Here is a 487,587-nt window from a genome sequence, read left to right on the forward strand (position 1 = left end):
ACAGTGAGAACAAGTCTAATCACAATTAGCTGAAGTGTAAATGAGAAATGAGAAAAGGACGAAATCAGGCATATAACTTTCTTCAAAGAAGGGTAAGTAATTACAAGGTACTCTAGGGTTTAGTTTGAGAGAGAGACAGAGTTGGCAGGAGTTGAGGCCAACTATGTAGGTTAGGGGGACCAGTCCCCACAGGTTGCCATCCTTGCTTCTGATACCAAGTACGAGTAAGGGGGATTCCCAAACTGCCCTTAGTTTTGATAACTCACTAAAATGACTCTCAGAGCCCACTGAAAGCTGTTATATTCAGGGCTACAGCTTATTGTAATGAAAGGATACACAATAAAATCAGCCAAGGAAAGAGGTCCAGACACTGAGTTTCCAGCTGTCCTCCCCTTGTGGAGACATGAACAGTATGATCTTCTCCCAGAGTTGATGTGTGACAATATGCAGAGTACCGCCAACCAGAGAAGCTTGCCCAGCCACTGATGTCCAGAGTTTTGCTGGGGATCCTTCACACTGCCCATGTGGCTGACCTTCAGTCCAGCCCTTTTCAGAAGTCAAGCTATTGCCTTTAGTCCCCAGTCCCTGTTGGAGACAAAACATACATCGTGGCCCAAAGCCACCATCATAAATCACATTGTTAGACTGTCTGGTGGCTAAAGCCCCCAGGCAAACAAAGATACTCCCATCAGGCAGAATATTCTGAAGGTCTAAAGATCACAGCCAAGTACTTGAGGGCAAAGGCCAGACCCCTCTTTGGGTAAAGTTAATTCTTCACTACACCCAAGGTACTATGTTGATAAAGAAGAAGGATAGAAAGCTTGAAAGGAATACAGTTTTAAATAGTAGTATATAGGAAGCAAAAAGGTGGTCAATGACAAAGAGCACTGCATAATAATGGAAGGTGGCCAGTTGAGATGATTTGCCTTGGTCAAGAAAGAGTACTGATATGACTGCTGTTCAGACTAGGTGCTTCTCATAACACAGCCAAAAAGCTGTGCATTGCATTTTCATAGACCATGAAATAAATGACTTTTTCTGGAGTAGTACCACACAGCATTGCTGGTGCCTTAGGTGGCTCCCACAACAGAATACTACCTATTTCATGAGTATGCCTGCTCCCTAAGTACAACTAATCATAGGAAGCATGATTTACGTTTGCCTACTGTAAATGTCAAGTTTGGCCAGTTCGGATGGACTCTCCTAAATCATACCAACAGAGGCTGAGTCAAATCAATAAACATTTCTTAAGAACCTACCAAGAGTAATCCATTATGCTAGGCTCTGATTACAAAGGTGAAAATTATAGAATAGCTACCCTCAACTAGTTCACTAGTGAGGAAGATAGCACATGAACAACTTGGGATTTTATAAAGAAAGCACAACATTTAACTTCTTTTAAAAAACTTACTATGGAATGAGGCATAGGTGATGAGATTCAGGAAGACATTTCAAAGATTTATTCACCACCATAGACCCAGCTCCCAGCAACAACTGGCACATTCCAGGCACAAAATAATTTAAATATATACACATATCCAAAATACAAGTAAAATGGTCTTTATTTATATATAACATGATTGTGTACCTAGACAACCCAAAATAATCAAAACTGAACTAATAAGGGAATTTAGCAAAGTCACAGGATGTAGGGCCAATATTTTAAAGTCTACTGAATTTTGCTCTGGTGCAGTAGCTCACACCTGTAATTCCAGCACTTTGGGAAGCTGGGACAGACTTGAGCCCAGGAGTTTGAGATCAGCCTGGGAAACATAATGAGATCCTGTCTCTATTTATTTTTTAAAAATCTATTGCACTTCTATATACTTTTCACAATAATTTGAAAATTATGTAGAAATATATTTGAGACCAGGCACAGTGGCTCATGTCTGTAATCCCAGCACTTTGGGAGGCCGAGGTGGATGGATCACTAGGTCAGGAGTTCAAGACCAGCCTGGCCAATATGATGACACCCCATCTCTACTAAAATTACAAAAATTAGCCGGATGTGGTGGCACGCTCCTGTAGTCCCAGCTGCTCGGGAGGCTGAGGCAGAAGAATCGCTTGAACCCAGGAGGCAGAGGTTGCAGTCAGCTGAGATTGTGTCACTGCACTCCAGCCTGGGCGGCAGTGGGAGACTCTGTCTCAGAAAAAAAAAAAAAAGAAAGAAAGATATATATTTAAGAGAACATAAATTGTAAAATGCTTAGGAATAAATTGTTTAAGCAATATGCAAAATTGTTTACATTGAAAACATTGCCAAGAGATATACCATATTCATGGACTGGAAACTCAATATTGTTAAGATACCAACCATCAGGTCTGGTAGCTCATGCCTGTAATCCCAGCAGTTTAGCAGGCCAAGGCAGGAAAATCACTTGAGGCAAGGAGTTCAAGACCTGCCTAGGCAACAGAGCAAGACCCCACCTCTATAAAACAACAAAAACAACAGCAACAAAAACACCCAAAATGCTAGAATTATAGGTGTGAGCCACTGCACCTGCAAAAAAAATTTTCAAATAAAAAATTTAAAAAGATACCTACTCTGTACAAACTGATTTATGGACTCAACAAAATCTCCATCAAAACACTGGTAGGCTTTTTTGTATTAATTGATAAGCTGACTCTAAAATTTGTATGGCAATGGAAAGCCAAAACCTAGAATAGCCAAAACCATTTTAAAGAAGGACAAAATCGGAGTAGTTCAAGAGTTACTCTAAAGCCCCAGTAACTCAACAGTTTAATATTGGAGTACAGAGAAATCAATCAATCAATGAAACCGAAAAGAAAGTTCAGAAATAGATTGTCACTTGATACTTGACAAAGGTGTCAATACAAAGCAATAGGTTAAGGAAGGAGTTTTCAGTGAATGGAATGGGAGCAACTGAATATCTATAAGAAAAATAAATGAACCTTTGATGCCTACCTGCCATTACACACAAAAATTGAATTGAGATGGATCATAGACCTAAAGTTGAAAGGTAAAACTCTAAAGTTTCCAGAGCAAAGCATAGGAGACTATCTACACAACTCTGGGGCAGACAAAGATAACTTGGACAAGACACAAAGGCATTGCCATATAAGCAAAAACTGTATATTGGATTTCATAAAAATTAAAAATCTCTCATCAAAAGACACCATTAAGAAAATGAAATGGCAAGCCACATAGATTGTTATGGCCTGAATGTTTGCGTCCCTCCAAATGTATATGTTGAAGCCTCAACCTCTAATGTGATGGTTGGTTTGGAGTTGGGGCCTCTGAGAAATAATTAAATTTTAGATGAGGTCATGAGGGTCATGCCCTGATAATGGGATTAGTACCCTAGGAAGAAGAGGAAGAGTAGGCACAGTGGTTTGCTCTTGTAATCTCAGCTACTTGGGAGGCTGACACAGAGGATCACATGAGGCCAAAAGTTTGAGACCAGCTTGGGCAACTGAGCAAGACCCCATCTCTAAAGAAATATAAACAATTACCTAGGCATGGGGGCACAGAGCTGTAGTCTTAGCTACTCAGGAGTTTGAGGCAGAGGATCACTTGAGCCCAGGAGTTTGATCATGCCACTGCACTCCAGCCTGGGTGACAGAGTGAGATCCTATCTCTAAAAAAAAAAAAAAAAGAAGAGATATGAGTGCTCTCTTGCTCTCTCCCTCTCTCTCTTTCTCTCTCTCTCCAAGTACAGACACAAAGAAAAGGCCATGTGAGCACACAATGAGAAAGTAGCTGTCTATAAGCCAGGAAATAGGCCTGTACCAGGCGCTGAATCTTCTGGCACCTTGATCTTAGACTTCTCAGCCCCCAGCCCAGGCTATGGTATCTTGTTATAGCAACCTGAGCTAAGACAGGGCAAAATTGTTTGCAATATAAATATCTAAAAATGAATTCATATTCAGAATATATAAAGAACTCCTACAAGTCAATGAAAAGAAACCAACAAATCAATAAAATAATGTGCAAAAGTCTAGGCCACACACTGGCTATATATATATCTGAATGGCCAATAAGCATCGGAAAAGGTGTTCAATAAACTTAATCAACAGGGAAATGCACATTAAGGCCACCATAAGATACCAGTCAGTATACACTCACCAGAAAGGCTGAAATGTAAAAGATTGAGAATGCCAAGGGTTGGCAAGAATGTGGAGGAACTGGAATTGTCACACATTGTTGATGGGACTGTAAAATATTTTAAACACTTTGGAAAATGGATAGTTTCTAATAAAGTTAAATATCCACTGACCTCTCTCATGGGCTTATTGGGAAAGCTAAATGCAATAATGGTTCATACTGTAGTACATTTTCAATAAACATTTATAATAGTAGTAGTACTGGTATCTTGTGCTTGTAAACACCTCCTCCAATGACAACTGAAACTTAAATGACTGCCTGGTGTTGCTGTTTAACCATGTCATGACAAGTACTGATAGGTTGTACCTGCAGAGTGGGAAATGTGAGGTACTAAGTCAGTCTGAGCTTGGGAAGGCCATTAGGGAAACTGGAACATCTACATAAATAGAATGGGTAATATGCCTAGAGTTAATCAGTCAATTCACATATAAAGAATACATGTTCTTCTGTTGATCTTGATGAGGTGTTTTGATGGATATCAAGCATTTAAGTTTTAGAGTATTTTTACTTATCAAGAGTTGTGCATAACAGATACTTGCTCCCTAGGGAATGAAGCAAGGCTTGAAAATGGGATGAGGGAGTAAAAGCTAGTAATGTTTGGTTTATGTATTAGTCAAGAAAAGAGTCACTGCCAAATTTTGATACATTCAGATGTTCTCCGTTTGAAAATGTCTGCATCAAAGTGTCCTGCTTCCATTCCTCACCACCTACTCTTTGAGGTATCCTAATACGCACTTGTGGAGTCTACAAAGATGAGCAAGCTTTGTCCTTGCCACAAGGGGGCTTTAAAGTACAGTAAGAAAGGATAGGAAACCATGTGATTAACTACTCCCCTGGAGAATGAAATGAATGTGCAAAGGACCAACATCACATGTGTTACCAACAGCTCCATCAGCTCAATAAATCAAGAGTTCACCAAAGACACATACAAGTTTCCCAGGGCTTTTGTGAAGGGGAATGTCATATACATCTTGTCTTGTCTCAGAAATCTTTGAGGTCACCAACAAGGCTAAGATTTTAATTTTAAGGACTCTAAAAAGTTCCAGAGGCTTCAAGGGGTCCATGAATCCCCTGAAACTATATGGAAAAGAGTCACTTTTGAATCTTTATGTGCATTTTTCTAGAAAGAAGATCCATCACTCTCAGTAAGCTCTCATATGGCTCTGTAAGTCAAAAAAGATTTCTCCTAAATTTGTTCTAATTGTAATTTGAGTTTATCTATGACCTGCCATTACTCACTTGAGAGTTTCCTATCACTTCAATCACAAAAATTGTTATCACAAAGGTGAGCAAAAGGCATTAATCAGATAACTTGATTCTATTTCTTGCAGGCTATGGCTTCAGTGTTCTTAGAAGTCTCTGAGTACTTCCACGTGGTTCTGATGGGTCACTTTGAAATTGAGCTAGAAATATAAAATTAAATTAACTTTACTCCTAATTGAGCATCTTAACAGTCATAATTAGATTTCATTTTATTTTGTAAATGACCTAAGCCATTTATTAACCATATGCCTTGAGCTATTTACTTAAACTCTGTGCCTCAATTTCCTCATCTACAAAATGAGAATAATAGTAAAATTCACCACAGAGTTATGATGATTAAAAGGGTTAATATTTGCAAAACACTTAGATTAGTACCTGGTACAAAGTAAATGACACAGACGTGATAAATGAATACCTTTGGATTTATCGTCAAAGCCTATGGATTTACCCCTGTCTGTATTGTGGAATACGTGCAATTGAAGTTCTTGACAAACTCTCGGTGACTCATTTCTTATTAAAACCTTAGATGTAAGATTTAGTGTTCAAGGAAGCTTATCTAAAGCATGAACTGTCCATCCATTTTTAAGATATTCTAACTTATGTCTCTGAGTCAAAATAAGTCTTCCCTGAGACTTATACTTTGCCACATTGTCTTGGCACTTAATAGAATTGCTTTTGGTGAGTTGTGTTGGTCCCATGCTCCTGCCTTGCCTAGAAAGACCCTTCAATAAGCTGTTATTCTCCCTGTGCATTTGTCGAGGATATCAATGGGATGTTGTTCACTCTAGAAGACACTAGTGGTACCCTACCCACAACCCTTTACCATGCTAATGCACCCACCACTTCTGCCCATCCATAGCATCCACGCACATCAACTTGTAACAGCTCAAAGCTATAACTCTTCTCCAGAAAACTGTTCTCAACTATCAGGAGCCTTGTCATCTGGAGATGTCTGGGAAATTATATACCAGACCCCACTCCAGTGTATAAAGGCACAAAAGCCCAGGCTTCTTGCCTCAAGACAGGACAACTTCATGGTGCCTTTCAGACTTCAGAGCCGTCCTCATGAGACCAGGTTGTCGTCAGCTGAAACCACATCTTTGCTGGGATTCTTCCTCTGCTTCATCCTTCTTTCCTCACTTCCTTCCAGGTTTCTCCTGAGAACTCTCCCTCAATTATTTGTGCAAGAAACCCTATTTTAGACTTCACTTCCAGGAAATCCAACCTAAGACATCCATTATATCATATAGTAATATGATATGCTAAGCATGAGGGTGGGTTTTTTTTCTCCCAGGCTTCAGTGCCAAAAAGCATTGTGTTCCTTAGTCTCTCATTCCCCTTCCCTTCTTTCTCTTCCCTTCCTCATCCACCTCTTCCTCTTCATCTCCCCTTGCCTCCTATTCCTCCTCTTTCCCTCTCCTCCTCTTCTTTCTCCTTACCTCCTCTCCTTCTCCTTTCTTCTTGCTCCTCTCTCCTCCCCCTCCCCTCTTCCTCCTCCCTTCCTCTCTTCTTGTCTCTTTATTTCTCCTTGCCTCCTATTCCTCCTCCTCCTCTTCTCTCCTCCTTCCTCCCCTCCTCTCCTCCTCTTCACCTTCTCTCTATTCCTGCTTTCTCCTCCTCTTTCTCTTCCTCCTTCCCTCCTCCCTTCTTTGCTTCCTTATCCACTCCTCCTGTCTTCCTCCTCCTTTCTCCTCCTCCCCTCTCCTCCCCTTCTTCACCTCCTCTTCTTCCTTCTTACCTTCTCATCCCCTCTTCCTCATCCTCCTCCCTTTCCTCCCCCATCTCTCCTCGTCTTTGAAAAAGAAAGAAGAAAAAAAGATTGTGCTCTTCCAAAGTAAGTTCTTCATTTTTATCTTAGCCCTAGGACTAAGTTTTCATTTTTATCTTATTTTATTTTATCTAGTTTTCATTTTTATCTTAGCCCTAGGACTCTTTTAACTGAAGGTGCTTTCCTCTTTACTTTGCTTGCCATGAATCTCAGAACCAAATTTCAACCCATTTCTGTTGTATTTCTGAGTAGCAACTTTACCCTTAGCTTTATTCTATGTTTCACCTTTTTTTCCTCTTTCCCAAAACCAATCAATCAATATATGTTTTGTACTAGGTGGAATAAAAATAGGCTTTATTAACACAAATAAGCTTTAAAAGGAGTCATGACGGCTGGGCACAGTGGCTCATGCCTATAATCCCAGCACTTTGGGAGGCTGAAGAGACAGGATCACTTGAGCTCCAGAGATCATGGCTGCAGTAAGCTATAATTGTGTCACTGCACTCCATCCTGGGTGATGGAGTAAGACCTTGTTCTCCCCAAAATTTTAAAAATTAAAAAAAAATAAAAAGTCAAGATTCACTTTCCTAATTCTTATTTTGCAATCTATATTGAACATCATTGTTTGAGGTCTGCCCAGTTCTCAATCCCCTTCTTCCAGTTGTAGCACTCCCAACTGTCCTTTGGGAATTACAATATCTGAATTCAGTTCATGTGGTTTAGGTGTGCTGACTCCGTCCTCCTATTTCAGGAGAGGGGCTAACCTGGACCACACAGAATCAGAGCATCATAGTCCCCTGTTACTAAATGGGTTTGAGACAGGAAGGGATAGAGTACAACTAAAGCCGTGAAGTTCAATTCTGAGACTTCGATTGGATTAATGAGGAGAAAACATCTTTCCTTCCCTTGAACCACTTCATAGGATTGCTGAAAATACAAAATAAGCTTGAAGTGAAGTGATTATGAGCCATTCATCTCACCCCTACAAGGGTGAGGCTGTCTGAGATGGAGACAATGCTGAGAAAAGCAGAGATGAGGGATGCAGAGAGACTACGTGTTCAACATCTCGGTTGAGCTCCCCTTTTTCAGTTACCTCCTTCTTTTCCTAAATCTAATTTGAGTTTGATTTCTGTTCCTTGCAACCAAGATTCCTGACTAATAACAAAGACAAAAATATATGGTTATTTTAACAGTGAATATCTATAAGGGGCTGGGCACAGTGGCTTACGCCTGTAATCACAACACTCTGGGAGGCCAGTGCAGAAGAATCACTTGAACCCAGGAGTTCCAGTCTAGCCTGGGCAACATGGTGAGACTGTGTCTCTACAGAAAATTTTGTAAACATTAGCCGGGCATGGTGGTGCCTGTCTGTGGTCTCAGCTACTTGGGAGGCTGAGGTGGGGGGATCGCTTGAGCCTAGGAGGTCGAGGTTTCAGAGAGCCACGATTGCACCATTGCACTCCAGCCTGGGTGACAGAGCGAGACCCTGTCTCAAAAAAAAAAAAATCTGTTAAGAGACAGTAGTTTTTTGTGTGCAACTTGTTCTAACATCCAGAAAATCCAGGGATAAAAAATGTTTAAACCTAAGCTTTAATGCTACATATGCGTTTCTCTTCCTTGTTACACAAATTTGAGAGGCTGTACTATACATCTTGAAAAAATAGAATTATTTTACAGCAGTCCAGTTGGAATTGATTATATAGCATTTAAACTTTAACAATAGTTTTCTAGGAATGACCTTGGGGCCAGAAGCGGTGGCTCACGCCTGTAATCCCAGCACTTTGGGAGGCTGAGGCAGGTGGATCACTTGAGGTCAGGAGTTTGAGACCAGCCTGTCCAAAATGATGAAACCCGATCTCTGTGAAAAATATTAAAAATATTTTTAAAAAATTAACCAGGTGTGGTGCCATGTACCTGTAATCCCAGCTACTGGGGAGGCTGAAGCAAGAGAATCCCCTGAACCTGGGAGGCAGAGGTTGCAGTGAGCTGAGATCGTGCCACTGCACTCTAGCCTGGGCAACAGAGTGAGACTCCATCTCAAAAAAAAAGAGTGACCTTGAGTGACCTTGGGCAGAGTAGAGAATGGAGTTGAGAATTTAAACTAATTGGCAAAAAGGAAGGGCAAATCTTGGTAAAGATAGTTGCATGTGAAGGAGGACACAGAGACTGCATTAAGCTCAATTTTCAAGAAGGATAACTTCTTTGTGTTTTACTATCATGTTACCCATCTTCGTGGTTGTTTGAATGGTACAAGAAGCTATGAAATTTATATATTTTGTATTCTCTGCTGTTTAGGGAAGAACTCTCTCAAACCACGTTTTTCCTCTGCTTTCAAAGCACAACAGTCATCAACACAGCAGAAGACTTCTGTAACCAAATGAGTGAGGAGTTTTTCCCACGACCAAGCAGTGGATATCAGCTGGGTGTCCCCCAATTCAATTCCTGGAGGTAGTGTCAGATCCCACAGGTTTAGGGCTCGGTTCTCGAGACTGCACCAAGAAGTGTCTCTGGAACTTCTGATCAACCCACTTCAAGTTGGGGGTCCCATGACCCCCTCTTTGGGTTCTATTAATTTGCTGGAGCAGCTCACAGACCTCAGGCAAACACATTTACCAGTTTACTATGAAGGATACAGATGAAGAGATGCATAGTGTGAGGTATGGGGGAAGGGGTGCAGAGCTTCCATGCCCTCCCTAGACACACCACCATCCAGGGACCTCCGTGAGATCCACCATGGAGTTACTTGCTGAACCCAGTCCTGTTGGGTTTTTATGGAAGCTTCATGATGTCAGCATTCCTTCCCCCAGGGCATGGGGGTGGGGTGTCTTATGACCCACAATCAGAAAGGCAGGGAATGATTAGAATCTTGCCTGGGAGCAGATGAAAAGGAGACAGGGAGAAGGTTGGAGAGATCCTGTTTCCTTAGTCCTAACACACCCATAATAAAAGACTGAAATGGCCAGCCTTGGTGGCTCACCCCTATAACCCCAGCACTTTTGGAGGCTAAGGCTGGAGGATTGCCTGGAGACCAGCCTGGATGATATAGCAAGACTCCATCTCTAGAAAATATTTTATTTTATTTATTTTTACTTAATTATTTATTTATTTTGAGATGGGGTGTCACTCTGTTACCCAGGCTAGAGTGCAGTGGCATGATCTTGACAAACTGCAGCTTCAACTTCCCAGACTCAAGTGTTCCTCCCACCTCAGCTTCCTGAGTAGCTGCAACTACAGGCATGAGGCATCATGCCTGGCAAATTTTTGTATTTTTTGTAGAGATGGGGTTTTGCCAAGTTGCCCAGGTTGATCTTGAACTCCTGGGCTCAAGTGATCCATCCACCTCAGCTTCCCAAAGTGCTAAGATTACAGGTGTGAACCACTGCACCCCACTGCTTTCTTCCATCTTTAGTGTCAGGCAGGCTTTCCTTGAACCACCCAGCAACTCCAGGCTCACCTCCTCCAGCATGGTGTGAACACGTGAGTCATCTTCCACACTGAAAGCAAAGTCCTGGAATTGAGTCGCATTAGGCCACCTTGGCTCTCATGTCCATTCCAGAGTCAATCACTGTGGCCAGAGAAAGTGGATAGATGCTCTACACAGAGCCCTGGGTGACATGCCCATCCCTGGAGCCTGGGGTAAAATCAACCCATCTAGAGCACATGCATGGGAAGGGCAGTGGGTGATTCCCTAAAGAATACATGGGTTTTGTTACCAGAAGAAGGGAGTGATTGCTGGGCAGTTAAAGCCACCCATGTCATTTCATCACTGGTGTACATTTTTCCTGATTCTAATCACTGGACTGATAGTCTGCTTGGCTTCATTCAGCAGTGCTACTCTCTCATGTATGAGGGAAGAGCTTGGTGCTTGGGGGCTGTTGTAACTGGGTTGTTTGGATGTTTATTAATGAGTGTCTTAGAGATCATGGAAGCAGGATGAAGCAAAGGAAGAAGTCAGGTTGCAATGCCCTCCCACTGGCATCCTCAGTTGACACCCACCACCACAACCACGGGAGCTCTAGAGCTACGGGAGACCTTCAAAGTAGTCCCAAGTTGGAGCAAGAGAGGAGGCCTTTATACCCTGGGGTCCATTAGTCAGATGTGCACCTTGTTAGGATGGGAGCACCGTCCCGGGCAACACAGCTTTCCTCAGCTGAGGTTGCTCTGAAGGGACTGACAGCAGAGGGCTACCGAAGACAGCACTTCTGGGGTGTGGGGGTAACCAATCCTGGTTCCTAAAGGAGACTGAAGCTGCATATCAGAGACCAGCACAGGGACACCCAGTACTGGTGGGGTGCAAAAACTTTGTCCCAGGCCCCCAAAAGGTAGCAACCACACCACCTTAAATAGTGATTTTATAAATGTCAGCACTTAATCAGTAAGAATGATTACTTAAAATTATAAAGTCTATTTTTATTTTTAATTATATTTTAAATATATAGACAGAGACACAGTCTCACTATGTTGCCCAGTCTGGTCACAAACTCCTGGGCTCAAGGAGTTTTCCTGCCTTGGCCTCCCAAAGTGGTGGGATGACAGGCATGAGCTACTGTGCCCAGCCTAAAATTACAAAACTAACTTCAGGAAGGTTTTGTACTTTTTGCCCCAAGTGCCACAACTGTTGGCTATGGCTCTGCCTAAGGGCAAATTTTGTGATTGGATCCTGTGAGAATTCTGAGTCAGTCATGAATGGCAGCAGGTATCTGGAACCAGGATACCAATTTCAAGGAGACAAAGATGAGTCGGGAGTGTCAGCAACCTGGAGGTATTTATGATTCCCAAGACTGGAAGTAATAGCTGGCTCCATGGGCTTATGGGTACCAACATGTCCTTCTGGCTGAATTGTCTCTCCCTTGATTAATAAGATGTTTAGGTAGAGAATGAGCTTAATCTTTCCCACTGGCATCTAATGCCCATAACTCAGCAGATTTTATTATTTCAACCAAAAAATCAGGTATTCTCACAGCAAGGGGGTGTAGGTGCGAGGGCTGACCCCAAATCAGTGTTGGAACAACCATACCAGGGTAAAAACAAGAACATCTTTCCTTCACCTTCCAGGCTTATCATTACCCATGATTTACACACATTGGCAGTGAAGGATCATTAAACATGAGAAAAGGACAAAACAAACAAACAAAAAACCCAAGGCATTTGGTAGGAGACAGAGCTTAGAAGAAATGAACTTGTAGAAGTAGGAGGATAAACAACCTCACTGGAAATTTAACACATTTGAAGCAGTGGTTGGTCAGAACCATTGCTAGGAAAAATATGCATCTGATCAGCCAGTGAAACATATAGTAAATAATTTTTAAGACTTTCAAAGCTCATGCTTTAATCTCTAACTGATAAGGAATTTAGGAATGGATTGCACACTGGAGGTAAAAAATGATTCGCCAGATGACTCACACATCTGAGAACCTTCAGCTCCAGCAATATGTGGAATGTAGTTCTGCTTAGGACAAAAACCAACCTGAGAGGCTTTTTGGTTTTGGTTTTGGTTTTTGTTTTTGAGACAGAGTCTTGCTCTGTCGCCCAGGCTGGAGTGCAGTGGCACAATCTTGGCTCACTGCAACCTCCGCCTCCTGGGTTCAAGCGATTCTCCTGCCTCAACCTCCTGAATAGCTGGGATTACAGGTGCCCACCACCAAGCCCAGATAGTTTTTGTATTTTTAGTACAGATGGGGTTTCGCCATGTTGGCCAGGCTGGTCTCAAACTCCTGACCTCAGGTGATCCACCCACCTCGGCCTCCCAAAGTCCTGGGATTACAGGCATGAGCCACTGTGCCTGACCCCTGAGAGGTTTTTGTCTGTGGATTGGATTGGCTGGCTGAATTTTTTCTTTTTTTCTTTTTTTTCTTTTTTTTAGACAGGGTCTTGCTATGTCACTCAGGCTGAAGTACAATGGCATGATCACTGCTTACTGCAGCCTGAAACCTCCTGGGCTAAGCGATCCTCTCACGAATGGCTGAGACTACAGGAGCACACCACCAGGCCCAGCTAATTTTTAAATTATTTATAGAGATAAGGTCTCACTATGGTGCCCAGGGTGGTCTCGAACCCCTGAGCTCAAGTGATCTGCCTGCCTTGGCCTCCCACAGTGCTGAGATTATAGGCGTGAGCCACCATGCCTGATGAATATTTTTTTAGTTAGAAAAATCCAAGGACATATTTTTTCAAGTTGTGATACATTTTTTTTATCATTGTACATCACTGTGCTCATAAATTTGTTCAGTCAACTCAAATATTTGAAGAAATGTAAAATCATCAATATCAATCTTAGAGTATATGCTATAGAATCATCAGAGTTCAGGAGAAATAGAGAAGACTAGGTAGTTTAGAGGAGTTAAGAGTCAGACACGCCTGGGTTCATTTTACACCTCTGTCACTTACTAGTTGTATGGCTTTGGTAAATTTCCTCATCTCTCTGCATTGGTTATTCATCTGTAAAGTGGATATATAAAAATATCTATCACATAGTGGCATTGCCTGAGGTAATGCAGGCAAAATGATTAACCCAGTGCCCGGAAAACACAGTCCACTAAAACAGTGACTGCTGCTTCTGTTGTGCTTTTGCCACCATCGTCACTGGGATGGTTGTTATAGAATATCTAAGCCTGAAGTATAAGACCCCTGGAAGAAAGGAGGATATTCTGACCTATGCTTCAAGAAGGTGTCTAATCTTTCAAGAAAATTGTGGCACCAAGAAAAAGGAATGAAAACAAAGATTAGTTGAGAATCCTGCCTTTTGTTTTCACTTGTTTTCCTCCAATGGTTGGGTGAAAGCAAGCTTGAATGCAAGGTTTTTTCTTTTCTTTTCTTTTTTTCTTTCTTTTTTTTTTTTTTTTTTTTTTTGAGACAAGGTCTCATTCTATCACCCAGGCTGGAGTGTAGAGGCACAGTCACAGCTCACTACAGCCTCAATCTCCCAGGCTCAAGCGATTCTCCCACCTCAGCCTCCCAAGTAGCTGGGACTACAGGCACACACCACCATGCCTGGTTAATTTTTAAATATTTTTGTAGAAATGGGTCTCACTATGTTTCCCAGACTGGTCTCAAACTCCTGGGCTCCAGTGATCTTCCTGACTCGGCCTCCCAAAATGCTGGGATTAGAGGTGTGAGCCACTATGCCCAGCTGCAAGTTTTTTCTTAAACAACACATTTACCTGAAAGCCTAGAATGGATTCAGGAAACCCAAGAGCTACCCAGGGTTTCTGGATAATTCTCAATGCTGGGGCTTTACCATGCACCATGTGTGGAGGAACAAGGCAATCCTTTGCCTCCCCAGGTATGTGAGAGGCAAGGGGAAGTTCCTTCTCAGCCCTATAGCAGTTTCCAGATTGTGTAATTTAGAAGCTAACATCAGTTCCACCACCACAGGGTGCCACTCCCTGACTTTTTTTCCCCCCTGAGACAGGGTCTCATTCTGTCACCCAGGCTGGAGTGCAGTCGTGCAATCAGGCTCACTGTAGCCTCCACCTCCCAGGCTCAAGCGATCCTCCTACCTCAGCCTGCCAAATAGCTGGGACCACAGGTACATGCCACCATGCCCAGCTAATTTTTAAACTGTTTTGTAGAGATGGGGTCTCATTATGTTGCCCAGACTGGTCTTGAACTCCTGGGCTCAAGTGATCCTGCGGACTCAACCTCCCAAAGTTCTGGGATTGTTAGGTAGCTAGGCAGAGATGAGCAGGACATGAGAGCCCCCAAGTCCCCAGGTATATCAGGTGACCACCAGGTGATGTTCAGGCAGTTGTTAAACTGCCTCTCTGAAATAATAATTAGTTGCAGCTGGTGCCAGGGAAGGGCAGTCTCCCAACAGATAGAAACACCTGAAGCTGGTGATCAGCAGCTTCCCAATAAGATCTCAGGAGCTGGGCAAGTGGGCTCAAGCATGCATGCCAAGAAGCAAAATGGAGGAATCTAATTGGTATGTGATGTTCTTCTAAAAACATTCGACTGGTAAGGGGAAAACGCCGCGAATGAACATGCACACAACTTCAGTAAACACACTGAGCATGTGACCCCTCTCAACCGCTGGCAGGCCACTGCACATGCAGACAGCTCACCCCAAGGAAAAATCAAGGGAGGAGAGACAAAGCCCCAGAACCATGACCATGCAAATGTTTACAACCCCAAGTCAAGGGTCCAGACGAGGCACTTGGATCTCTCAGGTTGCCCACTTGGCCCTCTTCCAAGAGTAGTTCACTTCCTTTTGTTCCTGCTCTAAAACTTTTTATTACACTTTCACTCCTGCTCTAAAGCTTGCCTCAGTTTCTCCCTCTGCCTTATGTCCCTTGGTTGAATTCTTTCCTCCTAGGAGACAAGAATCAAGTTGCTGCAGACCCATAGAGATTTGCCACTGCTAACAGGATTACAGGCATGAGCCACTGTGTCCAGCCTCCCTGACTTCTGTTTATACAGTTTCTGCTTTCAGGCTCTCCAGATCAGTAGCAGGAAGATATGTATTACTTTTGCAGCATGAATTACTCTTAGCCTCAGCTCTTTTAGGAGTCCAAATCTTTTGACATCAACAACATGGATTATTGTCATAAGATCAATATTGGTAACACAATTTTTAGAGACCTACATGACAGTCACAATACATTCTGTCCACGTGACAGTCACAAATTCTGTCACTTGCTCATGTTTTTACCAGCTCCTTTCCAGTGAATCCCAAGACTACCTATAGAGCAAGTAAATTAATAAGTAATAGGTTGATCTAGGAGTGGACTTGTGTAACTGAATTCCTAGAACAATGCTGTTTCCACAATAATTAATTCATTTGCTTATTCATCAGGCACAAATATACATCTGTATTGAGTCAGACTCTGTGCTGGATACTCAGGATATAAAAGTGAAAAATTAACTCCCAGTCTAATCAGGAATTATTTGCTATTTATTTAGATGCCACACATGTAAATAAATAAGTGCAATAAAGTGTCTCAGATGCTATGTTCAAAGTGAGTCTGGTTGCTGGGCTTGGTGGCTCACGACTATAATCCCAGCACTTTGGGAGGCCAAGGAAGGAGAATTGCTGAGGTCAGGAGTTCAAGACCAGCCTAGCAACATAGTGAAACCCTGTCTCTATAAAAAATTTAAAGAAATTATACTACCACACTGGTCTTTTTAAAAAATAAAAACAATTTAAAAATTAGCCAGGTGTAGTGGCATGCCTGTAGTCCTAGCTACTTAGGAGGCTGAGGTAGGAGGATCACTAGAGCCCAGAAATACAAAGCTTCAGTGAGCTATGATTGTGCTACTGCCCTCCAGCCTGGGTGACACAGTAAAACCCTGTCTCCAAAAAAATAAATAAACAAACAAAAAAGTGAGTATGAGAAATACTGATTTTACCTGGGAAGGTCAGAAAAGGCTTGGTACCACAGCTGACTTCTGAGTCTTGAAAGATGAGTAAATGGTCACTGGACAGATATTTTGGGTGAAGATGGCAGAGAACACATTCAGTTTATTTTTTTAACAATTTTAATTCAAAAATTTATAAAATATGGAATGCTTCATGAACTTGTGTGTCATCCTTGCACAGGGGCCATGACATTCAGTTTAACAGTATCATCAATATCCAAAAAATAGCCTGATGTGCAGCTTGGGATGGCCACAGCCTGTATAGGGGAAGGCAGGCATTACCTCAAAGTAGAGCAGCGACATAGACTAGTCAAATTGATACATAAAATTAGACAGCACAGGTAGGTAGGTAGGAAGGGAAGGAAAAGGAAAAAAGAGTCCAGGAAGAACCCTGAGATTATGGTTCTTAGGGTGGGGCAAAGCAAGAGAGGGCCAGGGCAGCAGGGCAAGGAGGGTGACCCCAGAGACCCCAGGAGAACCACAGACATCGTACCTGCTCTTTCCCCCAAAATGCTGCAATGGTCAACAATATTAAATGACACAGAAATTAGAAGATGAAAAGTGAAAAGAACTCACTGGATTTGGTCTTTGGTCTTTGGTCTTTGGTAATGTACCAAGCAGTCTGAGTGACGTAATGGAGGTAGAAACTTGAGTGAAGTCAAAGGGAGATGGAATTATTAGAAAACAAAAGCAAAGATTAAAGTCTGAATTGGTGAGAGTGAAAAGGATGCTCATATACTGTTAGAAGAAGTGTAAATAATATGAATTTTTGTGTCAAGTTTTTAATAGGATCATACCATTTGACCCAGCTATTCTACTACTAGAAAATTATCTCAAGGAAGTGAATATATATCTATGCCAAGATTTAGTTATAAGCTATTCATCTGAATGTGGGTTTTAATGGTAAACAAATAAAAAGATAAATTTAAAAAGTTTAAAAAAAAGAGAAAAAAAGAAACAACTTCAATGTACAATAATAGGGTATTAGGTATACCAATTATGTTCTAGCCAGAGCAGATTTACCATGAAGCTAATAAAAATTAAGCTTTGGGCTCCTTACTTGCATGGACCCCTTCAATACACTGGGAGAGAGCCAGACATGGTGGCTCATGTCTGTAATCTCAGTTACTTGGGAAATTCAGATGGCAGGATCCCTTCGGCCTAGGAGTTCAAGTCCATTCTAGGCAATATAGTAATACCAGATCTCTAAAACAAAACAAAACAAAACAAAACAAATACATACCAAGAAAGAGGGCCTTAAAATTTTATACAAATAATTCTATAATCTTTTCCTTAAAGAGAGCTCTCCTAATTGTATAAATGTTATGGTCTCCAAATCTAGATTACCATTGAGTCTGTTTATATAATTATAAAAATAAGGTTGTATTCAATAATAAGACAAATAACTCCCCTCCCCCCAAAAAAGATGGCAAAAGATTTGAACAGGCATTTTTATCACAGAAGAGATGTTAATGGCATAAGGAAATGCAAATTACAACCACCATGAGATACTACTTCTCATGTACTAGAATGGCTAATTTTTTTCTTTTTTAGATGGAGTCTTGCTCTGTTGCCCAGGCTGGAGTGCAATGGCATGATCTCAGCTCACTGCAACCTCCGTCTCCCAGGTTCAAGTGATTCTCCTGCCTCAGCCTCCTGAGAAGCTGGGATTACAGGCATGCACCACCACCCCCAGCTAGTTTTTGTATTTTTAGTAGAGATGGGGTTCACCACGTTGACAAGACTAGTCTTGAACTCCTGACCTCAAGTGATCCACCTGCCTCGGCCTCCGAAAGTGCTGGGATTACAGACGTGAGCCACTGCCCCCAGCCTAGAATGGCTAATTTTGTTAAATGCTGGTGAAGATGTAGAGCAACTAGAGCTCTCCTACATTACTGGTAGGAACACAAAATGGTAGCAGCACTTTGGAAAACAGTTTGTGTGCAGAACAAAGCAACTCCATCTTGAAAGTTAATCCGCCACGTTGGCTTCTGATTAAACCCCGTTCTGGAAAGGCCACTAAGATTGCCAGCTTATCTATTGTTCTTTGTGTCAGAGCAGGTACTTACTGTAAATCCTGCCCTTAGGTCAAACAACCTTGATGTTATCATACTTTATTTGTCCTACACATCCCTTCTGAAACACCCTCTTCTATGGTACATATAAGCCCTGGGTCTTGGGTGTAATGGTGCTGGGATCCACCTTCTTTTCTTGCTGCCGCCCCAGGCACAGGCATGGCTTCTGCTTGTAAGTCCCTATTAAATGTTTCCTTCTAAGAAACTGCGTTTATCAGCCTCTTTTTTTCCGTCTCTTAGCCTCCTTGGACTTTGGGGTACATTTGCATAGATCTGCCCACCCCAGAACAGTTTGGCAGCTTTTTACAGAGCTAAACATGTACTTACCATAGGACCCAGCAACCTCACTCCTAGGAATTTATCCAAAATAAATGAAAATGTAGGTCCACACAAAAACCTGCACACAAATGTTTATAGCAGCTTCACTAATGATTGCCAAAATCTAGAAGCAACTCAAATGTTCATCTACTGGTGAATGGATAAACCACCTGTGGCACATCTGCACAATGGAACAACACTCAGCAGTGAGTAGAAATGAACTACTAGTACATTCAACAACATTAATGTATCTCAAAAGCCTAATTTGAAGTGAAAAAGAGCCAGACACACACACACACACACACACACACACACACACACACAGCTGCATACTGTATGATTCCATTTCTATGACATTCTGGGAAAGATAAAACTAGCAAAGAAAATTAGATCCATAGTTGCCAGGGGCTGGGAAGGACAAGGGAATTTGGGGATGACAGAAATGTCCTGTAACTTGGTTTCTGTGGTGCTCACATGACTGTATGTATTTGTCAAAATCACCAAACTGAGCACTTTAAAACAGTTTTAATGTATGTAAATTATACCTTAATAAATCTGACCTGTAAAAAATTCAAATTATCCTGGCATGGTGGCTCATGCCTCTCTAGTCATAGCTACTTGGGAGGCTGAAGCAGGATTGCTTGAGCCCAGGAGTTCAAGGCTATAGTGCATTATGATCATGTCTTTGAATAGCCATTGCAGTCTAGCTTGGGCAACATGGCAAGACCCCATTCCTCAAAAAAAAAAAAAAAATTGAAGGGCTGGGCATGATGGCTCATGCCTGTAATCCCAGCACTTTGGAAGGCCAAGGTGGGCGGATCACTTGAGCCCAGGGGTTTGAGACCAGCCTGGCTAACATGGTGAAACTCCATCTCTACTAAAAATACAAGAAGTAGCCAGGCATGGTGGTGCACACCAGTGATCCCAGCTACTTGGGGGGCTGAGGCACAAGAATCACTTGAGCCCGGGAGGCAGAGGTTGCAGTGGGCAGAGATCACACCACTGCACTCCAGCCTGGGTGACAGAGCAAGACTCTGTCTCAAAAACAAACAAACAAACAAACAAACAAAAAAAAAACTGAAGTTGTAGAAAATATTTAAATACATAGAATAGTAGTCATATAGTATTGATAAGTAAAGCAAGTCATATAGTATCGATCAGTATTCATTTTCATAAGTCCAGCTTTGTATGCTCAGATAGACAATACATGAATACATTTACAGAGGATAGAACATAAAAACAACAAATTTCACCTATAATTACTTTTGAGGCATTGGATGACACATGAATTTTAACATTATACTTTTGCCCATGTGTATTTTTAAAATTTTCTTTATTAAATATGTATCTCATGTAATTCTTTTTTTTTTTTTGAGACAGAGTCTCGCTCTGTCGCCAGGCTAGAGTGCAGTGGTGTGATCTTGGCTCACTGCAACCTCTGCCTCTCAGGTTCAAGCAATTCTCCTGCCTCAGCCTCCCGAGTAGCTGGGACTATGGGTGCACACCACCATGTCCGGCTAATTTTCGTATTTTTAGTAGAGACAGGGTTTCACTATGTTGGCTAGGATGGTTTCTATTTCTTGACCTCGTGGATCTGCCTGCCTCGGCCTCCCAAAGTGCTGGAATTACAGGCGTGAGCCACTGCACTTGGCCATAATTTTTTTTAAGTAGGTTTTGTTGATTGAGGTGGAGTTGAGGGATTTTAAAGAATGAATTATAGATGGAGAAATTAGAGACAGGGATTCTAACCTCTTCTTATTGGCTTGCCAATTTAGGGAAAAACTTACTAGAAGGGGATTCAGTCAAAGATGGATTTTTTGTTTGTTTTTTATTTTAAAGGGAGAGTGAGACAAGACACCCATGCAATCAAGAGCTCAAGATATGGTACTCCATGAGAGATACAGTCATCGAACAGCACTGGGAGCAAGTTCCAATTATGCTCCAAAGCCTGGATGACTCATCTGTCTCTGAAAGAAGCTTTCCATGATCCCAGCCCACCCTTTTGTTCAGTTTTCTCCTTGGTAGTCACCCATATATACTCTGAGATCAAGCCAAGGGTTCACTCCTTATTCCCAACCACAGCCTGAGCTCTCCTGCTCCATGCCTCCTTCACTCTGTTCCTCTGCCAGCCTGGAATGTTCTCCCCATCTCTCCCTCTTTTCAAACGAGAAGCAGCAGTCAATTCACCTGCACTCTACAACACTGCCTATACCTCCTTGGCACTCACTCCTAGCTTCAGTCTTATAGTTACCTGTGACTCCTCTCCCTTCCATTAACCTGAACCCCTTAGGCATCTTTCTGTCCTCCACAGCACTGAGCATAAAGCCTTATCAATGTTTGTTGAATTTCACTGAAGATGGCATCAGACTTGGGGTGCCAAATTATGATACATCCATAAACTCAAATACTTGTAGAATAGACTGATTATGAGATTAGTCCCAAATTCAACATAATTCTAGGAAAGAAACTACATTGATGCTCCATTCCAGAACATAAGTCCTTGTACCTTGGAAATAACCAGTGATATGACTTAAACAATGTTCATAGTTTTATTAGTCCATTCTTACAGTGCTATAAAGAACTACCTGATACTGGGTAATTTATAAAGAAAAGAGGTTTAATTGACTCACAGTTCCACAGGCTGTACAGGAAGCATGGCTGGGGAGGCCTCAGGAAACTTACAATAATGGTGGAAGGTGAAAAGGAAGCAGGCACATCTTCATATGATGGCAGGAAAAAGAGAGCTAAGGGAGAAGTGCTACACACTTTTAAACAACCAGATCTCATGAGAACTCACTCACTATCACTAGAACAGCAAGGGGGAAATCTGCCTCATGATCCAATCACCTCCCACCAGGTTCCCTCCCCAACACTGGGAATTACAATTCGACAAGAGATTTGTGTGGGGACATACAGCCAAACCATATCAATAGTCTATTTCTTTTTTTTTTAACTGAGTCTTTCAAATTTATATCCCTTTTTAAGTATGTTTTCAGGAACAACTACCAGCTTGTTTTTACTATTGAATGTCATGTCTGCATACTTTGTGAGAAAGGATCCAGCTGTGCTTTTTTAAAATAGGAATGAGTGCTGTGGATCATAAATTGGCTGATAGAGATGTTCATTTCTGAACTACAAAAGTCCAATTATGATAAGGCATAATTATGACAAAGTACAATTAATAGAAACATGCCACCCATGTGTGTGCTTCTTATAGCTGAGTGACCTGGAAATCACTAAATGCAGGTCACATAGTAAGTATTTTTTAAATGTTCACATAAATCATTCTTGTTCACATAGCCAATCAGCCTTCCCACAGCTCTTGAATAGAATTTTTGGGTTATATGACCTAGGTCATCTTGTAAATGTGCAGGTTGCCATGAATGTGGGCACAGTTGGATGGAAGCAGGTCACTCCTAGGACAATACAAGGAAGATCCTGCCACCTTCAAGTTGTGTCTCTAAAGGACACAAAGCCTGCTCAGATGCTGTCAACAGATATTGTAAAGGTCCTTCACTATGTGAGTCAGAAGACCAGAGAAACTATCTTTAGAGATCTGGGAGATCATCAGCCTAAAGGTACTGATTGGTGTCATAAGAGTGGTTATGGTATTGAGCGTAAATGAGTAATAAGAGAGAAAAGGGAAGGGGATGTTTAAGTAATGAGGGAAATCACAGAATTGAAGATCAATGAAGAATAGTCTGAGATAAAAGAAAAACCAGGCCACATGAAGTCATTATCATTTGTGGTGAACACTGTCAAATGCCAAAAGAACATGAAGCAGATTAAATGTGACCACAAATTATCTGATATTCCTTCCATCAAGAAGTGGGGCTCTATGTCCCCTCTCAAGTCTGGGTGGGTTTTGTGACTGTTTTGCCCAATAGCCTGACAGGAAGTGAAGCTATGTTCATTTTCAGGACTGGTTCTCAAGAGACTGGCAGCTTCCATTTCCTGTCTCTTGGAATATTCAATCTCAGAGAAGTCAGCCACCATATAAGAAGTCTGACTGCACTAAGATCACACTGCTGTCAGAAAGGCCAGGTTAACTATGAAGAGAGAGAGATGCCCAGCCAACCCAGGCTGCTCCAGCCAACCCAGCCCAGGCACTGTCTGCCCAGGCTTCAGCTGCTATCTCACCACACCTGCATAGCAGAGCTCAAAGTGAGGACAAATCACCTGAGCCCAAGGAACCTACAGAACTGTGAGAAATCAATTTTGTGTTTATTTGTTTTTGTTTGTTTGTCTTTTGAGATGGAGTCTCACTCTGTTGCTCAGGCTGGAGTGCAGTGGCATGACCTTGGCACACTGTAACCTCCACCTCCTGGGTTCAAGCAATTCTCCAACCTCAGCCTCCCGAGTAGCTGGGACTACAAGCATGCACCAAAATGCCTGGCTAATTTTTGTATTTTTAGTAGAGACGAGGTTTCACCATGTTGGCTAGGCTGGTCTTGAACTCTTGACCTCAAGTGAGCTGCCTGCCTTGGCCTCCCAAAGTGCTGGGATTACAGGTGTGAGCCACTGTACCCAGCCCAATTTTTAAATTATTTTAAACAAACAACTATTTGGCTGGCTAATTACACAGTGTTTCATTTCAATCCCAACTGGGGCAACACCAAATGCACTGCAATTCATTTCAGACACTAACCATCCAGAGTTGGCACAGATCCCACAGGTTAAGGTCAAAGTCCTCCACAAGATAGCTCTCACCAGCTGTAAGTTTCAGGGGATCCCAGGCCACTCATACTCTGACTGGCTGTGAATTTGAGGGTTCCTACGATCATCTCAGGCTTGATAATTCACCAGAATGACTCACAGAACTCAGAAACATGCTACATATGAAATAATAGTTTTATTGTGAAGAATACATATAGGTACCAAGATATGAAAAAAACGGGAAATTTTTAAAAATAAAATAAAAGACTACATAGGGCAAGGTCTGAGAGGGAACACACAGCTTCAGTGCCTCTCCCCTGGGGGAGTCAGGGAGCATCACCCTCCTAGCACATCACTGTATTCACCAACCAGGAAGCTCCTCCAAGCCTAGGTGTCCAGAGTTTTTATTGGGGTCTCATTATGAAGGCATGATTGATTAAATCCTTGGTCATATGACTGAACCCAATCTCTGGCTCTTCTCCCTGGATGGTGCACTCAAATCCAAGGGCCATATGTTAAGTTCTCCAAGTCATTTTTGAAATCTACTTACTTGACTTGAGGTGACAGAGACGTACCTCAGTCCCCTCTCCCATGCTGGGAGAGAAAACACAACATACTTGCAACTCTCTCCAAAATAGTATGAATCTGCCAACACAGGCCAGACCAGTTTTGAACAATTCCTATTGCAAGCCTTGCATGATGGTGTCTATTGTTAGTTTCTCAGCCACTTGGACATCTTCAGAACTTTTTTTTTTTTTTTTGAGATGGAGTTTCGCTCTTGTTGGCCAGGCTGGAGTGCAATGGCACAATCTCAGCTCACCACAACCTCCGCCTCCCTGGTTCAAGTGGTTCCTCTGCCTCAGCCTCCCAAGTAGCTGGGATTACAGGCATGTGCCACCTTTCCCAGCTAATTTTGTATTTTTAATAGAGAGGGGATTTCTCCTTGTTGGTCAGGCTGGTCTCAAACTCCCAACCTCAGGTGATCTGCCCACCTTGGCATCCCAAAGTGCTGGGATTACAGACATGAGCCACCATGACCAGCCTTCAGAACTTTTAAATTGCATTTTAGGTTCCATTCTACAATGGTTAACAAAATTTTTAAAAAAGATCTCTGTTTTCATGGATTTTAGTATCTATTGAGAGATAGATAGTAAATAACACAAACAAATATATAATTGCAAACAATGTTGAGTGCTATAAAGGAAAGATTCACTAGATGTGGTAGACTTTGGTGGCCTCAGTGAATCATGCCTTCTGGTATTTTGCCCCTGAGTAATCCCCTTCCATGTTGACACTGGGTTTGGCCAACGATTAACTTGCACCACTGGGACATTACAAATATAGTGTAAGCAAAGTCTGATGAACTTGTGTTGGTAGAAGAGCTGAGGCAGGACTGGCTTGTCTGTCATAATATAAAAGAGTCTTGGAAGATGTCCGGGGTCCAGGGTCTAAAACCCCTCGTGGCCTTTGGAACACCAAGCTCTGTGCCAAAGTGTGGAAAGCTGCCCTGCCACACCACAAATCTAAGCCCAGGGCATAAAACTCCTCGTGGCTTGGATGGAATCCAGGGCTCAGGGCATAAAACCCCCCATGGCCTCTGGAATGTGCACAGACTTGGTCGCTCTCCCAGGCTCATAAACATGTTCTCCATTATCTCAAGCAGCAGAGCATATTCTATATGCGTCAAAGAAAATGCTAAACCGTCAGAGCTACGCTTGATGCACCACTACCTTTCTACCCCCACATCCTCATGCCCTCACCTGTTTATCCCCACATCCACATGTCCTCACCACCTGCTTCTTTGTCTGATCACCAATAAATAGTGTGGGATCCCAGAGCTCGGGGCCTTCACAGCCTCCATACCAGTGTTGGCCCTGTGGACCCACCTTATGTACTCTTAACTTGTCTTTTCTCATTCCTTTGACTCCTCCGGACTTCGTAGCCCCCACGGCCTGGTGTTGGGTCTGATCACCCCAACATTTCTGGCGCCCAACATGGGGCTATGAAGACCCCGGTGAAGGAATGCTAGAGCATGTGGAAGCAGAAGATGCATTGTCAGAGGACACCGAGGATGACTGAAAGAAGCTCGGCGGGTAAGCTGGGCACTCAGAAGAACCAGGGTAACAATGGGACAGAATGAAATTAAACATTCTGCTTATTTAAATTGCTTAAGGCATTTATTACAGAGAGGGGGAGTGAAAGTTAGTACTCAGAATTTATTAACACTCTTTAATACAGTAGAGCAGTTTTGCCCATGGTTCCCAGAACAAGGGACAATGGAGTTGGATGAATGGGAAAGAATTGGCAGAGATTTTAAAAAGGTGCATAAAGAAGGAGCCAAAATTCCATTTTCTGTTTGGTCAGCGTGGGTGTTGATAAAGGCAGCTCTTGAGCCATTTGAAACAGATGATGAGGCAGATTCATATGAGGAAGAGGCAGGTGACTATAAAAAAACTAACTTCAGATTCTGAATGTGAGGGACAGGACCCGGAGGAAATTAAAGAAAAGAAAGGGAAGCTGAAAAAGGTGTATTTTACTAGCCAGTCGGTTCCACCTGCTGAATTAAGTGAATGGCCACCTCCTCCCTCTCCTCCTAATGGGTGAGAAAACGAATTAGCTGAAAAACTTACTGCTCTTGTAGTTGCAACATTAAAACCTGGAGCGACTGGTGGTGCTATACAAAATTCTATTCAAAACGCTAGAGCCGAGAGAGACCTTGAAGCATGGCAATTTCCAATTACTATAACCCAACGACAGAATATAGCTAATTGGGCCACTTTTCTTTTTAAGTAGTTAAAGGAATTTAAGCAAGCCGTTAGTCAATATGTGCCAAATTCTCCTTTTGTACAAACTTTACCAAAAAATGTGGCTCTTGATAATAGATTAATACCATATGACTGGGATACTTTAACAAAATCTGTTCTCACTCCATCTCAGTACTTACAGTTTAAAACCTGGTGGGCTGATGAAGCTCAAACTCAGGTAAGAGAAAACACACAAGCACAGCCACCTGTGCCTGTTTCTTTTGAACAGCTAATGGGAGTTGGCCCTAATTGGGGTTGATTAGAAAATTAAGCAGTAATGAAGAATGTTGCCATTGTTCAGCTGTGCACTGTGTGCTTACAGGCATGGAAAAGAATAAATGTTACAGGGGAAAAATATCCTTCTTTCAGTTGTTTGACTAACTGCCAAACCAGTTTGGGTGGAGCAATGGCCACTAAAACAGGAAAAACTAGAGGCTTTAAAAAAATTGGTGCAGGAACAATTGCGAAAGGGACACATAGAGCCTACTTTCTCTCCTTGGAATTCTCCTGTGCTTGTTATTAAGAAAAAAATCAGGGAAGTGGAGAATGTTAACAGATTTAAGGGCTGTTAATGCTGTAATTCAACTCATGGGCGTGCTGCAACCAGGGCTGCCCTCTCCAACCATGATTCCAAAATACTGGCCTCTAATAGTAATAGATTTAAAAGATTGCATCTTTACCCTTAGCTACCCAAGATTATGAAAAGTTTGCTTTTACTGTTCCAGCTATAAATAACAAAGAACCAGTGGACAGATACCTTTGGAAAGTATTACCACAAGGCATGTTAAATAGCCCAACTATTTGTCAAATTTATGTTGGAAAAGCTATCTAGCCAGTTAGAGAACAATTCAAAAAATGTTATATTATCCATTACATGGATGATAATTTATACGCAGCTGAAACTAGGGAGGAAGTAATACTATGCTACAAACAGTTAGAAAAGGCTGTAACTGCAGCAGGATTAATCATAGCCCCCAATAAAATCCAAACTTCTACTCCCTTTCAATATTTAGAAATGAAAATAGAACAAAATACTATTAAGCCTCAAAAGGTTCAAATTAGAAGAGATAATTTTAAAACTCTACATGATTTTCAAAAATTATTAGGAGACATTAATTGGATTCGTCCAACTTTAGGCATTCCTACTTATGCTATGTCTCATCTGTTTTCTGCCTTACAAGGTGATTCTGATCTTTTTTTTTTTTTTTTGAGATGGAGTTTCCCTTTGTTACCCAGGCTGGAGTGCAGTGGCGCCACCTCGGCTCACTGCAAGCTCCACCTCCCAGGTTCATGCCATTCTCCTGCCTCAGCCTCCCAAGTAGCTGGGACTACAGGCACCCGCCACCATGCCCGGCTAATTTTTTGTATTTTCAGTAGAGATGGGGTTTCACTGTTTTAGCCAGGATGGTCTCAATCTCCTGACCTCATGATCTGCCACCTCAGCCTCCCAAAGTGCTGGGATTACAGGTGTGAGCCACTGCGCCCAGCCAAGGTGATTCTGATCTTAACGGTAAATGCTCTTTATCCAAAGAAGCATTAGAAGAACTTCAATTAATTGAAGAAAAAATTCAACAGGCACAAGTGACTCGAATTGACTCTATGCAGCCATTACAGTTTTTTTAGTTTTTCCTACTAAACATTCACCTACAGGAGTTACTGTTCAATAGAATGATCTTGATCTGGTTGAGTGGCTTTTTCTACCTCACAATACGACTAAAACGCTCACTCTGTACTTAGATCAAATTGCTGTACTAGTAGGACAAGCAAGGCTGCACACAACAAAGTTAATGGGATATGATCCAAATCAAACTATAGTTCCATTAAACAAACAACAAATTCAACAAGCTGATATTAATTATCAGGAATGGCAAGTTAATTTGGCAGGTTTTATTGGCATTCTTGATAATCATTATCCTAAATCCCAAATATTCCAATTTCTTAAATTAACATCATGAATATTGCCTTCCATTACTCAAAAAATCCCTATTGAACGGGCCATTACTGTTTTTACTGATGGATCTAGTAATGGAAGGCCTCATTTGTGGGACCTCAACAACAAATTTTTCAAACTGACTTTGCTTCTGCTCAAAGGGCTGAATTTATGGCTGTGATAACAGTGTTAAAATCTTTTAAACAGCCAGTAAACATTGTTTCTGATTCAGCCTCTTTAGTGCAAGCCAGACAAAATATTGAATGTGTCTTAATTCAAAATGTGACTAATGACCAACTTAATCTTTTATTTCATTCTTTATAGCAAGCAGTACAACAAAGGCATTCCCCTTTCTATATCACTCATATGAGAGCACATACTAACCTCCCTGGCCCTTTAACTAAACTTAATCAAAGGATGGATAATTATATGGGGAAGAGGATTTGCTTGGGTCTCTCCAGGTAACAATCAGGTGCCTGTATGGGTGCCCACCAAACATCTGAAGATCTATCATGAGCTACAGCAGGAAGAGAAGACTCTGGGAAGAGCCAAAACTCCTGATACGAGTGATTCCGCAAACAAACATCTCAGAGACAAAGGAGAAAACCGAGAATAGTCGTCAGGCAAATTCTCCAACATGGGGACAAATCAAGAAGCTGGTGCAGATGGCAAAGGACAACTTGAAAGCACAGAACAAACTAAAAACAACTAGTAACCTGATGGTGGCCATGCTGGCAGTACTCACCATGGCGGCAAGCCTCCTTACTATAGGAGCAACTCAGAATTTCACTTATTGGGCATATGTCTCATTTCCTCCTTTAATTAGGTCTGTGAGTTGGATGGACCCTGTTATTAAGGTGTACACCAACGTCAGTACCTGGATGCCAGCACCCATAGATAACTGAGGGCCAATGCATCCTAATTAGGAAGGGATAAAAATAAATATATCCATAAAATATAAATATCCCCCAATATGCCTGGGACCTGCTGTTGGATGTTTACAGATTGACTCACAGGCCTGGTTGGCAGTAGTCCCCAAAAAATTAAATCATGGGCTGCTTTGCATATGATTTCGGGGCATAGTTTAAAATATAATCATTCCCATCCTAAAACCCTGCAGTTCCATCTGAATAAGTTCAAATATAAACAAAATAGAGTTTAAAGGTGTGGATTCTTGAACTTGGGAAGATTGTATGGCAAGTAAGGCTGAGGTGCTACAAAATAATTCCTATGGAGTCATCATTAATTAGCCTCCTAATGGGATCTTTTAAAAAAAATTGCACCAGAAGGCCTTCTTGTAGAACAAATATAATAAACCGATGTAACCACTGGCAATTAAATCATACACAATATATTCGGACAAAAGCTGAGGTACCTATCATATGGAGTCCTACTGGCATTGTCACCCCTAGTCCAAAAATAATATCTCCTGCCATAGAACAGGAATGTTCTGAATTAAGGAAATTAGCTATGGCTCAAAGTTCAATCAAAATTTGATAGGGTAAATATAACAACTATAAAGAGGAAGGAGGTAAAAATAAATATGCTCTTTCTTTTCTTTTCAACAGGACTTTTTGGATTCAAAGTTGTGTCCAGCCACCTTTTGTGCTAGCAATAGGAAATATTACTCTTGATATAAATACACACTTTATTTCATGCCTCAAATGTCATTTTTTACCTGCATTAATTCAACTTTTAATAAAAATCAGACTATCCTAATAATTAAAGCCAGGGAAGGAGTCTGAATCCCTATGTCTTTAAATAGACTGTAGGAGGCATCTCCATCCATTCATATAGTAACAAATTCTCAAAAAACTTTTATCCTGTTCAAAAAGATTTATAGTTGCTCTCATAGTTGCTACAATTGGCCTCATTGCTGTTACTACTACTACTGCAGTAGCTGGTGTGGCTCTACAGTCATCTGTACAAACTGTTAAATTTGTCAATAAGTGACAAAAGAATTCCACAAAATCATGGAACTCTCAAACTCAAGTAAACCAAAAAATAGTTAACCAAATAATGATCTCCGTCAGACAGTGATTTGAATGAGAGATCATATCGTAAGTTTAAAAAGTAAAATTCAAATGTAATGTGATTGAAATACCTCTGAGTTTTACATTACTCCTCATCTGTATAATAAAAGAGAGGATGAGTGTGAAAAAGTTAAGAGACATTTAAAAGGTCATACTGGAAATTTATCTTTGGATATTGCAAAACTGAAGGAACAAGTATTTCAAGCCTCTCAGGCACATCTGACACTAATGCCAGGAACTGAAGTATTTGAAGGAGCTGCAGACAGATTAGCAGCTATTAACCCGCTAAAATGGATCAAGACACTTGGAGGCTCTGTGATTTCAATAATGATTGTGCTTTTAATCTGTGTTGTCTTTATATACTCTGCAGATGCGGAAGCCGCCTCTGGAGAGAAAGCCACCTCCAAGAATAAGCAAAGATAGCTGTGGTGGTTTTGCAAAAAAGAAAAGGAAGACATGTTGTTAGAAGAGCTGAGGCAGGACTGGCTTGTCTGTCATAATATAAAAGAGTCTTGGAAGATGTCCGGGGTCCAGGGTCTAAAACCCCTCGTGGCCTTTGGAACACCAAGCTCTGTGCTAAAGGGTGAAAGGCTGCCCTGTTGCACTACAAATCTAAGCCCAGGGCATAAAACCCCTCGTGGCTTGGATGGAATCCAGGGCTCAGGGCATAAAACCCCCCATGGCCTCTGGAATGTGCACAGACTTGTTGGTTGCTCTCCCAGGCTCGTAAACATGTTCTCTATTATCTCAAGGCAGCAGAGCATATTCTGTGTCATCAAAGAAAATGCTAAACTGTCACAGCTATGCTTGATGCACTGCTACCTTTCTATCCCAAAGCCTTCACGCCCTCACCTGTTTACCCCCACATCCACACATCCTCACCACCTGCTTCTTTGTTTGATCATCAATAAATAGTTTGGGCTCCCAGAGCTCAGGGCCTTTGCAGCCTCCATACCACCGTTGGCCCCCTGGACCCACCTTATGTACTCTTAATCTGTCTTTTCTCATTCCTTTGACTCCGCTGGACTTTGTAGCCCTGACGTCCTGGTATTGGGCCATTTACATTAACTTTCACCATACAATTAACTTTCACCATTGGGACATTACAAACATAGTGTAAGCAGAAGTTTGATGAACTTGCACATAGGATTAGGCCTCTTTGAGTGCACTTTCTTAAAATCCAGTTGCCAGTCTGTGAGGAAGCCAAGCAGCCACATAAAGATGTCCATGTAAGAGTTAACCAAGGAGCCTGGCCAAAAACCCCCCACTGAGCTCCCAGTAGGTGGCCAGCACGATATACCAGCCTTGTGACCTTGCAACTATCTCAGCACTCCAGCTGACACAACACCCCATGAAGCAGAATCACCTAATCAACTGATATGGTTTGATGCTGTGTCCCCACCCAAATCTCTCAATCTGAGATCCCCAATGTTGGGGAAGAGACCTGGTGGGGTATGACTGGATCATGGGGGCGAATTTCCCCCTTGCTGTTCTCGTGAGAGTGAGTGAGTTCTCACAAGATCTGGTTGTTTAATGGTGTGGAGCACCTCCCCCTTCACTTTGTCTATCCTGCTTCACAATGTGAAGATTGTTCCTGCTTCCCCTTCACCTCTGTCATGATTGTAAGTTTCCTGAGGCCTCCCCAGCCATGCTTCCTGTACAGCTTGTGGAACTACGAGCCAATTAAACCTCTTTTCTTTATGAATTACCCAGTATCAGGTAGTTTTTCATAGCAGTGTGAGAACAGACTAATATATCAACCAAAAGAATTATGAGAAATGATATCCTGTTAGTATTTAAACCACAGGATTTTGGAGTGATTTGTAAAGTAGCAATAAACAACAGAAACGCAAGACTATAAGAACAAAAACAAAAGACCTATCTAATGTGGAAAATCAAGGAGGCTTTTCCAGAGGAATCAATAATTTACATAGAATATGGAAGAAAAAAAAGTATGAGTTAACTTCCAAACAGAGAACACAGTCCATAATGGCCTGTGTTTGAAGGGAAGCAGATGCACTAAAAAACAGAATGGAGATTATTATTTTATTTTCTCTTTTTTTTTTTTTTTTTTGAGACAGAGTCTTGCTCTTTCATCCAGGCTGGAGTGCAGTGGTATGATCTTGACTCACTGCAACCTCCGCCTCCCAGGTTCAAGCGATTCTCCTGCCTCAGCCTCCTGAGTAGCTGGGATTACAGGCACCCACCACCACGCCCAGCTAATTTTTGTACTTTTAGTAGAGACAAGGTTTCACCATGTTGGTCAGGCTGGTCTTGAACTCCTGACCTCAAGCAATCCACCCACCTCAGCCTCCCAAAGTGCTGGGATTACAGATGTGAGCCACCACACCCAGCCTAAAAAACAGAATGGAGATCATTTTCTTATGCATTTTTGCCTAATTATAAAACAGGCCAGACATGGTAGCTTATACCTGTAAGCACTTTAGGAAGGAGGCCAAGGCGGGAGGATCATCTGAGCCCAGGAGTTTGAGACCAGCCTGGGCAACATAATGAGTCTCCGTCTATATAAGGAAAACAAATATATATATATATAAACAAACATATATATATATATATGGGGAGGCTATATATATGTGTGTGTGTGTATATATATGTGTGTGTGTGTATATATATAGAGAGAGAGAAGCAAACATGTGCATACATTGACTTTATACAATAGTATACTTAAGAAGGAAACAAAAACCCAGACCTAAAACTGATATGTCTAGTCTTGCTTATTAATACAGACTAGCTATTATGAGCCATCTGTGACATATACACATTGTGCTGGGACCATCTGCAATGTTCCTAATCTAATGGTTTAAATGATGGCTCACACCCTCATTAGACGATATCAGCACCTCAAAACACATTTGTTGGAAATAGCAAGGTACTGATCCCTTCAGATGCTATCAAGTGGCTACACTGTAAACTAATGCACATCCTAGCAAGAACAAAGGGAACACAGACATTGAGTCCCTTCTGTGGACCAGGACATTTGACAGACTCATACATTCTTTCATTAATCTTAGCAATCTCAAGAGCAGGTATTATTTTTCATTTTTTACTTATTAAAGAAAGTAAGGTTTTTAAAGTTTCATTAGCTTGATCACATGGCTCGAAAGTAGTAGAGCAAAGTTTTAAATCCCAGGCTGTCTGCCTCCAAAATCTGCATCTATAATAGCTGTTGTTGGTTGCCTTCTCTGCTCCCTTTTCCCCCTTTCTTCCAGATGTTTTTCAACACCCATATCCTCCCATGCAGCCAGTGAGCTTCAAGGGTCAGTCTCTTGCCTACAGCAGTCTTTTTTTTTTTTTTTTTGAGACAGTCTCTCTCTGTTGCCCAGGCTGGAGTGCAGTGGCACGATCTCAGCCTCCCAGGCTCAAGCAATTCTCGTGCTTCAGCCTCCCAAATAGCTGAGACTAGAGGCGTGTGCCACCATGCCCGGCTAACTTTTGAATTTTTTTGTAGAGACGAGGTTTCACCATGTTGCCCGGGCTGGTCTCAAACTCCTGAGCTTGAGCAATCTGCCCGCCTTGGCCTCCCAAAGTGCCAGGATTACAGGCATGAGCCACGATGCCTGGCCCTCCAGTAGTACTTCTTAGCAGCAGGTGCAACTGGCACTTGGGGCTGACCAGTTATTTGCTCTGCAGGGCTCTCAGGTGCATCTTAGGATGTTTAGCATCCCTGACCTCCACTTGCCATCACTCTAACAACTCAAAATGCCCAGCATACACTTGCATGGAAGTGCTCAGCCTGAGAATGGCCAGTTCACACAGAATACCGTGCCTCCTGCCAATGATGGGTTCAGGAACTTACCCAGCAATTGGTGAGCTGCCCCTTGAAGGGGATTTCCCTGCCACATGGAATGATCCATGTGCTTCCCACAACCTCGGCACTGCACAGTAATCCTATCACTTTGATATTCTTTTTCCCATTTTACAGATTAAGAAACTGAAATACAGATGGAATCAATGGCATGGCCAGGTCATATGGTCAGTAACTAATGAAGCTGGAGGCTTAATATACTGCCAAATAAAATTATGGGAGTGACCTGAAGATCCAGATTGGATCCCAGGGCCAGAACTGGATGGTAATTTGATTGAATTTGTTAAAGTATCTAAAATGACTGTTATCACAAGTGGGGTTAGTCAGCCTTAAACCCTCAAAAAAGGAAGGTCTCAGAGATAAAAAGCAGTATTCTCTATTAAAACATGATTCATGGTTTAGATCTCAAGAACTTCAACCACAAAAAAAAACTTGTTTTAAACATGATTCATGGGAGTTTTTCATTCATCAAAATATTTGATACTTGGGCAAAGCCATTAGGCCAGGATTATAAATGCTGCAGAGGCCAAAGAGATAAATGGCGCTGTTCAGAGGGAGATAACAGGGTGTGGTTAGGGCTGATGAAGTAAGTGAGCGAATGAGCTGATTAAAGGTATTGGGATTAATGTTTTTCTCATCCCAAAAGTGAGATGGGTGACTCATGTTCTCTTAGCTTAAGGTCATTAAATATTCCATAGACATTATTCTTTGTCCAGGATAACAAAAAGCTAGTTGCACAAATTTAAAATATCCCTGTCTCTGGGACAATGATTTCTCATTGCAATTTGACCTTCTGCTTTTAAAAATCAGACTCATAAACTAGGTTAATGTAAGTCCATTCCTGAAAGATGAATTCACTCTTGATATACAGAGAAATCAGGTTTCTAAGCCTGATTTACTATACATACCAGCCTGTGAGCCCCCTTGGGAGACACAATATAGCCTTGCTTTGTGAACATAAAGCATACATCATTTCCTTGTGGACGACAAATATGTTTTTCTTATTTGTTATATGCTGATGATTTTTAAATTTGTCTGTGGAGGTCACAACTCTCATTAGTCAAAAATTTAAAAAGCTGTACCAGGCTTGCTGTAAAAATTAGATGATTTAAGGTAGTTTGTTAAACATTTTTTATTGCATTAAACTTTTAGGAAATTTTAAGAATAACTGTGAGAGATTCAATAGATACATAGGTAAAGGACACAAGCATGTTATCTACAATAGAGGAACTACAAATGTCTAGCACATAGTTGAAAAAAACATTTGGCCCCCACAATTATGCCAGCTATGTAGTATTTCTATCTCAAGCTCAGGCCACTCCCCCAAGCTCCAGATTCAAATGTCCAATCGCTCATGTGAGATCACTTAGAAGTCTACTGGCATCTCAATTCAACATGTCCAAAACAGAATCTTTGATTCACTCTCCTTTTTCCCACATACCTGGTCTCCTACCTCAATTAATTGCATTACTTTGTTCATCAGGCAAAATAAACAGGAATCATGCTTACTTTTTTCTCCTTCCCAGTTCTTCCATACAAAGTCTGTCATTGAGCTGGACCTGGTGAGGTCCTGGACTCTTGGGTGCTGCCTGGACCCACCCAAATGCCAGAATGGGAGTGACTTGATTAAGTTCCTCAGGGAGCTAGGTTAAGCAGATAACCTTTCTCTTGTTTCACACACACACAAAAATCTTGCCCTCCTAGAAATTCACCTCTCAAAACAATACCAGCCAAGTAGAAGAGGAAAAGAAGAGCAAGTGTCTAGAGGCCCTGATTTGCCTGGACACCCATCTGGGTGATTTGGGGTGGCCAACTTGAAAGAGCTTTTTTTTCCCCCAAGCCATTCTCTCCTGTTCTCAGCCAGCTTCCTGCAACCATGAGGTCAGAAACAAAAACAAGTATGTTTGTGCTTTTACATTTGTGATGGGCAAGGTACTCTAAAACGCAGGGTTCAGGGCAGGGGCCCCTTTCTTCTGAGTTCAAGAAAGCCACTGAGTCTTTTTTTTTTAGACAAGGTCTTGCTCTGTCACCCAGGCTAAAGTGAAGTGGCAGGAACATGGCTCACTGCAGCCAGTCTCATTCTCCTGGGCTCAAGCAATCCTCTCACCACAGCTCCCCAAGTTGCTGGGACTACAAGCACATGCCATAGTGGCCTGCTAACTTTTTTATTATTATTATTGTAGAGACAAGGTCTCACTTTGTTGCCCATGCTGATTTCAAATTCCTGGGCTCAAGCAATCCTCCCATCTCAGCTTCCCTAAGTGCTGGGATTACAGGCAAGATACACCACTGTACCTAGCTTTTATTCATTTTATTATTCATCTTTATTGCTTTCATTGCACATGCTGTTAACTTCTTATGAACTCTTTGTTCTAATAAATAAGCATATCCAGGTTTTTCATAAATAAATGAGGAGTCTATAAATTCTTACTAGTTTTAATAGAAACATTGCCACTAAAATGGTGTATTCTAGCTGTGTGAGCTTTTGGAAAATGTTTTCATTTCCTTTATGTTTGAATGTTCCTTCCAGGTCTTTGAAAATATACATTCTGAGTTGAAAAGCTTTATAATAGGTAAAACTCATTAACCCATATACTTTCCATGCTGGGCACAGCAGGTGTGGTAGGTAGAAATATAAGATGACTCCCAAGATTTTTGCACCCTGGCATACACATATGCTTTTCCAGTTGTTGAAACACTAATTTAGGTGCTGCTGTGAAGGGATTTTGTAGATGTGAATAATGTTCCAAATCAGTTGGCCTTAAGATAGAAAGATGATCCTGGATGGGCCAGATCTTATCAGTTGAGTCCTTAAAGGGAACAGCACCCTTCCTGACAAAGAGATTCAAAGCATGAAGGATTAAAAATGAGAGAGATTCTCTATTGCCAGCTCTGGAAATAGAGTAGGTCACGTGGTAAGTCGTTCAAGTGGCCTCTAGTTGCTGAGAGCAGCTCCCAGGTAAGAGCCAACAAGGAAATAATGACTACAAGGAGATGAATCTGGCCACACTATGTAAGCTTGGAAAGGAACTCTGAATGCCAGATGAGGATGCAACCAAGCCAACACCTTGAGTTTAGCCTTATGAGATCCTGAGTCGAGAATCCAGTGAGACGATGCCCAGATTTACCACAACCCTAGAGGCTAAAGACAATACCCCCTAATTATCTCACAATGCTGTATTGTCTTTAGTCTCTAAGGTTATTTAGTAATTTAGTAATAAAAAGCAAATCCAGTAGGACCATGCTAAATTAAGATACAACCTCTATATCATATGATGCAGTGTGAATCAGCACAGTAGAGATTGCAGTGTCTCTGGAAGCCATTTCTATACTGGACAATTCTTTGCAATAATTCAACTACACGTGCAAGTGATCAAATTAATATATCTTACAAAACTAAGTGTATCTTCAACAATACTCTTCCTTAACCAGTACCAAAAAAAAAGATCTGTGAATATTCTCTAACACCTCTCAACACAAGGGCAAGTGTCACAGATGGAAGTGAAGACTAAAGAGAGACAATAGAATTCACTGATTAAGGTTTAAATATCTTACTTTAGCAACTTTTTATTTGCAAAAATAGAAAACTGATCATGTGAACACATTTGCATTAAAAGATGTTTCTGCAAATTAGGGGCCCTGAAATTAAGCTTCATTAGGTTCATGGTAAGTCTACCTCTCTCTTTATCTATAGCACTTGGCAAAGGGCCTGGCATCTGAATGACAGGTCTCAAATGTTCTTTTTCATATGATTACATTAAATAAATCATTAAATTGTTATTTACTTAAATAACTTTAAAATTTTCTTGAGTGAATTAACACTACTTGAAGGATCCCTGTAAACTGAGTCCACTTTCAATTTCCTATCTACTGGGTCACTTATAACAAACCATGTTACACGTATACTTCCTCATCTCTGCTTGTTTCCAAGAAAGGAAAGGTAAGTAATTTAGTTTTTGTATTTCAATTAGTAATTCAATAACCTGTCTGTTTTTTGTTTTTTTAAAGCAAAATAGCTTATCTCAGAGTTCAGATCAGACAATCTCACCACTGGTGTTTGGATTCAGTGTCTTTTGAGGTAAAGTGAAAGAAGAACCTTTCAGAAATGCATGCAGTTAATTCAAGGAGAGGAAGAAGGATCTAGTTCTAAAGAGGTTTTTGTCTATAATTGATTTTTCTAAAGGAAAAATCAACAAAAAGTATAGTGTGTCAATGCTGAATACTCTGCTCTTTCAAACGGACACTTTCGTATTATAATTTGTATCAGATACAGTATCAAGAAAATTAAAATACCCATATACTAAGAGCAAAAAATGTTCTTCAGTAAGTCTGGTAATGAAAACTTCAAGATAAGATTTCAAAATTACATAAGGCTGCAGTTCTTCTAATAAAGATTACTAAACTGTAGTATCAGAAAAGGTACTTTTGGGGAATCAAATGATAGTGAAGCTTCCCTCCTGGTTTGTACCTTAAACTTGCTTGGCTAATGGCAGTACTTTCACCACCCCCATTTAGTGTAACTTTTGTTAAACTTAACTTAAAATGCAAAATGATGCATAATATACAATGTTATTCATAATGATAATAGCTGCTGTAGTATTTGGATATAAGAGTTTTCACAGGCAGGAAAACATTCAGTTTCTAAAAAATGATTCAAAGTTCATGAAAAAGTATAAATAAACGGTTTACTCTGTTGTTCACGTAAATCCCTAAGGACGTGGAATGGAAACAAACAGCAAGTATTCTTAAAAAAAAAAAAATCCTTTTTAGGATCTACTTTGTCATTGTATTCTAGCCTTAAAACAATTGCTTTGCATATAACTTTTTTTAAAACTGAAAAAATATGCTTGATCTTCCTTTTCTGACTACACAATTATTTTTTTCTTTTTTTAATCAAAAACTCACTGCTTGCTAATGACCATACAATTATTGTTGTTGTTGTTGTTTAGAGACAGGGTCTCACTCTGTCACCCCAGCTACAATGCAGTGACACAATCATAGCTCACTGTAGCCTCAAACCCCTGGGCTCAAGTGATCCTTCCAAGTAGCTAAGGCTGCATGCCACCATGCCTGGCTAATTTATTTTTATTTTTTTTATAGATGGGGTCTTGCTATGTTGCTCAGGCTGGTCTGGGATTCCTGGCCTCCAGCAGTCCTCCTGTGTAGCTGGGATTACAGACTTGAGCCACAGCACTGGCCTAAAATAATTATTTGTCAGTTCCTTATTTAAAATATTCTTAGCAGGCCGGGCACAGTGGCTCACACCTGTAATCCCAGCACTTTGGGAGTCTGAGGCAGGCAGACCACTTGAGGTCAGGAGTTTGAGACCAGCCTGGCCAACATGGTGACAACCCACCTCTACTAAAAAGACAAAAAGATTAGCCAGGCGTAGTGGCACTTGCCTGTAATTCCAGCTACTCGGGAGGCTGAGGCAGAATCGCTTGAACCTGGGAGGCAGAGGTTACAGTGAGCCAAGATTGCACCACTGCACTCCAGACTGAGTGACAGAGTGAGACTCCATCTCAAAAATAAAATAAAATAAAATAAAATATTTCTAGCAGTATATAAAACCAAAACCACAACAAACTTCTTTATAGGCTAATCCATTTATAACAAAATTGTATGCAGATAGATCACATGAACATGATTTGACTCAAAATGGATCTGACTTCAGATGATATTTATTAGATGTCTGTTTTTATTTCTTTATCTATTCAGGTTTGTGGCAGCCAGCTACCAAGGTGGCTCCCAATGACCTTTGCCTCTGGCATAAATGCCCATGTGTAGTCCCTTCCTACATTTTATCATGGCTGGTCTGTGGGACTAACAGAATACACCAGAAGTGATGATATGCAACTTCTGAGGCTAGGTCATACAAAGACATTGAGGTTTTTGCCTTGTTCTATGTCAGATCACCCTCTCTGGAAGGAATCAACTGCCTTGTCATGAGGATACTCACACAGTCTTACGGAGAAGTCAAAGAACCGAGGTCTCCTGCCAACAGCTGGGTGAGTGAGCCATCTTGGATGAAAATCCTCCAGCCCCAGTCAAGCCTTCAAATGACTGCAGCCCTGGCTGAAAAATTAAATGCAACATATGAGAGACCCTAAGGCAGAATCACCCAGGTAAGCTGCTCGTAGATTTCTGATGCACAAAAATTGTGTGAGAGATCAAATGTTTATTGTTGTTTCAAGGCTGTGCAGTATTTTCTCATAATCTGAACATTTGTAGAGGTTTCTGAGAATTGATCTCCAGATTCCATACATTGGGAAATTTAAAACAGCAGTGGAAGTACAGCAATTTTTCTTGCCACAAACCTGAATTAACCTTACAGATTTTTTAATAGGAGCCCTGAGATATAATTTTACTTTTTGGAGAATATACTTACCCTTTTAATAGCTTAACTTTTCTTTTTTAGAATAAAAATGTTTGGAAAACTAGACTCCTGTTTCTCCAGATTAGAAATGAAATTTGATCCTGTGGTGGCAGTTTTTCTCTCTCTCATCATTACATATGTTAGAAATTCTGATAAGGAGATTGTTAGAAGCAGAGATAAAGATTATATAAAAGAGAGAGGAGACAGAAAAGGAGGTGAAATGTAATCTCACAATTCCCTGCACCACTTATTTATTTCCTAAAATCTTGTCTCACACAAAAGACATCAGAGACAGAAAGTTTTCTCTGTCCACATCTCCCATAGGGACAAAGATAGCTTACCATTTCTTGGAAAATAAAGAAAAAATGAATTTTTCTTTACCAAAATTTAAACACCATTAGGGATAGAGGTTAAAATTAATTGAGACATCTGTAAGAGTAACAAGTACCGCTACTCTGGGTACATTGCCCATGGGGTAGCCCTGCTCCACAAGAAGCAGTAAAGCTAAAACAAACAAACAAACAAAAAATAAAAAAAGAGTAACAAGTAGTTCTCTCTTTAGCACCATGTGAAGTATATTTTCATGATCCCATTCCCATTCCAATCCCAAATTTTCCAAAGCAAGGAACACCTACTATTTAACATAAAACATAGGACATATTAAAGACAAATGAAGAGTAGGGTTTGAAACCGTTGCAAGATCTGGTCTCCACTGACAAAAAAAAAAAAAAAAAAAATTCAACAATGTAGATGATAAACTACTACCGACTTTACCTGGTTGTGTAGGAATTGTTCCCTTAATATACTTGGATACATTTGTAGAAAATAAGCCACCTGCAACTTGGTATATATATACTCTCCTAGCAATAATGTACTTTTCAGAGTGTCTTCACATCTATCGCTAGAAATGCTATTATGTAAGTAACCAGAATTATTATCTCTTTTGAACAGATGATGAAAGTTTGAAGTGGACTTTCTCAAGGACAGCTAGTTAGTGGCAAGGAAGAGACTGTAATTCAGACTTTCTGGAATCCAAAATGGAGCCTTTCTCCTGACCATTGTCTCTGTTGAATGCACTAAGCAAATCTCTAGGACTTAGAAAAAATAATTAATTTAAGAGTATTATTCTTGTTTTTAATTCACTTTTAAGTTCTATATGAATTATTAATTCAATATCTATTATATAGTGGTTTTTTTTTAAGATAGGGTCTCACTCTGTTGCCCAGGCTGGAGTGCAGCAGGAATGCAGTGGCACAATCATTGCTTACTGCAGCCTCAAACTCCTGGGCTCAAGGGATCCTCCCACCTTAGCCTCCCTAGTAGCTGGGAATGCAGGTATGAGCCACTGTGCCCAGCTTATATAGTAATTTTTTTAAATAGTTAAAAATAATTTTTAAGGCCAGGCAGAGTGGCTTACATCTGTAATCCCAGCACTTTGGGAGGCCAAGGTCGGAGGATCACTTGAGTTCAGGAGTTTGAGACTAGCCTGAGCAACATAGCAAAACCCCATCTCTACAAATAATTATTATTTTTGAGACAGAGCCTTGCCCTGTCACTGAGGCTGGAGTGCAGTGGTGCCATCTCGACTCACTGCAACCTCCATCTCCTGATTCAAGCGATTCTCCTGCCTCAGCCTCCCAAGTAGCTGGGATTACAGGCACATGCCATCACACCCAGCTAATTTTTGCATTTTTAGTAGAGATGGGGTTTCAACATGTTGGCTAGGCTGGTCTTGAACTCCTGATCTCAAGTGATCCACCCTCCTCGGCCTCCCAAAGTGCTGCTATAACAGGCGTGAGCCACTGTGCCCGGCTATACAAATAATATTTTTAAAGTTAGCCAGGTGTGGTGGTGTGTGCCTATTGTCCCACGTACTTAGGAGGCTGAGGTGGGAGGATCACTTGAGCCCAGGAGGCTGAGGTTGCAGTGAGCATGATTGCACCACTGCACTTCAGCCTGAGCAACAGAAACCTCATCCCCCCCAAAAATAAACTTTTTTTATGCAGACAAGGTCTCACTATTTTGCCCAGGCTGGTCTTGAATTCCTGGACTTAAGTGATTCTCTCACCTCAGCCTCCCAAAGTGCTGGGTTTACAGGTGTGAGACAGCATGCCTGACCAAATAGTTATATTTTTAATGCAGTATTTTATAAAATTGGCTTATTGTTATCCCAATATTCATTGTTTCTGTTCCATACACTTATATGAGTACTTTCTATTACTAATGACCAGTCCATTGGTATAAAGAATAGCCTACATATAAAAGAAACTTTTTTCTCCCACCTACACACACTTTGACTGAGGATGTGAATTTGCTGTCACTAATTTTTGACTCTTCAAGTAGCTTTCTGAAGGATGAGCAGAACGGAATGGAAAAGAGAAAACAGTCACTTCTGGCTTCAACATGGAACCAGATTATTGAACCAGAAACAATGAATATTTGGATAATAATAAGCTAACCAGAAATAGGTCATGAGTGGAAAAGCAAAACAAGAAATATTACTAAGAATGTTATCCAACTAGACTAGAAATGGCATATCAAGTAGATGAGAAAAACCAAGTACAATAAGGAGGGTTGTTGAAGCACCTGGAATGACTACGCTAAGACAATAGCTATAAAAGATAATGCCCTTGAAGACCCAGCTTAAAAGACTCTCCCTCTGCAAAACCTACCCTCATTTCACCCCCAAAAAATTGTACTCTCTAAAATAATAGAGCTCCTCTCCTGTAGCCTTCATCAGGCCAAAGTTATTTATGACTTAGCACAAGACAACTCTCCTTTAAGGCAGGGTCCTTGTTGGGCTCATTTAACTCCTATGGTTTTTTTTGTTTGTTTGTTTTTAGAGACTGAGTCTCATTCTGTCGCCCAGGCTGGAGTGCAGTGGCACAATCTCAGCTCACTGCAACTACCCCCGAGTTCAGGTGATTCTTCTGCCTCAGCCTCCCAAGTAGCTGGGACTACAGGTGCGTGCCACCATGCCCAGCTAATTCTTGTATTTTTAGTAGAGATGGGATTTTGACATGTTGACTAGGCTGGTCTCAAACTCCTGACCTCAGGTGATCCACCTGCCCCGACCTCCCAAGGTGCTGGGATTACAGACATGAGCCACTGCGCCCAGCCTCCTGTGGTTTTTTGTTTTTTGTTATTGCCAGTTGTGAGAGTTGGGGCAGAGGGAGAGATATATTTCCTTTGCAGCTACAGTTCTTATTAACAGGTTGAAGGTGGAGGAGGACAAGGAGGAGAGGAAAGGAAGGGGGAAACAACCTCAATGTTTAAGAAGTGTCCTCTGTGTGCTTGACATAGTGCTAGACATTTTATATATGTCATCTCAGAGGGGAAACTAAGGCTTAGAGCATTTAGTAATCTATCAAAGATCACTCAACTGATGTTGAGTGGTAAAGTCAGGATTTGAATCTAATTATTTCTTCTTCCAAAACTGGTACTGAGTTCCGGTGTGGTGGTTCACACCTGTAATCCCAGCACTTTGGGAGGCCAAGGCAGGTGGATCACTTGAGGCCAGGAGTTTGAGACCAGCCTGGTCAACATGGCAAAACCCCATCTCTACTAAAAATACAAAAATTAGTCGGGTATGGTGGTGTGCACCTACAGTCCCAGCTACTTGGGAGGCTGAGGCATGAGAATCGCTTGAACTCAGGAGGTGGAGCTTGCAGTGAGCTGAAATCGCACCACTGCACTCTAGCCTGGGTGACAGAGAGAGACTTTTTCTAAAAAACAAACAAACAAACAAACTGGTACTGAGTTTAAGTATTTGCTGGAAAATTAGTTCTGTTATGGTACTTGGAGATGGCTGAAGGAAGGCATTTCACAATTGTTCTTAATTATTTCTGGGTCATGGAAGAATCTCTCCCATAAAAGTGTACATGTGCAAATATATACATCATTATCAGTTTTGCATACCATTTCAGAAGGAGTGGCTAAGGAACCATGGAAACCAAGGCAAAAACCTCAAGATTACAGTATTCCCAACCACCTTCTCCCATTCCACTCCACCCTATCCCTCTTCCCAAAGCCTGAGAGTAATTAAAACCAAAGAAAATATAAACATGAAAGTTTAGTTGGGAGAAGCAAATGCAAACTTCTAATATAGTATTGTACTCAAAAATGTCATGGAGAACTTGATTAGGAGACACTGAAGAATGTAGTGCTACAATCTTGAAATTTCACAGTTATGACCTTCAGACCATATATGATGTAAGGCTGAGAGACAGAGTTACCACAACACATCCTAAGAGACTGAAAATAGCCGAAAATCAAACTGAATGGAAAATTCCAGGAAGTATACTATATTTAATGGAAGAGAGGTTTATTTCTGTTATTTTGTCTGGGGGACTTTTCTTGAAAAATATGTTTGGATTTTTATGGGCTAAAGAAAATGTTTTAAATGAGGTTTATGTGATTTTTATTTATACCCTGTATTTTTTCGAAGATTTAAGAGATTATAGGTTTATAGAAAATATAACAAAATATTATGAATCATACATAGGAAAAAAGGTAGAGACATAAAATAGAGCCAGGAACAAACTTAATTTTAAACCATGAATTTATATAGTGATTAGGCCTTTAGTTCCTCAAGTTAATTTCTTTTTTTTCTTTTTAATTTTCTGTAGAGACAGGATCTCACCATGTAACCCATGCTGATCTTCTTGAACTCCAAGGCTCAAGGGATCCTCCAGACTTTGCCTCCCAAAGTGTTGGAATTACATGCATGAGCCACCGCACTCAGCCCCTCAAGTAATTTCCAAAAATTATGCAGTGCAAAGAGTTTTATGTATTAGGTATACATTTTTCATAATTTACACAGTATTTTCACATACATTATCTCATTTGATCCTAAATGGACTTTGTTAAGCAGTTATTATCCACATATTCCAAATAAGGAAACTGAAGCCCAGAGAAGAACTTGAAAATCCTGTTCTTCAAGGTGGGAGAATTGCTTGAGGCCAGTAGTTCAAGACCAGCCTGAGTAACAGAGGGAGTCTCCATCTCTCCAAATAATAATAATAATAATAAATGATATAGGCGTGGTGGCATGTGCCTGTGATCCCAGCTACTCAGGAGGCTGAGGCAGGACAATCACCTGAGCCCAGGAAGTCAAGACAGCAGTAAGCCATGACTGGGTCACTGTACTCCAGCCTAGATGACAGAGCAAGACCTCCTCTCAATCAATCAATCAATCAATCAGAACAATATGCATTTGACATCTATGGCCCCTGCATTTTCACGAGAGGATTACTACCTTCTTTACAGATGGCTTTAGATTTGGAGGCTGGCTAAGCATAAAATTAAAAGACGTCATGCTTGGAATAGCCCTTTTAAGAAACACTTAACTCCTTTACTTAATAGACAAGTGCACTGAACCACTCATAATTTTTTAAATTATTTTTATTTTAATAATTATTTTATTTATTAAGACACAAGGTCTCAATCTATAGCCCAAGCTGGAGTGCAGTCGCACCATCCTAGCTCACTGCTGCCTCAAACTGCTTGGCTCAAGCTATCCTCCCTCTTCAGCCTCCCAAGTAGCTGGGACCGCAGGCACAAGCCATCGCAACCTGTGCTCTGAAGCTTTAAGAGGCCAAACGATTCCTCACATTCATCCGATCAGTTACAGGTAGAGCCAAGACCAGAAGCCAGGTATCCTATTTTCCTTATAACACATTGCCTCTATAGCTTTATATCCATTTCTATGATTTTTGTTACATACCCAGTTCTGACCATTTCCTGTCACAATTTCCTTTGTCTACTAAGTAAAGTTCTAAATGCATGGTGACATAACATACAAGGCCCTACATAACCTGGCACAAGAGACCTCTCCAGGTACTCTCCTCCTCTAACAGTGTAGGAATACTCCTGACTCCTAGGATGCCAGGCATTTGTATAACATCCTAATAGAGTTGTGCTGGTGAAGGAAGGCCACATCCCTCTATCTTGTGAGAGTGAAGACTTGAGTTTCTCCATCACCAAGGAAGACTTGGGTGAAGGCACTCAAGTGGGAGGGACAAAATGACATCTGAAAACTGGAGGCCTTGGGCAGGGACCTCCCCTTCCTCAAACTAAAGGTGAATGAACCAAATTTTGCGATTCCAGGTAGCTTTTCATGTCAAATTTTCATGTCAAATTCTTCCGTGCCATCTCTGACCCTTTAGTAAAATCCCCTCCAAATATTCCAGAAAAACCTTGTGAGTTCATATTTGGCAAGGCCATCCAAAGCATGTTAGCAACCCAGCATGATGGTGTCAGTACTAATTACATAATGAGAGGCCCCAAAGAGAAGAGTATTAGGCAACAGGAACGAGGGCCACTAAATCCCAATCGCTTTTCCCCAGCAATGATTCTCCTTCAATATGAGGTTATGGGTTATGAGGATATGAGTTAGTCAATTAGCTTCCTTATGCAACTTCAAATTCCCTGAACAGATCCAGGAATTTTGCACATTCTGTTCCTTGTCCATAAACTTTGGTTCCCCTCCCCAAACTGTTGTTCTTTCGACAAACTCTATACATAATTCATATTCCTGGCTCAGAAATCATAATCTCTAAGTAACCTTTCCTGACACCCTATTCTCCACCTCCTCTTCCATAACCTGTGGTCTTTTTGAACAGAGTGGTGACATTTTGGGCTGGATGACTGAAAAAGCAAAGTAGAAAAACAGAACATAGAACATACAGGGCCTCCAGTTGCTGTGCCTGGCGGTACATGAAACATAGTATTCAATAACTATTCTTTGAATGCACAGTCATTTTGTTTTTTCCTTTAACAGTATTTCCTAATAGGTAACTCATGAACACTGCAAAAAATGTCAAACTGCACAAAAAAATTCAGGGAAAAGTACATTTTCCCCCCAATCCCATTCCCTCCTTTCTCTTAATACCAGTTAGCTTTCCTTTCAGATTGATTATGCATATATGGGTATGTAAATGTTTTCCCACTATTTGTTACACATAAAAATTATATACAATTCATATATTACATATGGTGCATGTTATATACACACACATAAACAGATCATCTCGGTTTTGCTTAACCTAAGTCAGGCTTTTTTTTTTTTTTTTTTTTTAGAGCAGCCCTCAGAACCAGGACAGGTTCAGAGACTTTATTTATTTTTTATTTACTATTATTATTTTGAGACGGAGTCCCGCTCTGTCGCCCAGTCTGGAGTGCCGTGGTTCAATCTCGGCTCACTACAACCTCCACCTCCCAGGTTCAAGTGATTCTCCTGCCTTAGACTCCGAGTAGCTGGGATTACAGGCGAGCACCACCACGCCCGGCTAATGTATTTTTAGTAGAGACGCGGTTTCGCCATGTTGGCCAGGCTGGTCTCGAACTCCTGACCTCAGGTGAGAGCAACGTAGTACTCCACTGTGCGTGCATACCATGATTTACTTTGCAGTCCCAGATTTACGGTTTCCAATTTATAAATACTGCCATTTTCACCTTCAAGCCCCGATGCCAAACACAGAAATACCAGGCCACCCCCACCCCCTCGCCGTGTGCCTCCCACATTTTCACACACATTTTCAGGAGCCCAGGGCGCAGCCTCACACCGAACGCCGCCTCTGCCGTCCCCTCACTTGCCCCGTGCCCCCACCGCAGGGCTGAAGGCGACGGAACCGAGCCTTTGTACCCCCACCAGCCCCGTTCCCTGGCGTCTCCCGGCCGCCGGGCTCGCCCGCTCAAACGTGGCGGAACAACCGGAGCCGGGCCCCGCCCTGCTGGAAGACAGGGCGGACCGGGCAAGGCAGGCGCGGGGCGGGGCGGGGCGGGGCTCCGGCTGGCGGGGCGCGGCCAGCGTGCAGGGCTGGGCCAGCGTGCGGGGCTCCTCCCCTTTCCTCCGGCGGCGCCGGCGGCCGCAGAACTTCCGGGTCGGCGCGGAGGCGGGGCGGAGGCGCCGCGGCGGCTGTTATTGTTCGGCTGGGCTCGGTCGGGCGCTGTCTCCCTCGGCTCTGCGGGTGTCAGTTCGTCCGGCTTCCTCACAGCCCCTCACTCCCGGCGGCTGACAGCAGCAGCGGCGGCGGCGGGCGGCGCCTGGCGTTTCGAGGCTGAGCGGCACCGGGGTTGGGGCGCGGAGGAGGAGCAGCAGCGGGAGGAGGAGCCGTGTGCCCTGGCACTGAGCGGCCGCGGCCATGGCGTACGCCTATCTCTTCAAGTACATCATAATCGGCGACACAGGTGAGGGCCCCGGGCGCGGCCGGGCGGGTGTCGGCGGCCTCCGGACCCGGGCTGAGGGGCAAACGGCGTCTGGCGGTGGCGGGGACGCGGACTCCACCCGGCGCCTCCCTCCTGGCCGCGCCGCTCCATTTCCGCAGTGCTGGAGCTGGTGACGTGGGCACTGCGAGCGGCCGCGGCCTGGCCAGGCCCGGTCTGCGGCCCCCGACCCGGCCAGTCTTGCAGCTGAGGGCCGTGGCAGCCGTTTGCGACGCCCGATTCAGGAAGTGTGTGACAGGAGGGGAGGCCTAGCGCAGGGCCGCCGGGGCCCGACTCACATGACTGCACCCCACCCCCAGGGCCCCTTGCGTTAGGTCTCTTCGCGGCCCCAGGAAAAAGAAGGAGGGAAACCTAGGGGAGCAGAAGGTGTTGGGGCCCGGGTCTTGGTTCCTGACCAGTCCAACCTTCCTCCACCAGCACGCATCTATCAAGGCCTGGGCAAGGCGCTTTTTGGCGTGGGACAGGCAGCCGAGAAAGAGAAAAGGAAACCTTTAAAATATGTATTTTATATATATACATATATATAAAATATGCTTTTTTAACACCTTCAACTCTCACGTCAGAATAAGTCACATCTCATTACTTGACGGCTGGAGAATCCCTTTCGGGGTTAGGAAAGCATGAACGAGTTCTGTGGACTTTTGCCACGTGTGAACTGGGGTTATATAGTAATGTAAAGTCGTTCAGTGCTCTGGGTGTGTACTTAGGTATGTGTATGTTGAGGACGCTGATGTTTTAGATATGTCAAGTCCGGTGTCACAACTGCTAATTTTCAGGTGAGCTCATGTCCATGAGCTGAAAGAAATTCAGTTATTCTCACTTAAAATGACGTCCTAGTATATTTCACAGAAAAGTAAACAGACTCTTCGTAGATATTTTTAATACCTGTGATTTGGCATTACTTTGAATCTAATAATAAACATAAAGATTGTTTAGATGTTGCAACTATTAATATACCAGAGTCTGATTTCAGTGGTTACTCTTGCACAACTTTGGACCCTTTGCACAACTTCGGTCATGTAAGCAGCAGTTTGTAGTTGAACTAATGATGTGGCAGGTTCTATAAGTAACTAAAGAAGCATGTTGGCCGGACGCGGTGGCTCACACCTGTAATCCCAGCACTTTCGGAGGCCGAGGTGGGGGATCACCTGAGATCAGGAGTTCGAGACCTGCTTGGCCAACGTGGTGAAACCCCGTCTCTACTAAAAGTACAAAAGTTAGCCGGGCGTCGTGGCAGGCGCCTGTAATCCCAGCCACTTGGGAGGCTGAGGCGGGAGGATCACTTGAGCCCGGAAGGTGGAGTTTGCAAAAAAAAAAAAAAAAAAAAAAAAAAAGCATATTTATTGCTGCCTGAAAGAAAAAATTTCTGCTAGATACATGAGTTTTCAGCAAGGTTTTCTGATGCGTGCGTGCGTGTGTGTGTGTGTGGAAATTGGATTTGTAAACTTTAAAAGAAAAATGCTGTGGTGTATTTGGAAGAAGGAGAATTCTAAAGTCTTCTGGCAAAATTTCATTTAGGCTGTAAAAACAAGATTGGAGAGGAATGCCACATTAACTGTAATATGAGTGGGTTTGAGAAATAGAAGCTTGTGACTGTGGCATTTGGCTATCTCATTAGTGGTGAAAATTCAAATCAGACTTTGCTGGTTGCCTTTTTTCAGTTTTTTATTTGAGGCTGTACTGTGGATAAATAAAGTATTGTGCATGGAGTAGTGGGGCTACAAATCCTAACAAGTTAATGCTCTGTTCTCTTGGAATTTGCTCTTATCCAAAAGCAGTCCCCACGCAATTCAAAGGGAAGACACTTCTTTCTTGTCATTGCTGCTGATACGACCTAGTTCAGGAACAGAATTCTTGACACTGTTATAGTCTGCAGCAGTACTTCTCCCTACTCCAGTTCAGCCAGTGTAGTTTACTGTCAGTTTAGTCATCCTGAAGCATGAATGTCAAAAGGCTACTCCTGTTTGCTCACAATTTTTAGTTTGACCTTCAGTGAACTCTATATTTTAGCCCCTATCTACATTTCTCGCCTTCTTTCCCGCTATTCCCCACCTTGCTTCTGCCATTGAGTCCCAGTGACTGATTTTGGTGTTTTTTTCCTGGGCACTGCTAGTCTCTATTCTTAGAGTGCTTTCCGGCACAATCTCTCCCTGTGGAAGATCCATCAGTCCTTCAAAGTCTTATCTGAGTTTTCCGTAATGCCTTCACAGTCAACATATATTAAGCTCTTATTGTGTGAAGATTTTCACAGTATCCTGGCTGAAAGTGACTACTCCGTTTCTGAATTTATGTTTCTCACTTTGTGTCATTCTTCTGATATTGATCCCAGACTTTTCTGTTGTATAGATACTTGTATAGGCACCTCTATTATGTAGGTACCTATTATATACTTCTTGAAGTCAGAAAAGATGTTTTGTATGGCTCTGTATTTCTTTCAGGAAGAGCGTAGTAGAAGGTAGGCCCTGTATATTTAACTAATAAGAGAGGAGCCAAACAGGCTACTATATTCCTGTTTGTATATATTAATAACTTAACAGAAGTGGTGTCGTTGTTGTTGTTGTTGTTGCCCAGTTCTGCCACCTTCTTGCTTACTAATTTGGGCAAAATCCTTTACCATATTTCTTTAATGCAGAGTGTACCCATAGTTGTAAGATACACTCAGTGTGGCCCTCCCCTAGAAAAGATGACTTTAAAATCAGTAATGTGAGATCCACTTTGATTTTTTAAAAAGTCAGGGTCAAAAACATGCATCTTAGAATGAAGGAAATCACCTAATTTTTCTGTTTCCCTGTTTCCGTAACCTATAACCTTCTCTCAGTATGTGGGATAAAATGAGGATAAATGTGAAAGTACTTTGATTTCTCAAAGGAAAGGAACAATGCACATTTTTCCTTTTCAGAATTCCCTCTTTAATAGAAGAGGTTTTAAAAACTTTTACATGATCATGATGATACTATTGAGCTGTTTTCTTACTGTAAGACTAAATGCAGTTAAAATGTAGCTTTAAATTTTTTCCTTGTTCCTGTCTTGTTTCTGAATCATTTAGTAAAATGTGTCATTTAAATCTAGATGTAAAGTGGAAAGTGGTTTTTAATAAGCAGTTAATTATCAAGCATGGAGAGAAAAAATACGAATCTATAGTAATTTTTCTTCTGAAATTCTAGCATCTGCCAACCATTTTAACCTTATCACTAACCCTCCCTGCTGCTCAACGCTCAGCAAGGTAAACAAAGGCACAGGTTTGGTTGTGTTCTTATTTCTGCTAATATCTGAAGCACTCCTTCTTGTTCTTCCCTATCAAAAAAAGTTATGTCAAAAATTTTTGTCACCTGGCCAACTCCTTTTTATCCATTCTTTTGAGAGTTTAACAAATCCTACCACTCCCTGTTGCATTTTATGCTGGTCCCCTCCTCTCTTCCCTCATTCTGTTTCCCTTCTCTTCAGTCCCAGTCCCACTTACATTTTATTTTTTATTTTTCACTCTTATGTATATACCCACCACTTCCATTTTATTTTATTTTACTTATATTATTTATCTATCTATTGAGACATGATCTCTGTTGCCCAGGCAGGAGTGCAGTGGCACTATCACGGCTCACTCACTACAGCTTCAGTCTCCTGGGCCTAAGCAATCCTCCCACCTAAGTCTTCCAAGTAGCTGGGAACACAGGCACATGCCACCATGCCTGGCTAATTTTTAAATTTTTGTAGAGATGGGCTCTCACTGTGTTGCTCAGGCTGGTCTCAAACTCCTGGGCTTAAGCCATCCTCCCACTTCAGCCTCCCAAAGTGCCAGATTACAAGCACAAGCCACAGCTCTCAGCCCCACTTGCATTTTAAATTATCTTTTTAGTTAGGAAGGTCTTTGCCTTTGTCTTAGATGCCAGGGTACACCATTGAGTGTCAGATTTATTTAATAGTTAAGTGGATGGATCCTTGAGGGGAGGCACTAGGTGATGTTTCAGCTGAAATTAGAATGATGAGTAGGCACCGCCAGAGTGGGCATGGGGGAATGTCTGGTATGTAGTTGAAAGTTTATTTCTGGCTCAGGAGAGAGTAATCTGGGATAGAGACTTGGGAGCTAATAACATAAAATGGAGTCCCTATTACCTGAGAGTTCATTTTCTGAGCTTTTGAAATTACAAGGTTATGTAGGGAAGAAAAATTCTCATGATATGAAAATAATTATTAATAAGTTATCACCTTAAAAAATTAACTACTCAAGCTTACTTCTAATTCCCATCCTCCTGATTGGCGTAGGGGCTTGCTGATCATAATATAGTTCAAATTAGTTGCAAAGTGAAATTATGTATCATGCTAAAATTGCAAGCATTTGTTTCTTTTTTTTGAGATGGAGTTTTGCTCTTGTCACCCAGGCTGGAGTGCAGTGGCGCCATCTGGGTTCACTGCAACCTCCACCTCTTAGGTTCAAGCGATTCTCCTGCCTCAGCCTCCCCAGTAGCTGGGATTACAGGCGTCTGCCCCCACGCCCAGCTGATTTTTGTATTTTTAGTAGAGATGGAGTTTTGCCATGTTGGTCTGACTGGGTCTCGAACTCCTGACCTCAGGTGGTCCACTCACCTCGGCCTCCTTAAGTGCTGGGATTACAGGTGTGAGCCACCGCGGCAAGGCAGCATTTGTTTCTTTGATGCAAGTGATTTGGAGCATTGGTTCACATGCAAAACCATTGACAAATGGGGATCTGACAAAGTTGTCCTCCTGGAATGAAGTAGGTGGTGATTGTTCATTGAATGAATTGACAGATGAAAGCTTGGATGTAATGGTGGGAAATACTAGTGTTCATGGGGCACATGGGGAAAGTTATCAGCATAGTAGGCTAACAAGGAATAATCAAAAGAGCAAGAGAGACCTGGGCAGTACAGTGTCATGGAATCTGCAGAGAAGGCAGATCCCAGAGAGGGAGTGGTTACCAGTGTCATGTGCAGTAGAGGTCAGGGACTATTGGTTGAAATGGTAGGAAGACATTAGTGCTTTGACACAGTGTTTGATTCAGATGTCAGTGAGGGGGAGAACTAAGGTGTATTTTCATTTATGTTGTTAAAAAACTGTGGATTTTTATATATGTGTAAATAAAAAAAGTCCCAAGACTACACACTTAACCGTTACTTCTGGGGAGGAGAGTAGAATTATATGCTTATATTGATTACACTGAAAGAGTTGGTGTTGGTGAAATGGGGCTTTTTATATTGTAGGGTCCTCCTACTTTCTTTTTTAAAAAAAAATTTAAACAATATCACACATAGTATTGGTGGTTTTACAAAAAGAGTTATTGGGAAGTTACAAGTAGAACCATGCATGGGTTATTTTATTGAAGAATAAATGTGAGTGTGTGTTTGTATTTTAAGATAGGAGAGACTTGAGGTTGAAAGGTTAAATACAAGAGAAGGGGAGGTAAGGAGCAAAGTTGTAGAGGATTTGGGGAAGGATTGGGGAAGGAAGGGGATTAGATTCTCAATAGCTCTAGAGAAAAACAGAAGGAAGACCTCTTCCTGTGGGAGACTCAAATTTGAGTTTCTTTAGATTCTTGTGAATCACTGGAGTGTTTGTTTAAAAAAAAAAATATTCAGCAGCCCAACCCCTAGAGATTTTGATTGACTAGATTTGAGGTGGAGCTGAATGTTGCAAAACCTGCGGCCAGAAGTACTAGTCATTTTATTTTATTATATAAGCAGATTTGTTAGAATTACCTTCAAAAAACAACCTGGGAAGTTCAGAGGTAGAAAAATTCTATTAAAGCTTTTTTATTGAGATGTAGCATGCATATAAAAGAATATATAAAATACATATACACAGTTTAATAGTTTTAAAGAATAATGATAAACACCCATGCAAAAGGACTCCACATTCTTTTTCTTTTTTTTTTTTTCTTGAGACAGTCTCGCTGTCACCCAGGCTGGAGTGCAGTGGCGCAATCTCAGCTCACTGCAACTTCTGCCTCCTGGATTCACGCCATTCTCCTGCCTCAGCCTCCCGAATAGCTGGGACTACAGGCGCCCGCCACCACGCCCGGCTAATTTTTTGTATTTTTAGTGAAGACGGGCTTTCACTGTGTTAGCCAGGATTGTCTTGATCTCCTGACCTCGTGATCCGCCCGCCTCTGCCTCCCAAAATGCTGGGATTACAGGCATGAGCCACCACGCCCGGCCAAGGACTCCACATTCTTACATATGTCTCTTTCTCAACCAGTTTTCCACTGGCCTGAATTTTATATTAATCCTCCCCTGCTTTTCTTCATAGTTGTATCACTTATGGATTCCTAAACTGTATTATTTAGTTTTGCCCATTTTTAGATGTGCTTAGCTGTTTCATTTATCAAATGAGAGCTGAAACATATCTTTTAACATCATTTACAATTTAGATGATATACTTTTGTTAACCTTCATTTTTTTTTTTTTTTTTGAGACAAGTCTCGCTTTGTCGCCCAGGCTAGAGTGCAGTGGCGCGATCTCGGCTCACTGCAAGCTCCGTCTCCCGGGTTCACACCATTCTCCTGCCTCAGCCTCCCAAGTAGCTGGGACTACAGGCGCCCATGACCATGCCTGGCTAATTTTTTGTGTTTTTAGTAGAGACGGGGTTTCACCATGTTAGCCAGGATAGTCTCGATCTCCTGACCTCGTGATCCGCCTGCCTCGGCCTCCAAATTTTTGCTTTATATATATTATTGGTAGTCTTTCAGGATTTTTGACTAGCTCTTTTCTGTCTGTTTTCTAACCCAGTTTATTTACTACTTCCTCCCCCTAATATTTATACCGTGCCTGAGACTTTATAGTGAATCATAGAGGCTATTGTCCCTGTTGTTCTCATTCCTTTTTACCTTTCTTAAACTCCTCTGGTGACTCTCCCTACTCATCTTCTCAATTGGTGTTCTGTCCTTTCTGTCCCATGCCATTCCTGTCCAGCATGAAAGTTTCTCTTTTATCTCCCCAACTGCTTCCCTCCTTCATTTTAATTCTTCAGCTCTCCTCCTCTTGCAGTAGCCAGTCAGTTTGATGTTTTATTTGAGCAGACCCTAATTTTGCCATCTCAGCTGTTTTTCCCTTTCCTTCTGGCCCAGCTGTGCTTACTTCATTTGTTATTCTCTGCTCACTTTAGTCTATGAGGCTGTGTCCTTTGCTACAAAAGATGCAGCCATATGCAGACCTCTCTTGTCCCTCTCCTAACTTTACATTTTCTAAAAGAAACTGTCCCATTTGATTTCATTAGCCTTGATTATTTGCAAGTTTTAAAATACTCTAGTTTTAGCTGTTACTTTTCACTTGTAAGTAAGAGATCCCTGGCAAAAAGGTTCTAGATTCTCTCTCCTGTAATGCACACATAGTAGCCCCCTTTTAATTTCTGCAGTGTTTCTTAACTCAAACTATTAATATTTGGTTCTCATCCATGGAAATGCTGTTTTAGTCACTCTCCGGGGAGTCCCAGACATCAGTATTTTTAAAAAGTATTGTTTGTATTGATGGTAGTACTGTAACATTCCACTGCTGGTAAGCCATGGGCCTTTTTTGCTTATTTTTCTAAAATTGATTCTTCTTTTTCTGCTGCCAAGTTTTCTGCTTTGGGGGATTTTATTTAATCCCTAAGGTGTAGCCAGACTGAATTTGTATGGAATTCTCCATCACATTAGCTTTTGGCATTGTGGTCTGTATAGCAGATTCTCATGAGTAATCCTCCACACTTTTTATAGTTCCTACACCATATCAAAAGCTTATTATCTGTTAATTCTTCAACAGATACATGAGATTACTGTTTTACAGATGGAGAAACTGAGTTGTGTCATTTGGGGCAAATTATCTTAGTAGATGGTTGATCTGGTTTGGCTCTGTGTCCCACTCGAATCTCATCTCAAATTTTAATTTCTGTAGTCCCCACGTGTTGAGGGAGGGATCCCATGGAAGGTGATTGGATCATGGGGTCAGTTTCCCCCATGCTGATCTGGTGATAGTGAGTGCTCATGAGATCTGATGGTTTTATAAGTGTTTGACAGTTCCTCATTCATACTCTGTTTTTCTCCTGCCGCCACGTAATATGTGCCTGCTTCCCCTTCTGCCATGATTATAAGTTTTCTGAGGCCTCCCCAGCCATGCAGAACTGTGAGTCAATTAAGCCTCTTTATAAATTACCCAGTCTCGGGTAGTATCTTTATAGCAGTGTGAAAACGAACGAATACAGTGGTAGAACAAAGATCTAGGGGTGTCTGACTCCACGGGCCATTCTCTTGATTACAGGGTGGTCTGGCTCCATTCCCCTTTGCTCTTTCTTTCCCCATATCTTCTGAGTTTTTACTTTTCATAGCCATAATGTAGCTTTAGGTTTCTCCCAGTTCTCACTTTAAAATATTCTCATTTTCAGGTATAGCTGAGAGTCACTGTGTTTTTAGCCAAATCTAAGGGAGAAAATGAATATTGATAGCAGCATGCTGTAGCCAGCTCCTTAAAGGAAGGATGGTGCCTGGTACAGAGTTAGAGTTAGTGCTTCAGTAAATAATGAATGTGTGCTAGGTAGGTTCTGCTGGGTAGGCTGCATGCATTGACCAATTTATTCCTCCTTGTTTCAAAACAGGATTTAAGGGCACTTATATATATATATTTTTTAGTTTTTTTAATGTAAATGAGAGAATAAAGATATATATATATGTCTATATATGTATATATGTATATATATGTCTATATGTCTATATGTATATATGTCTATATGTATATATGTGTGTGTGTACATATATATATATATATATATATATATATATATATATAAGTTTTCTGTTGCTAGCATAACAAACTACCAGAAACTTAGCAACTGAAACAACATGAATTTATCTTACGGTTCTATAGTTCAGAAGTCTAACGTGTCACTGGGATGAAATCCAGGTTTCAACAGGACTGGGTTCCCTTCTAGCTCATTCAGCTACCTGGCTCATTCAGGTTGTTGGCAGAATATACTTCCATGAAACTGTAGGGCTGAGACCCCGTTTCCTTCCTGGCTATCATCTGAGAGCTTTTCCCGACTTCTAGAGTCCACCCACCTACCCACATCCCTTGGCCCATGGCCCCCTTCCTCCATCTTCACAACCAACAACAGTGGGTCACGTCCTTCTTGTGTCTCATCTTTCTTGTTGGGCCATCCCAAGTCTCTCTGTTTTAGGAAAGGTTTTCCACTTTTAAGGACTCATGTGATTAGATTGGGCTTACCTGGATAATACATGCTAATCTCCCCATCTCAAGGTCTAATCTTAATCAAATCTACAAAATCCCCTTTGCCATGCTAGGGTAAAATATTCACAGGTTCTGGGGATTAGGATGTTAATATCTTTTGGAGGGCATTTTTCCGCTTACCATAAAGGCCTGCATTAGTCCATTCTCACACTGCTATAAAGAACTACCTGAGGCCAGGCATGATGGTTCACGCCTGTAATCCTAGCACTTTGGAGGCTGAGGCGGGTGGATTGCTTGCGCTGAGGAGTTCGAGACCAGCCTGGGCAACACGGTGAAACCCCATCTCTACTAAAATACAAAAAATTAGCCAGGCGTGGCGGCATGCGCCTGTAATCCCAGCTACTTGGGAGGCTGAGATGAGAGCATCATTTGAACCCGGGAGGGAGAGGTTGCAGTGAGCTGAGATGGCACCATTGCACTCCAGCCTGGGCGACAGTGCGAGACTCCATCTCAAAAAAAAAAAAAAAAAAAGAAGTACTTGGGACTGGGGAATTTATGAAGAAAAAGAGGTTTAATTAACTCACAATTCCACAGGCTGTAAAGGAAGCATGGCTGGGAGGCCTTAGGAAACTTATAATCATGGCAGAAGGTGAAGGGGAAGCAAGCACATCTAGCCATGTCAGACCAGGAAAGAGAGAGTGAAGGGGGAAGTGCTACACACTTTTAAGCAACCAGATCTCGTGAGAACTCACTGTCACTGAGAACAGCAAGGGGAGGAATCCACCTCTGTGACCCAATCAGCTCCCACCAGGCCCCTCCCCCAACATTGGAAATTACAATTTGATGTGAGATTTGGGTGGAGACACAGAGCCAGACAATTTCAAGGGCTAAGGAGCAAATGGTAGAAACAGTAAAATAAGATCAGAAGAGGTTTAATTGACTCACAGTTCTGGAGAGCTGGAGAGGCCTCAGGAAAATTACAATCATGGCAGAAGGCAAAGGGGAAGCAGGCACCTTCTTCACAAGGCGGCAGGAGAGGGACAATGGAGGAAGGGCCATGCCTTATTAAACAACCAGATTGGCCACTCCCCTAGCATGTGGGGATTACAATTCCAGATGAGATTTTCATGGGGACACAGAGCCAAACCATATCAGGACATTTATACTCAAAGTCTATGATATGAGGTGGTGTAGACTTCTTTGAAGTGGTCACTGAATTTAGCACTAACCAGTGCAAAAAGACAACCCTGCTCATTTACCCTAATCATAGTATCCATTATTTTTTTTTTGAAGTATGTTCATGTATATACTTAGTAACTGCTGACATTGAGAATCTTGAAAGAAGCTTTGCTTCTGATTCCTCTTAAAAATAATACAGTATAGCGAGTGTAAATATACAACTGCTTTTATAGGGCATTTTCTCTAGAGGCATAACTCATTGAATCTATGAGGAAGACACCATTTTATAGGTGAGGAAAGGGACACTGGTTATCACATACAGTCTTTTTGTATACAGCTAGTAACTGACCAATATGGAACATGAACCCAGGTTTTTCGGACTCCAAAGTTCATGCTCTCTTCCCCATATTACAGTTCCTGATTCCCATAAATTTCACATCAGACCTCTTCTGTTGGCTTACTGTTTGGTCTGTTAAGTTTCTGTGAGAGTACATAGCCTTCAATTCCCTTAAATAGGTAGGACCTCCATTCATGCATAATAGTGCAGAACTATCCTATATAAAAGTAGGATAAAGTACTTTCTCTGCTATTTACCAGCCATGTGACTATGGGCAACCCATTTGATCTTTCTGAGTCTTTGTGTCGTTATCTATAAAATGGGAATGAATAAATGATATCATATGTGTAACAGTGACTTGAATAACAAATGATTATATCTTTTTTATCCTGCTTCTTTGAATGTTACAATAATTTCCCCATATGCATTTGAAAAATTCACCCAAATCTGACCAGTGCTGTATAGTGTCTAATGCTAATAATAGCAAAAACATAATTTTTTTTGCCCTCTGTGTGTTCTAATATGTTGATCGTCCCACTGTCCCCCACTTAGCTTGCTTGTTTTTGACCAGCTGCTACAAGAATAACAAGCATGTTATCCTTGATTCTAATTGTTTTTTTTCCTACCCTGTGTTGGCGTTTTTATTTGTTTGCATCAAGTTGTTTTATGGCAAGTTTCTTATGTTATCAAGATTCCTTTTATTTCAGATATCTATATTTTTGGCAGCTTTGCTTAATTTAGAGTGATTGGCCATCCAAGTCCACTTATGATTTATCTTGTTTAAGAGATGAGGTCTCACTATGTTGCCTAGGCTGGTCTGTCAAACTCCTGGCCTCAAGTGATCCTCCCGCCTCAGCCCCCCGAAAGTGCTGGGATTACAGGTGTGAGTTACTGTGCTTGGCTCCTGGTAATGATTTAAAAGACTCGGTAGGATTTTGTTCTGTGAAGGAACAGAAACGCACTCCAGCTAGCTCAAGAAAAGAGATTTATGATAAGAATTTAAAGAGGGCTTATAGTAATCCAAGTAAAACAGTGTAACAGATCTTGGGCAATTGGCTACTCTGAAGTTTTTGTTTTCTTCTCATGGCTTCTCTCTTGACCCATTAAGCATGTTTCTTTTTTTTTTCTTTGTCTTTTTCTTCTTTTTTAAAAAATCTTTTCATTATTGATTTCTGACTTTATTACACTTAGAGACTGTAGGCTATATGTACTGATTCTTCAGTGTGTGAGACTAATTTTGTAGCCGAGTACTTGATTGGTTTTTGTACATGTTCCATATGTGCTTGAAAATATTCTTGTGTGTGTAGTGAGTTCAGGTTTCCGTACATGTCTGTTAGATCAGACTTGATATTAGCGTGGATTATATCTTCTATATAGTCTTTTGTCTACTTCTTTTTTGACCTTTGGGGAGAGATGTTAAAATCTCATATTGTGACAATGGATTTTTCTTGTTCTTCTGTCAGATTATTTCTCCCCTCCCCGCGTGAATTTGGGGGCTAATTTGTAAGGTATTTATGACCCATACATCTTACGGAGGAGTTACTCCGTTGTCATTAGGTTTCCCTTCATTTGTTTCTTAGTATGGTTTTTTGAATTCAGGTATTTGATATTAATTTTGCATATTTGGTTCATACTTGCTTTGTTTAGGAAGTAAACATTACACTTGACTCTGAAACTTTTTTGCTCATTACTTTGGGGGTTTATCTATATTAATACATTTCATTCTATTTTATTGATATTAATTGCTTGATTATGTTCTGTTGTTTGACTATACTGCAGTTTTCTCCATTCTTTCACTTATGGACATCTTAAAGTTGTTTATTTTGTTGTAAAAGATGATACTCCATAGATTATTCTTGTGCCTGCCTCCTTGAGCTGGGTGCTAGAGTTTTAGAAATAAATCTTGCAGCGGATTTGTGGGTGGAAGGTGTATACATCTTTGGCTTTACCAGCATATCTAAATCTCTCTCCAAAGTAATCAGTTGACTCATTCTGGTTCTGTGTCACCTTTTTTTTGAGACAGGGTCTTGCTCTGTCACCCAGGCTGGAGTGCAATAGCATTATCATGACTTGCAGCCTCTGCCTCCTGGGCTCAAGGGATCCTCCCAGCGTAGGCTCCCAAGTAGCTGAGGTCACAGGCACATGCCACCACACCTGGCTAATTTTTTTTTCTTTTTTTTTTTTTTTTTTGAGAGAGAGAGAGTCTCGCTCTGTCACCCAGGCTGGAGTGCAGTGACACAGTCTTGGCTCACTGCAACCTCTGCCTCCTGGTTTCAAGCCGTTCTGCCTCAGCCTCTCAAGTAGCTGGGATTACAGGCACACACCAACACACCTGGCTACTTTTTGTGTTTTTAGCAGAGACAGGGTTTCAGCGCGTTGGCCAGGCTAGTTTCAAACTCCTGACCTCATGTGATCTGCCCACCTCAACCTCTCAAAGTGCTGGGATTACTAATGTGAGCCCCCATGCCTGGCTGCTCCTGGCTGATTTTTAAATTTTCTGCAGAAATGGGTCTTGCCATGTTTCCCAGGCTGGTCTCCAACTCCTGGGCTCAGGTGATCCTCCCACCTCGGCCTTCCAAAGTGTTGGATTACAATATGAACCACCATGCCCAGCCCTTTATCACCTTTTTTTTAAAAAAGGCCTATTTTTTAATGTAGCCCATTTCTATATTTTTAAAAATTTCAATCTAGGAGTCTGTATTTTAACAGGAGAATTTAATGTTTTTATATGTATTGTAATCACTGATGGATTTGGGTTTATTTCTACTATCAAGTACCACCCTGGTTCAGTCATATAGACAAAGATCAAGGTGTAGATCACAGGCATGCCCACTTGTCATGGGCTTTTGGGTTTAGACGGGCACATGTCTTGGCACAGGAAACAATGTGGTAGATTTTCCAAGCATGTATAGGTCACCTATTCCTTGCAGGCCAGTAGAGAGATTACTGAAGAGAAGATACCTGCCACTAACTTACTAGTGCACATGAACAATTAATTTAAATTCTGAAATTTTCTGTTTCTAAAACAGGTATAGTACCTGCCTAGTGCACCCTATAGGGTTATTCACCAAGACTCAGGGTTTTGTTTTGTTTTTTTCCCCTAGCTTTACAGCTGTCTTTAAAATTTAAGTGTCAGTCATGTGTTTCCTTCATTTATTTACAGTTGATATATCAGTGTCAGTGGTGTATTCATGCTTGCTCTGCTGCCCCAGCATTATTAAAATTGATGGATGACCCTTTTGCATTTGTCCTTCTTTAGAAATAGCTACTATGTAGTCCTCGCTGGTTATTTTAGCTTAGACACCACTCTTGAAAATTTTCCGAGAGCCTGGTATTTGTAATTAGCATATCTCGATTAATGTGGTGTCTGTACTGTTTACTTGTGACCTCAGTAAAGTTCATACCTCTTCAGTTTTAGTTTTCTCATCTGGAAAAACCAATAGCAATGCCTGGATTATCTATACCTCACAGGATTTTTGTGAGCTTAAAGTAAATAATATGTGAAGGTAAGGTGCCTTGTAAGCTGCAAAGTGCTTTATTAATAGTAATACCTTAGAGATAATGTTTCCTATCTGTTGAGCATCCTAAAATTTAGTGGGGTTGGTCTTGCCTATAGAAAAAAGCTGTTCACTGTGCTGATCATGTGTTAACCACAAAATGGCTCTCCTTGATTCTATTGTCCTCCATGACTCAATAAAAGAAAGTTCTTTTCCATCTCAGATGTCTTCATAGTCCACTTGAGATTGAGAAGAATATCAAGGAGGTACTGTTTTTCACTAGTCTTCAGGGAAGAGAAGGGAAGGCCAGTAGTCATCTTCTACCTTGATTTTTTTTTTTTTTTTTTTTTAACACGGATTTTCGCTCTTGTTGCCCAGGCTATACTACAATGGCGTGATCTTGGCTCACTGCAACCTCTGCCTCCTGGGTTCAAGCGATTCTCCTGCCACACCCTCCCGAGTAGCTGGGATTACAGGCGCGCACTGCCACGCCCAACTAATTTTTTTGTATTTTTAGTAGAGACAGGGTTTCACCATGTTGGTCAAGCTGGCTTCGAACTCCTGACCTCAGGTGATCCACTCGCCTTGGCCTCCCAAAGTGCTGGGATTACAGGCATGAGCCACCGTGCCCAGCCTACCTTGATTTCTTCTACACTCACTCTTAGTATTTTGTGGTACCACTTGAATGATTTCAGTCAATTTTGAACCCCTTTGGAAAGAGGTGGTTTTGTAGCTCTATAGAAGTCTTTGATATAAATAAATCTGTTAGTCAGTGGTTATCTTCTTTCTTTGGATAAAGTATTGTTAGTTCAGTTTTAACTGTGTCAAAGGGAAAGTAAAAGTATATGTGTCCCAAATTATTTATGCTCAAGGCTTTACTTGACACAAAAATTAATAAATAGCTAAAAAGTAATAAATTAAAGCAATAATAATGTATGCCCGATGAATTGAGTCACCAGTCCTCTATGTAAAGGTATTTGTTATACTTGCTCAGGATAAACTTGGGTGTGTGTTGAAGAAATTCTACTGGTTTCATAGCTACGTGGATTTTTTTTTTCCAAGATGAAGTCTTGCTCTGTTCCCCAGGGTGGAGTGCAGTGGCATAGTCTCAGCTCACTGCAACCTCTGTCTCCCGGGCTCAAGTGATCCTCCCACCTCAGCCTCCTGAGTAGCTGGGACTACAAGTGCATGCCAGCACAGCCGGCTATTTTTGTATTTTTTGTAGAGACAAGGTTTCACTTTGTTGCCTAGGCTGGTCTCAAATTCCCGGGCTCAAGCAATCTGTCCATCTTGGCCTCCCCAAGTGCTGGGATTACATACATGAGCCACTGCACTCAGCCAGCTACATGAATTTTCAACCGGTTTAAGAACTGTATCCATAAAGGACTGCCATGTAGGCAAGCGGGAAGGAGCATGCTGCTATGTGCAGTCCTGGATTTTTGACTTCTGATATTAGCAACAACTTGGACACAGTCCAATTTGGTTGAAAGAGCTAATATGTAATTTGGATTTTAACTGACAGAATCCAAAATGACCTTGGTAGGCAGAATGATTGGCCAAATTTTAGCAAAATTGTATTACATAAAAATGAAGTTAAAACCCAGTATTTGCTTGTAAAATAACCGTACAAATACTAAATGGAGGTCAGCTGGTTCAATATCCACACATGTCTAAAAACTTAGTTTTACATTACTTGATTCATATGAGTCAGATAAGTAATAAAGCGAACAAAAGAATAAATGTGATGCTAGATTAGTGAAAGTATAGTGTATGGATAAGGCAGGTTCTACCCTGTCAGACCTCAACTGCAATTCAGTTCTGAAACTCTTGTTTTAAAGGAATATCTACAAACAGGAGCCCGTGCTCAGGAGACCAGTAATGCTGATATGAAGGCTATAACATTCATGACATTTTAGGAATGGTTGAGTATCTGAACCATTTTAACCTAAAAAAGAAGACTTAAAGGAGAATATAATAATGACTTTCAGATACTTAGGTGACTGACATATGAAAGAGGGACTCATACCAGGACCGTGAGTAGAAGACATACAGTTGGACTCTTCATAAAATGGAAAGAGCTTGTTCACTGGTAAGTTAATTTGTGCTGGAGTAGGAATTTGATTGACACATATGAAGGCTTGGAAGATGGAGTTTATGCAAAGGATAGAGATTTGCAGTTGATTTTTTTTCTTCCTAAAGAAATATAAGATACTATTGTGGGCCAGGCATGGTGGCTTACATCTGTAATCCCAGCATTTTAGGAGGCCAAGGTGGGTGGATAGCTTGAGATCAGGAGTTCAAGACCAGCCTGGCCAACATGGCGAAATTCCATCTCTACTAAAATACAAAAATTAGCTGGGCGTGGTGGTGGGTGCCTGTAATCCCAGCTACCCGGGAGACTGAGGCAGGAGAATCGCTTGAAGGCGGAGGTTGCAGTGAGCTGGGATCGCACCACTATACTCCAGCCTGGGCGACAGAGCAAGACTCTGTCTCAAAAACAAAACAAAACAATAGCAACAACAACAACAACAAAAAGATACTATTGTGGGCAGTCCCTGTGCTGGAGTTCGAAAAATGAAGACTGTCCCACCCTACAGAGAAGACCAATTTGCCACAATAACTATAAGAAAATGTAATAAAAATATGTACGAAGTTCTAAAGGTGTGTGGACAGGGTACTTTCTAACTGGAGTGAATGGCTTATAACAGATTTCAGATTGTCAGTAAACCTTTATTGAGCACCTGCTTACTGTATGCCAGTACTATGTTGTGACATTCATATATGTTCTCGCGGTAATCTTAGTAGGTAGCTGCTAACCCCGTTTTCCAAATGAAAAATCAGTAACCAGATGTGGTGGAATGTGCCTGTAGTCCTAGCTACTAGGAAGGCTGAGGTAGGAGGATTGCTTGAGGCTAGGAATTCAGGGCTGCAGTGTACCATGATCACTGATGCCTGTGAATAGCCACTGCCCTCCAGCCTGGGCAGTGTAGTAAAATTCTGTCTCTTTAAAATAAAACATAAATAACAAATGAAAAATCAGGTGATAGGTACAGACTTGGTATAACTTATTTGAATAATTGTCCACCTAATCAGTAGAATCAGTTTCTGCTTTTGCCCCATCTTTATATTATGTGAGAAATACTGAGTTGGGCTGCTAACACTTATTTTGCCAAGAAGGTTTGATGACTTTATACCAGGAGTGATGTACAAAATGTGGCAGTAAAGGGTTTTCATCAGAACTGGGGGAAAGGGAGATGATGATTAACACTAAGGAATCTTGGGACCACACTGTGAAGACCATTGTGTGACATAGTTTAAGGGATTGCTTAACCCTCTGGATATCTGCATTAAGGAGCCTTATTCCCTTCCCCATTCTCTAAGTGGGGCAGATTTCTACCCTTAACTCAGATATTTGTACAATAATAAGCCTCATTCACCATTTAACCTTTTTTTTTTTCTTGCTTGGCCTTTCCCCCTATCCTTTCTGGCTTAAAGTTTCATTTCTTGGAGAATTTGTAGGAGAAATAGAAAAATCATGTTGGACTTAAGTGTCACTATGTGAATTTTCAGCCGTAGCCATGAATAAATCTTATTAAAAAGTACTACTGAGTAGTATTCTTAAGAGATTTTTAGACACAGGTAGGAGAAAGAAATCAAAATTGTCTGTTTCACAGTGCATTATTTTACTTGCAGGCTTTCTTGTAATTTTCTTATCAGATTGACATTTAAAGTAGCTATATTTGGTCACAGTAGAAGTTTTGCTGGTTATTTAAGTGCAGTGTCACTATGGAGGTAGTTGAATGAAGTCAATAAAAGTACTGCTTACATAGCATTGATGAAAGTTCCTCTTTACACTTTACATATGTAAGCAAGCATGGTAAACAGTGGCTTACGTATCCTTCCAGAAATTTTCTGTACCTCTATAAGCCTGTGTGTGTGTACATGTGTCCCAATTCTACCAGTAGGATTATACAATCACTACTGTTCTACAACTTTATTTTTTTCATTTGAGGGTAAATCTTGAGTGTCTTTCTGTATCACCACATATAAATCTCTCATTTTTTAAAAACTCTCATAACTGAACTACCATTTGTCAGCTTCTGATTCTGTTAGTTGAGGTCTGTGGTAGCAAATAACAGAAACCAACTCTGGTTAATGTAAACAGAAGATTTGATTGGAAATATTGGATGGTTCACAGACAGGAAAGCAGTAAAATCAAGTTTGAAAATGGGCAAAATGAAGGAAGGCAAGGCACAGCCAAATTGCTGTTATCAATACGGCCTGCTTGAGAAGATGCTGGATGCATACCACTGGCCTCTACTGCTCTCTCATCTCCACTGTAGCCACCATGTATTGTCTCTTGATGGTCCTTGATATTGCAGCACTTTTTCAAGATTCTAAGTTCTAGATAGGAGTATCTGATTGGCTCAGTCTAGGACACCTGTCTCCCTGCCCTAGCTGCTAGGGAGCTCAAAGAAGAGTGCTCTGATGCTAGGTAGCCAGAAACAGCAAATGTCCACCTACTCCTGCTTTGATGAATATCGTTATAGATAATATTGCTGTTAGCCTTCTTGTGCGTTTGTGCAAGAAGTAAAATTCCTGGGTCAACTGGTATTTACATTTTGCATTTTGATAGGTACTGCCAAATTACCATCCATTAAAAGTATGAATTTAGAAAGAATATTTAATTTTGACTTTGGTATATATTTCAGGTACTTACAATTCAACAGGCTAACCAACATTAATTGTGTATATTAACTGATGCCTAGTCTATGGGAATTTAGCAGTTTGATTTTGTTACTGTTAATACATTATTTCTTTGGCTCTTGTTAATTTAATCTGTCAATTGCACAAGAGTTTTTCTGCTTACAGCCTTTGATTTTGATACAAACCATTTGTATTATAATATACGACTTAGAGATCATGTACAGTAAATTTATTAGATAATTATATTTTACATTTACATCCAGTTTGATATATACTATCATGAAAAAGTTTTCTCTTCAAGCAACTTTATTGAAATATATTTCTGAAATACTGCAGTTCTTATTTGGAATTTTTAGTTATGAAAGGATTAGTAAAATGGTCAGATTAAAGTGTGTTAAGATACATGACTTATCTATGTGACCTACTTGGAACACTATTATTTGGGATAAACTCAGCATAGTGCAAATAGTATTCTTTTAAAAACATTTCTCTTTATTAGATTTCTGCAGTGTCAGGATCATTTCACTTATAGAATGTTCCTTTCATCCCTAGAATTGCTAGTTGGAAAGTGAGGTAACATTCTTTTTGGTTAGCAAATGTATTGATTACAAATGGCAGTATGTATCTGAGAAAGAACAAATTCAGGAGGTTGAGTGGCGCAGTGGGGGAAGAAAATATGATTCAGAATCAAAAAACTTGATTTTGAGTTTCTGCCTCTTATTATTTATGTTAAAGTGCCAACAAATGATTCAGTCAGATTTTTCCTTTCATCTCTGTCCTCGTAAATATCAATTAAAAGAGAATAGAAGTGTTCCAGATTCTTCCCAGTTTATTTATTTTACCATCATTACTAGCAAAAATGTAGATGAGATCTTTTGTTGTATATGAGTTGGATTAGACACTACACAGTAATTTCTAGGTTTTTTATAAGCCACAGTATAAGGTATATTTTACATTGCAATCTAGGATTCATGTGTGTAAATGCATATATATCTCTAAAACAAAAATTTCTAAGTGTTCTTATTCTAATCGTATAAATATTTTGTTATAATTTTTTTTTTGGAAACAGAGTTTTGCTCTTGTTGCCTGGGCTGGAGTCTAATGGCGTGCTCTCAGCTCACTGCAACCTCTGCCTCCCGGGTTCAAGTGATTCTCGTGCCCCAGCCTCCCAAGTAGCTGGGATTAGAGGCATGTGCTACCACGCCCAGCTAATTTTGTGTTTTTAGTAGAGATGGGGTTTTTCACCATGTTGGTCAGGCTGGTCTCAAACTTGTAACCTCAGGTAATCCACCCGCCTCGACCTTCCAAAGTGCAGGGATTACAGGCGTGAGCCACCACACCTCACCCATCTAATTCTTTTGTAATGCTAGTTCCAATCCACTAAATTGGTTTCATGACCTAACTAGTTATGGCTTACTGTCTAAAAAACATCACACCAGAGGACCTCTCTAGTTCCAACAAAACCGACATCCTACAATTCTAAGAGGTATTTATAACTGTTTTCTTTTTTATTTTATTTTATTTTATTTATTTTCAGGTAGAGTCTCACTCTGTTGCCCAGTGGGAGTGCAGTGGCTCACTGCAGCCTTGACCTCCCTGGCTCAAGCAATCCTCCTGCCTCAGCCTCCTGAGTAGTTGGGACTGCAGGTGCACACAACCATGGCTGGCTAATTTTTGATTTTTTGTAGAGACAGGATCTCACTAGGTGGCCCCAACTGGTGTCAAACTCCTGGCCTCAAGCAGTCCTCCCACCTCAGCCTCCCAGTGCTGGGATTACAAGCATGAGCTACCATGCCTGGCCGTATAGCCCAGTTTTATTCTTCCTGATTTTTCTTAAACATTCTAGCCGTTTTCCACTATTAAGATAAACTAGTGAGGAAAGTTCCATGAGTTGGGAGGAAGAAAGGAATAGGGATGCCATTTTTGCCGCATTCTTACTTGCTATTAGATTTAATACCTCTGTAACTTATTCCCTAATAAAATTATCAAATGCTGTATTTTCCAACTTTTTAAGATTTAAATCATATCTAGCTTTGTATTTGCAAAAATACTGCACTTGAAGACAAACTATGTCTTTCCTAAGAAAATTTAAATTCTACCTATATTCAAATACCCTCAACTTTACCAAATTAAATTTGGCTTATCTAATGAAGGATACGTTATTCATGCTAGTTGTATCATTGGGAGTTCAATTAGGAAACATAAACTACACAGGAATTTGAACAGAGAAAGTCTAATGTAAACAGTCCTTAACTGTAACGTAGAATTAGAGTAATGGGAGAATTGGCTAAGAGGTAGAAAGAACTCTGAAGACTGTGGTAACAGCAGATAGGGTAGTAGTCACTACCTCTAAGGCTATGCAGAGCATGGAAGGAAGGACAGATCTGACATTCAAACCTCATTGGAGGGGCATGGCTGAGGCCTACTGGATGTCAGAGACATTAACTAAGGGGCTGAAATGGGCTGGACAGCTGCCCTCTTTGTGCTCAGCTTCTATGGTGTGTGTGTGGCCTGAGAACTCCATGAAAAGCAACCTGAAGGAGTGCTGGGGGCAGATGGCCATAGAGGGGTGCTGAGTGCTGATGAAGCTGTCATGCCCTGTGCCCTACCAAGGTAGAAAGGTTTCAGTCTCACTTGAAGGACAGTGAAGGGTGGATTTGGAGCAAGAAGGCAGTCAATTGAAAACTGGCACATGAGAGTACTCACTACCTTTTGAAAGGAAAATAACACTTAAGTTTGGGGCAGATAATGATACAGATACAATTCTAATTTAATGCAGTCATATTTTCATTCTCTAGCGTCATTTCCCCATCTGAAAAATCCACTGTTGAATAAAATTTTGTTTTAGAAATTGATAGTTTTTTTTTCTTGAGATGTAGGCTAGAGTTGTTTGATAGAATAGTCTATTACTTTGTGATCTTTCCAGTGAGCATGAGATGCATTAATTCATTCCCTGAGCATCTGCTTTTAAGCCAGTCCACTGTGCAAGGTCGTTTTCAAAATACAGAAAGGCAAATGTTACTGCTCCTGAGGAGTAAAGCTAGATATATAAACTGATAATAAAAGTACCATGTGATAAGTGCTTAATCAAGTATGTACGTATAGAGTAATTTGGCCTTAGCAGATAAAGTGAGCTTGTCTTCAGGTACTGGGAAAGGAAAAAGAAGTGATTTTTCCTAGATGCATTATCTCTTTTATTACATATTATCTCTTTTATTTCTCACAATAGCCAATGAATAAGGTGGTATAATTACCATTACACAAATAAGCAAACAAGGCCTAGAAACCTGAAGCAACTTTTTCAATCAGCATCATACACAGGATTCAAATCTAGCCCAGTAAATATTTGTTATCTCTTAAACTGGTCGTGTACTTTGAAATGAAGAAGGCATAAGTTCACCAAATATAAAACGTAGGACTAAATGCAATTGTGAAGGATTTAAAAAGTAGATTTGATGCATCCTTGCCCTTATGAGGTTTATAGTCTAGCTGTGCTTGTAGAATATAATAAGGGCTCTGACTGAGGAACTGGAAGAAAGTATGGCATTTTGTAAGAGGGGGAATGCGTTTTTCCTCCTTCTTGGAAAATCATAGGGTACAATAACATTTGAACTGGTTCTGACAAGTAGAAATGGTAAAAAATCAAAATATAAAAATAGGAGTAAACAGGAAGGTAGTTGTCTGCTAAGTTCCACACCTTGTACTGTCCTTGATATGAACGGTCCAGTTTAACTTTAGTATGGACCCTGTGTCAGGCTGTTATGAGAAATAAGGCTGGAAAGATAAATCCATTAAACATGGTGGACCTAGGGAGGTACATGTGACAGGTTAAGGTAGAGTTTGAACTCTATTTTGTAGACAGTGGAATGCATTGAAGTTTTTGAAAGAAAGAGTATACAACTAGAATTATAATTAACTTTAAAACCAAATACAGTATATATTCATATTTTAATATAGTAGCGTAGACATACTAGATGTTAAATGTAATCCTTTTCTTCTGTCTCATCCATTCTCTTTTTGTCTTTTTCTCATCCATTCCTGGTGCAGTCATACGTAGAATAGATTAGAAGGGTACGGGTATATAGTTAGATGGTAATTAAAATGTTCCAGAGAAGAGGTTCCTAGAGGCCTTGTCTAAGGCAGTGGTAATGAAAATAAAAGGAGGTTACAGATGAGAGCTGGAATTATCAGGGTTTAGTGAAGGATATCATAGGGAGTGAAAAGTGTTAAAAATGAAGATCATTTTCAGACACTTTTCCATTTCTGAAAAGTGTATACTTCAAATACTGCCTGCCTGCCTCCCTCCCTCCCTTTCTTCTTTTTGAGACAGTCTCTCTCCGTCGCTCAGGCTGAAGTGCAATGGCGCAATCTTGGCTCACTGCAACTTCTGCCTCACAGGTTTAAGCGATTCCCGTGCCTCAGCCTCTCAAGTAGCTGGGATTACAGGCATGTGCCACCACGCCTGGCTAATTTTGTTACATTTTTAGTAGAGTTGGGCTTTCCCCATGTTGGCCAGGCTGGCCTGGAACTTCTGACCTCAAGTGATCTGCCCACCTTGGCCTTCCAAAGTGCTGGGATTACAAGTGTGAGCCACCGTGCCCAGCCCATTTTTTTTATATAAGAGTAATGCCTACACATGGTAATGTTAAAACAATATGGAAGGGCAGAAGATTGGATATGGTGATGAGAGATGACATTATATAAGACACAATGGGTAAAAAGCTTTTCCTTATGTGAAAACTCTGGGGCAGAAGTCAACTCTTCTAGTGTGGGCTGTGCATAGTAATTTCCTTCCCAAGAATACAGTATGGAAAAGAGGGGGAAAGTTCCTTTCCATTGGAGAAGCCTGACAGACTACCTTAGCCAGGTTATGAAGGTTAAAGTCAACAGTGATCAGTCACATTGATAGTATGTACCCTTGATATGATGTGATGAAAATGGTATTCTTTCTCTGTCATCTTCCTTCCAAACACTTATAATCCCAGTCTAATCATGAAAAAATTAGACAAATTTCAACACAGGGCATGTTACAAAATACCTAATCAGTACTCAAAACTGTCAAGAACATCAAAAAAGGAAAGCATGAGAAACTGTTACAACCAAGAGGAACCTTAAAGAAGGCCTGACAATTAAATGTAATATGGTTTCTTAGATGTGATCCTGAGACAACAAAAGGACATGAGGTAAAAACTAAGGGAAAAAATTAGAACTTTAAGGGAGTTAAAGGTAAAGAGATTTTATAAAGAGTGCAGGATAAAGAATAATCCCAGCACTTTGGGAGGCAGTCAGATCACCTGAAGTCAGGAGTTCCAGATCAGCCTGGCCAACATGATGAAACCCCATCTCTACTAAAAATACAAAAATTAGCCAGGCGTGGTGGCAGGCACCTGTAATCCCAGCTACTCAGCAGGCTGAGGCAGGAGAAGTGCTTGAACCCAGGAGGCAGAGGTTGCAGTGAGCTAAGATCACACTATTGCACTCCAGACTGGGCGACGAGCACAACTCCATTAACCATTGTGTAACCAGTTAAGGTGCTTAGTAAGTAGTTGCTGAATATATCATATTATTACAGTTCTTCATAAGTCTATTTTTAAGGTCTAGGCCTTCAGTGAGGCCTACTTCATCTAGTGGTTGAAACACAGGTCTAGATTTGGTTTCCTGGAGTCCACGTCACACCCAAGCTGAGCGAGATAATCACAGAAACTTGTCAGTGTTCTTTCTCTTCTAGCATTGACAACAGAGGCTATTGTGTTTTTCCCCTGAAACCAGACAGTTAAATAAATTATTTTATACATTCACAGGCAGAAAATGTTCATCTTTGAAAAAATCAAATGTGGCCTGGAGCAGCACCCTCCCCTACCTCACCAAAAATAAAAATCAGGAAAAAATTTTTAATAAAAATCAGGAGAATACAAAGGAAGATACTTCTACCTTTGTAAAGAGAGGTGTGTCTTATGGAAAGCTTCCTAGAGGATATGACACTTGAGTTAAGTCTTAAAGATGAGTAGCTGAGTAGACAAAAGAAGTCGCTGGTTATTAGAGAAAGAACACTGAATAGGCTGGGTGCAGTGGCTCATGCCTGTAATCCCAGCACTTTGGGAGACCAAGTCAGGCAGATCACGAGGTCAGGAGATCGAGACCATTGTGGCTAACACGGTGAAACCCCATCTCTACTAAAAATACAAAAAATTAGCCAGGCGTGGTGGCATGTGCCTGTAGTCCCAGCTACTTGGGAGCTGAGGCAGGAGAATCGCTTGAACCTGGGAGGCAGAGGTTGCAGTGAGTGTCGAGATCGCGCCACTGTACTCCTGCCTGACGACAGAGTGAGAATCCGTCAAAAAAAAAAGAAAGAACACTTAATAAATGTATGCAGAGGCCCAATGTGTAAGAGATACTGACATATAGGAACATAGGCTTTCAGCTGAGTTTATATCTCATTTACTCATTTTTGTGATTTTGGTCTCATCCCAGAAGTGTTTTAATATTGGGGGTACTTTAATATTGTAAAAGAAAGAAACAGAAATAGTAGTAGATGATTGCATCAAGGGAAAGAGGGTAGAGGGTTAGTTCTTCATATTGTCCATTTCTTTTTTTAATTGATTCTTTAGCAACTCTCAGCTTTGTTAGCGTACTTTTTTCTGCACTTTGCAGTTTCCAGGAGAAAGATCTTTTACATTCTGAAAGCCACATCCTCTTGGGAACTTTATTTTTATTACCAAACTTGATGCCTGGAATATAGTAGGCATGCATTCAATTAATATTCTTTGAATAACTATCTCTTCTCTTCCCTCCTAGCTTTCACTGGGCAGCCTTCTCAAATAAATGCTCTGTATTCCCAATTTTCTTTTCCCACACCACTCAATATTTCTTGTGTTTGAGTAACTTACTGATTGCACTAGGAATTATTATAGACAGAATCAACAAGACTGGGAAACTAACAACGTAAGAGTCTTAAGAGGAATGAAAGATGACTCTTGATTAGTGTATTAGGTTTTTAGGGCCACTGTGACAGCTTACGAGCTTGGTGGCTTAAAATCACAGAAAGTTGTTCTGTCACATTTCTGGAGGCCAGAAGCCTGATATTAGGTGTGTTCTCTCAGAAGGCTCCAGGGAGAATCCTGCCTTACCTCTTCCAGCTTGTGGTGGCTCCAAGCGTTCATTGGCTTCTGGCAGCAGAACTGTACTCTCTATCCCTGTCTTCATTCACTTAACTGTACTCTCTATCCCTGTCTTCATTCACTTAACTGTACTCTCTATCCCTGTCTTCATTCACTTTGCTTTCTCCCCTGTGTCTTTGTCTCCTTCTGCCTTTCTCCTAGGACACTTGTCATTGGATTTAGGCCCCACCCTAAATCCAGGATCCTTAATTACATCTGCAAAGATCCTTTTTCCAAATAAAGTCACATTCATGGTTCTAGGGTCAGGACTTGGACATATCTTTTGGGGGGCCATTATCTATTCAATTTACTACAGTAAACCGCCAGAGAGTATGTAGCTGATGAAATGGAGGTTATTCTCTTGGATGCAAGGGGATAATGTACGGCGAACCAACAGCATGAAAACAATTCCGAAATCGTTCTATTTAGAAAGAGAGTGATAGCTGGGCACAGTGGCTCATGCCTGTAATCCCAGCACTTTGGGAGGCTAAGGCAGGTGGATCACCTGAGGTCAGGAGTTCGGTTCAAGACCAGCTTGGCCAGTATGGTGAAACCCCGTCTCTACTAAAAATACGAAAATTAGCCAGTCATGTTGGCGGGTGCCTGTAATCCCAGCTACTCAGGAGGCTGAAGCAGGAGAATCACTTGAACTCGGTGGGTGGAGGTTGCAGTGAGCCGAGATTGCGCCACTGCACTCCAGCCTGGGTGACAGAGTGAGACTCCGTCTCAAAAAAAAAAAAAAAAAAAAGTGATAAATTGCAGATATTTTCAATTCTTTTTTTTTTTTTCTCACTGTTGCCCAGGCTGAAGTGTAGTGGCGTGATCTCGGCTTACTGCAGCCTCCGCCTCCTGGATTCAAGCTATTTCGGCTAATTTTTATATTTTTAGTAGAGACAGGGTTTCACCATATTGGCCAGGCTGGTCTCGAACTCCGGACCTCAAGTGATCTGCCCACCTCAGCCTCCCAAAGTGCTAGGATTACAGGCGTGAGCCACCACGCCCCAGCCCAATTCATTTTTTAAAATATATATTTAAGTTTTTTAACTTGGTCAGGTGAGTTTAGTTGGAGATAATGCTCTCTTAGCTGTATTCATCTTGAAGAATCCTCAGTTTAACGTTTGTATTAAAACTTTAAATTTGCAAAATGCTACTACATTTTATCATTTGAGCCTCATGACATTCCTCTGAAGTAGGAATGCTATTTTTTTTCCCTAGTGCCTTTTTTTTTTTTTTTTTTTTAAAATAGAGATGGGGTCTCAGTATGTTGCCCAGGCTGGTCTTTAAACTCCTTGCCTCAAGTGATTCTCCCACCTCCACCTCCCAAAGTGCTGGGATTATAGGTGTGAGCCCCTGGCCTGTATTTTCATTTTGCAATTTTATACATGTGGAAGTGGAGCTCAGTCTCCATAACTAACTTGCTTGAGGTCACAGGTTATGAAATTATCCAGATGGATTTGAACACTGGTGTTAAAACTGTAAAGCCTGTTGTTTATTAATTTTCTGTTTGAAAAGGGCAGACTTTATTTTTTCATGTTTCACGGTTTTTCAGTTTGTAATGTAATTACAAAATGGCTAGTTTTTTTGTATTTTTGGTAGAGACAGGGTTTCACCATATTGCCCAGGCTGGTTTTGAACTCCTGAGCTCAAGCAGTCCGCCTGCCACGGCCTCCCAAGGTACTGGGATTACAGGCGTGAGCCACCATGCCTGACTTGCGTTTTCACATATTTTAAATTAAAGCTGTTTGGCTTGTGGTTGTAAAAATAGAATCATCACTAATATTGACGAATCCTGCAATTAGTGGGAAGTTGGTTTAGGACAAGGAAAATGAACTCCAGTAGAATACCCAGCACCTACTCGTATTTCTTGTGAAGGACTCTTTGCCTTAAAATGCAAGAGGACTTAATTAGATTCTTGGGCCCCACGAAAGACGTGCTAAGTCTCTGGGATGGGGCTTCAGGAATCTGCCTTTTTTTTAATTTTTATTTTTGGAGATAAGGTTTCACACTGTCACCCAGGCTGTAGTGCAGTGGGACGATAACATCTCAGCCTCCTGAACTCAGGTGATCCTCCCTCCTCATCTTCCAAGTAGCTGAGACTACTGCCATGCACCACCATACCCAGCTTATTTTTTGTAGAGGTGCCATGTTGCCCAGGCTGGTCACGAACTCCTGGGCTCAAGCAGTCACTCCTCCTGCCTTGGCTTCCCGAAGCACTGGGTTATAGGTGTGAGCCATCACACCCGGCAAGGAATCTGCATTTTTAATGGGTACTACTTATAATTGTTACCTCATTGACTTGGTATTTAAATATTCAGCTCTCACAATGGTGTCCTACTGAGGGACAGTGACTCCGACCCTGAGTAAAGGAAGAAGGTAAGGTATTGGTAGCAACTCTAATAGCAGCATTAATAAGTGTAGTGATTTGTATTAATTACAGAGTGGTAATGATCTGTGTATATCCAAGATATCCACACCAGGCCTTAAAAAACAATGTTTTGCACATCATTAAACAAATATTCATTAAACAAATTCATTATTCATTAAACAAATATTCATTATTCATTAAATTATTAAATTATTCATTTTTCATTAAATATTTCATGAATACTAGCTCAACAGATCATTCTAGGTGCTTTGGAGGATGAAAAGATGAATAGGAATACAGATCTTGCCCTGAAAGAACTTTGTTTATAAATGTTGTAAAAACAGGCATTTAAATAACTGTAGTGTAAGATAAAAGTTAGTACATAGTAATTGTCATTTCAGAGATAACATATTCTGAAGTCCATTAAGGGAAAGATCACATCCAGAGAAATACTAGAAGAGGTGGAGGGTGTGCATGGCTTTCTGTTTGTTTAGGAAAACAAGTAAATAACTCTCCAAAGTCTCAGGGTAATTCTTTGTGTTGGACTTTTTCTTTTTTCTTAAGCCTTCTCAAACCTATCAGGTTTAAGATTCTAGTTAGTGATATTTCCTACTTGCGATAGCTGAGAAAATTTGAGGTGCAAGACTTGACCAACCTTCTCTTGAGTGTGTTCGAGGATGGGAGACTTGAATGCATGTGTCAAAAGATGTCCATGGAGAAGCAGGTAATAAAGATGCAAGAAAAACGAGTTGCTAGATCTCCAAACAGGGAGAGAGGGCTGAGATCTAGTTTTGGTTGGTAAAGGAATATAGTACTTCTCTAGCATTAAAGAAAGGATAAACTACATGGACATCTAGAGGAAACTTCAAGTGAAGAAGTGATCCATGTTGGATTTTTGTCTTTGTTTGTTTAATTAAATAATAATACTGTTAAGTTTTTACATAGTGCTTCCTACATGTTTTCAGTGCTTTATATAGGTTAACTGGTTTAATTCTCACAACTCTTGTTGTGAAGTATGTATTGTTCTTATCCTCATTTTGAAAATGATTGCGTGCAAAGGCCAAGTAGTTTTTCCAAAATCACCCAGGTAGTGCTTTTAACCACTACACAATGCTGACAGTTCAATCAGCATCTCTGGAGGTGTGAGGCCTGAGCATCAGTTTGGGTTGCTTTTTGTTTTTGTTTTTTGGGTCTTTTTTTTTTTTTTTTTTTTTTTTATTGATCATTCTTGGGTGTTTCTCGCAGAGGGGGATTTGGCAGGGTCACAGGACAATAGTGGAGGGAAGGTCAGCAGATAAACAAGTGAACAAAGGTCTCTGGTTTTCCTAGGCAGAGGACCCTGCGGCCTTCCGCAGTGTTTGTGTCCCTGGGTACTTGAGATTAGGGAGTGGTGATGACTCTTAAGGAGCATGCTGCCTTCAAGCATCTGTTTAACAAAGCACATCTTGCACCGCCCTTAATCCATTCAACCCTGAGTGGATACAGCACATGTTTCAGAGAACACAGGGTTGGGGGTAAGGTCACCGATCAACAGGATCCCAAGGCAGAAGAATTTTTCTTAGTACAGAACAAAAGGAAAAGTCTCCCCTGTCTACCTCTTTCTACACAGACATGGCAACCATCCGATTTCTCAATCTTTTCCCCACCTTTCCCCCCTTTCTATTCCACAAAACCGCCATTGTCATCATGGCCCGTTCTCAATGAGCTGTTGGCTATACCTCCCAGACGGGGTGGTGGCCGGGCAGAGGGGCTCCTCACTTCCCAGTAGGCGCGGCCGGGCAGAGGCGCCCCTCACCTCCCGGACAGGGCAGCTGGCCGGACGGGGGGCTGACTCCCCCCACCTCCCTCCTGGATGGGGCGGCTGGCTGGGCAGAGGGGCTCCTCACTTCCCAGTAGGGGCGGCCGGGCAGAGGCGCCCCTCACCTCCCGGACGGGGCGGCTGGCCAGGCGGGGGGCTGACCCCCCCACCTCCCTCCCGGACGGGGCGGCTGGCCGGGCGGGGGGGCTGACCCCCCCACCTCCCTCCCGGACGGGGCGGCTGGCCAGGCAGAGTGGCTCCTCACTTCCCAGCAGGGGCGGCCGGGCAGAGGCGCCCCTCACTTCCCGGATGGGGCGGCTGGCCGGGCGGGGGGCTGACCCCCCCACCTCCCTCCTGGACGGGGCGGCTGGCCGGGCGGGGGGCTGACCCCCCTACCTCCCTCCCGGACGGGGCGGCTGGCCGGGCAGAGTGGCTCCTCACTTCCCAGTAGGGGCGGCCGGGCAGAGGCGCCCCTCACTTCCCGGACGGGGCGGCTGGCCGGGCGGGGGGCTGACCCCCCCACCTCCCTCCCGGACGGGGCGGCTGGCCGGGCAGAGTGGCTCCTCACTTCCCAGCAGGGGCGGCCGGGCAGAGGCGCCCCTCACTTCCCGGATGGGGCGGCTGGCCGGGCGGGGGGCTGATCCCCCCACCTCCCTCCCGGACGGGGCGGCTGGCCAGGCAGAGTGGCTCCTCACTTCCCAGTAGGGGCGGCCGGGCAGAGGCGCCCCTCACTTCCCGGACGGGGCGGCTGGCCGGGCGGGGGGCTGACCCCCCCACCTCCCTCCCGGACGGGGCGGCTGGCCGGGCAGAGTGGCTCCTCACTTCCCAGCAGGGGCGGCCGGGCAGAGGCGCCCCTCACTTCCCGGATGGGGCGGCTGGCCGGGCGGGGGGCTGATCCCCCCACCTCCCTCCCGGACGGGGCGGCTGGCCGGGCAGAGTGGCTCCTCACTTCCCAGTAGGGGCGGCCGGGCAGAGGCGCCCCTCACTTCCCGGACGGGGCGGCTGGCCGGGCGGGGGGCTGACCCCCCCACCTCCCTCCCGGACGGGGCGGCTGGCCGGGCAGAGGGGATCCTCACTTCCCAGCAGGGGCGGCCAGGCAGAGGCGCCCCTCACTTCCCGGATGGGGCGGCTGGCCGAGCGGGGGGCTGACCCCCCCACCTCCCTCCCGGACGGAGTGGCTGGCCGGGCAGAGGGGCTCCTCACTTCCCAGTAGGGGCAGCCGGGCAGAGGCACCCCTCACCTGCCGGATGGGGCGGCTGGCCGGGCGGGGGGCTGATCCCCCCACCTCCCTCCCAGACGGGGCGGCTGGCCGGGCGGGGGGCTGACCCCCCCACCTCCCTCCCGGACGAGGTGGCTGCCGGGCAGAGACGCTCCTCACTTCTCAGACAGGGTGGCTGCCGGGCAGAGGGGCTCCTCACTTCTCAGACAGGGCAGTTGCCAGGCAGAGGGTCTCCTCACTTCTCAGACGGGGCGGCAGGGCAGAGACGCTCCTCACATCCCGGACGGGGCGGCAGGGCAGAGGTGCTCCCCACATCTCAGACGATGGGCGGCCGGGCAGAGACGCTCCTCACTTCCCAGATGTGATGGCGGCCGGGAAGAGGCGCTCCTCACTTCCTAGATGGGATGGCGGCCGGGCAGAGACGCTCCTCACTTTCCAGACTGGGCAGCCAGGCAGAGGGGCTCCTCACATCCCAGACGATGGGCGGCCAGGCGGAGACGCTCCTCACTTCCCAGACGGGGTGGCGGCCGGGCAGAGGCTGCAATCTTGGCACTTTGGGAGGCCAAGGCAGGCTGCTGGGAGGTGGAGGTTGTAGCGAGCCGAGATCACGCCACTGCACTCCAGCCTGGGCACCATTGAGCACTGAGTGAACGAGACTCCGTCTGCAATCCCAGCACCTCGGGAGGCCGAGGCTGGCGGATCACTCGCGGTTAGGAGCTGGAGACCAGCCCGGCCAACACAGCGAAACCCCGTCTCCACCAACCTTTTTTTTTTTTTTTTTGGTGTGGATTGAAAACTACTAATGGATAGAAAATGATTGGGGATTGGAGCTACTTCACATGGAATGGCAAAGGACGGCATCTGTAATGTGGAGTGTCTGTCTACGTGGAGAGAAAGGGGGAGGATGTGCACAGGCCTTGTTCTTGGTGCAGAATGAAAGCCATTGGCAGGAGATAGTTTTTTCCCCCCATTTCAAATTGGGTTTTTATCAGAGATCCCAGCATAAATTTTTTTAAAAGAGTAGATAGTTGCTTTTTCTTTAATTTTCCATTTCTGTTGGAAAAGTAGCAACAATAACAAAAATAACTGTTTATAGGGGATTCCTTTCTAGAAGTTGTTTTTTGGTAAAGATTTAAATCCAGGCTTTCTATTCGTCCTCCTTTTGAAAAAAAAAAAAAGTTTTGGAATTTGCCAGCCTTTACTCAAAAGCCATTTTTGTTTGTTCTCATTCTGTTTAATTCTGTGATTAAATAACAAACATGGGCTATGTCTCAGTCTTTTTTTTGCTGATTCCTCTTTACATGTGGCTTATCTTCATCCTGAATGTCTTTCTTGAAATCTGTACTCACATATTCACTTGTCTACTCAGCTTTGTCTCTTGGGTGACTAATAGACATCTCAACTCAAAATAACCAAACTGGAACTGATGATCTGTCCACTCTCAATCTGCTCTACCTACATCTCCCATCTCACTGAACTTTCTGTTTGATCAGGCAAAACATTGGATCATTCTTAACACACTTCTCTTTCTCAAAAAATTCACACTGTCAACACATTCTCTTGGCTCTGCCTCACAAATTCAATTTGAACTACCCCCAATGCAACCACCCTGGTCCAAGTCACCATTTCTAGCCTTATTGAGAAAGCTCCTTACTGGTTCACGGTTTTTTTTGTCTTTTTTTTTTTTGAGGCAGGGTCTCACTCCATCATCCAGGCTGAAGTGCAGTGGTGTGATCTCGGCTCGCTGCAACCTCCACCTCCCAGGTTCAAGCGATCCTCCCACCTCAGCCCCCATGTAACTGGGACTAAGGTGTGCACCACCATGCCTGGCTAAGTTTTTTGTATTTTTTTTGTAGAGACAGGGTTTCACCATGTAGTCCAGGCTGGTCTTGAACTCCTGGGCTCAAGTAGTCCACCTACCTTGGCCTCCCAAAGTGCTAGGGAAGGCATGAGCCACCACACCTGCCTTCTTTGCTTCTACTCTCATCTGCTTCTACTTGTAAGTTCTCATTGTAGCAGCCAGTAGGCCTTTTGGAATTTAAGTAAAATTATATTACTTCTCTGCTGAAAACTCTCCAGTGAATCCCCTATTTTATCTCAATAAACTTACAGAGTTCTTTAGGTTCTGTGTGATTAGGCCCCTGTCATTCCTATATCCTAGTTCCTAGGGGCATGACTCTCCCTGCCTCCTGTGCTTTAGCCACATTGGCCTCATTGCAGTTTCTCTAAAATGTGCCACCTTAGAACTTTTCTTCTTAACTGTTTCCTTGGTGTGGAATAATACTCTTCTCTCAGTGATCCACTGGCCTATTTCCTCACCTCCTTTAAACCTTCATTTAAATCTCACCTTCTCCATGAGGGACTACCTGGTTAAATAACACATCTTCCTCCTTCCCTCCACCCCAGCGTTTCAGGTCCTACATCCTTGCCCTGCTCTGCTTTTTCTTTTTACCATAGCATTTAACACCCTGCAACTGATTCTATTTCTCTCCCTCTTCTGTATACATGTACACATTTGTGCACACATGTTGGGAAAAAACAAGTTTATAGTCTTTCATCCCATTCCACAAGTTTGTGAGCCTTTGTCTTTGCACTGGAGATACATGTGGCTAATGCTGAAAATGAATGGATCATGGTTCATGCTTTTAGGGAGCTTAAAGTGTAAACAGACATAGTAATAGTGTTTTACTATTGATGGTAGCAACAAACATTTGTTGAATTCTTTTTTGAAACTTTACTATGTGCCAGACACTGTTTTAAGACTTACAGTGGATTAACTTATTTAATGTTCTCAAGTATCCTATTAGATAGGTGTTATTAACCTACTTCTTACAGGTTAGGAAACTGAGGCACTAAAAAGATAACTACAGATGGTCTCTGTCTTTTGATGGTTTGACTTAGCAATTTTTCAACTTTACAGTGGTGCAAAAGTGACATTCAGTAGAAACTGTATTTCAGATTTTGATCTTTTATTTTTACTATTTTTATTTTATTTTAGAGACAGGGTCTTGCTTGTCACTCAGGCTCGAATACAATGGCTCAGTCATAGCTCACTGCAACCTCAAACTCCTAGGTTCAAGCAATCCTCTGTCCTTAGCCTCTTGAGTAGCTAGGACTACAAGATGTGCTACCATGCCTTGATTTTTTTTTTTTTTTTTTTTTTTTGGAGACAGAGCCTTGCTGTGTCGCCCAGACTGGAGTTCAGTGGCACGATCTCGGCTCACTGCAGCTTCCACTTCTCGGGTTTAAGCAATTCTCATGCCTCAGCCTCTTGAGTAGCTGGGAGTTTTTTTTTTTTTTTTTTTAAGATGGAGTTTCGCTTTTGTTGCCCAGGCTGGCACGCAGTGGCGCAATTTCGGCTCACTGCAACCTCCGCCTACTGGGTTCAAGCGATTCTCCTGCCTCAGCCTCCTAGTAACTGGGATTACAGGTGCCTGCCACCACATCCAGCTACTTTCTGTATTTTTAGTAGAGATAGGGTTTCACCATGTTGGCCAGGCTGGTCTTGAACTCCTGACCTCGTGATCCACCCGCCTCGGCCTCTCAAAGTGCTGGGATTACAGGTATGAGCCACCACGCCCGGCCTAATTTTTAAATTTTTTTATACCTATGGGGTCTCACTATGTTACCCAGGCTGGTCTAGAACTCCTGGCCTCAAGTGATCCTCCTGCCTCAGCCTCCTAAAGTGCTGGGATTACAGGTGTGAGCCACCATGCTCAGTGACCTATCACTTTTATAAGTTATAGGGAAAAAAATTCTCTATATTTTCTTCGTATTACTATACTTTGTGATATGATGGATTCATTGTTTTACATTTCTAAACAGATACTCAGATGTTAAATTTATCCATGAAAAGAAAACGTTATTAAAATTTTAAAGCTCTAAATAATAAATCATCAAGGCCAATTAGTAGAGTTAGAAAGAAACTTGATGATTGTCTGGCTCAATTCTCTGATTCTCTGTACATATAGTAAAATTATGTCCAAAAAGATGAAATAATATATGGAAAGTTACACAGTTGGTTAAACCCCTCCCATCTTCTAAAGGTAGTGAGGAAAATTCAGAATTAGCTGTATATGCAAATTTTCTCTCTCTTATCAGTCAACAATTTAGACAAGTTTTCTAGTAAGAAGGGTATGAGGACAGACAGAGGCTTGCTTTGTACCTGCTGTGTGCTAGGGACACACTCTTGCAAGTGATTTCTGTCCTAATAGAGCTGGGGGTCACGTTCTGTTATGGGAGAGCCTATAAAGCATGATACAATTAATAAAAATAATAGCTTTATTTGAGGGCCTTCCTGTTCTACACACTGTGCTTTTTGAGAGGTGATGGTTGTTTGTGAGATTCAGTATCTGGGATAATAAGATAGGCGTTGAAAAAAGAAAAAGGGAAAAAAGTCAGCATCCAACTGGAGAAGCAGAACCAGCAGGATATATGTGTGCATGTGATTAGATAGATAGAGATGGGAGTTGAAATTGAAATTGATTGTTTATTTGGTTTATGTGATTTTGGGGGCTGGACAAGCAAGTCTGAAATCCTCAGGACAGGCTGTAACCCACAGGTATGGCTAAAGTTGCTGTCCACAGGTGGAATTATTTCTTCTCTCTAGGAAGCCCCTGTCGCACTTAAAGTCAGCTGATTATGGATTTTTATTACTTGTATGATGCCTTCACAGCAACGCCTAGATTAGTGTTTGATTGCATAACTAGGGTAGGGCCTAGCCAAACTGATGCATCAAAAAGACCGTCATTTTGTTTTCATTTTTATTGAAGTATATTATGCACACAGAAAAATGCATATATACTAAGTGTATAGCTCAAATAATTGTTATAAACTGGACACACTCAGGTAACCAGTACTGTACAGGGTCCCTTTTGTATCTATATATTTAATTTGCTTCTTATAACAGTTCATTGAGGTGTAGAGATTTCCTCCATTTTATAGATAAGGATTCTAAGGCTCAGAAAGGTCAAGTACCCTGTGTTACAGCTAATAAGTGACAGAGCTGGGATTCTAATCAGGGTTTTGAGGCATATATAAAGTATTATGGGAGCCCAAGGCTGAAATTGATTCATTCATTGGCGTATATGATTGTGGGGGCTAAACCATTAGTTTTGCTTGGGGATTGGTAGAATCTTTGGAACAGGAATGTTCTACCAAAGAGGGTATATGAAGCTTTGAGTTGTCTTAAAGCATGAATTTAAATTTGCCAGGGAGTGAAAAGTTCCTTTATAAAAGGTACCAGCAAAAAGATATGATATCATTTCAGGGGACAATGGTTTGTTGTTGCTAACTATAGAGTCTTTACACTGTATTGTCATAGTATTAATCTCTTAGAGTAATAATTTTCAGCTCAAAAAGAACCTTGTGTACTGTTTTGAAGAGCTTGAATTTTTATATTTTAGTCAGTGTGACATGAGAGTGAGTTAATTGTATCTGCATTTTAGCAAACATTTTCACAGTGGTTTACAAAATAGGTTAGAAAGGCTGAAGGCAGAAAGATCTGGTTCTTAGTGAGAACCAGAACTAGAGCACTGATGATTCAGAGGAGGGTAGAGCATGGAATTTATGAAGACTTGCAGAGAGAATTGATGAGATTGGTGAACCATTAGAGCTGGATGATGAAAGAAGTGGAGTAATTAAGGATGATTCCAGGTTTCTTTTAAGTATGATCTATTGGGAAACAATTCCAGAGATTAGGAAATACTGAAGGAGAAGCTGTGTTTTGTTCTTTTCTATCATGGGTAGGGTGAATCACAGGTTGATTGGGAGGATGATGAACAAGAGAATGAAAAAGAATGAATTCGGTTCCGTAAGTTTGAGTTTTGGAGCTGAAGGTATTGAAGTGTAAATGTTTAGTAGGCAGTTGGAAATAATTGGAGTGAAGTTAAGGTGGTGGATTTGATAATCACTGACTAATTTATAGAAGTAGGTTGAGGACCAGCCTGGCAACATGGTGAAACCCCATTTCTACTAAAATACAAAAAATTAGCTGGGCTTGGTGGTATACGCTGGTAGTCCCAGCTACTCAGGAGGCTGAGGCAGGAGAATTGCTTGAACCCGGAAGGCGGAGGTTGCAGTGAGCCGAGATTGCGCCACTGCACTCCAGCCTGGGCGACAGAGCGAGACTCCGTCTCAAAAAAAAAAAGAAAGAAAAAAGAAATAGGTTGAGGCCACGGGACTGGATTCGTCCTCTCAAATGAAAAGTAATGAAAGGCAGAGTGGAGAGTGTTGAGGAAGACCTCCAGTATTTTCAGGGTTATATGGAAGAAGAGGAGTTGGTTGTCATAGAATTAAGACATCAAGGAGATAATTGTAGCCTGACAAAGCCAGAAGAGATTATTTTCAAGGAGGTTGTAGGCAGATACATTATATAGATACAGTTTATGGACACAAATATATTTGTCTTCAATAAATTGTGCTGGGAAAACTGGATAGCCATGTGCAGGAATAAATTAGACCTCTGTCTCTCACCATATAGAAAAATCAGCTCAAAGTGGATGAAAGACTTTGGTCTTTCAAAACTAGACCCAAAACTGTAAAACTACTAGAAGAAAATATTGGGAAAATGCTTCAGGACATTGGTCAAGGCAAAGATATTATGGATAAGTCTTCAAAAGCACAAAAAGCAAACAAAAAGGCAACAAAAGCAAAATAGACAAATGGGATTATATCAAACTAAAATCCTTCACAGCAAAGGAAACAATCAATAGAGTGAAAACACAACTTTTAGAATGGGATAAAATATTTGCAAACTATTTATCTTACAAGGGATTCATATACAAGGAACTCAACAATAAAAAAAAAATCTGATTTAAAAATGAGGGAAGGATCTGAATGGACATTTCTCTAAAGAAGATACACAAATGGCCATCAAGTATATGAAAAAATGCTCAGCATCAGTAATCATCAGGGAAATGCAAGCCAGTACCGCAGTGAGATAACATCTCATCTTAGTTAGAATGGCTATTATCAAAAAGACAAAAAAGAACATGCTGGTGAGGATTCAGAGAAAAGAGAATTCTTATACACTGTTGATGGGAATTTAAATTATAGTCACTAAGAGAAACAATATCAAGATTCCTCCAAGAACTAAAAACAAAACTACCATATGATCCAGCAGTCCCACTACTGGGTATTTATCCAAAGGAAAATAAATCATTATATCAAAGTAGTGTTAATATCTGCACTCCCATGTTTGTTGCAGCACTATTCACAGTAGCCAAGATATAGAATCAACCTAAGTGTCCAGCAGTAGATGAATGGATAATGAAAATGTGGTAAATATACACAATGGAATACTATTCAGCCATAAAAAAGGATGAAATCCTGTCATTTGTGGCAACATGGGTGAGACTGCAGGACGTTATGTAAAGTGAAATAAGTCAGGTACAGAAAAGTAAATACTGCATGTTCTCGTATCCACAATAAGTAGTAGCTTAAAAAGTTGAGCTCATAAAGGCAGAAAGTAGAATTGTGGGTATTAGAGGCCGGGAAGGGTAGGGGAAAGGTGAGGATAGGGAGTGGTTGGGTAATAGGTACAAAATTACAGCAGGAATAAGTTCTCCTGTTCTATAGTACTATAGGGTGACTATGATTAATAATTTCTTGTATATTTTCAAATAGCTACAAGAGAGGATTTTTGAATGTTACCAACATAACAAAAAATGATAAATGTTTGAGGTGAACAGATATGCTGATTACCCTGATTGATTTACACATTGTATACATGTATATCACTCTTATAAATAAGTACAATTATATGTCAATTAAAATTTAAAAAAAAATTTTAAGAACACGGAAACTAGGTGTAGTGGCACATGCCTGTAGTCCCAGCTACCTGAGAGGCTAAGGTGGTAGGATCTCTTGAGCTCAAGAGTTTTTGGCCAGCCTGGGCAACATAGTGAGACCCTACCTCTTTTTAATAAAAAAAAAAAAAAAAAAAAAGAGGAAGAAGAAGAATATGGAATCCTGAAAATGAGGAACCAAAGAAATAAGCATTTTCTGTATTTAACCAACACTTAGTCAGAATGAGATTAGTATTACTAGAGTGATATATATTCTCTCTTGTGAAGTGGGAAAGGGTTTTCTGGTTCTTCTATCACTTAAATGATTACCAAACTCTTAGATGATTCTTGAAGTCTCTCAAGAAAACATGTGATTTCTAACTATATATATTTTTTCTATACCATATGAAAAAATTGGGGATGTTAAATAATTGCTCACCTATTTTGAACTTTCACACCTTTTAAAAGATCATTTTTCTTTCATGCTAGGTTTTGGACATAGAGCAAATTCCTTTGGTATGCTTGATAACTAACTCTTTTAACTTAGAAAAACTGTTCTTTTGTCTTCTGTCCTACACCTGAAAGTCTGTTCAAAAGAGTTAAAAATTGGGTAAAATGAGTTTGACTTTGGGCCTTTTGTAATAGAACAAAGAAGAAAACTGTAAGATCACATGTTTTGAAATTCCAGTTTCTTTTCACTGTCATTTCTTCAGAAAGATTTTCTCCATCCCAGCCGGGCATGGTAGCTCATGCCTATAATCCCAGCATTTTGGGACGCCGAGGGGGATGGATCACCTGAGGTCAGGAGTTTGAGACCAGCCTGGCCAACATAGCAACACCCTGTCTCTACTAAAGATACAAAAATTAATCGGGCATGGTGGTGTGCGCCTGTTATGCCAACTACTTGGGAGGCTGAGGCAGGAGAATTGCTTGAACCTGGGAGACGGAGTTTGCAGTGAGCTGAGATCAAGCCACTGCACTCCAGCCTGGGTGACAGAGCAAAACTTCATCTCAAAAAAACAAACAAACAAACAAAAAAAGATTTTCTTCATTCCTTTTGTCTAAATTAAGTATCATTTGTTTGTTTTTTGAGAGAGTCTCATTCTGTTACCTACCCTGGAGGTCAGTGGTGTGATCATAGCAGCCTTGAACTCCTGGGTTCAGACTATCCTCCCACCTCAGTCTCTCAAGTAACTGGAACTACAGATGCGCACCACCACACCCATCTTTTTTTTTTTGTCTTTTTTTGTTTTAAAAGACTGTCTCCCTATGTTGCCCAGGCTGGTCTTGAACTCCTGGGCTCAAGGCCTACCTTGGCCTCCCAAAGTGCTCGGATTACAGGCTTGAGCCACAGCACCAAGTTTGTTACCCTTTCTCATAGCATTCTATTTTCTTTCAAATCAGTCATTATAATTATTTCAAATTATTCATATACAGTATATTATTTCAGTATTCAGTTTGTTTAATTTCTCTACCTGAACTAGACTGTAAGCTCTGTACACAGGAACCATGTTGGTTTTCCACACTACTGTATTTTCAAGTCCTAGTGCAGTGATACTTAGCATTCAATAAAGACTTTGAGTAAGTGAGTGAATGAATGAATGAATGGTGACTGCTTTTAGTATTTTTAGAAGTGCAGGATGCTATCAATTAAGCAGCCTTTGTCTAGTGTGAGGATGAGGAAATGTTTCTTAGAGGACTTGAAAATGAGTAAGAAGGGGGTATGGTATTCAGTATCCAATTTTCCTTAGAGGGCAAGTAGGATGAATATAGAAAATTTTCCTTTGAATTTAGAAATGTGGGAGTCATTCATGACCGTAACGGGGTCAATTTTAATAGAGTGAAGGAATGCAATTCAGATTCCATTTGCTTGTGAAATGAATTAGCGAGAAAACAGAGCAAGGAGCTTTTCCCAGAAAAGTAGATCTCAGACACTTATTGCTGGCTTATTTGTTTGTTCATAGGGGAGTATGATAAAATGAACTATTAACTATGCTTTAAATATTTTCACTGTAACACAAAAAACAAAAGTGCACAAAAACAGTACTGTAGTAGAGGCTACCAGAAGGACCTGGTTAGTTGTCATCTGTGAGTTTAGCTGCCATATTTATCTTTCACATTGAAATATTAAATGTGTAAGAAAGGGTGAAAATGTACTTTAGATTGGTTTACAGCTTCCACCTAAATCATCAGTCCTCTTATTTTGCAAGAAATTAGAGTACTGAGGAAATCATGGTAGATTATTCACAGTGCACCAGAAACCCTGGCTGCCTCTTTTCCATGTCCTTTTTGTAAAGCATCTTAATTTCTGTGAATTTTGTCTCTTATTTATTTTTTTTTAACTTTCAGGTGTTGGTAAATCATGCTTATTGCTACAGTTTACAGACAAGAGGTTTCAGCCAGTGCATGACCTTACTATTGGTAAGTTTTATAAAAGGGATGAGAAGCACTAAAAGTTTTGGATAGTTTAAATGGAAAATGCTAGAAGGTCCATTCTACTAGTGATGATGCTAAAATCAGTGAAACTGGATTTGTTGTTACGCTGTTTAATCTCTGTCACTTTTTTAAAAATATGTGTAGTAAAAATAAATATTACCTAACTTTGTAGAAGTGGTTAAAGAAGCTACTGCTGAAAGACAGTAGTTTTTAAGATTTCAATTGTAATTAGCGATGAAACAATTTAAGAGACAGTATCCAAGCATGGTAAGAGCAGAAACTTTGACTCAGCTTGCTGGAAGTTAAATCAAGTCTCTGCTACTAACTTGCTGTGCAAGCCATTTCCCCGTTTCATGTCTCAGTTTCTCTTTCTGTTCAATGAGAGTAGTAGTACCAATCACATGAAGTTACTGTGAGCAGTGAGTTAGTAAATGTAAACCATTCAAGTGCCTGGCAATGTGGAAAGTGCTCTAGACTTTCTCATAATTATTAACTGAGAAAAAATACCACTGGGCATTTTGTATTTTCCTCAGTTGTAAAGAGTAAATGAAATAGTTACTGGTAAGAAATAGTCAACAAATATTAGCTGTTATTATTTAAAATAGTGATTTTCCATTGTATTAATATGCAAAGGAAAAAATTAAGATGAGTGAAAAGCTAAAAACTTTAGGTAATCTTACTGTTTCGGGTTTTTATTTGTTTAAAAATTATATTCTGAAAGCTGAAGAATCTAGCTGGATTATTCTTCTGTGGCTGTAGCCCATTAACAACTAGAAATTAGTCAAATATGAAGACGAGATAATTGGAAATCTAGTCATTCTTTACAACGAATTGCTTAATGAATCTTTTTAGCCACTGACTGCTCATTTTCTGCTGACATTATTAATTTACTATTTATAGCATGTTGATCCTTATGTTCTGTGTGTTTTTAAAATACCAAATCAGAGATAGAGCTCATGAATCACATTATTAATTAATAGTTTTCAACCAAGCTACAGGTATAGTACTTTGTGGATATATTGAAATCTTTTGTTAGCAACTACTGTCATTAAGACTATCCGTATTCTATTTTACTTTTGATAGTTTTAAGTGTATACAATAATGATGGGTAAAACAGGTAACTCATGCTGGTCCTGATAACTTTGTTTTAACATTTTGTTTTGTTTTTTGAGAAAGAGTCTCGTTTTGTAGACTAGAGTGAGGTGCGGTGGTGCAATCACAGCTCACTGCAGCCCCCAAATCCCTGGCTCATTATCTTCCCATCTCAGCTTCCCAGGTAGCTAGGACTACAGGCGTGCACTACCATGCCTGGCTAATTTTTTGTGTTTTTGGTAGAGACAGTGTTTTGCCTTGTTGCCCAAGCTGGTTTCGCACTCCTGGGCTCAGGCGATCTGCCGGCCTTGGCCTCCCAAAGTGCTGGGATTACAGGTGTGAGCCACCGCACTGGCCTGTTTAATGAGCTCTCTTCGCTGCCCTCTCTATAGGATTTGCTCTTTGCTTAATAGGTTTGAAACTAGCCAACTTTAGGCATGACTCATTTCTAAGACAACTGGCAAAACAGTTGTATTTAGTATAGGATACTAAACAACAGTGTTCTTCCTTTTCTTAGAATCTTATGTATAAATTTCTAAGTTGGTATGGCACACCGAGTGGAGAGGATGGACCTGAGCCTGCTGTCAGAAGTTGACTTAAGCCCAGCGTGTCCAACCCACAACCTGCATGCAGCCCAGGACAGTTTTGAATGAGGCCCAACACAAATTCATATATTTTCTTGAAACACTATGAGATTTTTTTTGTTTTTTGTTTTTTGTTTTTTTTTTTTAGCTCATCACCTGTCAGTGTTAGTGTATTTTATGTGTGGCCCAAGACAGTTATTCTTCCAGTGTTGCCCAGAGAAGCCAAAAGATCAGACACCTCTGCCATAGGCTATACTTGCGGGGAAAGAGAAAGGAGTAGACCCAAGAATTGTTTGGAAAACTGTAACTCATATAAACTGCCAGCTGGCGTCACACTATGTTTGCTAATGGCAGGCACTGGGAAATAAGAGTCTGAAAGAAAAGAAAAACCAAGGATCTTTTTCTCCTTGGGTTGACTGTGTGTTCTCCATTCCTCTGGCTCCAGCCCCTGCCTGGCAGGCCCAAATGGTCTGGTTCTTGAGCTCTGATAATCTTTTTCCGTGTCATCTTTCCAGCCTAGGGGTGGTAGCAGCTTCCTGCTGTTTGTAATCTCTGGGTTTATACCCCATCTCTTCTTTGGGTTTTTGGGGGCTTGCTCTTTACTGTAACCAAGTCCCTACATTAAATTCCCTATGCCCTATGTACTTAAGTGTAGTTTCTGTTTTTCTGGTTGCACTGACTGGCATACCGTTTTTTTTCTTTCTAACTTTTACAGTTGGTTGTAAATGACAAAAATTTACCTAGATGGTTTTAAACAAAAGGACAATTTATTATTTTAATATTTAGGTGTGTCTCAACGTGAGGGCAGGGAGCTAGCTGGGTCAGCCTGGAACCAGAGCTCAGAGCTCTTAAGGAGGGAACCCGGGAAATCCTGTTTCTCATTCTCCCATCCTTCCCTCATTGTCTCCCATTCTCTTCTCATGCCTATTTCATTTTTCTCTCTCCCTGTTGACCATTGTTTTTGATTTTCCTGTCTCCATGTTGGGAAATGGCCATTGTCAATAACTCCAAAGTTCATATACCATTCAGGAGAGCAGAGATTCTCTTTAACTCAATTTGAAGTTTCCTAGGGACGAGAGTTCATTGGCTCAATTTGGTTCAGGCTCACTTATCTCTTGTTCTGTCCACTCTTTTCATGGGCCCAGAATCACTTTTGTACAACATGGTTTCCAAATTGGTAGTCGTAGGAGCAATCTGGGTGAGTAGTCATACATAGCCACTACCAGAATTCCCTCACACCTAGCTATTCTATTTAGTCATCATGTCCTTATCTTTTGTCCCCTGTAATGATCAGTTCTCTACTCTGTTTATAAACCATTGACTCCTGAGCTCATGATTCTTCTCAGTCTGCCTCTCTTGCTTTCTCTCTTACTTTTCCCTAACACGTATAGACACTATGTGCCGTCAAGTCTTTGCTGCTTGCTACTCCCTGAATACTTAGTACTTTTTCATACCCTCAATCTTTCTCTTCTCAGAGGATGCCATTGCTTGACATCTCTGCTTATTACAGTTCTTTTCTGAACAACTGTCCATATCCCAAACCATAGCTCCCATTTAAAGGAGGTAAGATTTGTATACCCACGCCTGTGGAGAAATATTGTTAACAGGAAAGGAACAAGTACTGTATAGGCACACAGTTTCAATATAATGCTCCACACCAATAGGGATTCTTAGTAGCTCATGCATTAGAAATCCATTGTTCATAATCAGGATTAGTCCTCCTAAAAAGGCAAAGCAAATTTTATGGAAGATGAATGTAGGAAGTCCCATCTTTTTACCTGCTGTGTGTTAAGGGAAACTACACCCAGTACACATTCATAAAATGGATTGTTTTTTGTTGGGGTCATAGTCCAGCCATGGCTTTAGCAACAGTCTGTTATTAAAGAACAAAGATGGTAGCTAACATGAACTATTTTTTTAAATTGAAATTTTATTTTAGATCCTATAAAGTGAATGTAAATGTGCTCTATACATTCACTATGCAGAGTCTCAATATTTAAGATGTTTCAGGATATTTGAGGTAATGATACTTAAAAAAATTATCTGAAGCAAACAGAATATTTAGGATCATAAAACTGTTCTGAGCATACTGATAGGTGCTTAATGTTCATTGTCGATAATGATAATTACATTGTTTTTACTGAAAACCATTTTTTAAAGTGAAAGCCGACCCAGTTGCTCTTCCTCTGGAAGAGGAAGAGTAAAGGGGTGCTTCTTGCCACTACCACTTATGTAGAGTTGCATATATACATTGAAAGGGTATTCAGTACCACCATTCATTCAGTCAAGCTAAATACAGGCCAGTAGAAGCAGTATTGTTAATGCATGTTTTTGCCTTCATTGGCCCAAGGCCTACTTAACATTTTTGACACCCATCACAGCAATTTATCTTTCAGAGATAAAAAAAAAATAGCAGATTATTATCACATATTTTTAAAAAGAACATTAGAATTTTTGGTAAAATAAGTAGTAAGACAGTATCTTGACTCTGCTGCATACTTGCTTTTGCTGGATGACTAAATGAGGGTGAAAAATTTAAGGTTGGTTTATGACTAAGAAGGTATTAAATGATAGAAAAGAGAAAATAAAAGACCGTAAAAGTTTTTAAAAGCCTCTATACAAATATTCTTTAACCTTTGACTATCTTTGAGTCATAGAAACAGTTTATAAATAGCTTCATGGACACAATTCAGAAGGTACAGACTAGAGCCTTGCTCCTCAAAAGATGGTTCATGTGCTGTTGTGCTGGACCAGCAGCAGCATCAGTATCACGTGGGAGCTTGTTAAAGAACCTACTGAATCATAATTTGCATTTTAACAGGATCGCCAAGTGATTCATATGGGCACTGAAGGTTAAAAAGCACTGGAGGTAATGGCTTTTAAATATTGATTACCCAGCTGGAAATACACTTTATGTGCTTTGCCTTGTGCACACATCCTGGCCTCTCAGTGGCTTTACTTCTCCCCGCCGTGTGATCTTGGTTCCACCCTGCTTCAGCTACTCCCTCCCATAGTTTCTCTCAGAACTCATCATTACCAATATCTGGAACCATTTCAGAATTTAGTTTCATGCATTTGACTATTTGACTTTGTATCCCATCCTTCCTGCTCACTTTCTTTAGTCCCTAATTACTAACAATTTTTTTACCTCATCAGAATTATGCCATTGATTCTAGTATCTTTTCACTCTCATCTCTCTTGTGTTGCTACTTTCCTCCTTACCCAGATTCAACTTTAATAGCTGTGCCCTTATAATCATTCCTGCATGCACCCACAGTTTTCTTGTCCCTCTCATGCTGTATCATAGTCTCGTGGCTAAACCATAGGTTAAATCTAGCCATCTATTCCTGACATTTACAGCTAGACAGGTCTGGAGAAAAGCACAGAGCCATGCTAACTAGTCTCATTTTAATTTCTTGGACACTCACATCAAGTAAATCCTTAGTACTACCTGACAATTGTACTTTTATTTCCATTATATTCACCCTTTAGTTTCCTGTAGAACGATATCATACTTTCTTGCTCTTTAAGCAGACATCTTTGCTATCTTTACTCTCAGCTGATAACCTTGGTTTTGGTTTCACTCAGAAAATAGAGGCAAGTAGAAGAGGATTTTCACAGGTTTCCACCACTGCATTGACCCACCTACCTGCATTGTGCCCTATAAACTAAGCCTTTCCCTTGGTGCTGTGGGTAAACTTAAGTTCTTAGCCAGGGCCTACTGAAGGACACTGCTTTAGTAGTTCTTTTTGCTTTCAGGCATCATTACTTTTTCCTTTTTTGATGGTTATTTTTAATGTCTCTATTTTCTTTTCCAGCTTTTAATCCTTTTCTCTCATATTAGCAAAATTCCACAGAATGAATTGTTCATATTTTCTGTCTACAGTTTCCACCTATTTTATGAACCCATTCCACTTATCCCTCCTCCCCCATGTACAGATCTAGCTACTTACTCAACATCTCCTTCTCTTAGATGTCTAATAGACATCTTAAACTGAACATGTCCCAAATAGTTTCTGATTTTTCCTTCTCAAGTCTTAAGATGAGTGTATATGTACATACCCATATTCATACCCATACCGCATTCATACCCATCCTCCCACCTAGATTTACTGTTCTTAACATTTTAAACAAGTAAATATAAGTAAATAGATTTTCCCCCACCAATAAAAAGTAAGGTCCATGACAGCAGATGGTTCTCTGTTTTGTTTATTGCTGTATCTGCACCTGGTACATACTAGGGACTTTAAAAATATTTGCTAAATATACTACCTACTTAGTGGAGGAAAACTTCATAAAGCTGTACTTGCCATTGCAGGGCTTAATGCTTGCATTCCTATATGTTATACTATTCAGTTATGTTGTTTACAAATAAGGCACAGCCCACTAATTCCCACTACATTTATTTCACTACCTACAAATGGACAGTTTGACCAATGTTAGTCTAGCGGCTAGGCCATCTATATGTTGATTTCACCTTCTTACCTATCTCTCCCACTTCCTTAAACCAGTCAGCCTATAAGAAATGATTGCTGGGCTCATGCCTATAATCCCAACACTTTGGGAGGCAGAGGCAAGAGGATCGCTTGATGCCACATGTTTGAGACCAGCCAGGGCAACAAAGCAAGATCCCATCTCTACAAAAAGTTTAAAAACTAGTCAGGCATGGTGGCACACACCTGTAGCCCCAGCTACTTGGTAGACTGAGGCGGGAGGATTGCTTGAGCTCAAGAGTTTAAGGCTGCAGTGAGCCATGATAGCACCACTGCACTCCAGCCTGGGCAACAGAGCAAGACCTGCCTCAAAAAAAAAAAAAAAAAGAAAGAAGTAAATGATTGGTGGAAATGAAAGTATACTTTTAGGACAAAGTAATAGAATTGAAGCATCATTTCTTCCATCAGGCTCACCACAGGAAATCAGTTTTAAAATATACCTCATTTATTTGGGATTCAGTTTTCTAGTAACTTGAGTTGCCTAGAACAACATTGCCAAGAAGTTAGAATAATAGTTTAAAAGACCTCTCGAACTTCTCATTAAGCTCTGAAAAAGTCTCTGTAGCTGATTTTTTTTTTTTTTTTTTTTTTTTTTTTTTTTTTTTTTTTTTTTTTTTTTTTGAGACCAAGTCTCGCTCTGTCACCCAGGTTGGAGTACAGTGGTGCCATCTTGGCTCACTGCAACCTCCACATCCCAGGTTCAAGCGATTCTCCTGCCTCAGCCTCCTGAGTAGCTGAGACTACAGGCACGTGCCACCACACCCGGATAATTTTTTGTGTTTCTTTCAGTAGAGATGGGGTTTCACTATGTTAGCCAGGATGGTCTCGATCTCCTGACCTCGTGATCCACCCGCCTCGGCCTCCCAAAGTGCTGGGATTACAGGCGTGAGCCACCATGCCTGGCCCTCTGTAGCTGATTTTTAAAATGTGAAAGTATTTTCCTCTCAGAATATGATCATTGTGAAAATGTTGTAAAAATCTGGAGAAAGTTAAATTCCCTATATAACTTTGGCCCTCCAGCAACCACTGAGTGGTGTATGTTTGGTGTGTGTTAGTGCCTTCTAAAGCTTTTAAATGTATTCCTAAACACACACACAAAGCTGTTCTAATTTGCACTTTCCCCACTGATGTATCAAAGTGCGCATTCCTCCTCATCCTTGCTTCTACTGCAGCTCATTCAGTTTTTAATGTTTGTAAATTAGAGTCAAAAAAATTTTTACTTTTTCGTTCTTTTTTAGTGAGGCTGAGCATTTTTCGTATGTTTAAGAACTATTTATCTTCTCTTTGATTTTACTTGTTATATATCTTTGTCTTTTTTTTGTTTGCTACTTTGAATTATTAAGGGATAACTAGTTTTTTTGTTTTTTTGTTTTTTAACTCAAATCTACTGTGGCTTCCTAGCCTTGCTGTATGCAAAAATTACATACAATGTCCTAAATATTCTTCTGTAACTATAAATTTGCATTCTATTTGGTATGTGGTCATGTATATCATTTTCTTTTTTTAAATTTTATTTTAGATATGGGGGTACATGTGCATGTTTGTTACATGAGTATATTGTGTACTGGTGGACATTGGGCTTCTAGCATACCCGTTAACCCAAATAGTGAACGTGGTTCTCAATAGGTAACTTTTCATCCCTTACCCCCTTCCCAAACTCCACTTTTTTGGAGTTCCCAGTATCTGTTATTTCCATCTTTATGTCTGTCTGTACCCATTGTTTAGCTCCTACTTTATAAGCAAGAACACGCAGTATTTGATTTTTTGAGTTAGTTCACTGAGGATAATGGCCTTCAGCTCCATCCCTGCTGCTGCAAAAGACACGATTTCATTCTTTTTTATGGCTGCTATGTCTTTCTTTAATCCCTATATAGCTTGTGGCCTCACACCATTAATTAAATAAGCCATTCATTCTTGTCCTAATACCTTTGTAATATGTTAGACCCCTGTATGTAAGCAAGCAAGCCTGTTTGAGGGTGCCAAAATATGTTTTGTTCATCTTTCTTTTTTTCTTTTTTTTTTTTTTTGAGACAGAGTCTCATTCAGTTGCCAGGCTGGAGTGCAGTGGTGCAGTCTCTTCTCACTGCAACCTCCACCTCTTGGGTTCAAGTAATTCTTGCGCCTCAGCCTCCCGAGTAGCTGGAATTAGAGGCACGTACCACCAGACCCAACTAATTTTTGTAATTTTAGTAGAGACAGGGTTTTACCATGTTGACCAGGATGGTCTCGATCTCCTGACCTTGTGATCCACCTGCCTTGGCCTCTCACATCTTTTTTTCTATTTCATGAGGCAATATCATACTGTGGTAGTTATTGCAACTTTGTAGTGTACTTCATACCAATTGGTGTTCTTTCTTTCCTAAGTTTTCTTGATCATCCTTGTGCATTTGTTCTTCCAGATGGAACTTTGCCAAGTTGCAAGATTTTTAGTGAGGCTTTTAAATTTGAAAATAGTTTTATTCAATACATGGGCTAATTTGGAGATAATTTATGTTTTTACAGCATTGATTACCTGTTTATACACATAATATATGTTTTCACTTATTCAGACTTTCTTAAATGCTGTTCAGTAAAATTTTATGGTTTTGTTCATATAGGCCTTATGCTTTTTTAAGTTTGGAGATTGTATAGATTTTGTTGTTATTGTAAGTAAATTTTTTTCATCATTGTTAAATTATTTTGCATGTTCTAGGTAGACTTTTTAGTCCTATCTGTAAGTTACAATTTTTTCCTAAGCCAAAATCTGTTTCTCTTAATTTTATTACTCTAATTTTTGACCAAAGTCTCTAGAATAATTTCCAAATTGAAAATATTATAATATTTTTCTCAGTATAATTTGAATTATTCTAGTGTTTTACCATTAAGTATGGTGTTTGCTGTTTTGTTTTACATAGAAAATTGAGGACATTACTTTTTGTATCTAGTTTTCCTTTATTTCTAGAATTAGGAAAAATCAGGCCACCTTCCCTCAAGTCTCCATTTTGAACTTCTGCAGTGTCTAGGTTTCAGGAACAGGAATGGGGGATAGGAGTCCATATGTTACCATGCTGGTAAGGAAGGCTGTTTGCTCTACACCTAGCTGTGCTCTCTGCTTAGCACCCCACCTAGTACCTCAGCAGCCTAGAAGTTCTAGCCTTGACATTACAAGGAGGCCTGAATGGGCATGCCCCAGCCTTACCTAGGTAAGGAGCCACATTCTGCCTCTGCACATATCTGTACCAGTGATTACCTGGCTCTGACAGATGGCTCTTTCTCACAGGGTCTCTCATCATTAGTCATGCGGATGGTAGTTTAGACATTCTAGTGCATAATATGGAATAATAATAATTATACCTAACATATTAAATACTATGTGCCAGGCATTGTTCTATTTTATATGTAATCATCCTTTTAATCTTAAAAAAAAATCTCATGAGATAGGTATTATGAATACCATTTTACAGATGAGAAAACTAAGACAAAGAAGGGGCTTAATAACTTGCACAGGGTCACACAACCAAGTAGATATTGATTATGAATGCTCAGTAAATGATGCAAGGATGATAACGATTGGAGACAATTAGAAAGTGTACCTATTCAGAGTATTTGATTGTGGAAGGTTGGAAGTGAATAACATATCTGAGAAAATAAGCATCACTCCCCGACAATGTCAGGTAAATGAGGTCTTGACTTTGACTCCACAGAAATTTATCTAGCAGCCAAATTGGCTGTTAATTGAAAATGGATCTGGGAAGAGGGCGTCAAAGGCATAGAGAATAACAATTTATCACATAAAAAAAAAGGAGAAGGAAACCTTTCTAAATGGGATTCTCAAGCATGTATACATCTAAGGAAAATGATTTTAAAATGTTAATATTCCAGAGAAGAAATCAAGTTTTTGGTTTCTATATTTGTTTCTGAGGCTTCCAAGAGACTAGGATTCAGTATTTTCATTTGCCACATAGAATTAAAGGGGAATTGGACCCAGTTATGGGAAGGTAAATGGGAAAGAGTTATATTTCTGAAGCTGAAATTAAAGTGTGTTTGTTTTCGCTTTGATAGGAAAACAGAAATCATAGTTTTTCAGTAATCAGCACTTGTCAATTTTTCCTTTTGAGATGTGTATTTTTTTCCCACCACCATTTTTTAATCTCATGACTAAATATAATACAATAGCCTTTTAACTGGTCTCTTTGCTTCTTGTTTCTGTTTGTTTGTTTGTTTGTTTGTTTTTAAATTATCCATCCTGACCTGGTTGATAAGTGAAGTTAAGATGTCTATTGTATTATGACATATTCCTGGTTTAGAAACATTCTTGATGTTTACTTAACAGGTTTATTTAAAATTGGATGTATTTTTAGAGGCAAAATCTTTGTTTAAAGATTTTAAGCTTCATAACTTCTGTCTGCTTACTTTATTAATTGTTTTTATTTTTGTTTTTTGAGACAAGGTCTCACTCTGTCACCCAGGCTGGAAAGCAGTGGCACGATCATGGCTCACTGCAGCCTGGAGTTCCCAGGCTCAAGTGATCCTTCCGCACTTCAGCCTCCCAAGTAGCTGGGACCACAGGCACCTGCCACCATACCTAGCTAATTTTTTAATTTTTCATGGAGACTGGGTCTCCCTACGTTGTCCAGGCTAGTTTCAAATTCCTAGGCTCAAGCAATCCTCCCGTCTCAGCCTCTCGAATTGTGGGATTACCGGCCACACTGAGCCTCTGGGCCCAGCTGATCTGCTTAATTTGAATAAAGAGACGAACATACTAAAACCCAATTCTAGCTAAGGTAAGCAAAGAGAATATTCTAGAATGTCTGTAGTTATGTATGGAACCTACAGTAAGTTGGAAACTTGGTCTTGGAATTGGGCAGGAACAAAGCATCTTGGAGCCCAGGAAGCAGAAACTGTTAAGAGCTATCCTGCAGCAGGAGCAGTTGTGTTAGCTTCTCATCTGCTCGGATGGAATGGTCACAGGTCAGTTTCCGTATCTTTAGCCCTCTGCTCAAGATATCAATTCCAGAGAGGGAGCATCTGCTTGCTGTTGCTAGCCTTGCCTTCCTTACCTGCTCACCCTTGGTATCAGCAGCATTGATGGGTCTGTTTCTAGTTTGTAGTTGTTTTTTGTTAAATTTGACGTTATGAGCAATATAGATAGTTTTGGATTGTGCTTAAAAGCCAACCCATCCCTGACAATGGAAGGAAAAATAAAATTTTTCTCTCTCTTTCTCATTTGTAGGTAGAAACAATAAATTCATGAAAAAGCCTCTACTCTGTCTGATACCTCGCTGACATGTAGAATTTTGTGCTTCAGTATACTCCTTTTCAGTACTGAGTATTTCAAAGAACATCTGTATCTTACTTAGCAGCTGGTTTCTTCCCTCAACTAATTTCATTTTTCATGTCATTAATGGGTTTTGTGTATGTCCCCACCCTGTGGCACAGAACAGATATGAATATATATATTCATATAGATACATTATGAATCTATATGCATATGTAGATGCATATATATGTAAACACTGTAATGGTTTTATGTGGCATAATTTTTCAATTTTTCATTTTTCAGTCTGATACATCATGACTCCTGGATCTCTTTTCTCTAGCTTTCCTGTATTTCTGAGCCTAAGAAACATAAACATCATCTTAGTTTCTTGGTATTCATTAGGCCTGTGGGATGGAAGAAGTATTATAATGTAGAGTAAAAGCTCATCGTTTTATGTCATGGGACAAATTACCTTTGTTTCTCACCCTTCTAATCACAGTTGGGGAGTTATGGGAGATGCTGAACTGGAATTCTGATATTGGGCAGTGTGCTCTTCTCTGGGAAACTAGAAGTTGTTTTTCTGACAGGATGACATTTGGTTTCTGGGGACCATGTGTGTCTTCCCTTCACCCTGACTCTGATCTAAATACTGATTGAACATACTCTAGGCAGTAATGACTTGATATAAGAGATATACTACTTTCAGAGTTGTCTTCACAACTGTTTGCCCTTCTAAAATTATCTCCTATTTTTCTACTCCTATTTTGATGATTGAATGAGTGCTTTCCAAAGATGATAAATACAAGTTAAAAGCCAAAGTAGTAAACTTGTAAGTGTGAAGTCTGTGTTCCCTTTGTCCTGTAATCCTATTTCTTATAATTTGCCTAAAATTATAGTAAGTTGAAAAATGTATGCAGAAAGTTCATTTCAGCATTCACTATTTAGTGAAAATAGGAGAACAACCTAAATCTGTAGCAATAAAGTACCAAATTAGCAAATTATCTGTACACAAAAGAATATTATGCAGACATCAAAAATAATGCCATAGTTTTATGTTTATTGATTTGCCAGGATGTTTGTGATACAGAATAATGTCTGTGATGTATTATTAAATAAAAAGCAAATTGCAGAGCAGCATTTATATGTTCCCATTTGTGCAGGATTGTATACTTATTTCTGCATGTGTATTCATGGAGCACTGTCTGGGAAGTATGTTAAAACATTGATTATAGCTAGTGGCAGATTTGGAGATTTCTTTCCTTGCTAATTATTCATGCTTGGAACCAATACTATGATATTGAAATATATCTATCCCTTTTAGTGTTTTTTATACCATATTAATGTAATTTTTAAGAAATTTTAATATTTAACATTTGTGTTTAATAATTATGGCTCTTGGATCTCTTTTTTTAATTTTTATGTTACTGAGCCTGCAAAACATGAAGACCACAGTTGGTTTCTAATATTGACTCTGCCACATTTCAGTATCTTAGTATTTTAATTATGTCCTTAGCTTATGTCTTATTAGCACCTCTTCCTTAGCTTATGTATTTTCTAAGTATAGGAACTGCATTTGTTAAAGTTGATCTGTATATTACCTAGCATAGCATGTCTTGGAAGTAAACATTCTGTTTTTAATCCTTGAAAGTGAGATATATTCCCACTAATTTTGTAACAAATCATTTCCTACTCTATTTAGGTGTAGAGTTCGGTGCTCGAATGATAACTATTGATGGGAAACAGATAAAACTTCAGATATGGGATACGGTAAGTATAGGAAAAGTGCACTGTATGATCTCAGTAAAGTTACTTTATGAAAGTACATCGTATATTTGTTTTAATGTTATTATATGCCTGTTATGGTTTGTTAGACACTGACTTCCTGCAGCCATGAGATGAAATGTGGTGCTGGAGTAGACTGGTTTTTCTTATGCACTGTTTTCAATAGATGGGCCCTGGGTGTTGGTGTTAGTGAGCATATCTGAGTGAATGTTCACGTTATGTGGTCTAAATTGAAATGCTCTAGAAACTGTATTTTTAAGAAAAACAATCAGCATGTCTCAAGTACACATAGGAAGTAAAATAAGAATATCAATATTATACAATAACTTATTCTTCAGGCTTATTATTTTAAATGTTTTAGTCCTAACAACTTGAAGTCACGTTGCTCTTAATTCAGTATCCTAATTCTGTCATACCCTTGTTCATTGAGTACCTATTACATGTCATACAATATTGTTTTTAATGGTGATTCCTCATCTGAACCACAATATACAGAAAATGATTTGAGTGACTGTTTTCTCTATTCTCCCATCTTAGATGCATAAAAGTGAAGTTACTGTATTATATACATTGGGTGCCTTAAGGTAGCAATTTTCAAACCATTTTGTTTCAGAACTACTTTATACATTTAAAAATTAATGAAGACCCCCAAAGAGCTTTAGCTTATATGGCTTAAAGGTATTAATATTTACCATATTAGAAATTAAAAATGAGAAACTTACCAAATATTCAATCATTAATTCATTTTAAATTAATAAATTACTTGTTAGGGTAGATAATATAATTGTAATGGACACTGTATTTTTCCAAAACAAACAACTACATTTTTCTAGTGAGACTAGTGATATCTGTCTGCTTAATAGAAGACACTGGATTCTCATACCTGCTTCTGCACTGAGCCTTACGTATGTTGTTTAATTGAAGTATATTAAGAAAATCCAGCCTCACACAAATAGTTGGGAAATGGAGGACCACATGGACCCTTAAAGTCTGAGGAATTCCCAGGATTCTGGGATCACACTTTGAGAACCACTGCTTTAGGGCATTAGGAGATAATTCTTCACAGAACCCCAGTTGAGAAAACCTGAAAGGTCTCCTGTTGTGTCAAAGAACATATTCTCTAAACCAGCAAATGAGATAGAAAAGATGGGATTTAATCATCATATACCCGTGGCCTATTTTTCTCCAGTCACTCAGTCTTAGTTTCTCACTTGTCATGTGTAGTAGCCATTGAAAGAAGGAACCTTAGAGAACATCCGGTCTCACAGACTGGATTCCCTAGACCAAGCAAGTTGCTGAAGGCTGCTGTGGGACCTGGGTTTCCTGATACTTCCTATGTGTCACAGTTTTCCCTTAAATGATAACCGTACATCTCTGTCTTGCCTTGTCCTTGAATTGTCCACTCGACTCTGGGTTCTTGTGTTTTTTTGCCTCTTCTTCCTCAGTGAAGAGTCATACTTTTACTATTTCTCAAGGATTTCCCACATGAGCCTAAAGCATCTCAAAACATTTGATTTACATTCTCTCAGGCAGCATCTCAAAACTGCATGGAAAAGAGGAAAATAAAATACACAAAGTCCCTTTTTTCCTAGAGATTTAAAATTAATAATCTCCAACCAAAAAGAAACATTTTCTACTTCTGTATTAAAAGAGGTTCTCTCTTCTTGTTTTGGAGACAGGGTCTCACTCTGTCACCCAGGCTGTAGTGCAGTGGCACAATCATAGCTCGCTGCAGCCTCGAGCTCCTGGGCTCAAGCAGTCCTCCCACTTCAGTCTCCTGAATAGCTAGGACTACAGGCGTGCACCACCACACCCGGCTGAGTTACTGTCTCTTATTCAGAACTGATTTACGTAAACTAAGTTACTCTTTTTAGCTTATAACCTTGTGTAACACACATCTTTGCATTGTGTAGTGTGAACCAGACTACTGTTATTCTTCAATAAACATATTTTTCATTCCTTATACTTTTGCATAAATACTTGTATTGCTTGAAGTGCCGTTTTTTGTTTTCTTTTCCATTTAAGGCAACTAAGATGTCAGCTCTTTGGTGAAGCCTTTTTGACCCCCATCGGAATAACTTATTCTTCCTGTAATATTTTGTGCATATGTCTCCTGTAGTTCTGATCCCACTGTCATAGCTTTTTGTTTACATTATCTACCCTTCTCAGAATAAGCATTATGAGGGAAGGATCCACCTATATCTTATGCAGCTTTGTATCCTGCATTCTTAGCTTGGTGACTGATAATACAGTGTTTGGTAAATTTTACTGAATGAATGAATAGAGAATCTCATTCTGTCTAAGCAACTTGTAGGGTCACTGGATGTGTTCAGGAGATATCTACTAAAGTACATCGTTTTGAAAAGGAAAGGTTAATATAGTAATGATAATTATGTGATATTTTAGGCATAAACCACTTCATTGTCTGTAGGTTATTTTAGTTTATTCACTTGTTCTTCTATTCTTAAAGTAGTCCCTTAAATAATCTTTGTTTTTTGAAACTTGAGTAAGCCATTCATTTCCTAGTTGTCTGTTTTGTAGATTAACTCGTCATACATCATTTTGATAGAAGCCTGGTTTTTTGTGGGTTTTCTTGTTTTTGTTTTTGCTTGAGTTGATTTCTTTGCACAACAATAAACTTGCAAAAGAAATCTAAAATAATTTCTTATGCTGGACAGTATGAGAAAGGAAGAGAAGAAAAACCCTTGTTTGTGTTCCTCTAGGAGGGTAGAGGGCTCGTTTTCTTTCCTCTATTTCTGAGAGAGATGGTGGTCCGTTTAAAGACATCATAACATCCCAGAAAGAATTCGACCACTTCCAGCTTCTACATGGAGAGCTCCCAGACCCAATGGCCTGTTCCAGATTTAAAGGACTGTTTAAAATAGTTTAACTTATTTCTTTTGGAGGTTGTTTCTTGAGTCTTTGTCTTACAGGTTTTCCTCTTTTGTTTTTGTTTTTTTGGGGGTTTTTTTTTTTTTTTTTGGTTTTGAGACAGCGTCTTACTCTGTCGCCCAGGCTTGAGTGTAGTGGCATGATCACAGCTCACTGCAGCCTCAAACGCCTGGCCTCAAGCAATCCTCCCACGTCAGCCTCTTGAGTAGCTGGGACTACACATGCATGCCACCACATGCAGCTAATTTTCAAAATTTTTTGTAGAGATGGAGTCTTGTTATGTTTCCCAGGCTGGTCAGGCTTTTCTCTTATTTTCATTGACTTTCTTCTTACTTTCATACCCAACTTCCAAAACTTTTTAATAAATGTAACCTAATACACATTAAGATTGGTCTCACACTTAGTTTATATCTGAGTGAAACGGGATTTTCCATAGCATTAATGTTTTACAGTGTGTCTGTACATTTGGATAGCCGGTTGCATTTTTGGTAGCAAGGGTTATGTCTATTCATGACCCAAGATGTTTACAAAACCATCCTAGAGTCCTTCAAGGGAAAATTAGCCAAATGTTATTATTTGTTTTATCAGCCTTATAGAAATGAAGAGTTTTCTTAGTATCTTAGGATATTTGTCTTTTTTTTTTTTTTTTTTTTTGAGACGGTGTTTCACTCTTGCTGCCCAGGCTGTAGTGCAATGGTGCAATCTCAGCTCACCGCAACCTCCGCCTCCCGGGTTCAAGCGATTCTCTTGCCTCAGCCTCCCAAGTAGCTGGAATTACAGGCATGCACCACCACGCCCGGCTAATTTTGTATTTTTAGTAGAGACGGGGTTTCTCCATGTTGGTCAGGCTGGTCCCGAACTCCCGACCTCAGGTGATCCACGCCTCAGCCTCCCAAAGTGCTGGGATTATAGGTGTGAGCCACTGCACCTGGCCTACAGGATGTTTGTCATTTTTATCTTCAAAAAATTTAAGGAGTTTTCCTTGCAAGATTTTCACATCCACCACCTTTGCTTTCTTTTGCCAGTAGTGAGAATAGCTGCTAGCAGATACTCCTTGGAGGCATGAAGGCCATCAATCAGTTTCACAGCTGGAAACAGTGATAAGAGTCTATCAGTGCCTCCCTTTAAGCACTGACACTTGGCCCTTTACTGAGTTACTTTTCTTTCATTTATTAAAAGCCAAAGCCAAACTGTAAATATTCTTTTCTGCCAGGGGAAGTCAAAGAAGAAACATACGTTGCCCCTGGTTTCTGTTCATTGGCAGAAAAAAGGCAGAGGTATGTTCTCACTGTTAGACCCTGGCCAGCCATTACTGCCTTGTTCTGCTCTTGTTCTTTTTCTCTTACTTTTTCTCTTGCCTTCTATTCCTCTTTCAGTTGCCTTCCAGCATATCCAAATACATTTGATTTCCCAGCCCCTCCAAAAAAAATTGTAATATGGATGTTTTAGTTAAGTTCATTTATCCACTCAGCTTCCCTAGAAATATTCCTATTTTACATGTCTTATATCAAGTAAGTCAGTGAAACTTTTGACCAAATTGTGTGAAAACTAACATGCTAAAAGTTTCTTCTCAGCAAATCACAGGCATTTTTTTTCTCCTTTGAAAAACATGTTACTTTATACTCTTGACGTATTATTTCTAAAAATTGAATATTATTTTGTTTCAATGCATCAGTAAGGATGGATGACCAGATGCAGTGAGCCAGGGAGAGGACCTGGAACCCTGAGGGCTGAAAACAATACTGCCTCCCCACTTCTGCCTTTCCTCTCTGCTCCCATTACTGTCACTTCCTCCCTCTCCCCCACCATCCCTTAAGCTGGGAGTTGAGGGGCTTAGAGCTCCAACTGTTCTTCCTCCTTAGGCAGCAATTCATCAACATTTTTTTGAACAACTACAGGGACAGGAAACTGTCTTAGACATTTCATTGTACTTTAGTGATTACCTCCCACCTGTGGTCTCCAGTTTTTCTTACGTGGCAGCACTAAAAGAATCTGACATCGGTGATCATATCCTATTTTATCTTTTTTTTTTTCTTGTTTTTTGAGGCAGGATCTTGCCCTGTTGCCCAGGCTGGAGTGCAGTGGTGTGATCACAGCTCACCACAGCCTCCACCTCCCAGGCTCAAGTGATCCTCTCACCTCAGCTTCCCCAGTACCTGGGACTACAGGCACTCGCCACCACTCCCAGCTAATTTTTTTTTTTAATTTTGTAGAGATGGGATTTTGCCATGTTCCCAAGGCTGGTCAGAAACTCCTGGGCTCAAGCAATCTGCCCACCTTGGCCTCCCAAAGTGCTGGGATTACAGCGTGAGCCACTGCGCCCAGCTAAGCCTTTTTTCCAAAGTAAATATCCTCAAATTTTTTAAAGCATTCAACTTGTGCTGTTTTTTCTAGGTATTTCCACCCATTGTTACTTTTCTCAGGATCCCACAACTAACTAGTGCAGGTTGACTTTTTCACCACCCTTGCTGTGTACACTAAGACAGCCTAAAAATCACTTTGATTCTTACTGATCTTACTGTCACCTGGAATAGAAGTTTTGTACATGCATGTAGATTTCAAAATATTTCCTCTCAATTATAGCAGTTCCTTGATAGAGGTCTAAATTTTTTTTTTTTTTTGAGACGGAGTCTCGCTCTGTCGCCCAGGCTGGAGTGCAGTGGCGTGATCTCGGCTCACTGCAAGCTTCGCCTGCCGGGTTCACGCCACTTTCTCCTGCCTCAACCTCCTGAGTAGCTGGGACTACAGGTGCCCGCCACCACGCCCGGCTAATTTTTTTTTTTTTTTTTTTTTTTGGATTTTTAGTGGAGACGAGGTTTCACCAAGTTAGCCAGGATGATCTTGATCTCCTGACCTCGTGATCCACCCGCCTCAGCTTCCCAAAGTGCTGGGATTATAGGCGTGAGCCACCACACCCGGCCAAGGTCTAAATTTTTAAGTTGAGTCTTTTAAGTAAAGTACCTGAGATTTAATGCTTGGGCAAGGGACAGTTTATTTGGCTGTTTAGAAATCCTTCTTTCCTTCTTTTGGTTCTCATCTGTCTTCTACATAGCTGGAGCTGTTTGATAAATAACTAGCAATGCAAGTAAGAGAAGTATTACTGTAATACTGATTCTCACAAATCTTAATTTTCTCACTTTATTGGCTCTTTGGGATCAATCCAGGTAACATATTTGAGTGCCTACTATAAATATACTCTAGTACTCTGAGTTAAGCTATTCCTCAAGGATAACTGAAGAGGAAAAAAGATAAGCATTTGAGTAGTGTGTTCATTGTATCTAATCAATAGTATTAAAACCAAATGACCACATGAAAGTGCTTTTGGATTTGTGAGGAGAAAAGGATAACTATGGGCTGTGGTAGACAAGCTTTCCCAGCTTTGTGAAAGAATTAGGGGCTTGAGCTGGTCCTCAAAGGAAATGGAAATTGGATAGGTGGAGAGAGAAGAAAATAGTGTTTCAGGCAAGGAGTTAAGCAGAGGCACAAAAGCAGGAATTTTCAGACTATAGACAAGATATCAGTAGAAAAAAATGGACTTGTATGAGCAAGATTTTGAATAAGAAAAAATTCTTGTGAGACAAGTAGAGGTCTGATTCTCAAGAGCTTAGGACTTTAATTCAGGATATTTAGAGATTTTTGAACTACAGCTTAATATGTATAAAGTTATATTTTGTGGGAGTAGAAGAGGAAGAAGAGGTGAAGATTACTACTAGTTGCCAGCCTGGTTACTACAAATATTGCTATTCACCAAAAGACTCAGATGCATGGGAAAGCCAGTTTAAGGGATTCTTTATCTGGCAGTTACAAATAAGCTTTAAAATTATGGTGCAAAGGATCAATTTTGATTTAGCAATCCTCACATGAAAGATGAAGGTGTAAGACTTCTTTTGCACAAATGTTCCGTGACTTTAATATTAAGCATCACTAAAAATGAGCATGTTTTTATCTCTTAGGCAGACTTGTTCTGCTCTACTTTTTTGCATCTCTGAGTATTTTGTGAATGTTTTTTTGTTGTTTTGTTTTGTTTTTGTTTTGTTTTTGAGACAGAGTCCAGCTCTGTCACCCAGGCTAGAGTGCAGTGGCGCAATCTCAGCTCACTGCAGCCTCCGCCTCCTGGGTTCAAGTGATTCTCCTGCCTCAGCCTCCAGAATACCTGGGATTACAGGCACGTGCCACCACACCTGGCTAATTTTTGTATTTTTTGTAGAGACGGGGTTTCACCATGTTGGCCAGGCTGGTCTGGAACTCCTGACCTCAGGTGATCCATCCGCCTTGGCCTCCCAAAGTGCTGGGATTACAGGCGTGAGCCACCACACCCAGCTAATCCTGTGGATTTTTAAATTAATCCAACAGTTATATTGTGAGCCAAGAGAACTTACTGTCCACTCTGGCCACTCCACCCCAAGTTTGTTTTGTGGTGCTGTTCACTTAGGCAATCATTCCTGTTTGACTAAATGTGTTTTTCTTTACACTCTAAGCTAATATTAGGAATCTCTTACTATTAAATACAAAGAATTTTGTATCCTGTTTGGTTTCAAGCTTCCAAAATCCCTTTTAACCAACAGTTTATAGTGAAGAGGATCAAACACAACATTTATAATTCCTAAGTTAACTTTTTTTTTTTTGAGATGGAGTCTCACTCTGTCACCCAGGCTGGAGTGCGGTGGCGCAGTCTTGGCTCACTGCAAGCTCCTCCTCCCAGGTTCACGCCATTCTCCTGCCTCAGCTTCCCGAGTAGCTGGGACTACAGGTGCCCGCCACCAAGCCCGGCTAATTTTTTGCATTTTTAGTAGAGACAGGGTTTCACTGTGTTAGCCAGGATGGTCTCGATCTCTTGACTTCGTAATATGCCTGCCTTGGCCTCCCAAAGTGCTGGGATTACAGGCGTGAGCCACCGCGCCTGGCCCTAGGTTAACATTTTTGTTTCACTTAAAACAATATAGGTCAATCCGAGTTTGGATAGGTATATATTAAAGCACCTTTTTTTTTTTTTTTTGAGACAGTCTCACTCTGTTGCCCAGGCTGGAGTGCAATGGCATGATCTCGGCTCATTGTAACCTCCGCCTCCTGGCTTCAAGTGATTCTCCTGCCCCAGCCTCCCAAGTAGCTGAGATTACAGGTGTGCGCCACCACACCCGGCTAATTTTTGTATTTTTTAGTAGAGATGGGGTTTCACCAGTTGGTCAGGCTGGTCTCAAACGCCTGACCTCGTGATCTGCCTGTCTCGGCCTCCCAAAGTGCTGAGATTACAGGCGTGAGCCACTGCGACCAGCCTAAAGTGCTTTTTAAAAATCAAATTACTTTGCTTTAATATGTCAAGGTAGTTAACCTTTGGGCTAACTTTATGCAGTTAGTTGTTATATAACAGTTTATTTATAGTTAGAGAAGCCATAATAAAAAAAAAAACTTCACTGGGCAAGATTTATTTCAAGGCTACCAATACCATTATCAAAGAGAATAGGCCAGAGTTGTGATAGTTTTCAGATAAGTAAGGTCTCAAGAATTTGTAAACTATTCTGAACACTCATCTTTATTTATTATAAAGTAATCATAGATCTTAAGATGCATAGCTACAGTCATAGTCTTCAGTGGGAATTGTGTTTTTTTATTTGCTCGAGCTTTTGTTTAATTTTGTAGTGGGCAGAAGTCTAGATTCAAATGTATTGTGTAAGTTATTTCCATATTGGAACGTGTTTTGTTCTTTGCAAAACAGTTCAGAAGGAATGAGAATGGTTATAAAAGTTTGCTTTTCTCCTTTTCCTAAATTTATTTTGTCTTTTACTCTTTACTATCTCTTATCTAGGCTCTAAACTGGAAGTTGTGGATCTTATAGTAGTACTTTTCTAGCAATGTGTTCATTTTAATTCATCCCACAGAATGTCCCTGGAGAGATTGGTTTAAAGGACTTTTACCTTTGCTTGATGATCAGCCATGGGCAATATTAGAGCTATAAACCTGATTTTTATTTTGAACTAATAAAATATGTATCTTTTTTGTATTACAGTAGCTCTTCCTTATCCATGAGGAATAGATGCTAACACCCTCAGTAGATGCCTGAAATTGCAGATAGTGCTGAACTCTATATATACTAGTTTTTCGATCCCATAACAGAGACGGCTGCAGTTTAAGCATCCCTAATTTGAAAATCCCAAACTTTTTGAGCTTTCACATGACACTCAGAGGAGATGCTTTTTGGTGCATTTTGGATTTTAGTTTTCAGATTAGGGATGCTCAACTGATAAGTATAATGCAAATATTCTAAAATCAGAAACACTTCTGGTTCAAAGCATTTCAGAGAAGAAGTGCTCAACCTGTACTAAGTGACTACCAGGCAGGTAGTGTAGTGTATACAGTGAAGATAGGCTGGACAAAGGGATGATTCACATCCCCAGCAGGACGGAGCAGCAGGATAGTGGGAGACTTTTATCACACTACTCAGAATAGTGTACAATTTAAAACTTAGGAATTATTATTTCTGGACTTTTCCATTTAATATTTTCAGACTGCAGTTGACCACCAATAACTGAAACCTTAGAAAGCAAAACCTCAAATAAGGGGGAACTACTGTACCTAACACAGAATCCTTTCTTGGTACATAGGATTTACAGTGAAATTAATCCCTAAAGATCTAGTCCTTAGTTTTTCTGTGCTAAGCAGTTAAAGAAGATATTTCCTGCCATTGTGCCTTCAGAACAGTGAATTTGGCTGGGAACAGTGGCCCACACCTGTAACCCCAGCACTTTTACGAGACCGAGACAGGTTGATTGCTTAAAGCTCAGTAGTTTGAGACCACCCTGGGCAACATGGTGAAACCTGGTCTCTATAAAAAAATAAAAAATAATAAATTTTAAAAAACAATCAATTTAAAATAAAAACAAGGTATCTTCTAGTTTTTTGTTGTTTTTTGTTGTTGTTGTTTTTCTTTCTTTTTTTTTTTTTTTAAAGACACAGGGCCTCATCTGTTGCCCAGGCTGGAGTGCAGTGGTGTGATTGTAGCTCACTGTAGCCTTGAACTCCTGGGCTCAAGTGATCCTCCTGCTTCAGCCTCCCAAGTAGCTAGGACTGCACGGGTAAGCCACAACACCCAGCTAATTTTTAAAATTTTTTTTGTAGAGATGGGGTCTCGCCATGTTAGCCAGGCTGGTTTTGAACTCCTGGCCTCAAGCAATACTCCTGCCTCAGCCTCCCAAAGTGGCATGAGCCATTATACCCGGCTGTCTTCAGTTTAACCTAAGCTATGTAAAATGATTTGGCTATTTTTATAGCCCTTTTGTGTGATGGCTTTCTCACTGTCTAATTTAGCATGACATTATTCTAACTGCCAAAATTGCCTACCCAAGAGAGGGTCTAATTGTTATTTTCCACATAGGAGAAGTTATTTTCATTGAATCTCAGCACGTTAGGATTTACAGATGTCCACTCAGCTATGTGGGATGGAGTACTGATTATTTTACGCATATAACTAAGACATTAGGATTTCTTGTTTCACTTTTTTGTTGTTTTTTTGTTTTTGTTTTTGGAGACAAGGTGTTGCTCTGTTAGCAAGACTGAAGTACAGTGGTGCAATTACATCTCCCTGCAGCCTCCTCACCTGGGCTCAGATGATCCTCCTACCTCAGCCTCCCAAGTAGCTGGGGGCGTGCCACCACACTTGGCTAATTTTTATATTTTTGGTAGAGACGGGGTTTTGCCATGTTGCCCAGGCTGGTCTTAACCCATTTATGCAGGAAGTTGCAAATTTTTTGTGTGAAAAATCAGACCTTGGCAGTGACCTTGAGCAGTAGGATATAAATAACTCCCACAAGCTTAGCATTCCAATAATGGAACACTAGGCATAAATGGGTTAAAAACTCCCAGGCTCAAGCGATCCACCAGTCATGGCCTCCCAAAGTGCTGGGATTGCATGCGTGAGCCACCATGCCCAGCCTATTTTTCCACTTTTTCACTCAACAGGCTTTCTCTGAATGCCTGCTATATGCCGGACCCAGTGCCTAGCACACACTTAGTCACATGCAGGGGGTGGGGGATGGGGGAGGGAGGGAGTATAGAGGAAGGGTCAACAAGAGCAAGGTATTGTAGAGTGTTGAGTGTTAAACAGGGTAGAATATGAGCCGTCCATGCGCATTCTGAGGGTGGGAAGGGCTAAATATTTACATTGCAAGATCAGAACTCAGAATGTGTAAACATCAATATTTTTCAAGTTAGGGGATTTTGAATATAAAAATCGTTAAAATTGGCTTTACGTTTACTTAATTAAAATGCTTATGTTTTTGCAAAAGTAGGAAAAGAAGGGATTAAAAATGAAAAATAACTTCTTATAAGAGCTGTCTCGGTTTTAAACTCAGACAGAACAGTCACATTCCTCCCCAGCAATTCTTAAAAAAACAGAAATTAGTACCATGAGTAAAAGAGAAATTACCTAGCTTTGCATAATCTCTTGTGTCTGTTTCACAAGTGGATATAAAGATGACTTTTACATCCTGTTGCCTTTTGACAAGCATTATATATCAAATACAGAGAAAATTGATTAAGTGTGGAGAAAAAAACTTATATAAATTAAATTCAGAACCATTTTGCTTTTCATAATAAAATGATTGCTCAAAGAATTCCATTTGATGACTGTTGAAAGCTCACTGCAGTTTATGATATAACTGATAAAATCTGCATCCTTGGCCTTCCAACAACCTTTACACCAGCAGATGGTGGGCGTAAAGATGTCATTCATCATTTATTTACAATGGGTTTTATTTATTCTAGTGTCAACAGCTGCCCCAGGGAGTGGGTTATTGAATTCAAATGTGAGGCTCTGGGTTATTTGCTTCCTTTCAAATTTGTCTTCAGAGCTTAGTTGCTAGGAGTCCATTCTGTCCTTTAATAATGATTCGTGTATTGTGAAGCCATTCAGTAAATTGGGTTGTCAGGGATTGCCAAAAAGGGTTTAGAGGTCTTGCGGGCTGGGGAGGTTGCAGGAGCGACTACATGTGCACTACATGTGCGTCTCGTTGACTTGAGCAATCTTGAGCAATAGCGGTGTTTTGTAACTTTTTCCTAAGACTGGTGAAGTTAAGTTTTCTTGTCTCTCTTTATGCACTCCTTCCCTACCTGCTCTTATTCTGTATATGAATAATATGAAAATGTAGAGGACATTGTATTAAAGGAAACTCTCCAACCTTTTTTTTCGTTACAGGCAGGGCAAGAATCCTTTCGTTCCATCACAAGGTCGTATTACAGAGGTGCAGCAGGAGCTTTACTAGTTTACGATATTACACGGTGAGAACTTGAAAACTTTGCAATTCAGTAGTTGATACAGAGAATTTTTCTAAATAGATGTGGTTAACAGTAATGAAAGAATAGCTTAGCCTTTCTGCCCCGGCTACTCACCTTTAAAACTGCATCTTGAGTCCAATTTAAATTTACTACAGAAACCTGCAACTGAATTGTTTTTCTTATTTGAATTAGCACCTTCAAATTGAAATCGGCCATATTATTTATTCATTGGAATTTTCTAAAGTGTGATTACATTTAATTTATAAACTGAAATACAATCAGTGAACTCTAAACCCAGATATGGTGCTTAAAACTACTTCTCGTTACATAAGTGGATATGGCTAAAAGTGGTTCTCTTTAAAAATATGTATATTGTTCGTTGTATACTGAGGGAAATGCTTTGAACATAGTAATTAAATTATTATTTATGTTTAGGAGAGATACATTCAACCACTTGACAACCTGGTTAGAAGATGCCCGCCAGCATTCCAATTCCAACATGGTCATTATGCTTATTGGAAATAAAAGGTAAAAAGGCTAATTTAGAGCTTACATTGCATTAGTGATGAAGACTGTACTGTTTATTTGACTACTTTCCTTAACATTTGTTCAAATGTGAGTTACCAGCCTCTTAAATTATAAAATTTCGGAAATTCTAAGGTGTTTCTTTTGATTTTTAAAATGATGTTAATAAGCTTTGTTGGAAATTATTACTGTTATTATTAGAAATAGTTTTTGTGTAAAGAAATACTTTAAAAAGTAATCTGAAGGAGTTTTATCAGATTACTGATGTAAAGTAAAGCCTACTGATTTATTTGGGGAGTTGGATTGAACATCTTTGTGCTGTCAATTTAAAATGCTATTATATGGGAAAACCTTCTTGCTTGACCAGTTTCCATAAACTTCTAAGAGTGTGGGAAAGTTTTCACTAATTTTTGTAGAAACTTACAGTGGTAAGAAAATATTAGTATTTTCAAAATGCTAGGCACCATTCTTTTTGTTTTGTTTTGTTTTGTTTTGTTTTGTTTTGTTTTGTTTTGTTTGAGACAGGGACTCACTCTGTTACCCAGGCTAGAGTGCAGTGGTGTGATCATAGCTCACTGCAGCTTGGCCTCCCGGGCTCAAGGGAATCCTCCTGCCTCAGCCTCCAAAGTGGCTGAGACTGTAGGCATGCACAACCACAGCTAGTTTATCTTTTTATTTCTTATAAAGAAAGGGTCTCACTTTGTTGCCCAGGCTGGTCTCAGGCTCCTAACCTCAAGTGATTCTCCCACCTGGGCCTCCAAAAGTACTGGGATTATAGGCATAAGCCACCACACCCGGCCCATTCATTCTTTAGGGTTATATTAATAAAATACTCTGAAGAGATGCTGTTTTTAGATAGGTAAAATCATGACTTATATGATAATGAAGACATCTCAAAACTTTTATCTCATTAATTAACAAGATAAGGAAACTGGTAAGATATTTCAGCCAGTTCAAAAGGGAACTCAAATTACTATACATTGATAATCAAATAAAGAAACTGAAATGAATTTACAAGATGGATGCAAAACTGAACAGTATTCACAGGGTATTAATTGTATTCCACAGGACACAGTCTGCATTTCCATGGACAGGAATTATTTGCGTTTATTCCCACAAGTTAACTTCTCTCTCTGCAGTCTTTGAAAATGTGTGAGATGCAGTTAAAATAGTACTATCAAGAAAATTTTTAAATGAACAGCCTAGGGCCAGGTACAGTGGCTCACACCTGTGATCCCAACACTTTGGGAGGCCCAGGTGGAGGATTGCTTGATCCCAGGAGTTCAAGATCAGCCCGGGCAACACAGGGAGACTCCATCTCTACAACAAATTTTAAAATTTAGCTAGACATGATGGTGCATTCCTGTGATTCCAGCTACTCAGGAGGCTGAGGTGGGAGAATCACTTGAGCCCAGTTGAGGCTGCAGTGAACTGTGTTCATGCCACTGTACTCCAGCCTGAGCAACAAAGCAAGACCTTGTCTCAAAAAAAAAAAGAAAATAGCCTAATTTTTTTGCCTTAAGAAACTAGAATAAGAGCAAATCAAAGTTAAGGAAAGCCTCCTGCCCGTTAAAAAAAAAAGAGAGAGAGAAAACCAATGAAACCAAAAGCTAATTCTTCAGAAGATAAAATAAAATAGATACTGATCAGGAAAAAGACAAACATTAGCAATATCAGGAAAGAAAGGTTGACATCACTATAGATAAAAAAAAGAGAGAGAATATTGTAAACAGACTAAATAAATGAAGAGATATAACCATGTTCATGGATTGTAAAACTAAATATAAGATGTCTTCTCAAATTTATCTAAAAATTCATTGAAGGCCAGGTACAATGGCTCACATCTGTAATCCCAGCACTTTGGGAGGCCAAGGCAGGAGCATCACATGAGGCAAGGAGTTCAAGACCAGCCTGAGAATGTAGCAAGACCCTATCTCTACAAAAAATAAAATAATAATTAAAAAAAACTAGCTAGGCATGCTGGCACACGCCTTTAGCTCTACTTACTCAGGAAGCAGAGGTGAGAGGATCACTTGAATCCAGGAGCTCAAGGTTGCAGTGAGCTATGATTGTGCCACCTGCACTCCAGCCTGGGCAAAAGAGCAAGACTCTGTCTCCAAGAAAAAAAAAAAAAAAAAAAGATTTATTGTAACCCTAATCAAACTATCAAACATTGGCAGACTTTTTTGGGAGGGTAGATATTGACAAGCTGACTTTAAAGTTTATGTGCAAAGGCCACGGAATAGCCAAATCAACTTTGACAAAGAGGCACAATATTGGAGAGAATTTACTATTCTACAAATTTTAAGATTTATTATACTATAGTCAATTTACTATTGTTTGGCATAAGCAGACATAGATCAGTAGAGCCGAATAAGAAGTTCCAGAAGTAGATTCATATATATATGATATATTAATTTTTTGACAGAGATGCTAATTTAGTTGAAGAAGGGGTAATCTTTTTCATCAAATGGTGCTGAAACAGTTAATAGTCATATGTAAAAATATGAACCTCAACTGTTACATTATACCATTTACAAAAATTAACTGGAAGTGGATCATAGACCTAAGTGTGAGAGCTAAAACTACTTAAAATTTCTAAAAGAAAACAAATTGTAGTGACCCTGTTTTGGCAAACATTTCTTAAATGGGACAGAGAAAAGCATGAACTTATAGTTCAGAAAAAAAATCAATAAATTGTTCTTTAACTGAATTTAAAACTTTTGTTCTTCAAAAGACGGTTACACTATTATACAACATCGTGACATGGTTAATGATGATATAGTGCATTCTGGAAAAATGCTGAAAGAGTGGATGTTAAGTGTTCTCACCACAAAAAACGATAACTGTGAGATAATGCAAATTAGCTAGATTAACCATTCCACAGTGTATATATACTTTAAAACAATATGTTGTACATGATAAATATATGCAATTTTACCTATCAATTTAAATAAATAAATTTGAAGAAAAACGGTTACAAAAATGAAAAGACAAGCTACAGACTAGCAGAAAATATTTGTGAAAAATGTATCTGACAAAGGATTTATATCTAGAATATATGAAGAATGCTTATAATTCATTAATAAGAAGACATCCACTTTTTAAAAATGATCTAAAGATTTGAACCAGCAATTACTACAGAAGATATACTACTGATGGGAACGTAAAATGATACAATCACTTTGGAAAACAATTTGGTAGTTTCTTTAGAAATTAAAAGGCCGAGGCGGGAGGATTGCTTCAGCCTAGGAGTTTGAGACCAGCCTGGGCAATGTAGGGAGACTTCTTCTATACAAAAATAAGAAATTTTTTAAAAAAGTAGCTGAACATGGTGGTACATACTTGTAGTCCCAGCTACTCCAGAGGCTGAGGTGGTAGGATCACTTAAGCCTGAGAGGTCAAGGCTGCAGTGAGCCATGATCATGCCACTGTATTCCAGCCTAGGCCACAGAGCAAGACCCTGTCTCAAAAAAAAGAAATAAAGCACACATCTATATTTCCTAGCCACTTTACTCCCAGATGTTTACCCAACATAAATATGTCTTCATGTGTCCACAGAATTATGTACAAATATTCATACCAGCTTTATTTCTAATAGCCCCAAACTGGAAACAACCCAAATATCAATTAACAGATGAATCGAAAAATAGTGATACAGCATTACAACAGACTACAACTCAGCTATAAAGAGGAATGAACTATTGATACATGCAGCAAAATGGATGATTCTCAAAATAATTACAGAGTGAAAAAACTCAGACCAAAAATACCATGTGATTACATTTATATAAAAATCCTAGTAAATGTGTACTAATCTGTAGTGGCAGAAAGCAGATCATCAGCTGCCTAGGGTGCAGGGGCAAGAAGGGATGGATTACAATGGAGTATGAGGAAACTTTTGGGAGACTGATGGCTTCACGGGCTTACATATCTTAAAACTCAACAAATTTTGCATTTAAGTACAACTTCTTTTATGTCTGTTACACCTCAAAAAAGCTATAATGTAAAACATCGTTATACTGTATAGATTTTAGAGTGTTGTTTTAATAGAAATTGAGATTTGCTATTAAGAGAAAATATTACCTAAGTGATATTTACATTATAAAAAGCTAAACATTGTTTACTTCTTTGTGTAGAGAAGAAACTATTATCATATTCTCTGAAGGCCTTTCTTGGGTATTCTTTTCCACATTTAAATCATCTCACTAAACCTTTTTAAGGTTATAAAGCTATTGGAGGGAAGTTTTAGTCTTTCTATGATGGAAATAGTTATTCTGTCATTCAAGGTATGAAATAATAAGAGGAGAATACTTGGAAAATAAAGAGAATTTTTATCCTTTTATTTTACCAATTTTTTCCTTGTGGCTGAAACATGATGAGTGACAGCTTACTGGTGGCTTAAATTTGGTCACCGACCACTAGGAGCTGATAGTTCAAATGTGAGAAGAAATAAACAAAGCATAGTATGTAAACGAGATGTTTCTGATGATCGTAGGTGGGTGACCTTTAAAATCAGGAGTATAACGAACAAGAAAGAACAGAGAGAAATAAATGAGATGATTATTTTTAGATGAATTGAACTGTGGATAGACATCAAAACAGGGAATAAGCAATTTTTGAATTAGACGCATTAAGCAGTAGGGAGCCAGTGAAGGGCAGTGACCTAGTCAGAGCAACAGATGACACAAATTTTTCTTACTATGGCATTTTATTAATAAATTGGTTATATAAGAAATAGGAAGCAGAGATTTAAAAAATGAAAGTTTTTTAATAGTGTAAGGGTTGTAATGCAAACCCTAAACAAAAAGGGGCCATAAATTAAAAGAAAGATACTTAAGTAACCTAAGCAACTTAAGTGGGATTCAGAGGGAGTGAACTAAGACAACAATATGATGTAATGCCTGGAAAACTGAGGTATTTTTAAAACTTTGCACTAAGTATATCGTCAAGTACTATGGCTTTTGAGTTTTTTGATTTGACCTATAGTAAGAAATGTATTTTACATCATGACCTAGTAAATAAATTGTGTATACACCTACACATATAACAAAATATTCGTAAATTATACCTTTATACGTAAGTTCCATGAAACAGTAGATGGAACTTATGTATATAGGTGATAGACTCTGATATTTTATATTGTTTCTTTTTTTTTTCCCTTCCCAAGATGGAGTCTCACTCTGTCGCCCAGGCTGGAGTGCAGTGGCGCGATCTCTGCTCACTGCAACCTCCGCCTCCCAGGTTCAAGCAATTCTCCCGCCTCAGTCTCCTGAGTAGCTGGGATTACAGGCACCCACCATCATACCCAGCTAATTTTTGTATTTTTGTAGAGACGGGGTTTCACCATGTTGGCCAGGCTGGTCTTGAACTCCTAACCTGAGGTGATCCACCCGCCTTGCCTCCCAAAGTGCCGTAATTACAGGTGTGAGCCACCGCACCCGGCCTATTGTTTCTTTTTTTAAAAAAAAATTCTGATTATTTCCTACTGAGTGATTTTTACAATTCATTGAGTCATGACACAGTTTGAAAAATCCTACCCAGGCTTAACGCAGTGTCTCAGTCCTGTAGTCCTAGCAATTGGGAAGGCCAAAGTGGGAGGATCACTTGAGTCCTGGAGTTCAAGACCAGCGTGAGCAACATAGTGAGACTTTGTCTCTGAAAAAATTAAAAAAAAAAAACTGCCCTGGAAAAGCCTTGGCACGTGTATACACAAATATATATATATATTTTATATATATATGTAAAATACATATATTTTAATATATGTATTTTATATATATATAATACATATATATATAATGCTTATTGTAACATTGTTTGTAATAATGAAAAATTATAAATAACTTTGCCTTATAGAGAATTTAAGTTGTATTGCATTCATTCAGTAGACTGTAATTCACCAGTTTAAAAACAAACTAGATCTGCATGTATTATATGGATAAATTTGAAAAACATAGTGTTGACCAAAGTTAACAAGTTGTAAAACAGTAGCTACATCTGAATTTTTAAAGACATGAAAAAGAAATACTATTTATGGTTATAAACATGAGGATAAATGCAAAAACATGCATGAGAATGAAAACACCAAATTTAGGTAGTGGTTACCTTTAGGGTAAGAGGGAGGAGAGTGGGATCAGAGACACACAGGTGGTGATTCTGCTGTTGCTGATTTTATTTCTTAAAGGGAAAGAAACCTGAAATCTGGCAAATAATATGTCAAGGCTAGCTGGAAGTATGTGGACATTATATTATACATCTTTTTTCATGTATAAACATGTAATAATAAATAATATATAAAAAGTAATAAATATAATAATAAAGTTTTTTAACTTTAAAAATAAAACACGCTTTAAAAGCAACTGCTACCTCCCCTCCCCCCCACTAATAAAATTCTAGTATGATAAAAATGAATACCCTGCTTTCATTGGAAATTTCTAGCTTACACTTTCTCTCTCACTCCGTTTCTCCTTTTCTGTCTCTCTCTACTCCTTCTCCCTCCCTCCCTCCCTCTCTCTCTCTGTCTATATCAATTTTGCTTTAAGAGGAAACTGGGAATTAAACAAACTGGGATCAATGATGTAATGTATCTTTAGTACTTTGGATTTTCTAAACAATTTCCTGTAGTTTCTGAGAGTTGTATTTTAATCACATTCATAGAAACTCAGTCAGTCTGGCCAATGGAGGAGAATAGTATAGTCCTGCTCTTTCAAATTATGTTAAGCAAAATGGCTTTCTTCTCTGGGAATGCACTGTACTCAAAGATATAAGGTATTAGACTAGAGGCTCCCTTAAGTTACGGCTAGTTCTAACGTTCTAAAGCTCTAACACAGAATCTTTCTTCTGTTGGATTGTTAGTTCTTTGAAACTAGACAGTGTGTTCTAAATACTAACCCTCATAATACCCTGAATAATACAGTTAGTATGTTAAAAATTAATTAAAAGAATGGTCATCACAACTTTGAATTCCATGGTACACTTTCCACAAATGCTTCTGTTTGTACCATGTTGATTAGTAATGTGACCCTTTCTTTCCCATGTTTAGTGATTTAGAATCTAGAAGAGAAGTAAAAAAAGAAGAAGGTGAAGCTTTTGCACGAGAACATGGACTCATCTTCATGGAAACGTCTGCTAAGACTGCTTCCAATGTAGAAGAGGTAAATAAGAGGCCCTTTAAAATCTTCATCTTTATACTTAATAGAAATGTTTTATATATCTTCATTTTACTTATTATTTAAGTTTTTAGTCGGATGGTCTTTGAACATCATAAAGTAGGAAAGTTTCTTCCCTTTGAAATCCCTTGTAACATTCACCTTCTGTCAGACTCTTAAATCATATTGAGCCTTCTAAAGCCTGAATGTTTTCTTACATTTTTGTACGTATTTTCACTCCCTCCCTTTTTCTAAACAATTTCCTATAGTTTCTGAGAGTTATATTTTAATCACATTCATAGAAAGTCAGTCTGGCCAATGGAGGAGAATAGTGTAGTCCTATTCTTTCAAATTATGTTGAGCAAAATGGCTTCTCTGGGAACCCACTGTACTCAAAGATATAAGGTATTGGACTTCTTCGTGTTGCATGGTAGGGAAATCTTTTTTGTGTTGCATGGGAGGGAAACAAGGAACCACACTAATGAAATTTGGAAATGTTTCAAGACAGCAGAACGTTTGTAGCTATTTATATCCACTTCTGCTTATTTTTTTAATTTTATTTATTTTTTTAACTGTCAATATATTACCACATCACCACTTCTGCTTAAAGTATTCTATTATTGCTGTGTAACATTTTACAAAGCATGAGAATTCTGTTTCATCTATTGATGAAATTTGTATTATTTCAGTTATTTCCATTGATGAACCTGAACTATTGGAACTTTTCTGAACACAGTGTATTCTTTTATGCTCTATGTGTTTGTGTTTGGAGGTAGTATGTATATACATATTATAAATAGATGATTACGTAGTTGATCCTTTCTAAGGTAAATGTATTACTATACTGTTATTTTATAAAAAGAGGTAATGAAGCTAAGAAAAGTAGTAGTTTATCCAAAGTAATACTTAGTTCCCGATTTCTAGATAAGAACAGCTTATAAGAGCAACTACAGAAAGTAGTTCTAAAAAACAAATGAGTTAAGAATCACTGCCGTAAGGATAACAGAGGTCAGGGTCCTGGGCAACAGCTAGCATGTGCCTTCAATGTAGTAAGCAGTCAGTAAATATTTATTAAGAATGATACTTGGAGCTCTTCTGATTAACCCTTGAACCTAAAAATTGACTACAGTAATTCTACAGCATTGGTATTTTCACCGAAGAATTCTTTCTTAGGTAAAATATTATACAGTCATGTGTTGCTTGACAAAGGAGATACATTCTGAGAAATATGTCACCAGGTGATTTCATCGTCACGTGACCATCATAGAGTGTACTTACATAAGCCTAGATGGCATAGCCTACTACTGCACCTACTACACACTTCCCTTAGTAGACCTTGGTGCCAGAGGAATGACACAGTGATGATTTCCCTTGGTTTTCTTTTTGCCACATACCCGAGACTGGGTGCTAGAGAAACAGGCAACCTAGAAAGGTCAACAGGCACAGAAAAAGAAAGTCTTCTAGCCAGAGAACCAGGAAATAGGCAGGTCAGAACAGTGTTCGCAAGCCAGAACACTCTTAGAAAGTAACCATTCTACTGTAGCCAAACATCACAGAAAAAATTGTGGCTCTGCTTCCACAATCCCCAGGCAGTAATGAAGTAGCACCCTACCACCACCATTTCCCTTGTTGGAGTGGAGTGAGAGGAAGCCAACTAAACAGTGGTTTAAATAAGACCCAGAGTCTCATAACATAGTATCTAAAATACCCATGTTTCAATAGAAAATCATTCATCATACCTAGAACCAGGAAGATCTTAAATTGAATGAAAAAAAGATAATAGGTGCCAACAGTGAAATGACAGTGGTGTTTGAATTATCTTACAAAGATTTTAATGCAGCAATCATTAAAATGCCTCAACAAACAAGGAACATGCTTGAAACAGAAGAGTCTTAGCAAACAAACAATCTGAGCAAAAGAAATGCAAGATAAAAAAAAGAACCAAATAGGAATTTTAAAATAAAAAAAAATACAATAATTGAAATTTTAAAACTCTTTCAAAGCTCTTTGTACACTAGAAAAAAAAACTTAGTGAATGGACTCAACAGCAGAATGGAGATAAAGGAAAGAAATAGTGAACTGGATGATAGAACAATAGTAACTACTTAGTCTAAACTGCAGAGAGAAAATTGAGGAAACAAATGAACACTACCTCAGGGACTTATAGGACTGTAACAAAAGCTGACGTTATATGATGCATCATAAGTCCTAGAAGGAGAGGAAAAAGGAATGGCTCTGAAAAATACTCAAAGAAATAATGGCTGAAAACTTCTTAAATGTGGCAAAAAGTATATAAACCTACAGATTGAAGACAGCCCCAAAGAGGTTAAACCCAGACAAATCCACATGATGACGAACCTCTGTATGGTCAAATTTCTGAACGTGAAAGACAGAAAAAAAAATCTTGAAAGCAGCAAAAAATAGCACCCTACGTATAGGGGAAAAACAGTTCTAATGATAGCAGATTTCTCATCAGAAACCATGGAGGACAGAGAAAATAGCACAGTGATTTTTGTTTGTTTGTTTGTTTTTATTATACTTTAAGTTCTAGGTTACATGTGCACAACGAGCAGGTTTGTTACCTAGGTATATATGTGCCATGTTGGTTTGCTGCACCCACCAAGTAATCATTTACATTGGGTATTTCTCCTAATGCTATCCCTCCCCCAGCCCTTCAACCCCCAACAGGCCCCGGTGTGTGATGTTCCCTGCCCTGTGTCCAAGTGTTCTCATTGTTCAGTTCCCACCTATGAGTGAGAACATGCGGTGTTTGGTTTTCTGTCCTTGTGATAGTTTGCTGAGAATTATGGTTTCCAGCTTCATCCATGTCTCTGCAAAGGACATGAACTCAACTTTTTTATGGCTGCATAGTATTCCATGGTGTATATGTGCCACATTTTCTTAATCCAGTCTACCATTGATGGACATTTGGGTTGGTTCCAAGTCTTTGCTATTGTGAATACTGCCACAATAAACATACGTAGCACAGTGTTTTGCAAGAGCAGAAAGAAAAGAACTATCAGCCCAGAATTCTTTACCCAGCAAAGAAAAAAAAGAATTAGCAATGAAGGTGCAATCAAGACATTCTTAGAGAAGGAAAAACCAAGAATTTATTAGTAGCAGATTTGCATAAAAGAATGGCTAAAGGAAGTTTTCTAATAGAAGTGAAATGATTGAAGAAAGAATCTTAGAACACCATAAAGGAAGAAAAAAACATAAGAAACAAAAATATGGATAAATATGATAGACTTTTTTCTTCAAGTCTTGCAAATTATGTTTGATGTTTGAAGTATAAACAAGTAACCACTGTCTGATGTGATTATCAGTGTATTCCACAATATTATAAGCCATGGGGAATAAAGGGATTTGATTAGCCCACAGGAAGGCAGGAGAAGGAAAATAGAAAACAAAGTAAAATGTCAGATGTAAGCCCTCATATATCAATAACTAAATGTTGGTGGTCAAAATACACAAATCAAAAGGGATTAGCAGAGAGAATTTTAAAAACAATGACTTAGCTATATGGTATTTATAAGAAACTCACTCCAAATACAACAGTACAGTTAGGTTGAAAATAAAATGATAGGAAAAGTTATACAAATATTAATCAAAGGAAAACAGGAGTAGCTATATTAATATCACATAAACTTAAGGGCAGAAAAAAATTATCAGAGTGGGACATTATATAATGATAAAAGAATCAGCCCTCCAGAAAGATGTGACAGTGCTAAACATGCGTGTACCAGATATGTGAAGCAAAAACTGATAGACTGCGAGGAGAAATAGAGAAATTCACAATTACGGTTGGAGACTTCAGCATCCCTTAGGTGCTCACAGAATATATACCAAGATAGACCGTGTCCTGGGCCATAAAATAAACCTCAATAGATTTTAAAGTATTGAAATCATACGGAATGTATTCTCCAAACAAAATGGAATTAAACTAGAAATCAGTTTAACAGAAAATAGGAAAATCTACAAATACTTGGAAACTAAACAGTACGCTTCTGTGTGTCAGTGAGCAAGTCTTGAATTACAAAAAACACATTGAACTGAATGAAAATACAACATACCAATTTGTGGAAAATAGCTAAAACAGTGTTACGAGAGGGAAATGTATATCATTAAATGCACACAATAGAAAAGAAGAAGTCTCTTCCTTATACGTTATACAAAAATTAACTCAAGATGGATTAGAGATTTAAACATAAGACCTAAAACCATAAAAACCCTGGAAGAAAACCTAGACAATACCATTCAGGACATAGGCATGGGCAAAGACTTCATGACTAAAACACCAAAAGCAATGGTAACAAAAGCCAAAATTGACAAATGGGATCTAATTAAACTGAAGAACTTCTGCACACCAAAAGAAACTATCATCAGAGTGAACAGGCAACCTACAGAATGGGAGAAAAATTTTGCAATCTATCCATCTGACAAAAGGGCTAATATCCAGAATCTACAAAGAACTTAAACAAATTTACAAGAAAAAAACAACCCCATCAAAAAGTGGGCGAAGGATATGAACAGACACTTTTCAAAAGAAGACATTTATGCGGCCAACAAACATATGAAAACTCATTATTACTGGTCATTAGAGAAATGCAAATCAAAACCACAATGAGATACCATCTCATGCCAGTTAGAATGGCAATCATTAAAAAGTGAGGAAACGGCCGGGCGCGGTGGCTCATGCCTGTAATCCCAGCACTTTGGGAGGCTGAGGTGGGCGGATCACAAGGTCAGGAGATGAGACCATCCTGGCTAACAGGGTGAAACCCCATCTGTATTAAAAATATAAAAAATTAGCCAGGCGTGGTGGCAGGCGCCTGTAGTCCCAGCTACTTGGGAGGCTGAGGCAGGAGAATGGCATGAACCCAGGAGGCGGAGCTTGCAGTGAGCCAAGATCACACCATTGCACTCCAGCCTCGGCGACAGAGTGAGACTCTGTCTCAAAAAAAATAAAAGTGAGGAAACAACAGATGGTGGAGAGGATGTAGAGAAATAGGAACACTTTTACATTGTTGGCGGGAGGGTAATTCAGTTCAACCATTGTGGAAGACAGTGTGGCAATTCCTCAAGGATCTAGAACCAGAATTACCATTTGACCCTGCAATCCCATTACTGAGTATATACCAAAAGTATTATAAATCATTCTATAAAGATACATGCACAGGTATGTTTATTGCAGCACTGTTCACAATAGCAAAGACTTGGAACCAACCCAAATGCCCATCAGTGATAGACTGGATAAAGAAAATGTGGCACATATACACCATGGAATACTATGCAGCCATAAAAAGGGATGAGTTCATGTCCTTTGCAGGGGACTTGGGTGAAGCTGGAAACCATCATTCTCAGCAAACTAACACAGAAATAGAAAACCAAACACCGCATGTTCTCACTCATAAGTGGGAGTTGAATAATGAGAACACATGGACACAGGGCGGGTAACATCACACACCAGGGCCTGTTGGGGGGTGGGGGCCTAGGGGAAGGATAGCATTAGGAGAAATACCTAATGTGGATGATGGATTGATGGGTGCAGCAAACCACCATGGCACGTATATACCTATGTAACAAATCTGCACATGTATCCCAGAACTTAAAGTATAATTTAAAAAAACAAAAGAAAAGAAGTCTCAAAATAATTTTAACTCCTACTTCAAGAACCCAAAGCAAAATAAACCATAAAAAAGAAAAACCCAAAATAAATAGAAAGGAGGGAATATTAAAGATAAGAGCAGAGATTAATTAAGTTGAAAACAAAAATCAGTGAAACAAAGAGCTGGATTTTTTAAAAACTTCAGTAAAATTGGCAGACCTCTAGCAAAACTGACAGAAAAGGTGCAAGTTACCAATTATCAGTAACAAAACAGAAGCTATCACTACAGATTCTCCAGACATAAAAGAGGTAATTAGGGAATGCTGTGAATAGCTTTACCCACATAAATGTGACAACTTAGATGACTAATAGACCAGTTTATCCAAAAACACAAATTGCTACACCCAGCCAGTATGAAAAAGTTAATTTGAGCCTGGGCAACATGGTGAAACCCTGTCTCTACTGAAAATACAAAAAGTAGCTGGGCGTGGTAGCAGGAGCCTGTAATCCCGGCTACTCGGGAGGCTAAGGCAGGAAAATCGCTTGAACCCAGGAGGCAGAGGTTGCAGTGAGCCGAGAGGCACCATTGCACTCCAGCCTGGGCAACAAGAGTGAAACTACGTCTCACAAAAAAGAAAAAAATTGAATAGCCCTATAAACTACAACGGAAATTGAATTCATAGTTTTAAAACTCCCCAAAAACGAAACCTCTAGGTCCAAATGGTTTCACTGCGGAATTCTACCAGACGTTTAAAAAAGGAATGAACACCAATTCTAGACCATCTTTTGCAGAAAATAGATGTAACACTTCCCTATTTATTTTATAAAACTGATTTTACTCTGACACTAAAACCAAAGACAATACAAAAAAAGGAAAAGTACAAACCAATAGCCTTTATAAATATATAAGCAAAACTCCTCAACAAAATACCAGAAAATAGAATTTCAACAATATACGAAATTGTGTATGTGTACGTTTATAAAGTATATATACATCATGGCCACATGGGGTTTATTCCAGGGATGCAAGGCTTGCTCTGTATTCAAAAACAAATCAGTGTACTCCACCATTTAATAGGGTAAAGAAGAGAAACCACGTGATTATAGCAGTTGATGCAGAAAAACCATTTGACAGAATTCAACACCCATACATATTTAAAAACTCTCAGAAAAATAGGAATTGAGGAGGACTTCCTCAACTTGTTAAAGAGCACGTGAACACACACCAAAAAAAAACCCACAACTAATGTTATACTTAAGGGCAAAAGGTCGAAGGCCTTGTTCCTTAGATTAGGAACAAAGCAGTAATGTCTCTTCTCAACATTAATCAACATATTGATGGAAGTTCTAGCCAGTGCAGTAAAGCAAAAAAAAAAAAAAAAAAAAAAAAAAAAAGAAAAGGCATACAACTAAGAAAGGAAGAAATAAAAAGTGTTCTATTTGTGGATGATGTAATTGTCTCAGTAGGAAATCTCAAGGGATTTGCAACAAAAAAAAGTGAGTTCAGCAAGGTTGCAGGATACAAGGTAGACATAAAAATCAATCGTATTTCTATGTTTTAGCCATGAAAACATGAACACCAAAACTCAAAATATATCATTTTTAAGCACACAAAAAATAAAATGAAATACTTAGGGGTGAATCTAAAAACAGCATGTGCAGGCCATGTATTCTGAAAACTACAAAACTACTTACAGTGGTGAAAGAAGTAAAAGAAAATCTAAATAAATAGAGAGGCATACTATGCCTACTGTTTGGAATATTCAACCTTGTAAAATGTCACTTATTCACAAATTGATATAAATGTTTAACACAATTCATATCAAACTTCCAGTACAATGTTTTGTAGATATAGACAATATTATTATAAAATATATATGGAAAGGCAGAAGAACTAAAGTAGCTGACACAGCTTAGCAAAGGAGAATACAATGGGATGAATCCACCCATTGATTTCAAGTTTTGCTTAGCCAGTCATCAGGACTGCGTGATACTGGTAAAGGGATAGACACATAGATCAATGGAACAGAATAAGTAACCTGGAAACACGCGTACAAATATGCACAACTAATTTTTAACAAAGGTGCAAAAGTAGTTAAATGGAAGAAGATAGCCTTTTCAACAAATGGAACTCTAGCAGTTAGAAATCCAAAATAAATGAACTTCCTCCTAAGTCTCACACCTTAAAAAAACTAACACAAAATCCTGGAGTTAAATGTAAAATATGAACATATTTATCTTTTAGGGGAAAAAAAAAGAAAAAGAAAAATTTCAGTATCTGAGCCTTAGCGTATGTGTCACCAAAAGGATGATTCATAAAAGGAAAAAGTGATAAATTAGCTTTCAAAAACTTTAGCCTTGTGAAAGACTGTTTAAGTAGATGAAAAGACACATCTTCAGAGTGGGAGAAAATATTTACATACCAGGTATCCAACAAAAGACTAGTGGCTAGAAATAAAAATTCTCAAAAGTGTTGAGTAATTTTACTCGGTAGTAAAAAAAAAAAAAACAATGCAATTACAAAATGGGCAAGAGAGATATGAGCAGATATTTCATTGAAGAGGATCTACAAATGGCAAATAAGCACTAAAAAAGATCTTTGACATCAGTAGCCATTAGGGAAGTAGAAATTAAAACTTCAGTAAGCCAGGCCTGGTTGGTGTAAGCTGCTACTGGGGAGGCTGAGGCAGCAGGAGGATCACTTGTGCCCAGGAATTTGAGACTGGACTGGGCAACACAGACCCTGTCTCAAAAAAGAAAGAAAAACACCCAATGAGCTGTCACTACATACCTGTCAGAATGTCAGAAAGGCTAAGATGAAAAATACTGAGAACACCAAATGCTGAAGAGAATGTGGAGAAACCAGATCACTCTTACGTTGCATGTGGGAATGTAAAATAACACAGCCACTCTGGAAAAATGGCAGTTTCTTTAAACACTAAACATGCAGCTACCATACATCCTAGCTGTTGCACCCCTGGACATTTATCCCAGATAAATGAAGAGTTAGGTTGACTCAAAAACCTATACACAGATGTTCATAGTAGTTTTATTCAGAATGGCCAAAAACTGGAAACAGGCTAGAGACATTGGGTTGAAGGACACTTTAGTGGCTGCATGGTTACAGTGTGGTCCATCTATACCATGGAATACTACTCAACAATAAGAAGGGGGAAACTACAGATACTATACAGCAATCTGGATAAATCTGGAGAGAACTATGCTTAGTGAATCAAGCCATTCTCAAAAGGTTGATCCTGTATTATCCCATCTGTGTAACTTTCTTGAAATGATAAAAATTTTTGTAACAATGTACTAATAATGTAGTTTTGTATGAAGTCACTACTGGGGGGAAACTACATAAATGTTACACGGGATTCTTCTGTATTATTTCTTACACCTGCATGTGAATCTGTAATTATCTTAAAACAAAAAGTTTAATCAAAAAATAACTGTGTACATCCAACTTAAACTGATTGAGTCCTTTAACACCATGATGACAGTTTTAAAAATGAGAATTCATCAGGAAGAAGCCTCCTAACCACAATAAAATACTAATGTTAGAATATGGAATATGGCTATAGAAGCTTGTTGGTATTTTATGAATTCTTGAAGAATACAGATTTTCAAATTACTAGATTTTTGCTCTGTATGTTGCGTTTCTGCACAGGGCAAACTTTTATACAAATAGTTCCCTCCATATATGTTTAGCATATGCCTAGCAAATAATAATTAATGTTGAGATTTTTATTATGCATAGACTTTATTTTCTTTCTTTTTTTTTTTGAGATGGAGTGTCGCTCTCACCCAGTTGGGAATGCATTGGCACAATCTCAACTCGCTGCAACCTTCACCTCCCAGGTTCAGGCACTTCTCCCACCTCAGCCTCCTGAGTAGATGGGACTACAGGCATGTGCCACCACGCCTGGCTAATTTTTGTACTTCTAGTAGAAACAAGGTTTCACTATGTTGCCCAGGCTAGTCTCAAACTCCTAAGCTCAAATGATCCGCCTGCTGTGGCCTCCCAAAGTGCTGGGATTATAGGCATGAGCTGCCATGCCCAGCATATTATGCATAGACTCTCTTAATTACATTTCTCAGAAGCAGCTAAAGATGAAATTGTACTAATATGGAATAAGAAAGTCCTGGTTAGAAGAAAAACCGCATTCATTCACAATGTCCACATGACAGATTTTTAAGTAAAAGGCATTTTTAGGACAATACACTTTTATTCATTAGCTTATTTTTCTACATCATGTATATCAAAGCATTTTGGTAGGCTCACAATGAAGTTGATAGAGCTGGTGTTAAGCCTCATTTTATTTTGTTTTTTTGAGACAGGGTCTCACTCTGTCACCCAGGCTGGGGTACTGTGGTTTGAACTGTAGCCTCAACCTCTTGGGCTCAAGTGATCCTCCTGCTTAAGCCTCCCAAGTAGCTGGAATGACAGGTGTGTGCCACCATGCCCAGCTAATTTTTTTTTTTTTGTAGAGGCAAAGTCTTGCCATGTTGCCCAGGCTGGTCTCAGACTCCTGGGTTCAAGATATCCTCCCACCTTAGCCTCCCAACGTGCTGGGATTACAGGCTCAAGCCACTGTGCCTGGGCAGCCTGCTCTTAAAAATTAACTTAATCGGTACTATCACTTAAAAAAGTAAACCCTTATAGACATCATCTAGTTTTAGAAGTTACCACCGTGTAGACATTTTGAGTCTTATATCCCATTTGTTGAGCAAATGCCAGAAATATTTTTACCTATAAATATTTCGATATAAGTAATTTTAAAAAATATAACACAATACCATTATCATATATAACTTAACAGCAATTCCTTAATATCTAATATAAAGTCTTAATGTCATCCCTTTTATTTCATTCAACAAGTAATATTGGAAAACAAGTATTTAGTTTATTTGGGATCAAGGAAGACTAACAAAAGGGTTTCTTCCTCCTTAGAGAAGTAGGAAGGAGGAGAACTAAACCAGCACTTATTTGGTATCTGCCTTTTGATAGGCATTCACCATCAGTTCCTATGGCAGGAGAGCCAAGACCAAACTATGCTGCTGACAAATTACAATATACTGTCTCAGAGATTTAAGCAAGAATTATCCTGCAGAATTAGATCCAAGGAGGTAAATGTTAGGCATGCATGGCCCATTGATTCTTGATCAGGTTGACCCTTGGACTTAGAAAGAAACAGCAATTACAGTAATTATGGGGAAGTTTGTTCTAAGTGCTATGCCTTATGTTTTTGCTTTTCAAGGGCTCAGATTTGCCTAACTATGCCATCCTTTTGTTCCTTAGGAGAATAAGCAGAGCTCTATGGGAGAGGCGGTTTAGCACAGTGGGTAGAAACTGACCGTGGGCTCAGACAGGATCTATCCTCAGCTTGCTCTCTGGAGGACTCTCTTCTATGAGAGCTGATCATGTGATGGGTTAAGAATAAGGCAGGTATTCTAATGACACATCCCACTTGTCTAGTGACAGTGGTGGTTGGTGTTGGGACATTTCAGAGAAGGTCATCATCCTGTTTTTTATAATCTGTTGAGAATTATTCACAACCCAGCTGATCCTTGGCACCTATGTGTAGAGAAATTTTAATGCACAGGGAACCCTCTTAAAAGATTTTTTAGACTATTATTATTTGTTAAGATTAAATATAAATGGCACATTGATGATGTTTAGAATTGGACCTGTTTCCTTTTGATGTTGTGCTGTAGTCTATTTATACATGTTCACCAAGACCCAGTTACTGTAATACAAGTGGACACCATGAAGTTTAACTGTTACAGTTCCCTGTAAGGGATTGGATAATTTACAGCATAAGATAACAACAGCTTTGTTCCAGCACTAGCTGTGTTGTTGCTGGAAATAAGTTTACTATTAGTCTATAGATTTCCTATTAATCAGCTTTATGATTTCATCCAAGAAGGATCTGTTGAGGGGGAAAAGAGGCAACGTGGTAAATGAATGCAAAGGATATCTCCTCATAACACAGAATTATCTCGTCCAAAATGTCAGCAGTATTGAGATTGAGAAACACTGAATTAGAATAATAAAACACAGTTCAACTCAAGGAAATGAAGCACCCACTCAGCATAATATATGAATCCCCTTTATTCACTTAGTAATAGGAGGGATGGTGCTATGATATTATTATTAAAAATGAGTGCAAATGTCATAGCTTATGCCTGTAATCCTGGTATTTTGGGAGGCTGAAGCAGGAAGATTACTTGACGCCAGGAGTTCAAGACCAGCCTAGCCAACATAGCAAGACCCTGTCTCTATTTAAAAAGACAGAAAGAGAGGGAGAGGGAGGAGAAGAAAGAAAAGAAAAGAAGAAAGAAAATAGATGCTTGATTGATAGACAGACAGATAGGGTTTGGATCTGTGTCCCTGCCCAAATCTCATATTGAATTCTAATCCCCATTGTTGGAGGTGGGGCCTGGTGGGAGGTGATTAGATCACGGGAGCAGTTTCTTATGAGTGGTTTAACACCATACCGCTTGGTGCAGTTCTTGTGATAGTTCTAATGAGATCTGATTGTTTAAAAGCATGTAGTACCTCCCACCTCTTTCTCTTTCTCCTGCTGTGGTCACGTGAAGTGCCTCGCTCCCCCTTTGCCTTGTGCCATGATTGTAAGTTTCCTGAGGCCTCCCCAGAAGCTGAGCAGATACCACTATCATGCTTCCTGTACAGCCTGCAGAACCATGATACAATTAAACTTCTTTTCTTTATAAATTACCCAGTCTCAGGTATTTCTTTATAACAGCGGGAGAAAGGACTGATACAGAAAATTGGTACTGAGGAGTGGGGCTTTGTTATAAAGATACCTCAAAATGTGGAAACAACTTTGGAACTGGGTAATGAGCAGAGGTTGGAAGAGTGTGGAGGGCTCAGAAGATGAGGAAAAATTTGGAACTTCTTAGAGACTGCTTGAATTGTGACCAAAATGCTGATAATGATGTGGACAATGAAACCCAGGCTGAGGAGGTCTCAGATGGAGATTAGAAAATTATTGGGGACTGGAGCAAAGGTCACTTTTGTTATGCTTTAGCAAGGAAGCTGGCTGCGTTGTGCCCCTGCCCTAGGGACCTGTGGAACTTGGAACTTGAATGGTGATGATTTAAGATATCTGGCGGAAAAATTATCTAAGCGACAAAGCATTGAAGATGTGGCCTGGTTGCCTCTAATAGCCTATCTCATATGTGTGAGCAGAGAAGTGACCTGAAACTGGAACTTAGACTTAAATGGGAAGCAGAGCATAAAGGTGAAAAATTTGTAGCCTGGCCATGTGGTAGAAAAGAAAAGTCCATTTCAGGAGAGGAATTCAGACAGGCTGCAGAAATTTGCATAAGTAAAAAGGAACCAAATGCTAATAGCCATGACAATGGGGAGAAGGCCTGGAAGGCATTTCAGAGACTTCACAGGAGCCCCTCCCTCACAGGCTCAGAGGCCTAGGAAGGAAGAATGGTTTTGTAGGTCAGGGCCAGGGTCAGGGCCCCACCACCCTGCACAGCCTCAGGACACTACTCCCTGCATCCCAGCCACTTTAGTTCCAGCTGTAGCTCAAAGGGGCCCAGGAAGAGCTCGGGACACTGTTTCAGAGGGTGCTAGCCACAAGCCTTGGTAGCTTCCATGTGGTGGTAAGCCTGTGGGTGCACAGAGTCCAAGAGTTGAGGCTTGGAAACCTCTGCCTAGATTTCAGAGAATGTATGGAAAACTTTGGATGTTCAGGCAGAAGCCTACTGCAGGGGTGGAGCCCTCACAGAGCACCTCTTCTAGGGCAGTGCAGAGGGAAAATGTAGGCTTGGTGCTCCACATAGAGTCCCCACTGGGGCACCACCTAGTGCAGCTGTGAGAAGATGACCACGTCCTCCAGACCCCAGAATGGTAGATACACCAACAGTTTGCACCCATCACTTGGAAAAGCCACAGGCACTCAGTGCCAGCCAGTGAGAGCAGTGGTGGGGTCTGAACCCTGCAAAGCCACAGTGGTGGAGCTGCCCAAGGCCTTGGGAGCACACCCATCACACCCCTGTGCCCTGGACGTGGGACATGGAGTCAAAAGATTATTTTGGAGCTTTAAGATTTGATGACTGCCCTGCTGGGTTTTGAACTTGTATGGCACCTATAGCCCCTTTCTTTTGGCCAATTTTTCGTTTTTGGAATGGGAGTATTTACCCAATGCCTGTGTCCCCATTGTATCTTGAAAGTAGCTAACTATTTATTTTACAGGCTCATAGGCAAAAGGGACTAATACATATATACATATATATATATAATGCTTCATTTCAAGCTGGGGGTGGTGGCTCACGCCTATAATCCCAGCACTTTGGGAGGCCAAGACGGGCAGATCACCTGAGGTCAGGAGTTCGAGACCAGCTTGACCAATATGGTGAAACCTCATCTGTACTAAAAATACAAAAATTAGCCGGGCGTGGTGGCTTGCGCCTGTAGTCCCAGCTACTCAGGAGGCTGAGACAGGAGAATTACTTGAATCAGGGAGGCGGAAGTTGCAGTGAGCTCAAATTGCACCACTGCACTCCAGCCTGGGTGACAGAGTGAGACTCCGTCTTAGAAAACAAACAAACAAACAAAAATGCTTCATTTCAGTGACACCCTGAGCTGGGAGGGAGTAAAGACTCATAGGCAAAAGGGACTAATACATGTATATAAAATGCTTCATTTCAGTGATACCCTGAGCAAGGAGGGAGTAAAGACTAGGAAGTACTGTTAGGAAGTGACACCACTTTTATTTTTGGAGCTGTCTCTGACCTGTGAATCCTACAGTGAATACTCTTAAATATTTTAGTATCTGTCCAGATGATATTGGTACCCAGATCCTTTAACTATACCTCTGATATTCCAACTGTTTTGCTCTTACCTGAATTTATGCTGCCTATCTTGAACTAGGATCTTAAATTTAAAATGGCACCCAAGACAACACTTTGAAGTTTATTTCCAAAGAGCATAAGAATAAAATGCCCTAGTCTTCCTAAACTAGGTGTTACTTAGCGGGAAGAATTTCTCAAGACAGGATCATAGAGAGAGAGAGTACTATCATATACTACATTAATAACACTAATATACAACCACATAGATATTTATTGTATACACAAGTAATACTTGGAAAATCTGGATTAAGTAAAAGTCGACAAATTTTTCTAACAGTTGCCCAAGCTATACCTGGGCCTTTTTGAGCTGCAGCTAGAGCTGGAGTGGCTGAGATACACAAGCAGTGTCCTGAGGCAACACAGGTGGTGGGGCCGTGGCCTGACCTACAAAACTGTTCTTCCCTCTTAGGGCCTCCAGGCCTGTGATGGGTTGGGCTCCTGGAAAGTCTCTGAAATGCCTAAAATTGGAATTGGCGGGGGATGCGTAACATCTCTTAACATACCATGGACTGATGTCTGTGTTATTTTGCTTACTCTCTTATTTCATGGTCACTATTATATGTTGTGGTGGGTGCATGGAGACTGCTTTTTCTTTTTTAAGCTAAACTAAGAATGCCTCATAAGACTTTTCTTTTTTTCGGGTCAATTGTCTTTTTTTTTTTTTTTTTTAAGATTTTTTTGGGCCGGGCACAGTGGCTCACACCTGTAATCCCAGCACTTTGGGAGGCCGAGGCGGGCAGATCACAAGGTCAGGAGATCGAGACCATCCTGGCTAACATGGTGAAACCCTGTCTCTACTAAAAATACAAAAAATTAGCCGGGCGTGGTGGCAGGCACCTGTAGTGCCAGTTACTCAGGAGGCTGAGGCAGGAGAATGGCATGAACCCGGGAGGTGGAGCTTGCAGTGAGCCGAGATCGCGCCACTGCACTCCAGCCTGGGCGACAGAGCGAGACTCCATCTCAAAAAAAAAAAAAAAAAAAAAGGTTTTTGTAGAGACAGTGTCTCTCTTATGTTGCCGAGGCTTGTCTCAAACTCTTCGGCTCAAGCAGTTCTCCCACCTCGGCCTCCCGAAGTGCTGGGATTATGTCATGAGCCACCATGCCCAGCCTACCTAAGTCAGTTGTCTTTTTGACCAGAGCTTCCCAAATACTAATGTACACTTAAGAATTCTGTTAAAATGCAGATTCTGATTCAGTAGATCTGTGGTGTGGCCTGGGAGCTTGCATTTGTAACCAGTCCTCAACTAATGTAGATACTGCTGATCCAGGGGTCACACTCTGAAGAGATAGAGAGGCTGTAGAGGAGTCCAGTCTGTTCTATCACAGGACAATCAGGCAGAGTGCTGTCTCCTCCCATTTCCTCAGAGATGTTATTGCTTCAAACCATCTCATTATATTCACCCTTTCCTTCTCTATTGATTCTTGGCTCCCAGCATGTAATTAAGTTTCAACCATCTTATAAAATCCTTTCACTCCATTTCTCCTGGATGTTTTTCCTTCTGGCTTCTATTAAGAGCTGTCTCCATTTCCTTGTTCTTTTTCTCACCTGTCTTCATAGTCTGACTTCTTCCACCACGGCCAAGGTCATCCTGGTCTTCCTAAAAGCCACAACTAACAAATACTTTTCTGGGTTTTTGTTTGTTTGTTTGTTTTGGTATTTATTTTTACTTTTAGAAAAAGTTTATTATAAAAAAGTAATTGCATGAAAGAAAGCTTGCAAAATAGAGAATAAGTAAAAGAATAATAAAAACATATCATGCATAATATGTAAAGGCTAGAAGAAAATACACCAAAATGTTAACAGTAATGATGACTGTATAGGCGCCCAAAAAGCAAGAATTATACCTTTTTTTTTCTGCTTTTCTGTTCTTAGCTTAAACAGTCCTTTGGGAATATTTGATACTTTTGACTACTCTTCAGTAAACTTCTTTCTTAGCTCCATGACACCGTTTTCTTTCTTTTTCTCTTTCTCTCTCTCTCTCTGTGTCTCCCCGCCCCCGGTCCTGCTCCCTCTCCCTCTTCCTCTCCTTCTTCCTCTCCTTCTTCCTCTCCTTCTTCCTCTCCTTCTCCTCCTTCTCTCTCTCCTCTCTCTCCTTCTCCTTCTCCTTCTCCTCCTCTCCCTCCCTCCCTCCCTCTTCCTTTACCCCCACCCCACCTCACTGGCCTTCCCCAGATTTTTTTTACCAGTTCTTTGTTCCACTTTGAGATATCACCTAAGTCTGTTACTTCAGGTACCATTTTAGGCTGTATGTTCAGCTCCACCCTGACAGCTGCTGCCTAGACAGTTGTGCTGAGTGATCTTCACACCCTTCCGATTTAACACATCCAGCTGAACTGATAGCCCTTCTCTATTCTAGTCTACAGATCCTCTATTCTATAGTGTTCTTTCTCTTACCCCTTGACATTGATTTATTCAGTTAATACGTATCACTTTTCACCTGTTATTGTTTCTGCCTATTAAATATCTCTCCAAATTGTCTTCTGTCATAATTGTATCCTAATTGGACTTCCTGTCTTCATTTTTCAGTCCCTTACACTGTGACCTCTGGGATCTTTCTAAAAATGAAGGTTGAATGTCTCTCTCCAGTTTTATTAACCATGCAGTGGTTCCCCACAGCTTCAGCATCAAACTCCTTAGCTTGGCATGCAGGATGCTTTGATTGCCAACCCCTCACACCATATGCTCTCCATAGTAAACTAGGAGTCGATCAGCTTTACAGTGTTCTCTCCCCTTCTCCACAAAAAAGTATTCTCTGCACTTGAAATGCCCTTCCTTCCGACTTGATCCTCCAAGGGTATGGTTAAGTCTGATCCCTCCTCTGGAATGTGTTCCATGACACCAGCATGTCTTCCTTCTGCCACCAGCCACCACACACAACATCTGAATTGATAGACTTCTTCTTCTCCTTATTCCTGTGTTGTCCTGGGCATGAATTCACCTTAGTATGATATCATTGCACTTGTTTGTCATGTCGGCCCACCAAAAGGATTGAGTTCTTTAAAGACACAGACTCTTTTCATTTCTGCAACCCCCACATGGTAGATAACAAAAGTTTGGATGAGTAAGTATGTATTTGCTTCAACCATGTTCTTCTTCCTTCAGTCTTTCATTCTGGTTATGCTTTGGTCCCATTTGTTACATGTAGGTAGAATTCTGTCCTAAACCTTATCTTTGCCCAAGCATTTTAAAACATGAGATTTTAGAAAATCCAGGTGAGGCTGGGTATGGTAGCTCACACCTATACTCCCAACACTTAGGGAGGCCAAGGTGGGCAGATCACTTGAGGCCAGGAGTTTGAGACCAGCCTGGCCCGCATGGCAAAACCTCATCTCTACAAAAAAATAAAAAATTAGCCAGGCATGGTGGGACACGCCTGCTGTACTCCCAGCTATGAGGTAGGAGGATCACTTGAGCTCAGGAGGGCAAGGCTTCAGTGAGCTGAGATCATGCCACTGCACTCCAGCCGGGGCAACAAAGGGAGACCCTGTGTCTCAAAAAAAAAAAAAAAAAAAAAAAATCCAGACAAGCAAATTGGCCTCTCATCAGGTGCTTCTTCCTTCAGTAGCTGCCTGGAATCTTTGTGGTTTGAAAAGGCCTTTTTAGGTGGAGAGATGTTCATGTCATAATGGCAGGCTAGGTAAACCCCCACCCTTCCCAGAAGCCTTATGCTTATGCTGCTGAAGTATTTATGCTACTGAAGTACTAGATACCACCAAGACTATAGCTGAAAATACAACCAGCTAACCCTAAGACAGATTGCAGTAACCCACCAAGCCACCTAAACTGACAGGATAGATGAATTTCTATGTCCAGAGAGAACACATGACTTACTAAGACATTAGTAACTAGGAAGACTACCAGTTTCAAGTCCCCTTGCTAATACCTGCATTCTGTCTCAGTACTTGAAAGTCTGTAGACTTTATTTGCATTGAGGGACCATCTTGTCTTGGGCTTTGTTGTAACTGGTGGAATGAGTATTTTTATGTAGCTGTAATGAGGTTGTAAACTGAAGGCTTTGTTTCCCCCTTAAATCTATTCTGAGTGTTAAGCCCATGGATGCATACCACAAGACTTCAGTGGAAATCTGACCTGGCCTTCCTCAGCAGTTTTCCAGTATCCCTTGAGGATAGCTTAGTTTAATAAATATTTACCACTCTCCTCCACATTTTGGTAGACTTGGCTGACTAGCATCAGCTTCTTCACCTCTAATTTGGCCATCATCCCCGGAACTTCATAGATGATCCAAACTCTGACTTTGAAAGTTGCATCCATTTTCTGTACTTCTAAACCAGGGTGGCTAAACATTACCCAAGAAAATTATGCTAATAAATGCATGTCATATACTTACACACTCACATTTATCTGTAGCTTATATTCCCATATAAGTGCACAATTATATAGATCGCCATCTACCAAGAGTTTCCCACTTGTACGATGTATTAGAATTCCACGTGTCTAAAAGAAATTTTTCATTCCTTCCTTGAAAACTGATTTTCTTCCTTTTTAATTTATCTCAATTCATGGTATACCCTTTTATCTCATCACTTAAACCAAAAGCGGAGTCATCCATAAACATATCACCATTTTACTCTGTCACTTAAAGTCCTGTTAATTTCTTCACAACAGATATTAGGTTTGAGCTTTGCCATTCATTCTCGTTGCCACCATCTGACCTTTCTTTCTTGGGTCATTGCTCTGGACTCCTCAGTCTCCCTGTGGCCAGTATCGCCCCCTTGTGATTCATTCTCTAAACTCTCCTCTGATTTTGTCCCTCCCCTGCTTCCTACCTTTTCAGGGTTCCTCTGCCTATAGGGCCACATCTCTAACTTTATCTCACGTTCCTGGCCGTCCTCAGCTTCCAACAGAATTGAACTTAAAATCTGCTCCTCTGTCCAGAATGCCCTTCTTCCCCTCAGTTTTCCTAATATATGAGTGGGAGCTTACCTGTCTTTCAGGCCTTCACTTGCAGGGCTTTTCTCTCTCAGAAGTGGTCATGCTACCTTATTCATCTAAGCAACTGAAGGTTTTTCTTCTATGTTCGCATATTGGATGCATATCTATCCTATATACCACATCCTTGAGATGTAAGGTATTCATATTTATCTGAGTGTCCTCAGTGCCTGGTACAAATCAAGCACTCAGGAAATGCTTATTAAATGGAAGAACTAAATTGCTAAGGAATTAAACATTTTTGTGTTACCTCTGACAGAAAGTAGGAACAGGAAATTCTTTTTTTAATTGAAAACATTTTAATATTTACTTTTGAATATAAATAAGCATTCTAAGAATAACTTGGAGTAAAATTTTTCTTTATGAGCTAAGTTTAAATCCACTTGAATTACAAAACGTCAGTCATTGGTTCAGTATACTCAGTACTGAAGAGTAAAATGCTGCAATATTTATGATTTTTAAAACTATTAAGTTTACATAGAAAACCAATTATTAATCTGCATTGCGCAGCTGTTGCTATGTTATGCTGCAGCAACAAACCCTAAAATAAACAACTATTTTTTTTTAAGTTCTGGGATACATGTGCTGAACATACAGGTTTGTTCCATAGGTATACATGTGCCATAGTGGTTTGCTGCACCTATCAACCTGTCATCTAGGTTTTAAGCCCCACATGCATTAGGTATTTGTCCTAATGCTCTCCCTCCCCTTTTCCCCAACCTCCCTACAGGTCCCAGTGTGTGATGTTCCCCTCCCTGTGTCCATGTGTTCTTATTGTTCAACTCCCACTTATGAGTGAGAATATGCAGTGTTTGGTTTTCTAGGAACAGGAAATTCTTAAATGCCATATTCCCCAAACCTTTCTAATCAAATAGTTCTAGTTTCTTCCCCTCTTCAGTTTCCTGCTAAAATTAAGATGTGTTTAGGCTCCCTACTTTCCTTTAATTAGCATTGATACTGGTGATACTAATTTTTGTAAAGGGTAGGAAAGAGACAAAAGATGTAAATAATACAAATTTTATATACTTCCAAAAATAATCCTAGAAATCCAATATAATTTCTAGCTAAAAGGGTTTTAAAGGATGTAGGAAGTATATGCTTTTTATGTTCATTTTTAACTGCAACATAAAACAAATGAAAATTCCTTTGACTTGTATTAAAGATAGCTGATCCTAATAAAGGAAAGATATATGTAGTGAGAAGACTATTAGATTCTAATCCTGCGTCTGCTGTAATTATGTGTGGTCTTGGGCAAGTCGTTTCTCCTTTTGCAGCTCAGTCATATCTACAAAATGAGAAAATTATAGATTGTAGATTTAGCAATGGCCCTTTTCCTTCTAGTGAAACACAGAGAAACTGTATGAGAGAAGTAACACCACAACAGCTCTACTTTGGAACTGGTGATGCTATAGAAAGAGGCGGGGAAGAGGCAGAGGTTCTCCCTCCACAGGGCTGTCCCTACTCCATCTCATTCCAAAAGGTGGCCCCTGCAGAATTGCCTTGAAATACAGTTTAAAAGCCACTATTGGATGATATACGAGTTTTTCTTCACTGACCCGAAATCAGATAGAATCACAGAATTTGAAGAAGTTTCTTAAACTCCCTAATATGAAATTCTAGTCTGCTGTGCTTTTCACAGGACTCTCCTATCTTTGCCCAATATCTAAGTCTTATTAAATATATTTTATTTTGGGGGGCTCATTGTGCACATTATATGTTGCCAATTCACTTTTTTAAGGTTTAGCTCTATTTAATCAAGATATATGAATTGACTATAGAGCATTGATCACCATTTCTCTCCTTGACTTTGGAGTGTCTGCAGGGCACATACACATTTAGCACCAGTACTCCCTTCTCCTGTTGTTCCCCATGTGTCTTTGCATCCAGACGTTCATGCCAACAGCTGACACACCTATTGGGTGCTTACTACATGTCAAGCACGGTTTTCAGTGCTTTACATTAACCTTCCTAGCAATCCTATGAAGTGGGCTACATTTATCTTTCCTTTATTAGGATCATTTATCTTTAATACAAGTCAAAGGAATTTTCATTTGTTTTGTATGTTGCAGTTATAATTGAACATTAAAAAAGCACATATTTCCCACGTTATCATCCTCATTTTACAGAGAGGCTAAGCACTGGTTCCAGAGCAACACAGCTGGTAAGAAGTGGTACTGGGGTTTGATCCTGGAGAGCCTGGTTCTAGAGCCCTCAGTAATTCTGTTCATTTTAAAGGTCTAACTTCATCCCACAAATACAGATTTTCTTGAAAGCAAAATAAAGTTAACATTAATTTTCTTATTTGTTTACATACTTAGAATTTCTTTTAAGAAATAGTGAAAACCTTTGTAAATCAGTATAGTGACTGTCCCATAGTAAATACTTAGTATATATTGATTATTATTAACTTAGGCAAATGGATAACTGTAATGTTCATAGCATTGACTTTTAGCAGTTGAGAAGAAAAGCCACATTTTAGCTACCTCATATTTCTCAGTTCTAAGAGAAAACTAAAAGTCGCTTGTTTACAAGATACCCTGCTCTGTAGCATCTGTTCAAGATATTTAAACTGTCCAAAATACTGGTCTTACCTAATTTTTATCATGCCACCAGGTGGCAGCATGTTATGTAAGGAAGTAATTTAAATATTCTATTGAAGATCATTTATTTTCAATATTTTGCCTTAAAAACTGCCCAACCATAATAAAAAATAAAATAGTATCTCATGTTTCCCTTTGCCTGCATTCTCTCCAGTCTATTTTAAAGACCCTGTTAGCACAATATCCGTGAGACCTGCCTTAATCCAGCCCTGCATTCTTCTATCGGTTAGTGCAGAAAGTTTTTTTCTTCCATCTTTATGGAGATTTGAGCCATTGGGCTTAGATTCTGCCAACTAAATGATTTTATTCCTACCTAAATAGTTCCTATTGTTCAGCAACAATAGTCCTCCTCATCTTTGTGTCTTCCATGGTACCTACAGAAGTTCTGAATATGTGGCAACGATTTTTTTCTTAATAGAGACAGGGGTCTTACTACATTGCCCAGGCTGGTCTCAAACTCCTGACCTCAAGCAGTCTTCCTGCCTACGCCTCTTTCAGAGTGCTGGGATTACAGGTGCGAGCCTGGCCAGTGACAATAGTTTTAACAGGTGCCCTTGGGTAAATGTCAGTGATATGTAAGATCCACATTAGCGTGTGTATTTACTGAATGTTTATTTGAATTAGAACATATTTATAGTCTTTTGTGGTTACGGTTGTTTCAACTGTGCAATCGAAGTCCCTGAAATTTTGCCTTAAGTTTAGGTATTATCAGTATCATTCAGATTAACTGCTGCCAAACACTGAAAGATTAGTGTTTGAGGTGGAAAGCAAGAGAATGAATGGCTAAGGAAGAAAAGGAAGGTAAAGGACTGAATGTGGCAGTTAAAGTCTGGGGGAAAGGAAAGGCTAGTGGTAAAATGAGAGAGGCAGGCTTCTTTTACTGCAACAGAGCACCGGCCACATGGGGAAGCAGGAGGACCACCAAATTCAGTTGGCTGCAGAGAAATCTGTTTATACTTCATAATCGTGGATCTGCCTAGACATTGCTTGTTTCATGGTGCAAACAGTGAAATCATTGAAACAAATGAAATCATTTGACATCAGTTTGTTAACAAATATTTTTTCCTATTCTAAAACCTATTAGTTTTGCCTACTGCTTGTCCCTTAATGAAGTCTTAAAAGAGCTTGCCCCTAAAGAGATGTACATAAGCAAAAAGAAACCAGCAATTTCATGTAAGCCCACCTTACCCTGTAGGTATTTCCTTGCTAAGGGTAATTGAGTTTAACAAAGGCGGTTTAAGTACCTATGCTATTTTAGGTATTGTGCTAGAGATTCAAAACTACAATATGTTTAACATCTATAGATAAGGTATTTTTAAGAGAATAGCTTAACCATTCAAATTAAACTAATTCTGTGAAGAACATTAGTACTGCCTTGAGATATTTACCAACCAATACTTAAAATGTATTTTTGTACATTATATATATATGGAATGCAGTGGTCTAAAGATGGATTAGAAACATCTATACCTTAAAAAGTTTATATATGGGATTGATATTTAATGAATAGAGTGAAATGATCAATTTTTTAAAATCCCAGCCAATGTGTTATATACATACATATTTCTCATCTTTTTGGAAATGTTTTGCATCTTAAGTGGAGGAGATTTTATCTGTGACACCCAAGGCTCTTACCTTAGAACTTTTATTTGACCTCTCATAAGCCTTACTAGTATTTGGTTAATGTTCATTATATTTAGGAACTCAGCAATTTCAAAGTCCATGGCCACATATTTTATTGTTTGTGTGTGTGTGCAAAGCCTAGTGTTATTGCAAATAGCCACATACTTTTAAAACAAGTATATTAATGTCTACATTTGTCATGCTGGGTTTCAAACGCAAAGGACTCATTAAAATTAGTCATTAATCACTTAGTAATATATATTAAATATTAATGTTTGTCATGAAGTATGTAAAACAACCCGTTTGTATTGTATCCTCTATAATATGCTCAGGGGGTAGAAAATACTTGATTTTATTGTCTGTAATGTGTAATCAGAGATTGAACGACCAAGTAATGTAGCATTATCCAAAGATTATTTGTTATATTTCAGTTGTAATGGAGTTAATTGCATGCCTTTCAGATAAAAAAATACTGTATGTACATCCTTAATTCATCTGGTACAACTATGTTTAAAAGTGCTTAATAAAGTATTCAGTACTATTTAGGTAATAAAATTAGTAGTGACTTACTTAATTTTATGTAGCATCACTTTCTTAAGCCTGTTTTTAAAGTGATTTATTACCAGACGGGCAAAAAGGCAATTTTTATGCAAATTGACACATTTAATAATAACTTTTGTAGTATAAAAGTGCTTGTTTGTATGAAGTTATAACTCACTTATGGGGCCTTGTAGTTCTATGTAACATTCTAGTGAAATGTGCACATGTGGATGCTCTTGGAAGCACTTCCAGCCCTGTGAATTTATGTATCTGTTGACTTCAATATTAGGTAGCTTGATTTCTAAAGCCATCACAGTAATTGACATGTTATTGGAAATAAAGTTAAGTTTTTCCTTATTTATAGGGATAACCTCAATTTTGAAGAATGTGAATCAATTCATACTTGGCTGAAAGCCAGTTCCCTCTTCAGTTTAGCTCTAGCACATACATGAAAAGCGCACTCGCGTCCTAAGTGCCTTGTGAATCTGCAGTGATTAATTCTTCTCATTATTTTGCTGCAAATTCTCATGACCCTCTGTGATGATTCGATCAGCCACTTAGAGTTTATGCATATTCATATCTCTGTGCTCCTGCCGCAGACGTTCAGATCTCCTTCACTGACTGGTGTGTGCTTGGTGCAGTAATTGAGCTGCAGTAGATTGATTACTCTGGGGAGCTGTAAGGCCTTTAAAGGTGAAAACATATCAGTCCTGTTAATTAGGAAACAAAAGCTCTGATGGCAAGTTCAGCAGTCAAATGTTTCCAGTGTAGAAAAGATAAAAGGTATGATTTGTTCCTCTCCATGAATGCTGTTTACTTTTTAAACTTTAAATTAGGTCTGTATCAGTGGTAATGGAGTATAGCTTTCTTTTATGAATTTTTATAGAATGCTAATTGAAGAGGACTTTATTGATTGGTACTGTTATCTGTGATCTGTCAAATCTGATAGTTTAGAACCTATTCAGAGTTTGTATATGCCTTCTATAGCATTCGTAATATTTATATATAATTTCTAAATATTTTACATAGAGAATGCTTGTGTATAAATTTTGGTATTTATAGGCTTCATTTGGTCTACAGTATTTCAACAGTAGTTTTTTATTTTGACAATTTAATGGCAAAGAAGTTGAGCCGTCTTTTCTCTCTTTATCGTAAGCGTCCTTTGATTTTGCTTTCTTAAACTATATACTAAATAATACATTATCATGGCAAAAAAGGCCCTGAGTGGAACTGTATTATCCAGAAGTAAGCTAGTTTTTACATGGAGGATTATGCAGTTTACATAATTGAAATGTGTTTTTCTCTGTGTGCTGTTCTCATATTCCAATATTCTTTTTTCCTCTCATGGTCATGATGTTTTCTTTTGAGATATAATTCACATACCATAAAATTGATGCTTTTAAACTATACAATTCGTTAGCTGGGTGTGGCAGCACACACCTGTAGTCCCAGCTACTCAGGAGGCTGAAGTGAGAGGATCACTTGAACTGGGAGGCAGAGGTTGCAGTGAACCGAGATTGCGCCGCTGCACTCCATCCTAGGCGACAGGGTGAGCCCCTGTCTCAAAAATAAATAAATAAACAATTCAGTGGTTTTTAGTCTATTCACAAAGTTACACAACCATCACCACTATCTAATTCCAGAACATTTTAGTTACCCCAAAAAGAAACCTCATACTCATTAGCATTCTCTCCCCTTTTTCTCTTCCATCTAGCTTCTGGCAACCAGTAATCTACTTTCTGTCTCCATGGATTTGCCTATTCTAGACATTTCGTACAAATGGAGTTGTAGTATTGTGGCGTTTTGTGTCTGCCTTCTTTCATTTAGCACAGTGTTTTCAAGGTTCATCCACATTGTAGCATGAATCAGTACTTCATTCCTTTTTATGGCCAAATAATATTCTACTAATTGAATATCTCAAATTTTGTTTTTTATTGACTGAACATTTCTGTAGTTTGCACTTGTTGGCTGTTGTGAATAATGCTGTTTGTAATGCTAATTAGCATGTGCGTACATCCTTTGTTCTTAATCTTAGGGGAAAGGCTTTCAGCCTTCATCTTCGAATATGATGTTAGATGTAGTTTTTCTTAGATGCCATTCTTTAGATCAGGTTGAGGAGTTCCCTTCTATTTCGACTTGAGTGTTTTTATCATGAAATGTTGGATTTTGTCAAATGCTTTTTCTATGTCTATTGATGATCATGAGGGCTTGTTTATTAATATAATGTATTACATCGATTGTTCTTTATTAATATGTTATTAATATCTTTGTTCTTTATTAATATGTATTACGTCGATTGACTTTCATATGTTGAATGTTATGATATTCTATAGAGCATATATAATGTTATTTTACTGCTTTGGTTTTATATAATATGAACCAATTTCTCTATATTTCAGGCATTTATTAATACAGCAAAAGAAATTTATGAAAAAATTCAAGAAGGAGTCTTTGACATTAATAATGAGGTATATACATATAAATATTGTTGGTCAATATTAATTTAGAGTTCACTTTTGATTACTATTTTATATTTTTTATTTTATAATTCATTATTTTATAATTTTTTTAATTCCTAAAATCAATCATGATAATCAGTTAACACCATTAGTTTACAGTCATCCAACTGAAAAATTGGTATATGTGGTATAGTAGTTAAATATTTATGTTCTAGTAGAGCAACACTTTGTCTATGGAAATGGATTAAAGTAAGTGGCCCTATCCATTCATTGCAAGCAATGCAAAATAATATAAATCCCCCAAAGAGAAAAGAAAATCCACTTTTATCCACATGACCATATGGTGTCATCTGCTTTGGGAATAATGTTCTGGTATATAAATGCATGTACTATGTACTAATGCAAGATGCTCTCTCTGTTATCTGGCAGGAAAGAGGGAAATACCAAATTTGGAAATTACTCCCAATATAGCATAGCATGTTTTCAGGAGACTAAATTCATATATATATATATAAAATTGGCATTTGGCATAGGGTTTTTTGTAATGTTATTTTGATCCTGTTTTGGTCAACATGATTAGGATAAAATGTAAAGCTTTGAAGCATCTAATTCAGAGTGTTCACCAAAGATCATCACTTGACCCACATCCCCACTCTGCATTTATCTGTATTTATTTCAAAATGTTTATGTGGATGTAGCCTACTTATTCTTACATAAATATTTTTGCCATTCTGTATTAAGATTTCTGGCTTCTGAAAGAAAAGCCCTGGTTTCTCCCCAGTTGCAGTTAGAAAAGCATTGTGTTAGGAAGCCATTATGTATGTCTCTCTCATCCTATACATAAATGAGGCTCTCTATTACTTCAGTAGTCTCTGCTCAGACAAACAGCAGTTTACCTAAGGTTTCCAAAAAGTACATGATTTTTTCATTGTTTAATTTGGAGTAATATAGTTTCTAAATCCTATCTTCTAGGCTTATATGACGGTACTTCTTGAGTTAGTTTAAAGGTGACACCATTCAGAGACTAATGCCATATAAATTGAACAGTAATTGGGCCTCTATCTAAAAGGGCACATTCATTGTTTCTGTCTGGTTTCATATAGTAGCTGACTGCTTTACTGTGCCTTATGCAGCTTTGATTGTAATGTGCTGTTGGGAGCCAACAGGCCGTGCTATTTATTTGGCCTAATGCCAAGTCTGACTCCTTGACTCCTCAAGAAGTTGCTACCAGCCCAGAGGGGGCAAAATCAATGAGCCATAGGGCATGCTTTTTATTAAAGAGGAGTCAAAAGAGCGAAAAGAAACCACATCAGCTGCTGTCAATACTGAGCTAGTGCCAGAAACCCCAAGGCTACTACTGTTGCAGAACAACTGCCAAGCACTATAAATCTGAGATTTACTGTGACGTAAAGTTTCCTTAAGAGCTTAATTTCTGAAGCTACTGTATTACTTTTCTCAAAGTGTTGTATTTTTAGGTAAAATCCACTTGAGGGAGTGAGGGTTAAGACATAAGTGTGAGTTTGATGAATGAAAGAACTACTCTGTGTGTGGGTTCTTGGCAAGCTGCCATGTCTTTGGGGATCATAGAAATTATTGATGACACAGAACACTCATATGCCCTTAGCCTGTACAGCTGATTCAACATGGAACAGAAACACTGTCTAGAGAAAAGATTTTACGTTGTATTAAAGCAGCATGGGCTTTGGGTATTTTTATGCTTTAAAGATTACTTGCAATAATTATTTTAAATGATTTCTGCATTATGAGAATTTCCTGAAAAGCAGCATTATCCAATAACTGTTTACCCCGTACCTGGTATGATAAAGAATTATTTTCAGAAACATTTCCACAGTGTTTTTAAAAGGAAGGAACATCCCTTAGGAGATATTGTTTTAATTGTTGCTAAAATCTACTTGCTGTATTTTTCTCAGTTGTTTGATAAAATTGTATCATAAAGAATTAAATGAGTTTTTTAAGAATTAGTTAAACTATATTGTCTGGTCATATTTATTGTTCTGTTCTCTTTTATTTCAGGCAAATGGCATTAAAATTGGCCCTCAGCATGCTGCTACCAATGCAACACATGCAGGCAATCAGGGAGGACAGCAGGCTGGGGGCGGCTGCTGTTGAGTCTGTTTTTACTGTCTAGCTGCCCAACGGGGCCTACTCACTTATTCTTTCACCCCCTCTCCTCCTGCTCAGCTGAGACATGAAACTATTTGAAATGGCTTTATGTCACAGAAGACTTTAATCCGTCAAATTCTTGTATAACTTTGAATAAATGGTTAATGTTCACTTAAAAGACAGATTTTGGAGATTGTATTCATATCTATTTGCATTTGATTTCTAGGTCAATTGATGTGATTATTTTTGTTAAATGTTGTCTTGTGCCCTTAACTACGAACTGAATTGTATTAAACACTACAAAGTCATCTTGAGTATTTTAAATCGGTTTGTGTAGTTAGGTTTCCCAACATCTGTGGTTACCTAATGTTTAATATTATAGAACTGTCCTCAGAAACTTTGTCAATTTTCACGGCTATAAGGAAACAGAAGGACTCTTTTAATTCTGTATTTATCATTTACTTTCTGTATATATAGTTTAATAACCTGCTTGGGTGTAATTTGCCAAGCTTGAATTCTTTAATGCATTTGCATAAATTCTATACTGTTTAGAGCTTAAAGCTACAGAAGCATTGTTAGGAATTGCTTGGACACTGAATTTTAAACTTTTTGACATTGTTAACAAGCATGTTCATCTTTTCTTGTCACTAGTCCAAGAAAAATATGCTTAATGTATATTACAAAGGCTTTGTATATGTTAACCTGTTTTAATGCCAAAAGTTTGCTTTGTCCACAATTTCCTTAAGACCTCTTCAGAAAGGGATTTGTTTGCCTTAATGAATACTGTTGGGAAAAAACACAGTATAATGAGTGAAAAGGGCAGAAGCAAGAAATTTCTACATCTTAGCGACTCCAAGAAGAATGAGTATCCACATTTAGATGGCACATTATGAGGACTTTAATCTTTCCTTAAACACAATAATGTTTTCTTTTTTCTTTTATTCACATGATTTCTAAGTATATTTTTCATGCAGGACAGTTTTTCAACCTTGATGTACAGTGACTGTGTAAAATTTTTCTTTCAGTGGCAACCTCTATAATCTTTAAAATATGGTGAGCATCTTGTCTGTTTTGAAGGGGATATGACAATAAATCTATCAGATGGAAAATCCTGTTACAAAGTAGAAAAGCTTTAGTAATTTACTCAGTGTGGTGGTTTTATCCTTTTTTTCTTTTTCTCCCTTGGTCTATAATGAAATTGTTACAGCAGTGCAAAATAAAATCCTATGTATAAAAGTGTTCTTTTTTTTTATTATGACCACCTCTTTTTTAATGTATTTTTAGTCCACTTACAGCTTTTACATGGGTTTAAGCATGTTTTTTAAAAGGGTCAGAATGGTTAACACTCAACCCTTTTTAAAAATTTTGCTAAAATGCGACAAATCTCACCATACTGAAATTATTTTTGTTGATGGTGTAAGCAGTGTAAGCAAGTGTTTTCTCCTGAACTAGCACAAAAGCACTTATGCCTGAAAGAAAGCATAAAGAAGTTCTAACTCTGAAACTAACTACTTTCATTTCGCTCATGGCCTTCAACTTTCTACAGGTCTTCCCTGAAGATTCAGCAGTACTCTCTCAAAGGTTTGACAGTACTCTTGTGGGAAATCACCAAATGCTGTCATAGTTTTGTTTTAACTGTCTCCTTGAGGGCAGAGGGAAGGGTGAGAGAAAATCTGTTTTCATGGGTATTTGTAGTACAGCCTTTTTTTCTTTCAAGTGGCTGTATCAAATTCACTGGTCTTACTAATCACTGTCTTTACCAGTGAGTACAAAAAGTTAAGGCAACTAGGACAGGTACTGCTCTATACCAAGAAGAGAATGATTCTTTGGAAATTGTTATTTTTAAGCTTCTGTTAATTTTTCCAGAAGTTTAGTGCGTTTCTTTTCCATACTTTCTCCCCTAATTCTTTTATTTGAAGAAGAGAACTTAATGGCAAATAAACAACAAACCAGGACATGCATTTTAATACCCTAAGGAAAAATGGAACCCTCAAATATAACTCCTCCCACAACCACCCTAATGTGCCTCAGTCTGGGGCAGCAGGTGGACTTCTCAATAGTTCTTTTCCACATTCTCTACAAATCACATCTACCGTTAAGGAATATGTTATGAATCCTTTCTGTTAATTGAGAAAGCAATGTTATTGTCTGTGATTTCCAGTCTTTGCTCATTTTATTATCCCTGTCAAATAATGTAATATTGGTACCTGCAGTTGAATTTGTAATATTGTAATTGAATTTTTAGTTGATCTTCGATCAGTTTTTATAGCATCTATGGACATAGAAAATCAGTCACTGAAAAAAATAAACACAGCTTTCAATGTCTCACTCAACATGTAACATTCAAAATTGTGATCTTCATAAAGACATTGTTACCATTCGTCTTGCAAATTTAAGACAACTGAATGAAAAGCCAATTTTTTGAAAGAATGTGGCATATAATTAGATATACAACTGAAACAGGATATACAACTGCATACAATTTGTTTTTAATGATATTTTAAAATAGCCTGTTAGCAGGAAAATAGTCCCTATTTATCTGCTAATGGTCAAAAAGAGTTAGGATATAAATCGTACCAAAATGTTTCCAATCACTCAGAAAAACTGATTCATGTCTGGCTTTGCAACACCTTAAACATTTATTCTGTCATAGATAGTAAAGCCCCATCTCAGTTTATTTAGTCCTGAGGTTGGCAGCATGGGGTTTGACTATATGAGCTAAAAGATACACAAAGAGATAACGCTGTTTCATAATAAACAGGAATTGACTATACAAATAGGTAAACCAGCATATCTACCTGTATTTCTCAGAGTTTAGATGTGTGCTTTATGTTTACATTAAAATAAAGCCTAACGCCACAGTAGATCATCTCATACTGCATTCGGATGTACTAGGTATTATTATTTTTTGGTTGAAGTCACGACAGAGAACTTCATTTTATTTATTTTGTTTATTTTGGGAGACAGGTCTCACTCTAATCCCCCAGGCTGGAGTGCAGTGGCGCCGTCTTGGCTCACTGTGACCTCCACCTCCCCAGGTTCAAGTGATTCTCATGCCTCAGCCTCCCAAGTAGCTGGGATTAGAGGTCCCTGCCACCACGCCCGGCTACTTTGTATTTTTAGTAGAGACGGGGTTTTGCCATGTTGGCCAGGCTGGTCTCAGACTCCTGACCTTAGGTCATCTGCCCACCTCAGCCTCCCAAAGTGCTGGGGTTACAGGTGTGAGCCACCATGCCTGGCCAAAAACTAAGTGCCAGTCTATATATTAGTATTAATTAGTTTTACAAAATTATGAGGCCAATTCTTAAACATTGAAGGACAAAGCACCAAACTCCTGATAGAAAAATGGAGGAAAATGAGCAATTTACAAAAAACATACAAAGTGTCCCTAAAATGCATTTTTAATTCAAATGTGAGTGATGGATACATTAATTTGCTTCACTCTAGTAACCTTCTATTTATGTGTATCCCATAACAGGTATACTTTTAAACACAATAAAATTTATTTTTAAAAATTCAAACAAATGCAAATTAAAGCTCAGATGCCATTTCTCACCTATGAGACTGGAAGAAATGTAAAATACAACGCCACATTGTATTGGTGAGGCACCTTTGTGTGGTGTTGGTAGAAGTGCAAACTGGAACTACCTTTCTGGAGGGGAACTTGGCAATACCTAATAAAATTACATGTACACTTGCTGTTGGCCCAGAAATCCCACTTGTAGGAATCCGCCCAAATGATAATTCTCCAATAAAGCAAAAGCTCCATATGCACAAGGTTACTTTCTGCAGCATTGGTTGTAATTAGAAATTATTGGAAATGACTTATATGTCATTTCCACTTATAGTGATTCAATAAACTATAGTGATTCACTAAACTGTGTCCATCCACACAGTGGAGTCCTACACAGCTATAAAGAAGGGTGAGGAAGAAGATCTCCAGAATACACCAGAAACTAGTTACAAACACTGGGTGGGTACAGGATGGAAAGTAAGAAGACTGGGAATAGGATAGTTGGGACAAGAGGAGAATGTTGCTGCTTTCAGTATACATTTTTTGTATAGCTCTGACTCAACTATGGTTATGTTTCACATAACCCAAACATAATTAAAGTCAACCATGAAAGTGTGGGAACTCAGTGAAATACAAACTATTAATGAACTTATTATTACAAATGAGTAACACCACACTGAAGGGGATAGGGAAGAAAACCAACATATATAACTTTGGAAAATAGTATTATCACTGTATACTGTAAGACTGAAGACAAAATGATCACAAAGGCTGTAGCTAGTAAAGGGGATGGGTTAGCAATGCAAAGCTACCTTTCACATACACTAAGACTGAGCAAATAAGTAAATACGTTGTGGATAATGAGAGCAAAAGTTCCTCATCAAAAATGCATTGCAAATAAGTTGAGAAAGGCTAGAGTGAACCTTGTGGTGGTAGGTTGGAATTGAGGAGATTATGAACTCATGGATTTTGTATGTACAGATGCACTGTGAGTAAACATGTTTTTCATCTTTGCTGAGAGGGCCCAGCAGCAATGAGCATACCTACTGCCCATTACTGGTTTCTAAATAGCATTCTCTAATAAAGGGAACTAGGGTTCATTAGAAAAATGATTGATTTCCTGAGTTGGGGCAGGGAAATTAGAAAATGAGCCTGGAATATCCTGTGATACCAGAGGAAAGTAAGGAATTGTTCGTAAAATGATGGGGCAGAGGGGAGTCAGGCCAAAGGACACTAACAAGCATTCTAGTAATGGATCGTAAACCGGGGAGTGAGATAAATATCCATGAGTTTATATTAATATGAATGATTAAGTAGATGGGAAAGATGCAGCTCTTCCTTACATTAGCGACCAGTTAGTAAAGATAAAAGGGATGATGTAAACAGAAAATCTACAACATAGTCATTGTTAAAGGCAGGAATCAATACTAAAATTCATGGGCAAAAGCCTGAGAAAGGCTATGTGTACAATCTGAGTATCTCCTCACGAGATATTGCAAAAGAAGAAATACAACAGTGGAGAGATCTGGCAGACACCATGGCTTATCAAGTGATCAGGAAGATGTGAGGATGCCACATACTTCCCAATAGGATGCACTGAGAAAAACACTATTCCATGGCATTGGGAAAAATGGGTCACCTCAACCCAGTCATGAGGAAACCTCTAACCCAAATTTAGCAACATTCTACAAAGTAGCCAACACTTCACAACTGGACATCATGAAAGTTAAAGAAAGAATGAGGAACTGTCAGAGACTAGAGGAGATAGGGAGCCATGGCAACTAAATGCAGTGTGGGATGCTGGACCCAGGAAAGGGCATTAGTGGGGAAACCGGTGAAATAGGAATAGGGTCTGCCGATTAGTTAGCAGCATTTTGATCAGTGTTAATTTCCTGGTTCTGATCATTGTTCCTATGGTTATGTATGAGGCTAATGTTGGCCAGGTGCAGTGGGTCACACCTGTAATCCCAGCACTTTGGGAGGCTGAGGCTGGCAGATCGCGAGGTCAAGAGATTGAGACCATCCTAGCCAACATGGTTGAAACCCTGTCTCTACTAAAAATACAAAAATTAGCTGGGTGTGGTGGCATGCGCCTGTAGTCCCAGCTATTTGGGAGGCTGAGGCAGGATAATTGCTTGAACCCAGGAGGCAGAAGTTGCAATGAGCCAAGATTGTGCCACTACTGCACTCCAGCCTGGCGACAGAGTGAGACTCCATCTAAAAACAAAAAAGCTAATATTAGGGGGAGGTGGGTGACAAGTATATGGAAACTGCTTTTAAGACTTTTCTGTAGGTCTAAGATTATTTAGAATAAGTTAAAAAATCATGAGGCCTACGAAATTCAGTGTAGACCAACAAGATTGCAGTGGCCTTATTTTTCCTTCTACTAATGCTGATTTCTTGCCTCACACAATTGTCCCTGTCTCCAAATATTGCCGTCAAAATTAGCTAAAAGAATACACTCTCAAAGCAAATATTCTTTTCAAATTATTTGTCAAAAGTACTAGAACCAAAATACCTGCCCTCCTTGAGCTGGTAAGCCAACATTTATTCTCATGGATAAGACATATGAAGTCTCTGAGGAATTGTATTAATGCCCCATTTTAAGAGTACAGTGCAGATTGAAAATATTTCTTAAAAACTGGATGCTTGTGTCTGTACTGAACATGTAAGATATTTTTCTTGTCACTATTCCCTAAACAATACGGTGTAACAGCTGTCTACATACCAAGTGCATTGTGTTAGGTATAAGTAATCTAGAGGTGATTTAAAGTATACAGCAGGATGTGGGTAGGTTGTATGCAAATACCACTTTATATCAGGGACTTGATATCCATGGAGTTTGGTCTCCTCAAGCATCCTGTAACAATCCTCCAGCACATACCAAGGAACAACTGGCTATTAGTAATAAGAATCTCACAGATTTATTTTATCCAGTGTATTCATTTTCTATTGCTGCTGTTATAAATTATAAGTGTGACTTAAAACAACACAAATGTATTCTATTACAGTCCTAGAGGTCAGAATTCTCACTAAAATCAAGGTGGTGGCAGGGCTGTATTACTTTCTGGAGATTCTAGGGTATAATCCATTTTCTTGCCTTTCCCAGCTTTTGAAGGTGGTCCACACTCTGTGGCTTGCAGCTTCTTCCTCCATCTTTAAACTATAGAATGGCCACTTGAGTTCTTTTTACATCACATGAAGTCACTCTGACCAGTCTCTTCACCCTCCCTCCTTCCCCACCCAGATAATCTAGGATAATCTCATCTCAGTGTTGGCTGATAAGCAAGCATAATTCTTTCTACAACCTTATTTATTTATCCAGCTAACAGTCTTACTAGAGTTTCTACAACTTTACTTCTCCCTTGCCAAGTAAAATATTTACAATTTCCTGAACACGGACATCTTTGGGAGCCATTAATGCATGTTTAAAGCTCACAATGAAGCTGGGTGTGGTGGCTCATGCATGTAATCCCAGCACTTTGAGAGGCGGAGGTGGGAGGATTGCTTGAGCCTAGGAGTTTGAGAACAGCCTGGGCAACACAGGGAGACCCCATCTCTGCAAACAAAAAATTAGCCCGTGTGGTGGTGTGCACTTGTGGTCCCAGCTACTCAGGAGGCTGAGATGGGAGGATTGCTTGAGCCTGGGAGGTTGAGGCTGCAGTGAGCCGTGATCACAGCATTGCACTCCAGCCTTGGTGACAGAACAAGACACCATCTCAATAATTTAAAAACATGTTTATATATTTTTTAAATATATATAATTTTTTAAAAGCTCACAGTGAAAGAGTTATAATCCATGGGTTGGCAAAATGTGAAAGTCTGACATCAAATGTTTGGATGTTGGCAAGGTTGTAAAGCAAAAGAAATGCTCATATATACTACTGGAAGGAGAGCAAATGGGTGCAACCACTTTGGAAAACAGCCTGCAATCCCTTCTCTCAGAACATGCCCTAGAGAAATTCATCCACGGGTGCACCAGGATCCTTCTGCCAGAATATTCAGTTTCATATGTAATAGCCCCTGGGAACAACCTTGATGTGCATCAAGAGAAGGGTTGAACCATGGTATATTCATATAGTGGGATAACATACAGCAATGAAGATGAGTTGAACTGCAGCCATTTAGCAACATGGATGATATTTTTAAATTAACCCTTATTTTACTTAAATGAATGAATTTTGCTGGTGAAAAAAATATACAGAAAAGAATACATATAGCATCATTTCATTAACTCTAAAGTTAAGCAAGGAAATTATTATCACAAAAGTCAGGATATTGGTTACCTCTAGCAGGATAGGAGGGGCACAGGGAGATTCTCTGGGACTAGCAATGTTCTGTTTCACGACCTGAATGAGACTTACATAGATATTTGCTTTATATGTCTATAAACTATGCCTCTGTGTTTTATGCACTTCCCTATAAATAAGATTTTGTGTCCATTCAACAAACAAAAATGCTGCCTTATAAGTTGCCCTCAAAACTAAAAAGCATGAAGTTTGCAGTGCCCCTTGTTATGGGTTGCATTGTGTCTACCCTAAAAAGATAGGTTGAAATCCTGACTTGGCTCATGCCTGTAATCCCAGCACTCTGGGAGGCTGAGGCAGGAGGATCTCTTGAGGCCAGGAGTTTGAGACCAGCCCTAATAACATAGCAAGACCCTGTCTCTATAAATGACAACAACAACAAAAAAGAAAAGAAATGAAATCTAACCACCTAGTATTTCAGAATCTGACCGTATTTGGAAATAGGAACATGGCAGATGCAATTAATGAAAATGAAGTCCTACTGGAGTAGGGTGGGCCCCCAATCCAACATAACTGTGTCCTTATGAGAAGATGGCCCTGTGAAAACAAACACACAAGGAGAACGCCATATGAGGCCAACACAGAGAATGCAGTTAATGCAGCTGCAAGCCAAGGAACGCTGAAGATTGCTGGCTGCCAGCCACACGTTAGAATGAGGCAAGGAAGGATTTCCCCAGGTTTCACAGGGAGCATGGCCCTGCAGGTATCTTGACTTCTGGCCTCCAAAATGGTGAAAGAATAAATTTCTGTTGGTTTAAGCCAAAGAGTCTCTTTGTTATGGCAGCCATAGAAACGAATACACCCCTTATACCCTGTGAACAAAGACATTTGTTCTGCTCAGCTGTCTCTGTACCTGCAGTGAAAGGGCACATCACAGCCAGGGGCTATGGGAGGGTAAAGCTGCTGCACTGACTGGCATGTGTAGAACTCAACTTGGCAGAAGCGAAGTGAATATCTAGGAGTATTATTTTTACATCTTCCAACCTTGCAATAATTTAATCTGTATACCAAGAGGCTATTCAGAATATCAAATATCAGTACATAAGAGATTCCAGAAAAAATCATATGTACCACATAGGACTTTATTGCTATAATATTAGAGACACATTTTTTAATGTGACTTATGCCCAGAATTCAGTCTAAAATTGAAGCAAGTGGCAAATGTACACAAGTGTCATCTTATGATGATTATGATGATGACAATGACAATGCAGAAATAACACACATTCCAGAAATGATTCCCTTCCTGTTGTAGAAATAAGTGAGTAAGAACAAATTCTAGAATGGGTGTGAGCTGACCAGGAGGTGTTGCGTTTTGTGTGTGAGATCCTGAAGTCATTTGTGATCATTTGAATATTGCTAACAAGGTAGGGAGCATCGATGACAAGAGTGAAGATGACTTGCTGGAGGGTGAGGTAATCACTCGGGAGAAGGCCGCTGCAGTCTTATATTTGACAATTAATTTTGCATTAAAATGGCCACATTACAGTCCCCAGGAGATGCTGCTGCCGCACAGAATTCACATTTACGGAACGTGGTAAATGACCAGCCAGCCCTGTGCTGCCTCTTTGCCTGTGTGTGTGTGCTGTGTTGGGAGCTGCCCAGGTGTGAGTTATCCATGCTTCATGTCATACCTTTTCCTCATGCAGGTGGTGATTTCTGTTAAAGCATTGATACTCAACATCCTCTTTGCAGTTGGTAGTATAAAAGCAATTATTAACGACTGTAATCATAGATGATTCTGTTAGAGGCTGTAGCCAAAAAATTATTTATCCCTAGGATCTATCCTATAAAAAATTTATTATCTAAAATGGTCATGAGTTTATTTCACAAGATCACCCAATACAAGATGAGCGAGGTATTTGTACAGGTTATATGCATTTGAAGGTTGAAGAGCAGGGATTATTATACAGTGTAGTATTGCTTGGCTAGGGCAGCCATGACAAAGTACAACAGACTGGGGGAGTTAAACAGCAGAAATGTATTGTTTCACAGTTCTGGAGGCTGCAAGTCCAAGATCAAGGTGTTGGAGGATTGGTTCCCTCTAAGGCCTCTCTCCTTATGGAGATGGCCATTTTGTCTCTGTCTTGTTAAATCATCTTCCCTTTGTGTGGGTCTCTATGTCCAAATATCCCCTTCTTATAAGGACACCAGTCATACTGCACTAGGGCCCACCCTGGTCACCTAATTTTAACTTGACTGCACTGTAGAGACCTCATCTCCAAATACTGTCACATTTTCTGGTACTGGGGTTTAGAAGTTTAACATATGAATTGGACTGGAGCACAATTCTGCTCATAAAAAAATGTGATTATAGATTATGAGCTTTAGAGAGTTAAAAAGGGAAGCCCTCAGCTCCTTCCTCAGCCCAGGAAGTCTTTATGATGAAGCTGGGATTTGGGGAACACTGTGTGTGACACAAACAGTCAAGGTATCAAGAGATTCTGAAGAATGCTTCCTTTATGTTCCTTATTTTCATCTGTGTCTGCTGAATCTAAAGAAAAGCTCAGCACGTGGAATAATCAATACCCTTCCTATTGTGGGTGTCTTACCACCTGATCAACACTCATTAGGCATGTGAACACTTTGCCCCTTGAACCTCCATGATTTCACGAGGCTGGCATGCGCATCTCCACTGTGTCGCCTGGTCCGAGGGCCATATGTCATCCTGCGAGGCGGAATCACTGGTCTGCACGGTGACATTCTTGAAAACATGGCAAGTGCAGTAGTGTCCAGCATTCCTAATTCTTCTTGCCTTCCCACTTAGTCGTTTTTCTTTCTTTCTTTTCTTTCTTTCTTTCTTTCTTTCTCTTTCTTTCTTTCTTTCTTTCTTTCTTTCTTTCTTTCTTTCTTTTTCTTTCTTTCTTTCTTTCTTTTTCTTTCTTTCTTTCTTTCCTTTTTTCTTTCTTTCTTTCTCTTTCTCTTTTTCTTTCTTTTCTTTTCTTTTCTTTTCTTTTCTTTTCTTTCTTTCTTTCTTTCTCTTTCTTTCTTTCCTCTTTTTGACAGGTTCTCACTCTGTCATCCAGGCTGGAGTGCAGTGGCACAATCTCAGCTCACTGCAGCCTCAACCTCATGGGCTCAATCAGTCCTCCTCCCTCAGCCTTCTGAGTAGCTGGGACTACAGGCACACCCCATCACGTGCAACTAATTTTCGTATTTTTTGTAAGGATGGGGTTTTGCCATGTTGCCCAGGCTGGTCTCAAATGCTGTGCTCAAGCGATCTTCCCGCCTCAGCCTCCAAAGTGCCGGGATTACAGGCATGAGCTACTGCGCATAGTCCTTTATTAGTCTTGAATGCTTTTTTTTTCTTCTTTCTTTTTAAGCTGAGGTGAAAGTCACATAATGTAAAATTAGCCATTTTAAAGTGGACAATTCAGTGGCATTTAGTACATGTACAATGTGTGCAACCACCACCTCTATCTAGTTTCAAAATTTTTTCATCACCCCAAAGGGGATCCCATTCCAGAAGTGACCCAACAGTACCCCTCCACCCAGCCCCAGGCAACCACTATCTGCATTCTGTCTCTATGGAGCTACCTGTTCCGGATATTTCATATATATAAAATCTTATGATAGGTGACATTTTGTGCCTGGCTTCTTTCATTTTGCATAATATTTTCAAGCTTCATCCACATTGTAGCTATATGAGTACTTCATTCCTTTATAATTCAGTTGTAAAACAACTGAATTTTATACTACAAGTTACTTATGCATTTTTTCACCAATGGGCATTTGGGCAGTTTCCACCTTTTGGCTGTTGTGACCAGTGCTGCCATAGACATTGTGCATGTGTGTCCATCTGAGGATTAAATAGCACTGGTCTGATTTTTCTAAATTGAAATAAAAACATTCCTTCAGTATTTTATTTTAAAATTGATTAACATTATACAAGCACATACTTTTTTTTAGAAGCCAGATAGTATTACAAGGCTTATAATAAGAAAGCAGCCCCCCCTCATTTTGTACCCACCTCGCAATTCCCTCCCCAGAGCTCTCAGCCCTGTTTCTTACCCACTCCTTCCTTGGCGCTGGGCATCCCTTGTCTGAAGCCAATAGCCCCTGAACTCAACCTCTATCTCCCGTGTGAGGAGGGGTGGAGGCTGAATCTCTGGCTGCGTGGTGTTTGGAGGAGACACAGAGGCAGCCCCACACCTTGGCTCACCTTCCCTCATGACTGCAACTCTGTTCACCGACATTTTGCTCTGCTAAGTCAAATATTTGTTGGCATTTCGTGTACACTGGTATCTCTTCTCCTATTCTCTTTGCCCTGTGTATTTGTACATTTTATTGCCTTGATGGCATTTTTTGCAGTCTTGTGAAGGAGATAAATGCATGGTTCAATCCACCTTGTTTAACTAGAAACCCAGTAAATTCCTTTTTAACAATAACTTAGTCTTCCTTTTAACTTGTTAAAATGCAACATGTTTGCTGAAGAAAAAAAAAATGAAGAAAGGAGAACATTTAAAAACTACTCACCAAGTCTGGATTCTCCGCAAAGCCAACGCTGACATGATTTGGTTGCCAATACGTTTGCTGGGAGGTGATCCCAGGAAGCATGGCGAAAGAAAGCAGAAATGAGATGGGAGAGGAAGAGAAAAAGCTCACGAAGGTGTTGGCACTGCTATAAACGTTACTGCTATGGGTCCCTGGTGCTCCTTCTCCTGGGGACCCTCTGAGACAGTGGGAAGGACACAGCCGCAAAGGGTACCTTCTGTCATCTGTGAGGGGTACTCCTGGGACATCAGCTCCTCAGCAGTCTGGTCTGCCCTGTACACTGGCCAGACTTTCACTTTCTGCCCTTGGGCAGAAAGACCAGGAAACTCCTACCCTGTAATAAGGTAACTTGAGGTGGTGACACGAGGGTGGGCCAGGGTACCAACAGCATCTGCTCAAAAGACTGAGAATCCCACCACCCACAGAAAATACTCAGCATCTTTCTGGATTTCTTTCTGGTTTCCTTCTATGATTATGTATACATGCCTTCTTTTACCAAAATGGGGTCACACTGAGGACACTGCCTTCTTCCCCACTTATGTTGCATAAAATCTTCCAATATTGTTACATAGTTGTAATGATTAGGAGTGTTCAAATACGGGCTCTACCACTTACTAGCAAGGAGTTGCACCCTCTCAGTGGCTTCCTCAGCTATAACATGCAAGTAATCATCGCCCTGCCTCATACAGATGTGTTGGGAGGCTGAAACACGTTGCTGCACGTCAAGTTCTTAGAAATCTGCTTGGCACATGCCAAGCACTGGACAGATGTTAGCTCACTGTCATGCCACATAATTTTGATGGCTGCACAGTATTTCATTGTGAGCGTGTTCTATAATTTATTTAATCATACCTTCCTATTGACTATTTAGATTTATAAATAATTTAGGCAAAACCATCAACACTCAGTTATTATCTTCAGAGATAAATCTTTGGACACATCAACAACTCTTTCACTTGAGCCCAGGAGTTCCAGACTGTAGTGAGCTATGATCGTGCCACTGTACTCCAGTTTGGGTGACAGAGTGAGACCCCGTCTCTAAAAATTAAAAATAAAATAAAATACAAAGATTTCTTTAGAAAACATTCTTAGAAACGGAATTACTGGCTCATAAAATATAGACATTGTTGAAGATTTTATATCTGTGTAATTTCCCTCCAGAAATGTGCCGATTTATACTCCAATCAGACCACGAGAATGTTCTGTTTCCTGAACTCTATTACCAATAGTGGAAATTTTTATTTGAAAAATATATTTTTGGCAACTTGATGAGCTCACGTTTTGTTTTAATATCATTTATTAAGCAGTTAATCCTTTCCTCAGTACATTTAAATGCTTTAATTTCAGGCCACTTTTTAATGCATATTTGAACCTGTTTCTCAAGTTTTTATTGTGTCATAGATTCTGTATTTCTATGCTAGTGCCGCCACTTGAGACTCTCATGGTTCTCTTGGGATTTTAGAAAATTGAGGTAAATGTATGGTTTAATTCGGGGAAAATTGATATTGTTATAATAGCAAGTGTTCTCATCCAGGAACACGATATGCTTCCATGCAACAAGGACTTTTAAAAGATATTTAGAGATAATGACATTTATTCCAGAAACATTCCTGTTTTAAGGATCTCTGTTTTCAAAATCTAAAATTTGTTTTGCTTCTACATTTTCAAAATTTAGTTCATTTTAGGAAGGAAATTCCTGCCTGTTTTTATTTTTGTTTGACCAAATCTAAGATGTTCCATAATTTCTACTAACTCTCGTTTTCATCAGTTCTTATCTAATTTTATTTTCAACTACTTGCTTTCTATACATCTCTTAGTTTATTATCTTAAAAAATAGTCTTTCTTGGCCAGGCACAGTGGCTCACGCCTGTAATCCCAGCACTTTGGGAGGCCGAGGTGGGCGGATCACGAGGTCAAGAGATCGAGATCATCCTGGCCAACATGGGGAAACCCCATCTCTACTAAAAATACAAAAATTAGCCAGGCATGGTGGCGGGCACCTGTAGTCCCAGCTACTCGGGAGGCTGAGGCAGGAGAATTGCTTGAACCCAGGAGGTAGAGGTTGCAATGAGCCGAGTTCGCACCACTGCACTCCAGCCTGGGCAACAGAGTGAGCCTCTGTCTCAAAAAACAAACAAAAATTAGCTGGGCATGGTAGTGTGCACCTGTAATTCCAGCTACTTGGGAGGCTGAGGCAGAAGAATCGCTTGAACCCAGGAGGCAGACGTTGCAGTGAGCTGAGATTGCACCACTGCACTCCAGCCTGAGTGACAGAGTGAGACTGTCTCTAAAAAAAGTAAAAATATATAAAAATAAAAATAGTCTTTCTCTTATTTTAGCTATATAATGCCATCCAGGAAGAAACAGCAAATATTCACTCTGTATGCATTTGAATCAATTCAATATAAATGAAAATTCTCAAATGCTAAGTAACTATAGCAAATTTGCCAGGTAAACATATCAAATCATATTAATGTGCTATTTGATAATGTAATATAATATTCTTTCATACATATCATCCAAATCATTGAGAAATAATGACTGTTAGGATCCTTGGTTGTGGCTCAATAAGCAACTTTTCCACATTGAAACCCTGCCCAGCAAGCTGGCCCTTATTGACTTACTTTAACCTTTTCTGTTCTCAAGATAAATTGTCCTTGATTGGCTCCATGGTCTGTTCTTTCTGCTCGTGGATGCTGTGAGAATGTGTTCTTTCTGCAGGCCACCTGCATACCACACTTCAGAAAGAAGGCTTTCAGCCCTTCTTTCTTCTGCCTGTGTTGGTGCTTCTGACCTTCTCAGTCCCCCTGGACCTGACTCCCTGCTCCTCTCCAGGCTGCTTGCTGGGTACCTGGGATATGCACTGCAGCACCATGGGAAACCTCAGGAAACTAGAAAGAGCATGAACTTATCAATAAGGGAATTTTAAAGTAAAATTTCAATCGATTCTGCAGCTAACTAGCATGTGATTTTGAGCAAGTTACTTAAACTTTTCATACCTCAGTTTTCTTAATCAAATGAATACCTGTTCTATGGGATGGTTATAATGATTAAATGGGCTAATACTTATAAAGCACTACAAGAATGCCTTATCCACCAAGCAACATATATGTGTTGGTTAAAAAGAAAGGAAACAAAACGGAGAGAAATCTAATGATGTTCTGTTCAGTTCTGGCTATTATAACAAAAATATATCTTCAACAACAAACATTTATTTCTCACAATTCTGCAAGCCGAGAAGTCCAAAATCAAGGTATTGGCATATCTGGCGTCTGGAGACAGCTTCGTTTTCACTGTACCTTCAGATGGCCAAGAACTCAAGCTGTAGCTTCTTTGTTTTCTTAAAAGGACGTTAATCCCATCATGGGAGCTCCACCCTCATGACTCCATCCAAACCTAATTTCTCAAAGACCCCATCCCCTAATACCATCTCACTTCAGTGTAGGGTTTCAACATATGAATTTGGGGGTGGGGCACAAACATTCAGTCCATGCCACATGGAATACTAAAGGATGGTTTAAAAATCAGGGTTCTCCAAAGCCGGGCGTGGTGGCTCACACCTGTAATCCCAGCACTTTGGGATGCTGAGGTGGCAGATCATCTGAGGTCAGGAATTCGAGGCCAGCCTGGCCAACATGGTGAAACTCCGTCTCTACTAAAAACAAAAATTAGCCAGGTGTGGTCGTGGGCGCCTGTAATCCCAGCTACTCAGGAGGCTGAGGCAAGAGAATCGCTCGAACCCTGGGGGAGGAGGTTGCAGTGAGCCGAGATGGCACCATTGCACTCCAGCCTGGGCAACAGAGCAAGACTCCATCTTAAAAAATAAACAAATAAAATAAAATAAAATAAAATAAAATAAAATAAAATAAAATAAAATAAAATAAAATAAAAAAATCTCGGTCAGGTGCAGTGGCTCATGCCTGTAATCCCAGCACTTTGGGAGGCTGAGGTGAGCAGATCACCTCAGGTCAGCAGTTTGAGACCAGCCTGGCCAACATGGTGAAACCCAATCTTTACTAAAAATACAAAAAAAAAAAAATTAGCTGGTGTGGTGGTGGGTGCCTGTAATCCCAGCTACTCGGGAGGCTGAGGCAGGAGGCTTGAACCCAGGAGGTGGAGGTTGCAGTGAGCAGAGATTGCTTCACTGCACTCCAGCCTGGGTGACACAGCTAGACTCTGTCTCAAAAATCAATCAATAAAAATAAATCAGAGTTCTCTATATATGACATATTGTTAAGTAAAACAATTTATATATAAATCTATTAAGTTCAAAAAGCATGATGCAGGATAATAGATTTTTATGAACATAGTTACACACATACACACGTGTGTATACATGTATGTATGTATCACATATGCAGAAAAAACTTTATAGGGGAATACATCCCAAATTTTGACTAGAGTAGCTGATTTCCGAAGACAGAATTTTTACATTTTAATTCTATACACTTCTGTACTGTTCAAATCTTTTTTTTTAATTTCTTATTTTTTAAGAGACAGTGTCTCCCTCTGTCACCCAGGCTAGAGTGCAGTGGCACGATCATAACTCACTGTAACCTCAACTCCTAGGCTCAGGCAATCCTCGCACCTTCGCCTCCTGAGTAGCTGGGACTATGGGCATGCACCACCACACGCACCTAATTTTTTATTTTTTATTTTTATACAGATGAGGTCTCACAATGTTGCCCAGTCTGGTCTCCAACTCCTGATGTTAAGTGATGCTTCCACCTTAGCCTCCCAGCGCGCTGGGATCACAGACATGATCCACTGCACCTGGCCCTGTTTGAAATTTTATAAGGACATTACATTAATATATTGCTTGTATTATATGAATTATTGTATATTATTTATAAAAATTATTTTAAAAGAAAAATAAGTGAAGAGCATGAACAAATTTCAGAAGAAATTCAAATGGTTTCCAAGCATATGAAAAGATGTTCAAGATCAGTAAACTATAACTTGAAATAATGAGATACCAATTTTTGCCTTTGAAGGTGGCAAAAAATACCATCCAGCATGTAGAGATTTACTTATGTTGCTGGAATTTACAGAGAACCATTTAAGTCTGTGAGGGTGTGTGTGCATGTGTGTGTGTGTATATGAAATGAGCCAATGATCCCAATTCTATACTTCTGCCTCATCTTACAGAAATTTGAGCACAAATGCATAAAGATGTGTGTATAGAATGTTTACTTAAGCATGATTTGGAATAACAAAATTACTTATATTTCTATCATAGGGTAATGGACTGTGGAATATTATGCAATCATTAAAAGACTTAATTTTTTATGCACTCAGCTGGAAAGTTCATACAGACAGTTCCCAACTTACAATAGTTTGACCTAATGATTTTTTTACTGTGCGATGGTGTCAAAAGCAACATGCATTTAGTAGAAACCATACTTCAAGTACCCAGGCCATCATTCTGTTTTTTATTTTCAATATAGAATTCAGTAAATTACATGAGACATTCAACACTTTATTATAAAATAGGCTGTGTTTGATAATTTTGCTCAACTGTAGGCTGATGTAAGTGTTCTGAGCACATTTAAGGTAGGGTAGGCTAAGCTATGATGCTTGGTAGGCTTAGGCGTATTACGTGAATTTTTAACTTATGATATTTTCAACTTATAATGACTTTTTTATTTTATTTTATTTTTTGAGGTCCTAACAATTATTGGGTGGCTTATGATGAGTTTATCAGGACACAATTCCATCATAAATTAAAAAGCATCTGTACTGTATTTAAAGAAAAACAATTTTGCAGAACAATATTTATGGTAGAATCCCATTTTTGTAAAAACAATAACACAAATGAAACTACTGGTGAACTGAGAAAAAAAATAACAAAAAACCCCTTAACTTCGCTTTTGAAGCACAGAAAAGTGATGTCTGCAAGTTTACACATTGTATTGAGTGGTGACCAGGGCAAGAGGGGTGGGGGTGAGGAAGAAGGAGAAATTATATTTTTGTTTGTTTGTTTTTGAGACAAAGTCAGTCTCTGTCGCCCGGGCTGGAGTGCAGTGGAGCAGTCTAGGCTCAGCACAACCTCCACCTCCCGGGCTCAAGTGATTCTCCCACCTCAGCCTCCTGAGTAGATGGGACTGCAGGTGCACGCCACCATGTCTGGCTAATTTTTGTAATTTTTGTAGAGATGGGGTTTTACCACATTGCCCAGGCTGGTCTCAAACTCCTAGCCTCAAAGTGATCTGCCTGCCTCAGCCTCCCAAAGTGCTGGGATTACAGGCGTGAACCACCATGCCCGGCCAGAAGTGATAATATTTACATTAGTCAGGTCTGCATTGCTTGTATTTGTTTCTGTGTGCTTTTATTGCCATTGAAATTTAAAAGTTCTGAAGTTTTGCTTTTTTTAAAGTCAACATTTTCATGAGCAAACCCACATGCAACTATATTTTCATAAATGATAGACTGTAAAAATGTAGGTGCTAGGCCAGATGCTGTGGCTTATGCCTCTAATCCCAGCAGTTTGGGAGGCTGAGGTGGATGGATCACTTGAGGTCAGGAGTTCAAGTCCAGCTTGGCCAACATGGTGAAACCCCGTCTTTACTAAAAATACAAAAGCTAGCCGGGTGTGGTGGCAGGAACCTGTAATCCCATCTAGTAGGGAGGCTGAGGCAGGATAATCACTTGAACCCAGGAGACAGAGGTTGCAGTGAGCTGAGATCGAGCCACTGCACTCCAGCCTAGACAACAGTGACACTCTGTCTCAAAAAAAAAAAAAAAAAAAAAAAAAAAAAGGTGCTAGAGGCATATGGGCAATCTCTGTACTTTATGCTCAATTTTGCTATGAAACTAAAATTTCTCTCAAAAATAAAGTCTATTTTTAAAAAACCAAATGCCCCAAATGTTGTTTTGGACATTAAAGCGTTTAGCTTTGTGGCAAATTCCTAAACTGGCAAACTCATGTCAAAAAAGAAATTGCATGCAACATATTGTTTTAAAATAAAATGTTATGCTACATTTTTCTGCATTAAACACTTTACATAAAAGGGAAGAGTTTGTTTGAAAAATCAAGCATAAAGGTTAAAAATAGTCCTATCAAATGATCCTGCAATAACGTTTCTTGGTATTTACCCATATGAGTTGAAAACTTATGTTCACACAAAAGCCTGCACATGAATGTCTATAGCAGCTTTATTCATAATTACCAAAACTTGGAAGCAATCAAAATGTCCTTCAATAGGTAAATGGATAAAAAACAGTGGTACATCCCTACTATGGAAGGTTATTCAGCAATAAAAAGAAATGAGCTATTGGGCACAAAATGAAACAAAGGGATCTTAAACACATATTGCTAGGTGAAAGACGCCAATCTGAAAGGCTCTCCACTGTATGATTCCAACTATATGACATTCTGGAAAAGGCAAAACTATAAAGACAGTAAAAAAAAGCAATGATTGCTAGGGCTTTTGGGGAGATGAGAAGAGATGAATAGGTAGAACACAGAGGATTTTTAGGGCAGTGAAACTATTCTGTTTGATACTGCAGTGATGGATACATGTCATTTTGCATTTATCAAAACCCATAAAGGGGCATGGCAAGGTAGCTCACACCTGTAATCCCAGCACTTTTGGAGGCCGAGGCAGGTGGATCGCCCGAGCAATGATGCGATCTCCACTAACTGCAACCTCTGCCTCCCAGGTTCAAGCAATTCTCCTGCCTCAGCCTCCTGAGTAGCTGGGACTACAGGCACCCACCACTATGCCTAGCTAATTTTTGTATTTTTAGTAGAGATTTGGTGTTGCCATGTTGCCCAGGCTGGTCTTGAACTCCTGAGCTCAAGAGATCCGCCCGTCTTGGCCTCCCAAAGTGCTGGGAGTATAGGCGTGAGCTTAAAACTACTTATTTCAGTTAGTAATAATGTATCAATACACATTCACCAATTATAACAAATTATCACATGAATGCAAGATGTTAATAATAGGGGAAATGAGGGTGGGAGAGGAGGTACGTGGAAACTTTCCTATAAACCTACAACTGCAAACAAAACAAAATAAAACAAAACAAAAGTAATCTAGGCCAGGCGCAGTGGCTCACGCCTGTAATCTTAACACTTTGGGAGGCTAAGGCGAGTGGATCACTTGAGGTCAGGAGTTCAAAACCAGCCTAGCCAACGTGGTGAAACCCCATCTCTACTAAAAATACAAAAATTAGCTGGCCGTGGTGACACATGTCTGTAATCCTAGCTACTTAGGAGGCTGAGGCAAGAGAGTTGCTTGAACCCAGGAAGTGGAGGTTGCAGTGAACTGAGATGGTGCCACTGCACTCCAGCCTGGGCAACAGAGCAAGACTCCAAATCAAAAAAGAAAAAAAAGTAATCATTCAAAAAATAATCAAAAGAATACTCTATTCGTTTGTTTAAAGGCATAAAGTCTGTGGTTCACCCTACGCAACAGATCTCCAGATGGGAGAGCCATGGGCAGAGCTGTAACTCAGTGCAGTTCAACTGCCGCTTCGAATCAGAGGCAAGGCCAGATGCTCGAAAGATCAACAGAGAAGCAGGCAAAAGGCAGGCAGATTCAGCTGCTTTCTTTGCATAAATAGAAACCCCCTCATCAAAAAAATAAAAATGACTGTCCTTTCAGTGCTTCAATATTCCCTCCTCACCTTGCATTCATACTCAAGCAAAGAGCAAACCTTATTGTCAGACTCTGTTTCCTGAGTCCAGTTCAGACCCACACAAGAAGGCCTTTGACTAGTCCTACTGGCCCTGTCTGACCAGTCTTGGACAAGGCAGGTGGGCAATTTCTTTTTCTTTTTTTTTTTTTTAAATTGAGATGGAGTCTCGCTTGTCGCCCACGCTGGAGTGCAGTGGCGTGATCTCGGCTTACTGCGAGCTCCACCTCCGGGGTTCACGCCATTCTCCTGCCTCAGCCTCCCAAGTAGCTGGGGCCACAGGCGCCCGCCACCATGCCCGGCTAATTTTTTGTATTTTTAGTAGAGCCGGGTTTCACCGTGTTAGCCAGGATGGTCTGGATCTCCTGACCTCGTGATCCGCCCACCTCGGCCTCCTAAAGTGCTAGGATTACAGGCGTGAGCCACTGCGCCCGGCTTTTTTTTTAGACAAAGTCTCCCTCTTGTCCCCCAGGTTGGAGTGCAATGGCGAGATCTTGGCTCACTGCAACCTCCGCCTCCCGGGTTCAAGCGATTCTCCTGCCTCAGCCTCCCGAGTAGCTGGGATTACAGGCGCCCGCCACCAAGCCTGGCTGATTTTTGTATTTTTAGTAGAGACAGGGTTTCACCATGTTGGCCAGGCTGGTCTCGAACCTGACCTCAGGTGATCCGCCTGCCTCAGCCTCTCAAAGTGCTGGGATTACAGGCGTGAGCCACCGCGCCCGGCCATGCAGGTGGTCAATTTCTCAACGTGTGCTCATTTTTGTATCTAAGTGCCTGGAATAAAGCCAGCTCACTCTTGGCCCACATAGATGTTCTCTTTCTTGGCTTCTGGTGGGGTTCCCCATTTGCTCACATGTGCCTCCACGAGGGGTCTCAGTTTCTGATCCAACTCCCACAAGAACGTCAACTCCAAGAAGGCAGGCTATCGGATTTTCACTGCTTTGTTCTCTGGTGTATTTCCTGCACCTGAAATCACACCTCATTCATAGGGGTATAAAAAAATCATTGGTAAATGAATAAGTGAATGAATAAAGAAAGGAAAAATATATAAGCATAGTTTTCCCAACTGTTCTTTTTGTGGAAAAAACTCTTTTTCTCTAAGATTATGTTTTTCCAAGTTGTTTATATTAAAATGGCTTTTTTTTTTTCTAGTATAATAATAGAGGTTGCCTCTGTGCAAGGGACATTTAATTTCCACCATCATCCTTTGTACCTTAGTGAAGCGAAACTATTCTGTATGAAACTGTAGTGGTCGATACATGCCATTTTGCAGGTATCAAAACCCATAGAATGTACACAAAGAATGATACCTTATGCAAATTCCTAACTTTAGTTAGTAATAATGTATCCATAGGCATTCACCAATTATAACAAATTATCACACTAACACAAGATATTAATAATAGGTGGGTAAGGGGGTACATGGAAACTTTTCTATAAACCTAAAGCTGCTAAAAAAAAAACATAGCTTGTTAATTTAAAAAATAAAAAATACTCTATTAATTTGTTTAATAGACTTTTTTTTTTTAAGGCAGAGTTGCAGTCTGTCACCCAGGCTGGAGTGCAGTGGCTCAATCTCAGCTCACTGCAACCTCCATCTCCTGGGTTCAAGTGATTCTCCTGCCTCAGCCTTCTGAATAGCTGGGACTACAGGTGCACGCCTCCATGTCTGGCTGATTTTGTGTCTTTAGTAGAAACGGGGTTTTGCCATGTTGGCCAGGCTGGTCTTGAACTCCTAACCTCAAGTGGTCCACCCACCTTGGCCTCCCAAAGTGCTGTGATAACAGGCGTGAGCCACCACACCCAGCCTGTTTAATAGACTTCTGAATACTAACCTACTTAAAAATAAATTAATACAAATTAAAAATAAAATAACAATAAAAGTCTTTTATGATGGCACTTCAAAAAATTCTCCATAATTGGCATAATAAAAATTTTAAATGTGCAATTCTATATTAATCTCCTAAATTTATGTAATTTGCTTAAAAAAGAACTATGCCAAATTCTCAAACCCCAAAGCACTGAACATAGCACCTTGCATGTATTTGGCACTCAAATATTTGATAAGTGAATGAACCATCCTAGTTCATACGGCTTGGGGTTAGTGTGCGGACTTCACAACAATAAAAGTGTTCGTGACACTGTTGAGGTCCTTTGTCACCTGTCACTGTACTCACAGCAAACTCCTAATTGCTTTCCCTGGGACTGGGCTCCTCCAGCTTGGATCCATTATTCTCACACTTCCCCCAATTGTTCGTCTACGTGCACACTTGGGGTGCACTCCGGGCAGGGCGTGCGTGTGGGCTGCAGAGCGTTGGGGAGACCTCACCAGTATCCTGATGCCATGGGGTGGGTTGCAAGTGAGGCTGTCTCCCTGCATCAGAGTCACTTGGGGCTTGTTACAAACACAGCCTTCAGGACGCAGAGTCCGAAGGGAGTCGCCTAAAGTCTGGTTATAAAGTCGCTCCAAGAGACATTCCCAAGCTTCTGTGTCCCTCTCTGTTCTGTGCCCTCTTCCCCTGTAGCTGCAAGCCAAAGAATGCCAATTGCAGGAAACCTGGAAGCTAGGCTGGGCCAGGAAGGTTTCTACCCAGCAGCTCAGAAGGAGCATAGCCCTGCCTGTAGCTGGATTTCCCACTCTTGTCTAGAACTGTGAGAGAATACAGTTCCGTTGCTTCACGCCACCCAGTCCCTGGTACTTTCACAGCAGCCTTAAGAAACAAACACATTTTAAATGTAATGCTTACACACTGAATGACAATCCTCCACCACTGTTTGTTTTTTTGGTTTTACCTTGGTGATGATATAATTTGAATTTGAACCACAGGATGTTTTTGGGTTTTTTTTTTTTTGGTTTGTTTGTTTTTGTTGTTTTGAGATGGAGTCTCACTCTGTCACCTAGTCTGGAGTGCCGTGGCTCGATCTCGGCTCACAGTAACCTCCGCCTCCTGAGTTCAAGTGATTCTCGTGCCTCAGCCTCCCGAGTAGCTGGGATTACAGGCACGTGATTACAGGCACGTGCCACCATGCCCGGCTTTTTTTTTTTTTTTTTGAGACGGAGTCTCGCTCTGTCGTCCAGGCTGGAGTGCAGTGGCATGATCTCGGCTCACTGCAAGCTCCGCCTCCTGGGTTCACGCCATTCTCCTGCCTCAGCCTCCTGAGTAGCTGGGACCACAGGTGCCCGCCACTACGGCCGGCTAATTTTTTGTATTTTTAGTAGAGACGGGGTTTCACTGTGTTAGCCGGGATGGTCTTGATCTCCTGACCTCGTGATCTGCCCGCCTCAGCCTCCCAAAGTGCTGGGATTACAGGCATGAGCCACCGCGCCCGGCCTTTTTTTTTTTTTTTTTTTTTTTTTGTACTTTTAGTAGAGATGAAGTTTCGCCATGTCTTTCGGGCTAGTCTCGAGCTTCTGGCCTCAAACCATCTGCCCGTCTCAGCCTTTCAAAGTGCTGGGATTACAGGCATGAGCCACTGCACCTGGCCAGAACCGCAGTATTGATGGAGCTCCGTGAGGTGCATACTCCTTCTCATTCTACTGAATCCTTCCACTTTCTGGAAACCTGCAAAATGGCGTACAGAATACACAACGGGGTTCCCACTGTGAGAGCTATGGGGGGTTCTGGTTGGCCTCAGTTTGGGGTGTGCTCTCAGCCCGGCTTCTCCTGTGGTGGGGTGCATGTGAGTCCCCTGAAGATGTCTTTAGACTCTGGGTCAGACGATCCAGGTACAGCCATGAGGATGCTGCTGGCGTTCAAACCACACTTGTGACAAGGCTTTCTGTTCACAACCCATCCAGGTCCAGGGAAAACTGGGCTCATTTAGAAGAGTGCAAGGGACAGATTTAGGGAAAGGACGAAAGTTTCCCAAACATGGTGTGAATCCTGCTGGCTCTGGGATACATGCTGTAACAGCAACACAGAGGACCACATTTCACCAGAATTATTGCTTTTATTGCCAAGGTCTTAGGTCTTTTGGACTCCAAGTTACTGATGAAAAAACAGTTAAAATGCCTTGCATGAAATCAAAGAGATTTTGTTATCAGCTCCCCAGTTACCTGCTTGGCAGTTGCCTCTTATCTCTCTCTGGGATTTTAAAGCTCTTCCTAAGTCCAGATGCCCTGAACACTTAAAGATGCTCTAATAATAATAATAATGTTAAATTAATTAATAATTGTAAAGGAAGTCCAATTATTTTCATTCAAACATCTAATTATTAAAGCAAAGAAATTTATTGTTGGGACACATTAATCACTGTATTAGGGGTGATGGTGGGGTGGGATGAAATATAAGTAGGTGTTGCTTTTTTATGTTAATATTTGACAATGTGAGGAATGATTTCAGCAGATTAAGAGCAGCATTAATGATACATCAGAAGCATCAGCTCTCATTCGTCCTAGGCTACAGCATTACAAGCAACCATAACCATCCACTTAACATCACTAGAGAGAAGCGCTAGACATTGAGATGGCCACACTGTACCAGGAGTGCCTTCAACATGGTCCTGTGACTGCCTCTGGGCTGACAACTCCTCCCGCTGCACGAGTCATCGATAGCATTTCTTCACTGGGCTTTATTACTGTGAAGAAAACCTTTTTATTTCTTTCATGTGATTTGACACTAGGAATTATTAAAAAGAACTTAAAACCAAAGCCATGACAAAAAATAAAAAACACCAATATGCTGTGAATGTATCATTTTTATTCCTGGGACTGGTTTTATTATTTTTGGAACTATTACAAGACTTCTGTTAAACATGTTGAATGTTAAGAGGAAACAGACTCTCAGCAAATGTTGAAAACCAATTACAGAAACGTCCCTGCTAGAACTAGAGAAACACAGGAGGGACCGAGAAGAAGTTTGCCCTCCCCCTTCTCCCACTGCCCAAAACACACAGATGGTGGAATTCCCGTGAAGAAAAATACGATGATTACATTGTGGTCCTTATTCTTCTGTTCACAAGCAAAAAAACACTAAAATGATACTTCTGAGTCAAACCTATTTATAATGAGTTCAACATAGGATTATTTAAGGCAAATCTGATACAGGAAAAACTCATATAACTTACAGAATGATTCTTTACTATACACAAAAAAAGCTTCACCACTAATCAAGAAATCAAATTACATTACATTTAAAAACACCTAAATTTCAAATATTAATTTATGGAACTTTCAGGAGCACATCGCTGTAAACAGTACTGTAAAAGCATGCTATCATGTACACATTGATTAAAGTACATAATTTTATCTACATGAATACTGACAAGATTGAAATTTTTTAAAATTCAATTTTGAAACCCTAGAAAGCTGATTTAGGAAAAGAATCAACAGAAGAAAGAAACTTATTTTCAGTTATTATTCAGCTATTACTTTCCCATGTGCTACCATAAGTGAGGCTTTGTGCTAAGCACCAAAAAGGTACAGATGAGTAAGACACCCTCTTTGACCTCAAGGAACTTCCAGTTTTGGAAACGCAAGGCAGTAGTTAAAATTCAATATGGTAGCCAGGCATTTGCAGTCCCAGCTACTGGGGAGGCTTAAGTGAGAGGATCACTTGAGCCCAAGAGTTTGAGGTTGCCGTGAGCTATGATTGTGCCACTGCACTCCTGCATCAGTGACAAAGCAAGACACCATCTCTTAAAAAATAAAAATTAAAGACATGTAAAAATAATTAAAAAATGCAATGTGGTAACTGCAATAATAGAGGCAGCCCACGTGGAAGGGGCTCTAGGAAGTCTTCGTATTCTTGGCAGAAAGAACAGCATATGCAAGGTTGAGAGTGGTGGGTGGGTTAGGGCAGCAGTCTGATGCGTCAGAAGCAAGGATGTAGAAAACAAAGACAGCAGTGTAGACTGTAGGTAAAGGAGGGGCTGGATCATGATGGGTGTCTGAATCAGGCACCATCTGAGGTGGTCATCAAAGGCATATTCCTTAGGGGTTTTTGTAAAGACTTTTAAGAAGTGTGGGCAGAGTTAAGGGAATCAACAACGGTGAGGCTCCCAGGGCCCAGCAGCAGTGGGAAGCCAGGCCCTCCCCTAGCCTGAGAGGAGAAGATGGCACAGCCAGAGTCGGGCCATGCACTAGAGGCAAGGAAGAGTGGCCACCTGTTGAGCCCTAAGAAACACTAGAAAAAAGATCCGGAAAACTATGTGCTTGTTATCAGATTTAAAATATTTTTAAATATTTGTACTATGTTTTAATATCTGGGTTAGAGAAATATCACATGGTAAACGCTTAATTATGGAACTCTGAAAAAAAAAAGACACATCCATTAGCTAATAAGAGGCCAGGTGGTTCTCTTTAGTAGGGCCTGAAGAGGTGTCTCCACTGCCCCTGGGGCACCTCGGATGTTAAGACACTGGGCACAGCCATGCCTGTTACCCCGATGGCAGAGTGACTCGATAGGTCGGGCTTGCCAGCTGCTGTCCCTTCCTCCATGCTGTTCCCTAGATGTCACTTCACTGTACAGGAGCTAGAGAACCAGTTGTTGGCCAAAGATAAAGAGAACTAAGTGCTAAGTGGGAGGATGTGTGCATACAATCTTTTTCTGCCTCTCAGCCCAAACATCAAATCCTCACACTGATCCTTAATCACAAAAGTTAAACAGACTTAGCCAACTCAATTTTCAGTGATAATGAGCATCGAAAATCACATGGATTAATAAGTCACAAATCATCCCCTTCAGAATAATTTTATTTCTAACTTCTTAACCCTCCTTATATAGGCACTGTAAACAAGCAACAACTGGGATTGATCTGAGACTGACTACACTCTTTTTTCTCCTGTCTTCGGCAGAGCTACAGATGAGCGCTCTAATGGCCACAAACTACAGAACCAGTGCCTAAAGAGAGAGACCACAGGAACTGTAAGGGGTAGTGACCCGTTAGCCTTGATTGCCATTAGCGATGTGCCAGCTCTCAGCCAAAGGTATAGACTGAAGAAGAGAGGCAAAAGAAAATTTTAAAAACACAGTCCTTCATCTCAGCCACGCTAATGAACCTCCAACATTCCTGTCTTGCCCTCTTGGTTCCTCCTCCCTTCTCCATCTTCTGAAGGTTTGGGTGATTTGTAGGCATTCAGCCAACAATTGAGTGACTGAGTATGCTAACACATCTTCGGGGACTAACACATTAGATGCCGTAAACACAGCCAGTAGGTATAGAGTTCTATGGAGCAATAGGTCTGAAGGAAGAAAAAGAGGGGGAAAGGTAACAGAGAGACAGGAAGTGGAAAGACTTACCCATGCACCCACTATCCATGCCAAGGGTCTGTTCAAAAGAGCACAGAAGGCTGGGTGTGGTTGCTCATGCCGGTAATCCCAACACGTTGGGAGGCCAAGGCGGGAGGATCACTTGAGCCCAGGAGTTCCACACTTAGCCTGGGTAATATGGCAAGGCGCTATCTTTAAAAAAAGTAAATAAATTAGGCCGGGTGCGGTGGCTCACGCCTGTAATCTCAGCACTTTGGGAGGCCAAGGTGGGGGGGGGGCATGGAACACAAGGCCAGGAGTTGAAGACCAGCCTGGCCAATATGGTGAAACCCCGTTTCTACTAAAAATACAAAAATTAGCCAGGCGTGGTGATGTGTGCCTGTAATCTCAGCCACTTGGGAGGCTGAGACAGGAGAATCGCTGAACCCAGGAGGCAGAGGTTGTGGTGAGCCAAAATCGTGCCACTGCACTCCAGCCTGGGTGACCGAGTGAGACTCTTTCTCAAAAAAAAAAAAAAAAGTAAATAAATTAGCTGGGTGTAGTGGTGTGTGCCTGTAGTCCCAGCTACAGGAGGCTGATGCAGGAGGATCAACTGAGCCTGGGAGGTCCAGGCTGCAATGAGCTGTGATCACGACACTGCACTCTAGCCTGGGATGACAGAGCAAGACCCTGTCTCAATCCATCAATCAATAAAAGAGGACAGAAGAAGAAAATTTGAAGGGATAATTCCGTTAAAAATTATACGGGTGCTTGACTTAACAGATGGCCATCTTATACTCACATAGCCACCTGAAATATAAATGAATGAAAAGGCTAATGCAAAAATGTCTAAATTAGTAAACTGTCCAAGAGGTCTGATAAAAATGAATTAATAATCTCTAAGTTGAAAAATGAATATTCATATATATAGCTATAAGTCTGTTTAGTGAGTGATTGAAAATACGTAGCCACAGGGCTTTGAGCAATCAGGCTGGAATCCCAGTTCTATACCCACCGACCGTCAGGCCTTGGGCAAGTTACTTAACCTCTAGAGCATGTTTCCAAATCTTTAAAATGGGATAATAACTGTACCTGCCTCCTAAAATCTTTGTGAAGATTAAATAAAATACTTAGAATGGTGTTTGACATATACCAAGTGTTCTATAAATATTATCACTCTATATAAAGTTACATATTTAATGCCAAAGCAAAAATCCTAAGGAAAACACATGCTGGAAAAGTCTCAAACTTATTTTTTGAGGCATTTTATACCTTATAGCCTACATCATATTGCCTAATGTTTGGGTTTATTATAAACAACTTTTTATTTCACTCAGCTTAATCTCTAAATTTTAATCACTCAATAACTTTTAAGTAAAACCAGTTTAATTATAAAAATTAAGAATTTAAGCGCTAGGAGTTTAAATAAAACTAAATCTGCTTCACTCACACAACTATTTATGGTTCACTTCTAGGGACAGCTATCAGAAATCATGCTAGTTATTTCTGCTTTTTTTATTCCTGTATTATGATGGATGAGGGTGAGGCGTCTAGAAAACTGTCATATGAGGAAGCGGCAACGTCTTACAATTTTCCTTATATCTTTTCTCTTTTCCTTACCAAAAAAAAAAAAGACATATTGCATTAGTATAAATTTGAGGAAAGTCTGTAAATTTAATTAACATCAAATCTGGTTTAGTGGAAATCATTCTAATAAGAAATGAGGTCATGTCTCTTGCAATGAATCATGTCATTAAATTTATCTTCTTTCTGAAGTCTTTCCTTCATTTGTTTGTCATTTCCAAGTCCTTAATTGTTGTTGATTACTCAAATAAAATCAGGTTTTTTAGTTTTGAAAAGATATGAAACTGATGCTAAAAAAATCTCTATCTCTACACGTCTGCTTTTAACTTTACAATATTTTTTCTACCCAGTTTTTTTAAAGCAAATACCAAGTTTATTTTATTCAAAATCTTCATTTATCATGTGTATCTCTTATTTCACGGGTGTCTTCACATATTCCTCTATTGTTTTAATTTTCTTTTTCTTTTTTTTTTTTTTTTAAAGAGACAGGGGTTTAACTATGTTGCCCAGGCTGGACTCAAACTCCAGGGCTCAAGTGAACCTCCCAAGTAGTTGGGACTACAGCATTGCGCCCAGCCTAATTTTCATTTACTCCACAATTACACTCTACGAGATTACAACCTCACTTAAATAACACCCACGTATTTTCAAAGATAATCTTGGGAGAATTATCATCTTCTCAAGGGCTCTTTCAAAGGTCTCATCTACTCCAAGGCCTTGAGATACGATTCAATCCATAGGACACATCAAGATTTCAACTCTAGTCAGAATCAGTATTTTAACAATGGAAGCAAACTGGGAAAGCTAAGCAGTCTCGCGTCTTTACACACATGGAAACTATGACCATATATATTATACTTTTCCTTAACATTTTACAAAGGACATTCAGATGACTTATCACAGGTCCTAATTAAAAGAATCCTGAAGACAAAGCCAAGTCATTTTCATAACACTTGACCCTTTTCAACTACCTTAATATTTTTCATCTTAAAGGAAAGCTTTATGTCAAATCCAAGTATTTTATCTCCTTGTTAAAGCTGAGCTTGTATTTTAAATCAGCACCTTTATGCCAGTCTCAGAATCTCAAAACAGTTACATTTTCCCCTACGGTGTTCCCACCACTGAAAGGCCCCCAGGCGGGGCTGTCCAGGACCCTCGCTCCGCACCCATTTTGATCCCAGGAAGGGCGGTCGGGCAGGGACGGAGACGGCCGCGACCAGACAATGTCCTGCATTCACCGCGGCCTCGGCCAATCACAGGCCGGCGCCTCCCGGCCCCGTGCGGCGCCACCGGCCACTGCTCCGGCCGGAGGAAAACCTGGCTCTAGTCGGCCATCTGCGGCTAATCCAGTCAGAGCGCGCGGCGCTCCCACGGCGCCCGGCCCGGGGAAGGGGTCTGGGCAGCAGGCGCCGCGGCGTACCCCGGGGGCAGGGTCGCGAACTGAGGGCAGGACGCGCCGCCCCCTCCGCCCGAACGCGGCGCTGTCCCTTTAAGATGATCCTCCTCCCGGGGCCAAGCAGCGCGTTGGCGGCCCCGCCGCAGGGGGCAGCGACATCCGGGCTACCGGACTGGCGACGGCGGCGGCCCCTCGGGCAGCTACCAGTCCCCGCGGGATGCCCGGCTCACCGCCGCCGGAGAAGAGGAGCCCTCCAGGCCAAAAAAATCCCCCCAAGCCCAGGGTCGCACCGCGGCGGCCGCGGCATGTGCCGCCACCCGCCTCCGCCTCGCAGACTCCGGGGCCGGGACGCCGGGGCCAGCACGCGGGTCACGAACGCTCAGCCTGCGGGGCCGCGCGGCGCGCGCCCGCCTCAGGACCGCCCCACCTCCTGCGCGTGCCCAGGGGGCGGGGCGCTGCTGATCAGCCAATCAGCGCCAGACTCCAGGGACCGCCCCTGAAGTCTTCTTAGGGGGCGGCTCTGGAGGGGGAACTTCGTCGGGGGGGAGCGGCGGCTGGCTGTGGGTGTGGAAAAGCGGGCGCGCCAGAGGGGCTGGGAAGGTGGGAGCAGAGGGGCTGGGAAGGTGGGAGCGGAGGCGCTGGCCCCGACTCCTAAGCTGTGCGGAAGTGAAAGGGGCGGGAGCGGCGGGGAAGGGCGCTGGCCGCGCGTGAGAACCGGCGCGGGCGAGCCGGGGGCGGGGAGGCGCCGGGAGCAGGTGGTGCAGCCCGAGGTGTGCGGGAGGGGCTGGCATGTCCTGGAGATGGGAAAAGCGGGGATGGATGTGCTGAGCTAATAAGCGTACTGCCAGAGCTGTCAAGGTTTATTTATGCAGGACAGAGAACTTAGAGAAGTTATTCACTGACTGGTGGACACACGTTCTAAGATTTTCCTCCGTTCGGTTTAAGAGAAAAGTGCTTACATGTTTCTGATGCCTGGTGATATTTATTAAAATTGAAAGTTGGTCACTTGATATTTTATCATAGGGTTGGGAGAAAGAGGAACAAAAGGCATTTATAAAGCAAAAGCCATTTCTGCAATGCACTCTATTAAAAATTTGAGAACGAATGTGTTTCAACAATCGGATGCATTGAATTAATTTGTAGGAGGGTAGAGTGAGGCTTGTATTGGCTGGGAGATTCACTGCCAGGTGGTCATGCATAAGCCCCTACCCCAAGCTCTCATTTTCCCTACCTGCAGAATTAGACCAATGAATACCCCACCTGTCTCACCGCATGTTTTGAGATTCCGCGTGTGTGAGGGAGGGAGGGCTGGAGCGCAGGCCGGTGCCGTCTGGGCCGCCCTCTCTCCCGGGCGTGCTCTGGACCGTCTCGTCCCCTCCGGGCGCGTCATCCTGCTTTCGGAACCCCCGTGTCCTGAAGTCCAGGCATATTTAACTTGGGTGCCACAGAAATCTCAAAATCTAGGTGTTCTCAGCGGAGCTGGGCACCTTCCCTACAAGCCTCGCGTGTTTCCTGTCTCAGCAAAGACAACACTACAATCTGGTCATTATCCCCCTACCCCAATTCACCTAGCCCCGGGATCCGTTTTGCGTCTGCACTTCAGGCCGCCTGGTTGTCGCTGCTGCAGCTCTCATACCTCGGTGCGGGGCGCGGCGTCTCCCACCTGGACCTCCGGCGACCGCTCACCGCTCTCTCCGCCTCCGCCCTTGCCCCTCCCCTGTCTCGACAGCACAGCCAGTCAGATGCTTTATTTTAATGTAAATCTGTTCGTGTCACTCCTGTTTACGATCTTTTATGGGCTCTCTGTTGCTCTCGGGATAAAGTCCTATCTCCTTAAATTCGCTTAATAGGGCCCTCCTAATCCAGTTACCGCTTTCGTCTGCGGCTGGATCTTTTACCTTGGGCCGCTCCTCCAGCCCTTCTTCGCGTTCCGCCTAACCTGGACTGCTTTCACTTCTCTCAACTTGCCGACTCAAGCTGCTGCAGCACTTCTCCGTCTCCTCCCTGCTTCTTTCGTTTCCTGCACCTCCTTCCCCAGCGTGAGCGTTAAGGGCGCCCGTGGAACCCCTTCCTTTGCCGCGCACCGGTAGCCTTGCACTGCCGTGGGCTGCGGTCCGACCTGGGGCGCGTCCCACGCCAGCCCTTTGGAGCATGGGCTGCATTGTTCCGGTTTCCTAGGACGGTCCTGACAATACTGGCAGAGCCCAATAACCCTTTTAGGATACACAGTGATGGGCGCAGAAAACCAAACAAGTAGCCTGAGATCTTTGCTGATTGATTCATTTTATATTGCTGTATTTTTCAGTTTTAAAATTTTCCACTTTATAAGAATAGCATTTTTTTAAATTATATAAATTTAAAACTGATAATGACGTTTTACACCACAAACAATTACAAATCTCTTTTAGCAGAAAGTGTGTGTGGTTTGTGAAATGAAATCAGGAACAGTGGCTCGATGTTCAATGCACATGGGCAGAAATGTTCACTTTAAACTCAGATGCTGAAACTTTAAAACAGCTGAAACTCATGCCCCAATAATCATTAAAGGAAGGACCAGAAGAAAAGAGCAGTAAGCTGGGCTTATTATTAATTTGTAGGCTAGTAATTATCGATAGGTTAAGAAATTGCTTTGTTACTGGCTTTTTTAAAAAAATCCTGGTACTGTTAATATTTCTATTGTTTATATGAGACGTCAGTGTAACAAATTGGAATTCTCATTTTCCCAGTGCTCCCTCCTAGCTAGCAATGATAACATATGTGCCTTTGGATCTGTAGTATTTCTAAACATGGTTCTGCTACACACTTTCCAATAAAGTTAAACAAGAATTCTTTGTTGAGCTATGTAATATTTAGAGGGGAGGATAGGGGAATAAATCTTAACTACTGCGAATTGTTTCCCTTCAGCCTAACTCTGAAGGAGATCCTTGTTGGTTTTTTCATTACTGTACTACTAGGCTGTTTACTTTGTTACACTTTTGTGGAAGGGAGCAGAACTTAGTAAATAATAAAAAATAAAAAATAAGTGGGGAGAGTTTAATAAAATAAGCAAAAAATAAATGAAATATAGAAGTAAAGTAATAATGCACTTTTAGTTAGAAAAATTTGTTTCTATGCTCTGTGCTATAATTAACATAAGCTCTTATGCCGCTCAATTTATCTAATGAAAACAATATTTCAAGCAGAAGAAATAGGCATTATAGTTATTTACTGTTTCTACAGAAAAATATTATTCAAACATGAATCTTATCTGTTTATAGGACCTGTCAAATAGCTATTATAAACAAATGATAAGAGAATAATAAATGCTGGAGAAATGGCTTTTCTTTTGGAGGTAGGCTTGAATAATTTTGAGTTTAGAAAACATTTTAGACACTCTAATTTGGTAAAAGTCCTAAAATTACACTTCACTTACATTCTAGCTAACTGCATTTTTCACTTTTTAAACCTGTTGAAAAATCTTATTTCCAAACTTGATGGAATGGTAAAGGATTTTTTTAAAGTGTTTATAATGAAACATTTTTAATAGCTAGTTTTAAGAGTATATCTATAATGGAAATACAGTACATTTCAGGCTTATTTATAAGCATGCCAAACCTGATTAGGTGACTACTTGAAATAAACATATTTAAAATGAGATCTAAGAGTGCTGTTTGCTGCATTTGTTGGTTTAGCAGAAATTTCCAGTTAATTGGGCATTGAAAAGACACTGCCAGCCTAGTAGAGATAAGCAGATATGATGACTAGAGAAAGGGAGAGTGGAAAGAGGGTGAGATGTGGGACTAAAAGACTGAGGACTAAGTCAGCGAGCTTTATACCTTCTTCGAGTTATGTCTGAGACTTAGTTTCTACATTTACAAATTGGGCAACTATTTGCCATCTTGACCACCTCGCAGTACTGATACAAGTATCAAATGAGAATAATGTGTGCCGTAAACCTTAAGACACTGGTCAAATAGTAGTTACGGATACTGTTGTACACATTCTACTGTGGACTTGGAGACATTTGGTTTTCATGGAAATCACCATAATAACCATATATATCTCTCATATATAATACAAGAAGTATAAAGAAATCTAAAAAGGAAATAAATTACCTTTTCACAACTCTGATTCTCTAAGGGGGATTCATATGTACTTGCATTTGCTCATGGGTAATAGATGATTACTAGAGACAAAACAGAGCTGATTATTAGAGACAAAAAATAATTGTAATAAGTTTGCAGAGGAATCTGGTACAGTCTAGATTTTGTTATGCTTTAAGTATTATAAAAGCGAGGTAACATTTGTATATAAGGAAGAAACTAAAAAAATAGATAAAAATAGGGCAAGTATTTAATGAAGGATATCATGTTCAATACTGTCAAAGATTGAGAAAGAAGAAAAATAGTCTTCATTGGTGATATTTATGTGTTATTATTGACCCATGATAAATCTGAGGAATCAAATAGCAATGAAAGCAATTCTTCTATATTATCCTGACATCTTCATCCAAGTTTGATATATTTGGCCAGCAGTTAGTCATCCTAATAGGTTTGACTGATAACTTACAATGTGCAGAGTGCTTTAGTGCACACTGCATGAATGGTAAAATAAATATAAGATGCATTTTTTTCCTCAAGGGGGCTAAAATTGGCTTCTGAAAAGTCAAACAAAACCAAGCCCTAGCCCATTTTTGAGTGAGCCTCCATTCTTTGCAAGGGAAGGAGAGCTGGGTGGGTAGTTTCATCTTTGCACCCTTCTAACATGCTCTTCCAACAAGCAGTGGAGGAGGACTCAGGCCTGAATCCATCACCCTCATGCTCCTCCATTGTACCATTATAGGCTGATTCTTTTGGATCCTGAAGTTTTTGATTTTCTAAAGTTTCCCCTTAAAATATGAATCTCTCTAGGAGGGGTATAGATGGTACTTTGATACCTAGATAATCTTTTACCTGCTCAGCAGAGATTGTTCTTATCCTGCAGAGAGCAAGAAAAGGAACAAGATGGAAATGTCAGAAAAGGGAAAGTAAGCGGCAAAGGCAGAGATGCAGAAAGGATCAATGACCACGTGAAGCGAGCTCAAAGAAGCTTTGATGGCTTTGCCTTGGAATAATGTCTCTCTAGCTCTGTTTCTGAGCTGCTCTGGCATCATGACCTGGGGTTCCAGCCTCTGCTCTTAGGGTTCTGGGGTCTGCTTCTCTGGCTCTACCCATAATCCTTGCCTGTCATGGAGTTCCGCTGAGTTCCAACCAGTTTGATGGTAAACTAGAAGGAAAAGCAGTCCTAAGGTTGGAAGACGAGTTCTCTGTGACTTTGAGTCATTCAGGCTTTTACCAACTTCCATTTCCACATTTGTACAAAGAGACGGTGGATGACTTCCCTCTTTTGCTCTGGATTTCTCCCTTTCTCTGTGAAATTTCCTTTTCCCCTCAGTCCTTTCACTGCAATTAAGCCTGTACCACAGGTGGTCAAAATCCTAGCTGCCCCCAGGCCAGGCGCGGTGACTCACGCTTGTAATCCCAGCACTTTGGGAGGCCGAGGCGGGCAGATCACGAGGTCAGGAGATCAAGACCATCCTGGCTAACACGGTGAAACCCCGTCTCTACTAAAAATACAAAAAATTAGCCGGGTGTGGTGGCGGGCACTTGTAGGCCCAACTACTCGGGAGGCTGAGGCAGAATGGCATGAACCCGGGAGGCGGAGCTTGCAGTGATCAGAGATCGCACCACTGCCACTGCACTCCAGCCTGGGCGACATAGCGAGACTCAAAAATAAATAAATAAATAAATAAATAAATCCTAGCTGCCCCCAAAATGTGGAAACAACCTGAACGTCCATTGATGGATGAATGAATAAACAAAATGTGGTATAGACATACAGTAAAATATTATTCAGCCTTAAAAGGAAGGAAATTCTGACACATGCTACACGATAGATGAACTTTGAGGATATTATGCTAAGTGAAATAAGCCAGATGCAAAAGTCATACAAATATTTTATGACTTCACTCATATGAGGTACTCAGAATAGGCAAAATTCATAGAAACAGAAAGTAGAATAAAGGTTACCAGGGGTGCCAGGCGCGGTGGCTCACGCCTGTAATCCCAGCACTTTGGGAGGCCGAGGCGGGCGGATCACAAGGTCAGGAGATCAAGACCATCCTGGCTAACGCGGTGAAACTCTGTCTCTACTAAAAATAGAGACAAAAAAAAAAAAATAGCCGGGCGTGATGGCGGGTACCTATAGTCCCAGCTACTTGGGAGGCTGAGGTAGGAGAATGGCGTGAACCCGGGAGGCGGAGCTTGCAGTGAGCCTAGATTGTGCCACTGCACTGCAGCCTGGGCGACAGAGCGAGACTCCATCTCAAAATAAATAAATAAATAAATAAATAAATAAATAAATAAATAAATAAATAAAAGGTTACCGGGGGTGGGGGAGAGGCGAGAGTGGGGAGTTAGTGTGTAATGGGTACAAAGTTTCAGTTTGGAATGATGGATAAGTTCTGGAAAAGGATAGTGGTGATAGTTGCACAACAGTGGGAATATAATTAATGCCACTGAACTATACAATTTAAAAGGATAAATGTTATGTATATTTTACCACAGTAAAAAGATATATTAAACCAAACAAACCTGGAAGCCCATGGTGGGAACCCTGGCTGAAGACATATTTTGAGTGATTTGCCTAATGCTTTGCACCTGACTTTTCTGTGTAGCTGTTTGAGTTGTGACCCAGCCTCAGTCTCTCCCTGAAAGACAGGACCCCCTCTGTACTCTTCTCCAGGCAAGTGGAGGACTCCTCTCCAGGCAATGCTCCCCATTCTCCCTCAAATACACACTCCTGGACCTGGCCTAGTATCCATAGTCCCCTAGCTCTCACCTAGCAAAACTCTGCTATGGCTTCCTCCCACCACCCTCAAGCTGCCATCCCATCCCCAAATCTCAGTCTCCCATGTTCATTGAGGACATCACCTGGAACTGCTCCATTTCTGAAGTACATCCATGTGCTGCCTATAACCATAGCTTCCCATCCTTCCTGCCTGACTGATTTTATTTCACCTGCTTGAACCTCATGGAGGCCCCCATTCTTTCAGCTTCTCCCCAAGTACCTGCCCCATCCTGATGCCTCACTGTGTACTCCTCCCCTCTTCATCTATCCTGTCTTCTGCATGAGCTCCTGAATGCTGCTGGGGGGTTACCCAGTTGTGTGTACTGGGACCCCTGCCTATTGCTTTATTGTCTGCAACCCAAAGTGAGGTTTAGCAGTCCTTTTCTACAAGTCCATTGGTGACTTCTTCTAACCTTTAAAACTTCACTCTCTAAGCTTCATTCCACAACACTTTAATTGGCTACTAATGCTGTGTAGGAGAGCACTGTTTTGTCATGCTTTGTTCTGCATGAACAAAAGTGCTATGCTCCCTCTGTCCCAAGTGTCTGCTCCAACAGATCCCACTGCCTAGAATACTGCTTCTCTTAATTATTGAGATTCTTAAATATCAAGTCATTACCTTTTGCATTATCTTTTTCTTCCCATTGACTAGTTTATTTTAATACTTAGTATGTCAATTAGAATTAGGTTTGAAAGTACAGAAAATTGCCAAATAACATTAGCATAAACAAAATAGAAATTTTAGGTTGGGTGCGGTGGCTCATGCCTGTAATCCCAGTACTCTGGGAGACTGAGGTGGGAGGATAACTTGAGGCAGGAGTTTCAGACCAGCTTGGGTAACATAGTGAAACCCCACCTCTACATAAACATTTAAAAATGAGCAGGAGTGGTGGTGTGCATCTGTAATCCTAGATAATCAGGAGGCTGAAGCAGGAGGATTGCTTGAGCCCAGGAGTTTGAGGCTGCAGTGAGCTATCATCATACCACTGAACTCCAGCCTGACAACAGAGTGAGACCCTGTCTCTATAAAAAAAGAAAAAAAAAATGGAAGTTTTATCCTAATCCTGTACAACTTCAAGGGCAGACAGTGAAGGTCTGATATGTGTTTACTGCAAGTCTTAAGGATCAATTCTCTTTCAGCTTTGCTTCCTCATCCTGAGGCTGTGCCACTGTCTTTGTGGTCCAAGATGGGGACTAGACTCAAATTCCAGGCAGCAGGGTAGAGGAAGGAATAAAAAAAGGGTAGAAGGCTCACACTGACTGTCTTTCTAGGAAGCTCCCCAGGAGCTTACTACCAATATTTTGTTTATATCCTGTCAGGTCAACTTCATCACACCTAGCTGCAAGGGAAGCTGAGATACACAGTCTTTCTTAAGGGAAGCTGAGATACACAGTCTTTCTTTTGGGAAACTGTGTTTCCAGCTAAAAATTCTATTAGTGTGAGAGAAGAGGAGCAGTGAATATTGGAGGACAAGAAGAGGGTTAGGCCATATGTATCTACATTTAAAAAGATACCTAAATATGACATCATAATCCAGATGAATCTAGATTTCAAAGGTATTCCTACCCAATCTTAATCTCCTTTGTTGGAAAGTCTGACATTTAGACTCAGTAGTTCTTACTCCAAGCAAGTCACTACATTTCCAGGGGTTTTTCTCTTATTAGGTAGTACAAGAATCCAGCGCTGTGACCTTCTTGGGATGAGGCATAGATGTAAGCTGAAAGGGAGTGGAGATAAAGGTATAAGTAGAGTGAAAGGCTCAGTAATTATATACAAATAAAGGATTTTACATGTTGACACTTTTGATCATGACCCCTGAGCCTCACTGGCTGGATTTGCTTTCTACTGTGTTTTTCCCTGGACTTTCTGGGGAGGGTGCTCTGCTCTCTACCAGGCACCTGCAGTTCCACCCCGGGCAGCTGGAGGGCTCTGTTCCACCACGGGCCACTGTGAACGCACATTTATTACCCGGTGTCAGTTGACGCCCTTCTCCAATCGCCCAAGAGAAGATGGCTTCAAAGGCCACAAACAATCTCCACGGCAGGACAGAGTGCTGGCTGCCGCTGCTTGGGAGCCAGGCCTGCACCCCATAGAGTCAGCTCTGGTTTAGAGCCAGCCCTTCCACCCTTGCCACCTTCAGCCGCTAGCCCAAATCTCAACGCTCTTCTCGCCCATTCCCAAACATCTCTGCGCTTCTCCCTTCCCCATCCGATCATTTCTGTTTCCATTATTTTTCTTTCTTCGCAGTTCCTTCCACGGTGTCTTTGGAAATGCTGATTCCTCTCTTGGCTTTGTGCTGTTTTTATTCGCCAAACCTATTCCGTTGTAAACCGACTTCTCTGAATCTCCAACCTCACCACAGGACCAGCCCTCCTTCCCTCTTCCTTGGCTGAGGGTGCACCGCTCCTGCCTCAGCATCTCCTTGGGCTCTGTAAGTTGCTTTCTTTCTTCCTGCAGACTTGCAAGAGCTCCCCTACTTTGAAAGGAGTCTTTGATGCTCTGTTCCTTTCTCTGCTTTCATCACCAAATAAGGAAATTCATAGTACCCTCTGCTCCCATGGCTTCCCACCACTCCTAGCTTAATTTTTTGTCATCTAGTTGTACTCGACACATCTCTATGAAATGAACACCATGATATCATCAGTGAACTTTGAATTATCTAATTCTCTATTTTACCTAATCTGGTAAAGGCATCAGACTCCTTGATTGTAACATGGCACCATTGCCATTGCCCATTCATCAAAATTTTATCTTGTGGCTGTCCCACTGGCTCACGCCTGTAATCCCAGCACTTTGGGAGGCTGAGGCAGGCAGATCACTTGAGCCCAGGAGTTCGAGACCAGCCTGGGCAACATGGGGAGACCCTATCACTACAAAAATACAAAAATTAGCCAGGTGTGGTGGCGCACGCCTGTAGTCCCAGTTACTCATGAGACTGAGGTGGGAGGATTGCTTGAACCCAGGAGGTTGAGGCTGCAGTGAGCCATCATTGCACCACTGCACTCCAGCCTGGGTGACAGAGCATGACCCTGTCTCAAAACATTTTTTTAAATTTTGCTTTCTGTCAAACTACATATTATGGTGTTTCCTTACCTTTTATGATATTGTATTCAGTAATAAAATAATAATATAGCAAACATTTAATGAGCACTTATTTTGTGACAGGCAGACTATAAGGTGCTGTATACACATGTTTCATTTAACCTTCAAAATAACTCTATGAGGTAGAGGAAATTATTATCCCTACTTTTACAGATAAGAAAACTGAGACTTGGTGGCTTACAGAAGTTAAGTGATGTGCGTAAGATGACAGATCTAGTAAGAGTGAGAGGTGGAATCAAACCCAGGCTTACTGAATTCCAAAGCACTGATTTTTTGCCAGCAGAGTGCATTGTTACTATTCTGGAAATCTGTAGTTCCTCTTTTCCTAATTACACTTTCAATATGAAACTTTCCCAGGACTCAGTTTGGGATACCTGCTCACCTGTCTATAGACATTCACTTTCACAGGGAAGTGTTGACTTTCGTGGGGTGAACTCTCTCCTTTACTTACTTTAAAAACCTGTCACTATGGAAAAAATTTAAACATACACAAAAATAGGAAGAACTGTATAACCACAACCCCCTCCCCAGGTACTATCACCCAAGTCCAACAATCATCAATTTCTGGCCACTCTTGTTTCCTCTGTACCCAACTGTCCCCATTTCCCACCCTCATTGGGTTTTTTATTTATTTACTTTTGAGACAGGGTCTTGCTCTGTTTCACAGGCTAGAGTGCAGTGGTGCGATCACAGCTTACCGCAGCCCTGACCTGGAGGTTGAGGGGCTCAAGTCATTCTCCTACCTCAGGCTCCCAAGTAGCTGGGACTACAGTTGCATGCCACCACACCTGATTAATTTTTGTATTTTTCGTAGAGACAGGGTTTTGCCATGTTGCCCAGACCGGTCTCAAACTGCTGGGCTCAAGGGATCCACCTGCCTTGGCCTCCTAAAGTGCTGGGATTACAGGCATGAGCAAACGCGCCTGGCCTATCCCACTGGATTATTTAAGGCAAATGCCAGAAATCATATCAGTTCATCTGTAAAGATTTCAGTGTATATCTCACACATATAAGGACTCATTAAAAAACCCCAACCACAATAACAAAAATATATCTAAAAATTAAAAAGAATTTCTTAATGTCAGTGAATATTCAGTGACATCAAATTTCCTCAATTGTGTAGTACTTTTTTTTTTTCTAAGAGCTGTTTTATTAGATCAGGACTCAAATAAGGCCAATAAGTCACACTTGGTCGATGTGGCTCTTTAAGTGCCTTTTAATCTTTAGATTCTCCTTCCCTCTTTTTTACTTTTTTCTTGAGATTTATTTGTTGAAAACGTTGGTTCAGTAGTCCTGTGTAATATCCCACATTCTGGGTTTTGTTGATTGAATCCCCATTTTGTTAACACGTTTGTCTCACCCAAATTTCCAGTGAATTGGTAATCAGATTTAGAGGCTTGATCTGATTCAAGTTCATTTTTTGGCAAGATTTCATGGGTTATACTAGGTACTGCCATTAGAAATCCTGTTTACCAGCCAGGAGCAGTGGCTCATGCCTGTAATCCCAGCACTTTGGGAGGCCGAGACAGGTAAATCACCTGAGGTCTGGAGTTCAAAACTAGCCTGGCCAACAAGGTGAAACCGCGTCTATTAAAAATACAAAAATTGGCCAGGCGTGGTGGCTCATGTCTGTAATCCCAGCACTTTGGGAGGCAGAGGTGGGCGGATCACCTGAAGTCAGTAGTTTGAGACCAGCCTGGCCAACATAGTGAAACCCCATCTCTACAAAAATACAAAAATTAGCTGGGCATGGTGGCGCTTGCCTGTAATCCCAGCTACTTGGGAGGCTGAGGCAGGAGAATCACTTGAACTTGGGAGGCAGAGGTTGCAGTGAGCCGAGATCATGCCATTGCACTCCAGCCTGGGTGACAGAACAAGACTCTGTCTAGAAAAAAAAATCCCATTTACCAAGTCAGACACAGAAAGATAAATATTGCATGTTCTCACTCATAAGTGGGAGCTAAATAATGTGTACATATGGGCATAGAGTGTGGAAGTATAGACACTGGAGACTCGGTATAGACACTGGAGACTCGGAAGGGAGAGGTGGGTGGATGATGAGAAATCACTTAATAGGTACAATGTATGCTATTCAGGTGATGGATACACCCTGATTTCACCACTAGGGAATCTATGCATGTTACAAAATTGCACTTGTACCCCATAAATTTATACAAAAAAATAAGAAATCACATTTGCTTAGTTGGTATTCAGGTTGATCCTTTTACCTTCAGCTAACTGCTACATCATTTCACTTGGATATTCTGCCATCTCTCAAAATTAACATGTGTAAAAGCAAATTTATCTTCCCTCCATACAAGCTTTCCCTCCTGACACCTTCTCTGTTTCTGCTATCATTTCTATTGTTCTTTTAAATCACTTGCGGTCCAGATCTCAGTCATCTTGCCCTTTTCCTCAGCTCCCACATTCAGTCATAAAGACCTGCCAGTTCTCCTTCTAGAGTATTCAAACCCTCTCCCTTTGATTCTACCACCCACTACCCTAATACAGGCTCTAAATGTATTACAACTGGCTGTGGCTTATGCCTGCAATCTCAGCACTTTGGGAGGCTGAGGTGGAAGAATCACTTGAGCTCAGGAGTTCAAGACCAGCGTGGGCAACAAAGCAAGACCCTGTCTCTACAAAATTAAATTAAATTAAAAAGTATTACATTTACCTCCCACTGGTCTCTTTTTCCTCAGTTCCATCCCATATACTGCCACTTGACAAATCACCCATCGCATCAGCGGCATCTTTTTCTGTGCTTCCTTATTCACAAACCTTCAATAGTGACCCATTACCCGTTAAATAAAGTGTAAACTACTGAGAGTAGTTCAACATAGCCTAGTCCTAATCTACATTTCCAGCCTACCACACAATTCATATTGCTTAACATTAGATACTTATTCCACAGCCGCGGAAATCGGCAGACTTGAACATGCTTAGGTCAATGTCATATCTGACATTCTCTCTTAGCGTTGAATACTGGAGACTCAACAGTGACACAAGTGCTGGAATAAGACAAAGCTCTCTGAGGATAATGCTGGATGTGTCTTGGGAGACACCAGGGGAAGGGAAAGTTGTCTGTCACCCTGGCAAAACGCTGGTTGCTGCTTTCTTTTCTTATTATTCTTTCATAATAAGATGTGTACACTTCTACCTGTTTGTTTGATTCTTAAAACATGGGACTTGCCGTGGACCCGCAATGCAGAATGCCAGCCACCTAGGCTCTGCCCTCGTATCACCTGCTGTCTGTCTCTCATTACAAACCCAACACACAAACACGCAACAACACAAAGAATTCTCAGCTACTCTTCCAAGAACTCTGTTAAAGTAGACCAGTGGACACCTGCATCCCGAAAGGCCTTCAGCCAAGACACTCCTGAGCATTCTCCTGGATCACATTGATCCCGCCTAGTGCCACAACGTACTGTCCCGTATGTGAATTTCCATGAGACATTTATAAAATTTGGTGACAGAAAGAACTAGTATTGAAAGAGCTGGTACACCATCTTTCTGTCCATAGTAAAAGTTATCTTATAAGCTTTTTTTTTTTCCTGTTTTTAGGGTCTCACTCTTGCCCAGGTTGGAGTGCAGTGGTGTGATGATGGCTTACTGTAGTCTTGAACTCCTGAGCTCAGGTGATACTCCTGCCTCAGCCTCCCAAGTAGCTATGACTACAGCACCCACCACCACACACAGCTAATGTTTTAAGATTCTTTTTGTAGAGATAAGGTCTCACTATGTTAGCAAGCTAGTCTCAAATTCCTGGCCTCAAATGATCCTCCCGCATCTGTCTCCCAAAGATGTTGGATTACAGGCATGAGCCACCTCGCCAGCCACTTTATAAGCTTCTTAATATGTATTTGGGAATGAGCTGGTGTATACATTAAATGAATAAAATACCACCACTTTCCTTTGCCTCAGGCAAAGGTCAATTTTTCACCTAAGACTAAGTTTGCATATTTTGTGTCTTCTAATTGGACTGGTGTCTCACCCTGCTCTCCTACAACTCTTCCCTGTCCCTAAATTCTAGCCATCCTGTAGAGCTCATTTGAAGACCCCCTCCTCCTCCATGAACTGCCTGCCTGCCCTAGCCAATAGCAAGCCTTCCTTCCTCTGAGAGCCTCTCATGTTGTCTTATGCTATTCATTTGCCACTTACCACACAGTCTTTTATCGTTAGTTTTATAAACTTTGTTTAAATTTGAAAGTAATATGTGCACACAGAAAATTTAAACTATACAAAAGAGGAGCCCAGGAAAAAAGTCTTTTTGCATCCACAATTCTTCACCCTAGAGGCAACCACTATTGCTAGTTCTCTGTGTATAATTTTAGATACAGCCTATGCATTTGCAAACATATACACACAAATACACATATATGTACATATGTACAAATATATGTGTATATGTATGTACATTTGTAAATCCTTTCTTTTTTCCCCATGGTTATGATCAAACCATATACACTCTTCTGAGCCTAGAATTTTTGTCGTTTTTTGTGCAATAGCATAGCTTGAAGATTACAGCACATCGGCACATAAATATCTACCTCATCCTTTCTAATGCCTGCATAGTTCCTATCATAAAGATAAACCATAGTTTATTTGATTAGGTATGTCATCATGGTTTGTATCTCTGATTCAGTGTACTTTTTCTGAGGGCAGTGGAGAAAATATGTGTATGTTTCGTGTATTCGTCCATGAATCCAGTACAGTACCTTCCACATAGGAAAAACTCAATAAATAAATACTTGTCAATTTTCATTAGTGAATAGTCAAGTAACAAGTCATTATAACTTATAATAATATTTAGAAATAACTTGAGAGGCTGGGTGCAGTGGCTCACGCCTGTAATCCCAGCATTTTGGAAGGCCAAGGGTGGAGGATTGCTGGAGCCCAGAAGTTGAGACCAGCCTGGGCAACATAGTGAGACTCCATTTCTACAAAAAATTTTAAAAATTAGCTGTACATGGTGGCATGCACCTGTAGTTCCAGCTACTCAGGAGGCTGAGGTGGGAGGAATGCTTGAGCCTGGGAGGAAAAGGCTGCAGTGGGCCAAGACTGTGCCACTGTACTCTAGCCTGGGAGATAGAGCAGGACTCTGTCTCAAAAAAATAAATAACTTGAGAAAGTCTTATAGCATTATTCAATCACCACATGTGTCCTTCATTGATATTTTCTATGGGCCTTTGTTATTATCTACAGCACTGTTTGGAAAGGCTTGACCCTGAGGTATACTAAGTTTCAGCACCTCAGCTCATGAAGAGCAAGGGCTAGGCTGAGGGGATCTGACGCCACTGCAGTGGCTCCAGCCTTAGATCCCATGCCCAAAGACAAGAGCAGGGAATCTGCAGGTCCAAGAGGGCCACTCCAAGGACATAGCACAGTAGCTTACTAGAAAGCCAGCCTCAGTTCCCCTCCCAAGAGGAAAGACCTTCACCAGGGAGTGGGCAAAGAGATGAGGGGATCTGGCATGAACTGGTCTGGGGAAAGGAGGAGTTACAAAATAGCAGGATCTTGGCCGGGCATGGTGGCTTACGCCTGTAATCCCAGCACTTTGGGAGGCCAAGGTGGGCAGATCACCTGAGTCTGGGAGTTTGAGACCTGACGTGGAGAAACCCCATCTCTACTAAAAATACAAAATTAGCTGGGTGTGGTGGCACACGCCTGTAATCCCAGCTACTTGGGAGGCTGAGGCAGGAGAATTGCTTGAACCTGGGAGGCGGAGGTTGTGGTGAGCTGGAGATGGTGCCATTGCACTCCATCCTGGGCGACAAGAATGAAACTCTGTCTCAAACAAACAAACAAACAAACAAACAAAAACCCAAAGTAGTAGGATCTCACTTGGACAGGTCCCAGTCTTAAAAAGGCACGAGGCTACACCTGTGTTCATAGCAGCATTCCTCACAATAGCTAAAAGGTGGAGGCAGGCCAGTGTCTGCGGACATATGAATGGATAAACAAAATGTACCATATATACCCAACAGACTATTACTCATCCTTAATAAGCAAGGACATTCTGACACATGCCACAACATGGATGAACATTCAAAACATTATGATAAGTGAATAAGCTAAGGACAAAAGGTCACATACTGTGTGATTCCATTGATATGAGGTACCTAAAGCAGGCAAATTCATAGAGACAAGAAGTAGAATGGTGGCTGCCAATGGCTGGGAAGTGGGGAAATTGAGTTATTTTTCATGGGTACACAGTGTCTGTTGGGGAAGATGAAAAGGTTCTGGAGATGGGCGGTAACGATGGTAGCACAATGATATGAATGTACTTAACGCCACTGATGTGCACACTTAAAAATGGTTGAAACGTAATATACTTTATGTTATGTATATTTTACCACAAAAAAAAGGCATGAGGGAGGAAACATACAATTAGAATATGGTATTATTTATCAAAATTCAGTCATTTTTATTCTACTGCCTTGATTTTTGCCATCTCTGAATCCACTGTTTTACCCTCTGTGAGTAGGGCCTCACAATATTACATTTTCTTTTCCTGAGAGAGGTAATAAACGAATAGGCTGTCAGGGAAACATGTGAAGCAGTACTTAATCGACTTTAGGCCCAGGTGACTTATAAGTGGCCCAAGGGCAATGGCTTTTGAGGGCCCCACAACAGCAGCTGTGGGAAAAGGAACGGGCTAAAAAGGGTGGAGGGTTTGCAGTTCTGCAGCCAGGTCAGCTTCTGTCTTTTTGACCTCATGGGGCTCTAGCATATGAACTGAGGGCAGCAGCATGCATGGCATACCTGGAGAGTCTCCAGAGGGGAGCTTAGAAAATGGCCTAGTAAGAATTCTTGCTAGGTTTCTAGATGAAAAGCCTCAGTATAGCAGCTCAATCATGTAAACACATTATAAACATGTTAAAAAGTAATTACTCTGGAGGAAGTTAACTATGTTAAAATACAAATTAAGATAAAATTAAGAATGTTTCTGCTTTCAGAGTCAAGTACACAGAATATTTTTTAAAATGATGTTTGCCTTTCTGTATCCAGTCATCCCAAGGCCTTCATGCCACATTTACTGGTATTTGTGCAGTGTCACCTGTGTGTCAGACTCTGTGCTAGGTGTTGGCTGAACTAACTTCTTACAAATCTGAGAAATGTGTTGAGCATGTGGGTACCCATGACTGCTGTATTTCAGTGTGGAGCAGTTAGCCAGAGAAAAGTCAGTGTTTCTACCCAAGAGAAGGAATTAATCACAGTTGGATGCATAATTCTCAAGTCAGTCTTATCTAGAGTTGCAGTGTATGGTAACATCTTGTGGGAATCACAGTGCAGACTTGCCCATCACATGTGACTTTTCCCCTTTCACAACAGAGGAAAGTATAAACAATTGGAAGTAAAGGAGCTCAGCTCAAAGTGGATCACCAGAAAGGCAAGCCATCTTCTGGCAGTTATTAGATTTCCATTTGGGGAAAAGCATTGATCAGGGGGTTAGAAGATCTGGGTTTGGATCCCATCCTTGTCTTTCACAGCAGGGTGACCTTGGGCAACCTCTCTGAGCCTCACATTCCTCTCCTGTAAAATGACAGTTGTATGTACATGATCTGCAAAGACCAAGTTCAATATTCTATCTACCATGCATATTTTGACCAAGGGGGAAGAAGAGAAAGAGGACTGGAGTACCATGTGTGAGGAAAAGTTATTGGAAAATATTTAACCAGTTAAATGAGGAGTATTCTGAGGTCTGACACACAAGACAGGATATTAGGCAACTTTAAATTATGACCTATTCTCACTTTACGTATTAAAGTACAACTTTAAGTTTGGCATAGGTTGGTCTACAATTATCCAAAAACTTGCAGTGATAATATTAATGTCCCACTATATGATATTGGCACTACCGAGATCATCAGAGCAAAAACAGTTGTTGGCCTGATTAACACCAGCCATCCGGGGACTTAATGGAATAGAAGAAAGAGGAGACATGCTTAGTTATTTGTTGTTGCTAACACATTTATTTCCAAAAAAAGGATTTGAGATGACCAGGAATCCCTACCTATCTTATGTATATTCATATACAACTCATGTTCTATATTTTAACAAAGGACCATGATAATGGCAGCTTCATAGCTCCAAGTAACAATTCAAGCTGATCTTGCCTGGTCCCTGGAGACTCTACCCTGGCATTGGCTATGTGGCCAACCATCCCTCTGGGTCTCTCTCTGAAGAAGGGAATGACTCCCTGGGTGAATCTGGTAATTCACTGTGTATACTCCTCCCCCCAAGGGGTGAACCACACCTAAGAAAGTTGCATAACAACTTGTTGCCATTACAGTCTCAGCTCAGGACTCAAGAAGAGTCTTTTTACTTTCTTCCTATAGCTTCTTTCTTCCCTGTAGTGGCTACTGCAAGACTTGAACACTCTCCTAGGGTCTCTTGACCACCTGTGAACATGACAATCTCAGCAGGTGATTAACCACTGAATTGGTAAGAAAAATAGAAGATATTATAAATGAATTTGCTAAGCATTCTTCCACCTCTCTGCACTCCAACCTACAAACTTACTGCCATTTTAACCAATCTTTCTTTGATTTCAGAAAAACAGGTATAACTGCTCCCATCAACCCTGAACTTGATCTCCTCTCCCTGCCCCCAAAACCTTACTCTCCTATGTAGTTGTTTCCTTCCTACCCCTGGCTCCTGTATTTTAGTCTAGAAGAATGTCTATCACTTTGATATTAAAACAGCAACAAAACAAAAACAAAAAACTACTAGCCTCTCTTTAATGTAAGTTCTTTCTAGATACTACCCCAGGTCTCTTCATTTTATAACCAAGCTTCTAATAAAAGAGCTGTCTATATGTCCTCAACTCCCACTAACTTCTCACCCCTTTGCAATCTACCTTCTACTCTCAACACTTGAAACTGAAAAGGTTAACAATAACCAAATCCAATGGAGGCTTTTCATTCGTTTCCTACTTGATCTCTCTGTGACCTTTGACACAATTGCTCCTTCCCTTCTAGAAACACTTTTACCTCGAGGTCTCATTTTTCCTTTCAGACTGATCTCTGTTAATTTTTCTTCATTGGCTTATCTTTTAATATCTTCTTTTACTGGGTTTTCTGCCCATCTCTCAGCATATGTTTTACATGAATAAGCAGTGTTCCCCAGTGAATCTCACCTCTAGGGGTTTCCTATTCCACTCCACATTGATTCTGGGCTTGACCATGGGATTGCTTTGGCCAGTAGAACATCAGCAAACCCGAAGCAGGCAGAGGACTGGTAAGTGCTTGTGTATTGGGGCTTGCCTTATTGGAAGAGAGACTGCCATGTCATCAGGATGACCAAGATGAAAAAGCAAGTGGAGAGAGACAGAGATAGAGATAGGTAGAGAGAGAGAGAGGCTCAACTACCCCAGCTTTTTCAATTGAGTTCAACCCCCAGGTAACCCACCAGATGGATCATAATTTGTTTTAAGCCGCTAAATTTTGGAGTGGTTCTATATACAGTAATAGATAAATAAAAACGATCCCTGTCATCAGCCTGATTTCCTCACCTGTCACATGTGTTCCCATGCAATCCCATCCATTTCAGTGGACTTAAGTACTGTTCATACCTCATAATTCTTACCCCTATATCTCTAGGCCAGATAAACCTTCTAAGTTCCCGTTTCTTACTTAACAGACATCCCCATTTCAATATTCACAAACCACCTCTAAAGGAATTCCCACACCAAAGCCCTGTGTTTTTCCACAAGCTGCTCTCGCCTCCATTTCTTATCTTGGTTAGTGATGCAAGGCAGGTGGAAACCTAAAAGGGAATCTTCACCCTTCCCTTTCATTCACTTCCCAACATCAGTCATTCATCAAATCTTACCAAACATGTCACCTAAGCATCTCTCACATCTATTCCTTGATCTCTCCCACCTCAAATGCTGCCCTGGTCCAGGACCCCATCACATGCTGGGCCTGTCACTGATGTTTACTCACCCTCAGCCTACCCTGTGGTTTGGTTCTCTGTCCCCATCGTTTTCCTGCTCACTATCTTTTTGTGCCTCCTTATGACCTAGAGGATAAGGTAAACATTTCTTCATATGCTACAAAACCCTTTCTCACTTGGCCCTTCCATCCTCACTTTTTCCCCCTGTGTGTGCTGTGCTCTAACTGAGCCAAATTACTTGCAGTGCTGACACTAGCCTGGTGCTGTCCCATCTGTCCCATGCATGTCTCTGCCGGCTTTCCTGCCTGGTGGGCCTCCCCACACTCTGCCATCTGCAGAGTCCAGCCAGGCTCGGCTCAGTTTAAATGTCATCTCCTCTGTTGAAGCCTCTCCTGCTCAGACTTAGTCATCCCATCTTCTGAGCTATCACTGTACCCAACAATACCACAATTACACACATTTTAGTTGTAAAGACATGCTTAAATGCCTGCCCTCCCCCCAATAGATGCACAGAGCCCCCTCCAGGGTGGGGTTTGCTTCATTATTGTGTTTACAGCACCCAGCACAGTGTACAATGCACAGCAAGTGCCAATAACCATTGGTGAATCATATGCTATACTTTTTCAGTTTAAATGCTTTGTAAAATTATTTTATAATTAGTTAAGTTAGCACTACAAACGTCCACTTATTAGACTAGAAATGGAGACAATGAGTGGCCCAATATTACTTAGATTAAGGTGGGTAACAGCAAGTCATGGAACATTGGAGCTGGTAACTGAAGAGAGAAGAGCCAAAGGGGCACAGTCCAGGTGGGAGGCAGCGCCACTTTAGAACTGTTGCCCCCAGAGCTCCCTATCACTGCTCCTTCTAGACAGAGCACTGCCGTCCTCTACCACAGGGCGGAGTGGGCCTTTGCTTCTGTTTTCTCTTCCCCCATCAGAAGTCAGCCCACATGACAAGCACTTAGTAACAATCTTGAGTCTAGACAGTGCAAAGAAATAGGTGGTAGCTTTTATGTCTTCCCTTTTCTTGTCTTAGGAGGTCTTCCTCACTTTTCTCCCTGCTTCCAGTCTAGTTTTCCACATTCTTCACCCTACCAAAGAGATATTTCGAAGTACAGATCTGACTTGTTACTCTCTCACATGAAGACTCTCCAATGGCTGTCCATAACCTTTGGGGAGAAATCTAGAGCTCTCCTTGGACCTTTCTACTTATCTAGTCTAATCTACTACCTCCTTACCCCTGCCACTTAAACAAATGTGTAAACATTTATTGAGTTCTTTCTACATGGAAGGCTCTATGGGACCTGGGGGTACTAAAAGACAAGGCACAGTCATTGTTCCCCAGAAGCTTACAGACCAATGATAAGACAGAACAAGAATTAATTATAGTTCAACATAAGTGTGTATTGATGGAGACGGGCATCCTTGGGAGAACAAAGGAAGAACAGCCAACCCATCCTGGGAGGATCAGAGAACACTGTGGAGGAAGACTGGCTCAACCTCCATGTTCCACTCCTAATAGATCCACTTGCAGTGGCCTGGACTCACTGGGCTATGAAACCACTGTTGTCTTCTTGGGAATCCCTCCTCCCCTGCTTGTTCTGATGAATCTCCCTATTCTGATGAATTACTGTGCCTACTCAAGACACAGTGCAAGGCTCTCATCTTCTAGGAAGGCTTCCCTGATATCCCAGGTAGCAAAAATCACTCCCTGCTTTTTTTTTTTTTTTCTGATGCAGGAGATGAACCTGGAATCTCGTAAAAATGAGTATTATTATTATTTTTTAGAGACTCACAGGCTGGCCTCAAACTCCTGCACTCAGGAGTGCAGGTCCTCCCACCTCAGCCTTCCAGTAGCTGGGACTACAGGCACATGCCACCACCATGCCCAGCCTCACTTATTACTTTATGCTGCCACACAGCATGAGCTCCTTGAGGACAGGACCTTACCATGTCTCCAGTGCTATTTTAGAGTCTGGCACACTGTAAGCATTCAACAAATGTTTGCTGAAACAATGGCTCAAACTCAGCTGAACATGTTGTCTTTAGGAGCCAACAATGGCCTAATTCTAGCCCATAGTGGTTTTCTTTTCATCTGATATGTTGACCTTACCAACCTTGACCATTGCCAGCAAAAGCTCCTAGCAGTGTTCTGGGCTAATAGAGATAAAATGGGAATTGGAGCTAATGGTTTTTCAACCAATATACTATCTGCTTAATTAAAAGATACTATACTATGGGCTGATTACTACAAAGTTTTACAACATATATACCCAATAAATGAAATAGTCCGGAAGGTACTACAAGTATAGTATATGAAAATATTTTGAAAAATAATGGAATCAATTCATACTCATATACTCTCTATGTGGAAAACGCGGGAGCATAAATCTAACAAATAATTTTTTTTTTCTTTTTTTGCAGAGGAACCAAAGCCAGGTACTCTTCAATTAGCATAAGAGGAAATAAATAGTAACTTTAAAGCAGTACAACTAATAAGGAAAAAGGCAACATCACACAGGCAACTATAATTTTAGACTATATGAAATGATAGATTTTTTTTTTTTTTTTAAGATGGGGTCTTGCTCTGTCACCCAGGCTGGAGTGCAGTAGTGTGATCTTGACTCACTGCAGTCTCAACCTCCTGGGCTCAAGTGATCCTCCTGCCTTAGCCTCCCAGGTAGCTGGGACTACACCTGGAATGGGCCACCACACCTGGCTAATTTTTATTTTTACTTTTTATAGAGGCAAGGTCTCACTATGTTGCCCAGGCTGGTCTCAAACTCCTGAGCTCAAGCGACTCTTCTGCCTCGGCCTCCCAAAGTGCTGGGATTACAGGTGCGAGCCACTGTGTCTGGCCTCATAATAGAACTTTTTAATGAAAAGGCAAGTGACCAATTTTCTAACAAATACAGCAGCACTTACATAGCCAACTGGTTTCTTATTTATTTTTATTTATTATTACTACTTTTTGAGACAGAGTTTCACTTTTGTTGCCCAGGCTGGAGTGCAATGGTGTGATCTTGGCTCATTGCAACCTCTACCTCCCGGTTCAAGTGACTCTCCTGCCTCAGTCTCCCGAGTAGCTCGGATTACAGGCAACTGCCATCACACTCGGTTAATTTCTTTGTGTTTTTAGTGAGATGGGTTTTCACCATGTTGGCCAGGCTGGTCTCAAACTCCTGACCTCAGGTGATCCACCCAGTTCAGCTCCCAAAGTGCTGGGATTACAGGCATGAGCCACCGTGCCTGGCCGGCTTTCTTTTATGAAAAAATTACAGGCCGGGCGCGGTGCTCACGCCTGTAATCCCAGCACTTTGGGAGGCCGAGATGGGCGGATCATGAGGTCAGGAGATCGAGACCATCCTGTCTAATGCGGTGAAACCCTGTCTCTATTAAAAATACAAAAAAAAAAAAAAAAAAAAAAATTAGCCGGGCGTGGTGGCAGGTGCCTGTAGTCCCAGCTACTCGGGAGGCTGAGGCAGAAGAATGGTGTGAACCAGGGAGGTGGAACTTGCAGTGAGCTGAGACTTCGCCGCTGCCCCCTCCAGCCTGGGTGACAGAGTGAGACTCCGTCTCAAAAAAAAAAAAAAAAAAAAAAGAAAAAATTACAGAGGAGGATTATGCCATTATCCCAGTGAAGCAGAAAAAGTTTTTTAGACTTTTCTTTTTGCTGCTTTCTTCAGCATTTATACCCCTCTATATATTTATATTTTAATTATTTATGTATCTTCAATGGCAGTAAACCTTCATCATTTAGAGGCAAAATATATTGTTTGGAGCTAGCCAAAGTCATTTGGATGTAAATTTGGTGAATGAAGAAAAATAACAGTTTTTAGTGGGGGAAAAATATGTGGCGCTAAAGAGAGTTATTTTCCAGTACTTGCAAATTGGTTCTGAACACAATTTCAAAAGATGAGTTCCAAAAATATACTGAAGGATGCCCTCAACACTGGAATTAGTGTAATTTACATAATATTTTAAAGTTGGAAACATTTAATATAGATAGGACTTGATTTTTAAGTGTTTGAGAGTTAGAGTGTTTTTTCAGTTATTTTAGATGTGCACATTACCCCCTCACCACAGGTATTATAGGTTGATACATTCTGGGCTATTTTTCCAGAGATATTTATTTGTCTGTGGAATTCAGCATTAAGTCTGAGCTCTTCAAATAGACTGTATCTATTCATGACCTAGGGCCTAGACAACCTTTTTGTAGTGGGTCATATTTTCTTTGGTGTTTTTCTCAACTGCTTTCTGCTTGGCCCGCTCCATTCTTCAATGCCCTCCTTCCCAGGTCCTTAGTACCTTTCCACTGTCCTCTGGCTACACGGAACTCAGGTCTGTCCTATTCCTCCAGGGCTCAGACTCCAAAATTAACATTCTCCCTTATCACCAGATCAAAACTACCAATCCACTAGATTGTAAACTCCATGAGGGCAGGACGTTTTGTCTGTTTTGTTCACTACTATATCTCCAGTACCTAGAACCAATCCTGGAAACTCTTAGGCACTCGAAGTTGAATGAATGGCTAAGTCTCTAAATTTGTTACTCTGGCTAGCTGTTGGGAGGAAAGCAACCCATTGAACCAATTTACACTCATCTGTGAAAGACCAGTAGCCCCTTATCTCACCCTAAGGTATTTGCATACTTAAAGAGAAAGCTTGTGAATTCAAATTACTCTCATTGGGAAAACTTCAATAGTGAAGCAAATGGAGAAAAAACATTTCAGGCTAAAGGGGAGTGTTGGGGGATGGTGGTGGTGTGGTGAGAGCTATGACTCAGGTAGGCCAGATCTGCCTAGGAGTTTGCCCCTGAGGGCCTCTACTTTTTAAGGCCCCTTACGTTCCACACCACCACAACATCTAAAAGCTTAGAGACTTCTTCATGATGGCTCAGGGCAGTGATCAGGATAAGGAGACTATAAGTCAGAGGACTTATATTCTGTAGGACTGTTTTTACATTGGGTACTGGTATATATCAAAAGGAAGTTTCCTAGCTTTCGAGTTAAATGTACAAGAGCACAGGGAATCTCCTCATAGTCATATTTGTTGATAACAAGTTAATTGCAATATTGTAATTTCACTATATGTAGATGTCATTTTTTTTCTCCTGTGAATTGCCTTGAAATAGATGCACATCTGATATCGAGCTGTGGCACACTGTAAAAGATAAGACATAATTTTTTATGGCACATTATTTTAAAAATGTGTTCTAATATAGTCAGGTACTAGCGATTTTTTTTCTAGACATTGTGTCCTGTTTTTGACCCCCCCGCCCCACACACCCCTAAAGCACCTTTCATATACTTTCATTGGGAAATATAAACTTAATGGAAACAGTAGCCTAACCTCAGAGTTGTGATTCTTGGTTTGTGATACCGGGTTTAAAACAGATGGAAGTTGATTTTAGTGGTTTCAACTTTTTAAATGCCAGAATTCTTTCTGTACTGTCTTCTATGTTCTTTTTGATGATCTGTAAGCTCCTTAAACATTAAAACATTTATTTCTTTTAGAACAAAACTCAAATACATGATGAAAGCAAGCTAAAAGCAGTGCATTTAACAAACCACAATATAATGTGATATATTTATAGAATTATTACTAAAATCAGAAAATCAATGTCTTAGTGATTAAGTCTAGGATAATCAAACTTATTGAATAGTTGCAGTAGTTACTTAATGAGATAGTTTTGATTAATCTTTTGTCCAAATAACAATATTGTGATTACAGGCTTAGCACTACAGGTAGTGTAACCATCAGTGAGTGAGATTAGTACATTTTACATAGTTTTGCTATTTTCTCAGTTTATTTTGGAGTCCAGTAATAACCAGTCAGTCTGTACCTGCCATAGGGCAATCTTTGGTTGATATGAGTTCCTTTCCTGATTTTAAAATAAGTGCAATCTTTAACCTAATAAAATTATCTTAAAGTTTACAATTGATGGTTTAAACACATTATAATTGCTCCGTATTTTGCAGATAGAAGAGGCTTAATCCATGTTTGTAGATCTATTTCCTAAAATAAAAATTAGTAAAAAAAAGTTTTTTTTCTTCAGGTTTAACATTCATTTTGTACCGGGAAGAGAAATGGAATAAGAGGCTCGGATTTTTAAGACTATGCAATCAGATACAAGTGCCATTTTGGCCAAAGAATGAGTAAAACATTCTAGTCCCGACACGTTTAATAATGGGCATACATCCTATTTCTTTGTTTCATAATCATTGAGCTCTCTGCCTTCTCTCTCTTTTTTGGTATGGTAACAAATTCGACAAAATCAATGCCATCTAGTTAAACTTTTTGATTAAGTAGTGGATCCGGTGTCCTATCCACGAAGAGGTGGGAAAAGCGATGTGGAGAAGCAGGCACGAACCCATCTGGAATGGAACATGTCCCTTCCGAATAATTTCATGTGGGAAAATAATTTCAAGTTGAAGGATAATTACTGCAGAGACTGCCAGTCACCCCCGGCCGCCGCCGGCCGCGCAGCGTCGGAAACCCTTCGCGGCAGCCAGGAGGGTCGCAGCCCTCCCGGAGCCCCGCTTCCTGCCCCGGGGCGGCGCACCCGGCTCCGGGAAGGTGCCGCGCGGGAGACGTGGCAGCAGCCCCTCCAGTCCGCGCCCGGGCGCAGCGGCCGAGCGCTCCGTGCAGCCGGGCAAGGAAGACTCCGCGGCAGCAGCGCACCGGCCGGCGGGGAGACCCGCCTGAAGCGCCGGCGCCCGCCAGGGGACGGGAAGTGGCGCCCGGCCCGCCCTTGCGGCCCGCGGCCCGCGGCCCAGCAGCTCCGCGCCGCCCCTTTTCTCTCGGCCTCTCCCTCGGCCTCCGCCACCCCGGCCGAATTCTTGCATAAATTATGCCAGGCGCGCCTGACGTCAGGTGGCGGCGCGCGGGCGCGGGCGCGGGCGCGGCGCGGCCCGGAGGGAGCTGGCGGCGGGCGCGCGCGGCCCCGCGGCTTCGGGTGCGCGCGGCGTGCCGGACGCGCGCAGGCGCTGGCGTGCTGGGGCCGCGGCGGCGGCGGCGGCGGCGGCGGCAGCGGCGGCGGCGGCGGCGGCGCGGGGGTTGAGTCGTGGTGGTGCGGACGCGCTCGTGCTCGGGAACTATCGGATTAAACTTGAATCGAGTGAAATTACACAAAGGAGCGCCGCGGAGGAGGCGGCCCGGGGACCCGGACACCCTGAAACTCACCAGAGACCCGTTCGCCCCCGGCCAACTCCGTGCCCGTGGATTCAGCCCCCTGGCCGCAGCTGCCGAGCCAACTCCGGAGCCCGCTCTGCGTTTTGTTTTCCCCTCGGCACTAGGCAGCGGAGGAGCCCGACCGACCCGGTGAGCGCGAGAGTTCGCCCGGCGCCCCCGGGAGGGGCGGCGGCGGCGGCGGCGGCAGGAAATCGCTCCGGGCCGGGGCCGGGGCCGCGCTAGGAGTTGGGAGCGAGGAGTTGGGCGTGTGCGGGGCGAGGGGCGAGGGGCGAGGGCGGGAGGGGGCCGGGGCCAGCGCAGGAGCGCAGCGCCGCCCGCGTAGTGTCGCCGGCGTCGCCGCCCGCGGGGCCCGAACCCGCGCCCCGAGCGCCGCCCGGCGCCCCAACTTTTGCCTGCGTCCGCCGGGCCGGCGGCGGCGGGGGCGCGCGGTGCGGCCGAGGGTCACTTCCTCGCATGTAAATGGCTTTTTGTTGTGCTGCCGGCGTGGGGGGGGGGTACGGGGGACAGGAGGGAGCGTGTCTGCGCGCGGGGGAGCGCGAGCGCGTTTCCTCCCGCCGGCGCCGAGCACGAGTTGCCGGCTCCATTCGAGAGAAAAAGGAAGGAGGAAAAGTTGGGCTCCAACTCAAGTGCGAGCGGGCGATGGGCGCGCGGGCGCGGGGCGGCTGAGCAGCGGCGGCGGCGGCTCGGGGACGGCGGCGACCCCCGCCTCCCGCCCCCGCCCCCCGCTCCGGACCGACCACGCCGCGCTCGCCGGGAGCTGCGGCCGCACCGGCGCGAACAAAGTGCGTTCCTCCCGGCGCGGCGGCGCCAGCCCGCGCGGGGACCGCCACCGAGCGAGGTGGGTCGGCGGCGGGGAAAGTGCGCGGGGCGCCGCGTGGGGCGGGGGCAGCGCGAACACGCGGCGCGGGAGGCGTCCCGAGCTCAGCCAGTGCCGGTCGCGGGCGCGGAGTTGCGAGCCCGGAGTTGGGGGCTCCTGGGGCTCCCCGGCGGCTCCCAAGTGCGCTAGGAGGAGAAGAAAGGGAGCGGGGCCGGGGCGAGCGCCGGGAGGCGCGGCGAGGAGGGGACCCCACCTTGTCGAGCTGGCCGGGCCGCCGGCGGCGGCAGCTGCATAATAGCGACTTTAACCTTCCAACGCAACTCGGCTCCCCCGCCCCCCAACCCGCCGGGGGTCAGCGCCGGTGGGGGGTGGTCACCAGGTGGCCCCCGAGGTGACCCGGGTGCGCTCTGCCCTCGCAGAGAGCCGCGGCTTGGAGCGTGAACGGCCGAGGTGGCTGGAGGCCAAGCGGTCAGCGGGGAGAGGAAAGGAGGGCGGTGGGGGACGCGTTGTTTGTTTGGTTCGCACCGGGGATTGGGCTCGCTGGGGGCGCGGGGCTCGGGCGGGGGCGCGGGCACCGGCTGGGCTGCGGTGCGGGGCGGGCGCGGCGGCGCGGGGCTGTCGAGGTCGCGGGGGGGGGGGGCGGGGGCGGCGGCGGCGGCGGCTCCCGGGCGGGGGTGGGGGCGCTGGTCGGGAGGCTCTGGGGAAGGAGCCGCCGGCCCCGAGCAGCCATCATTACCGAGCCGCCTTTCTCCGGATGGCTCTGCCTCGAGGAGCCCGGAGCCGTGGGAGCGCACCCCAAACTCCCGGCCGGCCGCCCGCTTTGTGAGCGCCCCCGTGAAGCGAGCGGCGCGGAGAGTGCTCCTGCTATGGGTCGGACTCTTTTCCTGGAGGTCACTTTTAGAGACTGCTCACGCCTTGGTTTAAACTAGTTTTTTTCCCCCTCTTCTGAACAGACAATGGACAAAAGAAAAGTAGCAACCCACATGGAGAGAGTTTCCTTTTGAATTGCTAGAATTAGATACACTATCCAGCGCTCCACTTGCTAAGTATACTTTTTAGTTTCCCATTGTATATTATCTAGCAATCGATTTAAATAACTTATCTTAAAAAGTGTCCCTTTTGGGGGCTTAATTTCTGGAATACATTACATGTCTTAATTTATTTTTAAAGGATTTTGTGAGGCCCTGATTTTTTATTTTCTAAAAATTTTAATTTAAGCCGTCTTTGCAGTGGGCGATACCTTTCTAAGGGGTTAAGTGTTATTTCACCCCAGTTCTCTCTCGGTAAGGGAGGGAGTACTCAGTATACGTAGTAATCGAAGAGGAAACAAAATACGTGTCTTTATTTCTTCACTGATCTTGTCTGACGATGACAAAAAATATCTTAGTGACTGTGACCTTAGCAGCATGGCTACCTGATTTATCCCAGTTATAATTATATTTAGATTGCAGTAATGTCTAAGTACAAGGTAATTCCTATTTCAGAAATAACTTGAGCAGTGATTTTACGAAGTTGAATCCTTCTCCCAGCCCCCAGAGTACATCTGTCGCGCAGTGTTTTTGTCTTGCTGTTGCACAACAGAAGCCCTCCAGTCTTTACCCTAAAATGGCAGCTTTCATTTGACTGAGGCCCATTCATTGACAATGATAATAAAGAGGCTGAAAGCTAGATGCTTGGGGCATGGAGTAGGACTTGGTTTGCCTTTCTAGGTGATAAGTAGGAGACATTTTATGTCTTCCAGTTTGCTCAGGAAAAGTTTATTTTCCCTGAAAAATCTGTCTTGTAGAAAAAAGTTATAGTAAAATAATTTGGAAATGGGTAAAGGCTTGAGCAGCAAATTTTAGAAGCTAAATTTTCTTATTTTGCCCAATAGTGGAAATATGGCATTCTCTTTTTTGGTAATCTGCTGATAAAAGGACATAATGGATTTTTGTCAGGCTTGTAACAGGTGAATTTCCTCATGCTGGTACTCAAGAATTGGGATTGTTTTCTAGCACTGTGGGTTTTTTTCTCTTTATATTTTCTAATTTTTTCTCCTGTTCGAGTCACTAAATTGAACCATGATGAATTGTATCCTGGGTCTATGCTTTCGCGATTGAAATGAGTTTTCAGATAAGAAATGAATTATAATTTTAAAAGACTGGTATATGAATTTTAAATTATTATATTCATTTAATCAATGGCCTTATTTTTAAATTAGTTTTTTTAAAAAGTTACTTTCTTTTATATGTCTTAACATGGAAGGCACAATACAGGAATGGTAGAGTGGTTGTACCGGTGATGTTTAAAAACCCAAATATTATTTTCCTCTTTCAAGGAAAGAAATAACTTTTTTTCCCAAGTTGAAAATATGGAAGTCAAATTTATAACAACGTATTCAGTAACTTAGTTTTAAAATAGTACTTTTATAGATTCACCAGTATTTGGTCTAGTTTTTAATCAGTTCAACTTACAGGAACATTTCCTAAACTTTTTTCATAATGAGCCTTCTTTCTAGGTTAGCCTTACTTTTATTGAGTTAAAATGAATACCATGAAGAGTACCTTTATAATACAGTAACATCAAGGAAATGTTACAACCGTTTTTCATACAGATGCGAAGTCAATAATATGTTATAGTTTTTAAGCAGTTAGGTCAAAATAACAGAAATATTTTGTTATGAGAAAATACACTGTAAATGCTTCTGTGTGCCTGCTGTGTAACCCATAAAAGCCATGTAAGTGCCAAGTTAGTGTAGTTCTTTCAAACCTAAGATTACAGCATTGTATTCCATATGCTTGAAAAAGTTTGCTTGCCACACAGTCACCATGCCTTTAGTTAACTTTGATTCAGCAAACCTTGGCAAGCCTTCCATGGTTAAAACAATAAAAGGCAGTACTTTCCTTTAGGGAGTGTACCATCTAATAGAGAGCAGTTCTATAGGTAAGCAAATATTCACATTTGACTTTTAAGATAAACTTATAAGTAATAGTTATCTTTCATCTTTCATTAACTAAATACAACCTTTTGGGTTTGATAGCAGACACCATGGCCATCTTAGAAACATCGAATATAAATGTGGCATTGCAAGAATAAAAATGTTTAGTCAGGTCTGAGCAAATGGCTCTTAAAACTTCAACTTTGTAAGACAGTGATTCTTTTTCAGTAAATGATTTCTACATGTAAAAAGTAAGCACATAGTCACATAGCTAAAATCACCAAAAAGGATGGAGAAGGAACATCTTAGGTGATATTAAGATGATGTCAGCAATATATTGGCTCTGTGGGACCCTTTCAATTGTCTTGTTCACTCATGTGGGCATATTTGTGTATCTTAAAAAAATCTGTTCTTTTCATGCGATTGGAAATTCAGAATTTAGCATTTTTCTAGACAGGTTTCCAAAACCATTATGGTTTCATTAGTTCAGGAGATACTATTTTCCCCTTTCTCTATAAAACTTTATTATTTAGTCTTTAAAAAAATTGTTGACATTCAAAGGTGACTAATGTTAAAATATAAAAGAAATTGAGATCAATAATCGCTTGGTTTTTCTACAAAAAATACAAAGATGGAATGATTTATTTCAATTTGGGTATCACTCAGGTTGCAGTGATGGCAGAGGTCCATAGCTGATTATGGTGGTTGTTAAGAGCTAGGAAGGTAATTTAAAACATCATGACTATGTGTCCATATTTTACTTTTGTCAATAGATTAAAAATTGTAAATGAAATCACATCTGCATGATAAAAAGAAGAAATAGAAACAGGAAGTTGTAATGATGTTGTCAAATAAAAATTCATTTTATCCTTATTAGAGAATGATTGGATATTTAGAGTGTGAGGACCTTAGAGAGCTAGTTGAACTTTCTCATTTTACAGATTAAGAAACTAAAGTCCAGAGAGATTAATTAAATGAACTGCCTCTGACTGGCCACCCACTGTTGCAGAGCTTATCTCAGTTACAGTTGTGTTCCTGGTGCCTAGCATCGTGCCAGTGCAGGAGGGGTGCTGGTCTTGTCTTTGTTGGCTCTGGAAGAGTACAGCTCTTGCTCATGTTCTGACTCAAAGGTACCTTTAGGCTTTAGAATCCTACAGCATAGGACAACATAACTCTTAAAGATGTTCCTAAACCAACAATAATTTGCTTCTGTTTTTGGAGGTTTTTTTTTTTTAACTATGATTATCCATTTAGGAAAAATGCAGAGATAATTATTTCAAGATTTGACAACTGTTTTCACTTTAGATGCATGTATTGATCACCATAGCTAGATTCCTGTTGCATTTTAACTAATGTTAGGTGACTGACTGCAAACATGATTGTTTTTTCAGAGAAGGATTTTTTTGGGGTTTCTGTTCTGCTTTTACTTTGAAAATTAGAAATGTCTTTTTAAAAGTAAAAAATAACGTAGGTATTTATGAAGAAACTTAACTTGTCAGTAAAGGCTGGTTCACTCTCAGGCTTGTTTACCTATGCTAATGTGGAATCTAAGGCACTTTTTAAAGTGACCCTTTGAGCCTTGCTTCCTCTGTGCATGTCAGGATTGGCTTTCACGGCCACAGAATCTGGACTGTGATTAGTCTTCCTGTTTCATCTGTGGTTTTGCTCATTGATTCGGCTGTTTGTTGGGTACCTGCTACCTGAAAGATGCAATGCTATGAATTGTCAATATAGTGATGACATGAGAAGACATGGTAAACTCACACAAAAACTAGAGCTACTGTAAGGTCATAGGTGTGATGCAGTCGGTGCCAGGAGGAGTGAGAGCTTAGGACTTGGGGATTCCGTCAGTTGGGTGGGGTATTACCCCTTAGGAAGTGGCTTTAGCATTACCATCTGAATGATGGTAGAAGAAGGGGTGAGGGCACTTCAGGCAGTGCCCCTCACCTGCAGGGAGGCTGTGTGTTTGAGGCATTCAACTGCAAGATGAGACTCGAGGCAGGCAGTATCCAACTTGGTCAGGGCTTTCAGGATATCAAATTTGGGATTTTTGAAAAAAGCAGTAGGAACCACTGATGAGTGTTAAGCAGCCTTTGACACGAGCAGAGTAGTGTTTTGAAGAAGATTGAATTGGTGGGTGCAGAGAGGACAATAGGTTGTAGACAATATCCTGCCTGCTTTTGTTGTGGTCTGTGGGATGGGGAAATCACAATGATTTGGACTAGATTGGTGGTGGCCATGGGGATGGAGAGAAATGGACAGATTTGAGAGATATTTAACAGTTTCAACGAATAGGACTTGGGGATAGATGCGCTCTCAAGAGGGAGATCTCAGGGCATATAGGTTTCTAGCATGTTCCCTGCTTGGCTGGTTGGCTACTGATCCTATTCACAGAGGCAAGAATCAGATCTGCTGAAGATTTGAGAAGGAAGCTCATGAGTTCTTGTAGCATATGACTGAGGTAGCTGATAATGGACCATGATGACATTGTTTTATCCTTTGCATTGCTAGTGGCATTCCAGAACTTTAAAAAAAGTAATCTGCTAGCTTTAACCAAAAGATATTGGACGTGGGGAGTTCATCAAGGAATGTGAATGGGTTCAGTGAAATGGGAGAGGGGAGGGAAGCCTTACTTGCTGAATACATAGCACTTTGCTTGTTACTTGCCTGATACATAGCACTTTGTAGGAGTTTGCTCATTCCAGGTTGAGCGTAGAATCCTGTGGTAACCAGACCTTGGCACATTTTGTTCTTCTGTATGTCCCCTTACGGAGGCTGCTTTCTGTTGCTAGTCACATATTAGGGCAAGGTCTTTGGGTTCCCGGCACGTGGGTGGCAGGTCCCCCATGTTCTCGGGGCTGCAGTCTCCCTCGGAGAGAGTTGTATTTTAGAAGTTGGTTGTAGTCATACAGAAGCAAGGAAGGAGTGAATACATTATTTAAATAAATGTGGAGAAGAATACCAATGTTTATCAGAATACTTACCTGGTTTTTAGTGGAGTATGTATAAACCAGTTTAATAAGTAAATTACCTTCAAAGTTACTTTGTTCAGTTATTATGAAAAGTAGATTGTAAAGCATGGTTGCCGGTGGCAGATGAGCGATGCTGTTACACCCAGAAAAGCTTCTGAATTGCTGACTTTAATATTATATAAGAAAAATTATGAAAATACAGGACAGTAATTTTGGAGCTTTTTTAGGGAAGTGTTTGTATTTTTGTGTTTGCCAGCTAATATGGGTGATTGCCAGCCAATATGGGTGATAGAACTTTTTGTTATAGATCAAATTTTGTTCTTGTGTGCATAAAGATAACCTTCCTGGGACTCAGTGTCTTTAATTAGGGGTCTGTTTCAAAGATACTTTTATTGTCATTGTGTGTTCCTCATGGGCCTTTCTGGTGGCCATTGTGACTCAGTCAAGTCTTCTGGGTTCCTTCCTGTCTTGTGTTGTTTGTAGGGACATGCTTCATGTGAAAGTTTACCTTCACCTGCAATAGTTTTGAGTGATTATTTGAATAAGCTTAAATTCAGGAGAAGTAATGTTTCCACGTGTGGAATGGCAGGAAAACTTGGTGCACTAACTTCAGCTTCAGATGGGCTTGTGCCAACTACTCTGTGGCAATTTATATCTAATACTATTTCTTCAACTTGCCAGTTTTTCTTAAAAAAAAAAAAAAAAAACTCTTTAAAATACATTCTGTCATTAGGTCCAGCCAGCAGTGTATTCTTAGGGTGTAAGAGATCATTTCTAAGAGGTGTAGACATCGAATGGAAAGGCGCATGCAGGCCCCTGTGGATGTGGCTTTAATGGAAGAATAGAGGGGATGCTTCTTTGGGGCCTGCCTTCTCTCCTGGCATCTGCAGTGGCTGAGGAGGCAGCAGAGGTCATGTGGTGGATTTGAGTTTTCCACCATGTATTTCATCAGGATGAGGTTGGGCAAATAGCCATCTGCTGCTGAGCAGGGACCGCGTGCGACCTGGGTTTCCACACCCACCCTTTGTGTAGGGAAAGGTGTGCAATTAGACACATGTGTTAGGTTGGACACATCACCTCCTTTCCCTAGTATCCTCAGTGTAAAACAGTCAGATTTCTATACCATATTTGCAGTATGTCTAAAAAAGGGTACATGGCACCTTACTAGTTAATTTTCTTTCTAGTTCTGCAGCAAGTTTGGGGAACTACTTTAACTTTTTAGAGGCCACTGTGTCCTCTTTTCATCATTTTGAAAGAAACCACAAACATTTTATTTGTTATCCATTTTTGTTTTGTTTCGTTTTCGAGATGGGGTCTCACAATACTGTCCAGGCTGGATTCTAATTCCTGAGCTCAAAGGCTTTTCCTGCCTCAGCCTCCCAAGTAGCTGGGATTACTGGCATGCACCACTGTGCCCTGTTATATCAACATTTTAGAAATCTGTCTGTTGATATTTAAAACATAATTAGCAAATGTGCATATTATTTCAACACACCTAAAAACTATTAAACATCTTTAACATAATACTAAGCAGTCATAGTGAGAAGTCCCTCGAAGAATTATAAGCATGCCTTTAGTTTCCAAGGCAGTGCTTGCTAGCATACTAAGTGAATAATAAAATCAGTTTGAGCACAGGAATATGATAAAAAAAAAATACCCCAGTTGGTGAAGTATTTTGAAGTGTATGAGCCTAGCAATTATTTATGGTTAGAACTGGCACTATATTGAAATTGTTGAGCCCATATCCTTAAATAATTTTTTAAAAGTCTCTGTTAAAGTGTTTTATGTTCTTGTATACTTGGCCTTGTTTGTGCTTGAAATTTTGCTTTCATTAATCTCAAGTGTACCGATCTTGCAAGAAAAATCATACATATTCATCTTGAGAATTTCAAAATCTTGATTAACAGTGTACCCCACCCTGAAGTATATGTTGGGCCAATCAAGTAAAATAGTGCAGAAATAATAAAACAATATTAAAAATAACAGTAATAACCATAATGACCGGCTGTTATTTCCAGTTGGGTAGTTACTCAGCTGAGTGTTGTCATGGATCATTTCATTTCCTCATCAGAGCAACTCTAGGTAATAGGTAGAACTATTATCCCCATTTTACAGATGAGGAGACTAAAAGGGATGAGAAGTTAAATTACCCAGGGCCATACATTTCTAGCACGTGGTGGAGGAGGAATTTGAATCCAGATGAGCTAGACTCCACAATCTGTGTACATAAGCATGGTGCTGCTGTTGCCACGTAGACCAGCTCTGGAGCTTGCATTGTTGCCGTCTTAATAGACAAAGGTGTGTTAAAAATACCCATGCCATGCTGTGATGCTACCTATTGCTGTGTCTTACCAGCCCAGGCTATTTTTTTCTGTACTTCCTCTGTTGGTGCCTGCTGTAGTTGTGGGGCCATATGTCATGGGATGTCTTCGTACCTAAAACGACCAGGTCCTTGCCTTTCACACTTAAGGCCCTTCTGCTCACATGGAGATGAGGAGAAGAGTTGTTCTTGTGGAGGTTGCCTTCTGAGGCGGCTGAGAATTTGAGTTTTGATGTCGGACAGATACGGGTGTGAATCATAAAAATGGACATAATACATTCTCCTAACTGCCCAGGGTTATGGTGAAGGTTAAGTGAGGCACTCCAGCTAACATACTTGGTATAGCATATGGCATATTCATTGAGTGGTTACTATTTTTATTAGTTCAGTTTAATCATGGAACTTATCAAATCATATGTATTGCTTTTACTTTTGTTTTAAAAAGTCCCTCAAACCATAATCCTACAGATGACTGGACAAGAATGAGTGGCCTAAAATGGTGACTGGCTACACAATTTTCATTTTTCTTCAGGAGAAGACATTTGAAAATAACATCTTTATGTCCTTTGTCCATCAGTGCAACCAGATGTTATTTGCCTAATTCTCTTGTTGATTATATAGAGTTGATTCAGATATCCCAGGTACTAAAAGTGACAGGTTTGAGGGAGTGCTTATCTCTTGTCCTGAAGATGTTCATCTCCTACCAGAGTTATGGCTGTCCTTCTAGTGAAACAGTCATTTCTTCTTTGTCCCAAATCTGCAATTCTCCAAACATGGTGGGTGATGTTATCCTAGATGATCAGTGGTGTAGGCATGTTTGATCAGCTCTGGGATATTACGGTTTTCTGATTTAGACCAGAGGTCACAGGGTGTTCTCAAAATCTATAGGAGCTCCAGATCCTCAAATCTCAGAAGCTTTGATTCCTCAGTCCCTTCCTCCCAAGTTCTCTTTACCATGTAAAGAGGAGACAAGATGGTATCTGAAATGGGAGTAGGCTTGGGTTGGGGTCAGGGATGTGAGTAGCAACTAGAACATAAGAAGGTTCTTAGGAGAGGGAAGGCTCTGGGGTAGCCTACTTAGAATCTCACTGCTACCCAGATTGGCAGGGAAATGGAAGAGATGGAGTATAGACAATTTTCATTTTATTCTATTCTATTTCTTTACTTGAAAATGACTTGGAATAACAAAATAAGTGAGTCAAAAAGTAAATAACTGGTAACGTGTGGATTTATGGGAGATCCTTGTACTATTCTAACTTTACTGCAAGTTTGCAAATGTATCAATATCAAAAGTTTTAAAAGAACAGTAGCTCCAAGGGGTTGATGTCAGTAGCTAACATTTATGGAGCATAAAGTTTGTGTCAGTTAGCATTTTGCTAAGCTATTTACATGAACTATTTCTGCTGAATCCTAAAGTAGGATTAGTCAAAATGCTGAGGTAGGAATAATAATTGCTATTTTACAGGTGAAGAGGTTGTTTAATAAATTTGTCTAAGATCATAGTTTTTAATGAGTAGTGTTGGGACTCAAAGCAGGACAGGCTCATTTAACAGCCTGTAGCATTAACTGCTCTGCAGAAATTGCTTTGGATAGTCCCATCAAAATAACCTAGGTCTTAGAAGGATAGGAACAACAAACATCATGATCTTACACACCTGCACTTTCTAGCACCAGCTCCTGGAGAAAAATCGAGAGGCTGAATGGTGTCTGTTAACAGATTATAGTCAGTGAGGCCTCTTTCCTCAGATGTTGTATCTTATCAATGGCAGACATTTTCAACCTGAAAGACACATGCTCATTACAAGACTTAGTAGTGCTCTAACCCTGTTTTCACTTATCAGTCCAAGACGTAGCCGACATCAAAGTATTCAGCTTATTACAGAATTGACTTCCTCAAAGTTTCTCTCAGTGTTTATCCAAGATGTAATTCACTTAGCATCTTTATCTCGCTGCACAGGACTAGAGTTGCCTTCGAAAAAACTCAGGATACCACTTGGCTATAGATCACAGTACTTGTTCCTCGTATTTGCGTTAACTTGTGTGAATATGCAGCCTCCGTGAGATATTTGCATACTGCTTCTGTGAACACACAGGACAACAGACTGTCTTCCGCAGTCATACACTCAGTCATATTCTCAAATAGGTATACAGTTCAAATGTATAAATCAGTAGTCTTACATGTTACAGAGTGGGTGGATGTTCCTTTGCCAGGGGATTAAAAAAAAAAAAATCCCAAGTCTTAATACTGCTTTCTCCCACACGAATAGTCTATGATGGTGTATTTTTGGATTTTGTACATGTTTATAGTTTTTTTCTTTTCACAATTTTGAATAAACTGTTGACTAGCTTGAGTATGGTAAGCCTCTACTTAAAATGTAAATTTTGCTATTTTTGGTGCATTTAATATTTTAATATTTGTCTTGATTGTGTTAATTTTCAGAGCTGTGTTTATCACCAGATTTAGTATGTTAACTTTTCAATGTTCCCACTTATTAAAAAAAATAAAAAAAATAAACATCTGGGCTGGTGTATGAAGCAAACCTCCAGTTTTATAGGGAACTTTGTGGCTACTCTGGGGTGCTGAGAGCCTTCCATTTAGCTGCTAAAGGCCAGCAGGATAAGGAAAACTGTCTTATATGCTGTCAAATACATTAATAAGGACACAATTCAAGGACATAAGTAATTTCCCCACACTGTGGAGCACACAGGTGGTGATACTGCTGTAGCTGAATTGCTGGCTGGCAGTCAGTGCCACTGCCATAGCACCACAATTTTCATTTTTGTTGTTGTTTTACTGTTGTCTCGGTATGGTGAATGGTTGGGCTATGGGAGTGGCACAGAAACCCAGGCCGTACCTAGCAGAATGGTTGACAGTCGCCGACTCCCTGTCATTTTCTGCAGCTCAGTATTTTCAGGTCAGGGAGCTGCCCATGTCATTTGCATCTTTCTTTCTTTCTTTCTTTTTGACGGAGTCCTGCTCTGTCTCACAGGCTGGAGTGCAGTGGCGTGATCTCGGCTCACTGCCCACCTCCACCTCCTGGGTTCAAGCAATTCTTGTGCCTCAGCCTCCTGAGTAGCTGGGATTACAGGTGTGTGCCACCACTCCTGGCTAATTTTTATATTTTTAGTAGAGATGGGGTTTCGCCATGTTGGCCAGGCTGGTCTCGAACTCCTCACCTCAGCTGATCCACCTCGGCCTCCCACAGTGCTGGGATTACAGGTGTCTGTGCCCAGCTGACATTATTCTTTATGGATCACTACCATAATAATATCAACAATAATAGTGTCTTTATTTGGCAAACCTGTAACATGACTCTTTACTTCTTTATAACACTGCTTCAGCCTGCTATTGATCTAGTGAGTGATTTGACTTGTTTCACCTAATACTAGGCGAGAGGTAAGAAAAACGAGTCTTTTTATTCAAGGCATTAAAGCATTAATTCATATATTTATACAGTTTACTTGTGCATCTTTTACTCTCCTGATACACTACTTCGTGTAAGGAACCCCCATCCTCCTTTTCTCACTGTTTTGAGACAGGTGCTTAGAAGGTGCTTGTCCATTATCCTCCAGGCAGAAAAAGTAAAGTCGTAGTTGGTACTTGAGTTGCATGGGGAGGAGGAAATGATTGTCTCTGAGCCTGGGCTTCTGCCTCAGTCCTGCAGCTAATGTTCTTACCCACTCCTCCCTTCCACCTCACCAGGATTAAGAAGGTACAGAGTTGTTTTGCGGAAATAATGCATCCATTGGTCTTTAAGGAAGATTAGAATAGTGAGCTGGACCGAGGTAACTTTCTTACCTGTTTTCTCCAAGAAACTCGTAAAGTGTGTTTGTTTTAGATTATTTTAAAGACCCTGTGGAATTTGTAAAAAGTTTATCTGGTAAGCTTAGAATGCCTGAAAAAATAGATATTTATTGGGAGTTAGAATTAGACAGTCGCTTAGGGTGCTTGTTAAAAATGCAGATTCCTCAACTCCACACGAGATTTATTGAATTAAATCTCCCTGGGTCATCTAGAATCTGAATTTTTATCAAGGTGCTTCTGATGTACTCTGAAACTTACGAAGCAATGTGGTTAGACCAATATGTTATGCAATGAATGTACTTTGGAAATACGAAAAATTTAGAAAATGGCAAGGAATATGCTTGTCCATCATTCATATTATAAGAATTGCAAAAATTCTTACAGTGTATTTTGGAATATTGCAAGTTATGTTATTCTCTTGCATGTAACTGAATGAATGTGGCTGCTGTTTGACACACTAATTACTATAAAGGTGAAGATGGATGACTGATTAAGCGTTTGAAACCATAGTCTTTAAAGGTGGTGCTAAAAGGGTAGAAGATAGATTGCTTTGTATTTATTTGTTAAATTTTATTTTCATTTCTACCACTGAGTAATTAAAAGCTTGTTTTGTATATAGTTCTGGTTTAAATGGTACATGTCTGCCAAACTAATACATTTGTTAAGCTACAGTAACTATTTTGGGGCAACCATTTCAAGCCAGTGTTATTTCCACGGGCATATAATACATTTAAAATGAGAATCATCTTAAAAGGTAATTTAGTGAGTGGGTTAGTGCTTTCTTGGAGGACTTGTTAGCATAATTTCGTGTAAGACAGGATGCTTATATGAAAGGCATAAAGGAAGCACATAAGGCAGCTTTTTTCCTGGCCCTTCCCCCATTCCCCTCCCTTTTGGATAGAGGCCATACTGACCACCCCTCTTCCTGACACTTCAGGTTATCCTGGACCTTGGCCGAAGGCGTCATTAGGGTCCTGAGCTTTCCCTTCCATGCTGCCTCAGTTGCTTATTCTTTTTCTTCCTACCCCCTCAATATAGCCTGTTCTCAGGGGTTTGATCCTGGCATCCTCTGGGTCTAGTTCAGGCCCACAGCAACCTTATTTGCTACTAACTCCTACGTCTGTATTCTTATTTCTCGTATCTCCCCCAAACTCCTATCCTTAATGTTCCCAATCTGTTTAAACCGAAGTCATCATAACAACTCCTTCTTCCTGCAAAAGCATGAAACAAAAGTGTGAAACTTCAAGCCCAGCCCTTTCTCTTGAACTTAGGCTCTGCACTGCAAGTCTGCGCTGGTGGTGTCAGGTCCTGGCAACCCAGCTGATGGGCTGCTCCAGACTCCACTTCCTGTGTCCTGGCCTGTTGGCATCTTTGTTCCCTCCACTATGTTGTGCCCTCCGCGACACCCCCTTGGCGGTCAGAGCGCAGTCCCAGGCCTGCTAGGTCATTATGGTCACTGTCAACTTGCACGGTTGGGGAGAGTACAGCAAAGACCCATGTTAGGGGGACCCTTTCCTTGCTTCCTTCCTGCTCCCCTGTGGAACAAGTCCCTGTCTGTCTGCTGCACCCTTTAGACCTTGCCACCCCATTGCTCCTGCCGCTCAGCCTTCCTTGGGGCACCTGCAGAGAGAGGGTCCCCCCTCCAGCTCTGCTCCTCTGGCAGGGCTTGTGGGGTGCCTTCCACAGGCAAGACCTCTGTTGCTGCTGAGCCCCAACAGTTTAGTGTCCAGGCTCCCTGTCTTGGGCAGGGCAAGGTTGCCCTGTGCCTGTGGCCTGTCCTTCCCTGGCCTCCTCAGCTATCGAGCCCCTGCTCAGCCCTCTCCCAGCTGGATTAGAATGTGGGTGGGAAGAGGAGGTGAGTTATTCTGGCCTCCCCAAACCCATTACCACATTCCTGACATCTGATTGGAACACATTTTCCCATGGTAGCTTTATTATGGTTAGGCACTGGCGGGACACCGTGGGTTAGCCTAGTGCTTTTGTAGGTTAACACAACAATGTCAATAGTATAATGTTATATCCGAGGGAAAGTGATCCAACTAGCAGCTGAAGGCCTTTTGGGGAGGAGCTGCTTTCTCCTGTGAGCCCCCATGGGGAACTGTCCTGTAGAGTGTCATGCCAGCACCATGGAACCATTTGGTGGCACAAGCATCAGAGCAGTCACCTGCCTTGCCAGTGGGCCCTCAGGTGGGTTTCAGAAAGCTGGGTCTATCCAGACTCATAAGCGTGAACTTTTACATAAAGAACCATGACTGTGGCAATTCTAAGAAGGACTTTAATGAATGCAAAGGCATGGCCACTAAAGACAAGGAAGGAATTCAATAATGTTTTCAGATTGACATCTCTAAAGAGCGAATGGCAATTTCGGTGTGAGGCTTATAACAGAATCTTTTTGGCTTTTGGAAATGTAGATGTGCCTGGTGAAAAATGTTATTAACTTTTTTCAAAGATAAATAAGAACCATGAGCAGGCAGATCTTTAGTCTGTTGCTACTAACTTGTCGGTATAACTTTAATGTTTGTGAAGGTGTGCAGATGTGAGATTATGGCTTTGCTAAGCTCTGTGGGAGATACTAAAAATGTTACTTCTAGCTAGGTAGAGCAGGTTAACACACTTATGACCCTGTGGAACAGGATAGCACAGTCTGTAATTAAGTGCTAAGAAGGCGTGATGTGTTGTAGTCATTGTATAGTGGAGAAAGAAATCAGAAAGCGTGACTTGCCCTCTCCTTTGATAAGTTAGAGGAACTGAGTGATAATGTGAAAAAAATCACGGAGAGGCTGTCAGCCAAGGGTCCTGGCAGGGAGCAGGTGGCCAGCCCAGAACATCCTGCAAGGACCAGGGCAAGAGCCCTTTGTCTCTGGTGTCCTCCTGGGAGGGCAGCTTTGCAGGAGCTATGGCCCCCAGGGAGAGCAACACAGCCACTGCCACCCCCTGTTGCCCTCCCCACCTCAACCTTCAATTCAAGGACCAGTCTTCTGGGACTCAGGGAAGATCAGTTAGCCTGCCCTGAGGGAGAGGGGCAGCAGGTTGGATAGATAGGGAGAGGTTGAGCAGTGGTGAAATTGGAAGCTTAGACTGAGTGAGATTCTGACTTATATTACGTGATGGAAATGGAGTTGAAAGGTTAGTTTGGCAGCATGTGATGGATTGCGGTTGAAGAGAGACTAGAGGCAAAAAGTCAGAGGCTGTTGAAATAGCCCAACCAGGAGGTGGTAGAGCTTTGGCTAGGCGGGGAAAATGGACTGAGAGAGGAAAAGACACAGCCATGGACATTCAGGGTGGGGGGAAGAGGGACTAGGAGCCTGGCATGGAGCGGAGAATAGCTTAGAAAGCCTCCTTTCGAGAGAAGTAAGGTTGACATTTGGAACTTAGATTTGATCCAAAATAGAAAACATTTGAGCAGGGAGAGGTGTAAAAAGATCACCTTAGAAAGGTTTAGAAATAAAGCTACTCCATTGATAAAGGTCTGCAACTTACAGTTCAAGAAAATAGGTATCTAACATTTAAAAACAAGTTTTAAAATAAACTTCTTATAAAAATGATTTTGGAACATATAATTTGACATTGTTTTTATAAATATCCTTATAACATTGGGTACAGTCAGAATAATAGGACAGAATTTGATATTAGTATTATACTTTCAGAATCAAAATAGCACAGTGATAATAGCACAAGAGGGCTACAGAAATGCAGGTACTAGAAATTGAAGTTTATCATCTTAGCATACTTGACCTTTCTTTTGGAGGTGTGTGTTGTAGCGTTGGGAAGCATTGTCTCATGTTTGATGCTTTAGCAACTCTAATACTTGTGTATGGGTCTACTAAAAAGGCGCATCAGCATGTTCTGTGAGAGAATACAACAGAGAAGCAATTGCAGTCTGAAAGAAAAGCAGTCAAGGATATAAGCAGGTAATGTGTGGAAAGCAAACTTAATTGTCAATAAACACAAAAATTTCCAAATTATGGAATAATTTAAAAATGCAAATTAAATTAAAATGATATACTTCTCCTCATTAAATTAGCCAAGACTTAAAAATATTCTTTATGCTGCTAGAATATGGTGAGACCTGCACACTCACTGTTGCCTGAAGTTTCATAAGTATAAACTTCTTTTTTTGTGAAGAAAGTAGAGACTGTGTGTATAAAGATCTTTACAAATGGCCATTCCTGTGGTATCAGTCATCTATCCCAAGGAAAAATCTAAAATCCAGTCAACTGTTATAAGCCACAGCATTTCTTTTTGACATTGAAAAATTGAGAATGGTGAAATTTATGCTGTAGTCATGTTAGAATATCATGCAGGCACTGAAAATCATGTTTTTGAAAAATGTGAAGCTTGAAAGAGTACAAAAGAACATACTAACTGTATCATGATTAGTTTTATACAAATTAAATTTTTACTTTTTAATTTTTTAAATATTTCTATGACCAGGTGTCTACAACAATACAAATTAAATTATAAACATAAGAAAAGACTAGGGGAAATACATCAATTTAAAAAATTATTAGTTTCAGGGATTGGCAGTTTCACTTAATTAAAAGCTACAATTCCACAGTTAAACAGATGTGGTTTGAATCTGCCTGACCGCTTAACTGTGTGACCTTGGATAGTGACTTACTAGTTCTATGTGACTTACTAACTCCATGACCACAGGCCAATTACTTAATTGATCTAAGACGCAGTTTCTTCAGCTGTGACATGGGAGCAGTAACAGTACTTACTAGTTCACAGGCTTATGTGGATTAATGCAACAGTGCATCTAAAATGCTCCAGCAGTGCTTGTTGCATCATTAGCACACAACTAATGTTAATTATTTGGATTGCAGGTAGTTTTTTTTTTTTTAATTCAGTCTTTCTACTTTTTAAATATTCTAAATTTTATACTGCAAGGATTGTAAAACTCAAGAAACTCTCTGATACTGTATATGGAAGGAAGGACTCTGACAGTTTTTCAGTAATTTTGTGGTATAGACAGGAAAATCTTTTTTTAGGTACCATAATTTTCCATAATTTTAACCAGCGATATATCTGAAACAATACTTTCAAATTTTGCATGTTTTTTTTTTTTCTTTTCTAGATTGCTTGGCAGTTTTGGCTTTTTTTAATCTCAAAGAAATTTTGTTTTACAGTAAGTTACGTTTAATTGGAACCTCCCCCACTTTTTTTTTAAAGTTTCCTGAAATCAAGGAACATAAGAATAATTTTTAAAAATTTTCTGTAGGTGAGATCTGAATTTGATTAATATTAACTGCACATTTAGCTCTCAGATTTCAGACCGATTTAGTGTTAGCTTCTGTGCATCTCACCTAATTGTTAAAATATGTGAGCATGATTTTGATATTTGGGAGGTGGAAGAGAAGCCTCTTGAGACTTTTGAACTAAAGTTAAACAGTTTATTCTGTCTTGGAGTTAGTTGGTGTAGGTTAGTAGGAAGACTTTAACATCTGGAGCTCTTTCACCTTGGAATTGTATCTTTCTCATGGAAGAAACACATTTGAGCTGCAGACAGCCTGGAAAAGCTTTCAGGCTATATTTTCTTCACAGGAGGGCAATAGCTTTGCACTTATAATAAAATAGCTTCAAAGTTTTTGTCTCCTTGACATTATGTTACCTTTAATTTACCCTCAAACATTATTATATCTTCTATAGCAAACAGAGGAGGATAAGAAAAGGAAAAACAGAGACAAATTGTTAACATTATCCCCAAAATAATAAATGGGTTGTTGGTAACATAAGACTTGAAAACCATAGAATCCAGAATATATGCAACTTCATTTTATTACTGTATTGCATTAAATTTAAGATGGTGTCAGTTGTAAGATGTATTCTATTTCTGATACATTGAAATGCCAAAAAAAAGTCGTGGAATTGATGAAATCTAGTAGTTAAATAAAAAACCACAAAAACCTCAGTTTGCAGTCACCTGTATTTTTCAATTTGGTGTATGGAACAAAAAGGACACTCACCTGAATGCATCTGAAATTGGAACTTAAATCTCTAATCTTTAGCAAAAATATGTCCCAGCTATGTATATCACTTTAATCACACGTGGTGCCACCTCTGATCTTGCTCCTTATGTTGTGCACAGCACGTAGAGTACAGCATAGGTGGACTCATGAGTTAGGTGTTTGAACATGACCCTCCTCAGCTACTGGACCAAATGTAAACAGTGGTCAACTTTTTATAGTGTTAATCTGTCAGACTGCTGTCAACACACTGGGTACCATAAAACAGTGTCACCAAGACTGTTCCACAGGAGTGATGCCAAAAATCTATTAAAACTCACAGTAAAACAAGAAATGTACTGCTAACCACTTACAGCCTGACTTGACAATTATCAAGTATTTGAGTATACATTCTAAGCTTCACTAGGCCAGTGCTTACCTTGTACATAAGCAAAAGTAGGAAAATGAATGGTTCCTGTTTGTCAGAAGTTTAAAATCAAATTACTCAGCAATACAAAGCAGGGAAGGACCCCCTTTACCTTTCTGTATCGAGGATAATTTGAGAGGATTTTTGCGTCAGTTAGGGTGAGGCCAATACAGGAAGAATATAGGGTAGGTGGACCAATTATAATGATGTCAGAGAATCCTCCTCCACCAGCCATAGGAAAGAATAATTTCATATAAAATGATAGCAATTTAAAGATTTCTCAAATATATAATTAGAGGTTGGAGGAGGTAATATGGCATAAAGGTTAGAGGCAAGGGCTCTAGAGTTAGACTGCCTGGGTTCAAAGCTTAGTTGCAGTACTCTCTGCCTTTGGGATCTTGGGCAGATAACCTGTTCCTGTTTTCTTGCTTATAAATAAGGTAGCTGATAGTCCCTTCCTCAATGCCTGGCATATTTTATACCAAACATTCATTGAATTGAACTATAGTTAATATTGTTAAGGCTTGCTTTGTTTCTTAGTAAAGAGAACATGGAAATGAGCAGTGTAAAGATTTGCAGAGCCTTGATGTCTAGTGGTATGACTTGACTTTTCTTCTCTTCTCTTTCTCTTTTTCTTTTCTTTTTGAGGTAGGGTCTTGGTCTGTCACCCAGGCTGGAGTGCAGTGGCACAGTCACAGTTCACTGCAACCTCTGCCTCCTGGGCTCAAGTCATCCTCCCACCTCAGCCTCCAGAGTAGCTGGGACTACAGGCACATACCACCATGCCTGGCTAGTTTGTATATTTGGAGAGATGGGGTTTCACCATGTGGCTCAGGTGATCCTCCCAAAGAGGTGGGACTACAGGTGTGGGCCACTGCCCTGGCTGACTCTGGAGCTTTCAAATAAACATGGTACATAACACATTTCTTGGTGTTATAGTGAACAGTATGCAACTTGAGAGCAATTAGATATTAGCATATTTAAATAAAAGATTGTGAAAGTATGATTGTGGCAACTACCTATAGAACATTTTGCTGGTGGTATCTTGGTCAGAGTTTTCTAGATTTTCCCATGTGTCATGTGGTTAAATATGTAGTGGTTTTAACATGGCAGTGTGGATTTAAGATGAAGTGTAGGAGCTGTGCTTTGTATGAGATGACAAGGGCATATCTATTTTGTTCCATAGATTTATTTGTCTGAGGTGATATAACCCAATATCTTAATGTCACCAACAAATTATGTGATCATCCAGAAGAACTGAAATGATTTCAAACATTGATGATTTAACTGTTTTGTTTCTAATCACCTAGAGGGAGCCAGCGTAATGTGATAGGTCTTATTTTATTACATTTCACTTAAAAAAAAATTTTTTTTTTTTTAAAGCCTGGGGTAGCCTGTTCTGGAGCCAGCTCTGTCTGTCCCATTGCTATGGAATATACTGTAGCTCCTCTATTTCCTTCCCTAGAGCCTCTCAGTACTCTTGGATGAGGTGGGAGAAGCTGTAGAAAATTATAATAAATAGGGCAAGACCTTAAGGAGTTTCTAGTCCATCTCCATTTCTACCCCATGCTCCCAGACTTCACGTGTCATCCGTCACATTCTGCTCTCACCTGCATAACAGGTTAGATGGCATTGTTTTTTCTTGTTTATTGTTTGATAACTTGATATTATTTCTTTTTTTTTTTTCTTTTTCGAGATAGAGTTTTGCTTTTGTTGCCCAGGCTGGTGTGCAATGGCGTGATTTCAGCTCACCACAACCCTCCCTGGTTCAAGCAATTCTCCTGCCTCAGCCTCCCGAGTAGCTGGGATTACAGGCATGCACCACCATGCCTGGCTAATTTTGTATTTTTAGTAGGGAGGGGGTTTCTCCATGTTGGTTTGGCTGCTAGGCTGCTCTCGAACTCCCGACCTCAGGTGATCTGCCCTCCTCGGCCTCCCAAAGTGCTGGGATTATAGGTGTGAGCCACCGTGCCTGGCAACTTGAGATTCTTTCTATGGAAATATTTTAAATTCCAAACAACCAAATTTTAGAAGATCATTATGAATGAAACTAGATACTAAATTAGTACTTGGTGATTGCTTGCCTTAGGCTCTTTCTAACCATATTGGCTGCTTTTCACCTTCACAAAATGTTAGAAGCTTACCATCTTAGAGTAATTATAACTGCTGATGATTGTTCTGGAGTAGGTGTATGTTACTTAACAGGTTGTGGAGCTTGCCAGTTGATGCTATGTTGAGAGTGTGCTGACCTCACAAGAACTAAGATTTCATATATATCTCAGTCCAAACTAGAAGATAAAGACAATATTAAGCCCCAAGGCATCAGCACCACGGAAGATTACTACATTTGGCCTAACACAATGAGACGATGCCATGATGTTAGGTGACTGAATAGTTGGTAGCAACTATTACGTTGCTCATTTTAGGCAGCAACCTAAAAGTCCTGCCTGGTTGGGTGCCGGCTGGTGCCCATTTAGCCAGTCACATGGTCTGTCAACATGCAGCTTTCTAATGCCAGGTCTGCTGTTGGCAGCCATTGGAGGCAGTATAACCTAACAGTTAAGAGTGGGTCCTGCAGTTAGAACCTGGTTCTAATTTAGACTCCTCACTGTACCATAGTATTTTGGGAAAGCGACTTAAGTTCTGAAGAGGGCCCAGTGCCGGACACACACACTGTAAGTGCAATGAGGACGATGATGGCAGTGAGACGTCAGGGGTACAGCTTTGGCAGGTTGTCACTGCCTCAGAGCACGGTGCTTCTCACAAGTGGCACGCTGCTCACAGAGCACAGGCTGCTCATTTGAATTCTGTCTCAGGTTTTGAGCTGAGTGAGGTTGTGATAACGTTATGTTTGAGTTGGAAAGTGAATACAAGATACATGCTGACTTATACTTGATGCAATTCAGAATCTGTTATGTGAAAGTAACAGGTAGCAACAATCTGACCAACTCAGCAGACTGTAGGTACAATTTTTAAAAAAAGATTCACAACTGATACATCTTCGTGAGCAGCAGCAACAGTTTAGTCACTGTTTCCAAGAGAGAGCTGTGTGTAAAATGTTCACAGGTTATGTAGTACTGAGTGTGCAGTAAATGGTCATCATGGTAGAAGAGATCCCGGCTCAGATCACCAGTCTTTTCAGTCACATGGATTCATTCATTTGTGGAAAGTCTTATAATCAGTATCTTTATTTGCGGACTGTCCCTTTTGTTTCCCAAAATAAGTGTAAGTCCTTAAGGTTAGGTGGATTATTTTTGCCTCTGTTTTTCTAGCTAGTTATACTTGGATGGTTGGTTAGGACAGATGGGATCTGCTAGTTTTAATGGAAAGGGGATTCCTTACCTGAAGATTAATTGTGGCCTCTCCACTTACACAGTCATTAGAGTGTGGATTACTTTATTGTATCATAGTTCTTTCTTTTATGTAACTGTCTACCTTATATAATGGGAATATTTCCTGATATTCTTTTCTTGGACACCTTTTTATCAGACAATTACAATTTTTAAAGAGTGAATTTTATTTGGAAAGGTAGGTTTGGGTAAGGAAAAAACACTGTTGGTTTGAAAGGTATCTGGTTTAGTAACAGTTCCATGTGAACTTATGAAATATTTTTAACCTTCCTGGAGATCTTGAAAAGTTTATCCTGCACTTTTTTTGGGGAGAGGCAGCCATCATCATTTTGGCTTGTTTAATTTTTCTGTAGGGCACATGTGTCTTGATGTAGGGTTGTTTTCTGCACCCAGTGCCAATCCTTAAGTTCTGGTGTTGTGCTCTGCAGAGTCATGAGGAGTGGAGGCTGTGCCTCCCTGCAGTGGTGTTTTCTGGAGGTATTATAGAACAAAATAGAGAAAAAACATGGACTTTAAAAGTAGTGGGACCTATAATCAAATACCAGCTCCTCCACTCACTAGCTTTGTGATTTGGGAAGACTCACTTAATTGCTTTCAGTTTCCTCATTTACAAAATATAGGCAGATAATATTCAGGCATAGTTGTGAGGATTATATGGGGGCAGGTGGTGTGTGGGTGGGTGAGAGGGTGTATGATGCAAAGCCCCTAGCGCAGTGCTCTTTCCACAGGGAGCACTTACTAAATGTTAATTACTTTTTCTTCTACTTTAATACTAATTTTCTAAATGTGGTGGGTATATAATCTGGAAAATATAGGATATTCTTATTTTAGATGTTCTTTCTTGTTAGACTAGGTATCCCCCCTACTTTTTACTTTGGTGTAAATATAGTTATTGTATTCATATCACATGTTGTGTCTTATAGCTCTTGTTTTGGTTTTCTCTGACTGTCCTTTCCGACTTTACAGAACAACTGGAATCTATGTAGTCCCTTAAGTAAATAAAGCTTTTAATGCTAAGACTGTCAAGCAATAAGCCTGTGAGAAGGTGGAGACTGTGATCTTGGTTGTAAACTTAAAAACGAAATCTCTTACACCAGTCTTTTCCCTGTTACAGCTTTCTAGTTGCTGGTGAATAAAATGCAAAAGTGACAAAGAATTTGCATATATTCTTAGGGACCAATAGCTTCGTTTTCATAGTGAATCTTATTATCTTTTGCTGTGTAACAAACTACACTGAAACTTGGTGGCTTAAAAGAGAAGCCATCTATTTAGCACATACTTTTGTGGGTTGGCAGTTTGGATTGGTTTCAGCTGGACTCACCCCTGCATCTCTGGTCAGCTGGTGGCTGATAGTTAGCTGGGGCCATATGTTTGCATGTGAGAGAGAGTGAGCGAGAGAGCGCCACATATTCCAGCAGATTGGCCCAGGCTTGTTGACATGGTGGCAGAAAAGAAGGCCGCTCTGGTGCTCAAGCACTTTTCATATCTGTTTGCCTGAAGTTTGCTATTGTCTCTCTGGCCAAAGCAAGTTACATGGCCAGGCAGTGTAGAAGGGAATACTTCAGGGAGGCCCAACATATTTGGCCACCACTGCGACCATCTTCTACAGAGAATGTACGTCACTCTCTCTTTCTCCTCCTCCTTCCTTTTTCTTATTGTGGTAAAATACACATCTTAACTATTTTTAAGTGTACAGTTCAGTGATACTAAATGCATATTCATAATGTTACGCATCCATCACCAGCATCCATCTCCATAACTCTTGTAAAACTGAAATTTTATACACATTTCACTTCCCCACATGTGCATATCTCTTAATTCTTCTGTAGAATGCCTTTGACCAGTGATTGGTCATATAGCACCAGAATGAAAGGCCTGGGGAAGAACATGTTAAAATTCATCGCTTTCTCTTCCTCTTATTGGTCAAGGTAGGGTTATGGATAGGAAATGAGAGAAGAAAACAAAACAAAAACAGAAGACTACTTGTGCTTTCATTTTCCACTCTCCCCCCACCACCCAACTGAAAAACCAAATTCGTGATACTTCAGTAACTGGAACCATGAAACGCTCCCATTTTGTTTAGCCACATTATAAAATTAATGTTACATTTCTGTCTGTGAGTACAAGCTGATCCATGATCTTGTCCCACCCCTTTATGGAAGGACTGTCCCGCCAACAAACAGCCCTCCCATCCTGGGATCATGTTGGCAGCTGCTTTGGATTTTAATTGACTAAACTGGCCACCTTCCCTCTATTGAGCCAGCTACCAAGCCTGGTCTGTTATTCTGCTGCATCTCTGAAACAGCTCATAAACTCCTACCTCTCCCTGAGCGAAGTCAGATATAACTTCACTCTGCCAAGTGAATCTTGATTTAACCATGCCTCAGTTCCTGGATCCACAATGTAAAACTTTCTCTTAATCTTTCAAGGCCCTCTGCTTGCACCCCCTCTTTCATCCAGTTCTTTTGTTCCTCTCCAGTGTTGCCCAGCTCCACTTGTGCCATTCTCTGACTTATGCCATCTTAGGGCTTTTTTCCCCTGATGCTTCCCCTGCCCCTTTAAAAAAACACTCCTGTTGTTAAACCTACTCATAGAAAAATTTCTCCCTTGTTTGAGTTTCCTCAGTACTCATGTCATATATTTTGTCTTACTCTTCCCAAGTTATTGGCTATAGAATTTATCGTTTTGTGTTTATTAATCCAAAAAAGTATTCATGTATATCTGTGGGCTGGGCACCATGATGAGTGTTGGGGATGCAGGGGCGAACACAGTTATACCATGTGCCCAAGGCTGGTGGACAGTGGGCCAAATGACCACACAAACCTGTGTAAGTACAACTGTAATAATTGCTTGAAAAAAAGGAGCAGTGATGTCATGGAGTGGGTAACAGAGGCATTTAACTTAGTTCAGAAGATGTAGAAAGACTCACCTGAGGAAGGCAAGCTTGGGCTGGGGTCTTCTTGCCCAAAGGTTCTGCGGCTACACTGGGAGAGCTTGGTCTGTACCCCAAGAGCAATGGGAAGGAGTTACTCTGGTTGCACCATGTGCATAGATTGGAAGGCCTGGAAGGGGAAGACCATTGCATAGTCCAGGTGAGAGGTGGTAGTGATTTGATCTAGTGTGGTGTGGTCCGGCTGTAAGCAGAAGTGGGTGGGTCTGAGAAAGATTTAGCAGGTAAAATAAAAAAGATTTGATGATGAGTTGGGTGTGGGAAACCACAGGGGCAGAATGTGTCCTAGGTGACACATGGATTACTGCTTTGCCTAAATGGCTGATATTCATGGGGCCACCCCTAACCCATATGGTGCCTTTGCAACTTAACAAGAGGTACCCTTTCTCTTGAGCACATGGCTTGGCTGGTGGAATACTGGCTGGAATTTTACACTCACTTGCTTCCTCTAGTCCCTTGTGTAGTGAAGGGACTGTTCAATCACATGCCTTACTCCGGCAGCCCCTGGCCAGTCACCAACATGTAGGCTTTCTAGCTTTCTTTCTCACCTGGTTAGGATAGGAATCTCATCTGCATAGGAGCTCTGAATGTGATATAAAATCTGATCCAATTGAGAGGTGAGCTATAAAGGAATATATAGGAAGGAGAGAGTAAAGGGTAGTTGATGGTATAAGAGTCCTGAAAGGTAGATAAGTGTGGAGTCTAAAAGTGAGGGAATAGGTCTCGGCCTGGAAGAGCATAGTTGTCCTGGAAACAAGGAGGCAGGAGGAATGGATGGGTACAGATGTTAGTGAACTTGCGCGTTTGGCTTTAGGAACTCCCACAGTTAGCTATCAGAGGGGCTCCTATTTTCTCTGCAAAGTAGGAAATGAAATTACTTGTTTATGTCTTGCTTCTTTAACCAAAGTATAAATTCACTGAGGACAAAAAGGTATGAATGCATAAACATGCTTATTTGTTCTTTCACAGTACTCGTTTGATACTTAATGTTGGATTTCATTGAAAATTGGACTCATTGAAAAATCAGACTTGTTACTTAGGGTTAAATAAGACATTGCATCTAAAAAATGACTCACCCAGTTTGTAAAAATATTAAACACTGTAAATAGGTGCCATATTAAATTATTGCTAACTACTTCCTGAATGTTACCAGTTTAATTTATGATTAGATATCCATAAATAAATCTTATTGAGTAAAAATGGCAGAATTTGTGCTAACAGTTTGGTGCCTGGGCTTTAGAGAAATGCACACCACCTGTACTTTGAGATTTAAAAATAAAGTATAAAGATAATGGTGATGCATGTAGAAGAGAAACAGGGAGAAAAGTGAACTACTTGGAATAATAGATTTTTATATCAACTCCTATGAATTGATTAACATTATATAATAGAATAAGTCACATTTATACTGTGTTTTATTGCTTACCAGGCATTTTAATACATGCTGGCACAAATAATCCATATAGAAAAGGTGGCATTTTATAAAAGAAGAAACTTTGGATTTCCCCAAGCACATGCATATAGTAGATGGATGAAACATCCTTGATTCTAGGTCTTAGGACCTCAAAGGAAAGTCAAGAGCCTTTCACCCTGGGCATTCTAAAAGGATACATTTTTTTTTTTTAATGGTCCTGAGCTATGCAGTTCCAAAGGACATGGAGAATCTAATGGAAACACACAGACCCTTTTACACCATGGTGATTACATTCATTGGATCTGATTGCTGTTGAGTGATGTAGCAAGCTTGCTGATTCATATTTTTTTTGTGTGAAATTATTTAAAGTTTGAATTTGGGTTAGGTAGTTGAACGATTATGAATTGCTTAAGTTGATAATGTTCAGGAAGTAGTTAGGAATAATTTCATATGGCACATCTTGGTAGTATTTAGCATTTTTACACAGTTGATAAAATAGCGAGTTTTATGATACCATGAAATATTTTTGTGCTTGACTAGAATTTTGCATATAGTTTAATAAAAATAATTTAAACAATATCCTGGAACAATGTCTGAACAGTGTAGGTGATGAAAGAACAAGGGGTAATACTAGACTACTTGTTATATAATTACGTATTATGAAACTTCTTTTTAATAGAGGATTTTGCTCTAATTATTGAATACTCAGAAGTAGGAATTAGAGCTGTAGCATATAAAAAGACAAATTTGAGATTATCACATTTATCTTCAAATTATAAGGACAAAACTATAGTAATTTATGATTTGGTGATTTAAGAAGTTTGAAACCCCTCAGTGGAAATATTTTGCTATTTAAAAAAGTTGACATGCTGGAAGTTAGTTTTCATATATGAAAAAAGGAAGTTATTTTAACATTGCTTAGTAATCTACAAAGATCTTTTTAAAATATATATATATTTATTATACTTTAAGTTCTAGGATACATGTGCACAACATGCAGGTTTGTTACATATGTATACATGTGCCATGTTGGTGTGCCGCACCCATTAACTCGTCATTTACATTAGGTATATCTCCTAATGCTATTCCTCCCTGCTCCCCCCACCCCACGACAGGCCCCGGTGTGTGATGTTCCCCTTCCTGTGTCCAAGTGTTCCCATTGTTCATTTCCCACCTATGAGTGAGAACATGCAGTAATCTACAAAGATCTTTTAAAATAACATATTAAGTTAACATAAAATGACACTATTAAGATTCTGTGTAGAAGCTCTGAATATGATATAAAATCTGATAAATATTAGTAAGAAACACCTTTTGATGCTGTCTGGTATGGTCTTGGAACTTGCTTATTCATGCATCCACAGAGGCTGAAATATGCAAATATTGACAAAACTAGATTTATTGATAGTGATTTCAATTACAGTAGTGTGATCCTCTACATCCAGCAGTCTCCCTTGACTGGCAGCTCTTCTGTGGAAAGGAATTTGCTTGCTTTCCCTGAGTGCTCTTCTGTGGTCCTGCTAGATTTGGAGATTGTCATTTACTGTCTGACCTAGTTCACACACGTGTTCCCTGTGAACCAACTTAGATGTCTGTCTTAATGTAACTGATAGCTCATTTACTTACTAATGGATTGGATAAATAAAAAGTTTACAAGTTACCCTTGTATAAGAACCTACTTTGAGGGATTTTAATAGTAACTGGGAAGAATTGATGACCAGAATTGGGTAACTATTAATAGATGACCAGCACTTGTTTACTTTTAATTTATAGCATCAAGTCCAATCTGACACATCCTATGTACATTTAAGTTTTTAAATAGAAATTTAAACTGTATTTGAGGGTAAAAGAAATCTTTAGTTATAATTTATTCATATCTCAAAAAAAGGGAAACTATTTGAGATGACTGAGATTTTAATTTGCTGGACTATATGGTAGCCATTTCACTATAAGTATATGGAAGCATCACGTTGTACCTTAAATACAATTTTCAAAACCCAGTTTTATGGCAAAGCAGGATGCCAGGTACATGCAAGTTTGAATAAAATGCCGTGTATGTCTGTCAAAGCATTAAGACCTCAAGTGTTTATTGTATGTGGCCAGTTAAAGTGTGGGTGAGGGTTCCTGGAGGAATTAGCTTTTGTGCAGGATTTAAAGAATCTACTATAACCAGAGAGAGCGGTGATAAAGGTCGAAGGGTGGTGCGTAAAGCAGCCAAGTTTTGTATTTAGGAACCAGGAAGAATTTGGTCTAGGAGAAATAGAGAAGACATGAAGATGCCCAAGGAGGGCTTTTTGAATGAATCTGGGATTATTTTTACACTGGGAATGGTGACAGCTGAGCTGTGCTTTAAGTATGAGGTATTCGAAATCACACCTGGCTTTCTCCCCAACCATTCTGCAAGTCACCCAGGAATACAATCGCCATTTCATCTCTGACTTTCTCTCCTGTTGCAATCCTCTGTATCCAGAATGTTGGCAAAGTCTGTAGATTTTATCTCCCCTCATTGCCTCTCACATCCTGCCTGCATTTCAGTGTCTACTGCCTTCTCTTCTGGACTCCTGCAGAGACTTCTCAGTCTCTCTGGTGCCTGCATCTTATCGGCTCACACTTCTGGACAACCAGCTTTGCATTTAACCCTTGAAAACAGATTGCTTCCCTTCACCTGGGATGCAGGCCTCCCCTACTGCCTGCCTACATTTCTAACTGTAGGATCTGCTCTTCTTTAAATATAGTCCACAACAGGCCTACCTGGATTATTCGTGATCCCTAAACACTCAGTCGTTTCCCTCTTCCATGCCTCTTGCTTTTGCTTCGCCCTATTTCAAGTACGATTTTGTCCACTCAAACTCAGCTTTGCCTGTCGAAATTCTGCTTGTTTTCAGGTTCTGTTTCAAATACTACCTCTTCTGTAAAGCCATTTCTGACTCTTTTCAACCGAATGCAACTTCCTTACCTTATATTGTCCTTTCATTCTAGTTATATGGGGGCACATGTCCCTATGTACATAGGCTGTGCAGCCAGTAAACACACAAGTGAGGTGCAGAGGTAAATAAGGCAGCATCTTACGATGCCCTAGTGGCTCGCCTGTCTCTGTGGAGACGTTGCTGGCCCTTCCTTTCCTGGGGTGACTCATTGCTCTGTTTCTCCTCTCTCTGACTGAGGCTCTTTCCTTTTGCGGAATTCCTAAGATTTTATTGCACTTCATTATCTACGTTCCTGTTTTCTTCTTTTACATTATAAGCTCTTTGAAGGCAGCCTAGGGCTATTTTAGTATTTTCCTATTAAAGGGTTAAGGTCTGATTTCTAAAATAGGTAGCTTCATTGTAATGTTACCTAAGCAATAACCCAGGTGCATTTGTGTAGCTTGTAATATTTTGATAACTTGATAAAATGGTGGATTCCCTTAAAAAGGGAATCTTGTGTATGCTTGACTGGAACTCAGCTAAGTTAGAGGAAGGTGGAGATGATAAACAGTGTAAAAATCACCAACGTTTATTCACTTTATTTTTGTATTCCTGTAGCAGCCAGCAAACAGCTTAGAATAGTAGGTTTACAGGTTTTGGTTGAATTGAAAATTAATAAAAACTCTTAGGTAAAAGTTACTTGCAACTAAAGTATGCTGAATGAGTGTCATTGTTGCTTTCTTTTTTGCTTTTCTGACTAGATTGAGTTCATGAAGAATTTCTTGTTTACTTTTAATTTATAGCATCAAGTCCAATCTGACACATCCTATGTACATTTAAGTTTTTAAATAGAAATTTAAACTGTATTTGAGGGTAAAATAAATCTTTAGTTATAATTTATTCATATCTCAAAAAAGGGAAACTATTTGAGATGATTGATATTTTAATTTGCTGGACTATATAGTAGCCATTTCACTATAACTATATGGAAGCATCATGTTGTACTTTAAATACAATTTTCAAAACCCAATTTAATCTTCAATAGCAATGGTAATAGAAAATGCCATTTAAAGATAGCTATTCTCCTACAGAGTTTAAAATGTGTCTTATAGTAATAATTTGTATAAATTTATGTATACCTGATTTGTTAGTAATGGAGTATTTAAGATTAGAGATCATAAATATGGGTTGCTGGGAATACTTTTATTTTTTTAAATTTCAGATTTTTATTCCCTTAGTATTGCTTATAATACAAAAATCCACTCCATTTTGGGGGAGAGAATTCTCCCAATGTCACTTTTTTTTTTTTACACCTTGTTTAGATGAAATGTTCTCTTCTGTTCACAACAGTGGGAGGAGGCAGTGGGGAAGAGGGTATTCAAGAAAGACATTTTAGATTTCAAAATACACGCTCTTAGTTGATCATAATTCTTGTGCAAACTTTGAAATGAAAACTTTTTTTTTTTTTTTTGGTCATACTCATGGTGATAGTCCAAGTAGCTGTATTCGGTTTGGCAACACAGAAGGCACTCATCCTGGAAGCACTAGCCAGCCCATAGAGGGCAGATGCCATGCCTGCAATGCACACAGTTATGTACGGTGTCGATTCACTCAAGACACCCCATTTAGCTTTGTCTCTGACTGTGGAAGATGGACATCTTTCCTTCTTCACTGTACCATCTGTATCAAAGTTGGTAAATTGCCTTTCTAACGTGCAATTGATTTCAGGATTCAAAAACTCAGTGTCTTTTCTGTTGTTAAGAACCCAGATTCATTTTTATCTGCTTTCCACTGCCCCTTGACATTGTTTTCCATACCCAAATCCTTAATCTTGAGGTATTTTAAATGCAAATATTTGTCATGGATGACTAGCCTGAAACCTGTTGGATTTAAAAATGGTGCATTTTAAAAGAAGAGAATACAATGTGTACCTCAGAGAGCAGTGTGATTGTTTAAGAGGGCAACACCAAGACTTCACTTAGGAGCAGCTCCAGCTGCAATGGCGATGCATGGCTGTGATGGCCAGCTCCTAGTGTCCTGCGTAAAAAAGAGCTGGAAAATGCATACTATGTGCAGACACCTATCTGCACAAGATCACCTAGGCAGGAAGGGATGCACAGGAAACTATTGAGTTTGTTAGCTTTGGAAAGTTACACTAGGCGATGAAAGAGGGTAATAAAACATATTTTTTTAAATTCCTAGTCTTCTTTACTGTTTGTTTTTGTCCTTTTTTATATCATAAGTTACTTTTACACTAAGTAAAATAGACCAGTTGACATTTGGTGAGCGTGAGGCTGTGATAACCTGTGTTCCCTACATTTCTGCTCCATGTACAAGTACCTCTAAGATCTTGTGGACAAGGAGGGCTATTAAAAGGCTGTGACTGTCCAGCTTTAAAGTGTAAACATTGAATAACTTTATTTTGTACTTAAGGACTTTTAGTAGTAGGCTTAATTATAGTCCCACATCACAATTTTAAAGGAAAAAGTGATAACTCCTGGGGAAAGCATCTCTATGGCCTGCAGAATTCCATTTCTTGTGGAGGAGATGAGGTTATAATGGAGTCCAGAGTTTCAAACCAAACTGTAGCAGCCTCATCAGATACAGCTTGGCGGCCTACTGACTTATAATGAGGGTGGCATGTAATTAGAAATTGTCCCTGTCTTTTCTGAGTACTGATGAAAACCATGGCTCAGAGGTTAATTCAAATAATAATTAATATTGGTCTCTGTCAGTACAGGGTGGTAATGAAATCTTTCGTTATTTGATGACTTTGACTTTAGATGTTGAGCGAGGAATAGAAATGGTGTTATTCCTCTTGCTAATTGTGGGGCAGCTCCAACAACTGAACACTGTGGTAAAGCATACGATTTGGAAGATGTCAAGTACAAAATTTCTTTGTAGCCTATAATTGTCTACCATAGAAGTTATAACATGACACAGACATATTAGTGTTATTTTATTTTCTAGAGTGATAATTATTTAGAGTGAGGTATTAGGAAGGCAATTGATCCTGCCATTGTAGATTGAGACGCTTTTGTTGGTCTCCCATTTTTCCTACTGTATGTGATACATAGTAGCCAGAACAAAATTACCCATTCAACCTTAACAGATTGCATGTGCACATTAATCTGAAAACAAAACCACCAAATGGCTGGTTGATTATAGAGAGCCTTGACTATCCTTTTCAACCTTGAAAGTCATTGATTCTGTAAGTTGGTGCACCACATTTGATGAACATCTTCCATATGCAGAGGTGGGTGTTCCAAATGATGTAGAAGATACATAGTTGGTTTAAGAAGGTTATTTGGAAATACATAGGTATCTGTTAACACAGATTAACTGTAGCTTTTAAAGCTGCAAATGGCAACTACAGTTGTTTCATTAAAATAATTTTGGTGGAAGGGAGATGTTTAGGCAGGACAGTTTTTAAAAAATAATTACAGATGCTTCATTACATAACTTGCTTTAAAATTATTATTATTATTTTTTGAAATGTTTGTTGACTGAACTTCTACAGCTTAATCACGGAGGGTGGTGTTTGGTATCATTCTAAGCAACATCATATTTTATAGGGAAAAATAATAGGAAAAAAGAAGAATTTTTACAATGTTTGAGGACTCTGAGATGCTTCAGATACCCAAACAGCAGAACCTTTCTAACATGTAAAAGTAGACACGAGCAGAATCGGCCCTCCTGCATCGGATGCCTCATCAGGTCCATTAACTCAGGCCTGCCTTGTTTATTCACATTCTCACTGGTGTTTCCCATGTCCTGTATTATTTAGCAGCAAATCCCAGGTAGTATAGTATTTTATTTTAAAATACTTCAAGTAGTATCACTAAAAGGGAAGCTGGCCGGGTGCAGTGGCTCATGCCTGTAATGCCAGCACTTTGGGAGGCTGAGGCGGGCAGATCACTTGAGGTCAGGAGTTCGAGACCAGCCTGGCCAACATGGTGAAACCCCATCTCTACTAAAAATATAAAAATGGCTGGGTGCAGTGGCTCACCCCTGTATCCCAGCACTTTGGGAGGCTGAGTGGGGAGGATCACCCGAGGTCAGGAGTTCGAGACCAGCCTGGCTAATATGGTGAAACTCCTTCTCCACTAAAAATACAAAAAAGTAGCTGGGTGTGGTGGTGTGTGGCTGTAATCCCAGCTACCTGGGGGGCTGAGACAGGAGAATCGCTTGAACCCTGGAGGGGGAGTTACGCTGAGCCGAGATTGCGCCACTGCACTCCAGCCTGGGCAACAGAGTGAAACTCTGTCTCAAAAAAAAAAAAAAAAAAGAATTCTTTCCAGATTAAATTGCTATAGAGATTTTTGTGGACATTTTGTTTTTTGTTGTTGTTGGGACAGAGTCTCACTCTGTCGCCCAGGCTGGACTCAGTGGCGCCATCTCCACTCACTGCAACCTCTGCCTCCTGGGTTCAAGCGATTCTCCTGCTTCAGCCTCACTAGTAGCTGGGATTACAGGCGTGCGCCACCACGCTTGGCTAATTTTTGTATTTTTTAGTAGAGACGGGGTTTCGCCATATTGGCCAGGCTGTTCTCGACTCCTTACCTCGTGACCCGCCTGCGTTGGCCTCCCAAAGTGCTGGGATTACAGGCGTGAGCCACTGCGCCCGGCCAGAAATTTTTTTTTTTAATTGAAAGGCAGTACTATATTTGAGAAGGGATTCGTAAGCATGCTTTCTTAGCTAGAATATAGAGGGTGATAGGCAATTGTTGGACAGTTAGGATCAGTATTTGATTTCAATACTGATTTTAATTTGATTTTAGCAGCAATCCTAGAATTCTGAAATGAGAATGACAGGGTCAAAACATTATTTTATTCACAAAAGCAACGTTCTCTCTAGGGTGTCAGTGTTAAGATTGTTTGGAGGCCAGAGGTTTGGAGGAGGTGGTGGGCGTTCACGAGGAGCTCTTCTAGAGCTGTTGCTGCCTGGGGTAAACCAGCACAGATTCCAGGAGAAGCCAGGGAAAACGCATCCCACTGGGATCTAAGTGACCTTTCCCACAAGACCAGGTCTTGTCACTTCTCAGCTTAACATCTTAGATCGGCTTCTCATTGCCTGCCTGAATATGAGCCAGGAATTTCGATGTGATTTTTTTCCTTCTTTTTCTTATTTTGCTTCTCCTCCCGCTCCCACTCCCAATCCCCGTTTTCTTTCTTTGTAGAAAGATAGCAGACATAAATAATCTTCAATAAAAAGGCAGTTAAGAAAAAAGGCATGCCTTCATTCCAAAACCCCAGATTCAGACTCCCAGGGCTGCTTAGGGGGAGCGCTGGGGCAGAGCCAGGCCTCGGCGGGCGGGGTGGGCCGGGCTGGGCCGCGCTTCCGGGATGGGTCAGCGCCCGGAGCCCGCGCGAGGACATGAGGACGGCGAGCGGGCCCCCCGGGGGGCGGGGCATCCCCTGGGCCAGACGCAGGGCGGAGCGGGGTCATCGCTGGCACGCGGAAGGCCCTCATAAGGCCCTCGCTGCCGGCACCGTGGCCTCCCACCCACTCGGGGCGCTCGCTTCACCTCATGCCCGCCTCAGTGGCTCGGGGCCGGAGCTGCGGCCACTTCCTGACCGGAAGGCCGAGCCCCACCTGGCCTGACAACATGGCGGCCGGGAGAAGGCCCCCCCCCCCCCCCCCCCCCGCCCCGCACACCGCCAGGCCTCTGGACGCTGAGACTGGGAGCGAAGTGGGCAGGAGTCAGCGAGGCCATCTCGCGCCCGTGCGCACCGCTGTAGGGTCATCTCCAGCGCTGGCACCTGGCTCAGCCCTCAGCCCTCCTGGCCCCTGGGCTTCTCGAAATGGCCACACTGCCCCCCACTTCGCGGCCTGGTTCCGCCCTTTCTTGGCCTCAGGTGCTGCACAGGCCACGCCCTCTGTTCCGAGCCCTTCTTGCCACCTGCCCTCCCTCATGGCTCCCGCTCCTCCTCACTCTGGTCGTCTCGGGAGGCCTTCTCTGGATGGAGACCTGGCTAGGTCCCCGTAACTTGACCTCAGCAGCCTGTTTTGCCTTCGTAGCCCACAGCCCACTTGTAATTCTGTGTTCCAGGTCTGCCCAGGGGAAAAGGGGATGGTAATGCCTGTTGCTGACATAGCTCTATCAGAAAGGTGCTCAGCGGCTGAATGAATGAATGAATGCGGTGGAGCATGAGGGCGCAGGCGCCATAGTGGGGAGGGGCAGGAGGGAATATTCTGCCGGCAGCCACAAGAATAGGAAAGAGAAATACTCTGTCCGAATGGTTTGTTTTTTTGTGTTGGTGGGATTGCTCAATGCATGGCTCTTCTTGATCAGTGAGAAATGTGATTGGAGAAAGACATTAGAGTTTTATAGCTGATGTTAAAAAATGAGAGCCGCCACATTGACACTATTTGCTTCCGGAGACCGATGAGAGTGAAGAACTAACAGCTTTGGGCTAAACTTTGGAGTGCATTTTTATTAATAAGGCTAGATGAACCATCGCTGGCTTTCCAGTTGTATGTATCCCTCATAGAATCAGACACCAACTCAGGGAGGGGCCTTTCCAGCACACAGAGGGCTCTGCCTTTTTTTTTTTTTTTTTTTGGGAGTCTTGCTTTGTCGCCCAGGCTGGAGTGCAGTGGCCGATCTCACCTCACTGCAAACTCCGCCTGCTGGGTTCAAGGAATTCTGCATCAGCCTCCGGAGTAGCTGGGATTACAGGCACCTGCCACCACGCCCAGCTAATTTTTGTGTTTTAGTAGAGACAGATTTTCACCATGTTGGCCAGGCTGGTCTCAAACTCCTGATCTCAGGGGATCCGCCTGCCTTGGCCTCCTAAAATGCTGGGATTACAGGCGTGAGCCACCGCGCCCAGCCCCTTCCTCTTTTTGGCTTCCACTTGGCCAAAGGAGCTTCCCTTTGGGGCCGCGTCTGAGTCATGTTAGCCGCTGGTTCAAGGGAGCCATCTGAAACTCCTTGGAGCAGGGTTTCTCCTGTATATGGCAATACTCTACCTTAGAAAAACAAAACAAAACAAAACAAAACGTCAAGTTACATGGTATAATGGAAAAAAACCCTAAACTTGGGCTAGAAAATATAGGCCACTATTTTGTTTCTAATACCACTATGTATATGGACAGAACAGTTAACTGTCCACGCCCTGTGTCTTCCTTCGTGAAAGGTGGTGACACTGTACCTTCACAGCCTACTTCATAGGACTTTGGTGTAAAATGAGACAGCAGATGTTAAAGTACCTTCCGAGACCATTGTTTCCAGAACCTTCATCACATTGTGGTATTAGAAACCTTGGAGTCCTCCTTGACTCTTTCACAAGCTACATTGAATTTGTTCTCAAAGCCTCTGGCTCTGCCTTTAAAGTATATGCAGAGTCTGATACCTTTTCTCTCCACTTCTACCACCCGGGTCCAAGTGGCCTTTTTTCCTTGCCGGTGTTACTGCAGTAGCTCCCCTACTGCTCTCCCTGCTGTTGCCTGTGTTGCCTGCAGTCTTTCCAATGTTAGCAGTCAAAGTCATCTCTCAGAGCCAGAGCTGGATCATGTCCCTCCTCTGCTGAAAGCAGTTCGTGATTCATCCTCTTGAGGCAAAACCTCAGCCCTCACAGAAGTACCCTCTGCTCCAGCCTCCCCCATCCAGAATCTCATGGGACACCACACTTTGTCCTTGCTGTCCTTTAGATGCTCAGGTGCCAGTTCCCCTCTCAGTCTTCCACAGTTGCTCTGATCTCCTCAGACACTGTCAGGGCCTCGTAGGGCCTGCTGGGCTGACTCCTCAGTTCCTTCCCGATCATACATAACTATCTTCCCTGTGAGGCAGTCCCTTACCACCCAATTTAAAATTGCACCTCCTTCCTCCAACCGGTCCCTCTGCTGTGATTTGGTTTTTCTCTCTTACTTTCCTTTTAGTTATTTACTTATTTATTTTGTTTGACTCTCTCCACAAACAAAGCTTAATTAAGCTGCATGAAGGAATCGTTGTCCATAATGTTTACTGATGCATCTCCAGTGCCTAGGACAGTGTTTGACAGATGATAGGTGCACAATACATATTTGTTGCTTAAAATTATATGGGAGCTAATCATTGGAGGGAAAAATGTCTTCGGTTCTCTGTAGCACACTTTTTGGCATAGTATAGCCGATGAAACTTTGTAAGCAAGATAGCAAATATTGTTACACTATAGTGGCTTTCAGAAATTGAAGACAGTGTTTCTCTTTGAGACAGTCCTGATTAGCAAATTACACATTTTTCCCCTCTTGTTACATCTACCTTAAGCCTTTTTTTTTTTTTTTTTCCTGGAGTAATGCATGAATGGTGGTATGTCTTCCCTCAGGTCATTGCATCTGGGTACGTAATGTTCATTTGTCCCGTTTACTGGTGATACGTACTTTGATCACTTGGTAAAGGTGAGTTATTCCATTTGAAAAGAAAATTATTAGAATAACATTAGTTTACTGTCAAGTTGGAATTATAGTGATTTGCTTCCTTGTAAATGAAAGATAGTGTATCATTGTGGTGTTTTCCATTTAGTTATACTTGTTGGCTGCAGAGTAAACACTTTGGTTATTAGACTTAGCAATAACTTTGTGTAGAACTTTTCTGAGGGCACAAAGTTATTTCACATTTTTCATTTCAGAGTATTTCTAGCACTATGTATTTTGTTTATCTAGAGAGAAAGTAACTGTGTTCTTGATATAGGTCAGGCCTTGCAGTGGCACAGTATGTGACCCTAGTTTCTTTACTGTTACTTTCCTTTTGGTCATGCTACAACTCAGGTGGTTATGTAGTTAAACCTTATGGGTGTAGGGGAAGGGCAGGTGGCATGAGCTGAAAAGTGTAAGGTAACTACCCCTGAAAGTTGATTGATTGAAGGTTCATTATACAGTCATGTGCCATATAATGATGTTTTGGTCAGCGATGGGCCACATATACAACAGTGGTCTCATGAGATTATAATGGAGCTGAAAAATTCCATTGTCCACTGACAATTGTAGTCATCATAATGTAGAGCAACACATTACCCATGGGTTTGTGGTGATGGTGGTATAAACAAACCTACTGTATTGCTGGTCTTATAAAAGTACACCATGTAAAATTATGCACAATACATAATATTTGATAATGACAGTAAACTGTGTTACTGGTTCTTGTATTTGCTATACTATACTTTTTATTGTTATTTTGGAGTATACCCCTTCTACCATTTTTTTTTAAATTTAACTGTAAAACATCTTCAGGCAGGTCCTTCAGGGGATATTCCAGAAGGCATTGTTATCATAGGAGATGACAGTTCCATGCCTGTGATGGCCTCCGAAGACCTTCCAGTCTTCAGAGTGGCACAGAATGTGGAGATGGAAGACAGTGATATTGATGATCCCAACCTGTGTAGGTCTAGGCTAATGTGTATGTCTGTCTTAGTTTTTAACAAGAAAGTTTGAAGTTGGTCGCGGTAGCTCACACCTGTAATCCCAGCACTTTGGGAGGCTAAGGTGGGTGGATCACCTGAGGTCAGGAGTTGGAGACCAGCCTGGCCAACATGGCAAAACCCCATCTCTACTAAAAAATACAAAAATTAGCTGGGTGTGGTGGCAGGCGCTAATCTCAGATACTCGGGAGGCTGAGGCAGGAGAATCTCTTGAACCCGGTAGGTGGAGGTTGCAGTGAGCCAAGATTGTGCCATTGCACTCCAGCATGGGAGACAGAGTGAGACTCCATCTCAAAAGAAAAAAAAAAAGAAAGTTTGAAAAGTAAAAAACTAAACTAAATTAAACATTTAAAAATATGAAAAAGCTTTTGGAATAAAGATATAAAGAAAGAAAATACTTTTGTATGGCTGTACAATGTGTTCGTCTTTTAAGTTGTAAAAGTCAAAAGGTTAAAGTCTATAAAATAAAAAAGTTACAGTAAACAGATAAATTTATTGAAGAAAGAAAAATTAATTTTCATAAATTCATTATAGCCTAGGTGTACAATGTTTATAAAGTCTACAGCAGTGTGCAGTAACATCCTAGGCCTTCATATTCATTCACCACTCACTCACTCACTCACTCACCCAGAGCAACTTCTAGTTTACAAGCTCCATTCATGGTAAGTGCCCTATGCAAGTGTATCATTTTTAATCTTTTATATTGTATTTTTGCTGTACCTTTTCTATGCTTAGATACCATTGTGTTGCAGTTGCCTACAGTATTCTGTAACATGCTGCACAGGTTTGCAGCCTAGGAGCAATAGGCTGTATCATGTTGCCTAGGTGTGTAGGAGGCTGTACCATCTTGGTTTGTGTAAGTGCACTCTGTGATGTTTGCACAAAGATAAAATCACTTAGCGACACATTTCTCAGACTGTGTCCTCATCATTAGGTGACACATGACTATGTTTACAGGTAGCCTCTTGCCTTCTAAACTGACACTTGAGTGATGCATGACACTATTTGGATATGGGAAAGGATTTGTCACCCACAGGGTAGGAAACTTTGGAGATTGGCAGACTTCCTTTTTTGATTCAAGTAAGTCTAAATTATGATTTCAGATGAGTAGGCTGAAAATATTTTGTAAAGTTCCAGAGCAGGAATATGAAAAATTTGGACACTTTTCATTTTGAAGTTCCACAATTGTTAGATTTAGATAGATAGATTGATTTTATGTCTTTAAAATATTTGAAACGTGTGGGGGCTCAAAGGTTTATAAACTTTTTTTTCAGAATTTTCTTGAAATGGATATCAGTCTCAGACTGACACATTCTTACATTATTATTATTGATTAAATATGTTAGGGGCTAGTTTGTCTTGCCATGAATTATTAATTGGTCAAACCTTTGTACTGGGCACTCTGGGAGCCCTGGGGTAATAAATAAAGCCCTGGGGTAATAAAAGTGTACAAAGCACATTCTGCACCTGCCCTCAGGGAGCTCCAGCACTGGGGGACCCTCCTCATTCGGCAGGCAGTGAAGCTCAGCTCCAGTGAGCGCTGTGAAGGAGCAGAGAGTCCATTGTGAGATGAGAAAATCCGGCAACCAACTTCTCATCCCCACAGGTCTTCCTGCTTACCTGAAAGGAAACTGAGGCCTTGTGAGGGTTATCAGCTAGCAGAACTTGGATGGACACCAGATCTGTTTGACAAAGGCAAAAAAATCATAATAAATTATTTTTCTAACATCTGGCTGATTGTAAGTATGCTTATTCCAAAATATTCAAGCCATAAAACATGCATGAAGTAGGAAGTGAAAGCCCCCACCCCTGATAAATTCAGGTACATTAATTAATCTTCTAGGTTTTTAATGGGAGAAAGGTTGCAGAGTGTGAGCATATTATAGATACACAACTCCTTTTTTCCTGAAATACTGTGGCTCATCTTTTCATACCAACACACAGAGCTCTGATTTTTTTCAGCGAGGTCAAATGACTGTGTCCTGTTCCATATAACTTCACTTATCTGTCCTCTTTCAATGGCCGGTTGGGTCATTTCAGTGTTTCACTATTGAAAATGGCACGGCTGTAAAGATCATCAGCCTTTTATGTACCTCTCTTTGCACATTGGGATAAATTCCTAGACAGGGGTATTACAGGGTCACAGACTATGTTCATTTTAAATATGGTAAATGTTCCTGGATTGGCCCCAGAAAGGCTGTATCAGTTCACATTCCTTTCAGTGGTGTATGAGTTACTTTTTTTTGTGCACTCACCAACTGTGGACCTTACTGTCTTTTGCCAATTTGATAGGTGCCTTTCTTTTATTACCAGTGAAGTCAAGTATCATTCCATGTGTGTTTTTGGCCTTCTTCGTTTCCTTAAAGCCTGTCCTCTGCACCATTGTGCTGTTGAGCCTCCAGCTTCTGTGATCGCCTTCTGTGACTGAATATCATCTCCGTGAGCCTGTGCACCCTTCTCCGTTCTGGTAGAGAGAGAGTAAAGGCTAAGACGGCTGTCTCTGAAAGCAGTCTCAGGGATTATTCCCATTGCTGCCGCTTACCAGCAGTGGCTCCTTGGCAGGCTACTTAACCTTTGAGCCTTCAGTTTCCTTTCCTCTAATGGGGGTAACAAGGATTAAATGAACGAGTGCATCTGAAGCCTTAGCACAGGGCCTGGCATGTGAGTAAATGTCCAGGAAATGCTTGCCACCATCAGCAGCAGCACCTGTGTGGGAAATTACTTTCCCTTCTCCCTTTTCTATGGGAGTCCCTTAGAGCCCTGCTCAGCAGCCTGGATCCTCATCAGTTCTGGGATTCCGTTGGCGGCTGCTGCTTTTCCAAGTGGACACTTTTCTCTTTGTCATTCCATGTCAAGGGCTGTGAAGTGAGGTCCCGGACCAGCAACATCAACTTAGGCATGGAGCCTGGGCATTTTCCTTCTGGTTGGTCTTATGGATTGAATTGTGTCACTCTCTCCCACCCAAACTCATATGTTGAAGCCCCTAATCCCCAAGGCAATTGTATTTGGAGATAGGGCCTTTAGGGAGGTAATTAAGATTACATGAGGTTATAAAGTGGTCATAAGGTAGGATCCTGATCTGACAGGACTAGTGGTCTTAATACGAAGAGGAAAAGAGAGAGCTGGCTCTCCCAGTTGACAAAAAAGAGGCCATGTGTGCACACAGTGAGATGGTGGCTGCCTATAAGCCAAGAGAAGAGGCCTCAGAATGAATCCTGCCTTGCCAGCACCTTCGTCTTGGACTTCCAGTCTCCAGAACTGTGAAAAATAAGTTTCCGTTTAAGCCACCCAGGCTGTAGAGTTTGTTATGGAACTCTGGCAGACTGAGATTGTTGGAGAACCACAGTCCTGGTGGTTGAGTGCCTGCCTCAGGCATTATTGTTTTTAGGCCAGTGGTTTGTGCATCAAAATGCTTGGTAAAGCAGACTGCCAGGGCTTACTCCAAGAATTTCAGATTTAGGATTGACATGAGAAGTCACATTTCTAACCAGTTCCCCAGCGGTGCTGATGCTGCCGATGCTGCCAATGCTGCCAATGCTGGTCCATGTTCGGAGAACCACTGGTTTAGATGGTGTGTCGGAGAGGCTTCAGGCAAGCGCTGGGAGACTTGAGGTAGGGATAGTGGCTCTCCCGCCCAACTAGGAAGTTGTTTAAACTCAGAGCCTCAGTTGCATTATCTGTATAAGGGTGATAATATTTATTCTGCTTATTTCATGGGATTATTGAAGTCAGATGCATGAATGAAACTTTTTAGGTCCTCCTGCTCTTCATACAAAGTAGTTGGGTTGGGGTCGGGGATGTTGCATTCTTTTTGCAAAAAGAGAAGGACAAATGAAATGCTGAAGTATTCTAATAGTAAATTATAAAGCAAAAGTAAGGTATTTCCTTCCTTTTCTTCACCAGATACGGCCTGGTCATCTGATTTGCTGGCTGCTTGGACATTGGTCTTTACCCACTTCTTTTCTCTGCAATCCCCACAGCAACTTCTCTTAAAAGCCAGGCAGTTTAGCTAAGAAGCCTTTATTACAGTATCTGTGGCTCCTTTTTCTGGCCCTGCCCTGTCAAGGATGCCTGTGGCTTTTTTGGTGATTGAGACAGTGGAAATTACTGAGTTTCTAGTTCTACTCCATGGGTACGATTGTGGTCATGCTTTTCATATCCAGGGTATTGTAGTTGAAAGGTCTTTTTTTGGATTTCTTTTGCCATGCTTAAAATGTTTTGTGTTGTACAAGTTTTAAATATATAATTACTGGCATATTGTATTTTCAACAATGTTATCAACCAGTAATAAGGTTGCAAATCATTTAGAGCTATGGTTTTCACATGAGAACCCCAAAGAGCTTTGGTTTATGTTGGTTAGATCTATGGATAATTACTACATTTGAAATTAAATCTAAGAAGTATAAAAATACTTAGTTTATTTAATATCAACATAAATCCAGTACAAGTTAATATAAATAGCGTAACTTTTGTTTTTTAAAACAAAAGTTGTTGACAATGAGTGAGATTCCTTCCTATTTTTATAAATCTCTTTAATGCCTGGTTTGAGAAAACAGCTAGATTCTCATAGCTACTTCTGCATTCAGTCTGTTACAATATGTTATTTCAGTTGAAGAACATGAAGAAAATCTGGTCTCATGTGGACATGTATTAAAAAGAGAGGAATTTTTGCATAGCCTTCTCAGATAATTTGATATTACATCAAAACTCTACAAGGGGTAGCTTCTTAAAGGTTAGTTTCAATGTGGAATCTGAAATTGTATGATTGAAATTTTTGTGCTTGAGTTCATTAAACTCTATTGGTCTATCTTGCACTTTGAATGGATCTTTTCACCATTCATGGTTTTATAACATTGTTCATTGGTAGTTTGGAAAATATTGGTTTAATGAGTTACATAAATCTTTCAAATGCTGGCATATTTTATTTTTTTTAAATTTGTATTTGTTAATATTACCACCTATCTAATCAGAAAGCCTTTAAGTATCAGAAAACTGTCAAATTCTTGGTGGTAGTTACAGGTTTTCCAAAATTCCTATTTTATTCGAATACTTATTTTATTTTATCATTGGCAACAAAACTGTCAATTGTTTTCTTGGAAGTAACAGGCTTATTTTGTTCATTTTTGAAATGTTTGCCAAATACTCAAGTCTGTATAACCGTAGTTTTTCAGTTGTTTTTTTCTCCCCTAGGTAAAACTGGTGGTCTTTGAAAAAAGCCTGCACCTCAGTTATACCTCAGTTATGCAATCTGCTTCTCCTCTACCTCGAATGGAATGGTTACTGACATTTAACCACTATCTAGAAGGAATGTAGGAATGATGGCATAGAGAACACATCTCTGTATAGACGGGCTACTCAGAGCCATTTGGGGGAAGCAAGTACTCTGCTGGTTAAATGCAAAAAACCTAATATAGTTGACAATATGCCAGAAATTATGTAAATGAATGTTGTTTCCTTCAACATAGTGACCTTGGAGACAGGACACCACATTCAGTGATAACGCGAATGGTTAGAACGTTTTTAGAATGCCACCTTATTTGGAGTTGCTTCAAGTTATGACTTTAAGTTTACTCCATAGATTGTGTTTGGATGTACTGTTTTAAAGTTGTAAGGCCTCAAATGCTTGTTAAGTTTTCCCAATTATATCTAAATATAGTTGACTAGTCTGCGAAGACCCTGTTGCATAGTGGAGAAATTGTGGACACATTTTTTAGCAATTTAGGATATTTATCACACAGGACCCAGCACCATGCAGAGCAAGCATAATTCTCAGAGTCAGACCTGGGTCCTCACCTCCGCTCTGCCACTGACTGGCTGGGTGGCCTTGAACAAAGCATTTGCCTTTTCACTATTTCTCTGTGAGGTTAAGTAGTTGGCTTAGGTCTCAAGTCTTTTAGCCCTCATGTTCAATGATTCAGAGATTCTAGAGGCATGACAGCAGGATTCCCTTCATTATCTGGGGAGGTAGTTCGTCGGGGGTTTGCTCCACAGCCTTCCTGTCCCTTTCAGCCAGCCTGTTTCTGGCCTAGGAAGACAGCAGACTTCGTGTGGTTGTGATTTTTTAAAGGCAGTGTTTAATTCTTATTACAGCACAAGAGTTCAGAACTTGGGTAACAGCATTTGAGTATTGTAGATCATCAGCTCCTACAGAGATACCCTGTATGTTTGAGGTTAAACTGGGAGCAAGGAAAGTTGGGTGACTAGATTAAGGTTGGTGCAGGATAGCAGGGAGAACAACTGACATTTGCTGACTGCTGCATGCAAGGCATTTTGTTAAAAGCCACTTGTGACAGTTGAATGAATCGCTTCCAAGTAGCCTTGTGAGGGAGGTGGTGGAGGTGATGGAATGCAAATTTTCATAGATGAGGAAGCTGAAGTTTAGAGAACTGCTTTAATTTGCCTGATGTAAAGAGAGTGTTTGAGCCAGATCTAGTTGGCTTTTTACAACTGGTTTCCCCCAAATTTCTCCTTTTTTCTGCATGCCTTCCCAGCCATTATATTCCATTTTTCATTTTTCTCTATGACTTAAGCTGTTCTAAAGTGTTGGAGAGATGTCACAATTGGACATCAATAATCTTTGAGAAGTGCTGATTTTATAAACTTTAACATTTATAAACTTAATTTTTAATAAAGGCCAATAAAAACTTAAAGAAGAGAAAATGCTGATGTTAAGTCATAGGCCTGTGTTGAAATAGATGGCCCAGGGCTATTAGATATATGAAATTGAGGGCAGATAAGCTTTGGGACAAGCAAGGACAGAATGTGCAAATCTGGCATTGAGGTGTTTACAATTTGCCTTTCCATATTGAGAACAGAAATTCAAATTTTGGTGGATTATTTGTTTAAAAGAACTGTTATCTTTTACTCCTTCAACAAGTGCATTCATGTACCTCCTTTATCCTAGTCACAGCGATAAGCCCTGGGGATAAAGAGGGGCGGGAACACCTAGCCCAGGGCCTCTCAGAGCCACAGGGCTCCCAGCTAGCAGCTTGAGTTCCTAAACTCTGGATTTCAGATGTGTGGAAATGCACTGATGGCAGGTTGTTAGGGATGGAGATGTCTTAAAGGAATGTTCGGTTATCTCTCCTGAAGGGTTTTAAAAATTGTGGAAGTCAAGATCAAGGATGAAGATGAAATTTCTTGTGGTTTCTTCATGAGAGATCTCTTCTATCTGTATAGTCCGGAATTCTGAGTAGTATCCCAAAGTGTACCATCAAGACAGATGATAGCAGAGAGTTGAATTTTTATATATATTTTATATTGCTAAGCATATTTTTTGTTAGGGATTTGAAGTAGTTAAGTCATCCTCACAGCATCCCTGGGAATGACAGTTGACATTAAGCTATTTTATTGTTGGAAAAGGAAATTATGGAGGTTACTTCTCACTCATATTTTTTCAGCAAGGAATTGGGAAATGGAAAGAATATATTAAGCATCTGCATTATAGGATGCCCTTGCAGTTACATTCTGAACCCTTGAATTGTTATTTTGATGGAAGGGTTACAGTTGTGTGGCAGAGAGCTTATATTGTTGGTGATTAGGGAGAGATTGTGTGCTGCCAGACCTGTTTAGGAGTAAAGGGTAGTGAGAGATTTCACTCTTCTGAGAAATTTGCTTCAGCTGACTCGCTTGTTTTAGGACCAACACACTCCAGGCTTATGGGACTGGATCTGGGAGGTACCTGAGCCGTTTTCCTGGAGGTGGTGCTGGCAGGCATCCCAGTGCCAACTTCACTTCCTTTAGGTGGGGAGCAGGGGGATTTCCTCCAATGAGAACAAGCAAATGTGTTCTGAGAAGTGATGGTTTACAACAGTTGGCATCAGAAGTACACAAGTTTACTACCAAAACCAGGGAGGAGCAGTTACTTTCCGATTACTAATAGTTTCCTGGTAAATATCCCATAAAATGTAATTTTGCATTTAAAACTGAAACTTCACTGAATCATTTACATAACATATATGTATTCGATTTATTTATATAATTATGTTTTATCACTTATCTGTGCTTCTTGAAATTTGGAATATTTTTCTTTCACCAGAAGTGTGGATTTCAGAAGAAGACAGCTATACTTAGCATATTTCCAATTGTGAAGCTAGTAAAGTTAGCCTCTTAGAGTGAAGGGACTTTTGCCATTCTCTTCAGCTCCCTTTCCACTTCCCCATTCTGGAGATAAACCAAGAATCAGAGAGGTTAAGTAACTGGATCAAGGCCACGTAGCCTAGTTTAATATTTTGTGTATTTAAAATTTTCATAAAATATGAAAAAATGAAAAAGAATGCTTTCGAAATTAAGATAACAAAGTTTATTTTAACTTTTAGGTTTGGGGGTACAGGTTAAAACAGGAAATGTGTGATCGTCTGCACTGAGTGCTAATTATCTACAAAGTACTGCGTTAAGTGCATTATATCACACAATCTAATTTGGCCTGATGAATTAAAGGTAGGTGGTATCGTATGTATTTGACAAATGAGAAAAGAAATTTCTTTGTAGTGCAGGTTCAGTTATAGTTCAGAATCAGTCTCAGACCTTCAGTGGGCCCAGAGTGTTTTGTTGGTTCTTTTTTTAACACAAGCACCTCATGACCACCACCCCCTGCATAACTCGTTGAGCCAGTTGTAGCCATCAGAGTGGAAGCACATCCACTGCTGATTTCCTTCAGCCATCTGCACCCACCTTCCTGTGTGTCCCAGGGGGTTCTGCCTCTCCTATCTCATCTCTTCAGAGAGATTTCCTTAATTTCCCTCTTTGTATCTTTGCCCCTTCTTACTTGTCTCTGTCCCTCTGTGCCTACTTCTATTAGTGTTTAATTGTATATTTTATGTAGCAAATGCTTACATAGTGCTTTCTAAGTGGCAGACGTTGTAAATGCTTTACAAATACTAATGTACTTATGCTCCTAATAGCTCTCTGAAATAAATACTATTATTATCCCCATTTTATTTTATTATTTATTTATTTATTTTGAGACAGGGTCTTTCTCTGTTGCCCAGGCTGTGGTGCAGTGGTATGATCATGGCTCATTGCAGCCTCGACCTCCAAGGCTCAAGGGATCCTCCCACCTCAGCCTCCCCAGTAGCTGGGACTACAGGCATTTGCCACCCCTGCCCGGCTAATTTTTGTATTTTTAGTAGAGACGGGGTTTCCCCATGTTGACCAGGCTGGTCTTGAACTCCTGATCTCAAGTGATCCCCCCCACCTTGGCCTCCCAAAGTGTTGAGATTACAGGCATGAGCCACTGCACCTGGCCCATAGTAACTACTCTTAACAGAGTTAATAACAGAGTTAGTCTTAAGAGAGTTAATATCCAACTTGTTGAATCTGATGGGCACTTGTCTTACCTTCCCTCTTTCTCTGTAGCATTTGAACTGGTTGGTTGGTCACTTCCTTCTTCTCTTGGTGTTTGCCCCTACCTTGTTGGCTGACTCCTCTGCCTGCCCTCTGAGTGTTGATATTCTTCAGGATTCTGTCCTTGCTCTTTTCTCTTGTCATTCTAAATATGCTTTTGGGTTGACCTCATCTGCTGCAACTTTGTCTTCCTTCTGTTTGTCAATGACTTAAACGGCCATATCTCAGCTCAGCATTCTCTCTTGAGCTCTCTGCTTTCATATTGTACTGTCTCCTGGAGAGCTCTGTGTGAATTTTTTTCTACACCTCTCTTCCATACCAAATAAATAAATCCTGCTTCTCTTCTGTTCCCCACATTTCAGTGAGTGGTTTTTACCATCTGCTCAGTTACCCAAGCCACAGGCCTCGTTGTCATCCCAGACTCTCCATCCAGAAACAAGTCTCTCTCTTGAGTATGTCTGTCTCCTTCTTTGTAGCACCATTGTCTCTTACCTGAACTCCTGTGTGAGCTCTTGAACTGGTCTTCCAGGCTCCAGTCTTGTACCTTTCTCTTCCAGTCTGTGCTCCACAGTTTAGTAAAATGCACAACTCTCTTAAAAAGCGTAGCTTAAAAACTGTGGATTATTTGACTCTGTTGATGGGAAATTTGCCAGGCCATGTTACCTTGGAGGGTCTACTCTGAAAGCTGGAACAGATCATTACACAAACAAGGAATTGTAAAGCTGAAAAGGTGTCATCAGTGTGCAGTTCTTTTGAATGGTATAGTATTAGCGGAGAGATGGAAGATGCTTTAATTCCCTACCCCAACCCAAAACCCACCCCTCACTTATGTGAATAAAGTCTTAAGGAGCCTATACAATCATTGACTCTTCCATGTTTTTGTGGCAGGAGGAAGGAGTGTTAGTGATATACTGAGATGTTAGGTAATGGCTAATTCCACACCTATTTTAAGGCACCGTGTCTGGCATTGGGGGTACAAGTGAGAGACATAAAAGGCAAGGTCTTTCTTTCTTTTTTTTGAGACAGTCTCGCTCTGTCGCCCAGGCTGGAGAGCAATGGCGCGATCTCGGCTCACTGCAACGAGCAAGGTCTTTCTTGATGTGCCCGCCTAGCTGGGGACACTGTGCACATTTATAGAGTTATAATGGGGACATTGAAATGGTTTATGATGAAAGAAATATTGAAATATAGTCTATATTTACAGGTTGACCTTTAAACAGGATATCATTTTTTCAAAGAAAAATATGAAGAAATGAAAAAGAATTCTTTCAAAATTAAGATAACAAAGTTTATTTATTTTAACTTGTAGGTTTGGGGGTACATGTGAAGGTTTGTTACATAGGTAAACTTATGTTATAGGGGTTTGTTGTACAGATTATTTCATCACCCAGGAATTAAGCCCAGTACCCAATAGTTATCTTTTCTGTTCCTCTCCCTCCTCCCACCCTCCACCCTCAAGTAGACCCCAGTGTCAATAACAGAAAAATTAGATTTATTCTACAAGTGTTATACATGATTCTGAAAGGTTAAAAGCTACTAAATAACCAGTTTGTATGTAGCCAATAAAAGTTATTTGGATATGGTGATCTAAGCAATTTTGAGTACAAAGTGGTATTTAAGAACTTTTGCCATAAGTTATTTCACTGTCTTAGGATGGCAGGATTTTGGGGCTGAGGAAATTTGGCATTTGAATGTGTAGAGCTCCAGACAGGTGCCCAGCCAAAGCACAGAGTGCTTGTGACTGTGCTTTTGAAGTAGAAGAGTGAGATATGTGGTCTGTCAGAACATTTTTTGCCAAACCTTTATTTATATTCTTTAGGTTTGTTTAATAGGATAGTGATTTTTTCAAATGATTTCTGAGTAATTGGCATAAAGTAGGGAATTTGCTATGTTTAGAGATGCAGCAGATATGGGGGAGGAAACTTGAAAATGTGGGTAGGTATAGTATGATGCAAGTATTATCCCTGATGAAACCTAATTATTTAGATTTCCTTATCTGGATCATAATTTTATTATCAGCTGATTTATAGTAGTTAAACTCATTAAGACCATATAGATGGGTGGGTGCAGCAGTCTTAGGCCTTAGTAAACACTGTATTTTGAAACTGAGTAGGTGCCTGGTTCTGTTTGTAATCTTTGATTAAACCAAGCACAAAATTCGAAGCTTCATAGGTAAACTTAAATTATTTTCATCATTCTCATTATGCAAAACAAATGTCATGTCTGGTAGTAGCTTGTCTTCTCACTGCACTTACTTTTTCTTATATTACAGTCTCTTTGCTAACTTGACATGTACTTATTGATCTGTGATCAAAATGGACACAATGTAGAAATTTATGACTACTTAAAGTGTGATCTTTTTTCAAACTGAAATATGAAGTTTACTTACAAGTTAGATTGCTGTCCTAATATCAAGAGTCTTGTACACTCATATGTATGAAGTACTTAAAATTAGAATTGGTTAGTCAAATGATTTTTAGGGAAAATATGTGAGCCAGAAGCATGTCATTACAGTCAATGCTCAATGATGTAGAATAGCATGGTGGTGCAAAAAAAGTAATAAAAGAATTTGTTACAAAATGCTTTGTATTGTAGTTTTAAAAAAAGCAAATGTAACTTGTAAGTTAATTACTGATAGTATTATAAAAGATGTTTCTTGAAGTTAGTTTTCCCCCAGTACATGACTCTCTGGAGGAAGGAAACCCAGATGACTGCTGGGGAATAAGGAGAGAGGCCAGTTTGGGGTTGAACCTTTGTTGAAGATGTAGGAAGATGTTAAGTTAAATATACAGAGTTTGTGGATAAAACTTTGTCTTTTATCATATGCTAATATGAATGAAGACATTTAATTTGGCTAAAAGATGGCATGTTTCGCTGTGTGATATTTATAGTTTTGATTATGGTGGCATTGTAGAACCTACTTGCATTAATGATAAATGTAGGTACAGTAGACCCCCTGCCCCACCCCAGTCCAAGTTTTTGCTTTCCAAGGTTTCAGTTTCAGTGGTTTCAGTTACCTGCGGTCAACTTTGGTATAGAAATATTAAATGGAGGCCGGGCGTGGTGGCTCACGCCTGTAATCCCAGTACTTTGGGAGGCCGAGGCGGGTGGATCACGAGGTCAGGAGATCAAGACCATCCTGGCTAACATGGTGAAACCCTGTCTCTACTAAAAATACAAAAAATTAGCCGGTCATAGTGGCGGGCGCCTGTAATCCCAGCTACTTGGGAGGCTGAGGCAGGAGAATGGCGTGAACCCGGGAGGTGGAGCTTTCAGTTAGCTGAGATCGCGCCACTGCACTCCAGCCTGGGCGACAGAGCGAGACTCTGTCTCAAAAAAAAAAAAGGAAATATTAAATGGAAAATTCCAGAAATAACTCCTAAGTTTTTAATTGTGTACCCTTCTGAGTAGCATGATGAAGTATTGCATTGACCTGCACTGTCCCATCCAGGACATAAATTATTCCTCTGTCCAGCATACCCACACTGTAGATGCTACCTGCCCATTCAGTCACTTTGTAGCCATCTTGTGGTTATCAGGTCAACTGTGGCAGTGTCAACGTGCTTGTGTTCCAGTCACCCTTATTTTACTTCAGAATGGCCCCAGAGTGCAAGAGTAGTGATGCTGGTGATTTGGATATGCCAAAGATAAGCAGGAAAATGCTTCCTTTAAATGAAAAGGTAAAAGCTCATAAAGAAAAAAGTTTGTGTATTGAGATATACATCTTATAAATAAATCATAAGTATTATTTATGGTAAGAATGAATCTTCTATCAGTTAAATTGTGGGGAAGGAAAAACAAATTTGTGCTAATTTTGCTGTTGTATCTCAAACTGCAAAAGTTACAGTCACAGTGCCTGATAAATGCTTAGTTAAGATGGAAAATACATTAAATTTGTGGGTGGAAGACATGGATAGAAATGTGTTCCAACTGACGGCAATGGGGTTTGGTACTGTGCATGGTTTTGAGTGTCCACTAGAGGTCTTGGTACGTATCCCCAGGATGAAGGGGGACTACTGCATAGAAAAAATGTTTCCCAAATTTGTTATAAGTTGAAATGACTGTGAAATATTGGATATGCAACTGTTAACTCTGTATTTCAGCCTTAATTCCATCTCCTTTGTCAAATATAACTTGATTTGAAACCAAAATTTAGTGTCATAGTCACTGAATAAGTTACATTTGTTTTCTTCATTTTTTTTCTTCCTGTAGGTTTACCTTTTTGAGATTGGGTGCAGTTTTCCAAAATACTTTTTCTAATACTCTTCCAAAGATCTCAACCTTCCTTTACAGTTTGAACTCCTGTTTGTATTGCTTGCTTCCCTAATGGAAATCTGAATTTTTATAATTCCTGTGTATTTCTTTTTTGCATTGCCTTAACAGGCATGGGTCTTCGAAAGCCCTGGAGCTCCCTGTGTGGCCCCTGCCATTGGTATGCTGTGATGCTTTGCCTGTCCTGTGCTCAGGTTTATTCATGATGGATAAGACTCCCTTCCTATCACATGTGCACTGTTCTAGCAAAGAGAATAGACAAATTCTTTTCAGTTGTGATGTTGCCCAGGGTTTTGTTTTGTTTTTTTCCCTTTAAGGAAAAGAATGTCAGTGGTGTATATCAGAAAAGACTGTTTACACCCTTTCTATCCCTTGCCTTTCAAACCAGGCAGGATTCAGTACACTTTTAAACTCCCCCAGAATATGAAAAAAGATCCCTTTTCAGCTTTCCAGAAATTTTTTAAAATGTAGAAGAATGTAGGAAATTGCCAAATCAGTTAGTTAATCAGTGACAACTGCAGTCAGTACACGAAGAGCACGCTTCTTACAAGAGCAGCTAGCTGTTTGCTGCTTTCTCAGCCCCTCTGCATGCTTGCCCTTGCCTCACCTCTGCATCCTCCTCCAGAGGTTCAGTGTCAGCCTTATAGGAGCTGGTGATTGCCACGGGGTCCCCAGACAGAGCATGGCCACAGGGCAGCTCCTTCCTTCCCTTCCTTCTGTTCCACCCTCACTTTTTGTAGGCTTGACATCACCTGGAGCTTCTGTGTGTCAAGTCAGTAGCTTGAAATAAGTCTAGAATAAGTGGGAAAATCTTTCCTAATGGTGATTTTTTTAAAATCAGGCTAATAAACATGGTGTTACTAGCCTTTATACACCACCCTGGGCTTTACAAAACCCAGGATATTTTATAATATTAAGCAAGATACATACTAGCAATCAGCAAATTTTGTAAAATATACATTACTCTTCCATAAGTCTGCACTGTAAGCATTCTTGCCAGGTGGGTTGAAATACATTTCTGAAATTTAATTTTTTTCCTATCCAAAATAAATTACTTAAAAAGTTTTCATTTACTTATTTCTAGACCTGTCTCTTCATTTGATTTTCTTCTCTACCATATTACAATTAATTAGGATAACATTCAAAAGATATGAGACCTGGTGCAGTGGCTCATACCTGTAACCCCAGCACTTTAAGAGGCTGAGGCAGGAGGATTCCCTGAGCCTAGGAGTTCAAGACCAGTTTGGGCAACATAGTGAGACTTTGTTTCCCAGGAAAAAAAAAAAATTAGCTGGGTGTGGTGGTACACAACTATAGTCCCAACTACTTGGGAGCCCGCACTGGGAGGATTACTTGAGCCCAGGAGTTGGGAGACTGCAGTGAGCTATGATTGTGCCACTGCACTCCAGCTTGGGTGACAGAGCGAGACCCTGTCTCTTAAAAAAAAAAAAAAGATATGGGATAGATACACATATTTTATGTAGCTACATATGTGATCTACACCTAGGTATGGTATATATAGATACATGTTTGTCTTCATTTCTCTTTTGCCATACAATGTTGAGTACTTCAGGTGCTATTAGAATGTGTGCCCATCTGTTCCTAGGACATGTTGTGTACATGGAATGAAGACCCTGCTGGACATATTTTCTTAGTGTCTGCACTGCGGCAGCAGGTCAGCTGTCTCCACGTTAGGGTCAAGGTGCTGGCCACCTTCTCAGTGGGCTTAGCCTTTAGGAGTTAGCTTCAGAGAGGTATTTGAATTTTGAATTGCAGGGTGTAAAGGACACAAATTTTCATGATCCTTGTGCTTTTGTGGCATAATTTATGTATGGGGTAATATACTCCTTTTGACCACTTTGGAAAAAGCTAGTGCTGTGGGCATGCACTTAGTATAAGCTGTTAGCCAAGTGCTATTTCATTAGTTGCCTTGAAAGGAAACGTTAGCCTCAATACTGCATGAAGGAACAAAAGAACAGCTTTTTTTTTTTATCATAAAGGCTACTCAGAATATCCAGAGTCTTCAAAGTTATGTAGAAATAACTGAAAGATTTCTGCAAGAAACCTGTGAAATAGTATGTTATGTAACATAGCATTAGATATTAATGTTAACTGCATTTTTTTGACTTGCACAAATGATTGGCAAACAGATGGGCATATCTTTAAAATTAAACCATCTTTAGATACCCACTCCTTGTAAACTGTTACAGATTAAATTTGTCACTAAGGGCTGTTCATAATTCTTTGAATGAAGTCAGTATTGTTTATTTGTCAGACACAAATGTCAAGACTACTTTCTTTAAGTGACATATCTTTGTATTGCTTTATAATATTCTTTGTAACATGTGCCATTTGTTGTTGATCCATTATATTAACTGAGTGGTCAGTGTGCTATCCTGTAGGAGGAGCTCAGAGTCTGAGGGCAGGACTTCCCAAACTTTCACATGCACAGGAATCACTTGGGGCCTTTGTTAATAAAGGCAGATTCTGGTGCAGGAGGTCTGAGGTGAGCCTGAGAGTCTGCGTCTCTTACCAGCTCCCGGGGGTGCCAGGGGTCCTGTCTCTCAGGATTCCACTTCACATGGCAAGGCTCCAGTCGCCAGAAAGAGAGGGAGGTGAACACATAAGAATAGTAGCGTGCTTGGCACTTTTGTAGCTTCTGCCCATGTTGATGTGGTGGTACTGCTAGCAAGGGCTTTGAAATCAGCCTGAAGAGGGAGGGTTGAGGGTCAGGAAGCTTCCGAAGATGGGTGATAACAAAGGAACTGAGATGAAAAAGAGGCCAGCCTCTACAGTGAGGGGATAAGGAGGCCAGGGAAGAGACCATGGGTGTGAAGGCGAGGAAGGTATGAGATAGCTGATGGATGGTTGGTAAACTTTGAGTAGTTTGATATACCTAATGGGGGTGTTTGTGAGTGCTTCAGGGGATAGAGGGAAGGGAGTTAAGGGAGTTGAGAATGGACAGGTCAATAAGGATTTGATTATTAGTGCCTTCAAGCATGCTGGAGCATTTGGACTGGAACCTGAAAGCTATGGGAGGTCCTTTAAGGATTTTAATCAGGGAGAGGTATGATGTAATCTGTGTTTTATAAGATCATTCAATCAGTAGTGTGAAAGCGTTGAGACCAGAATTAGGAGAACTGATTAGATTTCTAATTTTTTGTGGTTCACTAAACCATGAAGGTCTGATTACTTCAGAGCTAGTGTAAACAGGGAGGAGGAGTTAGACCCATAAATATCTGGGAGAGAGCATTAGCAGGTTGGGAAATGCACTGAATATGTGGGATGTACTGGGGCGTTTATTCAAACTGCAAGCTGCACGAGGACAGGGCCACATCTGCTTCGTTCAACACTGTATACACAGTGTCTGTTAACCTTGAATATTTTTTAAATGAATGATGACAGGAAGGATCTAGGCTTATTTCCCATTGTTTGGCTAGGTTGAAGAGGTGGATGGAGATGGTGTTACTGTCATAGCGAATGCTAACATAAGGCGTAGCGTTGCCCTATACGATGTCAGTGGTTTTCCTTATTAAAAATGTGTCTCTTCTGTTAATATCAGCAAAATGGGAGGTAACCTAGTAATATGAATGGAGGTTACCAGTACAATCCTTATTACTATTTATGGTTTTATTTTTAATATGATGCTTGGGGACAAACAGACCTTAGAAGGACTTCACATACTTCTTTTTTTTCTAAATCTTTTTCTGAATTGTGTATAGTTGAGAATTATTCCTAACATACTGAAAATTATTTATGAAGAAATAAGAATATATGTTGGGAGATAATACAGAAAGGAGACATAGGTTGTAAGTATAGTTAACATAAAATATGATATATGGAAAAAATAACATATATTTCATCCCAAAGGGTAGATATGGACCTTTAAAAGAATACTAATCTCTGAAAGAGGAGAAAATATTTTTTATGAAAGAGGATTGCTGCTATTTAATATGGTCTTTGTTTAAACATGTTACCTCTAAGAAGAAATACATAGGAGTGCTTTCCATGTAATTTTCTGCAGTGATGGAAATGTTCATTATAGGCACTGTCGAGTAGGTAGCCACCAACCACATGTGGCTTTTGAGCACTTGAATGTGGCTTGTGCGACTAAGGAACTGAATTTTAAGTTTTATTTAGTTTAAGTAGTTTAAATAACAACATGTGGCTGGTGGCTTCTGGATTACACAGCACCGTCATAGAGTATTGGCAATGCCCTAGCATACTAATGAGGAAGAAAATGTGGTCTTGGCCAGGAAGAAAATGTGGTCTTGGCCCCCTTGGCCAACCCAGGGGGTTCAGGAAGGGCATCATTTGACCCATGAAGCAAATACGGAAAATACTTTGTGGTGAACTGATAAGCTGGTGTTGGTGACTTGGGGGGCACTTCCTGATTCTTTATCCAGGTTCTTGTCAGTTGGATAGATGTCTCCTTCATCAGCAAGCATTGGTCCTGCTAGATGTTCCCAAGTGGCTGTTGGGGGCTGGGTTGTGGGTGGGGCAGTGGGAGGAGATTCCTGTTAACCGGATTCAGGATCTAGCTGAAAGGACTTTCACTTTGAGTGGAAGCTCAGCAGTGTGAGCCCTTTGTCTTCGGTCTGTCCACCTACCAGTGTGTGGATTCTTTGCCTCTCTTGATATGTTTTGCAGCCTTGATGATTGAGAGGTGTCTCCATGGGTTATGATGAGGGTGGTGATGTGCTGTTTTTTTAGCTGCAAAATGCTTCCTTGGAAATTCTGATTCATGCTCCACCCTCATCCCCAGAATCATTATCACAGTGATGTTCTATACCTCACGCTCTTTGGAGGTGGAAGAGAGAAATTTAAATAGAACAACTCAAAATCAAACCATAAGCAGCAAAATAGTCTTCAGTATCCAATAGGCAAATGTCCTATGATTTCACTCTTGCCCACGTGTTGGCTGTTTATCAAAAAAGTTTCCCTTGGATGACATTTTACTTACACAATAGGACAAATAGTGTTTGAGCTATAGGAGATACTTTGCATGTGAAAGGTGTTACGTATTCACCTATCTCCTTGCTAGGTTTCTAGTCCACACCTGTGACGCTAAAAGGTTCTGCGTCACTACAAAATTAAAACTCAGCTATACAAATGCCATTCTACTTTGAGAAGAGTGTAGTAAATAATTGTTTATATTGTTTTGGAAGGTCAGAAAATCACTATATATAAAATAAATTTAATAAGTAAAAATTTAACATGTGTTATAATTAAGAAATTTTATATATACATATATTTTTCAAAATATTAATATTTTCAGTGACATTTCTTTCATCTTGGTTTCTTGCGCACCCGTTGCTTTTATCATTGATTCTGTCTGTGCTTGGATCTGCCCGTTTTTCATTTGACTATTTCCCAATAAAATTTACCAATAGCTCCAATTTGGTGTTGATATATGCTTGTTTCCTAAAAGTTATATATAGTATGATTTAAAAACATTTTTGGAAAGGAAATTCACTTCTATTTGCTGATGGCAGCAGCAGTTTTAGTGATTCTCTGAATAAAACAGACTTGATGCAGGCCTTTAATATTTTGTCCTCACTAGTAAGCTGCTGTTTCATTCATTCATTCATTTCTTTCATCTTTGGGAACTGTCACTAAAATGTTTTGTAGAAGAAGTTTACTCCTCTCAGTCTATAAAAGGATTTTTTTCATCTGTTAAATGAGGAGGGGTTTGGATTAGAAGGTCTTCAGAGTGCTTCCTAACTCTGAAATGTTTGTAATTGGTTTCACAGTGTGCCTCTAATGTTGATGATTCTGTTAGTTGAGTGGTCTCGTTGTGACCCCTCCTCACCCCCAAACACATGCATCTTCTGAACTGTCCTTTAGTTCACATCTCAGAAAATGCTGGCCAATAGGGCACTGAGTAGAAACTTGAATTACTATGTCTCCATTATATGCATAGGTACCGTTTGCTACATATTCTCACATTTAGTTAGACTATTCCTCATCAGAAGTTACCGAGGAGTATTTTGTAAAATGGCAACCTATATTTTTAATAACATAAGCCCTGAATCTTAGTTCTTATTTAAGAGATGCATCATTTACAGATATATAAGCTCCATGAGGACAAGAGGGAATTTTGTTTTATTCACAGATCTCTCTCCAGCTCTTAGACTAGTGCCTGGATCATAGTAGGTGCTCAGTAAATACATTTTGAATAAATAATTGTGATTTGAGAGTTAATTTTTATGTAACACCAAATAAAACATAAATGCAACTTGAATGTTTATTACCCAGGTGATAATTATGAGACTTTAAAAAATTTCATTGCTAATTTGTTATTTCTGTTTCTTCTTTTTAAATACTTTATGCTGTCCAGTATGGAAGCCACAGCCCCATATGTCCATTTTTTCACTTGAAATGTAGCTAATAGGAATTGAGATGTACTGTAAGTGTAAATTACATACTGGGTTTCAAAGACTCAATACCAAAATACGTAAACTAGCTTATTCATTTTTTTATATTGATTACCTGTTGAAATGACAGTATTATGCATTTATTGGTTTAAATAGAAATTGGTAAAATGGATTTCACTCTTTTGGTCTACTATTAAAATGTAGCTACTAGAAAACTAAAAATTACATGTAATAGCTCGCATTTGTGGCCCATTGAACAGTGTTCATCTAGACACAGAAAATCTAGATATTGAGTGTAGACGAGAGGGAAGCTTTCAAAATAGGGCTTTGAATGAATATCTTTTATAGAAACACAAAATTATACAATGCAGCTGCGACTTGGGAAAGTGGGCATTCAGATGGTCTTGATCAAATTTAAAAAAAGGACCAAAACAAATTAATTAGATTATCTCAAATCAGAAATATGAAATGCAGCTACCAGATGGATTCCTGGCATAGTTGCCAGCTGGGTCTTGAGGTCAGAAAAGGGGCAGGAAGGCGTTGGTGGCTGTCCCAGTGAGCGGTCACTAATGGCAGACTGCAAAGCCAGTTTTTGAACTTCTCTGCCTGGACCTTACCTGAGCATGGTTGTAGTTGTGCCGAGCGACATGCTTAGTTGATACCATATAATGCTGGCGTTTTTCAAGCGTCTGGGAGATGGACACTTAGTAGAAGGGCGTAGGGAACAGGAAGAGGAGCACAGCCAAGGATCAGTATGGGTACTCTCAGGCAGGGCTGTTTTTCCCTACTCATGCGCATAGGCAACTTGTCCCTCTTCTGAATCTTAAGCTGATAAAAAGTTAGCACCAACTTCATCGCCACTTCTCCAAGCTTGATCTGACTCTGCCTCTGCCTCTGAGCTCAGTGGGCTTGCAAGAGAAGGTCACCAGTGGGCTAAGCCATCCACTCCCTCTGGGCTCACTTTTACCTGGAGCTGGCCTGGAGCCCCATCGAGTCAGTAGCATTTCTTCCCATAACAGTTGGCGGACCCTGGAGGATGAAGCTGCTCCCCAGGACACATATGTAGACGTTACTTTCCTTAAGCTAATTTGAAAGGTTATTTTGGTAAGTGGTTGGGCTGCATGGCTGGTTTAAGCTATTATCAAGTCCATTCCAGTATTTATTTCTTTGAAAGTTAGAATGAGCCTTGAATAAATGATGACTGACTGCTTAGCCTTCTTAGGAGTGTATTTAAGAATATTTGTTGCAACTGGCACTGGAGATGTCTACTTCTCTTTATTTTGGATTTTAAAATAGTTGTATAGTAAAGCAGCGTGTTTTCAGTAAAATAGCTTTCATGCTCACCTTATTTTCACCCATCTGACCTCTGTATTTGGAGAAAGTAGATCAGAAAATTCATGGCAGTTAGCGGCAGAGTGAAGAGACCTTTGACTTTAGTTGACAGCTGTCACCTGAAAACTACAGGCCTGGAGACCCTCTCAGGTGTTATGTCTGTAGTTCTGACAGTGAACAGGAATGTTGTTTACATTTTCTGTAAGCAAAATTCTCCCCTTGTTAGGAATGTGTTAGAATACGGCAGGCAGAAACAGAATTTTTATGTGTCTTACTGGTAAGTTCTCAGGAGTGTTGGTTAGCCCATTGTTCATTCCCATGCTCTTATGGAAGGGTGTCAGTAGAATTTATGACTGAGCCTGTTTTTATCATCACTTTGGAAATTCTTCAACAAGATATTGTTTTTTTCAAGTGAGCTAGTATCACACAATGCTTAATGTCCTTATAAAAGAGAAAAAAATGAGTTAAATTCCAAAGATGTTTAAGATTTCAGTCATTTTCTCTATATGAATTAGGTCTTTATTAGGCCGTTGATTTAATTAGTGTTCAACAAAAACACTTTCCTGTTTAGATTGTCAACGCATTCTTTAAATTAGTTATTTTAATCTGACACAGGATCTGTTAGGAAGAGTTTGAATAAGATGCAGCATGTTACATAGTGTACACAGTGCGCTGGAAGCACGTAGGGTGCGAACACAAGTGCCTGCCAACTTGTCTCCCTTCCTGCTTAGGTCCTGCCTTGTCCCAAAAGGACTTAAGGCAATGGTGAGGAGAGCATATTTTGAACTTTATTCTGTAAAAATAATTTTCAGTTTTGGAGAAAGTTGTATTTCTAGTTATGAGAATAGTTGGTGTCCACAAAGTATCCACTCAACTAGTTTTCTCTGAGTGGTCACGTGGGATTCTGGTCCACCAGAGCCCAGCATGCCTGCGGGTGAATAATGAGCCTGGTGATTGGGCTGCTCTGTGTCAGTGCAGACTGGGACCATGGTAGGCTCAGAGCCATGAGTGAAATTGGTCGTCTTGGACAATGAAAGCTTTTCTTTTAGTTTCTTTCTGAATCTTGTATATTTCTGCCATTAAACATAATGAAATTATGAATTTATTGTACTGTTCTCAAGGTTGCTTTTCAACATCATTATGAACACTTTCTTGTTAGATGCCTCTGTTGCAGTTACATAGTTGTATGTGGGCTGTAAATATCTAATTTGTATGAAATGACCGATTTTGGTATTTGTATAATCCTCTAGTCAATTTAACTAACTTGAGCTTTTCACAGCCCTTGGTGCTGCTGTTGCTCATCTGATTACACCGCTCAGGGGAATAAGGTTAAGGGCGGGCTGTTGGTAACCAGAGCATTTCCAGGGCTTTAGTTCAGCAGATGAGCTGCTTGGCTATATTCATACATCTGCTTGCCTGCTGTGGCAGCTGCTGCTGCTTCACGTTGTGTTCTTTTGTTCTGTTTCATCCAAGAATGGAACGCTAGGAAGTGTAGTGAATGGATTAATTTAAGGTTAAGGTTAGTGTTTTGCTTGCTTTCTAAGTAACCGATCATAATGATGCTTCTGGTAGAAGCTAATGAGTTTCTCTTAAAGTGAACTAAATTTATAAAATACAGCTCAGCGAGGGAGCTAGATTCGTATTGTTGATGGGGACCAAATTCAGATGTACAAAATACTGGCAGTTTTTATCATTGGATCCTAATTCTTTGTTTTCTTCCTTCTTCTCCCCCACCCCAAACTCCCTTCCAGGACCTATATCCAGACTTTGCCTGACACTGCAGGGTCCAAGAGAATTAAAGAAATATGGAATGACATGAAGAAGATTAGTTAAGGATTATAGGCTTTGAGGGCAAACACCTCAGTGAAGTGAAGCACAGGCAAGCTCCTGAGCTGTGGTTTGGAGGAGCCGTGTGTTGGAAGAAGATGGCAGATCCAGGAATGATGAGTCTTTTTGGCGAGGATGGGAATATTTTCAGTGAAGGTCTTGAAGGCCTCGGAGAATGTGGTTACCCGGAAAATCCAGTAAATCCTATGGGTCAGCAAATGCCAATAGACCAAGGCTTTGCCTCTTTACAGCCATCCCTTCATCATCCTTCAACTAATCAAAATCAAACAAAGCTGACACATTTTGATCACTATAATCAGTATGAACAACAAAAGATGCATCTGATGGATCAGCCGAACAGAATGATGAGCAACACCCCTGGGAACGGACTCGCGTCTCCGCACTCGCAGTATCACACCCCTCCCGTTCCTCAGGTGCCCCATGGTGGCAGTGGTGGCGGTCAGATGGGTGTCTACCCTGGCATGCAGAATGAGAGGCATGGGCAATCCTTTGTGGACAGCAGCTCCATGTGGGGCCCCAGGGCTGTTCAGGTACCAGACCAGATACGAGCCCCCTACCAGCAGCAGCAGCCACAGCCGCAGCCACCGCAGCCGGCTCCGTCGGGGCCCCCTGCACAGGGCCACCCTCAGCACATGCAGCAGATGGGCAGCTATATGGCACGTGGGGATTTTTCCATGCAGCAGCATGGTCAGCCACAGCAGAGGATGAGCCAGTTTTCCCAAGGCCAAGAGGGCCTCAATCAGGGAAATCCTTTTATTGCCACCTCAGGACCTGGCCACTTGTCCCACGTGCCCCAGCAGAGTCCCAGCATGGCACCTTCCTTGCGTCACTCGGTGCAGCAGTTCCATCACCACCCCTCTACTGCTCTCCATGGAGAATCCGTTGCCCACAGTCCCAGATTCTCCCCGAATCCTCCCCAACAAGGGGCTGTTAGGCCGCAAACCCTTAACTTTAGTTCTCGGAGCCAGACAGTCCCCTCTCCTACTATAAACAACTCAGGGCAGTATTCTCGATATCCTTACAGTAACCTAAATCAGGGATTAGTTAACAATACAGGGATGAATCAAAATTTAGGCCTTACAAATAATACTCCAATGAATCAGTCCGTACCAAGATACCCCAATGCTGTAGGATTCCCATCAAACAGTGGTCAAGGACTAATGCACCAGCAGCCCATCCACCCCAGTGGCTCACTTAACCAAATGAACACACAAACTATGCATCCTTCACAGCCTCAGGGAACTTATGCCTCTCCACCTCCCATGTCACCCATGAAAGCAATGAGTAATCCAGCAGGCACTCCTCCTCCACAAGTCAGGCCGGGAAGTGCTGGGATACCAATGGAAGTTGGCAGTTATCCAAATATGCCCCATCCTCAGCCATCTCACCAGCCCCCTGGTGCCATGGGAATCGGACAGAGGAATATGGGCCCCAGAAACATGCAGCAGTCTCGTCCATTTATAGGCATGTCCTCGGCACCAAGGGAATTGACTGGGCACATGAGGCCAAATGGTTGTCCTGGTGTTGGCCTTGGAGACCCACAAGCAATCCAGGAACGACTGATACCTGGCCAACAACATCCTGGTCAACAGCCATCTTTTCAGCAGTTGCCAACCTGTCCTCCACTGCAGCCTCACCCGGGCTTGCACCACCAGTCTTCACCTCCACACCCTCATCACCAGCCTTGGGCACAGCTCCACCCATCACCCCAGAACACCCCGCAGAAAGTGCCTGTGCATCAGGTAAGGGGACACAGAGCCTACCTCTGCATTGCAGTGTGAAATTCAACATGGCTAACTTGTCTGATCGAATTTTTCTTTAAACTCTATGAAAAGCTTTTTCATTATGAGTGCCTTAATTTTTATTTGTTATTGGCTTATGCATTTATTTTATTCAGGCATCAATCTCCCTGTCCCAGGGATTGTGCTAGATGTTAAGGATATGTAGATAACTAAGACTGGGTCCCTGCTGACAAGGAGCTGGGTCACCGCTAGCAGGGAGATGGACAGAGGACTCAGAATGCTCACAAGACAAACGCTTTTGTTTCCTTCTCTCAATTCTTCTTTATTCTTTCTCTTTCTTTGTGTGTGTGTGTTTTAAAAATACACTGACACTTGGTTTCTAGCAAAGATTTATGCGTGTGTGGTAGTCTCCTCCATCTCTCCTTTTATATTGTGATATTTTTCTTGGGAAGCTGCAAATCGTATACTTCTGTGATACTTATTTTACTAACTGTTGACTTTGTTAGTGTGAGTTTTAATTGCAAACTGTAGAAAATCACAGTAAATGATAATTCACAGAAGATGTTTGGTCTCTAAAAGATTTGGATACCCAGCACTGAAGTAGGGAATCTTCCTTTTTTGTAAGCTGACGTTTTTGTTATCATTCAGAATTTATAAAAGAACAGATTTAAGTTTATCATATTCACAAAGACATCTTTCCATTATAAATTTTGTTGTTTATGCCCTAGGTCTGTGAAAGATAAATTAATGCCTGTGTATACAGATTATTCTTAGTGCTATTCAAAAATATATACTGATTATCTACCAGAATTGCAGCTCTGTTTTTGGGGTGCACAGTAGCTGATTTTAGAGCTATAAAGCATAGTGCTTGTTTTGATGGACTTATTATCAATTTTGGGGAAATAAGACTTGCATGTGAAAATACAGAGGAGTGAGAGACCAGGCATGATTATGTGACAAATGTCCAGAGAGAGGAAATAACCTGTAGTTGAGAGTGCTTGGAATTTGGCTAGGCCTTACCCCGGGGAGGTGAACCCAGGTCAGCAGTTGAGACTGGGGGATGGTTTGCTAAACAAGGGCACGGGAAGTCAAGCTTGCTGCAGGGAATAGGTTGGAAAGTATCAGTCAGGGCCAGATTGTTGTGATCTTGGATTCCTTTTTAAGGAATTTGGACTTAAACGGGGAGGGAGCCAGTGATATTGATTAGACAGTCCACAGGACAGATGGAGAAGGAGAAGATGAAGTGTGAACCTGTTTTCTAGGCCTTTGAGGACAGTTTGGACCAGAAGGATCAAAGTGGGAGCAGAAGGCATTGAAGCAGTGTTGAAAGTAAAAGGGTTTAGTCAGTAAACAAAGCCACTCAGGGCATCTCAGAGCAGCATTTTTTTTTTTTTTTTTTTTTTTTTTAGTGGTGATAATTGTCTTCTATGCTTTTTGTCAGTTCATTAAAAAAAAGAAAAAAAAAGTATTTTAGGCCAGGCACAATGGCTCATGCCTGCAATCCCAGCACTCTGGGAGGCCGAGGCAGGCAGATCATCTGAGATCAGGAGTTCAATGCCAAACTGGCCAACATGGTGAAACCCCGTCTCTATTAAAAAATACAAAAAATTAGTTGGGCATGGTGGTGCATGCCTGTAGTCCCAGCTGCTTGGGAGGCTGAGGCAAGAGAGTCGCTTGAACCTGGGAGGTGGATGTTGCAGTGAGCTGAGATTGTGCCACTTCACTCCAGCCTGGGCAACAGAGCGAGACTCCATCTAAAAAAAAAAAAATTTTTTTTTTTTTAATTTTAGATTCACGCAGGCATTTAATACAGAGGCTCTGAAGCTTCGTCCTAAGCTGGGCTGAGGGAGTGGAGGTCAGGAAGACTCCTGGGACCACAGGACAAGTAGTGGCTTCAGGGAAGCTGCCCTCAGCCGGTGGGCAGGGCAGCTTCCCTGAAGACCTTGGTGATCCTCATATAACCACCCTTGGTGATTCTTATATAACCTCAGGGCAGAACGCCTCTCCTCAAAGCGGACCAAAAGTACTGTCTCTGAGGCCAGCAGACCTGGGTGGCTTTTAGGACAGAAATGAATGTGACTTAGTTTTTAGGAATTATTATTTTCTTATTCCCTGGAAAGTTTCTTACTAAGCAAGGGATATTTTAGAGCAGTGGTTTCTCAGACTTCTCATTCCGACATCCTCTGTCTTCACCGGAGGGTGAGCACAGTTTGGAAGACACCCTGTGATTATAATCTGATCCCTGGATGAGAATTGTTGCTCTCCTCCAGCTTTCCTGGGTTTTAAGAGTACAGATGCCTCAGTGGGCATTTCAGAGGACATGTGTGAGTCTGTGGCGTTTGAATCCTTGACCAGTGGAGGCTCCATGCCTGCTGTGTCCGGTGCTAGACTTCAGGAGAGCCCACATGCATTCCCTCCTTCTTTGAATGTGTCATTATAGGCAAACTCAGGACCTTTACAGGGATGTAAACTAGGACATTTGAGGTATTTTCATTCTAAGTACAATTATGTTTTCCATTTTGCTCATTGATTATTTGCTTTCTTATTTCTGCTTAACTTTGCATCCTCTTCAGATTTTGAAACACTCAGTTTTGAACATAAGGCTAGGGAGGTGTGAAGTCTCAGGCACAGAACATAGACTTTAAAGTTAGAAAGATATGTGGACCCCAGCTCTATTGCTTATTAACCTGGTGATCTTAGGCAAAGGATTTAACTTCTCTTTACCTCAGATTTTTCATTAGTTAAGCAGGAAAAATAGCACCCAGCACAAAGGGTGTTAGATTAAGTGGGCTTAACATATACCGAGTGCCTAGTATAATGTCCACTCCATGGTATATATGTTAATTCTCCTCTAATTTTAGCTTCTGATCTCCTGAAGTGCAAACCTTGCTACATAATTATGTCATTTCCCATGTAGATACAATGTAAAATTAACTTTATTTATTTATTATTTTTTGAGATGAAGTCTCACTCTGTTGCCAGGCTGGAGTCAGTGGCGCAATCTTGGCTCACTGCAACCTCTGCCTCCCAGGTTCAAGCGATTCTCCTGCCTCAGCCTCCTGAGTGGCTGGGACTACAGGCGCGCACCACCGTGCCTGGCTAATTTTTGTATTTTTAGTGGAAACGAGGTTTCACCAAAATTAACTTTATTTTTAAGGATAGGTTAAATATTATGTAATACAGCCTTAGTTATGAAATAACTAAATTTGATTTGTGCAAATATTATCCCCCTTTTAGACTGTGTTGCCACATGTGAGGAGGATAATAATATGGGTAATTCAAAATACTATCCTATACCTTTAAAATCTCTCTCTCTGAATGATTGACATTCTACCCTAGGAAATATTTTTATTTAATTATGTTTTGCTTTAGAGCTACTAAAATTATTTTGCATTTTATATATGATGGAGTAGTGGCTCAATACTATACCAGGTATCAGGGAAGATACCAGATTAGGTTGAAATGTCCATTTAACTTGATAATGAAAATATCACTTTCAGGTAGACTTAACTCTTCTTGAGTTTTTCGCTTTTTAAAAATAGAAATTATGTTCTTTATGTGTTTCCTGGCTTCTGAATGGATATTTTCTAGATTATGGAACACATTTAAGTATCTTTAAAGATAAGTTTAACTTTATATTGAAAAGTCAACAAAGAAAAATGTTAGAACAAAAAGGCCACAGTTCATCAGATCACAATGTGAAAAATTACACATTTTGGTATATGGACATTTCTTTAATGGAAGTGCTAGACTTTTCGATTATTTGATAAGATTTACAGGGAAGGGAAAAACCCTAGCTTATATTTCTTTTTCAATAGCTAATTAGAACAGTTTTTCTCAAACTTTTCATCTCAGACCTCTACACATTCTTAAAAATTACTGGGGACTCCAAAGAGTGTGTGTTAGCTATGTGAGTTATATGTATTGATATTTACTGTCTCAGAAAGTTTTAAGTTTTTTATTGTTTACCTATGTATTTATGTCTTTCTTTATTTTTGAGACGGAGTCTTACTCTTTCGCCCAGGCTAGAGGGCAGTGGCGCGTTCTTGGCTCACTGCAACCTCCTTCTCCCAGGTTCAAGCAATTCTCCTGCTCATACTCCCTAGTAGTTGGGATTACAGGCACCCGCCACCACGCCCAGCTTTTTTTTTTGTATTTTTAGTAGAGATGGGGTTTCACCATGTTGGCCAGGCTGGTCTCAAACTCCTGACCTCAGATGATCCACCCGCTGTGGCCTCCCAAAGTGCTGGGATTACAGGCATGAGCCACCCTGCCTGGCTAAAATATTGATGAAAGTTTAAAATATTGATTTGTTAATTATTTAAAAATAATAAACCATTATGTGTTAACATACATAATACTTTTTAAATGAAAGATAACTTTTTAAAAAATGAAAGATAAGTTTTCGCAAGACAAAATTAGTGGCATTGTTTTATATTTATCAAATATTGATTTTCACATCTGCTTCTGAATGTAGTCTATGTGCTAGTCATAAGCCTCTGGACAAGTTTACAGCTTATTTGGAAAAAATGAGGATGAAAAAGCAAATAACATCTCAGGATCATGTAGAAATAGTTCTGGTCTCACAGACCCTACAGAAACCCTGGCCCACAATTTTAGAACCACTGGTATGAAGGAAAGAGTACAGGCTTTGGAGTCTGAGTTTTTGAATAGGAGCACCACCGCTTAACGTCACCACCTGACGTTAGTAAGGGTGTCAGGACTTCATTTCATTATCTCTGAAGTGAGGGATCATATGCCTTCCTGGTTAGAGGCTCAGTGAGATTAGTAGTAATGTCTTTTAAGTGCTTAACAGTGGGGACTCAAAAACAATACATCTAGCAAGTGTTCAGAATTGCCTGTTGCAGAGCTTTAAGAAGAATCTTACATATTTCAATGTCAAACATTTTCATAGTTGTTTGACTTTACATCCTTGGTTTTAGTGAACACTTATCAAATATTGAGGCTTCGTATGTGCTTTTCTTTGAGGGAGGGAGAACAATCTTGCTGTGTGAGCAGGAAGATGCAGGCAAGAATATGCCATGAAAAGCACACTGTAGAGATCAGCACTGATCTTTAAAGTCATTCTTAAAGTGGGCGAGGTGGGGGTCTGGGAGGGCTTTCTGGGGGCAGTGATGTCTTTGCTGAGATGTGAAGGATCAGTCTAAGTTGAGAGAAGGATGGATAAAGGAGGGAAAAGAGTTTAAGATTTAGGAAACAATGAGTGCAAAGATCAGAAAGCCCTTTGGGCCTTGAGTGTCCCTAGTATTGCTGGAATGTAGGTCTGGGGCTTAGTGGACAGAAAGCTGCATGGTCCTGGGCCCATGGCACTGGAGGGCACTAGGAGGTGTTTTCAGCATGGACACAGCACCATGGGGCTCTTTGCAGCACCCAGGAGTACGAAGAGGGTGGAGAGGGGGTGGAACCAAAAATGAAAGGTTTATCAGTACACTGTGAACATGGATGAGAACAATCTGCAAGGAAGGCACAGAGCAACATTTTGTTCATTTGAAGAGCTTATCTAAAGAAAGACTAATTAAGTGGATTGTTCTTAAGGTTACAGGCAAGTCCCTGAGTTTCTGGATAGAATTTACACTGCACAGTCCATAGACGTGTCCCAGATCATGGATTATGCTCTTAAATGGAAAGTTCTAGTTGAATTTTTAGGATCTGCAACAAGGTGTCCTTAAAATAAGTTTATTTTGGATACATTTGTACCTTTTTCATTAATTTGGTCCTGAAATAACAGTCATCATGAAACGGAAGTAGAAAAAAAATTTAAAAGCTACTAAGATTGAGGTGATAGGTAATAATTTCCCATCTCCTCATTTTCCCTTGAGATTAAAAAAAACCTGGAAGAATCAGTGGTACAATTTTTTTTTTTTTTTTTAAAAAAATAGCCTTTCAGGGAAAACCTTTTATTGGTAAATCTCAAGTAGCATCAATCTTATACTGAGATTCTTTAAGTTTACCCAGTAAATAAAGAATTACAAGGCCGGGCGTGGTGGCTCACGCCTGTAATCCCAGCACTTTGGGAGGTCGAGGTGGGTGGATCACAAGATCAGGAGTTCGAGACTAGTCTGGCCAACATAGTGAAACCCTGTCTCTACTAAAGATACAAAAATTAGCCAGGCGTGGTGGTGCATGCCTGAAATCCCAGCTACTTGGGAGGCTGAAGCAGGAGAATCGCTTGAACCCGTGAGGCGGAGGTTGTGGTGAGCCAAGATCATGCCACTGCACTCCAGCCTGGTCAACAGAGCAAGACTCTGTATCAAAAAAAAAAAAAAAAAAAAAAAAGGAATTACAAATTACAGACATGGGCAGAGTAATTGGCAACTAAGTAAATTTATGGAAAAAGGTGGCTGTGTTTCTTAAGGATTACGTATGCAGGTTGTAATCAGAAATAGACAAAAATACCTTTTTAATGGAGAGCAGATGTATCTTGTCAATACTACCTTTCTCACTTCTAAAGACATCTGGGAAAGATGGGAAAACAAAATGTCTCTAAAAAAAAATCAGCTTTTACCTAAGTGGTATTCAGGGGCTTTTGCAGGTATATGCACCTTCAGAAAACAGGCACCCAGGCTGGACCTCATTGGAGCAGGTTGCCCCATCTGGTGCTCACAGAAGGAAGGCAAAAGAAATCACTGCTTTCTCACTTGCTGTGGCCCACTGCTAGTTCTTCATGACATCTTTAGTTAAAGCAAACCATCCAGCCTTTACTGGTCTCTCTTTCCTGGGCCATAGGTTGCTCTCAACAGCCTGTGGTTTCTCACGAAGACTCTTAAAGTATTTCTTTTGACTACTTCAATTTATATATACTACAGCTTATTGAGTAACCTGTCTGCGTTTTTCCTCAACATCCAACAAGCTGGTTTATCCCAGAGGTCAGAATTATACCAGGTGTCAAGTTAAAGCACAGGGAAAAATCTACTCCATCTGTCCTTTCACCCCATAGTCTGAAAGCATGAATGGCTGATAGCCTCGCTCCTTAGATGGCTTTTATTTTGTAAAAGAGTATTGTTTTATGTGACATCAAAAATTTTGTAGGTGATAAGAATTTAGTTTGTTAGTTTACCTTTGAAGCCTGGATATTAGGCCTCTGCTAGGTGTCCCAATTGATATTCTTAAAAGAAGCCACTTTTGGTGCTGCATTTTCATCTTGGTGTCTTAGGTACCTTCATGAAAGGCAGTACCACATGAAAGAAATACTTATTTAGTGCCTGTTATGTGCCAAGGACTGTGTTAAGGAGAGATTGCTGGTATGGTGGAAGGCAGGGAGGAGACAGCAACCTCCACCGAGGTGGAAAGGGAATTTTGTTATTTAAGTATAACATTTCTGGCTGTCCTATCTTTGTGTACTTACTATGTTCTAGACCAGAACTGTCCAGTTATATGATGGGAGCTACAAATACAACGCATTTATGTTGATACAGATTTTCTGGTAACCACATTTTACCATTAAAGAAACTGGTAAAACTAATTTTAGTAATACATTTAATTAAACCAACATATCCAAGACATTTCAACATGTAGTCAGTATAAAAAATTGCTTGTGAGATATTTTACGCAAGAATTTAAAACCTGATATGTATTTTACACAGATTGCGTGAGCTGCATCTCAGTTGCTCAGTGACCACACATGGCTGGTGGCTGCATATTAAACAGCACATGCTAGACTCTTTCCCTATCAGTTGCTGCAAATTCTTTTTAAAAACAAGTCAGAGTATAAATAATTTTATTCACATGTAAATAAATGTAAAATTGTTAGTGTAATTATGACAGTCATCCTCCAAGACAGGTGTTACCCACCTTTGCTGTAAGGTTAAGGAAGTAGTAGCGGTGTTTTTAGGTATAATGAATAAATGCAGTACTAGGGGGTGTGCCTGTGTTAGGGATATTAGTATCAGTTCTTGACAAGATACGTTATTGAAGTTTGATTTCATTTGTTTGAGTTTCAAAGAAGGCTACATAAATGGTGTTTGTCCTGTGGGAAAAAATAGCGTGTTTGTCTGAAAGGTGGATTACAGACATTTTCAAGATTTTAGTTTTGAGTGGCGTTTGGATACTTTTGGTAGTTAATTCCTCACCTCTATCCCCTAGCTTTTTGCCTGTCTCTAATACAATTGCTTGTTTCTTCATGAAATTGACTCTCCAGGATAAGGGAAAAAGCCTTCATTTTTATTAATATGCATGATCCCCCCTCCCCATTTCTTTCACTTTTTTCTTCTGTGCTGCCTTTTTCTTCCCTGTTATAATAATCTTTCAGAACGGCAGTCTCTGGTACAGCAGAGCAATAGTTGGCTGAGGAAGAAGAATTGGGAAGTGGGTTAGGGGGACAATTAAGGGAACAGCATTGTGAGAACTAATCTGGAGAATTTACCCTAGCCTTGACATCTTAATGTTATTTTCTATTCTCTGTAGTTACAGCTGTAAATCTATAGATAATCCTTAAGTAGCCATGCAGAGATGGCCCTGGTATTTCCTTTGTTGCTGAATGCAGCTCTTGTATCAGTGAAGAAAGTCAGTAGCAAACTTGTACTTGTCCTTTTGCCTTGTAAAACTTTAGTAGTTTATGGTGTGTCACCAGGAGTGAGGTTTTATTTTGTTTTTCCTTCACTTAGTGTAAAAAATGGAGGAGAACCTTCGAGGGCTAGGACATGACTGCAGGAGTGGTGGAGGGCTAGGACATGATTACAGGTGATGGAGAACTTGAAGTTGGCAAAATGCCAAGAAATTGACAGCGTTGCATTTAAAAAAGTCAACGTAGATACAGGACTACCTGCATCATCTTGCTTGTTTTTTATCCTGGACAATTTCCAGGACGATGGGAGTGATGGCCAGGGAAGGCTGCAAGGCACTTCCTTACCTCTTATTTTAAAGATTGGATCAAAAACATGCCTTTTTGATGCTGTTTAATATTAATGAAGACTATAATATTTGTGATATTCTTTAAAGTGTATTTGTCCTGTTTTCCTCTACTGCTTTCTGTGTTTAGTTCTAAATCATTCTGTACCATAGGTTTCGGGAGTCCTAGACGTTAACCTTAACTATGTTAACTGTGTAACTTGGCTCACTGTGTGAAAGCAAAAAAACAATTGTTTTAGGGTGTAAGCAAGTGTTATTAATCTTAAAGAGTCTTTTTGTTTGTTTTGGCCATGGGTAGAAAGCATTGGAGAATATTGAGGAGGTGCAAGCAGTGGTGCTGGGAGACTGTGTGGAGGGTTTTTCGAATGGCAAGTGTTCTAGCTTAACTTATGCCTTTCCTGTCTAATCTATTCATAGACTGGCTGAAACAGGTTTGCAATATTAGCATAGGAATTCCACTCTCACCCATTTGGTGGGCTGTGAAGTGTTCTGGCCTCTTGCCAGCGGCTGCTCAGTTTAGGCAGTTGGGAGGTTGCAGGGTGCATATCCTTTCTTGTGAACAGGCAAAGAACTTTAGATCATTCTTTTTCTGAAAACTTTTTGTTTTTTGAAGGTATGTATCTAAATGTGCTCTTTAATGAAAGGGGAGGGTATAGACTTAAAATTCTTATTGAATATAGAAATACTTGACATTAAAGTTTGATTTTTAGATCATGTTTCTTGATGGACTCTTGTAACTTGAAGATTTTCTTCCATTAAAAAACAATAATAGAAAATTGTGGGATTTTTGCAATTTGTGATGTGTTTGTTTTCACTGTTATTTTTAAAAACAAGTCTAGCATGAAGAGATACCAAGTTTAACCACTTTGGAGTGTGCTAGAAATAAACTGTGGGGAACTAACTTGGAGAATTTACCTTGATCTTGACATCTTAATGTTACTCTCCATTCTCTGGAGTTACAGCTGTAAATCTATAGATAATATCTAAGTAACCACAGGGAGAAATGGAACTGGGACAATAAATAAGTAGAATATGCTGACTTTGCTTTAAATTGGCCCATTACTAAGCTAACTCCATTTTTGGCTGCTCAAATATGTCAGAGACATTTCCCTGAATGAGAGCTATTGAAATGCATGAAGACATCCCTTGGATTAAAGGAGATAAGTCAGAGTTTTTTAGGGAAAGTGTTTTATTTAAGTAAGATGCTAAGTAGTATTTCATTTTTGTCATCGATTTCTCTGAATGTTTTTTTCTGTTCACTTTAAATATATTTATCCAGACAGTGGAACATGTCAAGGGAGTAGTCATCTTCATACTGGAATAAGGCGCTGTGGGAACCCCTGTGCTCAGTGTCCTGCCTAACCTGACCTCTGATGCAACAACGTGTCTTTCTTACTTGAAAATCATGGTAGAAGACTTAGATCAAAGAAGGAAATAATTCAGTCTAATTTTGGAAAACATCTTTCCTTAGATGTGAGCTTAAGGCTTGCAGTTTTACTTTTTGCAAGAAAGTTCAAAACCAATATTCACACATAAATAAGGTCTCTAAGCTAGGATATCATTGATGAAGAAAACAAACAACAACAGTAAGAGACTAGCCATTCATAGAATAAAAATGAGCCCAATAATAAGATCAGTTTTTTGTTTTGTTTTCTTTTGTTTTGTTTTCTTTTGAGATGGAGTCTTGCTCTGTCGCCCAGGAGATGGAGTTTGCAGTGGTGCGATCTTGGCTCACTGCAGACTCCATCTCCTGGGCTCAAGTGATCCTCCCACCTCATCCTCCAGAGTACCTGGGGCTACAGTCGCCCACCACCGCACCTGGCTGATTTTTGTATTTTTAGTAGAGACGGGGTTTCACCATGTTGGCCAGGCTGGTCTCGAACTCCTTTCCTCGGGTGATCCACCTGCCTCAGCCTCCCAAAGTGCTGGGTTTACAGGTGTGAGCCACCGCGCCCTGCTGCAAATCATTAAATCAGTTTTAATAAGCTCCCCACGTCAAAGAGCCATGTTAGATGCTAGAGTGGTATTTCATACTGAATATAAATTTAATTCCAAAGTAAGTAAATGCAAAGAGACAAGTGTCAGTTTATTTCTTTCATTTAATGTTTTCTCTGTCATTTTTTAAGCCTCTCACCCCTCCACTATTCTGTGTAGTGGTCACACACTAGGTGGAGCTGCCAGGACTCTGCCCCTCACTGCTAGCACAGGTTGCTGGGCAGGCAAGAGCACAGAGTTGTGAAGACCACAGGCTTCATATACACTGAGAACTCCATTTAAATGTGGCTCTTCCATTTTTTTCTTAAGTCATCTTAAATGATACATACTTAACTTCCCTAAACCTCAGTTTCTTGATACAGTGATTGTACCGATTATACAGAATTATGAGAATTAAATGAGATAATGACTGTAAAATTTTTAGCACAGCATGTGGTATATGCCCAATAAATGTTAAATATTTTTTATTTTAACTACTGTTGTAGTGATTATCAAAATGAGCTTTTGGAATTCTTTCTTTTTTTACCTTCTACTCTTTCACTTTGAAGTAGACTGACTTTCCCTTATTTTGGAAAACAGGACATCATCTATCAGTGCCTTAAAAATCAACTTACTAGATTCTCCATAAGGCAGACAAAAATTCATAATGTTTTGTAGGGGGGAGCAAAAATTACCATCACACTACTGTATTTCTTTTCAGTTGAATCTCTAGGAAATATTACTGTATATAAAATACTAGCTGCTTTCTAAGTGTTTCTTTCTAACTTCAACCAAGGTGAAAACCATCACTTAGTTTTCAGAAACTTCAAATGGCAGGTTAAGTTGACGTCCTGTTTCATATTGCTAGGGATGGTCGCTGGTATTCCCTCTAGCATGCAAGAAGTTCATCCACTGACCTATAATATATGTAGTTCTACATAGAGAAAGTTCAGTAGTACTAAGTCTTTGTTAAGTATAATTTTAAACTTACAAGTACCTTAAATCCAGTGATCCACTTCATGCCCTTGTTGTTACTAGCATCTTACCATGTTTTCATGGTGTGCTCTCCAAAACCCTGAGATGAACTTATACTTTAGTGGATGGGTTCCTGTTGACTGGCACTGAAGGCCCTGTTGTGAACTCAGTTGATTTATGAAGGCTATCCCACTTAAGATTTTTATAATGCTTCTTTATCCTAATCTGTTTTTTTTTCTTAAAAAGTAACTTCATAGGTTTTAAAGTGTGGAAGACACAAAAGAATTGAAAGGTTGGCTGCAGTGTAATTTAGTAGCTAAATTTTAAAAAATAAGAAGGCAGTTCACATTTTTTCAAATAAGTAAGGAAGGTTTACATTTTTGGAGACAGTTTTTATCCATAAAAAACATTTATGGGCAGCACTGTAACACCATTGCCATTTTTTTTAAGAATTTACTATTTAGAGCGAGAAGAGACTTGTGTAAGAATTGAGCTTGGAGCCAGGTTTTCTCTGCAAGAAAGAGTGGTTCTGTCTTTGCTCAAATTTAAATATAGGGAGAAGACCCTTTTGTTTATTATCTTCCAACTTTATACACTATAGTTTTTAAATATTTTTAACAATATTTTAATGTATTTTTAAATAAAAATATTGGTAAAAATGAGATTGAAAAAAGTAAACAGAAAACCTATTTATCTAATGTCCATCAGTTGTAATATGTTTACTAAATATTGTGTATATTTTTATATGTATTTTATTGAATTGTAATCTATATACAATCTGTGTATTAAATGAAATGTTTCCTGAATTTTATACTATAGAGTGGTTGCAATCCAGGCTGTCATGTATGTTCAGTCAACTCAAGGTTTAAGGAAAGAAAACCCTTTTAAATATAACCGTGTACTGAAATGTATCAGAAAGTATCTAGGATTTTCCAAGTTATTTTTTAAAGAAGGTTTGCCGTGTTCTTTGATATCATGCTAATAATGAGTGTTTGTAGAAAATATATAACCTAGTACTGTCCGTGATCTTTCTGTCATGATGAAAATGTTCTATATTTGCTCAGTCCAATATGGTAGCCACTAGCCACAAATGGCTACTGTACCCTTGAAATGGGGCTAGTGAGGCTGAAGAACTGAAATTTTAATTTTATTTGATTTTAATTTAAATAGCCATGAGGCTAGTGACTTTCATATAGGACCACTGAAGTATAACCACACAAGCCAAATTATTTCAAGTATCAGAAAATAAGATGTAGAGCACAATTAAAAATAGAAAGGAGAGTTTTTTGTTGCATATGTAGCCAGTGTAAGCTTTGTGTTTCCACTTTTATTCTCTCTCACCTCTTAATAGGTGGCCCTGAAACCATGGGTATCTCGTGTCTTTGGCCTTGTGATGTAGTGATAGGATATAGTCATCTATACATGGTAATGCTGACATAAGTCACTTCATGATTTTTTGGAATAAATTTTTGCTGGGTATCAGCCAATTGTTAAACACAGCATATTGTTTTAACTAATGCAAGTATAGCATCTTGTTTTATGGTATAAGTGATATTTTAGAAAGTTGTTAATCCCAAAAAAGTCCCTGTCACAAATGCTTCATATAAAATATTTAAGGCCAGGCACGGTGGTGTGCACCTGTAGCCCAGCTATCTGGGGGGCTGAGGCAGGAGGATTGCTTGAGCCCAGGAGTTTGAGGAGGTTACAGTGTGCCATAATTGCACCTGTGAATAGCCACTGCACTCCAGCCTGGGCAGCATAGTGAGACTGTCTCTTTTAAATGCACACACACATACGCGCATACACACACACACATTTAAAATGGATGGGGTGGGTGCATTGCATATCTTAGTTAATATCCACTAGATTTTTGGTTTATTAATTAGGTCATGGGTAGGACCTTGATAGAAAATAATTTGCCAAATCCTTTAAGTCATCAAGTCTAAGCAAATATATTAAATGCCATTGAAGTGCTCACTTTAAAATGCTTAATTTTATGTTACATGAATCTCAACTTGATTTTTAAAAAGGGTCTAAAGTACTAATTTTACATCTTATTGCTGGAGAGAAGAGCTCCATTCTTTGAAAACCAGAAAAGAGGATCGTAGGATGAATATTCTATATTGAGTCTCTAACATTTGTCCTCACCTGGATGGAAATTTCCCACATTCTGCTGGGATTGGGGCCTTAAAAAATGACTGTAGGAAATCCAGCCCTTTATTAAATGAAGATTCCAGAGAGCTCTGTCCAGTGGAATTTTCTGGGATGATAGAAGTCTTCTTTTTGGTGTCCAGTATGGTAGCCTGTAGGCCCTTGTGGTTAGGAAGCACTTGAAATGGGGCTAGTATGACAGAGGAACTGAATTTTAAATTTTAATTTTAACCAACTTAAACAGCCATATTTGGCTACTGACTACTATTGGACAGTGCAATTCTAGAATCATAATTGGTAGAGAAGTAGTCTTCAAACTTTTTTGTCTCCTAAGAGAATTTTAAAAAAAATTCTCTTTTTCAGTTTGAATACATGCATTAAAATGTGTTTGTCTTCATGACAATTATCTCACTAAACAGGCATTTGTCACCTGGATGAAATGAAGGACTGCCCTCTTGATATTTATTAACTCTCTGCTTTGCTGCCAAGTGACTCTTCCTAAAGAGGTTGGTGTCCCAGAGGTTTTTATACTCCAGGGCAACACACTGTAATAATATTTGGGATGAGTGAAAGCCATTTTGGTAAAGAGAAGTGATTGTAAAAAGGAAGGTGGAAAGGGGGACTTTTAGAAAATAGATACCAAAGATGACAGTGTTAGTTCTGATAGAATGTATTTTGAGCCACTCTGATTTGATACTTAGATACCAGAACTATTCTAGTTAATAAAATGAGGCATGATTAGTATAAGAAAGAACACTTAACCTTCCTGCTACTAAGGCAGGTGGGGGCATTCATCCAGATTATTTAATATGTGAGACAAATATGTTCAGGTAACTGCTTGTCTGTTTATAATTGTTTTATTTAAAGTAATAGTTCTCAAATGTTTTAGTTTTGAAATCCTGATGCTCTTAAATATTGAGAACCCCAAAGAGCTTTTGTTTATTCTGGTTTTATCTGTTGTTATTTACCATATCAGAAATGAAAACTAGGAAATTTAAAAAATACATTTATTCATTTAAAAATAATAATAACCCCCTTATTGGTTCATTGAATTATGCCAATCTTCTGATTTTTGTATACATTTTTTTTTGAGGTGGTCTTACTCTGTCACCCAGGCTGGAGTGCAGTGGCATGATCATGGCTCACTGCGTCCTCTACCTCCCAGGCTCAAGCAATCCTCCTACCTCAGCCTCCTTAGTAGATGAGACTACCCACCTGGCTAATTTTTTTGTATCTTTTGTGGAGATGGGGTTTCACCGTGTTGCCCAGGCTGGTCTCAAACTCCTGAGCTCAACTGATCCGCACCCCTTGGCCTTCCTGAGTGCTGGGATTACAGGGATGAGCCACTGCACCCAGTCTACAATATTTTTTAAAAATCACATTTGTTGGTATTACCACTGACTTCTCAGAAAAGTCTTTAAAGATTGAGAAGTTGTTGAGCTCATGGGTGTTTTCAAAATTCTCACTTTTGTTTGAGAGCTCATATTTTATTATTGTAAATAAACACCATGAGTTACTTTCGTTGAAGTGATTGGCTCACTTTATTTCAAGAGAATTACTGCCAAATACTTGAGTCTGAATATCTGTGGCTTGTCTTTCAGTTGGACTTTCAAGTAAAAACAATATTCCTTAAAAAAACAAAAAGGGTGGCCCATTCAACTCACAACTCTAGGCAGTTGCGCGAGCGCTCTTCTTGGTGATAGCCTTCCTTGGTGCTTTGGTGAGCAGCAGATATCCTTCATGTGCACTTCCAGTTTCCTCACAGAAAAGATTAAAAAGGGGCAGGAATAACAAATATCAAGTTTTACTGTTTTGTCAAGGACATCTTTAAATGAGTTGGCTTACTTTTTTTCCTAATGTGAGTTGGTGGCCATTGCAAGAATAACAATTACCAGCGTATTTTTCTGTCACTGCCTTGATTGTGCTTGCACCACTGATGTAAATGTCAACACAGTGAAAAGGGCAGCGATGTCTTAGTATATTATGAAAAAGTGCTGATTTTGTGAATGTCCTGAAAGAGTCTCAGGGACCCCTGAGGGTCCACAGAACACACTTTGAACACTGCTGGTTTAAAGGGAAGTTACAAACAGTAACTTTTTCTTACAAAATTGAAAACCCATTTTTATCTAGAAAAAAAATCTAACTGTGTTTGGGAGTGGGAAGGTAAAGTGCAGCTGGGGTGCTGGCCACCACTGCCAGGTCATGTCTTGAGCAGGAATGAGTCAGATAGCCTGTGAGAGAAGGCAGCGAATGGATTGGTTTTTGCTCTTAAGCAAACCTATTGTTTCTGATGCTGTTTGCTTCTCTCCCTCTCCATCTCCCTCTCCCTCTCTCTCTCTCCGCCTCCCTTTCTCCCTCTCCCTCTCTCCCGCTCTCTGTCTCCCTCTCTCTCTCCCTCCCTCTCTCCCTCTCTCCCTCTCTCCCTCTCCCTCTCCCTCTCCCTCCCTCTCTCCCTCTTTCTCTCAGTCTCTCTCACTCTCACCTTCTGGTGAGAGAGCATTTATGGTAAACAACTCACTTTAAATTGAGGCCTGGTACTCCGTAATTGAGAGGTATTCCTGTTGCTCTGCAGAGGTAAGCCCCCGTCAGTCATGCCTAGACTCTGCTGTCCCAGGGAAGTAGAACCCACCATGTAAGCCTCTTCTTACTCATGTCTCTAGTATGGGATTTAAAAATTCTCTTAGTGAAAATCATGTGTTAAATAATGAGTTTAAGCTGGAGTGTGAAAAATAAGGTTGTTGAGAACGGAGGACAGCTATGTAGGGTGAGTCTTGGAGGACGGCTGGGTCTTATTGAGGTCATTCATTCATTCATTCATCCATCTATTCATCGGATGTTTAGTGACTGCCTAGTATGTGATACGTGCTGAGAATATAATGTTAAATGCTATATTTTTCTTGCTGCCAGGAAGCTCAGCTGTGGCTCCCACTGAGTGGTAAGCATGCATTTGGATTGCTGTGTAGTAATGTTGGTGAGAATGAGCACAAGTTTAGTTCAGGGAAGAGGTAGACTGTTCAGTTTGGGGTCAGACAAGGCTTCACAGAGGTTTTCAGCTTTGGAAATCTGAAATATACATATACTCAGAGTTGATGAGGCTTTGGGATTGACTTCATAAGATGGTCCTAGGAGTTGGTATCTGAAGACGGTGGAGGCCAGTTAGTACTTTATAGACCTTAAAAATATTCCCTATTTAATAAATGGTGCTGGGAAAACTGGCTAGCCATATGTAGAAAGCTGAAACTGGATCCCTTCCTTACACCTTATACAAAAATCAATTCAAGATGGATTAAAGACTTAAACGTTAGACCTAAAACCATAAAAACCCTAGAAGAAAACCTAGGCATTACCATTCAGGACATAGGCATGGGCAAGGACTTCATGTCTAAAACACCAAAAGCAATGGCAACAAAAGCCAAAATTGACAAATGGGATCTAATTAAACTAAAGAGCTTCTGCACAGCAAAAGAAACTACCATCAGAGTGAACAGGCAACCTACAAAATGGGAGAAAATTTTCACAACCTACTCATCTGACAAAGGGCTAATATCCAGAATCTACAATGAACTCAAACAAATTTACAAGAAAAAAACAAACAACCCCATCAAAAAGTGGACAAAGGACATGAACAGACACTTCTCAAAAGAAGACATTTATGCAGCCAAAAAACACATGAAAAAATGCTCACCATCACTGGCCATCAGAGAAATGCAAATCAAAACCACAATGAGATACCATCTCACACCAGTTAGAATGGCAATCATTAAAAAGTCAGGAAACAGGTGCTGGAGAGGATGTGGAGAAATAGGAACACTTTTACACTGTTGGTGGGGCTGTCAACTAGTTCAACCATTGTGGAAGGTCAGTGTGGCGATTCCTCAGGGATCTAGAACTAGAAATACCATTTGACCCAGCCATCCCATTACTGGATATATACCCAAAGGACTATAAATCATGCTGCTATAAAGACACATGCACACGTATGTTTACTGCGGCATTATTCACAATAGCAAAGACTTGGAACCAACCCAAATGTCCGACAATGATAGATTGGATTAAGAAAATGTGGCACATATACACCATGGAATACTATGCAGCCATAAAAAATGATGAGTTCATGTCCTTTGTAGGGACATGGATGAAATTGGAAATCATCATTCTCAGTAAACTATCGCAAGAACAAAAAACCAAACACCGCATATTCTCACTCATAGGTGGGAATTGAACAATGAGAACGCATGGACACAGGAAGGGGAACATCACACTCTGGGGACTGTTGTGGGGTGGGGGGAGGGGGGAGGGATAGCACTGGGAGATATACCTAATGCTAAATGACAAGTTAATGGGTGCAGCGCACCAGCATGGCACATGTATACATATGTAACTAACCTGCACATTGTGCACATGTACCCTAAAACTTAAAGTATAATAATAATTAAAAAAAATATATTCCCAGTTCCACCGTTGCCTTTTTCTGCTCTCAGGGTACATGGGAACTCAAATTCATAATCAGACCATGTTTGGTGCGAATAGAGTGGGGGCAAAGGGGGTTTATGTTTCTGAGGTTTATCTAGGATGTTCATCCAGGCTTCCCTATATCTCTGCCAGACAGCAGAGGTCTTTTTGGTAGAAGGATTTCCATAATCCATGTATTTTCTAGAACTTGTTGGCTAAATGGCTAAGTGAATGTTTTTTGGAGTGCTACCAGACCCTGCCCTTCCTGTTAATAAATAGATTAATTAATTAATCAGAAATTTTCTTAAAATTTAGATGTACATCTAAGTTGGATAAAGTAAGATCTTCAGGAGCCCTTGGCCAGTGTCAGTATAGAACATCTACCTGATAATTTCTTCTAGAGAACTGGGCCCACTTGGGCTTCCCCTTGGTAAGAGATGCTGAGGTTCTGGTTGGGCTGGTCAGGATCTGATATGAGTACTGTTGTATTCTCTTTACTTCCTTTCCAATTGCCATGAGAGGGGAGTCTCTGCCCCACATTTTTAACCAGTCCTTCACCAGACTCTTGGGTCTTAGTCTGTGTCATCTCTTCATGGGCCCTTAGCATGTTCTGTCTGTGTAGGTCCTCTCAGTAAAGTCCTTCTTAAAGCACAAATAAACAAAAGCCCCATCTTCCTCTAACTACTGCTCCAGGCACAGTGAACTGATTTTAGTTCTTCACAACCTTTTCACCCCTGAGCTTCTGGCACATAACACTCACCCCTAGTTTAGAAATCCTTATGTCTGCAAAGCCTCTGCTGACACTGCTGAATGTGGGGTCTGGGCTTCTCCTCCACACCAGTCTTGCTGTCTCTGTTACGATTATTGCTCCTCTGCACACTTTGGAAGGCAGCACAGCACAATGTTGAAGAGCATGGCCCTGGAGTCCCGACTCTGTCACTTAGTGAGCTGTGTGGCCTGGGGTGAATTACATAGCTTCTCTGTGCCTCAGTTTTCTCACCTCTAACATGGGAATCATACTTGGACCTATTTAACCGTGTTATTAGAAAGACTGAGATAATACATGTACTGTGCTTAGAATTGTGCTTGGTACATAGTAAGTTGTCTGTAAATTATTACTGCTATCGATGCCACATTATTACTATTTTTGCTGCTACTAGGACTCTGTTTTTGCTAGTATACTCTGTTGCCCCCACTGTACTCTGAGTTGAGTGAGGTCAGGGTTCCTGTCCCTCATTTTCTCTGTCGTAGCTTCAGTGTGTGGGCACATACATTCTATAGGTGCTTGTTGAATGTGTGATATGCTAGGACAGAGGAGTGGGAGCGAAGAGGGATCTTGCAGGGTGGGGAGACAATGGCATTCAGAGGCCTCCTGCTGGAGGACGTGTCTTCAGGGCTGAGCTATACCTGATGGCTGGAAGCTAGCCAGGACCAAGGATCACATGACAGTAGCACAGAGGCCCCGAGGGTTGGTGGGGGGGCGGCAGGGGGAGGTGGGAGAAGATGGGACTGCAGAGGTGAGGCCAGCAAAGAAATGGGAGTCATGCTGGGCAGGTCGGTCCAGTGAGGGGAGCAGGGTGTGGCCATATGTGCCGTGTAAAATTATCTAGTCACCATGTTAAAGAGCAAAAAGAAACAAGCAAAATTAACTGTGATATATTTCATTTAATGCAAGATATATCCAAAAGATTGTGTCAACATGTAATATTTAACCATTTCAACAAATCATATTTAATAGAGAAATACTGATGAGATATTTTACATTGTTTTTGTACTAAGTCTTTGAGATCTGGTGCTTTTGTACTTGTAGCACATCTCAGTTTGGATTGGCCACATTCCAGGTACTCAGTAGCCACACATGGCTGGTGGCTGCCACGTCAGACAGCATGGCTTGGTAGAAGACAGTTGAGAGGTAATGGGTTTTGAATTAAGACAGTGTGGGTGGGGAGCGGTCAGGGGAGTAGAACTTTACAGGATGACTGCCATGTCTCTTGCTTACTAGATGAGTGGTGACCTCCCAGTTGATGGAAGAATTTAGGAAAACAATGCAAGGTTTATTTCTTTAATATTTTTCAGGAATAAAGGGGCAGGAAGTAAGATGAGTTAAGTTTTAGAGTTTGAGATTTCGTTGAGACATTGGACCTTGTGGATAGGGAGCTTAGTAGAGAGTTTATGATCTTGAGGCCTGGGAAGAGGAGCAGAAGCTCTTTAAGCCCAGCATAAGACTCCCTGGCCTATCCCTTCCCCTCCTGAGCTGAGCCCACCACTCACTTGGACATCCTGTCACTACTCCCATCCTTTCTCTGGCTTGAGGGCTGTCTTCTTGGGCTTCAGTGGAAGATAGATAATCACCTCCCACCCCGACCAGTCAGTGGGCTGTGGTCAGAGAGGAAAAGAGGAGCATAGATGGGTCTGACTTCACAAACATGCCTTAACCTTCATCTGCAGTGACTGAAATAGTTCTTTCTTTTGTTCTTTCTTTTTTTTTGAGACAGAGTCTCATTCTGTCACCCAGGCTGGAGTGCAGTGGCACAATCTTGGCTCACTGCAAGCTCCGCCTCCCGGGTTCAAGCCATTCTCCCGCCTAAGCCTCCCGAGTAGCTGGTACTACAGGTGCCCGCCACCACGCCCAGATAATTTTTTTTGTATTTTTAGTAGAGACGGGGTTTCACCATGTTAGCCAGGGTGGTCTCAATCTCCTGACCTCGTGATCCGCCCGCCTCGGCCTCCCAAAGTGCTGGGATTACAGGTGTGAGCCACCGTGCCTGGCCTGACAGAAATATTTCACAGTTCATGAGCCATTCAGATTTTAAAGTTTATTTAAAAATTATGTACAATGAAATCACAAGCCATTTTGAATTAAAAAGAAGTAAGATTGAGATAGTTCAACTGCTACTGGAAAATGTCTGTACCTTTTTATTTTTGATATCAAATTCTGAGATCTTTTTCTGGGTCTCTTTCTAGCAGTACTTTTGTTTGGCAGTGTCTCTGGGAATGAGATGAGGGATTGCAATTAGTTCATGGCAGAAAGGGAATATTTGTTGCTTGTTGACTCTTATTTAGAATATTCAAAGATGAGGTAAGAAGCTCATCCATCTATTCAGCCATTCATTCATTCATTCATTCACCAGTCAACATTGTTGTGCATTTACAATGTGCTGGATGCTATGTGAGGTCCTGAAGGTATTCTCCCCTTTAAAAATCCCAGTTACCATGTAGTGATGTAACTGTAACAAAGAGATAAATGCAGACTTGTATGGGAGAAGAAATGCAGGGCCAGGAAGGAAGGTGAAGCTTGAGCCAGGTGAAAGGGGTGATGAAGGAGAAACTTACGCAGACATAGTACAGAACATGTAGCTTTCATAGAACAGCAAATGTTGCAATATTGCCTTGAAACAGTCTTCAAAATGTGCTTTCATTTATGTGTGCATTTGTTAGTTCTACAAAAGGTTCAAGGCACTGTGTTGAGCGCTCTGGAGGTGCAGCTGCTTTAAGGTGTAAATGCACGAGGCAGCATGAGTGCCCTTTTCAAGAGCAGAGAGCACATGAGCAGCTGCAGTACCCAGACTGAGGAGATGTGACATCCACATTAACATTTGAAGGTGTCGTGGGACTTTGATATTCCACCCGCAGACAATAGGCCTCTGGTATGTGTCAGTCCCTGCATTAGATGTTGGGGATATGCATACACACACACACACACACACACACACGCACACGCATGCATGCACACACACATGTATTTATATATGTGCATACACACACACCCCACACACATATGCATGCATGCACGCACGTGTATTTATATACATGCATACACACACACACACGTATGTATATATAAATGACAAGAGTATAACATGCTGCTGTCCTTCAGCCCCTCACAGTCCAGAGGACCTAATAATAGTCAGACAACATGATGTATGTTACTTGGCCTTGTGGGAGCACTTGACTCCACCTGGAGAGATTGGGGAAGGCCTTGGGAAGAGGTTATATTTAAACTGAGTTTTGAAGGTTGAGTAGGAATTAACTTGGAGAAGAGAGTGGGAAAGGACATTCTAGGCAGGAGGAATGATAAATCCACAAGCACTAAATTGGGAAAGAGCAAAGTGCCTTTGTGCGGCTGCTGCTGCTGAGCTTGGTAGGGTGCAGCGTGTGTGGTGGAGAGGAGGACATGGGCCAGGAGGGCCGGGGGCAGCCCCGCACCAGTGGTGCTGAGGGTTTCAGCTTTCAGTGTGGTTCACAGGGAATCACCAGTCAGTTGTACAGAAGCATGGGCGCTTTACATTTTAGAATGATCTTGCTAAAACCAGAAGATTTGCTGACGAAGATGAGACTAGCAGGAGACTGTGCCATGCAGACATGGAATCCTGATGACCACCCAGACTTAAGGGAGAACATAGAGGAACCAAGTCAGGAAAGGACAGACGAGGGAAGAATGGTCAGTGACAAGATATAACAGAGAGTAGTGGTGTAGTAGCAAAGGGTTTCCCCAACTTTGGTTTTTGAAAAACTTCTAATCCACAGAAAAGTTAAATGAATAATACAGTGCACACCTGCTTATCATTCACCTAGAACTAACAGTTGCTAACACTTTGTCACTTTTGCTTTAATCTGTTGCTGTCATTGCCCTCCTAAAGGAAGCAAGGGTGGCCATGGAGATATTTTGGCAAGAACTCTGAGGGCAGAGACAGCCTGTGCAAAGTCCCTGAGGTAGAAGGATGTGTAGCTTGTTGTCTGCTGGTAAGGAATTGATGTGGCTGAAGTGAGAGAAAGGGGGGGAATTATAGAAGTGTTAGGGAGGTAGCAGAGGTCCATATGATTGAGGGCCTTGCAGGCCATGGTGAGGTGAGGACTTTAGATTTTTCTGTGAGGGAGATGGGAAGGTACTGGAGATCTTTAAGAGAAACGTGATGCGATCTGATTTGCATTTTGAAAGAATTGCTCAGACTGTGTAGCAGATTAACCAGGGTAGACGGTAGGGCTAGCAACAGGAGGTCAGGTAGAGAGGTGACTGCTGTAGTCCAGGCAGGGTCTGATGTCACCTGAATAAGGATAGCAGTGGGGACAGGCCACTAGGAGTGTGTCCTTTGTCTACATTGAAGGTGGAGGCAGCGTGATTTACAGAATGGATTAGAGGTGATTCAAATGTAAGACTAAGTGAAGGGTCAAGGGTGACTCAAGTTTTTGGCTTCTGCTACTGGTGCAGTAACAGTTTGTGGAGAAATCAAGAACCTGTTTTGGAATGCCTTAAATTTGAGGTGCCTGCTGGGATATCTGCATGGGTATATGGACTATACAGCTGAATAGAGAAGTCTAGAGTTGAAGGAAGTGGTGTGGACTGGAGAAAGGACTTTAAGAATCATTGACATATAGGTAGTATTTAAAGCAATAGGTAGATTCTCTCGCTGGGAGAGAAAAAAGCACAGATAGAGTTGAGATCCAAACTCGGAGGCCTGGAGCGCCCCAGAAATTATAGGTCGAGAAGTTGACGAGAACCAGGAAGAGCCTGGAAGATAGGAGGAGAGAGGGCTGTCCTGCATGTCATGCGAAGAAGCGAGGAGTGAGCAGCTGTGACAGGTGCTGCTGATAGGTCAGGTGGGATGAGAAAGGAGAGCCTTGGAGGGCACCTTGGTGAGAGCAACTTTTGTGGAATATTAGTGTGCAGTCAGAGCAAGTTCAAGAATGAATGAGAGGAGAGGAAGTGAAAACAGCAAATATTGTTGCTCTTTCAAGGATTCTGCTCTAAAGGGGAGCAGTGCTGGAGGAAGATGTGTTGAGAGGCTCAGTAGATGCTTGAAGAAGTGAAGAAGGTGAGGTAGAAGGATGTGCAGCAGGAAGGAAGGTCAGGTAGGAGACAAATTCAAAAGTAGGTTGGTAGGTCACTTTGGAGGAGATAGCTATTTAAATTAGTCCTTGAGGCAGACTTGTTTTAAATGACTGAAAGAATGTTGCTACAAGGGTGTTCTGTGTTAGAGTGACTGAAAGCCAGTGCAGAGCTTGCCTTGGCTGGTGCTCAGTGGCTGCCGAAGCTCATGGCACTCTGGTGGTGGATATCTGTGCTGTTGCAGCCACATGCTCAGCTGTGCTGGGAAGAATTTGGGTCCCCAGAGGCTTCCTGTCCTTAACTCCCTGAAGTCAATGCTGTCTCCCTGCCCAGCAGCTCTGTGCGGGACTCCTCACGGTGCTGGGACTCACTCTGAGTGACTGCTGGTTCTTGTCCTTTCTGCTTTCTCTTTCTTCTCCCCTCTCTCTTCGTGGTTTGTTTGCTGTGGATCTAGGACTTCAGAGGTTCACAAACATGAATGAAGTTTTTATACTTAAGCATAATTATTCTGTGCACGGTGAACTGTCTAATAATTATTATTTTATGACATATATTCAGCATAGACTAAAGTTACTGCGAGAAAACCTCACAGATGTTAGTTAGGTATCTGAAATGAGATGGTATATTATAGGTATGTTGTTCTGAAAGTTTTTTTATGGGAAAAGTAAATTGTATTTGAAGGTTTAGTTTAGATTTGTATTCTAGTATATTTTATTTTATTCTGGCATTTCATAGTTTTTCAAATCAATTTTATTTTTCTGTGTGTATCTGAGAAACTTCCTTAATACTCCCCTCTGAAATCATTTTTACTTCCCCCACCCCGTCTTACAAATACTTCATTCCTTACTCCATTTTCATTTTCGAAGTGTGGAGATAGTTATTATTGAAGCAGGACCAGAGCAGAGACCCCCAGATGGTCTGAGAGTTAGAAGAGACTTTATAGAGATCAGTTCATCCAATTCCATTCTAGATGAGGAAGTTGAGGCATCTTGAGTTGTTTTCCCATTTGATTATTATGATCAGAAACCAAACCTAATATTAAATCCTTCAAGGTTTACTATCCTTCCTTCTAACAACTTCTCTAAAAGGAGCCACTCACAGGCAGTGACTGGTGTACTTGGATGGGGTGGCTGCAGCCCTGCAATACCATGGGCTGCCCAGTGTTAGGGCCATCTGGGCCAGCACCGCTCAGACCCTGCCCTCCAACTTGTATTAGTTTGGTCCTTCCTCATTGAGATAAATTCGTTCTGCATGTTGTTTCCTGTTTGCCAGCTGTCCCTGGGGATTGTGGGGGTGGTGACAGATTCAAAAACCTGTGAGATTGCTCCTCAAGTAATTGCTATTTACATTTCTGAATTTGCTGTAGTAGAAACTGAAGAGAAAATCTTTAGGCTCTTGGTCAGTACTGGACTAGATATCAGACGACTATTACATTTTGGTACTACAGAGTTCATTCAAATAATTTTGAATAATAACGTTAAGCTACCATGAAAAAAAAAACCTGCACTCCTTTGTTTGCAATAATTCATACATAAATACTGCTAAAACACCCCATCTTATGTGACTAAGTACATTCTTATTCATCACCCCAAATTGTATTTTAAATGAGAATATCAGAACATTAAGTATTTGTATTTTAGGCTGAAATGAAGATATTCTGTCATAAGTCATCTAAAGTAATATGTTTTCAAAGTAGGGATGAATCTTTGATATAAAGAAGTTGAAATAGAAAAAAACCTCAAGTATAAATCCTTTTGTAATAGCATCTCTGTAGCATTTTTCAAAGCGTTCAGGTATTTCCAAATAAACTCATGTTTAAGAACTCTAACTAAGGCTGCTGAATAGATGCTAAGGCCAGGCTAAATCACACAGCCGTTTAAACTGAAACAGCTCAGTTCAGAGGGTACTGCTGTTTTATAACCATATTTAAAAATGTGTTCCTCTTTTACTCCCTCAAACTGGGTTCAGGGATATAATGGATCCCATTATAGGTAAAAGGTCTGTGACTCAGCCATCGAGCTACTCAAACTCTTGGCTGTTTTAATTGCCACCATTAAAGCTTTAGTACTTTTATCTCATAAAAATAGATATCATTGATGTAAAATGTGTGCCTATTGAAGATACGTGTGTACCTCTGCCCTTATAGTTAGCTAATCAACCATTTGAGTTTAAAGTTAGTTAGGTTTTATGCAGATGGGAACATGACATAGATCACAGATTTGTTCAGGTTTAGTCATTTAATTAAGAAAAAAATTCCATGTAGTAGTAAGGGCAATATCTAACTAGAATGTCTTCCAAGATGAAACTTATTTTGTTTTGGTTTGCCTTTTAACTACATTTAATTGACGGAACGATGGTGAATTTTTACTAGTCTCTTTCTTGAAAGAGAATAGTGTTTTTTTTGTGATTCTAATACTGTGACTTCAGTGATTCAAGGAAATACTTGAACCACTCTTCTGTCCCTATTTGACACATCTGTTTAAGTGTGGTAATTGGAGATGTTTCTCTGGTTGTATTTTGGTGTATACTTGTAGACAAAAATAAAGCCCTGCAAAGGGGAAAATACCAAAGTGTGAAGGAAACTTCAAGAACACACTGGAAACTAAATGTTAAGATGTGAAAAGCTAGTTCTTTCTGGGCTTTTTCTTCCAGTATTTGAGCATGTCACAGCCATTCATTATTCATATTGTGCTATGCAAACAAGGTGCAGTGACTCTAGAAGAGTTCTAAAATGAGTACATCTCAGGAAAGCTTAACTGCCTAACCACTGCGTACATACACATTGCTTTCTCTGTTGTGAAAATAAATTAGCAAATAATTGGTGGGACAGTTTATTAAGTTATTCTGTTCTGCAGTTGTTATTGAGGGATTGTATTCAGATAAGAGAGAAAATCTGACTGTAAAAGGGACTCAAATCTGAACAGTTCTAAAACTAAAACCTACTCACACAAAACATTTATGAGCTGATATACATAACCAGGCTTCTATTCTTGCCCAGCTGTGTAGATTCAATTATAATAATTTTCTCACTTGCACAACACTGCTGTTTGTTTATTATTGCGTTATTAGTTAGTGAATGAACCTCCCTCTTTTTGACCCCTCAGCAGTGTTTATAAAACACTTAATTGCTTTGGTGTCTTCTGTTTCATGTGTAGTTCCAGCTGGAAGGAGTCATGGGGACACAGTCCCCTCTAAGTGTTAAACTGACTGTTTGTAATATGCAGCAAACTTTCTTTCCAAGTAAGTATCAGGAACCTTTAATATTGCTTATAACACAGCTGCTTAGATATTTTTGCTTGAAAATGCAGAGGTTTTTAATTTTTTTTTCTTTTTTAATCTCCCTGTGATGATTTACATGGTAGTTAACTATCTAACTTGTTAGACTCTAGCTTTTTAAAATGCTCTTTTGCTTATCGTAGGCACTCCCTTTATCTCACCTGGACTCTTCCTGTCTGAACGGGTCCTACCTCTGCCCAGCTGTTACCTTACACCAAGTTCTCTTTGCCATTACATCTTCCACTTCTTTGGAGAAACTTAAGCAGAATTGTGTGAGCAACAACGATTAGGTAGTAGGCATAATGTTTGAGAATGTGGGCTTTGCCAGAGGTTGCCTGGTTTGAATCTTGATTCTTCTTATAACCAGCTTTTTGTGATGTGCAGCAAATTTCTTAACCTCTTTGAATGCCTTCATTTCCCCATCTGTAAAATGGTGATAACTTCACTGGTTGTCTGGAACAGTGCTGGGCACAGAGGTGCTCAGTGATATCACAGCAGTGGCCTCTTTACAAAGGCTTAATGAAGGAAGTCCTGCTGTGCTGTCTTTATGTGAAAGGATAAATATCTCACTAGGAAAGGGGAATCCTAGGTAGAAAAACAATTTCAGATGAGAGTTGCAGAAGATTTTAAAGTATACATTAGTTATTTATTGTTATGTGACACTTTACAGGTTGACTATCTCTCATTCAAAATGCTTGGATTGAGAAGTGCTTTGGATTTCAGATTTGTTTCAGATTTTGGAATATTTGCATTATGCTTATTTGTTGATCATCCCTAATTTGAATATCTGAAATTGAAAATGCTCCATTGAGCATATCCTTTGAGTGGTATTTCAGTACTCATTAAGTTTCAGATTTCGGAGCATTTAGATTTCAGATTTTTAGATTAGGGATACTCACTCTGTACCACAAACTTTATGGCTTAAAACAATATCTATTTCCTCTCTCAGTTTCCGTAGATCAGAGTTTGGGCATGGTTTAGCTGGGTCCTCTACTCGAGCCTCACAAGGCTGTAGTCAGACGTCATTAGGACTGTGTTCTCATCTTGACTGGGGAGTCTTGACTGGGGAGGAATCCATGTTCAGATTCATTCAGGTTGTCCACAGAATTCATTTCCTATGCTATATGACTTGGGTGGGGGGCTTCAGTAATTGCTGGCTGTTGCCTGGGGCCACCTTCAGCTCCTGAAGTCTGCCTGAAGTTCTGCACCATGTTGGGTTCCCTGGCAACGTAGAGTTCCCACCCTCAAGAAGGGTCCCCACCCTCTTTAAAAGTGTCCCCCAGTCAGACCTAGCCAGAATAATTGCCCTTTAAGTAACTCCAAACCAATTGATTTGGAAATCTTGATTACACGTGAAATCCTTTTACCTTCGCTGTATTCTGTTGGCTTGAGGGTCGCAGGTCCCTCCATAGTCAGAAGATAGAGATAATGGGGCCATCTTGGAATTCTGCCTCCCCACAAGATGTACGTGAGTTTTTATAGGACAAGAGTAGTCTGTCATTAAGCAATTATTGAAAACTAAATTTGCCAGACTCTCAATCTTTGAATCCTGGAGAACTTGCCTAGAGTGTGTAAATTAACTTTATCACTATGCTCCTTATAAATTGATTTTTTTTCCCTTCAAAAATTGTTTTGTTCCCAATTCTGCACAAACCCCTGGGATTGTTCAGTGTTGCAGACACACCTTTGACAGTCTTTGAAGTTTGACTTTTAAAATTCTTAGGAACAGCATAGTAAGTTACTTTTAATATTGATCCTTTTAAGGTAGTAGAAACTTAAATGCAAATTTGGTAAAAATTGCTTTTCCAGAACCAAATTCTGCATTTCTTCTTTCCAGTTTAAAGATTAAACATGCAAAGCGTTTTGACCAGCCAGGAAGCACTGCTGTTGTCTTTTGTTTTGCCAAGTTTGATCCTTAGTAAGCTGGGTAGCTTCAGGTGTGGGTGTCCACTGCCAAATTCAAACTTCCAGACACCTCTTTGAGAACACTATGGACCTTAGGGCCAACTTGAAACAAGACAGATGCCTTGAGACTGAAATAGGTTCTATAGATTCTCATTCCTGTATAGTTACTAAGGTGAGCCCACTAAGGGAAGGGCAATATGCAAGGTGATGAAGAAAAGAGAGAAGGGAGAGAATGAAATTTACTTTGTTAAGGCCCATGAACATACTGTCTTTGTCATTTTTACTTCTAGAAAATAATGTCCAGTAGAAGAACATTTGCTGATTTACTGCCATAAGGAGCTCAGGAATTTAGAACAAGAGGGTGAAAGTATGACTGTGTCTCAGATTCCTCTAATGGGCTCATATTTTGGTTTGCTTATGGTTAGTCAGAGGCACCATGATGTTCACATTGGAGACCCTGCGTTTTGTTGGGTTATTGCTCTTGTTCTGTCATTTCCATTCAGTCATTTATAAAGCAGCAACAATATCACCCACCTCACCAACCTCATAGGGTTATTATAGGAATCCAAGAGAAGAGGTATGTAAAATGTTCAACAGAGAAAATAGGTGGGCAGGCCTGCTGCCTCAGGGGGGTACCCCTCTGCTTGTGGCCTGGGAGATCTAGGAAGTTACTCACTCTTACTGCAATAAACTTTGTATTGTGTTGCATTTGTGGTGGTTTTTGTTTCTTCCCTGCCCAGAGAAATGATGGTTTCTGTTGGCCCTCTTTTTTCTCACAAAATTACTTCAGGGATAGGAGATGTAAGATCAGGAACACAGTCTAAATACTGGCATACCCTTTTTAGAAGGCTGGCACATGTAAAAACATCATTCAAGTCTTGTATAAACAAGCTAATTTTTGCAAGCATTTATGAAGCAACAGAGACACATCAAAAGCATGTTCAATTTAGCATTAGCTCAACTCTGTGCCCTAGGGGTGTGTGTGTAGATAAACAGGCTGTTTCAACTATATGGCCCCTAAGTGCAAGCCTGTGACTTCATCTGGTACTTTTCCTAAGAAGTAGCAATGAATCTGTGACAAAGATGGCGAAAACTGGCTTAGTTACAGTCTTTGAAATATAGTAGATGGTGATTTGGGGTGGGGAGAGTTTTCAAGGCAGGGCAAGGAGCGGGCTAATTTTTTTGTGGTTCCTGAGGAATTGGTTCAGTCCCTGGGACAAATTAGGCCTCGATATTGATTGCATTGAATTATGCTAGTGGAGTGATTTTTGAGAATCATAGTGGATAATGTTTGTTGGCTGCAAAACACAATAAGAATGCCAGTTCTTACCTACATTTTTATCTTTGGGTAAAAGGTTAGTGATTCTCTACAGCTTTAGTTCGGAACTAAACTAGAGTTCTTCCCTGACCCTTTGAAGGCAAAAATCTCAAATTTGTATTAAATTTTTTAGCCATCTTAACCTGCAGATTAGGGTTAGGATCTTAAATAGAAGTAAGGCCTTTATGGTTTTGGAGAAGGACAGCAGTCTACTCCCTAGGCTTGTGCTGTGGCTACAACTAGGGTTGGAGAACTCCACAGCCACTCCCTCTGGCTGAGGATACCACTGTTGGGGGTCCTGGTCACATTCCAGACCTTCTCACAAGAGGCTTGGTAAAGTATGTGGATTTTGTAGCAGAGCTCCTATGTTAGGATTCCAGTTTTGCCATTTTCTAGCTGTGTAACTTTGGGTAAATTAATCTTAAGGTTTCGGTTCCATCATTTATGAAGCAGCAATAATATAACTCACCTCACCAGCCTCATAGGGCATTACAGGAACTGAAGATGAGGTATGTAAAATGCTTAGCAGAGCACATGCCACATGTAACTATACAACAGATGATTAAAGGAAACATTCAGTACAGTGTTGCAGGATGGCTTTAGGACTGGTACTTTGGTGCTGTCTCTCTGCTCAGCACCCTCTTCCCATTGCCCTAGAAGGGCCAGGCTGGGGCAGCTTTGCTGGCCCAGCAGCGTGGCTCTGTGCTTGCAGAGCTGACCCTCGCCCATTGGTACCCCTGGGCCTGCAGGGCAGCACCCAACCAAGGGTGGACAACTGGTCAGAGTCATGTTGGTTGAAAACAGAGAGACAGGAAAGGGGAGAAGGCTGGAAGGGCAGTGGTGGGTATGGCGGAGGGTGAAGGAGCTGGGAGCAAACACCTTGCTCTCCTCCACTTGCGGGGAGCTTTGTTTCATTTAGAATTTCTCAGACATTTAGAAAAGGGTTTAGCATTGGCAGAGTTTCACTGCTTATGTTATCCCAGTCAATCTGACTATAGAAACACCACAGCATAGTGTTTTACACATTGTGAATGCTGTTGGACAGTTCCTGTGGTATCACTCCACTCCTAAATATGGAGAACATGCTTAGTATGCTGTTTCTGATGTGAAACTTTTCAACAGTAAATCTAACATGACTGCTTGGTTCATTATTTCCATTGTTTCAGATGCTACTAATTCAGAATGTGTTTATAATTTAGATGCCATAAAGGTGGCTCATGTTAATTTGTAGCCATTTAAGATTTTGTTTATATGGTGAATCTGTTCTAAGGACAGCTTTAAAACACAAGCAGAAAGGCAAAGGTTCAAAAACGCCTTCAGATAATTTTTCAGCTAGATGTTTCAACAGTAATTTAAACTTTTTATTTTTAAAATTTAATGATTCTGAGGTACATGCTAAGATAAATTATTTCATTATGCTATTTCAAAATTCATTTTATTTTACTTTGTAATTATCTTGACATATAGGAATATGTAACAAAAATTATACAAGTCATTCTTATATGCTTATACTACTTTATTCCTACCAGTAACTTAAATTGAGAATAAAATAAACTCAGCCAATTCAGTGAGCTGTTTCAGTGCATTTTATATAAAGTTATATTTGTGCATAGTGTAATATACTATCTTTTGAAACATTTGATAATCAATGTTTTGAGAAAGACAGATGGACAGATACACATGCTTACGTACCCCTGTGCTAGAGAAGGTGATGAATTTGCCATGCTATCACTATATCAGTATAATCAAAAGTATATTTTGAAGGACATTTTAATTCAAGATCTTCATGGAAAGAAGGGAAGCCATGGCTAAACACCCTTAGGACACTCTCTGTACTGTCTCCAGTGCCCCCTTTCCTCAGTCTATTAAGGGCTTGGAAAGTCCTGCAGTGAAGAAAACTGAATTTTGGTTAGCACAGAATTCTTTATTTTTGAAACGGAGTCTTGCTCTGTTGCCTAGGCTGGAGTACAGTGGCGTGATCTCGGCTCACCGCAACCTCCAACTCCCGGGTTCAAGCAATTCTCCTGCCTCAGCCTCCCAAGTAGCTGGGATTACAGGTGCATACCACCACGCCCGGCTAATTTTTTGTATTTTTTAGTACAGACGGGGTGTCACTATGTTGGCCAGGCTGGTCTCCAACTCCTGACCTCAGGTGATCTGCCTGCCTTGGCCTCCCAAAGTGCTGGGATTACAGGCGTGAGCCACTGCATTTAGCCTATCACAGAATTCTTTAAACTCATGTTACCTGAGACCTGTTTTTATGTGACACATTTGAATATCCTTAACTTGTTCTATACTTTTTGCCTTCTCAATTAATTCATATAGTCATTCAGTATAAATATGTTTTCCTGGAAATTGTTAAGAATGAGCTGAATAAAACTAACTGGCATATCAAAAGACTTGAACTCAGGGCCCTGAATTCATTAATACTGATTTTAATCAAGCAGAAAATACTTCAGTCCTTGATTCTCTTAAGAATATTTTTGTGCTTTTTATTTTATATCAAATAATTAAAGTTTATTACCCCAGTTGACCATTCAAACTACTATCCGCTCATCTTGATCTCCTCCCTTACAAAGCAGATTTTAAAAGCTTGCTTGTGAAGCATTTGCATGCCTGCAGCCACCCAGTCTCAGGCAGGATTTGTTGTTCAAGCTGGTTCCTCTGCCTCCCCCTCTCTCTCAGCCTGGGACAGTTTTTAGAAAGCCTCCCTGGTCTCAGCCTGGGTTAGGTGCTCTGCACTCTTTCCCAGCAGGTACTATGGCTGCCTTGTTTACTGTTAGAGCCTCAAATATTTGTTGAATAAATATATGAATTGGGTACTAGATACCAAATGCATCTTCTTTTTTATCAGTGTCATTGTTATAATCTCAATAGGACTTGCCGAAACGTTGCTAAATGCTCTTTTGAATCATTGCACACTCTTCTGGCTGAAGATCGAGCTTCACTTTTCATACCAGAATTCCTTTTTTGAAGAGTGTAGAGGGGTCAAGAACCTGGGGAATACTGGAAAAAATAAAAGTTAAGAATGTCTGTAATAAAAATGTGTCTCCAAAGCCATTTTTAAGATACCAAATAGTATGTTTCAGTCTTAAATGACTACTTGCTATTTGTATTTTCATGAGCCATTTAAGCAATAGTTTAGTGTTCTAAAAGCTTGTATTTATGTTACTTGGGACTTAATTGGCCTGCCTCTTCTTCACCAGAATCTTATTTTCTCTGAGAGCACAAGTGCCTCCTCCTCATTGCCTCCCTTTAGCTTAATTTGTGGGGAGGCTTTTGTTTTCATAAGTACCATGTTATTCTGGTCCGCTTGGTACCATCTTTTCTTTTCCTATAAAGCATTGTTTTGATTTTAGACTTGTTTGTATGTAAATAAACATGTAAATAAATACATTTGTCTGTAAATAAAATGTTTATCCTTGGGTGCCCTGTATGACAAAATGTTGGTTTGCAGAGATCATACATGTGGAAGCATTGCACACACTGTTAACATTGCATCACTTGCTCATGCTATACTCAAAATTGCTAACAGGCTGAGGCTTCAGCAGTGTAATTAAGGCAAAACATGATGAAATTAGATAGCTTTTTAAGCCAGAAAATGCTGATGAATTGTGGAAGAAAAGCACATTGAGATAAATAAAAAGTTGCTTTTTTACATATCTTTTCATTTTCTTTGATGATTCTTCTATGCATTTTGGGTTGGATTTGCTTAAAAGAAGCAGAGGGATTGCTCTCACTTCCCCCATCGGGTCTCCTTTGGTTAAATTTGCATCTTGTCCATTCTGCTGTTTTATATACGATAATTTAGTTGTATGTCTTTTCTGATTTATATGTTGTGAACAATGGAGTTAAGGAAAAGAACAATTGTCTGTAGCTTATGGTAATGTTTTCAACAAAACACACTCACCTTAGATCATTTTTATTTATAGTTTAAGTATCAGTTATGCTGTTTAAGTTCCAAAAGTTCATGGCAGTCTTTATATATTCCATAATGTTCCAAATGGGATATGGAATTATAGTAGAATATATGTCAAGCAGAAAGTTTGACAGGATGTTATTTAAAAATACCTTTGGTATCTAACATTCTCCATGTTTGCTCTAATAAATGAGAGGTTTTAGGAATGCCCTACATGGTAATATCAGATGTTAATGGCATTGATTACCTGTCAGGCAGTGGGAATTGATGGGAAAATGTCTGCTGTAAAATTAAATAGTATTAGAGAAGACTGTACCATGCATCTGGTGGGGTGGGGGGTGGAGGGGGGGACATGGCTGGGCCTGGGAGACTTTGTCAGGGTATTACTGGGAGCTCCAGGTTTTTTTCCCCACATGATTAAGGCAGGCCATCTGTTCTTTGTTAAATGTTTACAAAAACAGCTTTTCTCTAAAAGATTTAAGGAGATGTGGGTCTGGTAAACACTGTAATATTTCTGAGCACCTTTTTCACCCTATTTCAGATAGTACCAAAACATAATTCTGCTGCATATCAAACAGAATTAATACTTTTTTGTATTTGATCTTCACTTTTTTCCTCCTTATGCAAGATTAAATTTTTTACTGAGTTACTAATTTATTGCTTCATTTATTACTAAAAGGAGCATCTAACATGATTTGCATGCTAAAGTGTGTAAACTTTAAATCTTTTTGTGTTATATGTTTTATGCTTTTTCTAATTCATTACTGTGTGCTGGGGAATCTCTCATTAGAAGCTGGTGTTCTGTTACTGGAGCAAATGCCATGCAGATTAAAGAAAGGTAAACATACCTGGTATTAATTCTCCATTCTAAGTTTTAATCATTGTTTAGACTTTCCTCTTTTCCTCTCTTTCCAGAAACAGCTTTTTCTTTCATTTCCTGAAAAATAGCTTGTCCCAAATAAGTTTGATCTCCGTGTCCTGTGCAAAAAAGATAGGGCTTTTTCCTTTTTAATTACATTAAGGAATAATATGTACAAACTAACTCAACTTATGCAAACTAAATATAAAACAGTTAAATCAGGTCCATTGATACTTAGGTAGTGATAATTTGGACAGTGCCTCTGTTGATGTGTAAGAGTGTTTGTGAGGAAAGGATAGAGGGGCAGAGGGTAACTTTGGCAGTGTTTAGTTAGTTGTGTTATCCCTGCATGGAAATCTGCTCATGTAGATCTACATCTGTGTATTCTTCTTCAAACTTTGACCTTGCCTCTGTGTTTCCTATATATCGTTACTCTTTTTTCAGCCTCATTCTCCCTTAGCTATGACCAGCAAAGGGCAATAAGTATTTTAAGATTTTTTAATGCCACAGGATTTTGGAAGAAACTTTGGAAATCACCTATCAATCACCTAACCCAAAACCTTCATTTTGCAGAAAAAGAAACTAACCCCAGATGGGTGAAGTGATTTTTTCCCAGATGATATAGCTGACGGTAGGGCCTGGACTTGAATTTTAATCTCTTAACTCAGAGTTCTGGGCTCTTTCTCTTACACCAGTGCAATTGAGTGAAACCTGTGAGCCTTTCCCAGAAAGATGCTGTGTAGAAGATGTTAGGAAGAGGTGGACAGAATCAGAAAGTACTAGAGTTAGGAAACTAGATTCAAATCTTAGCTCCGTCACTAACTGTGTGACCTGGGGTGGCCACATCACCTTCTTGGACTTTTCCTTTCTGAAAGTTGGGGGTAAATTATCACTTTTTTGTTATGAGATTCAGGGGAATTAACACATCTAGCAAACATAACCTAGCTTGGTGCATGGCATCAAATAGCCGCTCAGTCAATATTAGGTGTATTGGAATCGAATTTACAGTACCTGTATTTTAATGTTTGATTCTAACCTTCCTCCTTTTCTCGTAGTAAGCCTTGGCGTGTACAGTAGTCACGAGGCTCTGGAGATGTGGGCCTGGGCTCGTCTGCCTGCTCCTCTTCTGTAGGTCATGTGCTGAGGAGTGAGGACTCTGGAGCTATTGGCTCTGATGGCAGTCTCAGTTCTGTCACTTAACATCTGTACCTCCTCGGACAAGTTACTTCATCTTAGAGTGGCGGTGTCTTCAACTATAAAATTTGAAGAATCACCTAACGCTTAGGGCTGGTGTGAGGATTGAATGGTACCACGGTGTAAAGCATATATGCCTGGCACATAGTAGATCGTTTACATTACAGTTAGTGTTACATGCCAGAAGAAGCATATGAGAAAGGCAGGAAATGAGAGACATATGTAGATTTAATATTTTCAAGTATTTTGTTGAAATATAAATGTTCGTTAGATGTCATAATTTATGGTATAGATGATAATCCAGGCAGCCCTGCTCTGGTTTGGATGGTGAGCTATGAGGGAGGCTGTTGTATGCAGGAGTCACTTCCTCTGATCTTGGCTGACCACTCAGAATCCCATTCTAAATGTGGTTATTTTTCTACTCTATTTAAGATAGTCTCTGGGTGTATCCCTAGTGAAAGTCAAGAACCTCCCAAAGGCATGTCACATTAATTTATTTGGGTTATCTCTCCCTTGGTGAAATTTTGAAATATAAAGCCTTAAAGAGGTTAAGAAAAACATGTTCCACCTTTCATGTCAATGCAAGAAATTTCACCAATCCAAAATCATCAAGTTTGGGTATGTGCTTTTAATTTGATATTTTAATGTTGTTTAAACCAGAAATGACTTGTATTGTATTAGATTTATGTGTTATGTTTACACTTTTATTTCAGACTTTCACAGTACTAGAATCTTGCAATGTTCAGTATACTTGCTCATTTTAAAAATGGCTAAATTATATACCTTTTATTTGAGCTCCCATTCCCACATGGGGCTAGAACTCAACTTAGATGTATTCTTTGTGGCTTAGTCTTGGTGCTGTTTTGCCATTCACCATTTTCATGTAGGCTGTTTAAAAAACAGACAGTGTCTTCAGTTGAGTGAGTTTTTACTTCCTGAACTGATTTTTTTTTACTGTATTAACTAAAGTGCTATTTTAAAACTTTCTTTCTTAAAAGATTCTCTCTTAAACATACATTTTTTTTGGATGAGAGAAGCTGATAGATTCTACAACTGTATAGTTGGAAAAATATTTGCTACCTGAGTATAGAATAAGTTTCAGAAACATCAGCCACTAACTTTCAGTTCTTTTCTTTACTGTGAAGAATGATAAACTAATTTCAATTCCTATTTGTGTCTCTCAGCATTCCCCGTCGGAGCCCTTTCTAGAGAAACCAGTGCCGGATATGACTCAGGTTAGTGGACCGAATGCTCAGCTAGTGAAGAGTGATGATTACCTGCCATCAATAGAACAGCAGCCACAACAAAAGAAGAAGAAAAAGAAAAACAACCACATTGTAGCAGAGGATCCCAGTAAAGGTTTTGGTAAAGATGACTTCCCTGGTGGGGTAGATAACCAAGAACTAAATAGGAACTCACTGGATGGGTCCCAAGAAGAAAAAAAGAAAAAGAAAAGGTCAAAGGCAAAAAAAGACCCGAAGGAACCGAAAGAACCCAAGGAGAAAAAAGAGCCCAAGGAACCCAAGACCCCGAAAGCCCCTAAGATTCCCAAAGAGCCAAAGGAAAAGAAAGCAAAAACTGCCACGCCAAAACCCAAATCCAGCAAAAAGTCAAGGTAGGCTGTGGGCAGAAAAAACAACTGCAAAACATTGAGAGTACAGAAATTAGCGCCAAATAGTTACAGCCTATGAAATGAGGGGTGGGAGGGGACACAATGATTTTTGTCATCATTGAGTTTCTTTCCCTAATATCCAAACTAAAAAGCTAAGGCTTTTACGCATTCTGAAAGTTAGGACTTATTGTTGTGAACTGTTGATTTACAGACCTTACTGGATACAAATTAAAAATCAATTTTTTATATTTTTATGAAAACTTATCATTTAGCAAATGGAATGAAGTTAGCAGTATAATTATTTATAAGAATAGACCAGCAACCTCATTTTCAGTGATGATATAAAACTGGATAAGAAGGATTATAGAAGAAAGGTCACTATATTTCACTAAGCATTCCAGCCCTTCTTCCCAGAGGTTGAACCAGGATTGTTAATTCTCTCCACTTGGCGGAGTAAGCCTTCCAGGAGCAGGGTTGAAATCCTAGTGAGCAGCGCAAGAGAAATCAAATAGTACTTGTCCATTGGATATGCATTCAAGAGTAGCATGAATTTTAGGTTCTAGGGAAGACCCTCTTTCACTCCATATTCCCCCCATCAATTCTCTGACCGCTCCCCCAATTTCTTACCCCATTTATTCGGTAAGAAAAACTGAGAGGAGAAGACATTGAAGACTAATTTTTTTCATTTGTAGTGAATGTTTCTTACAACTGTTCTGAACCAGTTCCAGACATCTGAATCTGTTTTTCAGAATGTGGCTCATGTTAGAAAATATAGTTTCCAGATGGAACTATGGTCAGCCTTGGTTAATCCGAATCTGTTTGCAAACTCCATTAGAAAACACGCCCACCCCATACCCTCATGTGCACGTGTAAACACACACCTGTGCATGTACACAGTCAGTTCTGCATTTGCTGTGAACTTTTTGAGATTGCTGCCCTGTGTGTGCATGCCCAAGTACACAAACAGAGGAGATTAATTTTGTGGCTAGAAAGATGTTGCCTTGAAGTGAAAGGACAAACTTGGACTTGCAACTTCCTGCTAAAAATAATCTAAACAACTCCAAATACATTATTATGTGATGTTTTAAAAGTTTGGATCATAGCCATTTAGGAAATTTTGCCCTCAACACCTTTTATGGTGCCAAAGTAACTGAATTACATTCAGTAGCTCAGTCTTACAGATAACTTAATATTTGCATTTACTTGTGAATTTTCTTTGATGCCTCAGTGTGTGGTCTCCTAATTGAAAACCATCACTTTTCTCCCCCTCTTTGTGAACATGTTTTTAAACTTAACACTTTATAAAATCTGTTTTTATTTAAGAAATATTAAGTGCTTATTATTTGCAGGTACTGTTTTAAGAGTTAGGGATGTAAGGATGAGGAAGAAAGACATGGGTAGAATTTTAGTGTGACTTTATGAGGTAGTTTAAAAAATAAGTAATTACCTAAATCTAAGTATATGCTTTTGGTAGGAGAAAGCATAAGCTTATTTCTCCCAAGGAGAAAGAAATCAAAGCAAAAATCTTAAAAAGAATATAATCTTTTTTCTTTAACTTAAAACATAGGAGTCTGTGTTCTAAAGAAGCTTTTTGGAGCTCAGGAAATACATCATTAATATTAATCTTAGCATCAAGATATATATCTGATTCCAGCTTTCATCTTAATTTTTAAATTTATCACCTAATGGTAAAAATGGATTAAAAAAAGAAAATAACACTTTATATTAGATATTGTTATGAATTTCCAAGTATGTCTTTTTAAGTTCTGAATCTACATCAGACTGGCTCTATGTTTAAAAACTTACTTAGCATACCCTTACCTCTTGTAGAGTCCTTTGGGGCAGATATTAAAATGCTGTATTTAACAATGAAATTTGTTAAAATTTTCCCAACAACTGTAAGAAACTGTTTGAAAGTTGGAGCACCAAATCTAGTTAGTCCCAGGCATGCCATGTCTTCTTGGTGCAAATATAGACCCTGTGTTTATCCACTAGAGAAACATTCAGTGCAAGCCTCATAGGCTTGCTGTCCACCCTGAAGTATGAATCAGAGTCTGTGCAGAGTAAGTGTTTGGCATTGCTGAATCTGAGTGTTGGCTTTGCACCAGAGTCACAAGCTTTTGGTAGGAAGAAAAGGGTGTATTTTCTCTGAAAAAGTGTCTAGTACCTTCCCCCCTCCTGCGGCTTTTGATTAATAGTCTCAGTCAATGCCTGCTATAGGCAACAGTTATTTTTACCCTAAGTGGTGTGAAAATAATTGGATGGAACACGTCTGATGAGCCTGCGGATTTACAGGTTAAACGGGAGCTGCTGCAGTGTGGCCCAAAGACTTAGGATGCCACACTGGGGGGGGCGGGGCACAAAGAGTGTTGGTGGCACCTCTGTTGGCCCTGGTCACTTGACCACTTATAGGGCCACTCTGATTTACAATGAAGGGTGGTAAGGACATTCCTGAACTTCCCTGTTGTTGACAGTCAAACAGGGATGGCTGTCCAAGCATACGGTAGTTGAATTGAGGTTTTAAGTAAATTAACAAACCAGACCATTATTTTGTTGAACCTCATTGTTTCTCTTGATCTGATAAATTGAGTATGTCGCATTGTGGTCTCGTTGTTCTACTAAGTGTAGAAAGGAAACAGCATCCCTGGAGCAAGGATAACTAGAGTGCATACAACTACATGTAAATTCTGAATAGCATAGTAGAATAATTATGTAAATTGAATATGCAGTGATGAAGGTAATAGGGGGTTTGGGTTATGTTAGTACTGGGTTTGAATTGCCGTAGCAGTTTGCTTTTAAGCACTGGAATACAACAGTGGCAATTTTGTTTTGCAAAATGTTATGTGATACCAGTTATTTCCATCCTTGAATAAGTTAACTTGATGAATTTGTTTATACAGAAAATAATTTTCCTACAGAGAGCTAAAATAGAGGGAATAAACAGAACCGAAATGAAAAATTTAGCACAGAACTGCTGACATCTTTACTCTGCAGCCCTGTATGCCATATCATTGCTGTGTTGTACAAACAAGTGTGCTGTTCTTTGAGCTGGAGGTAAAGGAATCGGCCCGAGGGTGCTCTAGCTTTCTCTGTGCTGTGTCACTGTCAGGGAGAGAGCTTGGTCTGCATCACTTACACTCACCATGGTAAAGGACATGTGAAGGCTGGCCGTTGTCAGGGGCTGATTTTCCTTGTGTGTCTCCTCACTGTCTGGCACCCCATCTTGTTCTGTAAAATGGCAGAAGCTTGAATTTGTGACCATTCCCAGAGAACTGGCCTTTTTGACAACTAAAATATGATCATACATGTCTTTCCTCTGCAGGAGGACCTAAAAGAATCTGCCCAGAAACTGTTACATAGAGTGATGGTGAAGCAGGAAAAGATGTTCAGCATCACAGAAAAAGACATGTAAAACCTTGATGAGAAAAACGGGCCACATTCCTATTCTCTAATCAGGCTGTATCTTTTTTCCCTTTCCCGTTTTATGTTAAATATATATTTTTTGTATCGATTTTTCTAGTGTTCTCCCCAGTTGTCCTTACAGCTTTCAAATATTCGTTGCTAATATTGAAAATAACAGCGAAAACATTTGTGGGTTGGAGAGGATACCGTTTTGCATGTGGAAGGATTCATGGAGCTGGAATATGAGGATTTGCATCCTTTTCAATGCATTTTCTGTTGTGCATGCATGTGCCTTGTGAGATGAGAAAGAATTTGGAGGAAGTGCTTCCTTTGAATGACTCTTGAAGGATTTAATGGTCCATTTAGCTATATAAAGATTCTTTGAATGTACAGAAAGAAGGGAACTTGGCCAAAGATTGTGACTTGACTACTGAAGCTTAAGTTAAGTAGAACAACACAGACTTGCTGCTAATGCAGTTTCTAGGAATGCCTTTCATTCCTTGCTCTATGCTCTGTCCCTAGTATTAAACTTAGTAGAAAACTAAAATGTTATTTTTCAATTAAGAGTGAAGTTTTATTTTTACATGCTACTCTTATTTTAAAAAAACATATATAGTACGAGAAACATGTGAGGGTGCTTTTTGCAAATCATACTATCATTATCATTAATAGTAGTAGTATTTGTATAGCAGCTTTCTCTGAGGAACTCAGCTTTTCAAACATTGTTTTCTCAGTTACGAGCTTACAGAGTAGCAACGTTTACCTGAGAAATACTTTTACTCAGCCACCAAGTCCAATGGTGGTGTATTTTTATAAACTAATACATATTTTATGGTGTACTCTTGTATATGTAAAATTTCTTAATAGAGATTAGGCACAAAAGTAACCCATTATGCTAGTTTTGGTAGTAAGTACAAAAACCTAAATAGTCAGATATCTTCCTGTCAGGTACATGGGTAATAAAATAAATTAAACCCTCAGCCTTCCTTTGATTTTTTTTTTTTGTAGCTGTCCTGATGATTTTCTTATTCTTTATTTTACTCACATGCTATGATTTACTCTTGGTGGAAGACATTGGACATTTGAAAAGACAGAACTAAATGTTTTGCACCCTGTGCCTGTGGAAGAGGGTAGAGATTTCTTATGTGTGTGATGATAAATGAATCTTTGAGCCCTTTCAGTGTTGGTGCCCATGGACATAGTGTGGCTTTGTCTCCCGACCTGTCCTACCCAGTCTCTGGTTCATTAAATCCAAGCTTGTGCTCCCTTTCCTGCTGCCTCAAAGGCTGTCTTTTCTTCAACAAAAGGACCATAGCATCTTTTAAATCCCGAATCCTTCTTTCCTTTAGGGTAACCACCTCAAGGCCTTCCTTTTGCTAGCCAGCATCAGTGGCCCCATTGTGGCCCTTCCTCTATTTAATTTCATCTTAAACTGGCTGAGTAAGCAGGGTGAGAGAGTCATCAGCTGCTTTTAGTACAGACCCCGGTGTCTTTGACGTGTGTGGTTCAGTTCATATCCATCAAGGGAAGAGATTGCCTAATAATACTGACCTTGAAAGCAAGTTTGCCAACTCATGGTCTGTGCCAGATGCAGGGTGGGCTACACTGGGCCTGCTGGAAATTTGTTTCTGCCCATCCAGTGAACTGCAGTGGACTCCAAAGCAGTGGCCTTGTTCCCACTTTGGTTTATATGGGAGAAGGTGGTGTAGATCCCACTTTCAACTTCCACTGCACCTATCAAATGGAAGTTCAGGTGTAAGGAGGCCGTGAGCCGCAGTGGGATGTTAAAGGGAGATTTTTCTGGAGACACATTCCTTGAAAGTCCTAAGTGGAATTTTCAGATGGAGCGTATGTTGCCATACAGTAGATGTGGTTATGATGTTAGGGCTGGCAGGTAAAGAGCAGAAGGAATCATAGGCTGATTTTATCTTTTATTTAAATAAGTCTATATTTGTGAAAATGAAGTGCTGTTGAAAAATGAAATTCTGTACAAATGCAGTTTGCACCTGATATGTAAAGATCTTTATGTTAGTTGTCTTCTGCGTGGACGAAGGCAGTCTTCGGGTGCTTGTGCAAAGCCACTGTGCAGAGCATCAGTCATCTGAAATGCCAGCCCTCACTTCAGCCACCTTTATGTAGAAGTCTATGTGACTTAGCATTCAGACGTTAAATAGGAAATGGAGAGTGCAAATCAAGAAAAAAGACACTTCTTTTTTTTTCTTTAAGTTAGACAACACCCTTAAACTTCCATAGAATACTAATTTTATGTGTAGCCCTGACTTCTGTAGGAATAATATAATTTTGTGGGAGTTTGGTTTCTCCTGTTGGGGTGGATGGTGATATTTTCTTCTTTGTTGTTTTTACCATTTATTTAATCTGCCAAAGTCTCATCTCACCTGAGGCACCTGATTGAAATGTGGGTGGGCAGCATGGCTCATTTGTTGTGTTAGCCACCCTGGCAGATTAGAGACCGTAATGATGAATCTAGGGAGGGGGTTCTGACTGCCAGAGTCCCCCTTCCTACTTCATAGGATTGCTGTGCGTGAATAAGAGCGGCATCTTAAAATGTGGCACAGGGAGTCAAATGTGTGCCCTATAGTTTGGCACTTGGAAAGATACACTATGATAAAAGGCCATTGAAAGGCCTATTTTTTATATAGTTTTGTAGTGTCTAATTGGTTTAATTCTTTATGTTATATCTAGGAAGTGGAGAGTGTGAATCAAGAAAAAAGGCACTTTTTTTAAGTAAGACAACACCCTTAAACTTCCATTAGAATACTAATTTTTATTTGTAGCCCTGACTTCTATAGGAACAATATAATTTTGTGGGAGTTAGGCTTCCATTATAATGCCAGGTGATGCCACATAGCCAAAGTGTTAATGTCTGTGTTAAGCTTCTGTGATCAGATAACACATTAGCTAACTAGACTTCTTTTCCATGTTACTTCTGGCAGATCTGAATTTAATCCATAAAACTCGGTAACTTGTAGATTTTCTTTCTTTTTTTTTTTTTTTTTTTGAAACAGACTCGCTCTGTTGCCCAGGGTGGAGGGCAGTGGCACGATCTCGGCTCACTGCAACCTCAGGTTCAAGCGATTCTACTGCCTCAGCCTCCCTAGTAGCTTGGGTCTACAGGCATGCACCACCACGCCCTGCTAATTTTTGTGTTTTTAGTAGAGTTGGGGTTTCACCATGTTGGCCAGGTTGGTCTCAAACGCCTATCCTCAAGTGATCCGCCTACCTTGGTCTCGCAAAGTGCTGGGATTACAGGTGTGATCACTGCACCCAGCCCCAGGTGACTTTTTTTTTTTTGAGACAGGGTCTTGCTGTGTCGTGTAGGCCAAAGTGCAGTAACACAGTCTCAGCTCACTGCAGCCTCAGCCTCCTGGGCTCAAGCAGTCCTCCCTCCTCCCACCTCAGTCTCTCTTTTTTTTTATTTTTATTTTTTGATTCTTTCAGATCCAGACCTACAGAGACTTTTTTGTATTTTTTATAGAGATGAGGTTTTGTCGTGTTACCCAGGCTGGTCTCGAACTCCTGGCCTCAAGCGGTCCACCTGCCTTGGCTTCCCAAAGTGCTGGGTTTACAGGCCTGAGCCAATGTACCCAGCTGGTGACTAATTTTGAAGAACTTAAAACATTTATTAATAATTCTTCATTGAACTTGAACATTTATTGTCCATCAGTAAAACAGAATTCTTCCCTCTTCCTTTCCTGCTAACAGGTCTCCTCTTTCTTTTTCAACTAGAAGAGTAGGGTAAAGAATTTGTGGCTGGGGCTTAGGAGTTGAGGGTGGCGAGGCACCTGCTTGGAGTGAAGCATGTGGGTGCCAGGCCAGACGCCTGAGAACCAAGGGTGCCTGAGGCTGCTGGGTGCAGGATTGCAGACATCTGGGCAGCGCACTGAGCACTAGTGGGGCCTTCGCCAAAAGGGTACTGGATATCTTGGTGTGAAGTTGTTGACCTCTGGGTTTATTATCTGCCATTCAGAGTTTGATTTGTCCCCTTCCTCATTAGTTTATTCTGTTGTCCGCGTTTTATTACATTCTAGTTTAGCTGTTAAATTTTAGTCTTAGAACTTTCTTTAAAATTTTTATTTTGTGGGGTTGATTTTACTCTATGATGTACCAGATTTTATGCTGCTTTAATTGGCTTTTTAGAACTTCATACTTTATCTTTTTTAGTTTGCCTTTTTGTCTTTTAATTTTCTTTTTCATTGTCTAAAAAACTTAACCAAATAGTAGACAGGGCTTAAAGGAAATGCTCTGCTCTTAAGTTGAGAGGCTAGACACTCTCCTCTGCCAGTATTGAGCCCTTGGCCTCTACCATCTAGCTGTGTATTTTAGTGTGGCAGCTCAGATCATTTTAGAGTTGTATTTTGTCACAAACACCCTGCATCACATTCTGTGTGGCATCCCATGCCACAAAAACATCTCTTTTACTTCTTATCCATTAGGTTCATTTCTTTATTCAGAAGTCTTTTCAGGATATAAAGTGTAAGAATATGCTTTAATACCTTTCAGTCTTTAAAAGATTATAATGTAACATTTTGGAGAAGCTTGAGTCTCTGAAAACAAACCTGATTAATTCTCATGACCTAAGCCTCAAGGTTAATTTTTCCCAATATGGTGAGAAACTTCACTAACTTATCCCATCTGAAGAGACTGATTAAGAACTCCTTCCCATTGTCCAGACATTCTCATTAGCTGACCATATTCCCATCACATTTGGGTCCACAATGTGGTTCTTTTTCAAGTTTTCTTTCTGTTCAGGACTTAGATCTATTAGGCCGACACTAATCAATGTTTAACTGTGTTCTCTTTTGTAATAAATCAGGGCAGCTACCTGGCTTTCCAGTAAATTATGGCCGTTTGTATCAAGCTTTGTTTAGAAAGCCAACAGAAGGAATTGGTTATCTATACTGAATCCATCCAACCCCATTTCAGGTAATAGCACTAGGCCGTCCTTACGAACTTACAGTTGTAAGCTGAACATGACTACTTGCATAAAGGTAGATTGCCTAGACTATCTCTCCATGTGACATATACTGCTCTCTGAATATAAAGTTTGTGTTCTTCAAATGCCTGCTTCTAAGAGTTTGCATTAAGTTGGTGTATGCCTTGGTGCCATTGGGGGTGATTGCAGAACTTAAGACCTTGGTCACTTAGCTATGGACCCTGAGCACATCCAGCTACCCACCAGTGTAACCCAATTCTCATCATGAAATGTGAAATGTAAGTAAGGCTGGAGGAGGAGCAGTGGCCCTTCAGACCTCCAGCAGCATCCTCAGAAAATGTTCTCCATCTGATTACAAGGGCTTGTCTAAAATGAGGAGCAGATGGCTCTATATCTCATTGTCTTGCTTCATGAGTGGATGGCTCTGTCTCTCAGTCTCTAGCCTCATGAGTGGTTGGCTCCGTGTCTCTTTAGCCTCACAAGTGGATGGCTCTACGTCTCTCTAGCCTCGTGAGTGGATGGCTCTGTGTCTCTCTAGCTTCTCTAGCCTCAGGAGGGATGGCCTGCTTTTTGGTCATTATCAGTAATGATGTGAGATAATGGTCACAAAAGAGGTTTGTGAGTATGGAGGCAAGGTATGTAGATGGTATTCTTTTCTGTTGGTTTTTTAAAAAATGCTAGGTTTCACTCTATTTTTTTGAACTTTAGCCCGATTTTACTGAGCTTTATAGGCGTTTCATCAAGGTTGACGCTATGTGGGGGTTTCTTATATGAGTTAATGAGAAAAATATTTAGAGTAGTGCCTGGTACATACCCAGGGCTATGTATGTTTCTGCTGTTGTTATTGCTATTACTTGTACTGTTGTAACTAGACCAGTTAACAATTATAAGTAACCTACCAGAGTAGGCTCTAGAAATGTAAACGTAATAAGACACAGTTTCTTCTCTGCTTGAGCTTACATGATAGTTGGAGAAAGACACACATATAGTGCTTTGATTTTAATACATTGCAGTAATGTTACCACCAACTTTTGTGTATTTTATATATCCCTTGTATGGGGTACATCATGTGACATGTGGGTGGAGTGAGGAGATCATGTCTGATCTAGACCATGGTGATTAGAAAATGCTTCTTGGAATGAGTGGTGTCCGCGCAGGGTCTTGCAGATGAGTAGGTTGGGATAAAAGTGTAAGTAGAAGAGATACATGTGTGTTTTGGGGAATAGTTCTGTATGCCTGGAAGCATAAGAGGCAAAGGTTCTGGTACACCCATATGGAGAATCTCAGACATTATATGTAGAGGTTTGAAACAGAGGAATGCCCCAGTCAGATTTGCCTTCCAGCTGGTTACTCTGGTGACTTGAGATGAGTTTTCAGGTGATGTTTTGGTGGCATTACCATGATGCTGAGGTGGGAAATACAGGAGACAGAGCAGGTTTAGGAGAGGAATGAGGGCAGACATGATTTCTTCAGTGCTGGTGCCATTCAGGGCTGGAATTTACAGGTGTTCCCTGCACATGGCCTAGTTATTCTTCCAACTCACAGGCTGCCATGTGGCTGTCGGCTTGAGCTAGGCCCATGAGTAGCCATCACTGCAGCTGTTAGAGGAGTCTTGTGGTTCTGTATCTGCGTCAAGCAGCTCAGTGGCCTTATCTTCAATATTGCAATGTTGGTTTAAGGAATGTTACTTCTTAAAGACATTCTCATCCCCCCGACCTAGAACAGTGGCCCTTTTCATACGTTCCAGCTTCTGTTGTAATTTGGAAGAGGAATATATGTCTGTGTTTTGAGTTTGACATTATAAAAGACTAGTTTTGACCCTTACGGATATAAATGATAACTATGCATGTGGACTCTATGTCCTTTCTCCACCGGTCTGATGTTGTATAGCCCTGCATGTGGGGTGTGAGGGTGATGAGGCAGTGGGGAGCTGTTGTGATTAATAGCCTGGGCGGGAAATGATATGTGTCTGAACTAAAGCAGTGGTCATGGGCATGGGGAGGAGTGCACTGTGGGTCTGTTTGCTTGCTTATTCTTTTAGCTAGTGCTTAGGAATGTCGATGAAGGCTCTTCCTTCTATGTATGTTGCTTGGATGAAGTCATCCTCAGTGAAGGGGGTCCTGTCTGTAAGTCTCTGCAGTTGAATCGGCCCAAATGGGTCTGAGCCATGACCAGAGAATACTTTCCAGACTCAGCTGCTTGTTTTTCACATGGGTGTGGATGTTAACTATCTGTGCCATTTTCTCATTTAAACCTCATAATAAATCTTGGAAGACTGTATAAAATATTAACGTTATTTTACAGATGAGGAAACTGAGGCTCAGACAAATTAAGTAACTTATCCATGGTCCCAGCCTATAAATGACAGTTCGAACTGGAACTAAGGTTTGTCTTGACTCATATCAGTGCTCATATCCACCATTCTAGATTACCTTTGTTTGTTAAAAGAAAAATCTTGACTTGGATATTTTTGGACAAAGCAGTTTTAATACAACACTTAGTTGAAAAATCTCAATTAGCTTATTGCAGAATAGTAGCAAAGGCAATTTAATTTACATAACTTAATTTTGTCCTTGATGGAAATGTTGGAGGGTGGACACTGAAGATTTTGTTGCTTTTTTTTTGACTTCCTAGGGTGTTCTTTGATTTGTATATTGATGGATGGAAATGCTTAGCTGTCCGTTAACAACATGAATAGTGAAAGGTCTGATGAGTTTAGAAATCTTTCCATACTCAGATCTGGGATAAGTGCTTCCCTTATCTACAGGCTTTTTGTCTAAACATTTGGAGAGGGACTGTCTGACTTTCAGCTATCTTGGAGGTTCCATACAGTTCATTCTTGGGAAGGGCAGATGGAAAATCATTAGCACTTCTCTCCTTCAGCAAATTGATGTTTCCTCAAACCTGGGCTCTGGTCGGTTTCCAGATAGTAAGCCTTTTACTCCTGTAGGACCACGCATGCAGGGCCTGGCAGCCCTCTAAATTAAACCGTGTACATCGCTCTGGTATAGAGAGGTCACTGTGAAAAGCGCGAGCTGCCAACTCACTTTACCTGGCAGTGGTTCAACTCTTTGACAGGCCTACCTCTGATTTAAACAAATTTGAGAAATATGTAAAGTTTTGGAAGCAGTTTTGCACTGATTTGATAAAAGAAACCACAAAACACTGCAGCGCAGGTGTTGAGAATGTTTGAAAGCTGATTGAGGGAAGCAGATGGCTTTAGTCAGTGGCATCCAGCCAAAAGAGCAGGTGCTGGTCATGTGACCGCTGGTTACCAGGGTAATCTGATTGCTCTTGGCGTGCAGATGAAAGGAAAGGGGCCCAGTGTTCAGCTGTAGTATTGTATAATTTGTGGCAGTTAGAGCGGAAATAAATGCTGGAAATGGAACCTCATAGTAGGGGAGACTTCTGTCCATGTGTAGCGTAAACACTAGGACAGTTGGATGAGGAACGGTTGTATGGATTTTTTTTTTTAATTTTAAAAATATTATGCTTTCTGTGGATCTTTCGGAGACAGTTTTTAGAGCACGGCCTTTTTTCTTTTCTTTTAAATAAAAATAACTTTTTAAACCTAACTGCCATTTGCTATAATCTTGAATTGTTATTTTCTTATGTAGCTATTTACTATGCTAAAATGTTAACAAAATAAAACTCTGAGTATTAAGAATAACTAGTTTAAGATGATCAAATATTTTATTTAGTTGAAAAAATACATTTTAGGTGTGTGATGGGTAGTTTATTAACAATACTTTTGAAATATTTTACATGACATATGCTTTATTCTAAAAGCCTATAGATATCTTGGCTTCTTCCTTTTGTAGTAGCTGAGGGTAAAAACATGCTGTTTAATGCATTCTGTCAGCACATTTTCCTGAGAACTTACAAACTTCAATAAATAAAATTTTTGAAGGTTTTTGAAATACAGCTTTTGTTTTTCACAATTTATTGGAATTTGAGGCTCCCTAGAAATATTTTTTAAAAAATCATTACTGAGGTTGGATTATTTTCAGTGTTGGATAACAAATAGTAATTGGTGTTAGAAAATTTGCAACTGATGGCCGGGCACAGTGACTCAATGCCTGAAATCTCAGCACTTTGGGAGGCCGAGGCAGGTGGATCACCTGAGGTCAGGAGTTCAAGACCAGCATGACCAACATGGTGAAAGCCCGTCTCTACTAAAAATACAAAATTAGCTGGGCATGGTGGTGCATCCCTGTAATCCCAGCCACTTGAGAGGCTGAGGCAGGAGAATCGCTTGGACCCGGGAGGCGGAGGTTGCAGTGAGCCAAGATCACGCCGTTGCATTCTAGCCTGGGCAACAAGAGTGAAACTGTGTCTCAAAAAATAAAAAAAAAACTGGAGCTGATTTGGAAATAGAAATGGAAGGTAGCGCTAAATGTACATAAAGTCAGGTAAAGGTTCTAGAGGTAATGGCAAATGTAAAACATTTTTTTCTTGAAGTTTATGTCTTTTGTCTTATATAATATTCAAATTCTAATAACATTTGTCAGCAACATACTATGAAACATGCACTTTATTAGGGTTGCTTTACTGTATTTTTATATTTCAGAGAACTGTCTTTCAAAAAAAGGGCTAATTGTGATTATCTCAAAAAACACGTAGCACCAAAATAAAGCTTATATTTAATTAAGAACACAGTACCTACTAAAATTATGTACAACAGGAAATTGCTATGTATTTTTATTACATTCTAAAAGATTATAAGTTGAACAAAAATGTAACTGGATGGTATAAAAGAGGATACCTTCTAGTACTGGTCAAAAGAATACTTAAGTATGTAAAACTATCCACAAAAGGCACAAAGAGAAGATCATGATATCGTTTTTCATGACAATTAAAAAAAAGTGTTCTGTACCTTAAAAATTCGATAGCAAAACTACTTCTTAATCTGATTTTTTATTATGGCTTGATATACTGGCAGGCATTTTGCACAAATGTACTATGTGTGGTATTAGTTTTTGCATGCAGTTTATTTTTAATTAGGTCATATATTTGCTAAAAGTCATTAATATGGAGTTTTGCCAGGAAAACTTAATTGGGAGTTGCATTTAACTGTAAATAGCCAATATGTATGGATTTATCAGTTGTCATTGATACTTTTGGGATATTAATGTGGGAAATATAAGAGACATGCAGAAACACATTAAAAGTGAACACTAAGCGATCCACTTTGAATTCTAGTAATAAGAAACCTGACTCAGAAGCAAGTGCTTTGAAGAAAAAGGTCAACAAGGGAAAAACAGAAGGTTCTGAAAATTCAGACTTAGACAAAACACCCCCACCATCTCCTCCTCCTGAAGAAGATGAGGACCCAGGTGTTCAGGTAATACAATTATTGTGATTCCCGAGCCTTGGTTATTTGGCATGGGTAACTTTAGCCATGTATGAAGTACACAAGACCTCCCCTATCTTGTTATAGAGATGCTCTTGAGATGTCTTTATTGTAGTCTGGAACATTATCTCCATAGCGATGTAGGGAGGGGGAGCGGGCGTGGAACAAGAAATTATACTCCTGACAAGAGTGGCTTGGTTTTGCTATCTTTGACTCTATAATTAATAAGGCAAAGATTCTTCATTTATTTCTGTAAATGTATATTTTGCTGTTTATGTTATTAACATTGTTAATATACTGGCTCATATAAAGCTTCATTCACATTTTTAAATTTCTCTAAAGTTTGGTTGATTGTCACTTTTTTGAATTTTGCAGAATTAAAAATCAAGATATAATTTGTAGTAGCCTGTCTAAAGTTTCTGACATCTGGCACTCAAAGTTGAGATATAGTCATGTAATCTAATTCATGTAATACTAAAGTTTCTATGAACAAGCCAGTGACTTTCCAAATGGCAACTCTGCAGAATATTCTCCCGACTTTAGGAGAGTTTTATAGGAATGAGTTGAAATGCTAACCCTGAAGTAAACGTGAGGAATGTAGGTTCTTGTGTGTAAAGCATACTGCCTTCACTGATTGGACTGAGAAGGACCCTTACAAGTGACAGTTAAAAATTATTTCCTTGTTAGGTTCCCTGGAAGCATGCCAGTGTGGTCCACTGGGATGGCTGGGAATGTAACTTATGTGAATGACATCTAAGTTGTCAAGGAGCAGTTACTGAAGAGTTGTCCTGGAGTAGGAAGCCAGCCTCTAGAAGCTTACTGGACTTTTTCTTATTTAGTACACACTCAGGACTTTGCACCTGTACCCCCACCAGTCAGAAACAAAATATTTGTAGTGTGCAGCTCTGTTCCAAAGAATTTCAGATATTTTTGGCTTTGGCTTTTTGTTTGTTAGAGTAGAACTCCCTGATACCTATAACTTCACAGAATAGCCTTAAGCTAGACCTGAAAGGGAGGGAGAGAGAGATGAAGTGAATGAATATGTTTTGGTTTAGTTCGGTTTGGTTGTGTAACTAACAGTGATACCTTTGGCAGTGTGGGTTATTATGTAATTTTATTTTATACATCAATGGAAAGATATTGGGAAGGTAAGTAGATATCATTTTTTAATTGCGTAGGCTGTTTTACAACTAAAGTGTTTTATTGATTTTTGTTTTTTTACTGAGATCTGGTCTTACTGAATCAAGTGTTTTAATGATTTTGAGTTTTATTTTTATCCGTAAGGGTATTTTCTCCTGATTTATGTTTGCTTAAAGCAGGACCTTTATGTCAATAGTATTTGGACAACATTAAGAATTTGTTTGCATCAGTAGAGGAAATTCTGTTATGTTGTTATTTCACAAATACTGCTATTGTTTTTTTAAAAGTCTGTTTATATTAATTCAGACTCAGATGGACCTTATGAAATACTAGCTTTAGGGTTTTTTTTTTTTTTCCTGCTGCATTTCAAACATAGAAAACTGCTAATCAATTCAAGTGAACATTGATGTATCCTTTCTAATTGGCTAGGGCCTAACTGTTACGTGTTCAATAGCTAATATAAGCAACCACACAAGATCTGACTTTGAAAGCTGTGTTTTCTTGGTATGTCTGACACAGGAAGTGATGCTGACTGGTTGTTTATTATGTTTCTTCCTGTAACACATGCATGAAGGGCTTAGCATTAAAATTCTTGAGTTTTGTGATTGATTTACTAAGGTACATGTCATATAATTTTAACTAACTCAAAATTGTGTCACAAGGTACTGCAACAGTGAGATCATGGAAACATTTAAATGTTCTATTTGTTATACCTGTTTTAAGTATCTTTTCTAAAGCAATCCAAGTTTAAAAAGTTGATATATTATTTTAGTGTCAATTCAAAAGTTTTGAATTATGGTTTAAAGGCAGTTCTTACATTTCATTTTGACTCACAAAAATCTTTCAGATAATAATAGTTTACCAGATCACAATAGAAACATGTTATGTATTAAATAATTTAATTTTACATTGGGGAATTGTAAAAGGAACCTTGATACTCAAAATAAATGTAAGATCAATTATTATTTTAAAACTAGAGAAGCCACGTAACATTAAAAATTTTTATCAAATTGAGTTATAATTGTATTTTGGGGTGTTTTTACATAGGAAGTGACCTCGTATCCACTGCTAACTAACCCCATCACTATTGCACAGATTTATATCACAAAGTTGATATCAGGAGGAACTTACATTTTAAAAGTTATACTTACCAACTCATAAATTTCTATTTAAAAAGAAGAAAGCACACTGTCTTATTGTACTGGATGGAACCCTTCTTTAACATCAGGGTGGGATTTAGCATAAAGTGGATTTGTCTTAGACCCTATCCAGTTACTTATATGGCACAACACTGTGACAGTGGGGTCTTAAGCAGGGAAACCTGATGAAACATGGCAGGTAGATCACTAGGAGCACATTGCTTCTTACTGGAATGGTATAAAGATGGAAATATAAATGAATCCATTTAAATTGAGTTAAATTGACATATCAAATGAAATACAACATGTTATGCTAAATTTTGCAATATTAAAATTGTTCTTGATAATGGCCTTTTATATCTTGAAGAAATTGGTGGTCCAGAAGTGAGGAATGGTAAAGTGGGCATGAGAGCAGGAGTAAGTAGGTCAGCTTTGGAAAGAAAAGGGAAGCTGTACAAGGTAACTGGGCCATTTTTCTTTGGAAAGCTGGAGCTGATTAATGATGACTTTAGTCCTACTAATTACATCTCACATTATGTACCATGTACTGTTCTAAAAGCTTTGAATGAATTCCCTTATGCGATCTTCATGGTATTCATATGAGGTAGTTACTGTCATTAACCCCATTCTACAGACCAGGAGTCCAAGGTCCACAAAATTACTTGTCCAAGGTCACATGATAAGAGTCGGGGCAAGTTCAAACAAGAGCACTTAGCTCTAGGACTTACAAGGTCAAATTGCCACCTGGGATGTGGGAAAGTATTGCAGATGGCAGAATACTCTGCTGGAATCTCTGTTTCCTCCACCTGGGATTGATCTGGGCAGTGCCAAAGCTTTGTCCTGTAGAGGAGGGTCCCAGGAGGAACCTCTGGCCCATGTCACTACTCCCTCCATGTAAGCCACAAGGAAGTCTCTTAATAAACTTTTTCTAGAATGGTCTCACATCAGAAAAGTACTTTGCACCTCTGTGGCCACAGCTGTGTGTGGCTTGGAGCTAACAATATCTAACTATCTATTTGATGGTCATATTATACCGAGTTTGTATCGTGAACTGTCTCAAATCCCTTTTTAAGAGCAGGGAGAACATAAACTTAAGATTAAAATCAATCAGTCCCACTCTTTGGGGAAAAGTACTGGGATTGTGTTCATCCTGACTTGAGAAATGGTAGTGCCTGTCTTGCCTTAGGTGCACACAATGAATGTTTTGCCTCTCTCTGCCTTACTTTCTCAACTTTAACATTCTTGAGACTCTTTAAAAAGTGTTATTTCATAATTCTTAGAAAAAATTTTGTGTCAAAATTTTCCTCAATATTTTTATTTCTTCTTTGTGCTTTGCAAACTCATTCCATAGGTTGTAATATTCTTGAATTCATTAGCAGCTTAAAACTTTACATGTGTCATTTTCAAATTTAGATTTGACATACATATATGAATAAAAAGGTTATTTCTCCTTATTAATTAGCTTCCAAAATGAATTCTTTGACAAAACAGTTAAATAATATAGAATTACTCTGAACAGAGTTCAGAACCTCTTGTTCTGTTCCATTTGCTTCTCTCCCCATCTTTATAGCTATTAATAATCTGTTGTCTGTCTTTTCACATTCCTTATTTAAAGCCATGTACATATACATTCATCTTTTAGCAAATACTCATTGAGGCATAGAGAAGTAAACAAGATATACAGTCTTTTTGTCTTAAGAAGTTAATATATCGATGAACTGCACGTCTAAATAGATACACAACATTTTTTATTTATCTTAAATAGAATCTTAAGCTACTTCTTGTTATGTGGCTTGTTTTTCTTCTTATTTTACAATTAGTCTTGCAGATATTCCCAAACTTCCTGGAAGTGAAAGTAGTGAGTCAAAGGTCTGCATGTTTAAGTTTTGATAGATAGGACCACATTGTCCTGCAAGGACTGTGTGGGTTGCATTTTGACCACAGGATTGTGAGAATACCCAGTTTGCCAGTGATCCTGCTAATACTGGCTATTACCAATCTTTTTAATTTTAACCACTATGGTAAAAACATTATATTTTAAAAAGTAAAATTACTGTCCATAGTCATTCATTATGAATTTTGCCATTTAACCCTTCATCTCTTCAGAAATTTTCAGAGTATTTCTTTTAGGATCAAGATTAAAATACAAAAACCTTTTATTTAAAATGGCCTGAAATATCTGGGGCACCTTGGTTAGTATTATAACAATATTTGTATAGAACTTTGTAATTTACAGATTATTTTCTAAAGCACTGATTTTTTTTGGACTTTTTATATGGGAAAAATGTTAAAATGTACAAAGGTAGAGAGAGTAGTATAATGAACCCCTATAGATTCATTAGCCAGCTCCAGTATTGCTGCCACTTTTGATGGACATACTGACTGACTGAGGAACTAGATTTGTTATTTCCATTTTCCCAGTTGAAGGACATGTAGCTGGGAGTGGCAGGGCTACAGCTGTCCCAGGCGTCTGACTCCAGATTTCCACCCATTTCTATTGTATTTGTTAGCACTGTGATCTTTTCACATCATATATAGGATTAGCATTATCACCTTTTCCTTAAGATTAATTTAAAAAAATTCATCCTTCCACTCTGCGCCATTATAAAGAACATTTTTCTTTTTTTTTTTTTAAGACGCAGTCTTGCTCTGTCGTCCAGACTGCAGTGCAGTGGCGAAATCTCGGCTCACTGCAAGCTCCACCTCGTGGGTTCGCGCCATTCTCCTGCCTCAGCCTCCCAAGTAGCTGGGACTACAGGCACCCGCCACCACGCCCGGCTAATTTTTTTTGTATTTTTAGTAGAGACGGTGTTTCACCATGTTAGCCAGGATGGTCTCGATCTCCTGACCTTGTGATCCGCCCGCCTCGGCCTCCCAAAGTGCTGGGATTACAGGCGTGAGCCACTGCGCTCGGCCACATTTTTCTTTTTAATCATTAATTTCAAGGCCACTGTCTTGGGTTTTTGTTTTAGAAGAGACGGTCCAGCAGACAGGTGAAGAGAAAGCGCTACACTGAAGACCTGGAGTTCAAGATTTCTGATGAGGAGGCAGATGATGCAGATGCTGCTGGGAGGGATTCCCCCTCCAACACCTCCCAGTCAGAACAGCAGGTTAGTACCAGATCTGTGGGATTTATGGATGCATTTTAAAGATGGACTAGAAATTTCATTGCTGCAATCTGAGAAGTGCAGTGGAAGCATTGGACTTTCAGCAGGGGAACATCCACCTAATGTTGGATAATGTGCTATGGGAAATTCGTTGTTTAGCAATATCTTTTAAAAAGCCCTGTTCACTGCAATTTATTTTTATATAAGACTGTGATATGTAATTTGACACAATTTTGGAGAATTAATGTTCTATGCTGAGGAAGAGTCAGAGTTGGAATATAAGGAGGCTGAATATACCTCTGAGAATTCAGTGCTGTGGCTTCTGGGACTTTAATAAACCACTCAAGCTTGTCTCCTGCTGTTAGGCACTGTGAGAACCCCTTTATGAAATTACTGCCTTGTAGTACCCAGCAGGGTGTACTTTATTCTCTGTGCAATGTAAATGATGGATAAAACAGTTTGTATAAAATATGGGTAGTGTAGGATTGATTATTGTAAAGATCTTTTCTAAAAAAATAATGCTTTTTTCTTATTGAAAAGTATATTAAATGCATCTTTGCATTTTATTTGGTAATTTGTTCTATGTTAAGTTGTTACATAATGTTTTATGTGACCTCCATAGATAAAAGATGCCTACTATAGCAGAATGATGAGTATATTTACCCCATGGGTATAGATGAAGAAAAGTTATATTTTTGACTGCTAACGTGCAGAGATTATTTTGTCTTGGTGGCTAGAATTTCTGATTGCTCTCTAGCTTTAGGGACCTAGGCTGGTCCACGTAATTAAACCATATAATCATGAAGTAATATTAAGCACAGATCTCCTTTTTGCCTTTCAGTAGAGTGAGATTTTTGTTCCTTTCAATCGTGTTTCTCACTGATAACTTTGTACCCAGTGACTTAAAAGGTGTGGAGGTGGTAGCAAAGGGGAATGATTTCTTGCTCTTATAGCTTAGGATGAGATGTTTTCTATTTGGATTGATGCACATGCCTTTTTTTTTAGGAATCTGTTGATGCAGAAGGCCCAGTGGTAGAAAAAATTATGAGCAGTCGTTCAGTAAAAAAGCAGGTGAGTGCCATTGGAGCCATTAAAATCTGTGAGGTGTATGTGACTCTTACAGGATTGTTGGCTTTGTAATTTTCTTTTAAAATTCTAATATTATAAAATAAAACTTCCAGTAATATTTCTAATCCTGTCTAATTTATTAACCCAATATGAATCTTTGGGATATTTGACCCCAGATGAAATTAAAATATATCAAGCAGTCAGTGCTTTATTACACCATTCAGAGTGGACTAGAAACTCACAAGTCTCCAAATAAATGTATGGGACTTTCAGAGTTGTAGACTGCCTTTTTCATAAATATTATTCATAAAAATCAAAACATGAATTTACTTCTAATCTCTCTCAGGAAGGTTCCCCCCTCTTTCATGTTAGGATGGAAATTCTGTTTGTCATTTTAGCAAGTAGGTGTTTTCTCATGTGTTTTGTAACATTTTCTCATATACAATTGAATTATTCATTAGTGTCTTTCTTGCCAGTGCAAAGGTGAAATACAGGTCTATTTTCAGTGTAATTTTAAAAAATAGTTTTGACTTAATACTTCAGAGTTATTCAAAGTTTCTGTTCATCTGCAAAGGTGAGCTCTAAGTATCTGTCACTAGCCTGCTAGCTTTGTCACTGAGGTACTCATATGCTCTTTAACAAAAAAATGCCAGTGACATACCGTGTTTTCTTTTCCTGATGAAAATTCCCTGTTTTAGCTAACTCCCTTCTTACAGCCCACTTTGAGAAAATGCTTTGCTTAGTTTGAATAATTACATAAACCTGCAGGTGCATTAGGTATTACAACATGCAGTTTTTCGTGTCTCTAGGAAGTAGTCTCCTTTAGACATAGGTGTCTGTGTCGCAGCTTCAGTCATTATCAATTCCACACAGTTCTTTTGTTTTTATTTGCTTTCAAGAAGGATGGAACTACAAGTTCATGTTTCAGCATGTAAAACAAACTTTAAAAAATAATATATAATAAAGACATGGTCTAGCTGCGAACTCCTGGGCTCAAACATTTCTCCTGCCTTGGGCTCCCAAACTGCTGGGATTACAGGTGTGAGCCATCCTGCCTAAAGTTGTTTATTTTTAGCAAAATGTATACAAAGTATCTCCCAGTAAGAGAGTTGAGGAATGGAGGATTTACAGGACTCAGTGAGAGTCCTATAATAAAGTGAGATCCCAGGCTTATCAAATAGGAAACCATTACTATTCAAATACTGCTATTGAGTGATCCTTGAACATGTTATTGCACCAGCAGTAAACTTCTCTTTACTTTCATTTCATTAGTTTGTTTTGCTATTGTGTGATTCAAGGTATGAATTTTTATCGGAATATACATCTCTAGTTTATAAGAAAATAATTTAGAGCAGTATGTCAAGGTGTTTTCCAGTTGAGTATAGGGGATACGGGGTATGGAGTGACTGGCCATCTTGGTGACTCTTTGAATGTGAAGATTTCCTGATGAATTAAATTTCCCACCTGCTCAAGTAGGAAACAAGCACTATTTAACTCATTAGAAGGTTGCATTTTTGTCCTACTAATGACTCTAGAACTGCTAATTTATGAATTGTAGATATACAGTAAAATTTAAATACTTGACATGCTTTGAAGAACAATCCCCTTCACTGAATTGAAGTGACTTGTTTGAGTAAATAGCATGTCGTTTAGATGGGATATATTAATTTTCATTCAATTGGTAGTGCTTCAGCAGGCATACTCAGCAGGTTTAGGGGTTGCAAATTATAATTAGCTCTATTATTCAGAGCTATTTAGACTATATATTATGTAGAACATTGCTTTTTCTTTCTGTTTTGCCCACTTTAGGGTTTTTGTCTTCTTTTCCTCTTTAGCTACCTTTTAAAAATAGGTACCCATGGTTTAGGAATAGATACTGTTAACCATTTACCGATGACTGGGTTTGTCTTATCATAGGAGATTAAAAATCACTGTACAGGAGGGTGGACATTTGTTGAGTTGATGAATTTGAAGCTGGAGAAAATTAATGGAAAAAATTCTTCTGGAAGGGAGATATGCTTTGAGGTATGATTTAAAATAAAGAAGAGATGTGGAGCTCATGGAATTGCTTGTCAGTTACTGGTATTTCTTAAAGGGCAATAAAAAAATCCATTAGAAGGTACTAAACATTAACAGGTGCTAACTTTTTAAACTGCTAATATTCTCAAAGTAGATACTTTAGTTATCACCTTTAATAACATTGGAAGAAAGTGTTGCAAATAGAAACAAAAGGAAATTTGAGATTTTTTGTGGATTCAATCTATGCCTGCTGGTCTGTTTCTTATTACCATGAATAATTTAATAATTGGCAGTGAGAAGGTGTCTTTATCTCTGCCAGGCAGCACTGTAGAAACTGGCTATGAGCTCTCAGAGCCTGTCCCTGCATGGTGTTGACCCAGAGTGGAGACTCCATGTTTTTCAAAGTCAGTTGACCTCATCACTGTGGCCTGAGAAGCATCATGATCCATTATGATGGAGTTGTGCAAACATAAAACTCACCTGGCAGAGGCACCGTAAGTCAGCACCTCATGTTAAATAGGGGTGGCTCAAGCATTTATGTTGTTCTAAACCCAGGTTAATGTCTATGATACCTAGTTGCATGAAATAGTTGGTGCCTATTTGAATTTTGAGGTAGATATATGAGTAGATACTTGGATTGTATAAAGCCTAATTATTTTGTTTTCCTTGTTTAGTCAGCTTGTAGCTGTTTCTGCTTTGAGCCATTCATCTTTGGAGGATAATTCAAATCCTTTTTTTTTTGTATCAGAAGGCCAAAAGTAGTTTTAAAAGTGAATTGTGACTGTATTCCCTAAAATTCTTTATTTTTCTTTAAGTTAACTACAGGACGTATTTTCAGAGTGTGTGTTTTAAGTATGTAGCTGAGCCTCCTAGAGTGTAAAGAAGGCAAAACTCTTAATCTCATCCATTGTCATGTCCTTATTTTTTCCCTAAGTGAACTGTGATTTGGTGTCTCTAGTAAAGTATACAGTAGATAGGGCCAAAAGTGAAAAGGGATTCATACCCACGCCTTATTGATAACTTTATTGAGGTGCTTTTTCATTCTTTTGTGTATTATTTGACAGAGTGTTCTGTTTTTTTGCTCTGTATTTTAGTTTCTTGACTGTGACTACTTAATTTAGTAGTAGGATGCATAGGAAAGGCCTAAGTTAGGCCTAGACTCTGGGTGGCTATTTAGAATCCAGGTGGCTGGAGAACTCATTTATTGCCTTCTCAAAGTTTCTGGTTTGTTTGAACAGTGGGACAAGTATGGCTTAATATGTTTGAAACTTTAAGTGTCATATGAATAATAAGGATTTCCCTAGACTAATTTTGGATCTAATGAAAAGATATATACATTTCTCAGAAAAATTCTATTTAATTCATAATATTACTGGGTTCTCAAATTTAAAGGTAGCTGCTCAAGAAATAAATCTGAGTGTTGTGTGTATGTATGGGAATAGTTCTTTGACTTAGTTATTCATTGCCTATGCCTGTTGTAGAATGGCTTCTGAAAATAGGGCTTAGAGGTGAGAGGTTTTAGGGTAGGGGCTGTTTGAAGCTGTCAACAGAGGCTGGTCAAACTGCCTCCCATTTAGTAAATAATTGAAATGATGTTTCTGAGGGCTTATGAATTCACACACTTTTGTTCAATTGTTTTACTGTTCAGTAAAAGAAAAGAGGTCAGCATGATCATATTTATATGAAAGGAACGGTGAAAAACAGCTCTATTTATAGTTTTAGGGGCAAGAAGGTGGTGATCCAATATGTGTGGTCCATTAAACAGAACCAAGTGTTGTATTCTGAAACATCCAAAAGATAACAGGCCCTGGGACACTTCTGTACCAGCTCCAGGTGCTGCTAAATGAAGTTTCAGAACCTGGTTGGTTCCTCCTAGGCAGCCCTAGACTCTCTTGTCAGGCATCTTCACAGCAGGTTCCCAGAGGAATAGCTGATCATGACAAGAAAATGGGTAGTAATGAGAGTTGGGGACAGATGGCTGTAAGAGTCAGAGCTTTCTGGGAACAGACTTGAGACAAAATAAAAAGTGTCTTTACTGTTCAAGATTTGATCCTGTATGTGTTGGTGCCCACTTAGAATTATGGGATGATGAGACCATTTAGAATGAGAAGAAAAGGGACAGTATGGGAGAAAAGATCAGACAGAAGAATCAGGAGAAATAATACGAGCATAGACATGATAAATCTTGTTTATGATTTATAACATATATATCAGTTATATAAATGATACATTTGATACATTTGAAGGCATTGAAAATGCCTTCAAAATTGAAAAAATATAATTATTATCAGAAGGGCAAAAGCTCAGACATTTGAGTTCCATTCTTGATTTGAATTTCATGATAATGCTGTGTGAAGAATCAAAGGATCTAGTTTCATCCTTGCTTCTCTTTTTCCCTGATCATCTACCATCTTTTTGTCTTTCTGCTGGAAGTCTGGTTCTATATAAAGATAATATATCTTAAAATGGGAGGCTGGGCGCAGTGGTTCAAGCCTGTAATCCCAGTACTTTGGGAAGCCGAGGTGGGCAGATGATGAGGTCAGGAGATTGAGACCATCCTGTCTAACACGGTGAAACCCCGTCTCTACTAAAAATACAAAAAAAATTAGCCGGGCATGGTGGCGGGGCCTGTAGTCCCAGCTACTCAGGAGGCTGAGACAGGAGAATGGCGTGAACCTGCGAGGCAGAGCTTGCAGTGAGCCGAGATTGCGCCACTGCACTCCAGCCTGGATGACAGAGCAAGACTCCGTCTCAAAAAAAAAGGGAGTAGAATGGGGAAATATTAAGGCTAGAGAGAAAAAGGTAGGGTGGGTCTTGGATGGATGGCCACTTGAACTTGGTAGTATTTATTTATAAATTAATTCCATGTTCCATTTATGTTGCTGGTTCTTGAAGCCATCCAACAAACATTTCTTTTTATTTTGGATAACTAAAAGTTTATGACATAGAAGGTGTTCTGATACATTGGTTTAAAATAGTGCTTTATAGTTATTACGTTTCATAGATCCATTATGGCACAACCAGATATTAATAGATATTGACCACTCCTGCATATCCAGACTCCTTCTTGATGATTTCTAGACAGGCCAAAACTGTTTAAAATATAGGTTTAGCTCGGTGTGGTGGCTCATGCCTGTAATCCCATCACTTTGGGAGGCTGAGACGGGGGGATTGCTTGAGCCTAAGAGTTTGAGACCAGCCTGGGCAACATGGTGTAAAACCCAGCCTACGGAAAATACAGAATTAGCTGAGCATGGTGATGTGTGCCCGTAGTCCCAGCTACTTGGGGAGGTGGTAGGGAGGGGCAGGGGTTGCTGAGGCAGGAGGATTGCTTGAGCCTGGGAGGTTGAGTTTGCAGTGAGCCATGTTTGCACCACTCCACTCAAGCCTGGGTGACAAAGCAAATCCTATCTCAGAAAAGAAAGAAAAAAAATTAGGTTTAACTGTTATAAGTGAGAGTTTCAAAGAAAAGTTTAAGTTCACAATCTTTGAAAATGGTTTGAAGGTTGGAGATTGAGGGGACTAGTACCTTTGAACAGATCTGTGCCAGTCTGTTATCCAGTAGAAGCCTTTGCTCTTTTGTTTGTTCTTTGCCATGTTCCTACTTGCCTTGATTTTCTTCGAAGCATTTCGGAGGTGGCTGAACAGCCATACATGACCCTCAAGGCAGGCTTGGGGTCTCTTGTAAGAGTGTAAAAGCAATCCCCAAACATCTGTAAGTGGTGTTTATATTTTAGATCCCTGATTTATCTGATCAAATGTTCCAGAAGGAAATTACATATTATGACTTGTTTAAGAGCCTAAAACCAAAAGGGGAATAAAAAGAGATGCCTAAAATACCATCTGAACATCATCTTCTGCATACACTACAGCAGATAGGATTAAGGGAGACATTATAGATAATCTTACTACTGAAAACTCTTGATTTGGCTGACATGTATCACAATTTTAACCTTACCTAAATGTAGTATTTGGAGTGTTAATTTTATTTGGCTGCTATGTGTGTGAGACATCTTGTCTGAGAGATTTTAATTGTACCATTGAGTGAAACTAAGACTATGAATAGTGATGCACTGAAATTACAGCATAAGAACAAGGTTTACTTTTATATGGTTTCTTGTTTAGAGTTATTAAGTATATGGAGAAATAAATGTCTTTTAAATATTTTAAAACATTACAAAACCCACAATGTAAAGTTGCCATGAGGCAGCCAAAAATAATACATATGGCATTCAGGAGAGCAGTTGCTAATTGGCTGCTGCCTGAGAAAATGGTACACTTGGCGTCTACTTAACACTGTGGGTTTGGCAGAAGGCCAAATTTGGGGTCAGGTTGTTGTGAATGAAGCTGCATGTGGTTAGGGAGGAGTTAAAGTGATTCATGTCTTAGAAGCTCTCGCACGTTGAGCAGAGGTGCGTGCATGGGCCTGAGCGTGGCAGTCTTCGTGGCCCTGGCCACCTCCCAGCACACGGTGTGCTCATCTTACGTGAAGGTCCTTTGCTGCTCTTTTCAGTCCTATTTTGTGCTCATATGGGAGTAAATCATTACTTTTAAAATATTCTAGTAGATGGTTTTAAATACATGCCTGAAATTTTCTTTTGTTGCAGAAGGAATCTGGAGAGGAGGTAGAAATTGAGGAATTCTATGTGAAATACAAAAACTTGTAAGTAAATTGTGATTCTGTTTTTAATGGGGGGCTATATTTTCCAAGTAGTAAACGACCATTTTTTTTTAAAGTTGGGAAATTAAGAAACTTTGGTATGATTTCTTTAGTCATCATGGCCTGGGAGGCCATTTTTTAACCAACTTTTGTATGTTTGATATTTTATGAATTTTTCTGGAAAATGTGTAATTGGTGTAAAAGTTGACTAACTTCTGTGTATAACCAATAAGTATTTTTTTAGAGAGGATAAAAACTTCTACAATAATAGAAAAATGAATAAAGCAGTATTTCCCTGTCCTCTGATCATGAATTCTACCCTGTGGGGCTACACTTCGTCCCTTCACCTGTGCATAGTGTGCGAGGCCCTAGAGACAAGAACTCTCCTGTGGAATGAAAGCTCTAGAGAACCATGACATCACTCAGGTTCTAAAATGCAGTGAGCTATAGCTTTATCTGTTTTTGTTTGTTTCTGATATTTATTTAGTAGATTTGAATTCATAACTTAAAAATCTGAATTGAAAAACACGGTGAGTTGTTGTCCTTGTAGATTCTGTTGTAAGCAGTACACCTGGCCCAGACAGATATTGTGATGAGCTAGGATGTTTTCAGAGTCAGTAATCATTCTGCTGAAGAAGACTGAGGCCATTTTGTAACCTAAATAACAATCATAGAACAAGGACAAAAATGTTCATTGATAATGTAAACATTAAATTTCTTTTTTACCCCTTTTAAGGCAAAGAACTAAACCACCATATTAATACATTCTTAGGGCTTTAAAGAGAGGCTTTTGTGAGTTGCTGTGCGAACAGCCTCAGAAAATTTACCCCACCCTAGAAAATGAAAGCATCAGGTGCCATGGGTTTTCTGTCATTCTCTCTTGTTGTAGTTGGCACTGTTAATAAATTGATGCACTTCTGAAGAAGTTGTGAGTAAAACCTTTTATCAAGTAAAAAGATAAAGAAGTCTCTATCAGTTTTATCATGAGAGTTCAATGAAATACAGTCTGACAATTTTAAAAATGCTCGGAAAATGTTAACTGTCATCATTCTTTTGTCCTCAGAGCATGTCAGTTTACACATGTGGAAATTATGCCTACAACACGATTTCCTATGGTAAGGAGGAGGTAAACTAAGTAAACCAGAGGGAGAGAGTTCCCTTGTAGATTTACCAAATTGAAACAAGAGCAAAGGAGTTCAAATATCAATCACCAAAATAATGGCACTACCAGAGAGACCTCCAGATCAGTGTGTGACAGTGAGGCCTGAGCTGCCTCCTTCCAGTCAGCCTGTTAGTGACCCCAGAGATGGGCTCCGAGTTCCTGACCAGGTGCCAGTGCCAGACCAGGAGACTCTAGCCCTCCTCAAAAGTCATTTGAGGTGAGGTAAAGGGAGTTTTGAAAAAAAAAAAAAAAAAAAAAAAAAAGAAAAAAAAGGTTTTCTGACTGTCATTATTGAGAGCTAAGAGAAATTAAGATTTCCATAAAACTAAGAGTTTTTGTTAGCCTTATATTTGGATACAATTTCACATTTATAGAAAAATTGTAAAAAATAGTACAAAGAATTTCTGTTTTTCTTTTTGTAGTTAATGTGTATCTTCCGGAAAGATACTTTAAGACTTAAATATGGTTGTGGTTGCTAAGGGGTGATTTACTAATTCCATCATTTCTTCTACATTGATTGGTTGGGTTTTTACCGTAAGGAAGAGCTTTACCCTCTTGTCTATTTGTTAATTTATAGCTGAGCGGACTTGTGGCTTCTCATTTTATTCAAGGGATTATAACTCTTTACTGTTGTAGTATTTACTTTGCCCACATTATCCCAGATTTGGTCAGTGGGAGCCCCTTCAGACTGGCTCTTCTGTCTTTTTGCCTTGTCCCCATTTTTCTTTGAACATTTTCTTGCTTTCTGGCACCAGAGGATGTTCCAGGCTCATCTCGTAACTTCCCTGTTTTAGTTATGGAGTCAGTTACTTCTCCAAGAAGGCTTGGTTGTTTTCAGTGAAGGGGGGGGCATTGAGAAACCAAGATTGGGGCTTTAGGTGTGCTCCTCGTTGCTGAGGAATTGTTGCTTCTAGTCCCTCTCAGTGGATAGGACTGGGAGAGAGAGAGAGTGTGTGTGTGTGTGTGTGTGTGTGTGTGTATCGAGTTACACACACACTTATCTGTTTATTATATACACACACATATTTACCTACCTCTCCAACACAACAGCAAAAACAATGTGTATATATTGATACTTCCAGTATTATTCCAGCAGCCCAGGGTTCATTCTCTCCTTTCCCCTTTAATATTAGTAATTCCCTTCTTCAACCAGAATAAACCTGGCTCTCTTATTTTTTATGTTTGCTTTTTTTCAGTCCTAACATATATAGGAAGTGATTTCAGAGTTACTAGCCCATATTTCTGTGACAAAGAAGCCTATATTTGGTTAGCTTTTTGTCTTTAGTTTGAGGGCATAGGGACTAAAACTTTATCCAAAATGTCCTTGGGTTGGTTATTCTCTTTTCCTACCCCACCAGTGTGGTTTGTTATTTATTTCAGGGGTCCCCAGTCCCCAGGCCATGGATCAGTACTGGTCAGTGTCCTGTTAGGAACCTGGCCGCACAGCAGGAGGTGAGCGGCAGGCGACTGAGCATTACCACCTGAGCTCTGCCTCTTGTCAGATCAGCGTAACATTAGTTTCTCATAGGAACGTGAACTCTGGTTGTGAACTGTGCATGCGAAGGATCTAGGTTTTGTGCTCCTTATGAGAATCTAACTAATGCCTGATCTGAGGTGCAACCGTTTCATTCCAAACTGCCCTCCACCAAGGACCCGCCCCAGTCCGTGGAAAAATTGTCTTCCACGAAACTGGTCCTTGGTGCCAAAAAGGTTGGGGCCTCATGATTTATTTGATACACAGTATGTTTCTTTAGTTTTGGTTTGTATTTGTATTCCCTTTTAGCCCCCGCTTGTTGATTTTTATTGTTTTTCAAGTTTGTGAAATATTAATATGTTACAAAAGTCAGAACTATACACAAAAGAAGTGTAGTCCTCCCTTTCCACCCCATTCCTGCTTACTTCCTTACTAATCCCAGGTTTATCCTTTCTGTAATTTTTGGCATGAGCATGCAGGTATAATTTCCTCTTCGTTCTTACAAAAAAAGAAATTGGTATACTGTTAGTACATTTTTGTGCTTTGCTTTTTTTCACACTACATCCTGGAAATCACTCTACATCTGTTCATAGGGGTCCTCCTCATTCTTTGTTTCAGCTGTATAATATTCCATTGCATGACTGCCGTAACCATTCAACCAGCCTCCTGTGTATGTGGGTGTGTAAGTGGCTTCTGATGTTTTCCAATTACGGATAATGCTACAATATATATTCTCATACATATCTATATATTTTCAAATTATTGGAGGCATGGCTTCCAGGTGAATTCCCGGAAGTGAGTTTACTAGATACAAAAGGCAAACATGTATGTATTTTTAAGAGATATTGCCAAATTCCCTTCCTTCATGTTGTATGAATTTATGTTCCTGTCAACAAAGTATGCAAACACCTGTTTCCCCACAACCTTTCTAATATAGTGTGCTGTTTTACTTTTTAATTTTTGTAAGAAATTGTATTTCAGTTGAGGTTTTAATTAGCATTTTCTCTTATTGTGAATAAGAACACCTTTTCATAAGATTAATGGCCACTTTTTACATCTTGCTTTGTCAGTTGTCTGTGTCTTTTGCTCATTTTCTGTCATGCTCAACTTTTAAGAGCTCTTTATATATAAGGGATATTAGTTCTTTATCTTGGGTTATATGTTGCAACTATCTTATCTCAGTTTCGATTGTCTTTTGACTTCATGGTGTTTATTGCATTGCCCATTAAAATTTTTTGTACGGTCAGATTTATCAATTTTTTCTTTTATTGTTTCTAGCTTTAGTGTCATAGCTAGAAAGCCTTTCCCTATATCCAGATTACAGAGGAATTTGTCCATGCTTTCCTTGTGGTTTCATTTTATCTATTTAGGTGCCTGATCCATTTGGTGTTTATTCTTGTGTATTGTGTAAGTCATGGCTCTAATTTAATTCTTTTTCAATTGTTGTTCTAGCACCATTATTAAAGAGTCAATTTTTGGCCAGGCACAGTGGCTCATGCCTGTAATCCCAGCACTTTGGGAGGCTGAGGCAGGCTGATCACGAGGTCAGGAGCTTGAGACCAGCCTGGCCAACATAGCGAAACCCCATCTCTACTAAAAATACAAAAAATTAGCTGAGCATGGTGGCGGGTGCCTGTAATCCCAGCTACTCGGGAGGCTGAGGCAGGAGAATCGCTTGAACCCGGGAGGCAGAGGTGGCAGTGAGCCGAGATTGCGCCATTGCACTCCAGCTGGGCGACAGTGTGAGACTACATCTCAAAAAAAAAAAAAAAAAGAGTCCATTTTTGACTCAGTGATTTGAGATCCAAACTTTATTTTGTCCTAAAGTTTTTATTTATTTATTTTATTTATTTTTTTATTTTTCTTTATCTGTACTTTATGCCTTTGAACTGCTTGTCTATTTATAAGCCAGTACCACACTGCTTAGGGAGGCTTTATAGTGTATTTTAATATCTGGTAGATCTATTTCCCTAGTAGCTTTTCTGTTTTATTGTTTTCCGGGATATTCTTGCATGTTTATTTTTATATATAAAATGTAATACTGTTTAGCCCCATATAAATGCCTGTTTGCATTTTATTTATTTACATTGTGTTAAATTTACAAATGTATGATGTTGAGTTACACAGTGTGACAATGATGTCTTTTCAGTTGGTCCAGTTCTACTTTTGTGTCTTGTAAGAGTTTTAAATATTTTCTTATACAAATTGTACACATTTTTAATTAAATTTATTGCTAAGTATTTTATCTTTGTTGGTATTGTGAAAGAGGTTTTCTCTAACATATCCCCTTATTGGTAATTGTTGTTGTGAATGAAGACAATATGTTGGCTTCTGTATGCTAATTTTATATTCTGCTACATTGCTGGATTATTTTATTATATGAATTAGTTTTCTAATTGATTCTCTAGGGTTCTCCAGGTACCTGATCATATAATCTGCAAACAGAGATAGCTTTACTTATTATTTTCTAATTATTATGTCTCTTATTGTTTTGACTTGTCAGTTACATTGGCTAATAACCTCAAATACAATATTGAATAACAGTGGAGATAGTAGGTATCCATGCTTTCTGATTTTTGTGGAAAACTGTGGTGTTTCTTCATTTAGTAAGATCCTGTCTTTAGAACCAAAATCTTCAAATATGTGTTAACAAAATACCTATCAATTCCTATCTTCCTAAGCTTTAAAAAATCCATTATGGGTGTTAAAGTTTGTCAAATGTTTTTGCAGTGTCAATAGAAATAATTGTGTGATTTTTCTCCTTAGATATATTAATATTGTGTATTTTTAGTGAATTTCCTAATGTTGAACCAACCTTGCATTCCTGAAATAAGTAACTACTTGGTCATGACATATTATTGTCTTAATGTGATGTGGAGTTGTGTTTGTTAATATTTTACTTATATTTACTTATAACTATAAATATTTATAAGTATTATAAATATAAATATTTACTACTTTGCACTGATATGGGTAAGGGATATGCTCTTTCTTTTTTAACTGTCAAGATTAGGTATAAATATATACCTGTTTCATAAAGAGTAGTTACATTTTTAAATGAAATTTTGTTTTCCAAAGTGACCATACACTGTATTATCTGTAGGGCCTAGTTCAGATTATTTCTTATTAGCTTCATAATATTTTTCTTACATTGACTTCTTCATAACTTTTAAAAAATATTTTAGTTCTAGTCCAGTTAGGACGTTTTCTTGCCTTAATTATCTATTCAGACAAAGCAGTCGTATTTTTGACCCTTTATTCTTCCTTCCTCTTCTTCCTAAGCCTCCAGAATGGGTTATCATCAGAGTCTAGAAAGCAGAGTCACACTGAAAATTTCATCCCAGTTTATAGCAGATAAAGCAGGGCTGGAGCCACTTGCTTATATGCTTGTGTCCAGTTCAAGGCTACACAGGTGGTGCTTTGAAGGCTTTTGCACCTCAGCCAAGGCAAGAATACTAACTGACTGACTGCACATGTGCCTTTTTCTGTCAAATAATTTGGAGACTAGAGCAGATTATTTTTATAATATGTGTTTCTTTTTGTGTGTGTGTGGCAGGGGGAAGAGGGTCTCCCTCTGTCACCCAGGCTTGAATGCAGTGGCGTGATCTCAGCTCACTGCAACCTCCACCTCTGGGGTTCAAGCAATTCTCCCGCCTCAGCCTCCTGAGTAGCTGGGATTACAGGCACATGCCACCACGGCCTAGCTGATTTTTGTATTTTTAATAGAGTTGGGTTTTCACCATATTGGTCAGGCTGGTCTCGAACTACTGGCCTCAGGTGATCTGCCTGCCTCGTATAATATGTGTTTCTGATTATGACAGTATTGCATATTATTTATTGGAAATTTGGAAACTACAAGTTGAAAGTAGAAAATAAAATACTTGCAGTCCTAGCACCCAGAAATAATAAATACAGGTTGAGTATCCCTTATCTGGAATGGTTGAGATCAGAAGTGTTTTGGATTTTGGATTTTTTCAAATTCAGAATATTTGCATTATGCTTTAATGGTTAAGCATCCCAAATCTGAAATCCAAAATGCTCCATTGAGCATTTCCTTCAAGTTCATGTTGGTGCTCAAAAAGTTTCGAGTTTTAGAGCATTTTGAATTTCAGATTTTCAGATTTGGAACCTGTATTAGCATTTTGATGCAATTTCATCTAGTCTGTTTTCTGTGTGTGTATGTACAGCATTTATATCAGTTCATAGCTATGTAAGTCATATGTATTTAAAATCCTTTTTTCCCTCAATTATAGAAGGACTAAATGAGTCCTATCTTTGCAAATCATATTAGACATGATTATCAGTTATGTGCTACTTAATATCATAAGCATTTCCTATATCATGAATCATTTTTGAAAAATTTTTAATGGTTGTATAATTTTTGTTTTTACTTTTTCTTGTTTTAAACTTCTGACTTCTGTGAACTAAAGCACAATTTCTAAGAGTACTAGTATGTTGATTCTGAAAGGGGTATATATATTCAAGATATAATTTCTTTTTAATATTGTCATCAGAAAGAGAAATAAGAGGCTCTCAAGGCTGTTTGAGGGGCAGGGAGAGGGTGATGGGACAAAAGAATATTGAAGAACTAAGCAAAAGAATGTCAGAGTTGCCATAAAACATTAACTGTGTACCTGTGAGTGTTGGAGAAGAAAAGGGAAGTGCATATGTATTCCAGTTCAGGTGAGGGAAGACACCATGCATACTCAGAGGAGGGGATGGGGAGTCTTGAGGGGAGGGGGTTTGCCCAGTGCAGGTATAGATGATAGCAAGGGAAACATTCACAGGGGACCAAGGAATATCATTGCAGAAATCCTGGAGGAACACAGTCTGGGAGACCAGGAACTGATAAGAAGCTGGTGAGGGGCATGGCCCAGTGTTCCAGGAGCAGACAGTGGTTCTTTCCTCCTAGATTTTTCTAGAAGGACCAGGTTAGGTTTCCCTTTGGGACCAGTATGATAGGCCTTGGGTGACTCTAGGGCACCCTACACCTCTTATCTCCAAAGAAACTGCTATTTTAAATTTGAATTATTTTAACTTGATAAAAACCTATTTCTCAATGATAAGAGGTTCAAAGTATAAATTCAGAATTAAGGCCTCCCTGTAGTGCTAATTTTATATTGAAGTATAATCCATTCACTTATGGAAATAGCTTGTTATTAGGCCATTCTCTCTCTTCTCTGTCTCTTTTGTCTGTCTGTCTGTCTGTCTCTCTCTCTCTCTCTCTCTCTCTCTCTCTCTCTCTCTCTGTAACAGGTAAGAGAGCTGGAGGCTTAGGACAGAAGGCAAATTTTAGGCACTAATATTGATTTTCTCTTCTTATTCTAAACAGTGGTGGGTATATTAAATGTTGCTCAGCAGCCTTAATGGGTAATTAAGCAGGTTATTTTAATTATCTGTGTAGTTGACTTTTTTGAATAAGACATAATAAAGGATTAATTATATTCTACATATTTCAAGGATATTGTTTTGTTCTTTCAGCTCTTATCTTCATTGTCAGTGGGCATCTATAGAAGATCTGGAAAAAGATAAGAGAATTCAGCAAAAAATTAAACGATTTAAGGCAAAGCAGGGCCAGAACAAGTTCCTTTCAGAGGTACGACATACCTGCTTACTTTTCCAAAGTATTTACTTTGTTAAAATGTTCTAAATTTAAAATTTTAGTTCCATGAATTAAGAAAAACTAGTTAGTCTCATTTGGTGCTGTCAACTTGCATATTGGTAACTGGTTCTTGCTAACAAATTTGTAAACAGGAAATTTCTCATTCTTCCTGTTGCTTAGGCTAGAAGATATGGGTCCTTATGATATTATGTGGAAATAGCGGTGATGGTATGATAAAAATCGTGTAATGAAAGTACAGTTAGCAGATGATGAAATTAAGTAAGTGGACAGAAGTTCTATTGAGATTTAGCAGGTTAAGAAATCTACAATGTTAAGTACAAGTTCTAAGATACAAAAGCTTGACTTCTGTTGGGGAAAGTATGTGGCAAATTTCTTTTGTTGAAGTCAATGCCTAATTACAGAGAGTTCACTAAACTCATTTTCGCAAATGCTGTGCTGTAGTGTAGAAACTGGTAATAATATCTTTGCCTGTGTCCCTTTATCCCAGGTATCAGTATAGAAGTACAGCAATACCTAGGGCAGAGAAGAACATCTGCATTTACTAGAAGTGCCAGTTCTGCCCTCTGCCTCCTCAGTATAGTCAATTACATTTTTTAAAAAGTGCTTTCACAAGCTGCTTACTAGGGTCTCTGGACTTAGGATCGCCAATTTGGTTTCACTTACAGCCTCAAGTAGATAAAAGAAAAACCCTAACATTGAAAGATAAGACTTGCTGATTTATTAGTTCCTCTTTTCCTAAAAGAGTTGACAGAATGTAGACTTTATGTAAAAGAAGCGTACAATTTGATGCAAAATAGTATCTGTTTAACAACCTACTTTGTACTGCCACCCCTTTTTGGAGATGAAGGAAAGTGGGACAGAAGAGCACTTAGTACTTTTATGTCATAAAATTCTTATACTATCAGGTAGCAAGTCTGTGTTCTTCTGGGATCTGATTTCCATGGTCCCAACTGGCCTATGGTAAAGTCCGCATTCAATGGGAGATCATGTGGTTGTTCTTTTACTGGACACATGTCTGCATCACTACCCCTGGCACTCTGAGTGTGCAGCATTTTTGGCAGTGCAGTGTTTAGGACCGAGTGGAATGGAGTTACTCGAATGTGACTCAATTCATAGATCTTGGAGAATATTAAGAAGATTCTTCAGAAGAACTTGGAGGAAAATTCTTTTGAAGAAAGAATCTTAATATTTGATTTTGAGGACAATGCTGTGAGATTCTATTTTTCATGCCCTTCTTAATGAAACCAGAGTTAAATTTTTATGACATTGGATGAGCTGAAATCATTAGCCTCCTTTTAGAAAGAGACACCCTGTGTTCTGCTGACCTTTTCTGTGGGCCAGGGGGAGGGAGACAGGCAAAAGCGCAATGGTAGCTTTCCCCCCATCCCTAAATCCTGGTCCTGTTTATTAAGTTTATTTGTATTCTCTCTCCTGTAGTCACACTGTCTTTAGGAAATTGTGCCTAGCCCTAGCTACACATACCAAGGTTGAATGTACATTATTTACCTGGTAACTTGGCAGCTAGAAATCTTAGTTTCTGTCCTGAGTGGGAGTTAGCAGAGAAGGATAGCAATCCCCTTCCTCCCTCTCTTTTATACATGAAAGTGCACACGCCCCCGTTTGTTTCATCCCATACATGATCATGGCTTCAGGTGTTCCATGGCTGTACTGCTTTGAGATTTTCAGTTTCAGCTGCTTTTACATTCTTTGTTTCTCCTTAGGCTGCCTTACAAGCCTGCTGCAACTAAAAATGTCTATTCAAAAACATCATTTAGACTGGAAATTTCGTCACATGTGTGATGCCGCAGATTACTCACTTAAAGGGTAGAAATGTGTAGGAAAAGTTAAGGATTTTAATTCAGCACTGACTGTGAAAGCTTATGTTTAAGAACAAGTTTTCCTAAAGAGAGTTTTTGCCATCCAAACCTAGTTTTGGGAAAGTTTAAGTGTTTCTGCTGTACATGGATAACACGTGTGTTTACCTACGTCTAGAAGCTTTTGAAAAGCCAGTGCATTAATACACTAATACTTTATATTAATTGAACATTTCAATGGATTTTTTTTTGCCTTACTAATCTACCTCTGTGTAAAAGCCTGAGATACTTGAGACATATGTTTGTGTTTCTGCTTTTTGTTTCATAATTCATGGTTCAAAGCTTCCCAACTGGGTGTTTTAAGAGGGCCGAATAGCCAGAGAAAGTTTGTTGTTCTTGAGCAGATGATGACTGAACTGCTTATCTTTTCCACCTGCAATTCAAGGGATAAGAATGGTGTCTAAGTGACTTCTAGTTTACCTTTTGCAAAATATTTTAATGCAGTTATGTTATTGATAAGTTAATTGAGAGGTGCACATAATAAAATGTGTCTTTTGTTTTCTAACATCTGAAACTTGTCTGACCCTAACTTCTTTTGGGTATGGCTTAGTCTATAACTCTTTTTTTGAGACGGAGTGTCGCCCTCTGTCACCTGGGCTGGAGTGCAGTGGTGCGATCTCGGCTCACTGCAACCTCCGCCTCCCGGGTTCAGGCGATTCTCCTGCCTCAGCCTACCGAGTAGCTGAGATTACAGGCACCTGCCATCATGCCCAGCTTATTTTTTGTATTTTTAGTAGAGACGGGGTTTCACCATGTTGGCCAGGCTGGTCTTGAACTCCTGACCTCGTGATCCGCCTGCCTTGGCCTCCCAAAGTGCTGAGATTACAGGCGTGAGTCACTGTGCCCAGCCTATAACTTTTTTTTGAGTCATATTCTAGTGTTTTATATGAGATACCTTTGCAGGCAGCAGTATTACTTTACTTTTGTAAAGATTGTTTAATATATTGGTTAAATGAGCCAATTATTTAGGCTTCATTTCGTTATCCTTAATACTTTTGCCTAAACACACTATATTCAATGTAAATCATTAGAAAACAGATTAATGATGAGACTGTGATTCTAAATGAGGTACTAATATTGGTTGACAAATACTACCAAACATTATAAACTCTGATCATGCTAAAATATGAAATTAGCTGCTTGCAGTGTATTTGGCTTTTGAATAACATTTTGTAGATATGCTATAAGGCATCGGACAACTCCAGGAGTTACAATATTCCAAGTAACACTTTGCATGACTCTGATTCTTCATTGCAAACTGTAGTTTCGAGAATGCTAAATGCATCGCATGCCATAAGCCTTTTGGATTGCTCATTAGTGAATTGTAATTTCACACTTCATTTAAAATATTCTTAAACATTCTCTCACAGTAAAAGGTTTCACACGGTAATTAAAAGACCCAGTTAACGAAGTCTGAGAAGTCTGATTTCCTCATGGGGAGTGATTTTGCTAAATTGTAGCATTTCAATTAATATAATAGAATTTGCCAAATGTAAGTTTTATATTGCTGTGACCCAAAATATTATTGCTTGGTGAAAAGTGGAATAGTATTTCATCTTAGGAAATAAGTAAACCTTTAACTTTTTTTTTTCCCTTTGGTGTAGATTGAGGATGAGCTTTTTAATCCAGATTATGTGGAGGTTGACCGGATAATGGACTTTGCACGTAGCACAGATGACCGGGGAGAGGTAACAGGAGATCATTTGTATTACAAAGTGGTGATTCAGGCAACCCATACATGTTTATAGAGAAGATGGTAGAATCCTAGACCTGGTCTTGGTCAGAGCCTTGGACTGTGACACACTTGGTCTAAATTTAACTGAAACTTAATGATTTATTATTAGTTTTATGACTTAATAATAGTGCTAAATATGTTTTATGTTTAGTCTGAGAACTTTTTTAAAAAATTGATTTTCAATATGAAAGAAATACATTGACATTTTGCACAATTCCACAATATGATAAAGAATTCAGTACATTTTGGTATAAATCTGTCATGTAGCACAAAGTATCCTTATATAATTGAGTGTCTCTTGTGGCAGAATGGAGTTTAAGGTTATTTAGAATTGGGCATCATTAGTGAAGTTGATGAATTCATTTAATGTGGTACACAGAGGCTAATAGACATTATTTCTCTTAAAAGATCCTAGTCTCAACACTCTTATTTTGCTTTGCAAAACTCTGTAAGATTATAAGGGATATTTGATAGGGAAGTAAGAATGAAGACAAGTGTAGTGACTTCTGAGTATTGTGTCTTGATAATGATGTGCCCACCCACCATGAATTGTGTCCTTCCTGGCTTCTCCATGTAAATTGAATTTTATATATACAGTGTTTGGATCTTGCTTTTCTAGGGAGGGTCTGCAAAGAACTCTCATTTTCTTCCAAACTCTGTGTCATGACACTCTATGATGTTTCCAAGACCATATCTGTAACATGATCTTTACTTTTCTAATTTTCCTTAGTTATACTTCAAAAAATTGTTTCATAGCATATTTACATTGTACAGGAAATATTTTTCACATCACAACTAGGTCAGTGTTCCTTGGTCCTGAAATGAAGGTCAACAAACCCAAGTGTTTTCTAGAGGAAAGACAAAGGAAATCCTGTTGATCTGCATTACCTGAAATATTTTGCCCTCCACCCTTATAAAGCTCAAATATGTTATTTTAATGTGATTGGACACAAACAGTATCACTCTTTTTAAGGAAAAGGTAGAGATCCTAATAAATTTAAGCGTATGTCTCATTTTTTAAGAAACCAGCCAATTATGTAAACATTGAAATATGCTAAGATGATTTACCATGTAAGTCTGAATCAAACTCCTGATGAAAGATTTGTACAGATAAAAAAAATCTCAAATTCAGCTTTGCTATTTGCTAGCTATTTCTTTATACTTTTTGGCTTTCGAACATCACTTACCAATGATTTTGATAAAAGGCTAATTTGTTCTGATAATGCCCAATAATACTGTTTCCAGTTTAGACTTGAGACTCTTAACTAGGAACAGCTGTTTATGGCCATAGTTTTTAAATTTCTGTCAATTCAGACTTACTCATGCTGGGATAATGTCTATTGATAAATGAAGTAGAGCATGCTTTTCCTTAATGTGTATGTAAATATACATGTATATGTATATATGTATATATATAAGCATGTATATACACCTATGTGTATGTATAAGCATATATACACACATACATATGTATAAACATATATATACATATGTATATGTATAAACATATATATACACATACATATATATGTATAAACATATATATACACACATACATATCTATATGTATAAACATATATATACACATATATATGTATATGTATGTATGTGGTCAAATGAATCCAATTCTGATTTATTTAAATCTGGTCCAGCCTGTGACTCACTATCTGGTGAAGTGGTGTTCACTTCCTTATGAAGACAGCACGTGGGAGCGGAGGCAGGACATAGATCAAGCAAAGATCGAGGAGTTTGAGAAACTAATGTCCAGGGAGCCGGAAACAGAGCGTGTGGTAAGAATTGGCTGATGGTAGAGAATTTAATTTGAAAATAGCATAGTGGTGTGGTCTTTGGGAAACCACTAATGGGATTTACTATATTTGAAACAGGAGCGACCTCCTGCTGATGATTGGAAGAAATCGGAGAGTTCCAGGGAGTATAAAAACAATAACAAACTCAGGGAATACCAGTTGGAGGGAGTAAACTGGCTACTTTTCAATTGGTACAACATGTATGTAAAACAAGTTTTTCTTCACTTTTAAATATATCTGTAGTTCCTTTCCTTTAGTTATTGAAAATAATAAAAAAGAACTTAATGTTTTAACTCTAATAAGAGCTTTTTCAAAAAACAAGCATTGAAAATATATGTAATATTTAATAAATATTAATACAGAGATTGATATAAGTGTGTAAAAATAATTTTTATTCTTTGAGAATTTTGTTTGAAAATATATTTTGTTGAATCTAAGAGAACATCTAAAGCCTTTGGGTATGCATTTGTGGGTACAATGGTATATATTTTGTGAAATGACAGCAGTGTGTCATATCCATACTCATTAAACTTTTGTACTTCATTTTCCTCCTAAAGGCGAAACTGCATTTTAGCAGATGAAATGGGTTTGGGAAAAACTATCCAGTCCATTACATTTCTCTATGAGATATATTTGAAAGGAATCCATGGCCCTTTTTTAGTAATTGCCCCATTGTCCACAATCCCCAACTGGGAAAGGGAATTCCGAACCTGGACAGAGTTGAACGTGGTTGTGTATCATGGGAGTCAAGCTAGTCGTCGGACCATTCAGTTGTATGAAATGTACTTCAAAGATCCCCAGGTAAACCTTCACAGGTTGTATTCTTTGTACTTACTCTGTGCATTTTAAGGTGTTAAAAAAAAATCAAAGTCTTGGTGACTTGGGAAGGTCTAAATTTTGCCAAATTGAGAAATTTGCTTTAGATATCTGACTCAATTTACATTTGTATTATCTTTCTGTGTCTATGAAAACAGCTCTTCATTTTTATAGCTTTGGTTTTTCTGATTATTAGATTAGAAGGAATGAAATTTTTTGCCTTGGATGATCACTGAAATCCATTTAATGCTTTGATATGTTAATTAGTTTTATTTTGCAAGCCTAAGAGAAAACTAAACAAAAATTGGTAATATTAAATGTGAATAGAAAGAATATTTTATTATGCTATTGCTAGAAGTGAAAAATAGTAAGCATGTAAAAAGTCCTTGAAATATATGACACATTGAATGAAACACATCCCAAGGGAGGAATTTATGCTTTGGCTGTTAGTAGCAATTGCTTTAATTTTTTTCTTACTCTAGTTACCTGTATGCCATTAGTGTGTATCAACAGTGAAGTGTTATAAATGACATGATAAGGAAGAATAATATGTACTAAAATAGTTTTATGTTATGGGTAGTAAATGGAAGTCCTGTAAATAGGATCTTTGCTATATATATGTTTTTGCTATATATAGATAGATAGATAGATAGATAGATAGATAGATAGATAGATAGATGTGTGTGTGCATGTTCTAAGTATAAAATCTGACCTACAATTAAATAACTAAAGGAGAAAAAATATTGAAATCTGTGTTTATCTTTAGATTTGGGAAATTATTATAAATTCTGTCCTACGTGAATGTGTGACTAGAATGGGTACGCTTAGTGGTAATTGATGCATGTGCTCTGTTAGGAAATTAGATCCAAAATTTACTGACAGTTTTCTCATTTGTTTTCCAATTCTGTTTTACCATATCGTTTAAAACTGCCAAAATAACTTGAAAACAGAATGTATGTCACCTAAAATAAAGAGATCTCCAAAGGGATAAATACGTATGTTTTATGCTATTTATTCATCCTTAAAGTTATTTATGTAACCATTAATGCTTAATAATAATTCAGAGTTGTTCTTATAGGGTCGAGTGATAAAGGGGTCCTATAAGTTTCATGCCATCATCACTACATTTGAGATGATTTTGACTGATTGTCCTGAGCTGCGGAATATTCCATGGCGCTGTGTAGTCATTGATGAAGCCCACAGGCTGAAGAACAGGAACTGCAAGCTGTTGGAGGGACTCAAGATGATGGACTTGGTCAGTGACCATATTGGTGATTGCACTGAACCTGAATAGAATTGTTGCTGACTTGATAGTCCCGTTGCTCAGAATTTGATGCCTGTAAACAGTATTTGAAAAGCTTGTCAAATATTGTGATATATTCTCTGGCACTTTCAGTTATTCAAAAGTTGTTGCCTTTTGGATTCTTACATTGTTGGCTAGTGTCTGTTAAACAGTTGTATTATAGCAGAGTGTAATCATGATAGTTTCACTAAAGTGAGTTTCAAGTATTTGTTTTACCCTTTGTTCATAAATACAGGTTGATCATACCAAATACAAAAATCCCAGAATCCAAAACGTTTTGAGTACCCACATAATGCTAAAAGGAAATGCTCATTGGAGCATTTTGGATTTTGGATTTTCTCATTTGGGATGTTCAACCCGTAAGTATAAATGCAGATATTCCAAAATCTAAAAATATCTGAAATCTGAAACACTCTGGTCCCAAGAATTTTGGATAAGGGATACTTAACCTGTACTGCCATTTCATTAACTGTTGGGCCAAGCTTTACTTCAGTGATGATAGTCCAGTTATTTTTCAGTGCTCATAGGTTTTGCCATACTGTGGCCAGCAGGACTTGTAGATGCAAGTTCTCAATGAGTTGGGTAGGATATCTGGGGTTGGTTTAGTTCGCACAGATGCTTAGAAGTTTGGGGCATTACAGTGCCTCAGATTTGATCTGGAGTTTTACACCACACTTATCCCATAGTCTTCCAGCTTCCCAAGAGATGATCAGGTCTTCCTGATTAGATTTTCTAGATTTTTTTTTCAGCAGGAGCATCATGGAATAACATATCGTAGGAGTAGAAGGATTTGATTTATTTTCTGTCTGATACTGCTGTGTGTGATTTCCTAGTGGGAATTGCAACATGACCTGTCATCCTCAGGCTTCTTTTCACTCCATAGTTTATATAGTGGTTATGATCACTTATATTTTATTTTTAATGTACATTTGGAAAGCAAAGCTCCTGTCATTTAGCATGCCTTGGATGATTTGATGAGTTTCACGGAAGTACAAAAAGGGTTTCAAAGTATTTTTAATGCTAATTTCTGCAGGCTAATTTGATCTTTTGTTAACTGAGAGTTTGAGATGAGAAGGAGTGTTCTGTATATTCATGGCCATATGTTTTTAGCTGAAGACTGGTATTACCAAAAAACACCTAAAAGCTTTTTGTTGCAGCTGATTCTCTGAAAGAGCAGCTTATTTTATTCTTAAAGAGATTAGAATTGCCAGCTATGCTTTTAGTTTAAAACAAACAAAATCTAGTTTTGCTTAAAGGAAAAAGTCTGACTGAATTATCCTATTTAGGGTGGGATTTCCCATTTTTCTTCCTAATGAATTATTATTAAAGCGATCCTAAGATCTGTCTCAAAGCAGTTGACTATTATTTGGTGGCCAATACACAAAACAAGTGAGAGCGCTTAGAAACAGTGAATAGTCTCAGGGACCTTGGTAAGCATATGGAAAAGAGAAACTCTGTGTTTGTATTTGTTCACTCCAGGTGATACTTAAGCATTAAAATGAAGTAAACTTGTATTTGCAGGTAAACACTAATGCTTGTGATATAACCTAAATATATATTCTCAGTAGGGATCCACCTTCATAGTTTTCTACTAAGAGACAGTTATGTCACCATTTCCTGAAGGCTTAAACAGTCATCTGACTGAACTTATCTGAGTTGTGTTCTATTATTAGTTCATGTGTTCCCAGATAGTAAATTCTTACTGTAAAACATTATTTCATTGGTGAGTACACATTAATTTAACTCCATCAAGATCAAACAATCTGATTGTCATTGGGCTATTTTTTTTTTTAATTTAAGTTCTAGGGTACATATGCAGAATGTGCAGGTTTGTTACATAGGTATACATGTGCCATGTTGGTTTGCTGCACCCATCAACTTATCATTTACATTAGGTATTTCTCCTAATGCTATCCCTCCCCCAGCCCCCCACAATCTTTGGGCTATTTCAAAGAGTTTTCTATTATTTATACTAACATTTGATAAATGGATTAGAATCTGTTATCCAAATAATTTTCCTATTACATATTGCAGTGTTCTTAAGCTTTTTCACATAATGGCACGTATAGAAAATGATAGTAGTTGAATGCCACACTCAGGTAAAAAGAGAAGGCTGCCCACTGCCACGGGACACCACCAGTCCTGGGTGTCCTGACCTTCCCCAAGGACTTATAACCTGTACTCATCCTTGACTCACCAACTGGGAAGCTCTGATTAGCACATGAACAAAATATTTATTTTTCTAATGATGAAGAATTTTTATTTGAGAAGAAATGTTTTCAAGATGGAACACATTATTGTTCAGAATATAATTATGTTTGTCCAATTCTGAACAGCTCGTTGTCTGGTCTTTAAATCCTTACTTAAAATAAGCATCTTGAGAACTTAGCCACTTTCTACTTTTTATTCTTTCCTAGAATAAGTCACAGTCAAAATAGTGGTTAGTAACTATATCCAACTACGGCACAGGCCATAGGGAACTGCTGTTACCTGCACTAGACTCAGTTGCGATGAAAATGCGCTTGATGGGGATTATCTCCAAGTGCATTCCCAGAAAGGACGACCAATGAGTGTCTTCAGCTCTGCAGACACCAAGGAAATGTTTGTGAAGATGATACATTGAGGGGCAGTCACCATCTTCACAGTCCTCCACAGGAGCTCTGGGAAAGCAACCATCTCGTTGTCCCCCATCCACGAGGAGGGGATGCTGTGGAGATCATGGTAGTTCTTCATTGATTCTAGTATCTCTTTCATTGTCAGGAAACCTAACACAAAAGAGTCTGCTTAAAATGAAATTAAATGGACATCACTTCATCAGAGCTAAAAAGAATGGTAACGTTGTCAAGGCAAAAGCACATCTGCTAGCATAGGTGGAGGTGATAAGCTCCATCGCCTGAGTTTCTTACCTGATGTTTTGTGAGACTGTGCATAGTAATCGTGTATTTTTTAATTGTTACCCACTTTCAAATTGATACCTAGTTTTATTCCACTATTTGTAGGTAACTGTATGAAAGGATTTTGTGTATAATCATTTGGTGTAACTAATTGAAGGGAAGCTGCATAAGAAAGGAGTTCCTAATGCTAGATGACGAGTTAGTGGGTGCAGCGCACCAGCATGGCACATGTATACATATGTAACTAACCTGCACAATGTACACATGTACCCTAAAACTTAAAGTATAATAAAAAAAAAAAAAGAAAGGAGTTCTTTCCTTTTTTCGAATAAGTTTATTTTGAAATTAATAAGTTAAAAAGGCTTTAACTTTTAAAATATTTGGTTAAGCAGTCAAGATTTAATTTAATGTCGTAATAAAGGATATGAAAAAACTGGGAGACACGATATCAATACAGCTCAACTACTGCAGTAACTCTTTCCTGAATATGTGATGGGACTTAAAAAAAAAAGTTCTTGCATACAGTAATCCAGGACTTGGGTATGTCAGCGATTGTGGCCCAGGCTATCCACAAGTGTGGTGATACTTTAGAAAAAAATTGATTGATTGATCCTTACTGTTTATGAATTTACTGAGTCTGAAGATGATGGTCGTCCATGAAACTTCCTCAGAGACTTTATTCAAAGGGAAGAGAAGGAGGAATACAAGCATATTGAACTCCTTCACCTACTTTCAAAGAGCTTCATTAACAGATATGACATGGTAGATATTAAGAAAATTAGCATGTTCTTACCTCATTCATCTAGTATTTACTGAGCGTATACTCTGCTTGGCAACCGAGACTTGTCAGATTCCAAATTAAGTCAGAATATTGCTTTCTCAACTACTGGGATGTATAATTACTTTCTGAAATAGTTTTGTTAGCTGTGCTGTGTACCAAATGGCCAAAGTAGAAAATAATAGGGTTCTTAAGATTAATATCTCACTATTGTTAAGACTGGCCATTGTAAAACAGCTCTTCTGTATTGCATATATGAAAATAGGAAGACAGGGTATAACTGCATGAGGAAAGCTGGGGAAAGAGTTCGTAAACAGGAAGAATTAATTAAAGAAATACCTAACTTGGTTCAAAGAGACAAATTTATAAATAGCATCTGATTAAAAAAAAGTGATTGTGGTATTTACAACCAAGCTGACCTCTTTGCTAGTTGGAAATTTTTGCAGAACAAAATAGTTTTTCATATGCTGTTGCATGTAGAACTTCTTTTGTCTCTATGAAGTGAGTCATGCAGGAAGCAGATGGAGAGATGAGAGCACTGTTGATGTAGAGAGCAGAAAGAAGCATGCATGTTTCATCTGCGTCTAGGGATTCTAGGAAAAAAACTTAACTGGTGGGGATAAAAGCATTGAGACTTGGGGGACTTAAAAAGCCGTGATACTAAAATACTGACCTATAACCCCAGGAAGAAACAAAATGGCAAGACACATTTAAGGACCCTGTAGAGTTCTGGAGAGGACTGTCCATGGATCTGTCTACCTGACACAGAAATCGTGTTCTAATACCTCTGTTTTCATGCCTGATTCCTATACTTTGCATAGGGTAGATGAGTAGGAGTAGAACAATGGGTGTCTAGTGAGAGGCTCTGGTTTTAAGAAAGTGTTTTTGTTACAATTTGGTTAGTGGCTTTCCTTGTGTTACCTCAGGAACACAAAGTGCTGCTGACGGGAACCCCACTCCAGAACACTGTGGAAGAACTCTTCAGCTTGCTTCATTTCTTGGAACCAAGTCGCTTCCCTTCAGAAACCACATTTATGCAAGAATTTGGTGATCTAAAAACAGAAGAGCAGGTATTTATCAGCTCCACTTTGTATTTCAGTTATAAAATTGAAGATTAGCCCATGAAATGGCAAAGTATTAAGTTATTTTAAAGTGTGATTATATTACAGTTTTTCCCACCTAGTACACAGAACCTTAGATACCCTTTCCTTGGACTTTCCAGGTCATCATCATAAAGGTTTTCTTCTTTATTTGTTTGTCTTTTTGCTCTTGTGAAGGGCTGTTGAGATTTATAGAGAGGTTACATACCTGTTGATGTAATTTTCAGAGATAGCTGTGCTGTGCAGGTTGGTAGTTTTGCTAGGTATGTGTAATTTTGGGGATGATGTCAGACGCCACTGACGTTGGTAGGCCTGTTTGCCTGCTGCAGTTTTGAGTCTCTGTTCTTTGTGAAGCATCTGTACTCAGCCACACCGCTTACTTCTTCAAGCCTACGTATTTTCACTTTAGAAACTTAGGGCATAACCACTGCACAGTATTTCTGTGAGAAGTAAATGAAGCATTGTGTATAAAAAGTGCTTGGGCCAGGCGCGGTGGCTTACGCCTGTAATCCCAGCACTTTGAGAGGCTGAGGCAGGCGGATCACGAGGTCAGGAGTTTGAGACCAGCCTGGCCAATATGGTGAAAACCCATCTCTACTAAAAAAAATACAAAAATTAGCCGGGCGTGGTGGAACACGCCTGTAGCCCCAGCTACTCTGGACGCTGAGGCAGGAGAATCACTTGAACCCGGGAGGCAGAGGTTGCAGTGAGCCAAGATTGCACCACTGCACTCCAGCCTGGGTGACACAGTGAGACTTCATCTCAAAAAAAAGGAAAAGAAAAGAAAAGTGCTTGGCTATTTTATATGCTGTAAGAGTTATGTGGGCATTAGTTATAATTTGTGTGCTGTATTTGAAATAAATAACGGAGATAGACTTGAAATCTTGGTTTTTACGTGCCCCCTCCACTGACTTACTGTCTAAAACCTGTTAGCTCAGTTCAGAGTAAGGTCTGTTTTGTTTTTCTTTTCTAAAATAAAAACTGTATGGATTACTCAGTTCTATTGCCAATCAATAGAAAAGAGAACCAGGGAGAGACGTCTCTGCTGGCTCCTTAGTGCAGGGACTAGATTGCTCCTGGCTCACTTCCTCTCATTCTTTAGCTCTCCCTAGAAAGGAAGAGAATAGAAACAGAGCATTGCCATGACATTGTCTTGTCCCTCTTCTCTATCTTCCCTATGGCTTAGGACAAACAGAAGGGAAAGCTACATGAATCAGTTGGATTTCTCCTGCTGGGTACTTTTCAAGCCTTCTGGCTGTTCAGGGCTCCTGGATGGGTGAAATAGTTCATTTGACATAAAATTATGCAACCTTCATGCACTGCTCTTATGAAAGCTGAGAGATGAGCTCCTTCATACTCTCACTGGGCTTTGAAAAATGAAAATGGATGTTTAATGAATGAGATAATCCTGATGTTTCATGTTAAAATATGTTTTAACTTGCAAGCAAATCATGACACTAGTATTTACTTAAGGTCCTTTTTTAGGTGCAAAAACTTCAAGCTATTCTAAAGCCAATGATGTTGAGACGTCTCAAAGAGGATGTAGAAAAGAACTTGGCCCCCAAAGAAGAAACTATTATTGAAGTTGAGCTAACAAACATTCAGAAGAAATATTACCGAGCCATCCTTGAGAAGAATTTCACATTTCTTTCCAAAGGCGGTGGTCAAGCTAACGTACCTAACCTATTAAACACTATGATGGAATTGCGGAAGTGCTGCAATCATCCGTACCTTATCAATGGTAAGGCTGCCCTGCTCGCGAACTTGCTTAAGTGACGATTGAAGCACCAGAAATCCCTTTCTGCCCCCAGACTGGGGATTTCATGGTGTATAGTCATTCCTGTCTCCTGTCCACTCAGCATGGGTTTCACCAGCTTCCCACTTTCTGTGATGCCTCCTTCTGTGGTTGCTGAAGGTGAGTGACCATTGCCCCAGCAATCCCTGAAGTGGAATCTCACCTTGCCTTTCTCCTGACCTCCCTGTGCTTGAAAAGAGGCGTTAGTGTTCCAGGGCTAGAAGTCATCTGAAGTGCTAACAGCCAAAGAGAAATGAGCCCCTAATGGAGGTTTTCTTGGGGTGTGTGTATTTAAATCAGAGATGTTAAAGAGGAACTTAGGTGTGAGCAGACAGCTATCAGCTGTCTCAAGCCTTTGATAGCAAATGTCCTCATCTTCCTCTCAGTCCAGAGTCATCTAGCACCTCTATCCTCTGAGAACAAAAAAATTAACTTAAAGCTTTGATAATTTATGGCCCTCCTCTTTTCTTAACTAAATTCATAGTGTTATGTAACTCATGGCTTAAAACCTTTATTATGTATTTTTGGAAATCATTAAGGTAGTAAATATTTCATGCTTATGTTGTATAAGATACTCTGGAGAATGCAAAGGTAAATAAGAAGGGAGCATTCGCCACAAGCAGTCTTCAGTTAGCTGAGGGATTGAGATTGGGGGAGTCTTTAGAAGGAGATGGTCTTTTTAGGCAAGTCTGCAGGGGTAGAAAGGATTTTGCGAGGCAGAGTTAGAAAAAGAAAAGATGTTTAGGCTGAAGTAACGATACAAGCAAAGAGAGGGGGTCAGGAAAACAATGAGGAACTTTCCCAAAGTAAAAGGCACACATAAGAAATGCACCTTAGACATGCTTGGATCCTGCTGCAGAATTCCTTAAAGGCTAGTGCATGGAACCTCCACTCTACTCTGCAGGCAGTGAAGAACCATGACTAGTGTTTGAGCTGAGCATTGATTAGAAATATGATTCAGGGTGATGCGTCAGGCAACACTGCATAAAAAGGATGGGAGGAGGAAAGACAGACAAGCAGAAGAACCAGCTCAGAGGCTATTGTATTCTGGGTAGAAGTTAATGTGGGTTAAAGAAAGGTGGTGGCAGGCTAATTTGGGAGACTTGTACACGATGATAGTTGGCCAGCAGTGCAATTAGATTCCTTTCCAAGGAAAAGGGAGCACAACCTGGTCTGTCTTTATCACAGTTTATGTTCAAGGACAGCTAATTTAAAGAATTTCTAATCTTTCCCCTTTTAATAACGTGTAACTCATCGGCCACCCTAGATTCAGAAGTCTCCGTTACTAATGGACAGAGTAGTCCACTCCTGGAAGATAGTCTTAGAGTGTTGCACCTGGGATCATTGGTGTGATGCGACGAATCAGTGAATTTCTTTTTTATATATATATACACAGTTTTTTTTTCTTGAGATAGGTTCTCACTCTGGCGCCCAGGCTGTAGTGCGGTGGCACGATCTCGGCTCACTGCAGCCTCGACCTCCCAGGCTCAAGCATCCCTCCCACCTCAGCCTCCTGAGTAGCTGGGACTACAGGCATGCGCCACAACGCCCAGCTAATTTTTTTTGTATTTTTTGTAGAGACGGGGTTTCTCCATGTTGCCCAGGCTGGTATCGAACTCCTGAGCTCAAGTGATCTGCCTACCTCAGCCTCCCAAAGTGCTGGGATTACAGGTGTGAGCCACTGCACCTGGCCAGTGAATTTCTTTTTGTGCTTTTAGTTTTGTCTTCTAAAGAGAGTATCATGTGTGATGATTATGTATCTGATACTGCCAATCTGCTAATCACAGTATGTTTAGAAGCTTGTGCAGCCGTTACGGTGAGTGTTAACTAGCCAGGTCTTGAGTTGGCGAGACAGAGCTTAGGGCAACTGATGGAGCGAGATGAGGACACGTGTGTGCATGCACTGTGCACATACATGTGTTTGCATTTAATAGCTGGTACAAAAGAAAATAAATAATAGCCTCCAAGGGGAAAGAAAAGAAAAGGAGATACAAAAGGGTTTGAATGCTACCAGCAGGATGTGTGTGAAAGGGGAGATCTCAGCAATGGTAGTTAGATTGACACCCCCAGTTCCATCAAGTTTACCCTGTTTGGTCATATGTTAATTATATGCATTGAACATTGTGGGTTGTTTTCCCCCAAAACACAGCTGGTGTGTCTCTTCCTTTGATGATTGCTTTCCAGGGTCATCCTGTATAGCATATTTGTTCGCGAGGAGCCTCTTAGGACTCCCTAAGGCTTGGCAGATGTGGCAGTTGTCCTAATTGGTCACACCTTGAGGTCAGCTTTTCTGTCCTGACAAGAAGTGTCTGTTAAGCAGGTGTCTTTGTCCCTAAATTTGGGGAAGTTATAGTGAAAAAGTGTAGATAACATACAAACTAAGCGCACGCAGCTGCCCAGATAACTTACGCAGACATTGTATTGTGTAGAGGTTGCTCCAGGGCCCGTACTGTTCATTCTCATCCACAGTCTGGAGTAAAAACATATATCCAGCATTTAAAAGGAAATTCTTTAATTTGGGAGATTACATTGAAATTTGAATTGGTTGTGGCAGAGTAAAGAAGCCTCAATCAACATTCAACAAAACACATTTCCAGGATTATGAAAAATAGAAGCAATTTTATATGTATGAGTTGAAAGCTTATGTATGAGTTATTAGCTCAAGCTTTATTTCAATGGAATTTCCAATTTTTAGGTTTTGCAATGTGAAGTTAAGAATAATGTTGAAAACATGTCCAAGGTACCCTGCTGGTTAGAGCTGACTTAAGAGTTGTTGCTGGTTATTGTTTGAGGCAGGAGGCGTGTAGAGGAAGAGTGGGCAAAAAGAAAACACGAATGAGGCTTACGTGATGGAGTGAATTTCAGAGAGAAAATAGTAACTTTTTTTTTCTGGTAATCGTCAAGAACAAAATATTTTCTTGTTTGTTCGTGGCTTTTATATAGCTAGAGGACATTGCAGTTACTGTCCCGACAGTGACCATCTGTTGAAGTGAAAAGACTTCAAGCTGTAAGTGAATGCACACTTGTTTCAAGTTGTCTTTGATATACACACTTTCCAGTGTAGTGCCAGCCATACATTAATTTAGGACGGAACCAACAAAGTGTTTTGGGTTGGCATGACCTATTTCCAGTTAATTTTTGGATTGATGTTTACAAATTGGGTATCAAACATTAATTTGTAATCTTGAAAATTTAGCTGTGATATCACAAGGGAGCAGTTGCTTTCCTCCCCAACACTCTTCCCACCCTCTTTCCTTCAATGTTGCCACAATAAAATGTCAAGACAATCATATAGGAAAGGTGTTTGCTGATACTGTTTTTAAATGAAATATTATTAGTACAAACTGGCTGCCAGTTGTAAGAACCTGAATTCATAACAGAGAGCTGAATTAATTAATTCAGAAGTAGCTTTTGTCAGGTAAGAAAGAATGCATTTTTTTTCTGACTATTCTTTTTGATAGTATAAAAAAGGCAAAAATTATTTTTTTAATCTCTGAATAAATTTAAAATTAAAATTCTCTGCAAATTTGACTGAATTATTTGTTAAAAAAATTTAACTGAAACCCAAATATCTGATGTTTATTTTGTCGAAATGATTATTTGCTTTTTGAAAAATATTCGTTGGCCATTAATTTGTTTTAAATGGCTAAAATACTATATTTTATATTGTGGATTTTAACTTAGTATGGACAAAAAATAATTAACCAAATGTCATAAGAGTAAAACTTATTCTGAATTTCAGAGCTTATGATGTATTGTACAACAAGAATACACTTGAAAGATACCTAATGTAACGTGCACTTAAATCTGTTTCCCCTGTCTCTTGAGGGGCTTGTCCTGAATCTAGAAGCTGGGTTTCTAAATTTCATGTTTTAAAAAATATTTAACTTTATTCAAGAACATTCTTGCTAGTGCCCTTAAACAGCATTTTGCTCTTTACTCTTGCATTTATTTTCCATACTTAAAGAAACATTCTGAATATTAGCTTTTCATTCACTTGGAAAAAGGAGTGAGGGCCAGTCTGCCTTCATAAGAAGTCAGTGTATTTTGTGGAAGGCCTTAGTGCTTGGGAAGACATTAACTGACTTTAATCTGTTCTCAGTAAATTATTTGTTGATTAATAATTAATAGGCTGTATTTCTGCATTTGACCATGTCATAAGGTAATTTCTACATGCAGCCTTAAAGTACAGATAGGATTGCACTTTTGTTACATCTGTGCTTGTTGCAGCAGTACCATGTGAGAGGCTGTGGTTGTCTGTCCCACTGACCCAACCTTTAAAGCCTCTTTGAGGTTTATGTATCCCCATCTTGTGTATAGTTAGTTCACATGTTAAAAACCAGTGGTAGGAAGGTAGTTTTAAGTTTCTGGCACAGTTAAAGTCTAGGAAACAATCCCATTAAGATGAATGTGTGTGTTTGTATTTTCTGAAGAATAGTTGAGCACATCCTCCACCTTCAGGGAAAAGAGCTAAACACAACAGCTATGTCCTGATTAACCCCAGAGGCAGGAGGAGGTCAGACCAATGCTGCGTAATTCTAGTTAAGCCACCTAAGCAGTTGAAGGAAGCTTAGCCTGCTGCTTCCTAAATAAGCGTGTGTCAGGCAGGGATGTCATGGGCCATCTTTCCTTAGGAAGATGTCATCTTCTTGAGGCCTCTTTCCAATGTACCCAAGTCTTTGGACCAGCAAAAATCCATGTGGGGGAAAAGAAGGGTTTAAGCATAGAAGTCTTATGTCAAACACTTAAAGGTTTGTTTGTTTTTAATTTTAAAAGATTTGGATAGTTCAAGATAGAATTTTTGTATCTTAGGAAAAATTACCAGATGGGAATGAATGTGGAGGGAGATTTAGAGATTACAATAGTTGTATGCTTAGGTCCCCCACAAATATTCCAGGAAATTGTCCTGGAAATAAATTCCTCTTTTTGTAGTTCCTTTGCCTATATTAATATGCAATTATAGACCCAAACTACTATTGCTCTTACGCTGTAATTGTTAGGACTCTATTCCTTTGTTTTTTCATTTCGGAACAGATTTTGTTGTTTGTGTTTATGTTCAGCTAGTAAACATTTCTTCATTTCTTTAGCAATTTAGGTTCCAAATTTTCTGTAGGTATCTGGCCCTTGGCTTGTTTCTGCCACTTCTGGCTTGACAGTCTGTTGTTGAAATTCCGTTTTTACAGACAGCAAACATTTGTTTGTTGAAAAATGTGGTTTTCCCCCTGAATGCCTCAATGTGTTGTGCTTAAAACTTTTACCCCTTTTGTACATCCACAGTTTTGTATAGACCCAACTATGAGTAAGTGGATGGATTCTTGTTCATAAGCAGGAGTTTGGTGTTCTGGTTCCTACAGTTTGCAATGGGTTTTGAAAGCAAGTGCATTGTTTTTAGTAATAAAAACCTTTTACAGTATTCACGTTATGCTGTCCAATCTCTGCAGGTGCTGAAGAGAAAATTTTGGAAGAGTTTAAAGAAACACACAATGCAGAGTCTCCAGATTTTCAGCTCCAGGCAATGATCCAGGCTGCTGGCAAGCTAGTGCTGATTGACAAGCTGCTGCCAAAACTGAAGGCTGGTGGCCACAGGGTGCTTATCTTTTCCCAGATGGTGCGCTGCTTGGACATACTGGAAGACTACCTCATTCAAAGACGGTGAGGACCACCATATCAGAATAATAAAAAGGAAATCTAAAATTACCTTCCCAGGGGTCCAAGCAGTCCACCTAAAAGTGGAATCTATGATAAAGGGGCTAGAATGGGGGAAGTGCATCACATGTCATTTTTAAAACTATAGATGTACATGATGATTATTTTATATGATGACTACAGGAGGACACTGCATACTTTTTTAGGCAATTTTATTTCCCCATTGCCTTTATTTGAGTAGGGGAGAATAGTTCTTACTTAAAATTGAAATTATTTGTTATCTTACTGTTATAGGTGTCAGCTGTTTTTAGAATTTAACTATTTCCCTGGAGAGGAAGTAAAATAAAATTTAATCTTTGGTCATTCAATCAATTATATAAAAAACGCCAATAAACCCTATTTGCTCTGAGATTAGTTCTGTTAAGTCATATTAGTCTTTTTAATATATATTCCATATTGTAATAATTAAAAATTAAAAAAAGGAGCAAGTATGTTGTCGCTATGCGTCAGGCCTCCTTGTTCACACTGATGTTTTCTAGGTACCCATATGAAAGGATCGACGGCCGAGTAAGAGGCAACCTCCGCCAGGCAGCTATCGACAGATTCTCCAAACCTGATTCTGATAGGTTTGTTTTCCTCCTGTGTACAAGGGCAGGAGGTTTAGGCATTAACCTCACTGCTGCTGATACCTGCATCATCTTTGATTCAGACTGGAATCCCCAAAATGACCTCCAGGTAAATGCACAAGAAAGTCCTGATGCCTTTAAAAAGGAAGTCATTCTGCTTACTATGACAGAGAGTACCAGTCAGACCCATAAATTAATGTTGCGTCGTCACTCAGGCTGTGTCCTATGATTCAGAGCAAATAACCAACTAGTAATCTGTTGATTAATAATGTGAGAAGAAATTTTTTAGTTTTAACCTTCTTCTAAACTGCACCTCTATTTATTGGCACATAGATAGGGTCTTAGAACTGGCAGATGAGTCTTGTCATTCTTTGGTAGCCGTCTTAGCTCAGGTCTCCTTAACAAAATACCATAAATTGGGTGGCTTAAACAACAGACATTTATTTCTCACAGTTCTGGAGGTTGGAAGTCCAAAATCAGAGTGCCAGCAGAGTCAGGTTCTTGGTGAGGGCCCTCTTCCTGGTTTATGGACAGTTATCATCTTGCTGTGTCCTCACCCAGCTTAAAGAGAGCCAGCTCTCTCGCCTCTTTATATGAGCAGTAATCCTGTTCGTGAGGACTCCACCTTCATGACCTAATTACTTCCCTAAGGCGCCACCTCCAAATACCATCACATTGGAATGAGGGTTTCAGCATATGAATTTGGTGGGGAGACAGAAACATTAGGTTCATTGCAGTAACTATTAATTTCATTTTTCTTCCAGGCTCAGGCTAGATGTCATAGAATAGGACAGAGCAAATCTGTGAAAATCTACAGGCTGATTACAAGAAATTCCTATGAAAGGGAAATGTTCGACAAGGCTAGTTTGAAACTGGGCCTGGATAAAGCTGTGCTACAGTCTATGAGTGGAAGAGAAAATGCTACCAATGGGGTAAAACCACCCTTGCCCAAACCATTTATTTATTCTGGCACTTTCCTTTATTTAACTAATAGTAAGAAATTACTCAGCCTTTGATTATTTTTCGACCTCAATATTTTAAGTGTATTTTGTAACACTTTCCTTTGTTATAATTTAGGTTTACTCTCTTTGAGAAAAATGCAGCATTTGTTTAGTCTGCAAACCTCTTAATTTTAAATTATTTTGAGTATTTTAAATATTTCTCTAAAACAGGTACAACAGCTTTCCAAGAAAGAAATAGAGGATCTTCTACGAAAAGGGGCCTATGGTGCACTCATGGATGAGGAGGATGAAGGGTCTAAATTCTGTGAAGAAGATATTGATCAGATCCTCCTACGTCGAACCCACACCATTACCATTGAGTCAGAAGGGAAAGGTTCCACATTTGCTAAGGTGTGAATCGATCTAAAGAGGCCAGGTTTTCCATAGAAGCATGACAGAGTTCATGTGAAAAGTACCTTGTAAAAGTGCTTACAAGATGCATTGGGAATTAATCAAATTAATCATTAACTCCCTGTGGAACCCCTGGCACATGAAGCTTTCTTTATGCTTTGGTTTATCTTCTGTGTACCTGCCACTGGTATTTGCCCTCACCTTGTCATCCTTGTATCTGCTTCCCAGCTCCTGAGGCTAATCGCTCACTTGTGTTCTTGACTCTATTGTCTCCACTTCTGAGATCCTGCTCCGTTGGCATCTTCCTTCTCTCCCCAGATCCTGGTTTTTGAAACAGCCTATAAGAATGATCAAGTCACTCCTTTAAAAACACCTCTTCTCTATTTTCTTCTTTAGCTAAATCTCCATACATAAACTCTTCAGAGCTAAAATCCACACAAACGTAATCTACTGCAGCCTCTACTGTCTCCCTTTCTACTTATTTTTCAGCTTTTTCAGCTTCCAGCTTGCACCTGTTCCCTGCCTCTCTATCAGAGCTGCTCTGGCCAGGGTCACCACTGAGTACACCAGATGGTTCCACCTGAGAGCCCCTTCTGAGGTTTCACCTGCATTTTGTTCTAGCCATCTCAGTGAGGCCCACTCTGTACTTTTATTTTTAATGACTTTATTGAAATGTAATTAACTGACCATACAATTAACCTGTCTTTCGTGTACAATTCAATGCCTTTACCATATTACAGACTTGAGCAAATATTGCCACAATCTAAGTTTGTAACATTTCCATATACCCCAGAAAGGTCCTCATGCTCATTAGCAATCATTCCCCATTCCTATCCATACCAGTCTGCCATATCTGGAAAGCATGAATCTACTTTCTTTTTCTACAGATTTGCCTTCTCTGGACAGTGGACAGTTCATATAAATGGAATCATATGATGTATGATCTTTTGTGTCTGACTTCATTCACTTAGTATAATGTTTTTGAGGTTCATCCATGTTGTAGCATGGATCAGTAGTTCACTCCTTTTTATTGCTGAACAATATTCCATTGTATGGGTATACCACCTTTACTTGTTGATAATGGACATCTGGGTTGTTTTTACTATTGGCTATTATGAAGAATGTTGTTATGGATATTTGTGTACAAGGTTTTGTATGGACTTGTTTTCATTTCTCTTGGGTATATACCAGGAGTGGAATTGCTGGGTCCTATGTTAACTTCATGTTTGACTCTTTGAGGAACTGCCAGACTGTTTTGTAAAGTGACTGTACTAGTTTCCTTCCAAGTCAGATAGTAAGAAGTATAGATGAGGATATGGAGGAAATGGAACTCCATATCCTCCCCAATACTTTTTATTATCTGAGTTTTTAGTTTTAGCCATCCTAATGGGTGTGAGGTCATATCCCACTCTGGTTTTTATTTGCATTTCTCTGATGATATTGAGCATCTTTTCATGTGCTTATTGGCCAGATGTAGATCATCTTTGGAAAAAATTCTATTCAAGTTCTTTGTTCATTTTTTGAGTTTCTTTTTATTAATGTTTCAGACTTAAAATATGTTCTGTATGAAGGTTCTGTATTAATATGATTGCAGATATTTTCTCCTACTCTCTTCTTAATAGCATATAATTTTAATGAAGCCCAGTTTACCAAATTTATTTTATCGCTTGTGTTTTTAGTGCATTGTCAAACCCAAGCTCACAAAGATTTATGTTTTCTACAGATTTGCCTACTCTGGACGGTGGGCAGTTCATATAAATGGAATCATATGTTATATGATCTTTTGTGTCTGGCTTCATTCAGTTAGCATAATGTTATTCACTAGTGTAACTTAGATTCCAAGATTTATAGTTTTTAACTCTTACATTTTGGTCTGTGATCCCATTTGGATAGAGTTTTGTGTATGGTGTGAGGTAGGGGTCCAACGTTCGTTTTGCATGTGGCTATCCAGTTGTCCTAGCCGCTCCAATCTGGAAAGGCTCTTCTCCTGTGGGTTTTGAGACCCACATCTTCTCCTTTACATCTTTCAGCCTTGTGTCAGATTATTTTCTCAGAGCTCACAGGCACTGTGTATTCAATATGTGCACAGCCAAACTTATCACCCCTGTCTCTCCTCCTGCCCCTATCTCTGTTTGTCCACCTGACTGACATCATTCAGATGCCTGAGATGGATGCTGAGGTTTTTCTGGCTTCCGCTTCTTTCATATTTCACTTGTACCCAGATTCTGACTCCATTGATTTTGCCTTTTGTTTTATTTTATTTTTGGGATGATATCTCACTATGTTGCCCAGGCCAGACTTGAACACATGGCTCAAGTGACCTTCCACCTTCAGCTTCCCAATAATTTTACCTTTTAAAGAATATGTTTCTTTTTTTTTTTTGACAGAGTCTTGCTCTGTTGCCCAGGTTGGAGTGTAGTGGCGCAATCTCGGCTCACTGCAACCTCCACCTCCTGGGTTCAAGCAATTCTCTTGCCTCAGCTTCCCGAGTAGCTGGGATTACAGGTGTGCACCACCATGCCTGGCTAATTTTTGCATTTTTTGTAGAGACAGGGTTTCACCATGTTAGCCAGGCTGGTCTCAAACTCCTGACCTCAAGCCATCTACCCACCTCGGCCTCCCAAAGTGCTGGGATTACAGGTGTGAGCCACCATGCCTGGCCTAAAGAATATGTTTCTAAACCACCTTCTTTTCTCCATTTTGTTATTTCTTCTGTAAATTATTACAGTGGCTTCTTCTGCTGTGTTCTGACCTCCATGCTCCAAGCATTGGTATGACCTTTCCAACTTGTGACTCTGGTTATGATTGTGTCCATAATGAGATTATTCCTATTTTCAAATAGTTCCTGGTTCCTTCGGGATAGAGTTCAAACTCTGTTAACTCTGTTAACATATACAGACACTGCTTGACCTGGCTTCTCTCTCCCTCACCAGCTCGACCTCTGGCTCTTCTTCCCTGACTACCCTTATCCCCTTTACTCTCTGTGCCTTGGCACATGCTCTGCTGTGAACATTTCCACATGCTTTCCTGTTTTATAAATGTTTTAGAATGGTTCAGGCATCATTTTATGGAAGAGACTTTTCTTTTCGGTTTCCAGCAACACCCTGCCTGAACCAGGTTAGGGGCCCCTCCTCTGTATATCACTTGCACTGGTCTATACACTTGCTCCCTATCATTTATCACTCTGCAGTGTAATTCTTGGTTTGGTCTCAGGCCCTGGTCAGTGAGCTGCCTGAGGGCCAGTCTGTCATTCTAGTCCCATCTACTGTAGTGTCTGGCATAAGTGGAGGAATGCACAATATCGGAGCAAATACATAAACAAAAGCTGCTTTACATTCTGCTTCTGAGAAAGGCCTCTCAAAGTAATGCGTTTCTTTTTTCTCTTTAGGCCAGTTTTGTTGCATCTGGAAATAGGACAGATATTTCCTTGGATGATCCAAATTTCTGGCAAAAGTGGGCTAAGAAGGCTGAATTGGATATTGATGCCTTAAATGGGAGGGTGAGTAAGAAGTCCCATTCGAACACCTATCTGATCTAAACCAAGAGCCACTCTTTGAGAAATGTCAAATGTATCTCCTCTTTTATTATTAGAACAACCTGGTTATTGATACTCCAAGAGTGAGAAAGCAGACCAGGCTCTACAGTGCAGTGAAGGAAGATGAGCTGATGGAGTTCTCAGACTTGGAAAGTGATTCTGAAGAAAAGCCCTGTGCAAAGCCACGGCGTCCCCAGGATAAGTCACAGGGCTATGCAAGGAGTGAATGTTTCAGGGTGGAGAAGAATCTGCTTGTCTATGGGTAAGTAGGACTCACTACGTAAGATAGAATTTTATTGTAACAGTAGTTAGAATTCCCAACTGGTAGAGAAAAACTATATTTGTGTTTGAATTTGTGTGACACCCCTTTGCACAGTCAAATGAATGCTTCTGCAGTAACTTTACAGGGCTTTGAAGCCATTTGGTTAACATAATCTAAGTTGTTCAGATGCTTCTGGTTCAGAGGTCACCTGAAGTTAAGGTGCTTGTGTATACCTTAAGGAATTATGCCAGATCTAGAGTTACATGTTGATTATTAATAATTAAGAACAAAGTGTCAAAATTATGTAATCTTTTCTCACTTTACAAGCTTTGCATAAAATTTATGACTGTCGTAAGCTTTTAATATTTCTCTTATAAAAAATTGTCAAAGGCAGTAATCTCACTTGTTAAATTCTTCCTTGCAACTCATATGAAACATGAATGGTCATTTGAACTTTGTGAAAGTGTTGTATTTTTCCTGCTGGACTATAAGTTTCTGAAAGGGAGGATCCATGTCCAATTTATCTCTGAATCACTGTGATGCCCAAAGTGGTACTTTGAATGGCAGGGTGCTCAGTAAATATCTGAATTGGTCAATAAGAGTTCTCTAGCAGATTGTGGGACTACAGGCAACTCCTGTTAAAAAAAAAACTGCAGCTAGAGTAACCTTTCTACAGATCTGATGACGTCCTGTCTTGGATGATTTCTTCCAATGAATTACCATTAGTTTCAGAGTAAACACAAACATATGCTGACATGGCATCCAGAGCTCTTCTGGGACCTTGTCTTCTGTTGGTTCTTTCCCATGGGTAGTCCAAGCTTCTGTTAGGACAGACGGCTTCATCTCCTTCAGTGCGCCACGCTCCATCTCATCTGTGTCTTTGCACAAGCTCTTCCCACTGCCTAGAGGACCCCCCACTTGCACCTCCGCTGGGAGGTGACCTACCTCCCTTCTGCTCTCCGTGGGTGTCCGACGCAGGCATCAGCTTGTGCTCTGCAACTGAGTCTGGCCTGCACTTCCCATCACACTCATCATGTTGTTTACAATTTTTGAGTCGCCTCCCTCTTTCAGTTTGCAGCTCCTTGAGGATGGAAGCTCCTTCATTGTGCCCTCAGTGTGTAGTGCAGTGTGAGCAGACACACAGTGCTGATAAATGCTTGTTCAACAGAAGTCCATCATTATCTGTGAAGCTGGACATCCTCTCTTGTCTCTTCTTACATGGGGCAGAGACTCACCCCCTGCGTCCCAAAAGCCCTGCCCCGCAAAAGCCCTTTGCTACCCATGCCTGCTGCCATGTTTCAGCACAATCATCAGATTTGAGAGTTCTGTGGGTAACTTTAGGAATGGAACACATAAATAACTCCTACAGCTAAGAAGTGTGCTTAGCGCAGATTGTCTTTCAGTCGAGCCCTTCCCTCTTCCCATAGTTGTCACTATGTACTGAACACCTATGTGCTAGGCACTGTCTAGGATCCTCTCAGTCACTAGGGGTGGAGCTCTGAGCAAGACAGTCATGGCTCAGGCAGGCAGGTGAGCAAGTAGAAGTGGTGCAGACTGTGACAATACTGTGACAGGGAAGCACTCTGCTGTGGAGCATAGAGCCTGTCAGCTCACTGTTAAGACACAGCTCCAGTGTTGTCTCCCCACTTCTGGGGTTAGGAGGAATGAAAGGAGGAATTCCACAAAAGGTGGCATGTACAGCTTGTGACTTGGTGGATATCACAAATCAGCCAGGGTAAGAGGGAGTGCTGGGGTTTGGGTAGGGAAGGGAAGTGAGGTACCGGCAGATAGAGCAGTGTGTTCCAAGGCCTAGCAGTGAGAGCTAGCCCTGTGGTTGGAGAAACTTGAAGAAGTTCACAGGAGCCAGAGAGGACCAGGGAGTGACAAGAGACCAAGTGAGAGGCAGGGCCTGAGGGAGGATGTGCGCTGCTCTCTGCTCCAAACACAACTCTCAGTCTGCAGCAGAGGGGCTGTTCATACCATGAGCACTGCCTTGGTGGCTCAGTCTGCTGTCGCCTGGGAGAAGACATGGCTCACATAGCACCTGCTGCTGCCTGCCCCCGTACCTATTTGTTGTGTGGTCTTACTCCATAGCTCCCAGATGAGACAGCACAGCACTGTTTAGCCTGGGATTATAACACAAAACAGGCAGTCAGTCCCCATGGTGTGTTGTCTGTTTGCTTCTGTCTTCTGTCCATAGTCGTTTCTCCCACTCATTTCTCATGAGGACCTGAGGGTTGGCAGAATATCTTGCCTGTGATGGTTCTTATGCTTGGGGTTATTACTCCGTTTCAAAAGGAACCTCAGAGCTTTCCAGAACCTTTCACCAGTGACTGTGGCATCCCCTTAGAGGTGGGTTGATGCGGCCATACTGCTCAGCATCGCATCCTTGATTTTGGGGTAGTCACACCTTTTATCTTGAGTTGCCTTTTGTCTCAGATGGTTGGTCAACATCAAAATGTACTAATCATGACAGTGTGAAGCAAAGTCCATGATTTCCAGGCCCTCGGATGCACTCATGTCCTGAAAATTGCTGCTACAGCCTTCATGTACCTGGAAAGGCCAGGGTTAGCTTTGTGGGTGTTATTCTTGTGGCAGTTCAACTCATGCGCTTAGAAGCAGTGAACTGAGGGGCAGCTTACTGTATAAAGGAGTGTTTTTAACTCTTGCACCCTGGATTTCTTTCCTATCACCCAGTGTGAATTGTTGCTAGTTTTGACCCAGGATTTCCCAACGCTGGTACCTGACTTAAAGTAAAGCCATAAATCAAAACTCACAGGCACCTCTGCATGCTGGATATTTGCTTTGCAGTTGGGGACGGTGGACAGACATTCTTTCCCACGGACGCTATAAACGCCAACTCACTGAGCAAGATGTAGAAACCATCTGCAGAACCATCCTGGTGTACTGTCTTAATCATTACAAAGGGGATGAGAATATCAAAAGCTTCATCTGGGATCTGATCACACCCACAGCGGATGGCCAGACTCGAGCCTTGGTCAACCATTCCGGTAGGTCTCCACCATGCTGTTTGTGCTACAGGGTCACAAAGCCACCAGGAACTTTTGTGACACACTGTTGATAAAGAGATGTGACATAAACCCCATATTTCCCTGCCTCGTGCATTAAGCTCTCTGCCATTGACACTATAATTGGAATGTAAAAGGCTTCTATTATTATTATGATGGTGATTCTAGGTTTGTCAGCTCCTGTGCCAAGGGGAAGGAAGGGAAAGAAGGTGAAAGCCCAGAGCACACAGCCGGTGGTGCAGGATGCCGACTGGCTGGCCAGCTGCAACCCAGATGCCCTGTTCCAGGAGGACAGCTACAAGAAACACCTGAAGCATCACTGTAACAAGTATGTTATTAGAGGGTGGACCTGGAGAGCTTAATTCCCTTTTTATTCTTTAAAAAATACATGCAGCCGGCCCTTCACGTCTGCAGATGCAGAACTCGCAGATTTGGAGGGTCAACTGAGGGACCTGAGCATCTGCGGATCTTGGTGTCTGAGGGGGGTCCTGGAACCATACTCCCGCGGATATGGAGGGACAGCTCTGTTATTAAGACTTTTAAATGGTATAGTTATTGCCTTTGCACAGCCTTATCATTTTTCTTGAAATGTGGTGTCAAGTTGCAGGAGAGCGTACCTTTAGGTGACTGATTATTTTTTAACATGGTAAGATACACAACACAACGTTTACCATTTTTACCATTTATAAGTGAACAATTCATTGGCATTAATTACACTCACAATGCTGTATACTCACTATCTGTACCTGAAATGTTTCCATCTTCCCAAATATAAACACTGTATCAATTAAACAGTAACTTGCCTGGCCCCTGGCAATCACCATTCTACTTTCTGTTTCTATTAGTTTGTCTATTCTGTGTATCTCCTAGGGGAATCACAGATTATTTGTCCTTCTGTGCCTGGCTTACTTCTCTTAATATTTTCAAGGTTCATTTGTGTTACGGTGTCAGAATTTCATTCCTGTTTATGGCTGAATAGTATTCCATTGTGTGTATATGCCACGTTTTGTTTGTCCCAGTCATCTGTTGACGGACACTTGGGCTAGTTATCATGGCTGTTGTGAATAATGGTGCTATGAACATTGTAGAGGACTGGTTTTTAACCAGTATCGGTTAGAGAATAGTAGTCAGCATTATATGATCCCACTTTCAACTAACTGCGTACAGTGGAGGGAAGACTGGGGAGTTCATGTATTATTTTTTGCTTAATATTACCTCAGTTGCTGGGTCCATTTTTTCTGCCTGTGAGCTTGGAATCATATTTCTTACCTTTATTTCCAAAAACTGATTATAGATAATTGAAGAATATTGAAACTAAATTTATTTCATTGCTTGGGGTTCTGTTAACAGTTCCTATTAAACTAACATCTGCATATGTTGTTTCCTTATTCTGAATATGCATTTTTCCGTATCACTAGTTCAGGCAACAATGCTACTGATCAGCTCTATGTCCTAGCTTCGTGTGACCTTGAGCAAGTTATTCAGCCTCTTGAGGACTCACTTTCCTGGTGAGTCCAGTAGACCTCGGCAGCAAGATCTCAACTGGATAAGGCAGGATGTAAATAAGTATGCATTTCTCTTTGTAAAAGTAGCAGCAACAAAGTCTGAGCACATAATACTGGCAGCATGCCAAGCGCTTTGTATGGATTATCTGTTTGAATTGTCTAAGATTAGTATGATTTTTATCCCCATTTAACTGACAAGAAAACTGAGACTAAAGTTGAGTAACCTCCTCAAGGACCCTCAGCCAGTTAGGGGGCAGAACCAGGTTTGAACCCGAGTAGATGAGGGCAGCCTCAGCTTGGAAGTCTTCCCTGCTCCTTGGGGCTGTGGTGAGGCTCTGAGGTGTCTTCAGAACCATTACCTCCAACCCTTTTGGTATCTCAGAAACTTGGTGGTTACTGCTGTGGCATAAGAGTGCTCCCTAAAATCCGACCCCACTTACACTCTTAGAAAATATCTGGTCAGTATGGTACAGTCAATGTTTAATCTCATGAGTTAACAAGAGAAAAAAATCTAAAGAAATAGAAATGAGTTATCCAAAGTGAGTCTCTTCAGGGATTTATAAGCTCACACTTGGCCTATCCAGAACCCATGCTGGCCGTGAGTAGGCTCGTGGTTGGGGGAGGGCCTGTTGAGGAGCATCTGTTGATGTGTGATTGGGAGTTGTCTGTTCTGGTGAATCCTAGTTGTTATTTTGAAGTTTTAGGGACAGTTTCCATACCCTGAGAACAGCATGGTGTAGTAGAGCCTGAAGACCTAGTTCCAGTTGTGCCATGTGCAAGGTAACTCTGGCCTTAGATTTGTCACTTATCTTCTGCTACCATCAGTTTTCCCATTTGAAAACGGAAATTATAACTTGCCCTGCTTCATCATAGGGTTATCGTGAAGATCAAAAGGGCTAGTATAAGTGTGAGACATTGATTGTAAAGTGCTGTACAAGTACATGATGGGATTATTCAGCTGGGGAAATAGCATTTGTATTACCATGTACTCATGGCCAAGAAGGCTGCGATTCACGTATCAGTCCTGAATGCACACCAGGGCTGTCCAGCAGGGGATGCTAGCTTTGGTAGACACTGGCTTTTGGGACTTACCAGGTGGACTTTATTGAAAGAATTATGTTTTCGCCATTGAGAAACTCCATGCAGGACTGAAAATCTAGTTCCTAGAATTCCAAGGGTTTTAAAAAATCGATTTCTTGAGAATGATTAAGAATGTCAGTGAATTGGACACATTTTAATTTTCTAATGTTTAATTTTTTTTTCAAGCTACTACAGCTTAGGTTCCCAGGTACAGTAAACTAGAAGGAATAAAAATGTCTAACATAGTATTTCATACAGGAGAAGAGCAAGGACACACCTTCTACCCCACCCTGTCACCATCTTCCTTTCTCGGAAGCAAAGTTGTATAATCTGAAAAACCTGACATTCCATATTGAGGGTTTATTGTAAGGTAGTAAAACCAGATTTTATATCTCATTTATTCCTACAACTTCTGATGTGCTTCCAAAAATGGTATTAAGGCAGCAGCTGAGGAAATTTTATGAGATAATGAAGCAGAACAGTTACTGAAAGCCATCTGCTCAGTTGTTTACAAACTTGCTTCAATACTTCAGAGGCAATGGTAGGGTACGTGTCTAAACTTCACAAGCTGCACTAGGTAGAACTAAATGAAGTGCGCCTGGGCTGGGCTGAGCTCGGGCCCTCTCTGTGCAGTGTGAGCGGTTGCCAGGCAGGCCTGTTGGAAGCCAGCAGAAAGCACCACACAGAGGTGATTATGTGCCACCATCTGTCACGCTTCAAGCCTACCATACAGCATGGCTAATCAGCCTTGGCAGGATGATGGATGAACAGCAGCAGCTGCCAAAAGCCACTGTTGGCAAACAGTCCTGAAGTTAAGAACTTTTTCCCCCCTCTGTCTTCCTCTCCAGGGTCCTGCTGCGTGTCCGCATGCTGTACTACCTAAGACAAGAAGTGATAGGAGACCAGGCGGATAAGATCTTAGAGGGTGCTGACTCAAGGTTAGTGCGAGCTCACATTTGTTCTCAACCTCAGTGAGATAATCTGGGTAGCCGGAAAACATCATGGATTGTGTTTCAGAACCTTCATAAACCACTAGTAACCCATCTCCTTTTTTGCATCTTGAATGCAGTATTTGTCCTTCGTGCTTGGGGATGTGATGAGAATCAGGAAAAGGCTGTTTGCATTTATGTTTGTAGTGTAAAGAGATGTGAACTAAAGCACTGGTGTTCTGAGATGACCCTTAAAATGGGATACCATGTGATAAAGTTCATTTCTGGTCATGGCAGAGGGCTACTGACTCATGCCCTTTCTTTTAACCTTGCTGATACCTCCCCACCATGCTCAGATGTTTATCGTGGGAGAGAGGGCATGTGAGCTATGTATCACATTCATTACTTGGAATTCTTTTTTAATACTAATATTTCTTATAAATGTTGTCTTTCAGTGAAGCCGATGTGTGGATCCCTGAACCTTTCCATGCTGAAGTTCCTGCAGATTGGTGGGATAAGGAAGCAGACAAATCCCTCTTAATTGGAGTGTTCAAACATGGTAAGTGACGTTTCTGTTTGAATACATCTCAACTGTATGGCTTGGTCTTTATTTAGAACTCTTTACATACTCTTTTCCAAAGTCATAATATTAATGAGGATAGTTCCAAAGGACTCTTGGCGTCTACCATTTTTCTGTACTAAAAATCTAATATGAACTGTAAATATCAGATGCTGTTTTTGAATGTTTGTTGAGCATTTGAGAAGAAAACATTTCTTTCTTGGCTGTAAATAAAACCCAAACCATATTTGTTTTAATAATAGCCAAGTTGTACTATAGCTCTCCCTAAACTTTGCTTCCAGCGCGGCTTCCCTTGCTAACTCTGCCAACCAGTGTCAAAGTGGACGGTGGGCTTAACCTCTGCTATTAATCTGTACAAGTGCCTCCTGGGCTTTGTTCCAAGCAATATTTCACAAATGTCAGTGCTGAGAACTCGCGGCTCCCCTGAGTGGGATGCAGCCTTGTTAACTTTGAAAGGCTGGGGATGCAGAACTGGCATGATATATACAGTGAGCGATTCCTGATTATAATCCCAATTCTCTGGAGGTCGCGGAGGTATTCTCAGCAGCCCAGCCTGACTAAAGGGGAGAATGATGGCTTATAAAACCTTTCATGATTACAGTTTGGCTTGCGGCTCTACAGCAGTTAGGAGCGGTGTGTTGTAGTACACATCCTAATTGAATTGTGCTGTTCTGCCTATGTACTGCAGCCACATTTTGTGAGCTCAGCCTCAAAATCATTTTCCCGCAGTGCACTGTTGGGATCTGCCATTTTCCATCTAGTCAACTTGGGCAGTCAAAAAGCAAATTGCAGTTTGAAAACCATAGAGGGAACCGTGTCATCTTACTGACATGCATCATCCTAAACCTAATAAGACAGGTTCGCTGGCCTTATGTATATGGGGATTTTTCAGCCAGCCATGCGAGTTCCTGCAGGACTGATGCTATTCACAGAGTGGATGGGGGTGGACTCAGTGCACCCCTGCAGAGGTCATAAAGGAACATTGCGAATCCTTCTAAATGTCAAGCAAAATTAGATCTGGGGAAAAATAGGGTCAGAAATCCTCCCAGGCATCTTGCAGTTATTCTGAACCTGTTTTTCTATTAGTGTTTGTGGTAATTCTGATAATATCCCTGAAGTGTAACTTGGCTCCCAGTAGCTTCCCTAGAAGGAGCGTTCCATAGAATGATCTACTAAAACAAGGTCCACTTGGATTCAACAGAGATGCTAACCTTGACTGAAAAACAAACTTGTGTTGTGGCAGTGCTGTGATTTTGCCAGTGATGGGGCCTTTCTTTGTTTCTGTGTGTTTTCTGTGCACGGATGGGCACGGCACAGGCTATGAGAAGTACAACTCCATGCGAGCTGACCCCGCGCTGTGCTTTCTGGAACGAGTCGGTATGCCTGATGCCAAGGCCATAGCTGCCGAGCAAAGAGGAACAGACATGCTAGCAGATGGTGGTGACGGGTAAGAAGGACATTTTAAAATTTGAATAAACTTTATGTCAGTTTCACATCTATTGGCAGGGTTCAGTTCTTACCCTGCAGTACACACTGTATTGTGTCTGATTTGAAGTTCAGGAGATGTTTACCAGTCTACTCTATTTGTATGTCGTAATGACTGTTTAAACAATATACATTATCTTGATAATCTGAAACTTGTTTTTCTTTTCCAAATGTCATTTCCCGCAATCTCCCCAGACCCCCTCCACCACACTGCCATGGCTGCATGTTTTAAATACTGATAGAGTTGCTTTTGATGTCAAACCCATAATTAAAAGTAGCACTGGGCAGATTATTACTCTTTCCTACCCACCCCCCTTCCTTCTTTTGCTTATCAGTATGATTCAAATAATTTTTGTGTTTGTTTTACATAGGGGAGAATTTGATAGAGAAGATGAAGACCCAGAATATAAACCAACCAGAACACCGTTCAAAGATGAAATAGATGTATGAACTTGAGTATATTGGCTTTTATAGCTCCATTAAAATATTATATGCCCACATAAGACTTGTTAAACTTTATAGATAATGACCTTTTCTTTAAAAGACAAAGAAAAATGAGACCCCAAATTAAAGTAATTCTGTTTCTTGCTTTGCTTTCAAGGAATTTGCAAATTCTCCTTCAGAGGATAAGGAAGAATCCATGGAAATACATGCCACAGGTAAGGTCCCAGAAAAGCTTGTGTAGCCGAGCAGACGTGCACTGAGCAGTCATTGTTCACGTGGTAGGGACTGTCCTGCTTCATGACAGCAGTGTCTTAACACCTTATTTCTTCTACACTGACCTGTTTTGTGAATCATTTTAATTCTTGTTAATGGCTGTGTTTTCATGACATTGAATTTCTTAGATAGGATAACTATTTCTTTGATGATAATTAGCTGATTTATATTTTACACTAATTAGTGAAAAATTTTAAGCATCTAAACTATAGCTCTTGGGAATAGAGCATAGAGCATTTGCTAAGTATTCACCTAAAATATTTTCAGTTTATTTAGAATATTGACCTTTTACCGAATATAAAATCATTACACAACAATTATGCAGTTATTTTTTATACTCAAGATGATTATTGCACATACATTAGAGGAGAGTACCTTATAAGAAGTTTATGCTGTAAAGTGTGTTTCTTTATGTAGGACTAATAAATAATGTTTTCATCCCCTCTAAGGAGGTAAAAAAGAAATAAGTGTATATATTCCAAGTGAATGTTATTACTTATTTATATTTTAAAAATGAGGGCACTGAGATGCCCTTTCCCACACTGTCATTTGAATCTTAATGAGTCATCCTGTTTTGTTGGAATACTCTGTATTGCAAGATTGCAGCTACACATTTCAAAAATGTTTTTCCACTTCCCCAGGCAAGCACAGTGAGAGTAATGCTGAGTTAGGCCAACTTTACTGGCCTAACACTTCAACCCTGACTACACGTCTGCGCCGGCTCATTACTGCCTATCAGCGCAGCTATAAAAGGCAACAGATGAGGCAAGAGGCCCTAATGAAGACTGACCGGCGCAGACGGCGGCCTCGAGAGGAAGTGAGAGCTCTGGAAGCGGAAAGGGAAGCTATTATATCTGAGAAGCGGCAAAAGTGAGTTTCTTCAAGGTTTCCACTCAGCTCCCGGTACATGCCCCTCTGCCCTGCTCCTGTAGACCCACAAGAGACAGGACTCATATCAAAGGTAGTGACCACCAAAGAAAGGCTCGCTCCAACAAAGCAGTCTGTTTCCCCACCCCCAAATAACTACCATGTATAAAGTCTGGGGGGAAGAAGAAAAGAAACAGTAAATATTAAGTCTTTTCCTGAAGTATGATGCAAGCTAATATAATCTTTCTAACAGGTGGACAAGAAGAGAAGAGGCTGATTTTTACCGTGTGGTATCCACCTTTGGGGTTATTTTTGACCCTGTGAAACAGCAATTTGACTGGAACCAATTTAGAGCCTTTGCCAGGCTTGACAAAAAATCTGATGAGAGTTTGGAGAAATACTTCAGTTGTTTTGTGGCCATGTGTAGGCGAGTATGTCGAATGCCCGTCAAGCCAGATGATGGTAGGTACATTTAGCAACAAAGTTCTATACAAAAAGACGAGTAAAGTGAAAAATAAGAAAGTGTACAATGTAGAATGCCCTTGAATTCTCCCCAAGTAAATATGAGCCCTTCTGTGTTACAGAACCGCCCGACCTCTCCTCCATAATTGAGCCGATCACAGAGGAGCGAGCCTCTCGAACTCTGTACCGCATTGAGCTGCTACGGAAGATCCGCGAGCAGGTTCTCCATCACCCCCAGCTGGGAGAGAGGCTTAAGCTCTGCCAGCCAAGCTTGGATCTGCCAGAGTGGTGGGAGTGTGGACGGCATGACCGAGACTTGCTGGTTGGTGCTGCTAAACACGGGGTCAGTCGGACGGATTATCACATCCTCAATGACCCTGAGTTATCCTTCTTGGATGCACATAAAAACTTTGCTCAAAACAGAGGGGCAGGTAATACATCTTCCTTGAACCCACTGGCAGTTGGATTTGTCCAGACTCCTCCAGTCATCTCATCTGCTCATATTCAAGATGAGAGGGTACTGGAACAAGCCGAAGGCAAAGTGGAGGAGCCTGAAAACCCAGCTGCCAAGGAGAAATGTGAGGGCAAAGAAGAGGAAGAAGAAACCGATGGCAGCGGGAAGGAGAGCAAGCAGGAATGTGAGGCAGAGGCCAGCTCTGTGAAAAATGAACTGAAAGGTGTTGAGGTCGGCGCAGACACTGGGTCCAAATCTATTTCAGAGAAAGGTTCCGAAGAGGATGAAGAGGAAAAGCTGGAGGATGACGATAAGTCGGAAGAGTCTTCCCAGCCCGAAGGTAAGGCCTTACCACTGGCCCCTCTCCTGACCCTGCAGCAGCTGGTTGTGAGATGCGTTGCTTTCTGGCAGCACGGCACCTGCTCTTTTTCACGAGTACTTAGTGTACATTTTCTTCTGTGAAGGGATAATTTCAAGTTATGCTTATATCTGTGTTTTGCTCTCGCACCTTATAGCACCTAACCATGGTATTTTGAAGAACATAAACTCTAAGAAGGGTTGCATGGACACATTAGCAATTTCTGGTTTAAGGATGGAAGTTAACTTGTAGTGAGTGACAGTGTATTAAGAATTCTATGTGATTTTAATTTTGACAAATGTGAGGGAAGGTGGTCATTCACTGAGTAAATATTGTTAATCATTTTGAAACAACTGGTGCTTGTTATGTTTTGATTCAGAAGTAAAGAGTGGGAATAGAATCTAAAAATAACCAATTTTTTAAGTCACAGTACGGTTGCTGAAACTGGCCCAGAATAAAAATAGAGCACGTACTGTGCTGTAGCTGGAACCTTCAACTTTTGACAGAAGGTCAGCCCTTTTTTCTGTGTGGAAGAACATAGACTCTTGAGTCAATGACTTGGTTGGCTATCAGCCTCTTGTAAGGTTTACTTGCACGGTGCTAGGTGGCTAGTGACTAACCTCTCTAAGCCTCTGTGTCATCATCTGCAAGATGGAAATAACACCATCTATGTTAAAGGGCTGTTGTAAGCTTTAGACAACAGTGCCCAATACCATTCTAGCCATGTAGTAGGTACTCAATAAAATGGAGCTGATTAGTATTCACATTTTTAATCATGTCCTTTCTAAACTTCAGTTTCCCTGATACTGTGGTTGTGAGTAATGCACATTAACTCATTTCTCAGCAGGAGCTGTCTCTAGAGGGAAGAATTTTGATGAAGAAAGCAATGCTTCCATGAGCACTGCTAGAGATGAAACCCGAGATGGATTCTACATGGAGGACGGAGATCCTTCAGTAGCTCAGCTCCTTCATGAAAGAACATTTGCCTTCTCGTTTTGGCCTAAGGTTGGCAGGTTTTTGTTGCTGTTGTTTTGCTGACCAAAAAGGATTAGGGTAGAGGAAATCTTTCTAGCTTGATTTTTCAAGTAATTTTAAGGTAAACTTTTGACACAGTATATGAAGACTATAGATTTTTCTTATACTTTTAAAGAATGATCTGAAAAAGCCCAAAGAAAAAAATTGTAGAACACTTTTCTAATAGGATGGGAAATGTGATGTGAAAGAAAGATAATAAGAAATAGAAGTGTGTATATGGATTGATCTTTGGCTCCATGTGGCTTTTAGGTTACTTACCCCCGTTGTCTAGCATAATGTATGGATTATCACTGTGTTTTAAAATTTTTTTGTGAAATAAAGCCTTCAGATTTAAGACAACTTTATAGTTTTGGAAACCTACCAGCTTCTTGACTTGGAAGAGGGTGTACTGTTGACCCATTTGCTTTTGACGCATTATGAGATAATTCCAAATGTAGTTATCTGTAACCAAAAGCAAAATGGAAATTACTTTTTTGGCTAAATAGTATAATTTTATAATAATTCCCTGTGTAATTTAGGTCTGTTTTTCAGGGTGAGGAAATAATCATCCTAATCACCATAACAGGGCTGTCTGGTTTAAAACAACACAAAAAATGAGCTTCAGTCAGCCTACCCCCCAGGCTCGTCTTTCCCAGTATTATTGTGTAAGAAACAAGGTGAAAATTTTGACCAAAGAATGTACTGTCAAAGACATTTTGTTTCCTCTCTCTATCCCTTTAGTTCCCCTGTTATGCTAACCTCCTTTATTGAGTGTAGGAGGGAGTTTCCCAGATCAGTCAAAGGTTATAGTAGCAGGCACTTTTAATCTATGGAAACTCAGTCTAAAGCTGTAATTAGAAATTTTTAATGTACACGCTTCAATGAAATTTGAAGTGATAATAGGTAGGGAATGCAAATTGACATTCATTAGGTGTTCCTAGGTTGGTGCCCACTTCATAATGCTGAACTTTATTAATAGTGACGCTAATGATGTCCTACTTCCTGGGACTGCAATCCAGCCTGTAGATCTGAAGGGCCAGGGCGGCAAGAAGCTAATGCAGGGTTTCCATTGTCATCTACTGACATCCACCAGCAGAGCTCTATGGAGCTTGTACAAGAGTTACTTTTTAAATATGAAGATATTTTGAAGGTGGTGATTATGTAGTACATTTTTCTGTTTTATGTAGTTCAGTGTTCGTAATTAAAAATAGCATGTTTTCTGTGTTGAAGCCACCTAGGACCTTCTGCCAGAGCAATGCCATTATAGGAGATTTTGTTTATTTACTTTCTTGTTTGATTTCTTGCCTTGTTTTCTTTTACTTTTTGTCCTCCAGTTGACTTTTAAACATTTTATGCTCTTTTGCATCTTGATGGATGTATTTATCTAGTAATTTTAACCAGGGCTTTGTTAAAATTTCTTGTGACTTTTCTTCTCCCTCCAGGATAGAGTAATGATAAACCGCTTAGACAACATCTGTGAAGCAGTGTTGAAAGGCAAATGGCCAGTAAATAGGCGCCAGATGTTTGATTTCCAAGGCCTCATCCCAGGTTACACACCCACCACAGTGGACAGCCCCTTGCAGAAGAGGAGCTTTGCTGAGCTCTCCATGGTCGGCCAAGCCAGCATTAGTGGGAGTGAGGACATCACTACGTCTCCTCAGTTGTCAAAGGTGAATTAGAATGGCTTGTTTCTGCAGCTTAAAAGGGAGCTCTCTAAGCCTTAACTGAGTTTGCGAGCTTATATTTCACTGGCCTTGCTTAGAAATAAGATAGCTGCTGTTTCCTCAGCTCTGTGCACCAGTCATGAATGCTTAATTCCTTAAGCTTCTTGTTCCTTATTTCTAAAAGCCAGCCCATATAGCAGTACTGTTTTGGCTCACTGCAACTCTGTTCTGTTGGAATTTTTCAATAGGAAGATGCCCTCAACCTCTCTGTCCCTCGCCAGCGGAGGAGGAGGAGGAGAAAAATCGAAATTGAGGCCGAAAGAGCTGCCAAGAGGCGAAATCTCATGGAGATGGTTGCCCAGCTTCGAGAGTCTCAGGTGGTCTCAGAAAATGGACAAGAAAAAGTTGTAGATTTATCAAAGGCCTCAAGAGAGGCAACAAGCTCTACCTCAAATTTTTCATCTCTTTCTTCAAAGTTTATCTTGCCTAATGTCTCAACACCAGTGTCTGATGCCTTTAAGACTCAAATGGAACTGCTCCAAGCAGGCCTTTCGCGCACACCCACAAGGCATCTCCTTAATGGCTCCCTAGTGGATGGAGAGCCTCCCATGAAGAGGAGGCGGGGAAGGAGGAAAAATGTGGAGGGACTTGATCTGCTTTTCATGAGCCACAAACGGACGTCATTGAGTGCAGTAAGTTGGGGAGCTTGCCTGCATGGCGATTGCACGTGTTGACAGCTGAGGGTCCTGTGATGCTCACGATGCTGGGCTGTGTTTCTCTCAGCAGCATTGTATGAAAGCCAGCTTCCTCCACTAAAGAAATAGTTTTACAATAAACAGTCATGATTCTGATCATTGATACAGATCACTTGGCCTGAACGAAGTGTAGCTTGAGGATGTATTCTTCCCAAGTTCTGATGTGTTGATTGCTCTCAGAAGAACAGCCAAACCTAGAAACATGTTCTTCTGAATCTAGAATTGTTATCTCTGAATTCTTGAGGTGGAACAAGTTTCATTGATATGTTTTAGGCCTGGCATTTATTAAAATTAGTATAAATGTTTCATTTTGGACCTAAGATTTGGGTTAACATAAAAAGCTAGTGACTGCAAATTCTCCTGTCTCCTTAAGTAGATATTTTAAAAATTTGAGCTGTGCTTTTGCTAGAATAGGTTTGAATAGAATGTGTGAACCAATGGATTTTGACTTTTCCTTTCTCAGTTCAGAGGAAATAAATTAATGCAGTATAATCAAAATGATTTTCTTTCTTAATCTGCTTCAACTACATCTCACCCAAAAATGTGGTGCCTGACTCACTGATGACCAGAATTTTATCCCAAAGAGCACAATTACATGTGCTTTTTTAAAAAATGGTTTAGCACTATATATCTTGAACCTATTGACCAGAAGCCCCAGTCACCATAGTGGCTGGAACTCCTTGTCTGTGTTGTGAGGAGTGGGTGCTCCAGGAAGCCTTCCAGGTACTGGGCCATCCTGGACCCTTCTTCAAGCAGTGGGACACAGTTTGGGAAACTGAAATTTGAGATTGAGGGAAGACAGTTGTCTGTTTCAACATGTTTTTACTTACACCATCCCTATTATTATTTGCCCATTTTCTATTTCTTGAACTCAGAGAAAGCTTAATAAGATGGCAGGAAAAGACATGGTTGAGTTAAAGTTCAGAAATGAAAAATAACATCCACTGAAATTTCTTTGCCCTCTGGTGGGGTCTAATTAAAACAGAAGCATTCAGGTGGCTAAGAGTAAATTTTCAAAATTGGGCCGGGCATGGTGGCTCACGCCTGTAATCCCAGCACTCTGGGAGGCCAAGGCAGGTGGATCACTTGAGGTCAGCAGTTCAAGACCAGCCTGGCCAACATGGCAAAACCTTTTCTCTACTACAATTATAAAAATTAGCCTGGTCTGGTAGCACGTGTCTGTGATCCCAGCTACTCAGGATGCTGAGGCAGGAGAATTGCTTGAACCCAGGAGGCGGAGGTTGCAGTGAATCGAGATTGCATCACTGCACTCCAGCCTGGGTGACAGAGTGAGACTCTGTCTCAAAAAAATAAAGAAAATTTTTTTCAAAATTGATTACCAATGCAGTGATCATCATAATGGTCATATTTGTTGATGGTATGATTGTTTTCAGAATCCTGTAAAAGTACACTTTGTAATGGACTAGCTGTGACTTACATGTTTTCTGTAAGTTAAAATGCCATTTCTAGGGGTATGGCCCTCAGACAGAGTTGTAGCACTAGTAAATAGCCTTCCTGTTTGAAACTACTTCTTTGATAGATTTTGTTGACTGATAAATTCTTTCTCCATAAACTTTAACAAATTGGGAAGTTTCTGCAGCTGACACTTCTTTTTGTTTGTTATCATGTTCAATATTTGTAGGTTTTTTTGTTTTTGAAACAGGGTTTGTTTTTGAGACAGGGTCTCACTCTTTCGCCCAGGCTGGAGCACAATGGCGCAGTCTCGGCTCAGTGCAGCCTCCAACTTCTGGGCTCAATTGATTCTCCCACCTCAGCCTCCCTAGTAGATGGGACTACAGGCGCGCACCACCATACCTGGCTAATTGTTTTGTATTTTTGGTGGGGACGGGGTTTCACCATGTTGCCCAGGCTGGTCTCAAACTTCTGGGCTCAAGTAATCCACCCACCTCAGCCTCCTGAAGTACTGGGATTACAGGCAATCATGTTCAGTATTTGGATCACGACACAGCTTTGTCTCTGGATCAGGTGTTAGGAATTAATAATGCAACACACGTGCTTTTTTCCTATTGCAAGTACACATTCTATTTTAAATCTGAGACTGATTTTATTCATTTCACTATTTTAAGCCGTTGTTAAGAATTTGTTGATATTTTTCTTTTTCTAAAGTCCCATTTAGAAAGCCTGAGAGAATTCCTAATTGAAGTTAGAGAATGTATTTTTAAAACTTTTTTTTTTTAACTGTCACATTTTGAAATGTAGGGATTCCTCATTTGGTGTTGTCGGGGGTGATGTGCATGCACATAAAATACAAGGAAAGCACTGCTCGATCTGTAAATAAACCAAGTAGGAAAAGATGTAAAGGCCAGCAGTGTTACCTGGATGAAAGAGGACAGATCCTAGAATTTAGTATTTTGTCAGCACTCTAACTGTGCTGCCATGAAAAAGTAAGAGTGCATTCAGCAACAGTGGACAAGCTGGCACTATTCCCTGTGCCAGCACTGAGAGTCAAAAAATACAGTCCTGACAAGTGCTTGCACTGGAGAATGCAGTGTTTAGGATGGGGTAGCACATAAATCATAATGTGTCCTGGTTGTTCATGTGTGCCACGACCAAGGGATGTCTAGGGTACTTTGTGAGCCCAAAGGAAGCCTGGGAGTGGAGGGAAGAGGATATGGGGAGAAACAGATGAAGAAGTTTCCCTATGGATGGCTGTACTTCAATTAAGTTTTGAAGATCATGTAGTAGTTGGTCATTTTAAAAGGGTTGGCAGAGAACATGTGTAAGAGGAGAGAGCCTCTTGGGTTTGAAGAACTGAGGAATTTGCTGAGGAAGTGAGCTTCAGCAGAGATGAGCTTGCAGAGAAGGCAGGATGCAAATCATGGAGGGCCTTGATGCCATTCGGAAGAACTTGGATTTTGTCCTGGAGGTAATAGGGATGCAATTATTGAAAAAAATAGGAGAGTGATGTGACATAATTTTTTGAACTGGGAAGGGCTGCATTTTAGAAAACTGACTCCAGCGTAGTGGTGTGGAGGTTGGATTGAAGATAGGTGGGATTAGAATCAGGGAGACCATTTAGGAATATTGCAATAACCTGGGTGGGAAGTGACAAAAGCCTGGGCCATGGTAGAGCTGTGGGGAAGGAGAAATGGGTGTCTGGAGGTTGAAATAACTGTAGACTTCAGTTAGTGGTGGTCTTTCCAATGTTGCCACACATGTCTGAGACAAAGTGTCCCACTACCAACAAAATTATATTGTGCACAGAGTGCCCATAAGTTACATATAGACTGGCTTTTAGAAATTCCTTTAGTATAAATTATCTTTAATATCATTATCCGGGGATCTCCAAGAGAGACTGAGAGGCCGCCTTTCATGCATATCAGCTCAGACTATACCCCCCATGTTGTATTCCCAGTGGCTGGCTTAGGATTTCAGAGCATGGAACCTTAGTGGACTATAAATTTTTTACCTAATTACTAGTTCTACAGTGTGAAGAATGATATAAAAGTTTCGTCTTCTTCTTTTTATTTTTATTTTTTTGAGACGAAGTCTCACTCTGTTGCCTAGGCTGGAGTGCAGTGGCACAGTCTCTGCTCACTGCAACCTCTACCTCCTGATTTCAAGTGATTCTCCTGCCCCAGCCTCCCAGGTAGCTGGGATTACAGGCAAGTGCCACCATGCCTGGCTAATTTTTGTATTTTTTGTAAAGATGGGGTTTCACCATGTTGGCCAGGCTGGTCTTGAACTCCTGACCTCAGGTGATCCGCCCACCTCGGCCTCCCAGAGTGCTGGGATTACAGGCGTGAGCCACCGCGCCCAGCCTCATTTTCTGACTTTTAATAGCTGTTCCCAAACAACTAGACATTGTTTCTAGTAACTATTTTCTCTTTTTGATAAAAGATCCATTCTAGGATAGCGTTTTCTTGAAATAGGACATTGTCAGAGGCTCTCTCTTCGTGTGAGAATTCATACCATTGTGAACTTTCTGCAGGAGGATGCTGAGGTGACCAAAGCTTTTGAAGAAGATATAGAGACCCCACCAACAAGAAACATTCCTTCTCCCGGACAGCTGGACCCAGACACACGGATCCCTGTTATCAATCTTGAAGATGGGACTAGGCTGGTGGGGGAAGATGCTCCTAAAAATAAGGATTTAGTTGAATGGCTGAAGCTGCACCCTACTTACACTGTTGATATGCCAAGTTATGTACCAGTGAGTATTGCAGAGTTTAGAGTTGGAAGGAATCTTGCAGGCCGGTCCACTTCATTCCCTTACAACATAGAAATCCCTGACAGCTGGTCCCTCTGCCTTTTCCTTGAATGTTTCCTGGTCTCAAACATTTCCCAGGTCTTTGTTGTTGAATCTTCTTCATTACAGATACTAGCTTCAGGTCTGTCTTACTGAAGGCAGCCTTACAGTTATTTGAAGATGCGCGTTATGCATTTCCTTACTGTTTGCTTCTCCCATCAAACTCATGTGACTTCTTCAGTTATTCTTTCCATGGCATCGTTTCCAGGCAGTCTTAGTATTGGGGTAACACTGTTGAATGCACTTTCTCCAGTCTCCAGACGAGGCCCCGCCATCCCAGAGTGCTATGAAGCCAATTACTTCCAGAGATTTGACCAGTTAGTGCAGCCCAAGATTGTATTAGCTGCTTTTATGGCAACTAATCCTGGTGCCTTATATTAAACGTTAGACAGTTCATATCTCCAAATGGTTTGTCACACGAACTGTTTGCTAGCTAGCAATGCAAGTCTTTTGCTTTCTGTATTTATGTGATTGATTTTTTAAAACTTAAATGTAGAGTTTTACATTTTATTTTGTTGGGTTCAGCCTAGAGTTCTTGCCACTCAGAAAGTACCCCCACCCCCTACAAGATCTGTCTGTTTGTTGGTTAGTTCTCATTACAGACAGTCTCATGTTGTTGATGGGGTATCATCTCTGTGTTCATTGGAGCCACTAACTAGAAATTAGTAAAAGTACTACAGAAAGCCTCCTTTAAAAGTATCATGACTTGGTTAAACATTTAAAGAAAAACTTTAAGTGAGGTTATTGATAGATAAAAGGAAAAGCCAATTCTCACTTATGTATTCCTTAATGGACGGGTAAAATAGGAGTTTTTTCTTTCAAAGAGAAAAATATGGTTTCTAATATTAATAATTAAAATGATTCTTGAAACTTCCATAATAATTGAAGATGATCTGACAGTTCTCTTTGGCATTTATATAGAGAAGAATAAGTACTAAATACCAATTTTACTAAATATGTTTTTTCTTTTGCAGAAGAATGCAGATGTGCTGTTTTCCTCATTTCAGAAACCGAAACAGAAACGACATAGATGTCGAAACCCTAATAAATTGGATATAAACACTTTGACAGGAGAAGAAAGGGTGCCTGTTGTCAATAAACGAAATGGGAAGAAGGTAAACGCTGGGAAAGGGAATTGATCACTATGCGATTTCTTAGCCCAGAAGGAAGTGTTTTATCCTGCCTTCTTCTATAGGGGAAAAGAATCCTGTCTGCCCGAATGCGTGTGTGCGTGTATGTGTGTATTATAGAAGGGGGAGGGAGTAGATTAACAGAAAGGGGAGGGAAGACTGTGTTTTTAATCATTTGTCAAATGCCTCTACCCAGATGGGTGGAGCTATGGCGCCTCCAATGAAGGATCTACCCAGGTGGCTGGAAGAAAATCCTGAATTTGCAGTTGCTCCAGACTGGACTGATATAGTTAAGCAGTCTGTAAGTACAAACTGCATTTCTATCAAGAAAGGTAGCTATACAAAACTGTTTTCCTTAGTCTTTCTTATTTTCTGTTGGCCATTAATTATTCAGTTGTAACTTAGCTTAAAAGAATTGACATAATACATCATTTTCATACATCATTTCATACATCATTAATACATCATTAATCCAAAGTGAATTCATTTATCAGCTCCAATTTAAAAGGTTTGTATGGAAACATACATTCACAATCTTAGAGGTAGACTTCTCCAGGGGGGATTGCCCCAGCTAAGCCTACTTAACAGCTCACCTGTGGAATAGGATGTATGGTGGTTGAGATCATTAAGATTAACTGTGATTTCTGATTTAAAAACAAAACAAAACAAAACAAAACAAAAATACAACAGTTCTGCCTAAAAGATTTGTTACCATTAGCTTTTTAAAAATTCGTTCATGACATGCTGGTTCTTTGTTTTAATTATACATTAAAAATGTCTTTCGGTGTAACATTCTGTTGATCTTAACACACGTGTGAGTTTGTGAACTGACACCGTAGTCAGAATAGGGTTCCATCCCCCACCCCCACCACCCCGAGTTCCCTCACACCGTCCTTTCCCCGACCCCAGCCCCTGGCTGCCGCTGACCTGTTGTCCATCCCTGTCTTTTTGAGAATGTCCTGAAATGGAAGCATGAAGGACATAAGTCTTGAAGCAGTTTCTTTCGCTCATCATATGGAAGGTCATCGATGGTCACATGTGTCACAGTTATCTCCTTTCTGTTGCCAAGTAGCTGTCTCCATTGCATAGATGTGACACTGGACGGCTTAGCCCTCACACACTGAAGGACATCTGGGTTATTTCCTGATTTTTGAAACTATGATTAGAGCTGCTATAAGCAATTGTGTACAGGTTTTGGTGTGAACATAAGTTTTCATTTTTCTAGGGTAGATACTAAAATATAATTACATTTTCCATATTTCAAAAATACTTTTACATATATTTGAAATATCCAAAATAACACATTATAGAGGGCATAAAACATCCTGGGTTTATATTATGTTATACTATTTTATAATTTTTCTCCCATACAATATCTTTTTTTTTCTTTTTTTTTTTTTTTTTTGAGACAAGGTGTTTGTCACCCAGGCTGGAGTGCAGTGGTGAAATCACAGCTCACTACAGCCTCATTCTCCTAGGCTCAAGCAATCCTCCCACCTCAGCCTCCCAAGCAGCTGGCACTACAGGCACACATCACCAAGCTTGGCTAGTTTTTGTATTTTTTGTAGAGAAGGCATTTTGCCACGTTGCCCAGGCTGGTCTCAAACTCACCTCAAGCAATCTGCCTGCCCTGACCTCCCAAAGTGCTGAGATTACAGGTGTGAGCCACTGTGCCCAGCCAAAATTTTTTTTTAATTGACAGATATTTAATTGACAAAAATTAATTGATGAATCAAATATATATGCAAGGTGTACAGCACAGTGTTTTTTTCTTTTAAGAGACAGGGTCTTGCTGTGTCACCCAGGCTGGAGTGCAATGGTGCAATCATAGCTCACTGCAGCCTCAAACTCCTGGGCTCAAGCAGTCCTCCCACCTCAGCCTCCTGATTAGCCAAGTAGCTGGGATGACAAGCATATGCCACCACACCTGGATATTTTTTTTTTATTTTGTAGAGATAGGGTCTTGCTATGTGCCCCAGGCTGGTCTCAGACTCCTGGGCTCAAGAAATCCTCTAGTCTTGGCCTCCCAAAGTGTTGGGATTACAAGCATGAACCACGGCACCTGGCTTCAAAGTGATGATTTGATATAATTATACATTATGTACTTTCCTTTTTAAAAATTTGTTATGGGTACATAGTAGGTGTATATATAGGGTACATGAGATATTTTGTACAAGCACACAGTGCATAATGATCATGTTGGGTAGATGAGGTATGCATCACCTCAAGCATTTACCCTTTGTATTACAAACAATGTGATTATACTCTTTTAGTTATTTTAAAATATACAGTAAATTATTGTTGACTGTGTAGTCACCCTGTTGTGTTATCAAAAACTAGATCTTACTCATCCTGTCTAACTCTATTTTTGTACCCCATAATGTACTTTCTGATGTATGATTTCTTGAGTTAGTTATGGATGCAGCTAACTTGACATTTACCTCACTGATGAGTAGCCTTGAGCAATTTTTCTGCAGTTCAGCAAGCTAACATAATAATAAAAACAAGTTTTGCTGTCATTAAGTTTTATCATTGAGCTGTTAGGAGGGAAGAACTACTTAGGTATTTCCATTTGGAATGGCAGGTTCACCACAGAGGCTCACATTGAGATCAAGTTGTCTTCGACAGCCTTTATAGCCACTGTTTGCCTCCCCTGTACTCCAGGGTTTTGTTCCTGAGTCGATGTTTGACCGCCTTCTCACTGGGCCTGTAGTGCGGGGAGAGGGAGCGAGCAGAAGAGGAAGAAGGCCCAAAAGTGAGATCGCCAGAGCAGCCGCGGCCGCCGCTGCTGTGGCCTCCACGTCAGGGATCAACCCTTTGCTGGTGAACAGCCTGTTTGCTGGAATGGACCTGACGAGCCTTCAGAATCTCCAGAATCTCCAGTCGCTCCAGCTGGCAGGCCTCATGGGCTTCCCTCCAGGACTGGCAACAGCTGCCACCGCCGGAGGCGATGCGAAGAACCCTGCTGCTGTGCTGCCCCTGATGCTGCCAGGAATGGCGGGCCTGCCCAACGTGTTTGGCTTGGGCGGGCTGTTGAATAACCCTCTGTCAGCTGCTACTGGAAACACCACTACTGCTTCTAGTCAAGGAGAACCGGAAGACAGCACTTCAAAAGGAGAGGAGAAAGGAAATGAGAATGAAGACGAGAACAAAGACTCTGAGAAAAGCACAGATGCTGTTTCGGCTGCTGACTCTGCGAATGGATCTGTTGGTGCTGCTACTGCCCCGGCTGGATTGCCCTCAAACCCGCTAGCCTTCAACCCTTTCCTCCTGTCCACAATGGCCCCGGGCCTCTTCTACCCATCCATGTTTCTACCTCCAGGACTGGGGGGATTGACGCTGCCTGGGTTCCCAGCATTGGCAGGACTTCAGAATGCCGTGGGCTCCAGCGAAGAAAAGGCTGCTGACAAGGCTGAGGGAGGACCCTTTAAAGATGGAGAGACCCTTGAAGGCAGCGATGCCGAGGAGAGCCTGGATAAGACTGCAGAGTCCTCCCTCTTAGAAGACGAAATAGCACAGGGTGAAGAGCTAGACTCACTTGATGGGGGGGATGAAATAGAAAACAATGAAAATGATGAATAACCAGTACCAGTTCCAGTTCAAGTGTTTAAAACTTTTGACAAGTGGTAGTCCTACTGTTTACACTCACAGTTAATGTTCATACCTAGTTTTATAAGCTGTTCTGTAACATAGTGTAGCAAAAAAAAAAGTTCAAGTCATGTTATACAGGTGTGTCAAAAGGTATCTTGGTCATTAAGTATTGTGCAGTGCATTATTTATTATCCCTAGGAGAGATGAAATTTGAGAGGTGATCATGTCTTTTTAAGGAAACTTACATAATGCTCTGCTTTTTTTTTTTCTCTTGGTACCATTGGTATTATAATAAAGAGCAATTTGTAACTGAGTGGCACTAATGGAAGAAAGTGCTGCTCAAAGGAAGTATGAAGTTATATATTTAATTTTTTAATTTTAATTTTTAATTTTTTTGCTGTGAAGGTCAAGCTGAAATTTACCATACATATCATACTTGCTCATTTGTTTCCCTTTTTGACTGTATGGGGGTTCCCACACTCGTGCATACACACACATCCATACACTCTGACAATCTCCACGCTAGTGTGAACGCCTCTGTCCCGAGGCGCAGCAATAATAAGGCAGCTGTTGAATGTGAAGGGTCCCTTTGGAAAATTAACCTACTGGGAGGGTTCTTGCCAGACAGAACTACAGTTCCATTGTCTCGTGGTCTTGTAATGCACTGGTAAAAACAAAATAAATAGATGAATAAATAAAGAGTGAGAGAAGAGAGAATCAGGTACCTTTTTTAAATTAAAGGACTTTGTTACTTTAGCCACAAAGCTAAAACAGCATTACCTCAGCTCTAAACTAGCCTTGAAGTTTACAGACATGACTTTGTAAATGTATTGTTTTTCTTTGTTGTGATGTCCTTTTATTTTTTTCTTTGAAAACTGCTATCATGTAAGATAAAATGTAAATTGCTGCCAACTGTAGTAATGATGCTTTTAATAAAAGTGACCCATGATATGCAGAGATGTAATTATAGAATGTAGTATATAGGGAAACTGGTGTTCACTCTATTTTTTTTGTATTCGCAATAGATGCAAATACAGCATTCTGGCTTTTGTACAGTTTCTTGATATATCCTCTTATACTAGATTAGCTTTTGGTAAGACACTAAACTGTCTCGAAGACTAGACAGGAAGGAAAACCTTGAATTACTCTCACATAATTCCACTCCAGATATCTCAACAGAAATGCATACAAAAAGCTCCTATTACTCCCTCAAAAGGGCATCTGAGACCGAGAATACTTAGAAATGTGTGCAGCGTGTGATAATGTGGTACACTGAAGAACAAAAGGGCAAAAGAAAAATGAGGCTTTAACAGGCACAATATCTAGGTCATTTATCCTTGGTTAATGGGTAGAAAAACACAATGCGGTAGTGTCAGCAAGGGACACAAAGGCACTCTGGTGTCCTGCAGACCAGCGCTCGATGCCAGAAACCAGTGTGTGGAAAAACCCATGTGGAATTGAAACAGACCCACTTAAGCACGCACGCGCGCACGCACGGTCTCAGGAGCTACTGATTTGTGGACCCCTTTTTGACCTTTGGTATTTAAAGTAAAATATAATTTGAGATCTACTGTTTTCACCTTTTTATGTCACCTGAACCAACACAAAGCCATATTTCCATCCAGTTAAAAAGCAGGGGAAGGGATGTGGACGAGAGTGTTTCGTGTGTGTTGCCTTCCTCCACACCCTTCCCCCAGGACGTCCGCACACAGTCCACCTCCAGCCAGTGTGCTGCCAGACAGGTGGTCTAAATTCCTCCCAGACTGTGAGATTCAGTTCGTTTATGCCCCAAGATGAAAATATGCCCCTTAATGATTCTGGGAAAGAAACAACCTGAACCCTCCACCTTACAGATCCTGTGATTGCTTTTATTTATCATCGTCGTTGTCTGCTGAAAGTGAATGGGCCGTGCACACTGGAGGAAAGTGCCTTGAAGAGAATATTTTTTGAAAGGGAATTATTTGAACACGGGAAAGTGAAACTAGGTCTGCATGAAGTATAGGAAATTTAAGTATTTAAGTAACAAAGATGTTAGCAGGGAGAATTTGCTTAATAAAATGAGTCATTAAAGGGTGTTTTTTTTAAAGTTCTTTGTAGTATTGGAAATTTTCCTATGAGCCTCTGTAAATAGAGAATATAATGTGACACTGTTAGGATAAAATTCTAAGAGCAATGATGATCTTCAAAGCAAAGCCATCAGTTGCTCGTGGCCAGAGGACCCCTGAGTTGTTGGGGCTCACTGGCTTGTTATGTGCATCATCCGGTACTCATCTGTTGACGTGGCTTTAATGTCATTCACATTTTCATATTGAAAAATGCATTTTTTTTCTTCCAGTGAAATTCATTCTTGGTAGTAGATCTTGAATCTACCTAAGTATTTTATTTTCTTTCTTTCTTTCTTTCTTTTTTTTTTTGTTGTTGTTGTTGAGACGGAGTCTCGCTGTCTCCCAGGCTGGAGTGTAGTGGCACAATCTCAGCTCACTGCAAGCCCCGCCTCCCACTTTCACGCCATTCTCCTGCCTCAGCTTCCTTAGTAGCTGGGACTACAGGCGCCTGCCACCACGCCCAGCTAATTTTTTTTGTATTTTTAGTAGAGACGGGGTTTCATCGTGTTAGCCAGGATGGTCTTGATCTCCTGATGCTTGTGATCCACCTGCCTCTGCCTCTGCCTCCCAAAATGCTGGGATTACAGGCGTGAGTAAAGTATTTTCAATTCAGTCAGATACTAATGGGTATGATCGTGTGCCTAGCATGGAGGAAGCACTGAGGTGCCAAGGGTTCTCCTGGCATTGCTCCCTGATGGAAGTTCTGTTCTTCCCTGAGGAGGCTGAGGCCCGGGAGTTGGCATCATCCCCAGCAGTAAGTGCAGGAACAGGACTTGAACTCAGGTGGTCTGACTGCAGAAGTCTGTGTATGTGCTCCTAAAATACTGTGCTTTTAGGTCTCTGAAAGAAAATTATGACATAAGGATAACTGAAAGTTCGCTGTTTATTCCCCTTCATAACATCTTAAGTTTGAGGTTGGGAATTAAGAGAAAGTCTTGAATTAGAGACTTAGCTCTGGCTAAGGAAATGAATCCCACCTACCTCATTTAAATTTGGATTTATTTTGCCCCACAAGTATTTCTATTTTATAAAGAAATCAAGTCTTTAAAAAGAATTTGTCCAAATAAGTTACAGAGAGAGTAAATTGCCAGCCTGGTATTTGAACCCCAATTGATGTAACTCCAAAGCCCAGGCTCCTAACCACTATGCTAGTGTAATTAACATTCATCAGCAACATTGGGTGCTGTGTGCTAGAGGCTGTGCTGGGAATATAGAAATGAAAGCAAACAGACTAGTCCCCTGCTGTCATGCAGCTTACATCCTAGTACGAAGAGATGCATAATAGAATACAAATAAAATGTTTGCAGGGCAAGGAAGACTCTTAAATAAGGTGATAGGATGGCCAGGAAAAAGCTCTCTATGGAGGAGACAGCTCACACCTGAGTGATGAGAAGCAGTAGGCAGACTATATTCTAGTTGGAGAATTGTCCAGACAAAAGGAATGACAAACGCAAAGACCTTGAGCTGGTAATGAGCTTGGAATAAGGAGTGGAGAGGCCATCTGCCTTGAAAAGTTGGGAGGCATGGTCAGATTACATAGGGCCTGGATGGCTCTGGTGGAGGATTTGGGTTTCATGCTGAGTGCTGTAGAAAGTCTTCTGAAGGTTTTATGCAGAAAAATGGTCATTTTCATGTTTTTAAAGGATCATTATGTCTGCAGTTCAAAAAACTCCCTTGTAAAGGGGAGTCAGCAATTCTAGCTGGGAGATGGCTGTAGCAACCTTGGGTCAAGTTTAGTGGGCAGTAATGGAGAAGGAAAGCCATGGATGGACTTGGGATATGTTTTGAAGAGGTAGACCCTCCAATTTAAATGAACTTTTCAGTGAATAATTTGTATTAATTCTTCAGGACTACTACTAAAAACTAACAGATAAAGAATGTTCACCATGCTAATTTTTTTAAATAAGAATGTTGTGATTAGTGTTAGAAGAAGATACTGGGAAAATAAATTTTTCCATCATGTACATTATAAAATTTTCTTTTTAGTTCAATGAAAATTGTTAATTGTCTGTGGGAAGAGTTTTAGACATTAATCCTGACCGGTAGAGGAGGTGAGAGTGAGCATTGTTGAAGCAATGTGTGTTACAGCAAACATCTCTGTGTCTCTAGGGCCATCAATAAATTTAAATTAGGAAGCAAAACAATGTAAATGACTTCTACTAACAAGCACTTAAAAGAATACATCTTATTCATTCAACTTGGCTCTCTAATGAGCAATTTTATATTTTCTTAAGCACAGGTAAGATTTACCACAGTTTTACAGACATAGTAAAATAAGCTATATTTGGCAAAATAGATGAATAAATTACCTTCGGGAATACTTTACCTAATGTAAGACTCTTAAGCATTTCATTATTGAGATTTTTGGTAGGGGAGTCACTTAATTTGAAGATTTTCTGGTAAGGGTTAGGATGATCGTTTTCTAAGTATTCTGGACTATTTAAGTTATTTTATGCAGTGCAACATAGCGCCACCCTCCCAATAGGTCTATTTGTTTATAAACCTTGTTTTGGATCTACAGATGTAGATTTGAATTTTAATTTGGATCTCCTTAATCAAATGTGTACTATGTAATTTAAATGAAATTAAATAATAAGCTAGTGACAAAATTTGAAATATTTTGACATCTAATATCTTTACCTTCCGAACGATTTACTCTTTTTTTTTGAGATGGAGTCTCACTTTGTCACCCAGGCTGGAGTGCAGTGGCACAACCTCGGCTCACTGCAACCTTTGCCTTCCAGGTTCAAGATTCTCCTGCTTCAGCTTCCTGAGTAGCTGGGCCCATAGACATCTGCCACCATGCCCGGCTAATTTTTGTATGTTTAGTAGAGATGGGATTTCACCATGTTGGCCAGACTGGTCTCGAACTCCTGACCTCAAGTGATCTGCCTGCCTCGGCCTCCCAAAGTGCTGGGATTACAGGCATGAGCCACCGTGCCTGGCAGAATGATTTACTCTTAAAATTTGTTTAGCTCCTAAGCAGGTTGACATTTTCTTCACTTGAACAAAGATGGCAGAATCCCATTTCACATGTTGGCAGGCATGCTATTTAAGTGTGCTGGTGCCTCTCCACAGTAGGATCCTGCTGTGAGCCTTCCCTTCTCATGAGGTCCTTCCTGGGCTCCCAGATAAATGTCATGATAAATTTGGAGTTGTAGCTAAAGGGCAGCCTAATAGATTTCTAATATATAATAAATAGTAGCACTAGGTCAAAATACTGCTTAGGAATCACTTTATACTCCAGGTGGCTTCCTCCATTGTCCCCTCGCCGCCTCTGCATTTTGATCTGAAAGCTCGATTTCAAGATTACAAATGAGAGAAACCTGATTCTCTTCTGTGACAGGAGCCAGGTACTGCAATGGTTTGCAATCCAAAACCTCATAATTGTCAGCCTCAGTTCAAGAGACTTCAACTGGGATATAGGCTGGATGACTGAAACCTAAGCAGGCTGTAAAGTTAATAGTTTTGGGGAGTGCGCATGACAGTTTGGAAAACTCATCCTGTTTAACATGTTTCACCATGTTTCCCTAGGAGTCGGGAAGCTCAACATTTCAGAATTCAGCATTTGTGTTTGTTAATAGGCACTGGTGAGTTAATCCACACCACACCCTGGTAAGTTAGGCCAGTCTTGTTGCCACCAGCCCTTTACCAGGTGAGGCAGGGTCATTTGCCCAAGGCCAAGTAGTACACAAGTGTGGTGGCCAGAACTAGAATTTGGACTTTTCCAGCGGACGTGATAGCTAGCTGTGGGCCATCTGTCTTAGGATAAACCCACCATCAATGTTAATTCAGGTCTAGGATCTTAAACAAAAACCTAAAATAGATCAAGCTACAAGATATTTTAATAACCGATGGTGTGATCTGAAGAGCAAATCAGAAAGTTCCAGAATCTCATGCTGCATTACAGAAGTGATTATTGAAGAATGGCTGAAAGATGTTCAAGTAAAAAAAAAAAAAGCAATTAACAAGTAGGCTTTATATCCATGCTGAGTTAATGATATGATCTATGCAACTGACAGTCTAAATATTTCTGCATGTTACTGAGGATATTCACTAGGATTTCTGGATAGTGAATATTGCCCTTTCTTCTACCTTGTATCTGAATGGCCCTAAAAGCCAGCCCCAGCTTGTAGAAATCGAGATGACAAAGTCTGGAACCTATGGCTCCTACAAGGATGGAAAATAGCCCCAGCAGAACAGTGTTGCTTCATCTGTCCCCACCCACAGGGCTTTCCTAGGCTATTGTAGCTCTCATAGCGGATTTGCATATCTGTAGCTGCAGAGCTAATGTTCTCTCTCTAGGCTCAGGGGGCCCTGCAAGGCAGCTCCATGGTCCTTTCCATTTTATTGTAAGAGTTGGTGGAAAATGAGAGGCGGCCATTGTGTCTGACTGCGGAGGCATTGTTCTTCCCCAGACGAGGCTGGCCTCTTTCTCAGCTCCCGGTTTCTGCTCCTCCAGCCATGGCTAGCTTCTGAGGAGCAGCTGGACTAACTCAGAATTGCCCCAAGGGTTACTTAAAACCATGAAAAGAAATTTTACTCTCCAAAATGTAAAGTTACAAACTGCCCCCCAAACACCTTTTCTTGGCAGTCCCAGTTTGTACAGAACCTGTGTGTTCTGATAGTAACGCAGCCGTGGCAACTCAACGACAAAGTGCTGGCTCGAACCTCAGCCCCCAGCCCCTAGCCCACTTTGTGAAAAGAATTTCATTGACCATCAGAATATGTGGTGGTGGCAGTGGGGGATAAAATTGAAGCAGAAAATGTCCCTTTACATTTCAACCATAAAACCATCTGTTGCTGAGGACTGTGCAGGTATCAATTGTTTATGATCATTAAAATCTTGCTGTTGAGGATAGTTACTACAAAAACCTGAATATTGTTTATGATGTCGATGTCGGGGAAACCAAAGCTTTTTGTATTTATGTTGCTTTCTTATGTGGTTTGGGGGTAGGCCAAATGAGCAAAACAACAGTGGCCTTCCAAGGTGCATAGGCCTAGGAGAACATGCTGTAAAATATATGCAAGAAGAAAAGCAACTTTGAGAATCACTTGGTGTTTCTTGTATTTGGAGCTCAAATGACTAAATGGCCAAAATGTCATCTCCAGCTGACATGCTTCCAGCATGTCTGTTCTGGTCAGAAAGCTTACCCAAAATAGTTTACAATTTTATTTTGTACTACGATATACCTGCTACTGGACACGCATCTGCAGATTTTAGGTGCATGCTGATCTGGCACATTTATTCTCATGGATTGTATGTATGGGGCATTACGTGCTCCCTGCCTTCAAGGAGATGCTGAAATCCACAACAACTTGAAGGGTTAGACAAACTTACTGTTTTAATAGCTGTTATAGGTACAAATTATCCTAGCCACTTGATTGTCAGTTGTGGCTAAATATGTTGAATAAGGAGGAAGCTACTGAGCCCAGAGACCCTGGGAGAGGACATGTGGATTTGATCGGTTGTCCTTGCTCCTTGTAATTTTAGCTTCCTGCACCTGATCACTTTATCCAGAGCAGGAACAGCTTTAAACTAATCTTGTTTTGCTTTAAATGTAAACCATCTAGGCTTCTGAATTAGTGCAAAAAAGAAAAAAGTTTAGTAACTTCAGTTAAATCTCTAAGACTCACATCTCTCCTGCATCAGCATGATCATGATATTCCCCTTCTCTTAGAGGTGCCACCAACGGTGACCTAAAAACGGAGGCAGCAATGCCCTGAGGATGGCATCCTGTTGCTGGTGTCCACAAGGTGATTTCCTTCTGGATCTGGACATTCTTGCTTGATGGACTAAATGCAGCCATGTTTTGCTTTCGGCCTTTCCACATTAAGTCTCTGCTCTCTTAGGGACAAATGTTATGGAGTCTTTTTGTGTATTAAGGACACTTTCTTTTGAAAGCCATGCCAGGGGTTATGCTAAACAAAGGGCATAATAGGCATCATTCTTGTCCTTAAGTAGCAACCAATTGGGAAGTATTTAATGGGCAATTGGAGGGTGTGTTGGAGGGTAGGGGTGAGAGAAAAAGCATATAGTCAGGGTTCTTCCAGTGCCTAAGAGTGTTGCTGAGGTAGGTAATATAAACAACAGATCTGCCCGTGCTTTGCAGATTTCAGGGCATTTATCCATGCATTGTCTCAATGGATACAACTTAGAAATAGGCCAGTTGTGACTTTAGAGATTAAAGAAATTAAGGTTCTGTGAGGCAAGGTTAGCAAGTGGTTTCGTTGAATCTTGCAGGCAGGTCTTTGGACTCCAAATCACATAGTGTGGTTTCTCTACCACATAATGACAGCAACCAGGTAACTCCTGCCACACACACACAGTGGCAGCCCTGTAGAGCAAGTTCATCTCTGAGCCTCACCTTCCTCATTTGTAAATTTGGAAGCATAATAATGATAATGCCTTCCTTCTAGTGTTGTGTGAGGATTCGAAATCCTGAATATGGCCGGGCACAGTGGTTCACACCTGTAATCCTAACACTTTGGGAGGCTGAGCCAGATGGATCACCTGAGGCCAGGAGTTCGAGACCAGCTTAGCCAACATGGCGAAACCCCGTCTCTACTAAAAATACAAAAAATTAGCCAGGCATGGTGGCGGGCACTTGTAATCCTAACTACTTGGGAGGCTAAGGTGGAAGAATTGCTTGAACCCGGGCGGTGGAGGTTGCAGTGAGCTGAGATTGTGCCACTGCGCTCCAGCCTGAGCAATAGAGCAAGACTGTCTTGAAAAAGTGAAAAAAGAAAAGAAATCCTGAATATGCAAAGTTCTTAGCGTCTGGCACTGAACTGGCACTCAACAAATGATCATTTAAAAACTTCACATCGTTTGACAAATTCTAAAGAAGTGGTACAGGAGAATGAAGCCTAAAAACACTGAGCAAATGGCCAGGGTGGTTTTGGCCTATAAGGAGTGTTCTATAGAAATGAGGCTTCTGCCTGTCCTGAAACACAGGCAGTTCTTGGCTGAAGACAGCAGTGCAGACTTGAGCTTGGAGTAGGTGGGAGGAGGTAAGGCTTCTAGAAAGTCGGTTCTCAAACACCAGTGAGCAATACAAGTAGCCCTGGGGCCTTGTACACTTCCAGATTTGGATGAAAATTGTTTTTAAAGCTTCACAATACTCTTATTCCAATACATTCTAATATTTTCTGTTGTATTCTATTTCATTAGAATAAATAAATAAGAGATCATTCCCCTCTAAACTGACTTAGTGATGCAGTAGTGGTTGGTGGCCTGCACTTTGAAAAATCCTGCTGTACAACAAGGGTTCTTAACCTGGGGCCATGGATGGGCTTTGTGGGAGGGGATGTGGGTGGCCCTAAGTCCCTTGAATTTGGATGCATAGTTATGTGTGCATGTATTTTTCTAGAGAGAGGATCCCTAAATTTCGTTTGGACCTCAAAGCACCTGTGACTTCCTCTCTGAGAGGGTAATAAGAGAGCCAGAAAAGCAGCTTTGAGTGATTGGGGATTACTTTTAATGCCACTTCAGAAATGGAAAACTGATGAAAAACCAGTCCCTGAAGAGGAAAAATCACAGCAAGTGGAACATTCCCCCCAAAATGCCTCCTGCCCAGGGTACTCTCCTCCCGCTTGTGTGACAGCCAGCAGTTGGGACAGCCTCCTTTTTCTCCTGCACCAAGTGGGGACGGTAATACCACCTTCCATGCAGGCCAGTTTTGAAGACTGAATGAGATAATGCCTGTAGAACTACTTAGACTGGTACAAAATAAACACATTCACAATGTCAACTATTGTGCGTGCTGTCCCTGCGTGGTGACAGTACCACAGAGAGTGTTGTCCCCATTGTATCTGTCCAGTGCTTTGTGAGTGTGTGTTTGTTTTTAGTGGAATGAATTCTTTTCCTCATTCATGAGCATAGAGGCTGATAGAAATTCCAGGCAATCTGATCTACCTCGAGGTCCCTCCCCTGGGCCCTCACACAAAGCCAGAAAACATAAATGAGTCCTTTCTCCCTGTCTGGCTTCTGGAGGCTGGCCATAGGGCCTGAACGGCATCCCTGCCAAGCTAACACAGGTTCCTGGGTGCCCAAAGTGTGCCCGCCCCTGCCAGATGGCAGACAGTGCCCATAGCTGCCACACCCTCCACCCCAGCACACTCAGGACCATGCTCTTGTTGCTACTCACCCTTCAGTCAAAAAATCAAACAAAACACAACGGGCCCTGGAGAGCTGTCCTCAGGTTTCCTCCTTCCCAGGAGGAAGCAAAGGTGAAAGGAAAAAGGGTTTCTGCATAAGGTGCCCACCTTTGGGGAGTCTGAATTTCTGCCCTCTTATTTTATTAATATTATTTGCTGCTATGCTGTTCAGTCGTGAAGCCCAGGGCCCCACACAGAGTGACGCCTCTGGGTCCCGCGGTGGATGGAAAGGGCGGACTGCGGCCGCGCTGGGCACAGGTGGGAGATGGATGGGGCTGCACGGTGGGCACGGAGCGCCTCTGCCGGAAACCGCCTCTTCCTTCCCAAACTCAGTTTTAAAGGGCACAGCAAGTAAGGTGCTGCTGGTTTTAACAGCTCCCATCAGGTAAAGAATGAACGTACACGTACAGCGACTGAGCCTGTTTGTTTCTAATTGGTGTTTTTATAAGTAGGGTTCCCAACAGAAGAAGGCACATGTGTGACCAGCAGGACTGTGTCCTCCCCAGATGAACGTGCTAGAACCAGAGCCCCCAGCGCCTCAGGATGGGACTGCATTTAGAGACAGAGCCTTTAAGAGGGGATTAAGGGAAAATGAGTTCGTACGGGTGGGTCCTGCTCCAACCTGACTGGTGTCTATAGGAAGAGAAGATAAGGACACAGGCAGAGACGGAGGGAAGACTTCCTGAGGGCAGGGGAAGAAGGCAACCATCTACAAGCCCAGGAGAGAGGCCCCCAAGAAGCCAACCCTGCTGACCCCTTGATCTTGGATTTCCAGCCTCCAGAACGGTGAGAAAAGAGATGTCCGTTGTTTCAGCCACGCAGTCTGTGGTACCTGGTTATGGCAGCCCCAGCAAACTAATAAACTGTGTCTTTCATGAATTCATACAGCAACAGTTTACAAGCCTGGCCAACCCCATCAGAAAATGAAAAAGAAACCACCAGGCGAAGTGAAAGCAGTTCCGTGTGATGCGGCCGCTCACTCAGAGCTATGCTGTGATCCACCAGATGGGCTCGCGCTGATGGGAGTCCGGTTGAGTCCTGCTCAGCCAATGGCAGGTTGTGTGCCACGGGCGAGCTACTTCATTTCTCTGGACCTGTTTCCCCAGATGGCTGGTCGCAATAATGACGACGAGGCGGATGGCGGCGGGGAGGCTAGAGCCCATTTCAGAAGCCTGCAGTGAGGATTCCACCAGTTCACATGCATCGGGCACTGAGCCCTGAACCGCACCTAATAAACACTCTCCCAGCTATTAGTATTACAAACCTGAGAACGGGGGCCATATCTGGGTCCTCCTCCTTTCCAGATGTGCGACCTTGATTGAAAGTCACCAGTTCCCTGGGGTTGCTCCATTTGCATAGTGAGGGTCTCAGTGACACTTGGGGGCCCTTTTGGCTCTAACATTTTATCATTCTAATAAGTGTTGATATGAAGAGCCATTCTTTGCAAGGAGTAGGGCCACATTTCGGTGAGTTGTGAGAAGCATAACATTTTGGGTTTTTTTTCTACCCTATGTGTTCATGGTTGACAAACCCAGTAAATAGGGATGACTTTAGGGAATGTCTTTCCAGATAATTCCCCCTTAAAAAAAAATCTGTACCCTTGGATTCTGTAAGTATTAACAAAAAAGGGAAAAAAAGGCAAACTTCTACTTTTAAGCAGTGCAAAGTGACTGCAGTAAATCTATTTAGGTATCATCATGTTTGACTTTAAGAAAATGGCTGAGCTATGGGCAAGGTAATTCAAGAAGATATAAATGGCTGCATTATAATAAGCAGACACCTATTTTAAGCATGATCTATGTTTTTGAGAAAATTCATTACAATAAGTCTTACAATACCAACCTCTTCAATGAATTTTTCATGTCTGCATACCAAGATATATATAAAACGATCGTAATCATGTACCTTTGGGGCAATGCTGAGCGCCAGCTGTTTCAGGCATGATTTATAGGTTGCCATGCTCAAGGTTAATGATCAGGAGAAACAGGTTACAGTATGCAATGTATTTATGTCAGGTTAGAAGTTCAGTTAGTAGAGATAGCATGTTATAAGGAAGCACACACTTTTAATTATTTTCTAACTGCCCCCACCTACATTTTCCTGCAATAAACTAAAAGTAAATTATGTTTTGCATAGGGAAACCTCTGGTAAGCGCATCTTCTGGTTACTGTTGGCTTTATTTAAAGGGAAACCACAGCTAGGAATTATTAGCTGTACATATGAAAACACAGCTTGACAGTACTTAAACATCTGTGCAATGGGCCTACGTAGAAGGTATGATGGAGCTTTATAAACATCGAGCTAATTATGCCCTTACTGAATTGCAGCATTTTGCCACTAGCAGAATTTCTAACAGGATTTTCAGAGATGTGGTACATACAAGCCACAAGCTTATCTCCAAAAGCACTAAAATGGAAGCTGCCTTTCTTTGGAGACAAAATTATTGCATCAGTTTCATTAAAATCTCAGAAATGTTCCCTTTTAAAGTTGAGACAAAAATGCGTCTCTGTTGACCTAGGAAACTTATTTTTGTAATAAAGAGAAAACTTTTTTTTTCATACAGAGTTAGTTCATTGTGCTCCTCACTCATCATTGGTCTACATGCATGACATCTCTCTCCTGTTTCCTTTCTTTCTTCTTTTTTACCCCAGATGTAGTTCCTCAGCACCCACCCACCCAGCCACCCAGAAGCCAGATTTCTAGTGTGTTTATTACATATGTATGCATGTATTTTTCCTAGTACTTTTTCAAATGTGTAGTGTTTGTATGTATACATATATTTAATTATGTAAATGGTATCTTGTTACGTATCTTGTTCTATTTTTTAAACTTGTACAAGTTCATCTTAACACTCTATTGAAGTCTAATTGGCATACATTATACTGACCAGTTTAGATAACTTTTGACACCTGTGAAGCATCACAACAATCAAGATAACGAACATACCTGTCTCCCACTAAGGTTTCCTCATGTTTCTCTGTTACTGTTACCCTCTACCCTCCCCAACCTCTTATACCCAGGCAACCACTAATCTGCTTTCAGTGGGTTAGTTTGTATTTTCAAGAATTTTACATAAATGGAATTATATGGTATATACTTTTTATCTGACTTCTTTCACAAAGCATAATTGTTCTTCAGATTCATTCATGTTATATGCATCAATAGTTCACTTCTTTTTGTGACTGAGGAGTATTCCATTGTACGAATATACCCGTTTATTTATCTAGTCGCCTGTGGATGGACATTTGGGTTATGTCTGGTTTCTGGCTATTATAAATAAGGCCACCATGAATGGCCATGTACAAGTATTTTAATAGACATATACTTTTGTTTCTTTTAGATAAATATATGACAGTGGAATGTCTGGATTACATGGTAGGTTTATGTTTAACGTTTTTTTTTTTTTTTTTTGAGATGGAGTCTCACTCTGTCACCCAGGCTGGAGTGCAATGGCACAATCTTGGCTCACTGCAACGTCTGCCTCCCAGGCTCAAGAGATTCTCCTGCTCAGCCTCCCAAGCAGCTGGGATTACAGGCACCTGCCATCATGTCCAGCTAATTTTTGTATTTTTGTAGAGGTGGGGTTTCACCACACTGGCCAGGCTGGTCTTGAACTCCTGACCTCAGGTGATCTGCCCATTTTGGCCTCTCAAAGTGCTGGGATTACAGGCGTAAGCCACTGTGCCCGGCCTATGTTTAACTTTTTAAGAAATTGTCAAACTTTTCTGCCAAAGTGGTTGTTGCCTTATACTTTCCTATCAGAAGTGTTTGTGTTTTAGTTTCTCCACATACTTGTCAGCACTTGGTATAGGCAGTTCTTTTAATTTTAGACATTCTAAAAAGCACATAGTGGCTTTTTTTCTTTCTTTTCTTTTTTTTTTTTTTTTTTTTTTTTTTGAGGCAGAGTCTTGCTCTGTCACCCAGGCTGGAGTGCAGTGGCACGAACACAGCTCACTGCATCCTCAACCTCCTGGGCTCAAGCAATCCTCCTGCCTCAGCCTTCCCAGTACCTTGGACTACAGGTGCATGCTACCTGTAGCTTGGCTAACCTTCCCTTCCGCTTCCCCTTCCCCTTCCCTTCCCTGCTTTCTTCTTTTTCTTTTTCTTTCTTTCTTTTTTTTTTTTTTAGAGGTAGGAGCTCACCTTGTTGCCTAGGCTGGTCTTAAACTCCTGAGCTCAAGCAGTCTTCCTGCCTGAGCCTCCCAAAGCACTGGGATTACAGGCATGAGCAACTGCACCTGGCCCATGGCATCTTATAATGGTTCTAATTTCTATTTCTCTAATGATTAATGAAGTTGAGTATCTTTTCATGTGTTTATTTGCCATTCATCTGTCTTCTTGGTGACGTGTCTATTCAAAACCTTTTGCCAATTTGTAGGGCAGAGTGCTTGTTTTCTTATTATCAAATTTTGGGAGTTATTTTTATAATCTGGATACAAGTGCTTTACCATATATACACTTTAATATGCAGGTATTTTCTCCAACTATGTGACTTATTTTCACTTCCTTTAAAGTCTTTTGAAAAGCAGAAGTTTTGAGTTTTGATAAAGCACATTTTATCAATTTGTTCTTCTATGAATCATATTTTTGGTGTTGCATCTGGACTTTAGAGTCCATTCCCTTGATCTATTAATCTATGTTGATGCCAAATACCACACTATCTTGATTACTGTAGCTTTAGAACAAGTCTTGAAGTCAAGTTATATAAGTCCTCCAACTTTATTCTTCTTTTTCAAAGTTATTTTAGCTATTCCAATTCCTCTGTATTTCCATATAAATGTTAAAATCAACTTGTCAATTTCTGCAAAAAAGCTTCCTGAGAATTTGCTTGAGATTATGTTGAATCTATGTATGAATTTGGGCAGAATGACATCTTAAAAATACTGAGTTTTCCAACTCACACATCTGATTTTTAAAAAACTTTTTTCTTGTAACATTGACATTTTTAAGATTAATTTGTGTTTCTATGTGTATATACTACATTTCTTCTAACTCTTGCATGAACTCAGCATGTCTTAGTTTACTATTGCTACTATGACAAATTATCACAAACTTAATGGCTAAAAACAACGCAAATGTGTTATCCTACAGTTCTGGAGGTTAGAAGTCTGAAATTTATTTTACTAGGCTATAGTCAAGGTATCGTCAAGACTGGTTCCTTCTGAAAGTGCTAAGAGGAGAATCTTCTTCCTTGCCTTTTTCCATTTCTAGTGGCCCCTTGTATTCTTTGGCTGTCACCCCTTCCTCCATCTGCAAAGCCTGTTGCTCCAATCTCTGCTTCCATCATCACCCTGCCTTCTCCTCCGACTTCTGAGAACTTCTTGTAGACTGGCGTCATTACATCAGGCCACCTGGGTGACCCAGGATAATCTCCCCATCTCAAGATTCTTAATTTTATCACATCTGCAAAGTAGCTTTTGCCATATAAAGTAACATTCACAGGTTCTAGGGGTTAGGGAAGGGCATCTCTGGGGACCCTTGTTTAGCCTACTGCACAGTGCCTGTGTCCACATTTTAGGGCCACTTTCCCTGTGGCAGGCATCATAAAGTGTTGTCCCCAACTCCTTACCACTACAAAGAATGTTGCAAAGAGCATTTGCATTTCATATCTTTTTATGAACTTGTGTGCAAACTTTCTTTTTTTTTTTTTTTTTTTTTTTTTGAGATGGAGTCTCCTCGCTGTTTCCTAGGCTGGAGTGCAATGGTATAACCTCAGCTCACTGCAACCTCTGCCTCCCAGGTTCTAACAATTCTCCAGCCTCAGCCTCCCAAGGAGCTGGGATTACAGGCGCCCATGACAATGCCTGGCTAATTTTTGTATTTTTAGTAGAGATGGGGCTTCACCAGGTTGGCCAAGCTTGTCTCAAACTCCTGACCTACATGATCCGCTCACCTTGGCCTCCCAAAGTGCTGGGATTACAGGCATGAGCCACTGCGCCCAGCCAAGTGCAAACTTTCTTAGGATTTGTGCCCAGAAATGAAATTGCACTGAAGGATCACTGATGCGCTCCTGTGGTGATTACAGCTGGGAAATGGCTGGTTGCTCTCCAGAAAGGCTGTGCTGGTCAATCTACCTCACCAACCGCATATGAACTTTTCTGTCTCCGCTTTCTCACCAACATTTCCTATCACTTATCTTCTTAATTGTTGCCTATGGTTGTGTTTTGCATTTCTCTAATTACCAGTGAGTTTTGTATATCTCTTCATGTTTGTTAACCTTTTGATTTCATCTTTATAAACTGCCTGTTCAGCCCTTTTGCCCATTTTTCTACTGGTGTTACTGTTTTCCAAGTTGGTTTTATTTAGAAAGTCAGTCTCTGGCCCTCTATCAGAAAAGTGTTATCCTAGGTTTTCTTGACTTTATAGTTTTACCTTTCACGTTTAGGTTTTCATCTATCTGGTGTCACCTTCATCTGTGTTATGTCAACATGCGATCTTACTTTTCTCCATAGTGAGACAATTTTCCCATTATCAGCTACTAAAAATTCTGTCCCTTATTGGTTTGTAGTGCTACTATTATTACATATTAAGTTCGTGTGTGTGTGTGTGTAATATTCTATTAGCTTCTTTGTTCTTGCATCAATATCACACCTTTTTTATTACTATGGCTTTATGCTATGCTTTTTTTTATAGTGTGAAAGATCCACTCTACTATTTTCAAGATGGATTTAGGTGTTTTATTCTTCCCTATACATGGTAATAAAATTTGAGTTCCTCAAAAATTTACTTCATAGTCATGATTATGATGGCATTGAAATCATGGATTAATTTAAAAACATTTACATCCTTACAGTAACAAGTTAGCCATCTAAGGGCATGGAATAGCTCCCCATTTTTTTTCAGATCATCTTTTATGTTTTTAATCAAATTTAGTTTTCTCCACAGATGAATTCAGGATTCCTGACCAGTTCGTAGATTTTGGTACCATTATGAATGAAGGATCTTATTTTAAAATTTCTTGTTGGGTATTTTCTGGCATAAAAACTGTTATTCATTTTAGTAGGTTGATCACACTGACAAACTTTCTAAACTCTTGATTAGTTCTAATGGTGTGTTGTTGATCCTTTTCTCTAAGTAGATGATCATATTTTCTGAAACCATGCCAGTTATATTGCTTTAGAAAATATTTTTCCCATAATCCTGTGAAAGCTTCATTACCTAAATTAAGAGCCTCTCATTCAAGACATCGCTACTTTTCTTGTTAAGTATAATAACATTTGAAAGGTACTTAATGATCACTCTCTTTTTGTCATTTCAGCATACCTGTGAGAAAGACAAGAACAGGAGAGTTGTAATTTACAAGGATATAGTCACTGTGAATTATTAAATATATATACTCCCTGCTGGGCCTTTCTCTTTAGAATGCTTTGTTTAGTCAACACTTTAAAATATACTTAGTTAGAAGAATAAATTTAGTTAGGGGAATAAAATTCAGAAAACCTTAATCAGAATTAAAGATAAAATGTGTAAAGTAATGACATCATATCCCAAGTAATTATCCCTCATTCAACATTCTGAGGATTACTAGATCTTTTCCTTTCTCAAGTTATTTGTTTACTCAGTAAATTACTCAGATCTAGCCTATTCTATAAAGGTTGGGTCATTTTTTCCAAGTCAGTTACACATCCTGTTTTTTAAAGGAAGCAAATAATAACTTGGAACTTTTTTTTTTTTTTTTTTTTTTGAGATGGAGTCTTGCTTGCTCTGTCACCCAGGCTGGAGTGCAGTGGCGCGATGTTGGCTTACTGCAAGCTCTGCCTCCCGGGTTCACACCATTCTCCTGCCTCAGCCTCCCCAGCAGCTGGGACTATAGGCGCACGCTGCCACGCCTGGCTAATTTTTTTGTATTTTTAGTAGAGACGGGGTTTCACCGTGTTAGCCAGGATGGTCTTGATCTCCTGACCTCGTGATCCGCCCACCTCGGCCTCCCAAAGTGCTGGGATTACAGGCTTGAGCCACCATGCCCGGCCGGGAACATTTTTTTAAGCTTTACCCATCTAGGAAGTGTGTAGTATCATGGTTTATACTTATATAGTTACCCTAAAGTTGTTCTAAGTATTTGTTATGTCTTAACTCATTAAGGTCTTAACTCAGAAAGGTCTGATCCTTTTGACTGAAATATCTGGGGGAAAATGTCATTGGGTCTGGTCAGCCATCCCATTACTGGGTATATACCCAAAGGACTATAAGTCATGCTGCTATAAAGACACATGCACACGTATGTTTATTGCAGCACTATTCACAATAGCAAAGACTTGGAACCAACCCAAATGTCCAACAATGATAGACTGGATTAAGAAAATGTGGCACATATACACCATGGAATACTATGCAGCCATAAAAAATGATGAGTTCATGTCCTTTGTAGGGACATGGATGAAATTGGAAATCATCATTCTCAGTAAACTATCGCAAGGACAAAAAACCAAACACCGCATGTTCTCACTCATAGGTGGGAATTGAACAATGAGATCACATGGACACAGGAAGGGGAACCTCACACTCTGGGGACTGATGTGGGGTGGGGGGAGGGGGGAGGGATAGCATTAGGAGATATACCTAATGCTAAATGACGAGTTAATGGGTGCAGCACACCAGCATGGCACATGTATACATATGTAACTAACCTGCACATTGTGCACATGTACCCTAAAACTTAAAGTATAAGAAAAAAAAATACATGATCTATTAAAAAAAAAAAAGAAAACGTCATTGGGTCTGGTGCTTCGGAAAATTGGGATCTGAATAATTTTTTATTTTATCTGTCACCTATCAACTTCCCCATCACAGGACATACTGCAGAGATGTGATGGTCCAGCAGAAGCGCAGCCTTCCCCTTATGCATTCACATGCTGGAGCTGGAAAAAAGCTGGAGGAATCCAACCCATTCAAGTTATGAGGAAGAACCAACTCTTTTCAGTCCACCCAGCTGGTGAGAAGCAGGTACTAACACTTGGGTATGCTTTCTCTCACCCCAGTTCTTCCACCAGCACACAAAATGCCCTTCCCCCCACTGTCACAAGGTTGAAATGTAGTTAATCATCAAGAACAAGGATGGTGTGGAAGGAAATGAAAGGGGCAGATACAGCCTAGATAATAAGTAACACTATATTGGGTACTTTTCTCTTAAGACTCATATCAATTCAAAAAAAACATAGATTATAATAGCTAACACTATTAATCCTTGCTATATGCATTTTACATGGATTATCTCATTTAATCCCTGCAAAAGCCTATGATATGGATGTTATTGTCATTCCTATTTTATAGATGAGAAAACGGGCTTCAAAATGTCAAATAACTTCCCTATGATGCCACTAGCCAGTGGCAGAGAAAGGATTCAAATCAAGAACTCTCTGATACATAAATCCGTGTCCTTAACCATTAGCCTATCCATGGGCAATTTTCTTACCTCCATTTTACAGCTATGGACTCGGCATAGCCCAGTGTGGCAGAGTTCTTAGATACAAGTTATGGCAACCAACTCTGGTTCACTTACACAGAAAGAGAGTTGGTTCATTTATGCAGGAAGAGGAAACCTAGCAAGCTCACCAACTCCAGGTTGCAAGAACCTTGCGGTTCTCTGAGGCACCCCATCTATGCTCCTATTGTCCACTGCAGAGCAGAACTCCATTTCCTCTTTCTTAGCAGACGGATTACTTCAGTCAAAACCCATACCATCCCCCACACACCACACACTTTCTTTTTTCTTTTTCTTTCTTTCTTTCCTTTTTTTTTTTTTTTTGAGACAGAGTCTCACTCTGTCACCCAGCCTGGAGGGCAGCGGCGTTATCTCGGCTCACTGCAGCATCTGCCTCCTGGGATCAAGCTATTCTCCTGCTTCAGCCTCCCGAGTACCTGGGTCTACAGGTACACACCACCATGCCTGTCTAATTTTTGTATTTTTAGTAGAGATGAGTTTTCACCATGTTGGCTAGGCTGGTCTCCAACTCCTGGCCTCAGGTGATCCACCTGCCTCGGCCTACACTTCCTTTTTTCAATCCAGTGGCAAGAGGACTTTGAAATGCCCAGGTGTGAGTCTCAGCTTCAAATTTACAATGGAACCATTGCTGCCTCGCCTGCTGGAAGCATTCTTCCCTTATTTATTAAGACCTCTAACAAAGCCCAGAGCTCTGGGGTCAGAAAACAAAATAGCTGCAAGTGGTTGTGAGGCTTTACTATTCCTCCAACCATCCCTATTCACAGGAAGGATCCACTGCATGTGGATCGCTGATTCCCACTCTCTGTATGTCCCAAACCATTACATCGAGTGGCGTGAACTCACCATTTTTTCAGGTCAAAAATGATGATTCACTGGCAATATCATTTAGTTTAAGAGCAAGGATTTCCCCCTACATTTGCTGTTTCTAGAACTGAGTCTTCATTTGGTTATGCTGCTGTTCTACAAGGGCAGCTGCTTCTGAGATGTGGGCTACAAGGCAAGCTTGGAGACTCCCATAGACTTCAGCCCATTGCCTGTCTTCCTTCACTCAAAAATAAATACTTTAGGCCAGGCGCGGTGGCTCACGCCTGTAATCCCAGCACTTTGGGAGGCAGAGGCGGGCTAATCACCTGAGGTCAGGAGTTCAAGACCAGCCTGACTAACATGGTGAAACCCCATCTCTACTAAAAATACAAACAATTAGACAGGCATGGTGGCACGCACCTGTAGTCCCAGTTACTTGGGAGGCTGAGGCAGGAGAATCACTTGAACCCAGGAGGCAGAGGTTGCAGTGAGCCAAGATCGCGCCACTGCACTCCAGCCTGGGTGACAGAGTGAGACTCCATCTCCAAAAAAAAAAAAAAAAAAAAAAAAAAAATGCTTTAGTGAGAAGGAATTCTATGTGGGTATGAGATACCATCATGATTGATAAGGCATTCATGAAGGCCATGTGTGTCATGAAGGAAGAAGCTTGTTAGGAAGGAATGCCAATGCAATCCAGGTTCATAATAAGTGTTCATTCCAGTGAAAACAAATTGCTACCTCTACAGTTATGGAAAAGATTCAGTGTAATCAACAGGCTACCAGAAGGCAAGCTGCTGCTCCTGAATATGGTGCCACATTGACACTCAGGGTTCATCACTGAAGTAGGCAAGTGGGATACGCAGCCAGGTGAGGAGGATATGCAGCCAGGTGAGGGCCCGTGCTTGTCTCTGAGCCCATGCATAGCTTCCTCCCTCCACGGCCTCTCACTTCATGTACCTATTCGGTGGCACTGGGTTTCTGAGGATAGTGGCTGACTGATATCCCGAGAGGACGGTCATGTCCACCTTATTAAAGAGCGCCTCCTTCACTGGGAAGAATTTTGGTGAGCGTTATCATGGCATTCTTGGTGCCTGTTCTCAGAGGTCAGTCTATATTCTTTCCCTGATCTGGTCACCAACTCTTAATCTTGCTCTTTACTAATTTTTTACTAGGTGGCCAAACAATTAATCACTGTCCACACAGCCTGACTTAAGCTCCTATCTCCTTCTTGGTAAAATAAAGAATGAGAAGAACCAATTATTTATGCTGGGATGATTGCCTTTCTTTACTATTTTTCAAGAGTCAGTGTCACTCTTCAGCAGTCTCTCCCAGCAAACACCTACACATTGTGCAAAGTCATATACACACAGATTTTTTTTTTTCCATTTTCAGTCATCTGATCAGGAGGATTCCCCACGAGGCTCAGGTGTAGGTTGAGGGAAGGGTCATAACATAGAAGGCAATGTACCTGGGTGTGCGAGCCATCTGCCCATACAATTTTCTTATGCCTTCAGGATCTGCACAGCCTGAGTGATGGTGCTTTGGGGAATGCCTGAATTTCTGGCTGGGAGGATGAGATAAAACCTACTTCATAAGGCAGAGCTCAGGTTCACCTGGTATTCTATGATTAAATATGCAACATCCATCAGGGTCCAGTAGCAATCTTTTCTCAATAGAAAAATAATTCTTGCCAAGAGGTTGGGGCTTTACTTCTGAAACCCTGGCAGAGGCTTCATATAGTTGCCTCACTTGCTACTTGCACTTTGAACACCCTTGGATCCAATCTTAAGGCTCAAATGGAAGAGCTCTTTCTGCCACAGACTTGTCCAGTTGGAGACTGGTGGGGCCCTTCTTAAAGCTAGTAACCTTTCAATTACCTGGTACTTGGGGGAGAAAGCACAGCGAAATGTGGCATATGTTGCCTCCAAACTCCAAAGAGGTTCACAAAGTGTCGTACTTCTTTATTAGGGGCTGCAAGATGAAACAATTAGTTCTTTACTTTTGAGAAGATATGCCTTCAGTACCCCCATGGATCTCCCAGAAAGTTTACTGATGTGTCCTTCATTTTATTTTCATGGGATACCTCTGGCTTATGCTATCTTACCAAGAAATCCATGGCACCTGCTATTTTCTGCTCTCTGAGTCCTATCATACTGATGTTATCAATGTGGTAGACCAATGTGATGTCTTTTGGGAAAGCAAAATGATCAATTTTCCTTTAGCACAGAGCCCTAAAGCAAGAGGATGAAAAGGTTCTGGTGCCCAGCCTGCCAGAAACAATCTTCTGATGTTTTGTATTTATTAGGATGGGAAAAAAGCATTTTTGAGATCAGTACTTGCATGGAAAATACCAGGGGCTGAGTTGGTTTATTTCAGTAGAGAGAGACCACATCTGGAACAGTGGTGGCAATTAGAACAACCATTTTATTAGCCTTATGATAATCCACTGCCATTCCTTCTCCAGAGTGCTTTTATCCTCTGCATCACCCTGAGCTCTGTTGCTTATAACTACTTCTGTTTCCAGTTCCTTTATCAATGAACATCCTTAGTCAGAAGCAACAGAAACTGGCTCTGGCTGATTTATGTATGGTATAGCCCCTCTGTCTTTCAAGTCTTTGGCAAAAGAATTTATCTCTGGGCCACGTGCGGTGGCTCATGCCTGTAATCCCAGCATTTTGAGAAGCCGAGGCAGGTGGATCACCAGGTCAGGGGTTCGAGACCAGCTTGACCAACATGGTGAAACCCTGTCTCTACTAAAAATACAAAAAAAAAAAAAAATTAGCTGGGCGTGGTGGTGGGTGCCTATAATCCCAGCTACTCAGGAGGCTGAGGCAGGAGAATTGCTTGAACCCAGGAGGCAGAGGTTGCAGTGAGCCGAGATCGTGCCACTGCACTCCAGCCTGGGCAACAGAGCGAGACTGTGTCTCAAAAAAAAAAAAAAAAAAAGAACCATTTCTGCAGTTCCCCCAAGGGTAGAACATAGTTTTTTACTTACTATTTGCTAGGGAGAGCATGTGTCAAGGACTTCCATTCATTTCTTCCACCATTGTAGCCTTTACTCCACCTCTAAGGGAGAGCTAAAATGAGGACTGGACTGATTATTGAGATGACACGTGCCGTCAGTGGGGGTTCAGGGTTCAGGATTCAGGATTCCACTGAATCTCCTGGGAGAGGACTTTGGTTGAAACTCTATTTCTTACCTCACTCCCGAAAAGCTCCCTCTTTGATGAGAGGACCACAGTGGTGTTCTGGGTCTCCAGGAGGTGGTGCTTGCTAAGAGCATCAGCAATCTATCCTGTAGAAAATGGGAACCATGATGCTATAAAAAGCATTAGCCTTCACCTGATCCATGCATCTCTCAATGCTTTGGTGAAGGGAGTGTTTTCTTGGGACCCTCTTTGGAGATGCAGTAAGTAAGGTTTGAGGGAATGTGTTTCACTTACTTGCTCATGATAAATCTGCTCCCATCCTTTCTCGCTCTCCAACCCCCACGTCTTTGGAATCTTTCAACTATATTTTATCAACTAATGCCTGGCATCTCAATCTCATTCAGCAGGGACTATCATTGAGTACAGGTTTCTGCTGACTAAACAAGTAAACAACCGAATTTGTTCCCAACTGTCTGGGCTAGCTCAAAGAATCCAGACTCTCTGGAAAATATACCTATACCTGTGAAATTCAGTTCAATCTACAGGTGTATACTTCCCACTTTGATGTGGCTCTTCACAGTACATCTTCATATGTGTTTGCCAGATTTGTGTTAAACTAAATTACTTCTTTGGTGTACAATTTTTTGGGGGCTAAGATTTGGTATTCTACTTGGCCTTCCAGAACATTCTGGGACCTGACTCTACTTAAAAAGCTAATTAGATGTCTAAGAAAGTTGTAGATGTGGGTCGTAAGGATAATTTTTGCCCAGATGAAGTAGTTGGGGAGGTTCTTCCAGAAGATAGCAATAGCTTTGTTGCAAAAGACAGGATGGACTTTCCTTGTCTGCATGGAGAACTCAGGGGGAGCCAGGGGATCTTCGCACTCTGAGTCCACTGGATCCCTGCAAGTCCCCATTTCAATCGCAGGCTTTTACTCATTCCTAATCAATGTGCTACATTTTGCATAAGAGACCTAGGAAAGCTGTGAATCCATAAGCATACAGTATCCAACTTTGAGTTTAGTTTTTGACCTCCTCATATCCATGGCTGCAAGAAATAAGAGTTTCCTATAAAAATTCCAAGTTTAAAGATGATGCTTTGAGTCAAGAATTTAGATACTTGAGCTTTTTTTTTTAAGTTGACCCCCTCTGTAGAGACAACCACCCCACCCTTAGATCTTTAATTCCTCATAACCTTCATAGCACTGTTGGCAGGGACCCATGTTCCCGCTGAAGCCTGCTGTGAGGGAACGGGAATTTTTTGAAGGATGACAGGTCATGATGAACCGTTTTGCCACCAAGCCATAAGACCTGACAGAGTCACATCCAGCATTTTTTTCCTGCTGTCTGCCCCAACTAGGCATGATAACAAAACCCAGATTCTCCTCATTACCATAAGGTCTGTTTCTGATAACCACTCCTGGTTCCAATTTCCCCATCTGTGGGCATTTTTAGTTGTAAGCAGCAGAAACTTACTGTGGTCCATTTAAACAGAAAAGAAACTCATTAAACAAGGTACCACACATCTCAGAGAATTTCTAGAAGGGTGAGAGAACAAGGAATAATTCCCCCAAATCAGATCACAGAACGTATCCAGTGAAGATTATGGCTCTTGTCTCCCACATCTGACACCTTGTTCATGAGACACAAGAACCAGCACTATGGGATCTGTTATCCTGGGATCTTGACTTGCTACAACCATTACTGCACCAGGGAGAACTTCTTATGGTGCCACCCCCTTGTGCCACACTCTGACTCCTAGGGCAGGGCACGAGAATTTCGTGGTGGAGCTGAGTCATGGCTTTGCCCTAGCAATCAGGGAGGCCAAGGAAACCTGGCACTTTCAGCTCTGATAATGGGAACTGGGCTCTGCTTTTCAAAAAACTTGTGAGGTGGGAATTCCCTAAAACTAGGAAGGGGATTGTCCAAAACTTTGATTCATATATACTACACCATGTCACGGGATACATCAACAATTCAAAAAATTCTCATTGAGTAGCTATTGCCTTGGGAATAGATAGATGAATAAAATAAAGTCCCTAAGATTATACAGCTTAGAGTCTTGTGTGAGAAACTCATCTAAATAAGTATGAGGCCCTGAGAGCGCAGAGGAGAAGATCATTCATTTCAACTTGGATAACTGAGGAAGACTTAGTAGAAGGAATGATATTTGCATTGGGTCTTGAAGGCTAAATAAGGGCCTATTAAAGAAAAAGTGACGAGTAGAATGAGGGACACGTAAAGAGAGAATTCTAGAGTGTAAGTATTTATTAAACTTGATGGCATAGTCAGGGAATATCAAATAGTCCGAAGTTAATAGGACAACCTAGCTAAAAAGGGACGTAGAGAATAGATTTCAAGATCTTGAAAACTAGGCTGGATATCTATCTTCTAAGGGGAACCAGTAAAGACATTTAAGCAAGCAAGAAAAAAATACAAAACTTCTGTTTTAGAAAGAGAACTTTGGAAGATGGTTTTAAGTGGGAGGAGGCCATAATCAGGAGGAAAGTTAAGTGAGTTATTGCCAATGGCGAGAGATTACAAGGGTCAGAAGAAACATGAAGGTCACGACGATGGATGGGATTGGCCCGAGAATATTCTGGAAGCACAATTTATTAATATTGGCGATAAAATGAATATGAAGTACAAAGGAAAGGGAAGAATTAAAGATAACCCTAATGTTTCTGGCTTGAATGTCTGAGCTGGAAAGCCATTGACTGAGGTTGAAATACAGGAGGAAGTGACAGGTGCAGGAAGAAAACATACTGTTTGGTTATGGACTTTCGGAGTTTGGGGCATTTGAGGCATTCCTGCTGTCTGCCCCAACTAGGCATGATAACCAAACCCAGATTCTCCTCATTACCATAAGGTCTGTTTTGAAAGGTATTTGGGTTGGAAAGTTGGATCTACAGACCAAGAGAGTGGGTCTAGCCTGGATATGCAGATTTGGGATTCATAGGCACAGGAAGGGTGGTTGCTGGCCTGAGAGCCAACCAGGTTGGCTAGGGATAGTGGACAGAACTGTGGACTCCTAGGACCAGCAACACTAAATTTTTAAATAGGAAAGGACTGGAGAAGTGGGTGGAGAGGTAGAGGAAAAGCAGGAGAGAACACATCTTTATAAATAAAAGAGAGGAGAGGGAAGGAAAAGGAGTTACGAGAATCGGGGGTTACAATGGGGCACTCAGCTCCTTTTTTGAGCATGTCAGTGGACTACTAGCAGCAGGACCCAAACATCAGTGAGTCTTGGAAGGGAAGCAAAGAAGGGGAGCTGAGGGGGAGCACGGTTTCATGACTAAGAGCTGAGCAGGAGCCAGACTCCTGATATCTGACTCCAGACCCGCACACTCCTCTGGGACTCCCCAAACACGTTGCTGGCACACAGTCCCTGCTGGCCAGTGTTTGCACATGAAAAAAGGGGTCCTGCCAAGAACCAGGTTTGGACTCTAAGTTAAAGAAAGTTGAACATGCTTTTTTACTGCCAGATGCCTCAGGGAATGTAAGACTGTTTAATGTGCATTGAGAATCTCTACAAGCTGGAGATGACACAAACTCTTAGAATTTGCGTGTTCCTTGGTCGTGAGTTCTCATTTCTTGAAATGGGTGTTTCAAAAGACACCTATGGAGAACTATCATCCTGTTTTATCCACTGTACCCAGTTGCTTCCATAAAAGGGTTATGTCAGAATGCAGTGTAGACTCAGGGGCCTGAGAAGGCGTGGGAACTACTCCCACTGCTGAAAGCCTCAGAGACTTTCAGCATCAGCAAACTGGCTGAATTGCAACCATTCAGAAATGCCTCTCCTTTTTTCATATTTCAATATTTCTGAAATCAAGGTGGGCCTTATAATTGATAAATATATTTAATATAGTGCTTTTGGCTGGGCGCGGTGGCTCATGCCTGTAATCCCAGCACTTTGGAAGGCTGAAGTGGATAGATCACCTGAGGTCAGGAGTTCGAGACCAGCCTGGCCTGCATGGCAAAACCCCATCTCTACTAAAATTACAAAAATTAGCTGAGGGTGGTGGCGTGTGCCTGTAGTCCCAGCTACTTGGGAGGCTGAAGCAGGAGGATCTCTTGAGCTAGGGAGGCAGAAGTTGCAGTGAGCCAAGTTTGCACTACTGCATTCCAGCCTGGGCAACAGAGTGAGACTCTGTCTCAAAAAAAAAAAAAAAAGAAAAAAAAATATATATATATGTGTGTGTGTATATATATATGTGTGTGTGTATATATATGTGTGTGTATATACACAAATATTTATGTGTGTGTATATATACATATATATATATATAAAACATAGTGCTTTTTTTCTTAATGCCCCATGCTTGTTATTAAACCAATAGTGTAGAACAACTCAGATATTCATATTGCTGCAGGCAATTTTAGTACTGAGGGATGATAAAATTAGTGAGAGAAAGTTTGAAAAGAAACAGGACATTTACATAGCCTCAAATTATCTCATTTGCTCCCTGCTTCCTTTTTTATTACAAAGGGAAAAGTAATAATGTTACTATGGAGAAACCTGGCAGACTCCACCCTGACCAAGGGACCAAGGTTAACATCAACAGTCATAAGACATATTGGCATCAGGTACCTCAAAATATGATACACTGAGAAGACCACATCCCCTCTGTAATATCTCCCCAATAATGCATTACCTCTGTCGAGTCATGAGAAAACATCAGGCACAGACAAACTGAGGAGCATTTTACACAATACCTGAGTAGCATTTTTCAAAAGACAAGGAAAGACTGAGCTGAGTGACTGTCACAGATGGGCAAGGAGCAGGAGACATGACACCTACATGCAAGGTGGGACATTGGAGTCGGTCCTGGAACAGAAAAAGGACCTTAGTGAAAAAACTGGTGAAATCCAAATAAAAGTCTGCAATTTGACTAACAGAATCATACGAGTTTCTTCATTTTATAATTATATTATGGTTACTTAAGGGTTAACAAAGGGGAAGCTGTATGAGGAGTATACAGAAACACTTTGTACTATTTTGGCAACTCATCTTTGCATCTAAAATTATCTCAAAATAGAAAGTTAAAACCAGAAAAGAGAGATTTAGCCTCTTCCCCATGTGATGCCCTGCACAGCCTTGGGACTCTTCAGAGAGTCCCCACAGCAAGAAGGCTCTCACCAGACGCATCCCCTTGACCTTGGACTGTCCTGCCTCCAGAACTGTACCCTGTAAGCCACTTTCTTTCCCTTCATGGGACAGAAACAAAGACACGGGGAAGTTGTAGGCCACAGCGACCAAAAGGAATGTTGAGGTGAAGCTGCAGAGTGAAGCTTCTGCTTCCTCAACTCAGTTGAGCAGCATAAGGTGGTGGGAGCAGCAGGGACTAGGCAACACTCAGCTCACCCGGGAGACTCGCTAGGCTTAGGAGGGGCAGAATATGGTGTTTGCCTCGTCACTGAAACCAGAAGTTGTTGCCTAAATATACTACCAAAAACTCTCTCTGAAGTCTCTGTTTAAGAGCCATGGAAGATGGGAAAATTAATATATTTCTTTTCAAATCCAACTCAAAAGGCACAAAGAGCTGTTTATGCTCATCACCCGTGTGACAGCCAACTTTCCTTTTTTCACCAACCCACACAGGGGCCTCCGAAAAGTAATATTACTACTGAAAAGTAATATTTCACAGTAAAATTTCATTAAAAGTAATATTTCACAGTAATATTTCATTAAACAAAACAACAAGAAACACACAAACAAAGGATATTGTGCCCTGTAAGCAATGGCACATTTGAATGGAGGGAAAATGCTATGTTCTGTCCTCTCCAGCTGCCTCTTTTCTGAGCTGGTATATCAGGGATACTGGTTGTGGCCCTGGCACTACCTGTACGTGACTGGCGGAGGTAGGAGAGAAATGAGGGGGAGGTGAGGGAGACAGAGAGTGGGCAACACGGGCGGGATGGGGGATGGTATTTGTAAACAGGCCTTTGGGATGCCTTAAATTCTGCCAAAAATTTGAGTATTTGCTTATGGGACTGGCTTTAGAGATCATGATTTATCAAACTAGGATTAGAATGAAGAATATCCCCCGGGAAGGAAGCCAGTCTTGTGCCCCTGAGCCAGTCTCTTATTTAGAAACGGGTTTCCTCCTCATCACAGTGCTCTCCAGGAGTAATTTCTGTGATGACAGAAATTTTTTGGGTCTGTGCTCTTCTGTACAGTTGTCACTAGCCACATGCGCCATGGATCACCTGAAATGCAGCCAGCTTAATGGCAGGACAAGTTTAAATGTAAATAGTCACGTGACCACTGGCTGCCTATTGGACACAGCTCGAGGCACTAGCTTAACCATATTTTTTAAAATCATTATATGGATCAATATAAGCAAAGAGAAATAATTTCAAAGATGAGAATATATGTAATCAACCACCCAAACCCCAAAGATATGTGGAAATAAGAAGTAGCCAAATGAATAGTTTTACAGTTGTACCCAGAATCATGGAATTTCATGGCTGGAAAAAACTTTAGAGCTCATCTGTTTCAACCCACCTCATTTACTGCTGAGAAAGTAGGAGACCAGGGGAATATGTGATTTTTCCAGGGTCAAGGGCGAGATAGGGGCAGAAGCAGAACTAGAGCTAGGTCTCCCCAGCCCCATTCCAGGGCTGTGCAGGACTGCGTACAGCTTCACACACCTAGATTTGCCACCTCATTCATGTTAAACCTGCATTGGTACCAACGAGATATAGATGTACCCCGTTTCTCTTCTCCATACTCCCACTGTTCAGCCTCATCAAAATATCCCAAATGGGATGTTTCCAGAACAATTCTTTTTCAATGAAAAGCATCAAAGCTGCTGTCTTTCAGCCACATGGTCTGTCTTCTGGCCCCAAGGGAGGAGAGCTGAAATAATAAATCCTCTAGAGGATACAGAATCAAGGACACCAGAGAGCTTTCTCATAAATTGCCTCTCCATTACAATTTGAGTATATTCACAATGGAGAACTCTAAATAAGATGAGGGAGAGGCTAATTCATTTTATAAACATCGCTTTAAATCTCTTCGTGTACCTGAGCCATGAAATTAATTAGGACTGTGATGAAACAGAAAAAAAAAAGAGTTGTTTGAAACGGTAATGAATATTACCTATTACCAGAGCCTACTTTCTTAACCGGTTTACTTTCTAAAAGATGAGTAGATGATTTCATGGATCTAAATCTCCTTATGCAAAACCCAGATGAGAGCAAACCACCATTAATTGGGTATTCAGCAGAAAACATATTTAGCAGACAATCTATGTGGTATTCTTATCAAAAGATGTCTCTTGATTCTTCAAAAACAAGAGCAAGTTCCCTATTGGGGCCAACATTGGGAAAATCCATCCTCAAATAGAAATATGAAATTCTAAAGAAGAGTAACCACTTCTCAACAAGTGTGTGTGTGAGGGAGGCTGTTATGAAGATATTCCAGATGTTTCCCTTCTGGTGTGATTTTGGGGTCTTTGAAAAGGCCAGTTCCTTACAAACTCACTCGTGGAATGTAAAGACCAAAGCTTCCACCTGCCTATCAAGGGAGGCTGGTCCAAGAAGTCTCACATGTCATTTGACTTCATTTGAATAAGAGCCCGCTCTGATGAAGATTAAAATTCACTTATTGACGTTGAAGCTTCTTTCTTCCTTTGCTCAAGGTCTTTCCTAAGCAAGACCCAGAAGCCCGCGGTAAAAGACACATCTAGTATGTGAATTAATTTCTGCTGACTGTAAACACATACACACATGATCAAAGTGACATCCTACGCATTCCATACAGCCTTGGCATCCCCAGAGGAGAATGGTGGCTTCTCAATAATCTATACACACGTAAATTATCACAGACACTGCATAAATAATTAAGGATGGTAAAAATATTATAGCAGCAAATATTTACCAAACACTTTCTATGTGCCATTATTTCTTATATTCCTCATGACAATCTCTGAGATATGAAGAATTATTATCACCTTCATTGGCAGGATGGGGAAATTGAGGCAAAGAGAAGTGAAATAACTTGCTTTGAGGCATACAACTACCAGGTGACAGAGTCAGGATTTGAATCTACATTTATCTGACTCAGATCCTGAACTCTTAAGAATTATATTAGTCTGCTATGTTTCACAGGGAGAAGGAGTAGAGAGAGACCAGGAACCAATAAATAATAGGGTCCCATGCCTTCTGGACGATTATTTCTGGCCTGTCAAGAATGTTCCTTGGGGCTGAGCGTGGTGTCTCATGCCTGTAATCTCAGCACTTTGGGAGGCCAAGGAAGGAGAATTGCCTGAGCCCAGGATTTCAAGATCAGCCTGGGCAGCATGGTAAGACCCTGTTTCTAAAACAAAAAAGAAAAAAAAAAAAAAAAGCAAAAAAAATCAGCCGGGGCATGTACACCTGCAGTCCTGGTTACTTGGGAGGCTAAGGCAGGGAGATCCCTTGAACCCATGAGGTTGAGGCTGCAGTGACCTGTGATCATGCCACTGCACTCCAGCCTGGGCAACAGAGCAAGCCCCTGTCTCAGAAAAAAATAAATTAAAAAAAAATAAAAAGGAATATTCTTTGGTTCTACTCATTGCCCCACCCCCTTAATCCTCCCAGGTGCCAGGTGTGGATCCAGTCAATTGGAATATTTGCCTTCAGTGACTTTCACTCTTCATTCCAAGCCCCTTCCTTCCACCCCCGAGCCCTGCCAATACTCTGTAGTCTCAATTTTTGTAGGTCCTCCTGTGCCCTCTCAAATGATATCCAATCTTCATCTATTCTGCGTTCAGAATGTAATGTGTGTGCTAACTGAATCAAGCTTCTTCCTTTAAGCTGAATCTTTGGCTCTGGGAGGACATAATCAATACCTTTACCTCGTGTGTCCCAGTGGTAAGAATTTTAGCCACACCGTTTCCCCCGGGCAGAGCTCTCACAAAGATGCTCGCTTAATAAGGTCAGAGGTGGTCAGGGAGGAAATGGTGCGTGTGTTGGTTTTATCATCAACTATTACAGTTTTTTGCGGAAAGCCAACCTTTGCGTTGCTACACTCTTACACTTTGAAGAATCCAAGAACTCTTTTAGAATTACCACAAAGTTTACTTTCCAAAAATGCAGCTTTCTTAACATGCTGGGGGAGAGACAATCCAAGTGTCAGACTACTTTCCAGATAGATTTTCCTGGCAGTTAACATGTGGGTGCTGCTCAATGAACTACACCCCGGGAAGAAGGCTAAGCTGGGAGTTGGTAGTCTGTCATCCCCCCAGTGGGTCTCTGTTCCCAAGGGCCTCCCATGGTGTGAGCTGAGTGACCCTAGCATTGAAAGAGGTGGTTTCTCTACAAGCCTCGACATGGAGACCAACAACTCCAATTGGTGATTTGCTCAAGAAGCAGTGATCTGCCTGGCAGTGAGGAAAATCTGGATGTCTTGGGCTTTGGAGAATCCCCCCTTTGCAATGTGGCAGCCTCCTAAGGGGTTTTCAAGGGTAATTTTGAAAATTTGTGAGTGTTCCCTGAGAGTGTGAGATATGACACCACTGGGCGATAATAAGTATATCATGTCCTCATAAAAATAACCATCACTGGCTAAGCAGCAACTGTGTTCTGAGCGTCTTTATTTCAGCAGGCATTGTTTTGGAATTATATACATATGCTAGGAATAAAGGCGGCTGATTCCTTCCTTGCTGTATCCAGTTATGTTGTCCTCAGAAGCAAGTGCCAGGCGATGTTCATTCCACCGGCGTCCCTTGGTGGCACCTCTTGTATCTGAGCCATCTAGAGGTAGTCCCCCTTTGTGACTCAGCCTTTCTCTTTCCATCTCTCAGCTCTGCTTTTCTCTGGGTTGACTTCACTTTGGGACCCACTTTCTCCATATGTCAGCTCCTGGCAATTTTAGCTTGCCCACTACAGCAAAGAGAGTGTCCCTTTGCAGAGAGTTACAATGGGCATTCTGGAAGCCAGTTCCATTGGCTGTTGCTACCCTGGTTTGGGTCATATGCTAATCCCAGCACCAGGCCAGGCCACGAAGGTGTGAGTGGTGCTCTCATTGGCCAGTCCTGGGCCTGGAGCAGGGGGCTATGCTGGGTTCAATCCACTCCCTGAAAAAACAAAAGGCCTGAGAGCGGGACGGGGTGGGGGACCCAAGGAGTCCCAGGCTGCTGTGGCTGAAGAAATGGCAGTGGATGCTCACAGGCAAAAACGACCTACGTCAGCTTCTCAGATCCTCTCCGTTCCCACTTCTCTTGCCTCCGTTTCTGCAGTCACTACCATGCAGTCTCTCTCGCCTCCTTTTCTCTACCTCCTCACTATACTAACTCTGCCTTTTACTGCCTCCCAATTTCCACGCCCTCAAGCCTCCTGTTTACTTTCTCTTCTGAGCCTCCTCCTATTTCTGCTTACTCTGCTGTTGTTCCTCTTTTACAGTCTCACATTGAGTTCCCTGGAAGTGTATCGAATTGGGTCTGTTAGCATCTAGGACAGAGTGTCCCTATTAATCAGCAGGGTCATGGGAAGCCAGCTCAGAGCCACCAACCAGCCTCCAGATTGTTTCCTTCAGGTCTGATGCCTTTGCCTAGGATGATCCAGCAGGATGATAGAGCCACATCTTGTGTTATAAATTAAGGGACCCACATAGAAGGTACGACTATTGGTGGCTTTGCTCAGAGTACAACAATCAGAACTTCATGGCCTAAAGAACACATTTGGTATTTGTCCTAAAGGACCAGCCTTCATTATCTCTGTCTATGCTATATAAACCTAACATAACACTTGCTGAAAGAAAGATCTTTATAGAGTAGATGCAATGTGCTTTTTTTATACTCTAGGTGATACCACTGGTGGATGCATGGCTGGATGAAAACTCTAGAAACCAACAACCTCAGTGACTGAAGGAAGATGAGTTGGACAAGAAAAAGTGAAAGAGGGTAAGAAAAGCTAAAAGGTGACCAAGAGATGCTTTTAGAAAAACAAAGGTTGGCCGGGCACAGTGGCTCACGCCTGTAATCCCAGCACGTTGGGAGGCTGAGGCTGGCTGATCATCTGAGATCAGGAGTTTGAGATCAGCTGGGCCAACAAAGTGAAACCCCGTCTCTATTAAAAACACAGAAAAAAAAATTAGCCAGGCATGGTGTTGAGCATCTGTAATCCCAGGTACTTGGGAGGCTGAGGCAGGAGAATTGCTTAAACCCAGGAGGCGGAGGTTGCTGTGAGCCGAGATTGCGCCATCGCACTCCAGCCTGGACAACAAGAGCGAAACTCCGTCCCCAAAAAAAGAAAAACAAAGGTTAAAAAAGACGTTGCTCAGCTATTCCACACCTGCAGGGAGTACAAAGCATGGCAGATGGGTTTCAAAGGTAGCAAGAAACAATTTTATTAAACCAGACGGGAGTAGTAAGAGAAGCTTCTAAAAGCATAGTCTTACACAGGGCCATGGCATAGATTTGTGACTACTTCAATGTAATTGAAATTTAGGAGCTTTGTAATTTGGGTTCTAAAATTTAATAAAATGGGAAGCCCAACAGTTCTTTAATTTCATTTTAATAAAGGAATCTTCATTTTATCTACCATGCTGTCTTCCTCCCTCCCAACTGTGATTACTGGTAGTCAGAACTAGCACCAGGCTAGCATAAAATTGAAGGAGACCCTCACCCAGGCACCAGCACTGCATTTGCGGGGGCCCTGAAGTGAAGGCCTCCTTAAATATTGCACCCAGGGCTCCTGACCCTCTGCAATGGAAGTGTGGTGATTTCATTTTCCTAAAAGCAGAACTTTTTGGTGTTTTAGATGAGGTCAATCACTTTATCCTTCTCTTTCTGACCTGGATTAATAGATTCAGACTAAAAATGAAGAATTTCTTTCGTATGTGTGTGAGACAGAGGTGAAAATGCAAATTTTTCTAAATGTAAAAAAAAAAAAAATCTTGATTTTATGTTAGTTCACTTAACATGAATGATCAAAACGCTCCTCCTGGCTGGGTTTGTCTGGGGCTGCCTGGTCCCCTCCTCTGCTCCGCGCATTTCTGCATTGGCAATGTCTCCCAGAGTCCAAGTGCTTTCTAGACAGCTCATGTTCATCTGTCTTATTAATAATTGGCTGCAACCTTTCCAATTTTCCCCTCTAATAGGCTTGCAAAGTTTTGTTACTTATCACATTATGACCTCAGTTCTTCTAGATTTTTACATTACTCGTCTAACACCTTCAGGGAAATTGAAGGATCACCTGAGTAACTCTATGCTGATGAGGAAGCCTTTGAGGCGAGCACCAGCCTAGACAGGACCAGGATGTTCTCTGGAAACCTGGGTTAATTGTCTCCCGGCTGCTTGGCATAATCACCTCACTCAACTTTCCTTCCAGCAGTGAAAAAATCCTGAGAACAGATATCTCCCCAGAAAACAGTGGGAGCAGTCTTCACTCATTCCCTCACTGAGAGGCACCCTATTCACTCATTCATTTATTCATTCTTCTACTTCCTAAGAGGTCTTACTCTGCACGTTGAGCATACCTTATAGTGATAAGCATGGCATTTCCTTTAATTTTCTTGGAACGTATTCCAGGCTTCTTGCTCTATTAAAAATATGTATGTCTATTCAGGAAGGTTCTTTCTCAAACATTTATTCCTGGAGGAAAAAATCCTTAGAAACTTTGATCAGGGGTGTATGTTTTCAAAATTGTATTGAAAAATAACTGCCTTTTGATGAATAGTAATGAATCATGTTAAACATCAGATGTTTGAGTTGCAACTCTGGTATGAGTGTTGTAAAGAAATGATAGTTCACAGGGATTCCTCATGGGTTCCTGTGATGTCCTGAGGTTTCATTTCAGTGTGTTTGTTTGTTTGAATTAGAGAGAAGCCAGAGAGGTCATCTAGGGGGCCACCTGGCTGGTCAGACTGGTCTCCCAGGGGCACTACCAAAGTGAGTCTCTAGTCTGGTCCTGGCTTCTCAGGGCAAGAAATGATTTGTTAGGGCACCTGGAGGTGTTTGGCTTAGGACTGCCTGTTGCTTAATCAAAATCACAAGAAACTGACATGTGAAGTGTAAGTCCAGTTTATGCATACTTAGTGCAAAATATACCAGCCAAATGGTCAAGAATATGTGTAACACTGGTGGCTGCTGGTGTCTGTCCATAAGAGCCTCCTGTATCCATCTCCATTGCAGGGCGGTCCATCTCAGGGCACATAATAATTTTAGCTATGGTCAGGCTATCCTCCTCCCCGTCTTCTCCCCAACAGTATCAGGGAAAGAGTGACAATTTCTGGATTAAATTATCTTTCTAAAAGTCCCCATGTTTATCATTTCAATTTGGAAGAGTCTTTCTTGAGATTAGTTCTTTTCATTCACTGTGACCAGCCCAGGGACCCATTTGGTGACATGATATTGCCTTCCTAGAAATGTATGCTCACCATCCACTGGGCCTGGGGTTCTTAAGTTTCTCTAAGCCATGCATTCTGTGACTATCACCCAGAGTCTATCATTTCTACAGACAGTTGATTGCATCTAGTATACTAAGAGTTTCTGCGTGTCAGGGGGCCTTTCCTGAAGGGCTGAATGGGCCCTGCTGGTGCCTCCATGTGCAGACAATTTTGACAACGACCACACAAAAGAGAAGAAATGATCGATGTGTCTATGAAACCAAAGCAAACTGAAGGCCTGCTTTGCCTGCCTTTGCTGAACTTCAACCTCGTTTAAGTGTAACAGCAAATAAACGTTGTGTAGAGTTCTCAAGATTTGAAAGCTCCACTCCCTTACTACACACACTGGTGCTCATGTATATACATTTGAACATATGAAAGAGTAAGCAAACCAGTGAAGACAGAGTTTTGTACTTAAAAACACTAAAAATAGTTTAATCTTTCTTGTCTATATTTTCACAATCAAGTTTGTATGTTACAAAGTTCTAAAAATCTCAGTTTGGTCTGAATATTTATATTTAAAAACCAAACCTAATCTGATGGAAAAGCAGATGACGTCTCATTTATGCTTTAAGTAACACACTGAAAATGCATATCACGCCAGTGTGTGTGGGTAGGTTTTGCCTGTTCAAACTCTCACAATAGGCAGAGATGATTGATAACAAGACCAACTCGAGGTTGCTTCTCTGAAACCCCACCCTCTCCCGCAACCTCTGCAAGGACAAGTCGGCTTTCTTTCAGTAACATGAAGACTCAAAGTAAAAAAAAAAAAAAAAAAAAATAGCATTGACTGGTTAGTCAGAATGCTTTCCTGGCTGGAAAACCACCACCGGAGGGGCCAGGAAATGACCATTTTCAGCCTTCTGTGGTACATGAAGTATAAACCATACACAGTATCATGTGAAACCAGGGAAACTCATATATTTCAGGAAAATCCCCTTACCCCTCAGGGTTGTTGGTTTTTGTTCTATGTGAATCAAATTCCTGTATTTTCCTACAGAGCAGCTATGGTTCCCGCTGGAAGGAAACGGAAGACTTCAGTTCTCTGGAGGGAGCTTCTCCCGCAGCATACAGGTTCTTGCTGGAACCCTGTTGCATTTCCTCTGTAGGACACACAGGTTTATCTAAGCTGTGAAAGCAACACAGAGATAAGACCCATGGTGTTTTCCTTGTTAGAAAAAAGCTGTCTACTTCCTGTCTGGAGAAACCAGGGACACTTGATTTTGAAGGGACTTCAGCAATGTAAGCACAAAATCAGCCCCTTCTCTTTAATTTAAATTCCACCCTTCTCTTGGGTGACGGCTGTTTCTAAGTTATTTAAAGATTTAGAAAGTAGCTAGAAGGTCACTGGGTTTGTGGCGGCATTGGCTTTTAAGCTTGTGCAATAAAACCACATTCGGCTTGTTCCCTAAGGTGAGGGCAGAAATGACTGGACGGAATGCCCACCTGCCCATACAGTTTGAAGAGAACAGTCCAAGTTCTCAAATAGTTCGAAACCTTTTAAGAAATCAGAAATAGTAGGAAACATTGCATCTGAAGTCACAGAATATGTTAATATTAACCCGTGTGGCTGGAATAAATGTGCAAGCTGATGTGTTAATCTCTGACGTATTTGGAGATATTTCCTTTATGTAAATAATTTAAACTGTCCACAAGATAACTTCATTTTCTACAGAGTCCGATTTGATTTTAACATTTTTTGAAGATCATGGGAGTTTATCATTTTGTTTTTGGTTTCATTCAATGGTAGCAATCTGAGATAGTCACCTGCCCATCCCAGGTCCAGTTGTGTAACTTTTAACAAGTTATTAAACATCCTCATGCCTCAGTTTCTTCATTTATAAAGTGGGGATAATAGTATCTACAGCCGGGCACGGTGGCTCATGCCTGTAATCCCAGCACTTTGGGAGGCTGAGGCAGGCAGATCACTTGAGGTCAGGAGTTCGAGACCAGCCTGGTCAACATGGTAAAATCCTGTCTCTACCAAAAATATAAAAAATTAGCCAGGTGTGGTGGCACGTGCCTGTAATCACAGCTACTTGGGAGGCTGAAGCAGGAGAATCGCTTGAACTCGGGAGGTGGAGGTTGCACTGAGCCAAGATCATGCCACTGCACTCCAGCCTGGGTGACAGTGAGAATCCATCTCAAAATAATCACAATCATAATCATAATCATAACAATAATAATAGTATCTACCTCTGAGGGTGCTTCTCGATTAATTTAGCAAACATTGTTGCATGGTCCAAAAGTGTTATTCATTGAAGATACATGGAGAGCAATGCCTATCCCTGACTTCCTGGCTCTTAGGGATCAGGGAGAAAAATGGAGGTGTAAGGAGGCATAATAATAATAATAATAATAATGATAATGATAATGATAATTTTACATGGTGTTAAGCTAAGAAGAAAAAGAATAGGTTACGAGGGTGATTTGATTGATTTGAGGGAAGGCCTCCCTGAGGTGGAGACATTTAAATGGAAGAATTAAAAAAATAAATTAGCCAGGCAAGGGCTAGGTATTGCAGGCAGAGGAAGGGGTGCGTGCAACGGCCCTGACGTGTGAATGTCTTTAAGGCTGAAGAAGCCAAGCAGGTGGAGGCATGTGCTATGGGCTGATGGAGTCAATTGGCAGGAGGCAGGTCCAGGTGGTGCTGGCTTGTAGGCCCAGAGAAGCAGTTGGAGTTTTCCTGAGTTCAGTGGGAAGCCACTGGAAGCCTTTAACACAAGGGCAGGACCTGACCTCATTCACAGTTTTTTTTTTTTTGAAACAGAGTCTCACTCTGTCACCCCAGCTGGAGTGCAGTGGTGCAATCTCGGCTCACTGAAACCTTCACTTCCCGGGTTCAAGTGATTCTCCTGCCTCAGCCTCCAGAGTAGGTGGGATTACAGGTGTCCACCAGCATGCCTGGCTAATTTTTTTTTTTTTTTTTTTTAGTAGAGAAGGGGTTTCGCCATGTTAGCCAGGATGGTTTTGATCTCCTGACCTCGGCCTCCCAAAGTGCTGGGATTATAGGCGTGAGCCACCATGCCTTATTCACATTTTTAAAAGAGCTCCTGACAGCTGGTCTTTGCTGGACACCATGAACCACATGGTCCAAACCTTCTTCATTCCCTCAAACACCGGCCACCCTGCAACTATGAGATGCTCAGGGAGGAGTAAGAGGTGGCTGTGCTGAGGGTGCCCTACAACCCTCCTCCCTCAACGTCCGCCATGATCCACATCTGCAGCAAGACCTCTGTGCCCGACCATGTCATCTGGTCCCCGTTTAACAACCGCTTCATGAACTCCTGCTGCTTGGGCTTCATAGCATTCGCCTATTCCATGAAGTCTAGGAACAGGAAAATGGTTGGTGACCTGAGCAGGACCCAGGCCTATGCCCCCACTGCCAAGTGCCTGAACATCTGGGCCCTGGTTCTGCACATCCTTATGATCATTCTGTTTATCATCATCCCAGTGTTGATCTTCCAAGTCTATTGATAGAACAGGAGGCAGCATCCAGGCCAGGAGCTCTGACCATGACCTGTCTCCCACACACTCCACCTTCCATTCCTCGCCCTGTATCAGCCCTTTATCCTCACACACTTTTCTACAATGGCATTCAATAAAGTGCATGTGTTCCTGAAAAAAAAAAAAGAGCTCCCTGGCTAGAGGGTGGAGAGGGGACTAGGGAAGGAGCAGAAGCCAGGGCTTCCATTGTAAGGATTAAATGAGATAATGAATGTGTAGCATTCAGTGTCATAACTGACCCATCATCATTTCCCAGTTCATGTTAGTCATTTCTATTAATAATTATGATCTATATTATTAATAATAGTACTTCCTTGGCATCATAATCTGATTGTATAAACTCAACGTGTACACCAGAAACTAAATGTCCTCTCTGACTTCATTCACTACAGTGTCAGAAAAAAAAGTTGTTAGAAAAAATTCCCAGTCTGTGGCCTGGGGGTTAGGGAACCCCGGGTTTAGAGAAGACTCAAGCCTACTGTGTCTGAGTCAGGAGATGGGAAATGAGTTTACTGGCCTAGATGAAGCTCAAGTTAATGTTGATTCCCAAGTTCTTCACCTTATTATGGCCCACATAGCTAGCCAGATGTGCCAAGTGCAAACTTTTTGCTGAACCAGTTTGTGAAACACTTTTCACTAATTAGTATACCAAGCTATAAAAGAAGTCACTTTTTTGTTTTTTTTTTTGAGACGGAGTCTTGCTCTGTGGCCCAGGCGGGAGTGCAGTGGCGCAATCTTGGCTCACTGCAAGCTCCGCCTCCCGGGTTCACGCCATTCTCCTGCCTCAGCCTCCCGAGTAGCTGGGACTACAGGCGCCCGCCATCACGCCCGGCTAATTTTTTTGTATTTTTAGTAGAGACGGGGTTTCACTGTGTTAGCCAGGATGGTCTCGATCTCCTGACCTCGTGATCCACCCGCCTCGGCCTCCCAAAGTGCTGGGATTACAAGCGTGAGCCACCACGCCCGGCCAAGAAGTCACTTCTTAAACATACTTTGTTTTCCAGAAATCACAATACAGTACAGTACTTACTTTTGTGAGATTTGCTTCTGACCCAATCAAGGATACAAGCAGAGAGAATGTGTGTTTGGAGAGCTGGCATTCATGCAAATTTCAAGCTTTGGGAAAGGGATTTACTGGCTATCCAAAATCAAAGGCATGTACTTCTCAACCTCTAGGCAGTAGGACGGGATTGTATTCCTGTCTGACCAATGGGAAATCGGAGGCACAGTAGGCCTGAGTCTTCTCTAGACCAGGGGTCCCCAACCCCCGGGCCATGGACCAGGATTGGCATTTATAGCCGCTCCCCATTGTTCCCATTACCACCTGAGCCCCACCTCCTGTCAGATCAGTGTTGGTGCTAGATTCTCATAGGAGTGCAAACCCTATTGTGACTTGTGCATGTGAGGTATCTGGGTTGCATGCTCCTTATGAGAATCTAATGCCTGAAAATCTGCCAGTGTCTCCCATCACCCCCAGATGGGACCATTTAGTTGCAGGAAAACAAACTCAAGGGTCTTGCTGGGTCTACATTATGCTGAGTTGTATAATTATTTCCTTATATATTACAATGTAACAATAATAGATATAAAATACACAATAAATGTAATGCACTTGAATCATCCCAAAACCATCCCCCCACATCTGTGGAAAATTTGTTTTCCACAAAATGGTCCCTGGTGCTGAAAAGGTTGGGGATCACTGCTCTAGACCAAGAAAAAGCACAGAGTAAATGTGGGAGCAAAATGCTGAAGAACTTTGCTGACTCTTCTCAAAGCCTCATTTTTCCCATCTATCGAATGGCTGTAATAATCATGCCCTCCTTTTAAGGTTGCTGTGAGGATTGAGGGAGAGAATTCATAAATGTGTTTCCACTGGATCTGACACAAAAAGAGCTGGACAGTTGTTAATTGTTGAGGCTATCATTGTTACTCAAAGACCAAAGTACCTGCTCTGCTCCATTTGACCCATTTAATTCTAGATTAAAAAAGGCTGGTTCTGATAGTCTAAGTAGAACTGCTTTGGAGACCAGAAAATGTTAGTGTGATGACCTTCAGCATCCTATCTATGACACTAATTTGATCTTTGAGCCAGGATGAAACCTGGAAAAGAGCCCTTGGGCCACTGGCTCCAGCTGTGGGGTCTTCCGAGCGTCCCCTTTAACGTGGCAGACTCACAGCTTTGCGAGAGGTGGCTTTCCCAAAGCTGCTTGAAATTACACTCGTAACCTGGGAGTTTGATAAGCCAAGGGGTCTGGGGTTTCAATTCCCTCTGTCCTCTGCTTTTCTAACTCGCAGTAATTATCTTTGTAATGCTCTAATGCTGAATAATGATGCTGCTAATGCAGGCTGCACTTCGCGCACAGGTGCCAGCTGTTACCTCGCCGGGCAGCTGACCGCGCGGTGCACACTTGGGCGCATTCACTGAGCCCAGCCCCAGCCCACACCAACTAAACAAAGAAAGCCCAGGCCTTCCTACCGATCCACCCCGCCCCTCTCTCTCTCGGCCTTAAGGAGGCCCTTCTCCCTCCCTTCCCGGCCCACGCTCTCCTCCTCCACCCCTCCCTCACTTCTTCCCCTAACAGCCCTCCCTCCTCCCTTCGGTGGTTTCTTCCTGCAGCAGAAATCCAGGAAACCGCCCCCCACATTTCCTTTACCCACGATTTTCTCCAGAGTCTGACTCACACACAATTCAGCTTGATTTGGAGTTCCCTTTTCTCTGCCCCATGAGAAACCCCAGCTCTCCCATTCATTTCTGGGAGTACAGGCTTGCCAGATAAGGTTGCTTATTTTTGAGTCTGATAATTGACCTTTCATCATGGGGGTCGGGGGGAGGCATATTGAAGACAAATTACCAAAGAACAAATGTGAGGCTGTTGGCTTTACACACACACACACACACACACACACACACACACACACACACACACAAAGACCCTTTACATATTTGTCCATAGAACAGCCTTCAGCAGACAACATCTGCAGGATGAGTCGTTTTTCGGTAACTTTAATCTCGTAATTCATTGTTTCTCTGGTGCTGGTTACAGTAGCTAAGAGGGTGGAACGGCAGGACAATTTGTCACACAAACAAATTTAAATGTGGACCGAGGGGTTTGCCCACCTTATGATGAGTGGTTGACTTGTGGCCAAAAACACAAAACAAAAACAAAAACAAGAGGTGGGGTTGATGAGGTCTGGGGGACAAGAGTTGCAGTTTCGAAACAGAGTGGAGGCTCCTTTAATCTTGACAGCCCGAATGCTACAGGGGTCACAGCACATCTGCTCCGGAGGAAAGACAAAGGGCAAGGTGGGGCCACGGTAGCCCGCGCGGGGCTCTTGGCGGGCTGGGGGCGGCGTGCGCCGAGCTGGGCGCGAGTGGAGGGGCCGGCGGCTTTGTGCGCCCCCGCCAGTGCCCGCCCGCAGCCCCGCCGCAGCGTTTAACCTTGACTTCTCCCTCCTCGCTTCTGGCACGGGAGGAAAGCCTGTCCAGATGGGCGTCCTGAGTGTGACGACGTCCCCTCCCGCCCCCGCGCTCTCGCGCAGATGTCGCACGCTGCCCTGGGTCCCGCCACACCGCCCACCAAGGCCGCGGGCCCTGCGCGCCCGGGGCAGGCGGGCACATCCCGCACCCTCTCCGCCCGCCCGCCCCCGGCGCCCTTCGCATTCCCTTCTTCGGCCCTGGCCCCTCGGACCGGAGCGCCCAGGCCAGCTCAGGGTGTTCCCGTGGGGGTCTCCGGAAACAATGGTGAGCCTGTGCTCTGCTGGCTGGGGGGCGTCGTCCCCGCAGCTGGCGCGTCCCTCCAGGCTGAGCGCCCAGCGCCCCCCGCGGCCCTAAGTTGGGCCACCTGGCGGGGCGCTGCGGCCGGGCCGGGCGGGGACATCTGAGGCCCGACAGACCCGCGCTCATGGACAAGTGTCGCCCGCGCCGGGCAGGGCCGTGGAGACAGACCACGCAGTGACAGGCCGGAGGCGGCTCGAGGGATCCGTAATTTATGATGTTGTTCTTACCAATCCGGTTTGGGATTTCACAAGCTTTGTCAGTTTCCTTCCCATTTGTTGCTTCCGTCTGTCCTTTTGGAGAAGACTCTTTCCCTCCCCAGGACAGCAGCAGTTGCCCTACTGAGTTAATGTGATAAGGAGAAAAAAAAAAGGGATTGATGGTTAAGAGAATGGTTGAACACAGGTAAGGGGGTGGGGCTGAAAGAGAGGTTGCTTAGTCTTTTGTGTACCTTCGACCAATTCTACCCAGACCATGAAGAAAAAAGTAAGGCCATTTTCAGAGAGATGGGGTGGAGGGTTCACGCTGAGAGGTAGTGAGAGCAGATCTTCCTCACCGCTACCACCAATCATCCTCCTCAATTACAAATAAGCCCTTTGGCCCTAAGATTTTTCTTTGTTCTTTTTCTTTCTTTTTTTTTTTTTTTTGAGACGGAGTCTCTCTCTGTCACCCAGGTTGGAGTGCAATGGCGCAATCTCGGCTCACTGCAACCTCCAACTCCCGGGTTCAAGTGATTCTCCTGCCTCAGCCTCTCGATTATGTGGGACTACAGGCGCCCACTACCGCGCCCGGCTAATTTTTGTATTTTTAGTAGAGATGGGGTTTAGCCATATTGGCCTGACTGGTTTCGAACTCCTGACCTCAGGTGATCCACCCACCTCGGCCTCCCAAAGTGCTGGGATTACAGGCGTGAGCCCCTGCACCTGGCCAAGATTTTTCTTAAAGCGCTGCAGGTTGCCCCAAAATGAACTTGGGTCTCCAGAAGGTAAGGGGTTAATTGTTCCTCCTTGCAGCTCCCAATCTGGGCTGATCCCTGGGAGGGACCTGCATTGAGGCACTGCAGCCTTAGTGCTCCTAACTTAGGATACATTTGGGGACCCTTGGGCAAAAGGACACACCTGTCTTGAAAATTCCTTAAGCTGCTTTAGTGATTGGGGAAAACTTTATGGATTTTATTAACTTTTAGTGCAATGAATAAATGTTAGGCACAACAAAGAGCCCTAAACTAGCTGGGGAAAGTTTTTCTCAGGCCACTTTTCCAGTTTTGTTTTGATTTTTTTCTTGAAAAAAAAATGTATTCTAGACCCCTTCCTTTTCTCCTTTGGACTTGGTGTTGCTAAATGGAACTCAGGCCAGAGCAACTGTTGCAAATGCCTGCTGCGGTTGCCTCTACAACACAGGCCTGTAAAGACTAGAGTAAGAAGAGGTTTGAAGTGAGTAGTTCCCTCCCAGATGCTGCCAGTGCAGAGGCAAGGGGAGGGTGGTTCCGGCCAGGGGCTGCTCCCATTGCTCCTGTGGGTGAGGAGGGGACAGGCGTGGGAAGAGCCTCGAACTCCAGAGCCAGCAGCCCCTGCAGATGGCTGGGTCATTTTGTGGTTTACAAATGACCAAGTCAGGTTGAAGCCACAGTCACTGTGGTTACAGGCACCCGTGATTAGTCACACTGTTAGTGACCCAGTTACGGCACACCCTCTTTTAAAAAGGACATTATTCAACATCTTGCTAGCTTGATTTCAGAAATTGTCCCTGTATATAAGGAAAATGAAAACTGCAAGGGTTGGGGGATTGAAATCTAGGGTGTGTATTTAGGACTGCCAGGAGTTTGGTCTGCTGAAAAGGAGCACAGGTGGGGTGTGACTTTTGTGGCAAGTAGAATTCCACTGAACTTGAACTAGAGATTGCCTTCCAAGTTCAGGTACGACCCTTTCACAGGGCAGTCTCAAAGGGGTCTGGGAGAGAAAGACAAGGGCCTCCTGAGCTTCGACTTGGCTCATGTGTTTGTGGCCATCTGTGAAATGAAAGTGGGGAGTGAGGAAAGCAGGAAGGGGAAGAAGAACCCTGAATATGGAGACTTGTGTGGGTTTTTACTTTTTAAAAATAGCATTTCTTTTACCACAATGCTGCAAGAACTTGTAAACATGAATCCCCAGCAATAGTAAACAAATTAGTCTAAGTTCTTTTATGTGAAAAGTAAGTAGAGCAAGTGTCTCTTGGTCTCTGTCTCTCTATCTCTTTCACTCTCTCATTTTTTTTTTCACAAAGAGAAAATGCAAAACAAAAATATCCCCTCCTCTTAAAAGCTTCTTTGCTGGTGAGTGTTTGTCCAGGAACAAATAGTCTTTTATTCGAGTGGTGTCCAAAAGTTCATAAGCAAAAAAAGTGCCCAACGTCTGGTTACCCACAATACAGTCTCTGGCTACATAGTGGAGCTTTTCTGTCCTGAATTTGTGATCTGCTATCAGAGTCCTTTAATTTTTCTGAACAGAAGCCTCTTTGGAAGAAGAAAGGATGGGGGTGGGGAGCAACACTGGAATCGGTCTTTTTTTTTTTTTTTTTTTTTTTTTTTCCTTTTTGCTGTTTTCTTCCAGTCAGCAAGTAGTGCTTGGATTCTTCTGATCTTTCCCAGCATCTTCCTGAGGTGCGGGCCACGGAAGGGTTAAGGAGGCTGCGGGCAGGTTTTTCCCTGCAGGGGTGGGGCAGCTGGGCAGGCACCACCCACCCCTGAGGCCCTTTATCTCCTTTGGAGATTTTCTTTTTACAGCGTGTTTAATGCAATCTTCAGTGATGACCGTCTTTTTAAAGCCATAGGTTTCCTTTAACTGTCGGGAGTCTACAGATATTCTCGACATTCCAAATGTAGGATCTGGTGAGATGAAAGGAAAGAGGCAACTGATTAGGAAGAAGATGGACTATTGTTTTGAGAGATGGGCAAAAATAATGATTTGAAACTAAATTTTAATTGCTGATAAACAATCAGTTTAAACATTTGGCTGCTTTTTGTTGGTGGAAGCTTCAATTTCAATGAATTCAATTTGACACACTTTTACAGAGCAGCCTTGGTAAAAGCCAGGTGCTCTCCTATGTGCCCCAGATGCAGGTGAGAACAGGGTACCCCAAGGCCATGCTCTCATGGAACTTTTATGGGGTGGCGGTGGGGGCTAGGAAGTAATTTTAAAAATAACTTTTGGATAGAGATAAGTGCCTTGAAGATAATAAAACAGAATAGAGAGGTTTCTCTGAGGAGTTGATATTTGAGCCAACCATGGTGCCCCTTGGAAGAAATGGTCCAGGCAGACATCCACATAAAGGCCTGAGGCTGAAATGAGCCGCGTGGAGGCCCCTGTCACCGGGATGGGGAGAAATAGAGTGGAGAAGGGGTTCAGGGTCCCTTCACCCACCGATTCCTCTGTGCTTACCAGCGTTGGTGATTTGCACAACCCCAGGGGTGCTGTCATTACTGTGGGCTGCCTGTAACCGGCATCTACTGTGATTCAGGTCCAGTTGCAAGCCAGCAACACAGCTGACAGTTCAGACCCCATCCCTTTTATCTGTAAATCTCCTTTGCCTTGACTTTAAAGCCAGCCATATTTATTGAAAGCAGCAGAAGCAGCAGAACAAAGACAAATAAATGGTGTCTGATGTGCAGGAGGGAGGTGCAAAGGAGTGTGTCTTGGGAGCTGGCAGACTGGTGGGAGGGGCTGGGTTGCAAAGGTTTGAGGTGAGAGATCCATGACTCATCCAATGGAGGACCAATATTCCTCTCAGGTGAATTTTGTACCCACTGGAAGCAGTCCTCTCTGACGTGGGCATGGCTTCCTTTCTCCTCTTCCTTTGATTCTCCTTCTGCCTATATGTCCCAGAGGCCTGAAATTCAGTCCCCAAATCTGCCCCACATGTCTTCCTGGAGGCCTGCGGCTCTTCACTCACACTCCCTGGCCTGGGTAGTGAGTCCACAGATTTGATTGTTCTCCCCACAAAAGCACCAAGTCAACTCGGAGTTCCTAGGAAAAGAGATTCTCTCTCCTCCCTTCATGCTTCTCTCTCCTTTTTTTTCTTTCTTTTTTTTAGATGGAGTCTCACTCTGTCACCCAGGCTGGAGTGCAGTGGCGCCATCTCGGCTCACTGCAACCTCTGCCTCCCGGGTTCAAGTGATTCTCCTACCTCAGCCTCCCAAGTAGCTGGGATTACAGTCGCATGCCACCATGCCTTGCTAATTTTTTTGTATTTTTTGGTAGAGACGGGGTTTCACCATGTTGGCCAGGCTGGCCTGGAACTCCTGACTTCAAATGATCCCCCTGCCTCGGCCTCCCAAAGTGATGGGATTACAGGTGTGAGCCACCGCACCCGGTCCCTGCTTCTCTTTTTCCTAAACTTAGGTTCTTGATGGACAAGGGTTTTCCAGTCCTTGGGAAGAAATATGAGGGAGAGGAAGAAATAAAGGAAGAGTAAATGAGGCAGCAGGAAGAAGAGGAACTAGGGGCTGAGGTGGGGGTGGGAGGACTCTTCCGCCTTCATCCCCAGGTCTCCATGTTGGGGAAAGAATTGTTGTCAGGTGTAAGTAAACTCACGCGCTAAGATTGACTGTTTCTGGCATCTTTTAAAATGGGGTGCTGTGGACACCCCAGCTGTTTGCCTCAGGCAGTTCCCCTAGTGGGGTCTCTAAATGGGTGGGTCTGCCTACCTCCTGTTCCTCTCAGGGCCTCTGTCTCCTGCCAGGGCTGCAGGGAGCTTTACACACGGGCCCTGGGAAGTTGATTGGAAGCTAGCAGTTCATCTCTGCACTGCCAGCTCTCAACGGCCCTTTGGCCTGTTGAAAAGCGCCCAGAATGGCAACCCTGGGGCTATTTACAGTCAGGAAGCAGAGAAGGCTCTGGAGAAACCACCTTAGCTCACTCTTTTGGGCAGAGGCAGCTGCTAGGCAGAGGCAGGGACATGGGTCTAGAGGCCTTGGGCCTCCTTCTCTCCTGGCCTCTGACTGTCACCCTCTCCTGGCCCCACTCATCAGATAGGAAGCTAGGCTTCCTATCTTTTCAACTTCAATTCTCTTCCACAATAGAGATTTCTGCTTTGTTTCATCAAGCTATCTAGAGTCACAGAAAACTGATATTCCCCTTCCCCAACCCCGCCATTCCATCTTTCCCTTGATCTCCCAAGTTCCAGCTCTGAGTTCCAAGACAATGGGTCTGAGTCCTAGCTCTGCTGCTTTCTGGCCATATGACCTCAATAAGCTGTAGGCTTTCTTGGAGCCTCAGGTAACTCATTTATAGAGTGAGAATAATAGTGGCACCCATCTCATAGACTTGCTGTGAGAATTAAACAAAGTCATTGATGAAAAGTTCCTCAAAACATGCCTTGCTCATGCAAAGGGCTTAAATACAGGCTGGCCATTACAACAATCAGCACTGAATCTTGCAAGCTAGCTCCTCCTTAATCTCTCTCCTCTCTTGGCCTTCATAACCTCATATTATGCTCTGGGGATGGACTCTAGTCTCTGCTTTCTCACTCATTCCTTGAAGTCCTTCTTCCATCTTCGTTTCTGCTCTTCTTGACTTAACTGTCAAGTTCCTGTTGGCCCTATATTTGGCTCACACTGTAGAAGCTCCTTCCTTCATTCTTCCACCATCACCTCTAGACAAGTTACTTCCAAATTGTCATTTCTGGCCCTTGCCTCTCTGCAGCTGGTGTCCTGCCACTCTAAGTGTCACTTGGACTTCTTGTGCCATCACAAACCCAATGAGACTCTCACAAAACCAAATCATCATCTTCCTGCTAAACCAGAAATCCTCTCTCAACTTCCAAATGTCTTGGAGCCATACTGGTTCCAACTTCTCCTGAATACTCTTCTTCTCTACCACTGTCCTCATCTACTGAGACTGGTCCAAAGCCCCTTTGTTCTTACTGACTCCTTCTCACAGCTATTTCTTTTCCAAGACCATCATACATGCCTAGATCCTGAGCACCTCATGACTGTGATGCTCTAGTTGCTATATAACCAGGCCCCCAGGTTCCACATTCTCTTCTCTGATCACAGGATGGGCTCAGCATTGGAGATATAACAGAGCAATACCCTGCCTACAGGGAGTTTACAGTCAAACCAGGGAGAAAGACAATCAAGTAATTACAGTGAAGGTTGGCAAGTACTCTGGGTGGTCAGGCACAGAAGGTCACAGGGCCACATACTAGGGATACTTAACCTTAAGTTCAGAAGATCAGATAAGACTTTGTGGAGGACATGAAATCTAAGCTGAGGCACAAGAGAAGAGTAAGAGCCGCTAGGTAGGGGAGGAGTTCCACACTGAGAGGCACAGGGTACACAAAAGTCCTTCAGGCAGATAAGCATGACATGTTTGAGGAACTGAAAGCGGTTCAGCCTGGGCAGAGTGTGGGCAGGATGCTGAGACACAGGACTGGAGAGGTTACAATGAACAGTGCCCTGGAGACCACGCACATGAGTTTTGATTTTACCCTAAAAGGAAAGCCATGGGAGGGTTTTAAATGCTGTCGCCCATGCGCGAGCATGTGAGTGTGTGTGTGTGTGTGTGTGTGTGTGTGTATGTGTTTGTGTGTACACTGACCAGACTTGAGTATTGGCTGTTGGAGAGGAGCAAGACCAAGGCAGGGAAACCAGCAAGGAGGTTGTGGCCTGTAACACGGGAGGCGGTGGAGCCTGCACTGGGGTGGGGCAGAGAAGCAGAAGGACATGGGCAGTATTTGAGAGGATTTGAGATAGGTTGGATATGGGAAGCTAAGAAGGGAGGGTTGAGGGGAACTCACAGGTCAGAAACCTGGGAGGATATTAGTGATTCATTGAGTTTGGAAACTTTGGGAGCATGTGGAGGGAAATGGATGGGTTCACTCACTTAATGAATACTGAGTCTGAGGTTCCTGAGAGACATCCACATGGATATGTGTTTGGGAGCACTGGTCATGATTGGCAAAGCCAGGCAGAGACTTGTGACTTGAGATTCTGACAAAGTGTGTGTTTATTGCTTCTGTAGTTTGAGATTTCTTTCTTTCTTCCTTTCTTTCTTTCTTTCTTTCTTTCTTTCTTTCTTTCTTTCTTTCTTTCTTTCTTTCTTTTTCTTTTTCTTTCTTCTTTCGTTCTTTCTTTCTCTTTCCTTTCTTTCTTCTTTCTTTCTTTCTTTCTTTGTCTTTCTTTCTTTCTGTCTGTCTTTCTCTCTCTTTCTCTTTCTTTTTTTTTGAGACAAGGTCTCACTCTGTCGTTCAGGCTATAGTGCAGTGGTACAATCATAGCTCACTGCAGCCTTGACTTCCCAGGCTCAAGCTATCTTCCCACCACAAGCCTCCCAAGTAGCTGGAACTACAGGCGCACACCACCACACTTGGGTAATTTTTTAAAAAAAAATTTTGTAGAGACAGGGGTCCCACTATGTTACCCAGGCTGGTCTCTAACTCCTGGGCTCAAGCCATCCTCCCACCTTGGCCTCCCAAAGTGCTGGGATTACAGGCATGAGCCACCGCACCTGGCTTGTAGTTTGACATATTTTTATTGCGGGAAAAGAAATTCACTCAAGCTAGTTCAAATAAAATGTGGTATTGTTCAAATACAGAGGGCTCCATGGGAAACATTGTCCACAGGGAAGCTGTGAGAATGGGAAAAGCTCTTCTGAACTACACAGGAGGACCATATGGCCTCTTGTTCCTCCATTTCTGCTTCCCTCCCTGCTTTGTAGGCACGTCTTCTCTGCTTATCCATGTGGCCTCCATCCTCTGTTATCTTTGCTCTCTACAGAACCAATCCTTTCTACTCCCCCAACTGGCCTAAGATCTGAATTGAAAAGCTTACGCTAGACTTTATCACAATTTATGCATCTCCTTATGTAAATTATTGAGAAGTTAATGGCTCAGCAGCTTTGGGTCAGGTGACCATTCTGGTCCAATCAGTGACAGCAGTGTGTGTGTGTGTGTGTGTGTGTGTGTATGGTGGGGAGGGGGATTCTATGTAAGGGGTGTAGTCAGACCAGTTCAATACAGTGATTTTTGGTAGGACAGGATGTTACACTTATTTATTTGTCTAACCTATTAAATGTTTCTGCTGCTACTATGTCTTTCACGTAGCAGGAGGAAAGCATAAAACACTGAGTGTGAGTGGCCCCTTTACCAGTGAGATCTTGAGCAATTTACATGCACTCTCAGAACTTCAATTCCCTACTCTGTAAAATCAGTGTCTCCTTTACCAGCAGAGGGAATTAAATGAGATAACGCTGTGATGTGCCCAACAGATGGTAGGAAGCACTCATGACTGCTCCTTTCCTCCTGTTACTTCTTCTTATGCTTGTTCAAGTCACTGTTTTTTCAGAAAACAGAAATTGTACTTGTCAAGTCACTTTTTTTGAGTGATTCCTATGCATAAACATTAACCAATATTTATGGAATGATCATATATTTTATTCCATTAGCAAGTAATTATAACCACTCAATAACATCTTGGAAAACTGAGATGAGAAAAAATCATTTACTCATAATCCTGCCATCCAAATAAAAACATAAACCATTTGATTTATTTCTTTTTAGCTTCTCTTCTAGGCATTTTTTAATTTTACATAATATAATCATAATTTATACATAATAAAATGTATTTTAAGATGTTTAAACCTAAATTATTTGCAGAATGAAAAACATACTTTGAAAGCATTTGACTTTCATTAATCTAGAATATCGATTGACATCTTATTGTAATTTCCTCTGTTTCACCCAGCACATCTCAGGATGGGGCAATATTTGGTGAGAACCATATTGGATTCTACCAAATTACAAATATATTCCAGGTAAGAACTATGTCCATTCAACTGCACTTTGAGATGTTAGATTTAATGCAAGGCTAATGAGGCCAAGCCGTAGGTTTCATTTTCACAGGAGCCAATTAACCTTACTACTATATCCACAGATTTTACCCCAATCCTGGTTTCCCACCTTGAAAATGAGTGCCAGGGGTCATAAGGAAGACTGAAAGAGAACATAGAGAGTTCAGTGCAAATCTATTGCCGTTACCAGACAGTAATTCAACAGCTTCATCTTTGAACCATTAGGTGAGCTTCTATTAGGTGAAGTTCCATTAGGTAAACAATTAGGTGCATTCTAGATACAGCTAGAATACAACTAGTCCAGAACTAGCTCTTTTCAAGGATGTTATATGTAAAAATCTCTTTAGCTTCAAGTGAAACAGGGTTAAGCAGCTGTAAACCGTGATGAATACTAGAGAATTCCTTAAGCAGTGAAGTCTTTCCTTAAATAAACACCACTCAGCTGGTTGGAGTTAGTAATTCTGAGAGAAGTAAAGTATACCTGCTGATTGTTCTATGACATGAATAAGCCTTGGAGAAGATCTTGAAAGCACTTGGGAGAGGTTGGATAAATTGATATATGCTGACTGTCTTAGTCCAGTCATCCGGCTAGAACCAAATCCCAGAGACTGAGGGGCTTATCAACAACATACATTTATTGCTCACAGTTCTGGAGACTGGGAACTCCATGATCAAGGTGCAGGCAGTTTCAATGTCTGGTGAGGCCCTGGTTCCTGGTCCATAGATGGTGTCTTCTAGCTGCATCATCACATGGAAGGGGGAGGAGTCTCTTTCAGGCCTCTTTTATAAGGGTCCTAATCTCATGATCTAATTACCTCTCAAAGGTCCCACCTCCTACTACAATGGCTTTGGGGTATAAGATTTCCACATAAGAATTTGGGGAGGACACAAACATTCTGACCATAGTACAAATTATCGCATTTACCTGGTGACATCTTAGAGCAGACAAAAATTTTAAAAATTCCATTAGAGAAAAATGCATCATGCTCTTGGGGAAATTTTTGAAATGATACCAAATATTTGTCACTGAGAATCTGCACTGATAACATTTACTTTCTGTGTGCTTATGTGCTTGCTTTTAAGGTTGGCCTGATCACTCACTCACCACTCCCTGCAACTCCATGGAGAAGATATAAGCTGTCAAAAATGTATTTGTGAGTCTGATGAGCTCTTTCACCCAGGTGACAGGGGTTTCTGCCATATTAATATTCTTCTTCTTCTCCACCTTTTGTGTTTCAATGCTGGGCCTGGAGAAGGCAGGGACCTTGGCTCTTCCACGGTGGCTGTTCATCAGCACTCACACATCCACCACACCGGTTTAGTCGCACGCTGGAAGGTAAATGTGTACCATGGAAGATATCGGGCTGTTTTTGTAGCATCTGGATTGCCACTGCCCCCTCCCCTCCACTACCCCAAGTCCTCTTTTCTCCTCTTTGGAGAAGACACAGTTCAGGCTAAGAGCTCATGTTTGAGGCCTCGCTGAGTTGCTGTTTGATATTGTTCTTGCTTCTTACCACATTGGTGGCATTGAATGTCCTTATTGATTTTTGCCTGATTGGTCTAACTTAGAACAGGATCAGCTTCATAAATGGGACATCTTGTGGGCTGAAATATGAGATTTGTTTTAACAAACCACTCCTAACCATCATCTCTTTAAGGGAAGCCAGGAAAGGCAATTGCTGAATTTCTTCTTGGCCTTCTCTCTGGTTATCCCTCTCACTCCTCCTACTTTTCCTTTTCTCTTTCAGGCTGCTTTCTCCTACTAGTTACAAAACAAACAAAAAACAAACAAACAAAAAAAACAAAACAAAACAAAAACTAAACTAAACCAAAAACAATAAATGCCAAACAATACTCAAAGAACTACCAAATTATTCCCTGGGCCCCTGAATCAGATGGAGCTGAATCATTCTGGCTGCTAACTGAGTGAAGGGTGTTGGGGAAAAGTGCCATTGTGTAAGTTAAGGAAAGGGTCAGAGAACCGAAAAGACGGCAGCTGTATGAAAGGGCTTCTGTGCTGGGATTCTCCTTTTAAGCTATCCAAAGGCACAAATCAAGAACCGCAACCTTGGAGATATGACAAATGAACACAATTCTGGTTTTTTGTTTTATTTTAAAGTGAAATTCCACTGTTTCCCAAGAATTTGCACATGAAGCTTTACATATTTTTCATGTCAGCCCCCTTCCTTGCCACCTTTGTTTTCCAGCCTGCCTCCCCTTAACAGCTGGACACATCACCGTTCCATTTTTCTATTAGTTGTGACTGAAGTAGCTTGAGGTCAATTATTTCCCCAGCAATTGACAAAGAATCTTGATGAAGAGGAAAGTGACATTGTCCCTTGAACAACACTGCTCCCTCCTCCCCCTGCCCTCCCGGCTGAGAGGAGAGAGCAGGGCAGACTTTCCTTTTGCAAGGAGCCCAGCAGGGCGGTGGCGGTGGGGTCTGTGGAAGTGCGTGGGTAACATATGGTAAGTGGAGAAAATATTTATATTCATGGTGAAAGAGCAGGAGAAGATCCAAAGAAGGTCATTCCACAGAGATTTCAAGCAAGAGACACTGACTTGATATTGTATCTTTGACCTGGATACAACAGAGAATTTAAAGAAAGAGTTTTCTTTTGTGGCTTTCCTGCCACCGTTACTTCCAACAATCCGAATTATTGGCAATTTAAAAAAGAAAAGATTCCGCCCACTAAACTTGATAAAAGTATCACACTGGCCCTTCCCCGGGCCCTGGCCAGGCTGCCACGCCTTCTCCCCTCCCCCTGCGCCAGGTCCCCAAATCCAGAATTCGGAGCCGCGGTCACTGAGCCTGTGCCTTGGGCCTGCGGGCGGTGTTTGTTGTTGTGACTGGGCGGCTAGGTGAGACGGAGCGCACGGGCAGAGTGCGCATTTGGGGCGACTGGTTCTTGGGGGAAGATATAAATAATGAATCGGTGTTAGATTATTTTCTGATGAGACACATGAAACCTCCAGTGCTTTCAGCAGGCATTTTGCATCACAGCTTCCTAAGAAAGGTAAAAGGCCCTCTTTCGGTCCCCCAGTGGCAAAATTCGCAGCTGTCGCCCAGCACCACAATCAAATGCGTGCGGGGCTGCGGGACAGAGGCGTCCTCGCGTACCCTCGGACAGACCCACAGCTGTCTGGCGGATACACACGTGCGCGTCTGGTCGACCGGACCAGCAGCTGCTTGCGTCCCCTCTCCCGCGCACGGTGGCGGCCCCGCACCAAGACCCGCTGAGGAAACGAAGAGTAGGGTCATTTCCCATCTTGCCGTCGAAAGTTTATCCCATTTCCCGGGTGTGCAGGAAGAGATGGCGCGAGGGCAGGAAGGTGTGAAACTGGGGTTCTGCGGGAGACCCACCGTGGCTCTATATTCACTCTCGTTTGAAAACTGCCAGCGTTCCACTCCCCCTAAATTCCAGTTCCCGAGGGGGAGGTAGTGAGATGGGATACAGGTGCGTCTGGGTCCTCGCTTGGGAGGGGTTCTCCCACTTTGGGACCCCTCGTGGAGCAGCCCATAACCGACCGGCCTGCTGTACAGAGGCCATGCTTAATGGATTCTCGCAGATAAAAGGGCCTGGCTACCTTTCTTTCCTATAATGGCCCCTGAGGCTAATGTCTTAAAGAGGAAACAAAGGGATTGTTTTACAGCACACAAGGGGGGTGGCGGGAGGAACAGGGAGAGGAGGAGGAAGGGGCATTGGATACGCGGAGCGGGAGGAGGCCTCCCGCTTCTTAACCCTTCACCTCCTGCGACCGCCCAGGTCTCCCGAGCTCCGCACCCTCATCCAGGACCCGAAACAGCGGGGAGGAGGCGACAGTGCGTGGAGGGCCCCGCCCTGTGACTCGACCTCCAGCTCTCCTCACCTCCTTCCCCGTCTTTTTAAAGAACTTCTGAAAGGGAGAACGGAAAAGATGAGGGGACCCATATCTCGTGAGCTGCAGTTCTGAAAAGTCAGTTCTAGAGGGGTCGTCTCTCGCGAGGCCCGGGTGCCCACACAGGATCGACGCGTGGCAGTGCCACCTGGGCCCGGACTCTGGGACTGCGGGAGGCGGGAGCGCCTGGGGCCAGGACCTGGGCGTACGCTGAGGGCACCCGGTGAAGGCCGGGGAAAGTGGGGCAGCTCCGAAATGCGGCCTGCACGTCGCCCTGGGAGTCGTTCCCGGGCCCCTCTGCAGACACAGCCTTCAGGTGTGAGCGGTGTGTGCGCCGGCCGGGGGCGTCTCTTACAGGAAGTTTATATTTGCAAACTGGGCGGTGGGGGGGGGGGGGGGCGGGGCGCGGCGGGAGAGAGAGAGTCTCAGTGGCTTCTGCTTTCTGGCTTTTCTGTTCTGGCTCCAGGAAAAGATCAAAACAATAGTTAAATAGCAATTGAAGACAAGTGATGTAAGAAATAAACAACTCGACAACAAAAATGCCCATAGGGACGGTTTTTTAAAACCCTTTATTATGGAAATCAGAGCACATGCACAAAAGGAGAGAGAAAGGTATTGTGCAGTGGGTCTCAAATTTGATCAAGCATCCGAACCGCGGAGCGAAATCCTCTGGAGGGCTTGTTAAAACACAGATTGCTGGGCCCTAGCCCTAGAGTTTTTTGTTGTGTATTTTTAAGCAGATCTGGGGTCAGCTCCCTCCTGAGAATTTGCAACTTGTTAGAGCCCTCAGGTGGTGCTGCTTCTGGTTTGGAAAGGACACTGCTATCCACTGGTCCAATAAATCTCCGCGTACCCTCTCCCACCTTCAATATGTACAACACCTCCCCACTCTGTTCATTCTATCCCCTCCCACATTTTGTTTGGTTTGCTGGAGAATTATAAAGCAATTCCCAGCCATCCTATCATTTCACCTATATAGATGATTTTTGATTCGGTGGTTACTTAAGCCGAGAGGACTGCAGGCTTCCTTGTGGTCATTTCACATTGGGGCAGAATCTGGTACCTCTCTCTGGGAAATCCATGCCCATATCTTGGTTCTGAGACCACCCTTCGGGAGTTCCTTTCCAGCAGATTGTCACATGCCCAAACATCACCACTGGGTCTGCTGGCAAGCTGGCCTGGCCTGGTCAGGGCACCACCTGGTCCCCATCTTTCATTTTCTGCTCATTGTCCCCAATCTGTCATCATGTACTCCCACAACCATCGTTTCCCCTGAGGTATTTTCCTAACAAGGCGTCTCCCCTCCAGGGTGGAGTTCTGAGTGCCTAGGGATGGGGTGGTACCCACAACAGTGCAAGCCCATAGGATTATTTGCATCAGTTAGGTCCAGGACTCACACCCCAAGGGGAGCTTCTCTGGGCTACTTGACCCTCCGCATAATTCCTGATTGGAAAAGGGGACATTCTAGGCATAGCTTCTGGGAATGGCCATCACTGACATCTGTCGTAACCTCCCTTGATTGTCGGGCCCTAGCTCAGTCTGGCTATCTGTGTTGCTTCTGTTCCAGAGAGGTGCCAAGTGCTCTCTTAGACTCCACCTGGCTAGTCCTAAGTGTGCAGCCTCTACCTATCTCCTTGCCTCTCCTTTGGGCCGCTCCGAAACAAGCTTCCCTTCTTTCCCTCCCCTCCCCTCCCCATCCTGGTTTAGGATACCATCTGCTCCTTCCACAGCTTTCTCATCCCAGCCCCTCCCAGTCCTATCCCCACCTCAACCCTCAGAGGTCTCTTGGGCTGTTACAAAGTTTAGACATTTTTTTTTATTTTTTAAACTTTTAGAGATGGGGTGTCACTTACTGTGTCACCTAGGCTGGAGTGCAGTGGTGCGAATTCGGCTCACTGCAGCCTCAACCTCCCAGACGCAAGCGATCCTCCCACCTCAGCCCCTAAGTCACTGGGACTACAGGCACGCACCACATAGGCCTGTTAATTGTTGTATTTTTTTTTTTTTTTGTAGAGACAGGGTTTTGCCCTGTTGCCCAGGCTGGTCTTGAACTCCTGAGCTCAGGCAATCCGCCTGCCTTGGCCTCTCAAAGTGCTGGGATTACAGGCATGAGCCACTGTGCCCGACCTAGACTCTTTTATTGTTCTCTTTCTTTTCCTGACTCTTCATGAAGCAAGCATACTATATGAATTCTTCATTTTTCCATCTGCTGTTAAAGAAAGCCCCGGGGATGGAGTAGGTTCCTCCACCCCAGAGCTCTGTTCCTATTTTCATATTGCCTCATCTTCCTATGTTTTTCTTCCTTCACCAGCCTGGAATTAGCTGTCACTTTTGTATTTTCTCATGAGTCCTACCACTTGCCTTTGCTTTTCTAGCCTTTCTCAAAGAAATGCAAACAGCTTGTGTTTTTTCCCCTTGGGTCCTATTGTACCTACTTTTGTTTGATGGTCTCTCTGTCTCCCATGATGCCAGTGAATGTAGCAGTTTCTCTCCACTTCCACCAGTGCCTGGGGAAAATTTGGTATTGGCAAATTTGAGTTCTGCCTTTTTGCAGCTTGCATTGCTGGATTCAACCTTAGGAGCCTCAGTTCCCTTATTTATTCACGCGACACATCTGTATGAGCCTTTACTACATGCTAGGCGCTATTCCAGCTGCTGGGGATACAGCACTGAGCAAAACAGACATTGTCTTGACTTCATGGAGGTTTTGGAATATGTAATTATAAATGTTATATATTTTAGCCTGGGAGACAGGCAATAAGGGAAGTAAGATGGCATACTAGAGAATGATTAAGTGCTAAGGTGATATATGGGGTCGGATGTGTTTACGTAGGGGTTGGTATGGATATTTTGTTTTGTGTTTGTTTTGAAACAAAGTCTCACCCTGTCACTCAGGCTGTAGTGCAGTGGTGTGATCATAGTTCACTGCAGCCTCAACCTCCCAGGCGCAAGTGATGCTACTTCCTCAGCCCTCTGAGTAGCTGGGTCTACAGGCACATGTCACTGTGCCCAGCTGTTAAATTTTTTTGTTGTTGTTGTTTTGTAAAGATGAGGTCTCTCTATTGCCCACGCTGGTCTTGAACACCTGGGCTCAAGCAATCCTCCCGCCCTGGCCTCCCAAAGTGCTGGGATTACAGGCATGAGCCACCGCACTTGGCCAGTGTTGATATTGTAGATAGCATAACCAGAGCAGGCTTCCCTGAGAAGTTGACGTTGGGCAAAGGCCTGATGGAAAGGACCTCCTCTGTTGAATGTGGATATTAATATTTCACACACTTGTAAGTGGGAAGATGTGGGTGGAAAGCTGCACATAAAGATAGAGCCACTTGCCTTTGTCTTGTCAATGCCTTCTTCTGAAGTTGTGTTCGCTAAAATCGTCTCTGAACACAATACAAGGTTAGCATTCCTCTGATGGCTTTGGCGGCCGTTTTTCCTGTTACACACTTCTTTAGGTCAGCCCTAGCTTGCTGGAGAGTCTCAGTGCGAAGCCTGGCTCATTCTTCCCTAACTCTGCAAAAACATGATGTCACTGGGGAGGTAGGACAAAGTACCCATGGGCAGGACTAGGCGGGGTGTCACTGTCTCCCTTACATTTTTGTGGCCTCAGTGACAGTGCAAAGGAAGTGATAATGCAGAGGCTGATTTTTAATTTGAGGAGGTAATAGTGGTCAGGGGAGAGTTCCCCATGAGAAAGAGGATGAATTATCTGGCTGAGGCAAATGCTGAAACTAGGTTGTAACCGCAGCAGCAGCAGCAGCAGCCGGTTGTTATATTCATTACAGTTGCTGTGCCTTTTAGCAATCGTCCTAGCTGCTGTTGCTGGTTGTTTAGTAGACCAGAAATCCTCAGGGGTGTTCATGCCCCATCCTGTTGGGCATGCAGCAGGTGCTTCTCAGTATGCCGTGGTCCAGTGCTTTATACTGCCCACTTTTTGGAGGTCATCCGTGGTGCTGGGCTGTAGCTAAAATGAGCAGCGAGGGCCACGCTCTTTTCAGCCTCCATGCTCTCCTCAGAATGATGTAGGAAAGGAGGGGAAGGTGCATTGTTTACCTTCTCAATTCTTGGGGGTTCTTGGCTATACCAACTCCAAATTGAAGAGCCTTGTGACCTGTTTCCCTAAATTAAGACTGCCTGGCTCTCCCTGTTCTCTTTGTCCCTGTTTAAAGCTGTATTGGTCACGACACAGATGAGTCTCTGTGCAGCTGCCACTCTCTATACCCAGGTCTCTGCCGGGGAAGCTGGTGCTTTGAATCCGAAAGCAAACCTTAGTGCTGCTGGGAAGCCCTCCTCCCCATTCCTGGAAGGTAAAGGGGCTGCTCTGGCTACTGCTGGTGAGTCCCTGGAGCATTTATCATCTTAGGTCTGTAGAAGTGAGCCATCTGATCCCTGGAGATGCTTACACCCTCTCTGAAGAAAGTGTGAGGGGTGTTTCTGGTCTCTGTTTTGGAAAAGTAGACTGTTGGCCAAACCTTCTCAGAGGGAATTCAAGAGGCAGGCTGGGCTGGAAGGACACAGTCCACTTAACCCCTTGTCCCGGGCTCCTCTCAAAATATCTAGTGAGTGTGGCTGGCTGGCAGGAAGGGAGAAGCAGCTGAAGGCAGAGGATGTGGTTACTTTGCAAGACCCTAGTTCTGTTACAGGATCAAAAAAAATTGTTGCAAAACACATTTATGTTACAATTTAATAGGTGTGTACCTACTAAAACAGCTCAGCTTGTGTGTGTGTGTGTGTGTGTGTGTGTAGGTGTTTGCCTTGGTATTATATGGAAGGTCTTGGTCACAATACACTTCTGTGGTCAATGACTGTTAGTGTGATTGGTATAGTTTACCCAGAAAGACAATCATATCTCACTGGGTTAGTTTTCTGGGGCTGCAGTAACAAAGTAGCAGAGACTAGGTGGCTTAAACAACAGAAAGTTATTTTCTCACAGTGCTGGTGGCTGGAAGTCAGAGATCAAGGTGTCAGCACGGTTGGCTTCTCCAGGGCCTCTCTCCCTGGCTTGTACATGACTGTCTTCTCCCTGTGTCCTTACACGGTCTTCCTGTGTACACATCTGTCTGTGTCCCAATCTCCTCTTTCCTTAGGGACATCAGTCACATTGGATTACTGCCTACTATAATGGCCCCATTAATACGATTAACTTAGTCACCTCTTTTAAAAACTTTTTCACCAAATGCAGTCACATTTTGAAGTACTGGGGTCAGGACATTAACATATAAATTTTGGGGGGACACAATTCGGCCCATACCATGCACATGAAGAGTCACCATGGTTCAGAATAGGTTCTTGGAGTTTAGAAGGTTATAGGGGTTTAACCATGAAAAAAATAAAATGTATTAATAAGTTTTTTTTTTCTGAAAAGAAGAAATGCTTCACCCTGGGAGGTCGAGGCTGCAGTGAGCCAGGATTGCGTCACTTCACTCCGCCTGGGTGATATGGCGAGACCCTGTCTCAGAAAAAAAAAAAAAAAAAAGAAGAAGAAAGAAAAAACAGCAAAAACATTTTAGTACTTTTCAGAACCAGTTATGCTTTGTTTATCCTGCAGAATAAAGACAGGTAAATATAAAACTAAAGTATTTATGTTAGGGTGGTAGAATTTGGGTCATTAAATTTGTTTCTATTTTATTAATTCTATTGGTATGTATTACATCACCCTTATCTTTATTTATTTATTTATTTATTTATTTATTTATTTATTTATTTATTTTTTGAGACGGAGTCTCGTTCTGTCACCCAGGCTGGAGTGCAGTGGCGCGATCTCGGCTCACTGCAAGCTCCGCCTCCCGGGTTCACGCCATTCTCCTGCTTCAGCCTCCCGAGTAGCTGGGACTACAGGCGCCGGCCACCATGCCCGGCTAATATTTTTTTGTATTTTTAGTAGAGACGAGGTTTCACCGTGTTAGTCAGGATGGTCTCGATCTCCTGACCTCGTGATCCGCCTGCCTCGGCCTCCCAAAGTGCTGGGATTATAGGCGTGAGCCACCGCGCCCGGCCCCATCACTCTTATTATTAAACGTTGGCAATGCAGAGTGAATAGAGACATTACACATTAGAAACTACTTATTTCTACCTCTTCATTTTAGCATAAGTTGAGACACAGAAAGACAGAGTGAGCTGCCAAGGCCATGACCAGGCCCCAACCCCTGGCCCCCATCTGCCCACACTGGGCAGGTGAAACCCCCTGACTGCATGGATGTAGTTGGGTTGGTTCTTAGATTCACACAGGCTGACGGAAATAGACTGGAGTTATTACATGAGATGATCATCCTCTGATCCGGAGTTGGGACTTTTGCTACTGTTTCAGAGAATACTTTCCTTTGTTTGTTTTTCTGATAAATCTTGAAACCAGTGCAGACTCTTCCGCAGCCTCCACAATACCCAGGTGAGACATGCATTGTCTCATCTCCCTTCTCATCTCTGCCCGCAACGCCCACACAAACAAGAGTTGAGACGGGGTGAGTACTAGAGTCCTTCCTGATTCTCTGAACATAGTAGTTTATTCCTTTCTTTGTAAAAACAATGTGAAAGCACCAGATCTGGGTGCTGCTTGTTTCAACAGGAGGCAGGTGTGGCGTGAGCTGGTCCTTCATGGCTTCCCACTGTTCCACCACAGCCCTCCTGGGAAACACTTCCTGCAACACAGGAACTGCCCGTCAGCACACATTTATCATGAGCAGCACCACACTCTCTGTTCGGAGTCTGATGGGAATTAACATCTCAGGTTGCATGAATGTCTCCTGAAGGCCAACTAGTGATTTCCTAAGTCAACTACTTCCTTATTGCAATTACCATTAGGATGCACAGATGTTTGTTTATAGGTCTGAGGAAGGATACTGTATTGTTTGATATGTGGAAGGGCTAGTGTGTGTGTGTTTTTAAAGTCATTCCCCTGAGTCCTGAGCTAGATGGTTTATTTCTCAATGACATGGAATCCCTCAGCCGTTCCTTGCTGTCAAGACCAAACTTGCCATCTGCTCAGAGACACTCTGGGTCTGTGCCCAGGATTGTCTAGTAGAACTCATGTCCTCCGCCTTTTCCACTTCTTGTCTCTTCTCGGAATATGCAACTTTCCCCCTCTTGCCCTTACCTGCTTCTCCAGAACATACTCCCAGAACATAATTCCTTACTTCTACATTTATGCAAGTCTCAAAGTTTTCCTTTTTCTTGATTTGGGATAGCACAATTCATCCCAAATCGCTTTTCAGGAGCAATTTTTAAAATTTGTGGTAAAATGTACATAACATAAAATTTTATTTTAACCATTTTTTTTCTTTTATTTTAGGTTCATAATGTACATGTGCAGGTTTGTTATGTGGGTAATTATGAGGCTTGATGTACGAATGATCCCACCACCAAGGTAGTGAGCATAGTACCAAGTACGTTGCCTTCCCACACACACACTGTCTCACCCGCCACCCTCAAGCAGTCCTCCGTGTCTATTGTTTCCATCTTTGTGTCCATAAAACCTAGTTTTCTTTTGTTAATTTTTAATATTGAATTTTAATTAATTAATTAATTCATTATTTTTTAAACTTTTATTTTAGGTTCAGGGGTACATGTGCAGGTTTGTTCACAGGTACATTGCGTGTCACAGGAGTTTGTGTGCAGATTATTTCATCACCCAGCATAGTACATGATAGATAGTTTTTTGATCCTCACCCTCCCCCCACCCTTTACCCTCAAGTAGGCCCTGGTGTCTGCTGTTTCCTTTTTTGTGCCCACGTGGACTTAATATTTAGCTCCCACTTACAAGTGAGAACATGCAGGAAGAAATTGAATCCCTGAACAGGCCAATAATGTGTTCTGAAATTGAATCAGTAATAAAAAGCCTACCAGGCCAGGCGCGGTGGCTCACACCTGTAATCCCAACACTATGGGAGGCTGAGGCAGGTGGATCACCCGAGGTCAGGAGTTCAAGGCCACCCTGGCCAACATGGTGAAACCCTGTCTCTACTAAAAATACAAAAATTAGCCAGGCGCGGTGGTGCATGTCTGTAATCCCAGCTACTCAGGAGGCTGAGGCAGGAGAATTGCTTGAACCTGGGAGGTGGAGGTTGCAGTGAGCTAAGATTGTGCCACTACACTCCAGCCTGGGTGACAGGGTGAGGCTCTGTCTTTAAAAAAAAAAAAAAAAAAAACAGCCTACCAATCTGAAAAAGCCCAGGACCAGATGGATTCACAACTGAATTCTACCAGATATATAAAGAAGAGCTGGTACCATTCCTACTCAAATGATTCTAAAAAATTGAGAAGGAGGGACTCCTCCCCAACTCATTCTATGAGGCCAACATCATCCTGATACCAAAACCTGACAGAGACACGACAAAAAAAGAAAGCTTCAGACCAATACCCTTGATAAAAATAGATGCAAAAATCCTCAACAAATCCAAATCCAGCAGCACATCAAAAAGCTAATCTACCACGATCAAGTAGGCTTCATCCCTGGGACACAGAGTTGGTTCAACATACACAGATCAGTATATGTCATTCATCACATAAACAGAACTAAAAACAAAAGCCACATGATCATCTCAATAGATTCAGAAAAGGCTTTTGATAAAACTCAACATCCCTTCATGTTAAAAACTCTCAATAAACTAAGCATTGAAGGAATATACCTCAAAATGAGAGCCATCCATGACAAACCCACAGCCAACATCATACTGGATGGGCAAAAACTGGAAGCATTTCCTTTCAGAATCAGAACAAGACAAGGATGCCCACTCTCAGCACTCTTTTTTTTTCTTGAGACAGGGTCTTGCTCTGTCACCCAGGCTGGAGTGCAATGGCATGATCATGGCTCATTGCAGCCTCGATCCCTTGGGCTCAAGCCACCCTGCCACCTCAGCCTCCTGAGTAACTGGAACTACAGGTATTACACCACCACACCTGGCTAATTTTAAAATTTTTGGTAAAGATGAGGTTGCACTATGTTGCCCAGGCTGGTCTTGAGCTCCTGTACTCAAGTGGTCCTCACACCTCAGCCTTCCAAACTGCTGGGATTACTGGTGTGAGCCACCATGCCTGGCCCATTTTAGCCAGCTTTAAGTGTACATTTCAGTAGCATTAAGGACTTTCACAATGTTGTGCAACCATCATCACCATCCATCTCCACACATTTTCTGTCATCCCAAGTAGAAACTCTGCCTGTTAGACATGAGCTCCTTATTCTCCCGTCCCCAGTCCCTAGGAGCTTCTATTCTACTTTCTGTATGTATGACTTTGCTTAGTCTAGTTGCCTCATATAAATGGAATCATAAACATTTGTCCTTTTGTGACTGGCTTATTTCACTTAGCATAATGCTTTTAAGGTTTATCCATATTATACCATGTGTCAGAATTTCATTCCTTTTTAAGGTTGAATACCATTCCATTGTATGTCTATACATTTGTGCATTCATCTGTTGATGGACATTTCTATCAGTGATATTGTTTCTATCTTTTGGCTATGTACAAGGCTGCTATTAACATTAGTATACGAGTATCTGTTTGAGTCCTTGCATTTAATTCTTTGGGGTATATACTTAGAGGTTGAAATGCTGGATCATATGGTAATTCCACGTTTAACTTTTTGAAGTCCTTACAAAACCAGATTAGATTTAAACACCTCATCATAGTGCATGGTCACCAGTCATAGGGGCATTGTGTACTTATTTGTGAAAGCAGGACCATTTCCTCTTAGAGATAGGACATTAAGGGTCATCAGGTTCAGTTACCTCTCCTGATGGGGCTGAATAGGACAAGGGTTAGGTACTCCTTGGTGACAGAAAGGCAGGGCTGAGTTCCAGCTCCCTTGCTTCCAATCTGTAATCTTGGGTTAGTTACCTAAACACTCAAAGCAACCATTTCCAATGAGAAAAACGATATCTACTTTTAAAAGCTATCATGAGAATTAAGTAAGACAATGTGGGAAAATGCTTGGCACAGTTCCTCTTACAGGGAAATCCTCAATAAGTGGTAGCCATTGTTGTTTTTGTGACCACATTTGTAGATGAGGATGCCGAGGCCCAGAAAGCATAACAGTTCTATGGTTGCTTCATCCCATAGCTGGTTTTGAAGTTTTGATGTACATTACCATGATATACAGTTTAAGGTCTAATCCTCCTGTGAATCTTGTTCATCTCCTCTCTGCTTTTCATGGAGGTTGGTGTTTCAATAGTTTGTTGATGATGCTGGTCCAGCTAAAATATTTCAGGAGGCAGCATGACTTTGCACTATCCCACTTGCTACTTACTAACCTTGTGGCCTTCAGGAGGTCACTACATCTGTCTAATGCTTGTTTTCTGCCATAATAGAGATATCGTATCAAATGCATGGAGCTGTGAGTGGAGTTAGGCAAAACAGAAAGTCTCTGTACCAAAGCATTTGCTGAAGGACAATTTCCACAGTCCATCAAAACAAAGACATTAATTGTAAGACGGGCCAACTTAGTTATTACACAAAGCTGAGGTGCCGTGGACTATAAAATGCATCTCCATATCAGAGATGTTAACAGGTGAAGAATACATGCATTAGAACTGATGAAATACTGTAACTGCCATTTGGTGACTTCCTAAGGAAAAGGCCATACACGGAAAAACAGAAGTTTGGAAACTGCCTCACCTTTTGGAAAAGGAGCAAAGGAACTGGAGCAGTTCTGCTTTTCCTGTGATTAAATTGGGACCACATCCGGGTCAGCACTTTTATGTACTCCTGTCCAAAGAATTCAAGGGGAAAAAACCCTTGGAAATGCAAGCTCAGCCTGGCACACACAATGGAAGATGGAATGTTTTTGGGGAAAAAAAGCTCTGTTATCTTTTTGCTTACCTTGCAGAATGCAAGCAGCGTCATTCACCCAGCAGACTTGGCTGGTGGCTGGTGAACTGAGCTGGGGGGTGGGGGAGTCCCCTTCAGTCTCTCCAGGTTAGCTAAGGTCCCACTACCCCGACTCTTTTTATCCAGAGTATCTTACACGATCAATCCATCTGATGGTGTCAATTATAAGAAGGTGACTAATTTCTGAACCTCTGAAACACCAACTTGTTGGGTTTTGATGCAACTTTGCAGGTGACCTTAATAATGGCCTTGCCTACAAATCACTCACATTCCCATAGCTGGTGGTAGTTCAGGGGGTAGTAGAATCTGGGAGTTTCTAATCCCTCCCCAGCATGCACATTGTCTCCCATAATTTTACAAATGAGAACTATCTTGTGAGAATTTGAAGAGGGTTGCTAGTAATATTCCCCAGATTGCTTGGACTCTCAGCTGACTAGATTAACAAAGCTTCTCTTTCCTTTGGTAGAGTTCGTCTCTGATAGCTGCGACCTATTCGAAGTTCTATGGTTAACAGTCTGTACTTCAGATATTCTCTTCACTCCTTAAACTCTTCACTGGCAGTGAGCAAACACTGAGCATTTGCTGTGTTTCAGGCACAGCTGGAAAAACTGTTATGTTTGGAAAGGTCCTATAACATTCCCATTTCATAGACATTGATCAAGCACTGGAGAAACTTGTCCACTGTTATGCAGCAAATTTGAGCTCTGACTCCAGAGACTAACTTTGCCATCCAGGGTTTCAGTGCCTCCCTTGATTGACCTAGGACATCCTCCCCAGAACAAACAGAAGCCTGCAGATGAGAACACACTCAATTTCCCTCCACTAAACTTACAAACCTACCTACATCTGCACCCCATCTTCTTTCTTTGCACTCCTTGCCTGCCTTCTCAGGGACCTCACTCCATGACCATATTTTTTTCTCCTATAATTTCAACCTCTTGTTATCTACTAGCTCCTTTCCTAAGTTAAGTGTCTCCCATATTGAAAAGGAAATGCAATGCTCCACCCAAACCCTTGTGCCTACCTCCCCATATGTGTCTTCTACGCTTACTGAATGGGTCGTGTCAATTCCTGCATTTGTCTTCCCACCTTGCACCACCACTTCTCAGCAACCTGGCTCCACCACTGCTACCCCTTTAAATCTGGTCTTTCCAAGGTCACAGTAGCCTCCTTGCTGCTAGATGTAGTGAACGCACCTGAGTCCTTATCTCCTTTGCCTAACTGAGCATCTGACAGCATTCCCACTCCTTTCTTATAGAAACACTTCTTTTGCCTTCTCTAGTGCTCCTCCAAAGTCAGCATTGTTTTGGGCTACTGTCAGAGGCATTTGAACCAGAGTGACTCCATCTTGAACAGGGGCTGGGTAAAATGAGACTGAGACTACTGGACTGCATTCCCAGGAGGTTAGGCATTCTAAGTCAAAGGATGAGCCAGGAGCTCAGCACAAGATACAGGTCACAAAGACCTTGCTGATAAAACGGATTGTGGTAAAGAAGCCAGCCAAAAGCCACCAAAACCAAGATGGAGAAAAAAGTGACCTCTGGTCGTCCTCACTGCTCATTATATGCTAATTATAATACATTAGCGTGCTAAAAAACACTTCCACCAGTGCCATGACAGTTTACAAATGCCATGGCAACATCAGGAAGTTACCCTATATGGTCTAAAAAGGGTAGGAACCCTCAGTTATGGGAGTGGCCCATGCCTTTTCAAGAAAACTCATGAATAATGCACCCCTGGTTTAGCACATAACCAAGAAGTAACTGTAAGTATGCTCAGTTGAGCAGCCCAGGCCACTGCTTTGCCTATGAAGTAGCCATTCTTTTTCATTCCTTTACTTTCTTAATAAACTTGCTTTCACTTTACTCTATGGACTTGCCTTGAATTCCTTCTTGCATGAGATCCAAGAACCCTCTCTTGGGGTCTGGATCAGGACTCTTTCCAGTACACTACAGTGACGGTTAATTTTATGTGTCAGCCTGACTGGGCCATGGGGTGCCCAGATATTTGGTTAAACATTATTTCTGGGTGTGTCTGTGAGGGTGTTTCTGGATGAAAGTAGCACTGGAATCAGTGGACTGAGTAAAGCAGGTTGTCCTCCCCATTGTGGGTGAGGCTCCTCCAATCCATTGAGGGCCTTCACAGAATAAAAGGCCGAGTAAGGGAGAATTCACTCTCTGTGCCTGTCTTCAAGCTGGGACATCTGTCTTCTGCCTTCAGACTCAGATCTTGTCTGGAATTACAACATTGGCTCTGTCGGGTCTCCAGCTTGCCGACTGCAGATCTTGGACTTTTCAGCTTCCGTAATCACATGAGCCCATTCCTTATAGTAAACCTCTCTTTCTCTATATATCTATATCTACATCTGTATCTATCCTATTGTTTCTATTTCTCTGCGAACCCAGTCTAATACAGCTACTTATCTTCTGATCTTCCTCCTTTAGAAAACGAGCCCCTTTTCCTTTTGGAAACTTCCCCTGCCTTACTGGTGGGATTGTACATGAAAGCACTGATCTCCCTCACCAATCCACCACTTGCGCTGGACTGGCACAAATGCCTGGTTAGGGAGGAATGCTTGTTTCTTGCTCTTTGTTTCCTGCTAATTGTTTCCATGTGGAGGGATTTCACTAGACCACTGGTTTCCAAAGCATGGCCCCTGCACCAGTGCTGTCAGCATTCCTTGGGAATGTGCTACAAATGAAAGTTCTCAGGCTTCACCCAAAGTCACTGAATCACAATGATTCCCAGTCAGACTCAGCAGTCTGTTTCATCAAGCTCTTCAGGTGACTCTGATGCACACTAAAGTTTGAGAACCACTGCACTACCATAACACTCCTATTTTGTTTTTGTTTTGTTTTAGGTTTGTTGAAGTTTAACTTATAAATTGTAATATTCACCCTTTTAAGATACACATTTCTATAAATTTTAACAAATTCATACAGTCATGTAATTGCTATTATTAATAAGCTATCTAATACTTCTATTACCCAAGAAGGTCTCTTCATCCCCCCTTGTATTAAATCTCCCACTCTACTCTCAGCCCCTGGCAAAGACTGATCTGAGTTTTGTTCCTATAATTTTGCCATTTCCAGAATGTCATACAGATGCAATCATCCAGCATACAGCCCTTTAAGTCTGGCTTCTTTCTTTTTTTTTTTTTTTTTTTTATTTTTAGCATCTTTATTTGAGAAGTCAGTTCTGCAGATGGGTAACAATTCCAAGTGTTGATATATCTGAATCTTTCTATACAGAAAATAACAAATAAAACTCAACCAGCCAGTCTCCCCACTTATGCTTCCAACCACATCTGGAGTGTCCACCATCAGTCCCTTGGCTACTTTCAAACCAGAACTTAAATGCAGACCGTTTTCCTTATGAATCATTCCCCCGACCCAGGTTTTCTTCAGAGTTCTTTTTCCAGGACAGGATTATAGCCCCAGTTGAAGACTAGGTGGATATAGGACAAGCACCATCTTAGGCCTGGATCACAGCCAAAGTCCATCATCCATTTTCAGCACCGAAGAGCAAGATCTTCACCAAGTCTCACTTTGGTAGCCCCCATCCAGGGACAGCACCACTGAAGGTTTGCAAGATAGCTGGGTTCAGTGAAGTATTTGAAAGCAGAATATAGCACCATTGGAAAACAAAGGCCTGCAGCCACACTTGATCACCTCCGCATTAGACAGATAGGAATTAGGATCAGGAACACAGATCAGTACAGAGGCCAAAACAAAACCTTTGGCTACTATATAAAACCAGGAGTGCTCCAAGGCAGATTCAGCCAATAATTAAGAAAAAAATCATCAAAGCCTCAACCTTTGCTTACAATCTTTATTGAAGTTATACAAAAAGAATCCTCCAAAAGTGAAAAAATACATTATATACAAAAACACTTTCCCTTGGGAGGAGGGCTGTGCCCTCTCTTTACATGCAGTGCTTTCAGCTGTAGCTCCAGCCTCCACTGTCCCCTCCACTGCCGCCCGGCTTTCAACCCGATTCTCAGCCTCCTCCTCCATGTTTTCCAAAACTTCATTTCCACTGGGGACAGCATCTCCACTGCCTCCGTTCACCTCCAGCTCTTGTTTGACTTTCTTTGCATCATCTTTCCAGGGACTCTGTTCCTCCGGTTTCCTCTTCTTTCTGACAAAGTGAGAAATATCAGTCACACAATTTGATGAGGAAGCACCATCTGTTGGCTTTCTACTGGCAATCAGGAGACTGAAGAGCCTCCTCCACTAGGAGTGAAACCTGAAGTAGAGCTCTCCACCAGAGTAGCTTTCAGAGCCAGTTCAGCTACATTCCCAGTAGTCTGAGACTCCTTTGCATCTTCTGTCTTTTCTGTAATTTCGGGTAGCAGTTCCTTCAGTTCCTCAATTTCTTTCTTGTATTCAGCAGACGATCCTTCAGCCTCCTTCACCTGCTCGTTTAGTACAGCCATTCTCTTCTCAATGACTTCAATAGATTTGCTGAACTGTGCCACTGCCTCATCATACTGAAAGTTGTACCCATAAGCCAAGCCCAGCTGGTAGTGGGTCTCTGCAAGGAGATGGTCGTAGGCTTCCAGGTACTGTTCCTACAGGTTTAGGCAGGACTGGAACTCCTCCACAGCTTGCACATAGTTTTCAGATTCAACACCAACTTCTCCGAGTTTAAGATGTGCCTGGGCAACATAAAGCTGGGCTTTTGTTTCTTGCCTTTTAAAAACGATCTTTGCTAAATCCAGTGTATCCCAGGCAAGCTCTAGGTTCCCAATCTCCTCCTCTTCATTTTCTTGAAGAGACTTGTTTTCAAGGACTGAATCATTTGGCATTTCTTCAGCCTTATCATTTTCTTTATCATCCTCTTCCAAGCCTTCAGTTTCTTCACCCTCTTTTATCTGTTCGTCCTCTCTCTTTTGTCTCTTCATTAGCAGCTATCTGAACTTTGTCTTCAGGTGATTTCTCAGTAGCTCCCTGGGCTACCTTGGTATCAACCCCATCTCCAGCTGCCTCAGACTCTTCTACAGACAGCTTAGTCTCCTCCTGACTAGGAACCAGCTTTGCTCTGACCTTCTCCTCTAGTCCTGAGCCATCTTTTGTTTCTGTCAGTCTTTCTATAGAAGTCTGTGGTTCAGTAGGAGTCTGATCTCCTACAGCTGACGGTCCATTGACCGCACCATCCTTAGGGAGAACTGTAGCCTCCTGCCCAGGCTTTTCAGAGACTTCTGATCCAGCCTCTAAGGCTGAGGCCTCTGCAGCCTCTGTTGTCACCTCCGGTGACTCTTCAGCAGGTGGCACTTCTTGACCTACCAGTTACTCAAGAACCACCTTTCCTGCCTTTTCAGAGGTAACTACCTTCTCCTCTGGCTCGTCCCCACCCACATCTACTGGCTTGACTGTTGGGTCTAAAGACTCTGCTGCTACCTCCACTGCAGTGCCCTGCTTTTCTAGAATCACCACAGTCTGCTCTTCTGAAACTTCTTTTGGCTTCTCCTCTATGCTCACAATTACCTCTCTGTGCTTCTCCCAACCTCCTTTTCTCTGCACTCTTCTTGGACATCAGTTTCAGAAACTGATTTTTCTTCCTCAACATCTGGTACTTCCTGTTCTGGCTTCCCAGAAGTGACCTCAGCTTCATTTGGTCCTTCTGGTGCTCCTCCTCCTTTTGCCCCTTCAGAGATTTCAGTTAACCAACCTAGAGTCAAGTCAACTTTTTCCTGTGGCTCCTCTGCAGATTCACTTATATCCATATCTTCTCTTCCACCCTTCTCCATTTCACAGTCCTGTTCTTTATCAGTTTCAGGCTTTGCGAAAGACTTGTCTTCTGTTTTTTTGGCTTCTTCTTTTTCTCCCATGGAGTCATAAACCTGTTCTCTCAACTCTTTCCTTGCTTCCTCATCTATGCTATCATTATTTTCTACCAGAGATTCATCTTCTGTTTTTTCTCCTTCTTCCTCTTCCACATGCACACCATCCAAGGTGTTTCCCAATACACCATTCTCGATTCTCTCCACTTTATCTGCAGATGTAGAAGGAGCAGGAACATCTTCAATTTTGTTGGCAGAAACCAGCTCCGCAGCGATGGCGGCAGTGGCTGTGGACTCCGTGGCCATCGTTCCCTTGAGGTGGCAAACCAGTGAATGGAATAGAGCCTGTGAGAAAAACAGGCAATATGGGATGCCAGAGACTCACTCAGGGACAGAAAATGGCAGATTGAGACTGGCTTCTTTCACTTATCACCATGCTTTTGAGATTCATCTATGTTGTTGCGTGTGTCTGTAATGTGTTTCTTTTTATTGCTGAGTAGTATTCCATTGTGTGGATACTAGAGTTTGTTTAATCATTCACCTGTCGATGGGATATTGGATGGTTTTCAGTTTTTGGTGACTATGAATACAACTTTTATAACTGTTCACTTACGGATCTTTGTGTGGACATAGATTTTCATTTCTTTTGGGTAAATAATTAGGAATGGGATTGCTGGGTTATATGGTAAAGTACATTTAACTTCATAAGAATAGTCTTTCAATGTGACTTTACTATTTTGTGTTCTTATCAGCAATGGATAAGACTTCCAGTTGCTCCATGTCCTCATCAGTGCTTGGTATTGTCAGGTTTTAAAATTTAAGCCATTCTAATGACAATGTATCTGGGATTCCCCCCCACCTCCATTATTCCCTAGGGGATGGTGGGAGTGGGTGGGAAGGATGGTAAAGAGGTAGGTAAATTTAGGAGGAGGCATGTGTGGCTCAGCTTCATTCTCCTACTCTTCTGCCTGAAGAGAAGGTGCATTATGATGAGAAAATACGTTAGGATGCCACGTGGCCAGCATAGCTGGGTAGCCTGTGTTCCCAGGATGTGCCCCTGCTAGGGCAGCTGGCAGTTGTCCAGTGTGGCCTATGACTTGGGTAACTTTTATTCTTAGGTGCAATATTAGAAACCTAATTTTTTGCCAAACACCTAAGTCATGTCTCCACTATAGCTCCCCTCCCCATCACCTTTAAATCTGACATGTGGACTCTGTGGACTCTGTTTGCCTTCTACACTTATCTCTCAATTGATTCTAAATTTGGGGTGGGGGAGAGTTGTCCCAGTTTTTTCAGGCTGCTATAACAGAGTACTATAGGTTGGGTGGCTTATAAACAATAGAAATTTATTTCACACTATTCTGGAGGCTGGGACGTCCAAGACCAAGGTGCTGGCAGATTTGGCATCTGGCGATGGCCCACTTCCTGGTTTATAAACAGTATTTCAAACTGTGTTCTCACATGGAAGAAGGGCCATGGTGGCTCTTTGGAGTCTCTTTTATAAGGGCACTAATCTCATTCATAAGGGCTCCACCTTCACGATCTAATCACCTCCCAAAGGCCCCACCTCCCAATACCATCATGTTAGAGATTAGGTTTCAACATATGAATTTTTTTTTAAACATTAAAATTATTTATTATCAAGGGATTATTGATAACATTTTGGTATATAGTCTTCTAATCTTTTTTTTTATACTTTAAGTTTTAGGGTACATGTGGACAACATGCAGGTTAATTACATATGTATACATGTGCCATGTTGGTGTGCTTCACCCATTAACTCGTTATTTAACATTAGGTATATCTCCCAATGCTATCCCTCCCGCCTCCCCCCACCCCACAACAGGCCCCGGTGTGTGATGTTCGAATTTGGAGGACACACAAACAAACGGAACTCATCTCCCTGGCCCCTAGGATTGGTGTAAGGTAAGTAAGCAACAGGCAAGGCTTCTTCCTTGAAGATAATATCAGGCTGGATGTGCCAGGAGTTGTCTTTGTCAATAGAGCTTGTCTGAGAATAAAGGCAATGCTAGGAAAGCTGATCTGAGAAATGGAGAGAGGCAGGGGTGAAGATGGCAAGGGCGGGAGAAAGGATGGCATTGCACCAATTTCCCCAAGTGTGCCTGAAAGATTATATGTTGTTTGTTCCACCCCTCATCTTTTTAGTTATGGTGAACCTGTAAATTCTGTCTTATGGTTAAGTCAATTTGCACTGGGCTTCTGCTCCTATAACAGAAGGAGTCAATTTTGCTTAAGTGGGTAAGAATGTGGGCTTGGAGACAGCACCTGAGTTGCCATTTACTAGCTGCCTGGCCTCGGGTAAGTTACTTATCCTCCCTTTGCCTCAGTTGCCTCATCTATAATAGAAGGATACTAACATAATAGTACTTACCTCAAAGGGGGGCTGTAATGATGAAATGAGTTAACACCTCCTATCCATTTAGAACAGTACTTAGCACAGGGAACATTTTAAGTAAATGTTGGCTACTATGAATACAACTGTATTTCTAGTTTTCCTCCTGTTTCTCTGGGCATTCTTACTCAGAATCTTTTGAGGCTTCTTATCTACTCATGTTGGTGAGTCCTCTAGTTTCTGTCCTAGACCTTCCCCTTGTCACTGCATGCTCTCCCATGGCTTTGGCTACTATCTCTGTGCGAATAATTGCCAATAAACTCCAAGACTGACCTCTGTCTTGAGGTCCAGACACAATATCCAGTTGCTTGTTGGCTATCTACAATTAGATGCTGTGTTATTTTAAACCAACACATATCTATTATCTTATGGTGTCCATGGGCCAGAAGTCCAGACATGGCTTGACTGGGTCCTCTGCCTCTTCTCATGAGGCTGCAGTTGAGGTGTCATTTGGGCTGTGTGCTCATCTGGAGGCTTGACTGGAGAAGAATCTGCTTCCAAGCTCACTCAGGTTGTTGGTAGAATTAATTTCCTTGTGTCTATATGACCAAGGATCCCAGACTTTTGCTGGCTGTCAGCTAGGGCCATCTTTGGGTTCTGGAGGCTACTCACAGCCCCTTGCCACGTGGCTTTTTCCAATACAGCTTTTGCTTCATAAAGCTCTCAGTAGAGCCTCTAGTTTCAGCAGGCTAAGAAAAAGTCTTATAGGAGTTACATTCTATTGATTATAAAGAAATCACAAGTCCTGCCTACACTCAAGGAAAAGGGATTATCCAAGGGGGTGAACACCAGGAGGATGGACCATGGGGCCACCCTAGAGTCTGAGTGACACAGATGTCCATCATCAACACCCCCCAAGTGGCACTTATCACCTCCTGACCACTCTGCTCTTCTTCCATGGGTCCCTGCAGGAGGGAATGGCATCACCATTCAAACCAAAGGCCAAGAGGTCATCCCCGATTGCTTTTTTTTTGAGACAGAGTCTTACTCTGTCATCCAGGCTGTGATCTCGGCTCACTGCAACCTCTGCCTTCCGGGTGCAAGTGATTCTCCTGCCTCAGCCTGCTGAGTAGCTGGGATTACAGGCATGTGCCACCTTGCCTCACTAATTTTTGTATTTTTAGTACAGATGGGCTTTCACCATTTTGGCCAGGCTGGTCTCGAACTACTGACCTTAGGTGATGTACCTGCCTTGGCCTCCTTAAGTGCTGGGATTATAGGTGTGAGCCATCATGCCCAGCTTCCAATTCCTTCTTCTAGCCAGCCTTTCATACAATCAACCATCAAGCCCTAATGATTTGCCTCCTAAATGCTTCTTGATTCCTTCATTCTCTCCACTGTGGTTACTACAGCAGCCACCCACTTGCCTTCATTCTTTTCTTCCTACAGCAGCCAGGGACATCTTGCTGAAATACAATTCTGATTACATTGTACCCTTACATTCTACTTAAAGTTCTGTGATTACTTTCCATTGATCTTGGGATGTGGTTCAAATTCCTTAACGTGGCCCATGAGATCCTTTGTCATGGGGCTTCCCTCTCCTTGCCAAACTCTCTCACGCTGGCCTTTACATGTTCTGTCCCTTCTGCCTGGAACACTCTTTCCCTCCCTTTGCTTGTTGTTTGCTTCCCTTTCCTTGTGTTTCCCTGAGTTCTGTGAGCTACCTTCACCCATAGTCAGGCCCCAGCTTCCATGCTGCTTCCTTCAGGAGGCCCTTCCTGACTGCACACCTATATTAGCCACCGCTGGCCCCCACACTCAGCACCCTGGATTTCCATGTTCCCCACACTCAGCACACAGAGTGATCACCTCTTGTTCACTTGTCCTTATTCTCCTCTAAACTGTAAGCTCTGTGAGGCTGGGGGACATCCCCTGTCTCATACTTTCAACACTGTAAGTCTGCAAATAATTGTCAAGTGTAGAAAATGACAGATGAAGCCTTGGATCTTAGCCCACCCTTAAAAATATTTCCACCCTTGGCTTGCAGCAACGTCCAGGGTTCACTCTTGATGGGCTCTGTTCCAGTTGGCAGATCTTTTTAAGTAGAAAGTAATATATTAATAGAGGCACCTTTGTTTTGGGTAATATTTCCTTCCTATTATGGTCAGTCCAGTCTCAAGACCTTTACTTGCTACTGATACACTCCAGCGACATGAGAGCTGGGACATCATCTATTTCCTCCTTATGCAGTGTTTGTCCTTCTGCTGTGTAATTGGAATTTTGTAAAAATAGCTGACCAACTGCAGTACATATAGTTCTATAAACTCGCTGGGAACAGTCTCCTCTGTCCACCCTATGGAGGGGCCCACAGCTGCTCCCCGGACATTCCAAGAGATGCTCTCATCCACTGAGAACAGAGGGAGCATTTGTTCCCTCAGCCCACTTTGGAGGGACAGCTGAGGCTTGGCCTCGTCCAGCCAGGTCGGCCTGCCCAGGGCTTCGGGTCTGGTTTCACGCAGCAAGCAATTGAGCTTAATTGACAGGTGTGAAGTGTGTCCTCTCTAACCCATCTCGACTTACTTCTGCCTTTAGGGGTGAGGCAAACTCACTTGGGAGCCCAATTAGCATGTCATGTTGGGGGGTGAGTGTGTGTGTGTGTGTGTGTATGTGTGTGTGTCTGTGTGCATGTGTGAAAGAGAGAGAGGGAAAGGGAGAGAGAGAAAAGAGAAAAAAGGGAGAGAAAAACCTCAGATGCAGAAAAACAGAGAAAGAGAGATGGAGGGAGAGACTCAGAAAGGGAGAGGTAGAGAAACAGAAGGAAACAAAGAGAGAAGCAGAGAGCTGGGAGCAGAGAGATGGACAGATAAGAGGGCTTTGGAGCTGGTACAGACAGGCACCACTGGTGGCCTTTTAGTTGGGTTAAGTGCACACAAATGGAAAATGAGATAGTGTAGAATGTCAGTCCCATCTGGAGGACCATGTGTGAAATAATGACAAAATGAGCATCTATATGGTCCTTAGTGTATTCCTAATGGGCCAGGAGTGAATTCCGAGAGGGAGTTGGGCTGGGGTGGGATTAGACTGGGAGACATGTGTGTCCATGGCAGGAAGCATTACCCTCAATCCCAGTCAGTTCTCATGCGCACGTGTGAGGCTGAGTAGGTCATACTGGGGCCAGGATGGCCTCAGATGTGAGAGCCAGTTCTGCATGGAGTGAAATCATTCTCTCGAATGCTTAGGGGTGATGCTAGCATGCAGAGAGTCTGGATACCCAAACAAAGGCAAAGACAAGGTTTTTTCTGAGTGTTCATTGGCTTCAGAACTCCCTCTAAATGAGGCAAGGCTCCAAGTGTGCATAAAGCATGCACTATTCTGTGCACTTTTCGGTTTTTTTTTTTTCTTTTTTTGAGACAGAGTCTTGCTCTGTCATCCAGGCTGGAGTGCAGTGGTGTGATCTCGGCTCACTGCAACCTCTGCTTCCCGGGTTCAAGTGATTCTCCTGCCTCGGCCTCCCAAGTAGCTGGGATTACCCATGCACCACCATACCCAGCTACTTCTTGTATTTTCAGTAGAGAGGGGGTTTTGACATGTTGGCCAGGCTGGTCTCAAACTCCTGACCTCAAGTGATCCACCGCCTCAGCCTCCCAAAGTGCTGGGATTATAGGTGTGAGCCACTGTGCCTGGCCTCTGTGCGCTTTTCAAATATTGTCAGTTAGTGCTCACAAAACCCTTATGTGGTAGATACTATTATTGCCTCCACAGCGGAAGTTATGGGGTAGAGAAATTAACCAGCTTGCACAATACCCCTCTGCCAGTAAATGGTAGAGCTGGACTTTGAAGCCAGGAAATCTGGTTCCAGAGTCAGTGCTCTTCCCACTTTGCTATACTATGCACTGAGATTCAGCTCTCAAACTAAATCCAGTTCTTTGTTCAGGAGTCTTTCCAGAGAGGAAGAAGAGTAGCATGTAGTAGAAAGAACTGACTTCCTGCCTTGATTCTGCTGTCCCTAGCATTGAGATTTTGAGATAGGCCTTCTAAGCTTCAGTGGGGTGAAATGACTAGGTGCATAGACTCTGGAGCCAGACCCAGCTAGCCCACCTGCCACCACCCTGGCCCTTACCAACTGGGTGCTCTTGGTCTTTTACTTAGCCCATTGAGCCACAGATTCTTTCTCTGTAAAAGGAGGACAAAAACAGCTATCCTCATGGAATTGTGAGGGTTAAACAAGGTTGTGTATTTAATGCAGGTAGTAAGCCCTCCATAAATGTTACCTATTGTTATTATCTATTAAATGGTGGCCCTTCCTATTTGATATACTTATGGTAGGAATGATATAAGATGATGAATGTGAAGTGCTTTGTAAACATTTCTGCATTACTCAAATGACAGTATTATTGTTTTTATGCATGTAAGGTACATGTATAAGGTGGATGAATTAATAGCTTTAGCAGATAGCAAGTCGTGGAGGCTAGGATGGGCAGGGTGGGGGAGGGGCTGGGAGGAGGAGTAGACAAGTCACTGTAATACCAGATTGAACATGGAAGGTCCCACCAAAGAATTCTAGCACCATGCTCTGGAGTCCTGTAGAGGAAAGGATCAGAAAAGACTTAATTGAAAAACTAATATTGGAAAAGGCTGTGAAAATGCATTCATTCAATACATATTGACTGTCTACCCCTTGCCAGACATTGTGTTGGCTGCTGGGAATATAGCCATGAATAAGGCATAGTCATGGCACTCAGGAAATGGTCTTTGGGATCAGGCTTCAGCTGGGATGGGGATAGTTTGGAAGATCATTTCAACAGGAGGAAATCGGGTGAGCAAAAACATAAAGAGGAAGAAGATAAGCAAGCTTTTTTTTTTTTTTTTTGAGACAGAGTTTCACTCTTGTTTCCCAGGCTGGAGTGCAATGGCACGATCTCGGCTCACCGCAACCTCCGCCTCCCGGGTTCAAGCAATTCTCCTGCTTCAGCCCCCCGAGTAGCTGGGATTACAGGCACGAACCACCACGCCTGGCTAATTTTGTATTTTTAGTAGAGATGAGGTTTCTCCATGTTAGTCAGGCTGGTCTTGAACTCCCAACCTCAGGTGGTTTCCGCCCACCTTGGCCTCCCAAAGTGCTGGGATTACAGGCATGAGCCACTGCACCCGGCCAGATAAGCAAACTTTATAGAGCACCCAGGAGTCCACTATCGCTGGTCTGAAGTTTGTTGAGTAATGGAAGGGGAATCCAGAAAAGGTGTTTGAGGTCATACTTGGGCAGTCTTGAAGGACAGTCTGCAATTAACGTGAATGGCAATGGAGAGCCTTTGCAGGGTGGTAGTATGCCTGCAGCCACACAAAGACCACTCTCAGCTAGGAATTCATAATAGTGCAATGTATTTTTACTATTGTAGAGATCATGTCTTAAATATACACGATAGCCTGTCCCAGAAGAGATCTACTCAAAACTTTTTCAGGGCATGAGAATGTACACTCAGTCTTTGAGAGTGATATTAAGTCAATTGCAATAAACCAGCAACTTGCACTTGTCATAGATTTAGTACACACACACTCATGCATACACAGTAATAGATCGAATTTTAAAGTCAGTTCTGAGTTTGAGGGTATTTACATGTGTCATTTTCTCTTTCAGTTTCAAAATTCAATGTGTCAATATATAAAATTTAAGAATAAATGTATATGGCAGGGTAATTGTTCAAGAATTAAACTATATGCCAACAGAACATTGGCAGGCTTTATTTTGTGACATTTAGGGATCTTGTCTTTGCAATTTTTCCTTGTGGAAAAAGAGGTAGATTGGAAATCATTGCAAATCAAAGTGATGCTTTCAACCTCTGAAACAAATGCTAGCTTGTCTTTTTCCACTTTTCATACATTTGCATAGATCTGTCAACTGAATCTGAATTTTGTTAAGGGTAAAGTGTAGTACAAAGTTATGAACACCCGCGTACCACAAAATTGCTTTGCCCCCTCTTCTTCAGTTCACAGCCCCATGTCCTTCCCCTCACCCTCTCAAGAGCATGTTCCTCTCAGAAGATTTGGAAAGAGCTTAATGAGATGGAGTCAGAGCCTTAATAACAAACTAGTCACTGCCAAACAGAACAGAACTTTTAAGTAGGAGATGACCTCTCCCTGCCACTGTTCCTTACCTGTGAGTTGTTTTGTTTTGTTTTGTTTTTGAGATAGGGTCTCGCTTGCCCAGACTGGAATGCAGTGGTGGGATTTTGGCCCACTGCAGCCTCCACCTCCTGGGCTCGAGCCATCGTCCCACCTTAGACTCCCGATTAGCTGGTACTACAGGTGCTAATTGCCAGCATGCCTGGCTAATTTTTGTATTTTTTTGTAGACACAGGGTTTGGCCATATTGCCCAGGCTGGTCTCGAACTCCTGGGCTCAAGCGATCTGCTGGCCTCAGCCTCCCAAAATGCTGGGATTACAGGGGTGAGCCACTATGCCTGGTCGAGTTTCTGTGTTTAATTGCAGTTCTACAGATAGTCAGAGAAATGTGTTTTCAGATGTTTCCCAGTGAAACAACCAGGATTATCTCCTGGCCAGATCCGAGTACTCAGGTGTGCATTCCCCTGGGGGAGAAAATCTGCTCCTGGCTTCAGCCGGGTCAAAAGGCCTCAGAAGTGGGAGGATGCAAACCCAACTGGCACATGCCACTAGCCCATCTCCTTCAACTGTCATTTATGGATCTGTACAGGGATCCAGCGATTCATTTGACTCCGATTGGCTGCCAGCTCTGTTCTACTGTGTTGTCAGACACCACTGCAGTTTGCAAGAAAGTCAGCTCTGCTTGCATTTGGGTTACTAACCACAACTGCCAAGGACTTGAAAAGAAATAAAACCCCGGGGCAGGCAGGGTCTTGATTCTGTATATGTTTTGTTGTCTGTTATTTTTATTCCAAATTAATAGTGCAGATCAAGCCCACAGTTAAATAACACATCTGCCTGGGGTTTGGGTAGCAATTCACAATATGTTTTTATTCATTATTGCTTTAATTATGGCTCAGAATTCCTTTGAATCTCTCCCAAGTAACAGGTGGTTTTCTGACCATGATAAATGCTAAATGCTGCTCAGGATAAGGCAGCTAAGGCATTGTTTTCCTAGCTGTGGTTACACCTAGGCCCCAGGCAGCTTCTGAATTAGCAGCCTGCAACAGATTGGAATTCCTGGGGGACTTCACTTAACCCTTAGTTCTCCCAAACTTGTTTTCAATGCACTGTTGCGTGGGGGCTCCTCGTTGCACCCAGCTGTGCGGCAGATGTGCTTTTTGTATTCTGGGAAGTAGCAGGAGGGTTTGGGGTAGGTCAAAAAGTTAATATGTCAATGTTCTGAAGGGAGATGGGAGTAGAAACTTGGTGATATTAAAGATGATTTGAATTTAGATTCTTAAAAAAAGAATAAAAGCATTTTTTTATATATCTGCAATAGATAACAATTAAATAAGTCACACATGAATCATCAAAATTAGAGTGAGGGCAACGACCTATTAGATCATCTAGCCAGTTCCCCAGTGAACACAGAATTATTCCCCACAGTGTTTTCAGGGGTGCTTTGTACAGTGTCTTTTGAAAGACTTGAGCAATTGAGGCCTTCAATTATTTCCTTAGGGAGACACTTCCCCTTATAAAAGGCCATAGTGTTTTCCTCCTTTGCCTGATAGTCAAGCTAAAAAAATAAATGTCTGTATGGTACATGCAAAATCATTTGCACAATGACACTGATCAGAGGTAGAAATTATACCTATAGGTCTCCCAGAAAACAGTGAGCATGCAGTTGGCATTCTTCCCTGCACTCTCATTTCAGGTTTTTACACTTGAATTTGCATACTTCATGGAGGTGGCAGTACTGAAATATCTCCGGCAAGCCTCCCTGTTTGCAATACCACTATTGCAAACTGGTCAGAGGTAACATTGCACCTCTTAATTTGAAACTAGGGGGGAAAAGCTGTTTTGAATAAATTCTGTTCAGACTGTCCATGTTGTCAGGGTAGAGAATACTCAGTCATCCAGGAAGTAGCAACTGCTTAGAATTCCTCTCTCTTTGGAACAGACTGGTATTGTCTTTCCTGGGTTGTTTGTATTGGAGAGGTCGCCAATTGTACACACACGTGACGGGGGCTGTAGGATAGACAGCCCCCAGTTTTCAGCCTTTGAAACCTGGAGCTGCAGAGCCAGTGCCCGTAGGTGGGGTGCTCACAAGGCTTCCTGCTGAGTTGCCATGGCTTGTGTCACAGTGCCCTTAAGGGCAGTTTTCAGTTCAAAGAGGTCAGATTTTGCAGAGTTATAGACAATGGAAGGGACAAATTGTCTCGATTTCCAGAACTCAAGAACGCTGTGACTTGAACACTCCTATCCTAGTCCCCTCCGCCTTCATTAGAGTCCAATGTGCCAGGCAGTGAGTTTGGAAATGGCAAACAAGGAATCAAATTTCCCACCTTGGAGGACCTCATGAGGCAGGCAGGGAGGCGTGGAAATAATTTTGAAGCATTGGAGTGAGGGCTATGAGATAGGTAAGCAGGGTGGCCACACAGTACAGGGAAATGGCACTCAGGAAATCCTGGGTGTTGGAAACTTCCCAGGGAAGCGGAACTGAAAGGACAGAAGGCAGGAAAAGCAGAGGAATGCAAACAAGAAAGGAAGTGACCAAAGCAAGGCAGAGGCATAGGGAGCAGTTCCAGTGGGCAGGGAAGTGGGAGGGTGTGGGGAGGTGGGGCTGAGGTAAAGCACCAGGAAGCCTTGCCTGCCATGCCAACTTCAACAGTCTAGAGAGGGGGCTTGCCATCATCAGTTTGGAGGTGAGGACGCTGTGGTTCAGAGAAGTGAGGTGGCTTCTCCGAGGTCACACAGTCCAGTGAGAGAGCTACGATTTAAACCAGGTCCGTCTTAATCCACTGAATGTGCTATATCAGGAGAGAAAGGTATGCTGGAGTGCAAATTTGGAGTGGGCATATTTGTGGCCTCCTGAAGGGAACAAGTGGCTAGAGGAGCTGCAGAGCTCTGCGGGGCTTGAAAGGTGTCCATAACCTTCCATTATCCACCTTGACCAGGACAGAAGCATTAGTTCATGGGAGAGCAGAATTTGGTTCCTGCAGAGTTTATCAATTCTTATAATTATCCAGAATGACTCATGTTGCGGCCAAACCAAGTGCCTTCTGCAAACGGGCCATCCAGACCAGGGTTGAGTCAGCTGCGTCAGTGGGAGCCACACGGGGCTTGTGGCCATGGTCAAGGCAAATATGTAGGTTTGTGGTCAAGGCCTTCTAGCAGGCATGAGAAATATGGGGAAGTCATGGGAGCACTTCATGCTTCAGAACTAAAGGGAGGGATTAGGAAGACAGAGCAGCAGAAGCAGGAGGTGAGCACTGGGGCATATGCAGTGCGTGTGGGTGTTTGGGGTGCTTGTTTCCATGTGGGCACTACTTCTATTGGAATGATAGTTCCACCTCTTTCCTTATGCCTTGCTCATCCCTTACTCTGTTATTTCTGCCACACCTACCGAAATCTGCTCTTATAGTACAAAAACAGCCTAGACTATATGTATATGAATGAGTATGGCTGTGTTCCAATAAAATTTTTATGGTATTGTTTTAGTACTTTCCAGCTGCTATAACAAAACACCATCAACTGAGTGACTTATAAACAACCAAAATGTACTGTACAGTTCTGGAGGCTGGGAAGCCCAAGGTCAAGGAACAAGCAGGTTCAGTGTCTGACGACGGCCTGCTTCCTGGTTCATAGATGGTTGGTTTTTTTTCTTGCTGTGTCCTCACATCATGGAACAGGAAAGGCAGCTCTCTGGGGCTTCTTTTATTTATTCATTTTGTTCGTTTTCCTTTTTAGAGATAGAGTCTTGTTCTTTCACCCAGGCTGGAGCACAGTGGTGTGATCATCACTCACTGTGGCCTTGAACTCCCAGGCTCAAGCAGTCCTCCTTCCTCAGCCTCCTGAGTAGCTGGGACTGCAGGTGTGCACCACCACACCTGGCTTGGGCCTTCTTTTATAAGGGCACTAATCTCATTTATGAGGGCTCCACTCTCATAACCTAATCATCTTCCAAAGACCCTACCTCTTAGTACCAACACAGAGGTGATTAGGTCTTCAACATGTGAATTTTCAGGGATACAAATATTCAGACCTAGGCCCCAGGCAGCTTCTGAATTAGCAGCCTGCAACAGATTGGAATTCCTGGGGGACTTCACTTAACCCTCAGTTCTCCCAAACCAGTTTTCAATGCACTGTTGCGTGGGGGCTCCTTGTTGCACCCAGCTGTGTGGCAGATGTGCTTTTTGTATCCTGGGAAGTAGCAGGAGGGTTTGGGGTAGGTCAAAAAGTTAAAATGTCAATGTTCTGAAGGGTGATGGGAGTAGAAACTTGGTGATATGAAAGACGATTTGAATTTAGATTCTTAAAAAAAGAATAAAAGCATTCTTTTATATATCTGCAATAGATAACAATTAAATAAGTCACACATGAATCATCAAAATTAGAGTGAGGGCAACGACCTCTGGGGCTTGAAAGGTGGCCATAACCTTCCATTATCCATTCATTACCATAGCAGGTACTGAAATTTGAATTTTATATAATTTTCACTTGTCACAAAATAGTCTTCTTGTGGATTTTTTCAACCATTATAAACATATAAAAACCAATCTTAATTCATAGCTGTACAAAAACAGGTGGTAGGCTGGGTTTGGCCACAGGCTGTAGTTTGCTAACCCTTGATTTAGGCAATAGTCAGGTCGCCTCTAGCTAGAAAACTTCTTAGATCATTGATCTCATCAAATACGTATTGGTTTTAAATGTAATTATTAGGAACAAACTTATTTTCAATTGGTAAGGTGTATTACACTTTGTTGTCTCTCTTTTCCATGCCTCCTTCCCACTATGTAATAGCTATACCTATCTTGTAGTCCTATATACCTTATATGTGAGGGCTAAATGACATAACATAGTGCCTGGTGCCTAGTCATATGAGTTTTCACTTCCCTTTTCTTCTAAGGTTTTGCTTGGAATCTGCCATCAGCAATGCCGAGGCCTGGCCTTGGTGGAAATGGAGGTGCTGCTTAACTTTTCTTCCAAAACATAGTACAACCCTAGTCATCCTGGTGAGTAACAAGATTGCTCCATAATCCAACCCAGTGAGTAATCCCTTTTGCTGATGGTGAGTGGTATGGAGAGAAAAACATGAAAGTGCACTGTGGAAATAATGCCAGTAGCTCCCACCAGAAATCCCTTAGGCTGTGCCTATTAGAGCTAGGGTACACATCTAGAAAATGCCCCTTTCTTTATCAGTACCCAACATATAGGACCTGTTAACCCTGCTCATGCTTTATGTACACATTGAATGTTTATCTGGCTCTTGATGCCATCTCAAGAAAGAGACTCAACACCACAAAATACTTAAGAGAAATGTATATGATATGGTTTGGCTGTGTCACCATCCAAATCTCATCTTGAATTGTAGCTCCCACAATTCCCACGTGTTGTGGGAGGGACTTGGTAGGAGATAATTGAATCTTGGGGGCAGTTCCCCCATACTGTTCTCATGGTAGTGAATAAGTCTCATGAGACCTGATGATTTTGTAAGGGGTTTCCCCTTTCGCTTGGTCCTCATTCTGTCTTGCCTGCTGCCATGTAAGACGTGCCTTTCGCCTTCTGCCTTGATTGTGAGGCCTCTCCAGCTAGATGGAACTGTGAGTCCATTAAACCTCTTTTTCTTTATAAATTACCCAGTCTCAGGTATGTCTTTATTAGCAGTGTGAGAACAGACTAATACAATATATTTTACTGAAGATATTGTGAACATCAACAGGAAGAATCCACAATGCATTTCACACTGCAAAAATACAGTAAAACACCCCCATTACACATATTTCTTGATTTTCAAAAAGCATTTTTCTTTACCAGCTTTCTTATCTCCCTTTCTTTTCTTGCTTCAAAACACTCTATTCTCTGAGCAATTCAGCTCAGTGTTTCTTGTTCTAACAGAGCATTCTGCAAGGATCATGTTCCTTCTTCCACATATTCATCCTTTAGATGTTTCTTTCATGAGAAGCTATGAGTGGTAAACTGTCTTGGTTATTGTTTCACCAAAATGTTTTTATTTTGCTATCATTCTTGAAAGGTAACATTTCTGAGGACACAGTTCCAGATTGACAATTATTTTTTTCAGCCTTTGATGACATGATTCCATTGTCTTTGTGCTTTGTTATTTCTGACAGAGGTCTGCTGTCAGACTATAGTCATTTTGTAGTAGATGAGCTATCTTTCATTTCATGTGACTTAAACCATTTTCTCTTTTGCTTTGGTGTTTTACAGTTTCACCTGATGTGCCTAGTGTGTGTGACTATTATTATTATTATTATTATCATTTTTTGAGATAGGGTCTCACTCTGTCACTCAGGCTGGAGTGCAGTGGCATGATCTAGGTTCACTGCAGTCTTGACCTCCTGGGCTCTAGTGATCCTCCCACCTTGAGACCCTGAGTATTTGGGACCACAGGCACATGCCATCACACCTGGCTAATTTTTAAATTTTTTTGTAGAGCTGAGATCTCATTATGTTGCCCAGGCTGATCGCAAACTCCTGAGCTCAAGCAATCCTCCTGCCTCAGCCTCCCAAAGTGCTGACATTACAGGTGTGAGCTGAGGTGCGTAGCTATATTTGGAAATTTGTCCTGCATTATTCTTCCTGTCTCTGAGGATTCATGTCATTCATTAGTTCTAGAATTTCCTTAGCCACTTTCTTTTTGGAATGTCTCTCCCATTGTTTCTATTCTTTCTTCTGGGACTCCGGGTGTATGTTAGAACTTCTCATTCCTCCCTTTTTCTTACTCATTGTATTCTCTCATCTTTTTCTTGCTGCATTCTGAGTGTTTTCTTAAGATCTGTCTTCAGTTCACAAATTCTTTAGTCATTCATGTTTATTTTGCTGCTTCACTTATCTATTAGTTTATTTATCTTTGCATTCATTCATCTATGTATCTTTCATCTACACATGTACACGCATATATATGTAGTTTAATGCATGTTATTTTAATTAGATATAGTTTTATTTCTATAAATTCTATTTGGTTCTTTGTTAAATCTGATCATTTTTGATAGTCTTCTTTTTCTTATTAATTTCTTTCTATCATCTTTTATTTCTTTTAATATCTCTCTCATATATATAACCATAATAAAAACATAAACATATATATACAAATATATATATACAGATATACACATAAATATATATATACACAAATATATATACATATATTTGTGTTTTTATTATGGTAAAATATATATTTATATTTATGCTTATATTTATAAATGTTGAAAGAAATAAAAAGTGATAGAAAAAAATTGATACAAAAATACACAAGTATATTTGTGTTTTTATTATGGTAAAATATATATGCTATGGTTTGACTGTCTCCACCAAAACTCGGGTTGAAGTTTAATTGCCATTGTAACAGCATTAAGAGATAGGGCCTTTAAGAGGTGTTAGGTTATGATGGCTCTCTCTCATGAAGAGGATTAATGCCATTATTGTGAGAGGAGGTTAGTTATGGAAGGAGTGGGTTTCTGTTAAAAAGAAATTTGGCCTGATTGGTCTCCGTCTTGTGTGCTTGCTTCTGCCTTTTTCCATGGGATGACCCTTGCCAAATGCCAGTGCTATGCTCTTGGACTTCCCAACCCCCAGACTGTGAGCCAAATAACTTTAAAAACCAAATTACCCGGTCCATGATATTCTGTTAGAGGAGCAGATAACAAACTAAGACAATACATAACATAAAATTTAATATGTTAGCCTTTAAGTATATAATTCAGTGGCATTAATTACCTTCACATCATATATAGTTATATTCTATATCTGATAATTCTAATATTTGAAGTTGTTGGAGTTTCAATCATACTTGCTGTTTCTGTTGACTTCCACTTATAGTCATTGGCTGTCTTGAGGTTTGGTAAAATTTTTCTCTTTTTAAAACATATTTAATTGAACTTAAACTGTTGGGAATCCTCATGTAACTGTGTAATGAATGCTTTGTTCTGGAGATGTGCACTTCCCTCTGCCAGACATTTATTTTCTGTGTTTGGAGTTTTCAAGATTCACTGGGCAGTAAAAATTTGAACCTGAGACCTATGTAAAAATTGTAACTAGCAGTCTCATAGTTAAAACTTTTCAGGGGAGACCATCATTA

At 41.0% G+C, this 487,587-nt stretch overlaps 2 protein-coding genes, 4 long non-coding RNA genes and 2 pseudogenes across 18 annotated transcripts, besides 35 other annotated features; 5 read left to right on the forward strand and 3 right to left on the reverse strand.

Moving 5' to 3' along the window:
• Positions 4,739–5,033: a silencer, noted in NCBI's record as "tiled region #15457; HepG2 Repressive non-DNase unmatched - State 13:Ctcf". NCBI's record gives its function as "represses a minimal TATA promoter and a strong SV40 promoter by Sharpr-MPRA in HepG2 cells {active_cell/tissue: HepG2}" and the evidence as "EXISTENCE:reporter gene assay evidence [ECO:0000049][PMID:27701403]".
• LOC124901949 (uncharacterized) lies at positions 25,408–48,267 on the forward strand. Its single transcript, XR_007060922.1, has 3 exons — positions 25,408–25,656; positions 40,068–40,281; positions 45,161–48,267. It is a non-coding gene; the product is annotated as an uncharacterized LOC124901949 (long non-coding RNA).
• Positions 47,604–48,464: an enhancer, noted in NCBI's record as "H3K27ac hESC enhancer chr8:61428694-61429554 (GRCh37/hg19 assembly coordinates)". NCBI's record gives its function as "activates a minimal SCP1, AML or CMV promoter by ChIP-STARR-seq in primed H9 embryonic stem cells {active_cell/tissue: H9 hESC(primed)}" and the evidence as "EXISTENCE:reporter gene assay evidence [ECO:0000049][PMID:30033119]".
• Positions 47,604–48,909: a biological region, named in NCBI's record as "H3K27ac hESC enhancer GRCh37_chr8:61428694-61429554".
• Positions 48,040–48,909: a silencer, noted in NCBI's record as "silent region_19224". NCBI's record gives its function as "represses an Ori minimal core promoter by ATAC-STARR-seq in GM12878 lymphoblastoid cells {active_cell/tissue: GM12878}" and the evidence as "EXISTENCE:reporter gene assay evidence [ECO:0000049][PMID:35858748]".
• On the forward strand, positions 48,379–155,113 carry RAB2A (RAB2A, member RAS oncogene family). 2 transcript variants are annotated; one of them, NM_002865.3, is made up of 8 exons: positions 48,456–48,722; positions 90,321–90,392; positions 103,515–103,582; positions 115,677–115,759; positions 116,192–116,284; positions 123,327–123,438; positions 150,049–150,117; positions 152,143–155,113. In NM_002865.3, exons 1-8 carry the CDS (start codon positions 48,677–48,679, stop codon positions 152,236–152,238), a joined length of 639 nt encoding a protein of 212 aa, NP_002856.1. In that variant the 5' UTR covers positions 48,456–48,676; the 3' UTR covers positions 152,239–155,113. The 2 variants fall into 2 exon arrangements, with proteins under 2 accessions (NP_001229573.1, NP_002856.1); NM_001242644.1 differs by lacking the exon at positions 90,321–90,392 and having other exon boundaries at positions 48,379–48,722.
• Positions 49,700–49,889: an enhancer, noted in NCBI's record as "active region_27423". NCBI's record gives its function as "activates an Ori minimal core promoter by ATAC-STARR-seq in GM12878 lymphoblastoid cells {active_cell/tissue: GM12878}" and the evidence as "EXISTENCE:reporter gene assay evidence [ECO:0000049][PMID:35858748]".
• A 6,001-nt stretch (positions 155,114–161,114) lies between the features above and the next one.
• LOC124901950 (uncharacterized) lies at positions 161,115–164,414 on the reverse strand. Its single transcript, XR_007060923.1, has 2 exons — positions 164,065–164,414; positions 161,115–163,376 (listed from the first exon to the last, which is right to left on the reverse strand). It is a non-coding gene; the product is annotated as an uncharacterized LOC124901950 (long non-coding RNA).
• Positions 174,341–174,520: a silencer, noted in NCBI's record as "silent region_19225". NCBI's record gives its function as "represses an Ori minimal core promoter by ATAC-STARR-seq in GM12878 lymphoblastoid cells {active_cell/tissue: GM12878}" and the evidence as "EXISTENCE:reporter gene assay evidence [ECO:0000049][PMID:35858748]".
• Positions 181,978–182,183: a silencer, noted in NCBI's record as "fragment chr8:61563068-61563273 (GRCh37/hg19 assembly coordinates)". NCBI's record gives its function as "represses an EF-1alpha promoter that drives an FKBP-Casp9 reporter gene in an ReSE screen in K562 erythroleukemia cells {active_cell/tissue: K562}" and the evidence as "EXISTENCE:reporter gene assay evidence [ECO:0000049][PMID:32094911]".
• Positions 183,130–183,630: an enhancer, noted in NCBI's record as "H3K27ac hESC enhancer chr8:61564220-61564720 (GRCh37/hg19 assembly coordinates)". NCBI's record gives its function as "activates a minimal SCP1, AML or CMV promoter by ChIP-STARR-seq in primed H9 embryonic stem cells {active_cell/tissue: H9 hESC(primed)}" and the evidence as "EXISTENCE:reporter gene assay evidence [ECO:0000049][PMID:30033119]".
• Positions 183,130–184,039: a biological region, named in NCBI's record as "H3K27ac hESC enhancer GRCh37_chr8:61564220-61564720".
• Positions 183,170–184,039: a silencer, noted in NCBI's record as "silent region_19226". NCBI's record gives its function as "represses an Ori minimal core promoter by ATAC-STARR-seq in GM12878 lymphoblastoid cells {active_cell/tissue: GM12878}" and the evidence as "EXISTENCE:reporter gene assay evidence [ECO:0000049][PMID:35858748]".
• Positions 185,196–185,395: an enhancer, noted in NCBI's record as "active region_27424". NCBI's record gives its function as "activates an Ori minimal core promoter by ATAC-STARR-seq in GM12878 lymphoblastoid cells {active_cell/tissue: GM12878}" and the evidence as "EXISTENCE:reporter gene assay evidence [ECO:0000049][PMID:35858748]".
• Positions 209,757–210,196: a silencer, noted in NCBI's record as "silent region_19227". NCBI's record gives its function as "represses an Ori minimal core promoter by ATAC-STARR-seq in GM12878 lymphoblastoid cells {active_cell/tissue: GM12878}" and the evidence as "EXISTENCE:reporter gene assay evidence [ECO:0000049][PMID:35858748]".
• CHD7 (chromodomain helicase DNA binding protein 7) lies at positions 210,209–399,497 on the forward strand. Of its 11 annotated transcripts, none has more exons than XM_011517553.3 (39): positions 210,209–210,551; positions 272,728–274,566; positions 312,469–312,899; positions 326,455–326,596; positions 331,857–331,994; positions 332,997–333,062; positions 339,686–339,741; positions 347,856–347,970; positions 351,476–351,559; positions 353,259–353,396; positions 353,493–353,614; positions 353,972–354,215; positions 355,309–355,485; positions 360,132–360,275; positions 361,791–362,046; positions 367,542–367,752; positions 368,286–368,481; positions 369,137–369,304; positions 369,545–369,724; positions 373,113–373,223; positions 373,316–373,521; positions 376,333–376,532; positions 376,719–376,878; positions 377,969–378,058; positions 379,984–380,073; positions 380,520–380,623; positions 381,962–382,091; positions 382,501–382,573; positions 382,731–382,788; positions 383,488–383,716; positions 383,967–384,175; positions 384,298–384,969; positions 385,832–385,992; positions 387,444–387,671; positions 387,914–388,357; positions 392,373–392,594; positions 393,665–393,805; positions 394,017–394,121; positions 396,485–399,497. In XM_011517553.3, the coding sequence occupies exons 2-39, from the start codon at positions 272,902–272,904 to the stop codon at positions 397,400–397,402; spliced, it is 9,084 nt and encodes a 3,027-aa protein (XP_011515855.1). In that variant the 5' UTR covers positions 210,209–210,551; positions 272,728–272,901; the 3' UTR covers positions 397,403–399,497. The 11 variants fall into 11 exon arrangements, with proteins under 11 accessions (XP_011515855.1, XP_011515857.1, XP_047277901.1 ...); XM_011517555.3 differs by having other exon boundaries at positions 385,835–385,992; XM_011517554.4 differs by lacking the exon at positions 210,209–210,551 and adding an exon at positions 210,964–211,260.
• Positions 210,557–210,656: a silencer, noted in NCBI's record as "silent region_19228". NCBI's record gives its function as "represses an Ori minimal core promoter by ATAC-STARR-seq in GM12878 lymphoblastoid cells {active_cell/tissue: GM12878}" and the evidence as "EXISTENCE:reporter gene assay evidence [ECO:0000049][PMID:35858748]".
• Positions 211,317–211,686: a silencer, noted in NCBI's record as "silent region_19229". NCBI's record gives its function as "represses an Ori minimal core promoter by ATAC-STARR-seq in GM12878 lymphoblastoid cells {active_cell/tissue: GM12878}" and the evidence as "EXISTENCE:reporter gene assay evidence [ECO:0000049][PMID:35858748]".
• Positions 235,000–235,079: an enhancer, noted in NCBI's record as "active region_27425". NCBI's record gives its function as "activates an Ori minimal core promoter by ATAC-STARR-seq in GM12878 lymphoblastoid cells {active_cell/tissue: GM12878}" and the evidence as "EXISTENCE:reporter gene assay evidence [ECO:0000049][PMID:35858748]".
• Positions 311,944–313,143: an enhancer, noted in NCBI's record as "CDK7 strongly-dependent group 2 enhancer chr8:61693034-61694233 (GRCh37/hg19 assembly coordinates)". NCBI's record gives its function as "activates an origin of replication core promoter dependent on BRD2, BRD4, P300/CBP, MED14 and CDK7 cofactors, with strong dependence on CDK7, by STARR-seq in HCT116 cells {active_cell/tissue: HCT116}" and the evidence as "EXISTENCE:reporter gene assay evidence [ECO:0000049][PMID:35650434]".
• Positions 324,369–324,438: an enhancer, noted in NCBI's record as "active region_27426". NCBI's record gives its function as "activates an Ori minimal core promoter by ATAC-STARR-seq in GM12878 lymphoblastoid cells {active_cell/tissue: GM12878}" and the evidence as "EXISTENCE:reporter gene assay evidence [ECO:0000049][PMID:35858748]".
• Positions 324,579–324,648: an enhancer, noted in NCBI's record as "active region_27427". NCBI's record gives its function as "activates an Ori minimal core promoter by ATAC-STARR-seq in GM12878 lymphoblastoid cells {active_cell/tissue: GM12878}" and the evidence as "EXISTENCE:reporter gene assay evidence [ECO:0000049][PMID:35858748]".
• Positions 348,461–348,560: an enhancer, noted in NCBI's record as "active region_27428". NCBI's record gives its function as "activates an Ori minimal core promoter by ATAC-STARR-seq in GM12878 lymphoblastoid cells {active_cell/tissue: GM12878}" and the evidence as "EXISTENCE:reporter gene assay evidence [ECO:0000049][PMID:35858748]".
• Positions 405,194–405,716: an enhancer, noted in NCBI's record as "NANOG hESC enhancer chr8:61786284-61786806 (GRCh37/hg19 assembly coordinates)". NCBI's record gives its function as "activates a minimal SCP1, AML or CMV promoter by ChIP-STARR-seq in naive H9 embryonic stem cells {active_cell/tissue: H9 hESC(naive)}" and the evidence as "EXISTENCE:reporter gene assay evidence [ECO:0000049][PMID:30033119]".
• LOC124901951 (uncharacterized) lies at positions 431,160–436,048 on the forward strand. The gene is made up of 3 exons (XR_007060924.1): positions 431,160–431,676; positions 431,864–431,962; positions 435,449–436,048. It is a non-coding gene; the product is annotated as an uncharacterized LOC124901951 (long non-coding RNA).
• Positions 431,296–431,355: a silencer, noted in NCBI's record as "silent region_19230". NCBI's record gives its function as "represses an Ori minimal core promoter by ATAC-STARR-seq in GM12878 lymphoblastoid cells {active_cell/tissue: GM12878}" and the evidence as "EXISTENCE:reporter gene assay evidence [ECO:0000049][PMID:35858748]".
• Positions 434,808–434,857: an enhancer, noted in NCBI's record as "active region_27429". NCBI's record gives its function as "activates an Ori minimal core promoter by ATAC-STARR-seq in GM12878 lymphoblastoid cells {active_cell/tissue: GM12878}" and the evidence as "EXISTENCE:reporter gene assay evidence [ECO:0000049][PMID:35858748]".
• Positions 434,878–434,967: an enhancer, noted in NCBI's record as "active region_27430". NCBI's record gives its function as "activates an Ori minimal core promoter by ATAC-STARR-seq in GM12878 lymphoblastoid cells {active_cell/tissue: GM12878}" and the evidence as "EXISTENCE:reporter gene assay evidence [ECO:0000049][PMID:35858748]".
• IFITM3P8 (IFITM3 pseudogene 8) lies at positions 437,508–438,069 on the forward strand (annotated as a pseudogene).
• LOC105375938 (uncharacterized) lies at positions 440,933–442,267 on the reverse strand. Of its 2 annotated transcripts, none has more exons than NR_168430.1 (3): positions 442,182–442,267; positions 441,961–442,068; positions 440,933–441,231 (listed from the first exon to the last, which is right to left on the reverse strand). It is a non-coding gene; the product is annotated as an uncharacterized LOC105375938 (long non-coding RNA). The 2 variants fall into 2 exon arrangements; NR_168431.1 differs by having other exon boundaries at positions 441,961–442,071.
• Positions 441,197–441,646: a silencer, noted in NCBI's record as "silent region_19231". NCBI's record gives its function as "represses an Ori minimal core promoter by ATAC-STARR-seq in GM12878 lymphoblastoid cells {active_cell/tissue: GM12878}" and the evidence as "EXISTENCE:reporter gene assay evidence [ECO:0000049][PMID:35858748]".
• Positions 441,197–441,846: a biological region, named in NCBI's record as "H3K27ac hESC enhancer GRCh37_chr8:61822345-61822846".
• Positions 441,255–441,756: an enhancer, noted in NCBI's record as "H3K27ac hESC enhancer chr8:61822345-61822846 (GRCh37/hg19 assembly coordinates)". NCBI's record gives its function as "activates a minimal SCP1, AML or CMV promoter by ChIP-STARR-seq in naive H9 embryonic stem cells {active_cell/tissue: H9 hESC(naive)}" and the evidence as "EXISTENCE:reporter gene assay evidence [ECO:0000049][PMID:30033119]".
• Positions 441,667–441,846: a silencer, noted in NCBI's record as "silent region_19232". NCBI's record gives its function as "represses an Ori minimal core promoter by ATAC-STARR-seq in GM12878 lymphoblastoid cells {active_cell/tissue: GM12878}" and the evidence as "EXISTENCE:reporter gene assay evidence [ECO:0000049][PMID:35858748]".
• Positions 453,585–454,098: an enhancer, noted in NCBI's record as "H3K27ac-H3K4me1 hESC enhancer chr8:61834675-61835188 (GRCh37/hg19 assembly coordinates)". NCBI's record gives its function as "activates a minimal SCP1, AML or CMV promoter by ChIP-STARR-seq in naive H9 embryonic stem cells {active_cell/tissue: H9 hESC(naive)}" and the evidence as "EXISTENCE:reporter gene assay evidence [ECO:0000049][PMID:30033119]".
• Positions 454,099–454,612: an enhancer, noted in NCBI's record as "H3K27ac-H3K4me1 hESC enhancer chr8:61835189-61835702 (GRCh37/hg19 assembly coordinates)". NCBI's record gives its function as "activates a minimal SCP1, AML or CMV promoter by ChIP-STARR-seq in naive H9 embryonic stem cells {active_cell/tissue: H9 hESC(naive)}" and the evidence as "EXISTENCE:reporter gene assay evidence [ECO:0000049][PMID:30033119]".
• Positions 458,347–458,486: an enhancer, noted in NCBI's record as "active region_27431". NCBI's record gives its function as "activates an Ori minimal core promoter by ATAC-STARR-seq in GM12878 lymphoblastoid cells {active_cell/tissue: GM12878}" and the evidence as "EXISTENCE:reporter gene assay evidence [ECO:0000049][PMID:35858748]".
• Positions 460,651–460,780: an enhancer, noted in NCBI's record as "active region_27432". NCBI's record gives its function as "activates an Ori minimal core promoter by ATAC-STARR-seq in GM12878 lymphoblastoid cells {active_cell/tissue: GM12878}" and the evidence as "EXISTENCE:reporter gene assay evidence [ECO:0000049][PMID:35858748]".
• Positions 460,651–460,938: a biological region, named in NCBI's record as "ReSE screen-validated silencer GRCh37_chr8:61841844-61842028".
• Positions 460,754–460,938: a silencer, noted in NCBI's record as "fragment chr8:61841844-61842028 (GRCh37/hg19 assembly coordinates)". NCBI's record gives its function as "represses an EF-1alpha promoter that drives an FKBP-Casp9 reporter gene in an ReSE screen in phorbol 12-myristate 13-acetate-treated (for megakaryocytic differentiation) K562 erythroleukemia cells {active_cell/tissue: K562(+PMA)}" and the evidence as "EXISTENCE:reporter gene assay evidence [ECO:0000049][PMID:32094911]".
• Positions 468,417–471,447, reverse strand: NASPP1 (nuclear autoantigenic sperm protein pseudogene 1; annotated as a pseudogene).
• Positions 477,059–477,353: a silencer, noted in NCBI's record as "tiled region #10423; K562 Repressive non-DNase unmatched - State 22:ReprW". NCBI's record gives its function as "represses a minimal TATA promoter and a strong SV40 promoter by Sharpr-MPRA in K562 cells {active_cell/tissue: K562}" and the evidence as "EXISTENCE:reporter gene assay evidence [ECO:0000049][PMID:27701403]".
• Positions 482,289–482,548: an enhancer, noted in NCBI's record as "active region_27433". NCBI's record gives its function as "activates an Ori minimal core promoter by ATAC-STARR-seq in GM12878 lymphoblastoid cells {active_cell/tissue: GM12878}" and the evidence as "EXISTENCE:reporter gene assay evidence [ECO:0000049][PMID:35858748]".

Source organism: Homo sapiens, chromosome 8 (genome assembly GCF_000001405.40).
Source record: "Homo sapiens chromosome 8, GRCh38.p14 Primary Assembly".
Lineage (NCBI taxonomy): Eukaryota > Metazoa > Chordata > Mammalia > Primates > Hominidae > Homo > Homo sapiens.

Coding starts and splice junctions, on each gene's coding strand:
- RAB2A (NM_002865.3), top strand. CDS start 48,677: ATGGCGTACGCCTATCTCTTCAAGTACATCATAATCGGCGACACAG. Junction 48,723..90,320: donor CATCATAATCGGCGACACAG/GTGAGGGCCCCG, acceptor TTTAACTTTCAG/GTGTTGGTAAATCATGCTTA. Junction 150,118..152,142: donor TCTTTGACATTAATAATGAG/GTATATACATAT, acceptor CTTTTATTTCAG/GCAAATGGCATTAAAATTGG.
- CHD7 (XM_011517553.3), top strand. CDS start 272,902: ATGGCAGATCCAGGAATGATGAGTCTTTTTGGCGAGGATGGGAATATT. Junction 369,725..373,112: donor AAGGTTCCACATTTGCTAAG/GTGTGAATCGAT, acceptor TTTTCTCTTTAG/GCCAGTTTTGTTGCATCTGG. Junction 384,970..385,831: donor AGAGTCTTCCCAGCCCGAAG/GTAAGGCCTTAC, acceptor CTCATTTCTCAG/CAGGAGCTGTCTCTAGAGGG.